The 495,833-nt window shown below is 40.3% G+C and overlaps 4 protein-coding genes across 4 annotated transcripts; 1 reads left to right on the forward strand and 3 right to left on the reverse strand.

Moving 5' to 3' along the window:
* Positions 1 to 62,351: 62,351 nt before the first annotated feature.
* On the reverse strand, positions 62,352 to 66,030 carry CD24 (CD24 molecule; the record flags this gene model as incomplete). Its single annotated transcript, XM_079716224.1, has 2 exons — positions 62,352 to 63,166; positions 65,962 to 66,030. The coding sequence occupies 2 exons, from the start codon at positions 66,028 to 66,030 to the stop codon at positions 62,999 to 63,001; spliced, it is 237 nt and encodes a 78-aa protein (XP_079572350.1). The 3' UTR covers positions 62,352 to 62,998.
* A 45,392-nt stretch (positions 66,031 to 111,422) lies between these two features.
* On the forward strand, positions 111,423 to 117,874 carry MTRES1 (mitochondrial transcription rescue factor 1; the record flags this gene model as incomplete). The annotated part of the gene is made up of 3 exons (XM_079716821.1): positions 111,423 to 111,892; positions 113,514 to 113,586; positions 117,598 to 117,874. The coding sequence occupies 3 exons, from the start codon at positions 111,423 to 111,425 to the stop codon at positions 117,775 to 117,777; spliced, it is 723 nt and encodes a 240-aa protein (XP_079572947.1). The 3' UTR covers positions 117,778 to 117,874.
* Positions 117,875 to 135,582: 17,708 nt separating this feature from the next.
* On the reverse strand, positions 135,583 to 154,036 carry BEND3 (BEN domain containing 3; the record flags this gene model as incomplete). The annotated part of the gene is made up of 3 exons (XM_079716374.1): positions 135,583 to 137,829; positions 153,308 to 153,510; positions 154,000 to 154,036. The coding sequence occupies 3 exons, from the start codon at positions 154,034 to 154,036 to the stop codon at positions 135,583 to 135,585; spliced, it is 2,487 nt and encodes an 828-aa protein (XP_079572500.1).
* A 42,582-nt stretch (positions 154,037 to 196,618) lies between these two features.
* On the reverse strand, positions 196,619 to 464,693 carry PDSS2 (decaprenyl diphosphate synthase subunit 2; the record flags this gene model as incomplete). Its single annotated transcript, XM_079716464.1, has 8 exons — positions 196,619 to 196,777; positions 222,552 to 222,584; positions 239,066 to 239,197; positions 240,138 to 240,311; positions 280,165 to 280,239; positions 301,241 to 301,439; positions 357,295 to 357,429; positions 464,416 to 464,693. The coding sequence occupies 8 exons, from the start codon at positions 464,691 to 464,693 to the stop codon at positions 196,619 to 196,621; spliced, it is 1,185 nt and encodes a 394-aa protein (XP_079572590.1).
* Positions 464,694 to 495,833: the final 31,140 nt, after the last annotated feature.

Raw genomic sequence — 495,833 nt, forward strand, 5'->3', positions numbered from 1 at the left:
AAGGTTTTTATTCATGTGTATGTGTGGGAGCTCTCAGAAAAATGTGACTCAAGGAGGTGGTTAGAAGAGTTTACATATCATCTTCATAAAAGATGGCAGGAGCAGAACAGCACTTCTTGGAGAACAAATGGCTTCTTAGAAGGAGGGGAGAAAGGGCTCTTCTACAAACGCTATTTTTGAAAAATAAATGTGCCCTCAGGAGAATAGAAGGAAGGCATGATAGTTTGTGACAATGTCTGTCTGGGTGTGGTACAACTTCTGACTTCTTATCTGTAAGAAGAGAAAATCAGGGTTGCTCCAGGGAGGGAATTTATGACAAGTGAATTCTTTTGTGAGGCTCTGCTTTTAGGCAGGTAAGGGAGTTCAGGAACTCAGATGCCTTTGCTTAAAATAATTCTTATGCCAAAGTGGCATATTTGGGGGTGACCTCTCCTGATCCCTTCAGACGTTTTAGTGTACTTTAGTTATGCCTCAGGAAGTTCGTTGGGGGTTTAGGGTTGATATGTAATGTGTTATAATTTTTCCCTTTTAAGATAATGTGAAATAGAACCCAGCATCTTCACACAGAAAATCTAATTTTCAGATGCAAATTACTGATATTTACTGAGATGTCAGTATTGTGGTGCTGCGAGGACAATGATGCTTCGAGGACAAAGGACGACCCTGCCTGAAAAAGTGTCAGCCTTGGGCTTCTCTGGTGGCGCAGTGGTTGGGAGTCCGCCTGCCGATGCAGGGGACGCGGGTTCGTGCCTCGGTCCGGGAGGATCCCGCAGACCGCGGAGCGACTGGGGCCGTGAGCCATGGCCGCTGGGCCTGTGCGTCCGGAGCCTGTGCTCCGCAACGGGAGAGGCCACAACAGTGAGAGGCCCGAGTACCGCAAAAAAAAAAAAAAAAAAAAAAAAAAAAGTGTCAGCCTTACGCTCCCTCCTCCCCACCCTGTTGCGATGTTTACGAAATTCCTGAGCCCACCTGGGCGACGCCCACCTGGGCCACAGGACCTGTTCCAAATAAGGAAAGGCATCTGCCCTGACCCACTCCCACCCTATAGAAGGAAGGTATATGTGCCTCGACAAATCGGTAAACAAAATTTTCACCTCAAAACATTCGTTTGTTTTCTGACTATAAAAACTGATCAATAGCACATGTTTGGGCTCGACTCTCCCAGACTACTAGGAAGTCAGCTCGCTGTTCTGGCAGCGACCCTTCCCCCTAATAAATTCTATCTTCTTTACATTCGGCCTTGTGTCTGCAAATTCTTTTCCAACCTGCGTTCGGACCACGACAATATGAACTCATTTCAAGCAAACGTCTATCTTATGTGGTAGATATTTTTATTCACCTTGCCTCTTTCTGTGCAGCATGTAAAGGTTTAGTAACATGACCAAGATTCTAATGGAAGTAAGTACAACTGGGACCTGAACCCAGCTATACTGAATCTAAATTCTGGTTTCTTACCCATTACAGAGGCTATGAGGGCCTCTCCCAAGGGAAAGTCTGCATCCATCTAGTTCACCATAGATCCCAATGCCTGACAGGGATCCGTCCATAGTAGATGATCAATTACTTGTCCCAAATGAATGAATTTATGGATTGAAGGAAACCAGAATGTGTCACCTCTTTGACGTAAAAATTATTTTGAGCTGAAGGCATTTAAGAAGCAGCAAATGCAGGAAAAACGTCTCTCTACCCTTAACAGATGGCACCAGAGGAATCTACAAACAGTCCTCCCTCCAGTAGTTTTCTCCCATATATTTACCTTCCCACAGTTTGCCACCCTTGGAAGCCTAAAACCACTTTCTTTTTTCCAGTCATTTCTCTACAAATATATTGCTCTTTGTTGAAGATGCTATATAAACCAGAGTTCTAAGCCACCTCCTTGAGTTACTCTTTCCTTGAGTTTCTCCCTTGTACGAGATATACATGTTAATAAACTTCTGTATTTTCTCTTGTTAATCTGCCTTCTGTTACAAGGGCCCCAGCCAAGAATTTTGAAGGGTAGAGGGACAAGAATTTTTTCCCTCCCTTACAGATGAATGGATGGATGGATTAAAACATGCTAATTAAATTTTGCCGTAATAACTGGCCTGTAATCTTCAAACCTGTTCCTGAGGAACTCTTCTAGCTTGAAGAAAATCAAAGAGATATGACAACTAAATGCATATGCGTGATCCTGGATTGAAACCTTTTGCTCCAAAGGATGCTATTAGGGCCACCGGTAAAATCTGAATGGGGACTGTGGATTAGATGGTATGATTCATGGGACTGATAACGCACCTGAATGACACAAAGATTACTTCAAGGTGGAAACCACTAAGCTACAACTGATGCAGAAAGAACTCTTGTCTGAACTTCCCTTACCTAGCGCATGGCTTTATGAGAGTCAGCTGCCACAGCCCCTCCAAGATTTCCAATCAGAGAGGCCTGACCTTGGGCACCAGGACATTCCAAAAGATTGTGTAAACAAGCCTCATCCCAGCCTTCCATCCTTTGAAGCCCTAATCACCACTAACCACCCCCACCCCCCACCCCCACCCCCCCCCACCCCCCCGCTGTTAAGTTGATACATAAACCTCTACCTCCAGCTGTTCAAGTTGTCTCTTCATCTGAAGGCTCCCACATGCACAAACACACTTATCCTGTTAATCTGTGTGAGTTAATTCACAGACCATCCCACCCCCCTTACCATGTAAAATGGTAAAAGAAAATCTTCCTTCCATCATGATCTATCTCCATTAAGTTCCTGATTTTGATGGTTGTACTAAGGTTATGTAAGAGAATGTCCTTGTTTGCCAGGAGGAAAATTGGCTTCTATGAACACTTTTGCCATGATAGCTACAGGAGTTTTTTTTTGTTTTTAAGTTATGAGATGAATAAAGTCTGTACTCCCTTACAAGGGAGATGGGAAAGTTATATGGCAGCAGAGGGGTGAGTGAGGGTGGCCACATATATCAAGGCTATAGCCATACCTGTTAACAAAGGCCAGAGTTGGTGGAACCCAGGGAACTTCCTCAAGGATCAGACCCCCCAGAAGGCCACGTGGTAAATGAATCAGGAGAGGGGCAAAGGGTAGAACTTCGAGTGATTCTTACTCTTTTTTTTTTTTGGCTATGCCCTCGGCAGTGAAAGCACAGAGTCCTGACCACTGGACCTCCAGGAAGTTCCTGAGTGATTCTGATTCTTGTGCACATTTGACTGCCTCGGCCCTCACACTGCAGGCCATTACCATCACCTTAGGTGCCCCCCTAGAGCCCACCTGGGTTCCCTAGAGTGAGCCAGACGGTAACACAGGGCTGAGTGAGTGGGTTCAGAACATGCCGCCCCAAAATATGCCAATTTGACTTTTTGATTATTTTGAGCTAAAGGCACTTGAAAAACAGTAGGTGTGAGAAAGGCACTCGGACCCTACCCTTTTCTTCCTGAGGACAGAAAACTCCTATATGGAACACACCCTCCCTGAACCTGGAGACAGCAAGGGGAGGCCAAGAAGCATTCGTGCAAGGAAACCGTGTTAAAATAACCCTTATCTCCCTTTAGTCTCCACATATGTTTTAGTTACTTTCTCATAAATACTACTCTTTGCTCCACCTAATATATAAAACACTTAGGCCTAACTGCTTTGGGGGTTTTCGTTTCCCTGTGAAGGCTCCCATGTACATATAAAAATAAAATTTGTATGCTTTTCTCCTGTGTATCTGCCTTATGACAATTTAATTCTCAGGCCCAGCCGGAGTCACTAAGAAGGTCAAGGAAAAGTTCTGTCTCCTCAACAAACCCTAATGAAGTCCATGGGAGGGGAGGGGGACGGGGGACGGGGGACGGGGGAGAGCGGAGGCGGTGCTCTGAAAACGGTGGCCTCCGAAACAGCATTTTCCTTTCCTTTTTCAGAAGATTTGCTATCATACACATACCTGGGTTATTCTCAACATGGACTGACAGAGGAAGGTGTAGCACTGACCACATTTCCAACATAGCCTGTTTCCTGTGACCAGTGGCTTAATTTGAGGAACAGCTTAAATTCTTGGCTCTCTGATGCCCTGTTGACACCAAGATAAATGCTACCAGTCTCAGGGATTTATTTTAATTCACTTCCATGTATTAATTTGATGCAAATAAATCATTAACTCCTCCACCGTACCTTTGCTCTTCTGATGCTTCCCTCTACTACCTGGGTTTCTTGCTGATTCCCACAGACTAGTGAAGGTGGCTCTTAGTTGGGATACACTTAAAAGGCCCAGTGGGGCTTCTGGTTTCTCCTTCACCTCCAGTACCAGCCATAACTGCCTCTCTTTATGTTCTCTTTGTTGAGTATCACTTTAGGCTTTATTTTCACTGTGTGGAGGATTTTATTACCCTGATTTGATCCAGTTACAGTGCCCATTTAATTATATTGCCTAACTTTCTTATTTGGATAAATCTTTCCAAATCTTAAGAAGGCATTTTAGAGGGCAATCAGGCCAGTTCCCAAGGTTTTACACTTCACACTTAAGAATTTTATTTAAAATGAATGTGGTTGTAAAAACAAAAACAAAAAAACCCTAGACATAGAAAAATTATTGGAAGACAATACATCAAAATATGTTTTCTGGGACTTCCCTAGTGGCACAGTCGTTAAGAATATGACTGCCAATGCAAGGGACACGGGTTTGAGCCCTGGTCCGGGAAGATCCCACATGCCGCGGAGCAACTAAGCCCGTGAGCCACAACTACAGAGCCTGTGCTCTAGAGCTCACGAGCCACAACTACTGAGCCCACGTGCCACAACTACTGAAGCCCACGAGCCTAGAGTCCGTGCTCCACAACAAGAGAAACCACTGCAATGAGAAGCCCCCGCACCACAACAAAGAGTAGCCCCCGCTCACCACAACTACAGAAAGCCCGCGCGCAGCAATGAAGACCCAACGCAGCCAAAAATAAAAAAATTAATTTTAAAAAATATATGTTTTCTTTTAAATTTTTCTATGTGAGTTTATATAATATTCATAATGGGAAAATGCAATTACTTTGTTAAATAAGTTGAACACGGAACATTATCTTTCTTTTTAAAAAATCTTACACATATCTTGGATCAAGGTGAAGATAGGATAGCCTTGGTTTGACACAATACTTTTTCCCAAAAAAAATAGCTATAAAGACTATTTTTCTGACGCAAATCTTATTTCCAGTTGACCCTCACTAAAAAATTAACAATGTGGTAGCACTGAAAAAAACAAAGAAAGAAAAATCTCAGTAGTGAGCATGTAGTACTTTCAAAACTTGTAGATGTACTCAAAACAATGCATAATGTAGTTCTGTTAATAGGGGACTCATGTATCTCTCCATCCATTCATTCAACAAGTCATCCAATTCCTGAGCCCCCTGAGGTCTTGGGGAAGCGGCAGTGAATAAGACAAGCCCATTGCCACTCTGAAGCTAAAGGACTGGTGGTGAACGGCAGCAACGGAACAGGCCATCTGGAGTAATTACACTGGGGGTCACAGAACCCAGAGAGTAGAGAGAGGGGCAGCTGGAAGGAGTGGACAATCTCTTTGGATGATGGCCTGATGAATTTACTTAGAATTTCCAAGAATTAGGAATTTTTTTAAAGATGCAAATTCCTGAGTAAGTCTTCTTGGCCCACCCCTTGGCTGGGGGGAGCATAGCCCCCAGCAGCCGATGAAGCCCTTCCATCACAGCCCCTACTATTGGATATTGACATTACCTGTCTCCCCACATACCCCAAGAGCTGTATGTCCAATTCACTTAGTCATCTTGGTACCTGGCTCAGGGCCTGGGCCAGAAAATACATTTAATAATGCTGAGTGAACTGTTTGCTGACAAGTAACGGGACTGCAGGTCCTTGCCTTCTATCGAGTATGTGAGACTCACTCTATGAATCTAAATAATGATGAATTCATGAGAATTAGTACTCATTGCTGGTGGAGAGTGGAGCTGAGGGAGCTTAAAAGTATTATTTGTTAAGTGCAAACGTGTAAAATAGTTCACATTTATGTAACCTTGTGGGTGCTTCTCCTGATCTTATCCAGATGTGGCTATAAAGGTGACCTGAGATGATCCAGACCAGAGACAACCTCGCCAGGCCAAGGACCATCATGCATCCACATGTGCACGTATGGGAGGGCAACATGTATTAATACTGGTGAGTTTGCCAACTTGTCTGCTCCCTTAATCTGCCAGTGAGGATCCCAACATTTTTGGTCCCTTCTTCTCAGCTGTACCCTAGCCTCTGAAGACAGACCACTCCTGCCACATTTCTTTCTGGACATTGTGTGACGGGGAAGCCAAAGAAGGAGGGAAAGAGTTTGTGGCAGAGGAAAAAACTGTCTTTCTTCTACTTCCCAGGTTCTCCAGCTGGAGCCTTGTAAATTAGACTGACAAAAGAGGGATTAACAAGACAAAAACAGAAGTTTATGACCATGAGCTTCATGCATACACATGGGAACACTCAGTGATGAATAACTAAAAGCGCTGGTTAGAACTTGGGCTTATATAGCATCTTAACAAAAGAACAATACATTTTAGAGAAGTGACAGGACAAAGGAAAAGGACCTTGAGTTTTTAGGGGTGGCAAACTGTGGAAAGGCAAACATATGGGGAAAGTAATGATAGATGACTGCTAGTATTAGCAAGGTTTGTTATGCAGGTTCCTTTGGTGCCATCTCTGGGTTGATAAGGGTCTCTGGTGGTGATTAACTTCTGTCCTTCCTGGTAGAGTGGGGAGGGGAACATCTTTACAAATTTATGTCCTACTTTTAGGCAAATAAGAGGAGGCCAGAGAACGTTTCTTGTACCTGCTTCTTCTCAAATGCCTTCAACTCAAAATAATCCTTATGCCAAAGTGGTACAGCTTGGGGTGGCATACTCTGCTACCCTTCAAGTTCAAAGAGATGTAGTCAATCTACAACCTGAAAAGACTCCAGAGCTGGGAGCCAACACACTGAGGCTGAAGAGAAAGAGTGCTTTGAGGGAATGCAGTGGCCAGCGAGAGGCATCTGGGAGTATGGATCACAACAGAGTTTGAGGAGGAAAGGAGAGGGACAGGAGAGGGCATGCTAGGGACTATGACTTAGATCTTCTTTGATGTCCTTGGAGAGACCAGAATAAAGAAAGTAAATTCTTGTTTCTCTATCTACCTGCCTTAGTCCATTCGGGCTGCTGTAACAAATATACCAAATACCAAATCACAAGGGTGGCTTATAAAGAGCAGAAATTTATTGCTCACAGTTCTGGAGGCTGGAAGTCAGAGACCAGGGTGCCAGCACGGTCAGGTGAGGGCCTTCCTCTGAACCAGAGCCCAGGTTTCTTGCCATGTCCACACACGGTGGAAGGGGCTAGGGTGCTCTGTGAGGTGTCTTCTATAAGAGCGTTAATCCCATTCAGGAGGGCTCCACCTTCATGACCTAGGCACCTTTGAAAGGCCTCACCTTCTAAGGTCATCACCTTTGGGGGTTAGGATTTCAACGTATGAATTGGGTCGGGGCGGGGGGGATGCAAACATTCAGTCCATAGCACCATCTATCTCTCTCCTTCGCCTTTGGGAATAGTATTTATTTAAATATGACACCCTTCCAGGACTGAGTGATGAGGTCCCAGTGTACCTACTCATCTCTACTTGGTTCTGACGAGAACAAATGAGCATCTCACGCTCAGCATGTCCAGCACTGAACTCCTGATCCTCCTCCACAATCTGCTCTACCCACAGCCCACTCCTTCTCAGCTGATGGCAACTCCATCCTTCCAGAGACTCAGGCCAAACCCTTAGTGTCCTCCATGACTTCTTTCCTCTCATTCCAGTGTCCCATTCATCAGGAAATCCTCTAGGCTCTACCTTCCAAATACCTCCAGAACCTGACCACTTGCCCCGACCACAGCTCCTCCCAGTTGGAGCATCCATCAGCTTAGGTTACAGCAGGGACTCCCAGTGGGTGTCCCTGCTTCTCCCCTCTCCTTCTTATGATCTATTCTCAGCAGAGAAACCAGAATGATCTTTATGTACCTTCTAATAAGGTAAAAATAATTGAGCTCATTTACCTCCAATGCTTAAAATGCTGCAATGGTTTTCCTTTCTGTTAAGATAAAAGCCAAAATTCTTTGAAAGACCTAGAAGGATGTGTTCTGCCCCACCCACCCCGCCTCCCCGACTCTCCTATCTTTGGATAACTCCCCTGCAGTCACAATGGCCTCCTCGCTCTTGTCTACACTCACTGGCCACACTCCAGATGAGGAACTTAGGGCTTCTGGCTGCTCTCTCTGCTGAAACACGGGCCCCAAAAGCCATGAGGCTAACTTCTTCCGCTCCTTCAAATCTTGGCTCAGATGTCACCTTCTTAATGAGACCTACTCCTATAAAAAATTGCAGCTCTGTCCTGAGCCCCACATGCCTAATCCCCACACCCTGCTTTATTGTTTTTAGAATTTATCACCTTATCTATGATGCTAACTGTGTAGCCTGACCAGATTGTAAAGTCCATGAATCCATGAGGATGGATGTCTTTGTTTTGATCTCTACCACATCCCTATCACCTGCAAGAGTGACTAGCACAGAGCAGCTGTTCAATAAGTATTTGCTGAACGAATGAATGGAATCCATTTACACCAACAAGCAATCAAGGATGGCTTCTAGACTAGGGGAACTATCCATGCCAGACTCAGCCTTCATGAGCTGGGGAGTGAGCCTTGACCTTATTGACAGATACAGGTTGAGGTTCAGAGTAAAGCTCCAGGGACTCAGCCGTCTGGCACACAGGCTTTTATCTTCATTATTAATCTGCTTTGCTTCAGGACAAAGGCAAGGACATTAATGTTGACACAACTCAAAGACAACTCCTACCGTTTCTATGCTCCATTTTATTCAATGGCTAGACATGCAGCAGGCCCAAGGTCCAGGGCAGATGAGGGCAGCTGGATGGTTTCAACTAAAATCTTGGATATATGTGATATACTCATATAGGGATACACTTGATAAATTCCTTTCAGAAGGTACAAACGGCAGACCAATTGGTCTCAAATGCAACATCTGGCAGCCCTAAGCAAGGTGGAAAGGGAAGCCAGAGGGAGGCTCACGGGTCTCTTCATCTTTTTCAGAGAGAAATATTTACCTTCTCACCATTACCATAAGAACAACCAATGTTTGCCCCCTTCATCAGGTAACAAACAGGAGCAAATGCATCTATCACTGCAGTCAGGGTCTCACCAGTGAGCTAAAACCTACCTCTGCAAATCAGCTCCGTGAGAACTACGAAAAAGATGTATCAATATGCTGCGGGGTGGGGAAGGTGGAGTTATACACATAAATAAGAAAATTGCTATTTTTCAAGATAGTCAAGTGTATGGGTTGAATTGCGTGCCCCCAAAATTCATATGCCGAACTCTTAACACCCACTACCCAAGAATGTGACCATTTGGCGATAGAGTCTTTACAGAGGTGATCAAGTTAAAATGAGGTCATTAGAGTGGACCCTAATCCAATATGATTTCTGTCCTTATAAAAGGGAAAATTTGGACACAGACATGCACAGAGGGATGAGGACGTGAAAAGATGTAGGGAGAAGGTGACCACCCACAAGACAAGGAGAGAGACCTTTGAACAGATCCCTCCCTCACAGCCCCCAGAGGGAACCAACCCTGCTGACACTTTTTTTTTTTTTTTGGCTGCGTCGGGTGTTCGTTGCTGCGCACGGGCTTTTTCTAGTTGTGGTGAGCAAGGGCTACTCTTTGTTGTGGTTCTGGCTTCTCACTGCGGTGGCTTCTCTTGTTGCGGAGCACAGGCTCTAGGTGCACGGGCTTCAGTAGTTGTGGCAATGGGCTCCGTAGCTGTGGCTCACGAGCTCTAGAGCACAGGCTCAGGAGTTGTGGCTCACGGGCTTAATTGCTCCGTGGCATGTGGGATCTTCCCAGACCAGGGCTCAAACCCGTGTCCCCTGCATTGGCAGGCAGGTTCTTACCACTGCGCCACCAGGGAAGCCCAACGCTGCTGACACCTTTATCTCAGACTTCCAGCCTCCAGAGCTGTGAGATAATAAATTTCTGTTGTAGAAGCCAACTGTTTGTGGTACTTTGTTATGGCAGCCCTAGCAGACTAATACAACAAGAAATTACATTTCAGAGGGAGGGAGACACAAGAGGGAAGGGATATGGGAACAGATGTATATGTATAACTGATTCACTTTGTTATAAAGCAGAAACTAACACACCATTGTAAAGCAATTATACTCCAATAAAGTTGTAAAAAAAAAAAAAAAGAACTTACATTTCAATGTGTAGTTAATATGATAATCCTGCCTCGTCTTACATCGCTAAAATTTTAGAACTTGTTGTGACCTGATCATTCAAGTACGTAACACTGGGCAATAGGAATCGCCGAATCACCCATATGTAGTCAGTGTTTATATGTTACACAAAGCTGTCACTTCACCAGCAAAGATTGTTGGTGTTACCTTTGGCTGCCTTTACCTGCCCTCTACTTCTCTTCCACCCAGGGTCTTCTCAGGAAACTTGAAAAACTTTTCTTTTCCCAGTGCCAACACCCCTAGCCCCACCCCAAGGCAAATATTCAGTCTCCCTCCCAAGAATACACCAGGTTAGTCATTTCTTTCGGCAAAACCTGATTACTCCTTTTCTTGATTCTCTCTGACCCATCAATTCATGCCTTTCAGCGGGCCTTCCACAGCCCATTCCATGGTAGATTTACTGCCCACTCCATCTTCCTTTTGCATGATTTAATCTGCTGTATTTTAATTGGGTAATAAAACTCTGTGTGCCACCCAGCAAAATTCCACAGGAAGCAATCACCAGGGACATTCTCTCAGCAGCCAATCTCTAATTATTTATTCAGGCCCAAAGCCTAATTCCACCCCTGAGTGCAGTGGCTCTGACCTGCTGCATTCCCCGTGGAGAGGGGAGGAGGCAGGGCGGCCACCGCTTGGGATCCCCGGCGAGCACATCCCTGGACAGCAGACCGTCTCTGAGTCAAGAAGCCTTTAGCACCTGGGAGAAGCCTCTGCTCTGCTGTTACAGCAAATGGGAGGATTGCCCTGGGGCCTCTGCTTTGTCAGCGCCTCCACTCCCGCACCCCGCATTGCTCAGGAATGAGACTGTCATAATCTGTGAGGCAGTGTCCCCAACATTTAAGGAAAAACAGGACTAGTCAATTCACAGTGTCACAGTGTCAGCACAACGGGATAGCCATCAGGAAGCAAATTGACACAGAATAAATTCCATACAAATAAAAACACTGAAAGGCAGGATATGCATCCAAAAGTATGACCATGGGAGTTTAGGACATGCCACCCCCAAACGTACGGCTTTGTTAAAATATGATGCTTTGGTACATTGATTATGTTGAGCTGAAGGCACTTGAGAAACAGCAAATGCAGGGAGAGGCTTTCTCTGAACTCCCCTTATCTGCCTAATGGCCGATCCTCCAAAAGGAACTCAGTTGTCATATATCCCCTCCCCGGAGCCACATCAACCAGGGGAAGAGTGACTCGTCCCAGGAGATGAGACTAGACATCGACACAGCACCCAGACAAACTTTGTCACAAACTGTCGGACATTTACTCTTCCAGGAGCCCATTCATCTTTCCTGAAAATCATTTACCCACTCTAGGAGGCCTCCATCCCCTGTCCCCTTTCCCTATTAAGATGGCATTTAATGCTAAATTCTAAGCCACTTCAGGGAGTTCCTCATTTTTCCCTGGTGTCTCCCATATACACATGAGGTACACATGTTAATAAACCTCTGTTTGTCTTTCTCCAGTTAATCTGTCTTTTATTACAGGAGTCTCAGCCAAGAATTTGGAAATGTCGAGGGAAAATTGTTTTTCCCCCCCTACAAGATCAATATGAATATGAATTTATAAAAATGTTAGAATAGAACACAGAAGAATTTTTTATAACTTCAAAATAGATTAGGTCTTTCTAACTATTACACAAAATCCAAAAACCTTAAAAGAGAAGATTGATACCTTTGACTATATAAAAATTAAAATTTGTTAAAACATGCATTCCTCTCCAAAAAAATCATAAGCAAAGTCAGAAGATAAATGACAGATTGGGGGAAATATTTACAACTTATATCACCCTGATATACGTTAAAAAACAAAATTCAACTGAATATATTTTAAAGACCTTACAGGCTTCATTCATGAATCAGGTAGCATCCCGTCTAGCAAATGGAAAGGAGCTCCAAGAAGCTGTACAAAATGCAAGGTTTTTATAGGCAGAAGGGAGCAGGAACAAGGAGTTTACTAGCAAAGAGTGGATTGTTTGTGGCAAGGTCACCTTCCTTTAGGGGACAGCACGGGTCTAGCAGTCAGATTACCTCACTAGTGCTGACCAGGTAATTCCAGACTGACTGGTTTAAGATTCCACTCCTGGGAGAGTTTGAAACTGTACTTAGTTAGGTATTAATTCTCAGTTTGGTGACGTGGGGCTTGGTAAATGTGACTTTATTTGGGGGCCAGTTGTTTCTTTTTTTTAACCTATATAAAGATGTCTCCTAAAAATCTGTAAGAAATATCAACAACCCAATAGAAAAGTTGCAAATGCCTAAGCAGAGAGTTTATTGAAGGAAAATAATGAGTACCTCTTTTGTAATGGGCACTTTTTTAAATGCCCATTACAAAAGAAATGGAAATGAAAATGAAAATTATAATGAAATACCATTTTTCACTTATTAGACTAGCAAACACTAAATCTCATACATTGTTGGTGGGATTATAAAATAGTTCAATGTCTCTGAAGAGCAATTTAGCAGCAACTCTATAAATTACAAATATATACACCCTTCGACCCTAAGAATTTATCTTCCAGATATGCTCACACGTGGGAAGTAACACACTGTACAAAAGCTATTTATGAGACATTGTCTGTAATAGCCAAAGATTGGAAGCCACCTAAGTGTTTATCAAAAAAGAGCTGATTTCATCAACTGTGGTAAATCCATACATTCAAATATTCTGTAAGAAAAAAATAGAGCTCTTAATAAATCAATAAAGAAAAATCATGCAGAAGAATACAAATGTACATACCATATCTATATGTAAAGCAGGCTGTCATGTATGTAAAGAAAAAAGATGAGGGGGAATAAAATATGTCTATATGACTGACCTATGCATAAAAATATCTGAGAGGATAAAAAAGAAAGAAATAACAGGGCCTCCCTGGTGGCGCAGTGGTTGAGAGTCCGCCTGCCGATGCAGGGGATACGGGTTCGTGCCCCGGTCTGGGAGGATCCCATATGCCGCGGAGCGGCTGGGCCCGTGAGCCATGGCTGCTGAGCCTGTGCATCCGGAGCCTGTGCTCCGCAACGGGAGAGGCCACAACAGTGAGAGGCCCGCGTACCACAAAAAAAAAAAAAAAAAAAAAAAAAAAAAGAAATAACAGTGCTTGTATGTTGAGAAGGATGGGAACTAAATAAAGAAGGATAAGGTGGGAGGGAGTCTTTTGTTTTATAGCTTTTTGTAATTTTAATGTTTGAAACATGTGAATGTGTTATCTATTCAAAAAACTAAATTAAAAACAAAATCTGCCTGGGGACGGGGGGAGGAAGAGGATAAGGGGAGGAGAGAGGACCCAGATCATCCATAGAGTGTGGTTTCCAAACTGCACAAATCCTCCACACCCTCCTTCCAGAACCCATCACAGTGATGACAGCACTGGGAGGTGGGGAAGGCGAGAGGAGGGGATGAAGGCAGAACTGCAAGATCTCACATCCATGCAGTTCTGCTTTTGACATTGCTGTCAAATGAAACTAGACCATTGTGTTTCTGTGTGTGAAAATGTTCCTCTGCTAAGTGTAAACAGTTTGCAATCCTGTTTCATCATTTCTTCACCGTTAAAAAGATGCCAGGAGCCTAAATGAAGTCATGTAGAGTCCTTTCACCCCTGAGAAAGCCTACCCATTGAGATTTTGTCACATCTCCTTTCTTTTCGTCTTAAAACTACCCCCCACCCCGATCGTGGCTATTGTATGGCAATCAACCAGACCAGGGGCCAACCAAGCCTACCAGACCACCCACAGTCGTCAGCCCGCCACAACAGAAGAACCCAAAGAGCCCACATAGGGAGCACCCCTAGAGCATATATCTGTGGTGATGAGAGGAGAGTGTACTGCTAGCACACATAGGACATCTCCTACAAAGGCCATTTCTCCAAGGTCGGGAAACATAACCAACCTACCAGATACAGAGAAATAAAAACGGCAAGCTAGGCAAAATGAGGCAATAGAGGAGCATGTTCCAAATGAAGGAACAAAATAAAACCCAGAAGAACAAATAAGTGATATAGGCAATCTACCCTAGAAAGAGTTCAGGGTACTGACTGTAAAGATGCTCAAATACTCAGAAGAATGGATGCACAGAGTGAGAAGTTAGAAGTTTTTAACAAAGAGTTAGAAAATATAAAGAACAACCAAATAAAGATGAAGAATACAATAACTGAAATGAAAAATCCACTAGAGGGAATCAACAGTAGACTAAATGATACAGAGGAGTGGACCAGCAAGCTGGAAGACAGAGTAGTGGAAATCACTGATAGCGAACAGAAAAAAGGAAAAAGAATGAAGAGAAATGAGGACAGTTTGAGAGACCTCTTGGACAATATAAAGCGCACTAATATTCACATTATAAGGGTCCCAGAAGGAGAAGAGAGAAGGAAAGGGGCTGGGAGCATATTCAAAGACATAATAGCTGAAAACTTCCCTAACCTGGGAAAAGAAACAGACATTCAAGCCAGGAAGCACAGGGAGTGCTTAAGCCAAAGAGGAACACACCAATACACATTGTAATTATAATGAGAAAAATTAAAGATAGATAGAATATTAAATGCAGCAAGGGAAAATCAACAAATAACATACATCGCAACTCCCATAAGGCTATCAGCTGACTTTTCAGCAGAAACTCTGCAGGCCAGAAGGGAGTGGCACAATATATTTTAAGTGATAAAAGGGAAAAAAATACAATGAAAAATATTCTACCCAACAAGGATCTCATTCAGATTTGATGGAGAGATCAAAGGTTTCACAAAAAAGCAAAAGCTAAATGAGTTCAACACCATCAAACCAGCTTTACAAGAAATGTTAAAGGGACTTCTCTAAGCAAAAAAGAAAGGGCCACAACTAGAAACATGAAAATTACAAAAGGAAAAAGCTCCTCAGTAAAGGCAAATATACAGTAAAGGTAGTAAATTATCCATGCACAAAGCTGGTAGGAAGGTTAGGAGACAAAAGTAGTAACATCATCTATATCCACAATAAGCAGTTAATGGATACACAAAACAGATGTAAAATATGACGTCAAAAACAGTAATCTTGAGGGAAGGGGAGTACAAATTCAGGGTTGTTAAAATACATTTGAAATTAAGAGATCAGCAACTTAAAACAATCACATATACATACAGATTGCTATGTATAAACCTCATGGTAACCACAAACCAAAATTCTATAATAGATACACACACAAAAAAAGAGAAGGGAATCCAAACATAATACAAAAGACAGTCATCATATCACAAAAGAAGAGAACAAAAGAAGGAATGAACAAAAACATATTGTAAATAATGCTGCTATGAACACTGGGGTGCATGTATCTTTTCTAATTAGTGGTTTTGTTTTCTTTGGATATATATCCAGGAGTACAATCCTGGATCATATGGTAGTTCTACTTTTAGTTTTTTAAGGAACATCCATACTGTTTTCCACAGTGGCTGTACCAATTTATATTCCCACAAAAAAAATGTACAAGGGTTCCCTTTTCTCCATATCCTCTCCAATATTTGTTATTTGTGGTCTTTTTGATGATAACCATTCTGACAAGTATGAGATGATATCTCATTGTGGTTTTGACTTGCATTTCTCTGATGATTAATGATGTTGAGCATCTTTTCATGTGCCTGTTGGCTATCTGTATGTCTTCTTTGGAAAACTGTCTATTCAGGTCTTTGCTCATTTTTTACTTGGGTTGTTTGTTTTCTTGTTGTTGAGTTGTATGAGCTGTTTAAATATTTTGGATATGAATCCCTGATCAGTCATATAAATTGCAAATATTTTTTCTCATTCAGTAGGTTGTCTTTTCATTTTGTTGATGGTTTGCTTTGTTGTGCAAAAGCTTTTAAGCTTAATTAGGTCCCATTTGTTTATTTTTGCTTTTGTTTCCTTTGCCTTAGGAGGCAGATCCAAAAAAATATTGCTGCAATTTACATCAAAGAGTATCCTCCCTATGTTTTCTTCTAGGAATTTTATGGTTTCTGCTCTTACATTTAAGTCTTTAATCAGTTTTGAGTGTGTTTTTTGTATATGGTGTTAGAAATGTTCTAATTTCATTCTTTACCATGTAACTGTCCAGTTTTCCCAGCACCATTTATGGAAGAGACTGTCTTTTCTCTATTGTGTATTCTTGCCTCCTTTGTTGTAGATTAATTGATCAAAAGTACATAGATTTATTTCTGGGTTCTCTATTCTGTTCCATTGATCTATGTGTCTGTTTTTGTGCCAGTACCATAGTGTTTTGGTTACCGTAACTTTGTAGTATAGTCTGAAGTCAGGTGGCGTGATACCTCCAGTTCTGGGCTTCTTTATCAAGATTGTTTTGGATATTCAGGGTCTATGTGTTTCCATATAAATTTTAAAATTATTTGTCCTAGTTCTGTGAAAAATGCCATTGGTAATTTGATAGAGATTGCACTGAATCTTTAGATTGCCTTGGGTAGTGTGGTCATTTTAACAATTTTAATTCTTCAACTTCATGAACACTGTGTATCTTTCCATCTGCTTGTGTCATCTTCAATTTCTTTCATCAGTGTCTTAAAGTTTTCCAAGTATAGGTCTTTTACCTCCTTAAGTAGGTTTATTCCTAGGTATTTTATTCTTTTTGATGTGATTATAAACAGGATTATTTCCTTAATTTCTCTTTCTGAGAGTTTGTTGTTAGTGTACAGAAATGCAACAGACTTCTGTATATAAATTTTGTATTCTGCAACTTTACTGAATTCATTGATGAGCTCCAGTAGTTTTTTGGTTGCATCTTTAGGATTTTCTATGTATAGTATCATGTCATCTGCAAACAGTGATAATTTCGCTTCTTCCTTTCCAGTTTGGATTCCTTTTATTTCTTTTTCTTGTCTGATTGTTGTAACTAGGACTTCCAATACTATGTTGAGTAAAAGTGGCAAGAGTGGACATCCTTGTCTTATTCCTGATCTTAGAGGAAATGCTTTCACCTTTTCACCAATGAGTATGATGTTAGTTGTGAGCTTATCATATATGGCCTTTATTATATTGAGGTAAGTCCCCTCTATGCCTACTTTCTGGAGAGTTTTTATCATAAGTGGATGTTGTATTTTGTCAAAAGTTTTTTCTGCACCTACTGAGATGATCATATAACCATTTATTCTTCAGTTTGTTAATGTGATTTATCACATTGATTGATTTTCACATATTGAACCATTTTTGCATCCCTGGGATAAATCCCATTTGATCATGGTGTATGATCCTTTTAGTATACTGTTGGATTTGATTTGCTAGTATTTTGTTGAGGATTTTTGCATCTATGTTCATCAGTGACATTGGTCTGTAATTTTCTTTTTTGTGTCATATCTTTGTCTGGTTTGGGAATCAGGGTGATGCTGGCCTCGTAGAATAAGTTCAGAAGTGTTCTTTCCCCTCCATTTTTTGGAAGAGATTCAGAAGGATATATATTAACTCTTCTCTAAATGTTTGGTAGAATTCACCTGTGAAGCCATCTAATCCTGGATTTTGGTATTGGGAGTTACTTTATTACTGATTCAGTTTCATTACTGGTAATTGTTCTGTTCATATTTTCTATTTTTTCCTGTTTGTCTTGTGAGATTGTACATTTCTAGAAATTTGTCCATTTCTTCTAAGTTGTTTGTATTATTGGCATATATGATCCTTTGTATATCTGTGGTGTTGGTTGTAACTTCTCCCTTTTCATTTCTGATTTTTATTGATTTGGGCCTTCTCTCTTTTTCTGTTGATGAGTCTGGCTAAAGGTTTATAGATTTTGTTTATCTTTTCAAAGAACCAGCTCTTAGTTTCATTGATCTTTTCTATTTTTGTCATCTCTATTCCATTTATTTCTGCTGTAATCTTTGATTTCTTTCATTCTACTAACTTTGGGTTTTGTTTGTTCTTCTTTTTCTAGTTCCTTTAGGTATAAGGTTAGGTTGTTTATTTGAGATTTTTCTTGTTTCCTGAGGTAAGCTTGTATCGCTTATAAACTTCCCTCTTAGAACTGCTTTTGCTGTGTCCCATAGATTTTGAATCATTGTGTTTTTTGTTTTCATTTGTCTCCAGGTATTTTCTGACTTCCTTTTTGATTTCTTCAATGATACTTTTTTTTTCTTTCAGTGATCCATTTTTTTTAATGTTTAGTAGCATATTGTTTAGTCTCCACGTGTTTGGGGTTTTTTTTTGCAGTTCTTTTTCTTGTAGTTGATTTCTAGTCTCACAGCATGTGGTCAGAAAAGATGCTTGATATTTCAGTTTTCTTAAACTTACCCAGGCTTGTTTTGTGGCCTAGAATGTGATCTATTCTGGAGAATGTTCCATGTGCACTTGAAAAGAACATGTATTCTGCTCCTTTGGGATGGAATGTTGTATATTTAGCTGTTAAGTTCATCTGGTCTAATGTGTCACTTAAGGTTAATGGTTCCTTATTGATTTTCTATCTGAATGATCTGTCCACTGATGTAAGTGGGGGCATTAAATTCCCCTGCTATTATTGTGATATTGTTGATTTCTCCCTTTATGTCTGTTAATATTTGCTCTATGTGTTTAGGTACTCCCATATTGGGTGCATTTATATTTACAATTGTTATATCTTCTTCTTGGATTGATCCCTTGATCATTAAGTAATGGCCTTCTTTGTCTCTTTTAACAGTCCTTGTTTTGAAGTCTATTTTATTTGATATTAGTATTGTTACCCTAGCTTTCTTTTGATTTCCATTTGCATAGAATACCTTTTTCCATCCCCTCACTTTCAGTCTATGTGTGTCTTTAGATCTGAAGTGAGTCTCTTGTAGGCAGCATATATATGGGTCTTGTTTTTTGTATCCATTCAGCCACTCTATGTTTTTTGATTGGAGCATTTAGTCCCTTTACATTTCAAGTAATTATTGACATGTATGTTCTTATTGCCATTCTGTTAAGTGTCCATCAACAGATGAATGAATAAAGAAGACATGGTGTATAAATATACAGTGGAATATTACTCAGCCATAAAAAGAATGAAGTTTTGCCATTTGCAACAACATGGATGGACTTGGAGGGTATTATGCTTAGTGAAATAAATCAGACAGAGAAAGACAAATACTGTATGAGATCACTTACATGTGGAATTAAAAAAAAACAAAAACTAGTGGATATAACAAAAAAGAAAGACTCACAGATATAGAGAACAAGGTGGTGGTTACCAGTGGGAAGAGGGAAGGGGGGAAGGGCAAGATAGCAGTAGGGTATTTAAGAGATACAAACTGCTATGTATAAAATAAATAAGTTACAAGGATATATTGTACAGCACAAGGAATATAGCCAATAATTTATAATAACTATAAATGGAGTGTAACCTTAAATATTGTGAAGCACTGTGTTGTACACCTGAAACTTATATAATATTGTGAATGAACTATACCTCAATTAAAAAGAAAACTTCCCCCCAAGTGTCTACTCTAACCAAATCTCACTTGGAAACAAACATGAGATGGGGCACTCACGGATGACTCACCCAGGACACCACATTCTCCCCAGGAAGACTTAGTCCCTCTAGTTCCATCTTAGGGAAGTAAATAGAGGCCAGATGCTGCTGTTCCAAAGTACATGTACTCCTTCTTAGTAATTCAATACTCACTTAATATTTAGTGAGGGACTGCTGGGAAGGTATCTTAATATAATAGGAATCTTACCACAGGGTTTCTCTGAGGCAAATCCTCCATTTTGTGTTCAGTTTTGGTCATTACTGAAAGGCAAGGGAAGGGAATTTGTTGGCAAGGAAAATAAATTGGGTGTCTTTAAAAAAATAAAACATAGCATGAAGAAGCAATAGTGAAGTCAGAATTCCCCTGGGACATTCACTTCCACTGGCAATACTACATACGGTTTACTTAACGTGTCACGCAGCACAAAGATTTTTCAGGAGCTGACAGGAAAGATTTAGTGTTCTAGAGATGGAGTACTCAAGGGCAAACATAAGTTTCTACACAGAATAATTATTGGAGAAAGACTACTTGCTTTCTTTGGGTGGTGTCACTGGTCATATTGGTCATATATCTTTGAAAGCCTGGGATAAAAACTGCTGCTTGAAAGTCACTTTTGAAGCATGATTTGATTAGAAGGAGCCATATCCAGGTACAGACTGGCTTGGGGAGGTGGGCCAGGCCAAAGAAAAAGAGTTGAACATGTCCCAGGAGAAGGGGGCAGGAGCCAGAAACTAAGCCACTCCACCCATGGCCCTGAATTCTTCGTAGAAGAGGTCTTCTGTATAACTATGCACCAAGGTCCCCAGCTCACCTGCCCCAGCAATGCAGGCATCATCCTCCCCACTCATCCCACTGTCCCACCTCAGCACATTTTCCAGGTTCTGGCACTGCTACACTGCTGACAACAGTGCTTCCAGAAACCATTGCAACAATGCTACCATCATTTTGCACCTGAGATATATAGGGCCTTGACTCTGGGGGAGGCAAACAGATTACAATGAGAGGTATAGGATACAAGAATATACTCTGTGGAGCTCATTCCTGTAGAGGTAACCCAAGTCCTGAGGCCTTCCTAAAAGCAGATTACTGTGAAGCTGGGAGGAACACACTGTATGGTCTTGACTGTCCTCATGGACCTCTGGGGTAGAAGACCAGCTTTTAAAGAGGCTGAGTTTGCCTAATGGGGAAGAGGGTTATTAAGTGTCACACAGGGGATGAAAATGCTGAACAGATATCAAAAGAAATTTTCAGATGCCAAAAGAAATCAGAAAGCATAGGTCAGGACCAGAACAAGTAAGACCTTAGGAACATTCTGGAATCTTAATAATTTCCTCATGTTTGCTTCTTCTGTTATCTATTATCCTTCCTGGTAGCACCACTTAAAACAAAAGGTGTCTCTGTGTTTGCTTTGAGAGCAACAGTTAGTCATGGGGTATTGCAGCCCATGAAGGCAACCTGGAGGATTAGGGTAATTAGGGCAGCTTTGGGAAGGGCAGATGGCTATATTGAGAAAGAGGAAGGAGCAGCAGCTTTGGCTGCTAGGTGTCCCAGAAACTTAGCAATTAAGGTTTCTTTAAAGCTTTTATTTTTATGTCATTATGCATTTGTGGTTTATTTGTTTATAACCTACCTTATTCCATAAAATATTTAAGTAGCTTATAGGAATATAAGCTACTTAATAAGAAATATAAGAAATGTATGCAATAAGATATAAAGTCAGGGGCAGGAAAATGTCAATTTTTAAAAGAGGTCATGACTAGGAGAAAGTTAGAATACATGTCCAGATAAGGTCTTACTCAGTTACTTAACGGCAGGCTTGGATCTGTCTCTGAGTTTCCAGGCACCCAAAGAGGAAAGGGAAATCAGATGGGTTACCAGATTCTCATCGTCCATGAGAAGACAACAATTGCTGAGGTAAAGTTCTTGTGGTTCTTATCTCTAAAAGATAAATCCCTTATGGTCCTTCATAGAGTGGTGGAGGAGAGATGTGGTAGCAACACCTCTACATTATCATCAAGAGAAAAATCCATGAACCTGTCTCTTTTAGATGCCAAGAGGATGACTCCAAAGCAAAATTCACAGGAAGCATTTCTGTGGAAATCCTCCCCTCTCACTTAACCAGAAAGCAGCAGAACTAGATTTGGAATCAGGTCATATGATGTCAACTCCTGTTTTCTTTTCACCTTTCAGCTACCTATTTCCTACTCCTCTTTTAGCCTCAATTTAAACTTCACCTCTTTTTAAATTTAAAAAATTTTTTTATTAAAGTATAGTTGATTTACAATGTTGTGTTAGTTTCTGGTGTACAAAAAAGTGATATATATTCTTTTTCATATTCTTTTCCATTATGGTTTATTTACAGGATATTAAATATAGTTCCCTGTGCTATAAAATAGGACCTTGTTGGTTATCCATTCTGTATATAATATAAACTTCACTTTTTGAAAAAGACCTTCTCTGACCCTGGGCTGGACTAGGCTCCTGGATTTTCCCTATCTTTCATACATCACATTCTTTGTTTTCACTTATTTGGTGTCTATCTTTACCAATGGACTGAAAGCTCATGGGAGCAGGAACTACCTGATCATCTCAATAGATACTGGAAAAGCCTTTGACAAAATTCAACACCCATTCATGATAAAATCTCTTATCAGACTAGGACTAGAAGTGAACTTCCTCAACCTGAAAAAGGGCAACTAAGAAAAACCTACAGCTAACATCACACTTACTGGTGAAAGACTAAATGCCTTCCTTCAGAGATTAGAAACAAGGCAAGAATGTCCATTCTCATCACTTATATTCAACATTGTACTGGAGGTCCTAGCCAGTAGAATAATGCAAGAAAAAAAGAAATGAAAGATATCCAGATTGGAAAGGAAAAATTTTATTCACAGATGACATGAGCCATCTATGCAGAAAATCCTAAGAGATTGATTTTTCCAATACCTATTAATAAATATAGCACAGATGGAATTAACTATATTTCTATACAATAGTAATGAACAATTGAAAAATAAAATTAAAAAACAATAAAGTAAAACAACACCAATAATGTGAAATACTTATAGATACATTTAACACAAATATGCAAGACATGTAAACTGAAACCTCAAAACATTTTTGTGAGAAATTAAGGATGACAAATAAATGGAGAGACATTCCATGTTCACGGATTGGAAGATTCAATACTGTTAAGATGTCAATTCTCCCCAAATCAATCTATGGATACAAAGCAATCTCAAGTAAAATTGCAGAAGACATTTTTGTAGAAACTGACAAGCTAATTTTAAAACTCATATGGAAATACAAAGGACATAGAATAGCCAAACAATTTTGAAAAAAAACAAAGTTTGAAAACTTATACTACCTGATTTCAAGAATTACTGTATAGTTAATCAGATGGTGTGATGGTGTGATATTGCACAAGGATAAACATATAGATCAGGAGTCAGCAAACTTTTTCTGTAAAGGGCCAGATAGTAAATATTTTTGGCTTTGTAATCTGTTTCAACTCTGCCTTTTTTTTTTTTTCTTTTTTTTTTTTTTTGCAGTATGCGGGCCTCTCACTGCTGTGGCCTCTCCCGCCGTGGAGCACAGGCTCCGGACGCGCAGGCCCAGTGGCCATGGCCCATGGGCCCAGCTGCTCCGTGGCACGTGGGGTCCTCCCGGACTGGGGCACAAACCCGCGTCCCCTGCATCGGCAGGCGGACTCTCAACCACTGCGCCACCAGGGAAGCCCCATCAACTCTGCCTTTGTAGCATGAAAAGAGTCACAGACAACATTTAAAGAAATAAATAGGCTTGACTGAGTTCCTGGTAAAACTTTATTTACAAAACAGGTAGTGGGACAGATTTGGCCCTCGGGCCATAGTTTTTTGACCCCTGATATAGAGCAATGGAACAGAAATAGACCCATAGTTATATAGTCTATTGACTTTCAACAAAGGCGCCAATGTATTTAAATGGAAAAAGGATAATCTTGTCAATGAATGGTATTAGAACAATTGGACAATCATATACTTCATACCATACACACAAACACACACACACACACACACATACACACCAAAAAAAACCTCAGAATGAATCATAGACCAAAATGTAAAAGCCACATCTATAAAACATCTAGAAGAAAAAATAGGATAAAATCTTTGCATCTTTGGGCACAAAACACAATCTTTAGGCAAAGACTATTTTGATATGACACAAAAGTACTAGTCATAAAAGAAAAAAAATGGACTTTATCAATATTAACCTCTATGCCCAACTTGAAAAGAATACAGTGCCGCATATGCATAAGCTGTGACTAATAGACTCAGACTTGCTCCCAGAGGTCAAGGTGGCCTTAGAGACCAAATGATTTTTCTGTATTTCAATTTCTGAATTTGTAAAAGGAAAGTTGAGGGAACATATCTGAGTAAAATCTTTATACAGGCCTTCATACAAGCAATGAGAAATAAAGGGGAGCTCATCTATGCAAAGTATGGAGGAGACCTACATGATTTGCCTCAAGAGAAACAGGTTAACATAAGGAACCACATGGCAGGGAACTGGAATTAGAAATCCTAGAAAGCAAAAAACTTCTGAGGGCAGGACCGTCTCAACAGCTCTGCTTCTCTCTGCAATTATCTGACCTTGTTTTTTTTAAAATAAATTTATTTATTCATTTATTTATTTATTTTTGGATGCGTTACTGCACACAGGCTTTCTTTAGTTGCGGCTAGCAGGGACTACTCTTCGTTGCATTGAGCGAGCTTCTCGTTGCAGTGGCTTCTCTTGTTGCAGAGCACGGGCTCTAGGTGTGCAGGTTTCAGTAGTTGTGGCTCATGGGTTCTAGAGCATAGGCTCGGTAGTTGTGGCGTAAGGGCTCGGGTGCTCCTTCGCATGTGGGATCTTCCTGGACCAGGGCTCAAACCCGTGTCCCCTGCATTGGCAGGTGGATTCTTAACCACTGTGCCACCAGGGAAGCCCCTGACCTCTTCTTTTTTATAGGCTGGCTCCCTCATTCTTTTATGTTCTTTCACATACCTTTGTTTGCTTGACCCAGGCCCTACGTTATGGCATTACTTCACCCTCAGGTCTGCTGCTAATTGCGGGAAGTGTTTTCAGAATTTGTTTCACATTCTCTAGGGAAACAGATTGATTGACTCAACTCATCATGTCAGGTCATGGGTTGCTTGTCACCCTATGGATTTGCTTCCTACCCAGGTCCAATCAGCTGTGGTGAGGGTAGGGAGAAAAGGATCACAATGATATAAAGGGGCTTACCATCCAGGCAGAATCCATGAAACGTTTCAATTCCAGGAGTACACATAAATGAAAGACTGATCTGTCCAGAACTGCCATTGTTTCTGCTAGTCTGGTAATGATGCCAATTTCATAAAGGAGTAATTTAGAGGAGGATGGAAGGTGCTGTGTCATCAACAAAGCATGTACTGAGTTCCTAAATTCAGTATTTGCATAATATGACTGTGATGGTTTATTTTATGTGTCATCTTTTTTTTTTTTTTTGCGGTACGTGGGCCTCTCACTGTTGTGGCCTCTCCCGTTGCGGAGCACAGGCTCCGGACACGCAGGCTCAATGGCCATGGCTCATGGGCCTAGCCGCTCTGCGGCATGTAGGATCTTCCCGGACCGGGGCACGAACCCGTGTCTCCTGCATCGGCAGGCGGACTCTCAACCACTGCGCCACCAGGGAAGCTCTTATGTGTCATCTTGACTGGGTTATGGGGTGCCTAGATATTTGGTTAAACATTCTCAGTATATCTGTAAAAGCACTTCCAGATGAGATTAGCATTTGAACTGATGGGCTAAGTAAAGCAGATGGCCCTCCCCAATGTGGGTGAGCCTCATCCAATCCACTGGGGCTTTAAAAGAACAAAAGGCAGAGTAAGAGAGAATTCATTCTCTCTGCCTGACTATCTTTGTGCTAGGACATCAGTCTCCTGTCTTCAGACTCAGACTAGAGCTGTACTTCTGAGCCTCTTGGGTCTCCAGCTTGCAGACCTTGACACTTCTCAGCCTCCATAATTATGTGAACCAATTCCTCATAATACATAATGCATGCACACACACACAAAAGCATCCTATTTGCTTGGTTCTGTTTTGCTGGAGAACCGTGACTAATACAATGACTCAAATGCACAAAAATCAGACCAACAGGAACAAGATCAAGTGAAAGTATATTTCACTCCAGACTTTGTGATTCTTCATACAGAGCTATGGGATTCAGTTCTGCTACGACATCTTACCTTATACCCTCATCTTCTACAAGATAGTAAACAAGAAACTGGAGACGTCTGAATGAGCTGCACATTCATCCCCATTTCTCGCATCAGTCACAAATCCATCCCATCAACTCCCCACAGCATAAAATCCTTATAACACTTAAACATCCTCAGCCCAAAGAGAACCTCATGAACCATATGTAAAATACAGTCTCATATTCTTTCCTCTGTTTAATTACTCACTTCATTTCGTTTTATTTTTCTCTTTCACATTGGGCAAAGACAACTTTGTATTTGGGTAAATTAGTCTAAGGTCTAATAATAAAGGAAGAATGTGTTTCCCTTTGACGTTTACTAGCATGATGAAAATTCCCAAATGTGCCCTGAACCACTAATATTTACTTCTTTTTACAAACAAGCTCAGATCTTTTCTCTCATTAAACACCTAAGACAATCCCTCTTTCCTCTCCAAATGATTCCTGTTGGTTTTCTGTTTAGGCCAGAAAACCTAAAAATCTCTCTTGCTGGGAGAAGCAGCTGCCAGTGTCAAAAGGAAACAGTTGGTTTTGGGAACTTTCTTGTTTAGAGTAAGTAGGTGGTGTGATTCCAAAGAAACTCCCTTGTGTTATACTCAGCTGTTACAAGTTGTACATTTGTACCTCTTTTCTCCAGAATGTCCTTTCTCATCATTCTAGGCTCATAGCTGGATTTCAGTCCATGGCAATACTCTTCAAATCTGAAAGTGCCTCCTGGGGTTTTTCCTAATAGATCACTTTTCCTAGTGGGAACTGTTAATGGTTTTTCTTGCCAGCTAAGTTTTGATAACTAGATGAAAGCAGTGTCAATGAGACTGTGAAAATGTTTCCTTCCCAAGGCCTCATAAACCACTTCATCAAGCACCTCAGACCTAGCTCTGCCCATATGAAGGGGCAGGAGAGATTCTATCTTCTCATCAAGAAAGAATTAAACAAAAGCTCTGAGGCCACATGTGGTCTTTTAAAGCAGTCAACCATTTTCTTTCCATTCCTCTTCTTTTTCTTTCTTTCTTTTTTAATGTCTGCTCATATCTGCTTCAAATGTGGGCTTATTCTATCATGTGTAAAGTAAGAGACAGCTAAGAGTAATGTGGTCTAACTACCACACCGAACTAATGTGGTCAGTGGATTTTGTGCCCTCATAGGAGTATAAACCCTGTCGCTCTAAACAGGTTTTCTGGTAGAGTCTAGAGAACTAATGACATTTAATATATTATAGCTTATCTGGGCATAGCTAGGGATCACCACTACCTTCTGAAACAGTTATAAGATTAAGGTTTATCTAATGTGTCAGATGCTTTCAATGGCTACTCATTTCCCACTGCTTATTTTAGCTGTTGGTTCCTAAATATGAGCCAGATGTGGTTGGTGGTAATTAACAAAATTCCTAGAGATTATCAGGTCTACTGTCCTCATTTTACAGAGGTGCTATGGAGGCCTGGAGGAAGCATAATTTTGGATAATCAAGTATGATAAAAATGTGTGCAGAGCCTTACCGTTTTCTTTTACCTAATCCTCATAAAAATCCCATGAAGTAGGTAAGACAGTTGCTATGAACATCTGTGTTAGTTACAGCAAAGGCCAACCTACTGTAACAAAGAGACTAATGAGACAGTGCCTCAAAGAGCAAAGAAATGTATTTCTCGTTCACATAACAGTGTCGAGGTAAATAATGCAGGATGGTGCTACAGTTCTGATCCCCACAGTCACTGAGAGATTCTGGTTCCTTCCATCGTGTACCTCAGGCTTTTTTTTTTTTTTTTTGTGGTACGCGGGCCTCTCACTGTTGTGGCCTCTCCCGTTGCGGAGCACAGGCTCCGGATGCACAGGCTCAGCAGCCATGGCTCACGGGCCCAGCCGCTCCGCGGCATATGGGATCCTCCCAGACCGGGGCACGAACCCGTATCCCCTGCATCGGCAGGCAGACTCTCAACCACTGCGCCACCAGGGAGGCCCCCCTCAGGCATTTTTATGGTCAGAGCTGAGTGGTCAAAGGTCCATCCCTCACAGAAAGGGGACGATGGCACAAATGAAGCACATCCACTATTTTGAGACCCAGGCTCAGAGTGGCATACATACACCCCTTTCACTCACATTCCATTGGAAAAAACACGGTCATGTGGCCACTTTGACTGCCAGGAGGCTGGGAAATGTAGGATAATGTGCCCACGAAGAAGGGGAGAATGGATTTTAGTGGGCGACTAACAATTTCCACCAACCCAGTCTCATTTTACAGATAAAGAAACTGAAGCTCAGAGACTAATACAGACAAAACTTCTGCTCCTAATACAGAATTAAGTCATGAAGTAGTTTCACTTGAAAAATAGTATATAATTTCAAATGCTAGTTATACCCCCCAAAATGAGCATGGTTAATGTATTAGTCAGGGTTCTCCAAAGAAACAGAACCAATAGGGTGTGTATATAAAGAGAGAGATTTATAGACATTCATATCACTGTAACAAGGAGCTAGAAACCATAAAGAGGAGCCAACCAAAATTAGACAACTCAATTGCCGAGACAAAACCAAGCTAAAGGCAATGAATAGCAGACTAAATAACGCAGAAGAATGAGTAAGTGATCTGGAAGATAGAATAATGGAAATCACCCAATTAGAACAGCAGACAGAAAGACACATGAAAACAATGAAAGCAACATATAAGATCTGTGGGATAATATAACGCGTGCTAACCTATGCATAATAGGGATCCCAGAAGGACACGAAAGAGAAAGGGGGACCAAAAATATAAATATTTGGTAAAATTATGGCTGAAAACTTCCCAAACCTAAAAAAGGAAACAGATATCCAGGTACAAGAAGCCCAGAGGGTCCCAAACAAGATGAACCCAAACAGACCCACACTAAGACGTATCAAAATTAAAATGGCAAGGATACCAAGCGGGGAAGAGGGGGTGGGATGAACTGGGAGACTGGGATTGACATAGATGCACCTACTACGTATAAGATAACTAATAAGAACCTACAGTATAGCACAGGGAACTCTACTCAGTGCTCTGTAGTGACCTATATGAAAAGGAAATCTAAAAAAGAGGGGATCTATGTATACGTATGACTGAGTCGCTTTGCTGTACAATAGAAATTAACACAACACTGTAAAGCAACTATACTCCAATAAAAATTAATTAAAAAATTAAAATGGCAAAAGTTAAAGAGAAGATTCTACAGGGAGCAAGAGAAAAACAGAGTCAGTTACAAGGGAACCCCCATAAGGCTATCAGCTGACTTTGCTACAGAAAATTTGCAGGCCAGAAGGGAGTGGCAAGATATATACAAAGTCCTGAAAGAGAGATTTATTTTAAGGAATTGGCTCACATGATTCGGAGGTCCACATGTGCAGGGTAGGCTGGCAGGCTGGAGACCCAGGGAAGAGCTGATGTTGCAGTTCAACTCCCAGGCTGTTAGCTGCCAGAATTACTTCTTGCTCAGGGGAGGTCAGCCTCTGTGCTGTTAAGGCCCACAGCTGAGTGGATGAGGCTCACTCATGTTATGAAAGGCAATCTACTTGACTCAGAGTCCGCTGATTTAAATGTTAGTCTTATCCCCAAAACACCCTGACAGCAACATCCAGAGTGTTTGACCAAATATCTGGGCATCATGGCTCAGCCAAATTGACACGTAAAATCCCTGTAGTTTTCTTTTTTCTAATAATATATGTTAAAGATCTGTCTATATCAGAACATGAAGAGTTTTTTGTGGGACTTCCCTGGTGGCACAGTGGTTAAGAATCCGCCTGCCAATGCAGGGGACACGGGTTCAATCCCTGATCTGGGAAGATCCCACATGCTGCAGAGCAACTAAGTCCATGCACCACAACTACTGAAGCCTGCACACCTAGAACCTGTGATTCACGACAAGAGAAGCCACAGCAATGAGAAGTCCTGCACCGCAATGAAGAGTAGGCCCTGCTCACCGCAACTAGAGGAAGCTGGCGTGCAGCAACAAAGACCAAGGCAGCCAAAAATAAAAGATAAATAAAATCTCTTTTAAAAAAAGAGACTTTTGCTTCTTGTAGCTGCACAATATTCCATGGTATGGATAGGTCATAATAGATTTAACCAGTCCCCTACTGGTGAACATGTAGGTCATTTCCTTTTTTGCTGTTATAAGAAGTACAATAACTAACACTGTATGGACATAATTTTGCATGCACCCAGGTATATCTATAAGCTAACCTCTTTAAAATGAATTGCTCTGTTAAAAAAAAAAAAAAAGATGTGCATTTCAACTTTTGACAGTTACTGCCAAATTGGCCTCCATAGATGTTGTACCAAATCATATCCCACCAACAATATAAAGAGTGCTTTGCCAACCCAAAGTTTTATGAAATATCTGGACATTTGCCTATCTGATATGTGAAAAATTGTATGTAAGTATAATTTAAATTTGTGTATCTCCTATTATGAATAATGTGGAACATTTCTTTAAAAATATTTAACAACTCTTTGTATTTCCTTCTCTGTGGATTCTGGTCACAGCATTTCCCCACCTTTCTGTTGGGTGGTTGTTTTTCTTATTAACTTGTAGAAATCAACATGTTAAGGAGGTTATCCCCATTACCTGTGACATGAGTTGCAAACATTTTTTCAGCTTGCTGTTTCTCTTATGACTTAGCTGATAGTAGATTCTCTGCAAAAATTTTAATGTAGTTGAATCTATCATTTTAAAATAGTTTTATACAATAGTTAAAGGGTTTGCCCTATTTTGAGGTGTTAAAATAATTTTCCCATATTCTTTTCTATATCACTACTGTCCATTTTTTAACATTTAGATTTTTGATCTTTTTAAAGAAATGCGAGTTATGGATACCTACTTATTGTCTTCCAGATTGCTACCCTGTTGTCATAAATATTTATGACGGCTCCACCTCTTCTGTGAGGTTTATTCAACTATTACAACATAGAGTAGGGGCAGAGAAACTATAACCTGTGGTCCCAATGTAGCCCGCAGCCTGTTTTTGTAAATAAAGTGTCTGCAGCCATTCATCTCTGTACTGTCTGAGGCTACTTTTGCACTAGAAGGCAGGTGAGTGGTTGCAACAGAGACTGTATAGCCTGCAAAGCCTAAAAGATTTAACTTTCTGGGGCTTCCCTGGTGGCGCAGTGGTTGAGAGTCCGCCTGCCGATGCAGGGGACACGGGTCTGTGCCCCGGTCCAGGAGGATACCACATGCCGCGGAGCGGCTGGGCCCGTGAGCCATGGCCGCTGAGTCTGAGCGTCCGGAGCCTGTGCTCCGCAACGGGAGAGGCCACAACAGTGAGAGGCCGGCGTACCGCAAAAAAAAAAAAAAAAAAGATTTAACTTTCTGGTCCTTGACAACTCTTGATATAGATGGAGGACAAGGAGAAGGGGAGAAGGGGTGGAGGAGGAAGGAAAAAAGGAGAAAGCGAAGGTATTCTGAAAACAAATCGAATTTTCTGGGCATAAACTGTGCAGAGGAAAAAATATTCATTAGAAGAAAAAGACTGAAATGAGATTGTGGGTTTATTTTCTTCTCCTTTGGTAGAGGCTGAGGAGCTTTAGTTTGTTTTCATATTGTACTATAGTCCGCTTCACAAAGACCCACAAATCTCTCATCTTTTTTTCTACCAGAAAGGCCAGAAGTCCCTACAGAGATTCCAAGTCTTAGGCTTGTTCACAAATTTAATGATGTGTGGATGGTCCCGGGGGACCCCTTGGAATGTGGAAAGCTGGGGTTCTTTTTTGAACACATCTCTTTGGGATGTTGTGTGCTACTGCCTTTCAAATCTCCTTTCTTCTAGGACTAACAAGAAACCCCTCTAAACTGGCTTTTATTATTACTTTTAAAAATGTGTTGTACAGGACCCAAAGGATTTGTTTCCCCAGAAAGTATAGTGTTTCTCCCTTCTAAATATTAAACAAAGGAATTTCTACTCCAATGTCTCAGTGGGTTACGCTGGCTTTTTAATACTCTAGCTGATTCCCCTTCTTTTCTTAGACACCACAGTTTTCCACAAGTTACTCACTAATCTTAGCCCCTTTCCAGTCGTCCTGAGCATGCTTCACCCTCTTCTGAAGCAGATATGAAGTAGCTATGAAGCACCAATTATTTAAAATCACACTGACTTGCATGAGAAGAAGTGCAAGAGGAAACATAGGATAAAATTCCTTTTATCCAGGAGCTATAACTGTGATGATAAACTCTAAAATGCTTCACAAATATTTAATTTACTTTATATTATCATTATTTCAGTTTTATGTCTGGTTCTACACTCTAAAATTGACAAAGCACATGGAGAACTTAAAGAGTGTCCATACATTATAACATTAGAAATAAACATTGTATGTGAAGAACATTTATATTTTCAAAGCACCTTTACGTACATCATTCTATTTGAGTCTCAGGACAATCAAACAGATATGGCTATAACCATCTCATAGTTGAGGAAACTGAGTCATGGGTAATTTATTTCATTTTTATTTAAATTTATTTATTTATTTATTTTTTACCCCATTGCAGGCACCCAGGATCTTAGTTCCCCAACCAGGGATCAAACCTGTGCCCCCTGCAGTGGAAGTACACAGTCCTAACCACTGGACTGCCAGGGAATTCCTTATTTATTTATTTATATTTAATTTATTTATTTTTGGCTGTGTTGGGTCTTCATTGCTGCACATGGGCTTTCTCTAGTTGCAGCGAGCAGGGGCTATCCTTCGTTGCAGTGCGCGGCCTTCTCATTTTCGTGGCTTCTCTTGTTGCACACAGGCTTCAGTAGTTGTGGCATGCAGGCTCAGTAGTTGTGGCTCACGGGCTTAGTTGCTCCGTGGCATGTGGGATCTTCCCAGACCAGGGCCTAGAACCCTTGTCCCCTGCATTGACAGGCAGATTCTTAACCACTGTGCCACCAGGGAAGCCCTCCCTATTTATTTTTAAACTATAGTTAAAACATTCAGGGCTTCCCTGGTGGCACAGTGGTTGAGAGTCCGCCTGCCGATGCAGGGGACACGGGTTCGTGCCCCGGTCTGGGAGGATCCCACATGCTGCGGAGCGGCTGGGCCCGTGAGCCATGGCCGCTGAACCTGCGTGTCCGGAGCCTGTGCTCCGCAACGGGAGAGGCCACAGCAGTGAGAGGCCCGCGTACCGCAAAAAATTAAAAAATTAAAAATTAAAAAAACATTCACATTACTCCACATTCAAAAGGCACATAAAGGTATACAGGGAACAACTCCCCTCCACCCCTGCTACCCAGTCTCCTTCCCTGGAGGCAACTGCCGTGTCCTGTTTCCTATATATTCTCCCAGAGATATTGTATGCTTATGCAAGCATATATAGCCACACATGGTTTTCTTCCTTTTCACGTAAGTATCTTAATATATACACTGTTCTGAACCTAGCTCTTTTTCATTTAATAACATATTCCGGAGATATTTTGTATCGGTATATAGTAAACTTTCTCTTTCTTATAGTTTCATAGTATTTGATTGTATAAATTTATAATGTATTTAAACAGTCTTATATGATGCACTTTTTAGGTTGCTTTTTTTTTTTTTTTTTTTGGCCATGCCACGTGGCTTGCAGAATCTCAGTTCCCTGACCAGGATTTGAACCCGGGCCATAGCAGTGAAAGCTCCGAATTCTAACCATTAGGTTACCACATAACTCCTTCACTCTTTGCTTTTAATGAGTAACCTTATGTCTTTACATGTGTGCAAATGTATCTGTTGGAGAATTTCTATGTTGGAATTGTTGGATCAGAAAATACATACTTTTAAAAATTTGAGAAGTATTGTGACATTTTCATTGGATTAGACAAAGATTTTAGGTAACTTATCCAAGACTGCAGAGCTAATTTTTAATGGATTTGAAGTTAAATGTTTCCTAACCAGAAAATAGGAGCCATGATGAATGGTACATTAGGGGAGACACTAACTTCCTGTGAAATATAATTAACTAAGGCATCTGCAAGAGAAGAGAGTGAGGACTCACCTCTCTTGTCTACTCCATCCTTCTCGTTGCCTTTTGTGAACCTGTTCCCTGAACCAGAGGGCTAAGTGATGAACTAACCTCAGCAAGCCCAGATGGGTTTACCTCCTGTCAGCCTGGGCCAGCCAGTCTCACAGACAACTGAGATGCAGCCTCCTCTGCCTGGACTGAAAAGTTGAAAAAATTGAAGTGCTTTACCTCAAAAAGTAGAAGGCTATGAAGAAAAGGGTAATGAGTTTTAAAAGGCCTTCAAAGATACTGCAAGAAGGACCCTCACGAAAAGACTCGCTTTGTGTGTCACTGTCCGTGGTGCTGACAACATCCCTGTGGGCTGAGGCAGGGTGGCTTTTCCTCCTCCTGGGGCACTAAAGTGTCTTATAGAAACCCTCCTGGGGAATTCTGGACATGAGAGAAAGGAGGCAGTCAAAGGAAACAAGAGAAGTAAAAAGGACAAGGGCTACTTAGGCAGAATGTCTGTGAGGTTGGATGGAGAAGACGGATTGGTGTATGCCTGGGTATTGTGTACAAATCGTCATAGATACTAAAAGATAATTCTGCCCCTTTTGACACAGTGGTGGGTCAGGGGACATATGCACATTGCCTTATGCATTCCATTATTGTATGCATATATCCCCTTAGGGCTTGAAGAAAAGTAAGGTTATAGAAAGAGCTTAGAGAAAGTTATCATGTGGAATTTGAGTGGACAATTTTAGAAATAAAATGGATTGCCATCTTCCTGAGCTGATTTGACTATAATCCTGCTAAGACTGGGAATAGACTGGATAACCTCCCGAGAACTTCGCAATATTTGAAGTCACAACTTCAGTGAAAACATTCATCCTATTCTTGCTCTTTACCTGTTTGAGCTTTAGAGCAACCTGGATTTAAACTAAAGTAACATCACAATCTATACTGATTATTTTTGTCTTATCTAAAGACATTTGCTTTCAAGTGTTTTTTTTTTTTAATTTATTTTTGGCTGCGTTGGGTCTTTGTTGCTGTGCTTGGGCTTTCTCTAGTTGTGGCGAGTGGGGGCTAGTCTGTGTTGCAGTGCGTGGGCTTCTCATTGCGGTGGCTTCTCTTGTCACGGAGCACCGGCTCTAGGCACGTGGGTTTCAGTAGTTGTAGCACGCAGGCTCAGTAGTTGTGGCTTGCAGGCTCTAGAGCACAAGCTCAGTAGTTGTGACGCATGGGCTTAGTTGCTTTGCAGCATTTGGGATCTTCCCGAACCAGGGCTCGAACCCGTGACCCCTGCATTGGCAGGCGGATTCTTAACCACTGAACCACCAGGGAAGCCCCAAGTGTTGTTTTAATACACACGAGAAGTTAATAACTCTCTCAACCTGTCAGTTCTTTCCCTAGCAGCATAAAAGTATAGTATAGAACGTGAATTCAATAAATCCCATTCATTCCTCATTGGTGTGCTGAAATTGAACAATCTTCAATTCACATGATTAAGTATAAAAAATATTTATGTTTTGGTGCAGAAAGAAAAAGAAACTCTTGGATTTATATTAAGTTTAAGTGTAAAAATATAATTTTTTACATTTCTAGCCTTGGTTTTGTTTTCAATTTTTAAATGCTAAATTTTCCAGTTGGAGGAAATATGTAATTTGGGGGATTAGGCCAGAGATTCCATAAGTGTTAAAATCTATTTTCCAATATTTTAATGGCCTCACTGGCAATGCAGTTGGCTTTGTGCTTGGCTGTGGTTATAATTACTGCCACTACAGAGACACACAGGTTTCGAACTATCTGGGCTCGGGGAGCTCTGGTGCATGAGCAGTCAAAGCAACATCCAGACAGAGTCTCCGGAGGCCCTTACTGGTATATCCGTCCCCACACAGGGTGAGATTTCCCCATAGGCCACCAGAAAAATAAGCTATTCTCCCCAAGGGTTATCTGATTCTGCCTGTGGGCATTGATTCTTATAAACCACCTCATATTCCAAGCCTAGAGACCGCCCTCAAGTTCTACATCAAATTTCTCTATTCCAGGGCTGTGACTCAGCTCCAATCTAAAATCCATTTGAGAAAAGAAAATATTTAAGGGGAAGAGTATCATCCTTTCTTCTGGATCATCTGTTTCAACATTTTCTTTTCCTCGCACACAGCTAACACAATGATCATCTTTTATCACACTGTGGTGAGTCTCTTCCAAAGTGTGGATGGGAAAGGCAGAGGGCACGTCCTTTTCTGCTCCACCCAAAAATGCTTATCAAATGGAGAGTGGGGAGGGTGACAAAATCTATAGGAAATCAATTTACTCTTATAAATAAATTCAACAACCTGGCTGTATTTTATGACCAAATCTAATAAATACCTGTTAACTCTTTTGAGTTTTCTTTGTATACAATCACATCAACTGAGAATTATCCAAATCTGATTTTTTTTGAGGTTCCATATTGTGTAGTGCATGCAACCTGTTATCATGATTATCATCACAAACAACAACAAATATATGCTGAGTGTTTACCAGGTAAAAGACATGGAACGGGGTGATATGGGATCTAAGGGATGAATGAGACAGAGCCTTTGCCCTCTCAAAAGGATAATAATTGGGACATGGTTTGTCTATGTGAAAAACAGAACCAATAAACAAAATGGAACAAGGTCATAATTACCTTTGCAGACTCAAACTTCATTTAAAAGAACTGCTTTTCTTTCACGCCTACTGTGTTGGCAGGCTGCATACCCTAGATGAGCTGCTTGGTCACAATTCTCCACTCTCCTCTTTTTTTTTTCCCCTTGTTTTCGACAAATGTCCATTGCACAGTCAATGGTCTGAGTCATGAACATAATGATATTAGAAGTAAATGGAAAAGGAAAAGCAGAGTAGGAGAATATTGTAGGGGAACAGCTATCACTCACTCTGCTATTCTCTCCATCTGGCAGGGCTTCCTGGCTCCCCCATAAAGCGTAGATTACCATGGCCACAAAAGACTCTGAAACCTTTCCCAGAAACCAATTGCCAGAATGGGAATTCTGAAGGAACATAACACAAGTGAATAACACATTATTTTCTTATCTAAGAGCAAAAGGTTATAAAAAGTAATTTAAAAATATGATCATGAAATCTGGATGAAGGAGACAGTTTTAGCCTGACGTTCAATCGTTTACAGACTATTTTGAAGTAGCTTAAATTTAGCTAACCCATAGCATGGATTAAAGTTTTTTAAGTGGTTTACAAAATAGGATATATAATATATAAAAATTATATATATAAATATATAATATATATAAAATCTGTTTTTGTAAAAAAGAAATAAAGGTATATTTATGAATAGGAAAGACTATCAATTCTAATTTTTCCTAAGCACTGTGATTTTAGTTCATTTTATTTTCAACTTGGGTATAGGAATAGGGGATGGGGATGGGGAAGGAAGAGAACAGACTATTTTGATAACAAAGCCCATAGAACTACTGAACTTTTAAAAATATGTACACTTATTTTTGTCAAGAATAAAAAATTATGTTTAATTTTTTCAATTAAAAAATTTAATGTAGCCTTAGAAACAAAAAAGTGCTGTTATCCAGTAAGCAGTCGGTAAATGATTGCTAATGTTATTATGTAGTGAGAATAATCTTCAGAAAGAAAATCAGGATTATATTGCTTCTGAAGCTTTTGTGAAATCAAGCCTTCACCTAACCAAGTTGCTGACAAAAGGATAACATCAGCATGGGAGCTACAAAAGCAGAGCTCACAGAGCAGGAATTAGGTGGCCAGTATTTTTTTTTTTCTTTTTTTTAGGTAAGAAGTCGATTTATTTAGAGAGATACACATTCCCTAGACAGATTGCGGTCCGTCTCAAAAGGCGAGAACAGCCTTGGGAGAAACTCCACAGACAGAGTGTGGGCCATCTCAGAAGGCGAGAGGCCTGGGTGGCCAATATTAAAACCATACTGTGCCGAGGCCAGAGATCCTGAAGAGAGAAAGAGGCTGGGATGCTACTTGCTCGCAACTTGTGCCGTTTGAGAAGCACAGAAAGTTCCCTGAGCATCACTGGGGCCGCCTCCCTGCCTTTTGATTCCTTGATCCTCTGCTCAGCCTATGACAATTCTGATGACTCATTCATCCTCTGGTTAGCGTAAGTACAACTGGTGCAGTGACCAAAGGTTAATTTCCTTTATCATGAACTAACTGGTTTGCACAGTAACCTTGGGTGAGTGTGTCTGATGTCCCCCTGAGTTGATGAGCAAAATGTGTAGTGAAGGAAGTGAGCCTGGGACATAGGGGCCCAAGAACATACCGTTCCCCCTGTGAGTCTCCATAGGAGCAGCCAGGCAGCCTCTCTACAGTTCACGGCTTTCTTATCTATAGTGCCAACCACAATATTCCCATCTGAAAACCAAGTGTGCATATCACCCAAAATATTTACTCTGGACCACAGCCAAACCTTTACTCATGCTGATTAATGCATACACTGTTTGTGGTCCTTGTTGGCCCTACTTATCTTCCCCCCTTCTCTGGGAACTGATTGTACTCCCAAACCAGTGGTGGGCATGTGAGCTGGGCTGGGTGAAACACAGAGTACTCTACTCTTCTGTGGTCAGTGACCCTGCCAGTGATGGGAACCTGACTCAAGATAGACCCATCAGAGTCCTGCCCAGGATTGTATCCAGCTAGACTCCACTTGCAAAACAAAATATAAGACTGAGCCATTCATTCAAGTAGCCAGAAGACTGTTTGTAGCATTGGCCCAGGGAAGAACAGCTGACTGACCTTGGGCAAGTCACTTGAACTCTGCTGGAACAAAGTTCCTTCTCCTATGAAGTGAGAGCTCTGATTAAGACCATCTGGAAGGTGAGACCTCTCCTTTTCCTGTTATGTAGACAGTTGAACCAAGACAACCTTATCAAGCTAGGCTAATGGATTTACTCTAATGATTCCTTCTCAGTCCTACAACTGGGTTTTCCAGGAACCCAGATAATTGCACCTGGAATCCCAATACCAAAAAAAGCACAACACTTGCTGAGCTGAGTTACTACAAAATACTAACTACAGTTCCCTGTGCTACATAGTAGGTCCTTGCTGCTTATCTATTTTATATATAGTAGTGTGTATATATTAATCCCAAACCCATCAAAAAATGTGCAGAAGATCTAAATAGTTATTTAGATGGCCAACAGGCACATGAAAATTTGCTCAACATCGCTAACTATTAGAGAAATGCATATCAAACATACAATGAGGTATCACCTCACTCCAGTCAGAATGGCTATCATCAAAAAGTCTACAAATAATAAATGCTAGTGAGAGTGTGGGAAAAAAGGAACCCTCCTACACTGTTGGTGGGAATGTAAATTGGTGCAGCCACTATGGAGAATGGTATGGAGGTTCTTTAAAAAACTAAAAATAGAGTTACTGTATGATCCAGCAATCCCATTCCTGGGCATATATCCAGAGAAAACTATAACTCGAAAAAATATGTGCACCACAATGTTCATTGCAGCAGTATTTACCATAGCCAAGACTTGGAAACAACCTAAATGTCTGTCAACAGATGAATGGATAAAGAAGATATGGTATATATATACAATGGAATATACTATAGTTTTGCAAAATATTACCATTGGGGAAACTGGACAAAGTCACAGGATCACTCTGTATTATTTCTTACAACTGCATATGAATCTACATGATCTCAATAAAAATTTCAATTAAGAAAAAAGGTTTGATAGGCATAGGGGATTAAGAGGTACAAAACCTACTATGTATAAAATAAGTTACAAGAATATATTGTATAGCACAGGGAATATGGCCAACATTTTATAGTAACTTTAAATGGAATATAATCTATAAAAATATTGAATCACTATGTTATATACCTGAAACTACTATAATGTTGTAAATCAATTATACTTCAATAAAAGTTTTTTTAAAGAAAAGTTTGTTTTTACACACAAAACAGGTGAAGCCTTATCCTGATAATACAAAGAATGAATTCTTAACATGAGGCCTCACTTATCTAGTTCAGCTCTGTTCTTCATTTGTGCTGACCTTGAAACCACAAAGAGGAAACAGTTGTCACAGTTCCTATCTTACATGGTTTAGTACTGGTCAGGAATATTTAGACCTCATTTTCATAAATACTAAAAATGATTCACAAATTAAAAAGCAACATTTTATGAGACACTACATGTTACTTTTCTAAATTAAGAAGGAGAATGCTGTATAGTAAGATTTTAAACAACCCTGCAAGAAACCTCATTCACAAAGGAGCCACCAAAACTGTCCTTCAGAAGGACATCCTGGGAACATTTAAGTTAGATTCATCCCAAATCCACGAAATTAGGAAGACATAAAGGGAAAAAAAAGGCACAAGCACAAAGGAAATTAAAAATATTTGTAGGTGGATACTTCATTTAACATTATTAATATATATAAAACCTGAAGGGAACTAAGAATTTTCTAGGACTATATGAATTAATAAATTTTATTCCAGTGAATAATAGTGGAATGAATGGAGAATCTTGAAAAAGCATTTTAAAAAGCTCCAGGTCCATATGATTTCACGTGTGAATTCCTTGAAATCATCAAGAAAATCATTTCTATCTATGCTATTTGAACATTCCAGAGCATAGTAAAAGAATGCATGATTTCCAAATATTTTTAACAGCCAGCATTAATACTGAAAACAAAGATAGGGAAAAATCACACGCAAAAAAATCACAAATCAATCACAAAAACACCCAAAGTATAAATATTGGTGCAAACATCTTATGTAAAACATTACCAAGCAGAACCTAGCATTAGATTAACAGAATAGTGTACCAAACCAAGTAGAGTTCATTTTAAAAATGTAAAAATGGTTCAACATAGGAATTCTATTAATGAAATTCATCATAATTTTTTTTTTTTTGCGGTACGCTGGCCTCTCACTGCCGCAGCCTCTCCCGCCGCGGAGCACAGGCTCCGGACGCGCAGGCCCAGCGGCCACGGCTCATGGGCCCAGCCGATCCGTGCCACGCGGGACCCCTCCTGACCGGGGCACGAACCCGTGTCCCCTGCACCAGCAGGCGGACCCCCAACCACTGAGCCACCAGGGAAGCCCCCCCATCATAATTTTTAAAGGTGAAAAGTCACATCATCTCAAGAGATTCCAAAAAGTCATTTAAAAAAATTCCACATCAGTTGCCAACTTAAAACCAGGGTTTGAAAAACAGTGACACAAGGATGTTTTAAACATGATAAATTATATATTTAAAATAGTGTGACATTTAATAATAAGAATTATTTCCATAAACATAATGAATAAGGCAAGGTGGTCTATTATTTAATCTTGTAGAAGTGCTAGCCAAAACAACCAGAAAAGGTAAAAAAGAGGTGTAAAATGTTGGAAACATTATCATTTTTCAGAAGATGCTGCTATATATCTGAAAAATATGACAGGTTGAAATGCAAAGGTGTTAAAACCATTAGAGAGTTCTATTAGATGGTCAGATTAACATTAAAACACAAAGCTTTCTCAATTATACCTCAATAAAGCTGAAATTTTTTTAAACACTAAACATTCTCATATGTTGACAATACCAGTTTAAAAAAAAAACTTTTTTTCTATTTCACAATAGATACAAAATGCATAAAACACTTAGAAATAAACAAAAGTAATGTGCAAATTAAACAAGAAAATTATAAAACACCAAGGAACACTGAAGAAAATATAAATAAATGAAGAGAAATGCCTTGCTCACACTGGTGTACTGCACATCTATTTTTGTTGCCTTTGTTGTCATTGTTACTGCCTTTGTCCCCCTGAACATCCAGCCCTTGATTTCTGGAACAGCAACCGCTTCCCTTTCTCTGAGTTGCCTGCCCCACTGTGTGCCGGCTTGTTAGGACTGTTATCCAAGTGTCCTGCTCTTCTTCAACCAAGGGGTAGATAAACTACCCAAGCAAGGATCACTGAATTCTCTCTCAGAATCTGAAATCTGAGCAAAATGCGTCAAAGACAGAAAGCTGGTACAGCTGAAGAATGTGAGTAGAGCTGCAGATCCCTGTAACTGCTCTGGCTTTTTTCATGCCCATATCTAGTCCTCCAGCTTTTCTTCACATCTGTGAGCCACTCCAAATCCTTTCAGGAATTCCTTTATTTTACCCTTTTTCTTTAAGTCAGTCAAAACCTGATTTTTTTTCAACCGAATAACTGTAACTGAATCAAATAGAAAGACATACTATTATAAAGATGTCAATTACCTCTAAATTAATCTATAATACAATACACACCAATACCATAACAGAAATGGAACCAAGCAGTCTTAAATTTCCACTTGTATAGTCTTAAGTACCACTTGTAAAGTGGTACTCAACTTTGGCTACACATTAGAATCATCTGGGGGGATTTTACAACTCTCTGTTCCCAGGATGAACCCCAAAGCAATTAAACCAGGACCTCTGGGAGTAGAACAAAGTGTTTATTGAGCCCCTTGAGTGATTATGATGTGCTGCCAAGATTGAGAATTACTTCTCTAGAAGAATAAACATGTAAGACTAGCGAGACGGAGCGGCTGGGCCCGTGAGCCATGGCCGCTGAGCCTGCGCGTCCAGAGCCTGTGCTTCCGGAGCCTGTGCTCCCCACCAGGAGAGGCCACAACAGTGAGAGGCCTGCATACCACACACACACACACAAAAAAAGACTAGCGAGAAGTTTCTGGGGAAGAAAAGAAAAACGAGCAGGCTTGTCCTATCAGCAATTGAAATATATTATAAAGCTATAGTAATTAAAACAGTATATTATGAGCACAAGAACTGACAGACAAATCAATAGAACAAAATACATACTCCAAAAAAGAGTCAAGTCTGTACAATTTAAAATATAATAGAGATGGCATTTAAAATCAGTGGGGAAAAGAGGGACTACTCTGTGAATAATGTTGGAACAACTACCTAACCATTTGAAAAAAATGAAGCCATTAAAATAAATTCTAGATTAATTGAATGTGAAAATTAAAACTATATGTTGCTTTTGCCTATGCAGTATATATTCATCCTTATCTTGGTGAAAGAACCCCAGTTTTTCTTGGGAAACCACTCATCAGCAATATTCAGTCCATTTGATTGAAGGTTGAAGTAAAAAGATGAGAAGATATTAACTCTCTCTCTCTTAAACTAAAGAATAAGAGCAATGAGGTATCACTTATTGACCATGATATTGGCAAAATAAAATTTTTTATTGGTTATATCTGGTCTTGTTCAGTGAGTGGGGATTAGAAACAGAGTATAAACTCTCTGTAAATATATATACCTTTAATTCAGTACTTCAAATTTTGGTAGTATAATACAAGCTTACAGTCAATCACAACCACAGAGATGTACCTACAAAGATTTTATTGATACAGCTTTGTTTCCACAGTGAAAAACTAAATGTCTTTCAAGAGGATAATATATCTATACCTGTGTTGACATTAAATATTTCCATGACTCTTCACACTCATTAGAATTACTATTATTAAAACACACACACACACACAAAACACACACAGAAAATAAAGGTTGGCAAGGATGTAGAGAAATTGGAACCTTTGTGTACTGTTGGAATGTAAAATGATGCAGCCACTATGGAAAACAGTATGGTGATTCCTCAAAAACTTAAACATAGAATTACCATATGATCCAGCATTTCCACTTCCACTTTGTGTCTATACCCAAAATATTTGAAAGCAGGAACTCCAACAGATATTTGTACACCATGTTCACAACAGCATTATTTACTGTGGTCAAAAGTAGGAGCAACTCAAGTGTCCATCGATAAATAGATAAGCAAAATGTGGTCCATACGTCCAATGTAACATCAGTCTTTAAAAGGAAGGATATTTTGATACATGTACAACATGGATGAACTTTGAGGACATCATACTAAATGAAATAAGTGAGTCACCAAAGGACAAATATTGTATGATTCTACTTATATGAATTTGACTAGAATAGTCAAATTCATAGAGAAAGAAAATAGAATGGTGGTTGCCAGGGGCTGGAAGGGGGAGGAGTAGGGAGTTATTGTTCAATGGATAGAGTTTCAGATTTGCAAGATGAAAAAGTTCTAGAGATGGGGACTTCCCTGGTGGTCCAATGGTTAAGACTCCACACTCCCAATGCCAGGGGCTGGGGGTCGATCCCTGGTCAGGGAACTAGATCCTGCATGCCACAACTAAAGATCCTGCACGCAACAATGAAGATCCTGCATGCCTCAACTCAGACCCGGCACAGCCAAATAAATTTTTTTTTTTTAAGTTCTAGAGATGGATGATGGTGATGGCTGCAGAACAATGTAAAATGTACTTAATACCACAGAACTGTGCACTTAAAAATGCTTAAGATGGCAAATCTTATGTTACGCATATTTCACCAAAATAAAACTTTTTTCTATAAAAGAATAAGTTTTTGGTTATTTATTTTGATTTCCTCAAGATTCGTCTTTATTATTGGTGTCTGGGAAATTTGCTTTTATGATGAGTCATTCACGAATGATGCTGACGGGCTTCCCTGCTGGCGCAGTGGTTAAGAATCTGCCTGTCAACACAGGGGACAGGGGTTCAAGCCCTGGTCCAGAAAGATCCCATATGCTGCAGAGCAACTAAGCCCATTCACCACAACTACTGAGCCTGTGCTCTAGAGCCCGTGAGCCACAACTACTGAGCCCACGCACCACAACTACTGAAGCCCACGCACCTAGAGCCCATGCTCCGCGACAAAGAGAAGCCACCGCAATGAGAAGGCCACGCGCCACAACAAAGAGTAGCCCCCACTCACCGCACATAGAGAAAGCCCGCGCGCAGCAACGAAGACCCAACGCAGCCAAAGATAAAATAAAATAAAAATAAATTTTAAAAAACTGACTCTGAAACACAAATATTGAGTTATGCAGCAGCTTCCTAGATGTCATTCTTCATGATTGCTTTTATAGTTTGTGATCATCAATAATTTTTATTTGTAATCATTGTTCACAAAGTAGGAAAAGTCTTTTTAAAGAGCGAGACAGACAGACAGACAAAGGGCAGAACCCTTAAAAACATCAAAGAGAATCCTTATACAGGGTCAATCACAAATGCAATTATGGAAAATTAGGTGGTGACATCATATCTTAACTTACAAGTCACTTCTTTGTGGGGTAATTTTCCATGTTGGACTTTTGCTTCACATTTTCTCAGCAGCTCTATTTCACTCCCAGAAGCTAGCTGCTCATAAAGATTCTAGTGGCCCAGTCATGTGTGCCAGGGACCCAAAATCTGGAAGGATTCACTTGACTAGCCAAGAACCCTGAACTAGAGGCGATCTGGTTTCTTTCTCAGGGCTGGAACAAAACAGTGAAAATATTTCCACTCAAAATAGAAACTGCAATCTAAAAGTAGCCCTGTTGCTTTTCTTTTAAAATAAGAACACAAGGGCTTCCCTGGTGGCTCAGTGGTTGAGAGTCCGTCTGCCAATGCAGGGGACACAGGTTCGTGCCCCGGTCCAGGAAGATCCCACATGCCGTGGAGCAGCTGGGCCCGTGAGCCATGGCCGCTGAGCCTGCGTGTCCGGAGCCTGTGCTCCACAACGGGAGAGGCCACAACAGTGAGAGGCCCGCGTACGGCAAAAAATAAAAAATAAAAAAAAATAAGAACACAAGCAGAAATAAGGAGTGGGACTTTCATTTGCCTTACACTGTGGTTCAAGAAAGGAACTGCAGCATATATAAAACAAAAACTTAACTGCATTTAAAAACTGTATCTAGTGCAGCTGCTTAGTATAGAACATGATCAGGAGAGAAGAGAAATAATGCCAACCTCTTGTCAGAAATCAGAACACTAAGCCATCTGCATGTATCTGGACAAAACTATAATTTGAAAAGATAATGTACCCCTATGTTCATAGCAGCACTATTTATAATAGCCAAGACATGGAAGCAAGATAAATGTCCATCAACAGAAGAATGGATAAAGAAGATGTGGTACATATATACAATGGAATATTACTCAGCCATAAAAAAGAGCAAAATAATGCCATTTGCAGTGACATGGATGGACCTAGAGACTGTCATACTGAGCGAAGTCAGACAGAAAGGGAAAGACCAATACCATATGATATCACTTATATGTGGAATATAAAATATGACACAAATGGGGCTTCCCTGGTGGCACAGTGGTTGAGAGTCCACCTGCTGATACAGGGGACACGGGTTCGTGTCCCGGTCCGGAAAGATCCCACGTGCCGTGGAGCGGCTGGGCCCGTGAGCCATGGCCACTGAGCCTGTGTGTCTGGAGCCTGTGCTCTGCAATGCGAGAGGCCACAACAGTGAGAGGCCCGTGTACCACACACACACACAAAAAATGACACAAATGAAATTATCTATGAAACAGAAACAGACTCACAGACATAGAGAACAGACTTGCAGTTGCCAAGGGGGAGAGAGGGTGGGGGAGGGGTGGCTTAGGAGCCTGGGACTAGCAGATGCAAACTACTATACATAGAAAGGATAAACAAGGTCTTACTGTATATCACTGAGAACTACATTCAATATCTTGTAATAAACCATAATGGAAAAGAAAAAAAAAACACTAAGTCATCTGAAGGCAGATAAATACCTTCCCTTAATATCCATTTAAATATGTACTGAGGTTTCTAAACAAAAAGTGTCACTGTGGAATGTAAATTGATACAGCCACTATGGAGAACAGTATGGAGGTTCCTTAAAAAACTAAAAATAGAATTACCATATAATCCAGCAATCTCACTACTGGGCATATACCCAGAGAAAACCATAATTCAAAAAGACACATGCACGCCAGTGTTCATTGCAGCACTATTTACAATAGCCAGGCCATGGAAGCAACCTAAATGCCCATCAACAGACAAATGGATAAAGAAGATGTGGTACATATATACAATGGAATATTACTCAGCCATAAAAAGGAACGAAATTGGGTCATTTGTAGAGACGTGGATGGATCTAGAGACTGTCATACAGAGTGAAGTAAGTCAGAAAGAGAAAAATATCGTATGTTAACGCATATATGTGGAACCTAGAAAGCTGGTACACATGAACCGGTTTGCAGGGTAGAAATAGAGACATGGATGTAGAGAACAAACGTATGGACACCAAGGGGGGAAAGCGGCAGGTGGTGGTGGTGTGATGAATTGGGAGATTGGGATTGACATATATACACTAATATGTATAAAATGGTTAACTAATAAGAACCTGCTTATAAAAATTCAGTAAAATAAAATTTTTTAAAAAGTGCCACTGTGCACACCTTACATAATCTGATCCAAGGAACTAGCTGACTTTGATGAAGTTCCCCGTTTGCAACCAAACTCAGCAAAATTGTTCAAAAGGAGCCAAAAGAACAGGAAAAGTCTTGGGAGTCAAACCATTTATGACCATCTGCCCTCTGACCAGTTGTGCTTCTGTTCCAATATAAAGTCACTCTTCTTAGGGACTTCACACCATCTGTTTCTGAGGTTTATTTAGACCAGGCTTAGTGATTTTATGCCAAAGGTGCATAAAAGTGTTGTTGTTTAACTCTGATATTTGGTGAGATATTTCTTGAATAAATGAAAGAGGTATGACACCTTCATATTTCTGACATTTTAAAATTATTTTCAAATACGACACCAAAATACTACATCACAAAAATACTATCAAAATCTGCCTACTCTCATTCTTGCAGGTGATTACAAATTATTCATTCTAGTCATCCCACCATCCATGAGCATGCATTTAGAACTGAAGTGGCACAGTGACTCTAATAAATGCCAGTCCTTGCTGAGAAGCCTCAGAAATCCATCCAACAGCAATCTGGGGGCTCAGCCAAGGCGATGCCAATAAATCAGTTGACTAAAATAATCAGTTCTTGCTGAAAGTGAGAAGACTCCCATGATCCACCAATGCCAGGACTAGGTATAAGCCTTGAAAAATACATATACAACAAGATGTGACAGAATGTTCATGCAACACTGTCTGTAGTAGCATATTTCGGAAAAACCTAAAAGCTCATCAGCAGGAAATTAGATGCATAAATTGTGATATAATTGTGTAACAGAATAACAGAATTTTAACTTATAGAAGTTAAAATTAATAATTACTATGTAGGGCTTCCCTGGTGGCGCGGTGGTTGAGAGTCTGCCTGCCGATGCAGGGGACGCGGGTTCGTGACCCGGTCCGGGAGGGTCCCACATGCCGCGGAGCGGCTGGGCCCGTGAGCCGTGGCCGCTGAGCCTGCGTGTCCGGAGCCTGTGCTCCGCGGCGGGAGAGGCCACGGCAGTGAGAGGCCCGTGTGCCACACACACACACACACAAAAATTACTATGTATACTAACTTAGCTCTTGAAAACATAATTTTAGTGGGTAAAAGCAATACTGAATGTTTTAATACCAGTTATGTAAATTTTAAAGACAGACAAAATGGTGAAAATTTTGAAATGACACAAGTGTCCATAAAGAGGGAATTGGATACATCAAGGCAGTATACAATGAAAGGTATCGTTGTTTAAATGATGATGTAAAGCTCTATTGACTGACACTGAAAAAGGTCAATGATATTATGCTAAATGAAAAGTCAGATGTATACTATGATCTGACTTTTATTTTCAAAAAAATGTGTGTACATGCATTAAAAAATGTTAACTGTGGCTGTTTCTGGATGGTGGGATAATTGATAGGTTTTATATTCTTTATACTCTTCTGTGTTTTTCTGAATTTTTTTTTTTTTTGCTATTGGTAGTATTACTTTTATAATCAGAAACAAAATTTTACTACAAAAAAGGAAAAACAAAAACACAACGTAGCAGATTTTATTTCCAAAGATGGCTGCACCAATATATACCTCATCCCACATGCTTTTCTTACAGCATGACTTTGAGATTGCTCTATAGAGAGGTAGGAAGGAGTCTCTGTTCCTGCCCCTTAAATATAGGCCAGCTTTTGTGACTTGCTCCTAATGAATAGGATGCAGTCAGAGCAACTGCAGTATTTCTAAGGGTGGGTCTTAAAAGATGATACAACTTCTGCCCAGCTCACTGTCTCTCTTCCTTTCTCTCTCTTTCTCTCTCTCTCTCTCTCCCCATCTCCACTTAACCCTTGGAACACAGCCACCATGTCATGATTTAGCCCAGGCCACACGGAGAGATTTCGGCTGTTCTGACCAACAGCCCAGCTAGGGCCTTAGCTAAGAGCCAGCATCAACCACCACACATGTGAGTGAACTAGCCTTCGAATGACTCCACTCCCAGCCTTTGAGTCTTCCAGCCGAGGCCCCAGACACCTCTGTGCCTTGCCCAGAATCTGTGAGCATAATCAACAGTTTTGTGCCACTGTATTTTGGAGTAATTTGCTATGCAATCCTAGAACCTGGAGCACACACAAGCAACATTGCACATTGTTTCAGGATACACATGTGGTCAAAGTAAATCAACTGACTACTCAGTTCTTGCTCTCTTGCAGGGCTGAAAATGAGCATATCCCCATGACCCAGCAATTCCATGTTTAAGTGTAAACCCTGAAAAATAAATGCTCAGTGAAACATGGGCTAGGATGTTCATTTCAACATTGTTTGTAGTAGGATAATTGGAAAAAAACTAGAAGCCCATCAGCAGGAAATTAGATATATAAATTGAGATGTAATTGTATAATAGAATAGAATTTTCATAGAAGTTAAAGTAAATAAATTATTATATGTACTAACTTAGCATGGATTGGGTACATACCAAATTCTTTATAATAATTTCTCCTAAGAGCATAGGAGGAAAACGGGACAGAGAGAGGACCCCATGGCATTTAAAGGCATCTCTGAAGGTCAAAATGTAAAAAAGAAAAATAACAATAATAAAATAAAAAATTTAAAACATTGATCTGAAGCAAATATGACAAAATGCTAACATTTATTCTAATTATGAAAACCCAGGTGATTATAACTCCCCATGTACTTTTCTGTATTTCTTTCCCCTACCACACCAAAGGTAAATCTAGTATTTAATTTAAGGGTCCTTTTTTTTTTTTTTTTTTTTACTTTTGGTTGTTGTTTCCTTCTCTATGGGAAAAAACAAATTCCCTTATTAAAAATACCTTCACACAAAACTAATCACCTAAGGATCCAACTTAAAATCCTTGACAATTTCTCTTGATAATTTGAAATGGGTTTTGTTTGTTTTTTAGGAGAGTTACTTTAAGAAGTCAAGGTATAAATTGATGCTATAATTATTTGTGAAGATCTTTCTGGATAATAATAGATCAATAATAATAATATAATAAGAAATTAATAATAATAAATACGCTAAAACTCCTCCATGATAAATTGAAACCCTGCTTCTCAGATCCATGTTCTATATGAGGAGCCAGTGAGTTTTAGGACAAGCTATTCCACTGTAGACTGTGGTTTTGTATATATCACGTTGGGGAGAAATCTGCCAGGAGTTCCATGAGGTACTTTGTCACACTCCCAGTCTAGCTCTGGGCAGGAACCAACCACGGACTACACTAAGTCACGTTGACTCAGTACAGGCTCAGTGGCTCATTGCAAGCCTGTCCCCAGTCATGGCCTCCATTCAGGACCACTGGAGACATCTTACAGATCAAGAGAGGGACCAGATATGATACTGTGAGAGGGTAAACTAGGATGTCTTGGAGGGTATCCTACCTTTTATCTTTAACTTTGATCTTTGGGGTGAGCCAAATGCACATGTAACAGACGGGGCCCTGAAAACAGATGGTACACCAGAAGGGTTTAACTGAAGCAAACTGAACGAAGGAGTTACTTGCAAAAATAACTTGGGTCCCAGGGTTAAGGGACCAATGAAGGAAGGTGAGGCACACAGTCCAGCACCAGTGAGAACCCTGACTTCCCTCAGGCTCCACAGTATTACTGGAGTAGGAGAGAACTGCCCTGCAGAAGAGGGGCCCACCCTCGGGACAGTGCACACAGAGGGAGGCGGCTGCTGACCAGACAGAAACCCAGTTGCTGAGGAAGTAAGTACCTCAGCCCCCTACTCCCGCCCTCCCGTCTTCTGCCAGTACCTCCCATTAACTGACCAACCAATAGCCAGAGGTCAAGGGCATCCGGGGATGCAGTCCATACATGGTAACAAGGCAGGACACAGAGATGGGCAGAGAATGAATCTTGGGGCCAAACAGAAAATTAACCATCACATTTTTCCCTCAGAGAAAACAGAAAGATAGAATAATCCTATGGTATAGTTTGATTGCCAGAAAGTACAAGTGGCAGAGAATATAGGTGAAGACCAAATACTCTAAAACCTCAAACTCCATGTTTTGTAGACGCTAATAGATGTTAACCTATAGAACAGCTCATGTCCAGGAATACCTGGTTACTTAAGAAAACAGTTGAAATAATCTTTGGAAATATACTATAAGTTAAATTATATAATGTTAGCCTTCTGTTGATCATGATTCTATTGATTATTTTATATGTTAGATATATATATATATAGATGATAGCTAGAGATATACACATAGAACATATATATAAATATATAGAATGTATTCTATATAGAGAGAATATATAGGATTATATGTTTTCTATGTGTATATATAGACCATTATATATGTCTGTATATAGATATAGTTATATATAGATACTTCTATAGATCAAAATATTAATGGCTAGAGATGAGTGATTGGTATCTTCTGCTTCACAAAATTTCCAAGCTAAAATTACTGCATGCCAGTGGGAATGAAAATTGGTATGATCTTTCTGGCAGATAGTGGGGCAATATACTATCAAAAGCCTTAAAAATGTGCATACTAACATTTTTAAAAATTCATAATGGCCAATGTAAATGCTCTTATAGGCTGTTAAGAAAAGTATAAATTGGTACAGTTTCTTTGGATGTCAATTTGGCAGTACCTACTAAAATTCTCCATGCACATACACTTTGACCTAGTAACTTCACTCTTAGGGAATTGAATGTGTATACAAAATACATGAATAAGAAGAATGCTTAACCTGAAACCATAAAACTCCTAGGAAAGAACATAGGCAGTAAGCTCCTTGACATTGGTCTTGATGATTTTTAGGATTTGACACCAAATGCAAAGGCAACTTAAGCAAAAATAAACAAGTGGGACTACATCAAACTAAAAAACTTTTGCACAGCAAATGAAATTATCAACAAAATGAAAAGGTAACCTACCAAATGGGAGAAAACATTTGCAAATCATACATCCAATGAGGAGGTAATATCGAAAATATATAAAGAACTCATACAACTTAATAACAAAAATAAATAAACAATCCAATTAAAATATGGGCAGAGGATCTGAATAGGCACTTTTCTAAGACATACAGATGGCCAACAGGTACATGGAAAGATGCTCAACATCATTAATCAGAGAAATGCAAATCATAACCACAATGAGATATCACCTTACATCTGTTAGAATGGCTATCACTAAAAAGACAAGAAATAACAAGTGTTGGTGAGGATGTGGAGAAAAGGGAACACTTGTACACTGTTGGTGAGAATGTAAATTGGTGTGGTCACCACTACGGAAAATAGTACGGAGGTTCCTCAAAATTTAAAAATAGAGCTACCATATGATCCAGCAATTCCACTTCTGGGTATTTATCAGAATAAAAAAAAAAAAACACTAACTCCAAAGGATATATGCACCCCAATGTTCAGCATTATTTACAATAACCAAGATATGGAAACAACATAAACATCTATCAACACATGAATGAATAAAGAAAATGCGGTATATATACACAATGGAATATTCTTCAGCCATAGAAAAGAATGAAATCTTGCCATTTGCGACAACGTGGATGGACCTGAAGGGTATTATGCCAGGTGAAATAAGTCAGACAGCAAAAGGCAAATACCATATGATCTCCCTTTTATGTGGAATTAAAAAAAAAAAGCAAGCTCATAGATACAGAGAAGAGATTGGTGGTTGCCAGAGGCTGGGGGTGGGAGCGGGGGGGTTAGGCAAAATGGGTGAATGAAGTCAAAAAGTACAAACTTCCAGTTCTAAAATAAATAAGTCCTGGGGATGTGAGGCACAGCACAGTGACTCTAGTTAATAATGCCATACTGCATGTTTCAAAGTTGCTAAGAAAGTAGACGTTAAAAGTTCTCATCACAAGAAAGCAAAATTCTGTTAACTAGATCTGGTGACTGATGTTAACTAGACTTATTTGGGTGATCATTTCACATTACAAATATCGAATCATTATGTTGTACACCTGAAACCAACATGATGTTGTACATCAGTTATACCTCAATTTAGAGAAGAATGCTTACTGTTTCATTGTTTGTAATAGCACTAAATATGTGTGTGTGTACGTGTATATACACATATATAAACACATCTGAAAACTATTTAAGTATACATCAGTAAGAGAACAGTTGAAAACGTAATCTTCAAGGGTATCCCATTTCACCAGCCATTCACTTGTATACCCTGGAAACTTAGGAGACAACCTGTACCCCTCAGTGTCTAGAAGAGGATGTGGCTGGCACAGAGTAGGTATTCAATCAATATCTAATCAATAAATATTTTTATGTCTCCTCCTTTACCCAGGATATCCAATCCATTATCAGGATGTATTGATTTTATTTTCTAAATATCTCTCAAATCCATCCACTTCTTCTCCACTGCTAGGAGTGGAGTCTATCTATTTATCTCTCACCTGGATTATAGAATAGCCTCCTATTTTGGTGTCTCTGCACCTACTCTGGCCACTTTCTAAGCAGTTCTCAGCTGCAACCAGGCATCTTTCCAAAATAAAGATCTAATCACATCACCCCGCCCCCAACTTTCAATGACTTTCCATTTAGGTTAGTTTGCTAGGGCTGCCATAAAATACCACGGACTGCATGGCTTCAATAATAGAAATTAATTTTCCCACAGTTCTTGAGCCTAGAAGTCCAAAAGCAAGGTCTTGGTTGATTTCTTCTGAGGCCTCTCCCCTTGGCTGCAGGTGGCTACCTTCTCTCTGTCCTCACATGGTCTTTCCCCTGTGGATGTCTGTGTCCTAATCTCCTTATAAGGACACAAGCCATATTAAATTAGGGCCTACCCATGTGACTTCATTTTACCCAAATTACCTCTTTAAAGGCCTGTCTCCAAATATAGCCACATTCTGAGGCAGTAGGGTTAGGATTTCGACATATGAATTTGGGGGGAACACCATTCAGCCTCTAACACCATGGCTCTTAGGATAAAGCCAAAGCTGTGTCCACGGCTGTGCGGGAGATCTTTGGTTTGCCCCTCCTGGTTCACTCTTTACTTGGCTTCACCCTGTTGGCAGTGTCCCTGGAGGCTGACCTATATGGACCCTGCTCTCTGGCTGCCAGGAGGGTACGGCAAATGGGAGGCACCAGTAGGAGATCTGGAGGGTGGCAGGAGGGTAAAGTTGAGGCGCCTTTCCCCCGCCTTCCTCTCTGTCAGGTCACCTCAGGGTGACTGCGTCCCTCTACTGAAAAGCCCCAGCTCCTGTAAAGCAGCCCTCTCCACACAGTGACCAGCTGGGGTCCAGGAACTGCTCCTTCAAGCTTTGGTTCTTAAGGGCTCCCTGATAACACCAGGGATAATGGTCACCCCTTTGGGCCTTTACTAAACCCTGTCCACACCTTTGAAAGTGGACATACTGTCCTCGAATTACCCAACTGGATGTGTCATCTGCTTCCTGCCTTGCCCCTACTATAACTTTGCAAAGTCCTTCATGGTCTGGCCCTTGCAAAACTCTGCACTCTCATCTTACACTCTCCTCCTTCTCCTCTCTGCTGCAACCATGCTAGCCTCCTTCAATTCTGCAGACAGGCCCACCGATTTGAAGTCTTAACAAGCATACATCCCTGTTGTCTTAAAACTATTTAGAGTTATATAAAAATGTATGTAACATTTCTGTCTTAGGTCAGGTTCCCAGGGAAGCAGATGCTGACAGGAGATCCGTGTGCATGAGGTTTGGGGGGGATGCCCTGGGATTCAAAACCTGTGAGCGAGGAGGCAAGCAGCAGTGGGCAGAAGCAACAGCTGGGCTGTGATGCATCCGAAACAAAGGCCTTACCTGGTCCCATGGGAGCCAGAGCTGGGCTGACCCTCCATAGCTGATTGGGATTGAAGCAAGGAGACTGGACCTCTGGCCTCCACATCCACAATCACTGGAAGTGAGCTGCCCAGGAGGAGGGGAATAACCTTCAGCCAAGGGAGGTCCTGGGAAGGGAATCAGTTGTGAGCTGTCAGCAGTCAACACCCTCAGAAGTGGGGAAACGAGTCGCTGGGTCCTGAAGGGAGGCTCTAGGTGGCAGCCACAACATCCACCAAGAAATCCTACTCCTAACAATTCACTAAAGGGAAATAGAGCTTTCCAGCAACTGTGAAGCTAGCTGGGAAGATCCCAGCCAAGTGCGAACTCGGGATCTCACTGTCCTCCCAGCCCTTCGACCCTCCCCCCAAACCCCTCAGTGAAATGGTTTGACCCCACCCACAAAAAAAGGAAGTAGAGATCTAAGCAAAGAGCTAGGTACAAAGGTGTTCATTAAAATATTACTTATAACTGGGAGAACACTGGATACAATCTAAATAGCCAGTAACAGGATTAAGTATAGTACACCTGAAGAATATAATATTATGGAGTTATTTTAAAAGCATATTGCAGGGCTTCCCTGGTGGCGCAGTGGTTGAGAGTCCGCCTGCCGATGCAGGGGACATGGGTTTGTGCCCCGGTCCGGGAAGATCCCACATGCCGCAGAGCGGCTGGGCCCGTGAGCCATGGCCGCTGAGCCTGCGCGTCCGGAGCCTGTGCTCTGCAACGGGAGAGCAGTGAGAGGCCTGCGTACCGCTAAATAAATAAATAAATAAAATTACTTCTGCTAAATTATGCTTTACTATATCATTTGTTTTGATGAAAATGATAAGAAATAGACGTCCATAAGAAAGTTGCCTTTGCTGCCATTGCAGGGATGGTGCCAATTACATTGACTATATTCACCTGGAAGCCTCCCCAAGGACCCACACTAAAAGCTTTCCTCAGAACTCGGGACTCCTGGTTTACTCATGTGTTTTAAATGCAAGGCAATTTAGCTTGTTTCTAATCATGGCCCCTTCCTTCCACTGGCTACAGAAGCTACTCAGGACCCTATGACAGGCATTCTCGAATCCTATCCATGAATTCATGGCTTTCTTTTACCGTTATTTATCCTCAACCTCAAATTCTTCATCTATCTGTAACCTGGTGTATAATGCATGTTTCTATAAGCTGACTCAAAAAATTTTTTAATTGGAATAAGACAGAATAAATAAGTAAATAAGCAAGTAATAAGTAAATACTGGACTTCCCTGGTAATGCAGTGGTTAAGAATCCGCCTGCCAATGCAGGGGACACAGGTTCAAGCCCTGGTCCGGGAAGATTCCACATGCCAAGGAGCAACTAAGCCCGTGCACCACAACTACTGAGCCTGCACTCCAGAACCCGCGAACCACAGCTACCAAGCCCGTGTGCCACAACTACTGAAGCCCACACGCCTAGAGCCCGTGCTCCGCAACAAGAGAAGCCACTGCAATGAGAAACCCGAGCACGGCAAGGAAGAGTAGCCCCCTGTCGCTGCAACTAGAGAGAGCCTGTGCACAGCAATGAAGACCCAATACAGCCAAACATAAAATGTATAAATTAATTTTTAAAAATAAGTAAATACAAAACCAAATGCATACTGATAAACAGTGTTAATGATGAAACTACAAAGGGAAACTCTTGTTTCCTCAATGCATTCACACTCAACTCTCAACAAGTGTTGTGTCACTGGTCATATTTCACAAGCCCTGTCCAACAGTTCAAAGTTGTGGCAGCCTCATTTAAAATGAACAGCAACTACCAATTAGACTGTGCTAATCTATCATTAAGAGAACCCTTCTCCAAGTCTTCAGAAAATGCAGTAGGGTGCAAAATGACAACTGAATAACAGGACAGATGAATATGATGAATGCCCGGTATCTCCCCGAGTAATAACAATGAATTTGCATTAATTTTTGAAGGCTCAGCATAGAGTAGTGAGACAAATTTTTCACGGATGGGAGGGCAAGCTCACAAAAGCTCACAGGAAAAAAAAAATTCTGAATCACAGAATGTTTCAAGTTGGATGGAATCTTAATATTAATATTCTTAAACTGGAAAATATCTCCAAAAAGTTCAATCCTCTTAAAGCCCAGAGGGGTTTCCAGGGGCCATGGAGCAAGTTTTCAGAACCAGGACTGGCATCTATATCTGCTTATGATGGTGGCTCAGGCACTGGACTCAGAGGACTCTAGCATGAGTCCGTGTGTCCTTTTCGAGTTGGGTAGAAATCCAAACAATGAACTGAAGGAAAGTAACCTTACCTGTCTCCAAGCACAGCTCTACTGTAAGCGCCTCTGAGAGTTACAGGGGTTCGAAGACAGGAGCCAGTGCCCCATCTGACTCCCCAGCCCCTGCCCACCAAATGATCTAAGAAAGCAGAGCTGCCTAAACCCACCCTCAAGCCCGTGCTTCGCAATTTGGCTGCACTTTAGAATCATCTGGGGAGCTTTTTAAATCTACTGATGACTAAACTCCGCCCAGGCCAATTAAATCAGAATCTTCTAGGTAGGCAAAGGTGACAGACATCACCTTTTTAAAAAGCTTCCCAAGTGATTCTAATATGCAATCAGAGTTGAGAACCATGGTTGGAGATAAGCAGGTTTGCCTGTATGATGAAAACTGAGCAGCCACAAGAGAGTAGCCTGTTTAGAAATAGCCCTAACTACCTTCTTGTGCTTCCCCCCAAGACCTAATATAGTATCAAAAGTCTGCCCTCCCCTCCCCCATTTACTTACTCTGCTACTAAGGTACTGCTGCTGGCTGTTTTACTAACTCAGTATTAACTTAGCACCTACTCTCAGGAATCCAGAAATGAAATATGGCACAGTTCCTGCCTTCAAGGAGCACAGACAGGTCAATGCAATGTCCACACATCCATCAAAAAGAATGCTGACAACAAGGTCCTACTGTCTAGCACAGGGAACTATATTCAATATCTTGTGATAAACCATAATGGAAAAGAATATTAAAAAAGAATGTATGTGTATAACTGAGTCACTTTGCTGTACAGCAGAGATTGGCACAGCACTGTAAATCAACTCTACTTCAATAAAAAAAATAATTTAAAAAATAAAATTAATGTAATGAAAAAAAAAAAGAATGCTGGCCAATGTTTATCAAGTACTAGCAATGTACCACTCTTCTAAAACTTTGTGTATTAACTCATTTAATTCTCCCAACAGCCTTACGAGATAGGTACCATTATCATCCAGTGCCTTTACAGACAAGACTCCTGAGCCACAGAGAATTTATGTACATGCTTATGCTCCTTTCACTAGTCAGAGCTGGGCAGGAAGTCAAACTGAGGCAGCCTGGCTCTAGCATCCATGCCTTTAACCGCTACACTGAGTTGCATGCATGGGTGCGTTCAAAGCCACGGAGGCATAAAAAGACATTGTTGATTCAGAGAATGGTGGGCAATCCAGTGTGGCTAAAAATGGGGCTGAAAAGTTGGGCTGGAACCAGACTATGAAAAGCCTTATGGTCTGTGAATGGGAGTTTCTCTTCTATCTTCTGTGGGCAAAGGGTAGCCAACCAAACTTTTAAAGTTAGGAGCAAAATGATCAGATCTACATTTCAAAGAATAGCCACTGGGTGGAAGGACTCAGGGCAGAGAGGCACAGCTTTGACAGAGGATGCAAGTCAGAGGAAGGCAGGCAGACGGGGAAGAGAGGCAGGATGCCTAGACATTTCTGACTCAGAAGTGACAGGATTCTGTGGCTGATTGGAGATGGGAAGAGAGAGGAAGGAGGCTCCTAGGTTTGTGATGAGACTTGGCAGGTAGGTGCTCTGAAGAGAGAAGCAGTGGGTCTGTGGAGGGAAGGTAATGAGTTCAGTTTTGGACACTGTTAGGTTTCCGCAAACCTTAGCATCCTCCAGTTGCTAAGAGGCATGACAGTTACACCACCCCAAACCCTTTGGGCTCACAGAGAGATTTCTTTGCAATATCATAAATATGAAAACTTCCTAACGTTTCTTAGAAATGCATTTGGTTTTAAATTTACATGTAATTTGAAGAGAAACTGAGAAGCAAATCATGATGGTGATTGTGTTGTTTCAAAAAATGCCATCCGGGCTTCCCTGGTGGCGCAGTGGTTGAGAGTCCGCCTGCCGATGCAGGGGACACGGGTTCGTGCCCCGGTCCGGGAAGATCCCACATGCCGCGGAGCGGCTGGGCCCGTGAGCCATGGCCACTGAGCCTGCGCGTCCGGAGCCTGTGCTCCGCAATGGGAGAGGCCACAACAGTGAGAGGCCCGCGTACCGCAAAAAAAAAAAAAAGATATACCCAAGTTTGGGGGACTTCCCTGGTGGTCCTGTGGCTAAGACTCCACGCTCCCAATGCAGGGGGCCCGGGTTCAATCCACAGTCAGGGAACTAGATCCCGCATGCCGCAACTAAGAGTTCCCATGTCTCAACTAAAGATCCTGCACGCGGCAACAAAGATCCCGAGTGTCAAAACTAAGACCCGGCGCAGCCAAATAAATAAATAAAGTATTTTTTAAAAATAAAAAAATAAAAGATATATGCAAGTTTTTGGTTGCTTTTCTATAAATTTATATTAGACCAAGGGTTGGCGTCGATTGTCTGTTTTAAGATTTCAGAGCTAAGCCCTGCCATCCTCTGCAGGCAGCAACCCTTCCTTGAGAAACAGGCTTTGGCTTGTTATTGGGCTTAAGACTGAATGCTTGACCACGGACTGCCATGCAACCTGAGCTGCCCATCATGACCTGGGTATGGTCTAACCACCAACCCATAAAGTTGGATGCGCACATCAGCACTCCATTGTCAAATGAAGGTGGCATGAATGATACTGGGCTTGAGCAGCCCCTAAAAATACATACGTGTAAGTTATAGGAGGAAGTGGCCCAAATGCCCATGGGCCATATTCCTGCTACATTACCATCTCTCTCCCAGCCTGTACCTATGTCTTCATGGGGAGTTCCCTATGACCAGTTGACTGAGGAAGAGAAAACTTGGACCTGGTTTACAGAAAGTGCTGCACAATATGCAGGCAACACCCCAAAGTGGACAGCTACAGCTACACAACGTCATTCTGGGACATCCCTGAAGGGACAGTGATAAAGGGAAACACTCCTAGTGGGCAAAATTACAAGCAGTGCTCGGAAGGAGAAATGGCCAGAGATTAAGTCTATACCAGCTCATGGTCTGTGGCCAACAGTTTGGCTGAATGGACATGGAAAGAATATGATTGGAAAATCGGTGACAAGGCAGGATGAGGAAGAAGTATACGGAGAGACCTCTTTGAATGGGAAAAGAATGTGAAGATATTTTTGTCCCATGTGAATGTTCACTAAAAGGTAACCTCAGCAGAGGGGGATTTTAATAATCAAGTGGATAAGATGGCCTGTTCTGTGGATACCAGTCAGCTTCCTTCCCTGCCCATCCCTGTCATCATCCAATGGGCTCATGAACAAAGTGGCCACAGTGGCAGGGATGGAGATTATGCATGGCCCCAGTAACATCGGCTTGTATTAAGGCTGATCTGGCTACAGCCACTGCTGAGGGCTGTCTGCTGCATCAGAGAGCAATACCAAGTTCCCTATATGGCTCCCATTGCTTGAGGTGACCGGCCAGATGGAAGGTTGATTACATGGGACCACATCATAGAAGGGGCAGCATTTTATTCTTAAAGGAGTAAACACTTATTCTGAATATGGATTTGCCTTCCCTGCATGCAATGCTTCTACCAAAACTACCATCCGTGGATTTACAGAGTACCTTATCAACCACCATGGTGATGCACACAACATTGCTTCTGATCAAGGAACTTCTTATTCCCAAATTCCAGCCCTTTTTTGGCTAGAGCTAGGAGTCCAGGACTACACTGGAAGAGTTAAAGAAAAGAACTCAGGACTACTAAAGGAGCAGATGGAAATGACAATTTCAGAAAACCAAAGTGACTTGTGGCCCTCTGTGCAGATATGAATACAGTGCCAGTGAATGAATACAGCGCCATTGACTACACAGACTGGGGGACCTAGCACGTGCTGTTCCCTCCACCAGGAATTCTTCTCCAGATCCTCCATAACATAGCTCAAATGTCAAAGACCATCCATAATCACTCCACCATAGCCCAGGATTCTTGCTACCCTGGCCCGTTTCCCTCAGAGCACTACTTTCCAGTATACTGCCTATTTGTCATATACATACTCTTTTTCTCAGCTATAGTAAAAGGCCTTGTCCAGCAAGTTCAGCATTCAGTCAAATCTTCAGTAACCCGACACGTAGTTGGCATTCAATAGTTGCTGAGTAAGTAGGGATGCCCACGTGAAGGCCTAAAGTTGTCAAATTTCAGATGGATTCTTTAGCCAAGACATGCTGCTCGTTGCCAACGCAAAATAGCTTAACTGTAATGTTCTGTTTAATAGGAAAATACTGAGATATATATATCCCTAATGGTTTAAGTAGACTCACACAACCATGATAACCCACAAAGTATTCCTTGCATTGGAAAAACATTATCATTCAATGGATTGCTCTTTCAGCCATCTTTTTATTTACAGTTTGTGTTTAATGCAAATCAATTCCATAACAAGAGAAGTTACTATGAATCAAAGCATAAATACACAAACACAATATACAATCCAAAATAGATGTACAGCATTCAGGTATGAAACAAAAGAGAATGTTCATTCACACACACAGTAGCTTGAGATCTGTTGGATATGGTTGTTCCAGTGTAGATTTCTAAAGATGGAAAAAAATGACTGGTTATCAAGACTACTGTGGCCATATTAGATTTCGGAACATCTAAGCATCAGTGTGTGACCATGCGAACAAAAGACTTTAGGGAGTGTCTATTTTTAAAAAGGTTTCTGTGCATCAAGGCAGTTGTGAAAAGATTTACTTTCCAAAATCAAGCCCATTTTAGGCTTAGGACCAGGTTCTAACTATCTAAAAATATTGAATGATAACATAAAGTGTTCCAAATGTGGCTATTCTGATTCAGTTTAAAAAGAAGTATTTACAGAAAAGAGTATAAAAGTTTTTCTGAATTTAATGTAAGCAAGCTTCCAGTCTTCCCTTGCCAAATATATTTGATTTATAGTTTAGCTCCTTCACATATTTGCCTTTTTAATTTCAAGATTTGTCAATCTTACCTTCAAAACAGATCATTTTTTAAACTGTAAAAAGTATTCGACATATGCAGAAATAAAAAGCATTTTGAAATTAGTTGAGATCAATGTAATTCTACTCTTTGTTATCTGTTTAGCTAAATGAATCTACTGCTCTTTTTGAATAAGAATAGTTGATAAATATATAAGCAAAATGTACTCATTATGCTTGGATTTGGGGTAGATTCCAATCCATCATTGCCCTGGTACATATCAATGACTATATAAAAATTCAAATGCAATGTCAAACCCAAACCCCAAGGGAAAGAAAGAGTTCAGTTCCCAAGAGAACAGCGCTAGCTTAACATAAAATTTTCTCTAGAGTACATCAGCATTAAATTAGTACTGCTGAAACAACACATTGAGGATTTACAGTAACACCTGGAAGTTCCTTCTAATGTACATATAAATAGAATCACAGAAGCTTTGTTTTACCTCATTGTTTTATGGCCTTATAAATTTAATGAACAAATGAAAACTGAATCTCTGTTCCACATCCCATTCTTTATCTCTAGGTAAGATAAAATCTATTTTCACTTTCAAGGTAGAGTTTTATGTGTCCATACTTCTTAAGCCACATTTAAGGAAATCACCTCTTAACTAATTTTGGATGTTGTCTCTCTTCATCTTGTACAGGAAACTCCAGCAGATTTAATATTGGCATTCATCATCTAGTCAAACCCTTCACATGCTCTTCAAACCAATCAAATTTGGGATCCTCAACAGTTTCTGTCAATAAAATAAGGTGTGGAACTAGCAGATTCATTCAATGAAGACCTGTTTGTTTTTTTTTTCCCTTGTCACACTGGATGTCTGGATGCCATCTGAATTGGGTTTAGAGGATGGGAAGTATAGATGTTTCTTGGCCTGAGTCTCTTAACAGTAGAGATGTAGAAGGGAGACCGAGATCACCAAGAGACTGGCTGTTGACTGCAGAGCACCGCCACTTGCCTTGGTGGTGGCATTCGCTGGATTGGGGGCAGCTGAGGTATGCTGGGAGGAATTACTTGAAGGCGTTACAACAGTTGTTTGATTTGAATAAATCTAAAATATATAAAAAGTTACACTGATCAATTTCCAACGTCACAGTTGTCTCCACATACACTTAATATGCAATTAAGATAGATGATATATTCTCAGACTGCTCTTTTCCCATTATTCCCTTACCCACATCATTTAATTCTGAATTTTTGCTTAGTCCCACCAAGATCTTTTAGTTTCAAAACCAACTACCTAGAGATACCGAATGACTGCAAGTAGCAACAACAACCAAAAACAAGCAAACAAAAATGTCCTTCAATAACTACATAACTCCCCAAGAGTATGACTTTATCCTTAATTCTTTATAAAGTAATAAGTAACCAAGTTAACTAATCCAGTTTCTGATTATATTAACTTAACTGGCATTGCAAAAAAGGTTTCCTCTATTTTCCCAAGAAGGGGAGATTTTAAAGTTGCACAAATAATTTGGATTTTAAAATATGGTAATTTGAGACATGTTATGAGAACTGAGTCATCTATCCTGGATTTGCTGGGTAACTTTCACAAACCCATTTAATACAGCCTTGCGTTTAACTTAAGGGGCCCTGGCTATCTTATCTGCTCCCTTGAAATCTTGAAAATTATATATAACCCATCTCAAAAATGGCCACGATATTTGTTTTAAGTTGAAAAGTATAATATAATGAACCCCTGCCTTAAGGCAAAATGATTTCACCCAAAGCATCGTGAAGTCGGAATGACTTCACAACAGACGAGAGGGTTTGGTGTTGTTTTCACCAGCTGCAGCCTTCCTGCCTGGTCACTAAGCTCACCACTGTGGCCAAGGACCAAGGTCCCCCCGCCCCGTGTCCCAGCGCCTGAGTGGCATTATTCACCACACTATTTTCACCACACTATTTTTCAAGTCCCTAAATGCACAGTCCAGCGGGGCACGTGGTAATCTCTCCTTTGTCACGGAACAAAGGCAGTTGGGAGATTTCAGCTCTCACTGCAAGAGAGGGTTTACAACGGCTTCTGATTACAGGCGGGACCAGGACGTGGCACCAAGCAGGTCTGGCCACATGTACGTTTGGCTGCCCATCAATCCAAAGATAAAACCATTCTATCTTTTGTTGTTTACCCATAACGTAAACCCAGCTCCTTTGTTATAAAACCCATAAGGACATTAAGCAAGCATTGACTAAAAAATTGGTAAATCCTATCTAAAATAGACTAATTTTTAAAATCTCGATCAAGTCAAATATATTTATTGGAAACCCACCCAATAGCGTGTGCTTCCAGGAAAAAGCACTCCCACTAAAAGGAAAGCATTAATATGGTACATAATTTAAAACACGGCTCGCTGTTTGGGGGCAAGACCTGTTTTGGGATCCCTGAAGGTAATCTGTTCTTATTCAACAAAGCTTTGGTGCATCAGGTGACTTTTTTACTAGAGCCCAGTGCAGCAATAGGAGAACCAAAGGATCCTCCACACCAACGAAAAAAACTGTTAATATATTAAACTGACATTAAACAAAATTTTCCCTACCAAACTACCAAAGATTTATTTGCATAACTATTAATAAAACCCCTCAAATTTGGAGGTGGGGTGGAGGATCTGACTGGAAAGGTGGAGTGGGCGGGGGAGAGCAGTGTTTCTGGTGGCCGTGCCCCTCCCCCACCGAGGAATGGTGAAAGGCTCGCTAGCGCAGCCGACCCGCAAGACAACAATAGGGTACAGTTACGCAGCCCGCGGAGCGGACGACGAGGAGCGCTCCGCTCTCAGGCTGCGCTCCCAGGTGAGCCCGGCGGCTGGGTGTCTGGGGACCTGGCACACCCAACTTTTCGGACGAAATGCTCAGCAGACACTCGGAAAGCCCCAATGGAAGGCGATGGCGAGCCACCCGCTCGGGCACCTCTACCTACCCTCCAAGCCCAAGCTGCTGGAGACAAGTGCCACTTCTCGCTCTCCCAGCGCCCCCCCCCCACCTTGGGTCTCCCAGGCTCAGCCCCTGGCCTTCGTCGCGGCCGCCGCCGCGCACCCATCCGGCCGGACACCGCAAGCGAGGTCGGTTCCCGGGACAGAGGATCTGGAGAGAAGGCGGCGGGGACAGGGACAAAGCCTGGCGGGGGCTCGGGACAGAAATGTCCCACCCACCGCCTGCCCAGAGATAGCCAATCTGGCTAACACGGGGTTCCGTGGTGACAAGAGATGGACCTGTAAAGTCGCCCCCGGGAGAGCACAGGGTCAGGAGAGGGTCCCCGCCCAGGCCTCAGCCCCGAAACACGCGGGACTGAGGTGGGTTGATAGGGCCAGGTAGCCGCGGTTTCCTCGGCATCCACGAACCAGCTGAGTGGAGAACGAACGAGAGCGGCGCCCCCGAAGGGGATCGTCCCCTCTCTTTGTGTGGTGCGCTGGGGACGCGAAGACACTCGTAGAGGGAAGCGGGGTGTTCAGGGGATCCAGGGACGACCTCCCCAAAGGGTCTGAGGTCTCCAGGCGCTCCAGAGGTGGGGAGCGCACATTCTCTTCCCCGCTAGCGCCTCGGACTTCTGGGTGAAAGCGGGCGGTGGGCGTCACGCTGCCTGGGAAGGGCTGCGCGGAGCCTGGGGTGGGGCGGAGTCCTCCCAGCCCACGCGCGGAGGTGCTTTGTTTCCGGGGCCGCGGAAAAGGTGGAGGCAACAGCCACGGAGTGGAAAGGGGGCTCCACATTGCCGTCCCACCGGGTCAGATTCTACTAGATTCTCTCCGAGTCTGGGCCCGTGGCCCGAGGTGGGGGGCGCAGGCCAGTCCCCAGGGGGCGGCCCCACCCGCCTAGGGCGCGGACCCCAAGCCCCAGCGTGCGCCAGAACCTCACCTGCGTAGGTAAGAGTAGTGCCAGAAGCAGCAGCCCCAGTCCGAGCCTGGCCACCATCGCTCTGCCCATGTCCGCTCCGTCGGTGCGCAGCGCGTCTCACTGGATGCGGGGTGCGTGAAAGACCGCTGGCTCCGGGCGGGCGCAGGCAAGGTGGGGAGGGCGGCCGGCGGGCGGGACCTTATATACCGGGACAGCCACAATAGCCGTGACGTGGCGCCGCCCGCCCACCCGCGCTCCCCTCCTCCGTCGCCGCCGCCGCCCACCGCGCGCGCCCGCTGGCCGCCTCCCCGCCTCTCCGCATCCCGGCCCTCGCCTGGCTCCCAGCGCCCTCTCCCTCCGCCGGCCCCGGAGACCTGCGGGCGGCAGGTGGGCGGCCGGCGCTGCCGGCTCCCGGAGGGATGCTTTGTGTTTCCCCGGGCAGGCAGCGTGCAGGCTGGCACAGGCGCCCGGCACCTCCCACACACGACCCGGGGCGAACTAGCGAGCCACACATGCCGCTCCCGGGGCCGAGCCCAAGTTTCCTTTGTTTCCCCGGACCTGCCATCTTACCCCCCAAAAGAAAAGTCTGAGCCTCTCGCGCGGCGGGCAGCCTCCAGTCCCGGCTCTGACTACGGCGCGGACTCCGGGGCTCCCTCGGCTAAGGTTTTCTCAGATCTCCGCCCCAGAGGAAGGGGAACCGTGCGGGGTTTGTGGGTGTCCAGGACCTGGCGACGGGAACAGAGCGCCGGCACGCGCGTGCCCTCCCCAGGCTGGTCGGCCGGGCTGGCAGGCGGCGCCCGCGCTCAAAGCAATGTGTGTGTGCTCGGCCCCGCGCCCGTCACGCCCGCCCCTTCCCCCAGCCACTCGCTTTGTTTTTGGAGCTCCTCGTGTTCGCCTGTGAGAGTTCTATGGGGCATCCCGGGTCCCCGTCCTCCCGAGAGGTGGGGAGCCGCCCGCCGGGCGCGGACACGCTGCCCGGACACTGGTGACGGCCGAGTTTCGGTCCCCGGCGCTCCTCCCTGCCGCCACTGGCGGACGGGGGCGAGGAGACGATAACCCACCCTGAGGGGTGATCCCCCTCCCCAGCCCTAAAGGCCCCGCCGGCCCTCACCACGCGGCTTTGCTCCCAGGTCCTACCCAGGGAGCGGGAACCTCCCTGGCGGTCCCATTAGAATTCGCTGCCCCAGGGGAATTCCTGGGGACATGCTTCTTTGGTCTCTGTTGCAACGCACTTGCTCATTATCCTTTTAAAGAGCAAAAGCTTTCGGGATAAGGCTTTTACTTTTCCATAGCTGCCATTAGGCGATTTAATGAACTGGCGCATGTAGGAGATTAGTCATTATTCTGCAGATTTGAGTGGAATATATTTTCTAACCATCCTATTGTGAAAACTTTCAGGCACACAGTGAAAGTAGAAACGATTTTACTGGTGGCAGGTTTTTTATTTAATTTGTAGTTGCGGGACATAATCTTTTTATTTAAAGTTTGCCCAAGTGGTTTGCCGTCTTTGAAGCAAACAGAGACCAAACATAGTAAGGCTGTAAATTTGTTCAAATTTTACTTTTGCAGAGCAACCTGGTTAAACGAGGTTTGTTTTACGGAAGCAGAGTGGCAATGGAATCCACAATAGTTGGTCTGTGACTGAATGGGCCTGTGCCTTACTGGTCAACCACTTTAACTCAGTAACTTTCCACGTTTAGTATGTACACTGCAACACTTGAATTTCTGTCCTGCACCAGCGGATTTTCCTGTTTTACAGTATTATCACCTTGTATAGAAATAACCTAGTCTTCCAGGACATGAACGGTCTGTGGCCGAGAAGTGCCTTGTCCCAAGGCAGGGCCCATAGGAGAAGCTGCTTGCTGAACTAAATGGTGGTATTCATAGGATACATTCATAGGATACATTAATTTTGTCCTGCATCTTCTTTTTCTATTCCTGCTCCCCTCCCCCTCCCTCCTCCTTGTTATGAATTGGAAGAGATGAACTAATGGAGTGGTTAAGAATAGACTCTAGAGCCAGACTGCCTTGGTCCAAACCATGGTTGTGCTTTTACTTGAGGCAAAAAGCCTCTGTTTCTTCATCTGTAAAATGGAGATAATAGAGCCATTATTATGAATTAGTTATTAAAGGGTTGTTGTATATAAAGTGTTAGAACAGTGCCTGCCTTACCCTGGGACCTCTCAGGTGATACTTCCTCCTGCACTGAAGGTCCCAGGAACCTTCTTTGCAGCTGTGTGATTCATGAAAGACATATCAAGCACCAAATAGTACCCAAATCTGGTTAAGGCACCTCATCACCAGCTAATGAGACTGCATAATTCAGGAAGCAAGGCCCTTCATATCTGCCTAGCAGTTCCCCTGGGCATCCTATAAGGGGTGTTACCTGGGGCTTTGACAATTCTGTACCCTCGAGGCTTAGTCCTCCTAGGGAAGTCCTCATTACAAATCCTCCATGCCACTCTATTTCCTATATGGCAAGAAACTCAAGAAAACTGCCTGAATCTTCCCTCTAGGTTTCTTTCTGTGAATTCCTTCTTCCTGTTCATTCTTCTCTTCTGGTTTCCCATAGTCATTTGTTTGCTTTTTCCTTAGTCAATAATAGCTCATGCTCCTAAGATTATACATTGTGACTCTCAATAGTTATCCTACAATTTTTCTTAAGACACATCGCCAATTTCCATTTTTATAAAGGAAGTATTTCATGGAACGATCTTGTAACTGATGGATTCCATAAATTGGCATATGTGTGGAAAGTCATAGCTTTAAGTATTAATATTTTTTCCATGAGATAGCATGTGACCCAATTTTTTGATGCTAGTTCTCTTATGAGTAAAATTAAGGGAGCAATACGTACAATTTCTTAGTGCAGAACTGTGAGGAGTGGTGAAGAACCAAACTAAAGATCCAGAGTCTAGGTAGACTCTGAAGTCAGACCTGGACTTGAACCCTGCTCCATCACTTTCTAGGGGTCTGACTTTGGGAGAGCTTCCCAACCTCTGACACCTCAATTTTCTCATCTGGAAAATGGGCTGATAATACCTGCCTCACAGGGGTATGATCTTCACTGAGATAATGTGTATGTTTAGCAGAGTGCCTGGCACATAGTAAGGACTCACTAAGCTGCCACTTCTGTTGCTGTAGGATCTATTCATTATAGTGTGGCTTTTGAAATCTTTCATTTGTATTGCAATTGCTCTTCTTCTCAAGCATCTTTGCAGGTGGTATTTTGTATGTGCACCTATGAGGTCAGTAAGGCAGACCTCATTTCTGAGGCACAGAGAAGTTAAGTAACTTACCCAAAGCCACATAGCCAGTTATGGTACCTCACCTAAAGCCATAACCAAAGCTTCCTGACCAGATCCCAAGTGTTTTCTGCTTTGCCAACAAGAGCAGAGACACCTTTTCCTACAACCATATCCTCTTCGCCGAGCACTCAATCAATGTTTGCTGGCTGAATAGGCTAATGTTAAGGGAGCAGGTTAATTTGCTTTTTAAGGTAAAATAGTAAATCCTATTTTTAGGGGAAGAGAAGATATTACTTGACATCTTTAGAACGTCAACAAAATGGGTATGAAATATATTAATCCAATAACGGATGTTTCTTCTGTGCTTTATAGCAGAAATGGTGGCTGGAATAATTAAATAATTCGTTTAAATTCTATTCTACAATATGGTGGTATTTATGTTCACAATACTCTTCCCCCTTATTCCACACCACCATTAAATGCATTAAATTCCATGCATTTAATATTTTGATCTATCCTGGTTTTTTAGCTAAGCTTTCTTCCAAACCCAGGAACTCCAGCCTGCTCCAACCATGAGATGGCAGTGAAGGTGACCAAGTGAAAGAGCGTTTTTGACTGAGGAGGTTCTAAGTCCTGGGGCTAGAGCTTGTTGAATCAGCAGATAGAGTCGCAGCCTGACTCTCTGTGGGGACGTGCTGCCCTCTGCTGACCATAGGAGCCCCTCAGCTCTCACTGTCAAAAAATAAAATAAAACCCCTCCTTTGTGCCGACTATAAAAGCCCTGAATTTTTGAAGCCTTGTAAAGCTAATAAACCACAACGAGCTTCCTTGATTATTAGTTCCTTTTTCCCTCTAGAGACTCTCAAAGAAATTCTCTCAGGTCTTAGGCTTCAATCAAACAAGAAAACAAATGTAAAGTGTAGGAATTGTATTATTTTCAAATGCAAATTGAGTAGTAGGATGCCTGCCTCTAAGCATCCTGGGGATTTTTTTCTTAAGGAAATGAAACAAAAAGAAGTAACTCTTAATCTCCTTGGCCAGAATTTAAATTCAGTGTCTCCATTGTGTGTTGTCAAGGATGTGAGAAAGCCAGTCATCTCATCGACACTGATGGGATTATAGAATGGAATTTGACATCTATCAGTATTAAAAATACATGTCCCCTTAGACCTAGCAGTTCTAATTTTAGGAACTTAGCCTACAGATATACTTGCAGAAATGCAAAAGGGTTTTTGCAGCACTGCTTATAACAGCAAAGGATTGGAAATCACCCAATTATCCACCGATAAAGCCCCAACTAAAGAAATGATACATATCCATATCACGAAATATTATAAATCATTTAAAAGAGCATAATATATACTACAAAGAAAAATATCCAAATAAATTCTTAAGTGAAAAAAAGTAAGATACAGAACACTGTGTACACTAGGGTACTATCTGTGTTGAAAGGAAGGAAAGGGGAAAGGAAGAAAGAAAGAAAGAAAAAGCTAGACAGAAAAAGAGATTATTTCCAAAGGGATACACAAGAAATTGATAGCGGTGCTGGCCTCTGAGCAGGGAGCTGGCTGGGCTAGGGCACAGAAGAAGTAAGAGCCATTTTTCATTACATACTGGTTTGTACTCTTTGAATTTTGTACATTACTTATTCACAAATAGATAAAATCATTTAAATAATGTCAATACATTCTGTGGCTGACTCCCATAAAGCAAGTGTGTGGAAAATGGATTTTTTCTGGCTCCCGGGAAAAAAATTCATTGTACCCCCCCACCCCGCCTTCTCTCAGGAGCCCTCCTTCCATCATTCGCAGGTTCTTGAACAGAAATTATAGTTTTGCCTCAGCTCATCCGCCCAATGACAACTGTGAGACCAATTCTCTCGAGTCCAGATGGTACACACACAAAAGCTTTCAGGAAAAATGAAGAACGGAGCTGTAGAAAAAATAATGAGAAATCACTTGGCAAATCATCTATTTCATCATTTTATTCTCCCTGCGGTGCCTTGAGCGGCCGAGGCTGTTAGAGGAAGAAGAGCTTGGGGTTGGGGGTTGCTTCACAGGAAGGCCTGAGCTGGGAGGGGTTAGTCCCTTTAAGGGAGCTTTTAAAGATCTCCTTCCACTCCTGGGCAGGAGATGGAGCTGAGGGCTAATTTGGTAAATCCTAGCGTGGGTGAAACCATACTTCCTCCTGGCAGAAATGAATCTTCAGGCCACAAGAGTGCTACATCATTTGCCATTTACATGTGGACCCTAAACGACCCTTTGCTTGGGAATAATGAAACTGGAAGAGTGGTAAAGTATATATATATATTTTTTCATGCTTCTATGATTTTTAGTCTTATTTCCATATCCTTTGTTTGTCCAGGTCCTTCCTTTTACGTTAGGTTTCAGGCAAGAGGGTCCCTTATGCTACAGGAGATTAGTAAAATTTTAAGTGGCCAGGAAAATTGGATTAAATATTTTTACAAACCTAAATAATGTTATAACATGTAACACAATGGTCCATTTCATAACATTGTGCTAGAAACAGGAACCACATTTTCAGACTTTGTGAAATAACAGTCAGCCATTAAAATAAGATTAAGTGAATTTTTTTTTTTTTTTTTTGCCTGCACTGCACAGCATGCGGGAAAACTTATTAGTCCCCCAACCTGGGATTGAACCTGCACCCCCTGCAGTGGAAGCACAGAGTTTTAACCACTGGACTGCCAGGGAAGTCCTAAGGCTAGGTGAATTTAATAAGCTAGGTTGAAAAGCGATTTCTCTATTGAGAGCCATATCTATATATATAGATCTTTGAGTTTTAAAAAAAAGTCCTCCCAACATTCTTTTACATATTTTTTTCTTTTTCAGATTTTAAGTGTAATATTTTAAGGTCCAATATAGAAAAATTTGGAAAATACAGAAAAGTATAGTAAAGAATATTAAAATTACTCACAGACCACTACCCAGAAATAACCACTAATAATAAATTTTTTAATATTTTCTTTTTGATTATGTATATACTTATGTATTTAGAGTTTGCTGGCTTATTTGTTTTGCTGAATTAGGAGCAAATGTGCATAAAGTTTTCTATCTTGTTTTTTCCACTCAATAGAAAACAGTAAAAAAATTTAATCATAAAATTTGAGGCCACATGACAAGATGAATGAAATAATGGGGTGACCTGTGCAAGTGACCAGCTAGGGTTTCTGCAAGATCCAAATTCACTCAGGTCCTCCTGGCTTCAGTCTGGTGCACTGGTGGCATTTATTTGCTCCAAATATTGATGGGGATGATTCAGGGTTCAGGGGTTGGCAGGACTTCCAGGACAGCAGTGTCAATTTCTGGACTCTTTTGGAGCTAGGAGAACACTGGGTCTCTGCATCCCTGCTTTCCAAGAAGGGATGTTCTGTCCCTTGTCCTCCCTCTACATTCCCCACACCCCAGAAGGCCTTTAGTGCAGCCTTATTAGAATTAGAAAAGGGGAGCTGATAAGGATGAGAGCCAATAGCATTGTATCTGAATTTGTGTTATCTCAGCACGTATTTTTGGCAGCCTTTACTCTGTTTTTCTTTGTCATTACATGTTCTTCAAAAACATTATTCATAATGACTGTACAAAATTCTTTCTTATTGAATGTTTGTTCCTATTGTAGATAACCTCATAAACATCCTAACACACATGTTTTGTTTTCATTTCTGGTTATTTTCTTAATGGTACATTCCTAGTTTGGATCTTGAAAGAAACTGCCAAATTGTCATCTAGAAATGTACACTCACAACAGCAATGTGCGAGATTGCCAAATCCACAAACCTTTGCTAAACGTGAGAATTATAATGTAAAAATATTTTTTAATTTCATAGGAGAAAAATCTCATTTTGACTTGCATTTTCACTATCAGTGAGATTAAGCTTTTTTCAGTTATTTTTTAGCCATTTGGATTTTTCTTTTTATGAATTGTTCTGCATACATTTTGCATATCCACAGAAGTGCCATGTGTCATAAGCGTGCTCAGGGTGAGGAGACAGTAGACTCAGATGGCATTTGGTTAGGTCACATAGAACCTACGTATGGAAAGGATGCAGAAGGAAGTCAGTGCAGTCAGCCGGGCTTCAAAGCAGAGAGACCTACAGTATTTTCCAGGATAGTCAGAACATGTTTTCAGACCCTGAAATCCTCCTTGGGGGTGCACAATTGCAGATGATAAAATCTAGGTGAATGAGGGTGAGATCAGTACTTCAGGAAGCTTACTAGTCTCTCTCAACACCCAGTCTTACATACCTGAGGCTAAAACAGTTCTGCACATAAACTCTAAACATGTACTACAGGCCACCGTCACTGGACCTGGAGCACCTCTTCAATCTTGGAGTTATGATGCTTCCTGATTACAGGGTATGGTGCCCTGAGGCATGAACTTGGTCCTCTTCATCACTTTCAGCCTCAAAGGAGAACACATCCTGGTTCAAGTACATTTTCAAAGTTAGAATATTTACTATAGGTCTTAGTTGTCCACATATCTGTGGGTGTCAAGCTAATAAGTTTTTTTTTTTTAAATATATTTATTTATTTATTTTTGGCTGCGTTGGGTCTTCGTTGCTGCACAAGGGCTTTCTCTAGTTGCGGCGAGTGGGGGCTACTCTGCATTACGGTGCGTGCGCTTCTCATTACGGTGGCTTCTCTTGTTGTGGAGCATGGGCTCTAGGCGTGTGGGCTCTGTAGTTGTGGTCTGTGGGCTCTAGAGCGCAGGCTCAGTAGTTGTGGCGCACGGGCTTAGTTGCTCCGCAGCATGTGGGATCTTCACAGACCAGGGCTCAAACCCATGTCCCCTGCATTGGCAGGTGGATTCTTAACCACTGCGCTGCCAGGGAAGTCCCTAATAAGTTCTTGAACCAGCGAAAAGCCTCTTCCTGTTGTGTTCTTATGTATTGTAAGAACTCTTTACATATTAAGAAACATTCGCTCGTTAGAGATTTGAGTGAGGCTTTTGCTCACATGCTTATATCTGACCAGAGTCAAATTAAGTATAAGGACAGCCAGACAGTGCCACGTGTACCAATCTACAAGGGACCCTACAGCATCATCAGAAGTGAAATGAGAAAGAAAATATTTTCTTTTTTTTCTTTTTTTAAGATTTTTGTTTATTTATTTATTTTATTTATTTATTTTTGGCTGTGTCGGGTCTTTAGTTGCAGCACGCAGGCTCCTCGTTGCCGTGTGCGGGCTTTTCTCTAGTTGTGGCGCACGGCCTTAGTTGCCTCGCGGCATGTGGGATCTTAGTTCCCTGACCAGGGATTGAACCCGCGTCCCCTGCATTGTAAGGTGGATTGTTTACCACTGGACCACCAGGGAAGTCCCGAAAATATTTTCTTTAAAACCATCCTCTCCAGAGAATTCTGTATGTGGTTAGAAGCAATATTTGATATACACTTGGGGAAGTACTTGAATGAAGTAATATCCAAACTGTTAACCTGTTTTCTTGCTTGTTTTGTTTTGCCGGCTAATTTGCTTAAGATAACGGAGGACATGTTGAATGGTGCTGCCACTGGGAGCTCCTCTCTCTTCCTTAAATTTCTCAAACTCTCCTCTAAAGAAAGGTAGAAGGGGGGCTTCCCTGGTGGCGCAGTGGTTGAGTCCGCCTGCCGATGCAGGGGACATGGGTTCGTGCCCCGGTCTGGGAAGATCCCACATGCCGTGAAGCGGCTGGGCCCGTGAGCCATGGCTGCTGAGCCTGGGTGTCCGGAGCCTGTGCTCTGCAACGGGAGAGGCCACAACAGTGAGAGGCCCGCGTACCACCAAAAAAAAAAAAAAAGAAAGGTAGAAGGGAATTCCCCAGTGGTCCAGTGGTTAGGACTCCACGCTTCCACCGCAGGGGGCACGGATTCAATCCCTAGTCAGGGCACTAACATCCTACATGCCAGATGACATGGCCAAAAAAAAAAGAAAGGTAGAAATATTTTAAAATATTGGAGGTACAACAATTAGTTACCCTACCCAGGGTACCCAAATGTCTTGGTTCCTTTTTACTTATTCTCAGCCCTTTTTTTCTGCCCCAACATGCTGGAGGATGATAGCAACCTACATTAGCATCAATATCTCTGGACAGCAGCAATTCCTAGGGGAGTCATTGGGAGCACAGGTCTGCCAGGAAATCAGACCCTTCAGAGGGGGTGTGGTTTGAAAGAGTTTCCTAGAGTTTAGAATCACTAGTGATGGCATTATAGCTTTATTAATTAGCAATAAAGGGTATAGCATAAGTTGTAAAGCGTTAATCAGTAAAAAGCACACATATGACACAATGAGTAAACAAATAATTTAAAATAATTAGTATTTATTCCCTGACTGTGTACCTGCCATTGCAAATAAGGAAGTTCAAAATATAGTGCTTAATTTGCAATTCTTTCCCTTTAATTGCACCTGCCACCTGCTGTTAATTTGAAGCAAATTAAACCCTGAAGGCAGCATCCAAAAGTAAGAAGACTAAGCAGATTTCACTTTTCGGCAAAAATTATGCAACAGCTTCCCCATCTTCAAAACGGTGAGTCATTCTTTTCCAGATGTGATAAACTATTTTCTGTTTCAATAGCATGCCCCAAGAAGTGACACGGTGATGCTAAGGATATGACAACCAACTCCCTTCTGCATGCTGGGCTACATAAGCTACATGAAACCCTTATCTCTTTGGGGTTCTATACCAGTGCTGTCCAATATAATTATAATGCAAGCCACATATTTTAAATGTTCAATTTTCTAGTAGCCACATTAAAAAAGTAAAAAGAAACAGGTAAAATTAACTTTGGTAAGGTATTCTATTTAACCCAATATATCCAAAATATTATCATTTCATCATGTACTCAATATTAAACAATTATTGATGAGATCAGTTATATTCTTTTTAGGTTCCATATTAGTTATCTATTGCAGCATAATAAATTACTACCAACTTAGCAACTGACAAGAACACATTTATTATCTCACTGTTTCTGTGTATCAGGAATCTAGGCATGATTTAGTGGATTCTCTGCTTCAAGGTCTCTCAATCAACAAGGCTGCAATCAAGGTATCAACCAGGGACAGGGTCTCATCTAAGGCTCAACTGGGGAAGAACACTTCCAAACTCACATAGTTGTTGGCAGGATTCAGTTCTTAGTGACAGTCAAACTAAGGGGTTCACCTTGCTGCTGGCTGTCAGCTGGAACCCACTCTCAGTTCTTTGCCACATGGGTCTCTCCATATGGTGGGTTACTTCATCAAAGCCAGCAAATAAGAGTCAATAGAAAGAGTCTACCAGCAAGATGGAAATTACAATCCATGTCATATAAATGTGGAAGTGGCATCCCATCACCTTTGCCATATTCTGTTGGGTAGAAGGAAGTCACAGGTCCCACCCACATTCAAAGATTCCATGAAGGTGTGAGGCAGGGATTATTGGGAGCCATCCTAGAAACTGTCCACCACAGTACTGTCTTTGAGATCCACTGTGTATTTTCCACTTACAGTACCTCTCAAGCCAGATCAACCACATTTCAAGTGCTCAGTAGCCACTGACTAGTGGCTACCATATTGGACAGCAGTATTCTGTAACAGCTAAGCCCATACATCTGGGAATTACAGGATACCCGAAAACTGGTGTAAGCAATCATGTGTTTATATGGACAACTTAAACTCAAAAGAATTGAAAGTATAAAATATAGAAGGTTAAAAACATTTTGTTACTTTTAATAGGTTAAGACTTGGGACTTCCCTGGTGGTCCAGTGGTTAAGACTCTGCGCTCCCAATGCAGGGGGCTCGGGTTGCATCCCTAGTCAGGGAACTAGATCCCGCATGCCGCAACTAAGAGTTAGCATGCCACAACTAAAAACAAAAAAAGATCCCTCGTGCTGCAACTAAGACCCGGCGCAGCCAAATAAATAAATATTGGAAAAAAAAAACTTATTACTATCATTTTAAATCTGGATCCTTAAATCAACCAAGGCCAGGAAAACAGTTTTGCATTTGTTTTTACAATTTTATATTATTCTTCGCACTTCCCCTGGCTTACTGGGCAAGTCCTATAGGCTGAGAGAAAGAGCTAAACAAAGGCAATTTACAGAAGGGTTAGGTAACCATAATATCAGAGGGCTCCCAGAAAGATATCTTGGTAAGTAATCTTATACTTTTCCCCTGCTTGATTCCTAGCAGGACCACTTTAGCCAGTCAAAACAAAGAATCGATCCTTGCATAATATTTTACCAGAAATAGGAGGCTCAGAGGAGGGATGAAGATGGGGATAGTTTCCAAGCAATTCTCCAGTTTCCCACTTGACCCCTGTGCGAGGCAGCCCTGTGTGAAGAGGCGCTGATCCCTGATAAATTAATTAAACAGGGAGGCCATTAGACTGAGGTGGCTCTCTGCCTTGGCAGCCTACATAAAAGCACACCCAAACCTAAGCCTGTCACTGCCTCAAGATTATGAAATTGAAACCGAAGGACAACCCATCACAAACAGCCAAATAGGCTTTCCCAAATAAGGCAAACACTTAAGCTCTATAGCCAATCAAAAAACTGCTTTGCTTTGCTTCTGCATCTGTTCTCTAAAAGTCTTGCCCCAGCCCCTATCAGTGGAGCTCTCTTAACCACTTCCAGTTTGGTGTTGCCCAATTGGAATGGATGTTTGCTGAAGTAAACTCTTCACAATTTTAACGTGCCTCAGTTTATCTGTAACAACCCCGAGCATGAGCTGGTAGAGGAGTCTGCAGATGGACTGGTTTTTTTACTAAAGCCTAGGCATCCCACATGCAAGCCAGTGGGCTCGCTCTAGCTCCTCCGAGCTCTTCGTGCCACACAGCACTCAGTTCAAGTGTTCACTCTATATGCAAATATGCACTTGTTTCAGCTGTTCACATGATATGTTCACGCATCTGTTCTCATGTCTTCCTCTGTCACCTCTCTAAAGACAGCCCCAAAGCTACCCTGACTTTTTGTGGGAATTTCCAGTCCTACCTCCCCAACTGCCTCCTGGATATTTCACTCTGAATATTATCCTTTCATTTTCAGCCCAACATATCTATCAGCAAATGTCAAACGTTAAATGTCCCTCCATGGGCTACACAGCCTCAGCAGGGGCTGGAGGCATTCTGCAGAGCCAAAGGCAAGGTGGGGAGATGGGCATCGAAAGCCATATAGCAGCACTGCCCGGGTCAGGGCTGTTTCCACACAATAAACAGATCCTATGAATTTTAAAGAGTTTAATCTTCTCAATATACATAATCATATAGGTAGACATGAATGAATCAGAGTTATTTTCCCTTTCTATGTCCCAGAAAGCCCTTGACTCCGGAAGGGGAAGTATTTCCATTAGTGTGCCTCAGTGCGGCCCTGCCCGCATCGAACACCAAGGCTACAGGGGTATCCCCAGTCCTGGGGAAATGGAGTAAAAACCTCCCAAGTCTTGGTTCCCCCGGTGACCATAACTGGTAGTACAAAATCATCCTAAATCTTCATCAGTGACTCACAGTCAGATGAAATATAAGATTCATAAAATGTATACTGGAACCCAGGGCGGAGAAATGATAGCCCCTAATTTGATTTTATGTGACTAGTACGTAATGAATGGGAAGGATAGCATACTTACACAAATGTCCTTACTCATTAAATTCTTGTAGTAGAAAGAGTAACATCATTTTACAAATCATATAAAACAAAGAGTATCATGATGGTATGACACCATCATTCTCTCCCACTCACCTTTTACCCAACAATTCTGAGGCTAAGATTTCATTTATCACCAAGATCTGAGCTAATTTATATATTTTTTAATTGAAGTATAGTTCATTTACAGAGCTAATATATTTGTAATAAACAAAATTCCAGACCCGGGGTGCTATAGACTGAATGTATCCCCCTAAAATTCATACCGTAGGAGAGGGAAAAATTTTTTTTCCATCATTCTAAGTTCTTGGCTGGGGCCCCTGTAACAAGACAGATTAACAAGAAAAAAAAATGAAAAAATTAGTTTTTTCACATGTATACCTCATGTACACATGGGAGATACCCAGGGAAAAAATCGGTAACTCTCAGGGAGAGTTAGATCTTAAGCTTAGAATTCAGGCTTAAATATTATCTTCAGCTAAAGCACAAAAAGAAAAGGTGTAGGGGAGGCCAGTTATGGGTTGGTGACCAGGAAAGTTTGGTGCCTTCTCCACTGATGAGTCTTTAGTGATTTAGAGTCAACCTTCCCTTCCTGATACAGAAAGGGAGTCACCCTTACAAATGGAGATTTCCTTTGTAAATACCAATTTCCCTTATACAAAGGGAAAAAGGGTACAAAAAGGGTAAATTCTACTCTGTTTTCAGAGGTTCTCCTGTGTCTGCTGTTTCTCAAAATAATCCTTATGCCAAAGAGGCATATTTAGTGGTGGCACATTCTGCCATCCTTCAATATGTTGAAACCTAATCCCCAACATGATGGTATTTGGAGATGGGGCCTAGGCAGTTGATTATGTGATTAGGGATTAGTGCCCTTATAAAGAAACCCCAGAGAGCTCCCTCACCCCTTCTGCCATGGGAGGACTCAGTGAAAACTCAGTGAGGAGAGGACTATTTATGAACCAGAAAGTAGGAGAAACTGAATCTGCTGGTGCTTTGATCTTGGACTTCCCAGCCTCCAGAACTGTTAGAAATAAATGTATTGTTTATAAGCCACTCAGGCTGTGGAATTCTGTTACAGCAGCCAGAACTGAGTAAGACAAGGTATAGGCACATCTAGACCTGCCCTTAGACCCAAATTAGGGGGACGTTAGACGCAGCCTTCGCACCTGTGCCTCTAGGATGCATCCACTCTGTAACTAACGCCAAATGCTTCTCCACATCTCTTACCCTCTGTCTTCAAAACAAAGGCGGGGACTTCCCTGGTGGTGCAGTGGTTAAGAATCCACCTGCCAATGCAGTGGACGATCGCTCATCCGGGAAGATCCCACATGCCGCGGAGCAACTAAGCCCTTGCGCCACAGCTACTGAGCCTGTGCTCTTGAGCCCACGAGCCACAACTACTGAAGCCTGTGCAACACAACATGAGAAGCCACCGCAATGAGAAGCCCACACACCGCAATGACGAGTAGCCCCCGCTCACTGCAACTAGAGAAAAGCCCGCGTGGAGCAAGGAAGACCCAACGCAGCCAAACATACATACATACATACATAAATTTTAAAAAAAGAAAGAAAAAAACAAAGGCAGATGGTTGGTGGTTTGGGCCACTGCCAAAGTGGAAGATGGACATTGCCTTGGGCTGTGGGAAGGATGTGAATGGCACAACCATTTAGGTAAGAGAAAAACTGAATTAATTAACTTGTCAATCCTTCCCTGAGATATGCGAATGCAGTAGGTTCTCACATGATGGATTACAATTTCTCTGGTGTCAGAAGCTGCTTCTCTTCATATTTGTAATTTGCAATTCTGGAGGGTCTTATGACCCTCTGGAGGGTCATGGAGGGTGGTATTCAACACAATTGCTCACAGCTGCTGAGGAACATCTTGCAATATGAAATATAAATTTTCATACACATAAACTTGCTGTAACATGCATGAAACATGATGTCAATTCTTTACAATGGAAACAAGATGGATACTGAACACAAGAATTTAAATTGCTTTGCTTTTACTAAACTATTAAATAGTATTTAAATTTTTTTTTTTTTTTTTTTTTTTTTTTGCGGTATGCAGGCCTCTCACTGTTGTGGCCTCTCCCGTTGCGGAGCACAGGCTCCGGACGCGCAGGCTCAGCGGCCATGGCTCACGGGCCCAGCCACTCCGCGGCATGTGGGATCTTCCCGGACCGGGGCACGAACCCGTGTCCTGTCCCCTGCATCGGCAGGCGGACTCTCAACCACTGCGCCACCAGGGAAGCCCCAAGATGTTAGTTTTAAAGAATTTTGCTTTAAAATATTGATATTCATTAATAATTTGCTCTTTTTAATTTTAATGGATAATATTGACTATTTTAGAAAGTTTTAAATACATATATTAAATAATTTAAAATTTTGTATTGTTTGTATTAATTTTAATATACAGTTTAATGATACACACTACTATGTATAAAATAGATAACCAAAAAGAACCTACTGTAGATCACAGGGAACTATATTCAATATTTTGTAATAACCTATAAGGGAAAAGTATCTGAAATACAGTAAATAAATAAATAAATAAATAAATATAAAACCAAATCACTTTGCTATACACCTGAAACTAACAGAACGTAAATCAACTATACTTCAATTTAAAAAATAGATAAATAAACATCCTGCATAGGCCATGTAACCGTAAATACACACACACACACACACACAGTTTAATGAAAACCTATTTGAATACAACGATATTTTCATTTTTAATCCTCTAGTCCATTGCTAAAAAACTTGATAACATTATTAGTAATTTTGCTGAAGTGAAAGTACGAAAAATAGATTTACAGAAACACTTATAAATTATGTATGTCTTTTTTTTTTGTCTCACCCAAACATCAGTAGCCATCAACAGAACACTGACATGTGCACTAAATAATGAGATTTAGTCAAATTTCACCAACTTCCTGTTGTATAAAAACCATCTCTTTAAACATGCTTTATTTTTGTCCTTATGAAGGTATATTTATCAATGTAGGAGGTCAAAGCATACTTTACTTCTCAGTTGTTAGCTTGATTTATAGCTTTTAAATACTTAGACATTTGGAATGTGCCTCCATTTGAATGCTTGCCCTGCGTGTTAGTGACTTAGGATGAACCAGGTGCCTGTTATCAATCCATCGCAGTATCTGTCTAGCACATTTACTCATAACTGAAATCCCTGCAGCCATTCAGAAATAAGAGAGAGCCCTTTTAAAAAATGAAGCTATTCCTGAAAATTGTCCATTTATAATGCTGTCTTATGATAGGATGTCATGGACAGAAAAAGACCAGTGACATCTTTTGTAAAGTCATATGCAGAAGGGTCATATATCACAAAGCGACAAGAAAACCTCAGCAGGAGAAAGAAAGCAGATAAACTGAAGGAGACATTTTAACAGCTGTTGAAAGGACCATATCAATGAGCCCATAATAGATAGGAAGGTGAGATTTTGTCAGACTTAATCACCAGGGAAATGGGAAATCAGTCACTCTTAGAGACTGAGAAATATACTATGGACAAGTTGGTAAGAAGCAACTTAAGAGAAAAAGGAATCAAGATTTCTTGAGCACCCCGCATGAGCCAGGACCAGTGCTAAGCACCTAAGATACGCTGATGCCTTCAGCTACATGACACACCAGAGTTTTTAACAGGATTTAATACATTAAAGCTATAGAAGGGAGACTGCTTAATGTAACCAAGCTATGTGCTTGTGTGCCCACGGTGCAGAAAGCCAAACAGCAGCTGTTTGCAACAAAGTAAGGGCTTACTGCAGGGTATCAAGCAAGGGAGTGGGAGACAAGCCTCAGATCCACTCCAACTTGGTCTTTGAGTTGGGGATGTTTTAAAGAGGAAGAACAAAGAAGCTGGGGTTAATCATCATCTTGTGACCTTTCTTAATCGTAGTTTCAGAGGTCAGGATACCTACTGTTTATGAGTCTCTGCTCTGGTGATGCATGACCCAAGGGTCTGTGAGTTCATCTTGCCCTGGAGAAACAACCTGAGTCTGTGCATTAACAGCGTTATCAACAACAGCAATTTTAGTCCTCTGACTCTGGTTGATTAGTGTTCAGTTAGCATAGGATTGGGGTCAGAGGGGACAAGACAGGGAATGAAGTTTTGGATAGAGAGGTTAATCATAAATTCGGCAGGGGAACTCGGTTTTAGAGGGTTGCATTAATGCCTGTAGGGCAAAGTTCAAACTTGTTAGTAAGCTGCTCACCACCTGTGCCCACCTGGCCCTAATTAGCCACCCAGTCCCCCTCTCCTCCAGCATATTGCCCTTCTCACTGTCCCCAGCACACCAGCCATTTCATGCCTCTGTGCCTTTGCACATGCTGTTCACGTGCCTGGGGGTGCCTTAATCCACTGGCAAACTGCCGCCCATCCAGCAAGCCTCAGCTTGAAACCGAGCAGGACCCTGTGGGGCTCCTGGCCATGGAAGCCTTTCTATGTCCCCCGTTTCTTGCTTGTAGGAAATAGGCTTCAGCCTCCATGACCTTCCCTGTGTCCCAAAGGGCAGGTTCAAACAGTTGCTAATCAGGGAAGAGAGGGGATGCAGACACAAGGGAGGAGCAGTGAGAAACAGTGCAGCCTTGGGACAGGATCCTGGTTCCCCCTCAAGGGACACACATGACAATATCTCTGAGCTCTTCTGCAGAACTAAAACCCCCAAGAAATGGAAGATGTTAACTACTTGATGAAGCATTCTTCATTCCAGAGAGAAGGTCACAGTTTGATAACCTCGAGAACCACAGAAGCTCATCAGGAGACCACCTGAGGCCAGATTAAAGGAATGCAGGCCCAACACACACCCTGACCCCTATCATAAACCCTGCCCTTGAATCACTGCTATAAAACTCCTCACCAAATCCCCCCTGGGTTGGGACACACATTTTTGAGGGTATGAGCCCACTGTGTCCCCCTTTGCCTGGCAAAGCAATAAAGCTATTCTTTTTTGTTTCACCCAAAATTCTATCTCTGAGATTCGATTTAGCACCAGTGCACAGAGGCCGAGTTTCAGCATCAACCTCAAATGTCACCTTCTCTGTGATGTTTTATCAAATTCTTCCAGGCCCAGCAAGTTTATTTCCTCTGTTTCCATAAAACCCTCCACATCATCATACATATTAAAACATGTTGTGTTGCATTACGATGACCTGCTCCTGTGTCTATCTTCTCCAGACAGTACTTCCTCATGGACAGTGCAGTATCCCAGCACCTACACTATGCCTGGAACACAATAGGGATGTAATAAACGCACACTGACTGAAAGAATAATTGAATGAATGTACACAGGTACTATTTACTGAACAATGACATGTAAACAACAGACATGAAAGCAACTAACTAGAATATCTCAGAGTAGCTCATTTTTGTTTTAGTTCAGTCTGCTGGATGAGATCTGGGCATTACCCTTCTTTCTTGGCAGTATCTTTGAGACACAGGAAGCAAGTGAAAGATTCAAATGACATGACTTGCGTCAACATATAATCTGCCAACAATAGATCACTTTAGACCGGGGCAGAACATTCAGCAGTGATGGAAATATTCTATATTTGCACTCGCTGGTATGGTAGCCACTAGCCAAATGCAGCTACTGAGCGCTTGAAATGTGGGAAGTGCAAATGAGGAACTGAATTTTTAATTTTAATTAATTGAAGATAACCACACATGGCTAGTAGCTACTATATTGGACAGTACAGCTTTAGATAATCATTAACACACAATGTAACAGGGAAGAGCCAATTCTGACTCCATGTTGGATCTGTTTCTTTTACTTTAACCTTTGCTTTTCATCGCTTTTGTTGTTATAATCACTGTCTACAGCTATAAGCACACAGAATGGCCTGCCACAGGGAACCCTGCCCTCTGCCTGACCAAGTGCCTTTGTTCAGCTCACAGAGAGCTGTTCTAGACCCTGCCCACCTGTGAATGGTTGCAGAAACGAAGAAATTAACACAGCCCCACCTATGTTGCAAGATAAATGGCCTTTTTACTTTACTTCCTCACCTCCTCCCCCTCTCTGTTCTATAAAAGAACCTGTCATGCAGACCCCGATAAGATGGTTTATTTGGGGTACACTCGTCCGCCATCTTCTCGGTCTGCCGGCCTTCAACACCTCGTCTCCTGATCTACTGGCCTGTCATACAGAGAGCAGTGCAAGCTTGGACTTGGTAACGACAACATTGCAGGGAAGTTCTACCTTATTATAATTGCTCTGTACACAAAACCAAGAACTCAGCCACTGACAGGCTGGGTCATCTTAAGAACTTCCTTAACTTTTCTGTTTCTCACTCTACTCACCTATAAACCCAGCAGTAGGGACGAGATGATGTAAGACTGACAGCTTTTCTGTCCTCTCTCCCAGAAACTGAGACATAGTCACATTCAGCTCCGCGGATGTACATCTCCGGGGCTCAGTTCTCTTTGCCACATCAAGCCCTCTGGAGGGACAGCTGATGGGAGCACCCCTCTAACCCCTTCCCGAGGTGGGAGGGCAGACGTAGCCTTATGTGCCCTTGTGGATTCCAGGGGTTTTCTCCAGAGAATTACAGATGATAGGTTCATTCTAACCCATGAATCAGAGGACCACGCTGAAAACACCTAAGGTCCCTGGGGGAAATCCCACGTTCTAAATCTTTTTTTATTTTTATTTTTTGCGGTACGTGGGCCTCTCACTGCTGTGGCCTCTCCCGTTGCGGAGCACAGGCTCCGGACGCGCAGGCTCAGCGGCCATGGCTCACGGGCCCAGCCGCTCCGCGGCATGTGGGATCCTCCCGGACCGGGGCACGAGCCCGTGTCCCCTGCGTCGGCAGGCGGACTCTGAACCACTGCGCCACCAGAGAAGCCCCCACGTTCTAAATCTTAAAGAAGAATGGGAAAAGGCCTCACTAGGGCAAAGCAAGGCACCCTCGGGCCCTTTCCGTTCTTCAGGTTGGAGCCGACTAGGGGAGCTCCCTGTGTCGAGGGGTAAAATCATTCAGCTTCTTTCCCTTAGGATTTTGTGCTTAAAAAGAGTGAGGCTTGTAAAGCCAGCTGGGCTTATAATCATGTTTACTAAGCCTGATTATCTAACTTCCACCTGAAAAAAAAGCACTTTGCAATTCCTCAGCTCCAAGGAGAGAAAATGCTAAATCCCCTTCCCAGGGTCTCTGAGACAACTGGGCTCATGTGCACATAACTTGGAAAGACCTAGCCAGTCCCTTTTTCTTAAAAAGGGAAGGTGGGGGCTTCCCTGGTGGCGCAGTGGTTGGGAGTCTGCCTGCCGGTGCAGGGCACACAGGTTCGTGCCCCGGTCCGGGAGGATCCCACATGCCGCAGAGCGGCTGGGCCCGTGAGCCGGGGCCACTGAGCCTGCGCGTCCGGAGCCTGTGCTCCGCAACGGGAGAGGCCACAACAGTGAGAGGCCCGCGTACCGCAAAAAAAAAAAAAAAAAAAAGGGAAGGAGGAAGACAGAGAGAGGTGGAGAGAGAGAGAGAGAGAAAGGAGAAGGAAGAAGAGGAGGGAGAGGAGGGGAAGAAGGTGGGGGAAGGGCTTCCCTGGTGGCGCAGTGGTTGAGAATCTGCCTGCTAATGCGGGGGACACGGGTTCGAGCCCTGGTCTGGGAGGATCCCACATGCCGCGGAGCAACTAGGCCCGTGAGCCACAACTACTGAGCCTGCGCGTCTGGAGCCTGTGCTCCTGCAACAAGAGAGGCCGCAATAGTGAGAGGCCTGCGCACCGCGATGAAGAGTGGCCCCCACTTGCCACAACTAGAGAAAGCCCTCGCACAGAAACGAAGACCCAACACAGCAAAAATAAATTAATAAACTCCTACCAACAACATCTTCTAAAAAAAAAAAAAAAAGAAGGTGGGGGAAGAGGAGAAGGTAGGGAAAGAAAGGTGGGGAGAGCTGCTGAAGCTCTAGGCTTGTGGCTCTCGGTTGAGTGAGCATCAGAATCACCTGGAGGACTTGTTAAAACACATTGCTGGGCCCTATTCTAGAGTTTCTGACTTAGTAGGTCAGGAGCAGGACTCTTTAGGCTGTGAATTTCCAAGTCCTCAAGTGATGCTAATACTCATGATGAGCCTGGCATCACACCTGGAGAGCCACTGCTCACGGTCATCGCATCAGCCCTCGGCTATTCTTCTTGCAGTTCCGTACAGGGTTTGAGTCAGTTCCTCAAAAGGAAAAGATGTGTAAGTGTGTGCGCTTAGAGGGGACTTGGTTAATATGTTTCCGCATTGTCCCTCCTGCTGCCCAGACAGATGTGCAGCAATGCAGACTGAGGCACAGTGGCCGCTGCCAGTGACAGGAGCCGTTGGGAAGATCGGAACACCTTGAAGGTGGTTTCAGTCACCTGGCCTGCATTCTTGGCTGGAGAGCATGCAAGCTAAGGGCACGCCTGTGCACAGAGGGACAGCTTTCTCCTCAGAGTATCACAGCCCACCTCCCCTCACCACCCCCGTGCTTGCAGGATGCTCGTCTTATCACCATAACTTGTCAAGGCCAAATGATAAATAGCATTATCATTTCCTGTCAAGAAAGAAGAAAATCTATAAATGAGTAAGGGCTTTTAACAATGGTCTGCGTTGGTCATGTACAAGAGAACACTTTAGATTTTCATAGAAAGACCATAGATAAGGATGATTAAATTGGCCAGTTCATTGAAGGATGTTAGAGAGATACCCTACCTGTCAGCAAAGATCCAGAGCTCATCTTTCCTTTTTTTTTCCTTTTTAGCTAGCACATATATATTACTTATCACATGGCATGCACTGTTCTAAATACTTTACATACATTAACTTATTTAACCTTCACCACCATCCTTTAAGAGAGATATACTATTATCCCCATTTTACAGTAAAGGAAAGTGAGGCATGGAGGTTAACTGACACGGCCAAGGTCACACTGCTAATAAGTATCAGAACCAAGATATCTGGCTTTGGAATCCATGTTCATAACCATTCTATAGACTTTTGGTGTTTTCTGTTCATCCCTTTACTCACTTATCTTGAGAAAGTTACAGCCGAGAATGGAATATTTGTGTGGATGGCCCACCATATATCTTTCCCAACAGGAAAGTCTAGTTGAGAAACAGCCTCAGGATGTCAGTTGCTGGGAGAAAAGAGAATCCAGGTAAAGAGAACTGGAAGATCTCAACGGACCCTGACAGGCAGCCTCATGCCCCCAGCTTCTCTCACTAACTGGACAGGAAGATTTGTATTGACCAGCCATCCAGGGCTGAAGATATGGCCAACCTTTTAACCTGGCTCTTGCCTGAATTTCTTTCTACAAATATGCATTTATCCTGCCCCTGCTACATGCAGAACACTAGACTAGATACTAGATGGTGGGGTGGGGAAAGGAAACAAAACATGGTTGTCACCCTCTGGGAGCTGACAGACTGGGAGGGGATAGAGGTACACAGGCAGTTGTAAGACCACGGTTCATCTTATTATTAGTGGAAGTTCAGTCTGCTGGGTGAGATTTGTGAGACGCCTTCCTACTTGGACAATATCCTTGATGGAGACGTGGGAAATTGCTTTTAGTTATTTGTGCCAGGCACCATAATGAGCATGCTTCCATAGGTAGGGTTGGCAGATAAAATACAAGCCACCCAGTTATATTTGAATGCATATGTCCCATACAATATTTGAGACATACATATACTAAAAAAGTATCTGTGGTTCATCTGAAATTGAAATTTCATTGGGCATTCTGTATTTTCATTTGCTAAATCTTGCAGCCCTGTGCACAGATTATCTTTAATCCTCACAGTAATTTTTTGAGGTAGTCACTATTATTGTCTTCATTTTAGAGATCCAGAAACTGAGACATAGTCACATTAAATAACTTGTCCAAAGGCATACATCTCTCTGCTAACACATATTAGAAACCAAGTTCTTAGGCTGCTTTGTTTCCACCAATGGCCAATTTTGTGCATTTTATGTTGATAACTATCATTATCTGTCTCAATGAATCCCATTTTCTGACCCTGTTCTCAAATTATCTGAGTATACCCTACTCACTGACCAACATGTAAAGTTCTGGGTCCTGATTTTCAGAGTTAAGAAACAGATTCAAGTACTGTATAAAAGGAGGCTAGGGATAGCATTTACTCATTATAGCAAAAATCAGATTTGTAATTTCTAAGAATGTGTGTTTTAGTGCAGTACACACACAAAGGGAGTGCAAAAAAAGATCAGATACTGGAACCCCATGACACCTGAAGATGAGAATACTACAGCACAACAACTAAACTAATCTGGGGGACAGATGGCAGTAACATTATAAGTTTGTACTCTGGAACATGTGAGTTTGAGATTATTCAGATTTAGTTCTTCATATAACAGTTAAAACTGCTTGATAGTGAATGAGTGAATTTAACTTGGTCTTTGTGATATCAATTCTTTCTGTCCTCTCTCCCAACTCCTTGTATTGGTCATTTCCCCCCCAGCTGCTTAAAAGAAAACAAAGCCCATTTAATAGTGTGCCAGCATTTGAAACACCACCTATCTTCCCCCTTTAGACTGAAAGCAAAGGCTTATTTCCTGATCAGATCCTAATGGTTTATCAAAAGTTCAACATTGAATTAGTTAGTAGCCTTGAGTTTTAAGGTTTACCAACATATGACACAATTACTTATGGTGGTTCTTTAATCTTCACCAATTTTTTTCCCTTAGCAAAAAAGAGTTTCCATAACCATGCCATAGGATTTGCTTCCATTCAAGCTCTAAATATACACAATTCAGCCATATGAAATTGCTATCTTTATAGGTTAAAAATGGTTACATATCAGCAATCTCATGTGGTTCAATCTAATATAAGTACACCCAATATACCTGCCATTTGCAACAACGTGGATGGACCTGGAGGACATTATACTAAGTGAAATAAGCCAGACACAGAAAGGAAAAACTGCATGATCTCACTGATATGTGGAATCTAAAAAAGTCAAATGCAGGGACTTCCCTGGTGGTCCAGTGGGTAAGACTCTGCGCTCCCAATGCAGGGGGCCCGAGTTCGACCCCTAGTAAGGGAACTAGATCCTGCACACATGCAGCAACTAAGAGTTCGCATGCCACAACTAAGACGTCTGCACGCCGCAACTAAAGATCCTGTATGCCACAATTAAGACCTGGCACAGCCTAAATAAATAAATTAAATTAATAATTAATTAATTAAAAATACAAAAGTCAAATACATAGAAGCAGAGAGTAGACTGGTGGTTCCCAGAGTTGGGAGGTGGGGGAAATGAGGAGATGTTGGTCAAAGGATACAAAGTTGCATTTCTGTAACATAAATAAGTCATGGGGATGTAATATACCATATGATGACAGTAATTTATAATAGTGTACCGAATACAGAAATTTACTGAGAGAATAGATTCCAGGTGCTCTCATCACACATACAAAAAGACTAACTATGTGAGGGGGTGATATGCTAATTAGCTCAACTATAGTAATCATTTCACTATGTATATGTATATCAAATCATCATGTTAATGAAACTTAAAAGCTTTTGCACAGCAAAGGAAACCATAAACAAGGCCAAAAGGCAACCCTCAGAATGGGAGAAAATATTTGCAAATGAAGCAACTGACAAAGGATTAATCTCCAAAATTTACAAGCAGCTCATGCAGCTCAATATCAAACAAATAAACAACCCAATCAAAAAATGGGCAGAAGACCTAAATAGACATTTCTCCAAAGAAGATATACAGATTGCCAACAAACACATGAAAGAATGATCAACATCACTAATCATTAGAGAAATGTAAATCAAAACTACAATGAGATATCATCTCACACCAGTCAGAATAGCTATCATCAAAAAATCTACAAACAATAGGGCTTCCCTGGTGGTGCAGTGGTTGAGAGTCAGCCTGCCGATTCGGGGGACGCGGGTTCGTGCCCCGGTCTGGGAGGATCCCACATGCTGTGGAGTGGCTGGGCCCGTGAGCCATGGCCGCTGAGCCTGTGCGTCCGGAGCCTGTGCTCCGCAGCAGGAGAGACCACAACAGTGAGAGGCCCGCGTACCGCCAAAAAAAAAAAAAAATCTACAAACAATAAATTCTGGAGAGAGTGTGGAGAAAAGGGGACCCTCTTGCACTGTTGGTGGGAATGTAAATTGATAGAGCCACTATGGAGGTTCCTAAAAAAACTAAAAATAGAACTACCATACAACCCAGCAATCCCACTACTGGGCATATACCCTGAGAAAACCATAATTCAAAAAGAGTCATGTACCACAATGTTCATTGCAGCTCTATTTACATTAGCCAGGATATGGAAGCAACCTAAGTGTCCATCGACAGATGAATGGATAAAGATGTGGCGCATATATACAATGGAATATTACTCAGCCATAAAAAGAAACGAAATTGAGTTATTTGTAGTGAAGTGGATGGACCTAGAATCTGTCATACAGAGTGAAGTAAGCCAGAAAGAGAAAAACAAATACTGTATGCTAACACATATATATGGAATCTAAAAAAAAAAAAAGTCATGACGAATCTAGGGGCAGGATGGGAATAAAGACGCAGACCTACTAGAGAATGGACTTGAGGACACAGGTAGGGGGAAGGGTAAGCTGGCACAAAGTGAGAGAGTGGCATGGACATATATACACTACCAAATGTAAAACCAATAGCTACTGGGAAGCAGCCGCATAGCACAGGGAGGTCAGCTCAGTGCTTTCTGACCACCTTGAGGGGTGGGATAGGGAGGATGGGAGGGAGGGAGACGCAAGAGGGACGAGATATGGGGATATATGTATATGTATAGCTGATTCACTTTGTTATAAAGCAGAAACTAACACACCATAGTAAAGCAATTATACTCCAATAAAGATGTTAAAAAAATCATGCTGCATACTTTAAATACATACGATATTTATTAAAAATAAAAATTAAAAATTACACATGATATATAAATCAGTGCAATCCTCCTTCATTCTTCCTGGCCATTAAGACAATAACAAAAAGATTCCTAGTTACCTGTACAATATCCACCCAAATACAGATGTTGAAATTCTGGGACAGCAGAAAATGAATGGTGGCAAGGCACGTGTTTATGGAAGCTTAGAACAAATTATAGATTCAGAGCATGAAAGACTGCCCTTTAGAATCTTCTAAACCACATGGTTCAAAGAACTGAGAATTCCACTGGCCAAAGAACTTTTCCTTTTCCTTTCACTAGAAAACTATAATTTTTGGTTTCTTTTTCAGGCTAGGGTAGAGAACAAATAAGAAGCACATTTATTTTTTAAAAACTGCCACCTACCCCGATATAATCCTTGGTATTTAAGTATATATTTTGGGGCTGAGACTGTTTCTCTTCATTGTTTCACAGTTCGGGTCACTTTGTTTCCTTGCTTACTACTGACATTGTCTTATCATCCTACGACTCAAACATCCTTATAACAAAGAACACTATTAAAATTGCACAACTTCAAAGGAATGAGTCACGACAAAAATATACAATAGATTTACTTTACATTATGAGTGGAAGGAAAGAAGTAAACAGTATCTGCTGCAGGATTTTCATATCTTAAGGTGATTACCATAGTGGCTTATACTTAGTAAGTACTCAAAAAATTTAGTTTACTTGCCATAAATCAGTCTAGATCAGTAATCCCAACCATGGTCCAAAGAATGGTATTGAAAATACTTGTGGGTTTCAGTTGAAGCAATCCTTAGAGGGAAACGTATACTCTTCATTGCTTGTTAGAAAGTAACAGAGGGTAAAAGTTGTTGAGCTAGGCATCTAGCTAAAGAAATTAGGAAAATACAATGAAATAGTTAAAAGAAAGTAAAAGGAAGACAATGATAAAGAAAAAAGAAATTAACTAGAAAACAAAGGTACAATCAGAAAGATTTTTTAAAGCCAGAAGTTGGATATTTAAAAACACTATTAAAATTGACAGCCTCTAACAAGATGGATCAAGAAAAAGAAAAAACTGAAGAAGGAGGTAAACAAATACATTAGAAATTTTCAAAGATTTTTTAAAATTATGAACAATTTAATGCCATTTAAGTGGGAAATACACACAATGAAATAACTGACAAAAATTTAACTTAAAACTAATTCAAGAAATAGAAAGTCTGGATAGTCCTATTAAAAAAAATCAAATCAGTAAATAAAAATCTTCATGCACTCATGCGTGCACACACACACACACACACACACACGCCAAGACATTTACATATATAACCTTCCAGACTTTAAAGAAACAAGGTCATCCTCTCTCTCTCTCTCTTTCTCTTTTTCTCTCTTACTCCTCTTCCTCTTCCTCTTCCTCTTTCTCTTTCTTTTTCTCTGCTATGTGAGGACACAACAAGAAAGCAATCATCTGCAAGCCAGTAAGAGAGCTCTCACCAGAGCCCAACCATGCTGACACCTTGACCCCAGACTTCCAGCCTCTAGAACTGGTGCAAAGCAGTGTGTCTCTGCTCCATTGGGTCCTCTTCACAGCCCTCCACAGGCTGCTTCGTCTTCCTCACTGCACAGAGGCAGGATTCTAAGAACAAAAGCCCAAGAGAAGCAGGAACAAGACATATCAGCCTTTTTTGGTCTTACCTCAAAAGTCACACAGCATCATATCTTTCATACTTACAGCCCTGTCCAGATTTAAGGAGAGGAAATATTGACCTCACCTCTGAATGGAGAGAATTTCTAAGTCACATTCTAAGAAGGATGTGTAGAATGAGAAATTATTGGGCTTCCCTGGAGGCTCAGTGGTTAAGAATCCACCTGCCAATGCAGGTTCAAGCCCTGGTCCGGGAAGATCTCACATGTCATGGAGCAACCAAGCCCGTGTGCCACAACTACTGCGCCTGTGCTCTAGAGCTCACATGCCACAACTATTGAGCCCGTGTGTCACAACTACTGAGCTTGTGCTCTAGAGCCCGTGAGCCACAACTACTGAAGCCCACGTGCCTAGAGCCTGTGCTCCGCAACAAGAGAAGCCACCACAACGAGAAGCCTGCACACCACAACAAAGAGTAGCCCCCACTCACCCCAACTAGAGAAAAGCCCGTGCACAGCAACGAAGACCCAACACAACCAAAAAAATAATAAATAAATAAATTAATTAATTAATTAATTAATTAAAGAAAAAAGAAATTACTGCAGCTAGTTTTGGAAGATTTTAGGGGGATTTTAAAATGCAGAGTAACATTTTCTATACATATTGAATTTTCATAAATAAAAATGAAGTTATGAAACCAAAAAAAAAAAAAAGAAACAAGGTCATTTCAATCTTATACAAATTCTTCCAGAGTATGAAAAAAGAAGCAAAATTCTTGATATAATTGAGATTCTAAAGCTATAAAAAGATAGTATAAGAAAGATAAAAAGCTAATTTTGCCTATAGATACATAAATCCTAAACAAAATATTAGCAAACAAAATTCGTAAGAGTGTCAGAGTGGACAAAAAACACAACTCAACTGTGTTGTCTGCAAGAAACCCACTTTAAATATAAATTCCATAATGGAATTTTTGTTAATGACCAAGTTGGGTTTATACAAGAACGGTTTAACATTAGGAAGTCTATACATACACTTTATCACAGTAACATACTAAAGGAGAAAAACCATATAGTCTTCTCAATACATGAATAAAAGGTATTTGATAAGGTTCAAAATTCATTCATGATTAAAATATGTAAAATATTCAATAGTAAAATAAGTATAGAAGTGTGCTTCTTAACCTGAAAAAGAGTATATGCCAGAAATCATTAGCAAATATCACTTTTAATGGTAAAAAATAAAATTATAAACATTACTTTTAGAATCAGGAAAAATGGTACTATGACTGCTTTTGTTCAACATTGTACCAGAGCACCTAACCAACAGAGTGAGACAAGAGAAGGATTTAAGAAGTACAAAGATTAAAAAGGAAGAGACAAAACTGTTATCATACACAGATAATATGATTGTCCCCACAGAAAGTCCCAAACTCTGTACAGAAAAAAACCCACCAACATATAATAAATGAGAACAGAGTGAGGTGGCTCAATAAGATCTCAATGTATCAAACTCAATTGCATTGCTATACACTAGCAAGAAGTGAAACCGAGTTCCCCCAGAACCCAGCTCCTCTGCCAAGTTTATGATTTTATCTCTTTATTCAAAATATTCCTTTTCTTGTCCAACACCTCCTCAAGATTGAGGAGAATCAAAGAAAAGGGGGAATTGAAACTGAGCACGACCCTGTGGGGCCTCCCAGGTATAAATTATTTCCATGACCCCCCTTGCTTGTTTGTAAGAAACAGGCTTCATTCAGCTTCCTTGATCTTCCCTGAGTTCCAAAGGGCAGACTCAAACAGTAGCTAATCAGAGAAGGGAGGGAATGCAGTAGCAAAGGAGGAGCAGTCAAGAAACAGTAGTGCATGGGACTTCCCTGGGGGCACAGTGGTTAAGAATCTGCCTGCCAATGCAGGGGACATGGGTTCGAGCCCTGGTCCAGGAAGATCCCACATGCTGTGGAGCAACTAAGCCCGTGTGCCGCAACTACTGAGCTTGCGCTCTAGACCCCACGAGCCACAACTACTGAGCCCACATGCCACAACTACTGAAGTCTGCACGCCTAGAGCATGTGCTCCACAACAAAAGAAGCCACTGCAATGAGAAGCCCATGCACCGCAACGAAGAGTAGCTCCCACTCGCCGCAACTAGAGAGAGCCTGTGTGCAGCAATGAAGACCCAATGCAGCCAAAAATAAATAAAATAAATTTATAAAATAAAAAAAAAGAAAAGAAACAATAACGCAGTGTCCTGGTTCTTCCTCAAGGAATATATATAACAATATCTTTGAGCTCTTCCGTAGGAACTAAGGCCCCCACCCAGGTGGAGGATGGTAACTTCAGGCTGAGCATAAGATTCCTGGAACACTGTCCTGGTACCTCACCAGCAACCAATCAGATGAAAGTCTGCACACAGTGGAAGATAATGAAGACTCTGACCCCCTCCCCAAATGATTCTCCCTTTAAAAACTTTCATGGTTGGGCAGAATCTTCAGAGTTGGTTTTGGGACACAAGTTCACTTTCACCCCAGGTTGTCAGCCTCCCGAGTAAAGCAACCTTTCCTTTCCAACCAACACCTGCCTCTCAAATACTGGCTTTCGAGTGAGCAACCGAATCTGAGTTGAGTAACAGAAGCAGTTAGAAAATATAACTTTGTAAAGTCAAAGCTGATGTATAGTAACAGAAGTCAGAATAGAGGTTATCTTTGGGGGTCGTTCACTGGGAGCAGCAGGACAGAGCCTTCTGGTGTGTTGGAAATGCTCTATATCTTGGTCTGTGTGGTGATTACAGGGATAATACATACGTACAAAGTCACTGAATTTATACTTAATATTTATGTACTTTACTACATGTTATACATCAGTAAAAAAGTTTCAAAGTGTAAATTATATTATTTAAAGTGGTTACAAATTTATGGTGCCTAGAAATAAATCTAATAAAAGTTGTAGAAAACCTTTACATTTAGAGGTAAAAATTACTGAGGAACATTAAAGAAGCTCTAAACAAAATGAGAGTTAGGTCATGTTCATTTTTTTGGAAGACACAATATTATTGATTCTTCCTAAACTAATTCAAACTGAAGAAGTCAAATAAGGTAGTGATGTAGCAGAGAAGGGAATCATCCCACCAAATATCAAAACTTTTCACAAATCTGTTATATTGAAATTATGTAGTATTGGTATAGGGACCAATGGACTATAACAAAGAACTCAGCAACACATACACACATATATGAATACTTAACATATGACAGAGATGTCATTCAGATCACTGATGAAAGAATACCTATTCAACAAAATAGGCTAAGATAACTAGTGATCCTTATGAAACAAGATGAAATTGAATCTTTGCCTCACACCATACATAAAAAAAAAAATTCCAGATGGAACAAAGACTTAAATATGAAAGATAAAATCCTAGAACTGTGAGAAGAAATTATAAAAGAACACCTTCATGACTTCAAGGTTGGGAAGGATTTCTTAAACAAAAAACAAACTGTGTTAATCACTAATGATAAGATAATAGACTTAACTATGAAATAGATCAGAGTATCCCGCTTTGACATAAGGATTATTTTGAGCTGAAGGCAACTGAGAAACAGTAGATGCAAGAAAAGATCTCTTCCCTCCCCCTTTCTGCCCAAAGGCAGAGTATAAATTTCCTCTTATGAAGGTTTCCCCCTCTTCTCTCCAGGTAGAAGAGAACCATCAGAGACACTCATCACCCCAGAGACTGCATGAAATTGAGTCTGCATAACAAACCTTACTAAAATAATCCTATCTTCTATTAGTTTCCCTCATATATTTACCCTCCCACAATTTACCAACCCTAGAAGCCAAAGCCCTTTTCCTTTGTCTTGTCACTTCTTCACAATTTATCAGCCTTCGATAACATGGTATATAAGCCCAAAATTCTAACCACCCCTTTGAGATACTCATCACTAAGTTCTCTCACATTTATTTACACATGTTGCATGCATAAATAAACTCTGGGTTTTTTTCTCCTTTTAATCTGTCTTTTGTCAGTTTCATTTTCAGGGTCTCAATCACTAAACGTAACAGAGTGGAGCAAAAAGTTTTCTCCTCCCCGACAACTACGTTAAAAATAAGAAGTTCTTTTCATTAAAAGACACCGTAAGGAAAGTAAAAAGACAGCCACAAACTAGGAGAAGATATTTGCAACATCATAATCAATATAGATTTGTAGCACAGAATATATAATAAATTCCTACAAATTTATAACTTGAATTTATAATCTTTCTATTATATTAATTTATAATAGAAAAAAAGAAACTGCCTGTTTTAGTTCCTAGGGCTGCTGTAACAAGTTACCACAAACTGGGTAGCTTAAAACAACAGAAATTTATTCTCTTACAGTTCACGAGGGCAGATGTCTGAAATCAAGATATCAGCAGAGTTGGCTCCTTCTGGAGGCTCTGAGGGAGAATATGTTACATGCCTCTCTCCTAGCTCTTGGTGGTTACCATCAATCCCTGGTATTCCTTAGATTGTAACTATATCTCTCCAATCTCTTCCTCAATCATCATGTGGCTGAAAACTCGGCCTCTGTGCACCAGTGACGAATCAAATCTTGGAGACAGAGTTTTGGGTGAAATAGCAAAGAATAGCTTTGTTGCTTCACCAGGCAAAGGGGGATACAGTGGGCTCATGCCCTCAAAAATGTGTGTCCCAACCCAGGGGGATTTGGTGAGGAGTTTTATAGCAATGGTCCAAGGGCAGGGTTGCTGATTAGGATCAGGGTGTGTGTTGGGCCTGCATTCCTTTAATCTGGCCTCAGGTGGTCTCCTGATGAGCTTCTGTGGTTCTCGAGGTTATCAAACTGTGACCTTCTCTCTGGAATGAAGAATGCTTCATCAAGTAGTTAACATCTTCCATTTCTTGGGGGTTTTAGTTCTGCAGAAGAGCTCAGAGATATTGTCACCTGTATCCCTTGAGGGGGAACCAGGATCCTTTCCCAAGGCTGCACTATTGTTTCTTGGCTGCTCCTCCCTTGTCTCTGCATCCCCTCCCTTCCCTGATTGGCAATTGTTAGAATCAGCCCATTGGGACACAGGGAAGGTCATGGAGGCTGGAGCCTGTTCCCTACAAACAAGGAACTTGGGACATAGGAAGGCTTCCATGCCCAGGAGCCCCACAGGGTCATGCTTGGTTTCAATCACATGGCCTTCTTCCCTTTGTGCATCCTCTGTGTCTCTGTATCCAAATCTCCCTCTCTTTTTTCTTATAAAGACACCAAATATCAGGTTCAAGGCACACCCTAATCCAGTATGACCTTATCTTAATTGATTACATCTGTGAAGACCCTATTTCCAAAGGTCACATTCACTGGGACTGGGGGTTAGGACTTGAACATATCTTTCAGGGGGACAAAACTCAGCCCACAATATAGCCCAACAGAAAACATAAAAATAGAATCCCCAAATGGGCAAAACAGATGTAGAGGAAACAAAAGTTGCTAATAAACAAATAAAAAGATGCTCAACCTCATGGGGTTATCAGAGAAGCACAAATTAAAAGCACAATGAGATACCATTCCATATCCACTAGATTGGTAAAAATTGTTGGAAACAAGTAAATTAAATAAATGTGAATGGGATAAGAAGTTTTAGTCAAACTCTTTAATAATTATATTTTATGGTATATCTACTTAAAATAGTTTCTCCAAAGCTTTTTGGTAAATGAAACTTTAGTTTGCTAAGTTAAGTTAAATTATGGCAATTCATTGAATGTCTAGATCATTTCCAAATAAGATAAAATACTGAAACATTAATTGCTAAACAAGTCTAACTACTTTTGTCATCTTATTACAGAAAAACTAAAGATGTTTAAGTTCATTAGAAATGTCTTATACCACATTGAAAAAAAATGCTATGAGAAATTATGATATTGTTGAGGAAGAAGAAAGTTTCCTCTACCCTTCTGGGTTCTTCTGGCTGGTCTAAGAATTAAATGGACATAAGGCAGATTAACAGGAGAAACTCAAAGTTTAATAACACATATCTATGGGAGAGGCCAAGGAAAACTGAGTAAGTCACTAAAATGGCTGAAGCCCTCACCTTAAATACCATCCTCAGCTAAAGACAAAAGAGGATGGTGAGAGTGAGGAGAGTCAGTTACCAGGAAAAGCACAGTAAACAAGCATGATTGTGATGCAGATTTAAGTTAGGGCCTTCTCCATTGATAAGAGTTTCTAGAGATTTGGTCATATTCTTCTTCCGGGCACAGAGAGGGAGACACCCTTACAAATGGAGATTTCTCTTATAAATGTAAATGTTTCTTACAAAAGGGCAACTTCAGAATCCTTCCCATGTCTGTGGTTTCTCAGAAAATAACCAGCATTCTAAAATTATTATGCCAAAGAGACATATCTTAGGGTAGCAAAGTTTGCTCCCCTACCATAGGTATTCATAAGTTTGCCAATCCAAAAAAAAAATACTAGTATAACAAACAGTTTAAAACTGCTCACATATTAGTTTTCACTAGAAATTAATGCTTCTAAGGTTTAAAAATTCTAATTAATGTATGTAATTAAAACTACTAAAATTAATAAAGAAACATTTTTATATGCAAGGAAGAAAAAAGTATAAAGAATGGAAATGCATTCTGTTAAAAGAAAGTATTTTTGTCCTAAAATGAGATTAAAGAAAAAAAGGGGGGGAAGCACAGGACAATCTGAGTGTAAAAAAGGGAGTTATAGAAGGTTTGTGGAAAAGGAACCTTGAGAAGAGAGTTATGCATAGTCAAGATGGCTGGGATTGGAATAAATTTAATTGAGTGAATAAATTTTAATATCAAAAGTAAGCTGGTGCAAAGCTAGAATTTGGTTCTATCTGTTGAGAGGGCAAAGTTTTCCTGAACCATTGATCTGCCTTTGATAACGATTGTAAAAGGTTCTTTACTTTTTAAGTAATCCATTGTAACAGTCTGTATTTGCCTTTGAAATCTTTTGTCACTTTGGTTGGATGGTGTAATTAAATACTGTTTAACAGTGACCTATGATCCTATTTGACTAAGTGTTTTAAAACCTTTTTGATATTTTTGACAAACTCCCCCAAAATCGAATTCTAAATGAAGGGTTATTGACCTGGAAATAACTTTGAGGTTTTTTCTAGAAGCCCCTGGAACACCTTGAGAGATGTTTTCTCTCCTTGTTAAAGAGATATTAACTAATTTGGCTTATTTGGTGTTAAATTACACAAGGAACATTGTCAAATGAGTGATGATAAAGCCTCTTAGGTTATATTGTATGGGTAAATGTTATTAATATAAATGTTCTAGAAATTATATGAAATTCCTAGAATTCTGATGTGTCTTGGTGTAATGGTATCGGTCATAATTCTAATAACATCTTAAAATGTTGTATGTCAGAGATAACTGAAACCCAACAGGACCCTGTGGGGCCCTCAGGGACACAAATCCTTTCCATATCCCTCATTTCTTCTTTGTAGGAAATAGGCTTTATTCAGCCTCTAAGACCTTCCCTGAGTTCCAAAGGGAAGATTCAAACAGTTTTAATCAGGGAAGTAAGGGAATGCAGAAACAAAGGATAAGCAATCAAGAAGCAATCAAGAAACAATAGTGCGGCGATTAAAGCTGGGTCCTAGTTCCTCCTCAAGGGATATACAGAACAATATCTTTGAGTTCTTCTACAGGAACTAAGGGGACTTTTCTGGCAGTCCTGTGGTTAAGACTCTGGGCTCCCAATGCAGGGGACACAGTTCGATCCCTACACTCAGCCAAAACAAACAAACAAACCAGGAAACCAAGGCCCCACCCAGCTGGGGGATGGTAACTTCAGGCTGAGCACACTCCTGGAATACCACCCTGCTACCTCACCACTAACCAAGCAGAGGAAAGTCACAAACCCTGCAGCCCTCACCCCAAATTTTGCCTGTAAAAACCTCTCCCCAAAAGCCATCAGGGAGTTTGGGGTTTTTGAGCACAAGCCACCCATTCACCTTGCTTAGCCCTGCAATAAACCTTTCTCAAACTTGATATTTTGGTTTGTTTGGCCTCACTGTGAATTGGGCACCTGAACCTGTGTTCAGTAACATAACCAAACTTCTTTGCCAATTGCATTGTAATTAGATCTTTAACCATGCCATTTTAAGTCTTTTGTCATTTACAGACTGTTATAGTTTTATTCTGATGCTTTTGTAAAGTGCTTTATCTTCATGGAAAGAACTCTGAGTACACATTTCTGATAACTTTAAGATCATGACTTTTGTTTGAAAAATGAAAAATTGCTGATTCTTTTTAATGTTTTGTTTTTCCAGATTAGAGGAAATTTTCTCTTTTCTCTTAAGCTAACTCTGATTTACAGCAATTTGCAAATTATATCTTTGTAAGCAGAATTGAAATATTTATCTTTTTTCCCCCTGCCTGACCTCTCCAGAATTTGGAAACTTCGTGAGTATTCAAATACAACTCTCCAAACTAATATTTCTAATTTTTCTCCCACTTTTGACTTGGAATCATTGAGAGCCAGTGCTGTGCTTTTCCTGAAGCCCTGCAAATTGAAGCTGAACAACTTGATATACACTTGAGAGAGATCACCAAAACAGTCCATGTTTAGAAAATCTTCATGCCTCTTGCTGTGCAAGTCACTCAGAAAGTTTACCTGGGCACCCAATGACATCATCAGAAACATTCTAATTGCAAAAGGTGCTTTGACCCCTACATCTAGACTGTCTTCCAGACTCAGACTGAAACAGAGCAGGACCCTGTGGGGCTCCTGGGCACAGAAGTCTCTCTCAGTCCCCTTTTCCTTGTTTGTAGGAAATAGGCTTCAGCCTCCATAACCTTCCCTGAATTCCAAAGGGCATGTTCAAACTGTTGCTAAACAGGTAAGGGAGGGGATGCAGAGACAAGGAAGGAGTGGCCAAGAAACAATAGTGCAGGCTTGAAACAGGGTCCTGGTTCCACCTCAAGGGATACACTTGACAAAATCTTTGAGCTCTTCTGCAGAACTAAAACCCCCAACAAATGGAAGATGTTAACTATTTGATGAAGCATTCTTCATTCCAGAGAGAAGGTCAGAGTTTGATAACCTCAGGAACCACAGAAGCTCATCAGGAGACCACCTGAGGCCAGATTAAAGGAATACAGGCCCTGCACACACCCGGATCCCTATCATCAACCCCGCCCTTGAACCACTGCTATAAAACTCCTCACCAAATCTCCCTGGGTTGGGACACACATTTTTGAGGGCATGAGCCCACTGTGTCCCCCTTTGCCTGGCAAAGCAATAAAGCTATTCTTTTCTACTTGACCCAAAACTCTGTCTCCGAGATTTGGTTCAGCACCAGTGAATAGAAGCTGAGCTTTCGGCATCAAGACTGGCTTTATAACTTCCTCCAACCATTAACTTTTATTTTCGTTCTGTCTCTGTAGAAATGCTTCTTATTAAATACCTAACTGCTTGTACCCTTAGGCCTAACTTTGAGAGCCCACCTCTCTTGAAATGAGTAACTGAACTGACCTAGTGTCAGGACTAAGAGACTCGTTCAGTGAGATGAAACCATCTACCAACTCACCTTCTGCACATGAAATTTCTTAAAAGGAGTTTCAAAGGTGGTACCGTAGGGGAGCAAAACTTGCGACCCTAAAATATGTCTCTTTGGCATATTAATTGTTTTAAGCTGGTTATTCTCTGAAAACAGCAGACATGGGAAGGGCTCTGAAAACCAACTAGGAGTTGTCCTTTTGTAAGAAACATTTACCTTTGTAAGAGAAATCTCCATTTGTAACAGTCTCCCTCTCTGTGCCTGGAAAAAGAGGATGACCAAATCTCTAGAAACTCTTATCAGTGCAGAAGGCCCTAATTTAAATCTGCATCACATCACCCTTGTTTACTGTGCTTTTCCTGGGAACCTCCTTTAACTGCCTCTCCTCACCCTCAACATCATCTTTTATCATTAGCTGAGGATGGTATTTCAACCATTTTGGTGATTTACTCAGTTTTTCTGGGTCTCTCTCATGTATGCATGTTAAACTTTGATTTTCTCCTGTTAACAAATAATAATAAATTAAATTTAAAAAATAAAAAGGCGATTCATAAGCACATTTTCCATTATATCAAAACAAAAACCAACAAAAAACCTAGAAAGAAGTCATAGTCCATCAACAGAAGAATAAAAAATAAATTATGGTACACTAACACTATGGAGTATTATAAGTGGTAAAAGAAATGGGTGAACTACAGTTGCCAGCAACAAAAGGGTGTATCTTGAAACTGAGTCCCCCTGAAACTGAATTCCATATCCAAAACTTTATTCCTGTTCTTGTTCCCCATGATCACAATCCTGTGCTAAATGAACACTAATCAGCCATAGTCAGATGACTAAAACTGCTGTTGTGAATACCATCCTTTTTTTTTTTCCTTTTTGTAAACTGATTTGGAACAACTGCTTTATTATTTATTTGTTTGTTTGTTTGTTTGTTTTGGGCTGCTTTGGGTCTTTGTTTCTTTGTTGCTGCATGCGAGCTTTTTCTAGTTGCGGTGAGCAGGGGCTACTCTTTGTTGCGGTGCGCAGGCTTCTCATTGCAGTGGTTTCTCTTGTTGTGGAGCACGGGCTCTAGAGCGCAGGCTCAGTACCTGCGGCACACGGGCTCAGTACCTGTGGCGCGCAGGCTCAGTAGTTGCGGCTCTCAAACTCTAGAGCGCAGGCTCAGTAGCTGTGGCACGCAGGCTCAGTAGCTGTGGCACCTGGGCTCAGTAGTTGTGGCTCTTGAGCTCTAGAGCACAGGCTCAGTAGTTGTGGTGCACGGGCTTAGTTGCTCTGCAGCATGTGGGATCTTCCTGGACCAGGGCTCGAACCCATGTCCCCTGCATTGGCAGGTGGATTCTTAACCACTGTGCCACCAGGGAAGTCCCAAGAGCATCCTTAATGTACTAAAATTGCTAGCACAGATATTGTCATAAACACATCAACACACTTTGTTTCTTGAGGGTAAGATGAGCTCATAGATCCCTGAGCCGTGGACCACCTGGCCAGAGAATCATAAACCAGAGACATCCTGACTCTCAGTACTATAATTTAAGAAATGTCACAGAGGGAATTCCCTGGTGGTTCAGTGGTTAGGACTTGGTGCTTTCACTGCCGTGGCCTGGGTTCAATCCCTGGTTGGGGAACTGAGATCTCACAAGGCTTGAGGCATGGCCAAAAGAAAAAAAAAGTCACAGAGATGTCACAAGATGATTAACCCCAACTTCTTTGTTTTTTTCCTTTAAAACATCCCAAACTCAAAAACCAAATTGGAGTGTATCTGAGGCTTGTCTCCCACTCCCTTGCTTGGTGCCCTGCAATAAACACTGTATTTTCCTTCATCACAACCTGGTGTCAGTAGATTGGCTTTGCTGCACTTCAGGCAAATGGACCCAAGTTTCGTTTGGTAACATAGAAACCTAATGTCGAGTAAAAGCACAAGTCATAAACATATAGTATGTTGATGACATACAGCCATCATATGTGTGACATTTAGTATGACACAATTTATGTAAATTTTAAGAACAAAACTCGCCAATACATTGTTTAGAGAAACACATGTATGTGACTTTTTATTTAAAATTTTTTTTTTAATTTAAAAATTTTTTTTGGCCACACCACAGGTTTGTGGGATCTTACTACCCTGAGTAGGGATTGAACCTGGGCTCCCTGCAGTGGAAGCACAGAGTCCTAACCACTGGATCACCAGGGAATTCCCTAAAAAACTATTTTTAAAGAACGCAAAGGCACCATAGACCCAGATCAGAAGCATGGGTACTATGGCCACTACATTGCACAACCCCAGGGGTGCCATCTCCACTGCAGTTAATGTGAATGGCGCTGCAGATGAGTATGAGTGAGTTCCTAGAGTTATGCATGCCCATACATGGTGGTACTGGCGTTTACCTTCAGGACAGGCAAAAGCAAAAGACAACTATTACAAAGAAAAGTGGGCAAAGGATATAAACTGGCAAATAAAAGAAGAGAAACCTGAAGAGCCAACGAATATATAAAAAGATATTCAATCTCACTACCAATCAGGGAAAGTTTACAAATTAAAACAAGGTACCATTTTTCATCCATGAGACTGATAATACTTAAAAATCTGATAACTATTAAGAAGAATGGTGGGGCTTCCCTGGTGGCACAGTGGTTAAGAATCTACCTGCAATGCAGGGGACATGGGTTCGAGCCCTGGTCCGGGAAGACCCCACATGCTGCAGAGCAACTAAGGCCATGCGCCACAACTACTGAGCCCGCGTGCCACAACTACTGGATCCCACAAGCCTAGAGCCCGTGCTCCACAGCAAGAGAAGCCACCGCAATGAGAAGCCCACGCACCGTAAACGAAGAGTAGCCCCCACTCACCGCAACTAGAGGAAGCCCACGTGCAGCAACGAAGACCCAACACAGCCAAAAATGAATGAATGAATGAATGAATGAATAAATGAAGAATGGGGAAAAATATGATGTTCATGAGCTTGTGCAAATGTAAATTAGTAAAATTAGGCCATTTTTTAGTAAGATTGTAGAAAATATAATTACTTTTGGACCCAGAGATTCCTATTCTTTTTTTTCTTTTTAAAAACATTTATTTATTTATTTATTTATTTATTTTGGCTGCACCAGGTTTTAGTTGCGGCACATGGGATCTTAGTTGCAGCATGCATGCGAGACCTAGTTTCCCGACCAGGAATCGAACCCAGGCTCCCTGCATTGGGAGCTCAAAGTCTTACCCACTGGACCACCAAGGAAGTCCCCAGAGATTCCTATTCTAAGTAAACACCCTAGAGAAACTTTCAAAGGATGATACCTCCATAAGTAAATTGCTGCAATGTTTGAAAGAAACTTTAGGAAGGAAACAACTGTTCTTTAGGAAGGAAACAACTGGGAATAATTTATATATGAATTGTAGAAAGGAGCCAAAATATATGTATAAACATGGAAAGAATCTCAAAAATAAAGTGGACTGAGAAAAGTATTACTACATTATTTCTATTAAATTTTAAAAAATTTAAATATCTCATATATCTTAGCTATAGATGACATAATCAGAACTCGTTAACATGTTGTATTTGTGTGCTGGCAGGAATGATATGGAAGAGTGAGAAAGATTCAGGAAGGAGACTCTAAAGAGTAAACTCCTTGAGAAGGTGGGGTTCAGAGTGGAGGGAGGGGGCTTTGGAACTGATCACGCTTAAAATATCTTTCCTTGGTGAGTAGCTAACCTTGAGGTTTGTGGTAAGTGAGGCAGTGGAAAGAACTTTCTTCTCCAGGTAATTTTTCTTCATTTAAACAAGCAAACAAATAAATAAGTAAATTGTAAGAGAAAATAAAAGAAAATAAAGCCTATAACAATGTTGAGAGTATGGAAGGTAAGGCTGCTCCTCATGCATTAAAATATAACTTAAAAGCCACCTACAGGCCCCAACTAAAAGTGCTCTGATTTACTCATCACTTTATGTAAAATTAAATATTGAGCTAAATTAAAAGTTCGAGCCCAGGGACTTCCCTGGTGGCGCAGTGGTTAAGAATCTGCCTGCCAATGCAGGGGACATGGATTCAAGCCCTGGTCCAGGAGGATCCCACATGCCGCGGAGCAACTAAGCCCCTGCACCACAACTACTGAGCCTGTGCTCTAGAGCCCACAAGGCACAACTACGGAGCCCAAGTGCCACAAGTACTGAAGCCCACGCACCTAGAGCCCGTGCTCCACAACAAAGAGAAGCCACTGCAATGAGAAGCCCACGCACCGCAATGAAGTGTAGCCCCCGTTCGCTGCAACTAGAGAAAGCCTGCACGCAGCAACGAAGACCCAAAGCAGCCAAAAATAAAAATAAATAAAATAAAAAATTTAGTGAAAAAAAAAGATAGCTGTTAAAAATGGGCAGAAGAACTGAACGACATTTTCCCAAAGAGGAAATGCATATGGCCAACAGACACATGAAAAGATACTCGACATCATGAATCATCAGAGATATGCAAATTAAAATCACAATGAGAGACGCAAGAGGGAGGAGATATGGGGATATATGTATATGTATAGCTGATTCACTTTGTTATAAAGCAGAAACTAACACACCATTGTAAAGCAATTATACTCCAATAAAGATGTTAAAAAAAAAAAAACCACAATGAGATATTACCTCAGACCTGTCAGAATGACTATCATCAAAAAGAACACAAATAACAAATGTTAGCAAGGACTGGAGAAAAGGGAACACTTGTACACTGTTGGTGGGAATGTAAATTGATGCAGCCACTGTGGAAAACTATATGGAGGTTTCTCAAAAAACTAAAAATAGAACTACCATATGACCCTGCAGTTCTACTCCTGGGTATATTTCCGAAAAAATGCAAAAACACTAATTTGAAAAGATAACATGTACCCCAATGTTCATAGCAACAGTATTCACAGTTGTCAAGACAGGGAAGCAACCTAAGTGTCCAACTTGGAGGATGGACTTGGAGGGCATTATTCTAAGTGAAATAAGTCAGATAGAGAAAGACAAATATTGTATGATATCATTTACATGTGGAATCTTAAAAACACACCAGCCAGTGAATATAACAAAAAAGAAGCTGATTCACAGATGTAGAGAACAAACTAGCTGCTACCAGTGGGGAGAGGAAAGAAGGGTCAATATAGAGATAGGGGATTAAGAGGCACAAACTATTAGGTATAAAATAAGCTACAAGGATATATTATACAATATGGGGAATATAGCAAATATGGAGTATAACCTTTAAAAATTGTGACTCACTATATTTTAATTTGTATAATATTATACATCAACTATATACTTCAATGAAAAATAAATTAATTATTTACTTATTTTTGGCTGCAGTGGGTCTTTGTTGTTGCCTGCAGGCTTTCTCTAGCTGCGGCGAGCAGGGGCTACTCCATAGTGGTGAGTGGGTTTCTCAACGTAGTGGTTTCTCTTGTGGAGCACAGGCTCCAGGCACGCAGGTCAGTAGTTGTGGCTCACGGGCTCTAGAGCACAGGCTCAGTAGTTGTGGCCTATGAGCTTAGTTGCTTTGCAGCTTGTGGTATCTTCCCCAAGCAGGGATCAAACCCTTGACCCCTACACTGGCAAGCAGATTCTTAACCACTATACCACTAGGGAAGTCCTACTTAATTAATTAAAAAGAAAAGCTTTCTTCAACAATGTGCAATCAATCACTCAACGTGGGCTTCCCTCTCCGCTCTCAGCAGCCCTCCCGGCGCAGTCCTCCGAGGCGTGGCTTCCAGCAGGGGTCGCTGTGCCGCTGCCATTGCCGCCGTGCCAGTGCGCACCGCCCAGCCTGCTCTCACTGCGCCGGCGCCGGCGGAAGGGGAGGGGCAAGGGCTGGGCGGGGTGTGGATTCCAGCGCGCGGCGAAGCAATAGGGTGGGGGGGGCGGGGAGGGGGGAGCGGCGCTGACGTACAGGTAACTGCGCCCCTGCCCGGCGTTCGGTGCCCCCTGTCCGCTCCCGCTTCTGTTGCTTCACAGCAAGCACATGGGAAATACGGGCAGGGCGAGCTCCAGTCCCCCGCCCGCGCTCCTGCCAGGTCTCCGCGTGAGTCTCTGGCGTCCTGCCCCAGCCGGGCCAGCTCGGGACGCCCCGTGGATCCGGGGGCTCTTAGGGGCCTTGCGAACCCGGCGGGCCGAGGCAGTCTTCCCCTGGGCCCGGCCGTTCCTGTTGGCTGCAGACGCAGACCGCGAGCTCGAGGACGCTGGTGTCCAGTTTCCCTTGACCTTGAGGACCCGGGAAGGTGCGCAGCCCGACGGGGGTAGGGAGGGAGCGAGGGGAACATGACCTTGTCTCAGTACTTGGTCAGCCTCTGAGGTCTCCAAGAGAAGAGAAGATTTTTGCTTGCAGTTAAAAAGCAGTTAAATCAGGTTTTCCATACGGAGTGGTTAACAGGCCTAGGAACATGGAGGGATTTCAAATGTCCCGCAGGTCAAGGACAGCGTTGCCTCTACATTCCAGTCGTTGTTTTTCTTATAGCCTTCGGTTAGTTCACCGATTTTATATCTCTCCTGAAGATTTCACTCAAAACCTCCTTCAGGCTTCCTTCCGTGATACTCCCCTTACGTCCACGCTGTCCCCAAAGAAATCTTTTAAAAACCACTCCTATCAGATCACTTCCCTACTTAAGGTCTTGCTATAGCTCTCACCGTTCTGGATAAGTCCAAGCTTTGATAGGGAAGGCCCTTGGAGATCTAGCCTCTTACCCATCATTGTTCTTCATTCTAATGCACCGGTTCTTTTGACCTACTTTCACAGTATTTAATTAAGCACTTACCATGTGTCAGGCACTGTTCTGGGCACTTGGGATTGAGCAGTAAATTACATAACATAGCAGATAAGTGCTACTGCGAAAGAAAGTACAACGGAGCAAGGGGAGATTTGGAGGACAAGACAGCAGTTAAATGGAGTTGGAATGAGTAGACCTCACTGAGGTGAAGATGATTTGTCCATGCAGATATCTGGGCTAAGCGTGTTCTGGGCAGCTGGAACAAAGGAGTCTACCCAGAAGTGTGCCTGTTGTGTATGAGGATCTTCAGGAAGGAGCTGAGTGAGCATGGGTGAGAGAGGCAGGAGATGAGGTCAGAGCGGAAATGGAGGGGCCAGATCACACAGGGACTATAGGCCAAGGGAGGGATTTTGCTTTTCTCTGTGCTTTTGTAGGGTTGTGAGGGAAGGAGTGACATGATATAAATTACTTTTTAAAAGACTCACTCTGACTGCTCTATGGAGAACAGACTGTAATGGAGCCTTTGTAGTAATCCTGGTGATAGATGGTGGCCTGAATCTGTGGTAACAGTGGGAATGGTGAGAAGTCATGGGATACTGGACATGTTTTGGAGATAAGCCACATGATTTCCTGACATTATGGATCTGAGTACGGGGGAAAGAGAAGAGTCAAGAGTGACTGGAAGCTTTTGTTCTCAGGAACTAGAAGGGTGGAGTTAACCATTAACTGAGATGGGGGAGGCCGCAGGTAGAGCAGATTTGGGGTTAGAGATATATCAGGAGTTTGTTTCCGGGCCAATTAAGTTTGAGGTGCCTGTTATGCACCCAAATGGAGATGTCGAATAGGCAGTTGGATATTTTGTCAGGGTTCCCAAGACCACCCCTAGGTTCATTGATTTCACTAGCAAGACTCAACAGGACTCAGCTGTGGGTCATGGCTATGATTTACTGCAGCAAAAGGATGCAATATGTAAGGAAGAAGGTAGAAGATGCATGGGGCAAAGTCTGGAGGGAACCAGGTGCAATCTTCCAAGAATCCTCCCAGTGGAGCACACAGGACATGTGGCATGTCAGCACCTCTGTCTCAGGAAACAATTACCTAGTTTGTGGGTCTCCAGGCCCCTTCTTTCTCTGCTAGCTACTGCCTCTGTTAAACAGTGGGAAGAAGATGTGAAAGGAGGTGAAATGCAGATCTGTACAATTTGCTCATTCCTAGCTCTGATTTGCTGGAGTTGGAGATTGAAATAAAGTTTAGAGACTCACTGGCTTTCATGAAGTCATGATCTGGTATCTTCTGCAAAGTCAATATTGTAAGGATGTAATGTATGTCAGTAAATAGTCTTTCTTGTCCTAAGATTATCCTTTTTAAAATAAATCATTGAGGGAGTTCCCTGGTGGCCTAGTGGTTAGGATTTCTGCCGTGGCCTGGGTTTAATCCCTGGTGGGGGAATTGAGATCCCCGCAAGCTGCATGGCACGGCCAAAAAAAAAAAAAGAAAAAAAAATCATTGAGAACTATTGTTAATATTTTTCAGTAGCAGTCAGTACCCAAGCTAATTTGGGGGAGTGAGAAGAGTAGAACCAGTGTTTTCGTACGTATTAGTATCTAATTCAACCTTCAAGACCACCCTGTGAGGTCAGCACGTTAATGACAGCCGGAAGACTCACCTAGTACAGTGTGCATGGCCCTTGGTACATGTGGACCAACATGGCCTTTTGTAGGAGGAAGCATAAGTACAGTACTAGATGTAAAGTGTTCATGGTGTGTATGGTTTATGTTGTAAGAATGCCAGGATACCACACTTGGGAAGTAAAACTGAATTATTGTCTGTTTCAGGTCGTATGAGCCATGGCTATGACTAGCGTCAGATTGCCCAGCAGCGTTTTAAGAAAGCCAGATGCCTGGATTGGGCTCTGCAGAGTGCTACGAGGGACACCTTCACATAAACACTGTGCTTCCTGGAATCGATACTTATATTTGTCTAGTACCAAGTTAAATGCTTCAAATTATAAAACATTTTTCCATAACGTTTTCTCACTAAGACTCTCAGGGCTTTTAATGTCTCAAGAATATATTTTCCCATTTTCCATAAGACTCAAAAGTAATGTAAGCTCTAAAAAATCCACTAAAAAGACTCTGCAAAAAGTGGAAGATGAAGGGGACTCTGATGAAGAGAGTGAGCATCGTGAGATGAGTGAGCAGGAAGAGGAGCCAGAGGACGACCCCAGTGCGGTCAGAGACCATAAGGACCTGGACAAGGTAGTGCAGTCTTTCCGATATGATGTTATCCTGAAGACGGGCCTCGATATCGGGAGAAAGTAAGTATGTGCGTTTTAATACAAAATCGCTTGTCTTCTTGTTGGTTATTTTAAAGCAGCATTACCAATTACATGGCTCATATTATGCTGAAGAGTAACCATAGAAGAGAAAGGATCTTATAGGTAACCTGTTCCAATTATTTCATTCTATAGATGAGAAAACTAATTCCCAAAGAAGTCAAGTGACTGCCTGCAAGTCCCACATGGCATATTTCCTTGATTCTAAGACACAGTCAACTGTAAGATGAACCATTGATGTAAAAACAGCTTCTTGGGGGAAAAAAGGAATCACCATGTTAGATGTATATAGCAAGCATAGAATGCACCTGGGTTTCACAAATGCTGCAGTGAGAAGGTACCTCTTAGAATCAACAGAAGCAGTATAACGTGGTGGTTAAGACTGCAGGCTTTGTAGCCAGACTACTGGGGTTTCAATCCCGGGTTGTGTGTGACCTTGGACAAGTTACTTAAAATCTCTGTGCAGTTTCCTCATCTGTAAAATGGGGGTAATAGAACCAGCTTTAGAAGGTGGTGGCTAGGATTAAATGAGTCTATCTATCTACCTAAAGCATTTATAACAGTGTGTGGCACATAGTGGGTACTCGGTATGTTAGCTATGATGATGAAAATACTATGTTCATATATAGTGCATAGAGATACTAAGTGTAACTTTCAAGATTTCTTTAATATTCTCATTCCTTCTCTGCTAGACTAATTGTATAAGAATAGTGATCCTCATTGTTCATTCATTCCTTTTGCAATCATTTTGTGCATACTGCATGCAAGATAAGAATTGTGGTATGAATAATAAATTAAGAAAGATTCCCTTGTGTAATTTGTATCTTTATGTCCTGATTTAAAGGCATAGTTCAGTTTTTAATTCTGAACCCACAGGCACCCTGATCGGGACTTGAATGTTCTCTAAAATCTGGTAGGCTCATGAGGGGCCTTTCCCTCTCTCACAGTAGTAACTGCCGCTGTTCTTATTAGGAGAACCCCAGATGTCCATCGCCTGGAGTCAGAGCACTGAAACGAAAGGGCACTCGTTTTTGTCTGTATCCTGCCCTGGTCTGGTTGCCCCAGTGATCAAATTCAGAGAGATCAGCAGCTGCTGGATTGAACTTCCCCATCCTCAGTGCAGATTAGCAGAGGGTTTCTCAATAGCCTCACCATCCATGTGGTGCCTGCACGTGAAGGGAAGGGAGTGCCCACTCATTTTGGCTGTCGTGAATCACAGGCGCTACCACCTCTAAGGTGACTGCTGTAGGGGGAGTCACATGGAGAGCACCGGGCCCATCCTGAATGCCCATCCTGAATGCGCTAGATGCGGGTTTCAGCCCACTTGGAAGCCCCAGCAGGGCGCTGGTTATCTGCCTGCTAGCGCTAGCAGGTCTTTGCAGCAGCTGGCATCTACTCGGCAGTGCCCTTTGGTCTCCCTGTTTAGATATATATGGAAGCAGTTGACTTTCACTTTCTCAGCACCCAGAATGGAGATTTTGTGGGGAGGCCAGTCACTGTCAGGATAAACATTACAAACAGCTGGTACTTTTCTCAAAATTATATAGTTGTTTTGAATATATTTCTATTTTAAAGCACTTTGATTTTTTTTTCCTTTTTTTAGCAAAGTGGAAGATGCATTCTACAAAGGTGAACTCAGGCTGAACGGGGAAAAATTATGGAAGAAAAGCAGAACGGTGAGGGTTTTTTTTTTTTTTTTTTGGCTGTGTTGGGTCTTAGTTGCTGCACGCGGGCTTTCTCTAGTTGCAGTGAGCGGGGGATACTCTTCGTTGCGGTGCGTGGGCTTCTCATTGTGTTGGCTTCTCTTGTTGTGGAGCACGGGCTCTAGGTGCGCAGGCTTCAGTAGCTTTGGCACGTGGGCTCAGCAGTTGTGGCGCACGGGCTTAGTTGCTCTGCGGCATGTGGGATCTTCACGGACCAGGGCTCGAACCCGTGTCCCCCGCATTGGCAGGCGGATTCTTAACCACTGCACCACCAGGGAAGTCCACGGTGAGATATTATGACAGCCAGATATTTTTGTCTGTTGTTCTTCCAGTACTCAGTTAATGCCTCCCCCAGTTTCCCCCGGGGCTCCTTCTTTGGGGCATCAGTGGCTCCTCGTGTATGTCTGTCTTGCCCCCTCTAAGGTCTCCCTCAGGCCTGGTCACATAGCTCCAGTTACACAGACCACTTGCTCTTTGCAGCCATAATGACTTTGAGATAAAGCTTCCCCTTTTTAAAAAAAATTTTAAGACAAGTCACTATCAGAACTGGCAAAAATCTCTTAAACTTCTAAGTCATTAATGTTAGCCCCCGTGAAATCATCATAATCAGGCTAAATCCATGTAGAGGTTTCTTTGGCCTGCTGTTACCTGAGCAGATGTGCAATTCTGTTCAGCTCAGCAGTAGCCCCCAACCCCCAGTACCTGCTGGATACACTGCTCTGTGTGCAGGGCAGCCATCAGAAAGGTTTCATATTTCCTGACAGCTCCATATCAATGCTATTGTTAAGTGAAAGGATCACTCACAAGTGTTATAAGAAAATGTATTTCTAGTATCCAGTGTTATAATAAATGATATATATATTCTTTTAAAAATGTATTTTTGTAAAAAGTTACATATATACATACATAGAATTAAAATATTAATACTACTAGTATTTATCTTTGAGTGGGACACTGGGTTATATGTTCTTCATGCATTTTATTTTCTGAATTTTTTACGAGTATGTTTCACTTTTGTAATTGGAAAATATAATAATGATAGTAAAAGTTAACAAAACAATTAAAAAAATATATGACAGAGACCCTTAAAAAGTTTGGAAGACACAGACCTATGAGGCATTGGCAGACATAATCTAGCTCTTAGTCAGTGTCCAGGGAATAAATGTTCCAGGGAAGTTAGACACACTTTTGAAGGTTGTTTTTACTTCAGCTTCTTTCATTATTTCCAAACACTCCTGGGATTGGAGGACCTGAGCTGCATCCTGTACCCCTGGGACATGGGAGGGCGTGAGCCATTGGCCATGGACCTGGGTGAGCACTGAGGCTGTCTTCAGTCTCTGCTCCCCAGACTCAGAGTGGTTCTTGCAGCTGAGTGGACAGGAGGGGGGATCCCCAGTGCTTGTCTTGGCCGCCAAGTCACAAGGCCCAGATCCCTCTGATGGCACCTGAGCTGACAGGTTCAGACTGCAGGTGTCAGTCCTTGCTCAGTGAGCTGTAGGAAATCAAGCACTCCAGACATGCACCTGGAGATCAGGTCCTTCTTGTCCCTTAATTGCTTTTTCCTGCTTGTAGCCCAGCCCCCTTCTCACCAGCCACAGTGTTCCAAAGACAAGATCTGTTCTTGGTGCACAGTGTCTCTGCCAGGGCCTCATTTACAGACACCATAAATCTATTTTTCTCCCTCTGCTTTGAGATATTGTTAACTACCATCTAATTGCTGCTTCTTCATTCTGCCTTGGGTGTTCTGTTGTCTTGGCTGCCTTCCAGATTTCTCCTGAGGGTCAGCAAAGGAAGGGGCCAGCATTAACACTCGGCTGCCTTGTTACTAGGAGGCCTGGTAGCCATAGTAACTGCAGCTAAGGGGAGATTGGAAATGTAGATGCTTGGAACAGCCCCTAATCCCAGCCAGTTTTGCTTTGTGCCTACTGTGCCGTCTCCCACGGTAGAAGGGACAGGGCTTTGCAGGGAATGAGGAACACCTCCCCTTCCGTGGCCTGCTCCGTGGGGCCTGTGCCTGGCTGCTGGCTGAAGGGTCAGGCGCCTGTCGGATGCTGCAGCTCTAACCCTGGCTGCCTGCAGCTGAGCAGAGCTTTTCTGTGAGTTGCACACCAGATGGGGCCCAGAGTGCTGTGGGTGCTGGGTAACTGTTGACCTAAATAGAGGGTGTATGGAGCCCAAATATGGGGACTGAAGCCTTCCTAACCTCACCTCTCCCTGGGATTGACCGGGTAAAGGAGAAACATTCCTTCCCTATTCTCTGCCCTAGAAGAAAGCCACCAGAACGATCCACTCTCCTCTTAAGGGGCAGACATCACACATAGTATATCCACGAAAGGATACATAAGAAGGGTTGCCTTTTTCTCTGTATATCCTTTTATACCTTTTACGTATAGTATCATGTGCGTATATTACTTATTAAAAAATGAATTTTAATGACACAAAGTTATGCCGAAAAAGGTAAAGTGGAGTTCCCAAGCCTTGTGTTTCTGAACATTGATTTTAAATGTCTACACAGTTTGGGCAAATGGTAATTTAAAAAAAAAAATTGAATCCAGCAGAACTTGAGGAGGACTGAGTGCCCCTCCCCCAACTCCCCCTCCCCACTGCCCCCTCTGCCCAGCCCAGATGATGCCTTCAAACCCACAAGGAGAAGCAGTCTTAATGCCTCGCTGTGGTTTGAGTCTCTCTGCTTCTCAGCCCAGAGGGGAGAGTTAATGGTTTAAAATCAGCCCCTGTGAGTTTTACATCCAGCTGCCTGGATTGACCAGCGTGGCATCGTGGTGAGCAGGCATGCATTCCCACGTTGTAGACTTAGTATTGGGCCTACGGAAGCCTTGAGTGGGTGGCTTGGCCTAGTGAGGTACAGATATCCCAACAGCGTGAAGTTATGACTGCCTCAGGGCATTCATTGAAAAATGAGGTAAACATAAGCATTTGGCACTATGCTCCTTAAACAGAAGCCCCGAAGTAGGCTTTTAAATGGGTACCTGCGCCCACTTAGAGTCCATGGCCCACACATGGGGGTCTGTCCCTGTCTTCCTGTCCATCTCTTCACCACTGCCCCCATCCTTGGCTTGGAAGCGGTGGCGAATGGTCTGAGACAGCCTCTGGTCATCCTGGCTTGTGTTCTAGTAGAAGCATATGGCATCTGGGTCGGTTTAGCCCCTTCCTGAATTGCTGGGCAGATGCCCTGGGATCCTGAGCTGCCAGGACCAGGTGTCTCATGGGCTGTTTGCACCGTGGCAGCACTGATGTGACTGCCCCCAGGGCATGTCCTGCACTCACTCAATCCAAAGCTCCCATCTGGACAAAAGCGGGTTTGACCTCAGCCCTTTCAACCCAAGTCAGCATCCAACTCGACCCTCTTTTCTGTGGCATTCCATCCTTGTGCATTGAGTCCTGTCTCCTTGATGATGTGGTATCACTGGCGCTAGCCAGTGCTGGAAAGCAGTTTATTTACTTCGATTTCTTTAGGAGATGCAGCTGACCGTTGTTCCACTGTGACAGATTTCCAACAAATTGTGCCCTGTCCCCAGTGATGTAGCTTAACTGTGTTGAAATCAGTGAAAGTGTTACACTGAAAATTGTCTTCTCAGTGCATGTAGTAATTACTGTGCTCATAATCTCTAAGGTTGTGCCCGCTTCATCTTTTGCCACTGTTACAAAATAAATGCTTCCATTCAAGTGTTTCCTTAAGTCATGCAATAGACGTGAAAACTGAAGCCACACAGGCCCTGTCCACAAGCAGCCAGTTGTCTCAGCCTGAAGGAGGGACACTGGCCCCTATTGAGCCACATGGGTCTGAGGCATCTGCCCGGAGAGGGGGGCCCTTTCACCTGGAAGCACTAGGGAGAAGTGACCGTTACAGAGGAGTCACCTGTGCCCCGGGTGGTGGTCGCCCGGTGAAAACTCAAAGGAGAGATGTTTGCATTGGCCGAGTTTCCCAAAATGTAATGAAGGTTCTGTTTTCTTTTTAATTTTCAGGTGAAAGTGGGAGATACATTGGATCTTCTAATTGGAGAGGACAGAGAAGCAGAAACAGAGACAGTGATGAGGATTCTCCTGAAAAAAGTGTTTGAAGAGAAGACCAGCAGTGAGAAATACAGAGTGGTGTTACGGCGGTGGAAAAAGTTAACATTGCCTAAAAAAAGTACACTCAAATAAATGGATTGCTTTTTAGCTATAAAGCTGCTTTCTAGTGGTGGGGGAAGGGGCCAGGTTAAAAAGAGGACGTTTTTATTAAAATAAGGTTCTCCTACCACTTGTGGAATCTCCTGAGCCAATTTTGTGGAAGTCAGCATTCATATCGTGGCTCCTATAGACACTTCCCTTGGCCTGGATTTCCCTCCCAGGCTTGATTTGTTCACATTTTGACCTCGTGAGCATGAGTGAGACATGTGCTGAATGAACTAAGCCCAGAGAGGGTTTTCACGACCAGCCTGCCGTTTCCCACGTTAACTACCTCAGGAGGCAGTGTAAAATAAATTGGCCTTGTTCTTAGCGTCATTTCAGTTTTATCCCTATCAACCAGCTTCCCTGGGTTCAGGCTTCTTAAGGCAAAACCAAGCTAAGTCAAGGTCCCCTTTATCTCCTTAGGGGAGCAGCACTGGGAGACCCCTTTATCCACTGGCCTTTCTGAATTACTAACATGTTGGCCTCAGTTGCCTTCAGTTTGTCTCCAGAAGTCTGGATAGTAAAGTTGTTCCAACTAATTCCAAATGGGCTAGTTAGGGCCCATTTAAAATTAACTGTTTAGGGCATGGGGTTGATAGACTAAGGCCGCTGGAGGCCTTTTGTATGGCATGCAAGTTAGGAATGGCTTTTACATTTTTAAAGGGTTGTTTTAAAAAAAGAGAAAGGAACATATGACAGAGACCTTATGTAGCCCACAAAGCATAAAACATTTACATTGACCTACAGAAAGAATGTGATGACCCTCCCTGGTTTAAGCGATGGTTTACTTTTCAGGTGAAAGTAGAAAATACACAGATTTTATCAGTAAAGAGAATAAAGAATCAGAGACTAATTATTCTAATTCTCAAGAAAATGTTATAAAAGGGACTAAAAAAATAGAGTAGTAATAGAAAGGACACACACATAATACACATCATCTAAGAAAAGGGCATCTGCATAAATAAATTGGTTTGTAGATTCCCAGGAGCAGTGTGCTAGCACTGGAAGGGTTGGCTCAAATAGACTTATTAGATTGTGTTGTGTCATAAAGACTGACTATGTCTGGGTCCTTTTATTTGTCCTCCAGGAATTCTTGAGAATTCAGGTTAACTGATAGAGAAGGGAAACTTCTGTAGCCCAAAGCAGTGAGATGTTTGGTCACATGAGTCTGGAAGTCTTACCAGCTTAGATTTCAGAGGACTCAGGAAAATTGATTTTTATCTGAAAGCTTAAATAAGCTCTCAGGAGGCAATAATATATACTGTGCAGTGTAACAGAAGGAATTTTTCTATTTTACCACTTGTTAATTAGGCTTTTACATCAGTGAAAATAGTATAATTAATTTCAACATGAGTTAATTATGAGTTTTAATTTAGGAGATTATAGTAATGATGATGCTTTTTCTCATTTTCTTCACCTCTCTGTGCCTTTCTGTCTCTCCTTCCCTCCCACCTTCTCTCCCTCCCTTCTCTTGATTGCTCTTTGGAAAGTAATAGAAAGCCACATAAGTCTTGCATGGAGAGGGGCAGCATGACCTAGTGACGTATGTCAGGGGTCCTAGTTTTTAGGCTCTGTCTTGCCCTTAGCAAGTTCGGTTACCTTGGTTATATTCTGGCCTTAACCTCTCTGAGCTTCAGCTTCTTCACTGGTCAGGAGGGGATCAGGATACTAATTTCCTTACTTTGTTGAGTTGAGTATTCAAAAGAGTTAAAATGTGTTGCGTGAGGCAAGATGAGTTGATAGTAGCTAGAAAGCAGGAAGGCCCATTTGAAGGGCTGTTGGAAGCTCTGTTGGTAATTAAGTACCTCAACTTAGCTGGTGGGATTTGACCCATTTTACAGGCTTTTCTGTTTTTAAAAATCAAAATAAGCAAAAAGACGTCTGATGGTGGAGAATGTTGGTTTGGTCATACCACATGGCAAAAACTGATCTCTCATAGTTGTCTACAGCACAGGGGATTTGGGACATATTTATGAAACAGAAACAAAAGCAACTCATAAAGATTTATGGAACTCTTGCAGCTCACTCTATGATAGCTGCTTTATAATGCCGTCCTGGCAAGGCCTCCTCAGTGAACATGTGACCAACATGATGAAAAAATTAAAAGATCTGGATGTTTCTAATTCAGTGCTTCTCAACCTGGCATGATTTTACCCCCATGGGGACATCTGGCAATGTCTGGAGATATTTTTGTCTGTCACAACTGAGGGGGTGGGATGGGTGTCAAATGGGTAGAGACAGGTGATGCTGCTAAACATCCTACAGTGTACAGACAGTCCCCACAACAAAGAGTGATCAGACCTTAAATGTCAGTGGTACTGAGGCTGAGATGCCCTGCTCTAATGGGGTGACAAGAATTTTTTTTTTCAATAGGTCTGGCTTTCACAGCAATCAGACAAAAAAGAAAAGATATCCAAATCCAAATCGGAAGGGAAGAGGTACAACTGTTATTATACGCAGATGACATGATACTCTATATAGAATACCCTGAGACTTCACACAAAAACTATTAGAACTGATAAATGAATTCAACAAGATAGCAGGATACAAGACTAATATACAGAAACCTGTTGCATTCCTTTACACTAACAATGAAATATCAGAAAGTAAAAAAAATAAATAAAAATCTCGTTTAAAATCACTTCAAAAGAAAAACAAAAACAAAATACCTAGGGGCTTCCCTGGTGGCGCAGTAGTTAAGAATCCGCCTGCCAATGCAGGGGACACGGGTTCGAGCCCTGGTCCGGGAAGATCCCACATGCTGCGGAGCAACTAAGCCTATGAGCCACAACTCCTGAGCCTGCCCTCTAGAGCCCGCGAGCCACAACTACTGAAGCCTGCGTACCTAGAGCCTGTGCTCCGCAGCAAGAGAGGCCACCACAGTGAGAAGCCCGTGCACCACAACAAAGAGTAGCCCCCGCTTGCTGCAACTAGAGAAAGCCTGCACACAGCAATGAAGACCCAACGCAGCCAAAGATAAATAAAATTAAAAAAAACAAAACAAAAACCCCACAAATACCTAGGAATAAACCTAACCAAAGAGATAAAAGACTTATATGCTGAGAACTATAAAACATTGGTACAGGAAATTGAAGATGATTCAAGGAAATGAAAATATATCCCATGTTCTTGGAACGATTAATATTGTTAAATTAATATTGTTAAAATGGCCATACTACCCAAAGCAATCTACAGATTTAATGCGATCCATATCAAATTACCATGACATTTTTCACAGAACTAGGACAAATAATCCTAAAATTTATGTAGAACCACAAAAGCAACCCTGAGGAAAAAGAATGAAGCTGAAGGCATAATCCTTACTTCAGACAGTACTACAAACTTACAGTAATCAAAACAGTGTGGTATTGGCACAAAAACGCATATAGATCAATGTACAGAATAGAGAGTCTAGAAATAAACACACGCTTATGGTCAATCTTCAACAAAAGAGGCAAGAATATACAATGGGGAAAAGACAGTCTCTTTGGCAAGTGGTGTTGGGAAAGTTGGATAGCTGCATGTAAATCAATAAAGTTAGGACACACCATCACACCATACACAAAAATAAACTCGGAATGGCTTAAAGACTTAAATATAAGACATGACACCATAAAACTCCTAGAAGGGAACATAGGTAGAACATTCTCTGACATTAAGTCATACCAACGTTTTCTTAGGTCAGTTTACCGAGGCTATAGAAGTAAAACCAGGGGCTTCCCTGGTGGCACAGTGGTTAATAATCCGCCTGCCAATGCAGGGGACATGGGTTCGAGCCCTGGTCCGGGAAGATCCCACATGCCGCGAAGCAACTAAGCCCGTGTGCCACAACTAGTGAAGCCTGTGCTCCTGGAACCTGTGCTCCGCAATAAAAGAAGCCACTGCAATGAGAAGCCCTTGGCAACTAGAGAAAGCCCATGCACAGCCACGGAAGGCCCAATGCAGCCAATAAATAAATAAATAAATAAAATCTATTTGTAAAAAAAGAAATAAAAGCAAAAATAAACAAATGGGGCCTAATCAAACTTATAAGGGTTTTTTAAAAAAATAATTATTTATTTGGCTGTGCTGGCTCTTTGCTGCTGCATGTGGGATCTTCGTTGAGGCGTGCAGGATCTTTAGTTGCAGCATGCAGAATCTTCAGTTGTGGCATGCAGGATCTTTCAGTTGCAGCATGCAATCTCTTAGTTGCAGCATGTGGGATCTGTTTCCCTGACCAAGGATCGAACCCAGGCCCTCTGCATTGGGAGCGTGGAGTCTTAGCCACTGGACCACCAGGGAAGCCCCCAAACTTTTGTTTTTAATTAATTATTTTTGGCTGCATTGGGTCTTTGTTGCGTGCAGGCTTTCTCTAGTTGCACAGAGTAGGGGCTACTCTTTGATGTGGTGCGTGGGCTTCTTATTGTGGTGGCTTCTCTTGTTGTGGAGCATGGGCTCTAGGCATGTGGGCTTCAGTAGTTGTGGCATGTGGGCTCTAGAGCGCAGGCTCAGTAGTTGTGGCGCATGGGCTCAGTTGCTCTGCGGCATGTGGAATCTTCCCGGACCAGGGTTCGAACCCGTGTCCCCTGCATTGGCAGGCAGATTCTTAACCACTGCGCCACCAGGGAAGTCCGGGAAGTCCCCGGACTTATAAGCTTTTGCACAACAAAGGAAGCCATAAACAAAAAAGGAAAAGACAACCTACAGACTGGGAGAAAATATTTGTAAATGATGTGACCAACAAGGGCTTAATTTCCAAAATATACGAACAGCTCATACAACTCAATAACAAAAACCAAACAATGCAATCAAAAAATGAGCAGACCTAAATAGACATTTCTCCAAAGAAGACGTACAGATGGCCAACAGGCACATGAAAAGATGCTCAACATCACTAATTATTACAGAAATGCGAATCAAAACTACAGTGAGGTACCACCTCATACAGGTCAGAATGGCCATCATTAAAAAGTCCATAAACAGGGCTTCCCTGGTGGCACAGTGGTTAAGAATCCTCCTGCCAATGCAGAGCACATGGGTTCGAGCCCTGGTCTGGGAAGATCCCACATGCCGCGGAGCAGCTAAGCCCGTGTGCCACAACTACTGAAGCCCGCGCGCCTAGAGCCCATGCCCCGCAACAACAGAAGTCACCACAATGAGAAGCCTGTGCACTGCGATGAAGAGTAGCTCCCACTCGTCGCAACTAGAGGAAGCCTGCACACAGCAACAAAGATCCAATGCAGCCAATAAATAAAGAATAAAATATATTCTTTAAAAAAAAAGTCCATAAACAATAAATGCTGGAGAGGGTGCAGATAAAAGGGAACCCACCTACACTGTTGGTGTGGGAATGTAAGTTGGTGCAGCCACTATGGAAAACGGTATGGAGCTTCCTCAAAAAACTAATAATAGAGTTGCCATATGATCCAGCAATCCCACTCCTGGGCATATATCCAGAGAAAACTCTGTTTGAAAAGATGCATGCACCCCAATGTTTACTGCAGCACTATTTACGATAGCTAAGACATGGAAACAACCCAAGTGCCCATCGACAGATGAATGGATAAAGAAGAAGTGGTATATATATACAATGGAGTACGATTCAGCCATAAAAAAAGAATGAAATATTGCCATTTGCAGCAACATGGATGGACATAGAGATTATCATTCTAAGTGAAGTAAGTCAGAGAAAGACAAATATGATATCACTTATATGTGGAATCTAAAAAATAATACAAATGAACTTATTTACAAAACAGAAACAGACTCACAGACACAGAAAACAAATTTATGGTTACCAAAGGAGAGGAGGGGGACTTCCCTGGTGGTGCAGTGGTTAAGAATCCGCCTGCCAATGCAGGGGACATGGGTCCAAGCCCTGGTCCGGGAAGATCCCACATGCCACGGAGCAACTAAGCCCGTGCGCCACAACTACTGAGCCCTGGCGCTACAACTACTGAAGCCCGTGCACCTAGAGCCCGTGCTCCGCAACAAGAGAAGCCACTGCAATGAGAAGCCCGCACACTGCAACCAACAGTAGCCCCAGCTGGCCACAACTAAAGAAAGCCTGCGCACAGCAACGAAGATCCAAAGCAGCCAAAAATAAATAAGTAAATAAATAAAATTTTTTAAAAAAAAGGAGCGGAGGGGCAAATTCGGAGTATGGGATTAACAGGTACAATCTACTATACATAAAATAGATAATAAGGATTTACTGCGTAGCACAGGGAAATACATTCAGTATCTTATATAATGGAAAAGAATCTGAAAAAAGTATACATATATATATGTGGGTATATATATATATATATATATATATATATATATGAATCACTTTGCTGTATACCTGAAACTAACACAATATTGTAAATCAACTATACTTCAATTAAAAAAATAATAAATGTCTGGCTTTCCCAGGAAAGTCTGAAAATGCTTCTAGTGTATGTTTGCAGTTTTTTAAGGACGAACAATTTAAAGTTATGACTATTTTTGTAGAGCAGGGGTCCCCAACCCCTGGGCCGCGGACTGGTACCAGTCTGCGGCCTGTTAGGAACTGGGCCGCACAGTAGGAGGTAAGTGGTGGGTGAACAAGCGAAACTTCATCTGCCGCTCCCCATCACTCCCCATAGCTCGCATTGCCACATGAACCCAACACCCACCCCTCTGGCTGTGGAAAATTTGTCTTCCATGAAACCAGTCCCTGGTGCCAAAAAGTTGGGAACTGCTGCCATAGAGGCCTATACAATCCTTTTACCAGTAATGGTTAATCCCTTCAAAGAAATAGCTCTCCCCTGGGCAATGTGATGCTAATTGCATTTCTCTGCCAAATAGCATTTACCATCTTCCATGGAAAATTATATAGACAGCTAGACAATAATTTCATCATTTTTTGAGCATTTTGGGGAGAAAAGTAGACATTTGGGGGAAAATTCTTAGGTCATGGTTTATTTGGTCAATAATGATTGAGGGAATAGAAACTACCATTTTTCAAGAAACTAAAAACAAAACAGATTTCCTTTGGAGAGGTGGTGTATGTTCTATGAACTTTCTTAAAGGGTGTGCAAGGTGCACGAGGCAAGTAAAGAGACACTCTACGGAAGTCCTGCCTTATCTTGGTCGTATGTATTTTGGCTTTCAAAAAGTCACTGTCAGAATTAGATAGATAACCAACAAGGACCTACTGTATAGCACAGGGAACTCTACTGAATATTCTGGGATAACTTAGAAAAGAATATAAAAAAGAGTGAATAGGGCTTCCCTGGTGGCGCAGTGGTTGGGAGTCCGCCTGCCGATGCAGGGGACACGGGTTCGTGCCCCGGTCCGGGAGGATCCCACATGCCGCGGAGCGGCTGGGCCCGTGAGCCATGGCCGCTGAGCCTGCACGTCCGGAGCCTGTGCTCCGCAACGGGAGAGGCCACAACAGTGAGAGGCCCGCGTACCGCAAAAAAAAAAAAAGAGTGAATATATGTATATGTATAACAATCACTTTGCTGTACACCTGAAACTAACACAACATTGTAAATCAACTACACTCCAATAAAATTAAAATTAAAAAAAAAAAAGTTACTGCCAGGATTATCAGTTGGCTTACTGACCATCTTGAGAAATTAGAAACTCCATCGAGCAGACTCCATAGAGCAGAATGTGAGCATCTCCCAAATGGTTTTGAGTCATATGGGTGGCTTAAGATGAGCCATGGTAGGAGGATTTTCACCTTGGAAATCAGCAAGCACTGTGCAACAGAATGGATTTTTCCCTTGGAGAGCCAGTTGTCACACATTTACCAGCACACCCCTGGGTGGAATGGGGAGGTGCACCCACAAGAGTTTCCACTGGGAGATGCCGGGGCACCAGTACCCACCCTCCAAGTTCTTCTTTCAAGTTATCCTTTCTCTTTTCTTTTTTTTTCTTTTTTTTTTTTTACCGGTACGCGGGACTCTCACCGCTGCGGCCTCTCCGGTTGCAGAGCACAGGCTCCGGATGCGCAGGCTCAGCGGCCATGGCCCACGGGCCCAGCCGCTCCGCGGCATGTGGGATGTTCCCGAACCGGGGCATGAACCCGTGTCCCCTGCATCGGCAGGCGGACTCTCAACCACTGCGCCACCAGGGAAGCCCTCTTTTCTCTTTTCTTGTTCTTACATAGTTCCACATGTCTTCCTCCCTTACTTTAGCTAATCATTCTAATGTGTTTAATGTGTATCTTTTTGTTGGTATGCATTCTTATAAAATGTTGTTCTGTGCACATATTATAAATATATTTATATATTATAATTATTATATTTATTATAAATAAAATATATTTTAAATTTCATAAATGACATTACTATATATTTCATTTTGTTTCTTACTTTCTTCACTAAGCCCATCCATGGCACTCTAGGCACATCTAATCCATTGCTTCTCGCTGCTGCATAATAAATACTGAAGTACATCCACCACAGTTTGCCCACCCACTCTCCCAGTGACATTCTCCCACCCAACTCCCCTCACCACAAAAAACACAGTGCTGCGTACTCTCCAGGATGGCTGCACCAGGCTGCCGTCCCACCAGCAATACCCAAAGTACCTATAGACTCAAAGCCTCACCCAGCCCCTGGCATGACCCAGCTTTCTAATTTTTGCCAGTCTAATTATGAGTATAAAGAGATATAGTTAGTTTGACATACACGCTTCGTAAGTTCTCTCCATAGCCTATGCTTCTGCCTTTTGGTAGCTGCTACAACCAGTCTGTGCTTGGCATTTCTCTGAGTGCTCTAAAGTTGGACACAGCTTTCTGAGACTGCCACTCTCCTGTCCGTCCTCTCAAAGACACGCTTGATAGCCCTTTCTTGTTTTAAGATTTTTTTTGTTCGTTATTAGTTAACAGACCAGGTATATCAAAAGACGGATGGTGAAAGTCAACAATTTTGCTAGATCCTGAGGACATGGATCACTCACAATGCACTTCTTGATTCCCTTGTAGAGATGTCAACTGTATCCAATGGACCTTCGATCCTGGGACTTTATCCTTAAAGTTGTAGGAAACTTCCCCAGGCCAGACAAGTGAAGGCCCAAAGACTGATTGCAGTCAGAGTAGAATAGCAAGTATCTAAAATGGGCAATTTCTGTTTAGAAGTCTGGACTGGTAAAGCCCATTTCTGGAATCCCACTCATAGGGGTTACTTATATTAGATACTTCCCCACAGAATGTGTAGGGAATTTTCTTTATGATTGTAGGGGAAATCCCTTAACTCTTGATTCTGAGATAGATAAATCAAAGGTGAGGCTACAATAATAGCCACCAATTCTTTGGACTCAAGCAATCTATTAATTATCTGAAGACAAGGCAGCCATCACCATATGCTGAAGGATATGCCTTGTCATGCCTGGCACTGTGCCTGCACTGAGATATCAGCTGGTCAGATACAATGGGGAGACTTGGGTTTAATACCTCATGTCAGAAATAGCAGGATACTTAGCAACTGTGTTTCAGCCTGTGAGAGGAGAGTCAGGAACCTGTACTCCGGCAGGTGCGCCTCAGACCAAAGCCTGGCCCTGTCCTCCTGCCACGGCCTCAGCTGTCTGCACCCGGGCAGAGCCGATGTCCTCAGCCTGCTTATACCCACATGCATCTTGAAAATCAACCGAAGGCAAGAGGCATCATGTTTTGTACTGTTTACCATCAGAACCTTCTCTCCAAGCTCAAACAGGCTTCGTACCTACCAACGAACAAGGCTTGCTAGAATCATGAAACGGTGCCCAGGAGATAGTAGAGGTTACAAATATTTTTGCTAAATGAATGAACTTACTTTAGAGGCAGAGATGATTCTTAATGCATTCCTTGTTCTATTTCTGTGGCATTGAGAGGTTTCCGGAGTCAGATACTCTGACTGGGGTGGATCCAGAAGCTCAGCAACTGTGGACAGTCAGCAAAACCCCAAGTTAAACAGCCGGGAACCACCAGGCAGACAGACGAACAGATTTAGTCCACACAGCTACATAAGCGGCAGCGTGGAAATCAAGAGCACAAACTGGGGAGTCAGCCTGGCCATCATTAGAGGCTCCCAGCTCTGCTAGCATTGTGACCTTGATCAAGTTACTTAACCTCTGAAAGCATCCCCATCTGTAAGATGGGGAGTACAAATATTTATCCCACAGGGTTTCCGTGAGGAATAAATGAAATAACGTATGTCACATCCCTAGCACATTCCTGACCCATTGCAGGAGCTTAGAGACTGGGAGCTCTTCTGAAAAACACAACTCCCTATAATTTAAGGCCCCACCGTCACTTCTGAATACACAGCTGCCACACCGCAGAAGATTCTGGAAAGAAAAACTGTGGCATTCCATGTTCTCAACCTCTGTCAAGGACACAGTTCACCATCTGGACCACACACTCTAGAAGAACAAATTCCTGCTCCTTAAAATAAAAGCAATGGGGCTTCCCTGGTGGCGCAGTGCTTGAGAGTCTGCCTGCCGATGCGGGGGACACGGGTTCGTGCCCCGGTTGGGGAGGATCCCACATGCCGCGAAGCGGCTGGGCCTGTGAGCCATGGCCGCTGAGCCTGCGCGTCCGGAGCCTGTGCTCCGCAACGGGAGAAGCCGCGACAGCGAGAGGCCCGCGTACCGCAAAAAAAAAAAAAAAAAAAAAGCAATGGACAGGCCTCCCCCTGCAGAAATGTTCTGGCAAAAGCTACCACATTTGGCCAGTAACCCTAAGCCCTGATGCTGAAGCATTTGTAAACCTGCCTCTTCCCACTGACCTGAAAGCTAAGATTTAGTTTATCACTAGTTAAGAAGAAGTTAGGATGGCAAGGTGACTAGAACACCAGCAGAGGAAGGCAGCCTTACTGGACTGAGAAGGCAGAGTTCAACACGACTGTATCAGAACAGAATATTGCCCTCCCTACTTAGAACAGGTGAAGGGTTTCTTCTTTTCGAACGGATCCAAGGACAATTTGGTGAAAACAAAGTCATCCAGCCCTGGACTAACTCTGCAGGTTCACGAAACTCCTCCTCCTCCTCTAGTTCCAGCCCCATTGGCTTCCTTTTATTGTTTCCTAAGGGGTTCTTCTTGTACCCCAAAGCTTGTTTGCATGCTGAACTTTTCACCTAATTAATTCCTCATTTTCAAATCTAGGCTAGTCATCCATTTCCTTGGGGAAGTTTTTTTTTTTTTTTTTTTTTTTTTGTGCAGTACGCAGGCCTCTCACTGCTGTGGCCTCTCCCGTCACGGAGCACAGGCTCCGGACGCGCAGGCTCAGCGGCCATGGCTCACAGGCCCAGGCGCTCCGTGGCACGTGGGATCTTCCCAGACTGGGGCACGAACCCGTGTCCCCTGCATCGGCAGGAGGACTCTCAACCACTGCGCCACCAGGGAAGCCCGGGGAAGTTTTCCCTGACAACTCCAACAAGGACCAGTCCATCTGTTTCACAGTATTACGTACTCCTCATTAATAAACTTATAATTTGTAATTTTAAAAAAGGTCAGTTTTATTTGAACACAACAGGAAACCACTTATTTCAGCTCAGATCTATTTCTACTAATCAGGAAAGTGCTAAGCCTTCAGTTTCTGAGATGTACACAGTGTATTTTTCGAAGTCACTGTCATGCAGTGGCTCTGCAGCCTCTGGACATAGCACCAGTATGACCTGGGAACTCTTTAGAAATGCAAATGCTTAGGCACCACCCCAGTCCGACAGAATCAGAACCTCTGGGGTAACGTGCCCTCTGGTGGTTCTGCCCCTTAGTGGATGCTGATGGAGTCCCACCCAGATTCCCTTTCCAGCGCACCCATGCCCTCGCTGCTGAGAGCCAGCTAACCATTCACAATGGCCCTTCTGGAACACTGCCCTTGGCAAAGGGAGCCACCCTGCCAGGCCAGCTACCCCTTTCCCTGGAGAAGACCTCACCGACCAATTGGCCCCTTTGCTGCACCTGGTACTAATTCTGCCAAACAATTCATGTTCTAGGGCCTCCCAGTGGCTGGCAATGAGGCCGGACTGCAGAGGAGACCACACTCTTGCTCACAGCCTTCCCTGGGCCTGTCGTGCGTCCCATCTCCTGGGAGCATGTCCTCAATCAATTGCACAAGAATCCTAGTCTCAGGCTCTGCTCCTAAGGAATCTGATCCACGGCAGTTACTTTCACCATCTCAAAAAATTTACTCTTACCAGAACATGGCTGTCCACAATTGCCACAATTATTTCACCCAGGGCAGTTTGAGAACCGGCACCCGCATATCTAAGATCAGACAAACTGGGGCTTAGAGGATGTGGGTGACAGGACACCACTGACTTGTAACTGGTTTCGGCTCTGAATCTCTGTGTATTGTGTGTGGCTCGGGGGTGTTTAGTTTCTGAGATGGTACGGCGGAACGAGACAAACTTGGGTTCAAATCCTGGCACTGAAGTTTGCCAGTTGTGTGAATTTAGCCAGTAAACCTTCTTTCTGCTTCCTCACCACAAAACGGAGATAATGGCATTGCCCAAGACACTGAGTTTTTATGAGAATTAAATGAGATAACACACATACCCTTCAGGGCCTTAGCTTTCTTGTCTCAACCAGCTTAATTAGGGAACTTACGTCACAGGGCTTCCGAGATGATTGCAAGCCGTGATCCAGGTGCAGCTCTTAGCAGTGTGCCTCGGCACTGTTGTATATACTCAATGAATGCCAGGTATGCCCAACACTGCCGTCATAGCAAGCAGGCAATGAATGTTCGTTCCCACCACTGGCCGAAGGATTTTAGATTTCTCTGGAAGCTCTCTTAAAGAGTCCATTGCATCTCACCGTTCCAATCTTCAGGATAATTTGGTGTGGCGCTCTTATTTATGAGAACTGCTTTTACAAGTGAAACCACATATACTGAAATTCTCTGATTTTTTTTTTTTTGCAAGACCAACAGAAGCAGAGTTCAGCTTTTTTTTTTTACCAGTTCAGCTTTTTGTTGAATGTGTTACGTTCAGTCAAAAAAAACAAAACAGCTTGTGTCATCATCAGACTCCTCAGATTCTTCTTTCTTTGCTTCTGCTTTCTTCTCCTCAGCTGGGGCAGCGGCGCTGGAGTGGGCAGGACCGCCTGCTTCTCCTGCTGGGCCGGTTCGCCTGCCCACCCTCCCCCCCGGCCTTGCAGATGAGGCTCCTGAGGTTGACACTGGCCAGAGCCTCGTCAAACAAGCCTGGCCAGAAAGGCTCGACATTTACGCGGGCTGCTTTAATGAGGGCATTGATCTTACCCTCCGTGGCCGTCACGTCACTCGCCGTGCAGACCGGGGGCCGAGTAGATGCAGGCGAGCTCGGAGACCGAGGCCGTGGCGCGGGCGAGCGCTGGGCGGCGGGGTGCCGGGCGCGGCGCCAGGCGCGGCGCCAGTCGGGGCTGAAGGGCGGGCCTCACCCCCGTGCGGCCTCCGCTTCCTCGGAAGCACGGAGCACCTTCGCGGCAGCTGAGGAAAGGGACTTTTTTCTTTTCTTTTGGTCGAAAACAAAGATACCCACAGCCAGAACGGACCTAAAGAATTTAGTCTTCCTTCAAGTCTTGCTTCAACCTGCTGACGGAGTAAATGTCTGAGGCTCCAGCCCCGACCAGCCCTGACCTGCGCGAGGCTTACAGCACAGGTGTCAGGACTCAGGGCTGAGCGCTCACGCCCTGGAGGCGGCGGGCTCCAATCGCAGGCCACGACTTACTTTAGACCGCGCGAACCCTGGGTCCAAAATAGTGTTGCTCTGATAGCTTGAGACCTTATTTTCACTGTGAAATATTATTTAATGATTTATAATTCACCAAAGAGGCGAGAAAAAAAATGAACCCTTTTGTTAATAATAATATTATTATTAATAATATGTTATAATTAACGTATTAATAATACGTTAAATACAGTTAATAATACGTTAGCTTTGAGGAACAAAATCTCATTTAATCCAAAGTGGAAAAAAAGAGTGAACTGAAGCTCTGCTAGTTTAGCAGCAGGGCGGGTCTGGCACCCGGCCAGGAAAGGGGGCAGTCAGCCGCGCCCCTACTGCATGGCCAGGAAGCGGTTTGTGCGGAGACGTCTCTCGCTCGGCTGTGACAAACTGCACCCCGATACCCAGAGCGCGAAAGTCCGAGAGGCCGAGGTGCCCCGGGTGCCCGCGCCCTCCCCGGGGACGAGGGGGCAGGGGGAGGCCGCACGCACAGACAGACCGACCGACCCAGACATTCCGAGAGACCTCTGCCGTAAGAAAATAAGATGTTACGAGACCATATAGTTTCTATTTTTGTAACATTTTATATAATTCATAAAACAGTGCTTGTATAAAAATTCACACAAAGTTGCTAGAGAGCATACAATTTCCAAAAATGTCCTGGGTTTTTGTTACATTCAGTTTTCTAAGGATGCACTCAAATCAATGGTAAAATGCAGACATTATGCGGTATTTCATTATCTTTGGTAAAACTATACTCATTATTTTGTCTCCTCACAGTATTAATTCTGATATCCACTTTGTGCAGGGTCTGTTGTCACTAGGATGTCAGAAGAACATTAAGGCTGGATCTACAAGAGGCAAGTATCTCCACGTGACAGCCGGAGCCCCCCGGCCCCCATCCCGTGCCCGCTCCATGTCATCCATCTACACAGCGAGGCAGGGTAAGAGCCCAATGGCCTCCAATCCGGGGTCTCGAGACCCTCCTCCTCAATCAGGCAAGAAGTAAACATTTGGGGGCAAAGGTGGAAACTGAGGCCATCTCTGCAGGAACCCGAGTGGCCATGCTGTGGTAGGGTAGGCCAGTGACTCTTAGCATTTAAACAGCGAATCCATTCACCACTAAGTAGATCCCATTGGTTGGTTGATGATTGCTGCTGAGGTGGTGCCCCTCCCCCCAAACTTAAAAAGAAAGGAAGGTTTGGAGCCAACACTGAAGGGGGAAGGGGCACACTAACACCCATGACACTGGACACGACTTTATTCCCTGTCAAACGTGTGTTGTCATGTAGACACAGCCAAAGTGAACTGAAGCAGGATTAGAACACTTAGTACATTCATGACTATATCTTCATACATTCTTTTAAAACTTACTAACAGAGAAAAACAAGGGACACTACCACCTATTGTGACTTGCTATTTTACTCAACATCAGAATGTATCTGTGCTACTTCTTTAGTCCTCTGGACATGAGGGGGGGGGAAATTCCAAAAAAAGCAAACAAGTAAAAATCAAAGAATTTAGATGCGGAGGGAGAAGGGGTTTTGCCAACAGATTTTATGGAAAATATTAAAATTTGAAAAAAATTTAGTATTTTGTACTTCTATTGCTTCGTGTAAAAAAAACTGCCCCTGGAGCCCCCCTGTATGGTAGGAGCTCTGAGGACACCACACAGACAGACACGGGACCCACAGGCGGTTCCTGATGAGTCAGTCCAGAGAAACAAGAAACAGCTCACAGAGTGTGTCCACCTCTCTTCACTGGAAGGGACTCTAAGATTTGGGGGGAAGAAGCCCTACAAGGAAAGGTATTAAGGAAACCACCAAAACACGGTTTCCAAAAATTGAACATGCTTTAGGTTCTAAAGAGACATAGTTCATTCCTAGAACCTGTTGATGTCTCTATCGTGGGTAGGTAGGATGATTTTTTTTTTTTTTAATTATTAAATGATTGTGCTTCTGAAGTTGCAGGGTCACATTCCACCCTCTAGAAAGCAGAGCAGTTTTCACATGGCTTGGAATCCTCTTGGATATATCCTAGAGACCAGAACAAATTCCATGGCACCCTCCCACCCACAGGGCTGGTGAGGGAGAGAGTGCCACCGCCGTCTTTGGGTGTGTGCGCGCGCGCAGGCATGCATTTATGTGCTGGAGAGTCTAAGGCATAGAGAAAGGCCCAGGAGAGGGGGAAGTGAGTCTCTGGCTGCTCCAGTCCTCCTCCTTTCCAGGCACAAAGAGGTTGAGCTGTTATTCATGTCGGTCCCCTTCCTCTCACTTTAGTTTTCTACTAAGAAATGTGTGTGTGCACATGTGGGTGCGCGGGGAGACAGTCATTTATTAAGTCCCTGTGCATTTCTAAATTGCAATAATTTAGGTCCGCAGTTTCAATAGAAATAATCTATAAATGACATTTAAAAGCAAATTTACTGAAGTTAGATCAGCAACTTTACACTGCTCAGAATCTTGTCATATTTAAAAAAAAAACTGCCCGCTGGGTGCAGACAAAATTCTGTCATACAGCCACTGAAACTGAAGTCCTTATCTGTATGAGGAAAAGTCATAGATTGTTTCTATTATTTCATTTTAAGGTAGCAAAATATTAAGCCATTAGATTATTAAATCTGTAACATTCCACAAGGGTTTTAGGACTACCCTGTGTGATTCATTTTCTAGCTTTCTGGTATGATGTACTGTGTTTGGGTTAGACTGTTTCCTTTCCCTCTTAGGCACTGGCCCCCACAGTCAGGTAGGTAAAAGTATTGTTTTTATATTAAGGACTTTACCTGTTGGGGAGTTTCCTCCAGGTTGGAATCCTGGAGAGTATGCCGCTGGCCTGGAGCAATGTGACCTTCCCAACCAGGGGAGAGAAAAGAGGTGTCTCATCCCGAGGCCAAGGGACCAGCCAGGTGTAGGACAGCAGGACCTTCTGAGGGCCCAGGGGGAAAGCTCTGAGTGGACCCTGGGAAGGGATATGGGAGCCCCATTTGAGATGGCCTGTGTCCTTCCAATACCAGGTATCCCCAAGAGAGCCCAAGGCTTGGGCCCACCCTGAGGAACAAGGATGTGTACTGACTGGAGGAGCTGACACTGAGGTGTGGTGAAGTCACCATACAGCTCCCAGAACCCGGGTTTTGTTTTGTACAAATACACACATGGGAAAGTAAACAGTTCTTGGTGAGCCCAAAGGGGCCCATCCTTAAATCAAACAAGAAGCCAAATACCCACACACACTTTTCCAAGGTAATGTGTTTGCCCCTCCAACAGCATCCTTGCTAGAGAGGAAAGGGGGCAGTGGGAGGACACAGCTCAAATGAAGACATTGTGGACGTGTTTCCACGTCTCTCTACATTCATATCATCATCATCATCATCATCATCATCATCATCATCCAGTGTTCTCGTCTACAGAGTGAGCACAACATTCTACCGGCGCAGCAATGTGGGCCAGGCCAGGCCAGGCCGCCCCCTAAGCCCCTTCCTCGGCACCACAGTGGGAGGGAGAAGGTGACTGACCATGGTCAGAAAGACATCGCACTATTCCATCTCCTCCACCGCCATCCAAGAGGCATCCTGACTCTTCCAAAATCCGATGTAAAAGACAAGGTCAGTAAAATCCATCTCTGTGCCACGTGAAGCTATTAGCCATCACGCATGAACATGGCACTTCTAAAAATTTCATTTATCTGAAACCGTCTTTAAAAAAAAATTCCCAGCAACTGAAGTCATCTTACAGTACTTCATCTCAAATATGTAAAAGATTTTTTTCTAAGTAAAATGGCCTCCACAGAGCCCAATGATTTTCTTAAAAAAGGGTTTCTTTTTAACTTAAAAAAAATTGATAAAAGTGGAAGATGTAAAACAAGGGAAGAGGACCAAGAGGGTTGCTCGATTTGCATTTCAAATTGTGAGGGGACTGGGAGGACACTGCCAAGGAGAGGGAACCCTGACTCCTGAGGCCTCTCTGCTATCACAGCTTGGCCCTCCCCAGACTCTGGCTGCACCACCAGGAACAAAGGACCGAAGTCGTAAGTACAAGAGGCCACATGCGAGGGGCGGTCACGTGTGCAAATGCAGCAGGCCACTCCCCGCCGACATAAGGTGCGTGGCTGTGGACACGTCGCGGGCTCCAGCAGAACGCTCAGTGCCCGCGGTGCCCATCACTTCTCCACCTTCTTGGCTTTCTTCAGGATGTCGCATTTCTTCCTGTTGGGGCGGCGGCACCGTTCGTCGATGCTGGGGATACATTCATAGTGCCACACCTCCTCCATCTTCTCCACCGGATACACGGCCTCCACGTAGTGGCGGATGAGCCTCAGCCGCGTGGGGTCCAGCTGCTTCTTGTTGCACGCCCCGGAGTGGTTGTACTGCAGCCGTAGGTTCTCGGCGGTGAAGAGTTCGGGGAAGAGCCTGACGAGCAGCCGGGCGGCGAAGTTGCCCACAGAGAGGCTCTGCTGCACGATCTCACGCACCTCCTTGTCTGACAGCAGGTACGGCGAAGGCACCGGGAAGTCGGGCGAGGGCACCACCAGCTCGTCCAGGGGGATCTTGCAGAAGTCCTTGCTGCTCCTTTCGGGGGGCAGCGGGGGCCCCTCAAATTCCTCCCGGAACCGCTCGGGGTTGATTGCATAGCTGGCCAGGTCCCTGCACTCCGGGCCCGGCACGTGGACCTTGCGCTGCTGCTGGTAGGAGCGCCTCTGCTCTGTGTCTCGGCGCCGGCAGCGCTCGTCCAGTTTGCCCACGAACTCCAGTGTCCAGACGCGGTCATTCTTGGCCCGCGGGTAGAGCAGCTGCACGTAGTGGCGGATAAGCTTGATGCGGGATGGGTCCAGCTGCTTCTTGCCCAGGGAGCCGCTGCAGTTGTACTGCTTGCGCAGGTTCTCGTGGGTAAAGAGCTCGGGGAACAGGTGCACGAGCAGGCGTGAGGCAAAGTTGCCGATGGACAGGCTGCTCTCATAGATGCTGCGCAGCTGCTCCTTGCTGAGCAGGCAGTCGGCGCCAGGCACCTCGAAGTCGGGCTGCGGGATCTCCAGCTTGTCGAAGTCGATGGGCACCAGCCAGATCTTCTTGGACCGCCGGCCGGGCCGCTCGCCCTCGAAGCTGTCTTCCACCTTGACCACGGAGATGTCATCGGGAAGGCTGGAAGAGTCGTAGCAGTCGTCCCGCGGGGGCTCGCCCTCGCTGCCTGCGTCCAGCCCCAGGCCCTCCAGCTCGTCGTTGATGCGCTGGGCGCACTGCTGCAGCCAGGCCTCCTCCTCCTGCATGTCGGGGAAGTAGATCTCTGTGTAGTTGCGGATGATCTGCAGCCTCTGTGCGTCCAGCTCCTGCTTGCCTCCGTCCCCGTAGCAGCTGTACTGCTCGCCCAGCTTCCGGTGGTCGAAGAGCTCGGGGAAGAGCCGGTGCAGAAGGAAGACCGCGAACTCCCCTGGCGACGAGGCTTCGTCCAGGAACTCAGTTAGGTCCTGCGTGTCCACCACGTGGTCCGAGGCGATGGTACTGCTCCGGTCCAGGGACAGGGCCTCCTCCTGGTCTTTGTTGTCCAGGAAGTGGCTGGCGTCCACCTGCTCGGCCTCGAAGAAGCCGGCGACCTGGCCGCCAGGCTGGCTGTCCTCCATTTCCCGTTGGGCCCAGAAGCGGCTGAAGAAGTCGTTCAGCTGGGGCAGGCACTCAGCCTGCCACACGGCCGTGTCCTTCACCGATGGGTAGTAGACCTCCACGTAGTTGCGGATGAGCTGCAGGTGCAGCGACTCCAGCTTCCGCTTGGCTGCAAAGCCGCAGGCGCTGCAGCCCCTGGAGAAGTCCACGTCGCTGAAGAGCTCAGGGAAGAGCTGCACCAGCAGGCGGCAGGCCAGGTCGCCGCCCGACAGGCTCTGGTCCACGATCTGCTTGAGTTCGGCTGCCGTGAGCTGGTACTCGGGGGGCGGCTGGAACTTGGCTACCATCTCGGTGGGGCTCACCTGCTTCTTGATGCGGCTCACCTCCAGGGAGAGCAGGTCCACCTTGCTGTGCAGCTGCGACATGTTGGAGGAGAGCGTGTTGAGCATGTAGAACATCTTCTGGATGAGAAAGTAGATGTTGGGGTCGCTGTCGGTGGCTGCCGCGGCGCCGCCGCCATCCCGCTTCTGTGGCTCGTTCAGGAGCCGCAGCGGTGAGGGGCTGTTCCTGAGGTTCGTCTTCTCGAAGGGCTCGAACGTGTTAAGCGCGTCTCCGGTGGGAGGGTTCTTCTTCTCCATGATCTTGTGCGAGATGCCGTACAGAGGCTTCTTGTAGGAGGGCGTGGTCACGTCGTTGCTGGGCTCCTCCTCGCCCGGCCACACGGAGCCCGAGCTCTTGCCCCTGCCTGCCTGCTCCCCGTTGCCCTGGCAGGGCGAGCTGTTCTCTCGGTTCCGCATGCCTGCCAGGAGCGCCTGGAAGACAAGAAATGCGTTAGCTGAGGGTTCTGGTTTACTACCCTAGACACAAAGAGGGGGTCGATCGCAGGAGCCTGTGAGAAAGTGTTTCCCTTGCCCGGGAATCACGCTGCCCGTACACAACACACCACTAACACAAACCTGCATCCCAGCGCCAAACTTGCTCGCTCTCCCTACTTCCTGAGAGGCTCAGGCTGGACCTCAAAAGCTTCTAATTCCTGTAGGACACAAGCCCTGAACTTCTTGTCTACAAGGCCTGGCAGGAGACCAAACACATATCCTGGCAAGGCCGGGCAAGAGTCCTCGAGGGATGGGAGAGAGACCCCGGGCACAGGAAGCGCCCCTGAGGCAGTTTAGCCTTGGGCAGGCCACCTCATTGCCCTGACTGCTCTCAGACAGGGAGGATTCCTGCCAACGGCAGCTCCAGAAGGCAGCAGTGTGTTGTCCGGTCTGCAGCCTCTAGGAGAGTGTCTCCAGGTGTCTCCACTCTGGACAGCTCCCAAGATGCATGGTATTGAGCACGGAAGAACTGGGGTCCAGCGGTCCCCAACCTTTTTGGCACCAGGGACCGGTTTCATGGAAGGCAAATTTTCCACGGACGGCGGTGGGCTGGGGGATGGTTCAGGTGGTAATGTGAGTGATGGGGAGCGGCAGATGAAGCTTTGCTTGCTTACCTGCCACTCACCTCCTGCTGTGCGGCCCGATTCCTAACAGGCTGCGGACTGGTAGCGGTCCGCGGCCCAGGGGTTGGGGACCCCTGGTCTAGAGAGTGGCAGTCTGTTGTCAACTCTACCACTGCCTAGAGTCACATCTAATCTCAGACTGGAAAAGGCCCAGAACTCGCCCAAGCCTGGGCGACTGTGGATTCTGTGAAGTGATGAGGCCTCCCAGCTTCCTAAGTCTCGGTCTCCTAGCCCTTCTTGGTCCAGCAGCCCTTCTCAACCAGAATTGCAGAAGAGTATTAAGCCCCTTGTCCTAAAGCACCCACTGCATGTACTGAATTAACACCTTTCCTATGCATCTAGAAAGGTACTTTCTATGTACTCTCCAGCCTTGCTCAGTAGAGGACAGTGAGAGAATTAAGCCCTACTAAAAATGATTTCAGGGGTTATCTCCTCAACTCTCCCAAGGCTGGCACACTCTGCAGGTCCACTCCTGATGGACTCCCAGGGCAAGTTCAAGATAGCCTTTTTTTTTTTTTTTTTTTAAATAAATAAATTTATTTATTTTTGGCTGCACTGGGTCTTCGTTGCTCTGCGTGGGCTTTTCTCTAGTTGTGGTGAGCGGGGGCTACTCTTTTTTTTTTTTTTTTTTGTGGTACGCGGGCCTCTCACTGCTGTGGCCTCTCCCATTGCGGAGCACAGGCTCCGGACGTGCAGGCCCAGCGGCCATGGTTCACGGGCCCAGCCACTCCACGGCATGTGGGATCCTCCGGGACCTGGGCACGAACCCGTGTCCCCTGCATCGGCAGGCAGACTCTCAACCACTGCGCCACCAGGGAAGCCCGGGGGGCTACTCTTTGTTGCAGTGCTCGGGCTTCTCATTGCGGTGGCTTCTCTTGTTGTGGAGCACAGGCTCTAGGCGCGTGGGCTTCAGTAGTTGTGGCACGTGGGCTCAGTAGTTGTGGCACATGCGCTTAGTTGCTCCATGGCATGTGGGATCTCCCCAGACCAGGGATCGAACCCGTGTCCCCTGCATTGGCAGGCGGATTCTTAACCACTGTACCACGAGGGAAGTCCTGAAGATACCCTTAAAGACTCCAAAGCTTGAGCCCAAGCTTCATACCAGAAGGCAACTGCCCAGACCATTTGGGATCCCAGAGTCCTCAGCTTTCTTTCGTGGTTTTCCCTACTGCCAGGCCCTGGACAGTTTAAGAGGCTTATTTACATATATATGGACAAGTGATTTTCAACACAGGTTCAAAGTCAAGTCAGTAGAAAAAGGAGAATCTTTTCAACAAATGATGCTAGAAAAATTGGATATACATATGTAAAAAAAAAAAAAAGCAAAAAAGTTTCATCCTACATATATCATATAAAAAATTAACTAAAAATGGATCATGGATGTAACAATAAAAACGAACTTAAAATTCTAACACTTCTAGAAGAAAGCATAAGAGCAATCCTTTATGACCTTGTTTTAGGCAAATATTTCTCAGATACAATACCACAAGCATGATCCATAAGAGAACAAACTGATAAACTGGACTTCATCAAAATTTAAAACTTCTTTAAAAGATGACAAACAAGCCCAGACTGGAAGAAAACACAGGCAAATCATTTATCTGATAAAGGACTTGAATCCAGATTACATAAAGAACACTCAAACTCAATAATGACATACAACCCAATTAATAGCTTCAATAGTCACTTTGGAGAAGCCATATAAATGGCAAAAAAGCACATAAAAAGATGCTTAGTGGGACTTCCATGGTGGTCCAGTGATTAAGACTCCACACTTCTACTGCAGGGGGCACGAGTTCGATCCCTGTTTGGGGAACTAAGATCCCACATGTTCCACAGTGCGGCCAAAAAATAAATTAATTAAAAAAAAAAAAAAGATGTTTAGTAACCTGCACATTAAAACCACACTGAGATACCACATCACCCCCACTAGGATGGGTGTAATCAAAAAGACAGACAGTACTGAATGACAGAGATGATGTGAAGGAACTGGAACTCTCACATGCTGCTGGGGTGGATATAAAATGGTATAACCACTTTAGAAAACAGTTGGTATTTTTTTAAGAAGTTAAATATATACGGGACCATATGATCCAGGTATTCCATTCCTAGGTATTTATTTACCAAGCAAAATGAAAGCACATGATAATACAAAGACTTACATGCAGATGTTCATGGCAGCCCTGTTTGTAAATAGCCCCAAACTGGAAACAACCCAAGTTTTAAACAAGTATATAGATATACTATGTTATACAGCAGAATGCTACTCAGCAATAGAGCTGATAAACATGATACTCATGATGAATCTCAAAATAATTAAGCCGAGTGAAAGAAGCCAGTCAAACGAAAGAGGCCTGTAGGATTCCATTCATATAAAATTCTAGAAAATGCCAACTCATCTTTAGTGACAGAAAGCAGATTAGTTGTTACCTGGGGATGGGGGAAGGATGCAAAAGGGCACAAGGAAACGTTCATGGTAGTAGGTGATGGATATGTTTCTCATCTTGATTGTGGCATAGTTTCATTGGTATACACGTCAAAACTTATCAAATGGTATGCTTTAAATATGTGTCATTTATATATTTCAGTCATAAATTTGTTTTTGACAAATGTTGAATTTGACCCCAAAACATACTGGAATATATTTCTGAGGGTCTAATTAAGCAGAAGAACTAATTGGTGAGCACCTGTGGGTGTCAGGGGAGCAGGCAGGGTTGAAGCACAAAGCATGTGCTTCCACAGACATGCGCATGCCTCAGGCAACTAGAAAATGGACAAGGACAAAGTGCATCCTTAGGATGCTCCCCCACCTGGGGAAGAATATGGTTGGCATAACCTGGCCCAGCCCAGTGCTTCTGAAAGTCTAATATCCATATGAACAGCCTGGGGTCTAATTAGCATACAGATTCTGATTCAAGGCTCTGCATTTCTAACAAGCCGTTGGACCTCTCTGGGTGGCCAGAGCCAGGTGGTCTGCCCTCAGTTTATCTCATCCAGGCAGATTCAGTGTCATTTGTAAGCATTCAGATAACTAATGCCAGCACAACACAGTACATGAGGTGCTTTTCTCTTGCAGCCTAAAAAAATGTAGGGAAGAGACACTCTCAGGGGGGCTGCTGTTACAACGGCAGGTGAGCGATACGAAGGCCACGTAAGCATGTGAAACTCTGACCCTTCTGAACCTCCCACATGTTGTCGTTTAGTTAAATGGATGAACTTCTTCCTGGACCCTCTCTTTTAAAAAATGGAATCATCAGACTCATATTAGACAAAGGTTAATCTTTCTCTTGCATCTCTGTTGACAACAACCATGCAGAAGAACAGCTACTTTACTCTCTCAGGGCCCTGAAAATAAAGGAATTCTTTCAAGTGTTTCAATTATCCCACCGAGGTAGGCAATACTTTCTTCAGGGTTTGTTTGTCTAAACTGATGATGGGGGCTTCCCTGGTGGCTCAGTGGTTAAAGAACCTGCCTGCCAACGCAGGGGAAAACGGGTTCGAGCCCTGATCTGGGAAGATCCCACATGGTGCGGAGCAACTAAGCCCGTGAGCCACAACTACTGAGCCTGCGCTCTAGAGCCCCCGAGCCACAACTACTGAAGCCCACGTGCCTAGAGCCCGTGCTCTGCGACGAGAAGCCACCGCAATGAGAAGCCCACGCACCACAATCAAGAGTAACCCCCGCTCGCCGCAACTAGAGAAAGCCCGAAAGCAGCAACGAAGACCCAATGCAGCCAAAAATAAATAAATTAAATAAATAAATTTATAAACTGATGATGGGTCAGAGGCCCCTGGCCCTCCTACCCCACCCCCCAACCCCACCAAAAACCTTCCCAAGAGCAGAGGACCAGGGGCCTGCTGGGCTGGGGCGAGCCTGCCACCTGCCCCTCTCCCTCATGGGGTCTCCTCCCTGAGCTATCCCCATCCTCATCACACTGTACAAGGGTTACATGATGGGACCAGGTCCTTCCTGAGTCCATCCCTAGTGCCCTGCAAAGTTCCTGGGACAGAGAAGAGCTCACTGAATGTTTGTTAAGCAGGGTAAAGTGTCTACCACCCTCAAATATATGCTTAAGAAAAACAACCTGTTCAGAGAGGCCACTAGCTTAATGAATAACATGAGTGTAGGGAGGTATAAAGGAGCGGATAGGTCCTCTGCATGACCTTTCATGCTTCATGCTTCCTGTGTGTAACTCAGGGATATATCATGGTACCTGTCTCTGGGTACCAGGGTAGCTATGATGACCTAATGAGATAATGTGTATGAAGCACTGAGCCTGTGTCTGAATCAGTAAGTGCTTAATAAATATTTACTGTTTTAGTATGATTATTATTAAACAACGCTCTTCCCAAGCTGCAGCAGTGACAATACTATGGGCCTTTTATTGAACTAGTTTAAAGATTACTCTCAACCAGTAAATAAGAGAAGAACTTTCCTACAGTGCAGCAGCGTAAGTCACTCATGGAAGGCATTCTTAGAGGTCTGTTTGCTGTAAAGACTAGGGCTGGGAGGAGTACAGGAAGGACAGCTGAGCTCAAGGTGGGGTTTCAAGCTCTTTTCAGTTCTGTAGTTCTGCTATCTGGCAGAAAGCAGAGGATAATTTTAAAAAGGAAGGAAGAGGGACTTCCCTGGTGGTCCAGTGGTTAAGAATCTGCCTTCCCCAAGAAGCACATGAAAAGCTGCTCAGCATCACTTATCATTAGAGAAATGCAAATCGAAACTACAATGAGATATCACCTCACACCAGTCAGAATGGCCATCATCAGAAAATCTACAAACAACAAATGCTGAAGAGGGTGTGGAGAAAAGGGAACCCTCTTGCACTGCTGGTGGGAATGTAAATTGATACAGCCACTATGGAGAACAGTATGGAGGTTCCTTAAAAAACTAAAAATAGAACTACCATATGACCTAGCAATCCCACTACTGGGCATATACCTGAGTAAACCATAATTCAAAAAGAGTCATGTACCACAATATTCATTGCAGCTCTATTTACAATAGCCAGGTCATGGAAGCAACCTAAGTGCTCATCGACAGACGAATGGATAAAGAAGATGTGGCACAGATATGCAATGGAATATTACTCAGCCGTAAAAAGGAATGAAATTGGGTCATTTGTAGAAACGTGGATGGATCTAGAGACTGTCATACAGAGTGAAGTTAAGTCAGAAAGAGAAAAACAAATATCGTATATTAATGCATATATGTGGAACCTAGAAAAATGGTACAGATGAACTGGTTTGCAGGGCAGAAATAGAAACACAGATGTAGAGAACAAACATATGGACACCAAGGGGGGAAAGTGGCTGGGGGTGGTGGTGGTGGGGGGGTGAATTGGGATATTGGGATTGACATATATACACTAATATGTATAAAATGAATAACTAATAAGAACCTGCTGTATAAAACATAAATAAAATAAAATTCAAAAATTCAAAAAAAAATTTATAAAACAAAAAACCGAATCCGCCTTCCAATCCAGGGGATGCGGGTTCAATCCCTGGTTGGGAAATTAAGATCCCACATGCCGCAGGGCAACTGAGCCCTCGTGCCACAAGTAGAGAGGCTGCGCACCACAACAAAGATCCCGAGTGCTGCAACTAAGACCTGACGCAGCCAAAAATAAATAAATAAATTAAATTAATATTAAAAAAAAAGAAAACTTAAAAAAAATTAAAATAAATAAAAAGGAAGAAAGAAAGGAAAGAAAGAAACCACATAAACATATATCAGAAACTTGGAGAAAGAAAGGGATGGAGATGGTTGAAAATCTTTACTCCTGACACAGTGTGTTTAGAACTGTGGGTTTTCACGTGACCCATTACTAAATGATGACATTGATTTGATGGGTCAAGACCAGCATAAAAGAGGGAGGGGAGAATTCCTTGGCAGTCCAGTGGTTAGGGCTCCACGCTTCTACGGCAGGGGGCACGGGTTCAATCCCTGGTTGGGGAACTAAGATCCTGCATGCCGCGCAGTGCAGCCAAAAAAACAAAAACAAAAAAAGAAAGAGGGAGGGAAGGAGGAAGTATGAAAGAGAGACAGGAAAGAAAGAAAAAAGGAAAACAGAATAGAAAATATCAGAGGGCATTTCACACAGTAAGTAAATTCAAGAAGTTTTGTTCTATTGCTCTGTGTCTATGTATTTACATACAAATCCATATATGTGAACCAGATGGCTCTATATGATGAATTTATAACTGTGGGTCACTGTTGAAAAGCACTGCCCTAATAAATTCAAATTGCCTTACTTGCTAATTCCTATAGACTGTAATTTTTCAGTAAGGATCATCTCAGTGTGGCAGGGAGAGCTCATGTATGGGTTGATCCCACCATGAACTCTGTAAATCCTGCGCCGCATCTTGGGGGCTTTGTTCACCTGGATGTGCTCAATGACCAGAGAATCTACATCTAAGCCCTTAAGTTCAGCATTACTCTCTGAATTTTTGAGCATGTGCAGTGAAAATGCAGCACTCTTTTTGGGCCACCGACCCTGCATCCAGCCCCACTGTTTGGCCTGGGCACGCCTACCAACTCCACCACTGTAACGAAGGTATGGCACACATTGCTCCTTTAAAGTGACATCCTTCAGATGCTTGGTGGCTTTCGGATATGCGTACCCTTAGTGGCCTGGGCAGTTTCACAAGTGCTCTTAAAGTGAACACGAAGATTTGAACCTCTTGACTTGCATGATTTTGTGGGGTTTTCTGGGTCAAGTGAATAGTGAACCATTTTTAGAGGTTACCTCAGGCCGCTTACCGGAAAAGGAAAAAGCACTCACCATTAAATTTTATTACACCAAAATAATTTTGGAGGTCCCATGGATCATAAGATTTCCGTGAGGTTTTACCAATATAGAGTAATTTGAGTGTGTAATGCCAATCATTAAAAAAAAAAACATAATTACATTACAACTGATTTTGGAAAGGGGCAAAGGCTTTGTAACAAGCAGTTCCACTAATACATTTAAATAAGATTCCATGCAGAGAAAGATCACCAGAAACTCACATGCCATGCAATAACAGTACACGTTCTAGGGGGGATCTGCCCTTATTAACACTCAGAGTAGAAAATAAGCACAGGGACAAGTTTCTGGGTGAACTATCTGAACAAAACAAACAGAAGTCGTTTGACTCCAGCACATTCCTACGGCAAGAGCAGAGTGTATCAGAACTGGAGGGCCCCCACAGCTCTCAATAGCCTCATTAATAAAAATATTTCAGTTTCTACCAAGCATCTTAGAAACACTGCCATCAATACAAACATTTTTGGCTAAGTTGCTTGAATAAAAAATTAAGGTAGAGGGCCTCCCTGGTGGCGCAGTGGTTGAGAGTCCGCCTGCCGATGCGGGGGATACGGGTTCGTGCCCCGGTCCGGGAGGATCCCATATGCCGCGGAGCGGCTGGGCCCGTGAGCCATGGCCGCTGAGCCTGCGCGTCCGGAGCCTGTGCTCCGCAACGGGAGAGGCCACGGCAGTGAGAGGCCCGCGTACTGCAAAAAAAAAAAAAAAAAAAAAAAAAAAAAAAAAAAAAAAAAATTAAGGTAGAGTCCCAGCAGAGGGCAACATTCCTCACTCCCGGAGACCTTGGATACACAATTCAACACAAAGCATGACACAAGCACCAAAGAGAAGGTTCTTAGATATCCCCACACTGGTGTCCTGTCAACTCAGTGCTCCAATTAATTCCACAAATGCTGCCAAGGCACGATGGGCTGGCTGCATTTGCTGCTGCTGATAAAATCTCTGCTCAGCTGTCTAGGAGTATCAAGAAATCTTTAAATCTGTGCTACTTGGCACTGGTGTCTGGCTGACACCGTTCCCAATTCTCTGAGGCTCATCTTCCAACCATATGTGAACTCTGCTGCACAGCTCAGGCTCTGCAGTGCCAGCATCTCTCCTGGATCCGATCCGTACATTTCATTCTAACACTAGCACCCTTAGACTCAAGCGGGAATGCCCAATCTCTTGGCTGGAGAGTCTGACTGATCAAAAACAGGTTGATGTAAGGTTACGGATGTGTCCATGCCCAGTGACATCTTGGGGACTGGGTCACCATGGAGATGCTCCAAGTCCTGAGTCTTCCTCAAGACTCCAAATCCAAGAGCAGTCACTGAATTCAGTTCAATGAATGATGAGTGGCTAAATGGTGCCCAGTCAGCTATGTGGAACACCAAGAAAGCAGCATGCCTTCAGAGGAGTAGGGAGTTGAGAATTAATGTGGCATCAAGGGCAGACCATGACAAAGGGCTCCTAGGGGGCTGGCATCACCACCCACCTCCAAATAATCGAGACGGGGTGATGCTTTTCATTTTTAACAGAATATTTATCTTCATCATCATCATCATCATTAAATGACCAGATGTAGTTACAATAAGGAATGGAAGAGCTTTCTACCAGACAGAGTCAGTAAACAAACATTACTGAGTGCCCAGCATCTGTCAGGTACTGTGCAAGGCCCTGGGGACACAGGGAACAAGCCCGTCTCTGCCCTCATGGCTTTTATCCTTTGGGTTATCCTTTATACTGCTGACACTGTGTGGTGAGGATGGAGAATGTGTTATCATGCCTGAAAAAATAAGAATCTGGGGAGATAAAGCAACTTATAGGAAGGGAGAAGAGAAAGACCATAGGGATGGCAAAATATCAGGGCAGGGCATCCCCAGAGGCTCCTCACAGCATCTTACAAATACCCCACAGTGCTCAGGGCCACCAGTGTTTTAAGTGCACAGTTCCAAATCAAGCAGGCTTGGTAGTGCTAGCTTCTCTGAGCCTCATTAAAACGGGAATGGCCACGGTACCTATCTGCTAGGGCTGCTGTGGAAATGACTATGAATCTCCAGCTGGGACCACAGTGAATGGCACCTAGGAGGTGTCCAGTACATTTGCACTGAGCGCATGAGATGGCAGTTTCATTCTCCAATTGAAAACCAAACTGCAATGACACTTTAGGATTAAAAACAAACATAGAAACAAAGAACCCCAGGAGAACAAGGCTAACTTCTGCCTGGCACAGGGCTCTTGAATATCACCCCCAGTTCCACGAACAAAAAGATGATTAGCAATAAAAACGCTGGCTACTCACCTCCCACATCTGCTGTATTTGGCTATCATGCCTTTCCCAGCAGAGGCGCCAAATATGTCTTTACGCAGCCTTTTGTTAGACTTTTTGAGGGAGGTTTTATTTTTCTTCTAAGCATTGTACTAAATGTCACTCATATCAGGCCATCAGCACCGATGGGAGTTTGAATGTGACGGACCTTTAGCATCAGGGCTACCACTCTCGCCCTCACCCCCCTTCCTTGGGGTCAAAGGAGAAGACGGAAGGTGCTCAGGCCGGGGGCGTCCAGGAGGGCATCAGGTGGCCTCTCTTGGCAACTCCATGCCATTTTCCTTGTGATAAACATGGAGGGAGGCAGCTGAATACTGGCCGTAAGGGGTGGTAGTTGGAGATGGGGGTTGGCGAGCAGTAAATAAACAGTTCTGAAGGCTGACGTAGGGCAGGCCCCGTGCTGGGCTCCTTCCAGGGGTTGTCTCAATCCACACAAGGAACCAGTGAGGAAGCAGTGTCACCCCTCATCACCGTGGAGGGACCTGAGTTTGGGAGGTCACAGAATTGGCCAAAGGCTCCATGGTGAACTCCCCCTTATCTGACTCCAGTCTCCATTCATTCTGGAACTGACCATTCCTACGGGCTGGATCAGAGAAGGTGGGGCTCACCTCCTGGATACGGAGCAGGGAGCTGAGTGCTCCCAGTCACTCCTGACACCTCACACCAGGAACAAGGCTGCCCCACTGGCATCCTGGCACTTGACTTTAACTTATATGTCTGAGCTGGCTCTTCTCTCTGGGGGAGATGTTCTCTCATCACTGTTATACGGACTAAATGAAACAAGACAAGGAGTGGGGTTATTTGTCGGGTAGGGAGTCAACAGCTGTTAACGTACATCCTTTCCACTTTTTTGGTTTATTGCTTGTTTCAGCCTCTGTTCCTCCCTCTTACCCTGGGATGAAAGTGCTTAAGATAGTCGTATATACTCCCTGCTTCCACTCTCCCACTTCCTCCTTCCCCACCACACATGTAAGACGGATCAGAGAAAACCCAGGGAGAGAAGGATAAAGGGCTATCCACTCTAAATTAGGACTAGTACCATTTTGAAAAATCAACACATGCTATAATTTCATAAAACCAATGGATTGTTCTCAAGCCCCCAGGGTTCGGAGGCTACTGATTTACGGACATATCAGCTTATACAAACTTCTAAAAGGAAGCACTGCCTTGACTTCACATGACACCATTCTGCAAGGAGCTCAAGAATTTCAAAAGGTTGACACTTACACATACATATACTTTTTACAGAACAGGAAGGGAGCACGTTGTCTACACTACGGGAAGTAAACAAAGCTAACGGCACTCCCCAAAGAAAACCTAGGACTTCAAGTGTCTTTTCTACTCCAAAATCTAATGCGTTACATAGGGGACTTCCCTGGTGGTGCGGTGGCTGGGAGTCCGCCTGCCAATGCAGGGAACACAGGTGGGATCCTGGTCCGGGAGGATCCCACATGCCGCGGAGCGGCTGAGCCTGTGCGCCACAACTACTGAAGCCCACGCTCTTCAGCAGGGGAGGCCACCACCACGAGAGGCCCGCACACCGTGATGGGGGTGGGCCCCGCTCACCACAACTGGAGAGGGCCCATGTGCAGCAACGAAGACCCAACGCAGCCAAAAGTAAATAAAATAAATAAATTTAAAAAAAAGTAAACATAGATGACCAATTAGAATATGTAAATTGGACAAGTCATATTAAAAATATTCAAATATATATTGGTTCCCTTTTCTCCAAACATGTCAGAATTCCTGCATGCTGCTAAAGCTCCGGCCAGACAAAGCTTATTGCCTCACCAGATCTAGAAGAGCATCTGCAACCTTCAAATCATTTCTGTGATGCTCAGGGAAATCCTTCCACTGTGAACCTCAACGGACCTTTCCCCAATGCAGGACCTTTCCTGACTTGCTTCATACACTGAAGGATTCAACTAAAATATAAATCATAAGAACCTTCTCCTTCCCCTTCTATCCCCAGAAGACGAAGATGCTCCCTCCTCTACGATGCCAATAAAATGTGTTGGATGAAAGGATGAAGAGTGACACCATTTGTGCAGTGAGGCAATGGGGCCAACCTGGGCTGTCCACAAACCAGCCTACACATGATCAAAATTCCTTTTTTCTTTTTTTTTTTTTTGCGGTACACGGGCCTCTCACTGTTGTGGCCTCTCCCGTTGCAGAGCACAGGCTCTGGACGCGCAGGTGCAGTGGCCATGGCTCATGGGCCCAGCCACTCCGCGGCATGTGGGATCTTCCTGGACTAGGGCAGGAACCCGTGTCCCCTGCATCGGCAGGCGGACTCTCAACCACTGCGCCACCAGGAAAGCCCCAGAATTCCTTCTTGAAGCAAGAGCTGGCTGTTCCTTGCTGTGGTGAATTGTTTACAAAAATGGCCATCATAGTTCCCCTGTCCTTGTGTGGAAATCTCTTTGCAACGTGACTTTGTTGCTCCCACCATCAGGAGGTGGTGTCTTATTTTTCCACCCCTTGATCTAGATTTGGCCACATGACTGGCTTTGACTGGTGGCCCATGAGCAAATGTGTCGAAAGCAGAGGCATCAAAAGTGTTTGCTCCCCGGAGTTTGCTCTCCTCGCTTCTCCTTGGAACTCTTCCAGGCATGTGAGTAAGCCTGGACTAGCCTCCTCCTCGTAGTGGGTGAGGAAGTGCATAAAGGGAAGCTGGAGTCACTCCACCAGCCCAGGTGAGGCCTGGATACGGGAGTGAGGTCCTCCCTTACCATCTGGCCCCAGCCACATCAGGCCAAACCAGAGGAAGCACCAGCTTCCTCACAGAACTGAATAAAACAGTGGTTATCTTAAGACGGCTAAGTTTTGGGATGGTTTGTCACAGCAAAGGTGAACCAATACACTCAACTTTGTGCTCCATTTCTTGAACTCAAGCTTTACTTGTAAACGTGAAAGAGTTTGCAGAATTGATCATAAGCAGAATTTAACATGACACACAGAAGACATTTCCTGGAGCTCCTTCAGGGACATACCATAGTGCTTCTCAAACTTCTCAACCCTTTCAGAATAACCTCGAGGAGCCTAACCCTTAGAATCACTCACAGAAGGGCACGAGGTTTACGGATATGGATATGGATGGTCCCTGTGGCACTATATGTAATGACCTAAAAGTTCCTATATACCAATCGTTAGGGAAAAGGATAATAAATTATGGTTTAAAATAAAGCATTTTTAAAAAAGCAGATGGGTAAAGGTTTTTCAAACAAGCTACTGGACTAACCATCTTGTAGCTTCATTGGCCACAGCAGGCATCTCTCCAGTCAGGAATCTGAGTTTTCATCTACAATCAATACTTACTGCACTGGAAACTGCCATCCACACACTTTCCCTAGAGTCCCAAGGTATGCAGCAAGTGGCTGGTTTAGGCAGCCAGAGTCAAGGGTGGGGTATTTTTAATTAATCCTTCATCAAAAAATGCTCATACAGGTATTAGAAAATTCAACTATTTTTCTGGATATTATGGATTTTCTAAAATGTATTGCTGGAGTACTCAAGATAGTCAAAAAGTGGAAACAGGGCTTCCCTGGTGGCGCAGTGGTTGGGAGTCCGCCTATTGATGCAGGGGACATGGGTTTGTGCCCCGGTCTGGGAAGATCCCACATGCCGTGGAGCGGCTGGGCCCGTAAGCCATGGCCGCTGAGCCTGCACATCCGGAGCCTGTGCTCCGCAACGGGAGAGGCCACGGCAGTGAGAGGCCTGCGTACCGCAAAAAAAAAAAAAAGTGGAAACAACCCAAATGTCCATCAACTGATGAATGATAAACAAAATGTGATATATTCACACCATGAAATATTATTTGGCCATAAAAAGAATGAAGAACTGATACATGCTTCAGCAAGGATAAACTTTAAAAGAAGCCAGATACACTGGATTCCAACCAGACTCACTCTTCAGGAACCATGACTACATCCTCCTCCTCCACAGCTAACACTGATGACTTGAAAAAAAGACTGGAGAGAATAAAGAGCAGTCGCAAATGAAGCCGCCCCACTCCCCTGGCGCCCTGCAGCTTTAGTTTACTAAACTAGGAGTCTCATAGTTAAAGTGGCCTTGGCAGGCCTAGTGTACACAAACTGGTTGTATGTATCATACCGTGGACCTGGGGGAGGAGTCGTTGTGGCACAAGTCTTTGCACATCCTCCGCTTCTCCCCGCCAGCATCCTGCCTCTCTAGAAGCCTGTCTGTGTCTTAGTTCAGTGTACAGACCTGTACACAGCTGTGCCCTTCTCTCAGCTCAGACTAGGTTCCATATCCCTTTTCTTTTCTTTTTAATTGCTCATTTGTAAAGTTGTCCTAATCTTTCCTAGCTTTTAACTATTAGAAACGCTTTACTAGTTTTCCTTTGAGTTTGTGAGCTCTTCTCCTTGTAGCCCTGAAGGGTCACTGTATTCTCTATGAATGCATGGCATGATACAACTAATTTAAGAGTCTTTTATAAATAAAGTTTGCATTAACTATAAAAAAAAAAAAAAGAAGCCAGATACAAAAGGCCACATAGTCTATGATTCCATTTATATGAAATGTCCAGAATAGGCAAATCCATAGAGACAAAAAGCAGATCAGTGGTTGCCAAGAGCCACAGGAGCGGTGGATGGGGAGTGACTGCTTAACTGGGCACAAGATTTCTTTGTGGAGTGATGAAAATGTTCTAAAATTTATCATAGTAATGGTTGTACAACTCTCCGAATCTACTAAAAACCACTGACTTGAACAATTTAAACTGGTGAATTGTATAGTATGTGAATTATATCTCAATAGAGCTGTTTGGAAAAAAATTCCAAATGAATAAATAAATGAATGTATCCCTCAATGTTCCATGATGTGGCATGCAGATCAGTCCTCATTCTAATGTAATATTAACTTGCATATTGAAATCCTGGTGAAAATCTTAATCTCATCACTTTACTAAATTTCTAAAACCTATCAATTCCCAATTTATTTAGATCTGGGGTAGCATCTAATAGAGGAGAATTAAAACAAACCAGTAACAACCCAGAGTCCCAGGCTGATACCCCATGGTGTACTGGCTAATGATGATGAACTCTGAAACGTGGGCTCTATTGAACAGACGTGCAGAAGCTGAAATGCCTATCTGGGTCCCTCATAGAGCGCGCGCGCATGTGTGTGTGTGAGTGGTGAGTGGCTGCATTGGAGAGCTTGGGAAAACGTTCTTCTAAGTGTTTAAGATGTGATCTGCCCGTCTATGGAGAGGCTCTGTTGACCAGGCATTCTGGGCCAGACACCTCATCTCCCAAACTCCCCTCCCTCCTCAGTCTTAACTATTTTGTGTACCTGTCTTGTCTCCCATCTGGACTCCAGGCTACTAGAGGGGACCACTGTGTCCAGTTCCATTTTCTCTCTCTCAGAACTTAGCAAAGTTCAATATAATCAACAGGTGATTAAGAAATAAAGCCAATTCATAAAATAGGTAGGTTAGGGGTCACAGGCATGTTATAAAATAATTGGTCTCTTTACAAAAAGATTCATTGAACGAGCTCCCCTAATAGATACAAAAGATGGATCTGATTTAGGAAAAGACCTGCTAAGCCTCACCTTCTCCAGGAATCCAGGTAAGGTGTGCACTGTGTGAAATGTGGTAGGCTTTCACTAACAGTCCTTGCTATCAACAAGTTCCTACTTTCCCTGTGAGCCCTCACCTCGGGAATCAGCCGCCGCCTCTTCACGCTTGGGACGGAGTCCGGCGGGCCCTCGCCGCCCGGCTGCTTTCTCTTGCTGGAGTCCTGGAGGCCAGTGAAGACGCTGTCCAGAGCGTGCTTCTCGGAGGGCCTGGAATTCACTGAGCAGTCCAGGGCAGCATCTTCGGCCTCTGTCTCCACTTTCACAGTGTTATTTTTTAGAACTGTGGCAGAGAAGAAATAGGGCTCAGCGGGGAGACCACCTGGCGGCGCTGGGATTAGCAGGGTCCCCTGAGCGGCAGGTTGTATGCGGCCGCCCTTTGATACTATCACTCAGATGACAACATCTGAGTAACAGATCACAATAAAACTGGCTTTCCAATCAAGCAATCTGTATCTCACCACACTAGTGCTATACAATGATGCCATGTTCCAAGCACATTTTGTTCAAAACAGGTTTTAAAGTCTATTCTCAGGGGAGGGAGAGGAGATGGAAGGAGAGAAACTACTCTTTTAAATGATGCTTTAAAAAAAGTAACTGTGGAAAGATAAAATACCACAGGTGTGAGTGGAGAAGGATGGGAGTCAGGGGTGAGAGGAGACTTTTCTTGATTTTTCGTCATGTATCTTTTAATATTTTTGAACCATGTAAATGTATCTAAAAAAAGTATTCAGTTAAAATATTTTTTAAACAGAGGCTTTTCTTTTTTTACCTTCTTCTACATCTTCACTGAATTCAGTTGCATTCATCTTCTATTCCACTAAATGAAAAGACAAAGACAAAGTCTTGATTTATTGTTCATTTTAAAAATTTTACCCACCCATAAGAAATTCCCTTACCCTCCCAACCCTGGCTCCCGGTAATAGAAGGTTAAGCCGATGCGACTCTGCAACATCAAGGAAAACTTCATCTTCTTGTTTGCAGTTGCTCAGAAACAGCCAGGCCTCCTGTATGCCTGCTGGAGTGCTTCTCCAAGACTTTATATGGGCAGAATGTATCTTAAAGCATCAACTGAGAACCACTTACAGAACAAAAGGAACATATTTGAGAAAATCAAGTCTTACAAAAGACCTCAGTTTGGATGATCTGTTAGTCCCTGCCTTAAACATTCTAGCCACGAAATGAAAAGGCTGACAAAGGTCCACAGGAGGCTGTGGACCCTGTGGACCCGGTGAACCCGAGCTAAGGTCTTAGGTGGTCCAAAAAGACCTGTGCTGTCCACGACGGTAGCCACTAGTCACACATGGCTCCCGAGCAATTGGAATGTGGCCAGTGCAAATGGAGACATGCTGTAAGTTTAAGATACATGCTGGATTTCAAAGATTCAGCATAGTAAAAAGAATGTGAAATAGCTCATTAATAATATATTGATTACATGTTAAAATGATATTTCAGATCTATTGGGCTAAATAAAATATTAATTTCATCTTTTTTAATGTGGCTGCTAGAAAATTTAAAATTACATATGTAGTTTGCATTATATTTTTATTGGATGGTGCTGGTCTCACCCTTCCTTCAGAAGCAATGAAGAGAAAGAGGCACTGTGGGTTCTTAAAGCTCCTGAGCCATATGATCTGGTCCAAACCACTCTTTTTATTGATGAGGGAACATGGCAGGAGGCAGTGGTGGCGCCCTGTATGGGCTGCAGGGTCTGGGGCAGAGACAGCCCCCTATTCTTGCTGACCTAGCCAAAATGCAGTGGACACCATGGTTAAAAGCACCATTATGTCTTGGAGATTCCCCAGATTACATAACAGCATGTCCGTAACTAGGATAAAGTATAAATGAGGCAGTAACATGGCAGAAGAACACACATGACAGCCTCTAGTGTTGGCATTGAGGAGCTGTGGTTCCCACAGCTGGCGAAGCTGCCTGCAAACCCTGAGTGCCCATTCCGGTTACGGGTCAGAGGGGGCAGGCTCTGGGGTATCTTTATGAAATTTCTATAAGGAGGACGGATGCCATCCACAAAGTTCAGTAAACCATTCACAGAGCAGCTGTAGAATGGTGCGTGGTCCCGTTTTAGACGGATGGATGGGGAGAGAGCAAGACTATGTCTAGGAGGGAGGGAGACGCAAGAGGGAAGAGATATGGGGACATATGTATATGTATAACTGATTCACTGTTATACAGCAGAAACTAACACACCATTGTAAAGCAATTATACTCCAATAAAGATGTTAAAAAAAAACCCTCACTAATACAGCAACACTCATATAGTGCTACGATGTATGGCAGTATTCTCAGTCGTCACAGTTACTTCACGACAGGCACAATTGTTTTCATCCCTGTATTACTAATTTTCAAAGGAATGAATAAGAAATTTTAAGATTTGAAACTGAAATTAATTCCTACTTACTAAACTATCTCCTGTCTGAAAAACATAACATGCAGGTGAGACTGAGTGAAAATAAACAGTAAGTCAACTTCAAGGGGCCAAGAACTGTTTTACCAGAGGTGAATTTCAGCAAAGACAATTTCCATTGTATTTCAAGGAAAGAAATCTCACGTTTGGGTGTCTCTGAGGGGCGGGAGTCCCAGGCAGGTTAGGTGAGCACCAGTACTCTTTTCAGACAGCAAGGTTGGCCAACGCTGGGTAGAAACTCAGGCCTGATTCACAGCCCAGACAGGGGGCTTCTCAAGGAGACGCGGGTGAGCCTCCCGCCCCGGGAGGCCCTGCCGCCCCGTCGCATAAGCCGTCTCCTCAAGTGAGAGGCTGCAGAACAGCTGAGGAGGAATGAGTACAGGGTTGCTGGAGAGGGTATGGGGTACCGGACAAATTACGTTCCGAAGAGAAAAGGTGGGAAAGGGAGGAGACCGGGAAGGCGACTCGGTGCGCCAAAGCGTTTTCGCCGAACCACCACCAAGTGACCCTAGTGCAGGCAGTTTATAAGCTCACCCCGATTCTTGCGTCACAAAACGATGAGCGAAGGGCGCACACCCGAGCCACCTGCGTGGGGGAGGAGAGCCGGAGGGGGCTGGGCAGCCTCACGGAAGGGGCGGCCAGAGTGCGTTGGCCTTGGAAAACATTTCCGTGTCCATTTATAGACCAGCGACAGATGCTAGATTGGCCTAGAAGGAACCCAGGACGCAGTGTGGTGCGCCCCTTCCCTCCTAGCTGGCGAACAAGCCACGCTCATTGGGAAGCCGGGGAGTTTCCCGTTTGCAAGGCCTGGAAAGCCAAGTGCCTGCGGCTCATGTGGGGCGGAGAGAGATGAGGGTCCCCCGTTAACACCCACGGCCTGCGCACTTGGGGCCCGGCGCTGCCTGCCCACTTCGTGTGCACCTTGATCTTACCCTGAGCTACTTCAATCCCAGCTGAATAAAAAAACCGCGGGCGTACACCTTAAATATTTACAATTTTTATTTGTCAATTATACCTCAGTGAAGCTGGAAAATTATTTTTATATCATTTTGATTACAGAAATAAGATGTCTGACTGTTGGAAGGGGGAGGAAGGGAACAGAGGGCAGGTACCTGACCAGTATAACACAGCTGTTTGGTGGCAGAACTGGATTCAAACCAAATCTGTGTGTATCTCCCATCAGCCACCAGGAGAAGGAATAACAGAATCCTCATTCTTCTGTTAAGGTTCTTCTCATGAACACAGAGGCCAGTTTCCAGCCTTGGATCTCTCTGACCACTAGCAGCTGGAAATCTCCTTTCATCTCCGTGTCACTGGCAGGAAAATGAGGCTGCTCTGTGCTTATATAGAGTCCACTTCACAATACAGAAGTTTCTACAAGAGGGGTGGGATGTGTGGGTCACTTGCCGGCATCCCGAGCTGATGTAGACACAGCACATCAACACCGCCCCAGCTGGGTAGAAAGGGGATGGGTATCACACGTTGCTACCTCCATTTCCTGGTCATCTGCCCAGATGAAGGTCACAAGGTTGTTCATCCTGGGCGGACACTAAACACCCGGATGCCAAGCATGCCGCAGAAATTCCTTTCGCTTACACAACTATAGGTTATGTAGGAGCTACCAACTCTGCAGCACCCGCCCGCTGGGCTGCTAGGATTACAATCTCCTTTGCCTGCAGGACTTCCTAGAATTTATTTTAACATTCTCTCCTTCTCAAAACCCTCTTATTCCTCTCACCACGAATCTCGAATTGTGAGACAGTCTAACTATGCATCCACATGTCCCTGAAAATCAGCTTTTCCCCAAGGGGTGCCTGTTCCATGTCCCTGACCAATCCCAAGAGAAGATTTAAACGAGGGAAAGGGATGCGTGTCAAGGAGACACATGTAGCTTGCCGCTGCCTCTAGTTAAAACACACAGCTTCTAAGACACGGGTGACCTATGGGAGGGTAACTCTCAAACAGGACCAATCTCCAGTGGTTAATCCAATAAGTGAAAATGCTTTTTGTTTGTTTTGAACCCAAATAGCCTAGGAAGCCTCAGGCTAAGTGACTGTCAGCGGTAAAGAAAGGTTTTAAATATCGCAGAGCTCGTAGGAGCATATATCATTTTATTATAATACCTAGTAGTCTCTATCTTTCTTCACAGGGCGAGATGACAGTGTTCAATTTTCCATGCAGGGCACATGGGTGGGGAGGGGAAGCAGCTATCAGAAAACCTTCAGTTTTTACCAAAAGTGCAAAAGGAACAGTAATCCCAAATGTTTAAGATGCTTTAGACACTCAAACAACAAATAACAAGGATAAGTTGCTTAAATTGGCTACATAAATGCAGGACCTGGCAGGGCCACCTCGGGGCTTCCTGCTGCAGCAGTGGCTGGATCTGCCTCCTGCATTTCAGTGCGCCTGGCCCACAGCGGGAAGCAAGGTCGAAGCAAGACAAGGGGCCGGCCGAGCAGTGAGAACCAGTCACCGGCGCTTCGAAAGAACCAGTTCTAAGAGATGCCACAAAGTGGAAAAGCTGAAGACTGACAAATTATGGATCAACTCAGAGAGTTCATTTTAAGAAGGGAAGATGCTTCTTTTGACTAGATGGGCATGCATCTGACAATTCCAAAGGTATAAAAGGATATTTGGTTAAAAAGTCCACTGTCCTCCAGTCACTGGATTACACTCTTGGAGGCAACCTCGTCGGTTTTCCTGAGTCCTCCCGCAGACACTCTGCCAGAGGTCTGCAAAGTGTGCCATGAATGCAGTACGCTGCCTGCACAGACTGCACGTCTCTCCCCAACTCCAGCACTAGTGGAGTCAAGTTGGTAGCTTGAAATTGGCACACCATGGAAAGTGACACTTTTACAAACCAGTCCTGTTCTGGGCTTTGTTTTTTTTTCTTTTTTCTTTTTTGGAGACCCAGTTTACCAGTACAGCCAAGGCCCTTTCGGGGGGTCCATGAGATCAAAACTATTTTCATAGTAAAACTGAGATGCTGTTGCCTCCTTCTTTTCACAGGTGCACAGGAGAGTTTTCCAGAGGCTACATGATACTTTATTTTGCAAAAGATTGAATACAGAGGCAGATATGGAAATTCAGCTGTCTTCTATTAAGTCAGATATTAGAAATATTTGCAAAAATGTAAACAATACCACTTTTTTCACTTATTTTCTTTGAAAAAATATTTTTTTTCATAAAAATATTATTGACATTAACTTGTAATATATTTATTTTGGTTATTTTTCAATGAATTGGTAAATAAATATTTAAACATTTTTTCTTTTTCTGTTTTAGTTTCTACCACGATAAATACTGACAGGAACCCATATAAACAAAAGCTATTTGGGGTTGTCAATACTTTTTAAGGGTAGAAAGGGATCTTGAGACTAAAAGGTTTAAGATCCTTGCTCCTTGCTTCTTTTGCTTAATGTATCATGGAAATTTCGGTATCACTGCTTTTTTTAGTGTAAGTTCCCCCAGAAGTAGATTTTGAGACAAGGATTTGGAGTGAGTAGTCCCTTTGGGAGGAGACAGAGAAGGGCTGAAAACCAGTAAGGGGGCCAGTTAATGGGCTTCCGATGGGAGAGTCCCTGGCTGAGGTCAGCCCTGAGGGTGCTAATGGAGGTGTCCAACAGGGGTGTGGCTGGAGCAGAGGGACACCCCAGCTCACCTGGGCAACCCCTGGAAGGCAGAAACACTGCCGTGCCATTCCCTTCCAACTCCTGGCCACACTGCCCAGTGCTCTCTGCACACTCGACGGAGACTCAAGGCAAACAACAGCCTACACTGTGGAAGATGCTGTGCCAAGAGCTCTAAGTGTAACTAACCTAACAATCCTAGGAGGTGGAAACTCTTCTTAGTCTCATTTTACAAGTGAGGAAACCGAGGCAGAGTTTTAGAGCCAAACGGGGCCTCAGAAATCATCTCGTTGTACAGGTGTGAGACCCGAGGCTCAGAGAGGTTAGTAACATGCTCAAGACCATACACTGGGAGTGGCCCCCGGTCTCCCTGCCCTGTGCTTTGGTGGCTACACTCCCCACTGTGTGACGGGGAGCTGTTGGTGCCGGTGGGGTGACTGTCCTCTGTGCAGAGGGGATCGATCGACTGTATAGCTTATTTACAGGGATTGAAACCAACACAGGGTAGAGATGGGAGGACCTGGAGGATGAAGACAGAACTCTGGGAATTTCTGTTGGAGGGGAGGATGGGTAAACACTAGAAGATAACAGTAACAGGAAGAAAAGAGCAGTCAGAACCTCAAGGTTAGAAGATATTACATTAAGGTTTCTATAACAACTGTAACTCACATCTAATAAACACAGGCCACATGCCACAGCTGTGCAGAAGACCGCCAGTGCTTACAATTTTGTGATCTGGATACAAATAATATTAAATTCTGACATATATCTACAAGATTTTTTTCCTTTGGGGTAAGAAATAACATTAAAGCAAATTCTAGGGGAAAATATTTGCTCTGGAAATAACGCTGTCAATGGGCATATCTTGATCTTCTTCATCACTTTCAGCTTATAAAGACCTATAGCCAAATCTTTCTGTCACTTAGAGCCTCAGACACTTGAAAATTATGATACGAAATGAGCAAAGGCCAGAAGGGCAAAGAACCTGGGCCAGGGGGTCTTTTACTTCGAATTGATCTTAGGTTAAACACAGGCAGGAACTCTAGGGTCAGGCTGAGGGTGGAAATCCTGGTGCAGAGGAAGCCCTCTGTAACCATCAGTCACGATTAATTACTGATAAATTCCACAAAAACCTGCAGAGAAAATGGAGGGGACAACAAACTCAATGTGAACTGGATTGAGATCACCTTTGATCACTATTGTTATTTCCAATATACAAAGTTAGAAAGTCAACTTCTACACATTTTTCTCAACACACGACTTCAAAACCTCTATTGACAGAAAGAGCTGAACATTAAATTATGTGTAAAGATTCAAAATCAATTGTTCACTACAGGGCCACCCAGTCAATAACAATGTACTTCAAAGTTCACAGGGGATATCTTGACAATGTAATTGAAAAATGCCATAAAGCAGACGGAAGAAAACATGCCAAGATGTTAATTACCTCCCATTAGGATGATTATGGATGATTTTTCTTCTTTAGTTTCCCCTACTTTCCAAATATTCTACAGTGAGCATGCAATTCTTTGAAAATGAGACTTTTTTTAAATGAAAAAAATAAGAAGTTTAGCAATCTTTACTGCTAGACAGGTCATATTCTAAGTTATACCCATAAATAGCAACAAGCTAAGAATGTAAAATCAAATCATTTAAGTATTTAAAATACTGATGCTGGGACTTCCCTGGTGGTCCAGTGGTTAAGAATCCACCTTCCAATGCAGGGGACTCATGTTCGAGCTCTGGTCCGGGAACTAAGATCCCACATGCCACGTGGCAACTAAGCCCACACCACAACCAGAGAGCCTGCGTGGGGCGACGAAGAGCCTGTGTGCTGCAACGAAAGATCTCGCATGTTGCAGCGAAGATCCCGCGTGCTGCTACTAAGACCCGACGCAGCCTAATAAATAAAATAAATTAAAAAAAGAAAAGAAAAGAAAAATAGACTGACTTTCAGGAGCTTCTTGGGATATCCAGGGAATCAGACTAGGAAGATATTTTAAAATACTGATGCCCTAAGAAACAATGTATAACTGACAAACTAGTGCAGACCTTTCATTTCATAACTGTCTCTGAATTATTGCCTCTGAAGGTGTAAAAAGCTCCTCAGTATGGGGTGACGGGGAGATCAGAAAAAATTCTCAGTTCACAAGCCAAGGTGTGAACAAAAAGGTGAAAAGATCAGCTTTGAACACTAAGGAAATGCCATTTCCTGGTGGGTGTATTATAGGCCCCATCAGTGCATTGCCTGATATTTGGAATGTTTTTCAAAATAAGTCAAATTTCATGGGAGGAAAAAAAAACAAAACCAAACCAGGATCAGCTTGGATTAGGGATCCAAGCTGAGCGCTAAAGCCAGGTCATGTAGAGAGTCTGTGGCTGGCTGGAGAAAACAAATGGGCTGGAGAGCAGCTTAGCAATTCTCTAGGCTGGACTTGCTGGGTTCCTGCATTCTGGATGATGGATGGTGCTTTCTGTGGGGTTCTCTCATGTCTGTGTCTGAGCACCCTGGGAGACTCCTGATCCGTACCTGGGGCCCTCCTTCCCTGATTCCTAAAAACCGTACAAAACTGGGCAAATCAGGGTCCTGCTCTAGGGCCCCTGGCTCCAGGGTGAAGCAGCAGGATGCAGTGCGGAGAGGGGAGGGGAGGTCTGGGGAGCTGAGGAGTGGCTGGGCCACAGAAGAAGGAAGGAGTGTCCTGAGGTCACCAGCTCAAAGTGCGTAATAAGGAGTCACGCGAGAATCTGACTGGGGGGTTGGGAGAGGATGTCTTTGTTAGGAGCTGGAGGCTAGACCACGGTAAGGCAAGCAGGGGGCACCTGGCATGGCAAACCCTTGGCAAACGCCTCTGCCCGCAGAGGATCATTGGGCTCTTCCCTAAGCGCCCCACAGGTTTCCAAAGAAAAACGTCCTCTAGCGGCGCCCACAGGGGGCTGGGGGTGAGCTGGGGTGCCTCTGCATTGAGTTCGTTTAGGAGAATCTAGCCCAGGCTAATCAGAGGCGCTGGAGGCTTGCGGCTGCCCGAGTCTCACAGGACAAGCAGCAGGCCCAGAAATGGGAAGTACTTGGGCTTCCTGAAACCTCAACATTCAAATCCCGGGTGGCTGACTCAGGATTCTGCCCTACCACATCGGAAACGTCCATGGGACTTAGGACTCCCCCGCACGATGAGGTCAGGTCCAAAGACCTGGCCCAGCAGCTCGACCTCAGGCCGCCTTGGGGCAAATCCTCCCGACCTCCACTCCTCTTCCCAGATGTAAAGCGAGGCAAACTCGTACCACCTGAGGGTCTCCTTGAGAACGTGAGCCCCAGAGCCCCAGAATAGGAATGATCGGAGCCTGAGACCCCCGGGATGGTGGCTGTGCAGCCCTGCCACATACAAAAGGTAAAGCACGGAGAACAGGCCCAGACCATTTTAAAGGTGTTATTAATAAAATACATGCAAGGGTTTGAACAGTTTAACTAAGACCTAACTAAACCTTACTTCATCTTGCCAAGCCATGTGATCTGACTTCATGAAGCCTCCCCACTGCAGGTTACGCTGATTTTTAAAAATGAAACATAGAAAAGGAGGACAGCAGCTGACATTCATGCAGTGCTGCCTCTGACGTCTAAGTGTTTTACACGTTCACCGGTGCAGTCCTCACAACAGTCCTCCTAGTTTGCAGACAGAGAAGCAGCGGGGCGGCAGGCTGCGCCTCCCTTGGGGTGGGTGCTGCGGAGAGCAAGAAGAGGGGAAGAGGCGGGTGCACTCGGGGTGGTGGCCTCATTCCAGCCTTCCAAGAGGAGCTGGGACCGAAAGGGGGTGGACCATCCCCGCTCTGCCTTCTCCCTTCCCTGCGGAGCACACATGTGTAGGCTGGGCTCAGAGGCAGGAGCAAGTCAACAGGCCAGGTGGGCCCTCGGATCACGAAGGTACAGCTGATGTGGATGAAAATGGAATTCCCTACTAAACTTTAGGGGCAGAAAGACCTGTGTTCTATCTAATCCTGGCTTCACCTACGTTTAGCTTCTAATCCCAGGCAAGTGGCTTACCCAGTCAAGCCTTGGTGCTTTCTTCTGTAAAAGGAGCCGCACACACTACCTTTCCTTCTAGAGACTCTATGAAAACCACAAAGGAGAAACTGCCTGGCACACAGCACTCAGTAAACGTTACTTATTATAAAGCCTTTTTTTAAAAAAAGATGTTTAAAGTGCATCTTAACTGAACATTTTTTAAAACTAAAATAAAATGGTTTAAACCTTTAAAAAAGTCTTGTAATGTTTCTTTCAAATGAAAGAAAAAAGAAACGTTAAACTGGAAGGGGTGAAATCAAAATGCTCTCCCTAAGGACGGGAAGAATGTTCCCATGCCATCCACTCTTGCTGGGCTCCATCTCTGGGTCTGCAGGAACGGCTGGGAGCCTTGGGGATCTCAGAACCCGGCCCTCTTGGCTGTGGCATCCAGCCCATGGGACTTGCAGGACATGTTTGCAATTTGTTTTTATTTTTAGACACATCTTCAAATAAAGTTTGAAAAATACCAGTCCTCACAAACCCAGGGCAATGTTCCCCTGAGTTTCCTAAAGCTGTAATTGTCGCTGCCTTCCTTATTCAGTCAGAGAACAGCCTTATCTTTCAGCGCGCAGCGAAGGACAGCCGCACAGCCCTGCCTGCCTGAGATGTGGCGTCTCACCCTTCGGAGACTGCGTTTTCTGAATGTGACTAAATGTGATGTCTTCCTCAGCTAAGGGCTTCTACTTATTAAGCCCTCCCTGCCCTCACGAAGGTCTGGTTACCTCCTTCGACATCAATGGGAGGAGGAGTCAGACACTGCTTTTAACTTTAACCATGGAACCCAGAAGCTGGGGTCAAGGAGAAAAGGAGGGCCAGCATATCCCAGCAGCCACCCATGTGACTGACTGGACAATGGTGACTAATTTTCCTAGGAGGTATAAGCAGAGTTTCCTCTGTACTTCCCACTTTTACAAATGTGTTGTCTTGTGACCACATGAGCTAACTGGAGTTGGGGCACAGTCGGGGGTAAGCTACCCCCCTCCACATCTCCAGCCTCCCCCCTTCAATTTACTAGCTCCATGCTCAAACCAACAGCCCCCGGCAAACAAGAAAAGACCAACACGTGATTTATTCAACTGAGCATTCAATGCCTTTACAGATACTGTGTTTCACTCGGCAGTGATAACTGATAACTGAAAATCAGACAAGAGGAGAGGAGAGGTGGCCATTAGTAGAGAACAAAAACCTAAAAGTGCTGATTTTAAATGCAGTCAGCCTTCCAAATCTGTGGGTTCGAAATCCGAGGATATGAAGGACTCGCTGTAAGGGACTTGAGCATTTGTGGATTTTGGTATCTGAAGGGGGTCCTGGATCCAATCCCCCACAAATATTGAGGGATGGCCGTACATGTGTTTCAAGTTGAATTAAAAATAGAGGAAGGGCATGTTACCAGGTGAGCTGCTGAGAAAAACTCAGCTCTAAAACAATAGTTTGTAAAAAGTCTGATCATTCAGGGACTAACATGCCAGGCATTAATGCCACTCCAAATGAAATCGCACCTCTCCTGTTTGACACACTGAAGGCTTGATGCCAGCGTGGAGAGCCCTTAGCTTGGCATGTGCGGGTCATGTGTGGCAGCTCATTCCAGAAACTACAAGAGCCTGGGCTGAAATAATAATGTTGCAAGAGATACTGAAACATCAGACGGCGGAGAAGTGCCATTGTCCAATGTGAAGTGGGAAAGAAACAGCAAGAGCAAGGTGCTACTCACAAAGCACATAAAATATCCCTTTTGGGATCATGTTTTGTGTGTGTGTGTGTGTGACTTCAATTTCTATTTTCTTTAAATTACCATACAGTAAAATTTACTTTCTGGAGGGAGGGGGTGTACAGTTCTATGAAAGGTAACACAGGTATACATCCCTGTAGCCACCATCAAGAGGATACAGAAAAGTTCCATCACCCCAAAGACTGATTCTACAAATAATTCCCCCAAACTTGCTTTAGCCAATAATAGGTACAATGAATAACAGGAGAGGTACCATAATTTGTCATCAAAATTAAGTGCCAGGAAAAACAAAAACATTACACCCCAACCTCCCATACACTAACACCAAATTATTTTTGCTGGTTGGCTAGCAACCTTCATGTGTCTCTACATTATAAAATTTGAGGTCTTTAAAAGACAGATCCCCCAATTTTTCACCATGGTGTCAATACAGTTCATAAAAGCATGTGGTTTCTTTCCCTGTTGCTTCCGGGGCTTTCTAAACAGCTTTCCTGCTGGACTGTCCCACCTGTGGCAGGTGGGACAGTCCAGCAGGAGATTAAATTTTCACCTACTCAAACTTCTGTCAGGGTTGATTCCAGTTTTTTTCTTCCTAATTATTAGACATTCTACTCCTCTTCTGCTCATCTATGAATGCTTAGGAGCCCAGAAGTTTGGAAGAGGGTAAAGAAAATGTGTCCATGTGGTACCTTTAACAGATTATTGGGATGCTGGCCATCTTGTCTACTAGGTAGTAAGTGGTCTCTCTTCTATTACTAGTGCTTTGTATGTGGCGGGGGAAGGCAAACACATAACACTTTCCGGTTAAATCGCTTCAACAAGGACATGGCCTCTATGGTAAAACCCACGTTCAGTGGTGGAGTGTTTATGTGACAGATTTTAAAGGCTCTGGTTTTTCCATGAATTTCATTTCAAGGGCCATGCACACGCCAGCTAGACCACTAGCAGGAACAGGATGCACTGGCCCCACTTTCTTCTGGAATCCAAGAAGCTCTCCGTTCATTCAACAAAAATTTATTGAGCACCTACTAAGTTATCAGACACTGGGTTAATGGCTCGGGATGTAAAACTGTGAAGATACAAAATCTCAGCAAATCTCAGTGCTGAGGGTGAAGGAAGCTGACAGGGTCCTATACGGCGACATGAAACTGGAAATTAGGAATGGATGGTTAAAAAAACAAACAACAGCAACAACAAAACCCCAGAAAAACTGAGGGGGGGCGGGTTTGGGAGTGTGGATAACAAAAGAATCTCCTTAGTCTCTGTCCCTCTGGGCCCATCCCGAGCCAGCCCCAGTCCGAGAACTCACTTCCTAGCCTCAGTTTCCTGAAGCCGCAGCTTTGGGGCACTCGACGCGTTGCCCCGAGGCACAGGGAACAGTTAAAAAGTTATAAAAATTACTTTAAGAAGGTGAAGTTGACACCGAAGTGCTTAACCCTGTTCCGCACATCCTTGCCTGGTTGGCATTTGCGTGTAAAATTCTTCCGGACGGGCCACCTGAGCACTCAAAAGTCCTTTACCTCTGCAAAAAACACCTTGGAAAAAAAACTGTGTCGGCACGCAAGGCCCTCACGCGCGTTGCAGCACAACTCACCGGCGCGGCGAGGACCAAGCCTGCGTGGGAACTCATGTTTACGAGAAAGAGGGGGCGGTCACGAGGGGCGGCGGGCGCCTCGGCTCCGGCTCGGCGGCCGGCCGGGAAGGCCTCGCGCCTGCCGGGCGCCCGCCTCTAGCTCCCGGGCAGCGGGAACCGCGAACCGCGAACCGCGCCGTGGATGGCCGGGGAAAGAGCGCTGCGCCCCCTGGCGGCGGGGCCCGTCCCTGACCGCTCCCGGCCGCCGCCGCCGCCGCCGCCGCCGCCGCCGCGGGCCTGCCTCGCTCCATTTGCTGACTCCGGCGGCAGCGTCCCTCCGAGCGGCAGCTTCTCGGGCCTCCTGCTCCCCGCTCGGCATCTCTCTCCAGTCCCCGCCCCCTGCTCCTGCTCTGACACCCCCTTCTGCACACCGAGCCGTCCCCAGCCGCAGCCCGGCCGAACGCGAGCGCCGAGTCCACCGCGGGCTTCGCAGAGCCTTCCGGCGGCTCCGGCCGCTCCATCGCGGCGCCCGGCGGGGGTGCGGGGCCGGCGCGCGGCGCGAGTGGGGCGGCGGCGCGGACTGTTCCACTACGCGTCCCCCCCCCGCCCCCGCGCGGCGCGCGTGCTCCCCGGAACGCTATGGAGCCGCCGCGTTCCGAGCGGGCACAAAGGAGCGCGCGGCACAATGGGCGCGGCGAGCCCGTGGGCACCGGGCGCCCGCTCCGGCGGCTCGGCCCTGCGCGGGGGTGGGCGCTCCTCCCGGCGAGCGCGCTCCGGGCAGCCCCCCTGCGCGTCTCCTCCCTTGCTCCCGCCCCCACCCCAGCATGGATGTTGCAGCCACTCTCCCGTACGTCTGCTCCGGAGCCGCCGCCGCCGCCACCGCGCGGCCGGCTTGAACCGCCCCGCACTTACCTGGGACACGAGTTCTGTACTTTGCAGAGCGGGCCCGCGCCGAGTTGGGGCGCCACGTGGGGGTTGGGGGGAGCGCGGGTCTGGGGAGTGGGGGCCGCGCGCGGAGGGCCAGGCCGGGGCGGCCCGGGGAGTTGCTGGGGGCAGCGGGCGGGCGCCGTGTATTTTCCCCTCTCTTTGTGTGTGTCCGTGCGCTGCGCTCTCGCGTGACGTGACGGGACTCCGTGTGTCATTTCCGCACAAGGACACAGGAGCCCCCGCTGCAGTGGAACCACAACCCCTCCGCCCCCACCCCCGGCCCGCCCCTCCCCCTCAGCGGGGCACACGCGGGACCGGCGGCGGCGCTCGGCCGTGAACGGCCGCGGCAGGGAGCTGGGGCGCGCGCTCCGGGGACCCGGGCTGCCCGGCGCGCTCATCCGGTACCGCGCGGCTCCACGTGGGCCCGCGCCCGCTGCCCGGGGCGGGGAGCGGCGGTCGCGCACCCACGGTGAGCCGAGCCAGCGCTGGCTAACAATGTACCCTGCACACCGTGTGTTCTCCCCATCGCGAGTCATTTCTCTAAAACGTGGTTTCTTAGATACGAGGAGTTTGACCTGAAAAGCCTCTTTTTCTACTTTTTTTTTTTCCTCCGCGGGTCGGCGACTGTACTGGGCGCTTCCCCTCGCGCCCGCGCCTCTCCAGCATTTTTGGTATCTCTGCCGTGGCCCTGGCCCCCCGGGCGAGTGTTCCCGCGCCGCGATCGGCACAAAGACATCGGGGCTCGGGGACCCGGTGGCCCCGCGGAGCCGGCATGGAGTCTGGCGGGCCGCGGGAGAGCGACCCCGGCGCTGGGAAACACTGGCTCAGGCCACTCCCCCAGCAGGGTGGCCGCCCTGTCTTGTAAGCCTGAGAGCTAAAAATCTGCCTTCTACTTGTAACCCGAAGTTTTGAGGTTTGAGGCCGCAGACCCAGAGATTCAGAAGTGCGCGCGCTCGCGGACCCACATGCCACAGACAAACCCACGGGGTATCTGCGCCAAGCTCTTAAAATAGAAAAACACGAGTCACCAACTCAGTAAAAGCTGATTCTTTCTACTCATGACTCCCGGACTGGAGATTCCAAGTTGATAAACACGAAACCTACCGCTCGGGTATTTTCTCAAGTCTCACTGACTTGAAGGAGTGTGGGGTGTGAGGGTCAGGGAAGCCCAACCCAACAGTTAAGCCACGTTTATATTTAAGGCAAACAATGAGAATGTAAATTTTAAAAAAATCCTTTAATTTGCCGGTCGAAGAAAGTATAAAAAGAAAAATGCAAATTATCCCATCTGCTGCTCACAGCTGACTGGCTGCAAGGAAGGGCCATGTGGCCCAGCCCTGCGCGGTCAGTGAATTGGTAGAATAGATTTTAAAAGAAGGCATATGCTGGCTCCTTGCTGCCCAGGCGCGGGGAGGGTTTGAATTAACGTATAGTTTTGGATTACGTATCCTCTGCCAGACCGCTCCAACTGGGAATTTAGCAATTATGCAAGTTCTTCCCCTTCGGGTTTGAAATCAAGAGGCAAGAGGTTATCTAAGACCTTTGAGGAACTACGTGGAACGTTCTCGAACTGTATTTGGATAGCCGATTTTGAGAAGTCAGTACTAATTGCTATGCAAAATTAGCAAGCAGCCGGGAGAACCAAGCCCTGCATCCAGGGGGTGCTTTTATAAAAGAATCCATACGTGCTCAGTGTCATTCAAAACAGGATGATGAAAAGAATGGGGCCGAGATAGCAGCCCTTCAAATTCAAAAGACTTGGGTTGCCCTATCTACATTTAAAATAGGGCGGAGGGAGGAAGGGAGGAGGACCGCTTGGGGCAGAATGGTTAATTTATACATTCCCTGAAGACAGAATGGAGGCACTTCGATTTCTGCAGGGAACTTGACTTTTAACATTCGCACATTAAATAACACGTATGATATAGTACATTACTTGACTTAGTTAACAGATACAGCAGTTTTAGTCTCACCTTCAATTTAATGTGACAGTTATAATTAGAATTTAAAAAGCATAAGTTGCACTTCATTAATTCAGTTTTCTAGGGCTTCCCAGTGGAAAAGTTAGGAAGAGTTAAGAGTTAAGCTCACTTGGCATTTTTAAACCACTTTATGGTTTAAAATTTTTAAATGACCTTGTTACATTTTTACAAAAGGGACTAGATGAAATGTGTGTTAAGGGATATATCTATAGCCAATCATTCACAAAACAACTCAGGTATTGGAGGAGAAATTAAATAATAAAACAATAGATATAAAACAATATATATAAAATAATTAGAAATTAACATTTCTTTGTTCACGTTCAAAACCAAAGTTTTTGTCAAATACAATAATTTTATTAATAAATAGCATCTAAGGCAAGCAGCGTGCTTAACTGACTTAAACTGACTTTTCAAAACATAATCTCTCAGGAAACTACAAAGTGACCTTGAGTATTATTCAAATTAATGTATCTTAATTTGCATAACTGGATCAGCACTGCTACTTAACAAAGTAAGCTGTTCCAAATAAGTTATTAACAGATAGAAATGGAAGTTATTGCAATGTGGGAAACTACCTACCTTCAAATGGTTTTGTATGTTTATATGAATTTCTATTTTTTTTAATAAGGAGAAAGGGAAAACAAATGCATTGGAATTGTATTCCAGTTGTATCTTGGAGCCTTTAAAAAACAATAGTTTTGAAAGTGCTATTGGATAAACGTAATGCCTTATGAAAAAGTATGAATAAACATGGAGTAAGATGGGGAGAGGAATGAGGTTTAAAAAACACAGTGCTTGCCTGACACAATCTTAAAAAGTCAGTAGGAGTGACAGCTAATGTTTCATAAGGTTATGTATAAAGACCTGAAAGAAATAACAACCTGAGATTTAGAAGTCTACTTGATTGGAAATTTCTTAATTAGCAATGCATTTTTCAAGATTTCAAATTAGAGTTGCTGCAATTGATCTAATGAATTCATTTCCAATTTTACCTGAGTAAAAGGCAGCAGAGGGTAAACTGGCTACTTGGCCATATAAAGGACTCACATAAAACACTAACTGTAAAAACTCAAAAGGAAAATTACACAGCATTTAATGAAGAATGGGATATCTTTAATGTCAATATATATAATGAAGAGTGGCAGACAGACAGACATCAGGTTTCAGGTATCTTTTAGCTGTTGTTCTAAAAGTTTTGACCATCGCTAAAATGTATTTATAGTTGCCGAGACAGTATTTAGTAGGACTTTTTTCCCCCCAGTAGTTAAGTCAGAACAAGGTAACAGATTTCACTGTTACTTGTAGACATTTCCACTTTATTTCTTGCCTGCTGCATGTAAAATTTTGCCAAGCCTTCAACTTCAAACAGAAGTAGCTGGCAGATCCAGATTCCGTGAATACTCACAACGGAGAAGTATGAGGGGAAAGGAGCCTGTATTAACTTTATTCAGTAGAACCTACTGAAAGCCACCTTGCTGAATAACTTGCAAAACTGACTTTTGTTTGGGAGGGTGGGCTCAGGGAGTTGAGTTTAACCCCTTGTGGGCTGGGAGGTGGCGGGGAAGCCCTACCTTTAGTGGAGTCTGGAGCAGGTAATGACACACCGTGACCCAATGTGGAAAAAAACGAGATTTTTTTTTTTTTTTTTTTTTTTTTTTTTTTTTTTTTTTTTTTTTGGTGGTACGCGGGCCTCTCACTGTTGTGGCCTCTCCCGTTGCGGAGCACAGGCTCCGGATGCGCAGGCTCAGCAGCCATGGCTCACGGGCCCAGCCACTCCGCGGCATATGGGATCCTCCCAGACCGGGGCACGAACCCGTATCCCCTGCATCGGCAGGCGGACTCTCAACCACTGCGCCACCAGGGAGGCCCAAAACGAGATTTTGAATGAAGAGCTGCAGAGACTTTATGCTGGGCAGTTTTCCTTATGAGTAGAAGAACTAATGAATAATTTATAGCACCTTGAGATTTTAAGCACCCAGCATAACCATTAGGATCTGATTTTAGTTGAATATCTGGCTTGCACAATAGGAGTCTGCAAAAAGAAATATTAGGGAGAGTGAAAACTGCTGCAATCCCACTCTCAATCTCAAGCCCTTGAGAAAACAAATGCCAGTCTGAACTATAGCTCATTCTGAGCCCAGAGTGCTAGCTGGAGGCGCTGCAGCCACCAGGGCCCCCGAGCCCAGAGGGCACTCAAGGGCCTGCAGTCAGGAGTTCCCCACACTGATCACACAGCCGCAGCGACAGGCAGGAAGCAGGGAGCAGAGGGAGGCTGGTTTCCCAGCCAATCAGAGCCCACTAACAAAGAAAAAAAAAAAGGAGATATAATACTGCTCTAGTAATTGGCTGGTTTTTAAGAAATTATTTCATGCTGTGGGTCAAAAGACTCTAGATGAGATGCTCTCCATACATACATATACATTTTTAAAGTCTTACTTGACTTGCCTGAAATCTTCTCTGTAAAATGAAATACATCGTAGAAATGAACTTGAGATCCAGTGATTCTACCTTTAGGAATCTATCCTAACAACCAAGGCTTCATCTACAAGGATGTTCATTGCAGGATCATTCATAATAGAAAAAAATTGGAGAGAACTTGGAAAATAGTCAAAGGGATGACACATGCTATGTTATACTATGTCAGCTTTAGAAAGAGGGGAGGTACTCTTTTTTATGGGTACAGAAAAGTGTCTATGACATATTATTGAGTAAAAAGAAAATTATAGATCTCTATATAGTGTAATCCCATTTTTGTAAAAATAGAAAAACATGTATGTACCTATCTGGGTGTGAATAGAAAAGGTCTGGAAAACACAGGGGTAACAGTGGATGCCCCTGAGGTATAGAATGGTGGAAAGAAGACTTACTTTTTCATGTTAAACCTTTATGAAATGTTTGATTTCATTTTTTTCCCCCACAATGAGCACCTATTGCTTTTGTAGCCCTTTCCCCCTCCCACAGACCAAAAAAGAGTCGAGTTGTCACCTTGGCCTAAGGAACAAAAGTCACCCTGGAGTAGCTAAAAGTCATGCAACACTGGTGTGAGTGCCTGGATTGACACCTGTCACCTGACTCCCCTTTATCAGTCTATTGTCATGACAGGAAAAAAAAAGAAGAAATCTTAGTAATAATGCTCCAAAAGTAAATACAGTATTTGGCTACAGAATCCACGGCTCCCTTTCCCCAAGCTTCTAAAGTGTCAGCACAGTATTTTAGAGATGTAACCAAATATGTCTAAGGATTTCCCTATAATCACGGCACACTAGGGCCTGAGAAGTAATAGATGCCAATGGCCTGATTGTACCAATAGGGAAACTGAGGCAAAAAGGAAAGGTAGCTTGCCCAAGGCACACTGGCCTCTGGAACGATGCTTTGGGGTTCATTTTTGTATGTCACACCTACCAAAGGCCAATAGGCTTAAAAATAAATGAGTCCACCAAAGAGTAAAATATACAAGGTTAGTGTTTCACACAGTTGTATTCATTAAAGTAGCAGCTCGGGGAATTCCCTGGCAGTCCAGTGGTTAGGACTCCACGCTCCCACTGCAGGGGGCACGGGTTTGATCCTTGGTTGGGGAACTTAGATCCTGCATGCTGTGGTGCAGCCAAAAAATTAAATTAATTAATTAATTAAAAAGAGTAGCAGCTCAGCCTCCAGCCTCATTCTTCAGTCCTCGGCAGCTCAGCTCTCTTCCTCAAGAGGCCTCGTGGGTCCCAGGCTGGGGTGGAGGCCCCTGCTCTGCACCTTGTTCTCTCCCTGTCATAGCGGCTGTTATGGACTGAATTGTGGCCCCTCAAATTTAGGTGTTGGAATCCTAACCCCCAGTGTAGCTCAGAATGTGACTGTATTTGGATAGAGGGCCTTTCAAGAGGTGGTTAAGGGGGCTTCCCTGGTGGCACAGTGGTTGAGAGTCCGCCTGCCGATGCAGGGGACACGGGTTCGTGCCCCGGTCCGGGAAGATCCCACGTGCCACGGAGCGGCTGGGCCCGTGAGCCATGGCTGCTGAGCCTGTGCGTCCGGAGCCTGTGCTCCGCAACGGGAGAGGCCACAACAGTGAGAGGCCCGCGTACCGCAAAAATAAATAAATAAATAAAAATAAAAAGTAAAGAAGTGGTTAAGGTTAAATGAGGTTATGTGAGTGACCCTCAATCCAGTGACTGGTGCCCTTATAAGAGGGATGTGCATACACAGAGAAAAGGCCATGTCAGGACACACAGGTGGCTGTCTGCAGGCCTGGAAGAGAGCCTCAGGAGACCCCTGCTGGCACCTTGATCTTAGACTTCCAGCCTCCAGAATTGTGAGAAAATACATTTCTGTTGTTTAAGTTCCTCAGTCTGTGGTATTTTGTTATAGCAGCCTGAGCAGACTGACACAGAGACCTGGCTCATGTGAAGCTGTGATTGCCTTTTTATCTGTCTCCCCAACTAGAATGTAAACTTTTGGAGGGCAAGACCATGTTCCAACACTCTCTCCAAGTGCCTGGCTCTGTGCCTGAGACATAGTCAATTCTCAACAAATAGTTGCTGAAAGAATAAGTGAATTGTTGTTAGATATCATACGTTCCATTTCTCTTTCCCTCTCTATAGATGAAGAAACAAAGGGTCAAAGGCTTGGAGCAGGACAGCTCCTAGTCTATGTGAACAGTGCCTCCTGGAATTGTCCCTGCACCACCTATGTGTTATAAGGGAATAGCCCAAAGGCAGGCAGCTAAGTCACAGCAGGATCTGGGCCACGTGCCAGAACCCCCCCCCTCCCAATCTAGGGCTCCATCCACCTTTCTATACCAACGCTGGAATAATATCATACAGGTACAAAGTTCTTTCCATAGTTGTCTTAGTCTGCTCAGGCTGCTATAATAAAATACCATTCACTGGGTTGCTTAGATAGCAGAAATTTCTTTTCTTACATCTCCGGAGGCGGGAAGTCTGAGATCAGGGTGCTGGCATGGTTGGGTTCTGGTGAGAGCTCTTTTCCTGGTTTGCAGATAGCCACCTTCTTGCTGCATCCTCACATGGTGGATAGAGAGCAAGTTCCTTCCCTGGTATCTCTTCTTATTAGGGCACTAATCCCATCACAAGGGCCCCACACTTACAACCTCATCTAACCCTAATTACTTCCCAAAGGCTCCATCTCCAAATACCATTATATTGGCAGTTAGGGCTTCAGCATATGAATTTGGGAGGGACACAAACACTTAATCTATAACAATAGCATTTTCACATTTTGTCATCCTGTTTGCCCTTGATCACAGACCTGAGAGAGGTGGAATATCTATATCACCTCGCCATACCAATCCACCCCACTTTTATTTATTTATTTGGCCACACTGCCCACAGCATGTGGGATCTTAGTTCCCCAGCCAGGAATTGAACTCACGCCCTCTGCATTGGAAGCGTGGAGTCTTAACCGCTGGACCACCAAGGAAGTCCCAATCCACCCCATTTAAAAATAATAAATTTATTTATTTATTTATTTTTGGCTGCGTTGGGTCTTCATTGCTGTGCGTGGTCTTTCTCTAGTTGCAGCGAGCAGGGGCTTCTCTTCGTTGCGGTGTGCAGTCTTCTCATGTTGTGGAGCATGGGCTCTAGGCATGCAGGCTTCAGTAGTTGCAGCACGTGGGCTCAGTAGTTGTGGCACTCGGGCCTTAAGAGTGCATGGGCTTCAGTAGTTGTGGTGCATGGGCTTAGTTGCTCCACAGCATGTGGGATCTTCCTGGACCAGGGATAGAACCCGTGTCCCCTGCGTTGGCAGGCAGATTCTTAACCACTGACCACCAGGCAAGTCCCCCACCCCATTTTTAAACAGATGGGAAAAAAAATAAAGCCAGGAGAGATGACATGGTTTGTAACTCATTCTTTCATTTAACAAATAATTATTGCAGGCCTAATATGTGCCAGACTCTAGATGCATAACTGGTAATTGGCATGACTGGCATTATATCCTGAGTATTAATTCTTCTGCTGTTTCCCAATTAAGTCTGGTTATTTCCCAGTTTAGTTGTTTGAAAGGCAGTAGTGCTGACCAGAATAGAATTTAATCTTTTCCTTTCAGAAAATTCCATTCTACTGTAAGACACAAGGGAGTCATTAAGCACTCCTTCCTGCTCAGGCTGGGCATTTCTCTCTCCTCTGCCTTTGCTTGTGATGCTTCTATGGTGCCCTTGCCAACTCCTATTCATCCTTTGAAGCCCAGCCAAATGTCTTCTCCATCGTGAGGTTTTCACCATCCCTGTCCCACACCAGAGGCAGTGGCACCCAGGCCTATGCTCCCAGGGTTCTACTTACTCCTTTATTACAGACAGCCCCTATCTCAGCCTAACTGGAGTTACCTGACTGTACTGTTTATTCGTGTTTGCTAAGATGCTCTTGTACTAGACTCCGTGAAGCCTCAGATGCATGTCATCCCTCCTGTTGCCTTCTGCAGTATCTCAAGTGGCTCTTCCGTGCTGTGACTGTGACACATGCACTCGACGCTCCAGCTGACTTGACTTGGGGCTGAAGCTTGAACTGTGGGTAGTCACTCGAGGCTGCATGTGGATGATGCCAGACCTTCTCAGGGGCTCGGTGCCAGCCCTGCTCAGCAGGCCTCTGAAACGGACAATGACAAACCCACATAATGTATATGTATTGGGTGATGTTTTTCTTTCCTAGGACTGCCATTATAAAGTACCACAAACTGGATGGTTTAGATCATCAGAAATTTATTGTGTCAGTGGTTCTGGAGGCTAGAAGGCCCAAATCGAGATGTTGGCTGGCTTGGTTCTGTCTGAGGTCTGGGACAGAACCAAGGACTGTCTGGGACTCTCTCCTAGCTTCTGGGGACCTCGGGCATTCCATGGCTCTTAGATGGCATTCTCCCTGGGTCTTCACATCCTCTCCCTTCTGTACATGTCTGTCTCTGTGTCTAAATTTCTCCTTTCTATAAGGACACAGTCATCTTGGATCAGGACCCACCCTAACAGCCTCATCTTAACTTGATCATCTGCAAAGACGATCCTATTTCCAAACGGACCCTATTTCACAGACCATGGGGGTAAGGAGTTCAACATCATCTTGGGGACACAGTCCACCTCATAACAGGTGGGAAAAAGAGGAGTAAGCTCACTTGGACTCAGTCCTAACATCCCGGAAGCACTGGGTCCCAGAGTGAATGTCTGCTGACAAGGTGGCTTCCTCTGCTACAGCACAACTCCAAGGATCACTGCCAACATCTCTGTCACTGCAGGAATCTGCTTTCCCTTTTCTTTCTAAAGAATGTGCCTAATTTAGTTTTGCTGCTCCTTGGGGACTTGGCCCTTTGCATTCACATTTCCATCCCTCCAGCCCTACTGCTGTCCTGCAGGTAGCAGGTGGTGATAAATGCTGTCACACTTGCTGGCTGTAGACTGCAGGGCTTATGAAGTCCTGGATTGGAACTCAGGCTCCCACATGTACTAAGTGTGAGAGTTTGGACGCTGCTTAAGCTTTCAGCTTCCATTTCCTTTTTCAAAGCATGGGGCAACCCCACTTACAGGGTGGTTATAAATGAGGCAGGCAATTATGGGTAGCACTGCAGAGCAGCTGGTATAAGGTTAGTTCAATAAAGAATAGCTGCTATTTCTATTAGTTATAAATGAGGTGAGCAAACTGTTGAAATAACTAGCCCAGGCACGTAACAGTTAGGGTTTTGAAAAACACATTTCTAGTTTAGCAGAAAAAGCACAAAGGTTCATATGACCAGCCAGAATGCCATCTGGAAGACACTGCTTTAAATTCAAACTCCACCCAGGAAGGAAAAAAGATAGTGTCATATAATTCTAAAACATGTGATGGTCCCCAAACCACAAGTCTAATGTCCATTCTCCTTATCCCTCTCATAAGGAAAGGACAGTGAATCCTGCCGTCTTTCTCCAGGACAGGCCCTGGTGGCCTCTGTTGCATGTTCACTTTGGTGCCACCAGAGCCCTGAGCTAAATGACCACGCCAGCCAGAAAGTAAAGGTACTGCAAGCAAATCTCAGTCGATACATTTGTGTGTATGAAACAACAATGTTTATAATTTACTTTCTATCTTGAGCCCCATCCTTTTGGAGTCCTCCCCACCCCCACCAGAAGCTTCCAGGGGCCTCTGCCCTCCAGGCATCTGCCCACATGGGTTCTTGCTTGTCTATCATTCTGCTCGCTGTGCCCTGCAGGCAGCAGCTCTGCCATGCCCAACCAGGGACACGGTCATCTCTTTGCAAGGCTGCCTAGAACAGGGATACGTGATGCAAATGCCTACAGGAAGTGTGTAAGGAGAGCTCATGAGTGAAGCAAGCAGTCTGCCTATTAGACACATGAGAACATCTTCAGGTCTACAAAGAAATGCACCAGCTCCTGTTTCCTTCAGCATGAGCCATCTTTAGTCTATCTTGTACTTCTTCATTTACGGAAAAAATCTGGGTTAAAGAGGACCACCCTCTATCGTCTGGAGAGCAGCAGTGCAAGTGTCATGATGAGTGGCAATTAACCCTTGGCTTTAGCGTAGGGATGAAACAGGGACCTTTAGGGACTGGCAAACTAGAGCGTTCATTCCTTATCTAAGGCAGGCAGCCTTGGTGCCATAAATGACTGAACACAGTGTGGCCCAAACTGCTAATTATTCAAGAGAAGCCCCAACCCGGACTTTTATGTAAAATTGCCTAGATTTGTAATGCTGAGCGACTGAAATTCACATGGCCAAACAAAGTCAGATGTAACCCACTGGCCTTTCGTTTGTGGTCACAACTCACCGCTACAGCTTCTTGGGGGCAGGCCTGCCTCCCAGCCAGGCTGCTAGAGAGCCCACACAGCAGCCCTGCCTGTCCCCACTACTCTGTCCAGGGTCCTCCTGCTTCGGCCCAAGACATTTTGCCTCTGGCTCAAATCTTCTCCCTGCTGGGGCTTAAGCTTTTAGAAACAAAAGCTTGAGGGCGATTTCAACTTCCTGCCCTATCTCATCCCTTCACCAAGATGATAAACCCAGATGGGAATATCTGCTAGGAGACAGGGAAGGGAAAGGAGGAAATGCCAGGAGAATAAAAATATAGTTTAGTATCTCAAAGATATTATCTTGCCACACATACTTGCTGAACATACTTGATCTGAGGCTATCTATAAAACAGTTTCAGAATTTCTCTACGCTATGGACTCTAAGGAAGAAAGCATTAGGAAAATCTTTTAGAAAGGAAATCCTAATTCAGCCAATTAATCAAGATTCCATTTTTCACAGTAAAATAGATGTATCTAACATAGCATCTTCTTAATAATATAGTATGATGTAACATTTACTTTTATTAGTATAGGTCCCTTGTATTCTTGATTCTGCCATGGGCAATTTCTGAATTCAATAATAATGTTTTTGAAAAAATATGTAATACCTCGAAGGTTTGAGTTAATAGTAAACACAATACTAGTTATTACTGAGCCATCATGGATATAAAGGACAAATGTTATTACTGAGCCATAACTGGTTTAAAGGACTAAAGCAATATAACCCTTGTGCTCTGGGAAGATGAAAGATTTGCGAGCAGAAAGTTCACACTCAAATTACCTTTGTTTCATCATTTTCTTTGGTGGTGGGAGAGAGATGCTGGTCTCACTGTGATACTGATTTGAGTGGTCAGGAATGGGGCAAGAATATTAGAAATATACCAGATGAAAATCCTTCAAATAAATGAACTTATTACCCTCCTGACCTATATAATCAGCATGGAGCAAAGAGGAATAATTGCCCTGCGGCACATGAGTATGTGAATTTGAGGGAAAAGGTACCAGAGGAATCCAATAATCCACATTACCTGCTTCTTCCCTCTGAATATTTTACACTAGAAATTAGAGAAGTTTTGGGTTACTTTCCTCCAGTAAAGTTACAAACATTTTTTAAAAGGAGAGTATTAGTATCAGCAGAAATAAATGGCATATCTATAGTGGCAGGGAGAAACTCATGTTTTGGGACAAATTTGGTGCTTATGTTATGATTCTCTAAGACTCAAAACATTTGGTATTTCCTGAATTCTCCTTCTAGAGATACTGAAGTTTAAAAATGCTGTCTATAATACAATATATTACACCCAAGTTGACATCTAATGATTTAATAACACTTAAATATTAAAAAATTAAGACACATAAAAGGTACAGCTTCTGTAGCCATGCAAATTCTTCGTGAGATGCTTGATGCAATCCTAGTTTTCAGTAAGTAAACTTTGTACTTGTGGAAACTGCATTTATTCAGCCTTGACATTAGGAAAGTAAGCAAATTATTTCAGTGCCAAAGGGATCGCTCACCTAGGCTGGAGTAAGTGAATGTGCTTTCCCAATGCCTACACTCCCAGAGAATTTTTGCAGTGACAGAATTAGGCTCACGTCAATTGTAGAGAGAGGTGGGGGAGACCATTAGTACCTAAATATAGGGCTGAGCACCCATGCAGTTGGCAGGAGGAGCTGAGACCCCTTTAGAAGATGGCGTGGCCCGCTTTAACGTGACAACAGCTTTCAAAACTAAACAAATATTTACTGAACACCTACGACTGCAAAGCTTTGAGTCCTTCGGGGAATTAAGAAACAGATAAGCAAGGTCCCTGTCCTCAAAGAGATGTCATTCTACCCCAGGAATCAATCATGAACCCTGAAAAGTGTGATATAAAGCAGAAGGCAGCACCGGAGGAGAGACCCAGAGTGGGGATGAGCGAGGACCCAGAACAAATCAGGAAGGTTCTGTGGAGAAGGGGCTGTCCTAGGAGCCCGTAGGAATGCTGAGCAGGATTCTGACCCACAAAGGCCGGGTGAAGGGCATTCTGAGTGGGGAAAACTATAGGCAAGAAACTGCAGGTCCTATTTGGAAAACTTTAAATAGCCCTTTTGAGTGAAACACAGAGAGCCTTCAAGTTAGAGGGTGGGCAGAGGAAGGTAAGATGAGAGCAAGAGGTGGTGGACAGGTTAAGTCTTTCGCTGGTGTGTGCCACAAAGCTTCCAAAATCCAACACTCAGCTTGGTGTTTGACAATTTCATTGAAGACACATGTGACCTCTGGCAGCCGTAAGGCAAGAAGACCCTGATCCCAAACGCTACTTCTGCTGGTCTCTCAGACTGCCTTTCCCTGACTCCATTTTAGGGACCCAGTGGTAACTCAGAAGTGGGAGGATGCCAGGAAGGTGTGATGGGGACAGAAACTAAAGGTAATGATAACTGATCACTGCCCCCTCTATGGCCTTGCACCTCCATGCAGCTTCCAAGAAGCCCAGTGTGTGTGTTCAGGGGGTGTACCTATAAATACTGGAGCACGGCAACATGTTTATACAAGGAAGGGAAAGCCGCTCCTCCAAATCAAGACATTTAACAAAGAAGTAACCAAACTACGAATTTCTGAACCTGCTGGGCAACAAGAGATCATCCACAAAGGCAATCATAAATTTAAGATTTCATGGCATTCATGTAACAGGGTTAATATTCTCTGCATGGAATTTTCCACCTTTGCCTGTCTTCCCTTTTTTTACTGCTTTATTTTTTATTTTTTTGGTCACGCTGTGCAGCTTGAGATATGTCAGTTCTCCGACTAGGGATCGAGCCCAGGCCCCAGCAGTGAAAGCACTGAGTCCTAACCACTGGACTGCCAGGGAATTCCCTTGAATTTCAATTAGTTTCAACCTAATAAAGCTTTTTATAGCCAACCAGAAACACCTGTAGTAATCAAAGGCTTTAAAATAAAAACTATAGTGCTACTATGTTGTAAGCATTCAGGGGATCCTGGATAAAGCACAGTCAAACCCCCTGATAATGTACTCATCAAAAATATAATTTTAGATATACTTCAGAATTGGCAACTGGTTCCCATTTCTTGCCTAGCCCCTATTTGAGAACAAGGCAGGGATAACGGTCAGGGGTAGGGGTTAAAGTTCTACACTAGGATGGGGAAGGGGGTCTTGGAGTGGAGGTAAAGGTCATGAAGGTGAAGGAAAGTCATGGGAACTTGTTTCAGAAAGAGAGGAGGTGAAGGGTGAGTCCCTGGTCCTCAGTATTCTCCCAGATGAATTTCTGAATCTGGCCAACTAACTGGTACATCTCTGGGATCATGGATGCTATCCTGTTGCCTCTGGACTCAAAATTATCCCCAACATATTTAAGTTGGAGCCAACCACTACCACCAGGTGGCACCAAATCACAGTTGAGTTGGGCATGAATTTAGATAGGGCAGCTAGACTCCCAGAATTCCTCACCAGCTAGCTCTATACTGGTCATTTTTTTGTTAATCTTACAAAAAATTGTGACCTCACATTTCACATCACTGAATTCTTTGGATCTCACATATCCAATTACTAATAATTGAGGCAAGTATTCTCTTAGTAGACTAAAGACCAAAAGAGACTAAATTAGACATTGTGCTAATTGCTTTATAGACATTAGCTAGTTTAATCCCTCCAAAACCTATGAGGCATAATATGAAACTACCTATTTTTATAGGCAAAAAATTCTCAACTACTGACATTTTCATCTAGTACAGTTTAATAGTTATTACTAAACTACTCCTTGGGTGATGAGCTCTCTATATATATACTTCATAGCTTGAGCTTATTAATTATCTGATTCAAAACTTTGATATGTGTATTTTATGTCTGCTTGATTTATCAATTTCTGAAAGATGTGGCTAAAATCTTTTAACTGTAACTTGATTTATCCATTTCTCCCTGCTTTTTTTTTTTTTTTAATTGTTCCTTTGTATATTTTGAGGCTGTATTGTTAGGTGCATACATGTTTTTGATGGTTATATCTTTTTGCTCTATTATTCCTTTTATCAGCATATAATGCCCTTCTTTGTCCATTATATTTTTTTGCCTTATATTCTATATTATCAGATATTAATATTCTTTTCCTTTTTTCTTTTGGCTCATATTTTTTTCCATCTTTTATTTTCAATCTTTCTGTGTCTTTTTGTTTTAAGTTTCTCTTTTAGACAACTTATTATTGGATATTGCTTTTTTTTTTTTTTTTTTGTGGTACGCGGGCCTCTCACTGCTGTGGCCTCTCCTGTTGCGGAGCACAGGCTCCGGACGCGCAGGCTCAGCGGCCATGGCTCACGGGCCTAGCTGCTCCGTGGCATGTGGGATCTTCCCGGACTGGGGCACGAACCCATGTCCCCTGCATCAGCAGGCGGACTCTCAACCACTGTGCCACCAGGGAAGCCCCGGATATTGCTTTTTAACTGAATCTGAGATTCTATTTTTTTAATTGGTGAATTTAATTAATTTATTATAATTCATTCTAATATAGGTACTAATTTCTGCCATTTTATTCTATATTTTTCACTTATTACACATTTTATACTTCTTTTCCCTTTTTTTAAAATTGAGGTACAAATACATATAACATAGTTTCAGGTGTGCAACATAATGATTAGATATTTGTATATACTGAGAGATAACTACCACAGTAAATCTAGTTAACATCCATCACCATACATAGTTAACAAAGTTTTTTTAGGATTTACTCTCTCAGCAACTTTCAAATATGCAACACAGTATCACTAGCTGTAGGTCACTGTGCTGTATGTTACCTCTCCATGACTTACATTTTATAACTGGAGGTTTGTGCCTTTTGACCACCTTTACCCATTCCCCTCTTCCCCCATCCCAACCCTTGCTGCTGACAACCACCAATCTGTTCTCTGTACCTATGAGTTCAGTTTTTTTCAGATTCCACATGTAAGTGGGATCATACAGTATTTATCTTTCTCCCCTTTCTACTTTCCATTGGGTAGGGTTTTGTTTGTTTTTGCTGGCTTAAATGTTGAGCATTCCAGTTTGCCTGGAATCTGTCTTACTTCAAAACTCACGTTTTTTCTTTTGTACCACACCAAAAGTTAGATGTCATTGGAACCTTAGAAATTTGTCATCTACCCACTGAATCTAAAACTGGTATTTGTGTGAAAATTATTTGGAAGTTTATAAGAAATGTTGATTCCTGGACCTCCTCTTTAGAGATTCTGCCTCAGTAGGTCTGGGTAACGTCCTGAATCTACAGCAAGCCCTTGACTTTGATGCAGGTGGTTCACAGACCACATTGTGGGAATACCGTTCTCATCCAACCCCACAGCTTTCCAAATAGCAAGCTTTACACTTCTCTTTGCCCTTTAAATATTGCTTTTTAAAGATACACCCCTGGGTGGGCTCTACAATCTCCTTTCTAGACCTTTTCTCACTTTATATTGTCCTATATGTTAAAAGAATTCTCTAGACCTACTTTATATATAATTTATATTCTTCTAATTAGTTTCCAATCCAATGTTCCTTTACTATTACTCTATTTTACTTGCTTCCTTCATCATTATAAACACATATTTCCTGGGCGTACCCTGGCGGTCTAGTGGTTAGGACTCAGTGCTTTCACTGCTGTGGGCCCGGGTTCGATCCCTGGTCAGAGAACTAAGATCCTGCAAGCCGCATGGCGGGGCCAAAAAAATGAAATAAAATTTTAAAAAATTAAAAAATTAAATAAAAACATATTTCCTTTGACAGCGTTTACTGAATGTCAACCTCTGTAATGGGTGCAGAGATAGGGGCTTTTGAGCACTCAGCAGCCACTGTGCTAGTAAGCATGACTGTCTCTACTTCTGAAAGGCAAGACAAAGCTTGGGGAATTTGCCTAATGTCACATTCAATGGGGAAACTAGTATTTGAACCCAGATCTGTCTGTTCTATTTGTTATATCCCACTCTGCCTTCAAAGAGACTCTGATCCTCAGAAGCCCACAGTATAGTGGTGAAAGACACAAACAATCTCCCTCTCTGGTCCTCTTTGTATCCAAGATAGTGCTTTGCACATAGTCACACTTAATAAATGTCAGTGAAAAGAAAAACATGAATTTATCCTGGTTTCTTACTTCTTTCTCAGTTTATGGTTTCCAAGTCAGGGGAATCACAATCTGGTAAAACAGAGAAGTAAAGAGGACCATTTGGAAAAACACAAATTTGGAGACAAAACAGAAAGAACACTCTATGTCACACAGTGAGTTTCTTCCTCTGAACAGCTACCGTAACAGATCATCAAAGTCCCATTATGTGAAAATGCCCATTATAATAAGCTAGGGCTACTTTCATTTTGAACTCTTCAATTTATTTTTCTAATTAATTCAGTAAAAGTCTTTAGGTGATACAACAATGTAATATTACTACTATTTCCTCCTCCTGGACCCAGTTTTATAATGCTGATGTTGAACATAATAGAGCAAGCAACTATAGGTAATTGTAGAAATTATTGTTGGGAATTTGCATATGAAATACACACCTTTTACTGCCTCTAGCTGGCATTGTTAACTCGGTTATAAATAGTACAGCTGACATACTGCAAACAGAAAGTGCTTTTTGATCGGCAAAAATGGAAGATTGCTATGAATGGAGGAAGTGTTAGCACACAATGTTTAAGTTGGAAAGCTTTCATTAGCACTAGTCAAGGGGGAAAGTGATTAATTTACTAATCATGGCCTTGCTTAAGAACCCAATCATATAGAAAGACTTACGGTAAAGCTTTCTAAAAACAGATATTTATGCTACTATTTAGGTAAACAAGTAATACATCCAGTCTATAAACATATTTGAGGAGTGTTGATGGGCACTTTTAAGAAAATTAAGCGGTTCCCTTCGGATTAATCTCTTGCTGTGTATATGTGGTGAGGCAAAGGAAGTAACAGGACTGCGATATAACATTGGAGAGTGCAGTTTATATTTATACCACTCTTGAAGATAGAGCTTACACTGGGGTCATTTTGCTGAAATCATCTAATAGAATTTGAAAATTTAAAAACTATTTGAAAAACTTTAACCACTGAGAAAAAACAAAAATATGCCATTCATTGTGACTGTATGACCATAAAAATTATAATTCATAGGGCAGTATTTTTGCGGTGTTTTTTTTTTTTTTTTTTTTTTTGCTGTACGCAGGCCTCTTACTGCTGTGGCCCCTCCCATTGTGGAGCACAGGCTCCGGACGCGCAGGCTCAACGGCCATGGCTCACGGGCCCAACCGCTCCGCGGCATGTGGGATCTTCCCAGACCGGGGCACGAACCCGTGTCCCCTGCATCGGCAGGCAGACTCTCAACCACTGCGCCACCAGGGAAGCCCCAGTGATGACTTTTGTAAATGATAAAACATTTGTAGAAATTGTTATATTTTTATGGGCTGTAATACTTCAGTTTTCAAAAGTTTGGGGTTATTTTGGTTTTTTTTTGTTATGGGTATAAAGCAACTATGACACAGAATTTTAATGCTGAACTACTCATCCAGATGACCAGAGAGGTGAGGGGGTTAGGGACAAAATTTTCTTCCTACGCATTTGTTTTTAGGCATTTATATTTGCCTGAGTGCTTTGGTACCATGGTGACAGCTTAGCAACAGCTAGATGCAAATTAAGGTAATCTGCCATGCCAGCCTCTGATCATATAAAGTTGGTAGGTAGGACACTGGGAAGAAAAATACAGATGTTTAGACGTTTAATGGTTTAATCAAAAAGAGACTTGTTCTTTCTACTACCTGCCCTTGTCCGTCTCTTCATCTTCTCTCTCTATCTCTTTATAAAGAGATGAGGATCTAAAAAAAAAAAAAAAAAAAAAAAAAACACCCAAACAAACCCCTGTATTTAAATTGATGAGATAAAACAAAATTTAAACCTTTTTAAATAGGAAATAAAACAACACACTTTATTCTTTCTTAAATAGGATCTAATGATCACAACGTGTGCATGCAAAGTGTTTTTTGTTTTTTTGCTTTTTGTTTCTGGCTGCTCTGCGTGGCACGTGGGACGTTAGTTCCCGGACCAGGGATCAAACCCATGCCCCCTGCAGTGGAAGTGCGGAGTCCTAAGCACTGGACTGCCAGGGAAGTCCCTGGAAAGTGTTTTGCAAAGACATTTCCAAAGGTTTTTTTCATACTAATGGACATTTGATTTCTGTTGATGGCTATTAAAGGGACAAAGTTACATACCTTTGGACCAGCAGACTTGGATGACATGATGGATACTGTCATTTTTAAAGACAACATATGATGTCTTTCATTATCTTTATTATAATTTATATGTAAAACTGAGAAAGTAAAATAATCTGAAAGGAAGAACATAACCTTTGGAAAGCTAGGAGGAAATAAAATCAGGGCTGATTTTCAGGGCTATTAATTTTATTTCAAATACCCTGGTAATGGTAAAATACAGGTTAAAGCAAATAGTCGTTAGCTAGTTGAACAGACATGGCAAATGGACTTCAACTTGCATGCTGGCTCTGACACAATAATAGTGGCTGCCTGGAGAGCTGTGTTGAGGAGGATTCTGAGGTTCTATAGGAAAAGGGCTGTGAACGATGAGTGAACGCCTGTCACAGCTGAGAGGGAGACTAGAGGGTAAAAGACTTGTTAAGTGCAATGTGGGGGGTGGAAGGAAAGGAGGGTTAGCCCAAAGCACCTAAATACAGACTGTAAATTTATTTTAAGTCTTACATTTTATATTATAATGAATGCAAATCTTATATTTAATTCCATAATATATAAATCTGGTATGCTATACAAGTTTAAAGGCTCATTTGTAGTTAAATTACCTAACGTTAACTTTGTGGGAAAAAAATAAGTTCTTAGACAATGTGCATGTTCATTCTGTGGCTTCCACAATACCTGGCAGGCTTCTGAGTATCCCTGGGAGTCTCTGTACCCCATTTAGTGACACCCTGGAAGATTGATAGAAATAAAACAGTTTAAATTTGTGCATGATAATGTAAGACTCAGAGAAGTAAATTAACCTGCTTGTCAATAGCAGAGCTGGGATTTGAAGACTCTAAAGCCCAATTTCTTGTTTGTTTGTTTGTTTTTTGGCCGCACCATGCAGCATGTAGGATCTTAGTTCCCGGACCAGGGATTGAACCCGTGCCCCCTGCAATGGAAGCTTGGAGTCTTAATCCCTGGACCACCATGGAAGTCCCTAAAGCCCAATTTCTTAACAAAGAGTCTGCCTATATTATTCCAAAGACAAGTACCAGGATTCCCTGGGATTCAGGGTTTGGTATTAAATTACTGATTTGAAAAAGAACTTTTGGGGCTACAGAAGACCATACGGTAACTAGTAAGTTGGCAATTTCAGTACTGCTGTTAAAGAAAAGCATGGTTTCCATTTGGGGTTATGGAAAAGTTATAGAAATAGTGGTGATGGCTGCACAACAGTGTGAATATAATTAATGTCACTAAATTGTATGCTTAAAATTACTAAAATAGCACATATTATGCTATACATATATATATTACCACAATAAAAAAAAGAAAATCGTGATTCATGGATTATAAGATTAATATCGTTAAGATGGCAATTATCCAAAATTAGATCAATATATTCAATGCAGTCCCTATCAAAATCCCAGCAGGCTCTTTTGTAGAAATTGACAAGCTGATCCTAAAATTTTTATAGAAATGCAAAGGACCCAGAGTGGCCAAAACAATTCTGTAAAAGAAGAAATACAAGTGTAAATGGGGAAATCTGAATAAGATTGATGGACTGTATCAATGTCAACATTCTGGTTGTGATCTTGTCCTATAGTTTTACAAGATGATACCACTGGGGAAAATTGTAAAGGGTACCTAGAATCTCTCTGTATTATTTCTTACAACTACTTGTGAATCTATAATTACCTCAAAATTAAAAGTTTAATAAAAAAATAAGCTGGAGGACTTCTACTTCCCAATTATAAAATTTAATATAAAGCTATAGTAATCGGGCTTCCCTGGCGGCGCAGTGGTTAAGAATACGCTTGCCAACGCAGGGGACATGGGTTCGAGCCCTGGTCTGGGAAGATCCCACATGCCGCAGAGCAACTACGCCTGTGTGCCACAGCTACTGAGCCTGCGCTCTAGAGCCCGCGAGCCACAACTACTGAAGCCCGTGCGCCTAGAGCCCGTGCTCCGCAACAAGAGAAGCCATCGCAATGAGAAGCCCATGCACGCAACGAAGCGTAGCCCCCGCTCGCCGTAACTAGAAAAAGCCTGCGCACAGAACGAAGACCCAACGCAGCCAATAAATAAACAAACAAGTAAATAAAAATAAAGCTATAGTAATCAAGGAAGTGTGGTTCTGGCATAAGGACAGACATAGAGATCAATGAAACAATGGACAGAAACAGACTCTTGTATTTAGGGTCAACTGATTTTCTACAAAGTTGCTAAGGCAACTCAAAGGAGGAAAGAATAGTCTTTTCAACAAATGGTTCTAGAACAACTGGATATCCACATACAAAAAAAAATTAATTTAGTCCAGTGGTTTTCAATGGGGGCGATTTTGGCTTCCCAAAGTCAGGGAACTTTTGGCAATGTCTAGAGACAATTCTGGTTGTCACAGCTGGGGTTGGCATGCTACTGGCATTTAATGGGTATACACCAGAGATGCTGCTAAACATCCAGCAATGCACAGGGCAATCCCACAACAAAGAATGACCCAGCCCAATATGTCAATAGTGCTGAGGATGAGATACCTGATTTAAACCTTTACCTCACACTATATACAAAAATTAACTAAAAATGGATCATAGACCTAAATGTAAGAGCTAAAACTATACAACTTTGAGAAAAGAACACTGGAGAAAATCTTTGTGACTTTGGGTTAGGCAAAGATTACTTAGATATGACACTGAAAGCATGATCTATAGAAGAAGAAATTGATAAATTTGACTTCATCAAAATTAAAGACTTTTGCGCTTCAAAAGGAACTATTATGAAAATGAATTTAAGCTATAGATTGGGAGCAAATATTTGCACACCATATATCAGATAAAGGACTTATATTCAGAATATATAAAGAATGCTTATAACCCAATAAGACAAACAACCCAATTAAGAAATAGGCAAAAGATTTGAATAGACATTTCACCAAAGAAGATATATAAATGACTAACATGCTCATGAGACGATGCTTAACATCATTAGTCATTAGGAAAATGCAAATACAAATCACAATGAGATACAGTCTCATTCCTACTAGAATAGCTATAATAAAAAATGGAATACTGGGGACTTCCCTGGTGGTCCAGTGGTAAAGAATCCACCTTGCAATGCATGGGATGCACAGGTCTGATCCCTGGTCAGGGAACTAAGATCCCACATGCCGCAGGGTCACTAAGCTGGCGCGCCACAACTACTGAGCCCATGCGCCGCAAGGAAAGATCCTGTGTGTTGCAACTAAGACCTGACACAACCAAAAAAAAAAAAAAAAAAAAAGCAATAATAAAAGAAAAATAAATAAATAAATAAATAAAATATTTTTTTAAAAAAGGGAATACCAAGAGTTGGCAAGGATGTGAAGAACTTGGAACCCACATGTGTTGGAAAGGTAAAATGATACAGTTACTTTGGAAAACAGTCTGGCAATTTCTAACAGGTTAAACATAAATTTATTATAAATTTTACTCCTGAGGATCTACTCAGGAGAAAAGAAAACTTATGTCCACATAACGACTTGTACATGAGTATTCACAACAGCATTATTAATAATAGGTCAACAGTAGAAACAACCCAAATGCCAATCAACTGGTAAAGGGATAAATGAATATAATATATCTGTTCGATAGAATATTATTTAGCAATATAAAGGAATGAAATAATGATTAATTCTACAACATACATAAACCTCAAAAACATTATGCTAAGTGACAGAAACCAGATGCAAAAGACTAAGTATTGTAAAACTCCATTTATATAAAATGTCCAGAGAAGGCAAATCTATAGCGACAGAGAGTAGATTAGTGGCTGCCTAGGACTGAGGGTGGGAGCAGGGGTTGACTGCAAATGTGCACAAGGGATCTTTAAAACTGAATTGTAGTGATGCTTGCACAACTTTGTAAATGTACTGAAAAGCATTGAATTGTATACTTAAACTAGATGAATTTTATGATATGTAAACTACACTTCAATAAAGCTGCTTTTGAAAATGCAATTAAAGCAATTCTAAATCTTCAAAAAAAGAAGAATAAAAGGAAAGAGAAGTACAGAACTGCATTAACAGGCAGCAATTAGGAAGCTCACAATTAACTGATCGTATTCCACATACACAACTAAGTTTAAGTAACTGTGCAACTCATGATATAAGGGAGGAGGACAGGCAGGGAGACGTCACTGAAATGTGACAAGTGAGAAGTAATGCGAATAGTAAAGTTATGATGATTAATTTAAGGAAGGAAAGGTTGCAAGTGTAGCTTAATTCTTTGAGGATGATGCTGTTTTCTCCTTCATTTGAAGGCTTACAAAAAAAGAAAGATCCAAACAAAAGAAGACAATAACAAAACACAATAAACTCATACTGTTATAGCATGAAAGATTTGAGTCAGATAAAGGTTATTTTGTTTCCCTTCAAACAAACCCTAGGAGTTTCCTTCTCCCAAGTCCTTGAAGAAGGAAAGACGGCTCCTCAACTCTTAGAAAATGGTTTCTCCTTGTTTTTGGCCAAGAGCAGAACCTAACACAACTGCCTGAGGGCCTTTCCCGTCCTAGGAGATTGTGAACCTCAGTGGGAAGAAAGAAGTCATCCTACTGAAGTGTGGCTGGCTGAGAACTTGCAGTGAAGCAAGAGGAAAATACATAGAGATGTGAATCCATTTTGAGCATCGTCTCGAAGGAATGGGAACCACCAACTGAAAAGATTAATCATTCAGGCTAAAGAATTTTAAGGGAATTTATTCCACAGTTTTAACCTGCTGCTGTGGAGAACCTGCAGGGGCACTATTTTTCCAAGACAAAGACTTTCTTAGTAGCAGGTTGGGGTGTTGACTTATGAGTATTTACCATATACCCATTCATCCCAGAGAAACCAATCAGGAATAGAAATTCAATAGAATTTAAATTTTAGAATTTAAAATTTAGAATTTAAGCTACTTATCAATAGTGGTCATGAAGACTGCAGCACCATGAAAAAATGTTTATGATGTACTATGTAAAAACAGCAGGACCCAAAGTTGAATTTATACTATAATTACGACTATGCAAAAAAGATAGGCATAGCAGAAAAGGCTGGATTAAATACAAATGAAATGGTGATACTGATTATGTGAGCATGGTGAGACTACTTTCCAAAATTTCTTTAAAAGTGTTTATTTACTTAAATGCATCAAAAAGTGAAATCTTCCCAACAACAGTCAAGGCAGTGGGGAGCCTATTCATCTGCTCAGGATGCACAGTGATGGGTATACTATCAGTCTTAGAAGTGAGCAGATCACATTGAAAGAAAGCTGATAGAGCTTCTCCATGAAGATGGAATCAGCATCTATAAAAAGAAAGAAAAGGAATGAAAGCCTGAGAAACTTTCTCTTTCTACAGAAGAGTAAGAAATACATATCTAGGAAGAATACTCCTCCACCGGTAGAGGCCTAAAATCTAGCACTTCAGCGCCCCAAGGGCAGGTGGGAAAGCTAAAGGGAGGGGTGGACACCACTGTCAGTTCTGGCCCCACTGGGTTCTCCCCAGGTGACCTTCTTTTTCAAAAGTATGTTATCTCCTTAATGTAAAGGCAGGATTCCTTCTGAAAAATAATACAGTTAATTTGAGAAGGGATTTGGAGTGATGGTAGGAAATGGAGAAAGAGGTAAATGACAGTCTTGTTAGATTGCTTTGTGTTTTAAAAAGAAAGTGCAAATAGCTTTATTATTACTAAAAGGTGATTAACAATAATGGAAACTATTAATAATAATGGAGTGACAATTGTGTTCTCACAAATAGATTAAAAAATCAACCCAATCCATCTCTGCCCTTTTGAGTCTTAGCAAAGGTGTGGCATGCCTTCTCCAGATTGAGAGGCAGTCAGTAGATTCTAAAGATAAATCCTGGAACTTCTATTGGTCAGAAAGGTGAGATCTTAACAACAGGATTTCACAGTGGGAAGACAAATGAAGGGGCAGGAAAGAATCTTCCTGAATCTAAGAACTCTAGGAAGGAACGTGAAAAGGGTTTTCTGAAAGCAAGGTTCTCCTTATCTGTGATGGACCTGCTGTTTAGTTAGTCTCTTATTTTTTTTGGCTGCGCCATGTGGCTTACAGGATCCTAGTTCCCTGACCAGGGATTGAACCCAGGCCATGGCAGTGAAAGCACTGAGTCCTAACCACTGGACTGCCAGGGGATTCCTAGTTAAGTCTTAAAAAAGAGAGAAAGAAAAAGAAGTATCCTTTAGCTGCAATTTTGTTGATTAAACACAATTCCCCCAAAGCCACTTGCCCAAAGAGATCTATGTTACAGCAACTTGTCAGATTTTGAAAGATAATCACGGATTATTCAGATTACTTTCTGGTCACCTGAGTTCATTGTGTTGTAGGTACTGGGCCTTAAAAAACGTGTACATCTTTGGAGCATTTTGCACTAATGTATATGTCTTTTACCCCAAGTTTGTAAGTTTCACCTGCATCCTGGGCCATAGCAATAGCATTGGCATGGGTAAGAGAAAGTCTCAAACATTAGAGAATGAGACCTGGACCAGGCACACAATGTCACTGATCACTTACTTTTAGGTGTGACTAGGTTACCACATTATATAAGAAAACATGAAGAGGATTTAGTGTTGTCATCAAGTAAAACTCACAACAAAGTTTAATGATAGTCATAATCCTTATCTTCTTTCAAAGTAACTAATAGTGAATGGCAGATAACTCACTATCTAATCAATATTTAATTGATACTGCTTTTTAGAAACAGTTTTTCTAAGTTGGGGAATTTAAAAGAAGATGACTTAGTGGCACAGGAAATGGCTTTGTAGTTCCTCGGGAAATAGAATTTAAAAATTTAGAAAAGAATGTCTCTAGAGGTGGGACTAAGAGAGAGATGTGTGAGACACAAAAGGAAGGGTAGTCAGAGAAGAGGGGAAGTGGGTCACAGGTCTGGGCGGGTGAGGGCGGAAGCTGCATTAGCAAGGTGAAATGCTGTGGGGAAGTCTGCATGCAGGGGGAGGGCTGGTAAACTTCACAACGAGGCCACCATCTGTGAACGAGAAGAAGGCATCTCAGCGGAGTAGTGCCATGAGACCCGACAGATTTGTTGAACAAGTAGTCTTTGAATGTCTACAGTGCTGGCGCTGGTCTAGATGGTGGGGACCCGGCAGTGAGTGTAGTGAATGACCAATTGCAAGGGTTAAGGAGTTAGTAGCGTGTAAGAAGGTGTGCTGCTAATGCTAGGAAGAAAAAAGTAGAGGTGGAAGGATAAATAGGGGAAGTGAGGGATGCCATTTAGGGGAGAACTGAGCCCATTCACAGCCAGCAGGGGAGACTCAAGCCTCAAGAATAGGGACATGAGGGAGACAGGAGGCTGAAGGCTCAACATCTTTGGAAAGGAGTAGTCTTATCTGGAAAGAGAAGCAAAGGAAGAGAGAAAGAGGTGCTGTCTGGAATGACTTTAAAGTGGGGAGATGGCGTGGGAAGGCGAGCCAGTCTGTCAGAGGCGGTCCTTTCTGCTGGCTCCTGCATCTATAAATGGGGGATTAAGTCTTACCCCCAGAGAGTGGTCGTGGGATTCGAACAAGACAGTACTGTTAAGGCCCTTAGCAGAGGGCCTGGTATACATGCAGAGCCCTTACTACACTTGAAGAAAAGACTGATAGGGAGGAAGGAGAGTGCAGGTGGGCTCAGGGGCCTGAAGTGAGTGAGGTTTGCGGGTCCAGGTGGGGGGAAGAGGGACAATGGTTAATGAATGAATTCTTCACTCTAGCAAGAAACTGGGGCGGGGGGAGGGTGATGCAGAGGGGGTAAAGGAGGAGACATTCTAAGGTCACTAACTCCGCCTTGTCAGTACCTTCCCTGGCAGCACTCAGGCAGTAGGCCAAAAAGTGTAATGAAGCGCGTCTTGCTGCCCCCAAATTTCTCCCTAGAGATTGTCTGAAATTATAAGGGCTTAAAATGAATTAATAAATAAATATCCCTGAAGAAGGGGTATGGAGAAGACTCTCAGTATTTAATACTTTAGACTGACTTAGCCAGCGTATTAGGTTTAACAAAAGCAGAGCTGTCACTCAACAGTGAGGGCAGGGCTGCTGCTCCCAGGGAGCCGGACGGAAGGCAGGGCACAGGAGAGGGAACAGAGGCCTGGAAGGCAGCTGGGAAGATGAAAGGGAGGTAGGGAATGTTCCAAAGAAAGCAGAAAGGCGGGTGTTGAAACAAAGAGTCCAGGATTATAAGCCATACAAAGGAGAGCTGGGAATTCTTTAGGTCACCTGTGAGGCAGCTTGGCCAGAAGTCTGCTGTTAAGTTTTATGCTTTCCTTCATAGCCTCTCTTTGTGTTTCACCTTCCCTCTTCCCTGAATTTCACATAGCATCTTTGTTATCTAGAGGGTCAGAAATGGCAAACTTTTAGAAAATAAAACAAAGCTGGAGAGGACCTCATATATTCTCTTGTTTAACCTTATTTTACAAATGTGGAAACTGAGGCTCAGAGGGAAGTGACTTGTTCAAGGTCACACAGCGAACCAGGTGCTAAACCAGAACTAGAAGAGCCCTAGAATCCTGCCTTGTGTTCCACAGTACCCGACCATCTGCTTAATAAAACCTACAGCTTGCTGAAGTTCCTGCTCATCCAGAGAACACAAAGCATGACTCCTCCTTTGTGGAAGTTAATGATTAAAACCTAGTCTGATCTAAAGCATCTAACCATAGTTAATAATTAAGCCAATTTCTGTGAGAAAAGACATTTCAAACAGAAGAGTGGAGTGTTCTCTTCAGCTAAATCTATAGGCCTTCAAATTGTATTAGCATAAACTGTACAATCACAACATTTCAAGTATGCTTAAAAATATTTCAAAATACAATACCTTAACCTCTGTAGCTTACATTTTCTTTTCATTGCATGCCACATGATGGGTCCTGATAAAATGGTTTTGTAACTTTTCAAGAAGGAATTTAACTAAAGTGACTTCACTTAGTGTTTGAGTGAACTAGGTAATAAAATCTGTTTGCTGTGTTCGCTGTCTCCAGATAGGGCTGTAATTACACCACATAAGGAAGAAAGGTAGCTGAGTCTCAATCTAGATCATTTATGTAAACTCAGCCTTCTTGTCAACGGTGTTCTCATATTGCATGCATGCAAACCTCAAAAATCATCTCCTATGAACCACAGAGAGACAGTGTCCAATTGCAGGGCTGTGAGATTGCTTATATTCTTTCTGTAATTGGATGTCTGTGGTTCAAGACCAAAATTTGACACTCTGAGGCTAAAAAAAAAAAATCACCAATGAATTCCCCAGTACAACAATTATATATCTGACACTTGTAAAAATTAAAGGTATTCTCTACACCAATGTATTACAAATGAATATATTTACTTGAAAAAAGAAGCATCCTGTTCAGCTTGAAAAAAAAAAGTTTGGTTCTTTGAAATGTGTTTGAAAAAAATTTGGTCTTCCAGAAAGAAAAACAGGCAATTCCTACTATAACCAAGTTAACATTTGATAACATTTTAATCTCCTACTTCAAATATTTGGCATTATTTTTTCAGCAGTTTCCCCTGCAAAATCTTACAGAACCCAAGAAGCACAAAGTATATCCATACTGCATCTATAAATACAAAGACATAATTGCAAGAAGACAAAGCATGTTTTTTTTTTCTTAATTATTAAACTACCCTCCGTTATGAAAAATTGGTCACTGGTTTTTGATTTGACAGTCCTCCCTGGCTGGCATTGATAGTGTTTCTCTTGACACCTGCAGCTTCCAGCTTGCCCTGTCCTCTCTAGAAGGAAAACCACAGGCCACCGCCCTGGCGCCATCCCTGGCTCAGTCCAATCAATAAGGACTTATTTCCTGTCCATTTGCTGAGGTCACAGGAGCGAATCTCATTAATTATTTCTGCTACTGAAGCCTCAAGTGTGCTTCTGGCGTGGCAACTGAAAACTGCTTGACCTTTTTTCTTCTAATTTTGTTTGTAGCAGTTCCAAAAAGAAGGCAGTATTCATTTAGCAGTGTGGTAAAAAGAAAAAAAAAATGTATATGTTGTTAAAGTCATTAACACATTTAGATCTTTCATCATGAAAGCTCTCCCGATCACCTCATTCCCCAGTTTTTTTTCAGCTAACGAACAATAGTCTTTTTAATTTGGTGTCACGAAAATCTGGTCACAGCAAACACAATGTTTTCTAAAGCAGTTCTGGCCTCCGAGGGAGGAAAGCTCTCCAGGGCCTCCAGTGCCTTGTTTCCATGGTAACGACACAGGTCAATAGCTGAAGTCACACCTTTGCCAGCTTTGATTGTTTCTCGCAACTGTTAAGAAACAAATGCACAGTAAAAGTCAGTTTTTAAGGTACCACAATTAAATTGGGGAGGAGAGGTGGAAAACAAAGAAGGGGAGAAACAGTACAGATTCACTGTTTCTGCTTTTGAGGTTAAAGAGGACACCATTCTCCAGTGATTTTGAGGCACTAACATTCCCTAAGGCTGCTAGGTTTCGGCCCTCCAGAGCAGAACAATAGGCTCCAATTAGCCTAATTACACCTCTTCCCCAACTCCCGCCCTGTGATATCTTGAAGTGGGCCCTGCTGGCGGGTGGTGGTGATGAAGGCAGAGGGCATTTACATCTCTGACATTCTGAATTCAGCAGCCTGATATTCTTAGGTGAGGAAGGCTTCACTAACATCCTAGTTAATAACTAATATTTTTACATTGTATGTTGACACAATAGTCCGTGTGAAAATTCAAGAAAGACACATAGTATTAGATCTGAGCACTACATTATTAAAACTGTAAGACTTTGGGAGGAATGAATTAAAATATCCTTTGTGAAGAATAAAGTCAACTCTTGCCCACAAATGGAGTTGACTTCCAATCCCTCTCCCTGAGGACTGGAAAGGACCAATACAATGGTTACACTTTAGAGCTGAAAAAGACTTACAATGATTTGGCCGGTCCACTTCCCCTTACCCCGATTCCATCTCCTCAGTGAATATACCTCTAATGTCTGCTTTACTCCCTAAATCAGAAACTCGGGAGTCCTCCTTCATCCATTCAGGCACCACGGCTCACCCATGACTGAGCTTTCTGGCTCCCCACTAGGTTGGTTGGGGCCCAGTGACAAGTTCTAGTCCATGAGACATGAATGGTGCGTGTCACTTCTGGGCTGTAGCATTTAACGGTCCATGTGAGTCCCGCCAGAGGTTTCCCTCTGGTACAACAACCAGTCACATCGAAGAAGCTCCTCAGACTGGATCCCCGAGTGGCCACAGTGAGCAATCACGGTGCCCCTCCAGCCTGCACAGGACATGTATATGGGCAAGAAACACATCTGTTGTCTGAAGAGACTGTCAGGTTGTCTGCGGCCATCTTGACTGATATACTCACTAAGCCCCAGCCATTCTATCTCATACAAAGCCCTCAAATTATCATCTGCTCTTCACTCTCATTGCCACATCAGTTCAGGCTATCATCATCGCTTGCCTGGGTTATTTTTGTAATCACCTCCTAAAGAGTCTTCCCACCACCAGTTCTTTGCCCCTGGACTCCATCCTTCATGCTGCCAAGAAGATCTTTATAAAAAGCAAATGTGATCTTGCTTAAAACCCTCCACTGCCTTCCAATAGCTTTAAGGAAAAAAAAAGTCCAAGCTCTTTCATGAGGCATGGAAGTCCTTTCCCTTTCCGCCGTTTCATCATTACTTAGGGAAACTACTTGCAGCTGATGGCTTGAGACAGTCTCCACACACACCCCTCGCCCCATCAAGCTTCCCAAATTCCACTTGGGTGGAATGTACACAGGATGACAGCCCTAAGGGGCTAGGTGCCCTTCTTCCTTGGGGCTCCTGGAGTGCCCTGTGCATATGTGGAGTACAGCATTATTATATAGTGTTGTATTTTAATTCTCCACTCACTTATCTATCTCTTCATTAGACTTGGAGCTATCGTATAATGCATGAAACATAAAGGAATAAAAGAAATAACGTGCTTTACTCCCCTAATTATAGAGATGAGAGGAGAGGGCCAGAGAAGCTCAGCGGCTCACACAAGATCATAGATGCATAGTGACAAAGTTGCGATCAGAAGCCAGTTTTCCTAACACCCAGTCCAGTGGCACTTAATATTATACTCCGCCAGAGTCTCAGGATTCTACAGGTATTTCCACACTGCATATGAACTTTGGTATTGTTTCAGCCTAGGGTTCCCTGGCTTCCTGCCATCATTGAATGCATGAAGGCACTAAAATGGTCCTGGGTATCAGAGGCAGCCAGACTCAAACTCCTCTTCTAGCTCCCATCTTAGAGAGGCCAGTTAACTGCTCTGAGTTCTAAATGGGGATTATATCAGTCCCTTGTAGGACTGCTAGGGGGGTACTGCATGAGACAGTATAGAGTGCTTGACAGTGTCTAAAACACTATAGATATTCAGAACAACTTAATTCTTCTTCCTCCACAAGCCCTTAGCCATTGCTAAGAAAGCTGCCCCATCCAAAATAGATCAAGTCTATTTTAGCTTGATGCACAGCAACCTCAAAGGTAGCTGAACTTGGGGCTTCCCTGGTGGCGCAGTGGTTGAGAGTCCGCCTGCCGATGCAGGGGACACGGGTTCGTGCCCCGGTCTGGGAGGATCCCACATGCCGCAGAGCAGCTGGGCCCGTGAGCCATGGCCGCTGAGCCTGCGCGTCTGGAGCCTGTGCTCTGCAACGGGAGAGGCCACAACAGTGAGAGGCCCGCGTACCACAAAAAAAAAAAAAAAAAAAAAAAAGGTAGCTGAACTTGGATCAGACGAGCCTTAAAGATTAAAAAAAAAGAAAAAGAAAGAACATGCTTCTTATTTTCATTATCTTTAATTCCTTCAAATCTAAATTAGACTGGCCAACATTCTCTATTCTGGACTTCTAGGTTGGTAACTGCAGGCAAGTGGATATCTGCATGACTGGATTTCAATTTGTAAATATTAATTGAGCACCTACTATGTGTAAAGAGTACAATGATCCTTTTTTGCTTTATGGGTCAGGAACTAACGAAGGGTATACTGTGAAAAGCAGCAAATGAAGGGACTACAGATGACCAGAGAAATGAGAGCAACTTTGATTAGAAGAGATTTAAGAGGGCCTTACAGAAAAGGGATTTAAGGCATGTCCTGAGAATGTTGATAAGTAGTTATGGCGTCAGGGTAGCAAGAAAATTATAGGGAAAGAGAATAGCTTGAACAAAGGCACAGAGGAGACCAGAGCGAATGAAGACAGATTGGTGTGATACTTTGCAGGAGTAGGTGCGAGGGGACCCAGGTGGGCTCTGAAAACCAACCTAAGAACTTTATTAAAAATTTTTTTTCATTATCAAATATTTTATTTATTTATTTTATTTTTTGGCTGTGCTGCATGGCATGTGGGATCTTAGTTCCCTGACCAGGGATCGAACCCGTGCCCCCTGCAGTGGAAGCGCAGTGTCTTAACCATTGGACCAGCAGGGAAATCCCTCAAATATTTTTAAAGTACAGAAAAGTTGAAAGACTAGCCCAGGAGTTGGCAACCTATGGCCTCAGGCCAAATTTGGCCCTCCTGTTTTTATAAATTAAGTTCTGCAGGAATATAACCATGCTCATTTATTTAACTATTGTCTATGGTTGTTTCTGTGCTATAACGGCAGACCTACAGAGTTGAGTAGCTGCCACAGAGACTGTATGGATTGCAAAGCCTAAAATATTTACACTTTGGCCTTTACAGGAAGTCTGTGACTTCTGGACGTAGCATAATTAATGAACGCGTATCTTCTACCTAGATTCAACAACCATTAATATATTGCTATTTCTGTTCTATCTACTTGTATGTGCGTGTTTTCTGAATAATTTGAAAGTAAGCTGTTTAAGCTGGTATATTAGGTCTCCAGAGGAGGAAAAAGCCCTATTTGCAGCACTTGCAGATTTCTGTGGTATAAATACTCCCATCATGGCTGATTTCAAGCTACCAAGGGTTGTAGAATCACAAAATTCTTGAATATTTAACAACTGGCTCTCAGCTGGTAGGAGGAGGCTTGGACATACCACAGGCTGCAGGATGCTTTACCCTTGTTTTGAGAAGCATCTCCAAAGATAAGAACATTCTCCTACATGGCCAGAATACTATTATCACAGCTCGGAAAGTTAACAGTAATCCTCTCTTATTATCAATACCTAGTCCATCTGCAAATTTCCCCAATTGGCTTCAAAATGTCTTTTTTAGCCTTTTTCTCCCCCCCAAACCACAGTGAATCCTGGTTTACACACTGCATTCATCTGTTATGACACTTTAAACTTCTTTTTCCCACTATGATATTGCCATTTTGAAAGGACCAAACTATGTGGTACAATGTTCTACATTCTGTGTTTCTCTGATTGCTACGCTTAGTTTGTTAGTCTGTAAACTTTATTCAGTCAGGCTCAACTGAATATTTGATGGTGACTTATATGGTATTTAACCCTACAATGAAGGGTAATTCAGACTAGGGCAAAATAGCACCCAGGAGGACATCACTAAAAGTTACTCAAGCCCTAAAAGAGTTAATTTCTCTTCCCCAATGACTACTGTACTTCCAGTTAATACTCCAATCTGCTCTCCACAGGGTTGGCTCCCAGGACTTTGCATACCAAGGACCCGATAGCTTCCACGTGTAAAATGCCCATTTCAGAACTCCTCAGTAATCTAATCCTTCATGGAAGGCATTATTCCTCACAGGCATCTGTATACACTTCCACCAACTAAACATAAACTACTGGCTCAAAGGAAATCCTTTAGATATAATTAATAGCACATAAATGAGACTCGTTTTTACTATAGATTAGAATAGGCTATGAGTTTATCCAGAAAAATACAATCTTGTCCTTTGTAAATAAATGCGACAAAAGACACATTAAGTTGGAGTTCCTAAACTTGGCTGATCATAAGATTCATCTGGGGAGCTTTCAAATGCAGATGCCTAGGCCTCATTCCTGGAGATGGATTCAGTAAGGCCTAAAAAAAAATGCTTCTTTTTTTTATGCTTTTTTAAAATGCTAATCACTGGTCATTCCAATGATTAGCCAGATTTGGGAGTACCTCACTCCCCGGGGCATGTATTTTGAGAGATTGTATTTTAAAACTGTCATGTTGGGTTTATATCGTTTTTTTTTTTTCTTTTGTGGTATGCGGGTCTCTCAGTTGTGGCCTCTCCCGTTGCGGAGCACAGGCCCCAGACGCGCAGGCTCAGCGGCCATGGCTCACGGGCCCAGCCGCTCCGCGGCATGTGGGATCTTCCCGGACCGGGGCACAAACCCGTGTCCCCTGCATCGGCAGGCGGACTCTCAACCACTGCGCCACCAGGGAAGACCTATATCGTTTTAACCACACTTCCAAAGGGTTGTCCTTGCGATGCTCAAATTAAATTTAGCAAGCATTTATTAGGCACCTATATGGTATAGGTATATAGTAGGGGCTGGAGGTACAGAGAGAAAACACAGTTGCTGCCCCCAGGACCACTGTTAGAGGGCTTGTCATAGGCCTACAGAACCAGAGAGGGTTGAATGGAACACTGAGGGATTGGGCCCATGACCTTGGTTCTAATAACTGCAAGAGAAAAGACCACAATTAAAAAAAAATTATTTCCGCTTTTGCCTTCCCCTACATTTTGACTGGGCAAATTCCCAGTTGATGCATAGGTAGAACTTTCCATATTAGGATGTGGCTAGAAACGCTAGTATGCCCACTCTGGCCTTTATGGCCTGAAACACTTTAGCTGTAAGATAAATTAAAAAATACAAAATCGTGAATTATCAGTCTGCATTTTATTTCCCTGATATAGCACTTTAGGGCAATAATGTAATTAAATCTCTAATGAAGTCAACTGAATAATTGTGTAAGTGCAGAATCACCCGAAATAAATTAAGTCCAAATCCCCTGCTAGAGGATCCAATTAAAGATATTAACACAAAGAGGATCCACAGTACTTAAAATGCATTATTATTTAACATTTATTAAAAGGTGTTATTAAACACCTTTTCCGTGATAAATGTTGCTTTTATGAGACCCTTTTGAGAAATCATTGTATGCCTCTGAAAACTAGTTGGTTTGAAAGTCCTCTTAAAATATTAAACGCAAGCCCTTGCCAGGGGATCTAAGCAGCTTTAGAAGATGTGGAGGCAGCAGTCGCTTCCCTCCAATGAAATCAGAAGAAAACCTTAGACCTAGAAGAAACCCCAAGCACCATCGTCGCTTCTCACCTCGTTTTGCAGGAGAAGACACTGGATGAGAGAGGCTAAGTGATGTGGACCAGAGTCAAGAGCAAATTTGAGAAATAGCCTAGGTTTCATTTCTGCACATCCAGAGCTCTTCCACTCTATAGCACTGGAAAAGATTTGGAGATAGCCCCAAATTTTCTTTCACCCAACCAGATAGAGTGCTTAGAGAGAACAGGGATACTAAAACTCATCTGGAACACGGGGCAGACCTTGTTCTGAAGAAACCTTATAATAGAGAGTAAGGGAGTATGAAACAATATGTTAATGTTTTGTTTTGTTTTTAAATGGCTGAAAACAGCTGGATAAGGGTAAAAGGAAACAAATGGAAGCCATGCTGTTATGGGAAGAGACCACATACCTCTCACCCAAGTGGTAGAAGTGGACCATGCTTCCTTAATAGAGATTATACAGCTGGCAGAAAGGTATAATGCAGTAATGATACGGGACTTCAACCTCTGAACATCTGCTAAAACTTGCATTCTATAGTTGACAAATTCCTGGTGTCCCTAACTGATAATCTTATGTATTAGAAGATAGAAGAAGCGCTTTTTGCTCAATTATGTCAGCATAACTGGATATAAAGGTGATAGGAATTAACAAAAAATTAATGCCATCTTGGTATTAGAATCAGTCCTTAGAAAGGCCTAGCAGGAATGGGTTTGGACACCCAGACTATATGTTAGGAAAGTGCATTGCAAAAATAAGTTTAGTGAAAAGATTGCCATTAACTATAATTGGAAATAAAGTTCAAGGGTGATGGAAGCCTCTGAAAAACTAAATTCCAACAATGTCATACTTAATTATGAAAGTGACCAAAATAATGGCTACTGAGCATTTCCTCTGCACAGAGCACCACTGTGGAGACAGGGCACTATCCCTGTTTTGAAGGAGCTGACAAGAGAGATGTACAAAACTGTAAAAACTCTGTGGGACTCCACCCAGAGGCTTGTACTGTCACCAGGACACTTGCCACAAGTGTTTTTAAAGTGCTGTTCCTCACAGAAAATGTTCAGAAACAAACAACCTTGTCAGAATCTGCTAAAGACTGATGGGCATGCATGAGGGAAGGAGATGATGACAAAAATAAGGGGCTCCCACATGTAAAGGCTGTATGTTGAGTAAGAACAAGTATGTGCAAATATCTGCAAAAGATAATATACTATTAACACTCCCTAACACCATACACAAAAATAAACTCAAAATGGATGAAAGACCTAAATCTAAGGCCAGACACTATCAAACTCTTAGAGGAAAACATAGGCAGAACACTGTATGACATAAATCACAGCAAGATCCTTTTTGACCCACCTCCTAGAGAAAGGGAAATAAAGACAAAAATAAACACATGGGACCTAATGAAACTTAAAAGCTTTTGCACAGCAAAGGAAACCATAAACAAGACGAAAGGACAGCCCTCAGAATGGGAGAAAATATTTGCAAATGAAGCAACTGACAAAGGATTAATCTCCAAAATATACAAGCAGCTCATGCAGCTCAATATCAAAGAAACAAACAACCCAATCCAAAAATGGGCAGAAGACCTAAATAGACATTTCTCCAAAGAATATATACAGATGGCCAACAAACACATGAAAGAACGCTCAACATCACTAATCATTAGAGAAATGCAAATCAAAACCATAATGAGGTATCACCTTACACCAGTCAGAATGGCCATCATCAAAAAGTATACAAACAATAAATGCTGGAGAGGGTGTGGAGAAAGGGGAACCCTCTTGCACTGTTGGTGGGAATGTAAATTGATACAGCCACTATGGAGAACAGTATGGAGGTTCCTTAAAAAACTAAAAATAGAACTACCATATGACACAGCAATCCCACTCCTGGGCATACACCCTGAGAAAACCATAATTCAAAAGAGTCATGTACCACAATGTTCACTGCAGCTCTATTTACAATAGCCAGGACATGGAAGCAACCTAAGTGTCCATCAGCAGATGAATGGATAAAGAAGATGTGGCACATATATACAATGGAATATTACTCAGCCATAAAAAGAAATGAAATTGAGTTATTTGTAGTGAGGTGGATAGACCTAGAGTCTGTCATACAGAGTGAAGTAAGTCAGAAAGAGAAAAACAAATACTGTATGCTAACACATATATATGGAATCTAAAAAAGAATGGTTCTAATGAACCTAGGGGCAGGACAGGAATAAAGATGCAGACGTACAGAATGGACTTGAGGACACGGGGAGGGGGAAGGGTAAGCTGGGATGAAGTGAGAGAGTGGCATGGACATATGTACACTACCAAATGTAAAACAGATAGCTAGTGGGAAGCAGCCGCATAGCACAGGGAGATCAGCTCGGTGCTTTGTGACCACCTAGAGGGGTGGGACAGGGAGGGTGGGACAGGGAGGGTGGGAGGTAGATGCAAGAGGGAGGGGATATGGGGATATATGTAAATGTGTAGCTGATTCATTTTGTTATAAAGCGGAAACTAACACACCATTGTAAAGCAATTATACTTCAGTAAAGATGTTAAAAAGAAAAAGATAATATACTATTGAAAGAAGAAAAAGGAAATAGAACAACTGAAGAATGAGTTCAAAGTTGTAAAGACTAAAATAAATTCCATGAAGAGGGGCCTTTAAAGATGAAATGTGCATTCACATAGCCCATTACAGGTTGTCAGGGGGGCCTTGGATGCAGCTACCATCCTGGCTTCTGTTGTCCTTTGCTTTCCAAGAACACCCACCCTCCCATTCCAAACATCATATTATCCTCTAGGACAAATAACTGTGCAGCACCCCACTGAGCCCCTCCCTGCAGCAACTATCTCACTCTTTTTTTCTGATGTTCTTGTCCAGCTTTCATCCTCTAACACTTCCCTTCTCTGTCTTCCTCCTCACTTTGGAGGCCTAGCTTCTGGTCTAGGGCACCTTCACTGACGCACTCACCCACCTCTGTTCTGCTCTCATGCTCAGAACGCACATAACTGTCCTTCCTGGCTACTGAAAGACTGTGAGAAATGTCACAGATGGGAGAGTCGAATGACTAATGCCTTCCAACACAGGACAAAAAAGAAAAAGATGAGGACGAATGTGCATTCTGGAACACAGATCTGTGAGCTTATGAAAATTACGGCAAAATTCTAGAAAAGGTTATTAAATAGACAGTTTGTGAGCTCTCGAGAAAAGGCAGCAGTGATAGCAGCCCCAAGGTAGGTGGGTCACAATGAGCACATTATGACAAAACACTCTCATTTTTCTTTTGATATTAACTTGGCTGTTAGCTTCAGAAATAGTAAAGATAGAGTATATTCAGATTATGGAAACTTAGTCGTGGATAAGACAGAGAAATGGGATCTGTATAAGAGTTTGGCAATATGGATTCAAATACGTAAAATAACTATTCCTAGAAAATGTTTAGTAGTGGATTTATATTGAGCAGAAAAGCGATCTCTAGTGTTATGCTACAAGCCTCAATACTTGGTTCCTTTCCCTTAACACAGTGCTTGAATGAAGATGAAGAAGAAATGCATATTAAATTTTAATTTTCAGATGTCATATAGCCAAGAGAGAAAGGCAACACATGGATAGCATCAAAATCTTAATGGTTTTGACATGTTGAGCAATAGATTGATACTAGCCAGATGAAATGTAACAGGGCAACTGTATCGTTGAGCATTTAGGTTTCAAAAACTAATTGCAAAAGTTTAAACCTCAGTTTGGCAGTGACTCATAAAAAAATGCTGAAAATCTTTGATAACCACATTCTGTATATAAGCCAAAACTATGATGTAGATACTAAAAAAAAAAAAAAAGTAAACGCAAACTTTGGCAGTATAAACAGATGTACATGTCCAAAAGACAGGCAGGAACAGTCTCACCGCAATCTTTAATGGTCAATCATGTTTAGAAAACTATGTTCAGTCCTGGGTGCCATGTCTCAAGAAGGACACTGACAAGATAGAAAGGGTCCAGTGTTGGGATGAAGAAATATTTGGAAACATGTCATTTAAGGAATGTTTAACCTAGAGGAAAGGATTAAAGGAAGATATTAAACCCATCTTCAAACTTCTAAAGCAATTAAATGGGAGAAGGAGCAGTCTTGCTCTATACGCTTCAGGGAACAGAACAAAGAGAAAGATGAGGTTTCTAGGAAGTTTTAATTTCAGTAACAAACAAGAAAGAGCTTTCAAATGACTAGAGTTTGTCTAACACAAATAGTTTTTTTTTTTGACAAGCTGTTAACTCCCTATTATTTAAAGTCCTCAGCGACTAGATGCTCACATCAGAAAAAGGTATGAATGAAACTCTAAGCTGAAGGGGGAGGTGGCACAAGGCTGCCTCCAAGGTCCCATGCAACGTCAACACCCTAGCTGACAGTGCTTCAGCTGAATGGTTTTGCCAGCTTCTGAGTGGCAAGACTTGGTACAAAAGGAAAAGCTACAATTAAAACCTTTCTCTAATACAAGAAACTGTGAAATGTACTACAAACAACATAAAAATTTCCTTTTTGCTTAGAATAACGAATTATTTAAAAGAATCTATAGGAAAAAAAATCTACTGATCTACTGACCTTATTAAATATCTTATTTTGGCAAAAGTGGAAGGAGGTGGAAATAAGAGAATTTTTAGTTATTATATTTCCTCAGTCACATTAATTCATATGCCAACATACAATTAGAATGGTAGTGCTTCCCAATATTAAAATAGTAATAATATTAATAATAGCAATAACAACAAAGACAATCCCATACTTACATGTGCCTAGCACTGTGGTAATATATTTATATCTATATAATATATATATATCTATAAGATATATATAATAGTACCTACCTCATAGGGCTGTTGTGAGGATTGTACATCTATCTATCTATCTATCTATCTTCTGTTCTATATACCCTATGAGGTGTGTGTGTATCTGTCAGTCTATCTATCTATCTATCTATCTATCTATCTACCTATCTATCTATCTAGGAAAACATTAGAATTTCCTTTGAGAAGAGAACACATACCTACGTTAATAATGTCCTTTGCACAAGGGCAAACTTTTAAAATACACATCACAGATTAAAAGAATAAATCAAGTCAAATACCTTTGGATAAAACCATATTTACAGAGATGACAGAAAACTGAAGCCATCATTAGATTAATTATGTACCTCTATTACAATATATACATTTTTTTCTACCACAAGTAAAAATGCCATATGGTTGTAGAACAAATGTCAATAGGAATTGGAGGTGGAAAATTTCCACATTTTCTGAGAAGAAAAAGCCATAAATATCTCAATTGATTAAGTATACTCTTCTGGACATTTTTTCTTTTTTTTTTTTTAAACAAAAAGGCACTGAACAAGACTACGGCGTTACAAAACAAAGCTAATATATTTGTAGTTTAAAAATTCTTAATAATAAAACCTTTTTTTTTTTAACTAAAAATCTCAACCAAAGACTCTGCCTGCAGCAGCGGTATTTGGGGTTTCACACAACAACAGGACACTGCCTCATGTCATTTTCACAATTTTTTTTTTTTTTTCTCGGTACACGGGCCTCTCACTGTTGTGGCCTCTCCCGTTGCGGAGCACAGGCTCCGGACGCGCAGGCTCAGCGGCCATAGCTCACGGGCCTGCTGCTCCGCGGCATGTGGGATCTTCCCGGACCGGGGCACGAACCCGTGTCCCCTGCACTGGCAGGCGGACTCTCAACAACTGCGCCACCAGGGAAGCCCCATTTTCACGATTTTTAAAAAACCAATTTCAGGGTTCATCATACTACATTTAAGTCACTGAATAAAGCATTATTCAGTGCTAATAATAAAGCATTCTTCAATGAGTTCAAAATGATAAACATAATTTATCCCATGCTTTAACATTTTTACTGTTCCCTAAAATATCAGAATATTTTTCTTTTGTAAAATAGCCTGCAAAATTACTATAATATAGATTTGTATTGAGCTTTAAGATATTCACTTTTAACAAGTTCTATTTATTGTCTTGCAGAATTAAAATCATTCTGTGTAACTGTGTGAGAGCACAGGACACACATGACGTTTGTTACACTGTTCTTCTTTTCCCTGGCCAAGTTCTGGAAGCCCATGGAGATGGGAGGTAAGAGAGGTGGACTCTGGGAAAAACAAAATGCCATGTATTTCCAGACACGATGGTCTTTCAAGCACCTTGGAGCAGAATCCTCCAGATGAAGCCACACAGAAACCTTTTTTTTCTTATAATATGATGAGATGTTCTCCTCCTAAGACTGATTAATTCATTTATGCTGTTTCATAAAAATATGAAAAATAATCATAGAGAGGCAGTGAGCAAACTTTGGTAGGGAAACTCTGGACCTGGACGTGTGTGACCTTGGGCAAAGCAACTTCTCTAAGCCCACCTCACCTATAAAATCACAGAGGTAGTATTTATGTCACAGGCAATTATGATGAGGAACAAATAAGATAATGTATGTGAAATTCCTCTGACATCAATGAAATGCCACACAAAGGCAAGGTTTGAAGAGTAAGTGAGCACTGGGTTCATTGCAAACCTTACGTGTAACATTTTTAATGATGTACCTGCCTTTAACTATAAACATTCATAGATTATTTTACATAGATTCATGAAGATGTTTTAAATATTTAAAAACTGTGATTATTAGTGAATAGGAAACATGCTTGTTTTGAAAAATGAATTTCCAAATCATTTTGACCATTTAAAATTCAGTCTATTCCCCTTAAAAGGAAAAAAGAAAAAAACATAATAAAGACAGGTAAGGTATCATTTTTCCCGCCCTCTCTTCCACACATGAGTCTGTTAGGCTCGGTCTGGATGGTGTGTGGCCTCCTACTGAGAGTGAGATTTCAGAACTGACTTCAAGGCTCAGCCTCTCAACTAAGTACATTTATGAGTCTGTGCTGTGAACTACTATCCACAAAAACGTGAACATAACCAAACAACTCATTTCATACAAATTATCATGTCTGAATATATATGTATATTATATGTATAAATCCCTCTAAACAAACACACACATAGTTTAATATATATAACTACATATTATATATATATGTAGTTTAGAGATATTTTCATTAAAAACATTTTACTACCATAATCAAAACTGACCTAAATTGTTGACTCTGTGGCTGAGCATTCAGGCAAAGTTATGTTTGCTACTTAAGAAACAGAGGTCAACCTTGTAGCTCACGATATGAGTAGATGTGCCTGATTTCAAAATGTAATTAAATGGAATAAATGTACAATTTAGTTTAGTTTTTAAAAGTTAACTTATAAACTTTCATTAACATTAGATAGGTAAGGTATTTGAAGTTAGTAATATGGAATTATATTAAATTGAGGCTTCATTCCATAGGAAAAGCAATCTTTGCTTCTTGGTTATCATGTTTTCTGAAGGAAAATTTAATGATTTATAAATAATCACTGATTTATCTATATCCTGACTCAAAAAGCTAATTTTTAGTACTATATTCCAAAGAAAAACTTAATTCTATACATTGAAATTCAAAAAGCAAAACTGAGACCATGAAGCTTTTTAGCAAACTCTGTACCAGAAATTCAATAAGCAAAACATATAATAGGTTGTAGATTGCAGCAATGACCTACTCTTTTTTTTTTTTGCGGTACACAGGCCTCTCACTGCTGTGGCCTCTCCCGTTGCAGCGCAGGCTCAGCGGCCACGGCTCATGGGCCCAGCCGCTCCGCGGCATGTGGGATCCTCCCGCACCGGGGCACGAACCCATGCCCCCTGCATTGGCAGGCAGACTCCCAACCACTGCACCGCCAGGGAAGCCCCAGCAATGAGCTACTCTTGCCTGTAGCTTTTTTAGGAGTGAATCAATAAATAGTAAGCTCTGCAATCTCATGACAAATGCAATGCTGGTTATTTAATTAAAAAGAACACTGTGGGACAAGAGCATGCATGTCATGTAGGTAAACAGTCCTGGGGGTTATTTGAGGAATACATAAACTATGCAAGAGTGAATGTGGGTTTCTATTATTTTACTTGAGTCCATATCTTATACATTTCTTAAATCCTCCTCATGTCCAGGTTTTTCATCTGCTGATACCTGGGGATCAATTACCTTAAAACTACCATTACCACCGCCAACACCATCCACGTGACCCTAGATTCTTGACATCCTAACATGCATCCTGACACAAGATGAGATCAAAACTCATTTATGATTTCTATCACTAGAACGTACACCATATAACTAGAAAACTACATCAACTGAGAGCAAGGACGATGAAACCAATGTATACCTCAGCCATGCCTTCCAGGCAGATTGCATCAGACTGGGGGCAAATGCAGGAATCAATGTATGGGGTGACGCTGTTACTCTGTGCCATGTAACTGTAATCATATCTGCAGGATTAACACCTCTTCCAGATGTAGGAGGGCTCGAGGTTATGGTACTATGGTATTTGTTAACATAGATCCTTGCCTTCCTCAAGAGAACAGTAATGAGAACTTGTTATATTTACTTTTTTTGGCCACGCTGCATGGCTTGCAGGATCTTAGTTCCCTGACCAGGGATTGAACCTGTGCCCCCTGCAGTGGAAGTGTGAAGTCCTAACCACTGTACTGCTGGGGAAGTCCTGAGAACTTGTGTTATTTTTATTTATTTATTTATATAAATTTATTAATTTTATTTATTTATTTTTGACTGCATTGGGTCTTCGTTGCTGTGTGCAGGCTTTCTCTAGTTGCAGCAAGCAGGGGCTACTCTTCATTGCGGCGTGCAGGCTTCTCATTGCAGTGGCTTCTCTTGTTGCAGAGCACAGGCTCTAGGCACGCGAGCTTCAGTAGTTGTGGTGCGCGGGCCCAGTAGTTGTGCCTCGTGGGCTCTAGACCGCAGGCTCAGTAGTTGTGGCGCATGAGCTTAGTTGCTCCATGGCATGTGGGATATTCCCGGGCCAGGGCTTGAACCCATGTCCTCTGCACTGGCAGGTGGATTCTTAACCACTGTGCTACCAGGGAAGCCCTATATTTTTATTTATTAAAAAGTTTTTAAAATTAATTTTTATTGGAGTATAGTTGCTTTATCAAGAACTTGGTTTAAATGGTTATACCTATAAAACTTTCTTGAAAGAGTGAAGAATGCTTACCAGCTTAAAAAAATCACAATAATCATTGTACTCGTTCAGCAAATAAATGATAAGACAGTCACTTACTAGACAATCACTATTTTTGAGACCAGAATTATGTTAGATTACAGAGTAATGCATACCATTTTCTGGATTTTTGTAAGACTAGAGCCTGCCTACAAATTCTCTCTTCTTTTTGTAGTATGTCTAAAGCACCTTGGGAAGCAGTATGGTAGTGAAGAGTACGGTGTGGAGTCAGCGGACTCAGGTGGAATCATGACTGTGAGATAGTTAACTGTGAACGCTGTTAGCTTATTCAATCTCTTCTCCATAAAATGAAGGGATTCAGAGACAGAATCTGATAGAACCACTTGATTAAAGTGCTTAGTGTGTGTCTTGAACAGAGTGCACAGTGAAAAACATGCGTACGATGGCATGCATCTGACAGAGACCACAGGACGTCAAAAGGCCTACAAACTTTCCTAACAGGTGCACACAAATCTCTTCAGGAATGAAGATAAAAGGTAGCATAATTTCATTAGATCTAGAACAGGGAGACCTTCCACAGGGGGCACCATTGCACCATGCAGGAATCAATCTTCAGAGGTACATCTTTGGCTTTATTACTATCTGGTGGATACGTAAGATCTTTCATCAATCCAAAAAGTCAAGGACTTGGGGGAAAGAAAGGATCTACTCACCTGTAATCTTTAGTTAGGAGCACTGTACACATCACCAACCTATGTTACAGGTCCTGTGATCTCTACTGTTATCTCAGTAATTCTGTTTGAAAATTGAGGCGGCACGGCCTCCTTGCTATTTCAGAAAGGTGGTTAAGCACATCCAGGATCAATATTCTGTCTCACGTGTCATTGGGGAGGCTGAGTAGTGCCTGCAGACACTGCTTAGGAAACATGAGGGAATGTCTTCAGATGTACCAAATGAACAAATTACAGCTTTCTTAAAGATCAGACATCTTGACAAAAATTCTTAATTCTGTAAAAAATCAGCCTGTAGGATTAGTGAATGAGTTTGAAAATATCAATCTAAGGTAATGACAAAGACTTCTGACTTACTAAAAGCCACATTCAACATCAACACAGAGGTGTCTCCCTTTTCATTCTCTTTTTGGAAAACTCATGCCTCTCCACTGTTTTTTTTATGACAGGGAAGGAGACAGCATTCTCTTCAGCTCTACTTAAAACTGTTCCATGGACTAAGCAGGCTCCTCTATGGGGACAGAAGGCTCAATCCTCCACATAAAGTCATACAGGCTCTCCCTGTGCATAAGTGGCTCCTGATACCACAAACTGGGAACAATAATTGAATCCAGCCACCCCACCGTGCAAAGCATTTACCCACAGAACCAGCCTGGTGGGCATCTGTAGTTAGCTTTCTAGACTAAGAGTCAAAAGGTTACCCCAATTGAATCTTTGTTTCAACCCAGAGAGTATATGGCATTGAGGAGGTAACCATTTGATTAAAAATATACTTGGGGAGAAATAAGAGGAGCAAAGATGGGGTCAAATATGTCTTATGAATTAAAAGGAATATAGGCACAAACATCTGGCACATCTTGGGTTATTCATTCATTCATTCATTCAACAGTAGTTCAGCATATATTTACTGGGTACCCAGTATGTGGCAGGAACTGCGTTAGGCCCTCAGGGTATAACGGTGTGTAAAACCAGACTCGATTCCAGGCTTACAATTAAGAACTGGTCTTCATCAACAATCTAAGTTTGCCATAGCTTCCTGATAAATGTTAGATATTATGGAGACATGTAATTTTTCAGGACCCAGTAATTCAGAATGATGAATCTAAGGATGGGAGAGATTGCCCCAATAAATACTATTGTCACTAACTAAATAATGTTTTATATATAAAATTAGAGATTAAAGACCAATAAGCTAGGAATATATGATTTGAAGAAAAATAAAGAAGATTTATAACTGCCTAGAGGATTGAATTTAAAGAGTATCAATAGGGCTTCCCTGGTGGTGCAGTGGTTAAGAATACACCTGCCAATGCAGGGGACACGGGTTCGAGCGCTGGTCTGGGAATATCCCACATGCCACGGAGCAACTAAGCCCATGTGCCACAACTACTGAGCCCGTGTGCCACAACTACTGAAGCCCACGTGCCTAGAGCCCGTGCTCCGCAACAACAGAAGCTACCACAATGAGAAGCCCGCACACCGCACTGAAGAGTAGCCCCTGCTCACTGCAACTAGAGAAAGCCGTGCACAGCAACGAAGAACCAAAGCAGACAAAAAATAAATAAAATTTAAAAAAATAAAATAAAATAAAAAATAAAGAGTATCAATAGTACTTGGGTGAACAACTGAGAGGGTGGCAATATTTTATGATGTCATAAAGAGGCTTATCATTTTTATCATTTAATAATTTTATTCATGGTCCACAAGGGACTAGAGATTATGATCATTAAATCTGTTGATGCCATTGAGGTGTGTGGGATTGTTAACACCTCAGAGAATGAGAATCTAATTTTAAAATAACATTAAGATATTAGTGGAATAGATCATCAGGGCAAGATGATAGTCACTGGGGACAAATGCAAAATAATACACTCAGAGACTTAAGGAGGAAAAGAACTAGCTTGATAACGGGGAATGAATGAATGAATGTCCAGAGGGTGACTGTTTTGCAAAAAGACTTGAGGGCTCATAATAAGGCACAACTCTTGGCTCAAGATACTGACTATTGCATGTGGAATTAGAATTTATTTCTTATTTTATTTATTTTTAATTAATGAATTAATTAATTTTATTTATTTGGCTGTGTTGGGTCTTTGTTGCTGTGTGCGGGCTTTCTCTAGCTGCAGAGAGTGGTGGCTACTCTTCGTTGTGGTGTGTGGGCTTCTCCCTGCAGTGGCTTCTCTTGTTGTGGAGCACGGGCTCTAGGCGCGTGGGCTTCAGTAGTTGTGGCTTGTGTGCTCTAGAGCACAGGCTCAGTAGTTGTGGTGCATGGGCTCAGTTGCTCCACGGCATGTGGGATCTTCCCAGGCCAGGGCTCGAACCCGTGTCCCCTGCATTGGCAGGTGGATTCTTAACCACTGTGCCACCAGGGAAGTCCTAGAATTTATTTTTGATTAAAAGTTTCACATGGTACAAAAGCTTCTTTGCTTTATTACAGACAGAAATTGATCAATGATTATTTTTCCATCATTGATAACTGTATTTTGAAGGAGATTTGGAATCAAAGCAGTGGTTGCAAAAACTGGCTTTAGTAAATTAATTGTTTTGAAAAAAAGATTAAACATTTCATTATCGCTGAAAAAAAAAGAAACCCAAAACAAAAAATACCCCACTTTTCTGAAATGTGATTGCCAAAAGAAAAACTGGTTTTATCTGATTTTTAAGGAAACAAGGAGTGGAGGATTTAAAACTTTCAGATGGCTGTTCTGGCAGTGTCTTCCAGCACCCACCCCTCTGCTGTGGGTAGGTCATCAGATCAGCGCCTGCACTGTGGGCTCGGTGTACAACGTTTCTGTCTTACTCAACTGTTCCCCAGCACCTCAACCACAACTTCAGCCCTCACACAAAAATTCACAGTGTAAAAAAAATCACATTTCCGAAAACAAACTTATGGTTACCAATGGGGAAGGGGTGGAGATAAATTAGGAGTTTGAGATGTACATGTATACACAACTACATATAAAATAGATAACGAACAAGGACCTGTTGTATAGCACAGGGAACTATACTCAATATTTTGTAATAATGTATAAGGGAAAACAATCTGAAAAAGAATATATATACATATATTCAACTAAATATATATAACTGAATCACTGTGCTGTACACCTGAAACTAACACAACATTGTAAATAAACTATACTTCAATCAAAAAAATTTTAAAAAAAAACTCCACATTTTCCAATGGTGTATTCCTTCTATTGCCATAGAAGCAAGCAATTCTTTAGGAGTCTAGAATTAAATGCTGGTTATGTCACTAAAAACATGAGTTCAGGCAAGTTATTTTTCAATTCTCAGTGGCTCAGGTTGTAATCTGGAAAAATTCCAGTTCAAATCAGAGTCTACACTTTTAAAACAGATAGCTTTCAGAAAAAAACCCTGCTCAGATGTGTTACCTTAATGCCCTTATTTACATTTTTACACGTTGTCATCCAGTCTTTATCAAGCATATAAAATTTTATATAGCTGCATCCCTATCATAATGGTATTTGGATTTGGATTTTTTTCCTTTAAATTGTATTGCAAACATCTCATCTAATTGGACCACAAGACTTTAACGAAAAAAGATGGGAGAAGGGAATGTCAATGCTTCTACATAGTCTCCATAATTATCACTAAAACAGAAATCCTAAATGTTAAGACAGCTTCAAGCGGTTAGAAGAAATGAGAGATTTAGTGCATACAGTGATGCTGTTTGGAATATTTTACCAAAGGAGCTAATGCAAAGTCCCAGGGTAAGAGAAGGAGCATCTGCCCAAGAAAGGGGTACAGGGAAGAGAAAACACAGCAACATCTGGTCTCTAAATGTGCCAATGTGAAAAATTCTCAGAGCCAGTTAGCTAGGGTTATGGGAAAGAACAAGCAGGAAAAAATTGTCTGCCAAAAAAAAAAAAAAAGAGTCTGGCTTTGTCAGTAAACAAAGGACAGTAATACTTACAGAAAATTTCCTATACTATACTCAAGGTTCAAAAAGAATTTTGGATTCAATAGGCAGCAAAATGGCTGAAGCAATCTATGGATAATAAATGAGAAGAAATGGCTAAAGGGCAAGCCTTGGAAAGGAAAGACTCTTTTTCTTCTTAAAGGGAAATGATGATATGTGATCATGCAAATGCAAATGTCTGTGGACAGCACAGTTTGCTGCTGGGAAGGGAATTTTAATGTGTACCCTATGCAAATGCGTTTTATAATAAAACAAAATGTGCAGGGCCTTCTGAGGGCAGGGAGGAAAGAGGAGGCCAGGGGCTCTAGACGCTGTGCCTGAGAGGCAGGGGAATGCGCTACTCTGGGACCCTGAACAAATTCCAGGAGAGGGGGCACGGCAAAAACCCACTCCTTTCAAAAAACCTCTCTCACGTTTGACTGAGAACTGGATGCCTGATAAATCAACACCTGCAAAATCTTTCTTTACCAAGTGCTTAACCTTGAGCAATTCTCTGTGCTTCGAGTGAACCTCAGTAAGAAGACATGAAAAACAACTTTCTTTTCTGTCCTGAGCCATGGGGAAAATTATATGAACTACACAGTAAAGACTGGAGATGGATACAAAGAAAGCTCTCGCAAACCATTTAGAGTCTTTGTGTCAAAATCAGCATGACTGTCAATGCCCATGTAAGGCCCAGTCCTAGGCACTTGGGGAAGAATGAGCAGGAGGCCGGCCCACGTGGCTGAGAGTCTGGTTTTGACCAAGTGATATTTATTCATATTTGTATACCTGAAGCAATTATTAACAGGAAATTGAGAAAAAGTCTGTATCTCTGTGATGGAGATATTTAAGCCAGCCTTTTTGAAAGTGTTAAAAAATTAAAATTGTAGAAAGCCAAACCATAGGTGCCATGTTTTGCCTGAAGTGGTAAAAATACCATCTGCCTCAGTCTTTGAGCAGCATGCTTCTTTCAAGTAGCAGTAGGCTAAACTACCGGCATACGCTCAGCTCCAGCTGGGGAAAATACACAGACGTTTGTAGATGTTTTTCTAAGTAAGAGTAGTCAACATGCTCGTTTTCCTTCAGACATATATATTAGTTACCATAGCAAACCAAGAGTGAATGTGGCCTGAGAAACTTCTCCACTGGTCCTGACACACGCCCATGAATTTCTACAATTCAATAGGTGGCACTCTTCCCTCTAACACTGAACTCAATCTGCTTGGGGCCAGAAACCTAGGGAACATGGACTAGTTCCCTATTCCATGAGAGATACACACTCAGGGCTGCAGACCAATCACTGTAATGAAGATCCCCATTGCATCGCGCATATGAGCAAAACTGTCGGCACCAGTTTTTTGGTCACAATTCACTTCTGGAATTACATTCTGTCCAATAAAACTTCTGCAGTTTTAACTAGGTAAGTAAGACACTTCTTGTTTTTTTCATTTTAGAAGCTGGGTAGAGCTGCCTTACAGTTAAACAGCTTCCATTCCTGCCCAGCCCTGGGTGGAGGAGCTTCAGGAGTAGGCAGAGTGCTCCTGTGCCGGTGTCAACCACCTTCCAGAGGCGGGAGAGACATAACGAATGAATAGTTGCTGAGTGCTTTGATATCTTTAGATGAAAGGCAGTGCAGCGGTGTAAAGCATTCACATCCAGGCTCCACCGCCACAGGAACTCAATTAAGAAGTAATTCAGTTTCTTTTCTGAGTGTTTGAGGACAGAACACTGCTTTGCTGGATGGGACAGGCACTCTCGAGATCTAGCTGAGACTGATTTTGATCGCCACTTCTGCCCTCTCCCCTGCTTCCTTGCCATTCTGAGACTGACAAAATTGGAGAGCTGGTATACAAAGCCATAGAGCACACGGCCAAAATAATTTTCTATGGTTCTTAAAATCTGATTTTTCAGATAAAATTTGGATTTTGAGAAAACACTCACCACTTGGAAATAAAGAAATCTCCAGCAATAAATAAATCTCATGACACTCTCCAGAAATGGCCATTGAGTTTTTCAAATGTAGTTTTACAGAGGGACATCCCTGGTGGTCCAGTGGGTAAGATTCCACGCTCCCAATGCAGGGGGCCTGGGTTCAATCCCTGGTCGGGGAACTAGATCCCACATGCAAGCTGCAACTAAGAGTTCACATGTCGCAACTAAAGATCCCACATGCTGCAACTAAAGATCCCACATGCCGCAACAAAGATCCTGCGTGCCGCAACTAAGACCTGGCACAGCCAAAAATTTAAAAAAAAAAAAAAAAATGTAGTTTTACAGATAAACCCACCAGGGGAGTCCTAAGCTGCCTAGCATGATGTCTGCATCAGTCAGCATGAGCACCAGGACCATATCATGGACCCATGATACGCTACGTAAGAGACAATACTGTGAGCAGGACCCTGCAGACATCTCCCCGACACTTGGTAGGGATGGATATAATTGTTCTTACCCATGGTACTTGGATTTGGGTCTATGTACGGATGATAGGTCTGGGTTAATCGCCTAGATCCCTTAAATAACAGCACAGCATCACATACTCTAGCAGGGTGAGTTTCTGTTTATTGGCATGAGAAATATTCTCACTGGGCACTTGGGAAGGCAACCTTAGGGCTACTGAACATAGGGATGGACTGTGTTTTATAGTCAATATACTCTTTAAATGGCTAATTTGAGTCTACAAACCCCAATTCCAGACCTCTTAGCTTCCTGCACTTCTCCTAGCATTGCACGAATGCAGCACTCATCCATACGCATTTGTCACGCACCCTTATATATAAGCTTGTGCTGGTACAGACGATGCAACCATGGACAAGGCCATTGAAGGCCCTGCCTTCAGGGCTCTTACATTTTAGTGGAAGAAGACAGAAAAAACAAGCAACTAAATAAAAATGATAATTTTAGATTATGATAAATGTTAAAGAGAGAAAAAACAGAGAAAAGGTGGACTTTCAATAGGAAGGTCTGAGTCAGTCCTGGTTGTGGTGGTAGTCAGCCCCAGCACAGCGCCTCGCACACATTAAATATCAGATCCACAGTGCTTGGGCGTAAGAAGCAGATGAAGGAATGAATCTGGACCGCAGTAGTACACAAGATAAGAATGTCTCCTCTCCCCCAAAAAAGAATGTCTCCTCTCACATTTGGGCCTAAAGAGTAGAACAGCACTATTCTAAACTGCTCCTTTTATACTAAGGAAACTGAGGGAAGACCTAAAAGGTTAAGTGGTTGATAACAGATTTTGCAGTGAGTTGGTAACAGAGCCATTGCTCGGTTCAGGGTGCTCTATCTGTGTCCCATATTCTTTTCTTTTCTTCCAGTCTCTTCCACTATCAGGTGCTTCTGCAATAAGAAATCCTAAAGGAGTTCTCTGAGTCATAACTAAGCATCAATGATAAATAATCACTCTATTGCCAAATCATGATGTCATTTCCCTTACTTTTTCGTTTATAAGTTATTTCCTTTACTATCACAGTGAAATCCCAGCATTTGTCTCCAAGCTAGTTTATTACAATCTTCCCAAGCAATCTTCTTATCCCTGCTGATACCTGCAACTTGTGTCAAAAGCTTTCCTTTCCTCTCTGATTGAAATAAAAAACCCTATACCTGGGCTTCCCTGGTGGCGCAGTGGTTGAGAGTCCGCCTGCCGATGCAGGGGACACGGGTTCGTGCCCCGGTCCGGGAAGATCCCACATGCCGCGGAGCGGCTGGGCCCGTGAGCCATGGCCGTTGAGCCTGCGCGTCCGGAGCCTGTGCTCCGCAACGGGAGAGGCCACAACAGTGAGAGGCCCGCGTACTGCAAAAAAAAAAAAAAAAAAAAAAAAAAAACCCTATACCAGAATATCTCCTGTAACTAACTTTATGGGTCTTCTATTTTCTTATGGCCTCACTCACTCACTCACCATTTACCAAGTGCCAAGCACTGTGTTGGGCACCAAGCACACAAATAAGATACTGTCTCTGCCCTCAAAGAGCTCACAGTCTATGATCTGTCTCATAAATGGTCATTATAAAATAACAGAGTTAAGTGCAATGACTGAGAGATGCACAGTGTGTTAGAGAATGGAGGAAAGCACCTCATCCAGCCTAGGGAACCAGGAAGGACTTCCTCTTGAAGATGATCCTACATTAAGCCTTACAGAAGAGGCAGGGGTAGCCAGATAAAGGGGGACACTGCTGCATTCCAAGCAGAGGGGACAGCATGGGTCAAGGCACGGAGAACAGAAACAGTATGTTTTATGTAATTTGGTGCCGCTGGAGCACAGGGTAGGAGGGGACAAAGCTGGAGAGTCCCTCCAGGGGATGAGACCACAGTGCTTTATATGCCACTCTAAGAAGCTCTGAATTTGCCTTATAGACAACATGGAACCAAGGAAGGTTTTAAGCTGGAATGTGAAAATGCCAGATTTGTGGTTTAGATAGACATTCTGGCTGGCGATGGATCTGTGGGGACAAAAGAGAGGCATAGAGACCAGTCAGTAGGCTTCCTAGTGGTTCAGATGAGGAGACTCAACATGAACAATGAAAGAGAGATCAAGAGGAGGGGCTGGATTCAAGAAAATGTAGGATATAAAACTGATGTGACTTGGTCATGGAACATAGAGGTGAGGGGGTAAGAGCATTTGAGAGTGACTTCTAAGTTTCTCACACGGTTGACTGGTGGGATGACGGTGCCAACATCAGGAGACAGAATGAGTAACAAGGACCAGAGATAAAACACTAAGACTGGACCCTAATGTCAACGATGGACTTTGGGTTATAAAGATGCATCAATGCAGGTTCACTGATTGTAGCAAAGGTACCACTCTGCAGCACGATGCTGGTAGTGGGGAAGGCTGTGCCTGTGTGGGGTCGGGGGGTAATGGAAACTCTCTATACTTTTTTGCTCAATTTTGCTGTGAACTTAAAACTGCTCTGAAAAATAAAAGTCTATTAAAAAAAAAAGGGACCAGAGATGTTGGGAAGATGCTGAGTTCAGTTTAAGACACTTTGAGCTTCTTTGCCTGTGGGAGACCATTTGGGTATAAGGCTCAAGTAGACATCTAAGATACAGTGACAGATATAGAAGTCCTCAGTTTAGAGGTGCTCCTATTAATCTAATTTTTCTTGAAGAATGCAAAAGTTTGTGAGATAGAGAAAAGGAGGACCTGCATTTCAGGCAAGGAAAAGGCATGGAGCCAGGGGTGTGCACTTCAGGGCTGTCAGGAGAGCAAAGGTTCTGGATCAGCCCTGGAGAGATCACTGAGGGTTTCGGTTGTCCCACTGCAAGCAGAGCCCTTACAGGTCCCACTTCTTCCTCCTTGTCTTTGGCATGTAGGTGTGCTCACACTCTGGCTATTCTTGACTGTTGCAAAAACCAGATGGTTAGCATGTTCCTTTAGCCAAGCAGCTGTATGCATCCCACACACCTGCTAAAATATTCCATTTGTTCCTCAGGAGAAAACAGAATGTGACCCAAGTGTGTTCATAGGCTTGCACTGGTGCACTGAAATCTGAAATCCCACAGCAGTTTTTGAACAAGGCTGTGTGTCAGAATTATCTGTGGAGCTTTTTTTCAAACCCTTCCATCCTGCCCCCGCCCTGCTCTGCCCACCAGTGGATTTTGATGTTGGTGGAAGAGGGTATTATGCTGTGGTAACCCAGGCATGTATGTTTTCAAAAGCCCCACCGGTGATATGAAAAATACTGCCTTTAGAAATCCAAATCTGCCCTGAATGGTGCTTCCCAGGTATTAGCTGATGATGCTAAAAGCTGTTTTCCATAGTCCAAAGGCATTTTTTCAGCAATGGTTGGTGCTTACCCAGTTTTTCTTCACAACACTTACCACCATTTGACGTTATATTATGCATCCATTTAGTTGTTTATTAGTTACCCATCTCCCCCACTAGCTTGTAAATGTCACGAAAGAAAGAGTTGATCTGGTTCACTCTTGTATTTCCAACACCTAACAGTGCCTGGAATGAGCAGGCATTCAGTCAATAAGCTTATCATTAAATGAATCCTATTTTACCTGCTAATCAGCTTTGAATGTGATGACTCTCTTTTGACCTTTCAAATATAAACAAAAAGCAAACGTCAAAGTGAAATGTATAAAACTGTGTAGAAGGTACAATATCTACCTACCTTAGCATAGTCTAATCTTCCTTTCCGTTGAGCCTAAAACAGAAAAGAGGGGGAAATTAATTAGTTCTTTAAAAATCATTTAGTATTTCTATAACTTTTGCTTCTCAAAGAATAAGTCAACTCTCTCTCCCCTCACCTCTCCCCTTCTCTGTCTCTATATATGTATATAGTGAAATATATATATGTATGTATGTGTATACATATAAATAAAACTCTCAAGCATATTGAAGAGTTGTAAGAACAGTACCACAAGCACACATATACACTCTAGGTTTGACAGTGGCAGACACCATGACCTCTCACCCCTTCGTGCTTCAGCACACATCTTGTAAGCATAGGACATCTCATACATGATCACTTTCAAATTAAAAAAACTAACAATAATGCCATATCATCTGACATACAACCCATGTTCAAATTTCCCCCACTGTCCCAAGAATATATTTTATTTTAGCTTTTTTTCTCAAACTAGAATTAATCAAGATTCACACACTGCACTTGGTTTTTATGTCTCTGTTTCGCCTTTTAAATCTAGACTAGCCCCTCCCCGTTTTTTAAGAAATGAAAATAAAAATCATTAACTTTTTTTTTTTTTTTTTTTTTTTTTTTTTTTTTTTGTGGTATGTGGGCCTCTCACTGTTGTGGCCTCTCCCGTTGCGGAGCACAGGCTCCGGACGCGCAGGCTCAGCGGCCATAGCTCACGGGCCCAGCCGCTCCGCGGCACGTGGGATCCTCCCAGACCGGGGCACGAACCCGCGTCCCCTGCATCGGCAGGCGGACTCCCAACCTCTGCGCCACCAGGGAAGCCCCATTAACTTTTAAAATAACTGACTTTTTGAGGAGACCAGGGCAGCTGTCGTATAAAATGTCTCTTTCTGGATTTGTCATATTATTTCTTCATGGTGTCATTTAACTTGTCCCTGTGTGCTTACAAACTGAAAGTTGGGTCTGAAGAAGCTTGCTTAGGTTTAGGTTAAACGTTTTTGGCAAGAATATTTTACATGGAATATTATATACTTCATATTGCATCAATGTGGGAGGCACCAAATGTCAGGCTGTCCTACTCTTAATAATGCTATAAATTTGATCACTTGGTTAAAGTGGTGACTATCAGATGGTTCCACTGTAATGACATATTTCCTTCTCTACAATGAGTAATCTATGGGGTCAAGTCTTCCACTTCCTTTGGCATAATTTTTAATATGTTGTATCATGCCAAAAGACACGCACCTCCATCCCACTGTCACCAGGGATGAGGAGAGGGAAGAAAGCTGGAGGTAGGAGACATCCTGTATGAGGTCAAATTTTATTTTAAATTATTTTTAGTTATTAAAGAACAACTTAAAATGAAAACATATACTCAAAAGTGTTATGTATCAAATCTGAACATAATAGAGACAACCAATGTGTTAGTATTTGCTGGTAGGTAAGCTCATTTTTTGTGGACTTCAGAACAAAACTTCTCCTGCCACCGCTGCACAGAGCAAGAGCCCTTCAACTTATGAATAGGTTAGGTCTTGAGACCATTTTGTTCCTGAGTCCAAAATGACACTATACAGATAATAAATGTGGGTAGATTACTTTCATGAGAGAAAATGAGATCTTTATAACATTAGTCCTGACTCTTCTTGCTTCTTTATAATCTTTTAAAAATTTATCCAAAGATGCCTGCATTTTGTTTTTCTTGTTTTCATAAAAGGCAACTTCTAATAAGACACTGCTCATGTATAGCTGTTGGCACTATCACAAACGACTCAGTTAATACTGTGACTTGTACACTTTCAATGAAACAAAAGGCCTCTGCAACCAATATACTATAAAAAAGAATTCTTGGTTTTCAATCTGCTCTTCAAAGATGTTTTTGGGATCTAGGAGTTTCAGTGAACTAAGAAGGGTTTGAATTAGTCCTGAGATGCAATATACCAACAGGAATGAGAATCAGTTCTTGCAGGTATTTTAAAACCAGGCTCATTCTTCTCTCTGCTCAGATATTTCATATTTACTTGTTTGTTTGTCTGTGGACATCTTTTCCCAAGATAAAACAGTTTTGTCTACACTGAAATCTCTCTCCCCACACTATAACTTCTGCAGGAGCAGTGTGGAGCCCCTGAGCACATCTGCATTGTGCACTCATGACCTAGCTACTCACTTTCATATTGTGCAAATATGAACTGGCCTTGATCTCATGAATAATCCATGGCTTGTGACCAAAATTTCAGCAGCAGCATTTCACAATATGCTTAGTCTTTAAGTTCTCAAACTCTCAGCTGTCTCTCGAATTCATTTTAGGTTAAGGGATATCTGACATGGAGGCTGATCCTGTGGTCACCAGTTTTCCACCTTTTCAATTGTTTATCCTTTCCCTGTCTCTTGCTGATCAGCATGGGTTGCTCAGGCACAGCACTTTTCCAATGATGCACAAACTGGGACCCCTGTGGAATTATTCCTACTGTCAAACAATTCATTCCTGAAACACATCTGCCATTTCCTCACTACTTTCAGTCTTGTTTCTGTTCTAACCACCTCCTCTTCATTCTTGTACTTTCAACATCCTCACCTTACAGTGTTTAACACAAAGGACATGGTCGAAGTGTTGAAAGTGGTATCTGTTGAAAGTTAGAAAGTTGAGTACCTTTCATATCTTGGGGTTGCAGTGTAAAGTGCAGAGAAACTATAATTTACAATGATGTAGGTGGACTTTTCCTTTTGGACGTATTGAGCCATTTCCCCAATTGTCTCAGAAAAAAAAAAATTCAGTTTTTTCAGGTAGTAATAGTAACTATAATGCTGTTTACAGATAAGGACATCTAGAGTAGTCTCATCACATACCTTGTTTATAAACTAATCATCTTAGAGAACTCTATTATTTTGAAGTACTTGTGCTTAATCAGTTACAAGCTATTTTCCTTTTTTAAAAAATCGAAGTATAGTTGATTTACAATATTATTTTAGTTTCAGGTGTACAATATAGTGATTCAATATTTTTACAGAACCACAAGTTATTTTCAAACCTTCTCACTTTATTTTGTATTACTAGCTTGGACACCCCCTTTCACCCAGTGGAGATATACTTTGCTGGGGATGACGGCAAAGAAACGCCATGTATGTAAATCCCTATTTGTTCAACATCAGCTCTTAAATGTTTTGAAAGCTGAGACTAGAAGCCTACATAAAATGACAGCACGATTACCGTGGCCATTACCACCTGAACAGGCTGTAACTGTTGATATGTTGCTCACCTGAATGTCCTTTTTATTTTATCACAACAAACATTCCAGTCCTTTGAAATCATTTCACCCTTGACTGCTTTAGCTTGTACATAAAAGTATCATTTATTTTATAAAACAAAATACTATAAATATTTAGATCTTGGGCTTCCCTGGTGGCGCAGTGGTTGAGAGTCCGCCTGCCGATGCAGGGGACACGGGTTCGTGCCCCGATCCCGGAAGATCCCACATGCCGCGGAGCGGCTGGGCCCGCGAGCCATGGCCGCGGAGCCTGTGTGTCCGGAGCCTGTGCTCCGCAACGGGAGAGGCCACAGCAGTGAGAGGCCCGCGTACAGCAAAAAAAAAAAAAAAATATTTAGATCTTTATAGGTATATAATATGTATTTCCAGCTGCTATGTGAGTTAGTATCTATGTATGCCAGACGCAAGCCTGAAAGTACACACTCTGAAATAATAATTTTTTCACAAAAAGCTTTTAGAGTTTACAAAATACAGCAAATTAGAAACAAATGTAAATGATTTAATCCCCTACATAAGTAATATTTCTCATTGAACATGACCAAATTCTATTTCTTTTTGTAAAAAAGTTAATTTGGGAGGGGCTATAGTTTCTATTTCATCTGATGGTGCTCATTCACTCAGTAATTGTCCATTGTGCACCTACTATGTGTTAGGTATTGCTCAGGCACTGGAGACACAGCCAGGAACAGAACAAATAAAAATCTTCCTCTGGGGGTTGCAGAGTCTTGTTTTCACATACAACCTCCCTCTAGAACTTAAGCTCCATGAGAGTATGGACATTTTCTCTCCTGATCATAACAGTATTCCATGTCTAGATCAGTGCTTGTAGATAGTAGATGGCCAATATCTGGTGAATGAATGAATAAATGGATAAATGCTTTTTCTAGATTTCAAATGTACTCCAGCAAGCCTCAGGTGGTAAGTAGGCCCTGCTACGGAGGGAAACAGGTAGCCTAAGCTCTTAACTATGACCACTCTAAGAGGCACTGTGACCTCCTAGGAAATGGATATGCTGGGAGCCAGAAAATATGGTTTCTAGTCCATAATAGGTTAATACCTCAAGTAATTTTAAATTTTTACGTGGGTCTTCATTTTCTTATCTGTAAAGTAAGAGTACTAGGTCAGAAAAGGCATCCCCAAATGCTGGGCTGGCTGTATCAGGATCACCTGGGTAGCCTATTAAAAATGCAGATCCTTAATACTCTAGCCCTGAATTCTGAGTTATCTGAGGATCACTGGTGTGGACTATGTCTAACATCCTTTTCAATTTATGCTCTGTATGCATCAGTGTTAATTTCAAAGAGAACAACTATATAAACTCCGTAAGTCTCAAGGAGAATGGAGTGCTGTAACTTTACCCTCTTTTTCTGACATCTACCACTTGCCATGTATATTTCTAGCAGAGCAAGATATTAAAATAACTTCCTCACTGGGGCCCAAAATAGGCTGATATAAAATAAATGCAGACTGTATTTCAATAGCCGGCAGTCCTGAACCTCTTCCTGCCACAATGTTCATCTCCAGAAACCACTGTAAATTCTGCCACACACGGCGATTCCCTGAGGGCTTCATTACTTGGGTCTTTAAAAGGGATTCACTCATCTTTTGCCTCCTGTAGGTGTGCTTCTTGTCAATCCAGGTCATAAGAAAAGAAAGTAATTTTTCCCAGTCTTTAGCAGTTCACAGAGAATGTGTGGTTTGAACCTTGTTTTATCTTAAAAAAATGTGAAAATAGACAAGCTAGTGTGCCAGTGCTCATGACATTGAAGGCCTCCTGACATCTACAGTGAGCGCTGTAAAACAATATTCTACACCAAAGCAAACAAAGCCAGTGCTCTGATTGAGAGGATGCACAGAGGGATTAATTCCAAAGGTTTATATACCAGTCTCCGCAGACCAAAGGCAGATAGATTCTCTGTTGGTAAGTAATGGATGTATAATGTGGTCTTTTACTTTAAGAAACAAATGCTTTTTTATAAGTCAGGTAACAAAGAAGGATTGGATGACATAAATGAACTGCTTCCAATTTCTAACTACGGTTATCTGGACTTGAAAACTGGATATGGAAAAACCTTTTTCTAAAAGCAGAAAACTAATATTCCACAGCAGGGAGTGTAGAAATTGCTAGAGACTGATCATCTCTTCTTATCATGTTATTCTTCCCCAATGCTACCAGCTATATTTTAGAATAACAATTTAAAAAATAAGATTCTCTTCTTCAACCTTCAAGAAAAACTATCTTTCCTTCCAATTTTTTAGTTGAAAGAACATAATGAACACCCATTTGCCCTCCGACTAGATTAATTAGTTGCTAATATTTTGTCATCTTTGCTTTCTCTCTAGATGATCATTTGCTGACTATATGAGAGTAAATTATAGACATAATGATATTTCATCCCTAAATATGTCAGCATTTATTTCCTAAGAACAACGGTGTTCTCCTACATAACTACAAACCCATGACCACATCCAACAAGTTTAACATTTACTATAGTATTTAAGATAATGTTATTCAAAATTTCCGGTCCAACCAATAGCGTCCTTTAGAGTTATGTTTATCCCAATCCAAGATCAAATTAAAAATAACACATTCCCTTTGGATGTCACGGCTTTTTAATCTCTTCTAATCTACAACATTCTCCACACCCCCACCTTTTCTTTTATAATATGGCATTTTTAAAAAGAATCCATGTCAGTTGCCCCGCAGAATGTCCCTTCTCCTGGACTTGTCTAATTGTTTTCACATGATTAGATTCAGGTTAAAATATTTTTGAAAAGACTCCTACATAGATGATGCTGTACACTTCTCCATTACATCAGGAGTCATACAATATCAGTTGTCTCATTACTGGTGAGACTAAGTTTGTTCACTTCCTCCCTTTGTCTTCAATAAGTACTCTGTAGGGTGCTTTGAGTCCCTGTGAATATTCAGTTCTCTACTAACCATTCATCTAATTGTTTTAACCAATTATCCACGAATGACTCTTGTTTGAGTAAAACATTATATTGGTGGCTACAAAAATAATGATATTTAAAAAAAATAATGATTTTTAAAGGTCTGCCTTGGTACTGGAAGAAATATCATCAATTCCTTTAGAGAAAACAGGTCTTGCTGAAAACAAACTCTCTTTGCATTTGCACTGGTGTTAAGAGGTGGAGTTTAGTATATATATGTAAGATTTGTTGGTGGACAGAGGAAGGGAGAAAGGACACATCCCAGAATTGTTTGGGTATAGTGTATGAGGATTTTAAAAGGGTACAAATCAGATATCTACTAGATCTGCTAGCCCCCAAGTTGAAGTAGCCAGCTAGCTGAGTTTGGTTTGGGAGGAGAAGCAATCCTTGCTGGGCTCTCCAGTTACGGAGCTGGAAAGGTGTCAGAATATAAAGGAACAGGGCAAGCCTTTTCTTTGCTATCTTGACCATTCTTACCTACTAATAAGAGAGCACAGAAGGCATCTGCAAGGAAGTGAACACCCTTCAGAACTTGGGTACCTGATTTTACCATCTCCTTCACCGGGGAAAGCTAAGTTTTGGAGGCAAATTTCAATCTCCATGGAATTAACTTTCTCATATTCTCTTCCTTTGGTTTGATGTGAGAAGAGGAAGAAACAGATGCAGAAGGCTATGGTAACCCATTAAAAAAAGGGGAGGGGGCTTTTATTATTTACATGATAAATCTCTCTCTGTTCAGAAGTCCTGTTATCACTTTTCTTTTTTTTTTGAATTTTATTTTTTTGTACAGCAGGTTCTTATTAGTTATCTATTTTATACATATTAGTGTATATATGTCAGTCTCAATCTCCCAATTCATCCCACCACCACCACCCTCCCCCGCCACTTTCCCCCCTTGGTGTCCATACATTTGTTCTCTACATCTGTGTCTCTATTTCTGCCCTGCAAACCAGTTCATCTGTACCATTTTTCTAGGTTCCACATATATGTGTTAATATATGATATTTGTATTTCTCTTTCTAAACTTACTTCACTCTGTATGACAGTCTCTAGATCCATCCATGTCTCTACAAATGACCCAATTTTGTTCCTTTTTATGGCTGAGTAATATTCCATTGTATATACGTATCACATCTTCTTTATCCATTCGTCTATTGATGGGCATTTGGGTTGCTTCCATGACTTGGCTATTGTAAATAGTGCTGCAATGAACATTGGGGTGCATGTGTCTTTTTGAATTGTGGTTTTCTCTGGGTACATGCCCAGTAGTGGGGATTGCTGGGTCATATGGTAATTCTATTTTTAGTTTTTTAAGGAATCTCCATACTGTTCTCCATAGTGGCTGTATTAATTTACATTCCCACCAACAGTGCAAGAGGGTTCCCTTTTCTCCACACCCTCTCCAGCATTTGTTGTTTGTAGATTTTCTGATGATGCCCATTTTAACTGGTGTGAGGTGATACCTCATTGTAGTTTTGATTTGCATTTCTCTAATAATTAGTGATGTTGAGCAGCTTTTCATGTGTTTCTTGGCCATCTGTATGTCTTCTTTGGAGAAATGTCTATTTAGGTCTTCTGCCCATTTTTGGATTGGGTTGTTTGTTTTTTTGATATTGAGCTGCATGAGCTGTTTATATATTTTGGAGATTAATCCCTTGTCCATTGATTCATCTGCAAATATTTTCTCCCATTCTGAGGGTTGTCTTTTCATCTTGTTTATAGTTTCCTTTGCTTTGCAAAAGATTTTAAGCTTCATTAGGTCCCATTTGTTTATTTTCATTTCCATTACTCTAGGAGGTGGATCAAAAAAGATCTTGCTGTGATATATGTCAAAGAGTGTTCTTCCTATGTTTTCCTCTAAGAGTTTTATAGTTGTCTGGTCTTACATTTAGGTCTCTAATTCATTTTGAGTTTATTTTTGTGTATGGTGTTAGGGAGTGTTCTAATTTCATTCTTTTTTTTTTTTTTTTTGCGGTACACGGGCCTCTCACTGCTGTGGCCTCTCCCGCTGTGGAGCACAGGCTCCGGACGCGCAGGCTCAGCGGCCATGGCTCATGGGCCCAGCCGCTCCGCGGCATGTGGGATCCTCCCGGACCGGGGCACGAACCCGTGTCCCCTGCATCGGCAGGTGGACTCTCAACCACTGCACCACCAGGGAAGCCCAATTTCATTCTTTTACATGTAGCTGTCCAGTTTTCCCAGTACCACTTATTAAACAGGCTGTCTCTTCTCCATTGTATATTCTTGCCTCCTTTATCAAAAATAAGGTGACCAAAGGTGCGTGGGTTTATCTCTGGGCCTTCTATCCTGTTCCATTGATGTATATTTCTGTTTTTGTGCCAGTACCATATTGTCTTGATTACTGTAGCTTTGTAGTATAGTCTGAAGTCAGGGAGTCTGATTCCTCCAGCCCCGTTTTTTTCCCTCAAGCAGAAGTCTTGTTATTGCTTATAATCCATTTTCCTTACTATGCACTCTTGGAATCCGGAAGAGATGTGAAATATAAAATTACAGTTTGACTAAGAAAAAAAAACCTACCCAGATCTCGGAAAGCCACGAGCAAGGAAATGAGGCTGACAGGAGAACTGAGCTGTTTCCTCCTGTGGCCAGGTCCCAAGGTGATGTCCACCAACCCTGACGGTGTAACTCAAGCCACCATGTCAAAAACCAAACTTATACCAATGTTCCCACTTCATTTTCCTGTTTTTATTTATGGCACAATTCTTTCTGTTATCCAAGTTCAAAATCCTTGTTTTGGCCTCTGATCACCCCTCCCCAGTAGACATCTGCCAGGTTCTCCCTATCATATCAGTTTTCAGGTCCTATATATTTTCTCTCTGAAGGGAATTTTATACCTAACCTCCTTACCTTCCCATTCTCATGGCCAATACTCTGATTAGGACTTTCCCCCTGCACTTATCAACAGATTCCCCACAACCTCCTGACTGATCTCCTTTTCTATAGTATCTCCTTGTTCTTCTGATTCTATATAACGTAGTTAGATATACCCCTCTAAAACACATTTCAAACCTTGACAATACTTGGCTCAGAAACTTCAATTTCTGCTCCATGACTTCTGAATCAAGTTCATTTTCTAAAGACAAACATCCCAAAATCCTTTTTTTTTTGATTGAGGTAAAATTCACATAACATAAATGTAAATTTATGTTACTCAGTGACATCTAATACATTCACAATGCTGTGCAACCATCACCACTATCTAGTTCCAGAACATTTTTGTCACGTTGTAACATGTATCAATACTTCATTCCTTTTTATGGCTGGATAATAATCCATTGCATGGATATACCATATTTTGTTTATCCATTCATCATTTGATGGACACTGGGTCATTTCCACTTTTTGGCTTTTGTAAATATTGCTATACATGTTTTTGTTTGAACCAAAGTCTTTAAGTATAGTCATTATGTACTATTTTGGCAATTCTTCATCTATCCCTATACTGCTCCATATTTTTCACCTTCCATCCAAATTATAATACTGCTTTTTTCTTTGAACACACTGCATGCTTGCCCATCTGCAGCCCTTTTTCATGGTTTCTGTTGTGTAGGAAGCCCTTATTCCCATCTTTGTTGTCAAGATCTTCTTCAAGGACTATCTCAGATATCACTTACTTCACAAACCCTTTCTTGACTTTTCCAACTGGATTCAAACTCTTTTTCCTCTGAGCTGCCCCACTGGCATCAATTACAGTATTCCTTATATTTGTGTGCTTCTCTTAACAAGGCCAAGACAACCGTCAGGCAATTTACTGCTGTATCTCCTACAGTCAAGCACTTTGTTTCCTTAAGTGCTCATAAAACCTTAAGAAATATTTTAACTTAGGAGATATTTAGAGCCATTTTTTGTCTTTGTGGTCTCATATAGAGTCCTTTCAAATGCCCACACTCTACACCCTCTATGGTAGAGGATGTTGTCAGTATTATTCCTTTTGATACAACTGAAATAACTTAAATAATTAGAAAAGTATCATGTGGCATTAATGAGGACTCTCTGAATGTGCACTTTCTCTTTTGTTTAAGAATATATATGTGTTATATTCATGCACATCAGCCTTGCCTAGCAATTTTTGTTTCACTCTTTGAATAAGAAGTAAAAGTAGGATATCTAGGAACAACTGAGTTATAGTTTAGCACTGGTAATATGTAGTTCACTTAAGGTATTTTATGGATGGTTATGACAGTGTCAGAATGTCACAAGCCTAAGTGACATTTCAATACTTTCAGAAATAGCCAAGAAAAAAATAATCATAATTCTTATTTCTTCAGGTGACTTACAATGGCAGCAGAAAACTAGAAGGATCATTAAAAATAAAGTTTGCTGACCTGCAATAGCCCCTGGACTCCCTGAGAGAGTCAGAGCTCTGTGGTTCTCTGAAGGATTCTACCTTCTTTTATTAGGAATCAAAATGATAGCTGAGTAATGACTTCACCTCCCTAGGGTGAATCACCCATTCACTATCAGTATTTTTAACCTGATCATTATTTTTCAGCAGCTACAAATTTAAATTTAAAATTAAGGTAGGAAGGGATCTGTAGAATTTAGTATGGAGACATTGCTTAACAAATATTTTTCATCTGTTTCTGGTCTCGCCTGGTGCTGTAAACTGCCTCTTACGAAAGTGCATAGTGTGTGTACACCTGAGGGTGCGATGCAAGAGAGCTGTCCGATCTTAAGATTTGGGGAGGATGGGGAAGTTGGAGGGGGTAGCAGGGCCTGATATGAAAAATTCCAGAGGCGCTGTGCTTCTTGGCTTCGCAGTGATGTTGAATGGGCGCTAAGGGTATGTGATCCCCTCTTCCCTTCCTTTCTGGTCATTAATTCTCACTCTCCCTAAGCAGGAAATCAAAAGGGTAGATGGGACACAAACCTGTCTATAATTTTACATGTGATAATAACAAATCATAGTTGTCTTCCGTCATTGAGAGCAAGACTTTTCTATTTCTAAGTGTCAAAGACAGTATTTAGCTTCTAATAAAGATATTTTCTTATAATGCATCTCTTGCCTAAGAGATTATTTAAAGAAATTTCTTAGATTTATTTGAGAGCTGAAAGGGACCTTAGAAAGGATCTAGTTCAATGCCATCATTTTGCAAAAAAAATAATAAAAAGGATGTTAAAGAATGTGACCAAGGTAAACAGATGCTAGCAGAGCCCAAACTGGAATCCAGGTCTTCCAAATCCTGGTCCTCTATGGACCATTTCTGCTATACCAACTTGATTCTTTCTATTTAACAAAACAGGTTGCCACCAGTTTTGTCCCCCAAAGACCACACCACACACACTTTCTGACAAATACTAATTAGGTGACTATTCCAAGTAAGTTACTATACAGGACTATTGGTAATTCAAAGGTAAATTCACTATGATCCTTAAGGATCTTACAATAAAATTCAAAACCTGGGAGAAGAAAGGTTTACAAAAATGCAGAGGAGAAAAATATCACAGAAAGTTGGAAAGAGAGCACTAGAACTAATTTCAGGATTAATAAGCAGTCTCCTTGAGATTCAGGATAGAAAGTCCCTCTCAAGTGTTATGCAAATTGTATTCCCTAACTCTGACTAGGCGGTGTTCACAGAACAAGATCATTATTATAGAGAGCTTTATATAAACATGAATAAAATTTAGAAAATTAAAATAAACTCAAGTAAGGAGTCTTTAATCTGAAAAATGTTGCCCCCTGCATGACAGAAACTGATTTCTTAAATTTCTTATTTGCTTCAGACGAATTCACCTTCTCTTCTGTGACCCTGTTCATGACTCAGACATGTACATATAAGGAGAAGGGCCCAAAGTCCACGGAGCAAATCACAGCAGTCTGGTGGGGCCTTGAGAGGTGGGCAATAAACTGCCAGTTCTTCCTGAAGGATGAGGATTTAGAGATGATCACAGGGGACCTAGGTTGGAGGATGTAACCTTATCTGCTCATGGGTGTCATCTTGGCAGAGTTTACTGACCTCTGGACAAGATCTATTTAATTTACTGGAGATAATGCCTAAGGCATAGGCTATTTGGAAAGGATATCTCTTTGAACTGAAAATCAAATTGAAGATAATGATTTGGGAATATTTCACCAGTTGTTTAGGAAATCCTGGACTCTCATGTAGTCTATATTTACAACTTTGCATGCTTGCAAAGACACTAAGAGTTAAATATGTTCCTTTTCTGTGAAGCTTATTTAAAATTCATATCTATGCTGCTCATATATATACACACACACACACACACACACACACATATATATGTATATATATATATGTATATATGTGAATAGCCAACAGAGACTTGATAGCTTTCATTTAACATATTTAGCTGGTTCTTTTCAACCAAAATGTATATCAAAGGTTTAAATTATGTATAATATTTAAAGAGTCTAATAACAAAAGACTTCTAACAAAATATCCTAGCACTCTCCAGACTTTGTCTGTCTCATTTCCCTCTCTTTAGCTGTTTCTTCTGTTTATCTTCAAATACTGTTTTCTTGATTTTTAAATTTTAAGACATTATCTATTGATCCTATGATAAAAGGAATAATTACATTTCTTACATGACCAAAAACATTCCTTTCCCCTACGCTCTCCCCAGTGATATTATACTTTTTGGTTTAAATCAGTATTTGGTATTTACTTTTTTTTTTTTTTTTTTTTTTTGCGGTACACGGGCTTCTCACTGTTGTGGCCTCTCGTGTTGCAGAGCACAGGCTCTGGACGCGCAGGCTCAGTGGCCATGGCTCACGGGCCCAGCCGCTCTGTGGCATGTGGGATCTTCTCGGACCAGGGCACGAACCCGCGTCCCCTGCATCGGCAGACGGACTCTCAACCACTGCACCACCAGGGAAGCCCTGGTATTTACATTTTTATGCTATATAAATATTATCCTCTAAGCCATGTAAAGTATTGTGATTACATTTTGTTTCTTATACATTAAGAATTTATTCACTACAGCTAAGAACTGCCTCATTTCATATCATATGTTTAATGTGGCTGTTTAAAAACGTGGGCCCCAAATTCTTTGAAATTGTTCCCAGTGATAGGTGAGGTATACAGCCCCTCCCCTTGATTCTGGGTGGGCTTGTGACTATTTTGATAGGAGACCATGAAAATGGCGGGTGATTTCAGAGTCTGGTCATAAAAGAAGATGCAGCCTCTGCCTTGTTTGCTGGAAGGAACACTTGTGTTTGGAGTTCTGAGTTGGCAAGAAAGAAGTCTGACTACTCTGAGGCTGCCATGCTGTGAGGAAGCCAAGCCAAGTGGAGGAGCCATGTGTGAATACTCTGATTGTTTAGAAGCCTGGTTTTCTTGACAGTCCAGCCTAGGTGCCAGGTGTGAGTGGAGACTCCAAATGATCCCAGTCCCCAGCATCACTGAATCACCTCTAGCCTCTGGTTCTTTCCAGCTGAGGCCCCAGACATCATGGAGCAGTCATCCCTTCGGTGCATTGTCCAAATCCCTGACCCACAGAATCCATGAACATAATAAAATGGTTATTTTAAGCAGCTAAGTTTTGGGGTAATTTGTCATGCAGCAGTGGTAACTGGTACTCTTAGTTTTCTATGTTCCTGTTATTAATTTGTCCCTAAATTCTCAACATGGCCAAGTACATTAGGGGATCATCAGTTCCATTGTTTCCTTGGAGATATTACTTCTGGAGATCTCTGTCCTCTTGTCCCAGTCGAGCCTGGATGCAGAGCCATCAGCCTAGGACTTGCATGGGTGAGAGACAATGTAGCATGTTATTGTACTTACAGATGTGGGCCTTGTAGCCAGGCTGCCTGGGTTTGCATCCTGGCTCCACCACTTACCAGTGCTGTGTGACTGTGCTCAAGTTAATCTCTCTCTGCTTCAGGTTTCTCATTAGAACAGTGGCTGGCACAAAGTAAGTGCTCTTATTGTTGGCATTCTTGTTGTTGTTTATTATTCTTCCCTTCACATTGTCCTGGGAATTCCCATCATCTCACACCTATGTCTGATGCCCTAGTTCCTAAATTCCACATCTTTTTCTTTCTTGGTTATTCCCTTGATAGAATACATCACCAGCTCCCTAAAAAAAGATGCTTAGGAGGTAAGTTTTTTGAGACTTTATTTATGCTTTAATTGTCTTTAACATCACACTTGATAGTATTGACTGGCATAAAATTCTAAGTTGGAAACAATTTCTCTCTGAATGTTGAAGTTATTACTTCATTGTCTTGAAGCTTTCAGTGTCACTACTAAGACAATTCTGATTCTTGACCCTTTGTACGTAGGTTTTTCTTTCTGGAAGTATTAAGATCTCTTCTTTATCCCCATTGTTTCAAAATTTGATAATGATGTCACTTGGTGTGGGTCTTTTAAAATTCACAATTTAAAGGGTGCCATTTCAATTTGGAGACACCTTCAGGTCCTTCATTTCTTAGAATTTTTCTTTTCTTTTAATTCTTTATTAATTTTACACCTGCATTTTCATTAAGTCTCTTTCTGGGACTCATAATAGATATAAGATCTCTCAAATTGGTCCTCTAATTTTCTTATCTTTTCTATTTTCTATTGTCTTTTTAGTCAATTTTCTGGGAGATTCTTTTAATATCTTCTATTCTTCTTCTGATTTTTTTAAAAAATAAATTTATTGTATTTATTTATTTTTCGCTGTCTCGGGTCTTCATTGCTGCGCGAGGGCTTCCTCTAGTTGCGGTGAGCGGTGGGCTACTCTTTGTTGCGGTGCACGGGCTTCTCACTGTGGTGGCTTCTCTTGTTGTGGAGCACGGGCTCTAGGTGCGTGGACTTCAGTAGTTGTGGCACACGGGCTCTAGAGCACAGGCTCAGCAGTTGTGGCGCACAGGCTTTGTTGCTCTGCAGCATGTGTGATCTTCCTGGTCCAGGGTTCGAACCTGTGTTCCCTGCATTGGCAAGCGGATTCTTAACCACTGCACCACCAGGGAAGCCCCTTCTTCTGATTTTTTTAAAAATTCTGCTTTCATATTTTTATACTTTATAATTCTGATTTCTTATTCTTGAATTGTCCTTTTTTACATATCACCTGTTCTTATTTCATGGATTTAATATCTTATCTCACTGAATATATTGATTGTAGTATATTTGGAAATGTCTTTTTTCCCCCTTGCACTGCCTCTGTTTCCTCTAAGTTCCCTCCTTTTTTTTTTTTTTTTAATCAGTTTGATTTTGACTTGTTCTTTCACAGCAGAGGCTGCTCTCAAATGCCCAGTGGTCCTTTATTAGCTATTCTACTTCAGTTGGATATTCTGTGCCCTTGGATACTCTGAGGCTTGTCAACTGGTGGAACTCACTGTAAGGCGGCTGGCCAGGGTTACGGCATGTTTACTGAGGGAGCCCCAAAAGTCCACATCTGCAGGGCTTTTCCTCTGGGTTTGACAGTTTCCCCAGAAAGGAATCCTCTCATTTTCTACCTGGTGAATATAACAGATTTTAAGCTGGCTGTAAGTATTTTGAGATCTATTAGGGAGGAGTGGTTGGAGAGGGAAAATCTTATCTTTCCAAAAGCAGATATCTTAGGCTCTTTCTACTTGAAGTGTGCCATCTACCTCTGTCCGCCTCAGCTGTGCCTGCTTTCCCATGTCCAGTCTCAGATTAACCCAATCAATTAGAACCACCAAATTAAATAAATTCCATGAAGTTTTGGATAAAAAGGAAAGAACTTTTTGTACCTGGATTTTAAAAAACCCAAAAAAGTTTCTGGATTTAAGAAAAACCCAAAAAAGCTCCCTCTCATCTTCCATACCTTCCTTCCCCCACAAAAAAGTAGAAAATTCACCCAAGTCCCTTTACCCCTCCTACTTAACCATACTTTTTTTTTCCTTTGATAATGCCTCAGAACTTGAGTATTCAGGATCCAAGTTTGTTTTAAAATAACCCAATGAAGTGACAGGCAGAACTCCTGGAATTTTGCAGCTTGTGCTAGAGTCTACATATGGGAAATTGCCATCAGTTAAAGGGTGGTGCTATTACCATAGCCCAATTTTTGAAAGCCTTTAGAAAAAAAAATCATCTGAGTTAATTAGTATTCACCACAGGCACAGATTTTGTATTGCAGTATTCTATGAATTCAGATAATAAGAAAACACAGTACTGCAGTCTCTAACTTTTAACTAACATTTACCTCTCAAAAATGTATATTATAAATTAAGAATTTTATCTGTTATATGAATAAGCTCTTATATGACTGATCTATATGCTCCATACAGCTGATTAGTCTTAGATCATCATAAAATATGAGCTATGTTTTAAAATCAACCAAATACTATTGGTACCTAAAATAAGAGTAATTTCATTTTACCTCTCTGATCTGCTTAATCCACAAGTCTCTTCCAAGAAACTCCTGATGTAAGACTACAGGAGCTGAGTTTAGATTAAAAGTCAAGGAGTCACTGGTCTTTTCTTTAATAAAAGGCTGGAGATCAGAATTTATCTAGAAGGAGTAGTGAAAAGAGTTAAATCAGTGAAATGCATATACATTGGCATGTTTTAGTCATGTTCAGAAAGCACCAGTTACTACAGTGAAAAATTAAGCTTAAGGAACTCAGTTTTTAGATGTACTTTAATAAGCAAAAGAACAGCTCATATGATTAACAATAATCTTAAAAAAACTTTTAGAATAGTTTTCCCCTAACATATTCCTTTTTAATTTGGCAGCAGCCTTTATTTTGCTTTTTAAGTTCAAGGTAAGGATCAGAAATTTTATTTATTTAATAAATATAATCAAATAATAAATAAATTAATCGAAGATTTAATAAAGCACATAAAAACTCATCTGGAGATATTACATATTTTTGTATATATTTCCCCCTTCTTATGAGCTATTTAAGTGACATCTAAGAAATATGTACTAAATGGAATTTAAAATTACATATACATGGAGGTAACAAAATAACAGCTAATCTTGAGACATTTTGTATTTCATTATGCCCATTCAAAAGAATCAGTTATTGGAATTAAAGCTTTCAACTTTGCTCCATATATTTCTAAATTTCATTAACTTTCCACAGTTTGCTTTACATAGGAGCTATAAGGGAACTGTAACAAAAATGCAAATATTCTTCCCTTTTGTGACTGGCAACATTACATGTTATTTAATAATTTGCAAGAGTTCTTTCAAGAACCCTTTCAGGTGGTAAGAAGAGACAAACATCACAAATATGGTTTAAGTAAGCTGTAGCTTTCTATCAAAATTATGCAGTGCTCACCAATCATACTGTTTATATTATGTAATAACCACCACGAATGATAGATTTTATGTACTCAATAAACAGTTTTTGAGATATAAAAGCAGTTTATTAAATGGTAAAAGGTTTCTTGTGTACCATTTTAGCTGTTTAAATACAGAAAAAATAGAAAGGGTACGCAAATACCTTATGACTCATGGCCATGTGCTTCCCATACTGAAATGCCATATCCTGAACCTCAGCATCATGCTTTGCTAATTCCATTGCAGCTTGGCAGCTCTTTGCTAATAAGGCACCATGGGAGAGAAAAGTCTGCTCCTTCCAAGTCAATATTCCAATATCATCTGTGATACGATTTTCCTAAAAATTGCAACAAAAGCCAAGATTAAAAAGGTTTTAGGAGTAATTTAATTGTTTCGGTTTTTGAAGAATAAGCATTAAGAAATGAACTATTCAAAACACTCAGGCTGTTGCAACAAGACAGAACTAAAAGATGCTGACCCTCACCTCTACCTAAAGAGAACTAAGGATGTGGGAACTGCTTTTTTAGGGTAACTGGGAAAAAATGAAAGAAATGCTGAAGCAAATTTTATTTTGAGCTAGGGAACTTCTATTAAAATATACTTATAAGGCAAAATTAGAAACTTAGACCTTCAAACTAACTCTCTTCTAGATTCATATCAGTTCTTAATTACGTGCTAGTATTCCAAAACACAAGAATCCTATTGTCTTTAACTTACGTTAAAATGTCAAGGGCATAGTGAAGGAACTGCATTCTCTTATAAGCAGGTAGATAGAAAAATCAGAGAGAAGGTAACCCATTACAATGGAGTATGATTAGATCATACTATTCATCAAAGTTTATTCCCATAAGAAGAAACAAGATGATAAGGGAAGACATAACTGTAGTTTATTTAATTTCATCTTTTTACATTATGAAAATCATGGTAGTATCTTTTTTTTTTTTTTTTTTTTTTGCGGTACGCAGGCCTCTCGCTGTTGTGGCCTCTCCCGTTGCGGAGCACAGGCTCCGGACGCGCAGGCTCAGCGGCCATGGCTCACGGGCCCAGCTGCTCCGCGGCATGTGGGATCCTCTCGGACCGGGGCACGAACCCGTGTCCCCTGCATCGGCAGGCGGACTCCCAACCACTGCGCCACCAGGGAAGCCCAAAAAATCATGGTAGTATCTTTAAGTAAGCATAAGCATACACATACCTACTGACTCTAGACCAGTGATGTCCAATGAAATTATAATGTAAGTCCCATATACAATTAAAAATTTGCTAGTAGCTACATTAAAAAAGTGAAAAGAAACAGGTGACATTAATCTTAATGACATTTTATCTATCCCAATATATCTAAAATATTACTATAATAAAATAAAACATATAATCAATATAAAATTATTAATGATATTTTACATTTTTTTTTTACACTAACTTTTCAAAATCAGTGTATACTTTACACTTACAGCACATCACTAGTGACATTTCAAGTACTCAGTAGGTACAAGGAGCTGGTGGCTACCCTAGTGGACAGCTCTGCTTTAGGCAGTTAGCTCTCTGAGGACAAGAATGATGAAGTGATATATATAATGATGCTCATTTTACGGTGTTTCTTTGAACCTCAAACTAACTAGAACCCATCCAGAAGGATTAACTAACCCAAACACTTTACTTCCTGCTGCCCATACCAAAATCCTTCTCCTTCCACCATTATTTGGGGACAAAATAAAAAATAATAAGAAAACTTAGACAACATTAAAAAATGATCTTAGATTTAGCCCCACCTCTTTCACCATGTTGAAGGGAATCTTCAACCCATTGGTCAGATCAAATTCTCAACTTAAATTTACATGCTTTTAAACAAAAAGAGAGTTCCACTTATAGCAACAGTTACAAATATGCAACATAGTATTGTGTTAATAATCAAAAAGCCACTTGGGGAGAAACAGTGCATAAACTGCTTCATAAAACATTGCGAATAAATGATAGCATTTAATTTTGGAAATCTGAGAATGGATTTTAAAATATGTAAAGTTAATATCATATTAATAAACCTAGATAAAAACCATATTATCTCTCCAGATATACTAAAGATGCATTTGACAAAATTCAACTCCTATTCTTGATGGGAAAAAAGCACTGAATAAAACAGGAACAGATGCGTATTTCTTCTTTTTTTTAAATGTATATACTGCAATTTTATTTCAATGGCACAAATGAAGTTAGTGTGTAGGAAACTGATTTATTTATTATTTAATACCTTTTTTTTTTTTTTTTTGTGGTACGCGGGCCTCTCACTGTTGTGGCCTCTCCCGTTGCGGAGCACAGGCTCCGGACGCGCAGGCCCAGCGGCCATGGCTCACGGACCCAGCCACTCCGTGGCACGTGGGATCCACCCAGACGGGGGCACGAACCCGCGTCCCCCGCATCGGCAGGCGGACCCCCAACCACTGCGCCACCAGGGAAGCCCTGATTTATTTATTATTTAAAAAAATATTTATTTATTTGGTTGTGCCGGGTCTTAGTTGCGGTGGGTGGGCTCCTTAGCTGAGGCTCAAGGGCTCCTTAGTTGTGGCAGGCAGGCTCCTTGGTTGCAGCTCCAGGGCTACTTAGTTGCGGCATGCGGGCTCCTTAGTTGTGGCATGCAAACTCTTAGTTGCGGCATTCATGTGGGATCTAGTTCCCTGACAAGGGATCAACCCAGGCCCCTTGAATTGGGAGCGCAGTCTTATCCACTGCGCCACCAGGGAAGTCCTGTGTGTCGGAAATTTAAATCAAACAGTATGGTAAAAATAGCACAGAACCAAAAAATCTAAAAAGCAAGTACACCTAAAGCATGAGAATTCATTAGTGTTTCATCTTCAATTATGACTGACACTTGATGCTTGCAAATTTTGAAATAAACTTTGAGATCATGATCACTATTCTGAAGAGATTTCAGCACCAGCACTAAGATTTGTACATTCAGTTGGTTTGCAGTTGACTTGTTAGTCATTTACATACTATAGTACAGATTTGTCACAGGTCAGATCACAGTGTTGAAGGAAAGAAAGACCTTCCTGTAATTATATAGAAAGGATCCCCTAAACTGCACTCAGCTTAAGACATGCAATGTACAAGAGCACGAAAACCATCACAGTAATGTAGTTCCAAGGAACATAGTTTTGGTAAGGAAAATAACCTAAGCTCCTGTTTCCCGTTTTAATTACTGAAATCTCTACCAATGACAAAAATGTCATATAGGACACTAAATGTATACAGTAATTCAAACTTCATGCAAAGAACATATTTAGCAATCTGGGATAATGCAGAATGACTGAAAATATAACGAATGTGATTCAACACTGGTTCTTTTTGTCATTTTACACAGACGTCATGTTAATATTAGACCAAAGCACAAAATGTTTAGTGCATAAACCAGTTTCTTTTTTAAGATCTATCATTTTTATCGTAGTCTTTTATCTTACTTTGGACCACTTGTACCCCGTACTCTATCCTACTGTAGACGGTTTAACTTAATCAACAAAATCAAAAGTAATTTCTGACCAGATTTATGGGTGACATAAAAATTTATAACATCAAAGTGTCTGCATAACCAAAAGTACAATAATAAAGAAGAAAATGCCTCCTATTTCTTTTAGAAAATAGTACTTTGTAAGCTTGCTGCATCTTTAATGCTTTTACTACTGCATGACAATGAATAGTTGATAGAAAAAAAGAACTGTATACTTGAATTATGATAACTCATCCATCACAGATTAATCTAATAATGAAGTTTCTGCAGAAACAGAAACTATTTTAACAAGGAAAAAAAAATGCCCTCATTCCAGATGTATATTTCTTTAATATGACAGGTGCCTGTGTTTGTGTGTGTGTGCGCACAAGCATGCATGATCACCCAAAAGTTAGCAAATACTTTATGGGGAAACACACGAGCCCTTCTTCCTAAAATCAGGAACAGGACAGAGATGAACACAATACCATTGCTATTTAGCAATGTAATAGAAGAGGCAAGAAAAGGATAGCTGTATAAAAATTAGAAAGGAAGAGTTTAACTATCAGTATTTGAAGACAGTATAACTGTATTTGGGGAAGACCAATATACAAAACTCAACCAAAAAACTACTAAAACAAGAAGATAATTCAGTAAGGTAGCAGCATATAAAATCAATATAATTTATGAGTAACATAATAGATGTAACCATAGCTTTCATACATAAAAACTAATCAGAAAGTATTGTAAATAGGGCCTTTTCTTCCACTATATCTATGAAAAAAAGATTTAAAAGCTGGGAATAAACTTAGAAATGTACAAAATTGATATGAAGAAAATGTTAAAATACTACTGAAGGAAAGCAAGTTAAATAAATATAAAGGCATATCATGTTTAAAGATAGTAAGATCCAACCTCATAAAGTTACTCCAATAAAATTAACACCACCCCTCCACCCCCCCACCCCCCCCAACTTAGGCAAGCTGATTCTAAAGTTCATATTGGAAACAGCATGAAGAATAGCCAGAATAAGCAGGAAGCCATGAAAAAGAAGAGCAGTGTAGGGTGAGGTGGGGGGAAGAAGGGTAGATGAGGAGAGTAATGATGTCTAGCCCTACCAGATACTATATTATAAAGCCTCGGTAATTAAAAAAAAAAAAGTGCACTTTTTAGATAGACGAACGATGGAACGAAATAGAAAGTCCAGGAATCAATCAAACTATACACAGGAATTTACTATATTTTAGGGAAAAGTTGGACTTTTCAGTAAATGGTGCTGGTACAACTGAATAGCTTTCTGGAAGAAAATTAAGAGTGCTCTGCATTTCACACAATTTATCAGGATAAACTCCACATAGCAAAAAATAAAAGCAAAAGAACCACAGACAACAATAGAAGACAAAAGACAATAAGGAAAGGTATGTGCACTTTATATCACAGATGAATGACAAATCTCCCTGTGGTAGGCTAATAATGGTCCCCCACAAAGATAGCCACATCTTAATCCCTAGAGTCTGTGAATGTTACCTTACATGGTAAAGCGGACTTTGCAGTTATGTTAAGTTCAGGATCTTGAGATGGAGGAATTATCCCAGATTAACTGGATGAGCCTAATGCAGTCAAAAGGATCCTCATAAAAGGGAGGCAGCAGGGTCTGAAGATGGAGGATGAAGCCACAAACCAAGAAATGAAGGTGGAAACTAGGAAGGGCAAGGAAAGGGATTCTCCCCTAGGGCCTCCAGAAGGAATACAACCCCGACAACATCTTTGTTTGGAGGCTTCTGACCAAACAAACAAACAAACAAACCACTTTCCACCGCCTTAAAGCGTCACTCGGTGTTGGTGAGGCTGTGAAGAAACAGGCATCTCAAATATGACCGGTAGAGTCTGTCATACAGAGTGAAGTCAGAAAGAGAAAAACAAATACCGTATGCTAACATACATATAAGGAATCTAAAAAAATGGTACTGATGAACCTAGTGGCAGGGCAGGAATAAAGACGCAGATGTAGAGAACGGACTTGAGGACACGGGGTGGGGGGAGGGGAAGCTGGGGCGAAGTGAGAGAGTGGCATGGACATATATACATATATACACTACCAAATGTAAAATAGATAGCTAGTGGGAAGCAGCCGCATAGCACAGGGAGATCAGCTCAGCGCTTTGTGACCACCTAGAGAGGTGGGAGGGAGGGAGACGCAAGAGGGAGGGGATATGGTGATTTATGTATACATATAGCTGATTCACTTTGCTCTACAGCAGAAACTAACAAAACACTGTAAAACAATTATACTCCAATAAAGATATTTAAAAAATAAAATAAATAAACAAATAAATAATGATACTAAAAAGACATGAAAATGAAAAAAAAAATGACTGGTGGAAGTGGAGATTGGATAGAAATTTTGTAATGTCTATCCAAATTACAAATGTATCTGCCCTGCGACCCGGCAATCCTACTTCCAGGAATTAATCCTACATACAAGCGCCCACACATATGAAATTAAATACATACAAGGTTATGGTCTATTGTTCATCCAGCTGCCTGGGTGATCCTTTTAAAACATAAGCCAGACAGAAGCATACTGGCCTTTGTGCTGTTGTGCAAACACTCCAGGCCTGTTCCTCCTTCAGGCCTCCATACCTGCTATTCTCTGTCACTTACTCTCCCCAGATGTTTACATGGTTCAATTCCTCATTGCTTTTGGGTCTGTAATCAAATATCAATTCCACATCCCTTCCCCATCATTTCCTGTCTCTCTACCTTGCTTGAAATGTTTTTCCTTGATACTACTGGACCACTGATATAGTTATTTGTTTAACGGCTTATTGCCTGTCCCCGTCACTAGAATGTCTGCTCCATGAAAGCAAGGTCTTCGTTTTGCCCTCTGATGAATCATCAGCACCCAACAGAGTGCATTAAGTGTGCAATAATATTTGCTGAATCTTTATCCTTCTTTTGGTATCTTTCTCTTTCCCTCTTTTCCACCTTCCCCTATCCGTCCTATATTGAACATAATAAAGAATTGAAATAATTTTCCCTGAATGCCTTCCTACCACCCACAGAATCAAGATAAGCTCTATAGCACAGGATTCAAGGCAATACTTCTGGCTCCTTCTCCTACCCCAAATAGCCCCTTTGATACCTGCATTTCAACAACACAGGACAATTTGGTGTTTCTTGAATAAAATACATATTTTCACACTTGGGTGAATTAAAAATATTATTCTTGGGGCTTCCCTGGTGGCGCAGTGGTTGAGCGTCCGCCTGCTAATTCAGGGGACACGGGTTCGTGCCCGGGTCCGGGAGGGTCCCACATGCCGCGAAGTGGCTGGGCCCGTGAGCCATGGCCGCTGAGCCTGCGCGTCCGGAGCCTGTGCTCCGCAACGGGAGAGGCCACAACAGTGAGAGGCCCGCATACCAAAAAAAAAAAAAAAAAAATTATTCCTTTCAAAGAGACTATCATCTCCTTCCATTAAATTGAACACATCCAGTTCAAATATCACTTCTTTGAGAAACATTCTCAAATACTCCCAAGAAATATTTTCCTCTTTAGACTAACATAGCCTTATTCATATTTCAAAATAGCCCTTAGTTCTCTCTTAATTGTATGACTGCTTATTTGTTTGTTTCCTTGAGGACTGGATACAGTCTTAATCATCTTTGCATTTTTTTTCACTTAGGCCATATTTAATTTTCAACAAATGCTTGTTAAATGAATAGAACTGTGTTTATCTGTTACATTTATTAAGTAATTGTGTGTTCTTTTAAAAAATTTAAAAATTAATGAGTAGCTATATCCATTCAATGGAATGCTACTGTGCAATAAAAAGGAAGAAAGCGCTGACACATGCTATGCCATGGATGAACCTCAAAAACACTATGCTCAGTGAGAGAAGCCATCCATGAGACCGCATACTGAATGATTCCATTTTTATGAAATGGAGATTAGTGGTTGCCTGGGCTGGGGGTGGGAACTGTAAATGGTCATGAGGGACCTAATAGGGTATGTGTGAAAATGTTCTAAAATTGATTTATGGTGATTGTTGTATCACTCAATTAAGTTACTAAAAATCATTGAATTGTATGCTTGAAATGCGTTAATTTTATGGTATGTAAAACATATCTCAATAAGGTTGCTAAAAAAGAAAAAAGGGTAATGAATATAAAATTTTACATTTCTTGGTCTCAAATGCTTAACATTTTAAAAAGTTATATGATTCTCAATTAACTTTTCGTGGTTTGTACACCATCCTCATGTATTCATATAACAAACATTTATTTAGTTTCTATTATGGGTTAGGTTCTTTGTAAAGCAATATAGATATGAATATATTTATTAATAGATATTTATTAATGAATAGCCTGTCCTCAAGAAGCTCACAATACAGAAGTGACATCTATATCTATCTATATGTGGATATTAATATAATAGATAAATCAATATAGTTCTATCTCAGAATAATTCTTGGAAGATCTCCAATGGTCAAAGATTCAGTTTTATTATATTTTCCTTATTGTGATTAAGACATTTTATTATTCACCATTTCTACATTTTAATTCAAGTAATACACGATCTCCGAAAAAAAATTAGAAAATTCAGATAGCCGAGAAACAATTAATATATAGTCCCTTGAAATCTGCTATCATAAGTTAATCAGGTCATAAGTCAATAATTCTGTTCCTAAATTAATCAGAAAATTTATTCCCTGAACATTAAATTATTACCTATCGTGACCTTGGTTACAAATGAAACAAAGTCCCTCCATTCATTTCTGTCAGCTTGCCATGTATACATTAAGAGAGCATGCTTTATTACAAAGGAAAAGTTAATGTACAATTGTAAAATACCAAGAAACTAGTTTGATAACCACATCCAAATTAGTATCTTCAGACATCAGATATACAGAATTGGTGTGAAATGAACGAGAGCAGTCAGAGTAAATGAGATTCAGATATACTTACAGCATCAACTTACATCTGTACAGTTTATAGAAGGAGGATATATTCAGTGAACATTGACTTTTGATGGGATTTTCTCTTTTTCAGAAAGGTCATATACGTCAACATACCTATTGAATGACTGTCAGACTGAAGGATATTAATTTTTAAAATGTAGGTCTCTCATTCACTGTAACATGACCTTTTTGCTCAAGCAAGGTTAGTTCAAAAAACACACAGGAAAAAAACCTGAAGCTTGCAAGATGATGTTTCCCAAGATAGTGGCACTGGTGGTTGTACTCAGATATAATATTCTGTTCTGCTACTGAGCTGTCTGGGGAATGTGTACTTTGAGTTGCTTTCCTAATGGTAGTAATACATTTGTACATACCTATTTACATGAAACCAAAGTGTGTTTGTAAAGTGGCTGCTTGGGATTAAAGGTCTAGTCCATGGTCACAGAACCAAGGCAAACTAATTGATTCAGGAAGATGTTCAAGCTCCAACCAGAACCTGCCGAGCCAAACTTCTATCTTTCACATTATCAGAGAAGAAGAGTGTTAAGAGTACTTCAAAGAAAGCATGCAAATATTTCCTGTTGTCATGCTTCTTTCAGATTCATATACTGAGCTGCTACCTTTATAATTTATCTTTAAAATATATCTTTGTATATTTATGCAGCATAAATTTGGGTCTGATAAGAGATCAGATCTAATGCCACTTTTCACCATTTTAAATGTTTGCTTTGAATTAGCCTTTTCAGCTATTTTTTTTTTTTTTTTTTTTTTGTGGTACGCGGGCCTCTCACTGCTGTGGCCTCTCCCGTTGCGGAGCACAGGCTCCGGACGCGCAGGCTCAGCGGCCATGGCTCACGGGCCCAGCCGCTCCGCGGCATATGGGATCCTCCCAGACCGGGGCACGAACCCGTATCCCCTGCATCGGCAGGCGGACTCTCAACCACTGCGCCACCAGGGAGGCCCGTTTTCAGCTATTTTGAGAAGCTAAACAACAGCCAAAATGTTTACCAGCTTTATTTATTTTTTTTAAGTCAAGGAAAATTTCAAAAAGACTCCCTAAATTTAGGGATAAGAAGAAAGCAAGGGGGAGAATAGAATCTAACATTTCCTGGGAGTCAACAATATGTGATGACACTTTCATGTTCATTATTCTATTACCTCTCAAAAATCTTAATTATCATTATTCCCATTCAATAGGTAAGGAGACTTGAAGACTGTATTTCGATCATCATCAGACATTAGTAAATGGCAGAGATGGCTCTTAGCTGTATAGCAGTCGGATTCTATTTTGCTTAATTCATAGTAGAAATACTTAAAAATATCTTTTATAGTCTAAAAAGTAGGTTGTATTTAAGAGTAAATGACACGTTTCATTTATGTATCAACAAAGCATTTTAAACCTGTAAATTAAGTCTTTTAATAATATCCACTGAAAAGATCCAAGAATCTAGAGCATATAAGTAACACGATTAGGAATAGTAGATATCATAGTATTTTTTCAGGAATCCTGAGGAAGGGGGAAAGAGTATAACATTTTAACAGCATCATCTAATAGGATGAAATAATTTGCTTTGATTTATAATCCAATCACATTGGAGACAGTAAAGTAGGTATCTATGTAAATCATGGGAGAGAAACTGATAAGATGTGATAAATGTATAACTAAAGTCTGTTTTAAAAAGTGCTTCTATATAATAAATAATAAAACTATTAAAATTTTACTCACACATTAGAGAGAACGGTTGTCAGGGAATTTAAAAGTCAGGAATTCTTTGGTCTAGGGCTAGCCAGCCCCTTCCTGTACTCCCCATGAGTCAGTTCTTGCTGAGATGTATGGGAATGATATGTTGAGGAGGGGTCAGGATGGAGAAGGGAAGACTATTTTACAGCTCAAATCCTTCAGCAAGGGGTATCCTTGGGATGGGGAAAGCTTTGAACAGCTAGAGGGCAGCAGATAGTCTTCAGAGGGGTTGCACAGTAGGGGCAGTAGGGAACGCTGCTTAATTCTTTGAGATGAACAAACAGCACCAAAGCGAAACTTGGCTTGCTTTGAAACGTGCAGTGTATTTTGGTGCTTGACATACCATGTAAATGTGCAGTAGATGCATTTCAATTAATTTTTGTGTGTGCTTACTACGCCAGGCACTACAGATTTGAGAATTAGGTATTACTCCTTGATCTTTAGCAGAAGTTCAGTAAGGGAGAAAGACAGTACACAGGAACTAGTTTGGTATGTGAAAAGAAAGCTATGCTTACAGCACAGAGAAGGGAGTGACTAGTTTTACCAAGGAAGGCTTCAGTTGGAGAACTGTTAGCTGAATCAGGTTCTGAATAATAAACTGGAATTAGCCAGGAAGATAAGGTATGAGATGACTTTGGGGCATCAATATTAGTTCCATATTGTTGAAGCAGACAGTGGGAAAGGTAGATGAAGAAGGACAAGACTAGACAGGTAGGTAAGAGGTCCAGAGGGTTGGATCTTATTACTTAGGTGCTAGAAAACTGTCTTCAGCAGGAAGTTATATGACTACACATGCAATTAGATGGGTTGCTACGGAGGCAGTTTGGACTGGAGGGGCAACAACTGGAAGATCCATTAGGGGTTAAGTTATATTCCAGGTAAGCAGGGATGACATATAGTGGTGGCCAGCGGGAACTGAGAGGCAAGAGCAATCTGAGCTGCTCAAAAAGTGAAACAAGATACTCCCTACTGTGTACACGACAGTCGCTCACCGAGGATCTACTTCCCTCTCTCTCCTTACTAACAAACCCCAATTTTGTTCAGGTAGTCACTGCTCTTGTCAATGATTAATTTAGGAATGGGCATGTGGTCCAATTCTAGGCAATAAGACACGAGGAAAATATACTGCAGAGCTCCTAGAAAGAGATCCAGGCAAAAGTGGCACCTGTGGATGTTGCTCTGTCTTGATGAGCCACACCCAGGACTACTGTAGCCAAACTGCCAACAGCTTGATAATAAAGAGGACACTAGGAAGCAGAACAGAGATATAGAGAAAACCTTGATATCTGGAGTTGTCATGTTAACTGTCCCTTGATGCCTGACTACCTCTGCATGCTCAGTTAGAGTAAAACATGTTTCCTTACTTTTATATCTATTTAATTGGATTTCCCATTTGTTGCAGCTGAAAGCATTTCAATGAATTAATTCATTCCTTAAGATGAGAAATGTTTATACTATATAAAGTCTGCATTGCCAACATTAGCAAACTACTAAAACATTTTAGGAAGAATTTCCTTAGGATGGAGTATTAGTTATCTATTGCCATATAGCAAATTACCCACAAATGCAGCATCTTAAAACAACACACACTTATTATCTCAGAGTTTCTGAGGGTCAGGAGTCTAGGCATGGCTTAGCTGGCTGGTTACAGCTCAGGATGTCTCAGGAGACTGTGGTCAAGCTGTTCGCCCAGGCAACAGCCACAAAAAGGGTCTGGAGAATCCCCTCCCAAGCTCGCTCGGGCGGTTGCTGGCAGCAGGTGTTAGTTCCTTGCCACGTGGGTCACTCTGCAGGGTTGCTCCTATGACATGGTAGCTGGCTTCCCCAGAGCAAGTGATCCAGTAGAATGAGGGAGAGTGAGAGCACACCCTGGGAGGAAGCGTCACAATCTTTCATAACCTAATCTTGGAAGTGACACATCATCATTTCTGCCGTATGCTATTGGTCACACAGACCAACCTAATACAGTATGGGAAGGAATTAGACTCAGAATACTAGGAGGTGGGGCTCATTGGGGGTCACTTTGGAAGCTGGCTACTAGAGATAGAGTCTATGATTAGAATTACTGGGTCAATAGATCTGAACATTTTAAAGTTTCTTAAAATATTCTGCAAGTTGTTTTATAGAAAGGTTCTGATATGCACACTGAGCAGCCAAGTTTGAGACTGTCTTGTCACTGAGTAGAATTACTGTTTTACTTGTGAATTTAACAGGTGAAAAGTGGCATTTCATTTAAATATGGGAAGTAATTTCATTGATTAACCATTTGTATTTCCTCCATTCATTCATTTGTTTATTTACTGAGTATCTTCTACAGACAAGGCATTGTTTTAGGTGTTCACACCAGTGAGAAAACCAGAGAGTCCTTGCATTCACAGTTCTTACAGTCTAGAAGGGAAGCCAGACAATCAGATAACCGCACAGATAAATATGTAACTGCAAACTGAGATACTTCCAGTGGGGAAAATGAACATACTTTTATGACAGCAGTAATAAAAGAACCTGACTGAGACTGGGGCTTTGGGGAGTAGTTTCCTTGAGGAAGTGACACTTGAGCTGACACAGGAAGGATGAATAAGGGATAAGTTAGTAAAGGTGAAGAAGTATGCAAGGACTGTAAATACAAAGGAGAGTGGTATGTCTAAGGAATGAGAGAAGGCTACTGGGGCTGATATGCAGACAGTGAGGGTAAAAATGGTACAAGGTGAGGTTGGAGGGATAGACTGGGTCAGATTATGCAGGGTCTTTTGGGTCACTTTCAGGATTTTGGTATTTATCCATGGAGTGATGAGATGTTATGGGGGGTTGAAATGAAGGAACAGCAGCATCAGATTCGCATTTTGAGATCTCTGGTGGTGTGGAGAAAGACTAGAAGATGGGAGGATTGTACACACGGAGGAGAAGGAAGAGGTTACTGGAATTGCTCAGGCAAGAGAGGATGGCATCTTGGACCATGCAAAAGGGGGAGGCATGGGGTAAAGCCAGGCTGCAGCCTGTGCCATCAATGGTGGGGGAGTGAGGGCATCAACAAGGTACTGCTCTTGACTACTGTTGTGGACCAAATGTATGTGTCCTTGCAAAATTCATATGTTGAAGCCCTAACTGCCAGTGTGTTTATATTTACAGTAAGTATGTAAAGAAGGTTAAATTAAGTCATAAGGGTAGGGATTAGTGTCCTTATAACGAGAGACACCAGAGGGCTTGCTCGGCTTTCTCTCCACCATGTGAGTGCACAGTGAGAAGGTGGTCATCTGCAAACCAGGAAGACAGCTCTCACCAGAAACTGAATTGCTAGAACCTTCATCTTGGACTTCTCATCTCCGGAACTGTGAGAAAATAAATTTCTGTTGTTTAAATCACTCAGTCTATGGTATTTTGTTACAGCAGCCCGAGCTGAATAAAGTAACTACCTTCTCTATAAATCAGTAGGATTCAATCAGTGATGTTTTGGAAGTATATTTATACTGTTTCTCCCAACATCTTTTCAGCATGGTCTTAACCAGCATGTTGGAAAGATCTATATTCTACTTATCTATTTCTGTGTAACAAACCATCCCAAAACTCACGGGCAAAAAAAACACCTCCATTTTATCATGATCACAGATTCTGTGGGTCAGGAACTCAGGAAGGGAACAGAGAAGACAGCTTGTCTCTGTTCCATGATGTCTGGGGCCTCAGGTGGGAAGGCCTAAAAAGCTGGGGATGATTCAGAGGGCTGGGGCTGCAAGAGCTGAACTGCTAGAGGTCCACTTCCAATGAACTGGCTGAGTCCCCCACACATCAGGCCCATCTGGGATGGGGGGCTGGAGCACCTACCCATGGTCTCTCACTGCATGGTGGTTAAATTCTGAGAGGGGGCAGAGACAGGGAGTGTTTCAAGAGAGGGAGCAATTCTAAGAGACCCTTTAATGGCCCAGCCTGAGAACTCAGGTAGTGTCACTTCTACCCTATTCTATCAGTTGAGGGGATCACAAGCCCACTGAGGTTCAAGGGTCATATATCCTCACCACTCGATAGGAGACAATGGGAGGAGAGTTAAAGAATTTGTGGCCTTTTTTGTTTTGTTTTTAACTACCACAGTCTACTACTGAAGAGAGTGCTGAGGAAAGCAACTTGCTTTCTCTGCTCCCTCTCAGTTATGCTTCTGGCTAAGATGATGATACAGGAGATGGAGTAAGGCAGCCATGGGGCTAAGCCTGGTGAGGGGCAGAAGTATTAAGGATGACTCATAAGTTTTTGACTTGAGAGTCTGGATGAATGGTGGTGCTCTTCATGAAGACAGAGGACAATGGAATGGGTTTGGAGAGAAAGGTCATACATCTGGTCTTATAAGTACTGAGTCTGAGATGCCTGTGATACCACCAGGTGGAAATATTGAATAAGCAGCAAAATATTCGTAATGATTTGGGATGGAGATTAAATCGGGACTTACTGGCACATAGACAGATGGTAATTGAGGTCTTGGGCTTCATTTTCTGAATGGTCTATTCTTGTCCTGTGATCAAAATGGTATTCTATTAAACAATTTACAAGCTTAATAGTGATGCTTCATCTCTCAGGCAAATAAACTGCCTTTTAAGATGTTTTGCTGCGATAGCTGACAGTGAGTGACCTGGAGTACCTCTAAATGACATACAAATTCAATTTAAACATCTATCAAATAAAAACATTCACCAACCATACCCACTCTAAACTTGAGGGCCTGCTTAATCGAAAGGGCTATTATACACACTTAGCTTTCTCAGTCACCAAGAGCTTTTCTGCCTTCTTCATATCTGTATCGACCTTTGCTTTCTCACCTTTGCATATCTAACATAATATTCCTATATTTGATTTCTAATAAGCTTACTTCACAATACATCTTCTGTTTTTTCTTTTAAATAAAAACATTTTGTGGATTAAAAAAATATAGACAGCATTATTTCTTAAATGTGGTAGTGGGCACCTAGGTGTTTTATTTTATTTTCAGTCTTTAAACTGTATATATCTGTCATATACACTCTTTTGTATGCTTGATATATTTCATAATAAAAAAACATTTAAACCATACTCAATAGCTTTTAAATCTGAATAAATTCAACAGTTTTATTTGCAACGAATGACTTAAGACTGTGTCTACTTTATGAAAAAAGGATGTTAGTAAAATTATAGGTATTTATTATCACCACCATCAGCATCTTTGAAGTCTTGGATATGTGAGGGATACAAGCTTGAACAGATGCCCAGCAAACAATAAAACAAGACATGGCATGTTTTATTAGCTTGTTAATACATGCCTTGGGTACAATGAGAGAGACAGGTTGTGAGTAAATGTACCAAGGAAATACACCCCAGAGTATCTTAATGCTTGTATACTGTACTCACTGTTTCACTTTCAAATCTCTTAAAATACGTTTTCTTTTAAAGGTAGTTTTTTTTTTTTTTTTTTTTTTTTTTGCGGTATGCGGGCCTCTCACTGTTGTGGCCTCTCCCGTTGCGGAGCACAGGCTCTGGACGCGCAGGCTCAGCAGCCATGGCTCACGGGCCCAGCTGCTCCGCGGCATGTGGGATCTTCCCAGACCGGGGCACGAACCCGTGTCCCCTGCATCCGCAGGCGGACTCTCAACCACTGCGCCACCAGGGAAGCCCTAAAGGTAGTTTTTACATGCATATATACTTGGGATATTTTTTACTTCAAAGAAAGGAAAATGAAATTTTCCTATTTCTAACCTATAAAAGAAAATTTTCAGTATGAGCTCCATTCCACTTTAATAAGGTTAATTAGCTTCTTTGAACTCAAATGCACTTATTTCCTTTCTCTAGTCAACCTCCCCTGGCCACCTTCACCCATTTTTATGGGAATAGTCTGCAAAGCTCTGAATTTTCCATCATTATCCCATGCTTCTGTTTGCACACTGCACAATAATGTCTCCATATAAAACACTGTAGTCCTCTCTGGCTGCTGAGGATCGACTGCCATCATGAACAACATAGTATATATCCTAACCAGGAAGTGCATGACCAACCAACTACTTCAGTGGAAACAAATGATCACTGATGACCTTCATCCTGGGAAGGAAGGCAACAGTGCCTTAGACAGAAATTTGGGAAAAACTTGCTAAAATGTACAAAACCACACTTGATGTCATCTCTGAATTTGGCTTAAAAAAACCCATTTTGGTAGTAGCAAGACACCTGGCTTCAGCATGATTTACAATTCATGAAGCCAAACACAGGCTTGCAAGACATGGTTTTTATGAGAAGAAAAAGATCTCAAGAAAACAGTGAAAAGAACACAAAAACAGACTGAAGAAAGTTGGTGCTGGTAAAAAGAAGGTGCAGATTTTGCAGTGACTTTATTTGTGGTGATTATGCAGATTTTTTGTAAGAGAATTAATAAACTATGGAAACTTTAGGAAAAGCACAAAAAAAAAAAACCCCCCACTGTAGGTGCTTCGTAAACAGTCTTGACATGGATTTCCTGAAACTCCAAATACCAAACCTCTGCTCTCTCCAGCCAGGGGGCAGTTGGCATTCCAGTTACTAAGTGGGTCCTAGCCCTAGAAGGCAAGGCTTCGGTACTCAGGCTAGAAGCCTCCAATTAGCTCCTCAAATCAGAACCCTAATTAAGGGCTTGGCCTAGACCTTCAGGTTCCCATGGATTCTCTGACTCCATCTGACTCCAGTTCACTCGTGGTAAAGCTACCCCCAGACTCAGTTGATTCAAACAATAATCATTTATTATTGCTCATGTGTCTGTGGACCAGTTGGGATTCAGCTAATCTAGATTGGTGGCTCTGCTTCTCACTGCATGTCACTGGGTTGGGTGGAGAGGTTCTGCTCCAAGTGTCTCCCATTCTTCTTGGACCAGCAGTCTAGCCAGGGCATGTTTTTCTCATGGTGATGGCAGAGGCCCAAGAGAGCCTCCTATTAGCCAAAGCAAATCAAATGGCTAAGCTTAGAGTTAAAGGGAATATAAGAATACCCTGTTTACATGCATCACAATTATATGGCAAAGGACATGGATATGTATATTAATTACCTACTGCTGCATAATAAATTACCCCAAACTTAGTGGCTTAAAACAATAATAGGGGCTTCCCTTGTGGCGCAGTGGTTGAGAGTCCGCCTGCTGATGCAGGGGACACGGGTTCGTGTCCCGGTCCGGGAAGATCCCACATGCCACGGAGTGGCTAGGCCCGTGAGCCATGGCCGCTAAGCCTGCGCGTCCGGAGCCTGTGCTCCGCAACGGGAGAGGCCACAACAGTGAGAGGCCTGTGTACCGCAAAAAAAACCCAATAATAAACTTTTATTGTGTTTCACAATATCTTTGGGTCAGGAATTCAGAAGTGGCTCAGCTGGGTGGTTCTAGCTTGGGGCTTCTCATGAAAGACTAGAAATGATATATTTTGCAGACAAAGAGACTGAAATGAACCTGTACAAATACCCTATATTTCTAATTACTGTCTATCACTTTTTTTTTTCTTTGCAGCCATGTCAATGAAGGCAAACACTCTTTAATGTGGTATATAGTTGTGGACTCTGATGATTGTAAAGTAGCCTCAAATAGCCTCCTTATTCCTTTTAGGGATGAAGCTTTTTTTTCCCCTGCACAGTCATGCTGTTCTTTTGCCAGTGACTCATTTGTCCATTTTATCTCTCATGAAACACACACACACGCACACACAGAACACACTATGAACAGTATTTCTTAAATCACCACAGGTACTAGTACCAACATGTAAATATAGGTAAAAAGCAGATTGGGACATTGATATCAAGGTAACAGTAGTTTTTTTTTTTTGAATTACACACGTCTATAAACCTAATAAATAGTTTTTTTCTATTTATTTATTTACTTTTATACAGCAGGTTCTTATTAGTCATCCATTTTATACACATCAGTGTATACATGTCAATCCCAATCTCCCAATTCATCCCACCACCATCCCCACCACCCTGCGGCTTTACACCCTTCATGTCCATACGTTTGTTCTCTACATCTGTGTCTCAATTTCTGCCCTGCAAACCGGTTCATCTGTACCATTTTTCTAGGTTCCACATATATGCGTTAATACATGATATTTGTTTTTCTCTTTCTGACTTACTTCACTCTGTATGACAGTTTCTAGATCCATCCACGTCTCAACAAACAACCCAATTTCGTTCCTTATTATGGCAGAGTAATATTCCATTGTATGTATGTACCACATCTTCTTTCTCCATTCGTCTGTCGATGGGCATTTAAGTTGCTTCCATAACCTGGCTATTGTAAATAGTGCTGAAATGAACATTAGGGTGCATGTGTCTTTTTGAATTGTGGTTTTCTCTGGGTATATGCCCAGTAGTGGGATTGATGGGTCATATGGTAATTCTATTTTTAGTTCTTTAAGGAACCTCCATACTGTTCTCCAAAGTGGCTGTATCAGTTTACATTCCCACCAACAGTGCAAGATGGTTCCCTTTTCTCCACACCCTCTCCAGCATTCGTTGTTTGTACATTTTCTGATGAAGCCCATTCTAACTGGTGTGAGGTAATACTTCATTGTACTTTTGATCTGAATTTCTCTAATAATTAGTGATGCTGAGCAGCTTTTCATGTGTTTCTTGGCCATCTGTATGTCTTCTTTGGAGAAATGTCTATTTAGGTCTTCTGCCCATTTTTGGATTGGGTTGTTTGCTTTTTAATATTGAGCTGCATGAGCTGTTTATATATTTTGGAGATTAATCCTTTGTCTGTTGATTTGTTTGCAAATATTTTCTCCCATTCTGAGGGTTGTCTTTTCATCTTGTTTATGGTTTCCTTTGCTGTGCAAAAGCTTTGAAGTTTCATTAGGTCCCATTTGTTTATTTTTGTTTTTATTTCCATTTCTCTAGGTGGTGGATCAAAAAAGATCTTGCTGTGATTTATGTCAAAGAGTGTTCTTCCTATGTTTTCCTCTAAGAGTTTTATAGTGTCTGGTCTTATATTTAGGTCTCTAATCCATTTTGAGTTTATTTTTGTATATGGTGTTAGGGAGTGTTCTAATTTCATTCTTTTACATGTAGCTGTCCAGTTTTCCCAGCAACACTTACTGAAGAGACTGTCGTTTCTCCATTGTATATCCTTGCCTCCTTTGTCATAGATTAGTTGACCAAAGGTGCGTGGGTTTACCTCTGGGCTTTCTATCTTGTTCCATTGATCTATGTTTCTGTTTTTGTGCCAGTACCATATTGTCTTGATTACTGTAGCTTTGTAGTATAGTCTGAAGTCAGGGAGTCTGATTCCTCCAGCTCCGTTTTTTTCCTTCAAGACTGCTTTGGCTATTCAGGGTCTTTTGTGTCTCCATACAAATTTTAAGATTTTTTGTTCTAGTTCCATAAAAAATGCCATTGGTAATTTGATAGGGATTGCATTGAATCTGTAGATTGCTTTGGGTAGTATAGTCATTTTCACAATATTGATTCTTCCAATCCAAGAACATGGTATATCTCTCCATCTGTTGGTATCATCTTTAATTTCTTGTGATCTTTTTTTTTTTTTTTTTTTTTTGCGGTACGCGGGCCTCTCACTGTTGTGGCCTCTCCCGTTGCGGAGCACAGGCTCCGGACGTGCAGGCTCAGCGGCCATGGCTCACGGGCCTAGCCGCTCCGCATGTGGGATCTTCCCGGACTGGGGCACGAACCCGTGTCCCCTGCATCGGCAGGCGGCATCTTTAATTTCTTTCATCAGTGTCTTATAGTTTCCTGCATACAGGTCTTTTGTCTCCCTAGGTAGGTTTACTCCCAGGTATTTTATTCTTTTTGTTGCAATGGTAAATGGGAGTGTTTCCTTATTTTCTCTTTCAGATTTTTCATCATTAGTGTATAGGAATGCCAGAGATTTCTGTGCATTAATTTTGTATCCTGCAACCTTAGCAAATTCACTGATTAGCTCTAGTAGTTTTCTGGTGGCATCTTTAGGATTCTCTATGTATAGTATCATGTCATCTGCAAACAGTGACAGTTTTACTTCTTCTTTTCCAATTTGTATTCCTTTTATTTCTTTTTCTTCTCTGATTGCCGAGGCTAGGACTTCCAAAACTATGTTGAATAATAGCGGTGAGAGTGGACATCCTTGTCTCATTCCTGATCTTAGAGGAAATACTTTCAGTTTTTCACCACTGAGAATGATGTTTGCTGTGGGTTTGTCATATATGGCCTTTATTATGTTGAGGTAGGTTCCCTCTATGCCAACTTTCTGGAGAGTTTTTATCATAAATGGGTGTTGAATTTTGTCAAAAGGTTTTTCTGCATCTATTGAGATGATCATATGGTTTTTATTCTTCAATTTGTTAATATGGTGTATCACATTGATTGATTTGCACATATTGAAGAATCCTTGCATATCTGGGATAATTGCCACTTGATCATGGTGCATGATCCTTTTAATGTGTTGTTGGATTCTGTTTGCTAGTATTTTTTTTTTTTTTTTTTTTTTTGCGGTATGCGGGCCTCTCACTGTTGTGGCCACTCCCGTTGCAGAGCACAGGCTCCGGATGCGCAGGCTCAGCGGCCATGGCTCACGGGCCCAGCTGCTCCGCGGCATGTGGGATCTTCCCAGACCGGGGCACGAACCCGTATCCCCTGCATCGGCAGGCGGACTCTCAACCACTGCGCCACCAGGGAAGCCCCCTGTTTGCTAGTATTTTGTTGAGGATTTTTGCATCTATATTCATCAGCGATATTGGTCTGTAATTTTCTTTCTTTGTAGTATCTTTGTCTGGGTTTGGTATCAGGGTGATGGTGGCCTCATAGAATAAGTTTGGGAGTGTTCCTTCCTCCGCAATTTTTTGGAAAAGTTTGAGAAGGATCAGTGTTAGCTCTTTTCTAAATGTTTGATAGAATTCACCTGTGAAGCCATCTGGTCCTGGACTTTTGTTTGTTGGAAGACTTTTAATCACTGTTTCAATTTCATTACTTGTGATTCGTCTGTTCATATTTTCTATTTCTTCCTGGTTCAGTCTTGGAAGGTTATACCTTTCTAAGAATTTGTCCATTTCTTCCAGGTTGTCCATTTTATTGGCATAGAGTTGCTTGTAGTAGTCTCTTAGGATGCTTTGTATTTCTGTGGTGTCTGTTGTAACTTCTCCTATTTCATTTCTAATTTTATTGAGTCCTCTCCCTCTTTTTCTTGATGAGTCTGGCTAATGGTTTATCAATTTTGTTTATCTTCTCAAAGAACCAGCTTTTAGTTTTATTGAGCTTTGCTATTGTTTTCTTTGTTTCTATTTCATTTATTTCTGCTCTGATCTTTATGATTTCTTTCCTTCTGCTAACTTTTTTGTTCTTCTTTCTCTATTTCCTTTAGGTGTAAGGTTAGATTGTTTATTTGCGATTTTTCTTGTTTCTTGAGGTAGGCTTGTATAGCTATAAACTTCCCTCTTAGAACTGCTTTTGCTGCATCCCATAGGTTTTGGATTGTTGTGTTTTCATTGTCATTTGTCTCTAGGTATTTTTGATTTCCTCTTTGATTTCTTCAGTGATCTCTTGGTTATTTAGTAATGTAGTGTTTATCCTCCATGTGTTCGTGTTTTTTACGTTTTTTCCCCTGTAATTCATCTCTAATCTCATAGCATTGTGGTCAGAAAAGATGCTGGATAGTATTTCAATTTTCTTAAGTTTACTGAGGCTTGATTTGTGACCCAAGATGTGATCTATCCTGGAGAATGTTCTGTGCACACTTGAGAAGAAAGTGTAATCTGCTGTTTTTGGATGGAATGTCCTATAAATATCAATTAAATCTATCTGGTCTACTGTGTCATTCAAAGCTTCTGTTTCCTTATTTATTTTCACTTTGGATGATCTGTCCATTGGTGTAAGTGAGGTGTTAAAGTCCCCCACTATTATTGTGTTACTGTCAATTTCCTCTTTTACAGCTGTTATCAGCTGCCTTATATATTGAGGTGCTCCCATGTTGGGTGCATATATATTTATAATTGTTATATCTTCTTCTTGGATTGATCCCTTGATCATTATGTAGTGTCCTTCCTTTTTTCTTATAACATTCTTTATTTTAAAGCGTATTTTATCTGATATGAGTATTGCTACTCCAGCTTTCTTTTGATTTCCATTTGCATGGAATATCTTTTTCCATCCCCTCACTTTCAGTCTCTATATGTCCCTAGGTCTGAAGTGGGTCTCTTGTAGACAGTATATATATGGGTCTTGTTTTTGTATCCATTCAGCAAGTCTGCGTCTTTTGGTTGGAGCATTTAATCCATTCACGTTTAAGGTAAGTATCGATATGTATGTTCCTCTGACCATTTTCTTAATTGTTTTGGGTTTGTTTTTGTAGGTCCTTTTCTTCTCTTGTGTTTCCCACTTAGAGAAGTTCCTTTAGCATTTGTTGTAGAGCTGGTTTGGTGGTGCTGAATTCTCTTAGCTTTTGCTTGTCTGTAAAGCTTTTGATTTCTCCATTGAATCTGAATAAGATCCTTGCCGGGTAGAGTAATCTTGGTTGTAGGTTCTTCCCTTTCATCACTTTAGGTATATCATGCCAGTCCCTTCTGGCTTGTAGAGTTTCTGCTGAGAAATCAGCTATTAACCTTATGGGAATTCCCTTGTATGTTATTTGTCATTTTTCCCTTGCTGCTTTCAATAATTTTTCTTTGTCTTTAATTTTTGCCAATTTGATTACTATGTGTCTCGGTGTGTTTCTCCTTGGGTTTATCCTGTATGGGACTTGCTGTGCTTCTTGGACTTGGGTGGCTATTTCCTTTCCCATGTTAGGGAAGTTTTCGACTATAATCTCTGCAAATATTTTCTCAGGTCCTTTCTCTCTCTTCTCCTTCTGGGACCCCTATAATGCTAATGTTGTTGCATTTAATGTTGTCCCAGAGGTCTCTTAGGCTGTCTCCATTTATTTATTTATTTATTTTGCAGTACGCGGGCCTCTCACTGTTGTGGCCTCTCCCATTGCGGAGCACAGGCTCCGGACGCGCAGGCTCAGCGGCCATGACTCATGGGCCTAGCTGCTCCGCAGCATGTGGGATCTTCCCGGACCGGGGCACGAACTGGCAGGCGGACTCTCAACTACTGTGCCACCAGGGAAGCCCTGTATTCATTCCTTTTCGTTCTTTTTTCTTTATTCTCTTCTGCAGCAGTGAATTCCACCATTCTGTCTTCCAGGTCACTTATCCGTTCTTCTGCCTCAGTTATTCTGCTATTGATTCCTTCTAGTGTAGTTTTCATTTCAGTTATTGTATTGTTCATCTCTGTTTGTTTGTTCTTTAATTCTTCTAGGTCTTTGTTAAACATTTCTTGGTCTTTGTTAAATATTTCTTGCATCTTCTTCATCTTTGCCTCCATTGTTTTTCTGAGGTCCTGGATCATCTTCACTATCATTATTCTGAATTCTTTTTCTGGAAGGTTGCCTATCTCTACTTCATTTAGTTGTTTTTCTGGGGTTTTATCTTGTTCCTTCATCTGGTACATAGCCCTCTGCCTTTTCATCTTGTCTATCTTTCTGTGAATGTGGTTTTTGTTCCACAGGCTGCAGGATTGTAGTTCTTCTTGTTTCTGCTGTCTGCCCTCTGGTGGATGAGGCTATCTAAGAGGCTTGTGCAGGTTTCCTGATGGGAGGGACTGGTGTTGGGTAGAGCTGGGTGTTGCTCTGGTGGGCAGAGCTCAGTAAAACTTTAATCCGCTTGACTGCTGATGGGTGGGGCTGGGTTCCCTCCCTGTTGGTTGTTAGGCCTGAGGCAACCCAACACTGGAGGCTACCTGGGATCTTTGGTAGGGCTAATGGCAGACCTTGGGAGGGTGCATGCCAAGGAATACTTCCCAGAACTTCTGCTGCCAGTGTTCTTGTCCCCATGGTGAGCCACAGCCAACCCCCGCCTCTGCAGGAGACCTTCCAACACTAGCAGGTAGGTCTGGTTCAGTCTCCCCTGGGTTCAGTGTTCCTTCCCTGGGTCCCAGTGCGCACACTACTTTCTGTGTGCCCTCCAAGATTGGAGTCTCTGTTTCCCCCAGTCCTATTGAAGTCCTGCAATCAAATCCCACTAGCCTTCAAAGTCTGATTCTCTAGGAATTCCTCCTCCCGTTGCCAGACCCCAGGTTGGGAAGCCTGACGTGGGGCTCAGAACCTTCACTCCAGTGGGTGGACTTCTGTGGTATAAGTGTTCTCCAGTCTGTGAGCCACCCACCCAGCAGTTATGGGATTTGATTTTGCTGTGACTGCGCCCCTCGTACCGTCTCATTGTGGCTTTTCCTTTGTCTTTGGATGTGGGGTATCTTTTTTGGTGAGTTCCAGTGTCTTCCTGTCGATGATTGTCCAGCAGCTAGTTGTGATTCTGGTGTTCTCACAAGAGGGAGTGAGAGCACGTCCTTCTACTCCACCATCTTGGTTCAGGCTCGTCTATTACTTTTTAAAACATAGTTTTGTGCAATGCATTTTATGGGAAAATGCTGTTTAGAGAGTTCTTAGCACCAAAATAAAGTCTGTGATGTGTAAGGAACAGGTTAAAAGATGGTGAACGTTGACTCAATTCCACAAAATACATAGCAAGAGAGTAATAAAACGGGAGACATAAATTGCAAATCACTTTAAAAGTTGAGAGATAGGATACCTGTGGGATTCCTGGGCCCTTGCCCTATGCTTGTTTCTACTGCCAACAGTCTTGTCTGTTGCTTCACACCTGTGTTATTTCAACACTCTTCCAGCTGATACCTCGGCTTCTAATTCCTCTGGCTTCCCTATTCACAGCTTCTACAATAATCTTTATCCAAGATCTTCTCTTTGTGTAAGATTCTATGGTACTTTCCTTCTACTTACTATTTTAAATCCAAACTCCCCAATACAAATGTTCAAGATCTATCCATTAATTCATTGTTTCCTTTTAAAATTATCACCCATCCCTAGCAAATGCCCTTTGCTCCAGATCTGACTATTAGCTTTGTCTGTATCTCAGCTCTCAATACACATGCTCCAGATTTGTCTAGCACAGCTGCTAGTGCATAATAGGTACTCATTAACATCTGCTGAATGAGCAGACCTAGAAAATAACTAGGTAACTCTAAAACAAAATTATAAGTTTCTCTTCTCAGTTTTATTTGAACCTGTGTTCAAAGCACCTTCATGATTGAGTCACATGTATTGTCATAATACCTGTCTGCCTTTCTAACCTTACCTCCAATCACTCTTTTGTTCATCTACCATGTTTCAGCTGAGTGGGCCTTCTTTCTATTTTTTGGATACATTAAGCTGGTTCCTCTCTCAAGACCTTGCCTGAGTTGCTTGCTGCTTTTTGTCACTCAGATCTCAGCTTAAAAGTTATTTCCTCAGGACTTTCAAGAACATTCACTCCAAAGTAACTCACTTAATCCTTCACTATCACTTCTCCCTATTCAATTCTATGCTGTGCAGTATCAGTTATTTGTCTTGTTCATTTATTTATGTGATTAGTTGTTTATAGTTGGCCTCTCCACTAGGATGTAAGCTCCATGAGAACAAAGATGTCTTATTCACCGAGCTCTTATACCACTAATATCTGCCACACGGCAGATGCTCAAAGAATATGTTAAATGAATGAATAAACAAATCTGACCTCCCAGACAATGCTCTGATTCCAACAAACCTCAACAACTTCTCCTAATTCTACTATACCTTCTAAGACTCAACTTAAAAGAAAATTAGCTCCTCCAAGAAGCTTCCGCTGAAATACTTCTGTTTATTCTTAATGTTGCATGTTCGCCTAAATATTTAGCCTGTATCATATAATTTGACGTGTGGTCTTATGGGTAAACTGCTAACCAGTGGTTTCATGCACGCTTTTCCTCTGACCTATATGTATCATCAGATCCCTGAGAGAAGGTTTGTGTTTTTTTGTTGGGGCTTTGTTTTCAGTGCTCTGGTAGTACTCAGTGTGCTGTTGTAGACAGAGAAGCAATTCAATACAACTTTACTAATAAGCACTTTATCAAAATGGCCTAATTCAATGCTATGGCTAAATGCAGAATTCATGATAACAAACAAGTCAACCAGAATCCAATGAGAAACACTTTATCTAGATTTCCAAAATTCAATCTCTTTATTATATGAAAGTATCAGGAGACAGAATCTTACTCTCTCAGTTTTCCATCACAAGAAATATCTTCACTGTGATATGAATTACTACATATCCTCCGATTTCTGAGTAGATGCTGGTAGAATGCACCGTTTGCAATTTTATGTTGAAGGTACTATTCACTATGTTCGCCAATATCCCTTACATAGGGGTCCATCACATATATCCCTATTTGTTTAATTTTAGGAGAAAATTTCTATATAAAAATTATTTGTAGCATTAGTCATCAAATAATAAATTCAGAACACAACATATTTCTCTTTCAGTCTTAGTTGGGAAGAAGTAGTGTCAAATTCAAAATCCACTTACAGTGCATCTTGGTAGTACTGATTGCCATATCTACCTCCTTTGTATTCTCCATTCTATTTTTATTTTTCTAAACTTTTTTGTTTCTTTGTCTACCAAAACTCATTTACCTATAAGTTTACAAAGAGAATTTCCCACATTGCCTCTCTGGAGCTCTTGACTCTCTCTTTTATCTAGAGAGTCTGCCAGCAGCTCAACATTAATCTGATATCAACCAAACTCATTCACTTCTCTTTATAACCTACTCTCTTTTATGTGAAACCTACCATCATTTTTCTGGTCAACCAGGCGAAAAACATTGGAGCCATTGTTGATTTCTTATCTTCATGGATGAAGAACATAGCAGACACACTAAAATAAGTATTTTAGGGTACCAACATCCTGAAATTTATAGGCGGAAAATTTTATACTTATTTTTTTAGAAGTTATTGTAATGTACACTGAAAAATAAAATTATGAAGAGTGGCACTTCCAGCAAAATGGAGCAATAGGATTTCTCACACCTGAAACAATTAAAGTATTGCACAAAATATATGAAACAAGAGCTTTTAAGTCATTTAAAATCAGTCAACAGAGGACAGTGATCTCTGAGAGACAGGAAATAAATGAGTCTTACAATTGTTCCAGCTTACTGCCTGGAGAGAATGCCAGGTTGTACTAGAGCCTTAATAGTTTCCTTGAGTTGAGGAGATGGACCTGGATGTCTAGAGAGCACAAAGGGGTTTGAGTAAGGCACCAGAGTTCACAGGAGAGTACTCAAGAAAAGAGAGCGGCACAGAGCTCTGGAGGGGTATAGAGGGTCCCTTGAAAGTCTTTAGCTGAGTATTCCCAGTGTGTGGGTGCAAAGAAACTACCAAAGTCTGGGGAAAGAATCATTCAGAACGTATGGAGGGAACAATCCCTAGAGCTCACACAGGGCTGGGAATAGTTCCTGTTCCCACCAGCTGGAGTGGGAAAACTCATAATGCACAGGGTATCAGTAAAGTACCCCGAAGGGTTTGCCTTAGCAGTGGGGAAAATTAGCCCTAGACTAAATGCCACTCTGGTCCTGAGTAACAAAGCTTAAAGGTAAGACCTGAAAGGATCAAACTGTCTCCAGTAATTTAACTGCATTCCAGAAGAAAGCTCAAGAGTATTTATAGAGACACAAAAATATCTAGCATCCAACAAAATAAAATTCACAGTGTCTGGCACCCAATCAAAAATAACCAAGCATGCAAAAAAAAAAAAAAAAAGGGGGGGCAGGAAAATACAATGCATAATGAGGAATAAAATCAGTCAATTGAAATCAACTTAGAAATGACACAGATGATAGAGTTAGTAGATAGGGATATTATAACAGTTTTCATAACTGTATTCCATATGGTCTAGGAGAGCTAGAAGAAACACTGAGTATGTTAAGTAGAAACATGGAAGATATAAATTGGTGAACTTGAATGCACACCAACAGAAATTATCCAAAATGAAATGCAGAGAGAAAAATATGGGAAAAAAAAAAAAAAGACTACAGCACAGTGGGCTCTGCGATAACTTCAAGCAGCCTGGTGTCCCTGTGATAGAGGAGAAAAGAGGAAAGATCAAAAAAATATTTAAAGAAATAATGTCCAAAATTTTCCAAAATTTGATAAAAACAATAAAGTCACAGATCCAAGAAGCTCAATGAATCACAAGCACAAGAAATATGAAAAAAAAATGACACCAAGGCATCATAATCTCCAATTGCTCAAAAACAGTGGTAAAAAGAAAATCAGAAAAACAGCCAGAGAAATTTAGACATGCTATGTACAGAGGAACAAAGATAAGAATAACAGCAGCTTTCTTGTTGGAAACAATGTAAGTGAAAAGACAATGAAGCAATATCTTCAAAACATTGAAAGAAAAAAATAATCAATCTTGAATTCTATATCCAGTGAATATACCTTTCAAAAGCAAGGTTGAAATAAAACTTTTTCAGACACACAAAAGTTGAAAGAGTTAATCACCAGCAGGCCTGCACTATAAGCAATGTTAAAAGAAATCTTTTAGGAAGAAATAAAAAAATACCACATGGAAATTTGTATCAACATAAAGAAATGAAAAGCACTGAAGATATTAACCATGTGGGTAAATATAAAAGACTTAAAAAATGAAATCACTTGAAAATATAATTGAATGTTTAAAGCAAAAACAATAATTTATTGTGGGATTTATAATATATATGGAAGTAAAATGTATGACAATGATAACACAAAACCTGAGAGGGAAGAAACAGAAATAAACTTTCGTAAGGTTCTTATACTATAAGTAAAGGTATACTATCACTTGAAGGTAGCCTGTGATAAGTTAAAGATATATATATTATAAACTCAATAGCAACCACTAAAAAAATGCATCAAAGATTTATAGTTAATAAGTTAAAAAAGGAGAAAAAATAGCATCATGTAAAATAATCTAAGAGAAGGCAGAAAAAAAGGAAGAAAGAAAAAATGAGACAAATAATAAATAACAAGATGGTATTGTAGATTTAACCTGAACCATATTAATAAATGCATCTGGTGTAAATGATCTAAATACACAAATTAAAAGGTAGAGATTGTCATACTGGATAAAAGAGCAAAATCCTGCATACAAGAAGCCCATTTTAAATATAAAAAAAGTAAAAGGATGGAAATATATATATACCATGATAATTTTAATCAAAAGGAGGCTAGAGTTGTTACATTAATATCAGATAAAGTACATATTGAGAAAAATATAAAGAATATTACCAGAGATTACAAAGGTCAGTTAAAAATAAAGGGATGAATCGTCAAGATAACATAATGATCCTAAAGATAATATAATAATCCTAAAGGTTAATGTACCTAAAGCAGAGCTTCAAGATACATGAAAGAAACTGATAGAACTGCAGGAAGAAATAGAAAATCCACAATCACAGTCAGAGACTTTAACACCTTTCTCTCAGTAACTGACAGAAAATGCAGAATGAAAATAATAACAAATATAAAAGACTTTAATGATACTATCAAATTGACTTAATTGATATTTATAGAACACTCTAAGAAATAATAGCAGAATACATATCCTTTTTTTTAACATCTTTATTGGAGTATACTTGCTTTACAATGGTGTGTTAGCTTCTGCTTTATAACAAAGTGAATCAGCTATACATATACATATATCCCCAAATATCCTCTCCCTTGCGTCTCCCTCCCACCCTCCCTATCCCACCCCTCTAGGTGGTCACAAAGCATGAAGCTGATCTTCCAGTGCTATGCAGCTGCTTCCCACTAGCTATCTATTTTACATTTGGTAGTGTATATATGTCCATGCCACTCTCTCACTTTGTCCCAGCTTACCCTTCCCTCTCCCCATATCCTCAAGTCCATTCTCTAGTAGGTCTGCGTCTTTATTCCTGTCCTGCCCCTAGGTTCTTCAGAACCTTTTTTTTTTTTTTTAGATTCCATATATATGTGTTAGCATACAGTATTTGTTTTTCTCTTTCTGACTTACTTCACTCTGTATGACAGACTCTAGGTCCATCCACCTCACTACAAATAGCTCAATTTCGTTTCTTTGTATGGCTGAGTAATATTCCATTGTATGTATGTGCCACATCTTCTTTATCCATTCATCTGTTGATGGACACTTAGGTTGCTTCCATGTCCTGGCTATCGTAAACAGAGCTGCAATGAACATTGTGGTACATGACTCTTTTTGAATTATGGTTTTCTCAGAGTATATGCCCAGTAGTGGGATTGCTGGGTCATATGGTAGTTCTATTTTTAGTTTTTTAAGGAAACTCCATACTGTTCTCCATAGTGGCTGTAACAATTTACACTCCCACCAACAGTGCAAGAGGGTTCCCTTTTCTCCACACCCTCTCCAGCATTTATTGTTTCTAGATTTTTTGATGATGGACCTTCTGACTGGTATGAGATGATATCCCATTGTACTTTTGATTTGCATTTCTCTAATGATTAATGATGTTGAGCATTCTTTCATGTGTTTGCTGGCAATCTGTATATCTTCTTTGGAGAAATGTATATTTAGGTCTTCTACCCATTTTTGGATTGAGTTGTTTGTTTTTTTGATATTGAGCTGCATGAACTGCTTGTAAATTTTGGAGATTAATCCTTTGTCAGTTGTTTCATTTGTAAATATTTTCTCCCATTCTGAGGGCTGTCTTTTAGCCTTGTTTTGGTTTCCTTTGCTGTGCAAAAGCTTTGAAGTTTCACTAGGTCCCATTTGTTTATTTTTGTTTTTATTTCCATTTCTCTAGGAGGTGGGTCAAAAAGGATCTTGCTGTGATTTATGTCATGGAGTGTTGTGCCTATGTTTTCCTCTAAGAGTTTGATAGTGTCTGGCCTTACATTTAGGTCTTTAATCCATTTTGAGTTTATTTTTGTGTATGGTGTTAGGGAGTGTTCTGATTTCATTATTTTACATGTAGCTGTCCAGTTTTCCCAGCACCACTTATTGAAGAGGCTGTCTTTTCTCCACTGTATATTCTTGCCTCCTTTATCAAAGATAAGGTGACCATATGTGCGTGGGTTTATCTCTGGGCTTTCTATCCTGTTCCAGTGATCTATATTTCTGTTTTTGTGCCAGTACACTACCGTCTTGATTACTGTAGCTTTGTAGTATAGTCTGAAGTCAGGGAGTCTGATTCCTCCAGCTGCGTTTTTCTTTCTCAAGATTGCTTTGGCTATTCGGGGTCTTTTGTGTTTACATACAAATTGTGAAATTTTTTTTTCTAGTTCTGTGAAAAATGCCAGTGGTAGTTTGATAGGGATTGCATTGAATCTGTAGATTGCTTTGGGTGGTATAGTCATTTTCACAATGTTGATTGTTCTTCCAATCCAAGAACATGGTATATCTCTCCATCTATTTGTATCATCTTTAATTTCTTTCATCAGTGTCTTATAATTTTCTGCATATAGGTCTTTTGTCTCCTTAGGTAGGTTTATTCCTAGATATTTTATCCTTTTTGTTGCAGTGGTAAATGGGAGTGTTTTCTTAATTTCACTTTTAGATTTTTCTTCATTAGTGTATAGGAATGCAAGAGATTTCTGTGCATTAATTTTGTATCCTGCAACTTTACCAAATTCATTGATTAGCTCTAGTAGTTTTCTGTTGGCATCTTTAGGATTCTCTATGTATAGTATCATGTCATCTACATATTCTTTTTAAGTGAATATAAAACATTTACTGGGATAGTTCATATCTGGGCCATAAAACAACTCTCAATAAATTTAAAATAATTCAAACCATATAAAATATTCCCAGGGCTTCCCTGGTGGCGCAGTGGTTGACAGTCCGCCTGCCGAGGCAGGGGACACGGGTTCGTGCCCCAGTCCGGGAAGATCCCACATTCCGCAGAGCGGCTAGGCCCGTGAGTCATGGCCGCTGAGCCTGCGCGTCCGGAGCCTGTGCTCCACAATGGGAGAGGCCGCAACAGCGAGAGGCCCGTGTACCGCAAAAAAAAAAAAAAAAAAAAAAAAAAAAAGTTCCCTAGTTACAATGGTATTATAAATCAATAACAGAAAGACATCTGTAAAATCCCCAAATATTTGGAAACTAAACAACCAAGTGTAAAATAATCCATGAGTCTAAGGAAGAAAAAAGAGAAACTAGTAAGTAGCTTGAACTGAATGGAAATGAAAAACAACATAATGGAAATATGTGGGATGCCATTAAAGTAGCACTTAGACGGAAATTCATTGCACTAAATACCATTTAAAAAAAAGAAATCAGAGTTCAAATACATGATTTCAGCTTAAAAGAATAAAAAAAGAAGAGGAAATAAAACCAAAGCAATCAAAAGAAAAGAGATTGTAAAAATCAGAGTGAAAAATCAATGTAAAAGAAAGGAGAAAAAATAGAGAAAGTCAATGAAACCAAAAGCTGGTGCTCTGAAATCAATAATATTGTTAAGCTTCTAGGAAAATTAGAGAGAAGATACAAATTACCAGTATCAGAAATGAGAAAAGTGACATTACTGCAAATTCTACAGATATTAAAAGGACAATATGGGAATATTATGAAGAACTTTAGGCCAGTAAACTTGACAACTTAAATTAAATAGCGTTTTGTTGCAGGGAACAAACTACCAAAATCTACTCAAGAAGAAATACCTAACCTAAATAGTATGATACTTTTAAGCAATTGAATTTGTAGTAGGAAAACGAAAAACAAAAAAACTTTCCCATAAAGATCCAGATGGTTTCATTAGTGAATTCTATCAAATATGTAAGGAAGAAACAGTACTAATTCTACACAACATCTTTCAAAAAATCAAAGAGGAAATACTTCCCAATGCATTTTGAGGCCAGCATTATCTTGATATCAACAAAGACATTACAAAGAACTGAAAATAACACACCTTATTCCTCATGAATAAAACTGTAAAGATTAACAAAATTTTAGAGTATCAAATCCAACAATATAGAAAAGGGTGACTGCATCATGATCAAGTGAGGTTTATTCCAGGAATGCAAGGCTGATTTAACATTTGAAAATCAATCAAGTCACCATATTAACAGACTAAAAAAGAAAATCCCAAAAGAGAAGAAAACTAAAATATATATATATATATATATATATATATATATATATATGATCACCTCAGTAGCTCCAGAAATAAAAATGGTCAAAACCTAACATTAATTTCTGGTAGAAAACCCTCAGGAAATTAAGACTATAAGGGAACGTATTCACTAATCAGGAGCCTCTATCAAAACCAAAACCAAAACCAAAACCAAAACCTGCAGCTAACATCATACTTAATAGTGGTCAAATATTGAATGTTTTCTTCCTAGTATCAGGAGGAAAGCAAGGATGTCCATTCTCACCACTTCAACATTATACTGGAGGGTCTAGTTGTTGGATCAGGGATTTGCTTTTATCCTACATACATACAACCTAGTGAGTTAGTCTGTTACTGTTTTGCTGTTTTGTGGATGCTAACAGAAGACATAAGACTCCTGGTTCAGAGATAAAGGACTTTATTATTTATGGCACGGGAAGAAGCATGTGCATTAGCATATTTGTGTTGGTTACCCTTTACCCCAAATCCTGCAGGGGCAATGCAATGGGCTCAGACAGATGCTATGCCTTCAGTGGATTTATGTTACAGCTAACGAACACTGAGTTTGGGGGATCCACTGCTTTGGAGCAAGAAGTGATATATATATTTATTATCTAGATTGTGATGATAGCTTCATTGGTGCACACATATATCAAAACATGTCAGATAGTGTACTTTAAATATTTGCAGCTTACTTACATCAATAAAACTGTCAAAAAATGAGAAAAATCTTCCATTCCAAGCACTCTAGGCCTTTCTATATCATTAATTTAACAAATATTTTTGGGCTACTACTAATGTGCTAGGCACCATGCTGATATTGGGAATACTATGGTAAACAAAATCCTTCCTCCCATGGAGTTTATATTCTTGTAGGAGGAGACTGAAAGTAAACAATAAGAAAAACATCAGATGGTGGCTACTGTGATTAAGATAAAGAGAATTAAGTAGGGTGGCTACTTTAGATTGGGGGTGGGTCATCTCTCTGAGAAGATGATACTGATGTAGAGATATGAATATCAAGAAGGGGCCAGCCACGTCGAAGTGGGAGAAGAGCGCCTCTGACCTTCATCATTATTTTGGCTTTCTAACTGTTCTCATTTCCCTCCAATCTCCTGTAAGCCACGCTGAATTAACTTCCCCAAAGGTTAATATGATCATGTAATTACTGTGTTTAAAAACCTTCATTCTCTCTCTTATCTCAATTACTAAAAAGGATATTAGCTCTACATTCCAGCATTATGAGTCTTCTTGCATATGACAAAACCTACTTTTCCAGTCTTCTCACTATTTCTTTATTCTAACATGGAGAAAGCCCTGATCTTACGTATGCTTCCCTACTTTTGATCATGCTGTTTCTTCTGCTTGAAATGCCATCCTTCTCCTCAAGGATGCCATCAGTAGACATCCTTCCTATCCTTAAATGTCTGTCTCAAATATCACATTCTCCTTAATATCTTTTCTGATTTTCCCAGCCAGATGTAATTTTTGTTCACAATTCCCTCCTGTTATGTTTCTCAATGGGAAAAACTCAGCTTGCTCGTTTTTTATTATATTTTAGATGGTGGCATAGGGCTTTGCAGATAGGAGATAATCCATAACTTCCTAGTGGACTGAATTATCTCATTTTTGTTTTACTTGAAAGCTGCATGAGAGCCAAAAAAAAAAAAGATAAACATAAAGATAAAACAGGGACTTCCCGTGGAGGTCCAGTGGTTAAGACTTCGCCTTGCAGTGCAGGGGGTGCAGGTTCAATCCCTGGTCAGGGAGCTAAGATCATACATGCCTCACGGCCAAAAAAACCAAAACATAAGAAGCAATATTATAAAAAATTCAATAAAGACTTTAAAAATGGTCCACATAGGGACTTCCCTGGTGGCACAGTGGTTAAGAATCTGCCTGCCAATGCAGGGGACACGGGTTCAATCCCTGGTCCGGGAAGATCCCACATGTCATGGAGCAACAAAGCCCGTGTGCCACAACTACTGAGCCCACGTGCCTACAGCCCGTGCTCCGCAACGAAAAGCCACCACAATGAGAAGCCCACACACCGCAGTGAAGAGTAGCCCCTGCTCGCCGCAACTAGAGAAATCCCACACACAGCAACGAAGACCCAATGCAGCCATAAATAACAATAAATAAATTTATATTAAAAAAATGGTCCACATCAAAAAAATCTTTAAAAAAAGAAAAAGATAGGGTTCCCCTGGTGGCGCAGTGGTTGAGAGTCCGCCTGCCGATGCAGGGGACACGGGTTTATGCCCTGGTCTGGGAAGATCCCACATGCCGCAGAGCGGCTAGGCCCGTGAGCCATGGCCGCTGAGCCTGCGCGTCCGGAGCCTGTGCTCCGCAACGGGAGAGGCCACAGCAGTGAGAGGCCCACATACCGCAAAATAAATAAATAAATAAAAAGAAAAAAAGAAAAAGATAAAACAAATAAGTGGATAGAAGTTATCCTGCCCCACAAAGACAATGATATTCCTCATAAGAGAATAATCTACTGGAAATATAATGTGTTTAGAAAAAAATAGAACAGATCTTTATTTATAGTCACAATTTCAGTGACTCTGTTAAAATCAGTTCTTTTCCAAGACAACTGGATTCTCTTTAAAACTCTCTCACTTTCCTGAGACTGGGACCAAGCTAACATGAGCAGAACCTCGGAAAATAGGGACGAAGTCTGCTGTTATCCATCTCAACACCAACATGGGTTGAAGACACATGCCTTACAGAGGACCTTGATTAGATTCCTAAGGAGGGAGCAGGAGTGGATGGGAAATAAACAATAAAAAATCAGAAAAAGAGTGTGTTGGGATCCCCAAGATCACCCCCAGGTTTGATGGTTTGTGAGGAGGATACACAGGACTTAGCATATAGTTGAACTCACAGGTGTAGTTTATTACAGCAAAAGGATACAAAGTAAAACCAGCAAAGGAAAAAGGTGCAGAGATGAAGTCTGGAGGAAACCAGGTGTAAGCTTCTAAGAATCCTTCCTCTACCAGTGGAGTCACACAGGATGTGATTAATTCCTCCAAGAACTAACATGTATGAAAACATATGTGAAATGCTGTCTAGCAGGGGTATTCATTGGAGACTCAGTTTTCAGAGTTTTTGTTGGAATTGGTGATGTAGGCAACCTCTGCCTAGCATGTACCAAAATTCCAGACTCCCAGAAGGAAAGCAGGTGATCAGTATAAATAACATTGTTTGCAGAGAATTTAGGTACAGTGAACTGCCCTTATCAGTTAGAGAATGGTGGAAACATCCCTAAAATCCAAGGGCCAACCTTACAAGCAGTTTTCCTAAGGACAGTAGTCCTTTTCTGCATAGGGGTATATTGAAAATATTCTTACTTTTTAAATTCAAGGATCTCACTGTCAGATTTTTTTTTTAGCAAATAGTATGAAATAGAGCAAAGTTATGTACACTAAAATGTTCATCACAATATTGTTTAAATTAGTTAAAAAAAAAAAACCACAAGGTAAGTGTCCAAAAACTGTGGACTGGTTCAGTAAATTATAGTACAGTAGTATGAAGAAATATTAAACAGCCATTAAATATTTTTGAAGACTTTTAATAACAAAAATGACTATCCTGGAGAGTAAATCAGGATGAAAAATTATATGTACAATAATAACTCAAAAATGGGAGAAATATAGAATGAAATCTAGAAGGAAATACACTAGAATGTAATCATGATTCATTTCTGGGGGATGGCTTATATAAAATAATTTTTATTTTCCTCTTGACCTTTTCTGTACTTTCAATTTTTATTTAATGAACATATATTTACTTTTCTAATTAGAAAACAAGTTATAATAATAAGATAATTGTGTTAAAAAGATTTTACATATAATGGCCTATGGATTCAAAGCAAATTTTGCTAAAATGTAAAATATTTAGCACACACAGTAATACGAATACAATAACTAGGGAACTCTTAGGATGGCCAACGACCATTTAAAGTGCATTTTTTCTATTTGATGTGCTTCTTTCTTCAATTAGCTAACAAAAAAAAAAAAAGCAGGTAAAGTGAAGGGAGATATAAACACTAAAGAAAGCACAATGGCTAATTTTTATTTCAAGGAAGAAATGGTTCGCAAACTAGCAAACGCAAAAATGAAAATGTTATTTTTCAATGGACAGAACAAGGATGAATTGCCTAAATAACACTGAATCCCGATTTACGTACAATCTGTTAAGTATTACTAACATAAGTCACATAAATTTTCATAGTTTTAAGGAGGATTAGGTAATTACTCTACAAACTTCTGGAGAAGGTGATTTCTAACATATTCAGTTACAATTCCCCTCCATTTGCTTTAATGCATCTACCCTAGTCACAGAGATACTACTCCACAGAAAGCTATTTTTATACTACCCAGCTTCTCCATCACTGTATTAAGTAGCCATATAGAAAACAGACCACTATTGTATCCTCTTATCCCTGGAGAGATGAAATGGTTTGCAGCTTATTTTAAATCACAAAGCAATTCTTTTGTGTACTGAATTGGCCTCAGGCTACGGAGGTTGTGCAACTCACTTCCCACATGACCTCCACTTGTGGCTGCTTCCCAATCTTGTCAGAACATGAAAACCTTGAAGGCACTCCATGTGGGGGCAGTGCTCTCTCTGTCTCTGAAATGATTCCTGGGCCAAGTTAGAAAAACCAGATTCTGAACAGCCACTGTAATGGCAAGCGCACACAGAAGGGGGGGAAAAAAAGCTCAGAATTTTTCTGGTTAGGAAGGGAAATGTGGTTAACCTAAATTGGACCTAAAGAGCAAATGGAGGCATCAAGAAGCACTCCCACTGCTTCAGTTCAACTATGCATTTTTGTTTCTGTTATAAAAAAAGAACAGTTCTTTAAATGGTTTGGCTATATTCAGAAATGTAACTGCTTAAAAAAGTTCTCAAGTGTTTGAAAGAAATGTGTTTGGGAAGGTGGTGGGGAAAGAGGGCAGATGACAAAGCATTGCTAGAGTCTTCTGAGTAAAACTTAAATTAGATAATCAAAGTCAGCAACTGGTGCTTGCTAAGTGATGGTTCATGTATGATCAACAGTCCTTCAAAGACTTTGCTGCTGCCTCTCTTCTCTTTCCCAGGAAGAAAGAGATTATATAGGACTTGGAGTCAAAAAACCTGGGTTCAGATCATGTCACTGTCAAACATGCATTAACAATTTCCAGACACTATGCTTTCTTGGCATTTGTCATCTCTGAATTTTAGGCTTTTCCTCTATAAAGTAGGTACCAACAAATGTCACCCTTTTCATAGGTGATTAAGTAGAAAGAAAGTATAAGCAAACTGTGAAGTGCTAAGCATTTTTATTGTTGTTGCTAGCAGGTCTGCTTGAAATATAAAAAGTACTTAACAAATGTTCACAAAATTATTAATAAACTGGAGTAATTATAGTGGACAAATGCTAAGAGTGAATAAGTCAAGAACCTTAAAATCAACAATAACACTTTCACTTAAAACTTAACAGATATTTAACTATAAAACGTTAATATCTTATATGGAACTAAACTGAACACCTTAGAAATATCCCGGGGGGAAAACAATGCTTCAGCTGCCAGAAGAGGTCACTGTAATCATCATATATGGTAGGATCTCAGGTATGGCAGAGGCATGCTAGCAAATCAGGTTTCATTAAGGTTACACAGGCAGTGAATGAGAGTTTAAGAGCCTGAGCTCTGAAGTTCAATCTCAACTAACAAGTTGTATGACTATGGGCACATTACTTAATCTTTTCTAAGCCTCAGTTTTCACAGATGTAAAATGGGGAGAGCAGCAGTCTCTGCTAGCAGGATTACTGTGAAGACTTTAAGGAAGAAACAGGTGAATTACTTACCACAGTGTTATTTGCTTACCTACCATCGTCTTCATCATACTATATACCAGGGGTCTTTTTATGAGTGGAACTAGACCAGGAGTCCTCCATTTTACAATCTCCTATTAACCTTCAGCCATGGTAGAGAACTATGGTATGTTTTTGAAAAACACAGCAAAGGGGGTCTACTGTGGTCATATACCCTGCCAGGTCCCCACACAGCACTATGCTGCTTAGGTGAAGTTTGATATGCCTGCCAGGAACTATGGTTCCCTGAACCAAATGTTAGCAGATGTTCAAGGTATAATTCTTCATATTTCACTAACCACTCTCTGAACCATCCAGAATCCCTGGGTTATACTTTTAAATTTTAAATTTCATATCCAAGTTGCTCATGCCCTATGTTTCACTTCCAGTAAAATTTGTCTTTCTTTTTTCAAATGAAAATGTCAAAAAGCTTAAGATGTGCATACATACATGTTTTTTTCTAATTTGCAGTGAGTGAAATCTTGCTAATGCAGAAGCTATAGACGCTAGAATAATGAAACACTAATATAGGAGTCCCTTATAATATTATATAACATGTTAACTGATGGTGGTGGTCAATGAAGCAATTGCTTCACATTCAATATCCTGCTGAAATGAAATAACTGCATTTTAAGGAAATAAAATGTAACCCTTTTTGAGATGTCCTGCTAAATGAGTCAAAAAACCTTAATTCTAGAACTATAAAATTAATCAAAATAATCCAACTGTGCAATCATCTTACATCTTATCACAGAGAATTTAATAATGCAGTAAATTCTGGATCTTGGATATAAAAGACATTCCTCCCTCATGCCCCCAACAGTCACCTTCTTGGGACCATGTCCACTCTTTTGGGACATGGAAAGCCCCTTCTTCTGAGGAAAGGCTGGGTCCAGCCACCTCAGCGTGAGCTGCTTCTCCAGCCTGCCTGCCTTTTTGACAGTGCTACCTGCCAGCCAGAAGCATCCTGGTGTCTTCTGGGCTGCTGCAGATTGAACAGACTTTGAATCCAGCCAGAGGATAAGAAGTTGTTTTAATTGGCTAAATCTGCTATGTGCAAAGCATATGACCATGAATTTGTAGCCAAAACACTAATCTAAAAAAATGTCACGAACAATTTAAACACAAAACAAGAATGATATTTTTGCTTGTCAATTCTACTTTTGCCATGAGGGTTTTTAACCTAACATTTTATAATGACTAGCGAATCTTTACCTTTGCTGAAGTAGAATTTTCATGGTATACTCCTTGTACCAAATCCATAAGAGCACTTGCTAAAAGTTCCACAACCTAAAAAACAAGAAAAAAATCAAAAGAAACAATTTAAAAAATGTATCCCTATTTTTACCTCAGAATGCTTCACAAGGCTTAGTAGCAAGGCAGTATTATGCTTGATAGAAAAAAAAAATGGGGTTATGTGCAAAGATCCTGGCAAATGGCATTGCCCACCTGGATATTAGAGCTGTGATCCAATATTTCCGGTCATAATTCAAGCAAAAAAAAAAAAATCTTGTAAGCATAGCATTTAATATACGTGAAAATCCAGTAATAGCCATATTGAACATAAGCTTAAATTTCAGATAACTAATGAAAAAAAATTTTAATTAATTTATTTTTGGCCACGTTGGGTCTCCGTTGCTGCGCATGGGCTTTCTCTAGTTGCAGCGAACGGGGGCTACTCTTCGTTGCGGTGTGCGGTCTTCTCATTGCGGTGGCTTCTCTCGTTGTGGTGCACGGGCTCTAGGTGCGCAGGCTTCAGTAGTTGTGGCACGCGGGCTTAGCTGCTCCACGGCATGTGGGATCTTCCCAGACCAGGGATCGAACTCGTGTGCCTTGCATTGGCAGGCGGATTCCTAACCACTGTGCTACCAGGGAAGTCCCTCAGATAACTAATGAAATCTTAACCCAATTTATTTGCTCAATGTTTATTTCTGTCAGGTGGATACTTTTTCAATATCCCCATTCTGGGAGGCATCACAATGCTAATTTTCATACGTATTACAGAGAGAAAAGCAACCTTTCTAATGTGTTCATTTTGTTGTACTAAAATTGCACTGTGGATATATTTGGTGTAGGGCCCCTGGGTCAAATGTACCTTAAACACTGAAAATTTTTACAGAACTGTAATACTGAAATTGTATCATCAAACCTGTATTGTTTTCAAGGCCCAGGCTATTAAAAAAAATCAAACAAAATCAAAAGCTTTGAACTTGTTCCAGAATGCAAAACAAGCAGAAAATAGTAAATGGTCTCTTTGGAACTACTGTACAATTTAGAGTTGTTTGCATAAACCATCTTAATTCAAGAGGATAAAACAGTGGTATTTATTATAATGTTCAGTGCAGCCATTTCAAACAAGAATTCCTCAAGGCAAACCTACCCGCTTCTTAAGAAGTCTTAGTATCTTGTACACTTAGCTTCCTATGTTATGCAGTCCTGTATCAGATTTCCACTCTTTGCTTCCCAAAATTTAGCTCAGTTTTGACTAAATTAAAGGATTTTGTTTCAGCTTTTATCATTCTTGTAACTGAAGACATTATTAAGCCAAAGGATACAGACCCAAACAACAAGATACTTCGATCTCAGGTACCTTGGATTTAATAAACATTTTCTTAGAGGCAAATGACATTAATTTGTAGAAAGATATGCTTTAAAATTTTAACACATAAGCATTTATCTCCAAATTTATATTTACATGCATCCTGCACAACACACACAAGCCTGCCGATATGGAAATTTTGCTGATTAAAGGGATTATTTTTTTCTAGCTCTGCAGATGGGTTAATTTGTAAGACCTATACAAAGTCTTTTTTTTTTTTAATCGCATTGCCCTTTAGGTAACCAAATCCTTAAGAAATATTGTAGCAATATGAGCTGCAGAGGAACTGCGAGGACAATGATCCTACAGTGTTACCAGATGTGTTGAGTTATTTAAGTGGGGAAAGAGAGAAAAATGAATGGATTTTTTCCCCCCTGAAGGTATCAGATAAGCTCTATTCCCAAATCCAGGAAGATAAAGTATTGCCAATAGGTCTATGAAAGACTGTAACTAAATGCATAGCATCAGATTGGATTACAGTTTACACAAGCAACATCCCAAGATCCCTCTGATGGCTGGACACATAATACAGATCAATCAGTCACTAAGAAATGTTATGGTTTTGAAACAGTTTGAGGTCTGAGACCAGCACTGGTAAAGTGAAGAGGGATTTACAAAAAGAAAGTCCGACACTAATTTTAACAATGGATCTGGTTTTGGACAAACAGAGTGTTCCTTTATTTCCCTGAAATTCCAGACCAGGAAGAAGCAACAAAAACTTTTTACTCTCCAATTCTTTTTCTGTTAATGCAATTAGCAAATATATGTAGATCTGTACTTACAAGTTTATAATTTATAAATGACCTGTACTTCCAAACGGCCGTCCTTGCTTAAGCAGAATACACCTCCACTGCCAACAGCAACCATCAAGGAAAAAGCTTTGGACTTCCTTAGGTTAACAAGTCCAGGAAGGCAAGAGAGTATAAGAAGCAGTCTAGCCTAGGGGAGGTGAATATGTCCCAAGCAAAAGTGACTAATCCAGCACACACTTAAATATCTTTCCACTGCCTGAGATGTTTACTTTTAAAATTATACCAAAAAGAGATGTGTTTAAGTATTATCCTCCTTTAAAATTGCAAATATTTCTAGGAAGACCACAGGGCTAACAGCCCATACATATGTTAACAAGAACATTTAATGATCTCATCTTTTTTTTTCATTACATGGTTTACTACCGCAGGCATTCACCTGTTTAGATAACTACTGTACTTAAATACAAGAAGGCACCTGCTGGGACTTCCCTGGTGGCTCAGTGGTTAAGAATCCGCCTGCCAATGCAGGGGGACACGGGTTTGAGTGCTGGTCCAGGAAGATCCCACATGCCGCGGAGCAACTAAGCCCGTGTGCCACAACGATTGAGCCTGCGCTCTAGAGCCTGTGAGACACAACTACTGAAGCCCACGTGCTCTAGGGCCCACGTGCCACAACTACTGGGCCCGTGTGCTGCAACTAATGAAGCCTGCGCACCTAGAGCCCATGCTCCTCAACAAGAGAAGCCACTGCAGTGAGATAAGCCCACACACTGCAATGAAGAGTAGCCCCTGCTCGCCGCAACTAGAGAAAAGTCCGCGTGCAAAAAAACCCCAACGTAGCCAAAAGATAAATTAAAAAAAAAAAAAAAAGAAAGCACTTGCTTAATGAGCTCCTCCCTTCCCTCAGATTACTGAGGAATGATTTGTTCAAGCAACCTAAAATGGTAGCAAGGATAACGTCAGCCAGAAGAGAATCTAGAGCTCAACTGCCAGACTGTCTGAGATTACGAGTCCCCGTCCCAGACTTTTTGGTGCTCCAGAGAAAGACCAAGGACTTCTGTTCCAAGCCCGGGGGGCAAGCAAACACTTTCTACTAGAAAAAGTGGGTTTTAATTCAACAACAGAACACATGAAAAGACTATTTTAACCAAAATCAGAGGTCTCGGTAACATTGACTTGTTGCATCCTGAAACATTATTTCAGATTATATGACTGTCACCAACACTATTATAAAGTTTAGTTTACCTGCCTAGAGAGTAATCAAATAGGAGATATGTTTCTTCATTTCTGCATTTCTGGTTCTGAGAAGAGCAGAATTGCTTACCTGTACATGCAAATTCAACTATGCTTTTTTCTTTGATTTGTGTCGTGTTTAACGCTACAGCAATGTCATACACTATCTCCCAATCTTCTAAGTAACACCTTAGATTTCAGTGAGCCAGAAGTGGTAACCATTCACAATGTCAGTGTTACGAGCTGGTTTCTCCTGCCACCTCGTTTTTGGCTACCAGAGAGAACGTTGCATAGGAAAGGAAGTGGACATCAAATTGCTGTTCTCAAGCAAACAATCTCTGTTATCTCTCCCCTTTTAATCACTACCCTCTCATGAAAGATAAGGAATAGGTAGTATTCAGATCTGTCTGAACCTTAGCACAATTACAGATCCAATACAACTGACCTTTGGAATGAATTTCTTAAATGGTTAATTTACAGGACAAATTTTACCAACTGCAAGGGAATATGTAATTGCTTCCTTCTTTATTTTTGGCAAGGGTAACTACAATTCAGTGATTTTTTTTAAACTGAAAAACTAAAGTGATGCATACCCTTACAAAAGGTGTTGTAATTATTATATAATAAAATTATAATAGAATTATATATTAATATAATTATACATAATATAATTAATTATATATAAATATATATTAATTATATATTATATAATTATATATTATAATATAATAAAATTCTCAACTTAAAAATTAGAAATTGAGAGAAGTAGGAAGTGGTAATGACCAAATGGCCAAAAAACATCCTCACTTACTGCTATATAAAAATGTCTATAACATATTCTTAAGGAAACGAAAAAGAAAAGCTGGTTACAAAACAGAACAACATGGGCTTCCCTGGTGGCGCAGTGGTTGCGAGTCCGCCTGCCGATACAGGGGTCACGGGTTCGTGTCCCGGTCCGGGAAGATCCCACATGCTGCGGAGCGGCTGGGCCCGTGAGCCATGGCCACTGAGCCTGTGCGTCCGGAGCCTGTGCTCCGCAACGGGAGAGGCCACGACAGTGAGAGGCCCGCATACCGCAAAAAACACCAAAACAAAACAGAACATGATAGGTATTTTTAAAACAAAAATGAGGTCAATCTATGTGTTCATATATGCTGAGAAAAAAGTCTGAAACAGTAAAATATTGATAATAATGATAATCTGTAAGTGGTAAGATTCTAGATGTTTTTAATTAAAATTTTTTCTTCAACTTTTCTGAATTGCTTAAATGTATAATTGCTTAGTATATAATGTACTAAGTTTTCTCTCCTTTTATTAGCTTGCTTTCATAATCAGATAAAATAAACCTACTTCTAGGGGGTGGGATGGGAAGAAGCATACCCTGTTTCAGTCTCAGAAAGGCTTCAAGCTAAGCTGTGTCCACAAATTGATTTATGGAATATAGCAATCAATAGTCTCTTGATTAGCAAAAATAAGATCTGTAAGTGGTGATAAGCATTCTGTGCAGACAACCTGTGCCTTTCTCGGTAACTGTGATTCAGGAGTACTGACAGTCAGCATTTGACAGATGGAACAGACTCAACAGAGTTGTACATGTTTCACTAGTAAACCAGACCACTTCGGTTTGAGCAAAGGAGCGCCTATACTAAATTTAAAGTAAAATACAACTAAATCTTTAGAAAAATGTTAATTATAAACTAATGTGGCCCAAATGAAACTCAAGTCAGCATAAGCTGAGTTGATGTCATAAGGTAGTATAGTATAGTATAGTATAGTTGTATTTTAATTCACTTTTAAAAGGTTGCTATGTACTTAATTTGCTTGGTATACTATAACTGTGGAGGCTACTACAGATTTATAATTGTCTTTCAAAAACTTGCACTGGAAAGGTTATTTTAATGACATTTTTTACTACAGCGTGGAATGACAGGACAACGTGTGATCCATCACTCTATTTGGGAGGCAAATGAACCCACAGCCCCTCAGTCTTTAGTACTCTTAACAGCTGCTAGCAAAGGAAACAGTCATGTGTGTACACGCATCTGCAGTTCTGATGGCATTAATTACACACAAATCTATTGCACTCCTCCCCCAATCCCCAGGAACAAACAGCAACGCATGAAGCAGTAGCAAAGGTAAAACACCCTTGAGGGAAAATTAATTCTCATATACATCTTGGGAGGAACAAAAGACAGACTTAGAGTAAATATGTTCTTTTCAAAGTGCTTTGGCATTTGAAGGGATATTGTCAAGATTTTTTTTTTAAGCCACAAAAACTATATTGTCAGTGAAAATATTTTACAGAAAAATACTTTTATAGATAAAGGATGCTGAATAGCCTGCTAATGGTAACCAGAGTGGTTAGCTTCACTCTTCCGTTCCTCTTCATACAAATGGAGCACAAAGTATTTGAGAGTTGCTTTTAAAGAAGAAAGATTTATCTACATTACCAAGGTGAGATAGAGAAGGACTGGTAAAGGAGTAGCGCTCTCCCATAGAGGCCAATAATATCTAACATTTGTAAAGCACTTTATCATTTACAAACTGGGTTTAAGCAAACTATCTGGTTCCAGGTGGAGTCCTCAGTGCCCAGCCAGATCTTCCAGGTTGGCAGCCTCGTTGGAGAAGCAACCTCTGAAGAACACGGGGAGCAGAAGCAGTGGCCAAATAAGGGGTGAATCTACTCACCCACCACCTGGGCACAAACAACCCTGATGAGCCCTAATCTGCATTCTGATTAATATAAATGAGTGGCTTTAATAAGCCATTGATGAAGTCTGTGAAAGAATGGTTCTCTCCACTCCTTCCTACCAGACAAAGACCAGGTTTAATGAAGACAATGATGAAAGGTCTGTTGCAGTAAACATACCACTAACTCACAGGAGTTCTGGAAGAAGCTTCTAACTCCGCTTTTTGAAGGGAGCCTCTTCAATGCTGCCAAATGTGTAAGGCCATGCTTATTTGTGGGAGGAATGGCAATCTGTTCTAGTGAGCTGGGAACTTCTTTCTGGCTAAGGGGGAAGAGCAGAGAGAGAAATGGCACTACCAGTAGGACAGGTGCAGCAAAAACTAAGCAAATTGGTAATCTTAATTTTTAATTTAGAACAGCTGATACATTGGTTTATAAACTCTAACTACCGGTAACATTTGTCAAAATGGTTCACGAAAATTCAGTGAACTCCAAAAAAGTAAAATCACAGCTGATAAAACTTAAATAGTCCACAAGTTCAGGAAAATGGCTTGAGTATGAAGTGTTGAAATTTAACATTATATTGGCTGGTGCACTCATTTCAGAAACATTTGTTGATAGCCTACTATGTACCTGGCACTGTACTAATGAGACTAGTGATGGCCATATAAAGGCCATTTATTTGTCTTTGATCACCTAGAGGATTAATACACAGATTAGCTGCATGACCTTGGGCCAGCACATCACTTCTTTGGGTCTCAGTTTGCATATCTAGGTAAGAGGTATCTGTGCTTTATCAACAGTAAGCCCCGTGACCAGAAACACCTAAATGTGTAGCTGCACACATTTTTTACTCATAACAATTGTAAGGAATAGTCAATTTGCCAAAAATGTGGATTTCTTTTACTAGCAATACAAAAGTAATCCAAAAAAGTTGTTCAGTTTTTGAATGAAGGTGCATGATTTTTGGCCTTGTTTGTCACTTAACAATGAAAAATACCATTTATTTATTTAAACAATGATTAGGTTCCTGAAAAGTGGCAGATAATTTAAAATGCTGACATCAAGATGAAACTTTTCAGAAGAAATAAAGAAAAAGGAGATGCTTTCCAGCAGGTTAAAAAATGGTTGTGTCAAGTACCTTGCATTGCTACAAAAACTGTAAATAGTTGCTGAGGATTGCATGCTTAGTCATGAAACAAAGCAATTCTGTCTGTCATTATCATACAGTAGTCAGCTGCTTTATTTTCCACCTTCTCCAACAGGAGAATTCCTGCACATGAAGTCTGTTGGACTCAGGATGGCCCATGTTAATATGCTCTTTACTTAAGGGTACTGTTACACCATGTTTTGACTGGACTTTCTCTGAAGAGAATCATGTCTGCCATTTCAATGATCTGTACACTTTTCCCCATGTAGCCGATAACCTACATTTTGCTTTCACTGCTTCTTCATTTGAGGGCCCTCTCAGTGATGTTAACTAAGGTTTTCCAAGTATGATTTTACTGAAAAGTTAATACCACTTTTGAGACGTTTACAATGTGAATCTTCAGAACACCAGAATCATAATACAGTATTTCATGCAACTGAAAGGATGCTGCTTGCTAGAACACTGCCTAGTAGTACCAGCTTTCAAAATTTTTCAATTGTAACCCAGAGTAAGAACTATATTTTACATCATGACACAGTGTATGCATACATGCATATGCACAAAAATGAGTGAAAAGTTCTATAAAACAAAAGTTTTCATTATTCTTTTCTTTTGCATTTCATTAAAAAAAAGTGTTGATAGTGATTTACTAAAACGATTTCACCGCCCACCAATAAACAGGATGTGATCTGTGGTTTGAACCATTATCTTACATCATGCTGATATATGTCATGTATAGCTCATACTTTGGTTAGCCATCTGAATTGCAAACAAAGTCCTCAAATTTTCAACATGCAGTTTTAACACTGTTATTCTGAAATATATTTGTAAAGGTGTTAACTTCTTTATCACTTTATAACAAAAGCATGTAAATTAACTGAGTGTAAACAGAGGCAGGATAAAACAGAATCATTCTTGGATACTATGGGATATATTCTGTTAGAGTGCATATCAATCTTGTTGGTTTACATTAACTGATGTTGACTATTAGCTTCAATCTTATTAGATTCATGAAAACAAGTTGGTTTAGACCACATTGGCCAAAGAGTTAAAAATTTCAGGATTTTTCTGGAATTCACACATACATCTTGCAAATTCCAGGGATACCATGTCCTTTGGGTAACACAGTTCACCTTTCAGCACAATCAGTTCCTCTTCAAATTGCCACACTGAAAAGCAGATGTTTGTAATTTAGAGACATCCCAAGGTCGGCACTTCAAAGGCAGTCACAGAAATAAAAGCATGACTCATATGCATTAAAATCCATGCATCTTGTCTAAAACTGTAATTGTATTTCTTCCAAATACCTTCGCAGCTCTTCAAAATCTGTGATTCAATGAAATTCCTAAAATAACTGGCCCTACTAATACTGCATTCTAGAAAATTAGATAATCCATTTTCCCCTCCTTTAAAAAAATTAGGTAGTAGAAACTTGAGACAAGCTGCATTGTTCCTTGAATCAAATAATGGATGCCCTTGGGTTCGAAATTCTCAAGTCTATAAAGATACACAATTGACTTTTAAACTGTTATCTCTAATGCTTAGCACATGCACACAAAAATTTTCGTTGAATTACCAATACTCTTCTAATATTTGAATTCATTGTATAAATCTTAACTATTTCAAAATAAATTTGCACAGTTACCACTTTGTCCAAACACTATTTTCAGAAATTTACATCTGCATATCACCTTATGGCTTAAAGCACTTGAAAAAATAAAGCCTAAGTTTCTCATCACAAATCTGCCATAAAGATGAGTTCACTAATTTGGGGTATTACTTTATTTATGTATTTTTAAACATCTTTACTGGAGTATAATTGCTTTACAATGGTGTGTTAGTTTCTGCTTTATAACAAAGTGAATCAGCTATGGGGCGGGTATTACTTTAGATTGCTGAAATATGCACGTCAATCTTAAGATCTCTGACATTTATAAAACATTTTGGTTTCTCTATTACACCTTTGATTTTTATTAACAATTTTTCTTGATTTCTTTGTTTCTCTTCATATTTAATGCCCTTGTCAGAATCTGGTTATATATTGTACCTTTACAGTCTTTCCTACAACACTCAGAATTGTAGACTATTGGCACTGGTAAGGAGGTAGGGGATGGAAATAATGCTGCCTTTATTTTATAGATGAGGAAACTAAGAAAACAAGTTGCCTTTGCTTAGTAGTTATTTCTCTAAAATGTTTTATAAAGCCCTATTGATGTTTGTATTGTTTATTCCAATATTTAAAAACCACTAGCTGTTTAAGATATTATAAATTCCAGTATCTGTAACTGCAAAATTGCTGGCAAAAAAGGCATCATGGTTCTTTGTTGGTTTGTCTTCTACTTTAGTTAAGCACAAGGATTTCAGAGCCGGACTGCCTGGATTCAGGCAGCAGCTCTACCATTTATTACCACGAGGAAATTATTTAACCCTTTCCTCTGTCTCAGGAGAGATTAAATGGGTTAATACGCAAAAAACACAACAGTGCCTGCTACATAGTAAATACTCAAAAATATAAGGTGTTTTTTTTAATGTTTGGTAGTAATTTTAATAACTATTAAATATTCTACATTATGAAGTTTCTAATTTCATTTCGAAAATGGAGTATTAACACATTAGATAAACAATCTGGAGAAAAAGTTCTCAACTGGAATTCTAAGAGATAAAATGAGCTGTCCAATGTTAAATGGCGAATTAAAAAAAAAAAGGTAGGGATAGGAACTAGGTCTACAGACTTCTACTTCAGGGCTATTTCCATGCCTCTCTGTAGCTTTATATGTCATCACTGAGGAATATAAAATAGATAAGTGCTATAAAGCTCAACATATGATGAAAACATAAGGGATCCACAAGAGTGTAGCTGCTTAGTAATGAAGTAGTTAAGCTGATATTCTAAACGGGGAAACTGTCCTTTAAAAACTAAAGATTGAACACAGACACACAGTATAGTTTTGATGTTTACTGATATCTGACTGACCTGAACAAAGAACAAAGACAATTAAGCCACATGAATAACAACAAACAACTTAATGCATTTTCCAAAATTCTTAAAAACAAAGTTCCTTGGCATAGCCATACTTTCCAACAAACCCACTTTAATGTTTTCACAGTTTACAATATCAGAAATGACCTCAGGGTCAGGCATTTGTCAGTTAATGACCTGCTGGGCTAATGGCCTTCAGCTTTGCCTTGGGCACACAAGTCCTCGAGTAGGTCATTAGCTGCCAGAAAAGGGCTCTTCCCCAATCACTATTGCTAAATAAATAAAATTTGCTCCTGGGTTAAGGCCCTGTAAGCCAACTTTGGCTTACAGTGAATTTTTTCGTTGAGTATTTATAACTCAGAGGAAAATGATGGAAATGCTAAAACCAAAGCTATATCAATAGAAGTAATGAAAAGTAGTCACATGGATCCTTTTGGACACTCTTAAATTTTCTTTTGCTTATGGTGTTCAAATTCAGTCTTAATTTAACATAGCAGGCACCAGATTACAAATGCACTGCATTTTGGAATTTCATCTATAAGTAAATTTTTTGGAGCTTATACTACATTTTCCTAAAATAAAAGGCTATATAAATGATGGCTAGGTTCCCAGGGCAGCCCACAAAAGCTTAGTTAGCCCATAATATTAGAAATACCATATACTTGTAATTAAAAATAGGATTGAAAACCACAATCTTATAATACTTGCAACTAAACAAAATTGGAAAACAAAACTAAATAGGAAATATTTTTTAAAATGATCTTTAAATGTTGATGGCTGCAGGGAAATTTGGTTTAATAAGATAATAAGGGTAGATACACTGGTTCTTTCCTATGCCTATTTCATTTCTAATTATAATTTTCCTTTTTCTTAACACAAGAGTATACCAAGCTTTACTCTGTGTTCTTCAACTCCAAGTTTCTTGGTTTATTTTTCCTCTTGAAAAAAGTAAAGAGAAGGCAAAATGGTGGATGGCAATTTTTCTTTTTTTTTTTTTTAATTTTTTTTGGGCAATTTTTCTGAAACAACAGGTAAAAGAATGAAAAACTGGAGGAAAACAGCTGCAGAGGATGTGTATACATTTTGGAGACTGTCTAAGGTGAAATGAATTGAGTTGTGAACAGTAAGAGACAAAGAAAGGGGCACTGTGTACAAGTCTACTGGGTGAAAAAAGGATGGTTGGAGAAGAGACTGGGGTCAGGTGGCTGAGGATGAAGAGGAAGTAATCAGCTGTTCATCTGCCTAGTACTTTGTAAACTCTGAACTCAGGAAATTCCTTGAGTAAAATCATTAGAAAGGCAAAAGAAGAGTACTGAATAACTCAAGCTGGAAAATACATTTTTTTCTCTCTCTGGCTTTGGAGAAATAGCAATTTATGTCAGTGAAATTGGAGGGGAAAAAAAAGCTGGTTTAATTAATTTTACTTCTAGAAAGTGGGAAAAGGGATTTACAAAAATTGAGGTTGCCAAAGTATACAATGAGATTGCCATAATCAGTATGTTTCTACCTCTCATGGCCAACCACGGTGTGGGGTTCAACTGTACCCATTTCAGAGGGTGTATTTTTGTAGAACACAGACTTTTAGAAAAATGGGTTTCTTTAAATGCCAGGCATATGGAAGAAATGCTTCTCTTCTTTTTTTCTTGTCTTCAGGTTTCTGGTTTGACACAGACACTCAGAGAAGTGTCCATTTTGAATGATGGCATTTGATCCTCCTATGACAAAAAGATACTTCATTCCATTGTTTTATGGCACCACAAGGGTAAAGTTCAAGGTTTTAATGAGATAATACATTTTAAAAGAACATAATATTTTGCCTTTTTAAAAAATTTATTGATTTATTGATTTATGGCTGCGTTGGGTCTCCGTTGCTACACGTGGGCTTTCTCTAGTTGCGGAGAGCGGGGGCTGCTCTTCATTGCGGTGTGCGGGCTTCTCATTGCAGTGGCTTCCCTTGTTGCAGGGCATGGGCTCTAGGCGCATGGGCTTCAGTAGTTGCAGCACGCAGGCTCAGTAGTTGTGGCTCACGGGCTCTAGAGTGCAGGCTCAGTAGTTGTGGCACACAGGCTTAGTTGCTCTGCGGCATGTGGGATCTTCCCGGACCAGGGCTTGAACCCGAGTCCCCTGCACTGGCAGGCATACTCTTAACCACTGCGCCACCAGGGAAGTCCCTGTCTTCTTATTTCTAGTACACATCTCAAACATTTATCACTTTTACTTTAAATACAAGGAAGCAGACTCAGAATATAAATATAGTGTCTGTTTAATATGTGGCTATGTTAGCATGTGATAAGAAAAAAGCTGGAAAAATTATTTTGGGGATTTTGAAATTTTAATTTTATAATAGCATTTTGACTTCTCTGATATGGAGGTAGTTTCCTTTATCGTTACAACATATGACACCCCACTTACGTTCTGCACATATTTACTCTGGTCATGAAAATCTACCCTTGACTGGGTCATATGAAGAAAAGAACATTAATCCTGGGTGTCAAACTAAAGAGGATGAAAGCAATTAATTCAATAATTTCCACAGGTAAAATACTTATGACAAGACTGTAAACACACAAGGTCACAATAGTGTCTATATTAAATGAATATGACAGAGAAAACCTTAAATTTCATATGATATAGTATGTTTTTAGGTTTCACTTTTCAACATGAACTTGAAAGTAAGATTAATACAACAGATAAGAAAAACATCAAATAACCAATAGCAGCTGCTTTATTAAAATATATAGATGGTATAAAAGGAGAGTTATATGCATAAATTGAGCATATTTATACAAACAAAAGTCTTCCTTGTAGACAACATATTTATGCCTTTTGGAAAACCAAGTTAACATAAGGAAATACATCAGCTATGCAAGGACTACATCTGTGTCACTGGTTTTTTAGAAATATAAATCACTAATGCTTAATAGAATGGCTCCCAGGAGTGACATCATGACAGTGTTCTGGGATGTTGAGACAAGACCCCAGAACTAACTAATTCACAGACGTATAATCATAGGTCCATTAAATGAAAATCACTACAAAGATTAAAAAAAATAACATGGTGAATTAAACTCTTTAGATACTAGGGTCATCACTGTACATATAAAACGCTATGGTTTTTTTTTTTTTTAAAGATGACAAATAATAATGTGCACAGTCTTATTTACACTGTGGCTTAATCTTAAAATACAAATCCAGTCTACAAGTAAACACAGAGATAAGGGAAAAGCTGTAATGGTCAGCCAGATTTCTAAAATTATAGTGCTTTTCCATGTTATGATTTTCCCCCAATTATTCAGCATGTCTCATTGATAGCTTGATGCTCAAACACTAAAATTTTAGATTCTGGCATGACCCCATCATTTCAGCATTCAGTGGTGTTCTACATGAACACAACATAGAGCAATTTATTTCAATGGAGTCAGGGAATTTACAGCTCAAAAAGAGGCATCTGAGGTCTCTTAGTTCAGGATCTTTATACAGTGAAGTACTAAAATAAAAAGTTGCCCTTAGGTCCCATAATTGAAAATGAATGATAACTCAAGCATTAATTTTTAAACTCACTACTGAATTCAAAATCTTGTTAATTCACACTTACATGACTACAGCTATAACAGTAAGAAGACAATTATAAGAGGATTAATATACCAATTTCTATACTTAGAGATATTTAAAAATCTAAGTGTTACCTAAGGCAATTACCTTGAAGACCCCTAATATCTTCAGGGAAAAGCCAAAGGGAGAATAATTGACTTTGCTAATTTTACCCTTGGCAATTATAAAACAGCTCTGAATTTCATATGACTGCAGAATACTTCATCTAATGGCCTGTCCCAGCAGAAGTACAGTGATAAACACATAATATAGAAATTCAGATAAGAATTCAGTAGCAAAAGAAAATGGGAAATTGGTAGAATGAGTAAGTCATAAAAAATTAAAGTTGCTACAAATATGCTAATTTTAATTACCAAGTTAAATATACACCCTAAAGAAAAAGCAGGCTGTTACTGTGGAGAAACAGAAAATTATATGCAACAATTCTGTGTTATGTTCTACCTGCTCCCTTATTTCTGTGGCCTCTATTTACGTTGCTATTGCCGACAATTTTTCTTTCTTATAAAAGAAAATTAAAACATCATTAAATTGAATCTAACTTTACCAAGATATTAACCATATGTAGAGAGCTTGTTTATCGCCACCTCTTCTTCCCCTTCAAAACCCCCCTTTTAGTAGTTGGTATTATACTTAACTTAAGCTTCTGGGAACTCATTTAATAAAATTATTCCTCTTCTGAGATAAAACTTTACTTTCCTTAAAAAAATATTCTAAGGGGAATATTGCCATGTATTTAAATGAAAGGAACTGGCTCTGAATATGGGAGATTTGCTTTATCAAAGAAAATTCTTTGATAAAGCATTTTAGTTACCCTTTACAATCTACTCAGTTTAAAATGCTGTTCACATGATTTGGAAATCATCTATTATGATTAAAAGAGGGCTACAAAAAGCCTAGATTTGTAGAAGATCAATTATGGACCCCTGGACATGGCAGTCAAGGTCTTTCACAAAAAGTGAGCCAGTGAAGCATCTTTTGAAATTGACCTTGAGGGGCTTCAATGACCCTTTGAAGAACAATGTGCAAAAGATCCATGTTTTGGATGAACGGGGTTGTGTAGAATAAAGGCTTCAATTTAACATACAACTATCAAAGTCAGAAAAAAACATACCATGGCTTAAAAAGGAAAAAAATTCCTCACCAGACAAAGGTTGATAAAATGCAAATCTAAAGGTGCAAACCTGTGCAGAGACCATGAAGGTACAGGGCTCACTGGAGGGGAAGGGAATGCCTGATCATTCTTATTCCAAGGAGAAGCTTCAGGCTGAACCGTTGCTTGGATATTCTAAGCTTTTTTTGGGGGGTGGGGGGAGTAAATCAAGTAGTGCTACTGAAATCCAGTGCCTAATGGAGCAGATGGTGGAGGTCTTAGACTCTGGAACATTTACAGTGATGCTTCTGAATGCAAAACACCAGGAGTGGATTTCACCGGCTGTGAATCTGATTTGATTTTGATGGGAACAAAGCCTCCATTTTCTCTGAACTTGAACCACACTGAAAGAAAGAATGTGTGAATGATACAAGCTAGCTGAGAAAAAGGAACATATTAAATATTATTCCCATAAAGTGGTTAACACAAGTGAATACTTGTTTGTGTCATTATAGCATGTTAATAATATTTGTACTTAATATTTGTACCGCCATCTTAACCTTATATAACATTTCATCGGAATAGCTTAAGTGAGTTAGATCTGATGATCAGAACAAACAGATATAAATTTGTCTGAAGGCAATAAGCTTTTTTTTTTTTTTCTTTTTTAATGGTAGGGGCCAGGCTGAGGGCTAATTACTGAAATGTGGACCTAGTTAGTATGTCCGTAACATCTCTTCCTCTCAGGTATGTGGGTCTAAACCATGAGTGGCCAGTGTGTGTGGCTAGTCGTCTGCAGCTCAAGGCACCCAAAAACCATATCAGACCTGTACTTTCTGAGGCTTCCTCCTTCTCCAAGACCCAAAGTTCAACACAGACCATAGCAGGTACGGTGAAGAGGGAAGTTGGACAATGCAGTCAGAGTGGCTCCCAAGTCAACTGAGATTATTTATTATTCCATTTTATACGGCCAATTCATTTCTTTCTTTAGCTTCCTTTTCAGATGAATATAAACTATATATTAAAGGTACCACACTATTTTCTCCCTAAAACCAGCAGGTCTGTCTTATGAAAATATGTGCTAGCCAAAAGTGGGATGGGAAGGTAGGGCAGAATGCTACTTGTCTCCCAGTATCTATTCTGTGCATATTCCAGATTTTTGGTTGGGCACATGGCAACCTCACAATCAAGTTTACATTTCTTAGTCTCCCTGACAGATAGGTGTGACTATATCATTAAATTCTAGCCAATAGGATGTAAGCAGAAGGATTTCAAATAACTTCTGAGAAATGTCTTTAAAGTGGTGACACTATACAATTTATCATCCGAACTGGGCCATGTGAGAGTAAAAGGGAGTGCTAAAATAATTAAAATTTTGTACTTTTTGAAACTGGTATTTATTAACTAACAATTGATTTTATTATACTGGGGGACTTGTTAACTAGTTCTATTCAAAAACCATTTTCAAAAATAAAATTTCAAAAGAAATAAAAATAACATATATCCATGTACATTAAAATAAAATAAAAAATAACTTCTTTATATTGATAATCTGAATATTAAAAAATAGTCAGTAGAATAATTATTCTTGGTACATATTCACATACTTTGTTTCTTAGCAATATCTGTCTCTAATATTGTGTCACTGGCATTTTTCTGAAGGATGTGTCTGTAAAAATATGGCATTTAAAAATAAAACTGCTGGGCTTCCCTGGTGGCGCAGTGGTGGAGAGTCTGCCTGCCGATGGAGGGGACACGGGTTTGTGCCCCGGTCCGGGAAGATCCCACATGCCACGGAGCGGCTGGGCCCGTGAGCCATGGCCGCTGAGCCTGCGCGTCCGGAGCCTGTGCTCCGCAATGGGAGAGGCCACAATAGTGAGAGGCCCGCGTACCGCAAACAAACAAACAAACTGCTAGCAATGTTCTTCACAGTTGCATTTTATAATTAATTAATTTGAAATTATTGATATTTTAATTGATTCTTATTGGTAGACCATAATATTTTTAATTGAGAAAGATGCTCTTTCTACAGGTTCTGAGTTACTTGGTAAGCTCAGAGCAAATTTTCTAAATGGAAGAGACACTCAATTCTAATTTTTTTTTTTTCACATTGAAAAGTATAACTATTCCACCCCAAATATTTTCAAGGTACTGTCTTCTTGCTTCCTTCAGAGTACTTTTCTTTGACAAGTATTTTTAAAAGATAAAACTTGTCAAACAAATTGACTCTATGATTCTTTTTTTTTTTTTTTTTTATAAATTTATTTATTTATTTATGGCTGCATTGGGTCTTTGTCAGTGCACACTGGCTTTTCTCTAGTTGCGGCGAGTTGGGGCTACTCTTCATTGCAGTGCGTGGGGCTTCTCATTGAGGTGACTTCTCTTGTTGCGGAGCGCCGGCTCTAAGCACGCGGGCTTCAGTAGTTGTGAAGCACAGGCTCAGTCGCTCTGCGGCATGTGGGATCCTCCCGGACCAGGGCTTGAACCCGTGTCCCCTGCACTGGCAGGCGGACTCCCAACCACTGTGCCACCAGGGAAGTCCGACTCTATGATTCTTTTGAATGTTTTGCCAAAATTAGATGCTGTAAAGTCTAGGCCTTCTCAATTTCATTTCATTCATGTATGTGTATAATTTATTCAAAATAGGAGCACCACCAAAAGATTCTTCCTGCAAGATGAAATATTCCAAATCAAAAGTACAGAATTGCAAATTTTAATCTTGTAGAGCATTTGAGTTCTTACCATTTATGTTGTTTAATTCCTTCTTTCCTTCTGTAGGGAAAAATTCCAATGGAAATTTTGTTTTCATTAATTGCAGTTCTATAAAAGCTTCATTGGGTGTTTCAGTTGTTGAACACCTGATTTCAGATTTCCAGTTGATTTTGAACAAAATGTCACCAAAACTTTGATGAACCATTTATAACAAAGTTCAATACCATTGTTGGGCATAAAGATTTCTAAAATCTGATTGATGACAGGCAACAAAGAGAGAAGGCACATATTGTGGTGCTGAACTATATAGTTTTATACTCAACATCAGCTATATCCCCCAAATCTTATAGTCCAGAGACTCTGACTATAAAGATATTTGTAAATTTTTGTAACAATAGCTTCTATTTCAATTAGTAGAATGTTGATGTTTGTTTCGATGCAATTATGAATTATGGGTGTGCCTCAACCAGTTCCAAGTACTCCATAGATTTCTCAAGATAGTAAGATGGTCATTTTTATCACAACACTGTATGTGTTTCACCTAAATTTGTACTTGTATTAATATTGTAAACTAACAATTTTATCTTTCATGTTCAACTTTTTTTTAAAGTCTTTATTGAATTTATTACAATATTGCTTCTGTTTTATGTTTTGGTTTTTTGGCCATGAAGCATGATGTGACATCTTAGCTCCCTGACCAGGGATTGAACTCACACCCCCAGCGCTGGAAGGCGAAGTCTTAACCACTGGACCACCAGGGAAGTCCCTCATATTCAACTTTTAAACTGAATTTCCAATCTCACTCAAAATATCTTTACCTTTGATAAAATATACTTCCAAAGGCTTTACCTTGATTCCACGAATGGGTGGGAAAAGAAAACATTTTTAGAATTTACTAAAATGATTTAATTACTTGAAGTACCTGATAACATTCAACTGAAATTGGAATTATTTAACTGTTTGCAAAGTTCTTCCATCATTGGAGACAACAAACATAAAGCTATTGCTTGTAGTCAAAAATGAGTGAAATCAATTTAGAAGAATAGTTATTTATCTAAACAAAAGTTAGGCTTTACAGAGTTGTATGTATACTTTCTTCAGCTACATGGCTTAAACCATTTAAGCCTCCCTAAAGTAACTACTAATTTTGGAACTAGATCCTGACACTTTTTCAGCAGATTCAACTCTTCTTGTTTTCATGTGGTCAGTGATACCACTATGGTCTCTGTAGTGGACAGTAAACGTCAATAAACATTTTATGCAAGTTACACATTCCTTATTAACTTTTTTGAGAAACAAAAATCCAGCACTTTTTAAACATAAAATATATACTTTTATTTTTTTGAGCTGTTGCCAAAAGGTTTATTGCAAAAACAAAGTACTGCCAGGGACTTCCCTGGTGGTCTAGTGGGTTAAGACTCCGCGCTCCCAATGCAGGTGGCCCAGGTTTGATCCCTGATAGGGGAACTAGATCCCACATGCATGCCGCAACTAAGAGTCCACAGGCTGCAACTAAAAAGCCCACATGCCGCAACTAAGATCCAGCACAGCCAAAATAAATAAACAAACAAACAAATAAATAATAAAAACAAAACAAAGTACTGCCAAATAATAAAATAGTACTGGTCTACAACATACAAGCAAGTGTGCTCAGTTTATTCCTTTTTTTTTTTAATTGGAGTATAATTGCTTTACAATGTTGTATTCGTTTCTGCTGTACAATGAAGTGAATCAGCTATATATATATACCTGTATCCCCTCCCTCTTGGACCTCTCTCCCACTCCCACCCCCATCCCACCCATCTAGGTCACCACACTCAGTCTACACAGAACTGATCAGCCTCGATTTCCCACATGTCTATTTCATAGACAATGGACCTCTAACTTACTATATTTCTCACTGAGCTTTTGGACTGGTACCTGGTGGTTTTATGACTCCTGAAGGCCAGACTTGGGCCATACAATTGGGTGATACACCAAATGGCCAGCTGGGGCAGCAGTGTCAAATATTTCTACCACCTGAGACAGAAAGGAGTTTAACTGTCTCTAGACATTCAGTGTACTTTGTTATATTAACAATTGCCCTGCATTCTGTCCTTGATTGGGAGGTGTCTGAAAGCACCGGGAAAAGAGAGGCGTTATTGCTGGTTGTCTTTCAGATTTAATAATAACTTAACATGAGAATTCCCCCTACTGTACATGGATCTCACATACTATTGGCTTATGTTAGACAAAAATTGAGGCAGAGGCTGGAAGTAGAAAGCGGAGATCTATCAAACCCATGCTGGCTTATTCTAATGTAATTATTAGTAACCATCTCTGTTAAAAACAAAAAATCCAGGACAAATGCTAAGTCAGTTGGGATTCTGGGACAGCAGACTTACACTGAGACTGTCCTTGGTGTCCAGGATGTACATTTACTTGATCTTCAACGGAGGAGATCTGCCCTTCTTTGCCCTTCCTCCTTCTTCCTTCCTATTGACTGGAGTGAAGACATGATGGCAACTATCTTGGGCCACAGAGTGGTAAGATAAGAATGGCAGAGCAGTAAGATAGAAGGAGCCTAGGTTCCTGACTTTAGAATCACCATATCAACCTTGGGCCGCCTACTCCCAGAGAGTAAAAATATGTAAAAAATGAGAAAAATAAATTCTTATCTTGTTTTGCTCACTGTTATTTTATAGTCATACCTAATCCTAACTGATAAATAAGGACTACCTCTACAATCTTTCTAGAAAGCAGCTTGGCAATATATATCAAGAATACTAAAGAAACCCTTTGAATCCTTCTAGGAATTTATCTTAAAGAAACAATCTGGAATGAGGAAAAACTGATGTGTAAAGATGTTTACTGCAAATCTATTTATGATAGTAAAAAATCAGAAGCAACTTAAATGTCCAAAAATAAGGAACTTCTTAAATAAACAATATTGCATCTAAATAATTGAATATTGTTCAACTATTAGAAAGTTTATGAAAAAAGTTAATGACATGGGAAAATGCCCACATCATATATGCCATGAGAGAAAATAGGCAGGATTAAAAAAAATCTTGCACATGTAAGTTCTCACTTATGTTACCCCCAAATCCACATATATAAAGGTATGAATAAACAAACAAAAAAAGACTGAAAGCAAATACATGAAAATATTAACCAACAGTGATTATTTCTGGATAGTGAGATGACAGGTAATATTTATTTATATCTTTTTTATATTGAATATTTAACACTACCCTATAATTAACAAATAATTCCATCTGTAATCAGAAAAAAATAGAAATTAATTTCAAAACTCTTTCCTAGCGTTTACCAGTTTTAACTGGTGTTGACACTGCCATCATCGTCATTATCATCATCACAATTTTACTGAGCATCTATGTGTGGGGAGTTGAGGCAGCAGGGTGTCCAGACCTCTGTGGCTCCTGCAGTCAACCAAAGGCCATCCAGATACAAGCAAACCCTGCCCAGTTTTACCTTGGTATTCTGTAGCAGAGCTAGTCCATTGCAGGCATTTGCTAGAAGAAAGTCTCCACTCAGGATAGCTATTTTATTTCCAAACTGCATGTCTTTCAGTGGCCCATCAGAAGATTGCAATTCATCTAAATTTACTATCCCACGATGTACAAGGAGAGCAGTATGGATAAGTTCTGTGATCTCTGCCAAACTTCTTTGACTAAAACATAAAGGTAAGACTTGTCTGAGTATAAAGAATACCAACTTATCACTAATGTCAGACTTCAGTTTTCAACAACAAAATAGTTTATAGATTAGTGTCTCTTTTTTTAGATTATTCCTTTTTCATGAAGTTTTTTTCCATTGAGATATAATTGACATATAACATTATATTAGTTTCAGGTGTACAACATAATGATTTGGTATTTGTACATACAGTTGACCTTTGAACAACATGGGATTGAACTGTGTGAGTCCATTTACATGAGGATATTGTCAATAAATACTTGGGCATTATACAATTCGAGATTGGTTGAATTTGCAGATGTGGAACCACAGATATGGAGGACCCTCTATGGGCCTTGAGCATCCGTGGATTTTGGTATCTGAAGTGGGTCTTGGAAACAATCCCCCGTGGATATCAAGGGAGGGCTGTATTGCAAAATGAACACCACAGTAAGCCTAGTTAACGTCTGTCACCACATATAGTCACAAATTTTTTTTCTTGTGATGAGAAGATCTACTGTCTTAGCAACTTACAAATACACAATACAGTATTATTAACCACAGTCACCATTTATACATTATATCCCCAGTACATTATATCTTCATGGCTTTTTTTAAAAAAATAACTAGAAGTTCGTGCCTTTTGACCACCTTCACCCATTTGGTCTCCCTTCCCACCCCCACCCGCCCCCCGACCCCAACCTCTGACAGCCACCAATCTGTTCTCTGTATCTATGAGTTCAGTTTTTGGTTTTGTTTTGTTTTTTTTATATCCCACATATAAGTGAAACCATACAGTATTTGTCTTTCTCTGACTTATTTCACTTAGCATTTTGAAGTTTCATGGGGTTTGTTTTTGAAGGCTTCAAATGCACTTTTTTTCAATCATGCCATATTTTAATGGGTACACGGTACTTTTACTTGGCATCAATTATGAGTTGGTTTTGAAGCAATTCAGTATTATACCAGCTGGATGACTGATGATCACTGATCCCTCCATTCTTTTGGGGTGACTCTGCTAGCAGGGGACAGGTTCCACAGTATTCCAATTTGTGTTGCTGCATATACCCATATAGCAACACAAAGTGGCCCCACTAGTATTACCAGTTTGTCATGGAAATCAGGTGTACGTTTCTGGTGTCTCTGCCTTGCCATTGTTAGCTGAATGCTTCAAACTCAGGGAAACATCATGAAGCTGAAGACAGAACTGTGGCAAATGCAGCTGAGGGTATGGTGTAACTTCATATCAAGCACCCTCGCAAAGACACTTGAATGAAGTTTTTATTAGAGGCCTTTCCACCAAGTAGTTTGGGATCCATAAGCAGATCCTGACACCTTTCTTCTCTCTACCATTCCCCATTCTCTATCCCACGAGTCATCAGGATTCCCCAGAGAGAAGCTGACCAGTAAGGGCCACCCTCTACAGTTCCATTTAGATACTCTGTTCTCAGTATAACTTTAAGATTTCTGAGAATTCTTACTGGTATCTAATAAAGCTCCAATTTAAGTGGGAATATAACTTGTGCCAGACATTAGGCTAAGCACTTTTATGCATTATTACTTTTAATCCTAAATGCAAAGCTGTGGGATTTACAGAGATGAACAGAATGTGGTCTCTTCCTTCAAGGACCCTATCTTTCAGAACAAGAACCAAGATATATATCTACAGCAGTAATTAAAATAGAGGAGGCCCTTGAGGAGCTTATAGTATAGTACTGTATGGGACGGGATTTCAAGAGATTTTTTTTTCTTTTTTTATACTTTTCTATAGTTTGTACATTTTCTACAACAAAAGTATTACTTTTATAATCATAAAAAAATCAACAATTACTAAAAAATTTAAACTTCATAACCACCCTATGATAGGTATTACTAAACTCTTTTTATAGGTGAGAAAATTGTTGTACACAGTTTAATGACTTGCCCAAAGGCACACAGTAATACAGAGCTAGAAATCCATTGAAATCTGTTACAAATGGCCCCATGTGAATCATGCCTCTTCGTCTCCACGCTCCTGTGTAGTCCCCTCCATCCTAACTTTGGGCTTCACCATGTGACTTACTTTGGCCAAAAAGACATTAGCACATGTGACATAAGTAAAGCCTTCTAAGTGTTTATGCATTAAGGCTTGTCCAGTGCAGTCACACGAGTGACCCCAGAATGTAAGAAATAAAATGGCTGTTTCAAGTCACTAAATCTTAGGGTAGTTTGCTATGAAGCAATAGCTATTTGATACAGAAACTGGTATATCTAGGAGTGGGTGCTGTTGCAACAAAAGCCTAAAATATGTGTCAATGGCTTTGAGTCTGAATGTTTGGGGTTAGAGGTAAAGGCTGAAGAAATGGCAAAGTCTTAGTAGAATCTGGAAAGGCAGTGAGGAAACTGTTATTGGGGGATTGAGCAAAAACATATGGTGTTATAAGGTAGGGAAACAACTCGCAAAACTTTTGTCTGTGGTAACTTGAAAGATAGAAAATATACTTAAATATTAAAAAGTAGGTAGTGAAAGTAGAGAGATCAGTGGAGGAAGCTGTAACAAAGGCCCAAGTAACAAAAGGGTTTGACCTAAAGGTCAGATTTAAGCATTTGGCCTAGAATAACAGCCTTAGACAAGGAGACAAATATAAAACAATCAAATAATAAATATAAGAGACTCTTCTCTCAAAAAAATGTAGTACTCATTTAACAACTATAGTACAGTAATTACATAAAGATGCAATAAAATAAAGGAGCCAAAATACTTGGCATATACAAAAGAAAAATTACGTTTCTGATTTACTCCCCTTGCTTCAAAAAAAAAAACAACCAAAAAAAGTAAAAGAATATGTAAAAATGACCCCGTGTACATACTGTATCTGACTACAAATTGGGGGTGTAGGAGAAGATGAACCAGTGAGTTAAACAGCTTCTGAAAAGAGTAAATTCATGGTTTAGATTAAAACCTCACTACATCCCAAAGAAAATCACCAAGGATGGAGGCTTATAAGACTACTGAGAAGTTGACAGAAAACATTTTTAAAAAGGGAGCTAAAATTTAAAACTATCCTTTAAAAGAGTGACTAAAAGAAAGGAATAAAAATATATTTTATTAGTACCCTGCAAATGTATTCTAGTTTACGAAAAAGTTCGCTGCTACATTTCACAAAAATTGCACAATGAGATTATGAGCAAGCATAAAACTCAAGAAGGGTTAAGCACTGGATAAATCTCTCATGCAGTTCAGCTTATGAAAGAAAGTAATAACCAGGGAAGCAGAAGTTGTAGGTGTTTTGAATTACCCTAAGGATGAAAATGAAAGATTGGGAGCTTTTAATAAAGACATCTATAATCATAAAACTGCATTCATTAAACAAATGGCAATCTTTAAATGCCACATGGCCAGAAACAACAAAAACAGCGGTAATAATAAAAGTGAAAAACCATAATATGTACAGTATCCACCATTCGCAAAGAACTTTCACTTATATTATCTACTTGTGATTCTAATTACAGCAGGTCCGGGAGGTTAAAGACCTAGTCAGAGCATTCAGTTTATAAAGGACAAAGCTGGAACTCAGAGCCACCTTGTCATAGTGACCAATGACAATTTAAAATGTTTATTTACCTAATGAATAATAAATGGTGGTAGGGGGCCAAAGTCACCAATGTTACCAAGATTGGTATATGCCCACCACAAACTTGTCCAATTTTCATCCTTAGTTCTAAGCACTACAGAAGATAATATTTCTAGGAGAAAGTATATTATGACTAGACTTGACTCTTTTTGTTCATAGTAGCTAGGGAAAGTAATCAAGCTGTTTCCAAATCATTTGGTTAGAATCAAATCAAGTGATTTAACTCAATCAGGAATCTGGATAACAGTTCTACCTCTGCCTATAACAGACAGGTTGTGGGCAAATCCCTTAAACTCTCAGGCCCTTGGTCTTCTGAACACTGAAAGGAGGGAAACTGGAGAAACAGTCTCTTCCAGTTCTAAGGTTCAGGGATTTCAGTCCTAAAATTTAAGATTCAGCTCTAAAATTCTAAGATTCGGGGATTAGAAAAAAATTACTTAGACTGGTAGTTAATAGTCAAAAAGAGACAAAATTATTGCTATTATTGGTACCTACTTTTCTACAAGAAACAGAAACGAACTGATTGGTCATCTTGAAATCTGTCCTGCAATTCCACTATCTAGTATGATGCTCTCAACTTCTAAGATTTTACCATTAGATAAACAACTTCAGGCCACATTACACAAGAGTTAATTTAGCATACAGCAGAGAAGCAGTGACAATATGAAAGAATCTGGGAATTTTTCCTTTTCATTATCTTATTCCTATTTTAGCCACCCAAAGCAATCTAGTAAAATTTCAATGTACTGGATTTTTAAAATTATCTTATATAAAAGTCTTCATGCAATCTTATGTACATATATTTTAGTACTTGGGTATTTTTCATGCTAAATCTTGATTGGAAAAGAGTCACAAATGAATACTGCTTATGTTAAGTAATCAGAGTAAGGAAGTAATTACTACATTGAATGTAACCCCGAGGATTAATCAATGTTTTTACGTGAATTTTCATCAAATTACTTTCTTTCAGTTATATGTTAAACAACTTAACCTACTTTGATCCATATTCTTCCAACCATTCTCCAATTTTTTTAGCATCCTAAGCTTTAGAAATAAGATGGCAGACCTTGCTAGTTACCTCTTCACTCTCTCCTTCCTCACTACTAACATACCTGTAGTTATAGCTGGAGAGACAATGTACTCATTTAAAAATACTCACCTCCTCAAGATCCCTTGAGGCTAGAGGAGATTGTGTAGCACAGCCTGGCCAATGAATGTAAGCGGAGGTCCACTAGGTGGAGTTTCTGAGAAATCTACTGAGTTTCTGATATAAGGGAACAGATTCAGATGGCATGCCTTTGGCACTTTGAGCTTACCCCTTCCTCCTGTTTGGTTATGGCCCAGCTGCCTGGGGGCACAATAGAAACTTTAAGGATCCTAAGAGGGCCCCCAACCTAAGGATGGTAGAGCAGGAAGAAATGAGAAGCCTGGACCCCTGATGACTTCTTAGGGCTGCACCAGCTCTGACATGCCCATCTCTATACTTCTTGTTATCTGAGACAAATAAACACTGCATTCCTTTAAGCTACTGTTCGCTGAAGTCAAACCCCTAAAAGATACGGTCAATAAAAACTATATCACAGGGGCTTCCCTGGTGGCGCAGTGGTTAGGAACCTGCCTGCCAATGCAGGGGACACGGGTTCGAGCCCTGGTCTGGGAAGATCCCACATGCCGCGAAACAACTAAGCCTGTGCGCCACAACTACTGAGCCTGTGCTCTAGAGCCCGCGAGCCACGACTACTGAAGCCTGCGTGCCACAACTACTGAAGCCCACACGCCTAGAGCCCGTGCTCTGCAACAAGAGACGCCACCACAATGAGAAGCCCGTGCACTGCAACGAAGAGTAGCCCCCACTCGCCACAAATGGAGGAAGCCTGCATGGAGCAACGAAGACCCAATGCAGGCAAAAAAACAAAACAAAACAAACAAACAAACAAACAGCTATACCACAAAAATGGTAAAGAAGACATTTTACATTCATATTTCTGCACTCTGGTTTTATTCACCTAATATTATCTCTTGGAGATAGTTCCACATTACCTACAAATAAAGGATCGCCTAGTTCTCTTTAACATCTCTTCGGAGGTCCACTGTATAGATGTGCCATACTTTTGCTGCTATAGGGTGAATGATAAATTTTTGTTTAAACAATTTTTAAGAATTAGCCCATGAGTCACTTCTCTGAAGTCTTCCCTCACTTCCCCAAAGTTAACTCCTTCTGCGCTTGAAAGCCTTCGAACATAGCTCAGTCATTTGTTGTACTATGTTGTAATTATTTCTTTAAAAAATTTTTATTTATTTATTTATTTTTTGGCTGTGTTGGGTCTTCATTTCTGTGCGAGGGCTTTCTCTAGTTGCAGCGAGTGGGGGCCACTCTTCATCGCGGTGCGCATGCCTCTCACTGTCGCAGCCTCTCGCTGCGGAGCACAGGCTCCAGATGCGCAGGCTAGTAGTTGTGGCTCACAGGCCTAGTTGCTCCATGGCATGTGCGATCTTCCCAGACCAGCGCTCGAACCCGTGTCCCCTGCACTGGCAGGCAGAGTCTCAACCACTGTGCCACCAGGGAAGCCCCTGTAATTATTTCGTTAGCCATATTTCTTCCTGCTCTCTCTCTCCCTCACAACACTGTAAATGATACTATCCTATTTCTCTAGCCTGCCTATAAGTTAAATGAATAGCTCTTTACTTAGCTATCAATTTTATAAAGGTAGAGGGGACAGCTATCACTCTGAGTTTCAAAAGGTAAGGAATGATATAAACTAAAAAGTCAGATTTATAGAATCAGAGTTGGAAGTGACCCATAGGTCAATTAAGCTCAATTAGCCCCTTCCAGGGATGAGTAATAACAAATTACACAGGAGCCAGGTCTGCTGATGAACAGTTTTAATTATCAGAAATTGTTCCTAATATTAACTTGAAATCTCTTAAAATGTTTTACATGTTTAAGTTGGTGTTAAAAATAATAGAAGAGGGCTTCCCTGGTGGCGCAGTGGTTGAGAGTCCGCCTGCCGATGCAGGGGACACAGGTTCGTGCCCCAGTCCGGGAAGATCCCACATGCCGCAGAGCGGCTGGGCCCGTGAGCCATGGCCACTGAGCCTGCGCGTCCGGAGACTGTGCTCCGCAACGGGAGAGGCCACAACACTGAGAGGCCCGCGAACCGCAAAAAAAAATAAAATAAAATAAAAAAAAATAATAATAATAGAAGAGTCAATAGTGTTTCACCACATAGGCAAAGGAGATAAAAGATAATACAGTCTTCTTTCTCTTTCTTTCTTATTCTATTTTTTCTTTTTTCCCCCTCCTTCCTTCTTTGCTTTCATTTTTAAAGATGCATTTCTTGAAAAAACTTTCTATTTTGGGAATTTTCAAACATAACAAAAGTAGAAAATATAGCATAAAGAACCTCTGTGGACCCTAATCTTGCTTTAGATACACCTTTCACTCTCCTTCCAGATTTTCTTCCTTCCAGATTATTTTGAAGCAAATGTCAGACATCATGTCATTTCATCTGAAAATACTTCAAATATCCTATTTTTTAAAATGCCTAATAGCAGAAATGGCTCCCACTTACTAAATTAATTACTTTAAGCCAATTATTTACTGTATGCCGAGCAAGTTTATATAATTTTGCAAGCATAATAATAATTCAATTAACAGATTAATAAATAAAATAATGTAAAACTCACAGCAGCTCTCTGAGGTAAGCATTATCTCTATTGTATAGACGGAAGCTGGGTGGGCAGGCTAAGTAACTTGCTCAAGTCTAGCTGGTAAACTGCAGAGCTGGAGTTGAAGCCCAGGGTTCTCTGATTCTAAAACCCCAAACACAAAATATACAAAATTCCGGGTGTTTCTGAAAGTATTAAAATGGTAGGCAAGAGTCATTTATTTAAAATCATTTTATTTGAGCCCTAAAAGGTTTTTTTTTTTTAAGTTGGAAAATTGACTTTTATGTTCATGTGGGAAGAATAAATTTGAAAATTACAAAGAAAATTTTGGAAGAGGCCTGTCATTCTAGATTTTAAAACTTATTATGAAGCTATTGCAATTTCTAAAAGAATAGTAATATCACAAGAACAAACTAATAAATTAGTGGAATGAGCTCCAGAGAGAGATCCAAATATATTTGGAAAATTAATTATTTAAGGTAAAGATAACATTTCAAACTGTTAGGGAAAAAATGGAATATTCTTACAAAAACTGTTGGGGCAACTGGCTATCAATTAAGGGAAAAAAATAATGAAGTTAGATACCTACTGTACTCTGAGGATAAAAATATATTTAGCTGGATCAAATATATAAATGTGAAAAACGAAACTATAACTTTAGGAAAACATTCTTAGGACCCTGGGCTGAGAAAGCCTTGCAAAATATAATGGGAAGTCATGAAGTCATAAAGAAAATAATGGATAAAATTGAGTGAAATTTTAAAAAATGTTTATATAATAAAATATAGGCTGATTTGAAATAACAGATTTGAAATAATATATTTGCAACACATACAATAGACAGAAGATTATATTCAAAATACCTGTGGTGTTTGTCCAAGCTGGACAAGAAATTAATAAGAAAAAGATAAACAGCGCAAGAGCAAAATGGGAAAGGAAATGAAGAGGTAATTCCAAAAGAAACACAAATGGTCAAAACCATATAAAATGACGCTTAAGTAATAATTTGGAAAAGGAGTATTATAATAATAATGAGATAATATTTTTAGTCCATTGGCTTTGCAAAAATGAAAAGATTAGAAATGAGGCAAGCAGGAAGATGAAGAAACGATGAAGTCCACCACTTTGCTCCTTTGTTCAAAACCCTCCAATGGCTCCCCATCTCACTCAGGGTAAAAGCCAAAGTTCCAACAATGGATTCCAAGGCCCAACACAATCTGCCCCTGCTCCTCTAACCCCTTAACTCTCTGACTTCATTTGCTACTCTCTTCCTCCTTGCTCACTCTCCTCCAGCTACTTAAGCTTCCTTGGTGTTCCCTGAACCAGCCAAGCCTGTTCCTACCACAGGGCCTTTGTCCCTTCCTCTGTCTGGACTAATCTGCCCCTATATATTTGCAAGGTTTAGTTACTTGCTTCCTTCAGGTCCCTTCAAAGTGCACCTGATCAGCAGGGCCTTCTCTGACTACTCCACTTACAACAGCAACCTTCTCATTCCTGCCAGCACTCTATATCTCTACTTCCTGCTTTTTTTCCCCCTCCATAGCACTTATTGTCATCGGACACACTAGTTATTTCATCTGTGTTTTGCTTCTCTCTCCAGGGTCCCATAGAAAGAAAGCTCCATAAGAGCAAAGAATGGAGAAAGTAGAGGGGAAAGTTGATATGAGCAATAGAGTTCCTAAAATACACTTCAAAAATACCAAAATATCAAAAATACTAAGATAGCAATAATAAAAAGGAAAAGTATATGCTTTTAATGCCAGGTGAAAGAAACTTTCATGGTGATAACTTTAAGTGTCAAATATTACTTTTTAATAAGTAAGCTAGGCCCAAAGTCCTAAGACATTTATTCAATTCATTGTAAAAATTACAGAAACGTAGTGATTCTCCTATTTTGTCACTTACTTACATTGATATCTTTGAATTTTAGGTTTGCCACGACCACAGCATTCAAAACTAATCTTGCTTCATTCCTTCATTTGAAAATGAGAATTCTGATTTTAAAAACAGTGACTGAACCCAAAATCTCAAAGCTGTAGGTTGCAGTAATGGTAACTTCCAAATAGAGATCAAGTCACAGATTCAAGGGCTGAAACATTGCCCAGGTCTTACTTCCAGCTCTGACCACACACACTAAGCAATCACTCAAAAGGACTGAGGGCTCTGCATCTCTTTTAGGAAAGCTCACCTGACATTCTAAGTTAGAATATATAGAAAAGAGGCAGAAAGCAAGAAGTCTTTGCATCTGGTCTCATTCAAAGAGATTAGATATCCAAGCAATGTTAGAATCTTGCCATGCCATGAAAATACATGGTCTGGAAGTGAGGGGGAAGAAAAGACAAAAAAAACAGGGAAGTCCCGACAGTTCAGTATTGATGGATTCTGTAATTAGTTCCCTCCATACCTGCCAACCAATCTACAGAGAGCTGAGCTGCCTTCAGTGGTGGTATTCATACTTGAGAAAGCAGAGGATGTTGGGACTCAGCAAGGAATCACAATAGTTATTACAAGAAATTAGCCAAACAAAACAAAATTTGTGGGACTTCCCTAGTGGCACAGTGATTAAGAATGTGCCTGCTGGGGAGACCTTCAAGATGGCGGAGGAGTAAGACATGGATATCACCTTCCTCCCTACAAATACATCAGAAATACATCTACATGTGGAACAACTTGTGCAGAACACCTACTAATCGATGGCAGAACACCTCACACATCCCAAAAGGCAAGAAACTCCCCATGTACCTGCGTAGGGCAAAAGAAGAAAGAAAAAACAGACAAAAGAATAGGGACGGGGCCTGCACCTCAGGGAGGAAGTTGTGAAGGAGGAAAAATTTCCACACACTAGGAAGCCCCTTCACTGGATATGGGGGGTGGCGGGGGGGAAGCTTCAGAGCCACAGAGGAGAGCGCAGCAACAGGGGTGTGGAGGGCAAAGCGGAGAGATCCCCGCACAGAGGATCGGTGCCGACCAGCATTCACCAGCCCGAGAGGCTTGACTGCTCACCCACCGGGGAGGGCAGGGGCTGGGAGCTGAGGCTCGGGCTTCGGAGGTCGGAGCGCAGGGAGAGGACTGGGGTTGGCTGCGCGAACACAGCTTGAAGGGGGCTAGTGTGCCACAGCTAGCCAGAGGGAGCCCGGAAAAAGTCTGGACGTGCCTAAGAGTCAAGAGACCGTTGTTTCTGGGTGCGCGAGGAGAGGGGATTCAGAGCACCGCCTAAACGAGCCCCAGAGACTGGCGTGAGCCGCGACTATCAGCGCGGACCCCAGAGACGGGCATGAGACGCTAAGGCTGCTGCTGCAGCCACCAAGAAGCCTGTGTGCAAGCACAGGTCACTATCCACACCTCCCCTCCCGGGAGCCTGTGCAGCCTGCCACTGACAGGGTCCCGTGATCCAGGGACAACTTCCCCTGGAGAACACATGGCGTGCCTCGGGCTGCTGCAACATCATCCTGGCCTCTGCCGCCGCAGGCTCACCACGCATTCCGTACCCCTCCCTCCCGCTGCCCGAGTGAGCCAGAGCCCCCTAATCAGCTGCTACTTTAACCCCGTCCTGTCTGGGCCATGAATAAACGCCCTCAGGAGACCTACACACAGAGGCGGGGGCAATCCGAAGCTGAACCCCAGGAGCTGAGGGAACAAAGAAGAGAAAGGGAAATCTCTCCCAGCAGCCTCAGGAGCAGCGGATTAAATCTCCACAATCAACCTGATGTATGCTGCATCTGTGGAATACCTGAATAGACAACAAATCATCCCAAAATTGAGGAGGTAGACTTTGGGATCAACTGTAGACTTGGGGTTTGCTGTATGCGACTGACTGGTTTCTGGTTTTATGTTTATTCTTAGTTTAGTATTTAGAGTTTATTATCATTGGTAGATTTGTTTATTGATTTGGTTGCTCTCTTCCTTTTTTTATATCTATATATTTATTTATATATATAGATAGATATAGATATATACATGTATTTTTCCATTTTCTCTTTTTGTGAGTGTGTATGTGTATGCTTCTTTGTGTGATTCTGTCTGTATAGCTTTGCTTTTACCATCTGTCCTAGGGTTCTGTCTCTCCGTTTTTTTTTTTTAGTATAGTCTTAGCACTTGTTATCATTGGTAGATTTGTTTTTTGGTTTGGTCGCTCTCTTCTTTCTTTCTTCTTTTTTTTTTTTTTACTTTAAAAAATTTTTAAACTTTATTAATTTATTATTTTAATAACTTTATTTCTTAAAACTTTATTTTATTTTTTTCTCCCTTTTCTTCTGAGCCATGTGGCTGACAGGGTCTTGGCACTCTGGTCGGGGGTCAGGCCTGTGCCTCTGAGGTGGGAGAGCCGAGTTCAGGACATTGGTCCACCAGACACCTCCCAGCTCCACGTAATATCAAATGGCGAAAGCTCTCGGACAGATCTCCATCTCAACACTGAGACCCAGCTCCACTCAATGACCAGCAAGCTACAGTGCTGGACACCCTATGCCAAGCAACTAGCAAGACAGGAACAGAACCCCAACCATTAGCAGAGAGGCTGCCTAAAATCATAATAAGGTCACAGACACCCCAAAATACCAACAGATGCGGTCCTGCCTGCCAGCAAGACAAGATCCAGCCTCATACCCCAGAACACAGGCACTAGTCCCCTCCACCAGGAAGCCTACACAACCCACTGAACCAACCTTACCTACTGGGGGCAGACACCAAAAACAACAGGAACTACGTACCTGCAGCCTGCAAAAAGGAGACCCCAAACACGGTAAGATAAGCAAAATGAGAAGACAGAGAAACACACAGCAGATGAAGGAGCAAGGTAAAAACCCACCAGACCAAACAAATGAAGAGGAGAAACACGCCAAGACACATATTAATCAAACTATCAAAAATTAAATACAAAAAAATATTAAAATCAGCAAGGGAAAAACAACAAATAACATACAAAAGAATCCCCATAAGGTTAACAGCTGATCTTTCAGCAGAGACTCTGCAAGCCAGCAGGGAGTGGCAAGACATATTTAAAGTGATGAAAGTGAAAAACCTACAACCAAGATTACTCTACCCAGCAAGGATCTCATTCAGATTCAACAGAGAAATTAAAATCTTTATACACAAGCAAAAGCTAAGAGGATTCAGCACCACCAAACCAGCTTTACAACAAAGGCTAAAGGAAGTTCTCTAGGCAGGAAACACAACAGAAGGAAAAGACCTACAAAAACAAACCCAAACAATTAAGAAAATGGTAATAGGAACATACATATTGATAATTACCTTAAATGTAAGTGGATTAAATGCTCCCACCAAAAGACACAGACTGGTTGAACGGATGCAAAAACAAGACCCGTATATATGCTGTCTACAAGAGACCCACTTCAGACTTAGGGACACATACAGACAGAAAGTGAGGGGATGGAAAAAGATATTCCATGCAAATGGAAATCAAAAGAAAGCTGGAGTACCAATTCTCATATCAGACAAAATAGACTTTAAAATAAAGACTATTATAAGAGACAAAGAAGGACACTACATAATGATCAAGGGATCAATCCAAGAAGAAGATATAACAATTGTAAATATATATGCACCCAACATAGGAGCACCTCAATACATAAGGCAAATGCTAACAGCCATAAAAGGGGAAACTGACATTAACACAATCATAGTAGGGGACTTTAACACCCCACTTTCACCAATGGACTGATTATCCCAAATGAAAATAAACAAGGAAACACAAGCTTTAAATGACACATTAAACAAGATGGGCTTAATTGATATTTATAGGACATTCCATCCAAAAACAACAGAATACACTTTCTTCTCAAATGCTCATGGAACATTCTCCAAGATCATATCTTCGGTCACAAATCAATCCTTGGTAAGTTTAAGAAAATTGAAACTGTATCAAGTATCTTTTCTGACCACAATGCTATGAGACTAGATGTCAATTACAGGAAAAAAATCTGTAAAAAATACAAACACATGGATGCTAAACAATACACCACTTAATAACCAAGAGATCACTGAAGAAATCAAAGAGGAAATAAAAAAATACATAGAAACAAATGACAATGAAAACATGACGACACAAAACCTACGGGAGGCAGCAAAAGCAGTTCTAAGAGGGAAGTTTATAGCAATACAATCCTACATCAAGAAACAAGAAACACCTCAAATAAACAACCTAACCTTACACCTAAAGCAATTAGAGAAAGGAGAACAAAAAAACCCCGAAGTTAGCAGAAGGAAAGAAATCATAAAGATCATAGCAGAAATAAATGAAAAATAAATGAAGGAAACGATAGCAAAGATCAATAAAACTAAAACCTGGTTCTTTGAGAAGATAAACAAAATTGATAAACCATTAGCCAGACTCATCAAGAAAAAAAGGGAGAAGACTCAATAGAATTTGAAATGAAAAAGGAGAAGGAACAACTGACACTGCAGAAATACAAAGGATCATGAGAGATTACTACAAGCAACTATATGCCAATAAAATGGACAACCTGGAAGAAATGGACAAATTCTTAGAAAAGCACAACCTTCTGAGACTGAACCAGGAAGAAATAGAAAATATAAACAGACCAATCACAAGCACTGAAATTGAGACTGTGATTAACAACCTTCCAACAAACAAAAGCCCAGGACCAGATGGCTTCACAGGTGAATTCTATCAAACATTTAGAGAAGAGCTGACACCTATCCTTCTCAAACTCCTCCAAAATATAGCAGAGGGAGGAACACTCCCAAACTCATTCTATAAGGCCACCATCACCGTGATACCAAAACCAGAGAAGGATGCCACAAAGAAAGAAAACTACAGGCCAATATCACTGATGAACATAGATGCAAAAGTCCTCAACAAAATACTAGCAAAACAGAATCCAGCAGCACATTAAAAGGACCATACACCATGATCAAGTGGGGTTTATCCCAGCAGTGCAAGGATTCCTCAGTATTCACAAATCAATCAATGTGATACACCATATTAACAAATTCAAGGAGAAAAACCATGTTATCATCTCAATAGATGCAGAAAAAGCTTTCGACAAAACTCAACCCCCATTTATGATAAAAACCCTCCAAAAAGTAGGCATAGAGGGAACTTATCTCAACATAATAAAGGCCATATATGACAAACCCACAGCCAACATCGTTCTCAATGGTGAAAAACTGAAACTATTTCTTCTAAGATCAGGAACAAGACAAGGTTGTCCACTCTCACCACTATTATTCAACATAGTTTTGGAAGTTTTAGCCACAGGAATCAGAGAAGAAAAGAAATAAAAGGAATCCAAATAAGAAAAGAAGAAGTAAAGCTGTCACTGTTTGCAGATGACATGATACTATACATAGAGAATCCTGAAGATGCCACCAGAAAACTACTAGAGCTAATCAATGAATTTGGTAAAGTAGCAGGATACAAAATTAATGCACAGAAATCTCTTGCATTCCTATACATTAATGATGAAGAATCTGAAAGTGAAATTAAGGAAACACTCTCATTTACCACTGCAACAAAAAGAATAAAATACCTGGGAATAAACCTACCTAAGGAGACAAAAGACCTGTATGCAGAAAACTATAAGACACTGATGAAGGAAATTATAGATGATACAAACATGTGGAGAGATATACCATGTTCCTGGACTGGAAGAATCAACATTGTGAAAATGACTCTACTACCCAAAGCAATCTACAGATTCAATGCAATCCCTATCAAACTGCCAATGGCATTTTTCACAGAACTAGAACAAAAAATTTCACAATTTGTATGGAAACACAAAAGACCCCAAATAGCCAAAGCAATCTTGAGAAAGAAAAACGGAGCTGGAGGAATCAGGCTCCCTGACTTCAGACTATTCTACAAAACTACAGTAATCCAGACAGTATGATACTGGCAAAAAAACAGAAATATAGATCAATGGAACAGGATAGAAAGCCCAAAGATAAACCCATGCACATATGGTCACCTTATTTTTGATAAAGGAGGCAAGAATATACAATGGAGAAAAGACAGCCTCTTCAATAAGTGGTGCTGGGAGAACTGGACAGCGACATGTAAAAAAATGAAATTAGAACATACCCTAATGCCATACACAAAAACAAACTCAAAATGGATTAGAGACCTAAATGTAAGGCCAGACACTAAAAAACTCTTAGAGGAAAACATAGGCAGAACACTCTGTGACATACTTCACAGCAAGATCCTTTTTTGACCCACCTCCTAGAGAAATGGAAATAAAAACAAAAATAAACAAATGGGACCTAATGAAACTTAAAAGCTTTTGCCCTGCAAAGGAAACCATAAATAAGATGAAAAGACAAACCTCAGAATAGGAGAAAATATTTGCAAATGAAGCAACTGACAGAGGATTAATCTCCCAAATTTATTAGCAGTTCATGCAGCTCAATATCAAAAAAACAAACAACCCAATCCAAAAATGGGCAGAAGACCTAAATAGACATTTCTCCAAAGAAGACATACAGATGGCCAAGAAACACATGAAAGGATGTTCAACATCACTGATCATTAGAGAAATGCAAATCAACACTACAATGAGGTATCACCTCACTCCAGTCAGAATGGCCATCATCAAAAAATCTACAAACAATAAATGCTGGAGAGGGTGTGGAGAAAAGGGAACCCTCTTGCACTGTTGGTGGGAATGTAAATCGACACAGCCACTATGGAGAACAGTATGGAGGCTCCTTAAAAAACTAAAAATAGAACTACCAGATGACACAGCAATCCCACTCCTGGGCATACACCCTGAGAAAACCATAATTCAAAAAGAGTCATGTACCACAATGTTCATTGCAGCTCTATTTACAATAGCCAGGACATGGAAGCAACCTAAGTGTCCATCGACAGATGAATGGATAAAGAAAATATGGCACATATATACAGTGGAATATTACTCAGTCATAAAAAGAAACGAAATTGAGTTTTTTGTAGTGAGGTGGATGGACCTAGAGTCTGTCACACAGAGTGAAGTTAAGTCAGAAAGAGAAAAACAAATACCATATGCTAACACATATATATGGAATCTAAAAAAAAAAATGGTTCTGAAGAACCTAGGGGCAGGACAGGAATAAAGACGCAGACATAGAGAATGGACTTGATGACACGGGGAGGGGGAAGGGTAAGCTGGGACGAAGTGAGAGAGTGGCATGGACATATATACACTACCCAATGTAAAGTAGCTAGTGGAAAGCAGCCGCATAGCACAGCGAGATCAGCTCAGTGCTTTGTGACCATGTGCTGGGGTGGGATAGGGAGGGGGGAGGGAGACGCAAGAGGGAGGAGATATGGGGATATATGTGTATGTATAGCTGATTCACTTTGTTATAAAGCAGAAACTAACACACCATTGTAAAGCAATTATACTCCAATAAAGATGTTTAAAAAACAAATCTGCCTGCCAATCAATGCAGGGGACACTGGTTCGATCCCTGGTCCAGGAAGATGCTACATGCTGCAGAGCACCTAAGCCCATGCGCCACAACTACTGAGCCTGTGTGCTGCAACTACTGTCCCCTGCATTGGCAGGTGGATTCTTAACCACCACATCATCAGGGAAGTCCCTAATAACATTTTAAGAAACATTATTCTGAATAACTAGACACTACTTGACACTGTCAACACATAATTATCCTGCTGGTTAACTAGATGCTTGTTATGCGGAGAGGTAGCTAACTAAGTATGTGGTTTCTGCAAACAGTTTAAGGTGGGCTGTTTTCTGCCAGAGAAGCAAAGGGCAAACCTTGCTAGGCCTCCTTATCTAGGTCTCTAAAAGTACTTTTTGGTTTGGGTATCAAAAAAGGGGTTAAAAATACTTGAGACTACCAAAAAAGCCTAATAAGACATCTGGGTGCTGTGGCTGTCACTGTCAGGGCAGCCTCAGAGGGAATGCCCGTATCAGTTCAGTTTATCGGATGGACAGCTGATCAACATTAAACAGATTTGCTCTGGGCAGACTGAGCTGAGCTTCCTGACATGAATTCCAATGAGAGCCCCCTGCACTCTACCACTGAGCTCTGACATTGTTTACTGTTACAGCTCCCTGGAAATATGGGAATCCCTAGTGATGAGCATATAAAGCTGCCTCTAACTCAAGTGACGGCTCATTTCCCCCAGTTGAAGGCAGACATTAATATCCTGAGGAGATCAGACCCGCCTCTCTGACCCCCACCTACCGAAGCGAAACGACTGTCCTATTTCTTCATTTAATAAGCTTTTAATGAAGAAAAGGAAAACCCCCTCTCTGACTGTAGCACAGTTCTACACGAAAAGGTTATACAAATACATCTGATTCTGTGTCAAAGTTTCCAAAATACCGGTTCCCCTCCCCACTGGAGTGTAGATTCTGTCGCTTGCCCTCCCACAGTGCTCATTCTTTCTGCTGCAGTACAGGAGTTTGGTTCTCTGCTCCGACAATTATGAGCCGTCTCTACATTATGGCAGGTGGAGGATTAAAGAACTGATTACAAAGAGCATGCTGGTGTTTCCATTTTCATTACAAACCTCTTTCTTCGAAGGTTCATCATTTAGCTATGAAATCTGCTACAGGCTCAACCAGACTGGGAGAAATGACAGTCCAGTGAAACCCAGATAATACACCAGTAAATGCTTGGGAGCTACGTTAGAATAGGAGAAAGCTAAAAATATTTGGTGAATTGGAGTTGCCATGCATAGTTTGGTTTTAGGAGGGATGAAAGGAAGAATGTGTGATGGCAAACGAAGAAGACAAGCAGATTTTTACCTGTGAATCTTGGAGATTGTTTAAAAATACGGGGAATCAGAATCATTACTGAACTTTAGTGCCGGGCCCAATACCTATTGGCAGGGCTTTGTGAGTTCTGAATTGTTCATGAGAGGCTGGGGTTTGAGTTTTCTTTTGAAAGCAAGTACGGGTTAGGAGAAATGCAAAGGCTGCATGTTAAATGGGGCACAGGAAGCACTGTGGGATGGAAATGTCATTCTGCAAAGACCTCTCCAACTGAATAACAGGAGGCAATGATGTCTGTAAAGGCAACTTGGGCAGGCTTCGTTTAGACCATGAAGTGTGTCTAAGGCTAAGAAATGTGAAGGTAAGGTGAGCATAAAGGGGCAAAGATTTGTTTCCTATGAAAAAAGGGTGTCAGGGTATAGGCTATAAAGTGATATGCTTTAAATTCGATTGCTTACACTTGCTACGTAATCAACCTAGGAATCTAGAGCCACAGATCCTAAATGTTCCCCCAAATATTTTGTGAATAAAAGTAGAGTGGTTCCCCTACATGTTTAAACTACAGACAATAACAACCATGGACAGGTACTCAGTGTGCACAATTCATAACCTACTACATACCAGATACTATGATTTTTTAAAAATAGAATCTCATTTAATCTTCACCAAGTTTAGTTATTAACCCTATTTTACAGATGAAGAAATAGATTTCCTCAGAGGAAAGAAATGCCACAGAGCCTCTACAGGAAATACTACCCAAGAGAGGGAAAGACATACAATCTGAACATTAAATGAAAGGAATATTTAAAAATCAAATGGCATTTCTAAATACCACTTTAAACAATTAGATCCTACAAAATACTCTTGTTACCATGCATAAAATTATTTTCAGACTATAGTTCACTGAAGGCTACTTTATCTTCATTTAAAAAACAGCTTTATTGAGATATAATTTATATATCATAAAATTCACCTATTTTTAACTGTACAATTCACTGAATTTTCGTATTTACAGAGTTGTACAACCATCACTACAACCTAATTTTAGAACATTTCCATCACCCTAAAAAATAAACTTTATGCTCATTTAGAGTCATTCTTATTTTAGGCTATTTGTCTTGATTTTTGTTTTAATTTTTCAAGTATTTAAAATTTTAAATGAAATTAATTATAAAGAGCAACAATTATAAAATGGAAATGTCAACATACTTTTACTGAAAAAATATTACAATCTGTGACAAAGAGTGAAATGTCCACATGATATACATGTTCTTCAAAGCCAAATATAAATGACAGATCTATTAGGTATCTGAAAGTAATGCTTGTTTTTAAAAAACTGACTATAAGGTGTCTCAAAGGACATATGCAGAAAACGGTATCCATATACAGCTTTCAAGCAAATTACTTTGAAAGACAAATGTATAGTTTGTTTATTCACTAATAAATAAACAAACCATATTACTTTATAATCACACCCCACACCCCAGGCAACCTTTAAGTTTCACATTTCTCCTTTAGTGTGTTTCTGTTTACATCCAAAGAAACAACAGAAATGTTCAAAAGGCTGCCACAGGAAAGCTGCAAGGAAAGGAGTAATACATACATAAGAAGTAATGAAAAACTCTGTGAATCACAGTTTAGATGTGATAAAAAGCTATCTCCATTTGTTTTTTCAAATTGTACTACTTTATTTAATTCCAATATGGACTTAATGTGTGTTCACTGGAATGAAAATCCATGACTATTGATTTCAAGTGAAACAAGCATGCCATCCAAATTTCTTTTTCATAGAAAAGTGCTCCTGGGCTTCCCTGGTGGTGCAGTGGTTGAGAGTCTGCCTGCCGATGCAGGGGACACGGGTTCGTGCCCCGGTCTGGGAAGATCCCACATGCCGCGGAGCGGCTGGGCCTGTGAGCCATGGCCGCTGAGCCTGCACGTCCGGAGCCTGTGCTCCGCAACTGGAGAGGCCACAACAGTGAGAGGCCCGTGTACAGCAAAAAAAAAAAAAAAAAAAAAAAAAAAGAAAAGTGGACCAGGAAGATTAAAAGGTAGGATTAAAACTCACCTTTAAAACATCACAGCCATTAAATGGTCTACTTACAAAAATGAAACATACAAGTCAGATGAGAAAATACTCTTACTGTAAAAAAATCAAAACAATATAAAAGTATATTGAGATAAGCTGTTCAGTGTGATAGACGCTAACCACATGCAGCTATTAAGCACTTAAAACATCGCTGGTCTGAACTGGGATGTCCTTAAGCACTAAAGACAGTAAAAATTTTTTTAACAATCTCAATAATAAGTGCTTTATATTGAAGATGTTAAAATGATAATATTTTAGCTATGTTAGTTTAAATAAAATATATTGTTAACATTAATTAAACACATTTTCTTTTACATTTTTAGTATGGTTACTAGCAAATTTAAAATTATATTCCTGTGGGGTCCTACCAGGTTCATTATCCCTCCATCTTACTTTCTTCCCCAGAAGTTCTCTCCCTTACAGTTTAGCATATTTTCTTTCAGACTTTTTGCTATATGTTTTTAACATGTTTATAAACATACAGCAAATGCAATGCATTTATAAACAGAGCAAATGCCATACATTTTCCTATAAAAATGAGTTCACACTGTATATATATTGTACTGTAACTTGCTTTATTCACTTAAGGTAGTTTGTAGAATTTTCTTGTCATTACATATGGGACTACTTAATTCTTTTTAATGATAGATATTTATGGATATACCATAATGTTCTCCAGGCCCCATTAATAAATATTTAGGTCATTTCCTATTTTCTCATATTATAAACAATATTTCAGTGAACATCCTCATACATATATCTATGTGCATAATGTGGAAGTATTTCTGTAGGATAAACCCCCTAAGAAGTGAAATTGTGTTAGATATTGCTAAATGGGCTATTCTACTTTCAAAATAAAAAGAAAAATGATCTGGTTTGTGGCAGTCCATAATTTCTCCATGAGTCTCTGAAATGACAAGGACATAAGCTTCATGTCAGACTCAGGGAAGAAAAACAATTCTAAGCTATATCCTGAAGTCAGCCCAGACTTAGCCAATTGATTATTGTGGTGATCACCTTTTGGGTGATCACCCTGATAATGATTCCCTTTTCTCTGGAAATGCTGCCTCCTCATCCCCTACTGAGATCATAACGTGGGTAGTAGCCGTCATGTCTCTTCTATGTGGCCTCAGTCTCCCCTACCCTGGCTGAGTGACCTAGAGCTGAGCACCTGGCCTAATCAAGGGCACTCAGATTCTTTCTTCAGGGAATCTGAAATTCAGGGTTATCTGGGAATTGCAAAAGGCAATGCTCCAAAGCAGCATTTATGATCTTCAGATATTCAAGCATCATGCAGTATTCAAGCAGTATGCAGTCATTTCTGCATATACCACATATATTCTTATGTATTTAAGGTTTTCTTTAAATCTTATATTCAAATTCTCTTTTAGGATTTGTTTAGAGACACCTTATGGCAAAGAGCTTAAGAGTGTAGATTCTGTAGCCAGACCCTAGATCCATATCTCAGCTCTGCCATTTATTAGCTGTGCGATCTTGAACAATTTGCTCAACCACTCTCAGTGCCTAGTCTTTTCGTCTGTAAAATGGGCATAACAAAAGCACATGTCAGTGTTGTGGGCGTCAGATGACTGTATGTATACTTCTTAGAACAATAACATCACATAGTAAGGGCTCAATAAACATTAACTATTACTGCTTTTAAATCAATTCGCCTTTCAATTAAAATAAAGCTTGAGAGGAAACTTTATATCCCAATTATCTCGTTAGTACATGTCAGGAGTGAGGCACCTACAGAGCAGCAAGACCTGAACCTGTGGTGACAGGGAGTCATCCATTACAGTACCACAGGCATTCTTACAGGGGCATCTTGGGCTTGGTATAGACCACAGAGTCCCCTGGACTTCTGGATGCCTACCTTGGTGATGGGCAATCCTTTCCTATCTCTCTAGTTCAATCCCCACTCCCTACCCCTGTCCAGCCCTTGAAGTTCTTCTATGAATCTTTTAAAAAATTCACTGATCTAGACTAACACATCTACATTACAGATGAGGAATCAGTAGATTGAAAAGGTCTACTGAATTACTTAAGGTCCCATGGGTTGTAGATATTAGAACTAAAATCCAGATGCCCTAACTCCCATTCTGTGTTTTTTCTTCTATACTCATTAAGTGTGTTTTATGAGCAAAGAAAATACTTTTTTCATATTGATACCTCACCTACTTGAAAAGAAAACTGCTAAGAATTGCAAGTAATCTCAATGGTTGGGCCAGGTACAACTCCAGAAAGGTGGTAAGCTTGATTTCTGTGTTCCTATCTTCCCGCAACACTTGGAAGTATGTGTCTTCCTATTCTAATCTTGCCTCCTCACATCAGAACCTTTGGGAGTAATTATGAGTCATTTATACTTTACGATGAATTAAGTTTATCTAAATAGTGACTTTTGTTATCAGAAAGCTCTGGTTTTAAATCCTGGCTTCATTTCCTATGAGCTGCAAAACCTTAACAAGTTATTTCATCCCTCCCAAATCTCGTTTTCCTCTTGTTTGAAAATGGGTCAAACAACCGGTATTTCATATGACTTTTGTAAGGAGGAAGTAAACTTCATTCATTGAGCAAGCAATAAAGATTTATGGAATACTAACTATTGGCTGGGTAACAGACAAGGCTTTTTCCTAATTACACTGATTGCTTAAACGGGTAGACAGATAATGAATGTCTTATTTCTTGTTTCCCATTTTTACAAAGTGGGACTAGTTCTCTAGCTCTATTTATTCATTCAAGAGACATTTAGTAAGTACTTGTTACCTGAGAGGTACTACGCAGGCACGAGGAATACAGAGTAGGCTAAAACATGGTTCCAGAAACCTATACTATCGTGGGAAGGGGCTTGACATGGTTCTTAGACCTTTGAAAGCCAAACACCAAATTTAGGACTTTTTTCAGAAAAGAATTATAATGAGGACCTTGGATGCCCATCATCCAATTCTGCTGCCTCAGTTACAGAGGTAGAAATCTAGGTCCAGAAATTCTAAGTACTTTATTCAAGGCCATACAGGCAGTCATCCATTGTATCTAGGAGTACAACCCTTATCTTCTAATCTTTTCTATATATAATGCTACCCCAAGGAGCAGATAAAATAATTTAAGTGTAAGTTTTCTAGATGGAAGTTTCTCAAAAAATTTCTGTTTAGTGACAAAATCAGGTGTCACAGAATAATCATTCTTTTATTATGCTGGAATGTATATGTTCCAGAAATTATAACTTATTAGTGGTCTTTCAGATATGTATATGGTATGCAGATATTCAATATACAGAAATTTTTAAAAATTGAACTTGTATTTGACAAGCAATCTTAAAAATCAATTAATTTGATTACATGGTATTAAATAATCAAAGAGGATCACAGAGATGAATTTCATAATCCAATTTGTGAAATTTTTCTTTTTCTGCATAATAAACAGAAATAGATACATTTGAAAATAGCTCCCGATCACATCAGAAAATATATTAGCTTTACAAAACATGTTAAGTTTGCAACTGTTGGCTTCAAACCCCAAATAGTTCTGAGCATAAGTATCTGGTTTTTATAGAGACTTCTAAGACCACGTTACTTTTGGTTGCACCCCAGTGATCGTTCTCTTTCCCTGTATGTAACCATGACTTCTCATCCTGGCCTTCTGGATCCATAGCGCTCACCTCTGCTCTTGGAAAGGCAAGTGATATGCTTATTTAAATATGCACACATTTTAAGAACATACTTTTTAAACAAACAACTAATAAAATGTACTTTCAAAGAATGGCCAAATGTGCACATGGCTCTGCCAGTCTTGTATATTGTGAGCTGTGATGTGCCAGGCGTTGTGCTTGGCGCTGCCTTTACCCTGTAAACATGCTGGAGTACTGTTCCCAAGGAGCTTAAAGCCTGGCAGGGACAAAAAACAAAAACAAAAACAACAAAACCAGAAACAGACATCTGAACATGCCCCCTGTTCACCCCAGAAAATACATTAACTTTGCAAAGGGATAAAACTATATATCCCAATCAGGAAACATTTTATTCATGCTTTCAACTGAAATACAAGGTAGCATCTTAAAAAGTCTGGACTTAAAGAATTAAATGGAGGGAATTTCCTGGCAGTCCAGTAGTTAGGACTCCGCACTTTCATTGCCATGGGCCCAGGTTCGACCCCTGGTCAGGGAACTAAGATCCCGCAAACCGCCTGGCATGGCCAAAAATAAAAAAAGAATTAAATGGAGACCTTGAAGCTCATCTAATATATTTCCAACTCATAGACAAGCACTTCTACTCTATAAAACTTTTCAGTAAGCAAGCAGTTGAGAGTGTGGCTGCCTATATTATTGTGCTTATTCTGAGCAAACTCTGCAATGCCTAACTATCCAAGTAATCTAATTTTTTCCATTTCTTGTGGGCTTTATCTTGCCTTTCATGTCTTTATACATTTCCACATTTAATCATCTTGGTACTCTGCTACCATTATTATCTTCCCCATGCTCTGGTCTAGTTAATTCTTATGTCCACAGTATGATTTTCTTAAAGGAAAGCAGCTTCCTTTCACCACTCTGCATTTTTAGACGTTCCTCCAATCAAGTCCAATCACTTAAAGAGTAATCTAAGCCTATAGTAATCACTTAAAAAATACTGATGACTCTTCTTATAAATGTGTTTGTAAGTTTAAAAAATAAGAAGGTTGTAAGGAATAAGATAAACTTAAAATATCTAAGTCACCAACTTCCCTTGTTAAAAACCTTGCTGATAGTTGATGATACCAAATGGTTCACAAGCTAATTTGGAAGTCAAAGATCAGTAGAATGTAATAAGAAAGGAGAAAGAGTCATTTAATACACACTCACTCAATTCAGATTATATATAGTCCCATTACAGTAAACTAAAATATGTTAACCTTAATATATGTATTTCACAACCACATGAAATAGCTCACTCCTGAGTTAATTCATGGGGAAAAAAAACTTTAAAAGCAAAATACTTTGATTATTTGTAACTTAAATGAGTCAGAACAGGTGAAAATTGACAAAACTGTTAACCTGGGTTATGTGATGATCACTAGTCTCAATAAAATTATTAATAGAATACCCACTATGTGTCAGATGCCAGAAATAGAAATTATAAGTGTTCTTGTTCTATCCCTGAGTATGTATCGAAGTATGAGTGTATATGTATTCTTTCTCTTAAAGTTGTTTGAGACATGGTCTCTGCCCTGAGGGCTCACAGTTTAGTTGGGTATAGATCACGGTGACACAAAAAAATTTAACAAGGAAACTATATAGCATATAGTAAATGTAAAATGAATGCCACAGTCCGTAACTGCAGTAGGGATACACAGCGATGATCACTGAGGATGTGGGGGAGTCATGGGAAGGCTCCATGGAAGAGGTAACAGGAGAGCTGGACTTTTCTTGATCAGTGAGAGCAAGGATGCTGCTGCTCACACCTGCCATGCCATGCGTGGCTGCCACAGCGCTGCTGGGGGTGCGTGTGTGGGAGGGCGGGGGCGGCTCTCCAGTCTGCTTGCTGATGCTACTGCTGCTGCTGGTCCCAACAGGGCTCACTGCCCCTGCCAGACAATGAACAAAGTCGACAGCTGCCATGGAATGGTTCGAGAATGGCTGCAGCCAGCAGACAGAAACGGGAATATGGGCGGAGCGTAGGTTTAGGACAAAGGCTTGGGGGTCTCCTCTCAGACAGGGCCTGAGAGGAAAAGAAATAAGAACAATACAAGTAAGGAGGAGAAAAGTCCAGGAACATCCTTTATCCTCTGGCCATAGTACCAAACGGCTTGGATAAATTAAGGAGAACGAAATAATGGAATTGCTACTATTTGCCCAAAAGTCATTTTCACCCAGAGACAAAAGAAAATTAACATGCTTCTTATTTATATTTTGCTTAAGTAAGGTTACTTAAACCAAAGAAATGTGAATTAACAGTTGGGTCTTAGAAACTGCAGTAAAATATTCACTGCCAATTAATTATCAGAATGTCAAGTCATTATACTACCTAATTTCACCAGCATACTTTCATCTGGACACAAGTGCCCAGCTTCTGGTCTAAAACAGAGGCCTACATATTAATCAAAGTGAACTGACAGAATTAACTCAGATTGAAAGCAGAGAAATGAATAAGCTAACTTAGCCCTTTGTCTTCAATCTCATTCTAAAGAGAAGAATGCAGTGAAGACTTTATCAGGGGAGGTGATACAGAGAACACCCTGGCTTGCCCTTTTTTTTTTTTTTTTTTTTTTTTTTTTCATATTTAAATTTGTTTTTTTTTTTTTTTATTTTTTGCTTTATCACAAATTTAATCAGTTATATGTATACATATGTTCCCATATCCCCTCCCTTTTGCGTCTCCCTCCCACCCTCCCTATCCCACCCCTCCAGGCGGTCACAAAGCACCGAGCTGATCTCCCTGTGCTATGCGGCTGCTTCCCACTAGCTATCTACCTTACGTTTGGTAGTGTATATATGTCCATGCCGCTCTTTCACTTTGTCACAGCTTACCCTTCCCCCTCCCCATATCCTCAAGTCCATTCTCTAGTAGGTCTGTGTCTTTATTCCTGTCTTACCCCTATGTTCTTCATGACCTTTTTTTTTCTTAAATTCCATATATATGTGTCAGCATACAGTATTTGTCTTTCTCTTTCTGACTTACTTCACTCTGTATGACAGACTCTAGGTCCATCCACCTCATTACAAATAGTTCAATTTCATTTCTTTTTATGGCTGAGTAATATTCCATTGTATGTATGTGCCACATCTTCTTTACCCATTCATCCGATGATGGACACTTAGGTTGTTTCCATCTCCGGGCTATTGTAAATAGGGCTGCTATGAACATTTTGGTACATGTCTCTTTTTTTTTTTTTTTTTTTTTTTTTTTTTTTTTTTGTGGTACGCGGGCCTCTCACTGTTGTGGCCTCTCCCGTTGCGGAGCACAGGCTCCGGATGCGCAGGCTCAGCAGCCATGGCTCACGGGCCCAGCCGCTCCGCGGCATATGGGATCCTCCCAGACCGGGGCACGAACCCGTATCCCCTGCATCGGCAGGCGGACTCTCAACCACTGCGCCACCAGGGAGGCCCCATGTCTCTTTTTGAATTATGGTTTTCTCAGGGTATATGCCCAGTAGTGGGATTGCAGGGTCATATGGTAGTTCTATTTGTAGTTTTTTAAGGAACCTCCATACCGTTCTCCATAGTGGCTGTACCAATTCACATTCCCACCAGCAGTGCAAGAGTGTTCCCTTTTTTCCACACCCTCTCCAGCATTTATTGTTTCTAGATTTTTTGATGATGGCCATTCTGACTGGCGTGAGATGATATCTCATTGTAGTTTTGATTTGCATTTCTCTAATTAGTAAAGATGTTGAGCATCCTTTCATGTGTTTGTTGGCAGTCTGTATATCTTCTGTGGAGAAATGTCTATTTAGGTCTTCTGCCCATTTTTGGATTGGGTTGTTTGTTTTTTTGTTATTGAGCTGCATGAGCTGCTTATAAATTTTGGAGATTAATCCTTTGTCAGTTGCTTCATTTGCAAATATTTTCTCCCATTCTGAGGGTTGTCTTTTGGTCTTGTTTATGGTTTCCTTTGCTGTGCAAAAGCTTTGAAGTTTCATTAGGTCCCATGTGTTTATTTTTGTCTTTATTTCCATTTCTCTAGGAGGTGGGTCAAAAAGGATCTTGCTGTGATTTATGTCATAGAGTGTTCTGCCTATGTTTTCCTCTAAGAGTTTGATAGTGTCTGGCCTTACATTTAGGTCTTTAATCCATTTTGAGCTTATTTTTGTGTATGGTGTTAGGGAGTGATCGAATCTCATACTTTTACATGTCCCTGTCCAGTTTTCCCAACACCACTTATTGAAGAGACTGTCCTTTCTCCACTGTACATTCCTGCCTCCTTTATCAAAGATAAGGTGACCATATGTCCGTGGGTTTATCTCTGGGCTTTCTATCCTGTTCCATTGATCTATCTTTCTGTTTCTGTGCCAGTACCATACTGTCTTGATTACTGCAGCTTTGTAGTATAGTCTGAAGTCAGGGAGCCTGATTCCTCCAGCTCCATTTTTCGTTCTCAAGATTGCTTTGGCTATTCGGGGTCTTTTGTGTTTCCATACAAATTGTGAAATTTTTTGTTCTAGTTCTGTGAAAAATGCCAGTGGTATTTTGATAGGGATTGCATTGAATCTGTAGATTGCTTTGGGTAGTAGAGTCATTTTCACAATGTTGATTCTTCCAATCCAAGAACATGGTACATCTCTCCATCTATTTGTATCATCTTTAATTTCTTTCATCAGTGTCTTATAATTTTCTGCATACAGGTCTTTTGTCTCCTTAGGTAGGTTTATTCCTAGATATTTTATTCTTTTTGTTGCAATGGTAAATGGGAGTGTTTCCTTGATTTCACTTTCAGATTTTTCATCATTAGTATATAGGAATGCCAGAGATTTCTGTGCATTAATTTTGTATCCTGCAACTTTACCAAATTCATTGATTAGCTCTAGTAGTTTTCTGGTAGCATCTTTAGGATTCTCTATGTATAGTATCATGTCATCTGCAAACAGTGACAGCTTTACTTCTTCTTTTCCAATTTGGATTCCTTTTATTTCCTTTTCTTCTCTGATTGCTGTGGCTAAAACTTCCAAAACTATGTTGAATAAGAGTGGTGAGAGTGGGCAACCTTGTCTTGTTCCTGATCTTAGTGGAAATGGTTTCAGTTTTTCACCATTGAGGACGATGCTGGCTGTGGGTTTGTCATATATGGCCTTTATTATGTTGAGGAAAGTTCCCTCTATGCCTACTTTCTGCAGGGTTTTTATCATGAATGGGTGTTGAATTTTGTCGAAAGCTTTCTCTGCATCTATTGAGATGATCATATGGTTTTTCTCCTTCAATTTGTTAATATGGTGTATCACGTTGATTGATTTGCGTATATTGAAGAATCCTTGCATTCCTGGGATAAACCCCACTTGATCATGGTGTATGATCCTTTTAATGTGCTGTTGGATTCTGTTTGCTAGTATTTTGTTGAGGATTTTTGCATCTATGTTCATCAGTGATATTGGCCTGTAGTTTTCTTTCTTTGTGACATCCTTGTCTGGTTTTGGTATCAAGGTGATGGTGGCCTCGTAGAATGAGTTTGGGAGTGTTCCTCCCTCTGCTATATTTTGGAAGAGTTTGAGAAGGATAGGCGTTAGCTCTTCTCTAAATGCTTGATAGAATTCGCCTGTGAAGCCATCTGGTCCTGGGCTTTTGTTTGTTGGAAGATTTTTTATCACAGTTTCAATTTCAGTGCTTGTGATTGGTCTGTTCATATGTTCTATTTCTTCCTGATTCAGTCTTGGCAGGTTGTGCATTTCTAAGAATTTGTCCATTTCTTCCAGGTTGTCCATTTTATTGGCATAGAGTTGCTTATAGTAATCTCTCACGATCTTTTGTATTTCTGCAGTGTCAGTTGTTACTTCTCCTTTTTCATTTCTAATTCTATTGATTTGAGTCTTCTCCCTTTTTTTCTTGATGAGTCTGGCTAATGGTTTATCAATTTTGTTTATCTTCTCAAAGAACCAGCTTTTAGTTTTATTGATCTTTGCTATTGTTTCCTTCATTTCTTTTTCATTTATTTCTGATCTGATTTTTATGATTTCTTTCCTTCTGCTAACTTTGGGATGTTTTTGTTCTTCTTTCTCTAATTGCTTTAGGTGCAAGGTTAGGTTGTTTAGTCGAGATATTTCCTGTTTCTTAAGGTGGGATTGTATTGCTATAAACTTCCCTCTTAGAACTGCTTTTGCTGCATCCCATAGGTTTTGGGTCGTCGTGTCTCCATTGTCATTTGTTTCTAGGTATTTTTTTATTTCCTCTTTAATTTCTTCAGTGATCACTTCGTTATTAAGTAATGTATTGTTTAGCCTCCATGTGTTTGTATTTTTTATAGCTCTTTTCCTGTAATTGATATCTAGTCTCATAGCATTGTGGTCAGAAAAGATACTTGATACAATTTCAATTTTCTTAAATTTACCAAGGCTTGATTTGTGACCCAAGATATGATCTATCCTGGAGAATGTTCCATGAGCACTTGAGAAAAATGTGTATTCTGTTGTTTTTGGATGGAATGTCCTATAAATATCAACTAAGTCCATCTTGTTTAATGTATCATTTAAAGCTTGTGTTTCCTTATTTATTTTCATTTTGGATGATCTGTCCATTGGTGAAAGTGGGGTGTTAAAGTCCCCTACTATGATTGTGTTACTGTCGATTTCTCCTTTTATGGCTGTTAGTGTTTGCCTTATGTATTGAGGTGCTCCTATGTTGGGTGCATAAATATTTACAATTGTTATATCTTCTTCTTGGATCGATCCCTTGATCATTATGTAGTGTCCTTCTTTGTCTCTTCTAGTAGTCTTTATTTTAAAGTCTATTTTGTCTGATATGAGAATTGCTACTCCAGCTTTCTTTTGGTTTCCATTTGCATGGAATATCTTTTTCCATCCCCTTACTTTCAGTCTGTATGTGTCTCTAGGTCTGAAGTGGGTCTCTTGTAGACAGCATATATATGGGTCTTGTTTTTGTATCCATTCAGCCAATCTGTGTCTTTTGGTGGGAGCGTTTAGTCCATTTACATTTAAGGTAATTATCGATATGTATGTTCCTATTCCCATTTTCTTAATTGTTTTGGGTTCGTTATTGTAGGTCTTTTCCTTCTGTTGTGTTTCTTGCCTAGAGAAGTTCCTTTAGCATTTGTTGTAAAGCTGGTTTGGTGGTGCTGAACTCTCTCAGCTTTTGCTTGTCTGTAAACGTTTTAATTTCTCCATCAAATCTGAATGAGATCCTTGCTGGGTAGAGTAATCTTGGTTGCAGGTTTCTCTCCTTCATCACTTTAATTATGTCCTGCCACTCCCTTCTGGCTTGTAGAGTTTCTGCTGAGAGATCAGCTGTTATCCTGATGGGGATTCCCTTGTGTGTTATTTGTTGTTTTTGCCTTGCTGCTTTTAATATGATTTCTTTGTGTTTAATTTTTGACAGTTTGATTAATATGTGTCTTGGCGTATTTCTCCTTGGATTTATTCTGTATGGGACTCTCTGTGCTTCTTGGACTTGATTAACTATTTCCTTTCCCATATTAGGGAAGTTTTCAACTATAATCTCTTCAAATATTTTCTCAGTCCCTTTCTTTTTCTCTTCTTCTTCTGGAACCCCTATAATTCGAATGTTGGTGCGTTTAATGTTGTCCCAGAGGTCTCTGAGACTGTCCTCTGTTCTTTTCATTCTTTTCTCTTTATTTTGCTCTGCATTAGTTATTTCCACTATTTTATCTTCCACCTCACTTATCCGTTCTTCTGCCTCAGTTATTCTGCTATTGATCCCATCTAGAGTATTTTTCATTTCATTTATTGTGTTTTTAATCGATGCTTGATTCATCTTTAGTTCTACTAGGTCCTTGTTAACTGTTTCTTGCATTTTGTCTATTCTATTTCCAAGATTTTGGATCATCTTTACTATCATTATTCTGAATTCTTTTTCAGATAGACTGCCTATTACCTCTTCATTTGTTAGGTCTGGTGGGTTTTTATCTTGCTCCTTCTCCTGCTGTGTGTTTTTCTGTCTTCTCATTTTGCTTATGTTACTGTGTTTGGGGTCTCCTTTTTGCCGGCTGCAGGTTCGTAGTTCCTGTTGTTTTTGGTGTCTGTCCCCAGTGGCTAAGGTTGGTTTAGTGGGTTGTGTAGGTTTCCTGGTCGAGGGGACTAGTGCCTGTGTTCTGGTGGATGAGGCTGGATCTTGTCTTTCTGGTGGGCAGGTCCACGTCTGGTGGTGTGTTTTGGGGTGTCTGCAGACTTTTTATGATTTTAGGCCACCTCTCTGCTAATGGGTGGCGTTGTGTTCCTGTCTTGCTAGTTGTTTGGCATAGGGTGTCCAGCACTGTAGCTTGCTGGTCGTTGAGTGAAGCTGGGTGCTGGTGTTGAGATGGAGATCTCTGGAAGATTTTCGCCGTTTGATATTATGTGGAGCTGGGAGGTCTCTTGTGGACCAGTGTCCTGAAGTTGGCTCTCCCACCTCAGAGGCACAGTACTGACTCCTGGCTCCTCAATTTGGGATGATTTGTTGTCTATTCATGTATTCCACAGATGCAGGGTACATCAAGTTGATTGTGGAGCTTTAATCCGCTGCTTCTGAGGCTGCTGGGAGAGGTTTCCCTTTCTCTTCTTTGTTCTCACAGCTCCCGGGTCTCAGCTTTGGATTTGGCCCCGCCTCTGCGTGTAGGTCGCCGGAGGGCGTCTGTTCTTCGCTCAGACAGGAAAGGGTTAAAGGAGCAGCCTCTTCGGGAACTCTGGCTCACTCAGGCCGGGCGGGAGGGAGGGGCACGGAGTGCGGGGCGAGCCTGCAGCGGCAGAGGTCGGCGTGACGTTGCACCAGCCCGAGGCGCGCCGTGCGTTCTCCCAGGGAAGCCGCCCCTGGATCCCGGGACCCCGGCAGTGGCGGGCTGCTCAGGCTCCCGGAAGGGCGGTGTGGACAGTGACCTGCGCTCGCACACGGGCTTCTTGGCGGCGGCAGCAGCAGCCCCAGCGTCCCACGCCCGTCACTGGGCTCCGCGCTTTCAGTCGCGACTCGCGCCCGTCTGTGGAGCCCCTTTAAGCAGCGCTCTTAATCCCCTCTCCTCGCGCAGCAGGAAACCAAGAGGGAAGAACAAGTCTCTTGCCTCTTCGGCAGCTCCAGAGTTTTCCCGGACTCCCTCCCGGCTAGCTGTGGCACATTAGCCCCCTTCAGGCTGAGTTCTCGCCGCCAGCCCCAGTCCTCTCCCTGCGCTCTGACCGAAGCCCAAGCCTCAGCTTCCAGCGCCGCCCGCCCCGGCGGGCGAGCAGACAAGCCTCTCGGGCTGGTGAGTGCCGCTCGGCACCGATCCTCTGTGCGGGAATCTCTCCGCTTTGCCCTACCCAGGTATGTGGGGAGTTTCTTGCCTTTTGGAAGGTCTGGGGTCTTCTGCCAGCGTTCAGTAGGTGTTCTGTAGGAGTTGTTCCACGTGTAGCTGTATTTCTGGTGTATCCGTGAGGAGGAAGGTGATCTCCGCGTCTTACTCTTCCGCCATCTTCTTAAATTATTCCTGGCTTGCCCTTTTAGCAAGCCCTCTTGAAAGATAAAAATGTACCCACAGTTCAGCCTCACTGGGTCTTAGGTTTAGGCAATACTTTAGATAGTTCCTAATTGAACTGCCTTCTGCTGTAAAGGTCTTGCCCTTCTCCATAGGAAAGGACTAAGCCAGGAGTCCCGAGAGAGGGGCTTGAGAGGGGATTGCTGGCGAAGTTTTGGTGCCCACAGAGAGAAAAGGGCAGGATGCTAGGTTGTTCCTCAGGGGGCTAAAGGTAAGTGGCTGTCATTCTGAATCCCTGCTAATACCCGCAGTTCGATTTCTCTGTATTTCTACAAACACTTTATAGTTATTCGAATCATATTATTAATGGCATATCTTGAGTAATTTTATGGTACTACCTTTTGTTGGATATTTATCATGTTAAATTATCAATTATGAACATTTATTCATATAATATTTGATTTAAATCCTAAAGCAAGATCTAGAGTAACCTACCCAGCAATATCTGTATATGGTTTTTACTGATTGATAATATATTAAAGTCAAAAGAAAATTACATTAAACTTTGCTCATTACAAAACACATTTAAAAATTCAAGTTCATTGAGAAAAAAATAAGCATGTTTAAATATTCCATTTCTTTCTTCTCTAAAGCACAATTTCGATAGGATCTAGGGTAAAAAAAATGAGTAAAACACAGTACATTCCTTGAAGGGTTTGTAATCTGATTATGTGAAAGACAAAAGCAGATAATGTCAACAAAGCATGGTAAATACACTGAAGTTATTAAGAATATGAGTTTAGGGCTTCCCTAGTGGCGCAGTGGTTGAGAGTGCGCCTGCTGATGCAGGGGACGCGGGTTTGTGCCCCGGTCCGGGAGGATCCCACATGTCGCGGAGCGGCTAGGCTGGTGAGCCATGGCCGCTGAGCCTGCACGTCCGGAGCCTGTGCTCCGCAACGGGAGAGAGGCCACAACAGTGAGAGGCCCGCGTACCGCAAAAAGAAAAAAAAAAAAAAAAAAAAAGAATATGAGTTTGGAGTAAGAAAGACCTGGTTTAAATCCCAGATCTGCCACTTACGGCTGTATGATCTTGGCTAAATTATTTAATGCCCCCAACCTTTACTGTCCTCATCTATCACTACTGACCCTTTAAGACTGTTGTGAGACATGAATGAGATCACATGTGTAAAGTGCTTTCAACACCATGCCTGGCACATGGTCTGTACCCAGTGCATGGTAGCTATTACTGCTATCACCACTAGTATTTCTATAGTCTTATGCACAGTGTGCTATGGGAGCCCAGAAAAGGGATACTTAGCTTAGCCTGGGGATCAGGGAAGGTTTTCTGGAGAAGGTGAGAGCTAAGCTGTGTCTTAAGGAATAGGTAAGAGTTAGTCAGATGAAAAGAAGTAGGAATGGCATTCCATGCTGAGGAAACAGCACAGTATACAGGGCACTGCAAATATTTGGTATTTGCTAGCAGGTCTAGTATAAGAATAGACGTCACTCAGTTCCCCCTTTCCTTGGCATCCTATAGCATAGCTGCTTCTTTCTCCACATAGTTTACCATCTATCCTCCCCAGAAATACCCAGCCTACCCCTGACAGCTATGTTGGCTTTGTCCTTTAAGGATAATTCAGCCTTACAAAGAAAAGCAGACCAGGCCTCTCTAGAACCTTACCAGAACCTGCTCTTTCCCTTTGTGACATAAGAAAGGGTAAACTGCAGAGGTAGTGTAGCTGAGTTTAAGAGTCTGGGCTCTGGAGTTAGACTGCCTGGGTTCAAATCCTGGCCCCATCACTATCACTCTGGGCAAGCTGCTTCACCTCTGTACTTCAGTCTTTTCTGTCTGTTAAAAGGGGATGATAATAATCTCTTAGGTTGCTGTGAGGATTCAGTGAGTTAATACATGTAAGAACATTAGAACAGGGCCTGGCTACTAACAAGGATTAGCTATTATAAGCTAACAAAATTAAAATTCCATGTTTCATGGGCAGGACTCCTTGAGAAAGTAGAGAATGCACCAGATTAGAAACGTCATCTGTGAGGGGTGGAAGGAAGGAGGGAGAATAAAAGGGCAAAAAGAAGTATAATGTTTACTGAGTACCTACTAGGTACCAAGAGTACTACATTAAGTGCTTCATATGTTTTTCCAAATGATCGTTATAACAGCTGTGCTAGGTAGGTAGTATTGTTCCTATTTTTATACATGAGTACACTGGGGCTCAGAAAGATCAAGAAATTTGCCTAGATAAATGGACAGAATCACAATTCAAAACCATGGGTGGACGAATACAGAGCCATGCTCTCTCAAACACCTACTTCTCTTCACCAGAATGGTGAAAATGGGCCTCCATCTTCTTAGCTTGAAAATTATATCAAACTTCACATTGCTAAGAAGAAACCTGAGAACTGCCTAAGTTTTCACATGATTTTTTGGGCCTACTCCAGGAAATATAAACATTTGTTCATGCTCTGATTTCATGTGTTATAGGCTGAGGATTCCATTTCATAAAGACCATGAACTATAGGATATAAATCAAGAGTACATTTCCTTGTCTGAAGTTCAGAGCATATTACAATTATACAATGGGTAACAAAAATATTATTCTTTAGAACTCCAATTTTACATTTTCAGACATAAACTGACTAGGCCTACATTTGTTTTATAACATGAGGCAGGCCCAATTCTAATCTTTAATTTACATTTTTTTCCCAAGCTTAAATATTCTGTAAGTTGTTCTGTGGGTTTTTAATAACCTTGAGATTCATAACTTCATAGTAATTTGGCTTCTCAGGTATCGCTTTTTCTATCAAAGAATATAAATTTCTTATAACAAAATGAGAATAAAGTTAGGAAAAAATAAAGAAAACCATGGGAAAGGTGAATAATATCAGACTGCCTGGCTATAAAGCATTAACTTCATGAGCTGAACCCAGAAGTATAAACTACAGTCTTACAGATCTTATACATACCTAGGAGCTTTCATATTGTCACTTCTTTGTCAATGGAGATGTCTTTTTCAAGTGTGGAGGAAAATCAATCTCTCTCTCTCTCTCTCTCTCTCTCTCACACACACACACACACACACACAGACACACACACGGGACCTGTCACATGTTGGTCCTGTATTGAAAAAAAGAGCACCAATCCTTGGGGGAAGCTTCAAATACTCTAAGACAAGAAGCTACAAAGGGGGGTTGGGGGGCAGAGGAGAGCAGACAATCCTCTATAGAGATATTTTATATATATACATACAATGTTTTTAACCTAAAATATATACAATTTTTTTCTTTAATTACAGTTTCCCATATAACCATTAGTGGGTTCCAGCGATGTAAGCCATATTTATTAGAAGCAGCATGTCAAATAGGAGTTGACAATTACAGTCTCTATCAATACATATTATGCCAGATGGTAATGAGCCATCCACAAAGGGCTAGCCATCCAAAATAATCACGCCGCTTTCCAGAGAAATGTCGAAGAGGTTATGGTTTATTACACAGTGCTCATTAGATATACAGTGGCAGCATTAGCAATTTTTCCTTCATTTGTGTCTCATTTAAGGATCTGCCCCCACAAGCACAGTCAAATTAGTATACAAGGTTAAAACCATTATGCTCAGAAAAAAATTAAGTTGCATTCTATTTTACAGTAATGGTGGATCAAAGGTCCTTGGAATCTATTATTTGCGAAACCATTATCTAACACAGAATATTAACAAAAGGGAAAAGAAAAGCAATGCCCTGCCAGCACAGCTTTGACAGGAACAAAGACAGACTGAAATAAGCAAACACCACATTACTTAATTAAGTATCCCTTAAAAAAAAAATCTATTTAAAAAATAATACTAAGGTTGTGACATCAACTGACAAAAGTCACAAAACTAAAGTTAATGAAGAAGCACCAACCTATACTTTGAAAGGCTTTGTTCACCGATCAACTTATTTTAAACATTTTTTTACACTGCCTTTGTGCATAATTTGGTAATAAATTCACTTATTGCTATAAAGTATTTATTTTCTTAAAAAGATAACGTAGGTTCTCATCTTTGTGGCAAACCCACATTTATTAATATTTAATAAATTGGAAATTTGGATAAAACTATTATAGCTGGAAAGATCTGGTCATAAAAGCAAATCTTGGAGCTTCCCTGGTGGCGCAGTGGTTGAGAGTCCGCCTGCCGATACAGGGGACACGGGTTCGTGCCCCGGTCCGGGAAGATCCCACATGCCGTGGAGTGGCTGGGCCCGTGAGCCATGGTCGCTCAGCCTGCGCGTCCGGAGCCTGTGCTCCTCAACGGGAGAGGCCACAACAGTGAGAGGCGCGCGTACCGCCAAAAAAAAAAAAAAAAAAAAAAAAGCAAATCTTGGAGTAGGTAACAAAAACTAAAATAGATACTACTAAAAAATAGCTACTTAATGGATTTTGTTAAATCATCAGATAACTGATTAGTAGCATCTGAATTACTAACAGGGTAAACAGTTGTAGCAAAGAGATCTTTTGAAGAGATTTCTAAAGTCCTGCTTGGTTGTTAATAAAATATTACAGTTAATTATAGTTAGAAGGATAATATTTCAAATATACTTTTCCCATATTTTATTATTAACAGACTGTAATTGTAGTGGATATTCAAAGATCTCTTGCTTTCATTTAATGAACATTTATTTAGTGCCCACCACATGTCAAACCGTGTGACAGGTTCTGAAAATTCGTCCCAAAATGGGGAGATGGGGGCAGAAAACTATAGCTGTGTCCTTAAGAAGCTCATGGACAGTTCAGTGAAGGATTCAGACAGGAAGTGAAATGAGTTCAATCCTAGGCAACAACTGCTATCAAAGAAGTAGACACATGCAGGGGGCCAGGGGAGCCCAAATCTTGCTGGAGTAAGGGAAGGGTTCCCAAAGCAAGTAACACCTAAAGTGGGACCAAAAGGATAATTCTACTTAGTAGAGAACGAGGGGGAGAAATACAGTGAGAATGTGGAGAATTGGAGAGTGAGGGTGCTGAAGTGGGATCACTTACCTCAGAGAATCAGAAAATACAGTTTTAAGGAATCTCTTTTAAAAGCCGATCCAATTTAGAGGAAAATATCCCAACATTGGAATGATGGACTCTATGAAATAAAGTCAGCAAGGAAAGTCTAGGAATTTCAAATGATCATGTTTAAAAAAAAAAAAGGTATCTTACGGAAAACATTCCCTGGTTAGGTCCATGTATGATTAATCAAATCTCAGAGTGAATAAATGTATCATCCATTTAATGTTAACTCTAAGTCCAACTGAATAACTTGCCATGACCAAATTTTGAATTTCACTGGCTGTTCTAATTGTCCTTCACCCCCCCCAAATGAGAGAAGTATCCTTGTGTCTTTCCTCTTAAACTGATAAAAGCATGAGCTATAACATACTATAGTCTAATATATGTGTGTCTACTCTCGAAATACGTGTAAAACACAGCAAACTTTTAGAGGGAAGAGAATAGAATTATTTAATTCTTTTGGTATGGTACCCACTACAGTTCAGGTATAATCAGATACCCACAAAAATTTGTTGTTTTTGTTTTTTTAACAGAAATGCCATTATGTCCTAATACAGCCTCTATACATAGCTACAGTCTAGGATATAATGAATTCCTGAATGGATTGTGGCATCATGATAGTAATACTTCATTTCTTCCAGAGTATAACAGATATCCTCTTTTTTGGTATTGTGATATTTCTAAACTAGGTCCTATATATCTATGCTGATTTAGATTCTTATGTACAGTCATTCCCCCTTTCTAAATAGTGTTTTAATTCAGTAGTATTTGACCTTCTAAGATATTCATCTATGGAACAAACATAAGTAAAGATTCCAAAGATCTTTAAAAACTATACATAAGATGACATCTATAACTGTGTACATATTATGTACATATAGCTTTGTGTAAATGGTTGCAGCATCATTCCTGACTTTGAATTTGCTTGGATCAATTTTTTTCTGTCAGGAAAAGCCCCAGCTAAAGAACATCAGAAGTCACAAGAGGTATAGAGCATCATGAGATGGTAATTGTAATACAACAATAAGAAGTCATATTGTTAAACTATAGAAAAGGAAAAAGCAATGGGGCCCCATATTGATTATTTATTGCTCTAAGTTTACATCATTACTATGTGCAATTATGAGCTGCAAGGAACAAAACAAAAATGAGACTGTTGAAGGTGCATAGAGAGAAGAGCATGGGTGGCCCACTTCACGAGGGCATCCAGAGGCCCTGCTGGAGCGGCTGTTTTGTCAATGTCTTTTCTTCCCACCATTCTAAGGACTGTAATTTATTCATTTGCTCTTATCTCTGCCTTATTCTAGAGTTTAAAATGGTTTAGGTATTACTAGATGATGTTCAATAACAGATAAAAAGCACAACCAGTAGATGTGGGGGAAACATGAGAAGTACAAGAGTGTAACAAGAGATGAAGTATGATAAATTGAGAAAGAAAGGCACAAAATACAAGGGAGGGGGGAACGCACAGCAATAACAGTCTGAATTATAGACTTTAATGAAGCACTCAGAAACAGAGCCTTTTTCTGTGTGTAGCAAACCTGCTATTTTATCTCAAAATGTTAAGATGTTTGAGTTTTAGGTTTGATGACTATGCATCACCAAACCAAACACAGTACATAGATTAAAACCTTGCCTGACCTCCCAGTTTTAGGAAAGAAAGGAATTCTGTTTTGGAAACCATCAGGGCTTTGGGTTACATCTCCAACTCCTATTCTACGGGTGCAAATAAAAGCTTCTGATTCATCATTTATAACAGTAACAGAGGGGCTCACGTTTTACTATTTGAAAATGGCACTAAATTAGTAAAGATCACCACTTGTATAGCAAAAATATTTGAGCACTTATTGCTTGATAATACACTCTAAGTCAGTGATTCCCTGTCTGGATTTCCTAGATCTTTAAGGATTCTTCACAGAAAGAATTCTTCAGAGAAGTGAGTTATTTTCCCCTTTCCAAAATGTCTAAGGAAAGCCATTCATTCACCCCTGGATAAAGGAACATCTATTAATAAAAACATCAATTTCCTCTAGTTCTGTACTCATTAATAAGACGTGATAGTAGTGGTTACGTCTTGGTCATGAGGCACCCAGTTACAAGTGTATCTGATAAAATGGAAAGTCAAGTAGTCATTATTTTACATATAAAGTGTGTTTGGTAAACAGACTCCTTTACAGAAGGGCAGGAGAACAGCAAAAGGAGTCCTGAGTGGTGAAAAGGCTGAGAGGTTATCATCACAAAGTCTACGCTGGCTAACTTCCCTCTACTTTTCCTTGGCCACCCCCTATCACCTAGGTATTCTAAGAGAGAGCGGCTGTCCACTTCAACAACACATCTAACAGGAGGCCAGAAGAGGTCAGTGGAGAGCAGTGCTGGGCACCCCATCCTCGCACCCAGACAGCTGGGCTCTGGCACAACTCAGGTCTCTGTTTACTCAAGAGGAAGAAGCCAAAAAGACAGAATAAATCCTTACACTCAATTTTTCGCTTTGTCACGATCAGAGATGATTTTAAGGCTGTTGTAACGTTTAATTTAAAAAAGAAAAAAAGGTTTGAATTAGAAAGCAAAGAAATTCTCCTGTGACAACGTCCCAGCTTCTACATTAATTCTAAAACAAATAGAGGAGAGTGGAACAATTAAACATGTTGCTTTAAATGTTTTAAATACTTAAGTATAAATTTTTCCTCTCTTTTAACTCCAGGGAAGTGTAAACGCAATAGAAAGCTCCTCCTCCATCAAGAGCCGAAGAATTAGAAGGAAAAAGGCTTTTAGTTACCAGTCCTTGTGTTTTTACTTCTCTCTTAGGAAGCTCCCTCACCGAAGGCCCATCTATAAGGTACAGAACCTCAAAGTGAGCCCGAGTCCTTCACAGAGGGGCTACTTCCCCATCAAAACGAAGGTCCTGACTTGAGGGGCTTTATGAATCTAAGAGTGGAACCAATAAAATTAGAAAATGCTAAGGAAGGACCTAAAATGGGTGGATTACAGAGAGGTCCATGTTACTTTGCCTATCCTTCTAAGTATTCCTGAGGAAGATTAACTTCCAGCAAAAAAGCAGCATAGATAAAACAAAATTTGCATAAGGTACCTTTGAAAAATAACAAGGTGCCTATTAAACACTGTAAGTGTGTCAGCCAAAGTGGTATAGATGAAACAAAATTTGTATAAGGTACTTTTGAAAAATAACAAGTTGCCTATTAAACACTGTAGGAGTGTCAAACAAACAAACAAACAGCTTTTGCAAAATTGAAGCCATAAATTGACTTAAACCCTAGTAATTTAGTACTATTCCATTTAAATTCTCTGACAACTGATTTTTTTTTTTTTTTTTTTGCGGTACACGGGCCTCTCACTGCTGTGGCCTCTCCCGCTGTGGAGCACAGGCTCCGGACGCGCAGGCTCAGTGGCCATGGCTCACGGGCCCAGCCGCTCTGCGGCATGTGGAATCTTCCCGGTCCAGGGCACGAACCCGCGTCCCCTGCATCGGCAGGCAGACTCTCAACCACTGTGCCACCAGGGAAGCCCTGACAACTGATTTTTTAGCTTATTGTTTTTGTTAAATTAAAATTGCTCTGGCCTCTACAAAAAGAGATAAAAAGTAAATTCCTATTTCTAAAGTTCTGAAGTGAATGATATAAAATTAAATACAGAGATGCATTTTAAGTGCTAAGTATCCTTCCGCTGTTGCCAGAAAACAACTAACAAAGGGGAGTTAAGTAATTTCGCAGCCGTATTTTCTCACTCTCCTTCACTGAGTGAGAAGTGAGTCGTTTGCATGGCATAATAAGCTGTAAATTATAAACATTTTTACATAGCCTGCTGCAAAGAAAAGTCTGCCAGCTTTCTACTATATTGGATAGGGTTCAAGTGATTAACTACAGCTTTGGAAAGAAGGGGTGGAAACTTGTTTTGCGTCTCAGTTTGTTGGTTCTCTTATGCATAGACTCTAAAAATCCGTTACATCATTATTTGCAATGAATATGTAAGTTATTCATTGTAATTATAGTAGGGTAATAGAAGCTCCATATTACTGCAGAATGTAAATTACCCATGGACGGCAGCAAATCTTGTAGGTGCATAATTATCCAAGTACTTCCTTGAAACCATGTCTCCAATGAGTATGAATGTAATGGTTTTTAATACCAAAATTTATAGCACTGAGCATTTCAGGACTAATGACAAATGAAGTACACTTTGTTTTTTGTCTATAGGGGAAGCCCATTAGACAGAACATCTATTGGGGGCAGGTCTATTTTAAAAAATGGTTTCTGTATCAAAGAAAACATACAGGTATCTGTATTCCCAATAGATAAAAGAGTAAAGGAAATGTGCAATAAAAGAGGTATAGCCTACAAACCTAAATGTTTTTATTTTTAAACTGTATAGAACACCATGATCCACATTCAACGTCTAAACAAAAGCAAATTTTGTCTGAATAAATCAACAATAATTCATGGAGCACTTGAGTGCCCACCACAGTGCCTGGGCTTTAGAGGCCAAAGAGAAAAGTCTATAACCTGGTTTCTAAGCACTATGCAATTCAATACCACCAAACAAAGATCGGCGCTCAGTCTTGAGGATGTCAAGATGAAAAAGAAAGTACAGTTGGCCCCCATATCCTTGGGTTTCGCATCCATGGATTCAACCAACCGTGGAGCTGGCTAAATATGCAAATGAGAAACCTGTGGATGCAGAGAGCCGACTGTATTCATTGTACTATACCATTGTATATAAGGGACTTGAGCATCAAAGTGGATTTCGGTATCTACGGGGGCTTCCGGAACCAACCCACGTGGATCCTGAGGAGCAACTGTATATTTAGGGCACTCTAATCCAGAGGCTGTCTACAGTAATGGAAAGAGCACGAATTCCATGGTCAAATGGGGTCTGAATTCCAACTCTGCCATTTATTTACACTACCAACTTTATCAGGTTATTAAATTTCTCTAAGCCTGTTTCCCAAGAAAAGTGATTTTTTTGTTAACCAATATTGTAAGGATTAAATGAGTTAACATTTATAAAGCACAGGGAACAGTACCAGACATATAGAAAATTCGATATGTGTTAGCTATAGTGATTATTTTTCTATATTTATCATAGCTTTGCACATAGCAGGGGCTCAACAAATGTTTGTTGAATGAATGAATGAATGAGTCAATGAGTGATAAGATAGGTATACAAATTACTACAAAATAGATAAGAAGTGCCTCAAAGGTACAAAATGTAATAAAAGGCTCAGTGGTCAGAGAGGTGTTGAGTTGGAAGATGGCTAAAACATAGGCCCTGACCTCTAGAAGGTACTATATAGTGGGGAAACATATACATAAATCAGTCATTACAAAACAATGTGTTAAGTGTTCTAAAAATTCACAGAACAGTCCCTCTAGGTTCTGGCTCTAATTGAGCCAGAGCTTTTCCTGGGGTACCAATATCCCTGTATCTTTGTGAGTGGATATACTTAACTTCCTACAAGCCACACACTGAAGAGTTGAGAGGTGGGACTGGTGCTTTGTTTCTGCACCGTCTTGAGAGACCACTGCTCCTTTGCAGCTGCTCTACTTTCCACCACTCTCTTCTCTGTCACCCTGCATTCACTGGAGTCCTCAGCACTTTGCTTAGTTTGTTCTCTTGGTTGACTTCAATCACGTGAACTGCCCACCTGTAGTTTCTCAATCTACTCAATTCAAATGCTGTCAACCCCACTCTCAGGAACAACTGGAACTTATCATTTAGAGCTGTTCTACTTCTGAAATCTTCAATTCACATATCCTACTTTCTATCTATGACCTCCTAACCTCTCAGTTCTCTCACTGAATTATTACTTTTCCCCCTAAAATATGAATCTTCATGACCTCCCATCCTTGATCACTATTTTTTACCTAATTTTGGACTCCCTCAGCCTTCCTTCCTGATTGAGCCTAAACGGTTCTATTAGGTCAACAACCATTCTTTTGCACATACCTTTTTCTTGGTGGGCAAAGAAAAATCACAATCATGCTTTTACCTCCATCACTTCTACTCTAGGGCTGCTACGAACTAACTGCTGCTGTTAAGGAATTCGGATTTAATCCTGTAGGGAATGGGATACTATTGAAAAATTAAGGATATTTTATTCCACTTAAAAAGTTGAGCAGAATAGAAGGGAATAGGGCAATCTTAATAATAGAAAATGGACACTCAATAAGCCAGTGACTATAGAGAAGAAGGATTACAGGGTTAGAGATAACCAACCTGAGAATCTTCTCTCTTTGCCTCTATTACCATTACCACCCAGCTACCCAGTCCAAGAGCAAGAAGAAGAGGATAGCGAAGAAGGAGCTCCTTGGGCACTAAGCCACCTGTAGATGCCAGTTTCTCCTAGCATCTTAGGTGAAGGGTATTAAGGTCTGTCTTTAATCAAACAAATGGCTGTGAGAGGACATGGGTGGATTGTGGACCCAAGAGTGAATATGGTTACAGCTCTAGAAATTAAGCTCCAAAAACAGAGTTCTAGAAATGAAATTGCATCAATAGTGTCAACAGTGTCATAAATTGGAGGTCAAAGACTATTGTCACTGGAGGTCAAAGATTATTTCTTATTAATATTTGCATTTCTTTCAATGCTTAGCCCTGTGCCTTGCAGAGAGGAGGTGGTCAGGATGTGCTATATTGGACCACAGGCTACTCGAACCTAGCTGGATATATGCTCGTTAAGCTCTGTGACTTAAAAGTCCATTTTATCCCTATCTGCCTTATAGATGAGTAATCACACAGCATGATTAGTGACTTGCTTAAGATCAAATAACCAATCAGTTACAGATTTGAGACAAGAACTCAGATCTCTGGCCCTTTACCCAAGTCTCTTTTATATCACACTGTTTACCACTCGGGGTGCCTTGAGTTTGGGTTCAAAGGATATAACATTACGTCAAGAAGCTATTAAGCAAACTCTGTCATTAAACATTTTAAATGACTGCAATTCTTCTAATAGAACTAACATTTTACTACAGTAAATGTCAAGAATTAAGCACAGTTTAAAATTTAGAATTAGACATTGGACAATGCCTTTGACTGTGGCTTCTTACTAGTCAACGTACAGCCCTTCTTTAAGGAAAAGATTTAAACTTTTTCACTATTGACAAAACAATTTATGCAGCTTGTTTTTTGTTGTGATATAGTCAGGCAGGCTAATCTGTACCAAGATATTTATATACGATTAACTCTCAGCTGAGTAGATTAGTAACTGAGCCCACCTACTTTTTGTGGTGAATTATACTTGTTTTGTAAGAGGCTGTTCCTATTTTGTGTTTTTCCAACAGCTCTGGTGAAGTAAAGACTTCTGATGTACAGTACATGCAACATAAAGAGTCTTCCCCTTTCTTACTCAACATATAATTGCTGCATTTGTGCATGCTGTGTAGGTTGAAAAATAACAATAAAAAGTTAATGAAGAAAATAAGTACTGGTTGTAATGAATTAGTAATATTGCTAGATTTGTACCTGGAGTTTATTTTTCTTGTTGTAAATGGAACACAATCAATAGGAATATGTAATCAAACTGCACATGCTTTCATCTCTTGGGATCTCTCTGAAAAGGAGCTGAGATATCTTTAGGAAATTATCCTCAATAGCCTACTCTGAATTCAATTATTCAGCATAATCATTTTATTTTATTTATTTATTTTTTTAAAGTCTTCATGTTGCTTTTTTTAAAATTAATTAATTAATTAATTAATTTTTGGCTGCATTGGGTCTTCGTTGCTGCGCGCAGGCTTTCTCTAGTTGCAATGAGTGGGGGCGACTCTTCGTCGTGGTACGCAGGCTTCTCATTGCAGTGGCTTCTCTTGTTGCAGAGCATGGGCTCTAGGTACGTGGGCTTCAGCAGTTGTGGCTTGTGGGCTCTAGAACGCAGGCTCAGTAGTTGTGGCTCACAGGCTTAGTTGCTCTGCGTCATGTGGGATCTTCCCAGACCAGGGCTTGAACCCGTGTCCCCTGCATTGGCAGGCAAATTCTTAACCACTGCGCCACCAGGGAAACCCAGCAGAATCATTTTAAATCACTGTCAATTCCTCATTTTCGAGGTTCTTGTAGTACAAAAAGATACATTTCTTAAATAGGTTGTTATTGCTTTATAAGTATGAAATATAACTTTCTTTTAATTTTCAAGTTCATTTTAATTGGATTTTATTTAAAAAAAGAAATATTACAAATAAAGTTCCCTTTGACTATCCCCTATACCTATTTCCAAACAATTCCCCCTCCCCACTTCCTCCAACCATAGGTATCATCAGGTGGGTGAAGTTTCTTCCAGACTTCTTCCTATGCATTTACACATGCCATCTTTTTTTTTTTTTTTTTTTGGCTGCATTGGGTCTTAGTTGCAGCATGCGGGATCTTTGATGAGGCATGCAGCATCTTTTCTTTCACTGTAGTGCATGGGCTCTTCATTGCAGCTCTTGGGCTTCTCTCTAGTTGTGGTGTGTGGGTTTTCTCTCTCTAGTTGTGGCATGCGGGCTCTAGAGAGTGTGGGCTCTGCAGCATGTGGGCTCTCCTGATGAGGTGTGCGAGCTCAGTAGTTGTGGTGTGCAGGCTTAGTTGCTCTGCAGCATGTGGGACCAGGGATCGAACCCGCGTCCCCTGCATTGGAAGGCGGATTCTTTATCACTGGACCACTGGGGAAGTCCCCTACACATGCCATCTTAAAAAATAATAATAACCATAACTTTTAAAATGCTATCTATTTCAATATTAACTATTTCACATTAATAAAACTGGGCCCTAAATCAATAATATAATCAACACGTTCCTACTTAAGTGTCATTTCTTATGGTGTTTTCTGATTTGGTCAATCACCAAGGGAAATATGGTTTGTTAATTCTGTTTGGCATTTTTAAGTGCCAGACAAATTCTAATATGCAGTGTGAAGGTGAGGATTGATAGTCACAGCCTATTGTTACTATAATTAGAAGTCATCAGAAGCTAATTAGTACCACATTAAAAATGATAAATTATGAACCATAAATTTGCAGCTAAGACCTAGTCCAATTCCCTAAATTTAAAGATTAAAAAAAAAAAAAGACTTGCCTCTTTCACAGCTTTTATATTCTCCACTTGTCTTTGTAAATTATATAGGTCTCTGAGTATTCCACCACCACTTCCTCTAACAGCACACCAAGCCTGACCAATTTTCACTTAGAGGAGAAAGTAATGTTAAGGTCAGTAATTTGATTATAAGATGTTTTCTACATTAACTTAGTTATATTTATAATGTCTTTTTTCTGATTAGTCCTTTAAGCCCAACAATCACCTTAGCATGTTTAACCTTAGTCATTAATTTAATCTTAATCAATTGAATGATACACTGAGTCAGAATTAGCACAGTTACCAAGAAATTGATAGTGCCCATTTTAACATGGATGGTAAGCCTAAGAAAGTTAATCAAAAGATAGCATTTTGCTTCACTCCTGCTTTCTTTATTTAAAAAACATCTAGAGTTTATGCATTTTCATAGGATATCTGACCCTGTCAAAGAGGGCAAAAGATAAAAGTTTAAGTCAGCTCAGGGCCTCTAAGGCCCTCATTTTAATAGTAGGATAGAATTTCTAAGCTAACTACCAACACTCAACAAAAATTTTTACTAATTTTTAAGAAGTACATAAATAAACATGTATAAATTAAAAATAATTCAGCCCACTGAAGAGGACAAAGAATGAACAAAGTCTTTCATCCCGTTTCCCTCCACAGCTGCCGCTCCCCAGAGGTGACCACTATTACCAGCTCTTTGTGTCTCCTTTGAGATATTTTTCATGCAAATAAAAATCCACTGCCCACTCAGTCAAGCCCCAAGAGGATCAAACTATATAATACGTTTCTCAGTCTTGCTTTTCTTACATGTTCCTTGAGCTCTTTCCAGATAAGCACATACCAATTCTCCTTAATTCTTTTAAACGATCCATTGATACTCCCCTGCATCAACAACATAACGTGTGCCCTCTTGGTGGACACTTTGGTTGTATACTGCAAAGAGCATTCTTATACATACATCTTTGAGCGCTTATGCTAATACATCAGTACACAGTTTTGCTAAATCAAAGGGTAGCTGGATTAAAATAAAATTTACTGCTATTACCAAATTGTTCTCTAAGCAACTATACCTATTAACATCCCCACTAACAAAACATTCAAGTGCCTCTTCCTCACCAAGAAATGCTGAGTATCAAACTTTTTAATCTTTGACAATCTGACAGGGGGAAACTACGGTTTTTTTAAAATTTGCCCTGTATGATGAGGTCCAGCCTTTTCCCCCTTTTGTTTACTAACCATCTATGAGTTTTCTTCACTGAATAGCCTGTTCATGTCTTCTGTCCATGTCTGTGTTGTACTATCTTCTTCCTATTCATAAGATCTCCAACTGATTTTTTTTTATTAAAACTTGGCCCCTTGTCATGTATGCTGCAAATATTTTTATAATTTTGGCACTTACCTTTGGACTTTATGGGAATTCTTTTCCATTGAAATATTCTTTTTTAATGAAGTCAAATGTGTTAATCTTTTTGTTTATAGGTCCAGAGTGTTGAAACATTTTAGAAAGGACTTCCTTGCTTCAAGATTAAATAATAATAACAACAATAATAATAGACATTATTATTCAGCTGTAGCCAAATAGTCATTGACTGTCATCCATGTGCTAGGAACATGCTGAATGCTGGGCTAATATGAAGAAAACAGATCATCTGAACTGTGTTTAATGGCACATAGAGCATAGAGTCTTCTTTTATCAGCACTACATATAAATACAGAAAAAAATCAGTCCGTAATTTTATTCCTATTCATCAGCTCACCTGCCACTCAGAAGCCAAATAAGTAGTAAGATAAAAGTACTTGTTTTACAAATAGACTTGGCATGCTTTAAAATTCGCCAGTACCCACATGTACCCAAGCCAACAGACCATCTAAAAGGCGAAAATAACAATCACTTTACCCCTGACTCATTTAATACTTTTTCGTTCTTGCATGTTCTACTTATCATAATTTATCTCTAGCAAACAGAGACAGAGAACGGTGGGCAAGAAGAAGGTGGCAGCATGTAAGAAATCTGATAAAGGACATAAAGCAGCATGACAGGGGTCTGGAATAACAATAATAGACAACACTTGTTAAGTGCAGTCTACACACAAGGCACTGTTCTAAGTGCTTTATTCGTATTACCTTCTTTAATCCACTCAACAAACCTATGAGGTACAGAGAGATGACCTAACTTGTCTGGGGTCACATAGCAAATACGTGATAGATTTAAACTAAGGCAATTTATAACCAACATGATATACTTCTTCCCTTACTTGATCACTTAATGTAGGATCTCAGAAAGTTACTTCATCTTTTTGAGTCTCAGCTTTCTGGTTGGTAACTCTGTTATTTCTGCCTCACAGAGTCCCCATTAGGGTTCAAAGTTAGGTACCCTAACATAAAATAACATTTACCAAACTGTTTTGCAGCATTCTACAAGATGTACTGTTGACAGTCAAAAAAAAAAAAAAAACAATCATAGTTTCCCCCTGTCAGATTGGCAAAGATTAAAAGGGTTACAGGGTTTTATAGTAAAATAACTGGGAAACAATATCTCTTCTTAAAGATTCGTGATGCATGCCACATATACCTAACAATTCTTCAGATTTCTGAAATGAAGCAATCTGTTGGCACGCCCAAATTTATCTGACCACAGGACCTTTCGTCCCACTGACGACCTAGTAAAACCTTCATCCCAAATGAAGCACAAATTGGGAAATGTTGGTAGAAAATGGCATGAGATCAAAGGACCTAATGAGTCTGTGTCTGAGTCTGGCTTGGCCAACTGCTAACCTCTTGTTTTAGGTAAAGACTCCTTAACCTCTCCAGGTCTCTGTTTTCGCTCTCGGCAATCACCTAGACTACTTCAATAACTCCTTGGCTGGTTCTCTCTACCTCTTGGACCTCAACTCTCTGGGTTATCTTCTCAACTAATTACATTCTATAGCACAGATATATTAATGTGACTCCTTTGCTTAAAGACCTTTATAATAGCTATGAATAAGAATAAACACTTAGAGAATGCTTACTATGCTATGCATTACTCTATTCACTCATTTAATTCTTAAAACCATTCTCTGAAATGTGAGAGCTGAAATCTGAGGCACAGCTAATAGGTGATATAGTCTGTTTCCAGATTCCAAGTCTATTCTGCTGCCTCTTGGATGGCTCCCCACTGTTTCTCCAGGATATAGCTCTAATTCCTTAGGCCTTTCACAATTCAACTTCAACCTTTCTTTTCTACACCATCTCCTCATCAGTATTCTGTAATACATTAATTTGCCAGCACTATGAGGGAAGAACTTGTTCTAGATCCCTCTCCTTGGCTTGAAAAAAACCATTTTCATGTTCACAGGGTGTGCTGCTGGTATATGCATGTTTGTGTCCAAATTTCCCCTTTTTTAAAATAAGGACACTAAATTAGGGTCCATTCTAATAACCCTCATTTTAACTTGATTACATCAATAAAGACCCTATCTCCAAATAAGGCCACATTGTGAGAACAAGGGGTTAGGACTTCAACATATGAATTTTAGGGGGGACACAATTCAATCCATAACATCTATATACATGAACCTGGTCTCTATTATGTAAATTCATACATTCATATAACAATTATGTACTGAGTGCCCACTACAGTGCTGGCACTCTGTGAGTCCTGCTACGTACTATGTACCAGACCACATGTCTTTGGTCAGTCTGTTCGTTACTTCCTTTGCCTAGAACGCAACCACCTTTTACCAAACCCCTTGACTACCTGCTTTCCTCCAACTGACAACCTCCTAGTTACCTTCAAAACCCACTTATAAATTCCCTATTTTGTAAAGTTCAAATGGTCTCTTTTTCTGAAATTTTCTCCTTTCCTCTCCCAACATATTTAATTGCTCCAAAGAATTGTTTATACTTTACTTACAGTATCTATAGCATCATATTACAGTTGTTTGTAAACTTGTATGTTCCCTGGCTTGATGATAATAAGGTCACAGAGGGTAAATACCATACAGTATTCAGCTTGTATCTCCTGCACTAAGCATAGTGCCTGGAACACCACAGAGTAATTGCTTAATAAGAGTTTGTTTAATGAGTGATCAAAGCAGGGTGTTCAATTTAACAAGACCCAATAGGAAAAAATTGAAGGAGAAACATGAACAGACACAGAGACCCAACAGACAACTATTGCTAAAATCTAAACAAGAAGTAGAGCTTCCCTGGTGGTGCAGCAATTAAGAATCTGCCTGCCAATGCAGGGGACATGGGTTCGAGCCCTGGTCCAGGAAGATCTCACATGCCGTGGAGCAACTAAGCCTGTGCGCCACAACTACTGAAGCCTGCGCACCTAGAGCCCGTGCTCTGCAACAGGAGAAGCCACCGCAATGGGAAGCCCGCACACTGCAATGAAGAGTAGCCCCCGCTCGCCGCAACTAGAGAAAGCCCGTGTGTGGCAATGAAGACCCAACGCAGCCAAAAATAAATAAATAAATATTTAAAAATAAAATAAATAAATAAACATGAAGTAACAAAGACCTGTAATGGGAGAGTGGAAAGTTAACTGAAAGAAAAAGAGACCTGGAGAAACTTGTGAGTTGTTGGTTTATTAGACACAGAAGATAAAAGAGTGGGAGTAACCAAGGATTACCAAATTCACTGGGATAACTGGGTGACAGAAACAGCAAAATATTAATTAAGGTGCCACTGTTATTAACAGATAAACCCTAAAGTTTAAGTGGTTGAACAAATAGATTTTTCCTCTCACACATCAAGTCAACATGGATATTCCTGATGGACAGGTGGCTCTCCTCCAAGGGGTGCAGGTACCTTTCATCTTGAATTGGTCACTTCCAAAATCACCTGCTTAAGGTATACTGCAAATATAAGATTTTTATGGTCAGGAAATTGTAAATTTCATTTATCCTTATATTTTATTGGCTAGATCTCGTTCATACGGCCCAGCCAACTGCAAAGGAAGGCTGGGAAATGCAGTCTAGCTGAATACTCAGGAAGAAAAGAAAAGAAAATGTGCTTGGCAAATGTTTTAATCGCTTCTAATACAGTTAACAAGAGGTGGTAGGAAATTTCAGGGAATGAAGGTAGAGTGAAAATTTGTGGTCTGTTTATAATTGCTAGTTAGATGAGAAATATTTGAGTCAGTTCTTCCTAAACCAACTGAGAAAACTGAACCATTAGTCACAAAATTCACCTGCATTTCTTTAAATGTAATAATCATATAACACTAGAGAAGTCTATACTTTGTTATGCTATGTATTATATATTACATGATCTATCTTTTGTACACAAAATATAAACATCCTATCATTAAGAATAAGTTATAAACATTTTCCCAGTTGTGGCTAGGGATGCTTGTAAATTTAGTAATACTTTTTTTTGCCTGATCACCTTTGTAACCAACTTTTAAAGTCAGGGTTGGTAGAATAAACCTAAAGTCCACGGTCTTGTTTGAAAAAGGTTATGGTAGATGTTTACAGTGCATTTTTATAAATGTGACTCACCTGTTTTTCAAAATGCAGTTATTACATTTTAGCCTAAATTCTGCCTCTCTTGGCCATTATGTGATAAGTTCACGAGACACATCTACAAGATATATCCAGCAGTTATATCCTTAGGCCAAATAAAAGAGGTCACCTAACTCACTTTTGTTCCCTTAGGTAATTTACTCAGGTTCCATTAACTGACATCAAAGTCAAGTTTATGAGAGAAAAACACCAACAATGTAAATCCCAGTAGTTAAGAGGTGAATTTAAAAGCTCCCAAAACAGTACTTCCCTCAAATGTTAAATAATTCACTGTGGCATTATAGATACAAGCCTCCAGCAAAAGTTACACTTGAACAATTAAGCTAGCAGGAGCCAAACAAATGACTTCAGGGGTAGAGAAACAAATGAATGGTTTCTCGTAGTAGTATGCCAAATCACATTTTCACATTAACCAGTGTGTAGAACAGCCAAGCATCACCAATGACTTCCTAGATAAAGTTTGATTACAGAAAAACAGCCTGGAACCACAAACCAGGATTATTCCCTAAATGTAACTGTGGATTCTATACACTTGGGTATGAAACCCATTTATGCCATTTGGAAAAATTTTATATTCATAATGTACCACCTACTCTTTTGCAGAGTTCTTTTACAATTGCTCATATTACAACAACCATCTACCAAATGCATTATGTTCCTGTAAAGGATCAGAAGGTGATGCAGCTATTTCTTAGAGGCTAAATAAGAAATTGGAAACACGAGGTCACAACACAGTGCACTGTGTACATACAATAAAGATAACAGCATCTGCATAGTAGAAAGAAATACACTTTAGATTTAAATTCTAACTCCATCACTTTCTACCTAGAGGATTTTAGACAAGTCTTAATCTCAGCATTAGTTTCTTTTTCTATAAAATGGGGACTATTCATTTATGCAATAAATATTTACTGAACACCTATCATGTGTTGAATACTTCCAAGTGTTATTTTAGGATTAGTGATAGTAAACCATAGCTGGTATTCATTAGAGGCGTGTATGGCTACCCAAATGCAAGAGCAGATGACTGACCATGGACTTCCCTGGTGGTACAGTGGTTAAGAATCCACCTGTCAATGCAGGGAACATGGGTTCGAGCCCCGGTCCGGGAAGATCCCACATGCCACGGGGCAACTAAGCCCGTGCGCCACAACTACTGAGCCCACATCCCACAACGACTGAAGCCTGCACACATAGAGCCTGTGCTCCACAACAAAGACAAGCCACCACAATGAGAGCCCGCACACTGCAACAAAGAGTAGCCCCCGCTCGCTGCAACTAGAGAAAACCCACGCACAGCAACGAAGACCCAACTCAGCCAAGAATAAATAAATAAATTTAAAGAAAGAGCAGATGACTGACCAATAAAACGGTTAAAGTCAGAGACTGAAAAATCAATGGAGTTCCAAACAGGAAACAGAGATACATGGTTACAAGGTGATGTGAGGTCTAATTCCTTTCCAGGGACTAACAGGTTATTGGTATTCATTGCAGATGTTTATGTATTTTCTCTAATTATTTCAACTGAACTCAGCCAACAGCTTTTCTACAAAATTTACAGGGTAAAATTTTGAGCTCCAATTCAAACAGGTTGGGGAAGGATGTAGACAGATGCATTGAAGATTTGCCAAGTTACTGTCCGTTCATAAGTTTTCCTAGACATACTTAAGGGAAGACCTTTTTTGGTATACTAATTTAATGGCTAGTCTAATCTACAAGTGAAATAAATTTTTTGAATCAGACTAGAAAAGCCGAATAAAATTAAGAAGGAAAAAAACCAAAACAAACATGAGATTTGGAAGAAAGAGAACTATAGTTAGAGCCTGAACTTTTCCTCATTTACTAGTCATGTCACCTTGAAAAACATCTCAAGGTTTCTGAAACTCAGTTTTCTCAAGAGTAAAATAAGTATAATGACAATTCTTACCTATGGAATTGTTGTAAGGGTCAAATGGGATAACTGTCATTAAAATGATCAGTAACCTACAAAGCACTAAATAAATATAAATTATCACAGAGTGAACAGGAACTGAAAATGATCCTAAGATATTTCTTCTAGTGAAGACACTTATGTGGATCAATGGTAAAAGCTCTGCAAAATTACCCTGGCTAGAGGAGAGGCCATTTGTAACCCAACAGTGATAATCTTTGCTTGCTTGTTAATGAAGAAGGTCACTGGACTTCATAGCAGGCAAGCTAGTCATCCTTAAATATTACAGAAGAAAAAAAACATTTATGGGTAAGACTACCAGGAATTTTTTAAAAATCTAAGATGTGGATTTGTTTTTAGAGTAAATAAATAAAAGATATATTAACCGTAAGCTGAAGTTTCTAGAAATACTTCTTTTTGTGAGGAAAATTTTCCTGTCGCCCGTGTTTCTGGGTGGTTTTAATTTCAGGTGCCCAAGTCCACTTGCAGACTATTACTTCCCTACAGGCTTCTAACACAGTGCCAAGTATACTGCTAAGATCTGATATATTATTACTAAAAAACATGCAGTCATTTAAAAAAGCAAAACTGAAAATTTAAAGTTTGTTTTATATGCAGCAAAAAATGACTGATACGTACTCATAAATTTATTTTTTAATCTAAATGTGTGAGATGTAAAAGTTTCTTATTCCAGTCACTTTAATAAAAACCTCTTCACCATAAAAATAAGCAAAATAAAATAAATGATATAGCACTGAAGTAGACATCTCCTAAAATGGTAGTTGCATCATTATATACACAACAAAGTTATCATATTGAGTAGGTTTAAAAATCATGAATCCTGGACTAAATGACATAGAGTTCTCTACAGAAATACAATGATACCATGATGGGGCAGGAGGGTAGTGTTCAATAGGAAAGTTTAAATGCTCAAGGCAGAAATGAGAAATATTAGACACAAAATTCACCAGAGTTACATACAAAGCAGCTAAGCCATTAGATTTGTTAAGAATAACAAAAATCCATGTTTTAACTTTACAAAATATTTTAATCTATCTTTGAATCAGAGAATGACAAAAAACTAAACAGTGATTTCTACTGACCATTGTAAGAAAACATGCTTTAGAGAGCAATGTCAAAATTTCTTCTTACCATGAATAGATACCACTGACCATGTCATAGCTCTGACATGAAGCATTCACACTGCTGGGCCCAGCTGCCTTAGAAATAAGTAGCACCACCAAGCCCCTCAACTGGAGGTTATTCTGGCTGTCGTGTACAAGGCCCCTGCCAACAAGTAAAGAAAGAAGAGAATTAACACACCCTCACAAAATCAGTCAGATCAAATTAGAGAATTGCTGCAAATACACCCATGCTTTCAAAATCAGACAATGGGACTTGTTGAAAAGAAATAGGATTGGTGGAAGAAAGAGGAAGCAACAAGTTCAGGAAACAACTAGAGAAACCCATGGCTGGTTTTGAAAGTGACAATATCAAAATTGTGAGGCCTAATGATTTGGCTTCCTCCTCTTTCTGGGTTTTCCCACTGTCTATACCCTACCACGCAAGCTTAACCATTTGCTCTGATAATGAGAGGAACCCATAGTTTTAAACTGTTCTGTGGTAGCTGACAGCAGGTGAAATACAAATTGTATGGCTTGGATGAAGTGGTATTATGTGGCGATGATGCTGGTAAGGGGAAGTGGTAAAAAATGGTTTCTGTCTTCACAGGTAGAAAATTTATTTGAGAAGTAAAATGGAAATGAATGCCATGGGCAAATATCTTGCCATTTCTTATTTTTTATGCAAAGAATAATCATTCTAGACAATGTTGGTCTTTTACATAAAATGTAATATTTTTTTGCTATGAGGATTGAATTTTTATAATTTCTACTACAACTAAGGTCAGTAATACTTTCTAAGATTATATGTTTAAGTATTGCAAATGGTTGTCATACAAGAACTAAATGGCATCATTAAAAAAAGAAAAAAGACAGAAAACTATGGGTAACATATTATAATAAATTAATATTTAGAACAATGTTCATGAGCATTAATCAAATAGGTTACACCAAAGTATACATAAATAACATATAAATAGAATTCTTGAATGTGGCGAAAACAGTAAAAATTTTTTTATTAATTTGTATTGGAGTATAGTTGATTTACAATGCTGTGTTTGTGTCTGCTGTACAGCAAAGTGAATCAGTTATACGTATACATATATCCACTTTTTTTAGGTTCTATTCCCATATAGGTCATTACAGAGTACTGAGTAGACTTCCCTGTGCTATACAGTAGGTTCTTATTAGTTATGTACTTTATATATAGTAGCGTGTATATGTTGACCCCAATCTCCCAATTTATCCCTCCCCACCTTTCCCCCTTGGTAACCATAAGTTTGCTTTCCAAATCTGTGACTCTGTTTCTAAAAACAGTAAAATTTTGTATTTTAATACTTCACTGAATTATTAAGACTTCCTTGGGTGAATTCTGAACAACAAATTAATTTAAATTAAGTAAGCTAACATAGCCAGAATTAATGAGTCAGTCCATTACTTAAGAAAATTTTCACCCTTCATGCCTCCAAATAAATTTTTAAAAGGGTCCCTTCTTGCTCTTTCAATAGTTTCAAAATAAGACAGATCTTCAGGCTCTCTGCAAGACAACAGTTACAGCTCTTTCTCTACTTATATTTTCTCCTTAATCTAGTAAGTGACCTTCAGCAAGTTAGAGGGGTTAATGATTTTTACAAAGAAGTTCTAATATCTGTTAATTTAAGGTAATTAAGCTATATTATAGTAGAAACAAATAATCACCAGAGATGTCCAAAGCTCTGTATTATTATGTAACAATCTACTTAAATCCTACAGACCTGAACTGTTGGGAGGCTGCGAAGCACCCTATTTTTGAAGAAGAAAATGTAAAATGGGAGCACTCTCCAAATTTTTTGCTTTGAATTACAGATTTTAACTTACGCTACTAGACCCTTATTTATGTATTACCTGAGGTAAATAATAATAATATTAAAGAGAAGCTCTGAATTGGCTCCTAATTCTAGAAAGGGAAAAGAGGAAGGTGAGGATGTGTGTGTGGCTGTGTTTGGGGGGTTGAGCCTGGTTAGGAATGAAGGATATGAAGGTAAGAACTCATATCCTCTAATGAAGGATATGAGGGTAAGAACTCTGACAGCTGGCCAAGTCACGCTGAAGAAATAGTCCTGGCAACAGTTCTGACAACATCTTCCTCAAATTTCTCAGAGAGGGGATCTTTCACAGAGGACACATACATCATCATCATCATCATCATCATCAAAATACAACAGCAGCAGCAGCAACAACAAATCCTTACATAGGACTTTATATATGCCAGGGACTATTCTAAGCATTTTACTATATATTACTATATATTAATTATTTACTATATATTAATTAAATTAATTCACAACAACTCTATGAGGAAGGTACCACAATTACTTTGATTTTACAGATGAGGAGAATGAGGCACACAGAGAGATCAAGCAACTTGTTCAAGGTACCACAGACAGTAGAGCCTTGATAGAGCCAGGATTTGAACCCAGGCCACTTGGCCCTAGAGTCTATATACATGCTTACCCATTATGCTATAGTGACTCTCCATCTGCTTCACCTCATGTACCAACTATTTGCTAAGTCAGTAGAATAGTGACCGCTTTAGAACCAGGTTTGAAAAATCCTTCCGCTGTTTATTAGCTGTATGACTCAGACTATCACCTCTTCCGTAAAATGAGATTAACAACATCTACTTTCTGTAGTCATTGTATGGAACAGACAACATGAGTGAAGCATAAACCACTGTGGAAGCACATGGAAGGTGACAAGGTGATCAGAAAACTACATCTCTCTCCTTATTACTTTTTTAAAAAATTTATTTATTTATTTATTTATTTATTTATTTATTTAGGCTGCATTGGGTCTTCATTGCTGTGCGCAGGATTTCTCTCTAGTTGTGGCGAGCGGGGGTTACTCTTTGTTGTGGTGCGTGGGCTTCTCACTGCGGTGGCTTCTCTTGTCGCGGAGCACGAGTTCTAGGCATGCAGGCTCAGTAGTTGTGATGCATGGGCTTAGGTGCTCCGTGGCATGTGGGATCTTCCCGGACCAGGGCTCGAACCCGTGTCCCCTGCATTGGCAGGCAGATTCTTAACCACTGCGCCACCAGGGAAGTCCCTCTCCTTATTACTTTTTTGCCATCTATTTTTTTCTCAACTCTTATATTTTCTTTTTCTTTTACTGTTTCTCCTTCTGTCTCTCAAAGTCTTACCCACTACCAGCATATATAATTTCCTATAAATACTGTTTCCTTTTCTACCCCCCAACATAACAAAAGTTAAGGAATTCTTCCAACCATGACCCCGAAACATCATGTATCACTGAAACACTGGCCACTTTCAGAATGCATTACTGAAAAGGTCAGGAAAAGAAACTATAGTAGACCAGTTTCCAGAAATCAAGAGAGCAGTCAGAAAAGCATACCTTCTACCCATCAATTTTCACACAAGACAGTAGTTAACAACCCAGAGAACAGATTAACAGGTTGAGTAAATTAAAGGTTTCCAAAACACCACATCTTTAAATTCACTTCATTAACACCCTTAAAAAAAAAGTACAAAGATAATTCGATAATGTTCACAGCTCAAAAACTAGCTCACAACAAAAATAAGAAATTTTGCTCCTGAGCATAAATAGTCCCTAGGATTCTAAACTTGCAGAGTTAATGTTTCATATAGTCCAGGTCATACTTCACCTGGAACACTATGATTTATTCTGAGTGCCTCTCTTAAGGAGAAATACTGACAAGCTGGAGCATATCCAGAAGATGGTGAAATCATATACTGCCACATGCTTGGCTGACCAAAAAAAAAAAAAAAATTAATGCTAGCTTGGAGAACAGTAAAGTTGGTGTTCTCAAATTTATGCAGTCAAAAATGTAGTAAATGCTTACTACATGTCAGGTACAGTGCTAAACAGAGAGTGGAGGACATGATGGTGAGCAATGGTGAGCTGTGGTCTCCCTCCATGTGGATAATACAGTCTGGATTTAAAATAATAATAAAATATGGCATGAGCTACTTTAGGAGATGAACAAGGGCAACTAACATAGGCACAGAGAAAGGGCAACTAACATAAGCAGGGGTGAAGGAGTGGTGAAAGGGACCTCCCTGAGACCTAAAGGATGAGACGAAGTAGTCAGGGGAGCTGAAGCAAGGAGGGGAAGTGAAAAAAGAGTGTTCTAGAGAGGAGACAGTATGTGTGAAAGTTTGGAGGAGAAAGAGGAGGACACAGCTGTCTCCAGAATCAATAGGGCAGGAATACAGTGTGTGAAGAGCAGGGTTGGGAGAATTAAAGCTAGAGGAGCACATGATGACTGTCTGCTCATCTGAAAGGGTACCATAAGGATAGGCGATAGACCTGGTAAGTATTACTTTAGAGACTGACACTAATAGACAGAAAATATAGCTGGTGAATTTTGGCTCGACATGAAGAAATTAAAAAACAGAGGAGTCTCTGTTGATGCTGAGTCCCTTGAGAATAAAGATGTTTAAGAAGCTGCACATGGGCTTCCCTGGTGGCACAGTGGTTGGGAGTCCGCCTGCCGATGCAGGGGGCACGGGTTCGTGCCCCGGTCCGGGAAGATCCCACATGCCGCGGAGCGGCTGGGCCCGTGAGCCATGGCCGCTGGGCCTGCGCGTCTGGAGCCTGTGCTCCGCGGCGGGAGAGGCCACAGCAGTGAGAGGCCCGTGTACCGCAAAAAAAAAAAAAAAAAAAAGGCTGCACAGCCTCTGATACAACACATTAGAGGGAGGCCTGGACTATTCAACATCTGGGTTTTTCTCTTACTCTGTGATTCTTTATTATCTCACTTTACTACATTTAATTATCTAATACTCTACAATATGTATAATAAGTATAAAAATTGGGAGAATTCGTTAACATCATCTAAGTGTCATAAGCGAAAGCAATATTTAGTATCTTGTAATCTTTATCACTAAAATTCTACAGAATTGTTTTCCTTTCACTAATATATATTTTTTAAAAAACCCCAAAAAACCTTTATCATTCATTCAACTAATGCAGACCGAAAACCTTCCATACATCAGGCACAGTGCTTGGCATAGATGTCATGGTGAGCAAAACCAGGCACGGAGCTTGTGAAGCTTACAACCTAGTGGAAGAGACTGGTAATAATGAAAGAATGATAAATAAATGTAAAATTACAATAGTAATAAATGCCACAAAGGAAAAAGAGAGATGATGCTGTGAGAGCTTACAACTGGGAACTAGCCTAGCAGGGAAAGTCAGAGGCTTCCTTAGGAAATGATGACCGAGTTGACACCCAAAGGAAGATGTGAAAGAGGGGTGTGGGAAGAGAATAGGTAAGGGCAGTGTCTCCACAGCACAAGAATGAGCACATGCAAGGCTGAGTACACTGTACAAAATGAGGCTAGAGGCAGACAGAGACCAGACCACACAGGTCAAACAGGCCATGACTGGATGTTAGCTCTTTATCCAAAGAGCAATGTGAAGCCACCACAGTAACTTAAGCATCTGGTCATGTAATCAGATATTTTTAAAAAAATACAAAAAAAGAAAAAAAAAAGAAAAACTTCTATCATCAATGTGGAAAAATGACTTAGGTGTCTGTTTGGGGTGGGGGGGACAAAGTGGATATGAGGAGACCGGTTAGAAGGCTTTTGTGGTAGTCAAAGAGAAATATGGGGGTAGCTTGGTGGACAAACAAGAGGTGTAGCAAATCTAAAGTAATATTTCAACTCAATTTAAATATATGTCAGATACTACGTAGTCCTGGGAAATTAGCTATTATAGATATATCACTAATTTAAAATAATATTCTGAAAAGTCTGTAAGTTGAATTTTGGGGGGACAAACTTGGCCTTCAAAATTCTGCTCCAGAGCTACAATAGATCAACAGTAAACACGAATATTCTAATAGCTTTACAATTTCATGGAAATTAGGATTGAATAAGTGAACTCTGTGCAACCCAGCTCTATAGCCTTCTCACATTATGGCTTCTATGGCTAACTGCAGTTCCTACTGCATCATCCTATCTTTCCACAACTATTAACTAGTTTCTCTTCCTTAACCCTATCCTATAAGTATTTCAAATCCTCAAATGACAGTTATGGCATCTTTCCATATTCTCTCAAATTCTATTTCTTCAACACATATACTAAGAGGTATACAAAGAAATAAGAGGTCTAATAAAAGAGCTATAATAATGTGTTCCAAAAATGGTTAAACTGTATAATATTAAGGAACAGATAACAAAGATAGTAGAGTAACAAAAAGCTACTCTTTTTGTTACAAAAAGTAACAAAGGAAGAAAGAAAACCACTTCTTGTTAGAGGTGTGCCTGCCTCACAGTAGAGACAGAATTCAGACTGTGCCTTAAAGATGGTCAAATTTCCCTGAGCAGACAATGGAGGAAGAAGTGGGATGGAGTTATTGGAATGGAAAAATGGTATTTTAGGAGAAAGGAACAGGTTAGAGTAATAAGCAGGTAAAAGTATGGCGAGCAGGCTCAGGAGCTGTGGGGCTGCCCATCTGGGCAATGTGTGAAGGTGAACAAGCCCAGAAGACAGCCTGAAGAGTGAAAGGCCTTGAAAGGTTTAGAGTCAGGGCATCATCCTGCAGGCAATCTGAAGGCATGGATGATTTGTCAGCAAGGGAGCAATGTGATTAAAGCTAAAGACTAAAAGTGTTACTCTGGGCCTAATATTGTTACTCTGGCAATAGTGTGCTGGGTGCAGGGGAAAGGAGAGGGAAGATTAGTTAGAAGTAGTTTCTTCCAATATTCCAGGTGAGAGATAATGAGGGCCTAATTTAGGGTAGTGGCAGCAGGGATGGGAAAGAAAAAGCTGAAGGATGGCAGCAGCATGGAGGTGGATCAGGCTAGTCTGGCCAACTGACTGCATGAGGGAGACAACAGGAAGGGATCAGGAAGGGATCAGGAAGCAAAGGAAAGATAAGGGCTGAATTTAAGATTCAAACCTGTTTGCCGGAGGTGATGATGCTAGCATTAGCAAGGACTGGAAAGAAAAGGAGTGTTAATGGGGAATTAATGAGTTCAGTTTTGGACATGTTAACTTTGAATGCAAGAAGGACTTCCAGATGGAGATGCCCAGCAGGCACCTGGAAATGCTGCAGGTATAGATTTGGGAAGCATCTTTGTAGAGGATGACGGCTGAAGCAGTAGGAATTGATGGATGAGATTTTGGGGGGAGAAAAAGGAGAAAAGAGGGGGAAGGGAAGAGGGAAAAGGACGGTATGGGAGGAGAGAAAGGGAATCTTAGACAACTCCTATATGTAGGGAACTGAGGGAGGATGAGTGACCCATGTGAAAGAACACAGTATGTCCACAAACAAATAAAAGGGGTCTCCACAGACACCCAGAAAGAAGAGTGAACAGATATGCACAACAGGGGCAGAGAACTGTGTGCCGTGTATAGGAACTGGGGCCAGGTATTTGCCTCTTCCATGGGCTTTTAGAGTATTTATTATAAAGTTCTAGTTTGGCACTTAATACACTGAATAATAAAAATGACAACAATGACACAGACAACAATGCTTACAACATACTATAATGCCAGGCATGTGCTGTTTTACATGCATACACTCTTATTCTCACAAAAACCACGTAAAGGAACTGGTAATATCTCTTTACAGATGAGGAGAATTAGCAAGCAGGCTTAGAGAACTTAAATAATTACTAGTTACACTAGTCAACTAGTAATATAAGTGCCAAGATTTAGACATAATTTGGACTCCAAAGTCCAGGAGACTTTGCAGCCTTGCTATTTAATTATTTGTTCTCAGGTACTCCTCAGGAAGCTATGAGAACCTTGAGGGCTCTCAGGCTTAGTTACCTTTGGATGCCCTGCACCAAGCAGAGTAACTGACACAGAATAGGTCTCAAAAAATGCGAGATGAGAGAATAAATAACTTCCAAGAAGTAGAGAAGCAGACACTATCATAAACATCTTTCCCAAATAGACCTATTGCTATTCCAAACTCTCCTCATCTCTCCTATCATCCATTTGCTACATTCAACCATCCAGCTCTGAAGTCTTGAGTCCCTCCTTCCTAAATCATAGTGGATTCTTTAAAAGTGACAGCCACACAAGAGAAAAGCCCCAATACATTCCAAGAAAACATGCTGAGATTTATTTTAATGCAATGTTGAAAAGTTACTGTGTATAAGAGTCATGTCATATCAAAGGACCTATCTTAAGTTTTAAATAGAGAGAACTCAATATACTGGAGTCTTTATGTGTTTTGTTTCTTCATTTAGGAGAACTGACTGAATTCACTACTGCATCAGTACCCGTGAGAGGAGGCTACCCTCACTTTAACAGAAGGTAGGGGTAGTTCCAGATGGAGAGCTGAGGTAGGATGGCAGAATTGGAGCATGAGAGAAAACTTTTGAGATTTATGCTCAAGAGTTCAGAATTCTTCATCAGTAGAGAATTGTTTAAATAAACTGTGGTACATCCCCACAATGGACTATCAAAAAAAAAAAAGTGTTCAGAATTCTAATGTATGCCAGTGATTCAAATCACAATATTTTGGTAAATTGATAATCAAATATTAAGGAAACAATTTATCACCTACAAGGGATCATCACCCTCAAGTTAGCTCAAAGCTCCCGAGACTAAAACTGAACGGGAAAAATCAGCACTTCCCAGACCCCCCCCAAGGAGAACTCCCTCCAGTGCTAAAATCTAGAGGTATAGAGTTTGTTTCACAATTTGATTACCCCACTTTAATATATCTAGTTCTAATAAATCAATCCAGAAAATGTAAGCATAAAAGATGGATGTCAAATCTAACATACATGAGGTGGCTTGGTTGATAAGACTCCTAATAATGCTTGTGACTGTGACCCCTAGTCAAAAAGTTTTTAAAATTTACATACAGATAACTGAAACAAAAGAACTGACTAGAAGATGCACAATTTTTGCCAAAGAATCACAGGAATACCCTGATCTTCTCTATTCTTTTTTTTTTAATGTTGACTGTAACCGGCTAAATTGATCTTGTGACCCACTAACGAGCTGCAACCTGCAGTTTTTTGTAAAACAATGTTTTAAGTCATGCCTAGTATGTGATATATTAAGAGAACTAGAAGTAAATGTAAAATTAATTAAATAGGAATAAAATTATCACTATTTAAAAACAGAAAATCTGTGCATACACTAGAGCAAATTTAGTGTTGCAACAAAGCATTAAACAAAATTTAATGATATGGGAAAATACTTAAAATGTTAAAGAAAGGACAGAATTATAAAACTATGTATATATAACACGATCCCAATTATGTTTCAATATATGCACACATATATACATATGAACAAGGCCAAGAAAAAACTAGGAATAAATATGACAAAACATTAACATTTTATTTTTTTTGAGTGAAGTATAGTTGATTTACAATGTTGTGTTAGTTTCTGGTATACAGCAAAGTGATATATATATATATATATATATATATATATATATATATATATACACACATGCATATGTTCTTTTTCATATTCTTTTCCATTATGGTTTATTATAGGATATTAAATATAGTTCTCTGTGCTATACAGTAGGACCTGTTGTTTATCTATTTTATATATAGTAGTTTGTATCTGCTAATCCCAAACTCCTAATTTGTCCTTTCCCCCAACCCCTTTCCCATTTGGTAACCATAAGTTTGTTTTCTAAAACAGTAACATTTTAAATCTGAGTGTCATTATATAGGAGTCAATACACAAAGTGTCCACGTATTTTTTGTGTGTGTTTAAAATATTTTGTTTAAAAAGTGAAAAGAAACAGATAGGAAGGAAACGCCCCTAAATTGTAACAAATGTTAATCAATGGATTTTTAGATTAAGGGTGATTTACTTTCCGAATTGCATAAGAGCACAGATCTCTTTGTAAGTCTGGAGAAAAAAAAACTGTATTTTTAAAATAACAGAATTTTAAGAAGGCATATGGCACACTGCATTATAGCTGTATTTCTCATTTGAAGAAAAAATTTAACTCACCTTTAATGAACCCCAAAATCCTATGCTGGGTGCCTTTTGGGTTCTCATATTTCACCTTTAATTTCTCTAAGGTTTAGATATAAGGCCAAAGTTTAAATGGTATCAAAGAAGTGATGTTAAAAATATATATATGATTAGGAATTCTGTGACAGTAATATTACTCAGTTATAAAAGAAAAACATTAACACTCATGAAAATTGTCTTAAGGCACTATAATTTGAGGGAGACTAAAAACAGTCTGCATGTCACAGATTTTTACATAAAATTAGCAGAAGAGCTGGAGGTTAATTTCCATTGACAAAATGACCCAGATTGTATTATTCCTGCCATATCTATCCTGAGACTAAAATGCCCTAGACTTGAAACAACTTTAGGGCCTGAGGTGACCAGCCTTTAGAATGTGGGAGCTGTAGCAGTCACTGACATGGCTCGAGGGCCACCTGCACATTCCACCCGCATTAAATCCCCAAGGGACAGTAGGGCCAAGGAACTGCCTCACCAAAGCTCTCCCAAAGATGCAATTAGGTTTGATGGGCATGTGGCAGAAGACAGGCACTGGAAAGAAAGGAAGAGAGAAGAGAAAGTAGAACAGGTGTAGGGCACAGGGGTTGTTGAGCAGAGGGGAAATCAAGCCAGGAGCTTTTTAGAAATAGTTAATGACTGAACATCAGTAGTTTAATGAAATATGACTGAAATAAAAAACAAGTATAAAATGATGTTATCATCAATCAATTTTGCAGCAAGATGTAAGTTGGCCACCTTAGAATTAAACTATCGCCAGGGGAAAAAAAAACCAACAAAGATTTCCCCACTCAAATGATAATTGAAGATTTATTTTAAAATACTAATGTAGTAAAACAGGCCATTAAAAAATATTCTGGTCACACTGAAAACTCTGTTCAAACGATCCCTTACAATACGTTTTACATATAGACCCCTTTGTTCACATTAGAAAAAGATCAATTTAGTTTCGAAGCAAAGGGGTAGAAAAACCGAGTGCTGGAATACAGGCATCATTACACTATACAGACACACGAGACTCATACCACCACTCAAGCAGTGACACTGGCTAAGAGCTGACGTGCTGTGAATCACACCTCCCACTACCACAGTCCGTCTGTGTAGGGAATAAATCAACCAAATGTGAATGAGTGTTCCCTTCGTGCTCAGTGCTTTTCTCAACTTGCAGCCCTGATTTCAAAAGACTCTGCCATTCAAATGCAAGAGAACTGCTCTCAGATTAATCTTCTATTATTATTATTTTTTTTTGGTTTTACTCGGGTATAAGCACATTTTTATCAAAAAGAATATCTCAATGTAAGTAATAAATATTTATTTAGTACTTGATGGGTCAGTCCTACTAGCTAATGAAGACGGTTCAATTGTGCCAAATTTAGAATATTTGCATTAGGACAAGTTGGAAAAGACAAAAAGACAGAAGGTCATTCAACTGGCTTTACACAAGATAGTATTAAGAGGCTAAAGCCAAATGTAGAAGATACAACAGGAGATGGGAGGGAGAAGCCAGTAAAAATAAGCAAGTTAGAAAAAAAATTATAAAACACTTTATAGAGAAACAGGTAATACCCCAAAGGCAAATTGAGTTGGGAGTGGGGGAACAGCAACACATCATGGGTTTTAGTTGGAGAAATGAGTTTTTGAAAAATGAATGGAAAAAAAATCAAAACCTAAAAATATTATTGCAACATGATGGTTCAGAAATCAAGTGCAAAATTTTTAGGAAAATCTCATTTATTTTTCCAAAATCAACACTGAAATCAAGGTACAGGAGACCAAAACATGGGAGAATTAGAAGTGATGGCTGCAGGACATAGACTGCTTGCTTTCATCTTCCACAGAAATAACGTCCACCACAGAAAAGATCCCATGTTTGGCTGCCTACGTTAAAATCTGTTGGATCTCAAAATCACAAAAATTGCCACCCAAATAACAATAAGACCATATAGATATTTAAAATAGCTACCAACAGAGGTAAAGGAAAATGATTACCATGACAGTGGCATGTCTCAAATTATGTGTGTCAACAGGAAAACATGAGTTGATTTTTAAAAGTTTCATTTACATGGTATTAATTAATAGATGGCACCTACTGAATGAAGAGAGAGACCCTTGGAATAAATTCCATATATGTTACTCCAGCCAATTCAATCCTCAGAGAACGTAACACTTGCTCTACTCTAGCAGGTCAAAAGGGTCTGGGAAGAAATCCCTCATTTACCAGACTGCCAGCAAGCTACCTAGAGGCAGACTGTCTCATCCACCCTGGTATATCCTCAAGCCTTTACGGTGCCAGCTCATCTAACCTGACAACTATCCTGGGAGGTGGTAGTTTTCCTCATTTTATTGATGAAGATACTGAGGCTCACAGGGCAAGTTTATCTTCTCCACATCAACGATTAACACTGATAAACTACATATTTGTCTTCAGTTATTTTGGTTATTACTTGTCTTCCTTGACTAGAACATAAGCATGTTACAGCACATTTACTTGTCCACAGTTGTATCTCCAGTGCTTAGAACAGTGTCTGGCACACATAGACAGTCAATAAATACTTGGTGAATGAATTAATAAGGTAACCTGCCCAAAACTATATAGCCAATAAGTGAGAGACCTGGAGCTCGATTCAGAGGTCTGCCTCCAAAGCCAACCTAGAGAAATAATGATCGCAGCAATAACATACAAAGAGTAAAAAGGAGCTTAGAATTAGAGCTCAGAAAGTACTTTACAGGTAAAGGGAGTGAAAACAAATTTTAAATTCATTTCTCCTAAGCATCTCCTTGAAACTTTTCTTGATTACTTGCCTGGTGCACTGACAGCTGGACAAGAAGTTGGGTGCTGCCCTCTCCTTATAGACAAGTTCAACAAGACTCCCAAATAGAACAGAGCCAGAGGATTTGTGGTCCATTAAACACAGAGCCATGGGAAGCCTTCAAAAGCCTCCATTCACGCAGAGGCTGAGAAAAGTTGGCACTGCAGTGAAAGTGCAGTCCAGATTAAAAACCACAACTAAAAAACAACAAAAAGCCGCACAGACTGCAGGAGTAACCAGGGTCTACACTACAGCCAAGGAGTCTTACGCTGATCTGCATAGGCCCTGCTTGTGGCATATGGCTCTGTGTCCTTCTGGTGGCCTGTGACAGTCGATCCTCTAAAATACTCCACAAAATTATAACTTTTAGGGAAGGAGGAGATCACATTTTTCATCATTCTTTACTGAATATCTCAGATCCTTTCCTTGAAATTGGGCAGAATGTACATTTCTCTATGGAAATAGTTGACTGAAGGACTACTACTCCAAAAGTAGCCAGATAAATACTAAATTTAGAGATAAGGTGAAGACTGTGGCCAATATATTTCAGGACTATTTATTTTGTTCATGCACAGGTAAAATCTAGAAACTTATCAATAGGTTATTTAGGCCTATCAAAATGTTTGACTGTTTGGATGTGTTCCTCACCTTCAAATATTGTATATTTAAATCAATGCCTGGTGAATGGTTCTAACTGCTGCACATTATTCAAGAGCTGAAAAGTATTTCACAATATATAAGCACTAACAATCATCACTGTATACCTGGTCCCCGTTCAGTCTGGTCTCAAAATGTGATATAAATGCTGTGCAAGCTTTTGCCTAGATAAAAAACAATAGTTTGGTCTTCCCTGGTGGAGCAGTGGTTAAGAGTCCACCTGCCGATGCAGGGGACATGGGTTCGTGCCCCGGTCCGGGAAGATCCCACATGCCATGGAGCAGCTGGGCCCCTGGGCCATGGCTGCTGACCCTGCACGTCCGGAGCCTGTGCTCTGTGATGGGAGAGGCCACAACAGTGAGAGGCCCGTGTACCACAAAAAAACAAACAAACAAAAAATAGTTAAAATTCACAATTATTTAAGTGTATCTAAAGGGTCTAATATTCTTATTCTTTCCAAAAAAGCTATTATTCTCTATGTCTGCATTCTTCCAAAATGTGCTTTAGTTAACTATAGTGAGATGCAGTAATTTCTTACCAAATTGCAATAGAGCCATTTATTAATATACATTTCTGAAATAATCTTTCAGATGATAGAAAAATGTTTTCATATTTTTGGATTTTAGGGGAATGGGTTAATAAGCTAAGACTGGGGGGGCAGAGTCAAGATGGCGGTGTGGGAAGACACAAAGTTAGCATCTCCCCACAACTAGGGCACCTGCCAGCTGCTGGTGGGGGACCCTGATGCTCAAGGAGATGGGAGGAACCAACCCCCAAGTGAACCGGTAGGATGTGGGGGGACTGAAAGAGGAGAAGTGGAGGCCAGACAGGATCGGTGCCCCTGAGGCCGGGGAGATCAGGAGAGGCAGGAGGGAGGGACCCTCCGGGAAGAACGGAAGAGAAGTGGCAGGTGATCTCCTGGCCCACTCGGGCTGGGGAGCCTGCTGAGCTCCCAGGCTGGTAACCCCCCTCCAAAGCCCCCTCCAGGACACGTGGGTCCTGGGGACATAAGAGGGAGTCTGGGAGATCAGGAGAGGCAGGCGGGAGGGGCCCTCTGGGAGGAGCAGGAGAGGAGAGGAGGGCATTTGCCCCGCCCATTCAAGCCCAGGAAGCCTGCTGGGCTCCCAGGTGAGGTCCTCCGCTGTCTGAGACTAGGGGTGTGGGGCATGCCTGGGCCCATTCTGTTCCTTGAGCCTAAGCTCCACCCCCTACAGCCCTCAGGGCCTTTTCCAGCCCTGTGGGTCCTAAGCATAGGCCCTGCCCATGACCCAAACCTCGCCCTTGCTTAGGCCCTGCCCTCCACAGCCAAGGTCTTTTTTTTCCTCCTCCTCTTTTTTTTTTACTATTGTGGTAGTGAGGTACCTTCCAGTTGTTGATTCATCTATATTTTTATTTTTATATTCTTTCTAACATATCTATTAGTTTCCTAGTTTAATTTTATTTTTTACTTTGTTATTGTTCTTTTTTTTTTTTTTTTTTTGGCTAACTCACGTGGCTTGTGGGATCTTGGCTCACGAGCCGGGGATCGGGCCGAAGCTCCTGTGGTGGGAGCTCAGAGTCCAAACCACTGGACTAACAGAGAACTTCAGACCCCATGGAATATTCACTGGAGTAAGGTCTCAAGGAGGTCCTCATCTCAGCACCAAAACCCAGCTTTACCCAACAGCCTACAAACTCCAGTGTTGGAAGCCTCACGTCAAACAACCAGTAACACAGGAACACAATCCCACTCATAAGAAAAAAAAAAAAAAAGAGAGAAAGCAAAAAAATATGTCACAGATGAAGGAGCAAGGTAAAAGCGTATAAGACCAAAGAAATGAACAGGAAATAGGCAATCTACCTGAAAAAGAATTCAGAGTAATGATAGTAAAGATGATCCAGAATCTCGGAAATAGAATGGAGGCACCGATTGAGAAAATACAAGAAATGTTTAACAAAGATCTAGAAGAACTAAAGAACAAACAAACAGATGAACAACACAATAACTGAAATGAAAAATACACTAGAAGGAATCAATAACAGAATAACTGAGGCAGAAGAACGAATAAGTGAGCTGGAAGACAAAATGGTAGAAATAACTGCTGAGGAGCAGAATAAAGAAAAAAGAATGGAAAAAATTGAAGACAATCTCAGAGACCTCTGGGACAACACAGAACGTACCAACATTTGAATTATAGGGGTCCCAGAAGAACAAGAGAAAAAGAAAGGGTCTGAGAAAATATTTGAAGAGATTATAGTCGAAAACTTCCCTACCAGGGGAAAGGAAATAGTCACCCAAGGCCAGGAAGGAGAGAAAGTCCCATACAGGAAAACCCTAGAAAAAACACACCAAGACACATATTAATCAAACTAACAAAAATTAAATTCAAAGAAAAAATATTAAAAGCAGCAAGGGAAGAACAAAAAATAACATACAAAGGAATCCCCATAAGGTTATCAGCTGATTTTTCAGCAGAAACTCTGCAGGCCAGTAGGGAGTGGCAGGATATACTTAAAGTGATGAAAGAAAAAAACCTACAACCAAGATTACTCTACCCAGCAAGGATCTCATTCAGATTTGATGGAGAAACCAAAAGTTTTTCAGACAAGCAAAAGCTAAGGGAATTCAGCACCACCAAACCAACTTTACAACAAATGCTAAAGAAACTTCTCTAGGCAAGAAACACAAGAGAAAAAAAAAGACTCACAAAAACAAACTCAAAACAATTAACAAAATGGTAATAGGAACATACATATTGATAATAACCTTGAATGTAAATGGATTAAATGCCCCAACCAAAAGACACAGGCTCACTGAATGGATACAAAAACAAGACCCATATATATGCTATCTACAAGAAACCCACTTCTGACCTAGGGACACATACAGACTGAAAGTGAAGGGATGGAAAAAGATATTCCATGCAAATGGAAATCAAAAGAAAGCTGGAGTAGCAATACTCATATCAGATAAAATAGATTTTAAAATAAAGCCTGTTACAAGAGATAAGGAGGGACACTATATAACGATCAAAGGATCAATCCAAGAAGAAGATATAACAATTATAAATGTTTATGCACCCAACATAGGAGCACCTCAATACATAAGGCAAATGCTAACAACCATGAAAGGAGCAATCGACAGTAACATAATAATAGTAGGAGACTTTAACACCCCACTTACACCAATGGACAGATCATCCAAATGGAAAATAAATAAGGAAACACAAGCTTTAAATGACACAATAAACCAGATAGATTTAATTGATATTTATAGAACATTCCACCCAAAAGTGGCAGAATACACTTTCTTCTCAAGTGCACACAGAACATTCTCCAGGACAGATCACATACTGGGTCACAAATCAAGCCTTGGAAAATTTAAGAACATTGAAATTGTACCAAGGATCTTTTCTGACCATAACGCTATGAGACTGGAAATCAATTACAGGAAAAAAAAACTGTAAAAAAAACCAAATACATGGAGGCTAAACAGTGTACTACTAAATAACCAAGAGATCACTGAAGAAATCAAAGAAGAAATTTAAAAAATACATAGGAACAAATGACAATGAAAACACGACTACCCAAAACCTATGGGACGCAGCAAAAGCAGTTCTAAGAGGGAAGTTTATAGCAATTCAATCTCATCTCAAGAAACAAGAAAAATCTCAAATAAACAATCTAAACCTACACTTAAAACAACTAGAGAAAGAAGAACAAAGAAAACCCAAAGACAGTAGTAAGAAAGAAATCATAAGGATCAGAACAGAAGTAGATGAAAAACAAAGAAAACAATAGCAAAGATTAATAGCTGGGGGCTTCCCTGGTGGCGCAATGGTTAAGAATCAGCCTGCCAATGCAGGGGACATGGGTTCGAGCTCTGATCCGGGAAGATCCACATGCCACGGAGCAACTAAGCCCGTGCGCCACAACTACTGAGCCTAGGCTCTAGAGCCCTCGAGCCACAACTACTGAGCCCGTGTGGCACAACTACTGAAGCTCACGCACCTAGAGCCCATGCTCCACAACAAGAGAAGCCACCTTAATGAAAGGCCTGTGCACCGCAATGAAGAGTAGCCCCCACTCACCACAAATAAAATGAAAGCCCACACGCAGCAATGAAGACCCAGAGCAGCCAAAAATAAATAAATAAATAAACTTAATAGCTGGTTCTTTGAGAAGATAAACAAAATTGATAAACCCTTAGCCAGACTCATCAAGAAAAAAAGGGAGAGGACGTAAATCAATAAAATTAGAAATGAAAAAGTTGAAATCACAACTGACACCACAGAAGCACAAAGAATTATAAGAGACTACTACAAACAACTACATGCCAATAAAATGGACAACCACAAAGAAATGGACAACTTCTTGGAAAGTTACAATATTCCAAGACTGAACCAGGAAGAATTAGAAAATATAAGCAGACCTATCACAAGTTATGAAATTGAAACCATAATTAAAAATCTTCCAACAAACAAAAGTCCAGGACCAGATGGCTTCACAGGCGAATTCTATCAAACATTTAGAGGAGAGCTAACACCTATCCTTCTCCAACTCTTCCAAAAAATTGCAGAGGGAGAAACACTCCCAAATTCATTCTACGAAGCCGCCATCACCCTGATACCAAAACCAGAAAAAGATATCACAAAAAAAGAAAATTATAGACCAACATCACGGATGAACATAGATGCAAAAATCCTGAACAAAATACTAGCAAACAGAATGCAACAACATGTTAAAAGGATCATACACCATGATCAAGTGGAATTTATCCCAGGGATGCAAGGATTCTTCAATATATGCAAATCAATCAATGTGATACACCACATTAACAAATTAAGGAATAAAAACCATATGATCATCTCAATAGATACAGAAAAAGCTTTTGATAAAATTCAACACCCATTTATGATAAAAACTCTCCAGAAAGTGGGCATAGAGGGAACATACCTCAACATAATAAAGGCCATATATGACAAACCCACAGCAAGCATCATACTCAATGGTAAGAAACTGAAAGCATTTCCATTAAGATCAGGAACAAGACAAGGATGTCCACTCTCGCCATTCTTATTCAACATAGTTTTGGAAGTCCTAGCCACAGCAGTCAGAGAAGAAAAAGAAATAAAAGGAATACAAATTGGAAAAGAAGAAGTAAAACTGTCACTGTTTGCAGATGACATGATACTATACATAGAAAATCCTAAAGATGCCACCAGAAATTACTAGAACTAATCAATGAATTTGGTAAGGTTGCAGGATACAAAATTAATGCACAGAAATCTCTGGCATTCATATACACCAACAATGAAAAATCTGAAAGAGAAATTAAGGGAACACTCCCATTTACCATTGCAACAAAAAGAATAAAATACCTAGGAATAAACCTCCCTAAGGAGGTGAAAGACTTGTACTCAGAAAACTATAAAACACTGATCAAAGAAATCAAAGATGCCATAAACTGATGGAGAAATACACCATGTTCTTGGATTGGAAGAATCAATATTGTGAAAATGACTATACTACCCAAAGCAATCTACAGATTCAATGCAATCCCTATCAAACTATCAATGGCATTCTTCACAGAATTAGAACAAAAACTTTACAAATTCGTATGGAAACACAGAAGACCCCGAATAGCCAAAGCAATCTTGAGGAAAAAAAATGGAGTTGGAGGAATCAGGTTCCCTGACTTCAAACTATACCATAAAGCTACGGTAATCAAGACAGTATGGTACTGGCACAAAAACAGAAATATAGATCAATGGTACAGGATAGAATGCCCAGAGGTAAACCTACGCACATATGAGCACCTAGTTTATGAGGAAAGAGACAAGAACATACAAGGGAGAAAAGACAGCCTCTTCAATAAGCTGAGCTGGGAAAACTGGACAGTTACAGGTAAAAGAATGAAATTAGAACACTCCCTAACACCATGCACAAAAATAAACTCCAAATGGATTAAAGACTTAAATGTAAGACCAGACACTATAAAACTCTTAGAGGAAAACATAGGAAAAACACTCTTTGACATAAACCACAGCGAGATCTTTTTTGACCCACCTCCAAGAGTAACAGAAATAAAAACAAAAATAAACAAATGGGACTTAATTAAACTTAAAAGCTTTTGCACAGCAAAGGAAACCATAAACAAGACAAAAAGACAACCCTCAGAATGGAAGAAAATATTTACAAATGAAACAACAGACAAAGGATTAATCTCCAAAATATATAAACAGCTCATGGAGCTCAGCATCAAAAAAAACCAAACAGGGCTTCCCTGGTGGTGCAGTGGTTAAGAATCCACCTGCCAATGCAGGGGACACAGGTTTGAGCCCTGGTCCAGGAAGATCCCACATGCCGCGGAGTAACTAAGCCTGTGAGCCACAACTACTGAGCCCGCGTGCTGCAACTACTGAAGCCTGCGCACCTAGATCCCTTGCTCAGCAACAAGGGAAGCCACCACAATGAGCACCCACTGCAATGAAGAGTAGCCCCCACTTGCCGCAACTAGAGAAAGCTGGCACACAGCAACGAAGACCCATTGCAGCCAAAAATAAAAATAAATAAATAAAATTTTAACAAACAAACAAACAATCCAGTTAAAAAATGGGTGGAACACCTAAACAGACATCCCACCAAGGAAGACATAAAGATGGCCAAGAGGCACATGAAAAGATGTTCAACATCACTAATTACTAGAGAAATGCAAATCAAAAGTACAATGAGGTATCACCTCACACAGATCAGTATGGCCATTATCAAAAAATGCTGGAAAGGGTGCGGTGAAAAGGGAACCCTCCTGCACTGTCGGTGGGAATGTAAATTGATACCACCACTATGGAAAACAGTATGAAGGTTCCTTAAAAATGTAAAATAGAACTACCATATGACCCAGCAATCCCACTACTGGGCATATACCCTGAGAAAACCATAATTCAAAAAGAGACATGTACCACAATGTTCACTGCAGCGCTATCTACAATAGCCAGGACATGGAAGCAACCTAAGTGTCCATCGACAGATGAATGGATAAATAAGATGTGGCACATATATACAATGGAATATTACTCAGCCATAAAAAGAAATGAAATTGAGTTATTTGTAGTGAGGTGGATGGACCTAGAGTTTGGCATGCAGTGTAGTAAGTCAGAAAGAGAAAAACAAATACCATACACTAACACATATATATGGAATCTAAAAAAATATATATATATAAATGGTACTGATGAACCTAGCTGCAAGGCAGGAATAAAGATATAGACATAGAGAATGGACTTGAGGACATGGGGTGGGAAGGGTAAGCTGGGATGAAGTAAGAGTAGTAGTGACATATATACACTACCGAATGTAAAATAGTTAGCTAGTGGGAAGTAGCAGCATCGCACAGGGAGATCAGCTCGGTGCTTTGTGACCACCTAGAGGGGTGGGATAGGGAGGGTGGGAGGGAGGGAGATGCAAGAGGGAAGAGATATGGGAACATATGTATATGTATAACTGATTCACTTTGTTATAAAGCAGAAACTAACACACCATTGTAAAGCAATTATACTCCAATAAAGATGTTAAAAAATGAAATAATAAAACAAACAAACAAAAAATGCTGGAAAGGGTGTGGTGAAAAGGGAACCCTCCTGCACTGTCGGTGGGAACGTAAATTGATACAACCACTACGGAAAACAGTATGGAGGTTCCTTAAAAAACTAAAAATAGAACTACCATATGACCCAGCAATTCCACTACTGGGCATACATCCTGAGAAAACCATAATTCAAAAAGACACATGTACCATAATGTTCACTGCAGCACTATTTACAATAGCCAGGACATGGAAGCAACCTAAGTGTCCATCGACAGATGAATGGATAAAGAAGATGTGGCACATATATACAATGGAATATTACTCAGCAATAAAAAGAAATGAAATTGAGTTATTTGTAGTGAGGTGGATGGACCTACAGTTTGTCATGAAGTGTAGTAAGTCAGAAAGAGAAAAACAAATACCGTACACTAACACATATATATGGAATCTAAAAAAAAAAAAAAAAAAAGGTACTGATGAACCTAGCTTCAAGGCAGGAATAAAGATGTAGACATAGAGAATGGACTTGAGGCCACAAGGTGGGAAGGGTAAGCTGGGATGAAGTGAGAGTAGCAGTGACATATATACACTACCGAATGTAAAATAGTGGGAAGTAGCAGCATCGCACAGGGAGATCAGCTCGGTGCTTTGCAATGACCTAGATGGGTGCGATAGGGAGGATGGGAGGGAGGCTCAAGAGGGTGAGGATATGGGGACATGTGTATGCATATGGCTGGTTCACTTTGTTGTACAACAGAAACTAACACAGTATTGTGAAGCAATTATACTCCAGTAAACATCTATTAAAAAAAGAAAAACAGTGATAAGGCTAACAGAACGGTATACACTTATCAGACATTAAAAAAAAGAAAAATAAGCTAAGACTTTTTGGTAAAGAAACTTGAGCATCACAGAAACCTGACTAACTGTCAATGCAAAGGCCTGCTGAGTCCCATTTCACAGTATCACAGTTTTTAAATGTCGCTAAGAAATGTTTTTTGTATTAAAGCAAACGTTCATAAGAAAATGCAACAAAGACGGTCATGTTTTTCAAAAAGAGCAGAAAATTAACCATAACTATTAAGTTAGTATTGCTATTATGAGTTTATTTTTTTAAAAGATTCTTTAACTTTTAAGAATGGGCCATGGGGTTTCCCTGGTGTTGCAGTGGTTGAGAGTCCGCCTGCCGATGCAGGGGACATGGGTTCGTCCCCCCGTCTGGGAAGATCCCACATGCCGCGGAGCGGCTGGGCCCGTGAGCCATGGCCGCTGAGCCTGCGCGTCCGGAGCCTGTGCTCCGCAACGGGAGAGGCCACAACAGTGAGAGGCCCGCGTACCGCAAAAACAAATAATAATAATAATAAAAAAAAAGAATGGGCCATGATTGACCATCTTCTAATTTTTCAGTATCAGAGAAAACATTCACACAGACTCAACTATACTAAATATTCCCAGACAGGTCAATAATAGGAAAAACAAACAATGATCTTAGTTTGGCACTTATAGTTGAATACATGGAAATAAGGATTTCCTCCAATTTTTAGTATATGAAACTCAGAAGATTCTAAAATTTTATTATTAAAAATTATCTTTTATGAATATGTAATTTTAGTGCAACTTACATTAATTACTCCATTTGTTTCATTATGCTGAAAAAGTTTTCAAAATCCTGGATAAAAAAAGCTATCATAATACACGGATTCTGGTTAAGTTACTCAGACAAATAACTGAGAGTAGCTCGTATTAGAAAGGATGGTAGTAAGGGTATACAGCATGTGAACAGCAGGAAGTGGTTTACAAACTATTTCTACCAGAAAAAAATCAAACTGCTGGTTCATCTACAGCAGTGGTTCTCAGATGGGGGACGATTTTAGTTCCCCAGGAGACTTTGTCAATGTCTAGAGATATTTTTGCTTGTCACAACTTGAGGGAATGCTATTGGTTTCCAGAGAGTAGATGCCAGGTCTGCTGTTGAACATCCTACAACATAACTGATAGTCTCACACAACAAAGAACTACCAGCCAGCCCAACATGTCAATAGTGCCAAGGATGAGAAAACAGAATTTAGAAACTGTATTGTGTACTTACAGGACTTACTTCATAGGATTATTATGATGTTTAAATATAAACATTTAGCATGTAAAATGCTAAGTATACTCCCTGGCACAACTATGCACACAATATGCATCAGTAATTACTATTATCAGTATTATTATTGTTATCCACATAGACAATGATTTTGGGCTTTCGTGAAAGCTGGAACAGATGCAATCCTATTTTACCTGCCCCAGTGTAAAAACATCAAGAATAACTTTTAAGATGTTGGAAAGAAAGATTTTTTTAAAAAGAATATAGCAAAAAAGCTTCTTGAGTGTCTATATAGACCCCAGGTTTGCGTGGATGCACACAATCATTTGGGATTAGAAAAAATTAGTTCTAGATTTTCATTTACAGTAAGAACAACAGTCCAACATATATTTCACTTCTTTCTTCCCTAGGGAGGATTCCCAGGAATATCAACTGGTTTTATTTACAATTATTATAACAAAATATTTTTTAGTAGCCACAGCTTTTAAAGTCAGAACCATTCTGTTTAAGGTCAAATACTCGCCTGCTGTAGTTTTTCTCCTATTAGCTAATATGACAGCAATAACTAAACATGGTTAGCTATTTTAAGTACATTACAACTGCTTTTCCTCCCCAGATAACCACGTTATTATATCTGTCACCTCTTCGGCCTCCTTTCTATTGTTACACTAGGAAAAAGTTTTTTCTGAAGAAGTAAAGCCTTTACTTATAAAGATAGGTGGCAGCCCTCAATAGAATAGTGCTAACATTTTCTCCCCAGTTCTTGTAAATGCCAAAGAATTCTCAAATTAAGAGTCCCTCAATTTAATTCATGAAATCCTGAGGCAAATTATCAGCCTAGAAATAATAAATGAATTTTACAGAGAAATGACTTTAGGAAAATCACTGGAAATTTTAAAATGTATTTTTCTATTCTTTTTCTCAGGAAAAAAAGCTTACGTCTTTAAAAGGTTGGAGAACTTAAGCAAACACTCAGTGGTTTTGGAAATGTAGTTTCCATAGCAACCAACATGGTCTTCTTTATATAGCATTATAAACAGATGGTAAAGAGTGGTCATGTTTGTTTCTTTGCCAGTATATCAATAACACTGCTGTAATAGAGTACTGAATACACTTGAACTATTTAATAAATTTAATATACCAACCACGAGATCTAGTAATTTAGACAGACAAATACAATTAACCAGTATCTGGGTGGGTTTTTTTTTTTCCTTTTTAATAAACACATGAGGATCCTGAACAGTGAAGTCACTATACTCCACAGAGTCAACAGTCTTTCTTGGCAAGACTTTGTGTAAATGTTTTCTCAACACTTGCCATGCAGGGCATATCACCACAAATATGAATCTGATGAGGAGAGAATAATGCATTGAAATAATAAAAGTGGAACCACATCTGTAAATATATTCCTTGGCCATCTGTTCTTAAAGAATAAATGAGAAATTAAGAAGCACAAAGAGTTTCTTTACAATAAACAATAGGTTGTAAAGCAAATGGCAAAACTGTTGTTTAAAAATCAGATCCATTCCATGTACAAAGTAATGCCTTCAGAAATGCAGGTGCTCTGAACTCCACTGATTTAACTGTGGTAACTCGCTAGGTACTATTTGCTAAAAAACTAATAAGCCAAGAAACTATAAATGTGAATAGTCTGGCAGTAAAAGTTTGAAAAGCCAATTCCTACATGAATTATCAACACATCTGAGGCAGTGACTGTGTCTGGAAGGCAGGCAGTCAGTCAGAAGTGGCTGTACGTGAGTCTGTGGCTCCACAGGGGTACTGGCATTCCTTATTAATAGGCCCATCTTAGAGGGTCTGATATAAATGGCCATTTTGATTACATTTATAAAACAACATTTGGTAAATGGTACCTGTACTACATTCTCCCTCTCATGTATCTATCCCTAAATTTGATGATTTTTATCATTTATAAATTCTTTCCATGCTTCTCACATCAAAGCAAGTTCACTGGAAATGAGATATTTCATTCTGCAGAACAATCCATGATGGAAATACAGAAAAGGGGTATGCATATTCATGAAAGGAGTGAATTTGAACGATGTAAAGTGTATCATGGTTTAACTGAAAAGCAAAAAAGTCTGAATTAGGGACTTCCCTGGTGGTGCAGTGGTTAAGAATCCACCTGCCAATGCAGGGGACACGGATTTGAGCCCTGGTCCGGGAAGATCCTACATGCCGCGGAGCAACTAAGCCCATGCACCACAACTACTGAGCCTGAGCTCTAGAGTCCAAGAGCCCCAATTACTGAGCCCTCATGCCACAAGTACTAAAGCCCATGTGCTTAGAGCCCATGCTCTGCAACAAGAGAAGCCACTGCAGTGACAAGCCCGTGTACCACGACGAATAGTAGTCCCTGCTCACCACAACTAGAGAAAGCCCGCACACAACAACGGACCCAACGCAGCCAAAAACAGATAAGTAAATAAATAAATAAATTTATATAATATACAATTTATATAAAAATTTTTGGAAAAATTAAAATTTTTGAATTAAAACATTTTGAGACTGGTAGAAACTGTCTCAGATTTATATTTGACTCAAAACTGGGAAAAGTTTAAAAAACTATGTATTTTGGATGAGCTACAGTGAACTCCACAGTCTACCAAAAACTGCTCTCATTATACAATTTTTGGGAATTATTTAAACCTGGAGAACCCAGGAAAGAGCCTCCTTTCTCATATGAGGCTGGAGAGTCTCCAATAAGGTACCCAGCTCATCCACCCAAAAAACATGCCTACCTACAGCAAGTGATCACTATCTGAGTGACCATGTAACCAGAAGCCCTTTACAAAGATTTTCAGTTTGCCTTCTATAGTACTTGTAGTGTGGGAGAGTATCAAGCAACTAATAGCCCCTAGTTTAGGTTAACTTCTCCTAGGAGTGGTTCTCAACCCTGGTGACAAAACAATATCACCTGAAAAGTTTTAAATAGAACAATACCCACAGCATATGCCAATCTAGGCAGAATCTCCAGAGGTGGGGCCAGGCATGGATAGTTTAAAAATACTCCTCAGGTATTATTTTAATGTGCAGCCAGCATTTAAAAAAACAAACACCAGAGAGACTGTGACTCACATTTCTCTTTACACATCGTGAAAAAGAGATCTCAAATCACCACTTTCATTTTTTCAAGATACACAGTTCAGACTTAGATTTCATTCTCATTACAGATAGGCACACAACTAAAGAACAGGAATTGCTGGACTGATTTATTTGGTGTGGTAAATTTTATTATGAAGGAGTTCAACAAAATACAAGACTGAGGTGTGAAAAAACTTTTCCTGAGAACTATCCCAATAGTAATGTTAACCTCTTAAAAAGAATATCATTATCAGGAAGACTTGTGAATGGTGTATTTATTTTCACTCCTTTTGGGATATACTATGTGTTTGAGCTGGTTACGATGTATTCTCCACCTTCAACAGTCACAAAATAACTGGTTTCTGGGTTTCCAGTGTACTTAACAGATATTCTGAATAACTGATTTAAATGATCAGCAGTGTAATTCTCAGTTGTTACTTCAGAGATATGATATTCTCTTTTTTCAAGAATGACCTTTAAACTATCACCAACAGCAGTGAAAATTCAGGTGTTTAGAGCAGGAAAAGCTGCATAAGAAGGATGCCATTTATCCTCTTCTGTAGCACACATTAAAAAAAACAAAACAATTTTAAGAAATCTGTTAATCTACTGTCCCCAAAAGAGAGTAGAAATGAACGCTGTAGATCACAAATGTTATTTCAAGCCACACACTCATGGCAAAATTCTACCATGTAGAAAAATGCAAAGGTCTGATAGATTGTGACGGTAGTTCTTTATATATATGATTTTCTCCTTTCAAATTATTTGTAAGAAGACCAATGACTTTTGCTTGCTATGAAATAGCAAACAGAAATAAAATAACTACACACTCTCCAAATCATCAGTGATAGAGAATAGGGAGAGGAGTGCACAGTTAACTCAGAGAATAAACCAGGATAATACAAGGGCCTTGGAGTCTACTTCTACATTTTTGTTTGTTTTCTTACATTTCCACAGGCTACTAAAATTTCCACAAGTCATTTATTCTTTCCTTGAGAAACTTTATTTGGCTATTTTTGTGTCTGGTGCTATTAACTCATCATAATTTTACATCAAATCCTCATAACATAACATGATTGAGGTTTAATTCCAAAAAAATTCAAAACGCACAAAACAGGAAAAAATATCACCCTAATGTATTTGGGAAGAAACAACCTATTAAAGGGAATAAGTGTGTCTGGCAGAATTCTAGAGATGACAGAAAACAAGAGGAAACAACATTTCTTAATGTTATTTAAATATGCACACAGGAGACAGGGAGATATGCTAGGACAGAGAATCAACAGAAACTCTAGTCTTCCTGCACATAGAATAGAGCTTCATTAACAATAAAGGAACAGGTGTCTTGGGACCCATTTATACAGGCTATTAACTATTATGAGCTGCTGGTATCCAAATTTATTCTAGTACTAGGCAACTGATTAAAAATAAATACAAATTTAAATTCCACCTATTAGCATGTGAAAGCAATGCCTAGCTTTCCAGAGCTTAATTTAATATAAAGGTATTTTTTTATGGTCCTGATCACAGAGGATACCGAAGTTCATATACAGTATTTCCTAAGTCCCCAAGTAAAAACCTTCATATTAAACCTCATCTGAATGTAAAAAATTGATGAGTGGCCTTTTGTCTTGACCCGACAAGGCCAAACAAGCTTTGTTTACTAAGAACAAAATTTTTATTCAAACTTAAACAAATAATGAAACAAACATGCATCTATCTTTTTAAAACTGGGAGAGGGAATCACATACACTCCCACTCTATTCAGTGCATTTCACTGCATTATATACTACTTATTTTGAAAAACATGAGTATCAATGGTTATCTTCTGATAATTTTTACTGTCTCATCTATAAATACTGGTTAATAAACTAAATATTTGAGTATTTATGAGGAACCATCTGTACACCTTAATAAAAATACTTAGAATGTTAGAGTTGGAACCGCAGCAGGGATAATCCAGTTCAATATACTTTTTACAGTGCAAGAAAATAAAGTACAGTGAGGCTAATTTGCCAAAAATAAACACAATAGCAATATGTGACCACATAAACTGTCAAAATACTATTATACTGTAAAACTAGTGTACTAGTACCCATCTCCCAACAATGTTATGAAAATTCAATGTGTTATTGTTCTTGATGTTATTTCAAACTATTACATTTACCGGCATCTAGTTTTTTAAAAAAAATTTGGTTTATTCACTTATATATGTTCTAATAGTGATATTATTTCTACTTATTCCAGAAGTATGAAGTGATTATGAATTTTGTGCTATACTCTATAGAGAATAAAGGTGGTATAGCATGATCTATATCCACAAGAATGTAGTAAAAGCCACTGTAGAAATGAAATGGTGAAAAATTTGAGGGATTGATGAGTAAGTCAAAGACAGAATGATGATTCTTAAAAATATGGTGTTATTTTAAATGGAAATAATTTGATAAGACCAGTGTTTCTCAACCTTGGCACTACAGGCATTCTGAGGTGGAAAATTCTTTGCTGTAAGGGTTTGTGCATTGCAGTCTGTTTAGCAGCATCCTTAACTTCTACCCACTAGATGCCAGTAGCACACCCCAGTTGAAACAACCAAAACCGGCTCTAGACATTGCCAAATGTCCCCAGGGGGCAAAATCATCCCTGGTTGAGAACACTGGATAAGGCAGACTAATATACCTTATGTTGCTTTTCAAGCTAGTGATACATACTAAATATCACCTAGAGACAAAGCAAATCTGAAGCTTTAGTATTCTAAAGCTATATCTAAAGATAACTTCAGCTCTAAGGCATCAAGCATTAGGGTATTGAATAGAGGAATAAAAGCACAAACTCAATATCAAGTTGTGTCCTGGATTCTGATTCTACAGTTTTCTGCCATTAATTTCCCAAAGTCCAAAGAAATATGAATAGGTCCATGTTCCTAATGAGAGATAGGTTATCTTTCATTATATTAAAGTTTCTCAAATTAGAAATAGCTCTGCCACCTTCCAAGAAATCCTTAGCACTTCCTTTCCAACTCTTCCAAAATATAATAACTTGTCAATTTGCTAAAGCACAAGTTTCTTTCAAGTACAATTCCAGGCTGGCATTCAGGAGCAAGCCATTTAGCTTATGTGTAACCTATCCAGTGGCCTAGGAGCACTAAAACAATGTGGTTTTGTTCTCTGTGTATGGTTTTATGGGGGAAATTTGTTATAAAACCATTCTCATATTTCACACTTTCCAAAGGTCTCAAAAGTACTGAAGGTTTATTATACTAGAGATTTCTAAAATGTTAGATTAAGAACCAAATAATTGAAATGGCAAGCAAATGTCAGGCCTATATAATATATGAAGGGGAAGAACTGACCTCCTCTGCCTCATGCATCATCTCTTGCTCTCTACTCTAGCCTTCACTCCTGCTGAAGTATGACACTCTAAACAACTGGTTGGTAATGACAGCACCTCATTAAATATCTGCAGCACAGGGCATATCAAAGTACTCTATAGGAAGACCACTAAGAGAGAAAGATGAAAAGGAATGTCTGAGAACCAGTGACCAAGCATGAGTTGGCTCAGAATCAATTTTTAAAAGAATTAGGGAGGGAGGGGATATGGGGATATATGTATACATATAGCTGATTCACTTTGTTGTACAGCAGAAACTAATAAAACATTGTAAAGCAATTATACTCCAAAAAAGATGTTAAAAAAAAAAAAAAGAATTAGGGCCACTGGAGGCAAAGTCCATGAGATAGGACTGCCATTAGTGCCTCCTCCACTTCTGGGAATCTACCGGCTCTGCACTGAAAACAAACAAGCAAACAAAAAGTAGTCTGGACAATTAACGAATTTGGAAATTACGAACATCAAGAGGAGAGTGTTGCTCATTTTGGTTTTGCCTTCACTTGAAAAGTTACCAAGTGGTCTCCATTTTACATACTCAACAAACTTTTGTTTCTTCAACATTGTGAAAGAAGAGAGCGGTCTGTTTTCACAAAGGGATGCCTACAGGCTGAAAAGTTCTATTAATACTATTTTGTTTTGACTCTCTCTATAGTGATATCTCCAACATTAGAAATTTGGACATAATCTGCTAAATATGAATTTACATGCTGGGCAGTATTTCCTTTAACAAAGTCTAATTGGAACAGTAATTTTATGGTACATGAAAATTTAATTTCAAATGTTAGATATACTAAGAAACATGGTTTAGATAGAAGACAACTTATTTTTAGTTGCAAAAAACTGCAGTGCCAAAGTATTTTGCATTTAATGCTATAACTTACATATATTACAATATTCATGATACCTAATACCCAAATCCTGTTTGGAAAACCTTCATGGTGAAAAATTAGAATTTTAACAAAATGGTGTTTCACATTTTAAACAATGTCCTCACTTAGAAAAAGAAATAAACATACCAATTTGGCAAATGATATTGAACCTATGACTAAAAAATTTAGATTCCTTTGATATTCCTTGAATAATTCTAAATATTAAACACCATGCATATGCTAATAAATTTCTAAGTTTATAAAACAAATAAATAGGCATCCTGCATTTTAGTTACACATTGTGGACATTTCACACAGGTACAGGATTACTTTAACAAACAATTCTTTAGTTATTACAGGCAACATGCTGCTACAAACTAAAGAGGAAAGAGCTCTAAAAAAACTGAGCTCTCTGATCCATTTCATTTCTAAATTTGTGTTTCAAGGAAAATTTTTAGGGTTGACATTTTCTACTTGACCCTACAAATGTCTTTTCTCTAAAGTATTACTTCACTTAGGTAACAAATCATCTGTATTTCTACACAATGGAAATGAAAACTTCCCCCCAAAAGACTAACCAATGAGACATTATTTACAAATAATACCAAAGGATCACACATGTAACATAACCCAAATCACTACTGCTTTAAAATGTATAGAGACTTCAGACTACATCATGAGTGAGGTGGTGGACAAACCCTCCCTCAGCAACTATAAAGCTGGACAAAACTGTCAAAAGCAACAGTTTTATTAGCACTCTGGAATTTAAAGGCAGGAACAGTGTGAGTCTTGCCTGGGGCTGCTCCACAACTATCCCTGGCTTTGTCAGTGCAGCCGTTCAATCAGAGCAGGGCAGGCTGTGCAAACCAGCAGCTTTGTCACCTCTGCCAGAGAGAGATCACTTGATATGGAGCACTGTCAGTTACAGTGGTAATCTCTGTGGCAAGCAAACAAAAATGGTCAGTGGCTCTGTAAGCCTGAGTAAGCAAACCTGAGTGGGGCAAGTAGCAGACAAGCAGATGAGCCAGGGATTTAACAGGGAGTTCCAGCAGGTCAGACAGCCAGAGGGGGCTTGACCTCACATGTTTGGGGTTGACTAGAGGCTGTATGCATTGCTGCAGAGGACAGAGAGGGCCCATATATCCCTGGATGATGAAGACTCAAGCATGTGAGGTGACACAGAAGAGGGCCCAATGAAAAGTAAAGCCAGGGCAGCCTAAAGTGTGAATGTGCTTCCCCACTTTGCACACAGATCCATCAGGAGAGATTAGAAGCCTTACTGGCTTGATGTGTTTCAGCATTACTTTTGACAAATCTTTGGTCATTAAGTTATACAGATACAGGGGTAACCCCTAGGAAGCCAGGCTTACAAATAAAAACAAGGGAAAAATAGTGAGCAGAGATAGCAGCAGCTGCACACTGAGGGGGATTACAGACTTCAAAGGTTCAGTCCAGGCAAGTTATTAAACACACAAATGAAAATAACAACCAACATCACCAGTGCAGGGGGAAAGTCACTAACTACAGTTGCTATAATATATTATCTAAAATGTTCAGAATTCAACAAAAAGTTATGAGTTATGCAAGAAACAAGAAAATGTGATCCATAAAAAAGCTGCCAACAGAAAATGTCTCCAAGTGTCTTTAGATCTTGTATTTAGCAGACAGATTTCAAACTAGCTTTTATATATATGCTCAAAGAACTAAAGAAAACCATATTTAAAGAATGACTACAGAATCTCAGTAAAAGTTTAGAAATTATTTTTAAAAGAACCAAATGGAAATTCCAGAGATGAAAAGCACAATAACTGAAGTGAAAATATCACCAGAGAGGCTCAACAGTAGATTTGAGATAGCAGAAAAAGATCAGTGAATTTGAAGACAGATCAACAGAAATTATTCAGTTTGAAGAGCACAGGGAAAAAAAACTGACTAAAGAAAAATGAACAGACCCTCAGAGACCTATGAGACAATACCATGTGTACTAAAATATGTGTGATAAGAGCCCAGAAAGTAAGGAAAAGCAAGAAAGTGCAGAAAAAAATACTTAAACACTGGATGAAAACTTCCTAAATCTGAATAAAACATTAATTTATAGAGTCAACCTACTCAATGAAATCCCATGTAGGACAAGCACAAAACACCTAGAACCATCATTAACTATTGAAAGACAAAGAGAAAATATTGAAAATAGCAAGAGAAAAATGACTCCCCAGGTACAAAGGAACTATAATACAATAATGGGTGATTTCTCACCAGAAACGATGGAAGCCAGAAGGCAGTGGAATGATGTTTTAAAGTGCTAGGGGGTTTGTATGGAGACACAAAAGACCCTGAATAGCCAAAGCAGTCTTGAGGGAAAAAAACGGAGCTGGAGGAATCAGACTCCCTGACTTCAGACTATACTACAAAGCTACAGTAATCAAGACAATATGGTACTGGCACAAAAACAGGAACATAGATCAATGGAACAAGATAGAAAGCCCAGAGGTAAACCCACGCACCTTTGGTCAACTAATCTATGACAAAGGAGGCAAGGATATACAATGGAGAAAAGACAGTCTCTTCAATAAGTGTTGCTGGGAAAACTGGACAGCTACATGTAAAAGAATGAAATTAGAACACTCCCTAACACCATATACAAAAATAAACTCAAAATGGATTAGAGACCTAAATGTAAGACTGGACACTATAAAACTCTTAGAGGAAAACAGGAAGAACACTCTTTGACATAAACCACAGAAAGATCTTGTTTGATCCACCTCCTAGAGTAATGGAAATAAAAACAAAAATAAACAAATGGGGGCTTCCCTGGTGGCGCAGTGGTTGAGAGTCTGCCTGCCGATGCAGGGGATGCGGGTTCGTGCCCTGGTCCGGGAAGATCCCACATGCCGCAGAGCAGCTGGGCCCATGAGCCATGGCCGCTGACAGCACGTCCAGAGCCTGTGCTCCGCAACGGGAGAGGCCACAACAGTGAGAGGCCCGCGTACCGCACAAAAAACAAAACAAAACAAATGGGACCTAATGAAACTTCAAAGCTTTTGCACAGCAAAGGAAACCATAAACAAGACGAAAAGACAACCCTCAGAATGGGAGAAAATATTTGCAAATGAATCAACGGACAAAGGATTAATCTCCAAAATATATAAACAGCTCATGCAGCTCAATATTAAAGAAACAAACAACCCAATCCAAAAATGGGCAGAAGACCATTTCTCCAAAGACATAAAGATGGCCAAGAAGCAAGTGAAAAGCTGCTCAACATCACTAATTATTAGAAAAACGCAAATCAAAACTACAATGAGGTATCATCTCACACCAGTTAGAATGGGCATCATCAGAAAATCTACAAACAACAAATGCTGGAGAGGGTGTGGAGAAAAGGGAACCCTCTTGCACTGTTGGTGGGAGTGTAAATTGATACAGCCACTATGGAGAACAGTACGGAGGTTCCTTAAAAAACTAAAAATAGGGCTTCCCTGGTGGCGCAGTGGTTGAGAGTCCGCCTGCCGATGCAGGGGACACGGCTTCGTGCCCCAGTCCAGGAAGATCCCACATGCCGCGGAGCGGCTGGGCTCATGAGCCATGGCCGCTGAGCCTGCGCATCCGGAGCCTGTGCTCCGCAACGGGAGAGGCCACAGCAGTGAGAGGCCCGTGTACTGCAAAAAAAAAAACAAAAAAAACCTAAAAATAGAATTACCATATGATCCAGCTATCCCACTACTGGGCATATACCCTGAGAAAACCATAATTCAAAAAGACACATGCACCCCAATGTTCACTGCAGCACTATTTACAATAGCCAGGTCATGGAAGCAACCTAAATGCCCATCGACAGATGAATGGATAAAGAAGTTGTGGTACATATATACAATGGACTATTACTCAGCCATAAAAAGGAACGAAATTGAGTCATTTGTTAGACGAGGATGGATCTAGAGACTGTCATACAGAGTGAAGTAAGTCAGAAAGAGAAAAACAAATATCGTATATTAATGCATGTATGTGGAACCTAGAAAAATGGTACAGAAGAACCAGTTTGCAGAGCAGAAGTTGAGACACAGATGTAGAGAACAAACGTTTGGACACCAAGGGGGGAAAACCGCGGGGGGGTGGGGATGGTGGTGTGCTGAATTGGGCGATTGGGATTGACATGTATACACTGATGTGTATAAAATTGATGACTACTAAGAACCTGCTGTATAAAAAAATAAATAAAATTAAATTAAAAAAAATAAATTTAAGATACAAATTGAATGAAAAGAAGTCAAATAGGTAGAAAAGGTCAATGTTAAAAATAAAAATGTGGGAGTAAAAAAAAAAAAAAGTGCTAGGGGCAAAGGGAATTCCCTGGCAGTCCAGTGGTTAGGACTCCACGCTTCCACTGCAGGGGGTACAGGTTCCATCCCTGGTCGGAGAACTAAGATACCACAAGCTGTGTAGTGCAGCCAAAAAAAAAATTTTTTTTAATAAATAAATGAAGTGCTGGGTTAAAAAGGCTGGCAACTAAAAATTCTACATGCTTTAAAAATAAAAGTGAAACAAAGGCATTCTGAGATAAACAAAAGGTGGAGAAAATTTGTTATCAGACTTGCCTTACAAAAAGTACTGAAGGAAGTTCTTCACATTGAATAGAGTGATATCAGACAGCAATCTGAATCCACATGAATAAACAATGAGCACCAGAAATAGTGAATATGTGAGTAAATGTGAAAGACTGTGTAAATACATTTTTTCTCATTTCTTCTCTTAAATTTTATAAAAGATGTAAGATTATATAAAGCAAAAATTATAACAATGTATTGATGGATTATAACATGTATACAGGTACAATATATATAATAATAGTAATACAAACGAAGTGGGGAAGGAGATATATTGGAGCAAGTTTCTACAGTTTGCTGGAATTGAAATTAGTGTTATTCTGAAGCAGACTGTGATAAATAAAGATGCACATTGTAAATGCTAGAACCACCACTAAGAAAATAACTCAAAATCATATAGTTTAAAAAAAAAGCACAGGAACTTCCCTGGTGGCGCAGTGGTTAAGAATCCTTCTGCCAGGGCTTCCCTGGTGGCGCAGTGGTTGGGGGTCCGCCTGCCGATGCAGGGGACACGGGTTCGTGCCCCCGGTCTGGGAAGATCCCACATGCCGTGGAATGGCTGGGCCCGTGAGCCATGGCCGCTGGGCCTGTGCATCCGGAGCCTGTGCCCCGCAACGGGAGAGGCCACGGCGGTGAGAGGCCCGCGTACCGCAAAAAAAAAAAAAAAAAAAGAATCCTTCTGCCAATGCAGGGGACACGGGTTCGAGCCCTGGTCTGGGAAGATCCCACATGCCGCGGAGCAACTAAGCCCGTGTGCCACAACTACTGAAGCCCGTGCTCCACAACTACTGAAGCCCGTGCTCCACAAGAGAAGCCACCGCAATGAGAAGCTCGCACACCGCAACGAAGAGTAGTCCCCGCTCACTGCAACTAGAGAAAGCCTGGGCGCAGCAATGAAGACCCAACACAGACATACATACATACATACATAAATACATACATAAGTACATACATACATACATACATAAATTTATATTTTAAAAAAGCACAGCAGAGGAATTAAAATGGTACACTAAAATGTACATATTTAACAAAAGAAGGGAGTAAAGAAGGAACAGAGGGAGAAAAAAGACATGAGACAAATACAAAAAATAAATTAAATGACAGACTTAGAGCCAACCATATAAATAATTAGATCAGATATGCGTTGTCCAAATAACCTACTCAAAAGGCAGGGATATTCAGACTACATTAAAAAGCAAGACCCAACTATATGCTGTATCCAAAAGACACACATTAGACACAAAGACATAAATAGATTAAAAGTAATAGGATAGAAAATGATATGTCATACAAATAGTCACCATAAGAGAGCAGGAATGGCTATATTAATATCAGACAAAACATACTTTAAGGCAAGAAATGTTACTGGAGACAATGAAGGACATTTCATAATCATAAAAGCATCAGTACATAAGGAAGCTATAACAATTATAAATGCATATACACCTAATAATAGAGACCCAAAATGAAGGAAAAACTGAAAACTGAAAGGAGAAATAGGCAATTCAGCAATAACAGATGGAGACTCCAATAGTCCCCTTTCAATAACTGATAGAACAACTATACAGAGAATCACCAAAGATATAGAAGATTTTAACAGCACTATCAACCAATATGATATAATTGACATTTATAGAGTATTCCACACAATGAGTATAGAATACACATTCTTTTCAAGCATACATGGAACATTCTCCACATGTTGGACCACAAAACAAGTCTCAATAAATCTAAGAAGACTGAAATCATTAAAAGTATGTTCCATGACCACAAATGAACTAAGTCAAAGATCTCCAGTGGTAAGAAGTCTGGGAAAACTGACATATTTAGAAATTAAACAACACACTTCTAAATACCACAGGGATCAAAAAGGAAATCATAGAGAAAATTTTAAAAAATATTTTGAACTGGATGAAAATGAAAACACAATGTACCAAATTTTATAGGATGCAACTGAAGAAGTGATTAGAGGGAAATTTATGGCTTATAAGCAGGAAAGGTCTGAAATCAATAATCTAAGCCTCCACCTTAAGAAACTATACAAGGAAGAGCAAACTAAACCCCAAACAAGCAGGAAAAAAAAGTTAATAATAAAGTTTAGTGTGAATATCAACAAAATAGAAAACAGAAAAACAATAGAGAAAAATCAATAAAATCTCAAAGTGGCTATTTGAAAAGATCGGTAAAATTGACAAACCCTTACCTTTAGACTGATCAAAAGCGTAAGAGAGACGACAAACTTACCTAATTTAGTAATGAAAGAAGAGACCTCACTACTGACCCTACAGGAATTAAAAGGACTATAAGGGAATATTATAAACAACCTTACACCAACAAATTAGACAACTTAGAAAAAATGGACAAATTCTTAGAGAGAAACAAATTTCCAAAATTGAGACAAGAAGAAATAGAAACTATGGATAGACTTGTAACAAGTAAATAAATTGAATTTTAATTAAAAACCCTCTCACAAAATCTCAGGATTTGCTGGCAAAATCTATCAACTATTTGCAAAAAAGAAATAACCAATCCTTCACAAACTCTTAAAAAAACAGAGGAGAGAAACTTCCCAACTCACTCTATAAGGCCAGTACTACCCTCACACCAAAGCCAGATAAAAACATCACAAGAAAACTACAGATCAATATCCCTCATGAATACAGACACAAAAATCCTCAGCAAAATATTAGCAAACTGAATCCAGCAACATATAAAAAAGCTCATACATGATGACCAAGTAGGATTCATCCCAGGAGAGCAGTTTGTTTAACATCCAAAAACCAGTAATGTAATATACTATATTAACAGAATAAAGAACAAAAATCAAATGACCATTTCAATAGGCATGGAAAAATCATTTAACAAAATCCAGTACCCATGATAAAAACTCTCAATACATAAGGAACAGAAGAGAACCTCCTCAGCCTAATAAAAGGCATCTATGAAAAACCTACAGTTAACATCATAAAACAATCAAAGACTGAATGCTTCCCATCAAATACTGGGAATAAGATAAGAACGGCAGTTCTTGCTTTTTCTATTCAACACTGTACTAACATTTCCAGCCAGTGTAATAAAAAATTAAAGGCATTCAGACTGGAAAGGAAGAAGAAAAAAAGTTTTTATTCAAGGGTGATCATCTTTGTACAAAATCCTACGGAATCTACAATAAAAATACTAGAATTTATACATGATTTTTGTAAGGTATCAGGACATATGATCAACATACAAAATAAACTGTACTTCTACATACTAGCAAAAAAATGCAAAAATAAAATTTAAAAAACAATTCTATTCCTGACAGCATCAAAAAGAATACTCAGGAATAAACCTAACCAAAAAAATGCAATATTTGACACTGAAAACTATAAGACTTTACTGAGAGAAATGAAAGAAGATCTAAATAAATTGAGACATTCCATTTTTATAGACTGTTCACCTCAGTATTGTTAAGATATTAATCCTCACAAATTGACATATAGATTCAGTATAATCGCTGTCAAAATTCCAGCAAATTTTTTATAGAAATTGGTAAGGTGATTCTAAAATTTATATGGAGATGCAAAGTGCCTAGAATAGCCAAAATGACTTTGAAAACAAAGTTGGAGGACTTGTAATACCTGAACTTACAAAGCTACAGTAATTAAGGCAGTGTAGTATTAGCCTAAAGATAGGCATACAAGATCAATGGAATAGAGCTGAGAGTACAGAAATAAATCCTTAACATTTATGGTCAATCATTTTTTACAGAAGTACCAAAACAATTCAATGGGCAAAGAATCTTTTCAACCAATAGTGCTGGAGACACTGAATAGCCATGTATATGACTTGAATAAAAAGTTTTATTTCTTCCTTTCCAACTGGATGTCTTACTTTTTTACAGCACTGGCTGTAAACTTCAATATAATGTTGAAGAAAAGTGGCAAGAGTTGGCATTCTTACCTTGTTCCCAATCATTATATATACAAACTCAGATCCTCACCCCACACCATACACAAAAATTAACTCAAATGAATCACAGACCTAAGTAAAAGAGCTGAAACTATGTCTTCATCAAAGATATATGAATGGCTAAATTCCCTTTCCATACTTTCCTATACAGTTTTCTTAAGCTGTTAATACCTACTACTATAATCCAATGGACACTTGATTTTGGTTATTTTGGGCTTACCAAATTTCACTTGAAGGAAAATGACTTCAATGTACTCTGCCACTTAATAAATTGAGGATCAGTCCAAGACCATGCCACAAAGAGACATAAAACAGAATCCTGGATTTTCCTCCTTTTTCATTACCAGATCCAATTATCAATCAGAAACAGCCTGAATTCATAACACTCTGGTTTCAAGTCAGAACCTAGTAGCCAAGTAGTTCTAAAATCTCTTCACCCCAGCAACTTCCCTCTCTACATTCAACTTTTGTCAAACTATTGTATCATCTGGTTAATTGTCAGTTTCATCAGATTACAAACTAAACTGAGGGGAAAGACTGTTTTATTCATCTTTACATCTCTTCTGTATTACAGTGTATTACATGAATACATTCTGTGTCTTTAATAAATGTTTAGAAACTTTCAGTGTACCCTTTGTATGATTTCCTTATACCAGATCTTTATACATTTGTTCTTTTTTTTTTTTTTTTTTTTTTTTTTTTTTTTTTTTTGTGGTACGCGGGCCTCTCACTGTTGTGGCCTCTCCCGTTGCGGAGCACAGGCTCCGGACGCGCAGGCCCAGCAGCCATGGCTCACGGGCCCAGCCGCTCCGCGGCACATGGGATCCTCCCAGACCGGGGCACGAACCCGTATCCCCTGCATCGGCAGGCGGACTCTCAACCACTGCGCCACCAGGGAGGCCCTATACATTTGTTCTTAACAATTTACCTGTTGCTTGAACAAAATTTCCTTTTCAATGTCTAGTGCTTATCTTTGTTACCTGTGTGAGACAGCTTCTCCAGAAACATTAAGAGAATGTTAAAATAGGAGAGTACTTCAGCTTAGAAAACACCTAATCCATTTTATCTCTCAGATACCAAAGGCAGTTGTAGAATACGAATAGGGCATTGCAAGCAATCTGGGCTTGACATCAGCTTGACCATTTACTTACCTAGACGGTTCGGCTCAAGTCACTTAATTTCTCTGAGTTTCAATATTCTTAATAGTAAAATCAGGACAAAATCTACTCAAAGGGTTTTGTGAAGATTATAAGAAATGGCCTGGAAATAAGCTCCTCTAACCAGCCTTCACTGCAGCTGAGCACCAGAGTTAAACTGACTTAAACCAAGAACTCAAGTCTCCATTAGCGTTCTACTTCATTAAATGGAGAATGGAGTACCACAGAGTAAATCACTGTCAATTCATTCAGAGACGTCGCTTACACAAAAATAAACATATTTTACCAAGTGTTTGGTGTATCTTTGAGATAAAAAGAATATGTATTTCCTATGACATTAAAAAACAATTAATTTGGCTTCCCTGGTGGCGCAGTGGTTGAGAGTCCGCCTGCCGATGCAGGGGACACGGGTTCGTGCCCTGGTCCGGGAAGATCCCACGTGCCACAGAGCAGCTAGGCCCGTGAGCCATGGCCACTGAGCCTGCGCGTCCGGAGCCCAATGGGAGAGGCCACAACAGTGAGAGGCCCGCATACCGCAAAAAAAACCAAACAAACAAACAAAAAAAACAATGAATTAACTACCTTTCAGATCCAGCTTTTACAGGTTCTTCTTTAGACATTTAATTTGTCATCCAGGCCCAACTATCTCTTTAAGTAGATCAACTGAATTTTATGGTAATGATTCTTTTTTAATACATCACAATGTGTTTGAGGGTGTTTCTTGTTTTCACATAAGATAAATTTAGAGTATATACACATAAAGCACTAAGGGATAAGATAAATTTAGAGTATATACACATAAAGCACTAAGGGATAAGCATGACAACTGGACAAGTATCTATGGTATAATTTACAGTTGAAAATCTGGAAATAAAAGGTCAAATAAAAAGGAAGTAGATTGAACTGGACAGAATGTTACACAGTCATTAAAAAATAAATATGAAGATTACAGTAATATGGAAAATGTGTACATTTAGCCTAAATGAAAAGTCAAACATAACTACATATACACTATGACTACACCTACATAAAACATATAAACATGAATAAACTTGGAAAGGAAAAATATTGGAAGGTTGCCCTGCAAAACACGTTATATTATCATGATGGGATTATAGGGAAATTTATTTTCTTTTAGTACTGATATGATAAATATATATCATATATATTTTGTATTTGTTTGTTTTGACCCATGATAAAGCTGACAACTCTTTTTTGTAGATATTTTTAACTACTAAGAAAAAGGAACCATTAGAAAAAAGACAACATACATATTTCTATCAATACAAAACTTATTACTATTAAGTGATTTAAAGAACTTAGTATTAGTAATAAGCAATTTTAAGGTACAGAAAGAATGCCAAAAGATCTTCAACAATGAGAAATAGTTTTCTCAACTCTGAAAAGTAAACCACAGTTTTGAACTTCTGAGTTTTGGAACCACTAAAGAGGTGGAGTGATGAAGGAGCAAGAGAGATCTTGGAGAACATCACCTCATATCCCACCCTGTAGCTGCAGTTAGTTCTGGATTATGCTCAAGAGTTGTGGCAGGTTTGGTAAAACTTACAGAATCATCATCCTGAGGTCCAGATATTTTTAGTACAAATTACCAGCAAGGTCTTGAGTAATTCAGATAATATTCACCAGTGATAAGTGGGATGTGTACCAGTGAATGAACGCATCAGCAGCTCTTCTTTGGATCACTTATACAAGATCACCTTCAAAAGTTTCCCAATTTGTAGGGCTATTTAAGTATCCCAATTTGAAGAAAATAAGACTAGGCAAAGATCTGAATACCCTACCAGACTGATTTCCACAAAGAATTTCATCAGTAAAACAAAGATTCTTGATCTGCAGTTTCCATTGGGAACTTGGCATCCAATAACATCTGCAGAATTAAAGAATCTCCAAAGATAGTATGGTGTGGTTTACAATGCTGAATCTTAAGTCTGCCACCTAGGCATAGCTGGCATATATTTCAAAGATAAGTACATATTAAAAAATATTGAAATTTTAATTTCTCCCTCTCCAGTTACAATGCAGGGTATTCAAGTATCAATTCTGTTCTTTCCCCATTTAGCAAACATCAGTTCTAGACCTACAGATAACAGCTCTAGAATAATGTATTTTATCACCTCCTCTCAAGTATCAGAAGGCAAGACAGCGCTTCATGATGCTAAGAAAACATAGGTACCTCTGAGCCCCCAGTTTCTAGTTCACAATCAGAGCAATCCTCCTTTTTTTCCTCTTTAAATACAGATGTAATGACTGCTTTAAGAAAATGCCAACTACCAGAAGCCAAAGAAAAGCTTACTGAATGTGAGATTTCCCTGTAAAACATCATTAAGAAAGGTTGATTTACATACAGGTTACCACAGTTATTTAACCTGGATTAAATGGACCAACTTCTTTTTACCAAAGGATTGGGATACCCAAAATTCAGGTATAATGGAAAAGGAAATAGAGTATTTTAGATTTTCCTTCTAGCTCCCATATTAAGAGGAAAAAAATGTTTAAGATTAAACTGAATATAGCAAGATTCAAGGACAACCTGAAGTAGCAAAGAAATTATCTGCATGTTACATGTTCCCATATTTTCATTTATTTTAACTGACAGTTTCTCTGTAATCTACTAAATAATTATTCTAGTAAATGTTAAGTGTTCCCTGGCATGTTGATTTATGTTAGAGTAACATTACTCCCGTGTAATGTAAAATTGCTAGCTATCCATTAGTAAGAATTAGTAAGAATAAAAGAAGACAGACAACTCCAGGACCAAAAAAAAATAGCTTGGTCTTAAAGAATCTTAGGGTCTATGATACTTTAAGATGCCAGTTCCTTGAGGAACTATTTACAAACTAAACAATTTGTCAAAGAGTCTAACAAGAATGGAAGGAACCTAATATCTTCTGAGTTCCTATTCTGATGCAAGCACATGCTAGAGAATATGCATTATCTCAATTATCTTCATAACAACCCTGACAGGCATTTTGTCTCCTCACAGATAAGAAATATGCTATTCAGGGGCTTCCCTGGTGGCGCAGTGGTTGAGAGTCCGCCTGCTGATGCAGGGGACACGGGTTCGTGCCCCGGTCTGGGAAGATCCCACATGCCGCGGAGCGGCTGGGCCCGTGAGCCATGACCGCTGAGCCTGTGCGTCCAGAGCCTGTGCTCCGCAACGGGAGAGGCCACAGCAGTGAGAGACCCGTGTACTGCAAAAACAAAAACAAAAACAATGCTATTCAGAAGAATTAAGTAATTTGCTTACAGTGGGACCAAGGCAAAATTCAAACCAAGTACCCAGACTCTAATTTTTTCTTTCATATCTTACTACATTCATTCAAAATATTAGAGATTCTATTCTTTTAAAAGATCCAGTTATAAAGAAAGTAATAATCATTTATTATATCCTGATGTTATGGACTTTCCATATTCTATTGGGCAATCAGGAAAGTGGCCAACAAACTGTGTGCTGGAGGCAAGGTACACAAGCAAAGGTTCCAGCAGGTACCAGCTTTCTTTTTTCATTCTGCCTCTTGGTTTCTCTTTCACTGTTGCACACTGGTGGTTTAAAGACCATGGTCAGTAAGTATGAGTGAATCTCAAAGCTCAGTAGTATAGCTATTCTAAGAATTTTGAGGTAGACTGCTTTTAGGGAAAATTCATGGCAACTGGATTTAGTCATGTGGGCAGGGGGTAGAGGGAACAAAAATAACTCTCCTTGGTCAAAAGTGTGTTACATCAATATCACATAATTCATGCTTTAAACCTTCTATATTAGCAACTGAAAATTTTTGAATTACTCAGTTCTAGTCAAATAAGTAATAAATTTGAATGACCACTTTCCAATTCTAGGCATCAATTTTTCATGTTTCCCAATATATATAGGCAATTGTAAAAGAATTCCAAAACTAAACCTATGCACTAGACTTTTTTGCTTGATAAATCCAATAATCCATTTTATAAGCAAGTTGAGTAATGGTGAGTAATTTCTTAGTCTACTGCGGCTGAGTGAAAATAACAGGGTTTCAAAAGAACTAGAACTAACTTAAGAAAATGAGTTTAACTCAAAGAAATAATTTTACCTTCTTTGTTGCAATATTTTTATACTATTATGATTAATACTACCTACAAACAGGAAGCAATGTGTTAAATGTACATCTTAGGGCTTGTTCTGAATCTAGAGACAGCTTAGCATATTATTTTGCTCCCCATTATTCCTTGTATTCTCATATGATCAACCAGAAATTCTTGAGCTGGGCCTACCTATCTTTCCTTCAAAAGTGCCATCAATAACTTTTATATAAAGCTGAAAGGAGAAAGCAGCAAGCAGCCCTTCTTCTCCTCCCTTGAGCCACTTACTAGCCTAATGCCTCTCTATAAAGACCGGGAAGGAATTATCTAACCTCCACCTTCTTTCTGCTAGAAACCATAGTTTGTCAAAGCACAGAAGCTATGGTTCTGGGGATCAAACCTACTGCTTTTTCTCACTCTGGATGATGGACAAAGTAGAAGTTTTAGCATGGCCCTCTACCTCATTTCCAGACCTGGGTTACTACCTAAGACAGGAGGGAAACCTCTTTTTCCTTAAGCAAATGCGTAAGATTTTCTCTTCGAAAAGGAGGATCCCATGAACATCTTATTAATTATCACTAATTAAAGCAACTAAAGGTAGCTAATACTTTTTAGTACTGTTGCCAATGTCAGTGCTGAATGTTAGATACAAAAACTTGATCCCTTCATCCAAACTGATAACTGAACTGATCTAATTCTTTATTTTTATAATTTAACATGGAATTATGCAGTCTTATTCAGTTTGACAATTGCTGAGAACCTACTAAGTGCCAGAACAGTGCTAAGCCTTGGATATGAAAAGAATAAAGTTGAGTTGCTACCAAATCCATGTGCTCAAGACTTAGATTGGTTTTGGTTGGGGGGGGGTGGAGGAAGCTCCAGCATAGAATGTTAACAAAGTGTGTTAAATGACATAACAGTGATTTGCACAGCTTACCACAGAGTACAGAAAATAATTCCTAGAGGACATGGTGCTGGACTTGAGCATTTTCATAGCTTTTCCTTTTTTTTTTTTTTTTTTTTGCGGTACGTGGGCCTCTCACTGCTGCGGCCTCTCCCATTGCGGAGCACAGGCTCCGGACGCGCAGGCTCAGCGGCCATGGCTCACGGGCCCAGCTGCTCCACGGCATGTGGGATCTTCCCGGACCGGGGCATGAACCCGTGTCCCCTGCATCGGCAGGCAGACTCTCCACCGCTGCGCCACCAAGGAAGCCCTAGCTTTTCCTTTTTTGATCTCTTTCCTTGTTTTCTCTCTTTAATCATTTTAAACACTTACTTTATAGCCCCTTTCATATTTTCCTATATCTTAGGTTCCCGAGGTGCTAACACTCCTGCTTCCTTTTATTTATGGTGGGTAATGTCCACAGTTTGTCATTTCTGTTTGTGAGTGCACCACCAGGTATTATTTTCATTGTGGTAATCTTATATGTTCTGGATTCTAGCAACATTACTCCAAACCAGTTTTGCATTTGTTAACACTGCAGTCCCAGCAGACCAAATTATGATGTGGTTACAATGGAACCTCCACTCCTGATTCTGGGCTTGAGGATCCCATACCACATAGGTAGGATAAAATCAGACTTGAAACTCACAATAAGACACAGGTTTGGGGATGGTGGCAGACTATATTTCCAAATTTGGCTACAACAACATCTCCCATTTTAAATGTTCTTTGCATGAGACCCTGACATTCCTCCCATTAAGCAGTATAATCTATGTGCTCTCTCTTGAAACTGGATGGGCCTTTGTGACTACCTTCACAAATAGAATATGGTAGAAGTGACACCGGATTCCAAAGTCTAGGTCATTAAAATGCCACAGACGTCCTCCTAGTTCCTTTAGGTACTGTCTGGTACCCTTGGGTATTTGTAGCAAGAGGGGTTCCATATTATCATATTCTACCATGTTGCTAGAACAGAGAGCTCTTTAGCCAAGTAGAGAGAGACGGAAAAACATTTTACATAGAGAAAACAGCATCTGCAAAGACTCAGTTGAGCAACAACTTGGTTTCATCCTGGAACTTCATTATGGAAATCCACTACTGTTGCAGGGCAAAGATGATACAAGGTAATAAGTGGCAAGAAATTAGATGCAGAGACATGTAGTTGCTAGATTATAAATACTTTGTAATACAAGCTAAGGAGCTTGAATCTTTCCTGTAGGAAATGGGGAGCCACCAAAGACTGTAAAGACATATTTCAACAGATCATTTCAACAGATTATGTGGAAAATAGATTTGGGTTGGGGGTGGAGGACCTGAAAATAGAAAGATCATTTATCTTTGGTGGGGGGGTTGGGAGGGGTGGGGGTGTGGAAAACAAAACACAGGCCAAAGATGAAGCTCTGAACTATGACAGTAATAGTAGTGACTGAGAGGAAGGTAGAGCTCAGAAATTTAAGGAGTTACAATGAATATGGATTAGAGAATCAGGAAGAAGAAAGAATTTAGGCTATCTTCCAGATGTGTAGTCTGAGCAACCAAGTGGATAATGGGAATGCAGCAGAAGTGGGTTTGGTATAAGGAATTCAATTTTAGACACATAGTCAATATCTTGATAGAGATGACCAGTGGGCAGTTAGATATCACTGCCAAAGGGGAACTGTGGGAAATGGAGCGACCCTAATTCCACTGTGGATTCTACTTTTATTCTAGGAATTTGTATGTCCAACACTATCCAGTTGACATTAATAGTGTCAAGTATAAGCTCGTCCTAGCAACCCAGGAGACTGAAGTTAAGCCTCTGAACTTAGGTATCCAAGCTACAGCTAGCTATGGCAACCATATGTCTTAGGTTTTCTGAGACACTCAATTTTTGGTTAGTAAAACATCTTTACTGAAGCTATATCATTCCAACACATGCATTGAGAAAGGCATTTAAGCCACATTTTCCCTGAGCACTAAGTACCTAAGAAGAAAAAAAAGTGGTCCAGGTCAGAAACAAAACAGATCATTTGAATAGCCCTGTGTGCTTATCAGATGATGACCCAGGATGTCACTTTTTATTTTTGAACCCTGTCCTTTCTTTCCCCAACAAGACTAAGATGGAAAAGAGAAATTTATAAAGTCCCTCAGATATTAATTAATAATTTTTCAAGTGCCTAGAGCAAAACTCCTTCTCTTTTGTTGAATAATTTTTTTCTTTTAACTTTTAATTTTGACATAATTTGAGGCTCACAGAAAAGCCATAAGACTAGAAAGAATCTCAACATGCAAATTTTAACAATTTACCAATTTGCTCTATTATTTTCCATATATAAAATACTTATTTTTTCCTGAACTGTTTGAGAGCAAGTTGCTGACATGATGCTCTTTTACCCCAAATACTTCACTGTGTATTTCTTAAAAACAAGGTCATTCTCTTACATAACTCAGTACAAATACAAATATCAGGAAATTAATAGTGATACAATGATTAATCAACAGACCTCATTTGGCTTTGCCAATCATCCCAAAAATGTCCCTTACAGCAAAAGAAAATCCCAGATCACACTGCATTCAGTTGTCAGTCTCCTTAATATGGAACAGTTTTTTAGCCTTTGTTTTTCCTTTTTTTTTGTTTTTTTTTTTTTGTTTTTTTTTTGTTTTGTTTTGTGCTGTACGCGGGCCTCTCACTGCCGTGGCCTCTCCTGCTGCGAAGCACAGGCTCCGGACGCGCAGGCCCAGCGGCCATGGCTCACGGGCCCAGCCGCTCCGCGGCACGTGGGACACTCCCAGACCGGGGCACGAACCCGCGTCCCCTGCATCGGCAGGCGGACTCTCAACCACTGCGCCAACAGGGAAGCCCTGTTTTTCCTTTTGATAGTAAAGTTTTTAAAGTTATTTTTTAGAAAGCCCCCCATATTGAGCCTTTCTTAATTTTTCACATGATTAGATTTCAGGTTATGCATTTTTGGCAGGAATACCATGGAAGTAATGTTGTGTTCTTTTTAGTACAGGAAGCATACAAGGTTAACTTGTCTCAATATTGGTGATGCTGGGTTTACAACTTTTTCAAGGTGGTGTCTGCTAGTTTTCTCCAGTTACTGTTTTTCCCTTTGTAATTAATATTATGGGTAGGGCTTCCCTGGTGGCGCAGTGGTTGAGAGTCCGCCTGCCGATGCAGGGGAAACGGGTTCGTGCTCCGGTCTGGGAAGATCCCACATGCCGCGGAGCGGCTGGGCCCGTGAGCCATGGCCGCTGGGCCTGTGTGTCCGGAGCCTGTGCTCCGCAACGGGAGAGGCCACAACAGTGAGAGGCCCACATACCGCAAAAAAAAAAAAAAAAAAAAAAAATATTATGGGTAGATACTTTGAAATTATTGAAATATTCTATTACTGATCAAACTTTACCTACCAATTTTAATGTCTACTGATGATTCTTGCCTAAAACAGTTATTATTTTGATGGATGCCAAATGGTGATTTTCTATTATTTTTTTCTACTTTCATAGTTGGCATTGTATTGTACTTTAACAAAGAAATTTCCCTTTTCTTTTATCTATTTATTTTTATCAGTATGAACTCATGCATTCTTATTTGGTTCAATGAATTATCTAATTCATTATTTTCACTCCTTTGATGCTCACATTGTTTGAGATCTGGCGTGTGGGAGTTCGTCCAATCTGGTTCCTGTCCTTTGGACGTGTCCTCATCATTTCTGAGCACTTCCCACTTTTGGTCACAAAAAGATGTTCCAGGGACATCTTGTCCTTTCAAAGGGGACTGTGGTTCTTAGTGGAGAAGGTATGTAGTAACCATTATATGGCATGAAATGTACTCATTACTACTGGGGTATCATTATTTCTAAGTCCTCTCTACAAAAAGAAATAGGAAATAGATGGGTATATATCTCTGTGTGTGTGTGTGTATGTATATATATATATACATATACATATATATATATATATATCAGCATGGATGTTTATTTTATACTTTGGGTTTTTTTAATTTGTAATTTCTGGCTTTACTGCATTTTTAAAATTAATTTTTATTGGAGTATAGTGGCTTCACAATGTTGTGTTAGTTTGTGCTATATGGCTTTACTGCATTTGATCAAAGCATGTAGCTTTTTTTTTTTTTTGTGGTACGCGGGCCTCTCACTGTTGTGGCCTCTCCCGTTGCGGAGCACAGGCTCCGGATGCGCAGGCTCAGCAGCCATGGCTCACGGGCCCAGCCGCTCCGCGGCATATGGGATCCTCCCAGACCGGGGCACGAACCCGTATCCCCTGCAACGGCAGGCGGACTCTCAACCACTGCGCCACCAGGGAGGCCCAGCATGTAGCTTTTAATATTTCTATATTATGACACTTAAATGATGTTTACTTTTGTGACCTAGTGATCAATTTTTGTGAACATTTCACATGTACTTGAGAAAAAGATGTACTTTGTATTATTAGAGTTTAAAGTTTGATATATATACACATACCTATTTGATTATATTGTTAAAGCCTTTTATATATTTGCCTGTCTTGTATTGAAAGTGGTGTGTTGAAGTCTCCCAATCTAAATTAGCATGCTTATGTCTCCTTGTATGTCTTGTATTTTTTGCTTTATAAATGTGGGTATCATTTTATCTACTGCATAGATACTTGTAACTGTTATATCTTCATTATGAATTGTGGCTTTTTATATTGAAATGTGTTCTTCCTCATTTTTAATAATTTTTGGCTTGACTTCTACTTTGTCTGGTGTCAGAACTATACCCTCTGCTTTTTAATCATTTTTGATTTGTGTGGTATTCCTTTACTCACCCCTTTATTTTTGGCTTTTCTAAATCATGTTGTTTTAGGTGTAACCCTTGTGCACAGCATATAGTAGTTTTTGAAAACACCAAATTGAAATTATTTTTTTAATAGGTGAGGTGAGTTGAGGCTATTCACACTTACTGATATAATTCATATGTTTGGTCTTAACTATGCCACATTATTTTATAATTATTATGTTTATATGTTATATTTTATTTCTCTATTACCTATTTTCTTTGGCTTTTTCGTTTGTAAGATTTCTTTCATATTTAGGAAAGTTTCTTCCCCCTGTTGTAGTGATTGTCTTTGTGCTTTACTGAAAACAGGCCTTTAGTGTGAGGTTATATGTTTATCTGCCTAGGAGCTAGGCTGCGCTTAATGTTTGCTGTAGCTGTAGGTATCAGAGGTTTCAATTTCCTCTAGGGTCCTCTTTTTGGTCTTTCCTGTTATCTTCGGGTTTCCCTAGAAACTCCCTCTTAAATAGGGTCTGTGTCTTGTAGCTCTCTCAGTTGTAATCCATTGTTACTTTATTGGACCTGTGTTGATGTGGTCTGAAGGTACTGTGGGCGAAGTTTTCTATATTCTTATGATTAAATCTCAGGGGTTTTTTTAGTGGGCCTGAGCCCCTGGGCTGTAACCTTCAGAGAAGATTCTTAGTGTTTTTCCATCCTCTTATATGAGAAAGAAAGGATACAGGGGGATAAGCTGCCTAACTGCCCTTTCCCTAGGTCAGATAAGGCTCTACGAGTGTCCTTTGAGGGCCAGCCTTCCTTCCTGAGAATAGAAGTGGGAGCGTTTCAAATTGGTTACTTTCCCCCTCCACCTGTCAGAAGTATGAGGGGATTTTTCTCAGATCTTCAGCTTGAAAAGGGGTGAGACACCTGGAGATAAAAGTCATGAGTGTGGGGACCTCCTTAAACTGGTTTCCCAGGAGCTTTTAACAACTCTCAAGATAGTCCATACTTGGTCCTCAGCAACTAGTAAGTTATCATTTAAGTGATCCTACCAGTTGCAGCAGCTCATGTTCCTAGCAAGCTGTGATTCTCCGTATTCACCTCTCTAGTTTTCAGAGTGGTGATTTGCCCTATGACCTCAACTCTCTGAGAAATCTATTAAACATTACTGATTTTCAGTTTTTGAATATTTTTCTTGTTGTGAGAAGGGGAGTTAACAACTTCTAGGCTCTTTACATGTCAGAGCAGAAACTGGAAGTCTCTGTAGATTTATTTTTCTACTATTTCTTTCTTTCCCCAAAATTTGTTAATAATCTGAATTAAAGAATGGAATGTGCTAAAAGAGGTAAAAGGAAAACTTAAAGGTTTATTTTAGGAAAAACAGTGGCCATTGGACTGTATTTTATGCCATCCCCTCATTTCTCTTTATCAGTCTACCCTATCAACTCCTAAACTCCCTGATGGCAGGCGCCTTGTTTGCCATGGCCATACTGGCAAAATACTGGTATTCCTGGTGCATAAAACAGTATGCGGCACATAGTAAACATTCAATAAATACCTGTTAGACTAATGAGCTAGTCTTGACTTTTCTTGACTCTGATCTCCATTATCATAAGGCTGGAAAGGGGCCAAATCCAGCCCTTGTCTTCTGGGTTTTGTGTTTCATCACCAATTGAGATAGAAAACAGTTTTAAATCAAAGAGCATATGTAAAATACTATTAAATACTCAGTAACAACAGAATTTATGGCAACAGAAAATTGACTAATTCATCTTGGTTATCTTGGAAATGTGATTTTTTTTTTACCTCATTCATGGATATGTTCCATTTTCTTATGATGCTGCTTATGTTTACTTACCATATCCAAGAAATTGAAGTAGTAAATTCATTACATGTTTTGTTTGTTTGTTTGTTTGTTTTTATTTTTGGCTGCATTGGGTCTTCATTGCTGAGCGTGGGCTTTCTCTAGTTGCAGTGAGTGGGGGCTACTCTTTGTTGTGGTGCACACGTTTCTCATTGCAGTGGCTTCTCTTGCTGCGGAGCACGGGCTCTAGGCGCGTGGGCTTCAGTAGTTGTGGCACATGGGCTCAGTAGTTGTGGCACACGGGCTCTAGAGCACAGGCTCAGTAGTTGTGGTGCACGGGCTTAGTTGTTCCGTGGCATGTGGGATCTTCCCGGACCAGGGCTTGAACCCGTGTCCCCTGCACTGGCAGGCAGATTCTTAACCACTGTGCCACCAGGGAAGCCCTCTTAAGTGTTTTTTTAAATAAGCCAGGCAATATGGTCAAAGGCATAATTTAATATTTTAGAACATTTGGCACTTTCAAAGACCACAATTAGATAGACTTGCTATGATCTAGTTTCATGCAATGCAACTACAATGCTTTCACTATGAGATAACTTTTGCAACTGTACTTTTTGACTTCCTTATTAAGATGTCAATATACTCCTTTAAAATACTTCATCTTACTTATAAATATTTCATTAAAATTATAGCATTTAATTAAAGTATATTCCAATATACAAGCCAATATTGTAAGAGCCTACTGCAAATTTTTTATAGCTACAGATGAATTTTTAAAAGGTTTAATACAGGGTTTACATAGTCTATAAGAAATATTCACAAAGGAAGATAGCAGAGAACTTACTAGAAAGATGTTAATGTTGAAAAAAGTTCTCTTATAATTAGATAAGATAAAGTGATCTTATAATTAAATCAGGAACTTGAACACCATCCTGAAAGTAATGGGGAGTTACTGAAGAATTTTAATCAGGAAAGTAGCCAGATTAGATTTATTTTTATAAAGATAATTTTGCTTAATTCCCTTCATCACACTAATTGTTTTAAACTTATTTATTGTGCTTTCCCAACTAGAATATAAGGTCTACAAGACTATAGACTGTATCTGACATATTCATCATTATACCCCCAATACCCATATAATGTCAAGTTCAGCAAGTAAACAAACAAAAATGGTTGAATGAATTAATGTAAAGAACCAGTTAAAGCACATGTACTTTCTGAATTGAATTTTAAAAAATAAAATAAAAAAAGAAGCAGTTAAGAAGCATTTAATGCTTTTGGGTGGGGGTGCAGAAAGGAGGTCTGGGCAACAAAATAACAATAACAACAAACAATTAAGATCCTAAAACAATGAATTGTTAGTGGGGGCACAAATAGTCTCACACCAGTCTGAAAAATATTAAAAAGTGAGAGTTGAAAACTGGTAACCAAAAAGGATGTGGGCAATGAGGAAAAGTACAAAGTAAAAAAATCATGTGTGGAATTTCAAAACTTACTACAAAGCCACAATAATAAAGACAGTGTGGCAATGGCATAAAGACAGACATACAGATAAATGAAACAGACTTGAGAATATAGAAATAAACCCTTACATTTACGATCAACTGATTTTTGACAAGGGTGCCAAGTTCATTCAATGGGGGGAAAGAACAGTATAAATAGTATGGGACAACTGGGTAGCTACATACTAAAGAATGAAGCTGGACCCTTACCTCACACCATATACAAAATTTAACTCAAAATGGATCATAGAACTAAACTATAAACTCTTAGAAGAATTTATAGGAGTAAATCTTCATAGCCTTGTATTAGGCAATGGTTTCTTAGATATGACATGGGCAACAAAAGAAAAAAATAACTAAACTGATGTCATCAAAATTAAAAACTTTTGTGCTTCAAAGGATACCATCAAGAAAGTAAAAAGACAACCCACAGAATGGAAGAGAATATTTGCAAATCATACAGCTGATAAGAGTTTGTACCTAGATTATATAAAGAACTCTTACAATGCAACAACAAAAAGACAAATAACACAATTTTTAGATGTGCAAAGGATTCAAGTAGATATTTCTCCAAAGATACTCAAGTGGCCAGCAAGCTCATGAAAAGATGCTCAATGTCATTAGCTATTAGGGAAATGAAAATCAAAGCCACAATGACATACCACTTCACACCCATTAGGATGGCTATAATTAAAAAAAGAGACAACAAGTGCTGATGAGGATATAGAGAAACTGGAACCCTCATTCAATGATGGTAGAATTGAAAAATCACATAGTCACTTTAGAAAACAGTTTTAAAAGATTAAACAAAGTCACCATATGACCCAATAATTCCACTCGTAGGTATATCCAAGAGAAATTAGAGCATACAGCTATATAAAAACATACAAATATACACAGCAGTATTATTCATAATAGCCAAAAAGCAGTAACAACTCAAATATCCATCAGCTGATCGATGGATAAACAAAATGTGGTAAATCCATACAACAGAATATTATTCAGTCATAAAAAGAAATGAAGTATTAATATATGATACAAAACAGATGTAGATGAACCTTGAACACATTATGCAAAGTGAAAGAAGTCAGACACAAAAAGACAAATATTCTATAATTCCATTTACATGAAATGTCCAGAATAGGCAAATCCATAAAGACAGAAATCAGATTAGTGGTGAAGAGTTAGGAGAAGTGAGCCATTAAGGAGAAGTGACCACTAATGGGTACAGTTGTTTTGGGGATGATGAAAATGTTCTAAAATTAGATAGTGGTGATGACTGCACAACTCTGTGAGTATACTAAAACCCAAAGAACTGGACTCTTTAAAAGGGTGAATTTTATGGTATGTAAATTATATCTCAATAAAGCTATATTAACATACACACACACACTTGTGGACTTTTGAATAGATCATTCGCCTTCCTGGTGGCTTCCAGTTGACTGCTGCAAAATGCTCAAATTCCAAAAATGAAAATATACCAAAACTCCCCCAGATTTATAACTATAGGCCTGAAAGTTAATTTAAGGAACTGTTAGAGTGTGAAGTCCTTGACGGTCACAAAACTATCAACAGCATAGTTCTATCTCCCTTCATTCCTGACCCCTTCGTTTACTTCCTATCACATTATCTTATACGTAGTAAGTGCTCAGAAAACGTTTGCTCAAATGAATCTAAAAAAAATGTCTAGGGAATGTGAATGGTTAGAAGGAAGTACTTCTATAGCGAGGCTTTCCAGAGGAATACTGATTTCTGAATTCCATCTCTTTCTTTATTCAGTCTTCAACCATTTTGGGGGGAGGAAAGATTTGAGAAATCTTCAGAACATGACCCTAATATAAGGGGTGCTAGCATTACCTTCTCCAGTGTGTTAATTAAAAACATCTTTCTGGGCTTCCCTGGTGGCGCAGTGGTTGAGAGTCCGCCTGCCGATGCAGGGGACACGGGTTCGTGCCCCGGTCCGGGAAGATCCCACATGCCGCGGAGCGGCTAGGCCCGTAAGCCACGGCCACTGAGCCTGCGCGTCCAGAGCCTGTGCTCCGCAACGGGAGAGGCCACAACAGTGAGAGGCCCGCGTACCGCAAAAAAAAACAACAAAACAAAACAAAACATCTTTCATGCAGAACATCTCTACAACAGAGTTGAAGTAAAACACAACAAACATGCTGGTACCCTCTTGGATTGGGGAATGGGGTATTCTTGTTAATATCCACTTACTAAACATAGATTAGTACTTGTCAAATGAATTGGAACAAAATGCACAACAAATTGAGTTGATTATGATCTTATCTTTCTTGAATAAATCAGAAAACATTTAGGTACCTTGCGCTGCCCTAGGGTCATGGTTATAACCAACGATCATTATTCTCTATGTTAGGTTGTTGTTGCATGTGTACTCAGTGAGGAAGTTTCAGTTAATTCCAGACAGACTATTTTTTACTACAGGACAGTGAAACCAAGAAAATTGAAAGCTCAAGTCTGCAAGCTGAAACATCTTTTAAAAAAATAAATAAAATAACTGGTTATTCACCACTAAATTATGAAAGGAAACAAAGAAAAAGCTGAATGAAAGCTTAACTAGGAGGAATGCTGGCATTTGTGAATCCTTACAGAGAGGAGGGATCAAAGGAGGAAGTTTCATACAGTCTTTCAAATATGAAATGTTTGATTCCTGGTGGACTGTAAAAAGAGGAGGAACAGAAAAAACTCTGCAAATACTGGTTTGATGAAGACATGAAAAGAGAAAAGTCCATTTATTTCTTTGTGCCTTTTAATGGCATTCTCTGTGTCCATTCCAAGAATAAGACAACCACACCAGGCCAAGCAAACATGGACACAGAGTTATAATGCTCCTTTACGTGCTAAGTACACAGCAGCAATTTTATGTGGCCTTGAACTTTCATCAAATCTGTTTCCGGGTGCTGTCAATTCCACCTTTAAAAAGCACTACCGTACATCAGCAAAAATACATGACTCAAAATATGTAACAGGATTGCTTAGTGGAACAAGAGATATCATTCCCTGAAAAGTATAGTAAAAAGTCTACAGAAAATCATATGTAATATTTAAATATCTTATTAATTGTTAAATAAATAGAACATCTATCTTGGAACTTCATGTTAAATGAAGGTAAGGTTAACCTACCTTTGCCCACGCTCTTCATTCTCTAGCCTGTCCTCTAAAAAAGTATCTTTCAAAAGGCAGCTACAAATTTTTCTCTTCAAAAATCAACTCGAACACATTTGTAAAAATTAAGATTATATTAATTATTTAATAAATAGTTACATGTATTCACAGGGAAAAAAAATCTGGCACTGAACACAGTGATTCACTTTTCTTCTGGGTTCCTATATACAGGAATCAAAACAATTTACAAAAGGTATTTGTACAATAAAAATTTAGACTTACTGATATTATAAAGTAACTTCAAGCATATTAGATACATGCGGAAAGGTTATAATTGTAAACAGAATTATACTGGAGATATAGATTTCAAAAAAAAATAAAAACAAGAACTGAAAAGTTGACCCTATATTAAAATGTCATTTGAACACAGTAAACATTGTTCTGTGTTCTACTAAGACTCACAGTAGGACTAGGCTTACATTTAAATCATTGACATTATTTGGTAAATGTTCATTTTAGGGTAAAATCTAATATAGCCACTCATTATAAAACCACATACTACAGAGTTGGAAGGTATCCAAGAGCTCACTAGTCCAAATATTCTCATTTTACAACAAAAGAACAAAACAGGGCCAACTGGGTAACTGCCTTGTCCAAAATGCCTGGTGCTCTCAAGATTAGGGCACAGCATAGCGGTAGGCATAATATTTTAACACTGAAGCTAACTGAATCACATTCAACCAAGAAGAAATATCTTTCAAAGGCTTAATTTTTTTCTTTCACCATAAAGTGATTTTCTGAATTTGAAAGAACATAAAGATCAAATAGCAATCACTTTCAGTAATAAAGAAAATATTCAAAATATTTCCTCAAGATTTAAAGCAATGGAAAATTTTAAAATAATCCAGGATAAACAACAAGGTCCTACTGTAGAGCACAGGGAACTAAATTCAATATCCTATGATAAACCATAATGGAAAAGAATATAAAAAAGAATGTGTGTATATATATATGTATAACTGAATCACGTTGCTGTACAGCAGAAATTAACACATTGTAAATCAACTATACTTCAATAAAAATAAGTAAATGAATAAAAATAAACCAGGGAAGTCCAAAGTTAGGGTTCTCCCTGCCATCTTTCTCCCATAGCAGTAGATGCACACGAATATTACATCTGAATTCGATCTAAGGAAAGGAAAATCACTAGTGGAGCAATTTAATCCACAAGTTGCCACCTCCTCAAATAAATCTGACGGGTTTGTCAATTTTCTGCTAACCACTGCAATCTGCTTTGGTATCCTGACCATTGTGGACTAGGCATTCCCAAAGAGGTTCTGACTTGACCTACTTAGACCTTGACATCTGGAAACTGCATCATTCCCCATCTTCTTCCCACCACCTATGAAAAAGACCAGAAAGGTTGGTTGGCGATTCCTAAACATGAGATGACAGGCCTGTAGATGCACCTGTGGCCTCTGACCTGTGAAAATTCTCACTTGCATGACTAAGTGAAGCAGCAGCCTGGCTTTCTAGAAATATTAGCAGTTTTCATTTAAATGAACTGTCCCTAGAGATCGTGGGTAGATAACACGAATGAGCTGCTCATAAATTATCTCAGCAAATCTTTAACTCTCATTTTTGCTGACACCATTATTTTTGTATGAATAAGGAAGAGTAAGTACAGAGATATGAGCACAGAAAATTTTTAAAGAAAGAAAAGCATTATTTGCTCTGTTTGGCTTCAAGATAAGGCAAAAAGGGCACATGCCCAAGGCTAATATGCAGCATGCCAAAAGTGTAACTGAAATATCTAACCCCAGAATCCAGAGAATAAATATGAAAATTAAAATAACACTGAGACACAAAGATCTGAAGGCTAAAGGGTACCCACATTTAGTTTGCAGGTGTTCCACAGACAAAGATGGCTTTCTGGTACTGCTGACTTTCCCTAGAGGCTTCAACCTTAAGTCTGATACAGAACTACATTAAAAGCTGTAATGATTTCATTTTTTCCACTTCTGAGGTATTAAGAAAGGTCCAAATTATGGTTGAACTGCAAGATTAAAAGTAAAAAAAAATGTACAAAATTACTTGTGGGTGCCATTTCAGAAAGTGAACAGACACCTAGAAGAGTGGTATCAAAATGAGTAACCTCACAAAGAGACTGGCACTCATTACATGATGGTGACCCGATTTAATCAACTGAATTACTTTTTTTCTGATTTCCTTTACCTATTTATTTCCTTAATCCACCATTATTGAAATTAGAAGATCTAAAATCATGTTCCTAATGAGGAAAATCCTAACTCTCAAAAAAAATACTGAACTCAATAGAGTCACCCAAATTCCTCACCAGTAGAGTCACAAAGCATAAGAAGATAGAATATGTTATTATGCTTACTTAATACAGCCTAGTTTATCATACAAACCTGGACACAATTGAAAGTGAAAGGGGACACTATTAAAAATTATACTAGGCAAGGATGCAGAGCAACAGCAACTCTCATTCACTGCTGATAGAAATGCAAAATGTTAACAGCCACTTCAGACAGTTTGGCAGTTTCTTACCAAGTTAGACATATATTCACCCTACAATCAACTTAGCAGTCATGCCCCTAGTTATTTACCCAAGTGAAATGAAAACATGTTCATGCAAAAATTTATATGTAAGTTTTTACAGCAGCTTTATTCATAATCACTAAAAACTGGAAGCAACCAAGCTACTGTTCAACAGGGGAATGGATAAACAAACTGTGGGACATCCATACAACGTAATACTATTCAGTGATAAAAAGGAACAAGCTATTGATTCAGACAACAAGATGGATATATCTTAAATGCATTTTGCTACATGAAACAGCCTGATCTGAAAGGTTACATATTATATGATTCCCTGCATTTGACATTCTAGAGAAGGCAAAACTAAAAGTACAGAAAAACAGTTAAGTGGTTGCCAGGAATCGGGGGGAGTGAAGAGTGGTTTACTAAAGGGGACACACAGAGGAATTTTTAGGGTGGTAGAAATATTCTGGACTGGTGAATACGTGACACTATGTATTTGGCAAAGCACAAAGAACTTTACAACACAAAAAGTGAATTTTAATGTATGCACATTAAAAAAAAATCAACCAAGAGGTTGGGGACCCCAGGCTGGAATGCAGACTGTGTCAAAAGAATATAACTGGGCCTTCCCTGGTGGCGCAGTGGTTGAGAGTCCGCCTGCTGATGCAGGGGACATGGGTTCGTGCCCCGGTCCGGGAAGATCCCACATGCCGCGGAGCGGCTGGGCCTGTGAGCCATGGCCGCTGAGCCTGCACGTCCGGAGCCTGTGCTCCGCAACAGGAGAGGCCACAACAGTGAGAGGCCCGCGTACCGCAAAAAAAAAAAAAAAGAAAATGACTGTATTATAAATGTATGGCATAATCTCACTGAAGAGGGTACAAGAAAAAAAAAAGGAGCTGACAAAATTATTTTGGAAAATCATGTTTTGACTGGAAACAGTAAGGGTAGAAGAAAAAGGAACTGTACATGAACACTGTTTTCTAGCTTGGGTAGAAATTAACATTTATGAAACTGCTTTACATGTATACTACAGTTGAAGAAATAAGTAAATGGATGATGGATGGTAGAAGCCAGGTTAATCACAGCCGGAGAGGGAAGTTCAGATAAACAAAAGGGGAAAGCTAAAAGAATTCTATGCTATTGGATTAGTCAGCATCATCAGTATGAACTCATGTTTAGCTTAATATACATACAGATGAAAAGATACAGAAATAATTATAGATATGTGTATATATATGAATTAGCATATATACATATATTTCCTTGCTCTGTCTGTTGAGAAGGCCTAGAAACAATGACATTCTAGTAGCAATGAGCACATTCACTGCCCAGATATTGGTTTCTAAATACCACTAATCATGGAACCAGGGCTCCTTGGAGAAATGGCTGATTCTAGGACTAGGGGAGGGAAAATACAAGATGAGCCCACAGCATCTTGTAGTGCCAGAAAGTAAAGAAGTATTCAGAAAACCAAAAGGATGGGGGCATGTCAAAGAGACATAAGAGCCAACCTGAAGGAGCTTCCATCTGCCAAAGTTGGAACCATTTGAGCAACAAAATAACGTAGTAAGGAACTATAACTCAAAGTATAAAATAAATATGCATGAGTCCACATTGATATAAATAAATGATTGAAGAAATAAATGGGAGAGAAAAGATCTTCCTTACAGAATTCCAAATAATTTATGTAGATACTCTAAAAGCTTATCCTACCCCCTCCTTTGAGCATACGCTAGATTTAGTGACTTGTAAAGAACAGAGTATGGGGAGTGGGGGTAACCTTATAGTAAAGAAGCCTAGCAAACACTGCCTTGACCAGATGACTCCAGGTTAACACCAAGAATCATAAGTCACATTAATAGAACATACCCCTAATATTATGTGATGAGAAAGGCAGTTTATTTCTGTGGTATCATTCACAAAAAAACATAAGCTCAGTCTATATGAGGAGAACATCAAGCAAACCCAAACTGAGATAAGCTCCACAAAATAGTTGACCAATATTCCTCAAAACTGTTAAAGTCATGAAAGATAATTAAAGACATAAACTGCCAAAGAACAGAGGAGACGAAGAGACATGACATCTAAATGCAATGTAGTATCCTGGATTGAATCATGGAACAGAAAAAGGACGTTAGTGGAAAAGCTAGTAGAACCTGAATAAAGTCTAGAGTTCAGTTAATAGTAATGTACTACTGTTGATTTCTTAGTTTTGACAAATGTACCATGGTTATATCACATGTTAACAACAGGGAAAATGAGATGAGGGGTAAACAAGAACTCTCTGTAATATATTTGCAACTTTTCTGTAAATCTAAAATCATTCCAAAAGAAAAAGTGCAGTTAAAAAGAATGCCAGGAAAATAGATATAAGCCAGGAAAAAGCAGGACATTATGCTCATCTGATGTATGATCCAAGTCTACCTTCATTCTTAACATCCTCTGTTGAAAATCTAGAGCATAACAGTCGAGTTTGTGCTATTTGGTGATCAATGGAAAATCGAACTGGATTCCATCACTGCTAAGACAACAATTTTTAGATTCTCTTTTATAATTCCTAGCTGAACAAAATAAAAACAATGCTTTAAACAAGGCTCCTTGAACTCGGGGGAAATGCAGAAGGAAAGGTGATTTGTGACGAAACTGTGAACTTCCTTTCTGTTCAGGTTTTATATTTAGGGCTTAAGTATTTTATTCTTGTGGAAGAGATAACGACAACACAGCAACTGGAAAAGAAATCCCACTACTCACAAGACCAGTGGTGAACTGGGAAGCCCACAACACTATACTACATCTCAAGAGAGATAAGAAAGAAACAAATTGGTAGAGTTTAAAAAGACCACTTACAAGGATAAGAGGGAGTAAAAGACAAGGATAAGAGGGAGGAAAAGAAGATACTGAAAACTGACAAGCCACCTTCTATCCTGGCTGGGAGCAAACAGGCTATGTTTTTTAATTAACTCTTTGTACAACTCTGCCTGCTGAGGTAAGGACTAACATTCTCCTTAGAGAGCTCCCGCTGCCAGAAATAGTTTCTATTCCCAGCAGGGGGGAAAAACTTACAGAGAGGGTACAGAAATCATTTGGAAGCAAATATTTTTCTTGATGCTTTTCCCCCTTCAATAGCTGTATGAAGAAGGTAGGTGTATACTAAGATGGCATATACCCACATATTTCATGGGGGGGGGGGTGCGTAACCAACTAGAATTACTGACAAAATGACTTTCCAGTATGTCCAATATACCAAAGCACATTATAACTAAACCTAATATAACAGTAATATAATAAATATTACCCTTAATTTTCCCACAGAATCCATTTTATTCATTCATTTATTCAGTAGATATTTACTTTATGTTTCTTATGTGCTAGGCACTTTTTTAACAGTTCTATGGTTTGGGGAAGAAAAGATGCATGTTCATTATTTTAAAATTCAAGCAATTCAAACAAGTACAAAAATGAAAGGCAGTAAAAATCATTCTACAACCTACCACCCAGAATTTAACATCTGGTGAAAAAGAATCTAGACATTTCTCTTTTGTCAGGCACATTAATAAATAGTTTATAAAAAGCACTTTAGCCACTTTTCAAATAAGAAAAGTTTTCTTTTAAAAAAAGGATAGCCCATGGGCTTCCCTGGTGGCGCAGTGGTTGGGAGTCCGCCTGCCGGTGCAGGGGACGCGGGTTCGTGCCCCGGTCTGGGAGGGTCCCGCGTGCCGCGGAGCGGCTGGGCCCGTGGGCCGTGGCTGCTGGGCCTGCGCGTACGGAGCCTGCGCGTCCGGAGCCTGTGCTCCGCAACGGGAGAGGCCACAGCGATGAGAGGCCCGCGTACCGCAAAAAAAAAAAAATAATAAAAAATAAAAATAAAAAAAAAATAAAATAAAATAAAAAAAGGATAGCCCAATAAAAACAGAAAGATAGACCAGTGGATCAGGATAGAAAGCCCAGAGATAAACCCACGCACATATGGCCAACTTATCTTTGATAAAGGAGGCAGGAATGTACAGTGGAGAAAGGACAGCCTCTTCAATAAGTGGTGCTGGGAAAACTGGACAGGGACATGTAAAAGTATGAGATTAGATCATTCCCTAACACCATACACAAAAATAAGCTCAAAATGGATTAAAGACCTAAATGTAAGGCCAGAAACTATCAAACTCTTAGAGGAAAACATAGGCAGAACACTCTATGACATAAATCACAGCAAGATCCTTTTGGACCCACCTCCTAGAGAAATGGAACTAAAAACAAAGATAAACAAATGGGACCTAATGAAACTTCAAAGCTTTTGCACAGCAAAGGAAACCATAAACAAGACCAAAAGACAACCCTCAGAATGGGAGAAAATATTTGCAAATGAAGCAACTGACAAAGGATTAATCTCCAAAATTTATAAACAGCTCATGCAGCTCAATAGCAAAAAAACAAACAACCCAATCCAAAAATGGGCAGAAGACTTAAATAGGCATTTCTCCAAAGAAGATATACAGACTGCCAACAAACACATGAAAGAATGCTCAACATCATTAATCATTAGAGAAATGCAAATCAAAACTACAATGAGATATCATCTCACACCAGTCAGAATGGCCATCATCAAGAAATCTAGAAACAATAAATGCTGGAGAGGGTGTGGAGAAAAGGGAACACTCTTGCACTGCTCGTGGGAATGTGAATTGGTACAGCCACTATGGAGAACAGTATGGAGGTTCCTTAAAAAACTAAAAATAGAACTACCATATGACCCAGCAATCCCACTACTAGGCATATACCCTGAGAAAACCATAATTCAAAAAGAGACATGTACCAAAATGTTCATTGCAGCTCTATTCACAATAGCCCGGAGCTGGAAACAACCTAAGTGTCCATCATCGGATGAATGGATAAAGAAGATGTGGCACATATATACAATGGAATATTACTCAGCCATAAAAAGAAACGAAACTGAGCTATTTGTAATGAGGTGGATAGACCTAGAGTCTGTCATACAGAGTGAAGTAAGTCAGAAAGAGAAAGACAAATACCGTATGCTAACACATATATATGGAATTAAAAAAAAAAAAAAATGTCATGAAGAACCTAGGGGTAAAACGGGAATAAAGACACAGACCTACTTGAGAATGGACTTGAGGATATGGGGAGGGGGAAGGGTAAGCTGTGACAAAGCGAAAGAGAGGCATGGACATATATACACTACCAAACGTAAGGTAGATAGACAGTGGGAAGCAGCCGCAGAGCACAGGGAGATCAGCTCGGTGCTTTGTGACCGCCTGGAGGGGTGGGATAGGGAGGGTGGGAGGGAGGGAGATGCATGAGGGAAGGGATGTGGGAACAGATGTATATGTATGACTGATTCACTTTGTTATAAAGCAGAAACTAATAAAAAAAATAAAAAAATAAAAATAATAAAAATAAATAAAAAATAAAACTTAAAAAAAAAAAAAAAAAAAAAGGATAGCCCAGCTATAAAGTTTGAATTTTCTATCAATATTAATCCTAGACTCTTCTCTTATTAAAAATAATCTGAGAATTCAACCCAATGATTTTTCCTTCACCTGAGATGTACCTAGCAGAACTTTTCTCTATTTCTACTTAGCCTATAGTACACACAATGACCGGTCAGCTACTACCTGCAGCAGTAAAAAGTAACAGTAAACAAAACAAAACCAAAAAAACCCAGTAAAATACTTACTGCTGAAAATCACCTTTAAAAGGGGGGGGTGAGGCTTCCCTGGTGGCACAGTGGTTGAGAGTCCGCCTGCCGATGCAGGGGACACGGGTTCGTGCCCCAGTCCGGGAAGATCCCACATGCTGCGGAGCGGCTGGGCCCGTGAGCCATGGCCTCTGAGCCTGTGCATCCGGAGCCTGTGCTCCGCAGCGGGAGAGGCCACAACAGTGAGAGGCCCGCGTACCGCAAAAAAAATAAAATTAAAAATAAAAATAAAAGGGGGGGTGGGGGGAGAGGGGACTACACAAGCAGTTGAATATTTCTGTTGATTCTCACTTCCATGTTCATCTTGAAAATTCTCCAAAGAAAAATGTTTAGGCATTTTCTTACTAAATACAGTTTAACTTAACTTGAGCCTGATTCGTTAGGTTCAATCTGAGAGTGAAAAATGACCACATCTAAGGCTTTCGCAGCATCTGAATTTTTCATGCAGAAATAGTCAAAGAACTTTTCACAAGGGCAAACTAAACATTACTCTCTTCTAAGTGGTAGGTTATCCCTGCTCCCCACCTGCCTTTCCTTTCATGCCCAGTTACATCGATATCAAAAGACGACTTGTTGGATTCCCTGACTTCCACCCTGGCCTCCCTTCACTTTCTCCTCACCTCACTTTAGTGTCAGAAGTATAGGCATACTCTGGATTGATCCCAGAACAGTTCCACTATGAACTCAAACTTGGCATTCCCCTTCTTGAAGCCTAGCCTCTGTTTTGGCTCTTCTCTTGCTGCCCCATAACTCAATACGTTGTCTTTACGCCCAACTGGGGACTGCCCATGTCTCTACCTACTCTTCTTCTCAATATCATTTCTGATACTGGTGAGGCTATTGATCTTTTCAAAAAACAGCATTTGATTTTATTAATTTTTCTCTATTTTCTATTTCTCTGACTTATCATCTTTATTTTTGCATTCCTTCTACTTCCTTTGGGTTTGCTTTGTTCTTCTTTCCTAGCTTATTCAGGTAGAAGATTAGACCATTGTTTTAAAGCGATAAATTCCCCTCTAAGCATGGCTTTAGCTGCATTCCACAAATTGACACGTTGTTTTTTCATTTTCATTCAAAATATTTTCTAATGTTCCCTGTGATTTATTTTATCGATGACTTATTTAGAAAACTGTTGTTTAATTTCTAAATATTTTAGAATTTTCCAGATATCCTGATAGAGATTAATTCTGGTTTTGGTCAGGGCACATTCTCTGTGTGATTTAGAAACTTTCAAATTTATCAAAACTTTTATTTTTTAATCATCCAGCATATGGTCAATCTAGATGAATGTTCCATGTGCACTTGAAAAGAATGTTTACTTCGTAGTGTCAGGATGCATGTTTTATAAATGTCAATTAGGTCACATTAGTTGACAGTGTTGTTTGAGTCTTCTACATCCCTATAAATTTTATGTACGCTTGTTCTATCAATTACCGAGACATGAATGTTGAAATCTCCAACCATAATTGTGGATTTGTCAATTTCAGTTGTCAGTTTTTGCTCCATGTACTCTGAAGCTCTCTCATTACAGGTATATATATTAAGAATAGTTATACCTTCTTGATGAATTAACCCCGTTATTATTTTCAAATGTTCCTCTTTATCCCTTATAATATTCTTTGTTCTGAATATTTGTTTAATTCTTTGAAATTAATATAGCCATTCTAGCTTTCTTATGATTAGTGTTTGTTTGGTACATATTTCCCCACACTGTTGTCTTTATATTTACAATGAATTTTACATAGACAGCAGAGACTTTACATGCAGCCTGAAAATCTTTGGCTTTTAACTGGAGTATTTAGATCCTTTATATTAATGCAACTATTGATGAGATTGGGTTTAAATCTACCATCTTGATCTTTGTTTCCTATTTGTTCCATTTGTTCTTTGTTCCTTTTTTCCCCTCATTTCCTGTCATCCTCTGGATTGAGTTTTTGTTTTTTAGTATTCCATTTTATCTCCATTATTTGGCTTATTAGTTCACTCTCTTTTTTTAATGTGGTTGTTTTAGGACTTGCACTATGCATCTTTTACTTATCATGGTCTACTCTTTCATGTATAATAACTTTTTAACAATATACTTCCATTATCCCTCTCCTACTGTTTGTTCTATTGGTTTTATACAATTTACTTCCTCATGTTATAAATCCGACAGTATACTGCCACTATTTTTGCTTTAAACAGTTAATTATTTTTAAATTTTTAAATGAGGGAAAAGAATTCTGTTTAGCCACATGTTTAGCATTTTCAGAGCTCTTCATTCTTTCATGTAGCTCAAAGGTTCCATCAGGTATCATTTTCCTTCTGTCTAAAGAATCCTGTCTAACATTTCTGTGGCAGTAGTCTGCTGGTAATGAATTCTCTCAGCTTTGTTGTCTGAAATAGTATTTCACCTCCTTTAATGAAACATATTCTCAGTGGATATAGTAATCTAGGTTAACAGTTATTTTTTTCCCTATCAATACTTTAAAGATGTTATTCTATTATCTTTTTTATAGTTTCTGATAGAAGTCTACAATAACTATTATCTTTTGTCCTTTGTACTTAATGTACTCATTTTTTTTCTACCTGAATTTAAGAATTTCTCTTTATCACTTTTTTTAGCAATTTGATTATGATGTATTCTAGTGTGATTTCCTTTATCATTATACTGCTTGGAGGTTGTGAAGAGCTTCTTGGATCTGGAAGTTTATACTTTCCATCAAAGTCTGAAAATTTGGGACATTATTTCTTCAAATAATTTTCTAGTCCCCACCTTTTGGTGCTACAATAACTTCTATTTTAAACCACTTGATATTGGTCTAAATAAAAATAAGGGTCTGTAAATTTTTTCAGTCATTTTCCTATGTTCATTCTGGATCTTTTTTTTTTTTTTCAAGATCACTGATCTTTTCTTCTGTTAAGATCTAACTTGTCTGTAATCCCATCAAGTGAAATTCATTTAATATACTTTATATTTCAACTCTAAAAGCTCCATTTGGTTCTTTATATCTTCCATTACTCTAATTATAAAGTTCATTATATTTTCCTTTAATAACTTGACTATATCAAGCGTTATTTATTTTAGCTGTTTCAACATTCTTGTCTGTTAATTCCATCATTTCTGCCTTTTCTGGGTCTGTTTCTCATTTGGTTGTGAGTTATGTTTTCTCACTTCTTGACATGTCCATAATTTTTTTATTGTATGCCAAATATTGCTGATTTATGTTCTTGAGTGTTAGATTTTGTTAAAGAGGATTGGACTTTGTTCTAGGGGGCAATTAAATTACATGTAAACCAATTTGATCCATATTGGGTTTATGTTTAGGGTGGGTATAGAATAGCCTTTATTCTAGAGCTAATTTAGTCCCACTACAAAGGGGGTGACCCTTCTGAAGTCTTCCCTGAATACCCCATGTATTCAGAGAGGTCTTTTTACTCTGGTGATGGGAACCCAAACAATTTCTGATCCTGTATGAGCTCTGGGAATTGTTCAGTTTACAGATTTCAATAACTTTTTCCCTAGAAGTTTTTCTTTGCCAACATCATGGTGTTTCACCACAGCCAATGTACAGAACTCTGGGACTCCTATACGGATTTCTAGAGCTCTTCCTCTGTAGAACTCCTTCCTCTATGGTATATTACCCTGTAAATTCTAGCCACCATGGTTTCCCCAAACTCTGATCTGTGTCTCACACCACTCAGCAATACCACAGGGTTCTATTTGGGTTTCCCCTCCCTGTACCACAATCTGAAAATTGCCTCCAGGCAAAAAGCCAAAGCAATTATAGAGTTTACCTCTACTGTTTCCCTTCTTTTAAGAATCAGAGTGTTATGTTGCCTGTGGTCCAGTATGTGAAGATAGTTGTTTCAAGTATCCGTCCAGTTTTCCAGTTGTTTATAGACAGCCAGCAATTCCAGATCCTGTTATTCTCTCACGGTGAGAAGCAAAAGTCCTTTCTCACAATATTTGATTGTATGTCAAACATTACATATAAAATAACTGTAGAGACTATAGTTGATATTATTTTCCACAGAGGATTGCCATTTCCTCTGTTAGGTAGAAAGGACTGAACTGGATTGCGACTGGTATGTAGCTTTAGTTAGACTCCATTCATTTCTATTTTCAAATGTTTCAACAGTAAAACTGTCAAGTGTTTGTTGCAGGTCCCTTTCCCCAGATTAGTGGTTCTCAAAGTCTAGTCTGTGAACCTCCAGGGGTCCCTGAGGTTTTTTTAGGAGGGAGTCCATGAAATAAAAACTATAATATAATAATACTAAGATATTATTTGCCTTTCTCACTGTGTCAACATTGACACTGATGGTACCAAAGCAATAGCAGGTAAAATGGCTGCAGCCTTAACATAAATCAGGGCAGTAACACCAACTATACAACTATATTCCTCAGGGTCATGCATTCATAGTAAAAGAAATATCACTTTTACTCAAGAATATCGCTGATGAAACAGTATGGTTAATTTTATTAAATCCCAAGCCCTGAATATATATCTTTTTTATAATCCAAGTCACAAAATCAAAGCATGTACAAAGTATTCTGTTGTATACCAAAGTATGGTAGTTGTCTTGAGGAAAAGCACTTATGTGACCGAGTCACCAGCTGATTTAGTTTTTTTTTTTTTCCATAAAATACCATTTTTACTTGAAAGAACAACCAATAGATAAATTATGGTCTTTCAACTTGGATATTCAGCAGGAGTTTTCTCAAAAATGAATGCAGTGAACCTATTACTTCAAGGGATAAAAACAGCAGCATTTGTTGCCAACAATAAAGTTTGAACTTTCAGGCAAAAATTAGAATTGCACAAAACATATCAGCCACCATAATCTTGATAACTTTCCAATACTTAATACTTTTCTGATGAGCTCAGTGGTGATATTAACAAATGTGTGGGGTTTTTGTATTGTCTACAGAAGATTTGCACACCTCAGTGAACCACTATTTCCAAATAACCAACTCATGATACAAAATTATGTGTGGGTAAAAGATCCATTCAAAATAAAAGACAGAACAATAGATTTTAATGTAGTAACATACAAAAAGTTCACTGAAATGATTTGACTCCACACTGCAACTAACCTTTAAGAAACTACCACTTGTCAAGTTTTGCCATAGGATCAAAGATGAATGTTCACAATTATTTGAAAAGACTATTAAATTACTCCTTTTTCCAACTACATACTGTGTAAGGCTGGATTTTCTTCATTTACTTCAACTAAACACTTTTCAACAAACTGAAGGCAGAAGTAGATACGAATAGTCAGTTGTCTGCTATTAAGCCAAAGATTTACAAAAATATTAAAAAATTAACTCTTTTCAATAATATATTTTTTGTTTTCAAAAATGTAATTGTTTTTCCAAAAAAAGCCTATTAATGTTAACATGCAATGAGTTTATTATTACTGTTATTTTTAAGTTAATAAATATTTTAAATTTCTCTTATTTTTAATTTCTGAATTTCTGGTATAGTAAATATCAACAGATATAATCCACTGAAGCAAAATCTCCTTGGTGTCTTCAATAACTTTTAAGATTGAAAGGGGGTCCTGAAATCAAGAAGTCTGAGAACCTAGCAAGTCTCCTAAGTACCATGAGACTGCAAGAGATTTTACTCACTTTTACCAGGCTAGCTCCAGCCTCTGACACTGCCCCAGCACTTAGCAAGTGTCTAGTGGAGAAAAAAAAAGCTCTGCATTTTGGGTTCACCTAGATTTCCATCTGTCAAACCAGCCCACGCAACTGTTAAAAGCTCTTCTGATTTCTCTTTTTCCCTGTGGACTCCCTCTGCCTGGATCAAACCTAATCCTAAGAACATACCCATATTTGGCAATTGCTCTCAGGGAAAAAACAGCTGGCTATCTCAGTTCACATAAGAAGGGACACTAGAATTTGAGTTTACTTCCTCCTGTTTGCTTCCACAGCTCCATAACTTTCATTATAAGATTTTTGGAATTTATCCACTTTCTACATAGGAGCTATAGCCTGCCACTACTTACTATGTACTACTCAGGTCTTTTAATCCACTACCAAATAACAATAGCCAACACTTATATATCATTAACTATCTGCCAAGCAATATTCTAAGCATTTTATATAATGCTTAGAACTCATTTAATTCTGAAGAGAACATAATAAGGTATTGCCACTGAAGTTATACAGCGCATAACTGGTAAAACCAGAATTCAAATCCAAGCAGTTTGGTTTCAGAGTCCTGGCCTCTAACCTCTAACAAGCTATCCTTTGCCTTATCTACCACACATTTTTCCCTCAGGAAACTCAGCCCATTTTCATAGTTGCTACTATCATCTCAAGATTGAAGATACCTAAATCTTTATTTCCAGGTCTAACCTGTTTAACTGCTTGCTGAACTTCAACCTGGATATTCCTCATATCTAAAACCAATGCATTGGGACTTCCCTGGTGGTCCAGTGCCTAAGACTTCGCGCTCCCAATGCAGGGGGCGCAGGTTCGATCCCTGGTCAGGGAACTAGATCCCACATGCCGCAACTAAGAGTTCGCAAGCCGCAACTAAAAGATACCACACGTGGCGACAAAGATCCTGCATGCCGCAACTAAGACCCAGTGCAACCAAATAAATAAATGAAACCAATGCATCTTCTTCACTCCCTGAAAACTTTCTTTTCCAAACATTGCCCTTTCACTGGCACCATCCTTTCCACCTTTAGTCAATCCAGGCAATTATGATTTTCCTTTCCTCTAATTTCAAAAACATTTATAACTGTACCAGTAATCCCAAACATTAATTCACAACTAAGTCTACTGCGGTACATAGAAAAATAGTATTATAATGTGCTGTTCTATTTTAAAATCTGTCCTTAATTCTAAGATAATTCCTACATTTTATTGTTAGAATGTTTTTTCTTTTGTGAAATTGTGATAATAGATAATTAATTTTTAAAAATAATTTTGTGTGTGTGTGTGTGTGAACTGAAAAGTTAACAACACTATAATAATTCCCAAAATTATTTGGTTGATTTGTTTTGAAAATTACTGATCCTGGAAATTTGAAAATCTGCAAACTACTGGTCTATACCAACGTTATCAATTTACCAGGATCTGCTTTTGACTGTCCCATTGCTTCTCTAATAAAGTCATGTATCCATTTATCAAGTCAGGTATCCTGCTCAAAAAGGCCCAAACAAAAGTAATAAAAGTTAGTAACTCTTGTGGCAGTATCGAAGAGTTAGAAATGTATTGAAATTGTTTCCAAGTAGTATCAGTTGACTTTTCAAAATGCTCAAAAGATACTGTCTTCTTACTGCTTTTAGACTCAGTTAACTATTCTTAAATTCATTCTTTTCTCACATAATATACAGCCCCGCTTATCTGTAAAATAAGGAATTAAGTTCCTTACTTAATTCTTAAGCTATTTCCAACAGCCCTGTACAGAAATCTTTTTATAGTCTTAATCATGGTAAAACCACCTCTACCAAGCACCTTCTGATATATAATCTTATTTGATTCACAGACACCTAAATGGATTTTCATCAATTTTTGCTTTTACCACCATGCTGAAAGCAGGTAGCATGTTTTAAATGATAAAATATCATTCAGAGTTAGAAGAAATCAGAAATATCATCTACTCCAAAACTTTTCATGACTGAGAATAGTGTAGCTTAAACTCACACAGCTAATTAATGACACAGCTGACTCCAGAAAGCTAAGCCTTCTAGATATCTAAGGAGTTGCATGAAGAAGGTGTAATTCAGAGGAAAAGAACACATAGTCATATAGAACCAAGTCAGAAATCACTATACTCCTAGAATTAAGCAAGAGAGTGGGTTAGGATAAGTTCGGAATATACATAATACAACAGCTTCACTAATGTCCAAAGGAAGCAGAATTGCTTTGGGTTCACAATGACCAAAAATCATGCTGATGTGCAAGGCTCCTGGGGAGATTTGAGAGAAAGAACACCAACAAGCCAGTGAGGATGAAGAACAAAAAGGATCTACCCTCCAATTTAGCCACTAAAGGAAGGTGAAGTACAGTCAAAAGATTAGAGTTCTGATCCATCAACAGATAAATGAATAAACAAAATGTGTTATATCCATACTATGGAGTATTATTCAGCCATAAAAAGAATGAAATTCTGATACATGCTACAACATGGATGAACCTTGAAAACTTGCCAAGTAAGGCAGACAGAAAAAGACAAATATTGTATAATTCCACTATATGAGGTACCTAGAATGGGCAAATTCATATAGACAGAAAGGAGAATAGAGGTTACCAGGTCTGGGGAGAGGGGGAATGAGGAGTTACTGTTTAATGAGTACAGAGTTTTTGTTTGGGATGATGAAAAAGTTCTAGAAATGGATAGTGGTGATGATTGCACAGCAATGAAAATATACTTAACATTAGTGGACTGTACACATTAAAATGGTTAAAATGGTAAATTTTATGTTATGTATATTTTACCACAATGAAAAAAAAAAGGAAGAAAAAGAGTTTTGAAGGTGTGAGGAATTTTTGGTTTTCTAGGCCACTTACCAACTTGTCAACTTGTTAGTAATGAGTTATTTCCCCTAAAAACATTTCTTGAAAAAAGTAATAAACATTTTCACATCAACAGGTAACATATTTCGACAAACTTAGAGGAATTACAGGAAGCTCCAGAAAACAGTCCTGGCAGTAAAACCAGTCCTGACTGGGTATATTATAGTTCTTATTCAATGGTTATTTAATCATCCTAAATTTATTCCTACAAGACATCCGTAACCATTGAAAAAAAAATCTCATTTACCAGGGAGGGACCAAGAACTCCCTTGATCAGGATGCCACAGGGATGGAAGACCTCTGAGACTGTATAACAGAATCAGCTCAGCAGACCTTTTTTTTTTTTTTTGGTACGCGGGCCTCTCACTGTTGTGGCCTCTCCCGTTGCGGAGCACAGGCTCCGGACGCGCAGGCTAAGCAGCCATGGCTCACGGGCCCAGCCGCTCCACGGCATGTGGGATCTTCCCGGACCGGAGCACGAACCCGTGTCCCCTGCATCGGCAGGCGGACTCCCAACCACTGCGCCACCAGGGAAGCCCAGCAGACCATTTTTAGCCTCTTTTGCTCTTAACCTAATAGCATCCTACCTCTCTATGCCAGAGGTCACAATCTCAAATGTCTAAAGAAGCCAGTAGCCAGGCAAGGAACGTAAATTAATGAAGCAAGTGGGATGAATCTGGGGAGAAGCAGGGAGACAGAGAAAGCTACGGCAGCCTGGAGTGTTTCTGTCACACCTACAGAGCACTGTCAATTGCTGCCAAGTGGTAATGCTAGCCCACTGTTGCCATACCTTCCGAATTTTTTAGAGGCTGGAAGTTCAGATTTTTCAACTTACTCTACAAGCTAAGCAAAACAGATCTGAGAACCCCAAGTAGCCTACAGACCCCCAGTTTGTGCTTTCTGCTCCATGAATATCCTTCTCCAAGCCATGAAGGAAAATGGCAGGAAACAATACTTTACAGTTATGCATATCTCATTTTGCAATAAGGACTCCAATTCCCTGAGAGTAGGGCAGCAGGCAACATTCAAGGAACATAAAATAAAAAACCAAAGGAGTGAACCAAAGAGGCAATTTACCTACTTAATATATGAAAAGTAAAAACCTGGGACTTCAAATAATCTATCAACTTTCAAAATGTCAGGAACTGAGATGAGGCTATGGTAACTGGAGAATGCTGGAAGAAAATATTAAGCAGCTAGAATACAACTTTTCAAACTCTTTAAAGCCACCTTACTATAAATTACATGATAGGGAATATGATACCAGTGATTCACAATAAACCTGTCCCCTATGGCACAACATGAAATGTCTGTTGTATCATTTTGGATCCCACTGTCTTGAATTCTACCTGATTTTTACAACTTTGGTTGATATGACAAATACAGAACTGCAAGTGCACGTACAAATTCCCAGATTCCAAATGAAAAATCCTATTTCATGAATTTTTTTGAAGCTGCCTTATTTGAGAAAGAAAGAAAGAAAAAGAGAGAAAGAGTGAGAGAGTGAGTGAGAGAGAGAGAGAGAGAGAGAGAGAGAGAGAAAGGAAGGAAGGAAGGAAGGAAGGAAGGAAGGAGAAAAGAAGGAAAGAAGAAAGAAGGAAAAAAGAAACAGAAAGAAGGAAAAAAGAGAAAGAGAAAGAAAGAAAGAAAGAAAGGAAGGAAGGAAGGAGAAAAGAAGGAAAGAAGAAAGAAGGAAAAAAAAGAGAAAGAAAGAAGGAAAAAAGAGAAAGAGAGAAAGAAAGGAAGGAAGGAAGGAAGGAAGGGAGGGAGGGAGGAAGGAAGGAAGGAAGAAGGAAAGAAAGAAAGGAAGGGAGAAAGAAATGCAACTGGAAAAGGGGAAAATATTTTGGAAAAAAAGCTGCTTTCTTGCAGTTTGACAGATACAGGAGCCAAGAATAGTGGAGGAGTAAAAGCTAATTTTTCTCTTTTCACAAAAAGACTAGCTACTCCCCTCCAAAGATAATCCTTCCTCTGGCCAAGAAGAGTCAGAATTCTTCCTTAAACTTTATCCAGTTAATTTATCCACAAACAATCTCATTTCCTTCTACTAAAAACAAAATATATAGCAGGATCTAATTAGCATTACATGTTTATGTGCTAGGTACCAGGCTAAGCACATAACATGTATCATCTCATTTAATCCTCACAACCCTATGAAATAGGTACTTTTATCTCTGATCAAAGTAAACACAGTCCCTACCCTCATGAGGCTTATTTTCTAGTGGGAGAGACAGACATTAAACAATCCCAACAAAGAATGCACAACTGCATTTATAACCAGAGTTAGAAAGGAGATGGGCAAGGCACTACTAACTCATGGAAGAAGCAAATTTGATCTTACCCAAGAAGGCATCTTTGTAGAAGTAACTATTGAGATCAAAGGCTAAACATGTTTTAACTAGGCAAAGTCTCCTGTCAGGGGTAAGAGCATGAGAAAAGGCCCTGTGATGGAAGGAAACACAAGGAGTTTGAGGTAGAGAAAAAAGGCCAATGTGGCAAAAGCAGAGAGAACAAGGGGATGCAGAAGAAAAAGGCCATCCAGGGCCCTGCTATTTACATTAGAAGTCTCCATCCTCAGAGCAACAAAAACCACTAAAATTATTAGGAGAAGGGGGAGAGGGGATGATCAGATTTGTGGGTATTTTTATGCATTTTTTAAATCAAAAGAAAATAAAAAGATCTCCTCTCTTAGCAACTTTCAAATATACAGTACAGTATTGTTAACTCATCAGGTTACATGTTAATCCCCAGGACTTACTTCTCTCATAACTGGAAGTTTGTACCTTCTGACCACTTTCAATTATTTTGCCCACCCCCCACCTCTGGCAACCCCCAGTTTGTTCTCTGCAATCTGTAAGTGCTTCTTCTTCCTCCTCTTCCTCCTCTTCTCCTCCTTCTCCTTCTCCTTCTTCCGCTCCTTATTCTTCTTCCTCTCCTTCTCCTTCTTTTAGATTCCACACATAAGTGATATTACACAGCATATGTCTCTCACTGTCTGAGACCACACGGTATGTGCCTTTCTCTGTCTGACTTATTTCACTTAGCATAATGCCCTCAAGGTCCATCCATGTTGTCACAAAAGCAAGATTTCCTTCTTCTTTATGGCTGAATAATATTTTTGTGTGTGTGTGTGTGTATCACTTTTCTTTATCCTTTCATCCGTTGATGAACACAGGTTGTTCCCATGTCTTGGCTATTGTAAATAATGCTGCAATGAACATGGGGGTGCAGATATCTTTTTGACATGGTGATTTTGTTTCCTTTGGATAAGTACTCAGACGTGAAATTGCTGGATAATACGGTAGTTCTATTTTCAGTTTTTTTCAGTACTCTCCATACTGTTTTCCATAGTGGCTGCACCAATTTACATTCCCACCAACAGTGCAAAAGTGTTCCTTCTTCTCCACATCCTTGCCAACACTTATTTCTTATCTTTTTGGTAACAGCCATTCTAATAGGTGTGAGATGATATCTCATTGTGATTTTGATTTGCTTCTCTCTGATTAGTGATGTTAAACACTTTTTCATGTACCTGTTGGCCATTTGTATATTTTCTTTGGAAGTGTCTATTCAGATCCTCTGCCTATTTTTTAATTGGATTGTTTCAGTTTTTTCTATTGAGTTGTATGAGTTCTTTATCTACTTTAGATATTAACCCCTTATCAAATATATAATTTGAAAATATCTTCTCCCATTCAGTAGGTTGCCTTTTCATTTTGTTGATGATTTCCTTTGCTGTACAGAAGCTTTTTAGTTTAATATAGTCCCACTTGTTTCTTTTTGCTTGTATTTTTGCCTGTTTTTGGTGTCAAATCAAAAAAAAAAAATCATTGCCAAGACCAATGTCAAGGAGCTTATCCCCTATGATTTCTTCTAGGAATTTTATGGTTTCGGATTTTATATTCAAGTCTTTAACCCATTCTGAATTGATTTTTTTGTGTATGGTAAGATAATGATCCAGTTTCATTGTTTTTCATGTAGCTGTCCACCTTTCCCAACCTCATTTATTAAAGAAACTTTAATTCCATTGTATATTCTTGGCATCTTCCCCCATTGTATATTCTCGGCTCCTCTGTTACAAATTAATTGACCATGTATGCATGGGTTTATTTCTGGGCTCTCTACTTTGTTCCATTGATTGATGTGTCTGTTTTTAAGTCAATGCCATAATGTTTTGATTACTACAGCTTTGTAATATAGTTTGAAATCAGGAAGTGATGCCGCCAGATTGGTTATTCTTTCTCTAGATTGCTTGGCTATTTGGGGTCTTTTGCAGTTTCATACAAATTTTAGGATTGTTTGTTCTATTTCTATGAAAAATGTCACTGGAATTTTGACAGGAATTGCAATGCATCTCATATTTCTCTTCTGACTTTGCTTATGGTGAGTTTTGGTCATGTACATTTTTCAAAGGCAAATAAACCAACCTTCTGAGTTTAGGATTTTGAGTCATAATTTTAGAAAGGTTTTATAACTCTAAAGTTATAATTAAATTCTCCCATGATTTCACATTTTATGTTTAAATCTCTGACCAATCTGGAGTTTATCCAAATATACAATGTCAAGTATGGACCTAACACATTCTCTTTCCGGATGGCTACACAGTTATACCAGTACCAGTTATCAGAGTCCATCCTTACTCCCACTGCTATGATACTGCTTTTTACCATATCCTAAGTTGCTATATTTTCTAATCTATTTCTGAATTTTCAATTCCATGCTATTAGTCTGTCAATTCATGCACCAGTATTACATTGCTTTAATTGAAACTTCATAGTTATGTTTTAATATCTGGAAGGGCTAGTCCCCCTCTCATTACTCTGCTTTTTCAATGTTATTCAGGGTTCAATATGCACTTTACAATTAGTGTTTCTAGTATTTTCATTGAGATCATTTTAATTTGTAAATTAGTATGGGAGAATCAGCACTTTATGACACTGAGATTTCCTATTCAAGAACATGGTATGTTTATGTTCACATCTACTTTTGTGTTCTTCAGGAATATGGGGAGTAGACTGGAAGGAGGCCAGGTGGATAGGTTAGACTAATGTAGATTATTTCTGGTAATTGAAGAATACGGAAGGGATAAACTGGAGAAAGAATAGAGTGATAAGAGGGCATAGCAACATTTAATCACCTGGACAAGCCTGCCACAGCGGGAAGGAATGGTATAAAGAACAAAATCAAGTAAAGAGTGTTTTTCAAGAAAAAAGAAACTATCAACAATACAATTAGGACAAAAACATTTTCAAATAAATCCATTAGATTTAGTGATATGGAAGTCATTAGTGATCTTAGTAAGATCTATTGTGGGGAGACTTATAAGGCTGGAAGCCACAGTGGGACTTCCATTCCAGTATGGCCAAATATAACTATTTTGCTCTAATTTGATCCTAAAAGGGTCTTCCTGAAGTCAAAATGCCACTAAATTTGGAATATAACTGTAAGTTATTACTCCTAAAATGGAGTTCAAACATAGTCTTGGAAGAGGGTTCTTGAATAATTCATGCAAAGAATGCATGGATCCAGAAAATACTGCCAATAGAAGGAAATATCAGAAACCAGATAGGAAATAACAGCTACAGAGCAAAGGGGGACAAACATGAAGCAAATTTTCTCCAAAGCAAACTAAGCTATAACTTCACAGAACAATTTGGCTTGGAGTTAGGCCCTGCTAACATTCTAAAAAGCACAGCTGGAGATCCAGATAAAATAGGTAACTCCTTAAATAGGATGCACAGAACAAGCCCTGGCTGCTCAGAAATACTTCCTTCTGCATCTTTTCAAGATATCACTCTCTCCCTCCCTCAACTTGATCTCCAAATCCTAATTGTGGCTTCTCTTTCGGATAATCCCAATAGAAGAATACAGACTTCCCTGGTAGGAAAGTAAGGATACTGGTAGGAAAGTTAGGATTAGAATTATTCCTAATTCTTTCCTAATATTCAGACAGGATAGTACACAGGATCTAGCTTCAAGGAGATACCAAGAGGGGTCAGAAAACAGAGGAGTCAAAACAAAACAAAACAAAACAAAACAGAGGAGTCAATAAAATAGTAACAATGCCTTGGTCAGATCCAAACTGCCTTGGTCAGATCCAAACCAGGGCTGAACAGGCCCTAAGGAGAATATTCCATGGGAAACTCCAGAAACCTGGGACTGTGTGAAGATGGAGAATACACACAGAACAAGGGAAAGCATTCAAGGGACATAATCATGGAATCTTAAGGGGAGACCTTAGATGTCATCTAGCTCAGAAAAGATGCTTTAAAAAAAAAGAAGGGTTATTTTACATTACAATTTTATCACTCATATTTGAGCCAAACAAAACGAACACTCTCAAATGGAACTGATTGCTGAGAAATTCCTAGGTTTAAAAAAAAAATTATTATAGTTCTGCAGAATTCTTCAGAACAGAAAGAACTTTCAAGCCCACCTGAGTTGATCTGCATGCCAAAACCAATCTGCAATATGGAAAAATATGGTAAGTGAAATAAACCAGTATCTTTTGACCTTTCATTTTAACACAAATTTGGACCAAGAATGGAAACAAAAAAATCATGGCACTAAAATGCAGAAGTTCCAGGTCCCTTCTACCACTTACCAGCTGCATGAACAGGGGAACATCCACCGTGTCAGTGTTATACCTAAAGCCCTGGTGAGATCTCCTTTAGGTATAAGATCCTTGCCCATAAAAAGAGGATACTCTCAAGTAAGAATTATTATCTTCTTTGCTTGCTAAAGATACCGGGCAGGATCAGTAGATTCAACTAAAATCATTAAGGTAGAGGTAGAAGAGAAGGAAAAAAGGGTCTCTGGAATAGAAAAGGCAATTAACAGCTCTTCACTGCAACTACATCGAGGAGGCGGAGTATAATTTTCCTTAGGTTGTTCTACACCGTTTCATGCCCGCACACTGCAGCCCCACTCCAATGTTCAGCTTAACGTGGTGGTATTCAAATATACTGGGGTCAACTAAGGAAATGTAATGCTTCTAAATTATGCTGTGGAACTAGTGCCATTGGTTGTTCATTCTGCCATCAGCCTTAAGTGGTAGAATTTTAAGAAGGTACTGCGTCAGAGAAAGGTGTTCACTTGGTAAAATCTACTCCCTAATATTAATTTTCTGCACAAAGTTGTCGCAAAAGAAAAAAACAAGAGCTGTTTCAGTTTAATCTGCATACCTCTTTTTTTTTGAAACCAGCGGGAAGTAACAGAGGATCCTAAAGGATGTGGTGGCTATTCTAGGGGGCAAAGTTTTTATTTCTTTATAGAATTAGAATTGTTAGTTCTTACCAGGGCAGCAAGGAATAAATCACATATTAGTACATTACGGTGATAGTTTATTCTATTTACTGTTACTGGGGGGAATACATTTTATTCCTACGGTAAAGTGACAGAACTCTCCCCCAGGCATGTGCCTAAAACTTATTTCAAGAAAAAGAATTTGTAAGCACAGGATTCTACCAACTTACAGCAGGCTGAGTGGGGCACAGGAGCCATGAAATGGGAAACAAACAGGAAGAAACTGGGCACAGGCATTTGAGGGTAATAAATATAACAGCAATCTAGAAGATGAACGGTTCATGTTGTTTGTGATTACAGACTGATTATTCCTCTAAGTGCAAAGGCTATCCAATAAGTCATATCCGGGTTGATTTGTTAGCAAAGTACTTTCACCAGATAATAAATTAGAATGTAATTAAAGTGCATTCTGTCTGTTTATCATGGACTAAGATAGCTCACTATAATTCTCAATTATCTGCATGAACACACAACATGACAGGCATGGTGAGTAAACCTTTCAGCAAAGGGCAAAAAACATCTTAGAAATGCACTAAAATTGCTAGATTCTTCTCTAGTCCTTTTAAAAATTTGTTTCCAATTTTTATAAATTCTGTGAATGGAACCAAATTAATTCGGTACTTGCTTTCATACAGTAAGTCATACAGTAAGTTTAGACTCATAAGTCTCCAAACTTTTGCTAAGGGCAGTGACTAAATCATGAAAGAAATCAAAGAAAACAAAATTGAATATTTACTGCAAACCTCTGCTAGGTGGAAAAACTTAAGCACAGAGAAAACAGAAAAATCACAAAGGAAAAAACATACATGAACATTTAAAATTTAAAAACATGTTTAAAAGAGCATTTGTAGCATATAAGACAATAAATTCACTATATAAAAATCTCGTAAGTATTAATAACAAGAAACTCAGACCATGAGAAATAAAGGAGCAAAACATACAAAGAGAAACAAACAGAAACATAAAAAACAATTCTGAGTAAATTAAATTTAAATCAGGGTAATATTTTTCTATCTAATTAGTAAAAAGTCTTTTTTTAAATGATAATGACCAATATTGGCAAAAATATAGCGCCACTTATACTCTCATACGTTATGATTATTTCTTATAATAAATTGATCAAAACTCTTCAAAATTACAATTTGGTGTTTTGAATTAAACAGTATAAAAATGTTTATAATGTTTTAGTTCAGTACTCCCACATCATGGAATCTGTCTAATAAACAAAAATATTTATCACAGCTTCACCTATCAGTAATAAAAATCTGAAACAACAAAAATCCAACAACAGAGTAAAGACACAATGTAAAATATGATATAATCATGGATGGAATATTATGTGGCTATTTTAAACGATGGTTATAAAAACTAAGTAGAAAAGGCTAGAGAACTGTATGTGTAAGGTGATCACGTTTAAATTAAAAATACACATATTAAAGAAGACTAGGATGGAAAATACCAAAGTGATAATCATGTTAAGCTGGTATGGTACTCTGAACAATTGTCCCCCCACCACACCACACTCCAAAGATGTCCAGGTCCTGAATGCCTGGAACATGTGACTGCTACTTTACTTGGCAATAGGGACTCTGCAGATGTGATTAAAGATTTTGAGATGAGGAGACTGTCCTGGATTACCTGGATGGGCCCAACACAATCACAAGGGTCCTTATAAGAGGGAGTCAGAAGGGTCGAATCAGAAAAGGAGATGTGACAACAGAAGCACAGGTTGGAATGATGTGACCACAGGTCAAGGAAAATGGGCAGTCTCCAGAAGTTGGAAAAGACAAGAAATGGATTTTCCCTAGAGCCTCCAGAAGGAACTCAGCTCTGCTGACACCTTGATTTTATCCCCATGAGAGTCATTTCTGGCTTCTGATCTCCAAAAAAGTTAGATAATAAACTTGTGTTGTTTTAAGCCACTTAATTTGTGGTAATTTGTTACAACAACAGGAAACTCATAGATGGTAAGATCACCCTTTCTAAACTTTCTGTAATGTTCAAATTACAGAATTCTATTGATGCATTCTAATATACAAATTTAGCTAAAATTTAAGATTCTAGATGAAAGCTTACTCTGCTGCAGTGGTTCCCAACCCTGGCTGCATATCAGTACAGACATACCTCGTAGACATTACAGGTTCAGTTCCAGACCATCAGAATAAAGTGAATATTGCAATAAAGCAAGTCACAGGAATTTTTTGGTTTCCCAGTGCAAATAAAAGTTATGTTTACACTATACTTAGTCTATTAAGTGTGCAGTAGCATTATGTCTAAAACAACAATGTACATACCTTAATTAAATAATACTGTGTTGCTAAAAAAGGCTAACCATCACCTGAACCTTCAGTGAGTCATAATCTTTTTGCAATAGTAATATCAAAGTTCATTGATCACAGATCACCATAACAAATATAATAATAATGAAAAAGTTTGAAATATTGCGAGAATTACCAAAATGTGGCACAGAGATGCAAAGGGAGCAAATGTTACTGGAAAAATGGTGCCAACAGACTTGCAGGGTCGCCACAAACCTTCAGTTTGTTAAAAAAAATGCAGTATCTGTAAAGCACAATAAAGCAAAGAACAATAAAACGAGTATGCCTATATCAAATAATCAGCTTTAAGAAAAAAAAAAAAACAATACCAATGTCATGCTTTCTTCCCAGTCCCAGAGATTCTGATTTAACTTTTGTTAGGCTCAAACATCAGCACTTTTTAAAAGCCCTAAACACCACTGTGCAGCCAGGGTTGAGAATCACTGCTCTAGTATATCAGTTCATGACTGACAAGTTTCCCTAACCCCAAACAGGAATGTATACCACTCTAAAACTGCATTTCTTTCAAGAATTCTGCAAATGAAAACACTCAGCGACAGTTTGTCTTAAGACTGGAAGCTGTGACCTATTTTAACTGACACTGTCACAGGAAAAGAAAAGAAAAAATAAGGTCACTCTTCTTCCTCAATGTTTTTCATTTTTGTAGTTCAAGGGACTCTTTAGAGATACTGTGCTCCAAGAAGAAGGTTCTTGTTAGCTGTTACACTGAGGCCCCATATTTAAATAAGAGTAATTCATAACAAGAATTGTTCTTCCTTTGCTTTTCTTTTTTTTTTTTTTTTGAGGCACGCGGGCCTCGCACTGCCGTGGCCTCTCCTGTTGCGGAGCACAGGCTCCGGACGCGCAGGCTCAACGGCCATGGCTCACGGGCCCAGCCGCTCCGCAGCATGTGGAATCTTCCCGGACTGGGGCACGAACCGGTGTCCCCTGCATCGGCAGGCGGACTGTCAACCACTGCGCCACCAGGGAAGCCCTTCCTTTGCTTTTCTATTGACAATTGACTTAGATTCCTAAAACTATGTAAGAGATTTAGTCTTTGAATTTTTATGGTATGTTTTAGAAATAGTATAGACTTGCCAAGTCTGTCAAATTCCACTGATAATGTATTCTTCAAAGTCATATTTTCCCTCTATTTTCCAGGTAGCAAGCTTACTTACTAAAAAAAACAAGACAAAACACACACACTTTAGTATGTTTGTGAGCAAATGTATAGAGTTTTCAAATGTGAGATTCTCAGCTAGAAAAATCACTGACAAAGTCTTATGCATCTCTTGGTCAACTCATAGCAGCAATATCCACATGTAAGAGACATCGTTATCAACCAAGTGTGACCAAAGGTTGATCTCCATAGCAACTGTAACTCTGCCAAATGCAGCGTATAAGGCATCAGAGTTAACACCACATGCACACAAAGTGTTGGTATTATGTAGTCTGGATTGTTGCTGTAGAAACCTAAAACCAAGTCTCTTACAACCATGGATAAAATGAAAACAACAACAGAAGGGTCCTTGAGTACTCAGCCATATACTACTTTGCTTTCAAGCAGGACAATGCTATTCTAAACACCACATAGTAGTCTTGATGTCACTAAAGGAAAATCTATAAAAATAATATTTAATGATGTCATGTATCTGTTTAACATTAGGAACTACTTTGTATTCCCTAAAAGATTGTCCCTCCCACCCTGGGCTCAGATGAATGTTCAAAAGCTCACCCCAACAGAGTACTGTCACCTCCTCCTGGCCTCAGCCAGAGCCAGCTCCGCACCCTGGCAAGCTAGCGAGGTACCAAGTTCTGCTGCCGCCACCATGATAACTACAACAGATACAAACAAGCTTATTCGAAAACAATTTTGCAAAAAAAGAATAAAGTAGGAAAAATCACTCTATCTGATGTTAAGTCTTACTATACAGTCATCATAATCAAGACAAGGCAAAAGAATAGAAACATAGATCAATGGAACAGATAACCCAGAAATGGATCAATACAAATGCACCAACTGATTTTTTTTTTTAATAAGATGTTGGGGGTCGGAGTTTATTAATTTATATATTTATTTTTGCTGTGTTGGGTCTTCGTTTCTGTGCGAGGGCTTCCTCTAGTTGTGGCAAGCAGGGGCCACTCTTCATCGCGGTGCACAGGCCTCTCACTATCGCGGGCTCTCTTGTTGCGGAGCACAGGCTCCAGAGGCGCAGGCTCAGTAGTTGTGGCTCACGGGCCTACTTGCTCCGCGGCACATGGGATCCTCCCAGACCAGGGCTCAAACCCGTGTCCCCTGCATTAGCAGGCAGATTCTCAACCACTGCGCCACCAGGGAAGCCCACACCAACTGATTTTTGATAAAGGTGTAAAATCAGTTCAATGGAGAAAGGAGAGTCTTTCAAACAAATTATTCTGGAACAACTGGATATCCATAGGCAAAATCATAATAATGAACCTTGACTTAAAACTCATGCTATATACAAAAGCGGGTGCAAAATAAATCATGAATTTAAATGTAAAACACGAAACAACAAAGCTTTTAGAAGAAAACACAGTAGAACATTTTGGGACCCAGGGCTAGGGAAAGAGCTCTTAGATATCACATCAAAAACTTGATCCATAAAAGAAAAGAAAATCAATAATTGAAGTTCGGGCTTCCCTGGTGGCGCAGTGGTTGAGAGTCTGCCTGCCGATGCAGAGGACACGCGTTCATGTCCGAGTCTGGGAAGATCCCACATGCCGCGGAGCGGCTAGGCCCGTGAGCCATGGCTGCTGAGCCTGCGCGTCTGGAGCCTGTGCTTCGCAACGGGAGAGGCCACAACAGTGAGAGGCCCGCGTACCGCAAAAAAAAAAAAAAAAAAAAAAATTGAAGTTCATCAAAATTGAAAACTTTTGCTTTATGAAAGACCCCATTAACAAGATAAAAAGATAAGCCACAGACTGGAAGAAAATATTAGCAAATCACATATCCAAAGGACTTGTATCCATAGTGTATTAAGAACTCTCTGAACTCAACAGTAAGAAAACAATTTATTTGAATATGGGCAAAAAGACCTAAACAGACACTTCACCAAAAAGTTAAGATACTAAGATGGCAAGTCAGCACATGAAAAAATGCTCAAAATCATCAGTCATTAAGGAAATGCAAATTAAAACGAAGATGAGACATTACTACACACCTATTAGAATAGTTAAAATAAAAAATACTGACAATACCAAATGCTGGCAAGGATGTGGAGGAACTGGAGTTCTCATACTTATATATACATTTACCACACAATCTAACAATCACACTCCTGAGCATTTATCTTCGAGAAATGAAAACTTATGTTCACATAAAAACCTATGTGTGTTCACTGCACCTTTACTTGTAATAGACAAAACTGGGGAGGGAAAAAACCCAATGGTTTTATGGTAAATGGATAAACTATGGCACATTGATAAAATGGAATACTAATCAGCAATAAAAGAGAATAAACTATTGACACACATGACAACTTAGGTGGATCACGAGAACACTATGCTGAGTGAAAATAGTCAATCTCAAAAAGTTACATACTATATGATTCCATTTCAAAATTACAAACATATAGAAATGGAGATCAGATCAATGATGATGGGTGATGAAAGAGGTGAGGTTGAGAATATAAACGGGTACCACTAGGAAGTTTCTTCATGGTGATGGAACAGATGTATAACTTGACTGTGATGGTTACACAAATCTGTACATGTGATCAGTTTACAGAACACACACACAGGCACACACACAACCGAATGCATGTAAAAATTGGTAAAATCCAAATAACATCTGTAGTTAACAGTATTGTACCAATGTCAGTTTCCTGGTTTTAATAATGTTCTATAAATATGCAAGATGTTACCCTTGTGAAAAGCTGGATAATGGGGACAAGGGACATCTCTATACTATTTTTGAACTTCCTGTGACTCTATTATTTCAAAACAAAAAAGTAAAAAAAAACCAAAACTTATATTCACCAAAAAGCCATGATAAAATTTAAAACTGGGGAAAAAAAAATACAACATTTGAGAAAAAGTAAAACCCTTAATATACAAAGAGCTCTTATTTGTCACTAAGGAGATTAAATGCAATTAATAATGAGCAAAAGATATAGACAACTCACAAAAGAAGAAATTGGCAAATAAACATAATAAAAGACTCAATCTCACTAGTATTAAAATTTTTTCAACATAAAACAAGATATTTTTAGCACCTATCAAATTGGCAAAATTTTTCAATATCCAAGGTTGGCAAGAACAAGGAAAACAGGCACTCCTATATAATACTATGGATAGAAACTAAAATATGAAAATATTTTCAAAAAAAGATGCACATACCCTGATTCCCTAAAATTCAAATCTAGGAATTATCCCAAGGAAATAAACAAGCGTGCAATGACATACACTTAATTTCTTCATCATAGTACTATCTACAACAGTGAAAAATTTAGGGGAAAAAATGTCTAACAAAAGAGGATAATGAATTATACTATGGTATATCCATACAATGGAATATCATGTAGTTATTTTAAATTATGTTTATTTAATATTAAAAGCAATTCTCTATATACTGCTATGAGAGAAGGGCAAGAAACAAAAATACACACATGGGACAAACTCATTTTTACAGTCTTGCAGCTATATACCAAAATATTAACAGTAGCTATCTCTGAGTGGTAAGATTATGGGTACTTTTTGAATAAATCTCTGTATTGTCTCACTTCATGTAAAAATGAGAAGATTTTTAAATCAAATAACACATACTAAAGAAGGCTCTTTCGACTACAGATTTTTATATATTATAATGCTAAAACCCTACTTGATATTTTAGTTTCACAGAAAAAAAAACCCACCCTGCCTAGTACAGCTACATCTGCTTTTTCTTTATGATTCCTCCAGGTTCCTGAAAAGACGCCCTTCATTTCTAGTCTAAAAACAAACAAAACTTGATAAGATTTGCTTTAAAAAACAGTCCATGCAACCCAAGGAATGTTTATGCCCATTCCCCATGAAGTTGATAATCTCTACATCTCTACTTATATCTAATTGTAAATGGCAAGGAGTACAGATTTAGATATTTTTAAATAGATAGTTTATTAAAACATACTGATAAGTGTACCCTATAATAAATATAGTAAAAGAAAGATAGACAGGAAAAAGGGAAAAGTGACTACAATGACAAGAATGATAACAACATCTTTAACATGAGCTTGAGAAACAGAAGCACCTTAGCTCTAAGGATAAGGAAGAAGGAAAGTTTTTCCTCTTTAGTTTGGTAATTTGTATCAAGCTCAGAATCTCTGAAAGCTTATTTGATGCTCTGTAGTTAACAAGGCTTATTATGTGTTGAAGGCTAAGGTTTCTCTACTGGAGACACATGGCTCCTTTGAGCCTGTTCTTTCCCTCAGTTAAACTGCTTCAAGTGTCTAAGCTTAAAAATGTAATATTGGGCTTCCCTGGTGGCGCAGTGGTTGAGAGTCCGCCTGCTGATGCAGGGGATACGGGTTCGTGCCCCGGTCCGGGAGGATCCCACGTGCCGCGGAGCGGCTGGGCCCGTGAGCCATGGCCGCTGGGCCTGCGCGTCCGGAGCCTGTGCTCTGCAGCGGGAGTGGCCGCAACGGTGAGAGGCCCGCGTACCGCAAAAAAAAAAAAAAAAAAAAAAAAAAAATGTAATATTGCTGCTTTGATAGTGAATATCTCAGATGGCATCACTTTCTCTATTCCCTTCCAGCATTTAAACAACTTTTTTGTTTTTGTTTTATAGGCCTGAATTACTGGGATTTACAATATGCCGAAATCATCAAGAGGCTTTCCCTGGCTCATTAAGTTAAAATTCTCCCACATAGTTAACTGCTGATTTTCACTCAAAATTACCATGATACTAACTCTGCTCTTCCTGACTTCCACACTTTAAACTTTGTATGTTTACATCTAGCTTCCTCAAGAACGCCCTCAGTTCTCTGAGAATAGGAAGCCCTTTTACCTCAACACACCCCTCACTGTTTTAACACGTAGTAGATGGTCCATAAATATTGGTTGGCAACACAGCCATGTCTTTCAATTCCCCTCCTTAATTGATACTATTTTCCCCCCCCCCAAGCCTTAGCTATTATTTCTCCTCCATTCCCTCTGCCTTACTTATAGGGACAGAACCACAAAGCAGAAGCTGAAGACAGGGACTTGGAAGGGCATTGTTTACTCTTTGCCTCCCTGCAGAAACTTGTTTAAACATTTTAAAAGAGAATAAAACTAAATTTATACCATTGGCACATGTCTTTGAAAGTAAAACAACCATCATTTAACAAATAAGCTACCTTTATTGGAGAACAGTCTAAGGGAAAAGCTGAGGGAATAACCCTTGTGCACTAATGGATTTTAGAGGATTGCTTTCCTCTAAAAGCATATGAACTCCATCAGTCTTGGTCCCCAGTGCTCTGAAACTCTGCACTCATGACTTGTGGGAGCCTTCATGAATTCAAATATATTTTTACCAATCATGTGACTTCTATCTATCCAAGAGAATTTTTCAGTGCCAGAAAAGTGTATGATTAGGGGTCCATTCTTTTAAGAATATTTATACTGCCTAAATAACTCCAGATGTTTTGCTTTGGTTTTTGGTTAAGGGGTGGAGGCAGGAGGGCAGGAATCAAACTGAAGACCCTCCCAATTAGAAATGTTTGCCATTCCATCCTAAATGAGCTCTTTCTTATATTTCTGCTTGGAAGTCCCAGAATTTAAACTTATGACACTCATGTGTAATGCCAAAATATGAGGATTTAGATAGGATTGTTACTTTAAAAAAATGGTTTGTGGATAGCTTACATCTAAATTATTTTTACAAATCACAATCATATGAAGCAGAGATTGCTTCCTGCATTTGTAATTAATTTGCCAACAGTATGAAGCACTCTTTAGAGTCAGCTGTTTTTGATAGAGGAGCAAATTATGGAATGACAAACTCCATATTTTTTGAGAATTTGTGCACCTGCTGATTAGAATTTGTTCTCAAATTCTATCTAAACCTACAATGTCTTAAAGCTAATATATTTTCATACTATATATTAAGTATAGTCAAAACTGTCTGAAACATTCTGAACATCACTAGACTCGTAAGGAATTTAATTTTGCTTTCTGTCTTCAAGAAGGTATATGCCAATCCCATGGAAGACTGCAAAATAAAAGGATGCAACAGCATCTCGTGGTAATCCATTCCTAAAAAATGTTATATCTAGGAAAAAGTTTCCCTACCTAACTGTAATCAATTCTGCTATAATTTAAGTGCATTTTTCTCCCTTCTCTGTCTTCAGGAAGAGTTGATCAGTATCTTCAACTATGATGTTCTAGGCTATGAAGAATAATATGTAAGATAAACACCATGATCTAATTAAAGTAATGAGTAAGGCAAAGGTCAGGAAAAGGCCTCTGGTTAGGGAAGGTTTTGCTTTATTCAATTCATTCTGTGAGTTGAATTGAAGGCTTTCTATGTGTCAAGTATATGCCAGGCAATATGAATATACAGACAAAATCATCTCTTTCGAAAAGTTCACAGTCTTAGAAATACTTATACCTAAATCAGAGGTCCAAAATAAAGGATCCACAGAAGCCAATTAATCCATGAAATGGCCAGCTGTAACTGAAGCATCTCAAATGGTGAACTGGAGAACACAGGGCCAATCTTTTTTTTTTTTCCAGCTTTATTGTGGAATAATTGACAAATATAACTGCATACATTTAAAGCGTACAACACATGCCCAGTCTAACGCAGCCACCACTTGACACGAGCAGATTAAGACCATGGAGAATGCAAGCTCAATAGCGTCACAGCTTCCAATTTTTTGAAGAGAATGAAAGTTAGAGGAATGAGCAAAATATTTAACCTGGAGAAAGTCAGGGAATGCTTAGCAAAAGAGCTAACACTTGAGTGCTGAAGGTGAAGCAATGCTTACCAGGTATGAATATAGATGATTTATCTCCTATGGCCACAGCTTAGGGTGGAAAGGGGGGAGTGGCAGAACTGACTAGAGAAGAAGGAAGGGATGTTTTGCCATGCACAGGCCAAACTGTATCCTACAGAACATGGGAAGCTACTAAAGAGTCTGTGACTCCACATCGTAGAAGGGTACAATTTATCAATCTGTAGTAAGCTTTACCAAAATGCTATCCAGTGAGAGGTCAAGATTTATGGGCAATATAAAGAACCAGGCACCTTGCTCATAATCCATAAAGCTAGAGTGGGCATCACCAAACCTAAATACTTGTCTTAGGCCTCCAACTACTGTGATGTCTAAGTGCCCATATGGTTCCAGTAGCAGCAATGACTGCTTAAACAGCAGCCAATTTACCCATGGAAAACAGTATACCAAACCCAAAAAGAAAGTTTTGTGAGATCTGCCATCCCCAGATGTTTCCCCTTTACTCTTGGCAAGGGTTTAAAAAAAAAAAAAAAAAGATAATACCTTAGTCATTGCTAAAATGACCTAAAGTTAGCAAAACATCTTGACATATATTATCCTCTCCCATCTAAGAGATCCTCGGCTCCCTATTTTCTACTTTGGGTTTATAACACACCCACAGCAACCAACTGTATTCATATTTTGAACTCCTTTCTTTATACTAAACCACTTTGAATTCAAGAGTACTAAAATCTAATTCAGGGCCACAGGTTAACCAGCACCCCTTTCTTCATCCTCCTAACCCATTTTAGTCATCGTCCTAACCCATTGGCCAATCCTATTTTACCTGCAATTCACTAATGAAAATATAATCAACTATAACCCAAAATTAATATGCATTTTGCTTCAGAAAGGATGTTTGTTTTTACCAGGGACGTTTCCTATTCTCCACTTAGAAACAGGGAAAGAAAACTACGTTGTCCTCTAGGCCTTTCATTCAAGCCTCACAATAGGATAGGTATTATTATTCCACAAGATAGCTATTATTATTCTCATTTTCAATGAGGAGAAAACTGAAGCTCTGAGTAGTCAACTTGTCCAACAGCAGCTGGTAAATGACATAAGCCAGGTCTGAACAGGTCAATCTGCTTCCAATACTATGTTCTTTCCACTATACTACACAGCTTCAACTGCTGTTTCTAATAATAACAAGCATGATACTCCACTTCCACCTTATATTTGTACAGTGCGGTATACCTTTCAAATATTTTCATCTGTAATATTTCTCTGGGTTCCTAAAACTATCCTTCAAGCAAACTTAGGCAAAGGAAAACAACAACAACAAAAATAACCTAAGATCACAGAGAAAGGATTATTGGGCACAAACAATAGCTAATAACAGCAGCTATGTTTATTGAGCACTTGAGCTAAACATTTTACAGTGTTGTCTCATGTAATTCTCATTACAATCCTGTGAAACAAGAATAATAACAATCTCATCTCTTTTACAGATGAGGTAACAAGGCTCAAAAAATTCTGTAGTTCACACAGCCAGGAAACAGCAGTGTTGGAATTCAAGTTCGGGTACTGGTTAGCTCACAAGCCCATGTTCTTCTCTACAACCTCAGCCAATACTGCCTCCCTCCCTCGCAGTGCTCCTCACAGAATATAATGCTTTCACTGTAATTAAGTTAAACTAAAATTAGTTGGAATTCCAAGTTAAAATCTGTATGCATTCTCCAACCCACTATTAAATAAAAGTGGTAGAAGCAGCAAACAGGTGGCAGGATAATATCGACCCGGAATTTAAAAGAAATTCTTCACTGGAAAACCGACATGTAGATAATCAGAAACTCAATATACTTTGGAGGGAAATCAAACCATCAAGCTCCCAGGACTGCCCTTTTATGGGGCAAGAAACATTACCCTGACCATTTAACAAATGAACATATTATTCTAACATACATTCACTATCAAGAAATTATTTTTTTTAACATATCCTATGCAATAGTTAAACTTATCAAGGATGGAAAAGATCCATTCCAGTTTTTTTTCTAAGTTGCCCAGGTACATCCATGAGTATTTTTAAAGTTAGGTTAAAATACTGGGGCCAGGACCACTAACCTCTAGATGTTCATTTCTGGGGCTCCTTTCTATGTACTCACAAAATTATACCAGGCACACTTTATTGTCATATAGTCATACTTGTTTTTAATCATGGGTACTATGGAATAAAAAGTACATGAAGAAATAAATAATATTTAAAAATAATAGAACTACATAAAAATGCTTTTAAATAAAAGCTTAGTATTAGTCCTGTGAAACTGACACTCCTTTAAATACACAGTAACATAAAAGAAATAGCCTAAAGTTAGAAAGAAATGTTAATGAAGATTTGTGAAACCATTTTTATTGAGGATAAAATAAATTTCATTTATTTGGTGATATTTAACCATTTAAGATATAGAAAGCACCCGTCACAAAGCCCTGTAATTCACCAGGGATCGAATCCATGTTTTTTTAGGACAATAAACTGGAACAGTGAAAAACTAAGAGAGTATTAAAATTTCGATTAAGACATTAGCAGTGAAAAAAGAAAAGTGAAATAATGCATACTGAAAATTAAGAGAAAAAGCTTTAAGAGAAGTTTGGAGATACAATATGATATTGTTGGGAAATAGATTTTTTTCTTGAGAAACAAAAATTTGTACAAACACAAAGTAGACACTGGCAGTAAGGTGGGAAGAAAAATAAGTGACTAAAACCATTATGTATGCACAAACTTGGAAACCTCAGGGAAAATTCAGCAACTCTTGAATTTTCTCTCTCAGTACCTCTCATTCACTTCCAACACTATCTAATAAATAAATAGCGCAACTCCAATGATCAGAGTATCCCTGGAGAATAATAAACCATGCAGGTATTATTATTTTAAAATATTAACATCACCAATTTGGAATAATACAACTAGAAACTTCCAGAACATTTTTGAAGATACTCTTCCATTTTACCTTCAATTTTTCAAATTTGGCTTTTTAAAAAAACAAGTTGAATTTTTATTCAAATACTCCTTTCTTAATAAGAACACATTTTAATAGTCTAGTGGTTGCACATGGGCTTTATTTTCCTTTAAAAGAATTTCAATGACCTACTCTACCCTTCTTCCACCTGGTAATTTGTACTCCAGCACAGAGGAGAAAGCCAAGATATAACTGACAACCTAGGACATAGTACATTGACTCTTGAGCAACACAGGTTTGAACTGCACTTATATGCAGTTCCACTTACATGCAGATCTTTTTTTCAATAGTAAATACTTCAGTACTACACAATAGTTGGCTGGTTGAATCAGCAGATGCAGAACCACAGATATGAAAGAACCACATACTATATACAGAAAGGGACTACAAATTATCTGTGGTTTTTCAGCTGTGGGGAGGGTGGGCACTCCTAACCCCTACATTGTTCAAGGATCAGCTGCTTTTCAAAAAGTCATCTTCCGGGCTTCCCTGGTAGCGCAGTGATTGAGGGTCCGCCTGCCGATGCAGGGGACAAGGGTTCATGCCCCGGTCCGGGAAGATCCCACATGCCGTGGAGGGGCTGGGCCCGTGAGCCATGGCCGCTGAGCCTGCGCGTCCGGAGCCTGTGCTCCGCAACAGGAGAGGCCACAACAGTGAGAGGCCCGCATACCGAAAAAAAAAAAAAAAAGTCATCTTCCTTTCTATGGAGTCCACTTATTAACAGTGTTTTAAGTTCAGAGAAGAAAGAGGAATTCTATTCTACATAGGCACATAAGAAATATTTAAACTATAAATCACCACCTATCCCAAACAAACCAAAGGAATCTCATTAATGTCCCACAAAAACTGTCTTAGGAAGGGAGGAGTATTTCCCCATCCCAAGCCCCCTACAAGCAAAGACACACCAATGCAGAGGGAGATCATTTCTCAAGTGATTCGCAGGCATTTATAAGGTGGCATATTGAAGAAGACCAACGTACCTTCTGTTCCAGCAGGGCCTTTATTTATGGAGGAGTTGTGAATGTGACAAGTGCAAGAACCATATCTATTTTATTCATCCACTAGCTCGCACACTACCCTGCATAGGCATTCAAGAAATATGTCTGAGTAAAATGCCATCCAAGGATAGCAAGAGAGAAAAAGAATACAACTGATGTAAACTCTTTATTTCCTTAAACTATAGACAGATATATTGAGGATTATCTACATTTAGTATAAGAATCTTAATGTGTAAGGAGGCAACCCTGCCAATGCAGAGACTGAATACTATGGAAGGTCATTAAGAATCAAGTGCTGATCAGTCCAGATACAGAACCAAGACAATGAAAGTGATGGTCTGGACAAGACTAGAAGTGAGACAATTCCCACCTGGTGGGACTTTCTTAGTTCATTGCGTTACAAAGTTGGAAGGTAGATATTAGAGCTACAAAATATCAGTTTATTACATATGTGATCATGCTTATTTTATATGTGAATAATATATATGTATTTTATATGTTTGTTTTACATGTAACCATAATCTGGAGTATGGATTATCACTCTCAATGTAGCCTTTTGTTTATTTTTTACTTTGGAACTCAGTGCTTTGTATTTACAGAAGAAAAATAATAAAGGAAAAGTCTGAAGCTAAAAAAGAAAAAGCCCTGTAATTATTAAACACTATAAAAGAATATGCTCATGCAAATTACCAATGCTTGAAAAATTCAAAACACTACTGCTAAGTTTTTAGAATATGATATAATATTCACTAGAAGTATCTCTAGCCTCACAATTGTGGACACAAAACCAATTCAGTTTGCTAAAAAAAAATCTCTGGAGCAAATGAAATAAACTTCCAAGGAGATTCCAAGAGAATGGTAATTTTTAAAGCTATTTTAAAATATTTGTTAAAATGAAGTTTCAGTGCACAAAAATAGAAGAAAATGAAAGGCTTTGAGAAGACTTTGGTGAGTCACAGGAAGAAAAGCAAATCCAGCTGCACTCCATTAACTAAAGATTTGTATCTAGAACTTTAGATAAGTATTAAATCAGAAACAACTATCTGAATGGTTAACATCTAGTATCCATTTTTAAAACCTACTCCAGGGTAGCTATTCTTGGGAAAACATTCATTAAACTCTTAAAACCACAAACACAGATAAATAAATTTTGGTAACTAAAGAACATCCAAGGTGTGTAAAACACGTACACACACACAAGAAGATTCTGAATCCTACAGAAGAATAAAGAAGGAACAATTATAGAATACAATATTGATGAAAAGCATTTGGCAATACAGCAATAATGAGCAATATGAGAAGAGAGATGTGGATGTCTGAATCCTAATTCATTACAATCTAACCACAAATAATTAAGTATTATAGCACTTAAGAACCTACAACCAACTTATCTTTATTAACTGGGCCCAGAATTAAGAACACAGACTAGTCAGTATTCCTCAACCTTGAGTAACATTTGGAATATTTTTAAAGGGTAAAAATTCAGTCATCCAGTATTGCCTTAAATGATTTTTATTAAAATGTTATTTAAATATGTATTAATATAAAAATTATAAACACTGTATGGTTATGGTTCTTAAACAACTAAAATAAATAAAATTACAAATTGAATACAAAACTTATTCAAAGTGGCATTAATTTACGATGACAGGTGATGGTACTTGATTTAAACTAAATTGCAATTCCCAGTATGAAAATAGTTCTGACCTTCTGGGATGGTTCTTTGGAATAAGGGAATCCTATGGTAAAGATGCTATTCTCTCACCACTATTCTCTATTCAAACTATATGAACCTTTTATTCATTTAACACACTGCTTTTACCAGGTCTCCTGACTAGGCCCACAAGATTCTCTCTTAGCTCTTGACACAAGAAAAAGATTGGTGAGGAGCATGTTACTCCATCGTTACTCCATCGTTACTCCATCGTTACCACAATCGTTACTAATCACTTTAGTGGCTTCTAGAAAGGGCTAAAGATTTGGGTGGGAGGGACTACAAATGAAATGGACTCCCTGAACCCAAAAAGCAATGGGAGGAGCCCAGGGGAGGCTGGGTCTAGGTGGTAGCAGTTAACTGCCAGAAGCAAAGTGGGCATGGTGACTCTCACAGGCAGCAAGGTAGATATTGGGAATATTAGGTAATCTCAGGCTTCGTTGTGATAGGCAGAAATCCCTGTCTATATTTAATTGGTCAGATTCAAGAATTCAAATCAATAGCCAGCCCACTAAGATGTTTTGATTTGAATAACCAAAAACAAACAACTCCAGGTCTAGTGAACAGAGACCTCTCTGAGACGCTACAGTGGAGAGTCTTGGCCTCTCACTCAAATCTAAGACCCACAGTTCTTGAATGAAGAGGAGGCCAAATCCCTCTGGAAGATTTTTTTTCCCGAATGCATCTCCGGCCATTACCCAGGTAATGATGAGTTGACAAAAGGAAAATACCCAATCCTCTTGAGGATTATTACCTACTAGCTCTGAGCTAACGTTAATTAGTAGGAATTAAGAATACCACTGGTCCCATTACTAAGGCATAACTTTTCTGGGTAAAGTTCTGGGCACTTCTCTAGAGTGCCCAGCTGTTCAACAAGTTCTTTCCACATTGTCCAGTCAGACTTGCACGTCTCCCAGCTCTGGGAGAACTCTGACAGTTGTACAGCTTATAGCGTCCAAGCATCCTATGTGTGTGCTGCTTAGTTTTCAATAACAGACTCAAGCGGGCACCTTAGATTTCTGGAGCCTTTCTGTGCATGCTCTCTCCTCTTCTGCATTCTGTCCCACAATTTCCAGCTGCCTCAGCCTCCCCCAGATCTGATCCGTCTCTTCAACTCAGCAGTGCCAGCACCCTCTGCTCGAGTTCCCCCTCTCTGTGCTGCTATTTGGAAAGTACCTCTCAGCAGAAAGTCGGAGTGATCACAGCTCTCATCTCATTTGTTTTCTCACTCACAGGGATCACAATCCTGTGCTCCCTGTACTCTAAGCAGAATATAGTTGTTTCATATATATTTTATCCAGTTTTCTACTTGTTTACAGCATATTATTCTAGCTTAGCAGAAGCAGACATTTCCAATCTATCCTTTTTGCCTCGTCTATCCCTTGTTCAGCATACCCCAAACTACTACTTCCCTACACTTTGCTAGGCAACTCCTTGTGGCTTATCTTTCCCTGCCTTGGTCATTTCCTTCCCATCCAACATGACCCAACTCTTACGTCACCTTAACTTTGGAAGTCTTCAATTTTCTCTAGAGAGAGATTTTTTTCCTCTTTCTCTGCCTCTACAGCATATTGTTCACACATACTACAGCATTTATCTCAATATCCTCTATTTGCATGTCTCCCCACTAAAATGACTTTCTAATAATAACGGTAACTGCTAACATGTGACTACTTTCTATGTTCCAGGTACTCTTCTAAGTACTTTACCTATATTTGCCCATTTACTCTTCATAAAACCCTAAGATATAGGTACTATTATTATCCTCATTTTACAAATGAGGAAACTAAGGCACAGAGAGGTAAAGTAAATTGCCTGAGATCCCATACCTTGGCAGTGGTAGAGTCAGGATATGCATCTAAACAGTCTGATTCCAGAGCTCATGCTCACTGTACTCCCTCTCACGAATTCCTCAAGGGCAGCAACTATGTCTTATTCTTATTTGTATATCCATGCCCAGAGCACCTCAAATATTTGTGGAATGAATTAAAATTTATAATGTTCTCCAAGTCTTCCAAGAAAAAGTCCTTCATAAGTAATGTAGGCTTTCAGTACAGTAATTACAGAACTGAATCTAGAAAGGGTCTTTCATAAACATGGGAGAGACTAAAATTAAATTTCTAATAATAAATTCAAAGAGCTCTAAAGAAGTTTACCATGCAGAAAAAGACTAATAAGGTTTTTTAGGTAGCTAAGTAACTAGTGAACTCAGTCAGGAACAAAAAGTCTCTACCCAGGAATCAATACCCTCTAAGAGAGAGACTAAATGTCATAATTTGTCTCCAATAAATGCATACCAAGTTGATCCTATCTATCTAAATCTGAAATAGAGATCACAGTTTTTCCAAGGCAAAAGTAAAAAGACAGAATATTTAAACAAAAACGTAATCCTAAGAGCCAAATCTGTCAAGAGTAATCGATGAACACAAAGCCACATTGCTCAATGGAATTAGCTATGTTAAACAACAAGAATTTAACCAATTCTATATGAAAAAAAGTATTGTTACTATCTTTGAAACAAGTGTCCTCCATATGTTTATTAAAAGCTCTTAAGTTCTTGACAGTAGATAGTATATGCAGTGAATTTATAAAAGCTAGAAGTACTTAAAAATAATACTGATTTATAGAAATTTAAGTGACTAAAAATAAAAATATATATTTTGCACAAATGGATAATTACATTTAATTAGCAAGATAGTAATGGCCTATAGGGTTCAAGCTGTACTGGGAGAAAGTGGGGACTGATGCACTGTCACTACCTTCAACCTCTCCCACACTACCCATCCACATCACATACCCGGACTTCGACATCATCCTACATATAATACCACTGTCTAGCTTGGACAGGTCCACAATCCCTCATCCAAAGTCCTTGAAATCAAACGTCTTTCAGAATTTGAAATTTTTCGATTTTAGGAAGGTGCAATTCACCCAGCACTCCAGAAAAACCTGGGGCAGCACCCTGTAATCAAACACATTAATATTTCTGTAGCAAAATGCAAGAATATTCACATTAAGTGGGATAAAGAAGACTATAAATGATCTCACATCAGATCAGGTCAGATTTATGAGTCTAAGAAAACATTTTTTCTGAGCTTTCAGGATTTTTAAACAGTAGGAAAAGGATGATAGATTTGAACTATCAATACATATTGCATTCAATCTGCTCATTCCCTGCCTGAGAAGTGACAATAGCTCCCTTAGCTGCTATGTTCAGTTACAACACTAATTTCTACTAGTCCAGAACTGGCAACACTTTTGGAAATCATTTAGTCAAACTTTCTACTTCACTGCTTAGGAAACTAAAGCCCAGAGATGGAATAACTTGCCTAAGGTCACACTGTTACCTACTGACAGAGATGAAACCAGAACATACAAGCCTCCTGTCTCCTAGGCTTACTTACTGTTTGTTCATTCATCCATCCATCCATCCATTCATTCTCTCTCTTTTCAAAGTGATTTCTTTTAGCTTTTCAAAATAATGAAATAATTACAGACTGACAGAAAGATGCAAAAATAGTACAGTCTTCCCTAGGTATCCACAGGGGCATTGGTTATAGGACCCCCTAAGGATACCAAAATTTGTGTTGCTCAAGTCCCTTTTATAAAAGGGTGTAGTATCTGCATATAACCTATGTGCATCCTCCAGTATACTATTTTTTTTGGCTGCGTTGGGTCTTCGTTGCTGCATATGGGCTTTCTCTAGTTGCGGTGAGTGGGGGCTACTCTTTGCTGCGGTGCGCGGGCTTCTCATTGCGGTGGCCTCTCTTGTTGAGGAGCACGAGCCCTAGGCACGCAGGCTTCAGCAGTTGTGGCTCACGGGCTCTAGAGCGCAGGCTCAGTAGTTGTGGCGCACAGGTTTAGTTGCTCCACAGCACGTGGGATCTTCCCAGACCAGGGCTCGAACCCATGTCCCCTGCATTGGCGGGCGGATTCTTAACCACTGTGCCACGAGGGAAGCCCCCTCCAGTATACTTTAAATCATCTCTAGATGACTTATAATACCTAACACAATGTAAATATCATGTAAATAGTAGTAAATACAATGTAAATGTTATATATAAATAGTTGCCTGGCTCAGCAAATTCAAGTTTTGCTTTTGGGGAATTTTTTTCCCCCAAATATTCTCAATCCATGGTTGGCTGAATCCACAGACACAGAACTCGTGGTTAAGGACTGACTGTATAAAAAGTCCTTATGTATCTTTCATCCAGCTTCCCCAATATATAGCTGTAGTACAATATCAAAACCTAAAAGTTAACATTGGTATATTACTGTTAACAAAACTACAGACCTTATTCCATTTTCAGCACTTTTCAAAACCCTGCGTTCATTTGTGTGTAGGTATATACTGTTCTACACAACTTTATACCATGTATTGATTCATGTACCTACCATCACAATCACGATACTAAACTGTTCCATCACCACAATATACTCCTTTGTATTTACACTCCTCCCTGTTCCCCACACTGTTTATGACTTAGTAGCCACTAATCTGTTCTCTATCTCTATAGTTTTGTCATTTTGAAAATGTCATATAAATGGAATCATACTTTTGAAATTGACTTTTTCCTTAGTTGTGGTAAAATACACATAAAATTTACCATCTTAGCTATTTTTAAGTACACAGTTCAGTAGTGTTAAGTATATTCACATTAATAGTTCATTTCTTTTCATTGTTGAGTAGTATTCCATTGTATGGTTGTACCACAGTCTGTTCAACCACTCACCTTTGAATGACATATGGGTTGTTTCCAGTTTTTGGCTGTTACAAATAAGGTTGCTACAAGCATTCACGATAGGTTTTGATATGAGTTATTATTTCTCTGGGATAAATGCTCACAAGTGTGATAGCTGAGTTGTATGTTAAGTGTATGTTTAATTTTATAAAAAATTGCCATGCTGTATTCCAGAGTGGCTGTACCATTTTTACATTCCCATCAGCAATGTATGAGAAATCTAGTTTCTCACCAGGACTTCATATTGTATTTTTTATTTTAGCCATTCTAATAGGTTTGTAGTGGTATCTCATCATGGTTTTAACTTACAATTTTCTAATGGCTAACAATGTTGAACAACTTTTCATATGCTTACTTGCCATTTTTATAGGCTCTTTTTGCCCACTTCCTAATTGTATTGTTCGTTCTCTTACCACTGAGTTTAGGGAGTTCTTTACATATTCTGGATACAAGTCCTTCTTGAGATAGTGATTTGCAAATGTTTTCTTCCTGTGGCTAATCTTTTCATCCTATTACAAGGTCTTTTTGCAGAGCAAAGTTTTCAATTTTGATGAAGTCCAATTATTATATTTTTTCTTTAATGAACTGCATTTTTGGTTTCATGTCTAAGAACTGTTTACCTAGTCCTAGGTCCCAAAAATGTTCTCCTATGTTTTCTTAAGTTTTATAGTTTTACATTTCACATTTAATTCCATTTTACATAGACCTTTTTTTTTAATATGGTGTGAGGTTTAGGTCAAGGTTCATTTTCTTGCCTATACTGTCCAATTGTTCCAGCACCATTTGTTGAAAAGACTGTTCTCCCTCCATTGAATTGCTTTTGCACCTTTGTCAAAAATCAATTGGGCATATTTGTGTTGATCTATTTCTGAGTTCTCTATTCTGTTCCCTCAATCTGTCTATTCCTCTGCCAATACCACACTGTCTTGATCAATTAAGCTATATATATTAGGCTTAACATAAGGTAGAATGACTCCTCCCACTTTCTTGTTTTTTTTCAATATTGTTTTAGCTGTTCTAGTTCCATTCATGCTGTTCATTTTACCTTACTGTACTGCTTATTCTTGCTTTTAAGGTCCTCCCTATGCCTAGTAGAGGTATAACAGCCTGAGAAAGAAGAAAAAAGAATCAAGAAGAAAAAAAATTGTAATATAGTACCACCACTCTAAAACACTACCCATGTAATTTCTATCCATCTATCCCAATCACATCCCAGTTTCTTCATGAAAGGTTCTCTACTATTCCAACCACTTTAGTTTTTAAATTTTTGTTACTGAGGTATAGTTAATGTACAATTGTGTATGTTTCAGGTGTACAACATAGTAAATCACAATTTTTAAAGGTTATACCCCATTCACAGTTATTATAAAATATTGGCTATATTCCCTGTGTTATACAACATATTTTTGTAGCTTATTTATTTTACACTTAGTAGTTTGTACCTCTTAATCCCCGACTCCTATCTTGCCCCTCCCCCCTTCCCTCTCCTTACTAGTAGCCACCAGATTGTTCTCTGTGCCTGTGAATTTGTTTCTTTTTTGTTATATTCACTAGATTGTTTTATATTTTATTCCACATATAAGTAATATCATACAGGATTTACCTTTCGCCAGGCCACTTCAGTATCTCTAAATGTAATAGCTAATATATCTCTACTACTCATTAGTAACAAGTCATTTACCTCCTTTTGATATTTGTAAATATATTTGTGTCCAACACAATATCTATTCTCAAAGGACATGGTCCATGTTTTAGAATTCTTTATATTCCTCCATAAGCTTTAATAAACACTGAATTAAGGATTATTTATCTAATTGGAACTTACAACTAGAGAAACTAGAACATCTAGAACAAGAGTAAAAAATTAGCGAATTGCTACATTGTTCCTAGTAATAAGATCATTATCTCACTAAATCTCAAGATTTTAAATTTAATCTCATTTCTCAATTAAATTGTTATAAAAGTATAGTTCTAGGCTTTTTTCCTCTTTCTTGATGAGATAACTTAGGCAAAGAAAGAGAAGGTAGTGAATACTGAATTATGGTGATTTCCTTTTTCTTCTCCTCCTGTTTGCCAAAAATGTCACTATACATCTAAATTTTAGGGCCATAAGATATGATTCACCCCTAATATATCAATACCATGTATATCTACCCAAAAAGTAAAATGACCCAAGGGATTAGAATATTGATTTAAGTAAATAATGTAAAATGTAAAATGGAACTAGTAAAAGAATTTACCGAAGCCAATTTCCTATGGTCCTAACTATATTAACTCTATGGGGTATTTGTGTCCTTTGGATAGCATACTGAGAGGTTCTCTCTCTTAATTATCAATGCTTTGCTCACAAGATTTCAACAAAGTAAGGTGCAGTATGTGAAACAATATAGCTGCTTAATCCATGTTTTTAGCTATAATTTACAATAACCACAATCTGCCTACCCTATGGATCAGATGCCTGCTTCTCTGCTAAAACAGATATATGCACGACCCTCTCCCCAAAAGTTTTTTGTTCATTAGCTGCCTGTGAGTTTAGACTGTTTAAATAATTTAAATAAATGTAATAAAACTATATGCAGATTAGCTCCTCCTTTTCTTACAAAATAATCTATATACGTTACTACAACTTTGCTGAAACTTACTATTTTGTTCCTCTTCAATTTTTTCACCGTAATATGGGACTAGGCAGGCAGGGTAGGCTACATACAGTCAGGGAAGTTTCAGAGCCATCAGTCTTACAAGCTTTCATCTAGTGTGTCTCTGGTGCCCTCAGAAGGAATCTTCTCTAAGACCCCAACTGATGCCCTGACATTTAAGTAGATGAACTGCAATTCTCAGAATACATACATTAATAAGGCTCTTTCTAGTTCTGCCCTTTTCACTTCAACACTTTATTACAGAGACTACAATATGCATCTGCACAATGTAATATACAGTCCAGGAGGACTGGAGCCAGGAACCCCCACGGATATCAAAATCCAAGGATGCTCAAGTCCCTCATATAAAATGGCATAGTATTTGCATATAACCCAAGGCACATCCTCCCCTATACTTTAAATCATCTCTAGACTACCTACAATACCTAACACAATGTAAATTCTATGTAAATAGTTGTAAATACAATGTTAATGCTATAAAAATAGTTGCTGGTGCACAGCAAATTCAAGTTTTGTTTTTTGGAACTTTCTGAAATTTTTCTTCCCCTGCATATTTTCGATTCACACTTGGTTCGATCTGTGACTGTGGAACCTACGGATCCGGAGGGCCGGCTGTACTACTACAACCTCCACTGCTAAGACTATCATTCCCATCACATACAGAAAAACCCACTATTTGATTAGCAAAAATTAAGACACTTCATGGTTCGTGTGTTGTGAGAACACAGAGTAACCTGAACTCAGACACTGCTAGTGAGAATGTACACTGGTACAACCACTTCGGAAAACAATTTACTATCTCCTAAAGCTGAACACATGTGCACACACGCCTTTATTCTCTCAAGACAAGTACACCAGGAGATGCATGCTGCATATTCACAGCAGCACTTTTCATAGCACCAAAAACTGCAAACAACCCAAATGCTGATCGAAAGAAGACTGTGGTATATTTACACAGTAGGATTTTACACACCAGTGAAAAACTAATGAAGTATAGTTAAACATAACAGGGATAAATGTCAGAAACAATGTCGAATGTAAAAGCAAGTCATAAAGGATTGCATGCAATAAACTAGTATATTTATAAATTTCAAAAATGAGCAAAATTAAACACATTACTATTTAAGGAAACACTCGTGTAATTTTAGAAGGAAAAATAAACACAAAACTCAGTATAGTGGGGATCAGGGAGATGGACCAGTGAAGAGAGAAGGTTCAATAGGATTGATAAAGTTACACTTCTTCAATTGGATGGTAAGCTCATTCGTTTCATTATTAAGCTTTAAAATATATACGTATGTGTGTTTTGAGTGTGTATCATCTAGAATCTCTGGAGAACTAACATTCCAGCTTCAGGACAAGTTTAGCCTACTCATAAAATGACATTCCTGATAACTGGGAATGATGCCAAGAAATAAAATCACTCTACTATTGCTATTTGGTAACTAGTAACAAAGAAATAGCAAGTGTCTCATAAAAAATTAAAGCAAGAGGATGGGCAAGGGAAGTGAGGGTGGCTATAAAAGAGCAACGTGAGGGATCCTTGTAGTGATGGAAACGTTCTGCATCTTGACTGTATCACTGTCAATATCCTGCTTGGGGCGAGAAACTGCATAAAGGGTACATTGGCTCTCTCTGCATTATTTCTTCCAACTGCATGTGAATATCCAATTACTTCAAAAGTTTTTTTTTTTTTTGTGGGGTACGCAGGCCTCTCACTGCCGTGGCCTCTCCCGTTGTGGAGCACAGGCTCCGGACGCGCAGGCTCAGCGGCCATGGCTCACAGGCCCAGCTGCTCCGTGGCATGTGGGATCCTCCCGGACCGGGGCACGAACCCGCGTCCCCTGCATCGGCAGGCGGACTCTCAACCACTGTGCCACCAGGGAAGCCCTCAAAAGTGTTTTTTTTTAAAGAAAACATTTTTTAAAAAGATAATTTTTGTCCAGGATTTCTCTACCTTGGTACTACTGACATGTTGGTGCACCTAATTCTTCATTGTAGGGGGCTGTCCTGGGCATTGTAGGGTGTTTAGCAACATCTCTGGCCTCTACCTACTAAACACCAGTAGCATGCCCCAGTTGTGACATCTCCATACACTGCCAAATGTTCCCTAGTGGGCAGACTGCGCCATTTGAGAACCAATGCTCCAGTCATAAAAGTAAAGAACTGTGGAAATATTCTCAATTGAAGGAGACTAAAGAGACATGACAACTAAAGTAATACCTCATTTTAGGCTGGATCCTGTACTAAAGATGAAAGAATGCTATAAAAAAAAATTATTGGGTCAATTAACAAAAGTGGACTATCAGTGGTAGATTAAATAAAAGTACTGTACCAATATTAAAAGTAAGTTGATTAATGTAGTTATGTAAAGACTATCCCTATGCTTATGAAATGAAGTACCTGGGGGTAAAGGACCATGACATATGCAATGTACTCCAAAATGATTCAGGAAAAATATATCTGTGTGTGTGTGTATGTATTTTGTTTACATATACATGTGAATAGTATACATATATATGTATACCATAGGTGAATATGATTATAAAGTATGTTCTTTGTGGGCTTCCCTGGTGGCGCAGTGGGTGAGACTCCGCCTGCCACTGCAGGGGACACGGGTTCGTGCCCCGGTTCGGGAGGATCCCACAACAGTGAGAGGCCCGCGTACTGCCAAAAAAAAAGTATGTTCTTTGTATTATTTTTATTCTTGCAAATTTTCAGTATGTTTGAAATTATTTAATAAAAAGGTGGAGTTTTAAAAAATGGAACCAAAAGTTGTGGTCCTTAAAGTCCTAATGGCAGATTTCACAGTAGTAGTTCAGCATAAGTGATAAAAATCCCGAGGGGAAAATGACTACTGACTAAATAAATTCCTACTTCAAGCCTGAGACAAACGTTGCAAGTAACTAACTTTCGGCCTATCTCCCCCTCCCCATTCTTTCTAGAGGTGACCTCTCGAATAACGCGGAACCGAAAATAAACCTATCCCACTTTTAAAAGACCATTTCTAGGAAGTGACTCAAACCCACATCCCTACTCGATTTCTCCACAAATCACTGTGACAACTTCACCTTCAGTAGTTAAGAAGCAAAAACGCGAAAAGCGCACGTGTTCTCAGTCTTCCTCCGCAAACAGAGTTAGTAAGTTAAGGTGAGTAGAGTAGAGAAGACACAACATCGAATGCCTAGGATGGCTAAGGAAAGGAAGAGGTAAAAAGGAATAAGCAGGCAGTCAGTCTCAGAGAGGGAGGAAAGGGTGTATAGGCCAGGAAAAAGGACCCGAGTGGGTGCGAGTGTGTCAGGGCGAGAGGGAGTAGCTCACCTGGCTGTGGTAAGCAGAGGGTGCTGAGTCCCCACCAGCTTCCGCACCTGCATAGCGATGTTGCTGAGCTCGTCGCTCAGCAGGCAGCGGAGGCTCATGAAGGACGTGGGGTAGCCCACGATCTTCTCCGCCTCTGACACCACTTGGTTCCAGTGGGCCGGGGACCTGGAGGACTGGCCACGCCAGACCACCGAGGAGATGGTGTCGAGGGCGCCACGCCGGGGTCCCGAGGCCCCGAGATAACAGGGCAAGCGCAAAAGCAGCTGCCGAAGGCTCATAGTTTGAGTCTGGGGGTGTCAGGGACTTGAGGGTGTCCGGAGGTGGCGCGGGAAACAAGCTAGAAGCAGATGAGGAACTTGCGGGAACTAGAAGGAAGCAGCGATTCTTGACCCTCAGACGAGGGTGGGTTTCTGGAGCCGTGACCAGAAGCGAACTTTAACTGCAGCTTTCTGCAGCCTGGGTTAGACAGACAACAGCCTCAAGTCAGCGCTGCCCACGGCCATCTAGGGTAGCAGCCACAGCACTGCCTAAGTGGGGAACGCCATATTGTGAGCGTCAAACACGGCTTGCCGTAAAGACGGAGGCGGGCTGTTCTGCGGCAAAGAATTTTTTCCTACTTTACGGCGCAGCCGTGAAAGACCCGAAGGGGCGGGGCTTTGGAGGTGAACCCCGGAAGACGAGGTAGGATGAAAACATCAGCTCCTCCCACTTTCTCGTCCCGGCCTGCGAGGACAGAGGGTGACAGAGATTGGGGTGTGGGCTCCGAGTGGTGCCCCAGCACCTTGAATCTGGGACGAGTCTGATTCGTCGTAGGATTCCCAGCGCCCAGCGCAGAGTGGGCACGCATAAATATGTGTCGTGAACGAGGGTCGGTGTCTACTAATGGTCTTTTCGCGGCCCCCAGCCCTCCGGAAGGAAGGGCTCAGGCGGAGGCGCCAACTCCTCTGGAAAGCCATCCACCGCCAAGCCCTGGCAGTGGTGGTGGACTGGCGTGAGGGCCGCCTCTCGGACTGTGGGGCTTCAGGAGTTGTGGGCCACGGCTCATGTGGAGTGAGGTGGGAGGCAGAATCCGGACGTGGGGCTGAGCGCTCGTGACCTCTGCTCCCAACCTAGGAAAGGTGGCGTGGCCCCGCAGAAAGGGTGTTTTTTGTTTTTTATTTCCCCAGGGTGTGTCCTCATTCCTTGTCTCTGGCCGCCTCACTGAGCCTCAGTTCCCATGTGTACAGCTCAGGCAGAACCAGCAGTGCTCCCTGAAAGGGCGCAGAGAGACACTTCTAGAAGGAAGCTCCGCTCACCATCCAGAATCCAAAACTACCACTGACTCTAGTGCTTCCACTTACATACAGCTCATGTATTAGTTCATTTAATCCTCAAAACAACCCCGTTAAGTAGATAATATTCTCCGTGTTTCACATGAGGAAACTGAGGCACAGCCAAGTCGTGTAAATTGCCTAAGGCCACACTAGGCAGGAAAGTAAACCCAGGTAATCTGGTTTCTGAATCCATGTTCTTAGCTACAACATTACTGTCTAAGTAACAGGTTACCAACCACTTCTCATTGTTGTCAGTGTGGCCCTGTAATGCTACCTATTCTTTATCATGTATGTCTAGCATCCTGCCCCCTTTCTCATCACCCAAAACAAGTGTTAACAAACCCTTGTTAATAATAAAGATGTATTACCGAGTTTTACACCCTAAAAAAAATAGCTTGTAAAACTCTTTAACTTTCAAAATCCTTTCAAATTCATGATTTATATTTTTTAAATTAGCATCATGCCTAATACTGGACTAGACTCGGGCTACATAAAAAAAATTCAGACTTAAAAACGGGCAAATTAAGGAGTAATTATTCACTTTGCACAAAAGATGCTTTCTCTAAAAAGGTTTAGCCTCAGACTCCCTTTGAATGGCAAATTTCCCTTGTGATTTAACAATCCAATTTTGTTTCCAAAAATTCACTTTAGGCATAACTTTTCAAGGGTACATTTTAGATAAAGTGAATTATGCTCATACGTATCAAAAACAGTCTGGCCCAATAAATAAATAAGGCAGGCCGAAGTTCAAAAACAATTCCTGTGAAAGAGATAACACACTCCCGGCAATAAAATTCAGGTCTGTTCTAGATGAAAATAAATGTGGAGAGTGAGATACCTTACCATTCTAAAAAGTTCCAAGGCCTGAGCTTCTGGGTTATCCAAGGTGAAAGAAGTCATGAAAAAAAGGAAGGGAGATAAGGACTGAATGTGATATATTGTGCATCTGAGGCTGTTTCTTTAGCAGCATGGTACTTTAAGACTAACTTTTCATGCAATTTCCTTAATACCAATTCACAGCATGTACTTTAATTTCTCCACAGAAGCCAAGAGCATTATTCTCTGGTCATACTCTATTAACCAAGTTTTTGATTATTCATGGGACTTTTAGTCCCATTTACTTTAAATAGATAGCACTTTCCTTTATTCTTAGAGTTCAAAGGTTGCATTATACCTAATGATAATCAGTTTTTAGAAGGTTAAAATGGTATTTATTATTTAATCTTCCAGATAAATACATAACTCCTTAGAATCTGACTAAAGAGATATCTGAATTGCTAGTGACTTCTGGAGGTGCAGAGAGGGAGAATCTGTGACTCTGCCCTTCCTCTGTCACTGATAATAGTCATTTTGAGGATGTCTGTGAATGTGTGCATAAAGGAAGAATACAGCAGGGTTCCTTACTTTGGCACTAATGACATTTTGGAGCAAATAATCCTTTGTTATGGTAGGCAGGGGGCCAGGGGTGAAGGCTGTCCTGTGCATAGTAGATGTTTTGCAGCATCCCTGGCTTCTACTCACTAGGTGCCAGTAGTACCCCTCTCCAACCAGATTTGTCTGAGGACCTGGCCAAATGTCCCCTGGGGGGCAAAATCGCCCATAAGAATACAGGGAAATGGGAGATGCTGAAAGAAAAAAATTCCCATCCATGACATTTACTCCTACCAAGCAGCAGAAGAGGTCCTGGGTGTGTGCTGCCCTGCAGATGAGAGAGTAGTCACTCTACAATCTGTGGAAACCTCCAGCCATACACAGGGTCATCTCCTTGGCATTGGGATTTTTCTGGAGACAGAAAGCTGACAAAAGATGGTCACAGTTCCTCCTTCACCTTTCTCAGGATCCTGAAGCTGGTAAAGTACTAGTGGACTTCACTTGCTGTCCTCTCTGCATTCTGCTGACCTTAGAAAGAAGTGAGGTCATATTTGATGTCCTTTTCTCTGGCCAGAAACTCGAACCAGCCTTTGGAAACACAAGGTCTTAACGCGGATGGTGTATGCTTTGGGCTTTGGCATTTCCATGATTAGGTGAGTGGAAATAGATAGGGATACTGCAGCCACCCTCCTATCACCCTCAAAACAATCACCTATTGTTTATGCTAAGAGAGTTCTTCCAAAAGTAGATGAAAGCATGGCATATATCTTGGGGCAGAATGATAAAAGGAGGCAATTAATCTGATTAGCAAAAATCCAAAAGTTTGACCGCCTACTGGGTTGGCAGGCTAGAGAACAGGGATGGTACATATTACCAGTAAGAATGTAAAATGCTCTGTAAACAGCACAGAAGGGAAGGGAATTTGACAATCCCTAGCAAAATTACATATATGTTTATATACTGTGTGTAATTACAATATACATTTGACCCAGAAATCCCAATTCCAGAAATCCTTCCCAAAATATAAAATGACTTATGTACAAGGTTATTCACTGAAATATTATTTGTAATAGCAAAAAACTGGAAACAAACCAAATAACTGTAAGTAGGGGACTAGCTGAATAAACTAGGGTAGATCCATACAATGAAACACTGTGCAACTCTGAAAAAGAATGAGGGCCATCTCCAGAAAATATGTCAGCTTTAAACAACAACAAAAGCACGACCAAGGTGCAGAACAGTATAGTATGCTATTTTTTTAGATAGGTGAACTACAAATATATATTTGTATACATTTGGGAGGGGGGAAGACAGGTGGAAAGGACAGGCATGCAAGCAAAGTACTCTCATGAATATATCTTGACTATATAGTTTTGACTTTAGAATCATATATATATATTTTACATATTCAAAATAATTTTAAACTCAAAAGAAAAATGTGATTCCTAAAATTTGAAAACAACTGAAGCAAATTACCTAACTGTATATTAAGTTGGTGGTATAATCGCACCAAGTAATTAATTTAGTGACTTTAGAAAATACTGTTTTCACTGTACATTCACAGAGGAATATACTCTCAGGATAAATAGATTTACAAAGAAGTCTTAAACTTCATTCAGTGTCTTATTGCTAGTAGAAATACAGATATTATTACTTTCAAACTATTCTTGTATATTACAGGTAAAAACCAATATTAGTGTTGTTATGAATGATTTTCAGAGTAAGTAGAATCCATGTAAGATTAAAGGTGAATTGGAAATAGTGTGAACTTATGATTTTTCCTTTTGAAAAGTGTTTCTTATAACAGAAACAGACTCACAGATATAGAGAACAGACTTGTGGTTGCCAAGGGGGAGGGGGGTGGGGAAGGGAAGGATTGGGAGTTTGGGATTAGCAGATGCAAACTATTATATATAGAATGGATATTACTGTATAGCACAGGGAACTATATTCAATATCTTGTAATAAACCATAATGGAAAAGAATATATATATCTATATATGTATAACTGAATCACTTTGCTGTACAGCAGAAATTAACATAGTAAATCAACTATACTTCAATAAAATAAAATTTTAAAAAATAAGTAAGTACATTTCAGGAAAAAAAAATGTTTCTTATATCCCAACAAGGAAAATTTTACATTTATTGAAGAAGGAAAAAAACATTTACTTGCTTTATCCCTTGAAAAGTCCTAGAAGTAATGATAATCGTGTGCCAATGAGCACCTTTAGTGTTCATATTGTACTTTTAATACATCATTTCCTATTAAAAGGAAGGACGTTCTTTGGAGGAATGACAGATATCAGGTCTGGGGCTAGAAATGTGCGTGATGAGCCTGGGACACCCTGTTGTGCCAGAAGCTATTAAAGTCTAAAGTCTAATGGGACAAATCAAAGGGAAAATGCTATCAGCATAAAGGAGCTTCTACTGGCTGAAAAAGGGAAATCTGAGCATCAGAAAAGAGTAAGACAACTACAACTGATTGAAATTCATTGATGACATATAAATCTTTTTCATTATTAGACATAACTAATTGAGTATCTGCAATATAATGGAAGAATTGAGCATTCATCCTGCCCTTCCTGCAAGAATTACATTTAGTGGTGTCTTAGTCTAGCTTACCCCCTTGAAAGCTGAACCTGGGACAAGGGCTTACTTTTAGGTAGTATATTTTGGACAGCATTCTCAGGAAACAGCAGCGGATGACTAGGAGAGTGAAACAGGGCAAGTCAGTACAAGGGTGTTCTTGAGTTAGTCATCACAGTGGGCAATAAGGCCTTGAGCCTGCAGGGACTCCTTGAATTGCTATGTAGAATATACTTCATAATTGTCCGCTTGATGGAAGAGAGGAGCAGTTATCAACCAGCTTCCACCGCCCATTGATCCATATTTCCTCCTTGGGACCTTAGCTCCCCTCACATTTCTAAACTGTCCTGTGAGTGCTAGCAGATGTCCCACCTTCACGGAGTCAGAGGAACTCGGCGGGTAGAACGTGAGATGTATGAGGAGAGATGCTGTCAGGTTACACCTGCAGGAAGCAGGTTGCTTCAGCAATGGCTGTAGTAGGAGGCAGGCTGAGAGGATGTGAAACTGGGAACAACTGCCTCTTCTAATGTGGTAACCAAATAGCTCAGGCTGGTGAAAGAAAGTTTATAACGCAATTCCACCTAATAGAAGGGGAATAAAGGATAGGATTAGGAAATCACCATACTGTAATTCCTTACGAAATAATCAATTCAGGCAACAATCATCAGTAGATGAGAGGTTGGTGGGGAACTTTGCCATGGAGGCCTCAGGCTGACACCACCTGAACCACTAACCACTGACAGCATCACTAGGAGTGGGGTGTCCACGTCGATGTGCCTCCTGGTGTGGTGCATTATGAAGTATACAAAACTACCTATGAAATAGGTTGAATATAGTTGAATCTAAATCTCATCAAGCCTGTAGGTCTAACTTCCAATTTTCTAGAAACATAGGAGGGAGATGAAGAAGTGAAATAGCTTCACAAGGAAGCAAACAGACCAATCCAGCATGTAAGATATTCTACAACTGACTGAATTTATTTAACAAGACGAGAGTAAAATGGGAATGAGTACAAGGACTCCTCTAAGTTGAAAGATTTTTAAGGGGAATACCAAACCAAATGTAATGTGTAGACTTTGTTTAAATCCTGATTCTATCAAACCAACTGTAAAAAAAGTAAGTTTTGAGACATTTAAAGAAATCTGAGCCATAGTTTTGATATATTAGGTATTTCAAAGGAATTATTAATTTTATGTGTGAGTCTACAAGAAAAATGTCCGTATTTTTAAGTGATACATACTGAAGTATATAGGGATAGAATAATGCAGTGTCAGGAACTTGCTTTATGACACTTCAGGAGGGGAAAAAATAGATAAAGCAAGTATGCTAAAATCTAGAAAGTTGTTGATTTAGGATGATGAGTATATGGTATTTTTTATTCAATTTCATGTATGATTGAATATTTGCATAATTAAAAAAATTTTAAGAGGCAAGTAAACATCCTCATCCCTTTTTTGTAAATGGAAGGAAGTCAAATGAATCGCCCAAAGTCATAAAGCTGGAAAGTGGTAGAGCTAGATTTAAAGCTCATCTCACTCCTTCCCCTGTATCCTGTTGTCTTCAGAACTGAATGCATCTATTTATTTATTTGTTTATTTTCCAGCTTCAGGTACACATAATTGCTTCTTAACACACTCTCATCATTGGTCCATGCATTGTTCTTTTTTATTTTATTATGGTGGTAGGCAGCCTCCAAGATGGTGCTCAGTGACCCCTGCATCCGAATAGTCATACCTTGTGTGGTCCCCTTCCACCTTGTCTCAAGGTTGGTATGTGTGATCAATAGCATGCAGCAAAAGTGATGGTGTGTTCATTCAATATTAGTTTTATGAAAGACATTGCAGCTTCCCTCTTGATCTCTCTCTTTCTCATATTCTCTCTGTCTCTGTCTGTCTCTTTCTCTCTCTCATTACTTGCTCTAGTGGGGGAAGCCATGTCATGAGCAGTCCTATGAAGAGGCCCATGTACTGAGGAACTGAGCCTTTTGCCAAGAGCCATGTGAATGAGCCATCTTGGAAGCAGATCCTCCAGCTCTTTTAGAGACTGCAGCCCTGACTCACAGCTTTACTGTAACCTCGTGAGAAACTCTGAGCCAAACCACCTAGCTAAGATGCACCAAGGAACTATGTGAAATAACAATATTGTTTTAAGTTGCTAAGTTATAGGATAATTTGCTTTGCTACAATTAAAAAACTATAAATCTTTTATAAATTATAATTATAAATATATAATTCATAATTATAAATCTTTATAAAATATATATAGTGAACCCACCACCAGCACAAGCACTAGAATATTGACAATAGCTTACTTCTGACAGTGTGGCCTTCCTCCATCCCATTCTCCTTACTTCCTAATCCAAGGTTATCTTTATCCTTAATTTGTATTTATCATTCCCATGACTTTTAAGACACGTAGTCTAATACTATGTGTATTCCTAAAAGGTATATTATTTAGGTTTTTTTTTTTGTTTTTTTTTTTGCGGTACGCGGGCCTCTCACTGTTGTGGCCCCTCCCGCTGCGGAGCACAGGCTCCAGACGCACAGGCCCAGCGGCCACAGCTCACGGGCCCAGCCGCTCCGAGGCACGTGGAATCCTCCCGGACCAGGGCACGAACCCGCATCCCCTGCATCGGCAGGCGGACTCTCAACCACTGCGCCACCAAGGAAGCCCCTAGTTTGTTATTTTTAGCTTAAAAAGGAGATCACATGCTAGATGTAATTTTCTGTGACCTTTTTTATTTACTCAACATTATTTTCCTGAGATTCACCCATATTGATGTTTATAGTGGCAGTTCATTTGTTTTGACTGCTGTTTAATATCCATACCACACTTTATCCCTTCTCCTGTCAATGGACATTTGAATTGCTTCCAGATGTTTTTCTTTTTTCTGTTACAACAATGTTGTCATGAAGAGGTTTACAAATGCCTCCAGGTTCACATGTTAAAAGAGTTTACATCTAGCATTGGAATTACTGGGTTGTAGGATATGTGAATATTCAACTTTAATAGATAATGCCAAACAGCTTTCCAAAGTGGCTTTTCCAATTTACACTTCCACCAGCTATTTACGAGAGATCCTGTTGATCACTCCCTCTCAACATTTGATATTGTCAGACCTCTTAAAATTTACAACAAATGGGTATAAAATGGAATCTCATTACAGTAGGAATCTGCATTTCCCACATCACTGAATGCCCTCTCCATCTTACAGATTAACCTTCAAAGATGATGTGGGAGAGTATATATGACTATAACTCTTCATTTTAATTTTCCTTCTCAAATCCTCCCCATGTTCACATGTTCTTTCTTGACATCTAATGTTCTGAGTGTTTTACCTTAGAACAACTCTAATTAGGGAGGAAATGGACCAAGACGGCTCTCCTTTTTTCCCAGTTTCTCTCGTATAGAACAGCAATGTGGAATTGACTAGCAATGCTGCTAGTTAATGTCACACTAGGATTAGCTCAGTGGGTGAGGGAAAAACTTGGTCCTTTTCTTTTACAAAGACTCCTTCCAGGAGACTATTTTCTTTTAGGAACTTGGAATGAAAAAAAAAAAAATCTGCTGAGACGGTTTTTGCTTGAACATAGACAGCATTAAAAACGGTTAGCAACACCATACCGAGAGCTCTGCTGCGCATGCTCCCACTGCTTTGGTTTCCATCTCTAACTTTGTTTCCTGCCCCTGGGCACCCTCCTCACTTTCTTGGAAGCCCAGCTTAATTTTCAAAGGATGTTTGTAAAGTTTATCTGTATTTCTGGATGTCTATAGTAGAGACGTTTTCTGTTCTCTAATTTACCATAAAGGTCTGATCTGGAAGTTTCCACCCTCGTTGTCCTCTCTTTCTCTTTTCCTTCACTTAAAAAAAAAAAATTAAACTTTTTATTTTGGAATAAATTTAGATTTACAGAAAAGTTGGGGAAAAAATGGCTAGCAATCTGAGTTCTACAGTTCTGTTCTGAAACACTGTATGATCATAGGCTGGTCATTAACCCTCTGAGTTTAAAATTACTAATCTGTAAAACAAAAGTAAATGATCTCTGAGGTCCAGTTAAGTATCAAAACGTTTTTATTCCATGATTGAAATTAACTAGTAGACTAATCTGGTCCTTATGGTCATTTCAGTCTTTCTCTCTCTCTCTCTGATCCAAACAACCCAATCGATCTTGGCATTAACGTAGGTTGTAACACCAGGCCCATAAGGAAGATTTCAGAGAGGACCCTATCATTCTTCTTTAATGGTTCTGTTTGTCATTGCATCCCCACTCTTAATACAGTGTCTGCTGAAGAATAGACACCACATAAATATTTGTTGGTCAGTTGAATGAATACTGAATGAATGAGCTGGGCCTTTATTCTCCATTCCTATCTTTACTCCATCATCACACTCAAGTTCAGAAGTTATTTTAGTTATATTTTATTTATGATAAGATCAGTAAACCCAGAGCAAAGAATGTCTCCATGACTACAAATTCAGCTAGTTCTCCATTGCCACTTAAACATTTCTCATGAAGACCAAAAAGTCACCATAACTAACTGAATCAAAATCTCTGGACTTGAGGACCAGGTATCAGTATTTTTCAAATACCCCTCAGGAGATTCTAATATGCAGCCAGGGTTGAGAATAACTATTCTAGAAAAATGATAATCTAACCATTTTTACTATTATTTCTTGTTGGTTCTCTCTCTCTCTCTCTCATTCTCTCTCTCCCTTCCTATCTACATTCCTTCTTTATTTTCTTTCTTTTTTAAGAAAAATAAATATATAGGTCAGACTTCATCCCCTAAGGTTCTAGAGAAATTGTGATAGAATTCTACATATAGAAGAATCCTCCTTTTGTTGCATAGAATGCATACATAGGTAACATCAGGCAGAAGGGGGTCAAGACATACTGCATTTATTATACATAGAAAGGTTGACAACTTCAAATTATAGAGTTGTCAAGGCATCTTATCAGTAACTGCTGCCCTGTAGTAATAAATATAACTCCTAAATTACCTGAAAATATTTTCTCTGTCTTAAAATGCAGCTTTCTTCTAAAATTGGAAAATGGAAAATTCAAGGATGGATGTATCTATGGATGAACAATCAAATCAGTATGGTCAGTTAATTCTAAAAAATCACTTTTCACAAATTTACTGAAACAACTCAGTCAAGCCATTCTTTTCATAAGTTCAATGACCAAGTCAACTAAATAAGTCAATCTGAAGCCCCATGTAGACTCACAGTAATTCTTATCTAGAAATAGCTATTCAAAGTCCCCCAAATTAAAGTCATCATATGCAAAGGCTATTATGGTGTGGCCCATAGATAAATATATCTTTAAAAACTATTTTTTCCCAAATAAAGATAACGTGTCTGAAATGAGAGGGAGAAAGAGAAAGAGATTCCATTATTAAACCTGGAAATATAGAAGCAGCGGTATCAACTTGCTGGGCTGAAGAAAATTTGCGAAAGACCATCTGAGATCAGATGATTAAGAAAAAATCATGTAAGGTCATTTCCCAACAGCTGACATCCACATAAAAGAGATGTCATTGTCAACTACTACGGTGTCAGAGATCCTTCTCAAAAGTACTCTGGTTTAAATCAATCAGAAGAGCTCGCTGTGATGTTTTCTGTTCTTTGAAATCATGCCATAAGCAAACATCTGTAATAAATATGTTTGAGTATTATAGGGCTGGTATGACCACGTTGGGAGTAATAGGTTTGAAGTGCATAACAAAATAAAAGGAACATGCTGATGTCAAAGGGAGTAAGAGTTGCTTTATTTTTCTGAGAATAAAAGAGACGGGGTCCCCAAAGTCTAAACAAAGAACAACTCTACAAGACACTCTTTCCATGGAGAGTGACAGAGCTTGGTAATTAAGGGATCAAACACAAGAGCCAGATTCCCTGCATTTGAATCCCAGCCTTACTATTAACCAATAGTGCAAAACTGGGCAAATTATGTAATTTACTCTCAGTGCTGTGGTCTTCTTAGTTGTAAAATGGGAAGAACAATATTACCTATATTAATGGGTAATTTTGAATATTAGCATGAGTTCATAAACATAAAGTACCTAGATCAGTGCCTGGCAAATAGGAAACTTACATCGCAAACCCCCATCGTTCTCCACTGTTCAACCATAGGTCCTCCTGACTTCAAATCAGTAAAAAAATATAGATATAAAGTGCTTTTGTTTCTTATACTTCTAGGAGAATGGCTATTTTTAACTCCAGAACAAATCATACAGTTTACCCCCATAGCATACACATGTACATACAAAAGACAATTGAAATGCTGTGTTGCTTGTGAATATTATGGTGATGTGTTGTTTTAAGGATGTTGCAAGTTATAGGGCTTAGAACTTACTTTATTTTAGGTAGAAATCCATTCACTTTTGAAGCCCTCTTTTGAATTATTAGACTTCTTTTACAGAGGTCTTTTTGTGATATTTTTAAATGGGTATTTTTTTTACTTTTTATTACTTTCTATTATAGTTTTCAAACTTTACACAAAAGTAGAAAAAATAGGATAATGAGACCATATGTACTTATTATCTGGTTTTGGCAGTTATCCACATTTTTCACTCCCCTTCCCAACAGTGCTGGAGTATTTTGAAGCAACTCCCAGATATCATATTTTGCCTCTAAATATTTCAGAATTTATTTACAAGAAATGAAGACTTCCTTTTAAAAAAGTAATCACAATACAATTGCACCTAACAAAATGACCAAAATTCTTAACATTCAAATTGTCTCAAAAATGTCTTTATATAGGTGATTTGTTTAAGTTAAAATCCGAACAATGTGAAACGAGTAGTTTAAGTTGTAGCTATTTGGTTTTATATGTTGGAAGATGTTTCAGCTTCATACTTTTTCTAAAGGGAAATGAATGACCACAGCTGCAATTTGAAGTTGAAATCATCATAATAATAGAGGAGAGAAAGCTAGAGTAAGAAGTGGGAGTCTCACAGTAGGTTTGGGCTTTACTTGTAACACTGACCCAGGGGTCTATTTCATGACAGTAGATTCCTTTACTACCATAGAAAGAAGAAAAACAATTCTTCTAAAGTACTTGTGATATAGGAAGCATATGGTGTTTAAAAAACAGCCTGTCTGTGGGCATTCCAAGACACTGAAGCTGAATGAACTGGTCAACATCTCAATCTTTGAAGTCCCCTGGGCATAGAACTCTCTCCTGTTTTTCATTTATCCCAGGCTGTAAGAGAGACTGTCTCTTCTTTAAAAATATTTCCAAAGGATTTGTTGGTGATATTTGCACCTTCGTTCTCATATTTTATAATCATGTCTCAGGTTTTTTTTTTCTCTACAGGACTATTTGCGTGCCTCTTAAGGCTCGAATCTAATGTTTTTATTGGACCTCATTGTTTTTAATATTGATTTAATATGACTGTCATTGAAGGCCTCAAGCGTTTTTACAAGGAGACACTTTATAATTCCTTTATATATTACTTGTAATTATCAGAATAAATGAGATATCCCTTTCAAAGGAGGTGGATAGGAATTAAGTAACAAAGGTAGTATTTATATAGATAAAAAGTTAACATATTTGTACCGTGTGGGGGGAATCTAAAAATAAATGAACCCACATCCTTCTGTGGATTCCTACAATATAACCTCCTGCAGCTATGAAAGCTAGTGAGAAAATCATCTTTATTGATTAGGAGCTCAAAATAGAGTCTTTTATCTTGCATACTTCTTTTCCTCGGGTCCCATTTATTATTGTAAAATTACCACTGCTTCTATATTTCTCTTTATAATGTCTTCTGGAGTATGGTTTGTTAAAACTGTATAGAGTGATAGTTAAGATACTAGGCTCTGGAATCAGGCTAGATCTAAATCTTGGTTCTATCACTTCCTAGCTGAATGTCTTTGGGCAAGTCACTTAACCTTCCTATGCTTTGGTTCATTCACCTGTAAAATGGGTGTAAAATACCTATATACCTACCTTATTATAAAGTATTTGTGATTGTAGTTCAGCAAATATTCACTCCCATCTCCCTTGGGGTATGACCCCCACCCTGCCCCACTGATGTTGGTCTTGGTCATGGAATACTGGTAGAAGTGACGGTGTGCCAGTTCCATGCCTGGCAGCATGTGTTTTCACTTGCCCTCTTGTTCTCCTACTGTCACCATGAGGAGCATATGCCCCAGGTAGCTGTTCTTCCCAAAATAATGAGACACTTATGGAGCAGATCTAACCTAACATGCACCCTGGAGCCAGTCTCCCCTGCCCACAGCCTGAAGTAAAGCTGTGCAGCAGAGCTCAGCCTAGATCACCCAAACATCAGCTGGCCTGCAGAAGGATGAAAAAGAGAATAAATGCTTGTTGCTGCAAGGTACTGGATTTTGGGGTGGCTGTCATAAAGCATTATTGCAGCAGTAGCTGACTAATACATAATACTATTGCGAGGAACAACTAAGCTAGTTTAGATAAATCATTTAGCCTAGTGCTCGGCATATAGTCAGCGCTCTGCTCAATTCATGTTTACTATTATTATCATAATCATCACTTTCATTTTTTTTCTGGATAAAAATATCCAAATTATATATTGTGATTACTTTATACATATTCACTGTTACATCATATACAGTGAACAATGCTCTGAGTCAGCACCTACACAGCTCCTGGCATTGGCAATAGATGGTGCTTGTTCTGGCAGATGCTGACATCTCTGAAACTCTGTGGCTCATGTGGTTCCACCTCTTCCCTCCTTCGGCCTATTCAGTCTCTTATCTAGTTTGGAGAATATGAAAAACCTGTTTCACAAGCATACATTTAAATATTTTGTTTTATGTTTATGCCAGTGGCTACTGAACTCCATTTTTGCTACCTTTGTTCTCTGTTGGCCTCCAAATAATAGAATACTAATATCTAGTATATGGGCTATGGAGGGGGACAGATAGAGAAGGAAGTCCTCTGGGATGTAAGTCAGGAAATTATATGAGGTGTAAGGAGTGGGGACAGAAGAGAAGTAATGAAAAGTCCCAGCTTGCCTTTTATTTCGTTTGAACTTTGCTTGCTATATAAATTTTAGTTTCCATTACAGTTAATACCTAAGGTTATACTGTTACATATAATGTGTTAAAAAGAAAAGGTGTGTATCAAGAACTCTCACTAAAAATATGAACTCCACATCATCATGTACATAAAATCAAGTCAACAAATATTTATTGGGCACTTGCAATATATCTTGTGCTGATATGTGATAACATATAATACATACCACATTTTATTGATCCTAAGACACATATTGGTCCACATTTTAACATCTCTGAAACCAACATGCAGCTTACAATTGATGGTATGTGGTAGGTTAGTTGTCATAACTTTTGTTGTGATTATCGATATCTCATTGGCTTACTATGAAACCTATTTCTTTTTTTTTTTTTTTTTTTGCGGTATGCGGGCCTCTCACTGTTGTGGCCTCTCCCGTTGTGGAGCACAGGCTCTGGACGCGCAGGATCGGCGGCCATGGCTCACGGGCCAAGCCGCTCCACGGCATGTGGGATCTTCCCAGACTGGGGCACGAACCCGTGTCCCCTGCATCAGCAGGTGGACTCTCAACCACTGCGCCACCAGGGAAGCCCTGAAACCTATTTCTTTTTTTTTTTTTTTTTTTTTTTGCGGTACGCGGGCCTCTCACTGTTGTGGCCTCTCCCGTTGCGGAGCACAGGCTCCGGATGCGCAGGCTCAGCGGCCATGGCTCACGGGCCCAGCCGCTCCGCGGCATATGGGATCCTCCCGGACCGGGGCACGAACCCGTATCCCCTGCATCGGCAGGCGGACTCTCAACCACTGCGCCACCAGGGAGGCCCTGAAACCTATTTCTTATTCACCTTATGTAGGGCTGTGGGTTGGCTGTGGCTCCACTGGCCTTTGCTCTGGTTGGTTTGGCTGGGCTTGGCTTACCTCTGCATAGCTACATATGTCATTCTAGAATCCAGGTGAAAGGACTAGCCACTTTCTGGGACTATTCTACCATTATCTCACGGTTGAGGGGAGGAGCAAAAGCTGAATCTAACCTCACAAACACATTTAAAGCTGCCTGGATATGGCCTTTGTCACGTCTATTCACATTCAGTTGGTCAAAGCAAGTCACATGGTCAATCCTTACAATGGAGCAGGGGAAGTGTACTCCACCCACCCTGAGGCTGGGAAGGGGCTGTGGGCCCAGAGGAAAAATAACGCAATGTACCACAGCAGCATTTTTTCTTTTTTCATGGTACATAAAACAATGGTGTTTCTCACAATAGCTGGCATCTTACAGGCAATGTAATACGATAATCTATATTAGGATTTAAGAGAATCTGTTCTTTAGGCATATTTTTATGAGCTCGTTTTTACTTTTCTCTAGTTGGGTTTTAAAGGCTAAAGACAGAGATTCATTTACTGTTTCTGTGTTTCTATTTCCTCATTAAATCAGAACACTTAATAATGAAGGTATAGAGACTTATTGATACTCTTTTGTTAATCCTGAGTTAAGTCATTATTGTTACCTAACTTACCCTAATTTCAGCAGGTAAAGGAGGCTGAATTATGAAAAGTGATCCAAGGACTAGGCTCTTGACATCATTTATTATTAATTCATTTGTTAACTTATTTGCACAGCAGATACTTATAGAGCACCTACTACGTGCAGGTACTTTCCTGGCACAGGAGATTCAGCAGGAAATAGGCAGACAAGAGTCTTGATCTTATGGAGGTTGTATTCTAGTGGAGAGTGACAGACAACAAACAGATAAGTGAGAAAATTTAAGGTGCTGAGAGTACCATGAAGAATAGAACTCATTCATGATTATGTAATAGAGAACAACACAGGCGTAGGTGTTTTAGATGAAACAATGAAACCTGGTAGCAGGGAGTCAGCCATGGGGGACTCCTGGAGGGGGCGGGGAAAGCATTCCAAGCAGAGGGAACAGCAAGTGCAAAGACCTCAGGGTAGTAGAAGAGAAGAAAGAAGATCAATGTGGCTAGAACGTGGTAAACAAGGAGCTGAGTAAGTTAACGTATAGGTTGGGCTGTTGTAGTAAAGAGACCAAAAAATGCAATGATTTAATGCAAGATATAGCCCTGTGTCTTGCTCATGTTAAAGACAAGAGAGACCTGGTTTAATGGTATTGGGGACCAATGCTCTTTTTATCCTGTTGCTTTGCCATGCTTACCATGAGACTTCCATCTTGCGACTTGAGATGGCTAGTCCAGCTTCTCCTCTTTAACCATCATACTGGTATTCTAGTCATCAGAAATGGGGGGAAGGGGAACAGAAGCCACATCCCTTCTATTTAAAGGCATAACTTGGGAGTTACACACATCTTTTTGCTCACATCCTATTGGCTAGAATTTGCCATATGACCAAATCTAGTTGTGAGGGAGGCTAGGAAATATGGTCAGTAGTTTGAATTCATATATCTGGATATACTTTGGTGACTCTATTTCTAAACAAGGTAGAGACAAATAGCTGTTAAGAGACAACTAGTAGTCTTTTCCACAAAGTCAGTGGTAGATAAAATTAGTAATATAGGCAGAATTCTAAGTAGGTAGAGCCTTGCCAGTCATGGCAAGGAGTTTGGATTGCATTTTAAGTATGTGTATTAGTTATCTATTGTTGCTAACAGATTTTCCCCCAAACATAATAGCTTAAAACCATTATTATCTCATAGTTTCTGTGAGTCAGGAATTTGGGAGCCAAATAGCTAGGTGGTTTTGACTCAGGGCCTCTCAGATAATTGGAGTCTAGATATTGACTATGGCTACAGTCATCTGAAGGCTTGACTGAGGCTGGAGGATCTGCTTCCAAGATGGAGCATTCAATTGGCTATTGGCAGAAGCCCTCAGTTCCTTGTTGACTGTTGGCAGAGGGCTTCAGTTTTTCACCATATGGGCCTATTTGTAGGGCTGCTTGAATGTGACATAGTATCTGTCTTCCCCCAAGTAAGTGATTGATTCAAGAAAAGAGAGCAAGAAGGAAACCACAATATCTTTTATGTCCTAATCTTGGACATCACACACCATCACTTTTGTCACATTCTGTTTCTTACAAGCAAGTCACTAAGAATAGCCCATAATCAAGGGGAGGGGAATCAGGCTTTATTTTTTCAAGGGAGAAGCAACAAAGAATTTATGGACATAATTTAAAACCATCACAGTGTGACAGGAAGTCACTGGAACATTTTCAGCAAGAGGGTGCAAGTTCTGTTTCACATTTTTGAAGAAATGGTCTGGTTGCTTTGTGGAGAATGGACTGCACAGGGACAAGAGTGGAAGCAAGGAGCCCAGGTAGGTGGCAGTGACTTAGTTTTGGCAATAAATAAATGGGCCTAAGATTAGGATGGGTGTGGTGGAATTAGAGAGGATACTGAGATTCAGGCTATGTTTCAGAAGTAGAGCAGACAGGACCTCATAAGATATTGCAGAATCTAATGTTATTGGATATCATTTCCTTTTCAGATTTTCAACTGCAGTGCTTTCTTAAATTGACTGATCATCAGAATCCTTGGAGAGCTTTTAGAATATGAATTACTGGTCTTTACTTCCAGGCAACCTACTTCAGTAGGTCTGGGCTGGGGAGATGATCAATCAAAACTGGAATCCACTGCTCCACTTACTCAATGAGCCAATTAGAAGTGCAATTTTTATTGTTGTTTTTGCAAAAAGGAGTTAGTTACTATGCAATGGGCTCTATTATCCAAATACTCACTTTTTTCACACAATCTCCCCTCCCCTCTGTTCAGTCAGATACCAATTCCTATGGATTCTGTCTCTAAGGTAACTCGTAGAAAGAATTCCTTCCAACTACTACTGCACTAGTCTAAGCAATAATTTATTACCTCTTGGACTTTTACAAACACCTCTTATGTAATTTCCTACTTCTGGTCTCTTCTTCTGCCTTTTACCTGTTGTCAAAGTGATCTTCTTGTCCCACATTTATGATCTTATCACCTTCTAAAAAGGACTCAGTGGCTTCCTAGGACTCTCAGAAAGAAGTCCACTCTCCTTTAGGATGGTATTTGCAGCCATTGACAGTCTGGTCCTATCCTACATTTGGGGTGATCTCATAGCCCCCTTTAACATACTCATCCTAGGCCCACTGAATTATTCCCCCTTCCCTTTCCTTCATTTGCACTTTCACGTCTTGACACTTTTCTTCGCACTGTTCTTCCTGCCTAGGATGTTCCTCCTTCTCCCTCCCTCATCTGGCAATATCCTACTTCTCATTCCTCAAGGCCCAGCTCAGATGGGCCTTCTATCCTTCATTCAGAATTAGTCAGCCCATTTTCTGAATTCCCATCTCATTTTAAAAACACCATTATTATTTATGTTTATGTTCACAGTGCCTAGTAGTATGCTTGCCCTTAGTAGGCTCCAAAAAAAAAAAAAAAAAGTTTACGTGGACAGAATTTATTTCCTCCTCTTTATCTAATGTTTATGCAATGGATAAAACAAAAGGCAAACTCATATCAGAAGTTTCGTTAATGAACGAATATTGGATGCTTTCTTGGCTGTTACATTTTCAAGATCAAATCGTATTATATGTTTCTGCATTTGTAATTGAATATATAGCCATTTCCCCTTTATGTTAAGAGGTGATAAATCTTTTTTAAAAAGTAAGAATTTTAATAAAAATTTGCAAAAGGATCAGCCTAAAATGAAAAAAAAAAAAAAAGAAGTTTGGCTAATGAAGTGTACATGGAACATATACCCTGAGATCTGAACACATTCAGCACAGTCTACACTGACTGCACTTTACAACTACATATGGTGGCATCAGTAATTCTGAGGAATTGCAAAATCCTCACAATCCAAATATTTTATTAAGAATTCCAGTGACAAGATCTGAAATATAAAGGCTTGTGGGTCTTTTTAAAGGCTTAATCACATTTAGTTAGAAATTTAAGTTAACAAGAACATTCCATTCCCTAAACATTCCAATTAATTGCTGTTTAGCATATGGGTTACCAAATTTGCCTTTTTGAAGTCTGCATTTAGAGATTGAAAGTAAATCTATTAGGATGAAATTCTAGGTCAGTCAGGTTTTGATTTGCAATATTTAATGTTTGCACAATTCCACCTTTGCCTGACCTTTCAAAATTATTTTAACAGCCCTACATTTACTTTCCTAATGGAATGATTTGCTACAAAGTGGCTACAGCTGGTAGTCTGGAAGGACATTATAACATTCCTTCGGCTGTCAAAATCCATCTGTCCTTGCGTTTAGGGGAATTCTTCATCACGTGTGATCTTGGGATATAAGACCTCATTTTCCACTGTGGATGCCAAACAGTTTGAATCTCACTCTCGCCACCCCCTGGAATATGGAACAGGGGCTCCAACACCTGGCCGTGGACCTTCCCATCCAGGCCTGTGCACCCCGAGGAGAAGATGAAGGAGAAGCATCTGGGGCAGCTCATGGGGTCAGCATGATGTCCAGTTGTCATTTCTAGAAGGTGTGGTATAGCAGAAGCAGAGATGGTGGCATCTTGGATAGGGTGTTCCTGTGGCCTGGCCTCCTGAGGCCCAGGGTTCTTGCCTGTTTCCCAAGCCTGTTCGCCCAGCCTCTTGGATTCTGTGAGCCCCCTTTCCTCCAACATTTGTTTTTCTTTAGACAGAGCTCGTTTTGTTACTTGCAAGCAAGACTCCTCACCAAAACCATTGGTAATACAAGGTGGCAGGGAGAACTCTAGACTCTACTCAGACTGCTGGCCCACTTACTAGGCAAATGCTGAATGTCTTAACTCTCCATTTCCTCATCTGTAAAATGGGACACAATCTGTAATTGTGTCAACTGTGTGAAGATTGCATAAAATAATCTCTGTAAAATATTAGGCATGGTCTCTGGTGCATAAAAAGCATTCAATAAATAGTAGCTTTTGTATTACTAAATTCTATATAATTGTCCATGTGTTCAGCGACAAAACTCTACTGCTCACCACATAAAAAGATGCCTCTGTGCATACTCTGTGTTCAGTGTTGAACTTCCTTTTTTTTTTTTTTTTTCTCCATGCTGGTGTTTTGTTTTGTTTCCCAGTTTAGGGCTTCAGCACCTTCCCATACTGTACATCCTGAGACTTTCTCAAGGAGCGCAGCTTCTTAGTCACTGTCCCCGGATCTGCTCTCTTCTCTCCCATCTGTCCCTGCCAGCTCTCCCTCACCTCCAGACTCAAAAGGAGATCAGCTGCACTAAAGACTGGCTGACTTCAGATGGGAAGGGCAAAACTGGGTTGAAGCAAGAGTCCTACTTCAGCATCTGGTACACAGATTTACGGACTTTAATGGAATTAAAAAACAAAAGAAAACAAATGCACAGCCTATATCCCAAGACTTATTATAGCATCCTTAATTTATCTACTTAGCTTTTGATGACATTTTTTTCTTCCACTGAAATGTATAATGTCTTCTCATAGTTAAACTGTGGAAACTTTTCCACTCAACGTCCTCCCTCTGGGATGTAATAAAGAGACAACTCATGGCTGAAGAGCATGTTGGAGACAAATTTTCTGTGAAAGAAAAATGTTTTTTACAACATGTAATGTTTCTCAAAGGAGGTGGGTCAAAACATAGATATCAATCCTCTGTAACCATTTACTGAATACCATATTTGGTTTGAGAATATTAAAGTGTAGTATGTTATTTTTGAAAGGTTGACTATTTTGTTACGGATGTTTTAATTTCTATAACATCCATGTAGAAATTAGAATTATTTACAGTATTTGCATGCTCTCTTTTCCAAAAAAAAGGTGATAGAAGGGCTGAGCAGAGAAGAGCAGAACGTGGTGTAGGTGAAAGCATATCTCACCTGTCTGGGAGTCGGCTGACTGGGGACTTTTATCAGGGATCGGCCACTTCCTAGTGTGACCCTGTGCTCAGCTTCACTCTCCTAAGGTGTGAAATGGGAACAAGTATACTCTCAAGCATGGTTGTGAGAAATAAATGACATAATTTGCACAAAATACTCGGCTGTAGCAGGAATTCAAGACACGATAGTTGACGATATAACCCAACATAGGATTGTCAGAGGGCTAATTGTTTTAATGGCATTTGATTATCTAAAGGAAATGTGATATTATTGTAAGTCTACATTAGTATCTATATAAATCTAATACAGAGAAGGGTTCTGATTTCATCAATGGATGTCATCGAGGAAGGCAATGACAATTCAAGATAACTCAGATACTAAGTTGAAATTTATATTTACTAGAATTTGGCCTAATTATTAAAAATGTTCTGTGTTTAAGTTGGTCTTATTATGATATTAAGGCCATAACCTCAAGGAAACTATTCTTGTTTGGGTGATACTATTTAGATAGTAAATAATTAGGCAGATAATGCCCAAAATTTACTTCAGGAGCCAGAAAACTCCATTTTTAAAAATCGTTTAAAAGCAAATTTGAGTTATAGGGTAAATATTATGTGTGAGCTATAAGTATCAATGTAAAAACTTTAGGTATTTGCTGCATGTAAACTTTTTCTTTCGTTATAACTGAACCCAATCTCTGTTTCACAAGACTACTGTGCTAGAAGGTAGAAATGAAACCTTCAGATAATCTCAGTTGATTTAGTCTTCTCTCGTGTCCATACCCTGCACTTTTCTCACTGGGCTGGCATCTACATGACAGGTGGGTGGGTGGGTGGCATTTACTCCTCAGCCACTGTCACCTCTCCAGCTGGCATCCTCTGATGTGGAAGTCCTCATGGAATCTCTGATCAAACATTTTGGGGGCAGGCCTACTTCAATTTTGTAGTCTCATGGAAGCAACATAAACGCCCACCAACAGATGAATATACAATATAAAGAAGTTGTGGTGTACACACACACACACACACACACACACACACAGTGGAATATTACTCAGCCATAAAAAAGAATGAAATAATGCCATTTGCAGCAACATGGATGGACCTAGAGATTATCATACTAAGTGAAGTAAGTCAGAAAGAGAAAGATAAATACCATATGATATCACTTATATGTGGAATCTAAAATATGATACAAATGAACTTATTTACAAAACACAGACTTACAGACACAGAAAACAAACTCATGGTTACCAAACGGGAAAAGGGGGGAGAGCTAAATTAGGAGTTTGGGATTAGCAGATACAAGCTACTGTATATAAAATAGATAAACAACAGGTCCTACTGTATAGCACAGGGAACTATATTCAATATCCTTTAATAAACCATAGTGGAAAAGAATATGAAAAAGCATACATATATATGTATAACTGAATCACTTTGCTGTACACTAGAAAGTAGCACAACATTGTAAATCAACTATACATCAAAAAAAAATTAAGTATAAATTTAAAAAAATTCTGCAGTCTCTCAGAGCCACACCTGCTCCACTCTCAGCCACACATGAAACACACACTATGGTGAGTGGAGAGTATTTACAGCAACCCCGGGACCTTCTGTCCAAGCCCTTGCACACCGCTGTGCCTACCCACACTGTGCCTGGCTGCACCATGCTGGGCTGGCACTCTTCCAGGCTGCATCTCAGAAAGGAGGCACTATTCGCCTCGACTCTCTGCCCTCTGCCTTCAGATTCCCTCAAACCTAGCAAGTGTGCCAGTTGCTCCTCTGACACCCCAGGGAACTGGGACCCGGGTGGGAAGCTTCAGTGAGCCTCCATCCCTTGTATAAACTCCTCTGCTCCCTCTTCCCCCCAACCACACAGAATCATAATCCATTTCTGGGCTGGGAAATCTTCCTTTGGCTTATCATTTCATTTTTGGAACCTATTTTTTAAGGCATAGACTTTATTTATTTATCTATTTATTTAGGCTGTGCCACACAGCTTGCAGGATCTTAGTTCCCCTACCAGGGATGGAACCCTCGCCTTCTGCAGTGAAAGCACAGAGTCCTAACAACTGGACCACCAGGGAACTCCCAAGGTGTAAATTTTATAATCTAAATCCTTCAGGTCATTGGGTCCTGATACTCAAAATCTAGACTTTTGAAATTCAAAGAAGAAAGTTTCCTCTCAAACTTTTTTTTTCTGCCGTGAATTTCACAAGCCCATTTTAAATCTCAAAAGTCACAGACAACTGATAGTTTTGTGAATTTCTTTTATAACAGCCTTACCCTGAAGCAATGGATGCTAAAGTCTGGTTTAAATGAATGAGTGCATGGGGTAGAAAGGAATTAACAGGTACAAACAAAACAACACTTCTTAATACATCAAAATATTGTCTCACCACAAATGGAAGTTGCCCTATACCTGGATGTAGTTTATTCTTCATTGCCTGGCCTATATTATTCTCTAGTTAATGGCTTGAGAGATTGACTATACAGTTGGACAATGGCCAAACCATGTACAACAATAGGACTCTGACCCATTCTTTTTTATATTCTTTTCCATTATGGTTTATCCCAGGATATTGAATATAGTTCCCTGTGCTATACAGAAGGACCTTGTTGTTTATCCATTCTATATGTAATAGTTTGTGTATATATAACTGAGTCACCTTGCTGTACAGCAGAAATTAAGGCAACATTGTAAATCAACTAAACTTCAATTTAAAAAAATTAAAAAAAAGAAAAGTCAAAAAAAAAAAAATAATAACACTGACCCATAATCTCCGAAGCAACAAGTCAGAGAAGCCAAACCAATTTCTCCACAATCAGCCCAGAATGACTGGAACTTGGTAAAAGACTGCCAGATTCCCAATTCCTTACCACTACCCGCTTCCAACTCAGGACGAACTAGAGAACGCCAATATGCTCCCCAGACTGATGTTCCCCCAAAGTAGGATGCCCTGCATCTAGTTAGTCCTCTCCAGCTTCTCCAAGTCAGCAACCTCCAATAAGAGCACACCTGAAGCCTTTGTTTTTTTTCTCCCTATAAAGTTTTTCTACTCCTATGCCTGCCTTTGAGTCTCTGCCAAATGCAAGTGATGGTGGCTGACTTCCTTGCTCTAAATAAACAGACTTTGCTTGTTCTCATTTGGATGGTCATTTATTTCCACAGGTTTACTACACATAATGCTGTTATATTCAGATATACACATTGGTATTTGAGCTTAACTTTTTTTTGGGTTTTTTTTGAGCAAAAAGATGCTTGGGGTAAATAAGCACTAGGCTTTGATCTCTGCTTCAATGGATAAAATTAAGAATTATAACTCGAGGGCTTCCCTGGTGGCTCAGTGGTTAAGAATGCTCCTGCCAGTGCAGGGGACACGGGTTCAAGCCCTGGTCTGGGAAGATCCCACATGCTGCAGAGCAACTAAGTCCGTGCGCCACAACTACTGAAGCCCACGTGCCTAGAGCCCGTGCTCCGCGACAAGAGAAGCCACCGCAATGAGAAGCCCGCGCACCGCAACGAAGAGTACCCCCACTCTCTGCAACTAGAGAAAGCCCGCGCGCAGCAACGAAGACCCAACCCAGCAATAAATAAATAAATAAATAAAAGAATTATAACTCGAATTGACCATTTCCTTGAATTTACAGGTACTGATATGCTTGCCTCAATGGATATGGTAGAAATGTTCTTGAAAGTGTATATGAAAATCTCATTTTTATACATTAAAATTATTACATTTTAGCAAATTACTATTAAAAAGGACCCTGGTGTACATTAGTTTGAAAATGAAGAACATTTTCATTATCTAGACGATTATTCCTCATGTGTCAGGTTTCCTTAAATTGGCACACATCTGTATTAGTCTGTACATATAAACCTAAGGCTATTGTAAAATAATAATGATCCTCAGAAGAGCAGATGATACACGTTTGCACACAGAAATTTGTGCAGGTTTATTTTTAGTTCACTTTAATGGACATTATATGGACATAACAACACTCCAAAATACAACTCACTATTCTCACTTCACAAATGAAGAAATGAATGTTCATGTAAAATGACTTGCTCAAGGCCTCACTAAAGTATGAAGCCCCTTATTCTCCTGCAAAGAATGTTGAGTCTGTTTGAAGCTACCAGCTGGGGAGCTTCTTATAGCCCTATATATGACAGAAGGCCTCCATTTTTTTGAGAAGGTCATGGTCTTCACCATGACACCATGGCAAAGGGGGTGAGGATGTTCTTGGAACAGCAAGGAGGGAAGGGGATCCCCACTCAGGGAGGTGCCCAGCTGAGTTAACCTGCTGATTAATGGCAGAGCTAACCATGGCCTGATGATCCACACATACAAATAATGGAACCAGAAAGAAATTTGGGCCTTCCCATGCAAAGGGGGTTTCTTTACACTGTGCATTTGTCTACCTTGATCTTAAAATAAAATTCTGATCTCTTATCCATCCCTTATGTGCAGGCCCCATATAATCTGGCCTCTGCATTCCTCTTTCACTACTTTTCCTACTACTCTTCACACTCTAGATACTTTCAGTTTCTCCAACGTGCTGAGTACATTCTTCAGCTCCTATAGAATTCTGACCAGAACACTTTTCTCCAGGATTACAAGACCTCTGCATAGGCAGTCCTTCTCATATTTCCTATTTCAGGTCAAATTTCTCCTCCTAAAGGTCTATCTTGACTATTTTAGCTAAAGCAGACCCCAACCTCTATACCCACCCTACTCCAGTTCCTCTCTATCACATTGTCCTTTTATGTCACCTATCTGGATCTAAAATTGCCTTCTTTTATTGTTATTATTTTAAATTTTATTTATTTATATTTTTGGCTGCGTTGGACACAGGCTTTCTCTAGTTGTGGCGAGCAGGGGCTACTCTTCGTTGCGGTGCACAGGCTTCTCATTGCAGTGGCTTCTCTCTTATTGTGGAGCACAGGCTCTCGGAGCATGGGCTCTAGGTGCGTGGGCTTCGGTAGCTGTAGCACGCAGGCTCAGTAGTTATGGTGCACGGGCTTAGTTGCTCCGCAGCATGTGGGATCTTCCTGGACCAGGGCTCGAACCTGTGTCCCCTGCATTGGTAGGTGGATTCTTAACCACTGTGCCACCAGGGAAGCCCTTCTTTTATTATTTGTTTGCTTACTCATTGTCCCTTTTGTACACTATAAGCTTAGTGAGATTTTGGGAACTTGTCTGTCATCTTTGCGCTGGATCCAAAGCACTCAGAACACCATTCCTGGAATATAGTGGGTTCTCAATACATATTTGTTGAATAAAGGAATGAATAAATCATGAATCCCAATTGAGAATGACAGATATGTACCCATTCCTCAGAAAAAAATGCACTGAATATTTTGTATATCATTTCAGGAGGTTCCGAAGCCCTGGAAGCTCACCTGTAGGCTCCTGATTAAAGCCCCTGCATTATAGTTATGCTGTTTCATAATGTTCTTTTTGAAATAAATTCTGAATTTTGTTCTTTGAAGTTAAACATGAGCACGAATTTTGAATGTATGCTTAAGATGGACTACAATAAATCACAGGCCAATTGCTGCTCACTGGTTTTGAATAAAATAGATCTATGATATTTACATTACCTGATCCTAATGACCATATTTCAGTGAATGAAGATAACATTGTGGTACAAATATTAAATGCTCATCCATATCCAGTTCTCCTGTCCTTTGGGGAACATGTTGGATTCAATTCCCAGCTTCCCTAGCAGTTGGGCAGAGCCACATGACTAATTCTAGCCAATGGATTGGAGGCAGAAGTGACCTATGTCACTGCCAGGCTGGAGCATTTAATTGCTGTGTGAGATCCTCCAGGGCTCCATCTTCTCCTACTTAGTGGCTATGGAAGTACATGCTGGTACAGAGATGCAATGCTAAGCCGTCACATGGAAGACAGTTGCTCTGGAGAGTCACACAGATCTTCAGCAGACTTTGTGTGAGCAAGGAGTATAAACCTCATTTGTTTTAAGTCTCTTAGATTTTCTAACGGTTTGATATTGCAGCATAAACTACCATAACCAAATATGCCACCGATTGGAAAATACGCTATTACTTCATATACCAAGGAGGGAAAAAAAAACTGCCACTTATAATCGAAAGAAGTCTTGTAAGATATATCACAATTTCAGAGATGTTAAAATTAGAAAAATGTGGGTCTTAGATTATATAAAATACAGATTGTTAAAAGGAATTTGTCAAAGAAGATTAGTATAGTGTCAAGAACTCCAAATCCAGAGGTGAACAGAAAGTTATGGATTCAAATCCCAATACTTACTAGCTTGTGACTTAATAACTTAGCTTGTGTAAGCCTTAGTTTCTTCATCTGTGAAATGGGGATCACAGTAGATGCTGCCTCATAGGGTTTTGTGGATGTTAGATGAGACAACTCTAATAATGTGTTCAGCATAGTAATTTTCCCACATATTTTAGTCACCACATTTGGTTAGATCACAGAGCTTGTTCAAAATGAGCATTAATTTCAAACAATATACAAAAGTAAGTTTGTCATTATGTCATACTGCTCAATCAGCAAATATCTATTAATTCCTTACCAGGCATGAAGACTGGGCCTCTAGTTAGGTGTTCTTGGAGATAACAAGGAAGCAGATATAGGGGTTGAGGGCTGAAGGCAGATCACCCTGGGGTCTTCCTATCCACTCTCCAATGCATTTTCTGGAGGAATCAGGCTAGAATGAACATCAAGAGCAACCTTGAAGAGTAAAAGAAGTCACAAAAATATAACTGAGGAATGAATGTATGAAAGGTCAGTCCTGTGCTTATTTTGGTGACTGGCAGGACTAGTCACCAAAGGGAAAATTGAAGACTTTTTCTATGTCCAGGGTCTGTCTTTGGTGCATTTGTGTATGTGTGTATGTGTGAGAGAGAGAGGGAGAGAACAAGCTGATGATTGGGGAGCATAAGGGTAAGTCAAAGAAGCAAAAGAGTGGCTCTTCTGAGATAAGTATGAGATTGATTGTTCCTGTCCACATAAGGTTATACTCTTACAGACTGTATGAAGTTATCCAGGGAATATTATTGGACTCATGGTATTCATAAAGCAGCAACTTGTTATAATTGTCCTCATCTGTAGCACATTTGAAGAAACCTACACCTTGTCATTGCCAACGTGCAACAATCATCAGCTCTGAAGTTTATTCTAGACTAAAAGTCTCCTCACACATACTTTATGAGCTTTCATTCTGTCACTGAAGATGTGCATTGTGGATTGTAATTCAACATTCTCACCTAGGTTTACTGGAGGATATATGCCTTTAAAGGAACAGGTGGCTGATTAATATGACTATTTTTATTAAATGCCTGAACAATGGCAGAGCAAGTAATTTTCTTTAAAGGAAGTATAGCTGCCTTTAAACATAACTCTGGGCTACAGTTCACCTTTTCTGTTTATTCTTAACTTGTGAAACTGTATCTTAGGACTTGGGGTATATAACTTGGTATTTGATATCAGCTGAAACACAGTGAATCAATTGTAATGGTTCTGGCACCAAAGGAAACAGAGGGGACTTAAATATGTTTCCAGAAGACAAAAAGCTTCTCTTTGTGTACACTTTACAACATATGTTTCCACACTTTTAGAATATTCTAAAGTCCAAAAAAAGTTGTCTCACTATTTTTCATTAAAGACCAAGAGGACAAAACAGAGAAGACAAACTAACTCCAACCCACATATCATTTATCAGATGTTTTGGATGAAATTCAGATTGAAAAATCAAAAATATTCCCTCTTCTTCTCTCCCTTCCAGCAACGGCATTAGGATGCTTATTCCTCACTGCGAAATACACCCACTCTCACACACTCGGAAATGTTGTGTTAACGTTCCAGGAAGGGGGAGGGGGGTGTTAGTGCAAACAGGTTTGGGCTCCTCCCCGCATCCTTGCTGCCTAGGTCGTCTTCAGCTGTGGGCTACTGCGGACTGCGTGACCTGGCCAGAGCACTTGGGCTCACAACCAGTGTATACCTGGGTACACTCCCAGAGGCTACCGGTAATATCTCGAATAGGGGACCCCTGTACAGCAGAGGACTCTCTAAAACCTCATCGACCCTCGCCTCTTGACTTTTTCGCGTCCGGGATAACCGCCCCAGGATTTTCAACTTTCCTTGGGGCGTTTCGCGCGGACCCTTTGCAGGCGCTGCGGAGCCTGCTTCGGCCCCGCTCCCTCTGGCCTCTTGGCTCGCCTGGGATCCACTAGCCACGCGGAGCGGGGTGCAGCCTCCTCTCCAGACAGGGAAGAGAAGAGGCGAGAGGAGGTGCTCAGTTCTCCTGGGTACCCTCCCAAGCACCTGTAATTTGACCTTTACGAAAGAAAATGATGCTAAAAGGCAAAATAGCCAACATGGAGGTACTCAGCCCTCCTGAGTACGCTCCCAAAGAGCTCTAATTTGACGTTTAAGAAACAAAACAATGCCAAAATGCAAATTAGGCAGTGTAATACCCAGGATGAGCCTCGTTTGACAGGCCAAACTGAGATGTTAATGGAAAGGTTACTCGTATCCGCACACCGAATTCATTCTGTCTTTTAGTACTTAAAAAAAATGTGTAATTTTAAGTTCCACTGACTTAAAATTCCATTGACTGTCACAATGCACACTCCACTATAACACTCAGCGGAACAATGGACACCCCCATATCGCATTGTGTCAGGTAATTACGAAGTGTCGCGGCGCCGGAAAGCGAAGCCCGGAACGTCAATGTGTCCCCCGCCGCGTGTACGAGCGGTTTAGGGCTGCGTGTCTCACCGAAAACTCATGAAAACGTTCAGGCCAATGCCTCAACCCAGAGAGGGAGAAACGCCATCCGAGCTTGGCCCCGGGCGTGGACAGAGAGGCCCGAAGAGTAGGCGAGCGAGCACAGGGGGAGCGAGCACGTCTCGGGGAGAGCAGACGCGCGCAGGGAAGTCTAGGGGAAGGAGTGCACCCAGCGGGTAGGGAGGGTCCCGCCCGGGGTGGCTAGGGAGTCGCGTTCCCTGGAGAATGGAACCCACGCGGGACCCTGCGCTCCCAGCAGCACCCAGTCTTTGGGGGGTTAAACTCAGGGCACCGGGACAAGAGTGCGCGCGGGGTCACAGGGTAAGGCTGTTACTTTGTAGTGAGACGTTGTGTGTGTGTGTGTGTGTGTGTGTGTGAGAGAGAGAGAGAGAGAGAGAGGGAGAGAGAGAGAGAGATTGAGAAAGGACTGGAGGGAAAAGAAAGAAAAAAGAGCAGGGAGCTGAAGGCCGAGATGTCCTACTTCTAAGTGGTTCATTGAGAGGCAAAAGCCTTCTAGCAAGCGCAGTCGTACGTAGCCCGCGCCGCATTGGGGACCAGCCGAGCAGGGCGCGGGGGTCTCTCCAAGGGGCCTCCAGCCTCACGAGCCCGGAGGTGGCCCCCAGAAGGGGACACTGTCCTGGCAGCTGTGGGGAGGTCGGGACTGTGGTTTCCTTCTCCCGAGACCCCGGTGCTGCCATCCGGAGGGGGCGAGCTCAGTCTGCCTTCTTCGGGAGAGGGGGGAAGCGGACCTCTAGCAACGCGACCTCGGGTCCCCGCGCCCTCCCACCGCCCAACCTCCTCCCCTCAACCACATTCATTTTTCCTCAGCAGCTTCTAGTTCGGGCTCAAAACCCAACTCCGAGCCCACCCGGGCCCTCATCACCGAGCTAAGGGGGACGGCCGGAGTCGGAGAGAGCCCGGGGGGGCGTCGTACCGAGGTAGCGGCCGTGAGGGGCGCCGCGTCCCGCCGGTGCCCGCCGCGGATGAGCCAGCGGCCGCGAGCAGCCCCCGCGAGCAGCCCCCGGAGCCGCGCAGCATCGGCGTCTACAGTGACGGTGGAAGCCACGCCCGCTCGGGAGCTGGGGGCTGTCCTAGCCCCCCCCACCTTTCCCCCGCCCGCCCCCTCCTCCCGGCGCCGTCCCCCGGCCCGCCCCCGGCTCGGCTAGCGGGAGGCGCTGGGCGCCTGGGCTGGCGCGCTCTCCTGGGCGCACACACACACACACACACACACACACACACACACACACACACACACATCCACGCACGCACGCCCAGAGCCGCTCTCTCCGCGCCCGGCCCACGTTCCCCTCGCCCATGCAGACGGACAGAGCGACGGAAGATGGCTGACGACTCCACGGGGCACCGAGGATGCAGCCTGGCGGCGGCGGCGGCGGCGGCGGGAGCGGCAGAAGCAGCGGCGGCGGCAGGGGCAGCGGCGGCAGCGGCGGCGTTGGCGGCGGCGGCGGCGGCGGCAGCGGGAGCAGGAGCGGCGGCGGCGGCGGCATCCCCGAGACTCCTCGAGCTACCTTTCCCTCTGACAGCCACTG

This window comes from Hyperoodon ampullatus (assembly GCF_949752795.1).
Source record: "Hyperoodon ampullatus genome assembly, chromosome: 12".
Taxonomy (NCBI): domain Eukaryota; kingdom Metazoa; phylum Chordata; class Mammalia; order Artiodactyla; family Ziphiidae; genus Hyperoodon; species Hyperoodon ampullatus.